This window comes from Ammospiza caudacuta, chromosome 9 (genome assembly GCF_027887145.1).
Source record: "Ammospiza caudacuta isolate bAmmCau1 chromosome 9, bAmmCau1.pri, whole genome shotgun sequence".
NCBI lineage: Eukaryota > Metazoa > Chordata > Aves > Passeriformes > Passerellidae > Ammospiza > Ammospiza caudacuta.
This window is the reverse complement of record NC_080601.1, coordinates 24,167,885-24,664,620: the sequence shown is the minus strand read 5'-3', so window position 1 is coordinate 24,664,620 and position 496,736 is coordinate 24,167,885. Positions and strand designations below refer to the sequence as shown.

General features: G+C 37.6%; 5 protein-coding genes across 6 annotated transcripts; 4 read left to right on the top strand and 1 right to left on the bottom strand.

The window, feature by feature from the left end:
• Positions 1-21,207: 21,207 nt before the first annotated feature.
• On the top strand, positions 21,208-58,580 carry LOC131561199 (gamma-aminobutyric acid receptor subunit pi-like). The gene is made up of 10 exons (XM_058810410.1): positions 21,208-21,222; positions 21,424-21,512; positions 26,802-26,905; positions 35,177-35,244; positions 36,465-36,682; positions 37,291-37,373; positions 41,795-41,932; positions 51,352-51,504; positions 52,369-52,562; positions 58,078-58,580. The coding sequence occupies exons 1-10, from the start codon at positions 21,208-21,210 to the stop codon at positions 58,390-58,392; spliced, it is 1,377 nt and encodes a 458-aa protein (XP_058666393.1). The 3' UTR covers positions 58,393-58,580.
• A 53,745-nt stretch (positions 58,581-112,325) lies between these two features.
• LOC131561102 (adhesion G protein-coupled receptor A3-like) lies at positions 112,326-364,896 on the top strand. The gene is made up of 19 exons (XM_058810235.1): positions 112,326-112,546; positions 153,579-153,650; positions 206,557-206,628; positions 210,386-210,457; positions 216,840-216,911; positions 217,673-217,836; positions 233,574-233,787; positions 244,397-244,561; positions 248,002-248,200; positions 249,352-249,501; positions 252,049-252,210; positions 254,513-254,728; positions 315,416-315,623; positions 316,548-316,756; positions 325,054-325,181; positions 326,085-326,208; positions 332,459-332,604; positions 357,215-357,310; positions 360,448-364,896. Exons 1-19 carry the CDS (start codon positions 112,326-112,328, stop codon positions 361,667-361,669), a joined length of 3,912 nt encoding a protein of 1,303 aa, XP_058666218.1. The 3' UTR covers positions 361,670-364,896.
• A 49,472-nt stretch (positions 364,897-414,368) lies between these two features.
• KNDC1 (kinase non-catalytic C-lobe domain containing 1) lies at positions 414,369-471,191 on the top strand. The gene is made up of 30 exons (XM_058810740.1): positions 414,369-414,470; positions 419,008-419,206; positions 422,483-422,541; positions 436,795-436,941; positions 439,006-439,123; positions 439,476-440,497; positions 447,854-447,968; positions 450,583-450,654; positions 450,757-450,818; positions 453,008-453,166; positions 453,500-453,577; positions 454,204-454,294; positions 454,470-454,632; positions 454,733-455,577; positions 455,683-455,827; positions 457,348-457,439; positions 458,869-459,266; positions 461,106-461,199; positions 461,311-461,408; positions 461,686-461,897; positions 463,197-463,310; positions 463,714-463,861; positions 464,106-464,285; positions 465,337-465,552; positions 465,876-465,958; positions 467,219-467,369; positions 467,775-467,897; positions 467,999-468,058; positions 468,670-468,827; positions 469,068-471,191. Exons 1-30 carry the CDS (start codon positions 414,369-414,371, stop codon positions 469,297-469,299), a joined length of 5,736 nt encoding a protein of 1,911 aa, XP_058666723.1. The 3' UTR covers positions 469,300-471,191.
• Positions 471,192-490,773: 19,582 nt separating this feature from the next.
• LOC131561490 (homeobox protein vent1-like) lies at positions 490,774-492,685 on the top strand. The gene is given in 5 exon segments (XM_058810795.1): positions 490,774-490,798; positions 490,801-490,830; positions 490,833-491,111; positions 491,283-491,521; positions 492,034-492,685. Coding segments are annotated over 5 exon segments (933 nt in total). The 3' UTR covers positions 492,394-492,685.
• A 1,717-nt stretch (positions 492,686-494,402) lies between these two features.
• On the bottom strand, positions 494,403-496,455 carry VENTX (VENT homeobox). 2 transcript variants are annotated; one of them, XM_058810848.1, is made up of 3 exons: positions 496,210-496,455; positions 495,908-496,104; positions 494,403-495,234 (listed from the first exon to the last, which is right to left on the bottom strand). In XM_058810848.1, the coding sequence occupies exons 1-3, from the start codon at positions 496,337-496,339 to the stop codon at positions 494,863-494,865; spliced, it is 699 nt and encodes a 232-aa protein (XP_058666831.1). In that variant the 5' UTR covers positions 496,340-496,455; the 3' UTR covers positions 494,403-494,862. The 2 variants fall into 2 exon arrangements, with proteins under 2 accessions (XP_058666831.1, XP_058666829.1); XM_058810846.1 differs by having other exon boundaries at positions 495,908-496,455.
• Between the last annotated feature and the right edge of the window lie 281 nt (positions 496,456-496,736).

The following is a 496,736-nucleotide window of genomic DNA, read 5'->3' as shown; positions in this document are numbered from 1 at the left end:
TTTCTCTGAGTGCTGGCAGATTAGCCCTGGTCTATTCTGCTTCTCTTTTGCTTGGTGTGCTTTTCATTATTACTATTTTTTTTATATTTTGCTTCAAAGAACAATCCGGAATTCAGGGAAAAGCATTACCTACTGCTGTGACACAGGCCTGCCCATCAGTATGAAATAGGAAAATACATTAATACATTTTCTCAGAGTACCCTTTCGCTTAAAATTCAAGCTCCTGGAATTTCAGGAGGGAGTGGGGGCCTGGGTGGGCTACATGAGCATGTACAAACACAAACCCTGCCAACCTCGGGCTGTTAGTATTTTTTGCATAGTTGCCATTCCCATCTTTCAGCTCCTGCCTCAGCAAGATTTTTTCTTTGATTTTGTAATGTTTCACTTTCCTTTGCACCCTTCCCCCATCTCTTTTAAGTGTTCTCTTCTCTCATTTCTCCTTTTCTCCTAAAAATAATTCCTCCTTTCATATTTTTTTCTCAGGATTTTTCATCTGAGGTTTCAATCTGTTTCTTTTCTGTGGAGAGGATTTGGTGTCTTCCTTTCTTACTGTTAGTGTGCTTTTATGCCTAAGAAATTCTGAATGAAATGCTGCTAAACTAAGTTTAAAGCACAAAGACTTGTTTTACTTCAGAAAAAACTGTAATAACATTCCTGTAAATTATTTCCAGATGTAGTCTATAAGAGTAAGTTAAATTTGACAGCATATACTGTGTACTAGGGTTGCATAATTTATGTAGTAGCTTGTCATCACTGCTCTGAATGACTGCCAATAATAGAGACCTAGCAAATGTCCTGCAGATATTTATAAAATTATTTTTGGAACATAACAATGGTAACAGAAATGGGCATCTATGACAAGCTGAAGATCTACTGCACAATGCACCCATTTATGAAAATGTTTTTTGCCTGCATTTCTTATATAGTAAGATTTACAATAAAAAATAATAGCTACTTTGACTTGTCACTTGCAGAAAAATGACACTTAAAATCTTTGGGTTTTGGGAGCATCTGAAAAACTGCGCTCATTTAAGCTACAGAATATTGTTTAAGCTACAGAATATTGTTCATATCCTCACCAGTAATGAATTCTTCATTTGAAGACAAATTCAGCTGTTGATTTTTTCCTCTAGCCAGGTTGCACTCTGGAGTACAGGAATAGCAAAACGCAGTAATGCAGTGCTTACATTAAAATTATTTATTGAAACATACATCTGTATAAGTCTCCTAATAAATGATAACTCCACCAGGATTTTTCCAGGCAGTTTTCATCTTTCTAGTGGAAGTCGGATATTTATGGTTCACCCCTTAATCTTGATTTAATAAAGGCAATTTAACCTTACCATTAATTTATAGGGAGGAAGGACAAGTGCCCTGACTAGTAATTTTCACCTCTCCAGGCTCACCAGTTCTGCTCTCTATTCCTTTGCCTTCTTGATCTCATTTCATTACCCCTTTCCAGGTAATCTTCTGCACCTTCAGCATCCTCCTGAATCCATCAGCCAAGCTACTCTGGAATAAACCATCTTCCTTGAGTCTTTCCCTCAATTCCCCTTTTAATAAGGACATCTATAGGTCTACCTTACACTCTAAGAAACTATTACATGACTACAAAAAAAAGGGCAAGGATAAGGTAAGGAGAAAAATTCCTGCAACACCAAATCCTGATGCCAACTAGGCAAAGCCATCCCTCAGGCACTGCTCCCTGAGTCCTAATCTTAATGGCCTCAACTGCAATTCAAAAAAACTGACTTCAAGAGAAAATTAGGACTTCAGCCAAAATTTAGCACAAGAATAAAGTAGTGCTGGTCATTCAGGCTGGAGTTGGAAACTCAGAACAAATGGCAGCCCAGCTGCCTCTGTGAGTGCCACCATGTTGGGTCACTGATGCATCAACTGTGCTCCCGCTTGGCCACTGGGGAGACTGGGCAGCTGTGCCCAGATCACTGCTGAAACGAGCTTTTAGAAGCTGTGAGATTCACTAAGAGATCACTTGTGTAAAATAAAATAAAAACAAAATGAAAAATCCCTGCTGTAATCAAGATTCTTAGCTGAAGCAAAAAGAACCCAAGCAAAAAAAATATCCCTCAACACACAGGGATTAAGCTATTTCTTTGATTGCCTCTTTCTTTAGTCTTCTAATTCAGGGTGCATATAGGCATTTTTATTTTCTCTGTAGAAAAGATAAATAAATACAAGAAAAGGCCTGGCCCATTTGGTGCAGTGGAATACTGTGATACATGAGCAGAGAGGCATTTTTGCAATTACTTGGAAAGAAACCAATGTCCCATTAGAATTAAAATGACTTGTAGGAGAAACTGAGAGACTGGGCCTTGCAGGGGCTGAGCAAGGATGAAGAGCTGTGCCTTGTGAAGGCTGACCTAAAATAGAGACTAGACAGAGCTAAAGAATAAAGCAGGGATTTATTAAGAGGCCTCAAATAGCTCCACCTTGGGCAGCACAACCCAAAATGGCCACAAAATGGATGACAGATCCCAGAGTCTCACACTTTTGTAAGTTTTGGCTCATTAGCATATTGGAGGTGATTGTCCAATTACAGTTTAGCCCATGAAGTCCCATCCTGCTTGTTTCCTCTCTTCAGTTCACCATTGTTTATGCTCTTGGGCCTGAGATCTGGATCTTGGCTGTCCTTGGGTCCCCAGCTAGAGAAGGAACTCTTTTGTCTACCTATTCTGTGGGGAGAGCTTACTATCCCCTAATATGAAGCCTAGACTTACACACTAAAGCAGAATAGAATCTGAAAAATATAAAAGCTAAACCCTGAGGCATCCCCATGGTGCCATGGTGTGAGCCGTGCTGGCCAGGGCCCTGCGTCCCTCACCCCACACAGGCTTCACTCTTGGTCAGGAAGGTCTGGGGCTAACAGGCAGTGCCAGTTCACTGCTTTACTGCACTGTGCTCTATCCCAGGCTTGGCAGAGCTTAACCATCCCTGGAGCAGTTTGTCCCATGACCTTGGGGATCTCCACGCTGCAAAGCCCTCCTGGGCTGAGGGCGGCCCTGCAGGCTGCACACTGCTGGCCAAGCAAGCAGGACAAAGCGTCAGGAATGCTTGGAGAGATCCATCCAGACATTGTCTGTCTTAGTTTGTGCCATTGCCTGCTTCCAAAGCAGCTGCCCCATGTAAATATTCCCCAGGAGTTTTGATGTGTAAACACCGATGAGCTCTCACTGTTAAGTCCCATGGCAGAGCAGCAGACTTTCCTCCATGCTGGTCACCACAGCAACATCAGGGAGGACATGAGTCTCCTGCCCTGAATTGCATTTTCTGAGTTAAAGCTGGTACTGTAGGAGCTCTGGAAACACTCTGGGTCTGCTGCTGCTTCAGTCTAGCTCACTCCAATAACCTGCTCTGAAGTAAATCACTTGATGTAGGTTAAACTGAGCCAGCCAGGTGATATTTGCCTTAAAAAATGATTTCACCACTACATTAGTTTAAACAATGTGAGGTTTATAAAACCACTTGAATTTTCACTTACATTAAATCACTGAAGATAGTGGCCTGTACAAAGCCCTGAATATTCACTGTGTGATATTTTCCCTACTCATGTTAATTATACTAATTTCCCTATTCCCAATAGTAATAATTGTCTCAAATTATTTTCAAAATAAACCATTGCAAATGCACGATTTCATTCCATATGAAGTCTCACAAGAATATATTAGAAAAACCCCCAATTTTATTACATCATGGAGATTTTATCATGGAAGCAAATTACTCTGAAATAAAGCTAATTTTGTGGTGGAGTTACTGTAATGAGCAGTTTCATTTCACATGACACTAAAATCTAAATAATAGAATTAATTTTCCACATAGCTTAAGCAATCTTTTCATTATTACAGGCAGAAAGAATGAAAAAAAAATACACCATCTTAGTTATAGTTGTAGCAACAAGTTAACTGCTTGTACAGCATAACTAAGCCAGTGTTATCTGTTTACAAAGACAGAAATCTCACTCTGAACTACCTGAACACTCAGACAAGCAGGATTATTTATGCAATACAGAGATCTGATTAGATAAGAGGTATCTAAAGACGAGGAAATACTTGTGGTTACATAAAGCTGCTGCCTGAAACAAGCCATTACATCTGTCACATTGTCACCTCAGCATCCAATACTGTGGGGAAAGAATCCAGTTTTACCTTGCTCTGCATATTTCCAACATCAGCCCACAGGTATCAAACAACTTTGCTTCAGAAACTTGTTACCTGTGCCACTCCTGCAGGTGAATGAATTCCATTCATGAATTCCCCACAGTTTTAACCGTAGGGGGGTGGTTTGGGTGGTTTGTGGGAGCCCTCACAGCCCTGGGTCTGTGTGCCAGCACTCCGACCTCCAGCTGCTCCCCAAGGGCTACCCAGCCAGCAAAACCTTCTTTCCACCAGCTCCACAGCACTTCTTTAGAAGCTAACACAGCTCTGATATTTTTCTGGGGTTGGAATGACCATCCCTGATAACGAAAATACCCACAGAACCTGCCTTGTCCAATATTTCATTATTTATTATTATTATTATTATTATTATTATTAGATTATATGTATAAACGTATAAATAATTATAAATGTATAAATATTATAAATGTATAAATAATCACCATTTATATATATTATATATATAAATGGTGATTATATATTATTATATATATTGTTATAATATATATAATATATGTAATACATATAATAAATAAAAATAAATAAATAAATAAATAAATAAATAAATATATGGTGATTTGCAGGTGCTGCTGCATGCAGCTCACCTGAGCAGGCTTTCTCCCATGGGAGTGTCAGCACAGAGAGCCCCGGGCTGGGGCGGGCAGGACGATGATGCTCGTTCGCCCCCAAAGCCAGGAGGCGGCTGCGGCAGCAGAGGGGATGCGGAGAGCGAGGATGGCACCACACTGCCACCCTCTGCAGGAACCGAGTACCGCCCTTCTTCCATAGAGAAGGATCAAAGGAATTTTAATTTGCTTTCTGCGAGCAATAACCAGCCAGTAGGAAAAAGGGCAGAACAGAGTAAATTAGAGTTACAGCTTGGGCCAACCCCCCCATATTTCATGCTGTTGCTGTAATCCAAATCTAAAATATATTAATATACTCTTAGTGGTGTTTTTCTTAAAGCTTGCTATTTTATGTGAGGGCAGTAGATGAGCTAGTTTAAATTATTTTTGTTTACACAAAGTAGACAGTGCTCCATATTCAACTCCTCACATTTCAATTTTCTAGGCTCACAGCTACCCAATTTTTTAAAGTTGATATATATTGTAATAACTATAGAACATCTATTGCAAAACCGTTTTCCTAAAATTCAAAAAGTTACCCTTCTCTTAAATTCTAGCTGTACAAAAAGTGATAACTTTCTCTTTGTTTGCATTTTTACTAAAGTTCCTGGAAAGTTTTTTTACTTCAGAGATAAACCTAATGCTTCTTCAAAAACATCAGCACTTTTGCTATTAAAGTTGGCAGACTTAATTCTAGACATTGTGCAATCATACTGCCATTACAGAGCTGACAAATCCTTAACTGCTATTTCACTGTTGAAATTGAAATTACTATTTCTGCAGGTTTGAATTTGTTTTCAATCTACTTGCTTAAGGAAATAAAGTTATCTACTTGCTGATATCTATTAGGTCCCCCCTAATTTTTTTTTAGGCATTGAAACTGGCCAAGGACCACTCCTTAATTTGCCTCAGGTTTGATAATTCTTCTCAAATATATTGAATTAACCAAATTTTCATGCAAACAAAAGTACAGATGAGATGAGCTACCTTTGCTCCAGAAGAAAGGCACAATCCCAAACCTTCTCTGGTCCTTAAATAGTTGGTAGTTGATGATACTTCAGGCATAGGAAAAAGCATCAACCCAGAGAATTTTTAGACACCAGAGATTACATATGGGCCAAATAAAGGAACTGTGTTCTCACAATCCTGTTCCTCATAAGTAAAATATTAGACACAATTCTTATGTTCCAGCTGTTTGCTGTCAGCCAGAGGCAAAGGTAGAAGACTTTGCCCAACTACATTGGATTTCCAGGCTTTTCCTTCAGGAATGCAGGGTCAGAGCATTCCTCTAGCCTGATGATTAAATTGTAAAATTACTGTGTACAACTTCACTACTCTGATCATAAAGTAACACAAATCAGGCCAGGAGATCAATAATTGCATAACTTAAAGGATGATTTCTAACCTAAACATCAAGACTTCAGTCTAATACATTGAAAGAACAGAAGGGAAGAATGCAGGGCAGCATCAGGGCTATAAAAACAGGAGCAAAAACAAAATAAGGAAAACTAGCGTTTGGACTACTCTAAAATATACACATACACTTTAAAAAACAGTAGGTTTATGAGGCTCTGAGCCTCAGAACTTCACATCCCAAGGACCATTTGAAAAAAACTCTTTGCTGAGTTCATTAAAAGAGACATTGAAGATAATCCATTCATATTTCATCAATTTTTGTGTGATTTTGAATCAATGTGGCATTCAAGATCACTGTTGACATTGAATTGCATTAACTTTTGCTAGGAGATTTCCATGTCATATATATCTATAACTTTATATATTTATCTACAACTTCTTTAACAGCCTTTGGCATTCTCTTTCTCATTTTTGTTTTTTTTCTTCGAGTTTAAGAGATCAGAAAGATTACATTACATCTTTTGAATTTAAACAACTCCCCATGCACTCCTGAAGAAAATGAAAAATGATTTGAGCATTACCACACACTTCTCTCATGGTCTTTTTGCAATTTAAAACTTTTTAGCCCCCAGGACAATGTAGATAACAGTTTTTCTGTAAATTAAGGTCTGGTCTTGCACAGATTACGAATTTACTTCTGACTTCAATAGGAACATGAAAAAATCTTTTTTATGACCCACATTGCAGACGTGTTAATACACAATATCTTTTTTGGCTTCTTTTGAATTTTTTAGGACATGGCTATTTAGGCTTAGGCCTGGAAGCCTAGTTGAATATTTTGTATTTATTTCATTCTCTTGCCAATTAGTTCTGTAATCTGCAATTCCAAAGTCAAAATCACAGGCATTGAGACTGCTGACCTGCACCTATTACACAAGAGTCAGCTGAGGAGGGCCAGAACATCAGGACACCCATTTCTTTGTCGGAATCTGAGATTTTTGCCACTGCTGCTTTTCCCCAGCCCTGCCTGGACTGTGTCCCTGCTTACTGCAAACTACAGGAGGCCTTTAATGCTGACTGGATTGCTTGTGTCCTCCAAAGAACTGCTGAGGCAGCCACTAAAAAATGCACACCACTAATTTCACCCAGATACTTCCAATTTCCCCCTTGTAATACTCCCAGAAAAATCCACTTAGCTTGCAGTGAGTGCAAAATATCTTCTTTTTTTCCTGTTAATTTTTCCTCCAAATATGAGAGCCTTACAAAGAGGTATTTCCAATCAAAAATTAACATTGTCATCACATACTTAGAATGAGTTGTAGAAATTTTAACTTTACCAGCTTATGGTGTAAATACTAATGGATTAATATTTCTACATAATGATGTTCATACACAGTATATTTATAAGACAGAAGTAGATGTTACATCTTAATTGGTTAAATTTAAGACATCATAATTTAAGTGGAATGTAAGAGACTGTTATCCCTTGCTATTATTCTCCTTGTATAATTTTACAGTAAGTGTAAGTCTGACAAGTGCCTATTAGAAATACTTTCTCCATGCTTGCACCTAAATTTAAAATGTAAAATAAATACCAGCCAATTTTTATTTTTTTTTAAATTTATAAGTAGCTGGTAAGCTTTAACAAATATCATTGCTACTACTGAAGCCCACTTTTAGTACAAGTAGGAGTCAGATTGTGGGGTAGTGCACAGCCAGCTACAGAAACAGATTTTTTCTTAATTTCTTCAGTAAGTTTTGAAAACAGTTAGCAGTACCTTACTAGCAGAAGCCCTCTTGTGTAAAGAATGAAGTGTTAAAATTCAAGGAAGAAGCAAAATAAATTATTTCCTTTTACAAACAAAATAGATTTATTTGCTTTACAACATCTCTAAACTTTGGCTCTCTAATGTCATGTAATATATTGATACAGAGAATAGCAGAACAAACTAAGCCATAAACAGATGTAGCCGTGTGGTACACATTCCCAGCACAACATGACTCCATTTGGGCTGGATAAATCGTAATCATCTTTTCTATCAAAGCAGAGTTTTAGTATTCTATCATCAATTAATTTAGTCTTGGTCAGATTGCACAGCAGGTAGGGCTTAGGAAACAAAACTGTGATATACAGAGCAATTAATATATCACAGAGTTGATGATGAAAAGATAATAATTACATGCATGAACTCTGGTGGCATCTTCAGGCAAATTGAACATGGACAGGAGAAAGTGGCATTTTTCCAAGAACCACTTCTTTCCTGAGGAAATATGAGAAAGGTGCAATCCACACCAGCTTCTCTTTGAGGAAAACAAGCCTTCTCCCAGCATTTCAGGTTTATCTCTAGGATTACACAACAGCAACTCAAATTTGTTTGGTTGGGCAGTTAGAGGGAGCTTGGTGCCTCACAGCTTTTTCGGGTCCTGCTTAAAACGGGGTTTGCCCACTACACACAATGTATTTTTCTTACTCTATGTAATACCCACATGCGATACTCTCACGACTCATCATTAATGTCTGTACAGCTCCCTGTGGCAAGGGCATTGTCCAAACTGCTTCTTGGTGTCTCAGTAGCTCACTTCTAGAAGGCTTTTTTATTCATAGCTGAACATGGTAAAAAGTAAATGCTCCAGGTGAGTAAAAAACCCAAATCCAAATGTTATCAAACCAAGGGTTTTTTTAACACTGGGAGACATCCCAGCCATAGGCTTTCACATTTCCGCAGTCTTACTGAAAATAAACTGGAAAATTGTATATGGTGCAGGACTAGCACAAGCCTGCCTGCTCTTGACAGTTAATCCACCTGGCCTTTCAGACATTGACAGCATCATGCAAAGAAAATCAATTACCCCAGATAATCAAATCCACTGTCTTCCCCCCAGCTCTCTCATCCATTTAATCTAATTCTCAAGTATTGACATTATTGCAGGCATAATGGGAACAAAAGTGCTTCATTAAAGGCAGCACCTGGACACGTTCAATAGTGTAGCAAGAGCTAACAAAGCTCTGACAAGTGCAGCGGGGCTGTTAAACATAAACTGACAAGTGGTACAACCAAAAATATGTGCTTCTCAAAACAACCTCCAAAGGAATGGAGGTTCCAGGTGGAGTTGCCTTGCTCCCAGGGAGGTTTCATCCTGGAGTGCTTTGCCACCCCATGGCAAGAGTGCAGGTGAGCAGCGCTTGAGCACAGCCTGAGCTGGAGATGCTCAGGTGGAAGGAGCAGCAGTGATCCCCCAGGTAACACAGCCACAGTGCTCAGCCTGACAGAGGGTAGGGCACCCCAGTTCCAACAAGAATGTGCTTTGATCTTGGTCTGAATAATCCTACCAGATGCCAGATGAACATTAAAATAACTCATTAAGCTTCAGTTACTTCAGTGGAAAAAGCAGCAAGCAGTGAAATAAGAAAAGTAAAGGCCTATCAAGCGGTGAAAAAATTTTAGACCCAGGATGGGTCTAAAATAAAATAAAACCATGAAATACTTAATAATAATTTATTATGTTTTATGTGTGACTCTTGATACAGGTAATGTGTGACTGGGTAACAGGATGCAAAAATAAAAGGCAACCTTAAATTTGAGCCATTTTAAATGCTCATTATTTTCCACTCAAATAATCGGTATGAGCTGCAGAGTATGTAGCCCCCAGGTTACTGAGAATTATTACAATAAATTAAAATTATTACAATAATTTAACCATTCAGTATAAGAAAGTAGACTTTCATGGACAAACATTTCTATTAGAAAGTAGACCTTGTATTAGAATGCTAATTGATTCATCCTCTGCTTCACACAATTTATAGTAATCAGAAAACTTTATTTCCCGATGAATTCTAGAGGTGGAACACATTTTATGGTGTTAGTTTCATTCTTTCAATTCCATCCTCTGGGACACAGATTAATGGAATAGAATTGTTACAGTAATTCCAAATCAATACTCTACTACTAGTGGATTTTAAAAGCCCTAAACATTAGCCTCACCTGTTACCTCATTAAAATGGGAAAAATTAAATCAATACAATAGACCAGTGGGTGTTTTCTCACTCTCTCTTTGCCTTTTGCTTAGATACATATTGTACTATTTGGTCTATTTTTCAGGTCCTCACTCAATTCTGCATTTATTCCATACTCATTTGATTAGCATTCCAAGATTTTCCAATTACTTTAATATGAGCAAAATGATATCTAATAAGTGTGAATGTAATCAAGTTAAAAATGGGGACACTTTGATTCATGCTGCACCCCATTTCATGTATCAATTATTACTTAAGTGGTAATGCTAATGTTGGCTTATTTGTAAGGGTTGTGTGTTATTGGACAAGCAATTCAAGCATCAAAAAAAAAATCTCACATCCAGACTGCTGATCAGAATTTAACAAACCTCCAGGAATCCCTGGAATACCAAGAGCTCAATGTGTTTTCTTTTACTCTTGGTATTACAGCTGCTGAAAGCCATTACAGATTACAGTGTTGTTTAATCAGTGCTGCAAATGTTACAACCACCCTCTGAGGTTACAAAATGCAAGGAAAATCCACTAAAAAACCCAACTTACCCAACATGGGCTCCAGTACAGATGCAGAGGACTAAGTGCACAGAGGAGTTAAATAATTTCTCAATGTGGGCATCTAGATTTTTGTGTTCAAGGAGTATTCTCTACAAGCTGTTCTCTAAAACAATTTCATTACTCTCTACCAGCCTGAGGGTGGAGTCAGCTGATTTTCCCAGCTGATGAATGGCTCTATTGACAGACTCAAGCTTTGGGTTAATAACTGAGCTGTTCCCTTCTGGGAGTAGCTTAAGGCAGGACGTGGTTTGGAGCCCCAGAGGTCCCACTGCTGCAGGGGGCACGCAGGGGACAAGGGCTGACTCTGGGGTGACAGGGCAGGTTTGTGCACGGGGACAGACTCATACCAGCCGGCTGCTCCTGAATTAACGCACCCCTTGCTGAGGCTGCAACAGCCCCAGGAGAAAATTAATAAACAGAGAACCATAGGCACTCTGAAGGACCAGTATAAGCTTTACAATAAACCAGCACAAGTTTTAGTTTTATCTTATCAGGTTGTGCTGACAGCCTTTGGAGTGTTGTCATTTACTTGCTTGTCTCCAGCAGTCCCAGCCCAGGTGCTGCTTCAGGTGATCTGAAATCCCAGTGACCACTGCTGCTCAAGGGCTCTGGTAAGAAGAGGAGAATATGCCCTGCCCCAGACTTCCAAATGCATCACAGCTGCCTTAGAGCCTTGAAATGCAGACAGGTGCTGAAAAAGAAGGTCTTAAAGTGGGAATTTAATGTTCTCCAGCTGGGCACTGTGAACTGAAACAGGCAACATCACATTGGTGCTTTGCATTTTCAAAATTTTCATTCTGATTAAATTATGACCTGCAATTAGTGGGAACTTGAAAAAGGTTTGAGGATTTCTGATATAGTGCATTAGCTAAACTTATGCCTGGAGTTCTGTTGGGAATAACAATCAGCACTGTTTCTGTGCCAGTTGCTTACAGAATTTGCTTTAAAGCTGTTTTCTCAGTTATAATGCTACAATAGGCCACATGAGACCAAACTTGCTTATTCTCCCACTTACAGCTGCTCTGTAATAGAAGCAGGCAGGGTTTTTTTTTTCCCACTGGGTTTCCAGCTTCTTTCCGCTTGACCGATGAATGGAGATAAACACTACACACTTTATGCAGCTAGACAGAGTGTTCAAATGAGATGTGGGGGAACTGTCCCAGAGCAGGCACACTCAGCACATATTCTTGACTTCTAATTGGATCAACACTCAACATGCACAGGAAAGAATGGTTTTTACATTTCTTTAATTTCTCCCTCCTACAGATGCAGTAACAAGTAAGAGCTTTAGCAATAATGATAGAAAGGCAAAAAACAGTGGAGGAATCTGCTCCATTTTTTGCCGTGTAGAGATGTGTTTTCCTCTCTTAGTCTGAGCCTGAGATCTTCCCATGTTCTCTAACCTGTTCCAGTGTAGTCACAGCAGAGAAGTGACATCAAATAGCCTCTTAGGGCAACATGTCTGTACCTGGCTTTAAGCTAAAGTTAAGAGAAAGGACAAGGGGTAAAGGTTTTAAACTGAAATGAGGTAGATTCAGACTAGATAAAGATGACATTTTTATGGTATTGGTGAAACATTGGCACAGGTTGCCCAGAGAAGCTTTGGGTGCTCCATTCCTGGAAGTGTCAAAGGCCAGGCTGGATGGAGCTCTGAGCAACTTCATGTAGCAGATGATGTCCCTGCCCAGGGCAGGGGGTTGGACTTGATGACCTTTTAAGGTCTTTTCCAACCAAAATAGTTCTATAATTCTGTGAAAAAGCAAACAACATATGCTTACTTCTGATATGAGCTGAGACTAGGGTGCTCTAGGAAGAAAAGACAAGGCCTGCACTGCTAGAAGATACAGGATTGAAACCTCTCAGCCTTTGCCTTCCTCAAAAGTTATCAACTCTTTAATCCCCCAAAACAGCACCAGGATTTGAAACTGAAACAGTCAAAATCATCTTTCCCCTGCTCCACACCTTGCTCCAGTACCACCATATTTTACTACTGGTGACAGTATCAGGAAGGGTTATGTGTGTTCCTGTGTATCCCTCTCATCCACAATATTGTAGTCACAGGAAATGATTTCTGACAGCAGATGTTAAATTCTGTCTGAAGTGGCTTTTCTTAATGCAGCCTTTGTTGGTAATCACATTCCCTAAGTGGTTTCTCTTGTCCTAAATTTTGTAGAATGGTGTTTTCCCAGAGAAAGTGCTCTGAAAACTGCCCACAGGTCCTGACGTGAGAGGGCACTAAGGAAAACAACATCTGCAAAACGACCACCTTTCCCTTCTGGAAAGACTTGAACAAAGCTGCTCAAAGGCACCCAGAGCATTTCCCCAGCAAACAGAGAACAAGGGTGCAGGTTTCTACCTGGGGCTGCTGGGATGTGACAATTGCAAGAAGAAAAACCGAGACAATCAGCGAGAAGTGTCACGCAAGCTCTGTTACAGAGGTATGGCAGAAGTAGAAGCCATGGGAAGCGCTGCCTCGACTTTTGTCTGTCAGGGATCCCTCCCCACTTCTCTGTCCAGCATCCTTTCCCCGGACGCGCTTGAAACTGAACAGGGGTGCGAGCGAGGTGAAGCAAAGGAGGAGCGGCAGAGAAGGGGCAGCGCTCAGAGGCTCCTGCGGGGGCTGGAGCGAGCAGCAGCAGCAGCAGGACAGCATATATCGGGAGCGCAGCATCCATCGGGAGTGCCGCCCCCCCGGCCGAGGGCGGGCTCGAACCCGCGGCGCGGCGGGGCAGAGCCGGGCCGGCTGCCAGGCTGAGGCTGCACCAGCGGCTCCGCGCGCTCCAGGTAAGGCGCGCCCGCCCCGGCTCCGCGGCCCCCTCCCAACCTCCCCACCCCTCCCCATCCCTCCCCCTCCGCTCCCTCAGCTTTTATATTGCTTAAAAAAAAAAAAAAAAATAGTGTTTCCTCTCTGAGGTGTCATTGTGCTGCTGGATTAAAATGACTCAATCAATTAGAATAACTCAAATTTCAATTAATAAGTCAAATCGAAGGTATGCGTCTCTCCCCTAAAAGGCTGCAAAACCTTGCTTTTAAAAACAGCCAGTGGCACGTGGAGAAACTTCTCCAAGAAGGATAATGTAAGAGCTAGCTCCCATTTTCCACCCCTGTTCCTCATCAAATCTGCATCTCACCTCAAATGAATATATAGATGAACAATGCACTAGTACTTAAAAAGGTGTACAAAATTTAAAGTAGATCACGTTGATTAAACCTTTTATTGAGCACTGAGTAATGAAGAAAGGGAATATTTGAATTTAAAGAAAGCATTTTATTTCTCTAGGAGGTTCTTTTTTTCCTAAATATTAAAAAAAAATCCTATACACACAATTTCAATGGCTATTCAAACTTTATAAACAGGATTCTTAAAGGTTGTGCTCCATCCTGAACACTCCATGTAATTCTAATAACCTGTCATAGGATAAAGCTAAAGCAGTTAATGCTGAAGGAAAAGGAAGATCCTGCAACAGGCACACACTTACAGATTTAACTAATCTTCCCATGTAGTAGCTGTGGAAAAGATCTGAAATATATATTTTATTGGAAAAATGCCTCTTGCAATTTCCTCTTAGACCAAATTGCTGATTAGTTTGAGCTCAGCTGCACCTCTCATTTGAAATAACTCCTCTGACTTCAACCTTAGCAGGTACAAAAGCTTTCAGCTGAGCCCAGGATACTCAGCTTGGACAACATTCACATTTTTTGCATGGCTGTACAATTAAAAGCATTATACCATGTGATTATTATTTGCAAAAATACATAATTCTACTGAGTAATTTTAATTTTATTCATTTGTACCAGTCAATTCTGAATACAAAAGCTTAATAGATTTTAAAAACCCCAAAACTCCTCTAAAAACTGATTTTCTCCTTCCCAGTCTTTCATCCTGTTGCACTGCTCATAATGGTTAGTTTGTAAATCACCTGGTTACAGACACTTAACAATTCACTAAGGAATTTGAGTCTAAGACCTTGGATCCAAACTGAGAAGTAGATATTTGGTGACTAAGAAAAAGAAAGTTTTCTCAGGAGGGTTTCAGATATGCATAACAATAATCAAACCCAGAAAAGTCTATGATTCAAAGTCATAACTTGGATGGAAAATAAAGGGGCTCAGCTCAGGGGTATTCCCTTCCTTTTTCCACTTTGCTCCCAAACTAACAAGAATTTGCAACAGGAAACAAAATGAATTGCAGACCAAGGGGCTGTTCTCTGTCATAAGTTTCAAAGGCACGTTGCACAACATTCACTGAGGAGAGAAGATGGATATGACTGACCCTGATCTGCTCCTGCGGGGCCATGGTTTTTCCCTCAGAGGGGAAAAGGGACAGAGTGAGATGTCCCTCATTCTCCCAGGCCCGAGGCTGCATGGAGGGCAGCTGCAGGAGCATTAGCTGGGTCCGGGATAGTTTCTGCAATGTGAGAGTGCTCAGCAAAGCTCACAATCATCATGGTCTATGCGGGCAAACTTGGCCCCAGGTTAATGGCTGGAAGATTCTAGATCTGCTAACTCTCATAGGAATAGTGATTCAAACTGGCACAACAAAGACAGGATCTCATTTGTCTTTCCAAATCAAGTTGTTATTTTCTTAATTTGAACCAACATATCCTGTCCAACTTTTTGGGTTTTCAACTATTTATCTTAATCTTATCTAGGCTGATAGTGCCTGAACAAAACCGTCTCCATTTTGCTATAGGCGATAAAACCACATTATTTATCCTGGTCTGTGTAAACAGGGAAGGTTTCGGTGCTGCAGGAGGGCTGTGTCTGCCTTCAGCACACCCTTGTGGGCGCCCTATAAAATGCTGGTGACCTAAAGTGCTCACCCAGGCAGCTGTCAGGGCTCACAGGGTCTATGGGAGACCACCCAAGCCATCAGTGTTTGCCACCCTACAGCTGTTTGCACCTTCCTGCACAGTCAGAACCTTCCCAAAGGTCCTTTGAGGTTTCACCCATCAGTTGCAGCCTCTGAAGGTTACCTGCCTCTCTGACCCAACTCAAACACACTCATTCTTTACATTGCACACAAACTGAGGCCCTATTGAAGCCACATGGGTGGGCTGTGAATGCTGACTGTAAAACTGGTGTGGCAGAAGGTAATCCCCACTTGTCTGTGGGAGGACCTTAGAGTGTTCACAAGCACCTTAAAAAGCCAATAAAGGTCTCAGATTTGAGATTTGGATTGTGGTACAAGAGGACTCAAACATTTGCAGACTTAGGTAGAAGTCCAGCACAGAGCAAAAAGTTTTATAAAGTCTGTGTGCACATAACCCAAACCATTAATAACCCCATAAATCTCTGATTTCTTTGGGTAATTACAAATGGCAATAATCATCAGCCATGACTCTAACACCACTAATATGCCAGACTTTTGAGTGTCAGCTATCTAAATTCATATTTAGGAACAAGATAGAGAGAAGTTACTTAGTTGTCTGCCTTTTAAAACTAGAAAATATCCTGTGGGGCACATTTTCTGTAGATTTCTCAGTAGATATAAGCAGAGCTTGTAATGAGCACTACATTTAAGCAGTCACATGAACATGTTCATTTCTTATAATCTATTCTGTGAATGTTTATTACTGCATCCATTTCTGTACACTGCTGAAACCTTTCAGTTCAGTGTTAGGCTGGTTGGGAGTGGGACATCTGGCACTTGCTCAATGAAGGCAACTCCTAGAATTGTACTGTCATCCAAAGCACCCAGTTTTTATAAATATGAAATTAATTTTCCAGAAAAACAGTATAATGCTAACAGCATCCTTGCCAGTTATTTTGCAGCTAATCCACAATATGTAGTGTATTTAAAATGCACAGAGTGAAAACAACAACAGATAAACATATAAAATAATCCTATCATGGGTTATGTAACTTACTCTAAGGCTTTGATGTTCATGAAATTGATAATACAGGGAACTTGGTGGGAAATAAAGACCTCAATCCAGGGCACCAAATGTCTCTCAGACACTTAATTATGTAAGTATTAGCAGCATACTGCTAGTCCCTACTCCTTTGGTGGCTAGAAGTGCTGATACTAAGAATTTTAAGGCTGTAACAGTAGATTTGTTTGACTTTGATTCTCACCTCCCAGGGCACTTTGAGAACAGTGATTTTACATATAAACTCACTGAGTTGTTGTTTATGTAGTCTGAAATCATGCTATGGTCATTTTTAAAAAAATGTATTTGTCATGCTGATTTGTTTGGGATAATTTTAAAGACTCTCATGTAATGCTTATACCTATATAAACAATTTCTAATGATGAAGTTTCAACTACAGCTCATTTTGCTATACCAGAGAAGCAGTTTTCATTTCTGGTGAATCTTAAATTCATTCTACTTATTTAACAGTATGAGCTTCTGTTGCTGAAAAATATCTTTGACAAAAACATCTCAGGGTGCAGAACTTGAGAAGATGCTTTCAGACTGGAGCAATTTCCCAAGTTTTTCATTGAGAAAATGACACTTCTCCTGCCTGGCACACATAACAACTATTGATCAGAAGATCATAGCATAACTGCACTCCAGTGTTTCACTTTGAACTATTGGCAGACACAGCAGCAATAGAGGCCTAAGAGCCCTTCAATTGCTGACATAATCCTGTCACAACAGATGGCCCCTGTGCTGCCTGTCTGCAGAGAAAGCACGACAGGACAGCTTCTTTCTATGGGCCAAGTACATCCAACTCTGATTACTTGCCCAGGGAGACTTGCATGGTTTCGCCCATGGTAGGCAAGCTCAGATGTGCCCAGGGTTTAAAAACAAGCTAGCTGGTGTGCCAAAAGCCAGTTGTCAGCCACATAACAGGGTGCCCCTTATAATAGGATGCAAACATATGCATTTGTCCACTTTCATCAGTCAATTCCCCAGTTAGACCTGGAGTTTTGCTGCCACTGGGTTTTATTCCTTCTTTTTAATTTGCCGCATTAAAAAAAAAAAACCTTCTTGATACTTTTCACTCAAGCTGCAGTCTCTGCAGTATTAATACTGACATGAAAAAATATTTGAATGTGTGAAAATTTTGCATTTCTTTCTCTTTCAGGGAGTGTTAGGAAGTACCATGAAAGTGCAGCCATTATAGGCAGACATGCAGATTAACCCAAAGACAGATATCATGGGTATCAGATACAACTTTATTTCACGAAGTGCTTTGTCAGTGACTACTGTCAGTCTGTTGTATGCAGTTGACTTTTCCAGGCTGTGGTGGTTTTGGCTGAAGTAATGTAAATTTTCTTCAGAATGGCTGGAATGGGGCTGTGTTTTGGGTTTGTGCTGCAAACAGAAGTGTTGGTATTTCAGGGATGTTTTAGTTACTGCTGAGCTGAGCTTGCACAGGGTCAAGGCCTTTTGTGCTTCTTCTACCATCCCACCAGTGAGGAGGCTGGTGCTGCAAAAGAAACTGGAGGGGGCACAGCTGACCCCAGGGATACATGCCCTCTACTTCCAAATCTTACCTTGTGACTGCCTTCCATATACCCTCTCCCTTTCTCCCATGGAGTCCTCAGTGTTTCCAGCTTCCCATCATTTCCCCTCCAACTGGTTCATTTTGATCTAACAAACAGGGTGAACTCAAGAACAGATAAGCTCACAGGTTACTTTGCAGTTCCAGTAGACAATGCAAGCAGAGAATCCAGAGCAGGGGAGGCAGCTTTACTTCTCTGGCAATCTGGGTGAATCCCTCCTGAGTTTCTCTCTGCCTTTCAGTCAAGCACTTAAAGACACTGTCATTCAACAGTATGGATGTGGAAGTAAAATGCAACTGTAATGCTAATTCAGTTTACACGCTAAACCCCACCATCTGCTTTTTATTTTAAGATAATTCTACATGCAGTTTTAGATGCCTGCAGTAGCAGCCATGGGAATTCAGACATATGGCCACTACCATATGACAAAGTGTATTGTCTAATAATTTCTAGTCTTTTTCATGCATCCACTTGTGCATAAGGTACTCAAAATAATAGGCATCTTATCCTTTAATTTATTCACGCAAAATTCACTTCCAGTGAAATCTTTGGATATTTCTACTACCTCTGCCAGCTTTCTGCCTCACCCCATTTCAGCCTCAAAGGTTTGTGAAACTTGCATAATTCACTTTTCCTGTCATGCTGAAGATAAATAACTGAATTCCCATGAGAAATGTCAAAACATTGGATGACATTTTACAGTCTTAATCTGATCTGAATAAAAGTAGAAAAATGTTGTCTCATCATATGAGAATCTGGGGCAGATTTGTTACCTTCACCTCAATTAAATGTTCAGAACAAGATGTGTCAATATATGCACAATAATCTGGACAGCATGCAGTCTGTCTAGTTAAACCAAACGGCTCAATATTCTATGCAGAAAACAGGTAATGCTTATTTTTCTAGTGTGAGAGAAAAATATTACGGGTTTGGCTGAACTAGAGTTAAATACCAGTAGTTCCATCCATACATGCGTGCAGGAAGGAACATTGCTGTGAATGTGTAGCCTTTGATAAAGAAATGTGTGACAGGAAAGGTCCAGATGTGCAGACATGCCAAGAGGCAGGCTCTTCAGCAGAACAAACCAAGCCCCCTAAGAAAGGGGCATCAGGGAGAACGTGTGCGTGCCTGCAAGCGTGTACACACATGCAGCAGAGATTTATATCCAACTTAAGTATTATCTGTGAAACAGCTTAGGGCTCCAGCAGTTACCCAGTTCTGTTCCTTGGCTGGCATGCAGTGTCCCTCTGCAGTGAGGGCAAGCCAGCTGACATGGCAATTGGATCTCTCGACTCGTGTTTCTTGCACAGAGGTAAGATATCTTCTCCCTTCTGTTACCTCCATGCTCTCTTTTCCTGAGCATACAAAAGTAATTCATGGACCATAGGATGGATTTGACCTTTGATTTGTGAAAGACCAAAATTCTCCACCCCACCTTCCCATAAAATTGCTACCTTGGACATTGGTTAAGGACTGAAGGTAAATCAGTTGCTTTAGAAAGAAATCAGTAATAAGCTCACTCCTTTTCATCTTCAGTACTGTGAAAATGAAACCCAAACAAGCACAGAAATATCCATAGGTTTCCTTAATCTCTTTATAAAGGATCTTCAGTCATATTAGGAGCTCATAGTAGCAATTCAAAAGCTAAATATAAAAGCAGCTTTTTGAAGTACTTATAAAGTCAGTAAGAGGCTTTTTATTTTTAGCATATTTTCCTGTGAGATACAGATAATGAATGTAGAAAGCATCCAAACCCAAAATGAGATATGCAGAAGAGATCCCACGATCTGCACCAGGAGTGCTACAGAATCAGCATGGAGAGAGCAATGTTCTGACAACACCATCTGCTCATTTGTGCTGTTTTTTCCTATTACCAGCTCTCTTAATGTCTCATGCATGATTTTCTGGGGAAGTCAGGAGGAGTGTATGATTTATTTTGACATTAATATTTACCAGGCTGGTGTATGCTTAAAGTAGCCAAGATGCTGAGAATGTTTGCTCGTTTAAAAAGCCATTGAAATGGTTTTTCTTTTTCTTTGGAGACATTAACAAGTTATTTTGTCACTTCACTGTTACATAAAAGTCATATCCCATTCGCATGACATTAATTTAGGTAAATACCACAATTTTGCTCTTACTGGAGCTGTAGACTGAAAGAAAAATTACTTTGGTTTTCAAAAAGCTTTCTGGCATTTTACATTGGTCACTAAAGAACAGTGAAACAAAGTTTCAGGCTGTGAAACTTGAAGTTCTTTTTATTAGCAGTTTAGTGGGAAATTGAAATGCAAGATACTCCTGAAAAACTCATGCTGGACACTGAAAATGTTATGTTTGATTGCTCCTTTGTGAAACCTGAAAAAGATATTTCATTTGCATTTATTAACATTTAACAATTGTCTTGCAGATTCTGGATAAATAGCATTCCTGACATGTAGGAGTTTTTTAGAGTTTTGAAGCAAGTCTTACAAATAATAAGGTTTGTGTACTCTGCTGAAATACAGGAAAAGTGTGCACAGTCTGTGCATTTCAGATCTGTTGCATGACTGCATTATACTATGGATTGATAATCTTTTCATCCAGAAATGGATTACAGAGCTGACAGATTTCTTAAAATAACCATTATGGATGTGAATCATACTGACAAAAGCAAAGAAATCCCATTCAGAAAAGACATCTTGCCTCAGCCAAACATTCTCATGAATGTGGATGACTATATATGATTTATATACAAAGGATTTTTTAAATTGGTAGGCATAGAAGCCTAAAATTTCATTTTTTCTCATTAACAAAAAGATGACCAAAGTTACATAGCAGTGGTTTTGATGCTATGCATGTATCAGAGAGGTTGCTCTTAAATAGCTCTGTGTTCTAAGATGGGGTCATGTATTGTCCCTTTAGAAGGGACACTGATATGCCAGAGATGCACTCACAAGCATGAGGGTGCACAGGATTACATTATTTTTCACAGCAATTACTTTTCCTAATATTTAAAGGACAGAGGCTAAAATGAAAGAGCTGTAGTACAATGGAATGGAGCTTCTTTTGGTTAGTTAAATTAATCCTGATGCCAACTCTTTTTTTTTAAGTTTTGAGATTTTTTTTTAATTGATGTAGATATTTAGTAATGCATTAGAATAAGCTATTCAAGATACAATATCTTTAGTGTTTTAAACCTTTGGAAAAATTAATGTATTAGGAATGCATATGTGCTGTAAAACATTAACTCTGCACCTTTTGTTTTTTTAGGAGCTACAAGAACTTCTGAAAGAATTTGTGACAATGTGCAGTCTTAACTGCTGCAGTCTCAGAGCCCTTTATCTATTGCTGCTCTATAGGTAAGAAGTATTTGCTAAAAATATTATTTCTTCAATATATTATATCAGTTGGTTTATAATCAACTTACTTTACAATTAGAGACGTAGCTGACAAAGTAACAAAGTAAAATCTTCTTGGCATTTGAATCTTGCCTCTTACAAAAATTAAAGAACCTGGGTATTGACAGAAACACAGGACTGAGCTTCATGAATCTCAACTGCCTTGACAGATTTTTTTTTTAATTGGAAAGATTGATGAGGGAGCAAAAGAATAGAATTTATGAAGCATATGAACCCTCAAATAAAGGATTACTGGGTAACAAAGTGAGTATTGTATCAGGTTTGCTTAACAAATTCAGATGGGCACACAGACCTTGCCTGGAGCATAGTGCCTTGCCCTAGGACAGAAGCTCACAGTCCACCTAGATTTACTGCAAGCCTGAGATAGTAAAATCATCATTCTGCACTAAAAGGAGAGTATCTTAAAAAGAAATATCTATTTTAAAAATAGTTTTTTTATTCTCTGTTATGAAATTGTATAGTCTTTCAGAAATCTGAGTTGCCTTATGCTGGAAAGTGAAAATTATCTCCTCTGGCTACACATAGCACTTCTAACAGTACAGCTGCTATGACAGAAAAATATAGAAATGGAGCACTTAAAATATATTCCTTCTATAAAAAGGGCAAATACATTCTTTAAGTAATTCCAATAAGAAAATGTAAGCATGGACAGGTTAAACATTCTCATCACTACTGTCATCAGAAGTATTTAAAGTCTGTGAGCCAATTCTTTATCTAGAATTGCCTAACCTACTTCATCTCACAGTAGATTCCTCAGGGTAAGATTCTATCTGAGTTTAACTCAGGTGGGTGTGCAAACACTCATTTAGATAAAGCTTTCTCTTACTAGTGGGAACAGATGGAACAATCCCCAGAAAATAAGTTTAAAACATCCACCTCCACCACCTTCTCCATTCCTATAGAGGGGTCTTTGTGCAAAACATGCACTTGCTCTAATTCCACCTTCTTCCCTCATCAGCTGTGACTTGCCATGCTACAATGAGTGGGTGACTCATGGCTTAGCCATAATAAAACACTGCTAAAAGACCAACAATTTCAGAAGCACCTAAATGAAAAGGAGGCAAAATTCCCCCAGGAGCTCAGCCTGTGGCACACATTTCATTAGTATCAGCCAGGCTTTGTGAATCCTCCTACAGCTTCATGTGGCCGTGAGTGTGCAGAAGCACAGGGGCTTCATTCCTGAGTTCAAGCATGGGGGTAAGGGCACACACAGCACCTGTGAGAGTGCCTGGGTACAAGGGCACAGCATGGAGCTGCTGTGTCTGTTGTACCCAAATCCAGACACAGCTCTGGCCCGGGGTTATCTCACACACAAGATGATGCTTGGGTTCAAAAATGCATTTTTCCAGTGCACAGATCAGGAGGGGTTTGTGAAAGTGCTGTTTAGGACAAAAACTATCCTGCTTGGCACTGAAACAGAGAAATATTTCTAAACAAAACCCAAGGGCTGAGGTGCACCCAAAGCAAGGGCCATGGTTTTTTGCCAAGTGGTCCCTTAGATATTCCACTTGGAAAAGCTCTGCCTAACATGTGAAGAGAGTTTCTTTTACTGAATAATTTACAGTCAGTAATGGTACAGGGTTGCTTTTTCCCTATCTCTCACTGCCTGAATGACACTTCTTCACTTCACTTAACATTAAATCATTAAATTACATTACAATCACAACATGGCCCCCTTTTACTGTTGCCTGGATGACTTCTTTCCCATTTTTTTTTTTTTTTAAGTAGTAATGAAAAATTTGAGGCAAACTGACAATTTTCAGGAATCAGCTTAAATGAATGAATGCTATTTGGTCTGAAGAAGGGTTCCCATTTGTTTCAGATAGGGTGTTTTTAACATAAAGAATGCTAGCCTAGGTTTATGGAGTCAGAATTCTATGAAATGTTTTTTGTTTTTTTTTCCTGAGCTCAAGAGCATTTATGGTATTTCACTGTTTGTTCTTGTGCCTGGTAAGATGATGCTAATTTCAACCTCACCATTTAACCAAAAAAAAAAGAATGGTGACAGTACTGTCCATTTCAAAGCAGAGAATTAATCAGTGATGTGGATTTTGCTACAGTTTATCTGCAAAGACCATAAACCTCCATATCATTGAGCAAAGGTATGAAACCAGAAATAACAACTTTATTTGCATCTGTAAGCCCTTTGCCTGTCAGTGAATTGCCTGCAAAAAAGCTTTTTTAATTCTTTTTTTCCTGGGGGAAGTGTTTCAAAAGCTTGTTCAAACTGTATCTGGCATTTTGTTTATCTTCTTGCAGTTCTAAGGTGTTTCTGTCTCTTTCATGCTTTCATGATACATATCTTCTGACAAAAAATAGCCAGAGAAAATATTCTCATACATGTGTCTAGACTGTACTTATGCCTAAAAAATTGATATATACTACGGTTTAGGGCAAATGTTCCTTTTTTCCCTTCCAGTTACCCCATTCTGTTAAGACACTAACTTGAAAGTATCTTAAATAACAAACAGTTGTTGTACCTTTCAAGTTTAGCCAAACTCATGAAAATTGTCAGTTTTTGAGCTCAAGAATGACTTAGAAAAATAAATAAATAAAAATCTGCTTTTATAAAAGCAACCAGAGGGCATTGAACCTGATGAGTTAAAGCATTTATTATGCTTTGACAGCCCAGAACAGGCAGATATTCTCAGCTGAAAAATAATTATATGCTCAGGTTTTTTTTCTGTAAAAGCCTGTTCACACCTCAGTTGCTGGAACACCTGTTGCAAGGCAATTCCAGACTCAAATGCATGCCAAGACATTTCACACACGTTAAGAAAATTGAGGAACTTAAACAGCTTCCCTTAACTATGAAACATAAATACAGCAACACAAATATTGGTTAAAGGAGAAGCTTAGGTGCAGTGATGAGAAGATGCAGATGGAGGAGTGGAATGAGTCTCAGATTTTTCCTTTGTGAGCGTTGGCAGCTGTGAGCTCACCGTGCCTGAGCTGAGAATGGAGCACGTGGATCAAAGAGTGCTGTAAAGGAACAGGGCACCATCCCTTAAAACACAGAAACCCCAGACTGCTTAGGGCACAGAGCCTCTGTAGGTTCCTCCTCTCTCATCACTGACAACCTGCCTCTGAGTGTCCCAGAGTCAGCAGGTTGGTAACAGCTCACACTCACATTTAGGAGGCCTCAGGTTCCTTTCACTTGCTGGCTTGCTGTGCTAGGACTTCTCTAAGGTTTTATGGCCAAACTGCACACAGGCGACCATGCCTCTTCAATTCACAGCCTCAATTACAGCACAACGGCTTTCCCAGGCTTACCTAGACATAAATCTCAAAAGACCAGTGATGCGAGGCTACACATCATGTGTTAATGAGGAAAATTATGAATTATCACAGGTCATTTAAGGGAAGGACTTCCATAAAAGTTTTAAAGATATATTTTGGAAAATAGAGTTAATGATAATGAACCAGACCACTCTGCAATTGCACATTGATTGGCAGAATAATGATATACCCTAACAGTAGAAAAGAAACAAGTTTTCCTTTAACATTTCACAACGTGTAAAACTTATTCAGGAACAATCCAGTAAAGCTGTGAAATTAAGCTCATGCAGCTCACTGAACACTTAGCTAAAATTTATATGTAAATTACAAAAGGAGAGATATCTATTCCAAGTACAGTATTTAAGAAATTAATTACAATCAAATGCATTTCCAATTTTAACACTTCTATGCAACACAGAACTGGCCTTCTTATTTATAGTCACATCTCAATTTAACTGTTGTTAATGACTGTTTTTTTCTTTAGGAAAAACTTACAGGACAAACTTCCCTTATTTCAATGCTGGCATTACTCAAGGGTATACTTAAGAAACAACATCATTCTTTGGCAATATAGAAATAAAAAAACAGGGAAAAAATAAAGGAAAAAAATGAGAACATTTAAATAGTTAAGATATTTGTGTTATAAGGCAGCTAATGATAAACAGCTATTTCTGTGGCAATAGGATCTGGTGAATAAAAAATTATACAGCAATAGCAGCTTTTCAAGCCAGTGGACACCACGTTTAAAACCACAGTGTGGTTTGGCCACTTGCACTCAGTGAGATCATCTTAGCCTGTAAGCTTTTCCAGTTTAAGATGTTGGATTATTCCTGGTGTCTCAGTGTCCTGACAAAACAGCTCAAGCTTTCTCGGAAACAGCAAAATTAAAATGAAAATATCAAGCTTTGGAGAGCTCCAAGAGACCCAGAAATACAATGCAGAAGAGAAAGCAGAGTTTTCAGGAGCAGCTCCAGAAAGAACCAACACTAAGAAATTCAGTGAAGATTTAGCACTATAAGGGAAGACCACAAAACACTGGTAGCCCCTTACCTAATGGTCTATGCTTAGATTCTTCTCTCTAGGAGCAAATCACTACAGCTCCTACACCTCCTGTTGGAAAGCTAGTCATTTTTAGGGGCCAGTAATTCCCAGAGCAAGGATTAAAATCCCCAGACCCTTCTCCTGGTGTTTATATAGGTGTCTGTTCTCCATCAGCAGAGACAGTGCCTCTGCCAGCTGGGCTCACTAAGCAATTAATTTTTTGGTTCTCACCTTCATAATTCATACCCCACCTTTCTCAAATCATTGGGAACAAGTAGCTGCTGCCATCTGTGCCGTAATTTCTGAAGGGCACACCCTGCTCAGGGTCTGGGAGTGCTCACCTTTGGGGTTAGGCAGAAAGGGTTTGTAATCGTTTATATATCACTTTTATGGATTGTATTTGTAGCTGTTTCTGAGCAGAGGAAGTACTTGAATTCTCATTGTGCTTTACTGATTTTGCTCAACAGGATTATTTCTGTAGCCTGTTTAAAAATTGTGTTGTGAAAGCAGGATTTTAAGTGTTTTTATGCACTAGTCTCTGAGGCTGGTTTCTGTCTCTGAGACCTAAATATAATGTATTTCATTATGTAAAAAGAAGCTTTATTTTAAATGATGAAATAAACAACCAGCATCCCTTCCACATTCCCAGATTATAACCATAATGCCTTGTTTACAGATAAAGTATTAAAGAAGATTGTTTCTCAGATGGAATGTTAAGAAATAATAGAATTTAAGGCATAAAAAGAAATAGACTTAGACTTTAAGGTATAAAAAGAAAGAATGAACTCTAAGGTACAAAAGAGATTTTTTTCCAATAAGAGACAAATACAGATTATAAAACCTGATATTTTTTTGATTTCTTTTTTTATTATGCCCTTTTAAAATATCCTTATTTTCAATTCCTTTTAGGTCCATGCAAATTCCTGAAGCTGAAGGAAAAAGTGAAATTCTACCTCCAACAATACAAAAAATCATAAAAGGGTACAACAAGTATCTACGTCCATTTTTTGATAGTAAGTAGAAAAGCTCTTTCAATAAGACTGAGTCATAACATAATGTGGTGTCTAAAATTCAGCAGTGAGACTAAATGGGTTTTTCTGTACTTTTTTCCTCTGATATCTGCCAGCCACTGAGCTGATTATATATGTTCTGTGATATAATAAGATGGAGTTTAATAGCTTTTGTTCCCCAAGGTGAAACTTGTATTTTCCAAGTATTTGCAAGCTAAACTTCCAGACTGTTAGAAAACTTGACTATCATTGTATGTGTGTCTTCATGAAATATGCTGTAACATCTTACCTATTTAAAAGCATAATTTCCTCTAATTTCCTAAATAATAGCTATAAAAATCTTTGATTAAAGATTTGAAAGCTTTATATATCAAGCTGTTCATAACAGCACAGGCAAATCTTGTTACTATGCAAAGTACTATATGCCTCAGCATATAGTACAGATTGCAAGAGACTTATTTAATAAATGATTCTTGCCTCAGGTCTTAAAGGTCACTGAACAGATTTACTGAAAATTGTGGGGGGAAAATGAATTGAAAAGGGAAAATGAATAAAAAATGTCAGTTCCCTGCATCAGAAACCAATGGTCACCAGATTGGAAGAGCCACAAAATCTACTGCATCAAGGCTGATTTTTCTGCCCTGCAGTGCAGTCAGACACCTGAAATCTCAGAGAAAAACCTTCTTATTTGAGTCAGGCTATTGGGTGTATCAGGAGTACTGAGGAGCTTGAAGTGGTGTGAAGAACTTGTCCTGGAGAAAGTGCAGAACACCGAAGAAGAAAATATTCTGAATGTTGAAAAGAGGCTCAGCACCGTGTGTCTGTCAGGAAATAAACTTATAGTGTGAATTATAGACCTTAAGCTGGGTGTTTGGAAATGCTAGAGGTGTGAGTGCAAATGAAATATTTTATATCCCTGTGTATCCTACTTAAAAAATCGATTGACTAATGAGTTTCTAAGACCCTACTGTTACCTCTTGCCATCCAAATACCTGGTTCAGTATGGATGCTCCATATCATGTGCTGTTTCTGGATCCATCTATAATAATTTTAAGATATACCTGTATTTTAGGTTGAAGAAAAAGAGGAAAACTATTTCATCAGTTTTTTTTATTGTAATTATCTTAGCTGATGATAAAACTGCTATAAAATATTTAATGCTCTAAGGAGACTGACAGCAAAATAAAAGTAAGTTTAATAAATAAACTAACTCTTCCTCATTGGAGATGATGCATAATGTAAAATAACTGTGTTCAGTGACCATTAATATATTTTATTCATTACCTCATGATAGTACTAGAGATATGTTGGCACTGCCATGATGAGTGTGCTTGGGTAGACAGCAGAGTCTCATTTCAAAATCTTGTAATGGCAATTAAGACCTACCATAAAGCATATTTGAGTTACAAATCTCCCCTTTCTCCATCTTTGCCTCAGCTGTTGTATTGCAGCAAGGCTGTAGTTATTTTTTTGTCTGGGTGTTTTGTTCAGAGGGATGCCAAGGGCTCTCTGGGTGTGCCCAGAAATCCCGGAGGAGCTCGGGCACAGATTGAGTCTCACACCTCCAGACAGTGCCAGCATCTCTGCCAATGCTCACTGCAGCTCAGGCATGCAAACTCTGCCTCAGAAACCTCTGATGGATCCTTATTAGCTTCATATAATAAGGATGAAGGAATGAGATGACACTCTGAAAAAAATACATTTTATTGATGCTGCTTCTAAACGCAGCGTTGACGGTTTTGTGAGAAATTACTTTCTTTGTAGGAATAATTTGAGCTAGGATGACTCAGGCAATACTTCTCTTTATTTTTGAACCTGTAGCTTTTTGTGAGATCATTGGGGATCACTTTCCCTGTCACAGAGGAAGGTGTGCATGGGCTGGGGAGTGGTATCAGCCTGGTCCTGACCCCCCTCTGTTTCTGGCAGGGTGGGCCACACTTTGCCTGAGGGTCAGGCCCAGGAGAAGCTATTGCTCTTCTCAGAAGCAGAGCTAGCAAACCATCTAAATTCTCAGCTTAACAAACCTGTGGAATTTATTTATCTCTGTGACCTCAGCTGTGCTAGCCTTTTTCCATGTAATATTTTCCTGGTTTATTTAGTGGTTTTTGCCTGCAGCTGGTGTACCTTGTGTCTGTTCTTGGTAACTGGCTTTACTCAAGTGGCACTGAGCTCCTTAATATTTAGCAAAATGGTGTTTTAGTCCTGAAAAGAAAGTTAGGTACAAGCAAATGTTCATAAAATGACAGTTCCTTTCTCCTAAAGCCAGAAAAACCAGAAATATTTACTAGATAAGTAAAATTTATGGCAGCTCATAATTTTTTTTAATTTAATGAGCCCCCCATTTGCTTATTAATTTGTGTTTGGTCTTTGTGCTAGGACTGGCAGATGACTGGAAATGTCCCAACCACATACCCCAGCTATGGTAGTGTCATTAACAAGGAATATGAAGATCTTTTTCATTTATGTCCAATGACTGCATAGCAACATAAAAACTGTCTTCTCCTTTCCTTGCATGGAGTGAATCTCCCGCTTTCCTAGACTTTAATACTTGGTTTATCTCACCTTACTTTGGCCATCTCCTCCTGCACAGTGACCCCTCCAGACCCTGGCAGCACAAACTTTGCCATTTTTTGTGTAACACAGACTGTCCTTCCCATCTCCGAGCACTGAAATTGGGTGCCCAAAGTTGGGTTAGTTGAAGGCAGCCTTAGTGTGTCAGAGGCCTGCAGAGAGGTAAAACTGGCTGAGTGTTCTGTGTTTGTCCATGGTGGGTGACATGTACCAGCTGCCACATTGTGAGGGTGCTTCAGACGCTGCTGGCACAGAGGAATCTCAGCTGGACTGGTTATTTAGCTCAGCCCTCATCTGAATGTTGCTATTAAGAATGTTCTGTTTCCTTATCTATAGCACTTCAATGTTCCTCTTTGAGTTGGTTCATCAGGCAAGTCTTTATAAATTAAGCAGATAGGTGCAATTACTAATTAAAACCCCCCAAACCTCTGATCTGGAATGATTTTAGCCATTCAGACCAGAATATGAAATGCTCCTATACTAATGTTAGTAGATATTACTCCTCAATATAATAATATCTATCCTACCCTTAAAGATATATATGGAATACTTCTATAGAAAAGCTGGCATAAGGGATTTAAAAATCAACAGTTATTTCCCTTAAATGTGCTGCATAACCCTGCTACTTTATCTCAGCAATACAAGTTGATCCACCTCAGGTTTTCTGCTGGAACCATGTAGATCAATTTTATAACTTTATGTGCTGTGCCAAACTCTCTGAATTAATGAGCAATTCCTACAGACTTCAGTGAGCCTTGGATTAGGTTCACAGGGTTGTTAAGGGATGCATAAAATCTTGTAAATAATTTTATACAAATATATTTTGTTCTGTGATTGAACGTGATAATTTAAGTGTTCTAATTAAAAAGAGAGATACTAGGAAAAGGTCACAGCTAAGTATATTTGAATATGGAAGCTGCTTTCAAGTGGTACAGAAAAGTGTCATGCTTAAATCAGTTATTCTAAATCACATTTAAAAGATTATTTTCCTACACTTCATAATGAGTAATACATCTCATAGACAAGTTTTAAATTAAAGCAAATAAAGTTTTTGGGTCCAACCTTCTGTCTAAGACCTGTCATCATGGGTTTCTTCCCTCAAATGTTGTTTATATTAAGTTCTATAAATGTAATTAGATGAAGGCATTTTAGTCTTCAGAAGTATACAAATGAGACATCAGAATGTTAGCTGTGTCTAACACCCTTCAGTTTAGTGAGGCAAACTCTCAGGTTACATGAGAAAGAAACACCAAATAAATATCATCTAAAGACTATTTTAAGTCCTAGCTAGCCAACATCTAATCCTTTAGAGAAAAAGCAAAAAGCCCAGAATATGTAAACTTCAGCATACACATGGTAATGGAGATTTTCCTTCCTTTCCACAAGACACACAAAGAGCATCTGATTGCCACCCAACACAGGTTCCTGCATGCAGGACAGTTTGGGTTTTGGGTTTTGGCAGGGTTCTCCCCTGCCTCTCCAACCCCTCCAAAGACTTAGCTCCAGAGACTCTAAATTATAAATGGTGCTTATGTTCAGGTAATAAAAGATCAATTTATTTGAAGTTTCCTGTTGTCTACAGCTTCCATAAACTGGGATTTTACTTTGCTTTGCTAAACAATGTGCACAACTAACTACTGCATGCATTTTGTGACATTGGACAAGTCACCTTTCTGACTTCTCTTTGAGGAGCTGAGTAAACAATGCTCCTTGATTTTTATGTTACAAGATTTGATATTAAACTTCCAGATTATTTTTGTATTTTGGAATATTTTTCACTGTGTCTGCTGTTTGTGCATTTTATTCATATGTGGAAAATGAATCTTGTCACAGCCATAACAGTCTTGCCAGTACAGAATAGATTGCAAGATAACTTAATTCTGTGCATTACTCCCCTTTGTAATAATGCTGCTGCCAAAGCATAAGATGGAAAGAGCATGTTAAAATGATTATCTGTGACAGCCTCTAAATCCTTCTCAAAGGCACTGCTTGCCAAGATGGTTTCCTGTCCTGTGTGTGCTGCCTGTCTTATTTGTCCCCACATTAATTGCTTGTATTTGGCTGTATGGAAACATGGGGGTTTTGACAAATGATTTAACAAGCTGTTGTTAACATGGTCCCCACCAATTTTTGTCTTGTCCACAAACTGTACCAGCAAAGCAACGTCAACGTCTAAAAGTTATTGATGTAAACAAACAGGATTGAAATTGATTTGTGCTAGAAATGGGTCTGCCTTCAAATCAAGAATTGCAGTTGAGATCTGTCAGAAGGTCTGTCCACTTTCTTCATGTAACTATTTGTCAAGAAAAATGTCTTGTGGCGGGAAGTTAAATGCTCTGAAAAAAAAAAATCTAAGCATTATATAAGAATTCTGCTATACTCCAAAGCAAAGCTGGCAGTCAGAGGGACAAAATGAGTTTTCTAGGAAGCTATTAGACTTATTCTAGTATTCTTCTAATTTTCTGTTTACTTGCAGTATTTTATCCAGTTTTGCTGGAAAGAAGAGACATTCTTCCAAGAAGCCTTTTGAGGCCTTTGTGAATGTCAGAATTGTTTTGAGTTTCCTTAAACTAAGTGAAAAAGAGCTCATGCTAATGGCTCAGCACTGGAAGTTTTTGATAGTGCTGATCCATTGCAGTAATGGGTACACATGTGCCACAGTGCTAGTTTATTTTGCTGCTACAGACCAGGATCATTGCAGTGAGTGATCCAAACTTAATTTTTAGGTATTCTGTCTGCCACTCTTCTGGCTGCTTTCCCATTTGGGATCACTATGAATATCTATAGAGGGCACAGAGGAACAGTTTACATAAATTGCAGGAAAATGGAAACGTGTGCTGCTTGGGCTGCACAGGCAGTGCTGTAACAAGGCACTCCCTTTGGCCATGCTCTGCCATGCTTTGAAGATTCCCTTCAATAATGCAGGACACAGTGACTTCAGTTTTCTTCTGAAGATCGGGAGATTTCTTCTGATGTTGTCATTATACATAGAACTTCTGCCAAACATATGGAAATGTAGGAACTGACTGCCTCATCTGGTTTGCTGCCCAGTTTTTGACACTGTCAACAGGAGACCTTCAGAGGAAGTTCAGAGGAAGCCCTGGTGAATAATTACGAGCAGACTCATTTCGTTATTAGTACTTTACAATTTATGGTGCCTTACTAAACAAACATTTATCCTCACATGAAAAAAAGAAATCAGCATTTAACTATTAGTGTTGTTCTGATTTAATTAACTGCTGGAGCAAAGTTGTTCTCAGCATCTTGTATTGTGTTAATAAAGATCCTGTCCATAATTTGTTTTCCAACTTCTCCCATACAGCGCTGTGCTGGATCTGGGATGATGCAATTTTCTGCTGGGTTTTTTGGGTGCTGGGCTGGGCAGGCTGGGTGTACCTGGGCAGTGAGAGCTGTTGGCTGGGGTGAGTGGAGCAGGATGGTTTTGTCCCGACTGTGCTGGCACTCCTTGGCACTTGAGCCCCAGGGCAGGTCTGTGTTCTGCCAGTTTGAGCTTGAAGTGCATCTCAACCTGAGCGAGATGTCCTGTGGTGCTTGGGAGTCAACAATGCTGCAGTGCTGTTGTGGTACTCAGTAATATTTTGAAAAATACTTCAGCAGGAAAGAAAAAAAAAAAAAAATCTACAAAGTCCTGTTTGTCTGATTCCAGAGAAATTACCACCTGCTTAATTTCACTAATCTTTTTGGAAAGTCAGCTTTTCCCCTCACATGTGTAACAACCTGGCACTGATGGTACTGAAGTGCTGCTAATGGACATTTTCCCTAATCTGTATCACCTTACTGGGCAAGAATCAGGTGATAATAATTCATGATATAATAGGAAGAGTCTGATTATTCCCAGTCATCATTCCTGCAAAATCATCTGAACACTGCACTGTCCTCTCCTTGGAATGGTCCATCCTTGAACATGTGCCTTGCTGGGTGGGGTTCTCCCCAAATGATCATGTGATAGTTGGCAAGAATATGCTCTGTCACATAATAGTTGTCATAATGTTCCCAGTCACACATGGGAATCTCTATGAAGACATGAAAAACCCCAAAACAGGGATTATAAATCATGTTATTTTAAAATTTAGTGATTTTTGAGGGTCTGACATATCTTTTGAGGTTGGCAATATTGTACCTGCCATTATGATATAGTACAATGGGGTGTACTATATAGGTGTAGTATATAGCAGAATGGGTGTAAGTATAAGTATTAATTGTTGTACCCCAGGCAATTGGGATGAATTTCTTAGGGGTTGAGCTTTTAAAATGAATTTATTCATGGAGTATCAAAACATGAAAAGAGTGGGAAGAAACAGAAGAACAAGCTTCAGTGATCTGAGAGGTTTTCAGTCAATTTTGTTTCAAAGTTAACCTCCAAAGCCTTTTTCCAATATATGAACAATAGTTTCTAAACCCTATGTATAATTTAATAGTATACATGCATATTAAAAAGTAATAAACATGCATATTAGCAGCAGGGCATCCTGCAAACCTGCAGTCCTGTTTTAAGCTGGAGCTTTATATTTAAGCTTTCAACCAAGTCCAGAACAAAGGACTTACAGATTTTTTTTCAGGAGTGACAGATGTGTAAGGATTTTAACACATGCATTAAAACCAGAAAATATTTTGGAAAAAAAAATACTAATAAACTGACATGTCTTAGAATGACACATTTTTTTCTTTAGTGTTATTCAGGAGGGTGGAGTTGGACTCCATGTTCCTCTGGATGCAATTTGGGAAATTTCTACAAAATGTATTGCAAGGAGCCAAGGAGGGCTTTCAGTGTTTTGCCTGTGAGATAAGGGCACTACCAGCTGCAGAGATCTTATTTCTGCATTTCTCGGTGATGTGTTCTTTTCTTCTCAATTGCTTGGAAAGATGCACTGATTTAATATTAATTTATTTGTACAAGCACTCTGTTAATTATTCTGCACATATTCCACCAGGAATAATGTTGTGTTTTCATCAAAGCTCTGCAAAAATTCTGCATTTTAAAATGTACAGTTGGTGATCTTCCCTCCAACAGTGTGAAATGCACATTCAGGAGGAAATGGGAATCGGAGCATACTGACATTACAATAACAGCTACTTAGATAAGGTGTTTAACTACACTGAATGGGCCTTCAGCTTATGAAAAGTTTTCCTTTATAAATGTAATGTTTGAATCACAAGTTTCCTGCTAGTGGTCAAAGGCAAGATCTTAAATTGCAATGATACAATATATACCATAAATTCTTAAATGGAAGTTACTCAGCTGTGCCATCTGGATATTAACCACGTGACATTGCCAGGTGAAACTTCTGACTTCACCCACATCTGATGGACCAGATGTTGCAAGAAGAATTCTCGTACTGGAAGAATTCTTTCTGCTGCTCTGCACCTCAGAGGGTGTGAGGTACCATGGGGATTGTGCCTTCCACACCTTATTGAGTAATGTTTTCCTCAGCACTTTTTTTTTCTGGGGGAAAAAAATCATATAAACCAGGAAGTGTTTAAGAAATAAAGCCTAATTCTGAAAACTAAAATAGTTTTAGCTGAGAAGTATTAAAATTCTTGCATAATCTGTGTTTGAGGAATATTTAAGATAGCTTCTAAGATTTTAGGAAAAAAATTGGAAAGATGTTGTAGGCAGTTCTCATGAACTCTGAATATTAAAGAATTATGAGCTACATTCCCACTTCCTCTTTTTTTTTGCAGATGGTCCTGTGTCAGTGGGAATGAGTATGGATATTGCAAGCATTGATACAATATCAGAAATAAATATGGTAAAGTAGTTTTTGCAGTCTTTTTTTTTTGATTGTTGATAAGCTGATGTGCTTACAGCTGCTGGCAATACAACTTTGGGCTTGTCTCCTTGTGAAGACAGTGTGGGTTAGGAGGTGGAATTCTCTTTTTCACAACACATAGTGTTTATAACACTATAATAAGCATAGAAATGCAGCTTGAATCCCACCTCTCACAGATACAAACAGAAAGCTGCTACTGAGTATTAATCTTAATGAGAAGCATGTGGATCTGTTCTTATTTTCCAGCTGAAATGTCTAAATCGTTATGCATTTCATAAAAATGAAGATGTATTTATGTGCCTTTGAAGCCACTCTCCCTATGATTAGATACAGCTGAACTCAGGCTGTTTTTCTCTTCTATTGTTGCTGTCACACATTAATTTATTCCAGCTGTGTTTCATTTAATTTGTATCATTTGTTCTTGAACGAACTATGAAATAGAATGTACTTTTCTACTTAAAGATCCTCCATTGGTACACAGAAATAAAAAGAAAAAATAATTAATCAGATATTAAATATGAGTGTATTAGTAATTATTACTTACTATTTAGAAAGGGGAAATAAGGTCAGAACTTCAGATAAATTTATAATATTGATAAAAACATACCATAAAATCAAAAGTTTTTTAAAAGTGTTAAGAAATAATGTGATCTTAATATAGGACTGCAAGGCATATCTAAATTGAAGGGGAATTGGACTGAGTGCTGTGTTCAAGGTCTTGATAAATTTGGTACCACTCTTTCCTTTGTGATGCTAAAAGGAGAAATTTTGCTAAAAGATTCCTTTCTTGTTTCACTAATTTTTTTTGTCTATATGAATTTATTCAACTTTTTGCCATGTGCTCTTAAAAAATTCTTTATTTATTAGCTTATGTGAACAAAATGAGATTTAGAACCACTTACTTAAATCATTCTAAAACTTGGAGGTTTACAGAGCCAGATTATCTGCTTACAAAGCTCTGATGACTTCAGCTGATTCATAGCCCTGACCAAGGCCAGCAGCTCTTACTGTAAATGACCATTAGAACAAAACCTACCAACCTCACGTGGAAAATTTGGCAGAATTCAGTGCAGCTGCTCTTGGAGTGCCAGGGACATGGAGAATCACTGTTTGTGCCCAGCAGCTGCTTCCATATACTTCTGTAAGAGTGAATGCAACACAGGCTTCCTTTCTGTGACAATTTTGATTTTTTCTTTCAGGACTACACAGCCACCATATTCCTCAGGCAGAGATGGACTGATGAGAGGCTTTGTTTCGATGGCAATAAGAGCTTGAGCTTAGATGGTCGACTTGTGGAAATGCTTTGGGTACCAGATACCTTTATAGTTGATTCAAAAAAGTCTTTTCTTCATGATGTCACTGTTGAGAATCGTCTTATAAGGATATATCCTAATGGAACAGTCTTGTATGCTATAAGGTATGTAAATACCATCAGCCTTTATGATTGTGTCTACTTATGTTTTAAACTTCCCAGGTTCTGCTTAAGAAAATGGGTCTGTCTGTAAAAGTAGCGTCTTGTAGTTTTAAGAATACGTAATATTCTTGATCAATATGAATAAATTCTTAAATTTATCTTCCCTAAATAGACTCTTGCTTTCATGCAGGCTAAGCACAGGAATTGCATGTTGCCATTCCAGTTTGCAGTGAAGCCATCACAGGGGATAACAAGCTGTGATGATGGACCTGCATGATTTATTGTGAATTACCCTTTGTAAAAGGTTTTGATAAATAGAACACAATCTTAAAATATATTGCAAATAACAAAGGAAAATGTGCACTCTAAGTGAGAAGGGAGCAAAGGGTGGCCTTTTTAGGGTGCCACTGAACTCAGCTGTTCTGCTGTGGTTTCTGTTTGGGATTGTATTACTCTAGTACATTAGATACCAGTAAATAATAGATTTTTTTTTCCTCACAATGGATATTAGGCTGAAAATATTATTTCAAGAAGGATACCAGGCATTTTTTATTTTTACTGATGAACATTTTTCTCCCATGAATACTTAGAAAACTTTTGTTTCCCCCAAGGATCACCACAACTGTTTCATGCAGCATGGATCTGACTAAATATCCAATGGATAAGCAGACATGTACTTTGCAACTGGAGAGCTGTAAGTCACTTCATCCTTATTGTTTTATACAATTAGAAAAATATCTGTGATCTATTTCTGCTAGATATTACCAGAGTGGCTGGAATTTTCCTAAAAGGCAAGGGACGTTATGTGGCCAGTCCCTGCTGAATTACAGCGGTGTCTGTGTGCAAAGATGTGTGCACATATGTGCACATGACCTCACTGAAAATAGCATGGCAGTGCTGAACTGCTGCAGCAGTGCTAATTAATGAGTGAGCAAAATCCTGGGGGATTCTCACAGGCTTGGTTTTGCAGTGCGTCCTGCAGTTACTGTCTTGGTCTTCAGAGGGAGTTCTGTGAGCAGGCATTTTCTAGCACAGATGAGATAGTTTTGGTTTTTTTCCCTTTCAGAGAGTATGTAATTTTTTTTCTCGCTGAGATAAAATTCCTTTAGGAAAGAAAGAAATCAGAATAAGGCTTCTTTGTAAGGCATGTAGTTCATATTTAATAATTTGCCATTTTCAGATCTTGCTCTGACTTATTTCATTGTCTCTTATGTCAGTGCCCTGGTAAAAAATGTGATCAATTGATGAATAAGAGTAAATATATATTTTCATTTTATCAATCAATCAATATCCTCATATTTTCCTTGAAATAGGTTCTCTAATACTTTGTAGGCATGGTTACTTTGCAAACACATAATCATGTAGTTTTTTAGTTAAATGTTTGCTGTTATTCATATGACAAGACTCTAGAAAATAATTTTTGCAGGGGATAACATAGAAGAATAACCAGCTCTGTAAGATGAAAATATATATTTAAAATATGTCTCAATACATGCTCAAAATCTTTTGGAAGGCTTTCTAGTACTTGTCAAGTTTTATTCTGTTTCTTTTCAGAAGTGTGTGTTGTTCATCTCTTGTTGTTAATGACCAATCAGATTGCCACAAAGTTTCATTTTAGACAGAGACACAGGAAATGAACACAGACAGGAAATGAACCCAAAACTTTCTTCACATCCTCTAGAACAAGCAGCTTTATGAGATCTGTTTAACAAACAGTGGTTTGAATTGTAATTGGGATTTGTCTTTATTTTCCTTTGGAAGAGCATATTAGTAAATCAATGTATATAGATTTAAATCAACAGCACTGCCTAACGAGTCATTTAGTATTTTCTCTAGTTCCAGAATGAAATACACGTCCCACAGGAATTTACAATTTGTTTGACAGGATTAAAAAAATAAAAAGGAGAATTCCCCATATAATTAAAACCAAGCTTTTTTCAGATTGATTCCATCTGCTTTTTGAACAGCACACAAGTGTCTCCTGTCCAAGGGGAAAACCCAGTGCCACAACAAATGCTCCCATTACATTGGTGTTTAGTTTTGAGGAAAACAGATAGAAGCAACAAATACAAAAAGGAAAGAGTGTGCCTTGGGCTTTTCTCATCAGTGCACTGCAGTCCTTTCTTTTGGGTAGGTTGGAAATGGGGTTTGCTTCCCCATGTGATAAGATATGTTAATTTATAGATGAATAATGTGATCATCCTCCTGGCATACTGCTTGCCAAGACCATTGCCTGGGTTTAAGAATTGTGAATGCAGAAATGCACACACATCTGCACAAACATTGATGCTTGTAAATAAAATGTAAAATCTACAGCAAATATTTGAACGGAAACACAGAGTAAGGCTTTTATTAAGTGATTGTTAATATAAGGACAAATATGATATTATGGAGTAATGGCTTTACACCATAAAGCATCCCCAGTGACCTTTCCAACATTCTTTTCTGCTACTGCTTGTTAGTAACTTTAATTGATTTTTACTTTCTACAAAGCAAAACACATTTTGGCCAACATGTTATTGCATTTCCCCCCCTTATTGCAACACTTTGGAAGGTAATGCTGGCATTTGTTAGGAAACAGAGACCTGGCACTCTGAGTCTCTTGATAGAGTGCTGTGACATTTGGGAGAGTGGAGGGATCCTGCCTTGGTTGGTGCTGCCAGGGGGGTTCCTGCTCTCTGCCCTGTGGCAGGGAACACCACCATTCATCCTTGCTGGCCTGGAGGGTTTGTCCTCACATTTCCCTCACACACACCCCCAGTCCAAATACATATTCAAGTCTTGGGCCCATGTCTGAAATTTTATTTATTTTTGAACTTGTCCTTTACCATTCATTCAGTGAAGAGCCATGTGAAGGCACTTAAGTTGTGCTTGACAATCAGTGAAAATTAAAATTAGCAACAGAAAGGTAAAGAAACTAATTTGTATTAGGCATTATGAATGTTTAATCCCAAATTTACTATTCCTGTAGTTAACCCCATTGACATTAGCAGCTCATACTCTATCAACAATGTACAGGAATGAGACATTCTGGGCTTGAGGAATTAGCTAGGATAAAAACTCAGTGTCACATAAAGAGAATAGAGATTACTTGTAAAAAGCCAAAAAACATGGGCTTAAGGATTGTGTCTATATAAACTTTTGAAATGTTTTATAATTACTAAAATATTAATCCCTTGAATAAAGAACAAATTTGCACAGAGGGAGCACTGTACTATTTAACTTTACCGAATATTGAGAAGGCTCTCTCAGTAAAAATTCGTCTTAAGAGTTTTGGAATTATTATACTCAAAGAATTTTCATAGGAAGGATCACCCAAACCTACTAATTGTTCCACTAATGGGAATATTTTGGAACAAAAGCAAAATAACCTCTGTTTCAAAATATGCTCGTTATCATTCATGTGGGCACCAAGAACTTCTCCTGTCTCACATGACTTGGAAGGCTGAATATCTTATGGAAACAAAAAGGAATTTACTGTGGTACTCTCTAGTTCTTTGGACTTTATTTAAATGTCTGCAGTTCATTTATACTGGAAGGAAGTAAAATGAATCCATGGCTGGAATCATGCATAACACCTGGTTATATGAGCCTTCTTGTTTTGACTAAGGACAATGCAATCATTTGTTTATAGAAAATGTTACTTCTATTTTGCATCTCACAAATCTGGGAAATTTCCCAGAATGTGGTTTTAGGGAATTGAAAACTTAGCTTGGATGCATATGCTTTTGTGGGTTAGTCTTTTGACACAAAATTGTTTTGGCTTTGATCGTTATAAATGTGATAATGTGAGCAGAGATTCCAGGCCATGATACCATTTCATATAACTGCCAGTGATAGTGAAAATGAAATGTACATTTAAAGAATGAGCAGAGAAAAATTTTTCAGGTGAAATTGTCATTTAATAGATAATCAGCCCAGTGTTTCCTTACAATAAAATTTATGAACTCCTTTTTTTTTCCCTGCATGAGATGGCTGGATAAATCAGTTCTGTTTTGTCATTGCAAGAAAAAAAACCCAATAACTTAAAAATATTAAAAGGCACTTTTGTTTTTGTTTTAATACATCTCTTTTTTTCTGTGATTCTAGAGCTTTGTTCTTTTTGCAGCATATACCCTTGTGCAATGTATTGCATTATTGTCTCACTGTAATTTACTTACAGTTGACTAAAGTCTAAAAATAATCATCAGCTCATGTTTCTGTTCCTAAGCTGAGCTATTACCTTGCACAATATAAATCTGTCAAATACAAGAATGATTGATCTAAGTAAGCTAAAGAAAAAAGATGTTCAAATGCTCCCTGTTAACATGTAAATTACATTAACATAATCTTGAATTAATCAAATGCACTAGTCTGTAAAGTGGCTGCCTTTTATATAAGGGGGAAAAGCTACAGAGGTATTTTGGCTATGATTGTGCTGCACATTGACAAGTGTGTGCAAAACACGGTTGCCTTCTGATAGATGATTCATCCAGCTCCTAATTACTGCCTGAAGGTTAAGAGGGAACCTCCTGGGGCCCCTGGAGCGTGCCATGCTGTTGAGCCTGCAGAAACACTGGCTCTAAGCTGGTGTCCTTGGCAAGCATCCGAGCTCCTCAGCCAAAACCTTGTCCCAAGTGGTGATTCAAGCTCAGGTTGGAGCACAGCACCAGCAAGCAGCAGCTGTGCTGCTCTCCCCATCCCTTCATCTCTGTGGGAATGAGGACCAATGCACTGCACTGAGAAACAGCATTTGGGATGCAACACACGGCACGTTTCATGTCCAGTCAAAGTGCTGGCAAGTGCAATAATTCATAAAAGCTCTATTTTCTTAGAGCCTAATAGCTTTTGCCTTTAGAATACCAGGTGGTACTAATCTATTTTATTAGTTTGTCATTTATACTGAAATACAAGATACAAAAGGACCACCTCCAAAAACATCAGCTTTTAACTTACAAGACTTTGCATGGTGTTGCAAATTTTGTCATGAACAGGCATTACAATCTGCCAAAACCCATCATTGTTTATGTCTAATTGCACTTCCAGAAATAAGAAACAGCTGAACCATAAGTGTGCTCAACACAAATTAATTATTGTGCAAAATAAACACAATTGTTGGCTTGTGTCTCACTACAGGGGGTTATAACATCAATGATGTCATGTTTTACTGGACCAGAGGAAATGATTCAGTTCGAGGTTTGGACACGCTCCAGCTGGCACAGTACACAGTTGAAGACCACTTTACTTCTGTATCTGAAGCTGTGTATGAGACAGGTAAAAACAGCCCTAAAACAATTTCTGGGTGCAGTTTGAACTATGGCTTTGGACACGGAGCAGCTTCAGGAACTGAGCAGACTGCTTTCTGTTAGGATGACAGTTTTCCATTCTTGAAACCGTAAATACTTTCCAAATACAAGCAGAGACCAAGCTAATATAAAGACTGAGCATTTTCTTGGAGGCCACACATTATCTAAAGAATTATAAACATGAATCTACTGCTCCTTGCATATGTCAGGGAGAGCTCTTGTGAAGGAAGAGGAGCATGCAATTGGTGATTTAAATTGAAGACAGACCAGGGACCTTGGGGTACCCAGCTCAGATCAGCCATTCTGGCTTTACAAGGCAAGTCAAAAGCCTCTATTCATCTGTGGAAATTCCAAGAATATGCTGTGCGCTTTCACAGCTGCAGGACTTTGAGTTTCATGGCTACTGCTTGTAGGAGTTTCTGTGTTTGTGTGGCAGCCCCTGCCCAGCCTGGTGGGCAGCAGGAAGGAGATTGCCTGACCTGAGGTTCCTGTGCCCAGGGAAGGGTGAGGAGCCTTTCCCAGACCTGCTCCTCTGCCGAGCTTAGGAATCTGCTGTAGAAAGTTTCCTCTAACTGCAGGGCTTAACCTCAGGGAACAGTGTGCTCTTGATTATTTTCCAGAGATTTTGAAAGGGATTTCAGGGAGTTCAAGACCTGCCAAACCTTTTTGTTCTTTGAGTTACTCTCAGGTCCTTCATTGCTGCTCTTCACTGTGTACCCAGTTTCTCTTCTGCTCAAGTCAGCACACCCACACAATGTGATCTTTAAATCAAGACACACACATCCTTCAAAACTGCAGTTTCACCAGAGGACATGTTTCTAATTCCGAATCACAGAGATATACTTTCTCTATTCCATTATTGGGTATTTCTGCTTTAATAACACAACACAGAGAAACTTGTGATCTAATTTCAGGTATTAATTCAGGGTAAAAAATTGAAGTTCTCTAAATGGATGTAAAAGTATAAATTAAATACCAGCAGGCTCGAGGATCATAGAATTGCTTGCTACTTATGTGAGTGACATCTGCTTGCCTTCCTCTTTACAGCTTCTGAGTAAGCAGCATCAGGTTCAATAAAAGAATAATCTTTTACTGCTGCTCTGCCCAGAAGGGTATTAGGACCTGTTCACCACACAGGAAAGGGGAAGAGGAAACCTGCTTAATTCCTATCACATTCTATCACAGAGTCAGGAGTTTAAAGACAAAAAGATTTGGTTGTTTTGTTTGTTTGTTTTGATTGGTTGGTTTTTGGTTTTGTTTGTTGTTTAACTAGATTGACTAAAACCTATTTCCAGTTAGAGTTGAAGAGGTATGATCAGATGAACTGTGCTCTTCTTCCAGTAAATGATGCTGTTTTCCTCTCTTTGTCTTGGCAGGAATCATATGTATGAAGTAAAAAGCCACTTTTTGTTTTAATTATATGTTTTAAGACACACAAATTAATTCAATTAAAATTTCTCACACCTGCTTGTTCCAGTTCTCCTATTCAAGACAGCCATGTTATCAAGTGCTGTGCAGTGCTTTTAAAATTTAATCTCCGAATCCTCTTAATTTTCTACCGAGTCATTCTGAACCTGGTGCTCTTTTCTACAGTTTTTTGGAAAGCAGTGCCTACTGTAGGCCATAATAAAAGAAAAAAGCAACCAGGTTATGGAGCTGTGTAATCAATTTTGAAATGAAAAATGATGTTTTGCATTTCCTCATTACCATTAATAGATATGAGAGTAGCTTATAAATAACAATAACATTATAAATAACAGCTGTTTATTACCACTACAATTCAAGGGGCTAAAGCTAAAGTTGTGAGAGAAGAGCTGTGTGCAGTATTTCCTAGCACAGCAAAAAAAGCAATCAGGGTTTGATACTCTGTGAACATGACCAGGCAGTACAGCTGCTGTGCAAGTGAAATATTGTACAGCAGTGCAAAATCCAAGTTCATGTACAGCCACTGACAGAGCCAAATTCAAAATGCAGTCAGCAAAATTCCTGCATAAGTAACTTCAGTAAATTTAAGAAAAGGACACTGAGGATTAATCTTGTTTGTAGAACAGCATGTATCACATAATAGTAATCACATTACTGTAATCACATAATAGTAAGTCACTTTGAATAATGTTAGCTAGATTTCTGGCTAGGGTTTGGTGTTGATTTTGCTTTGGTACAGAACAATTTCATTTTGGACATGGGTAATTTAATTGTTAGAACCATTTCCTACATGTCTTTAACTATAGTCCTCATTCTTTGTACACTGATAAACTCTTGGACTCCCAAACCATATTATCTGCATCATTTTAGCTGTCCAGCCAACACCAGCTGCATTCTCAGAGTAATAAATACCAATATAAAAAGCTTGCTTTTCTTACTGGAAAAACATAAAAGCAAAGAAAAACTGTTACAGTGTAGCTTTTTGTATAAATAATCATAGAAATAAGGCTGAAATACATTTTAAAAATTCATTTAATCTATTCTTGTGTCACAAGACAAGGTCATCTATATCTGCAGCTACTTCCTGACAGATGTTTCTAGGAGTAAGTCAGACAAACCTCCAAAGTTTGTCTGCTTCACAGCCTCCCTAGATGATTTTTTTCCTGGTGTTTATTACACGCATATTTTCCTCATGTCTAATCTTGATCTCCCTCGCTGCATTTCAAACCCATTATGTGGATATTGAAGACAAATGTCCTGCTTTTTTTTCAGCAGCCTTTTCACTGTACCAAGACTGATATATCTTTTCTCAGACCAACAATTTTCCTCTTTTTTAATTCATACAAGCAATTTTCTAGATATACCATCTTTGCTATTGTTCAGCCATTGAATTTTCATCTCTTTGCTAGTAAGCAGCACCCAAAAATGGGTTCCCATTAGATATCCTCTGAGAATGGAAGGGTTTACTTAATGTGTTCCATGAAATCTGTTCCTCTTTATGCATTCTAGGCTGATATTTGCCTTTCTTGCAGAAAATTATCACGCATTTTGACCTTGTTCAGCTGGTGGGTCCTCCAAGTTCTCTGACTCCTTTTTTGCCCTGTAACCACATGTTCCCTGAGCTCTGGGAGCTGGTGATTCCCATCTGAGTGCAGGACTTCATACTTGTTGAATTCCCTTGCTTTACTTGTGCTATAATAGTTGGTGAGATATTTTTGAACTCCAGTCCTGTTCTCCAACGTGCTAACTCCACTCCTAACACACTCATGCTATGTCATCATGTTAGGGAGCAGTTTTGGGCACAGGACAGACCCTATGTGTTGCCACTTCATAAATACTTCTATTTTCACAGCAAGCAATAGCTAATTAATCTCAATTTCCATTTTTAGTCGGAGAAAGAAGCAAAAACATAATTTAAAACTTCATGCTAATTGGCTGTTGATAGCTTTTTTCCCCCCAGCATCTTTCCTTAAGTCTTGCACCCACTGCTGTCCTGTCAAGTCCTTGGCAGCAGCAGGAATGAGGAGGCTCAGCTTGCTCAGGTCCAGTCTAATGCTGAGCTTTCAGCCCAGGAGGCAGGAGAGGCACGGCAGGCAGGCGGGGCTCTCGGTGCACGTCCCCGCTTGGAAAATGTCAAGTCAACAAACTGCCGTATTCAAATGGCATTATTTTGGCAGAACAGAAGGAAAGAAGAGACAGAAGCATAAATTCAGTCTCTGCTCCTCGATGCACAAAGACAAGATATTTGCTCTGTTGAAAAGGCTGCAGAAGGAGCTGGCTGCTGTTCTTGTCTGCAGTCACTGCCAGGGGTTTGATGTCTGCCTCAAATCCTGCTCCAGCCTCCTTGGGCCAGAGGCCCTCAGCCCTTGTGTGGCTCTGCAGGGCTGAAGCTCTGTGGTCCCCAGGCCACTGCCTGTTGCAGCTTCTCAGGGGGATGTCACAGCTAAGCCAGTGAGGAGTTACTCTAATTTATAATTTGTGAACTGAAATCAAAGTGTATACAAAATACATATAGATTATATAAAGTTTGTATAAGAGTGTATGTTCATCAGTCATGGTCTCTTTCTAAATAGAAGCACTGCTTGCTTTGTCCTACAAGCTCATCAGCAATTTCCCAAAGTTCAGGAGATTATTTAGTTAATAATCAAGTTTTTCTAGGTTTTTCAGTACTTTTCCTTTTGAGGTATGGTGGGCTGAATAACTTCCCCCATTCCCTTTATCTGTTCTTTTATTGTCTCTAATTGCTCTCCAGTTGTTACTTCTGAGAACATGTTCTCTGCCATACAGGGCTCACAAAGAATCCCAGAGGCATTCGGTAATAATCTTACCTGGTGAGTCTTCCATCAGCCTCACCTAAGATTTAAACAATTACCTATGCATGTCTATCTATCTATTATCATGTTGTGTTCAATTTACCTCTCTGAGCTCATAGCATCCCTCTTTGTAAACAAGCTTTTCCACTTGAGCTGATGTTTTCCATCATGAGTTGTTTCTGAGATACTTCTGCAACGTAGAACAGTTTAGAAAGAAAACAGTTTTGGAAATTTTGAAAAAGTTACGGTAACATAAACTCATAGGGAAATGCAATGAATGGAAAGAATATCAAGGATATTAGGAAGCATTCTATTATTAATTCCTCTGAAGTTCTTTATAGCATAGACATAAATAAACCTCAACACTTGGAAAACTTTCCGTGGCATAATTTTTTTTTCTGTTGTTTTTTTTTTGTTTGTTTGTTTGTTTTGATTTGTTAGGTAAGCTAACTGGATAAATATATGTACACATATACACTACATGAAAGGGTTTGTTTCATTCTTAGGAAATCTGAATTTCAAACTTATTTTTTGTAAAGCATTTTCATGAAGATGAAGCACTTGTTGAGAAGCCCAGCCTGAACTTTCATTTCCTTTAATTCAGCTCTGAAAATCAAGTTTGTAAGATCTAGACTGTGAAGGACAGAAGATTGGTTTTTTTCTCTGAAGGAGGGGCAAAGAAGCTGTAATAACATATTAACAATTTATATTGGCATCCTCTTAGCATCCTGCAGCAGTCACAGAATTGCATTTCAGTTGCACAACTTATTTATCGTGTAAAAGTGGGGACATTCTGATTATTCACTGCCCATGTTCATTGTAAATAAGCAATACCAAAATTGCATACTGAAAACTACATTTTTACTGTATAGTTAAACCAGTAAAATCTATTTTAAGCTCTCCTGTCCTCTGCCCTTAGAAGAGGCAAGATGAGAAGGACATGATGCATTGGTAGAACTACACTGACGTGCTTGTGTGAGTTGTACATCACACATTTCAGCAGACACCCAAGGGGTTAGCATAAATAATTCATGAGAGAGAAAAGGATGCTCTTTGTGCCTGGCTGCACACCTCTGTGCAGGGCACCAAAGTGCTTCTTGCATAAAGAGTGATGTGGAGCAGTCTTTTACTGGAGGAGAGTTCAGCAGAAAGTCCTCAGGAAGTGGTTGTGGGGAAGGTGGTCCCATCACAAAGCACTTAGAGTGGAAATTAGGAACTGCTGCCAGCATTTATAGAGAATCAGTCCTTCCTTAGTTACCTCTGCTGGGACCATTTACTGGTCAGCAATGCTGCAGAAAAGATCAAAGGTGCAGCATTCTGCCATCAGCTGGGAACAGATGCCACAGAAAAATGGGAAAATCAGAAAATCAATGACCTAGAGTGAATAGGAAGCTTGTTGAGGTTTATGTATTTCTCAAGCAGTGCAGCAATAGTCATTGTTGATAGAATCATCAGTGGCAAGTCTATACAAAGAGTCTGATAATCAGAACTGTAAATTAGAATATAATTTTAAAAGCCAAAAGCCGAATTTCAATGCCAAGTTATAAAATGACATGAACCAGTTTTTATTGCCTTCAGAAAGATCTGACTCAGACCTAGGCCAGGCCTGCTCAGCTACTGACTAAAGCCTGTACAGATATAAATCTTATGGTGATTAACAACAGTGGTCAGCTGTAACTTCTCCTTTTTAGGGTACTTAACAGTAGAGGAGGTTAGAGTAGGTATGGAGATTGTCATCTGCTCTTTGGATTTGTTCTTCATCTACAAGTTAGAGCTGCTGTCTACTTCTGTACTTCTGCTCTCTCATAAATTCTATAAAGCCTGCATTACTCAGATGAATTTTCTTTTGCTATGGGGTCACCTAAGTAGAATACCTCACCTTGAGGTGTGTTTAGAATGTAAATATTGACAGTCATTTAAGTTCAGGTTCATCTGAGAAACTGTTACACAGAGCAATTCAATACTTTGATAAGTGCTAATGCTGTGCCTTTGCTGCAGTTAAATATCTGAACAGAAATTATTTCAATCATGTTAACAAATTTAAATCAAAGCAGTCTCACACTGAGGTGACATTCGTCATAGGCTGGAAACTTGAAAGAAAAAACACATTTTCATTTTAATGCAAGTATTTTGTTGTCAAGCAAATGGCAAACTTGACAGTTTTGCGGAGTTAATTTGAGCTGTACTTGAGTTAACTCTAATAAAGTCAGGACTAGGATTTCATGAACCTGTTTCAATTCTGTTCTGGCTGATGGCACCATGGTCTCAGATGTGCCAGTCAAAGGCAATGAGATACAGCATTACTCTCCCATATGCAGCTCACGCAACAGGAGCAGCAAATCTGTTCTTTTTAAAGATGATAACTTTGGGTACAGGTGTGGTGTAGATGGAAAAGGGACTGCAATATTTCCCTATCTTCATTTTCTCCCATTGCTCATTTCTTTAGCATGATAAGTGTGCACTGAATACTTTTTCTTGACTACTGATTCCTTCAGTTTATTACAGGAGGAGCTCTGATGATTTCTATATATAGGTTGCTTCAAAATTTCCATTATAAAAGCTCTTCTGAACTCCTAAGAGAAATGCTGACACTATTATTATCATGTCCATGATATGTCTTTGGATTCTGGCAAGAAGAAAGCCTTAAGGTTAGAGAAATGTCTCTTTTTTGTTCCCCAAAAAGCCACTCAGCTATAAGCATCTCTATTTCTCTTTTTTCACATTACTTCAGAAATTTCTGGCATCAGAAAAAATAATAACACCACAATATTCAAAGGACTTGTCTCAACTTGGAAATTCTGAACTGTGGTTTTTAAATCTGATATTTTGAAGTAACTTCACATGTATGCACTTACCTTTTATACTGAGGTAAATAGAGATACACTTGTAGGGCAGTAACAAGGAGAGGCTGTTATTGTATGGCTGTTTTGGCTGTTTCAGAGTTTTCCTTCTTAACGAGTTCTTCTGAGGCTGAGCCACAGGAAATCCCCAGGTGCTGCAGGAAGGATGGTCTGGTCTCTTCTCTCCCCTTTGCTGGGCACATCCTTCCCTGTGGTCAGCTCAGAAGCACAGCACAAGCAGCTTTTGTGGAGTATCTGGTTCTCTTTCCCTACAGGTGCTTTGTGCTGCAGCCTTTTGTTGTGCAGACCCAGAGCTTTCCCTTTGCCCTGTGCTCATCTCAGATCATGGTGCGTGCAGACAGAGAAAGTAAGGTCGCACAGTCATTGTAAGTTTTTCACTCCCTGACTTCTGAGTGCTTTACTTTGGTCTCCATACACTCAAAACCAGTTTTGGTGAGCAAAATGACATTTATTGAAACAACTGTATTGGTAAAAGTCACAGCCTTGGTAGAGGTACACTGGTGGAATGTCCCTCTTTTCATGTAAAATGTGATAATGGTGTAAAACACGTTTGTACCTCTTGCCTCATGGAGATAATTGAACTGTAATGTTTGTACTCTTTCTTTCAGTTGGACACTTGAGGATTTCAATATACTGAATTTACAAAGAAAAACCCTAAATACAGTGTATTTTTTCCTTTGGAAGGAGAAAGAACTGACTACCAGAGGACTATTTAGTTTATTTAGTAATCTCTTCCCTATTTAGTAGGGAGGAGATGCTCAATTTGGCAGAAAACTGAAAATGAGTTAATATTAGAAATTAGGCATTGATTCTTAGCAAACAGAATTATTTAACAAAAGAAATGGTGTGTGTCTAGGTATCCTCAGACTAAATCTTCATGTCTGTGTGAAACGTGGGCTCTATTCCAACCAAAATTATTTAGTTCAAAGCAAGGGATGATTAAGGAAAATTAGTGGCTTATGATTAGGGCCAGACTACATAATGCAATTCTTTCTGTTTTAAAAATCCTGTTATTGTTCTCTCGATGCATTATATACAATGCTTTCAAAAATTGAAATTTAGCCATCCATTTTCTCATCTGAGAGCAATAAGACATTTCTTGGCATCCCCTGCTTGCATTTCAGGCTTTTAAAAGTGCTCTTCTTTGTGTCTCACAGCACACCTGAGGGATGCACAAATAGCCTGTCTGTGCCTGTATTGCTGGTGCTGAAGTGAATTCACTGTTCTGTAGTTCTGTCCTGACTCACAGCAGGCAGCACTGGAAGCAGATATTGGTGCCAGAAAATAGGTTTTGTATTAAATAGCGGAAGCCAAAGCTGTTGGACTACAGAGCATTAGTCTCTCACTGATACCTCACTGGCATGCAAATGTTAAAATGATTTTGTAAAAGCTTAATAACAGTTAATTTGTAACCTGGAACTTCAGAACAAGAAGTCTTTTCTGCCCGTTTAAAAAGCAAGATTTTGTTTTCCTGTAATGCATTGAACTGGTAACAATTTCAGGTTGTGTGCTTCAACACAGCCAATTTTTGCTCAGTTAGGGAGCTGGATGAGAAATTCAGGCTTTGCTTATGAGTGTGCTGTCCCCGCATGAAACACAGTTCTGTATTTGACTCTGTGATCAAAAGTTCATCTTCTGGAAATCACTGACTTAGAAGGAAATAATTTGAGCCACAACAGTGACACTGCTCAGAGCAGCACAAACACTCTAAAGCACTAATACAAAGGAAAAATAGATAATGAGGATGCAAAGATACTGCTTGGGTCTAAGTGGAATGTGAGGTAGGTCAGCAATGTCAGAGCAGGTACCCTCAATCCACATCTTGAGCAATAGTAAATGAAAAGCAAAACAAACTGGATATGTGAGATAGTTAAAAGTAAGAACCCATGAAATGACAATCCTTACTGCTCTAGTTTGTACAGTAGCTCACTTGGTGTTATGAATAGCAGCAGCTAAAAACATATGCGATTTCAAATTTCCTTGCCTTGTGTTACATGATGAAACATCATCTTCATGCATTGATGGATTATTTTTTCCTTCACTAATCCTCATTTAATTTCCAATTCAATGTGTCTTTAGTGGATATGGTGGCTAGATGTTACATATTTGATTGTTTCCTTCAGTTCAGAGTCTTCAATCTGAATTTTTCAGTGCTGTGTTTAATTTTTACAAGCTTGTTTGTTAAGCTTTTTCCACATTGTAGCACACCAAAGTAATAGAGGTTGTTATTTCAAGGATCTTTTCAATAATTGCACCTTCACAAAGTTTTTTCCCTGCTCCTTCCACAGGACGTTACCCCAAACTTGTGTTTCACTTTGAACTCAAGAGAAACATCTTGTATTTCATATTAGAGACATATGTGCCATCAATCCTTCTGGTCGTGCTCTCCTGGGTGTCATTTTGGATAAGCCAGTCATCGGTTCCAGCCAGAATCTGCATAGGTGAGAAGCTGATAAACCAACCCAAACCAGGGGCTGGGTCATTGAGGCTCCTCCTCTATTGGCATCCGTGTCCTGAAGTTGCAAACACTTCTGAGTTTCATGGAATTACTTTTTGGGTTGGCCATACTCAGTGCATCATGTGGATTCCCCTTGAAGCCCTGCTATTCTTTAATTAAGAAAAGTGCCTTTGGCAGCTACAGGAAGGAGACTTATAGGCAGAGGAGGCCACTGAAAGCAAAGTGAAAAACTGTCATTTTGGAAATAATTTAAACATATTCAAATACATGGCCTGCACAGACAATTGTGAGGCTTTTGTGAGGTCTTACCATACATACTAATTAACACATGAATAACAAGAGAATTATAAGAGATTAAATATAATTAATTTCAAATAAAGGATATTCTGAAAGGGAGAGAATGCAAATCAGGTTTGATCAAGCTGCAGGTGGGATGGAAAAAATACTCCTACAGAACAGGGAATAAAGAAGGATTTCACATTGAATGAGGCCAGTGGGCAACTACACTGAGAAAAATGATACCTGAATATTTTAAAGGGACCTTTTGCATAGATTTGCAATAATAATGTGTTAATCATAATTATACATTCCATGACACCAAAATCTCTCTCATTTTAATTTCTAGTGTTCTCAGCTTTGCTAACATTTTCTGTTACTCTTTTAAAGCATTTTACTTAAGAGTCACAAGTTAATTTTAAAGTCTTCTTCCTAAAACATGATCCATTAAATGCTGGGGCATTCTAGGAGTTTCAGGTCCAGGGAAAACTCTCCTGCAGTGGGGCCCTTGCAGCAGAGGCCCTCAGTGCCATCTGTGTTATACCAGAACATGTATTTTTCCATTCCACAGGTGTCACCACAGTCCTTACGATGACAACATTGATGATGGGAGCCAGGACTTCACTCCCAAATGCTAATTGCTTTATTAAGGCAATTGATGTGTACCTTGGTATCTGCTTCAGCTTCATCTTTGGAGCGTTGTTAGAGTATGCTGTGACTCATTTCTGCACTCTGCACCAACTCAGCTCAAAGGAGCTTCCAAAGGTAAATTAATTATTTGGTGTTGTCCTACAAACTGGATTTAAATTACATTTGCTAAAAAGAATGAATTATCTTAACACTAATGGTAAATGTATTTAAGGTAGTTTCTTCTTTAGAATTAGGGTAGGGAAACATAATAATCTTGAGAAAAAGAAAAAATATTTGTATACCTGGAGCTTTTCTGGAGGAGACCAAACACACTGAAGCACTCCTCCTTCTCTCTTTTGGTATGGACTTTATGGCCCTTATAAAATGTTCTGGATGTCTCACCAAAATCACAGGCACTTGTCTCCCAGGCAATAGCATTGACTCACAGTTCAAAAATTGGGCTGAGCTTGGTGCCTTGATCCTACTGCAATATGGAAAAAAAAAAGAGTTTATAGCATTCCATTTATGAAACCTACACATGCATAGAACATGAGTCAGTCTCCTGGCAGATGTCTTCATGTGCTGAGTGCATCAGGTCCCTGTAGCTTTCTGCTCTCAGCTTCTCTTTCAACAGCCGCACCTGAAGTCAGACTGGGATCCATTTTCCCTTCGTCATCATTATAGCAGTGCTTTTGTGGCTCTAAAGAGTTTCTCACAACTCTGAAATGCTGTGAAATATACTTAAAATGAAAATGGATGAAATCAACATAGGTATTTTTTGAGTCTGATGGTTGCTGAAATAATGAGGACAGGTTCACGAAGAGGTTTTGTCACATCTTCCATCTCCAGTGTATAACACTGCTTTCATAAGCAAGGAAAATAAATCACAAGGAAGCTGAAAGATGATTGTCTTGCAGCTTTTAATTATGGAACTGAACCTAATATGCATGATAAAGAAAAATTTAAGCAGCTTATGAAATTTCTGGATTAATAGAAAAAAGTAAAACATGGAAAATGAGAATAACAGGAAGGAAAAAAAAAGGCAGAAAGAAGTTTGGTTGTGCTATAGGGATAAATGTCCAGAAGCAGAAATATTGTTAACTGTTTAAGCCAAATTAGAACAGAGCATCACAAATGCCTAAGCAAAGCTCCTCAATATACTCAAGAAATAGGATATTGAGCTCAAGTGGAGGAGCTTCAAAACCTTTTGAAGATTGGGCAATATGTGGTTGGGGGGGTTATGTCTAGATAGTTAATCAATTAATGAGATTTTGGCTGTTTGGATGAAAGATAGGTCCTGCAAATGCACAAGAATATGTTAAAAGCTGTTGTTGGGTCTAGGTGTGTGGAGAAAGACTGCAAAATGGACACAAAGCTGAGCCACCCCAGTGGGTTTTATGAGATAATGTCTATCAGGGATTGTCTGCAAATGGGCAAACACTCCTTTCAAGTGAGGATTTGGGTGGAAAGCCTATAAGTAATTTTTATTGGCAAGGTAACATCAGTGACAATTCCCTGTGAGCATATCCATCTTGTGAAGTAAGTGGTTGTCATTTTGCTCATAGTGTACAGAAAAAAAAGCTGCTTGGAGGTTTGGGTATGAAAGTAAAGTGTTTCAGTGCTTGGGTGATTAAGCATCTTTGGATCTGTGAAGGGCACTTATGCTGTCCTTGCCTTCACCTGCCTCTGTCAGATTCCCTTTCATCTGGAGCAGGTACTCATGCTTGCAGATGGGGTGGACATGGGAACTTGAAGACTTCAAAAATGTGCGTGGAAGTACGTGGAGGTACAGCTGTAAAATGAGAAAGGAAAGTTTTGTGATGAACCTAATAACCAAAAGAAATTGTCTTTCATGTCAGGCTTGTTTCCTGCCTTCTGCTGGGCATCAGGAGTGAGCAAACAAGCCAAATGCACTTCTTGCCCACACAAACACAGGGGTATAAGAGAAGGAACAGTTTGTTGGTCCTAGATCAGCTTGTGACTCTCTAGAATAAGGAAATGCTTGTCATGTCCTTTTCCTACTGTAGCCAAGGGCAGGCACTGCTTACTGATCTAGGTGTCATGGAGAGCACACCTGACTTGTATTTCTCATTTCTTGTTATAAAAACAAAAACATCACAAGGGCAAAAATTCGAGCTAAAATCTCATGTCACTGTCTAGCAGGTACTTAGCAATTTATGTGTGAGTATCGTCACTGTGAATGTGTTGTCCTCATTATCGTATTCTCTTGTGGACACAGGTTAATTGGAAATCTCATGTCCCAGTTTGTTATTCCCATATGTGAGCTGATAGAAAATTTGCACTCAGAATTATGTAAATAAATGTAGGAGGTGAAATGGAAATGTCACCCTGTCTCTTGTATAGAAATTAGTTGTACTCACTTGCTTCCCGCTTTGCTCTTTGAAGAAGTTGGGCACAGGCATATCAAACCCCTCTGAAGCCCCTGAGATCTCCAGTTTAGAACATAAACTGGTGAAAGAGCTCATCATATCCATGCTCTAGCAATGTTTCACACCATGTGAACCAGGACCCACAGAGATACCTTCAAAGCTAATGGCAAAAGAGAGGAACCACCTGCTGCAAGGGAGGTCAGGCAGACTGTGCCATTCACATCAGCTCCAGAATAGCAGCCTGCTTCAGAGGAGAGGTTGCCTCTCCTCAGTTTCTTCTCTTTTGTATAAAGGCATTAATTTTGCCCTCTTGCAAAGCACAGAAATGTTCCTTGGATTTCCTCTGTGTTTTACCTAAACCTCCACTGTGAAGGCAGAAGGGAGAGCAGTTTGAAAACTGCAAATAATTTTATAAGTGTGATATTCAGCCTCTGTGGTATTTCTGTGCAAGCCTCACGCAGCCTTTATGAACACCACATAAGCTCCAGGTGTGCAACAGGGTTGAAATATTTTTAAGCTTGAGCAACTTTATTATCTAGTGAAAGCGACAAATTTTCTCCAATTCTCCTGGCTCTTGGATGTCAGCAAACACTTCACTTAGCATAAACAGCAGCCGCAGTATCAGGTGTCATAGGCAGTGCTTTCTGGGTGATGTACAGCATCTTTCCTGAATGGTACCAATTTGGTGTCTAAATAGAGCCCTCCTTAGTGCCAGCTGCCATTTCCTCATTGACAGCTGGCATCCAGAAAAAAACCTAGTGTGACATTTAAAACTGGAGCCACAGCTGAGCACTCACAGCACAATTTCTTTTTTTTGATACAGTGTAAACTGGCTCAGTCTTTCATCATGCTCAGTTCTTCATAGCAGTCTATAAAAGTCCTTTGATAAAGCCTCCCTGTAAGACTGCAGTATTTTACAAATTAGCAGCTATGGTTCTCTAGACTGGCTCTCTCCCTTCCAAACTATGTGATCCAGCACTTTTGCTGTAACCTCCCCTCTGTTTGCAAGAGCCCTGCGTTGTTGCACTGCAGATAGAATCCTGTACATATGCACTGCTTACAGTATTTTCTGCTTAAGTGAGAACTGCCCCTTGGGGAGCTGAAAGGAGCCAGGAGCAGCCTCATAACACATCAGCCTCCTGGGAATCGCTCACATGCGTTGTGAGGAAGGAGAAGCGGCACGTACACAATGTCCTTTCATGCTCTGAAATAAAACTAATTCTGAACAACCTATAGCCATCCTACCTGAGAGAAAAATAGACTCTTAAATTGAGCAATGCCCCAAATCCTGATGGTTTTGAAGTACAGATGTCATAATGAAAAATGAAAGCAGGGGGAAAAAGTCAGGACTCTTCTGTCAGGTTCCTTTATTTTTTTATAAACCTTTGAAGTGCTGAGTGCATTCATTAGGCTGTTGCTCTGGTGCCTCATTTCAAGTGCCAGGCACTGCTGACAAAGGCTCCTCTGCCATTCCCAGCACTCCCCTCTGCTGCCTGGCCTTTTTGAAGCAGAAGAGAGAGATATTTATAACAGAGTCAGGCCTCAAGTGAAAACTTGAGGTTTGAATTTTAGTACTACCCTGGGGATTATGTAAGGTTCAGACTGGAGTTTTATGGATTGATCCTCTTAATGCTTTATAGGCAGATTTTTGTCCCAGTATTTCACTGAGGTGTGGGAGGCCACGTGGAGGATGACCAAGGGTTTTTTTGGTCATTGTATTTTTAGGATGATATGTGTGTTGAGCTACGTTTATCTCTCAAATAAAATATCCTTTTAAAATTTTTTTTAATTGATAGTGGAAAGCTGCGTTAATCCCTTTTCTACTGCCATTTGTTCTGCTTCACTGATTCACAGCAGTTTGAGGACATTGTCCAGAATCCACTTTAATTTTCAAGGGTGTCAGTAATTTTAGATGAAGAAGACAGGCTTGTGCTGTACACATGCACCCTGGGCAGAAGAGCAATTCTGTACCAGCATGGAGACCACTTAGTTGGCTTAATTGGCTTTCTTTGACTTTAATAGCTGGGGTATACCTAAATGAGCTTTTTATCTGGCTGCACATGGGGATGTACATCTTAACCTTTCAAAAGTTTGTCCTTGTGTAAACTGTTTCTTCTCATGATGCAAATGGAAAAAAGCAAGTTGGTCAGAAGAAAGAGATTCTGCATTCTACACTTCACAAATAATTTTTTTAGACTTGCCTTACATTTATGCCGCCTACTGATTTGGGAGGTAATAAAACTATCCGGAGAAAATAAAAATTATATGTATGCCTACCTGAATAAAAATGACCCCTGCTCAAAGTATACATAATAAGGTTTGGTTGAGATACAAAATTGGAGCCAGTCTTTGTAGCTTGTTTCTGCTGGTGTCTCTACAATATCCCAAGCCCGACTGAATACCCCAGAAATTCCAAGGAAGTTTTAGAGCTGAAGCTGCAGCTGATGTCTAATCCTGTGTCCTCTGAGTCAGTAACAGAAAACACACTGACTTCAAAGGGTGAAAATTTCATACATGAACTTTATGGCTCTGAGCCATTTCTAATCAGAGAAACAAAACCCACCAGAAAGCTTATACAACATTCTCCAAAGACCTGCCTTGATGCAGTGAAGCACATAAAAATATTCTTAACCCTAGCATAATTTAGAACTTAAAGCACGGGTTTCAGGACTTGACAGAAAGTATCACAAGCCAGTTAGTATTGTCAGCTGTGGCTGGGGCTTGTCCCTCTTTATTTTTAAAGTCACTTGATTTTTATCACATAGCACCAGAATGAGGTAGCCAGTTGCAGGCAAGGAGAGCACCTTTCATCCTGGGGTGCTTGATTTGGGGTGCAGCCAGCTCTGCTGGTCTGGCAGCTCCCCCACCCTCTCCATCTCCAGGCTGGGGCTTTGCCTTCACACTTTCTGGGCAATAAACTTTGCCAGTATTTGCCCTGAGCAGAAGACAGTTTACTGTTGTGCCTTTCAGGGATTTGTTGCTATCTTAAGTAAAGTGCCTTGTCCATATTTGAACAAATCCAGATTTTCTTGACAGTGCTTCAAAAGTTTTTGCTGTATAGCGTTGCTTAAGTCAATGTTTTCCCCATTAATGGAGGCTTTGAGAGCTGAAAGGAGCTGTGTGGTGCACGCAAGTGCTTGTCCTTGAAGTTGAGGAGTGAAACATAGGAGGAGTCAGAAGAAAAATCCCATTTGCTGCAGCTCTAAATAAACAGGTGATGAAACATGTACTTAAGTACCTGCTGTTGTGTTCCCTATCAGATTATTGATGACGATGATGATGAAGAAGAGAAGAATGCAGTCCTGGCAGCAGTGACAAACAGTTGCAGTGCCCCTGACAATACAAACAAGACTCATTCAAAGGAAAGCAAACAAAGCAGCAGTGACAGAAAAAGGGAGAGGAATCAACACAGAGTGTGTAGTTCAGCAATGTCGGTAATGAAAAGACTTTTCTGTATCTTTGACTGCTTCCATGTTAAAAACCCTTACCACATAGACAACTATGCCAGATTCTCTTTCCCGTTATCATTCATCATAATTAATGTACTTTATTGGGTGTATTATTTGTATTTCTAAATATTTTATTTTGTAATATTAGTTTAAAGTTTAGAAAGTGGACATGGGAGGGGAAGTTGTGCAAAAATGGAGAAATTACATTTGGATAAAGGGATATAAAAGGACATGCCACGTTTTCAAGTGTGTCTGAAAATTTTGTTAACTCACTTTTCTGCATTTAAATGTCTGTCTTCCAAAACTGGCTTTGTATTAGCACACATGTCCCAAACTACTTATCAAAGGCCAAGAAGTCCTTTTTAAAAATATTTAATGCTTAACTTTGTAAAATAAGGGTTACATTATACTTGTTTCTGAACTCCATTGAATAAATGTAAAAATGGAATGAAATGTTGTTTTCTGCTCTCTGTACTCAGTTCCCTCTAGTTTTGTCAATTATGCATACATTTTCCAGATTATATAAGAAAATATTTAATTGCAGATCAAAGTGGTTTTGCTATGTAGCAAGAAACAGTTCTGAAGACATGACCTACCAAACAAATAATCTGTTCATCTTTGTAAGGTCACAAATATGTATTAAGATCCCTCTCCATCTTTAGACACCACTCCCATAGTCATCAATGGCTTTTCTCAATAAGTGCAGGGCAGACTACAGAAATGGACTGGAGCCAAAAGGTTTAAATCCAGAGAGATGTATTTCTCTGAGTGAGGATTTAGTTGTTCACCAATCCTTAATGGAAAATGGTAATTTATCCTGACATTTATACTCTGTACTCTGCTCAGTCACAACTGCCTGGGTAGCTACTATGTGGAGGAAAAATTTGATCTGCTTAATTTTCAGCTTAGTAAATCCTCTTGAACTACATGCAGTTAAAAAAATTTCACATAAAGGTGGAAAACTTCTTGAATAGAAAAGAAAACCCTCTATGTGCGATAGCTCCTGATAAGATAGGAGAAGTTTTACACAGATAAAATGATGACCCACATGAGAAAATGGTTACAGGTGATGAAAAACCATAACAGTCTTTCCAAGTGGTTACTTCACTGACAGATACTACAAGCCTGTCTGTTACATTGCAAGCAGGGAAGTTGAAAGGTGCCTATTATTTTACCTTTTTCCTGACCACAATGTATGTACCTGTTGTATATATAGGTGTAAATGTGTGCATGTGCTTTTATGCACTGTGTAGTTCTGCTGATCATACTGCACACATGCAAGTGCATTGAAAAGCTCCCCTAACGTGGGCAGACTTGGACACACCTGATTACCAGGTGAAGAACATCATTACATGAAGGAAGGAAGTGCAAAATACCAGTGTGAGACAGATTTGCCCTTGCTCCCATCTAAATCCATAAAAATCATTGCACACCGGTAGACAATTTTTAGGTCACTAGAATCCCCTCAGTATTTTTATTTTCTAAGGGTTAACTACTGAAAATTTGTTTCTCTGCTGTAATTAGTAATGCCTTTTGCAAAGCTTATTGGGACAATGCAGCTTCAAGAACAGTCTAGTGCCTCTTGGTACCTTGTGGCTATTCTGGCTTTCATATGAAAGCAAATACATTCAAGAAATCAAATTAGGGCAGCTTGTTAATGAGCAACAACAAAAAAAATCTATTCTTTCATTTAATATTCTGCTACTGAATATTTAACTTGAAACCCTTTATTCAGGAAGAGGCTGCTTGACATTTTTTCTTGGAGGTGTAAAACTGGACTCTAATTTCCAATTCCAAAACTGGACTCTTTCCAATTCTTAATCCCATAAGATTTACAGAAGACAAATATTAAATCTTTGTACTTTTCTTGAATTTGAAGTTTACATTGTTCCTGAATCTTTTCAAACAGTTACCTGTCATGTAACATGAAATTTGGGATTAGCTGCAAGCATGAAGTAAGCATTTAGAGTTTTGTAGCTTCCAATTAATTTGGAGACAATTCACCTTAAATATTATTTTTAAAAGCTGTTGAAAGTCTGAGAATTTTTATTGACAATGCACTAGCTGAAAACAGGGTCTGTTTTCCCACTGATGTGCTAATTGTAAGTAGTGTTATACAATGAAGTTCCCCGTGTTTTCATGAAGGAATTGACTGCACAGCCAGATTATTCATTATTTTGCTTTGCATAATTCTGAATTAATTGCTACTTTCAAAAATAAAAAATGTGAATTTATTGTAAAAGATGTGTTCCCTACGGATTTCCAGTATAGCGTATGAAGAATGAAGAAGGTCATTTGAATTATCCTGTTCAAACATAGCTTCTGTCCCTAGAAACTCCCAAATCACTTGGAGTTAGTTATAAAGGCTCCCCTGAGTAAGGAGCATTCTTGAACAATTCACTGAATGCTACAACTCAGAGGAAAGTTAGAGGGGGGAAAATCTCTTTCAGTGCTAGGATCAGGGGCCAAAGTTGAGGCTGAGGGAATGAAAATTACATTGCTTTCATATCTGATGAAAATACCTTGGACTTTTGGCAACCATTTTCTGGTTGATAGCTGAGTTTCTTCGTTTGATTTTAATGTTTAGCAATCAGATTCATAATTCAGAAATGTTGGAGTTTGAGACTTGAGGCAGATGTGCAGTGAGGGACCCGAGGCAGGTGAAGGGGGTTACAACAGGAGCTGATGATGCATCCCCCTGCAGTTTGCTTTGCTCCTAGCAGGACGTGCCCTCCTTTCCATGGATCTGAAAGCCCCAGCCAGCCTGAGGAATAACTTTCCTTCCTTTGTGCAATGTCTCCAAGCTTCATCTTTTAATTGATTCAGCAGCCGTCACATAGCTGTTTAAGCATTGTGCAGACTAGAAAAATACCTCTCACTTTAGCAAGATTTTTGATACTGTTTTCTTACCAAATCAAAAAGCATTATGAAAACAAAATCCTATGCTGAGATATTTAATCAGATATAGTATTTTATTATTTTTTTAGATTTAAGACATTTGAAGGTATGAACACTTGCTACCTTTCCTCTTCATCAATTATCTGGTGTTCTTCTGACTCAGCTGTGCTTTAGGTAAGTATCTCCTGCAGCCTGCTTACTGTGGTGCCATTTGTGATACTTTGAGAATATTTGAAATCAAATCAAATCAATCAAATAAATGAAAATCAATAAATCAAATCAATAAATGAAACCTAAATCAAGACGGAAATATAAGGAAGGTGATATTTTAGATCAGGTATTCATTAAACCTCTCGTAAGCTAAGAAGACATTTTAGGTCACTATCAGATAATTTGTTTTAAGACATGAACAACTAAATATCCCATCTGAATATTTGCCATCAATCAACACATATGGCAAGCATAAGAGAAGGGCATCCATCTGTTGATCTGAGTACCCATTTTCAGCACAGTGGCCTTGTTTGGTAAGACTGCAACAGTAACTTAAATAAATTTTCCTGCTTTGTGAGCCTCATTGTGTTTTTGTGCTAATTATTTTAAGATAACTTTTATGCCTTTTTTCATGGGATAATACATTAAAAGCATAAAAAGTGCCCCACATTGTCACCCTGTTATTCAAAATGAAATTACCTAAAAGATTATAAAGAAAACCCACGTACAGTAAAGCTGATGACAGAAAAACAGAAATACCAGGAGGTGAATGTGCTGCTAGGAGCCCTTGGCAGTGGCTGGTGCAGCAGAGTGCCTGGAACACCTTTCCCAGAGCAGCCTGGGCAGGCGCTGGGAGCTGGAGCGGCTGGAACAATTCAATTCACTCGTGCAGCAGTAGATGGAGCTCATCAGCTGCTCTTCATCACCCAACGAGCAAATGCACACGGCAAAGGCTGGTCAAGGAGGGCTCCAGGGAAAAGCTATTACAAGCTGACATTTGTACCGCGGTAAGTAACTGGGTCGTGTTTGTAGCGACAGATTAATTAAAGTCAGGCAGGACAGCAGTGTCAGGTGGACTATTTCTCACGCTCAAGTTCAGCCTTCTCAAGCCCTGATTGTTGTTTCCACCATTGAGCCGCTGAAATCGAACAAATTCTGCCAGTCCACAAAGTAACTTCATGACTGCAAAACCTTGTGTTTAAAGCATGAATTTTCTATCCTTCTGTAAAGGTTTTCTCCTGCAGGTTATAATGTTTCAAATCAAAGCACCTCAATATTTCAAGGCAGGCAGAATAGTGGCTCTATTAACAGTTTCCCTATAAAGATTTATGAATCCTAAATAGATGTTCTCAGGTAATTTCCTGGCATACTGCTAACAGTTTCACAAAGATCAAGATAATTTAAAAAGCCAGTTTCAGGCAAGAAAATTTCCCTTGAAAGAGGGCTGGTTGCAAAGGTGGGAAGATGAGCTGTGCAAGTCTTCTGGGTGCATTAATAAGTCACTGCAAGAATAAGCCATCTCGACCTGAGAGCTGAAAACTAGAGTGAATTTTTCTTGTAGAGTAGTGGGTGCTTGACAGTGCTTAAAGCAGCTAAGCTGGACATTATTTCAAACTCTGTAATGGATTTGCTATCACTTGTTCTGTAACTTTATAATTAAAACCAGGGGTCCACTTTAATAACATTGCCAAATTCAGCTTTCATCATTTTACATCTGGAGAGATCTTTCTTCCCTGGTCCCATCTGACTGTCAAACTTTCCATCCTCAGAAAGGATAAGGGGGTATTTGGGGGCATTTCAGTCTCATGATGTGAGTTTACTCATATAGTTTGGGTTCTGGGTTTCTTTCCAAATTGGAATGGACTCTATTTTCCTATTCCAGATCAAACACAGACAAAACTGCAGAAGACAAGAAACCCCAGAAGATTTTAGCACCATCACGTGTGTGCACAAACCATGACCCTGATTCATTTTGAGATTCAGCTCTGAAGTTTAATCCAGATTTAACCACTGGATAACTTAATCTGTCACAACACTCAAATATCTCCACTACTGTTGTTTTTCCTGCTCTAGCAGGTAGTTTTAGAACCTAGACACTGAAAGGATTTGATGCCAGGTTTATTTGATTTCTCCTAAAGGCAAGGAATTTAATCTTTCTGCTTTAAAATCAGATCAGGAATGGATTACGAATAGCAGCTCTGGTTCTCGTTGGGGCTTGGCCACTTTGGATGCAGAACAAGCTGACAAAATTAGAAAAAAAATTAACATGAGAGTATAAAATGGAGTTCAAACCTGAATTACATGTTGACATGCTCAGCTTGTCAGTACCCCTGGTCCTCACATTAAAGTTACGGATGTTGCATCTCAGAAACAGTAATAAATGTGAGATTGGTCACCAAGGGCAAAGCTGGCATGGCATGCACTCACATATTCTTGGAAAAGAGAGAAGAAGGGATTGTCTCCTCCTTTTCTATGTCCCAGTTTTGTTATTTATCAAGCACCTGCTTTGAAAGAGTGCCAGTACAAGGTGACCAAAAATGCTGCATTAATCTCTTCTACAGGAACCATCTGTTCATTATGGGCATTTGGATGCTGATCCATTAGACTTGTGTGCTGGACCACGCTGTGCATGTTTATAAGTCAGTCCTAATCAAAGTGCTTTCCATTCACAGCAGTATATTTTGGATATCTAATTAATACAACTGTCATTTTTGTGGGGTTTTTTTGGTGGTTTTATCCATGCTTGGGAAGAAAAGATCTGTAGGAAAAGCTTCCACCCTATGCTCAATATATGAGTTGGCTGCAGGGACCCAATCCAATCCTTGCTTACCTTGATAACCCTTAACTGCATTTTGGAGAGCAGAACTGACAGTGTTGACCTCAAAATAATAATATAGCAGATTAAGTCTGAATAAGTTTTTTAACTAGGCAAATATAAATCAAACCTTGCTCTATGCTTCTTTGCAGAAAGATAAGATATTGAGCATTATTTTATCTTTCCCCTTTATCATCTTTGTGTAAGTATTGGGCTCAAGTATCATTACTTTTTTAGGTTCTTTGGTAATGAAAGATTCTGAGAGCCCTGTAATTTTTTTTCATTAAAAGAAAAAACTAAAGTATGATGTGCAAATAACTATAAACTTTGAAGTCTGAGGCTTCCTATGCCCCAGGATAATTTTAATTCTACTGAACAACCTTTTCATGTAGTGCCAGTCCACATTTTGTGAAGCCTGATAATAGGAACTGATAGCTCTGGAGACTTCCATAATTTCCATATGGAACTCCTTAGGGATGCTAGCTACATGGCTGACCCTGCACCATTTCAAACCCACATATTCTTACACTTGTTACTGTTCTTATTTCAGGTATTACAAATGGCCAGACTAAAAAATGCAAATTACTTATTCTGTTGCTGTCCTTACCAGCATGTTCCATCTGCTGGTTAAAGGTAAATATTTTCTTTGGTTGATCATTCTTACCATGCAGCTCCACTTGAATATTCTGTCATCTTTAAAGCCTGTAAAAAGCCAAAAGGAAGAAGAGCCAGTTCCTTTAATTATACTCTAACAACCTGAATTCCCAATTTCTAAATTGGGCCAATAACTCAAAGTTGCATTTGCCTTGGGTTGCCACACATTACTATTTAAGGAGACTTGGACAGTGCCTGACCCTTTGTTTCCACAGCCCAGCTGTAGGTTTCTGTTTCTGTAAGCAAGTGCACACAATGGCCTGAGCTGGATTTCATTCCTGTCAGACACCTGGAATTACAACACAGCTCTTCACCAGCAGGATCAAAAGCTGTTCCTGGATGTTTTGCATGTCTGCACATGCCTTTTTTCCAGCTCTAGCTTTTCCCTTCCCAGAAGGCTCTACATTGTTCTGTGATAATGTCAGGTCTCCAGATGCACTGCCATGCTGTACTAAAGATGACAGACGAACAAGCCAAAATCATCAATTTTAATGATATTTCAGCATCATCCTGGTCCTGTGTCATTTCTGTGTACACTTCAGCCATCAATCTGTGTTTGTCTAAAGTAGTTCATGCCAGAACTTTAAATGTGGAGAAAGCTGAAGCGGCCAATTTATTGTATTCTGACAAGGACAAGCCTCATCTGGCAATCCAGTGAGGCTGAGTGCATCTGGTTAATAGTGCATCCACTTTCTCAGATCCAAATTGCTCTGTTAGTTTTCATGACCCTCTTATCTCTGTGCTGTCTCTATCAACCCCGCTTCCCTTATCACATAATAGGATTGTGCCTGTATCTTGCAATTTCATTTCTATTGGTTTCCAATCTGTGGGATGCTGGGAGCGTGTGCTGGTCCATCAGCCTCTCCTGCTGAGATGGGATCACTCACCCCAAAATGCCTCATCTGCACTGCAGGGAGCTCCTGGCATGGCTGATCACTCCCTGTGCCTCTTTGGGCTTCACTTCTGAATTGAATCCCTCCCCACACCAAGGGGAACCACTCTCCACAGCTCTGCCTATCAAGGGCTCTCTAAAAATCTTCAGAGAATTAACTAGAAGTTAAATGTTTCAATATATATCTGCCCACTAGTCCGTGCTAGCTAATTTTTTTGAATCCACTGTTTTATTTTTATGAAATATGATAAAGGAACAGAAATCTCAGAGATAGGACACTCCTACAAGATTTATGTAAATAGATGTCCAGGTCAGAGGGACATCTGGGAGGTACCCACTGAGAAAATCACTACAGCAAGAGCTGGAGTCTTTTTAAATCCCAGAGAATACACACTGAAGAGGGCACATCAATATGTCTCAAATGCAGAACAAGCTTCAGTCACAATTTACATCTTCCAGACGTGAGAGTCAATCAACACTGAACCAAAAATGTGGAGAAAATCAAACTTCATTAGCTCTAATATTCATGAGTTACTTCTCTCCTCCAGTCCTCAGAGACTGAAAGTGAGGTACAAGGTCAGAGGCATTGCTCTCTTTCCTTTTTTTCCCTCCAAATTGCAGTCGGGTTTAGAATTTACTTCTTCAGCTTGGTCCTGTGAGAATACCATGAAAACTATGCTGGTACAGCTATAGAAAAATATTTATATACTTAATATTCCTCTTGCTCTTACTTTTCCCCCATCTTCTGTTCCTTCTTTCACCTTTATAAATCTTTGTAAACACGCTCTTTTAGAATCAGATTTTTTTAAACCTGAATTTAAATCTCTCTTAGTTGCAAGAATTAGACAAAAACCAGCCTTTCCCTTGCACCTCTGACCCTGGGTGGCCTTATGGAAATCAAACTAGAACATACAAGGAAGAAGAGTTAGTAGAAGAACTGGCTTTAAGTTTGCACCATAAAAAAATTTAAAAAAGAACAACTAAAATAAAAATATCAGTTGGTAGCTGAAACAAATTTCTTGTATTCTTCTCCCACGCAGATGTTGTATTTGTGATTCTGATAAAGACCAGGTCAGTGGAATTTTACAACATATGCAGAAGGTATTTAACCTAGAACTTGAAGAACAAAATAATGATCAGAAGAGGGTGCTCTCAGCTCATGTTCTTTTGGTTTGTTTTGAACATTTTGGTGGAATTCAGCAGAATTTTCTTCTCTCTTTGTTGGCATTAATGAAAGGTCTCTTTGTAATATATTTTCTGGCATTTTTCACTAAATAGATTGCTCTTCTTACTGTACCATGTGCAAAATACGGGCTCAACTTTTTGATTCCAGATTTTTCTATATGTTTTAGAAAGCTTTCTGTAATATTAGCTGAAGTCATTTCACAGTGAGCTTTGTGTCTGGGCTCCCACTATTTTGTATGTTCTGTTTATGTTCTCACACAGTCATACTCTGTTGAAATTAGCATTTACAAGAACTCATTTCCTAGCACTGTGGAGAACTTTAAAAGTTGCAAGAACAGCAATTCATTCCAATATCAGTTGCATTTTTAACCAGGCATGAAAAAGAAACAATAATATATAGCTTCAGTGATCAATTTCTAATGATTGAAATATCACCCATGTCTAAGTATTCACAAAAAAAAATTATTAGTTGCTCTTTAGAGAAGAATTTAATAAAAACTTAGTGCTGCCAATGAGATTTTTAGCAAAGCATTTGATTGCAGAGTTCACTTCAGGGAGCATGATATATCAGAAAATTCCTGACATTCGTTAAGTTTTATTAAAGCAGTGCTCATGTCATGGATAAAAATAAGCCTTTTAAAAGTTAGTTGATATATGGGTGCAGTTTTTCCGTTTTTTGGATCACCAGTCTTTAAAGGTGATGAAACTGTGCTGTGTATGCAGCACTAGAACACAAGAATAAGTGATGGCTGCAATCCTGGATGTTTGCAGACTCTTTCTTGTCTGAAGTGGTGAAGCACAGGGCAAATTCAGGCAGAAGGAAGGCACTGTCTTTTAGTTGGTGCAATGCAGCTCTGGTCCAGCCTGCTCATGGAAGAAATCTCTCTGACTCTGATTCCCAACTATTGCACTTTTTCTAGTGCTTAAATAAGGTCCCGTGTAGTCACCTTTTATCACACATACCAAAACTGCCTGGAGGGGGAGAGTCATGTTTCTTGTATTGAACAGCAGTGACTGGAATGGATTGCAAAAGGATTCTCACTCTTTGTGCCTGTGTACATACATTTATCTGTGTCTAGTGTGCCTGTGTACATATATCTATATATGTCTATACGTGAGTTGTACAAATTTGTCCTGAAAAGGCATGATTTTATTAATGGATTCTCTCTGCACTTTAGACACTGCTTTCCAATGATGTGCATCAATGGTCAGGTCAAGAAGCATCAGACCAAGTAATAAACAGGGCTCCTGCAGGTCCACGCGCAGAGAGGGGCTCCCCATCAGAGTGGCCTTTTGGACAAAAGTTAAGAAAGTGAACGGAGGGAAAAACAGCATCCCTGCCTCAGTGTGTCTGTTTTCATGTGGGGAAAAGGGCTGATGTTTGCTAGGACTCTGATTAAGGAAAACCTGTCTTCCACCATTTCAGACATAGGTTTACACTTTCATTTTCTTACAGAAGAAAGAGGTGAAATCGAAGTTAGAAAACACACAAAAAAGATCAGTTTTCTCATGTAAAATTTATCTGAAAGCACCATGCTACAAGGAGGTAAGGTGGCACTGCTATTCCAAGGATTTCCATCCAGGTCCCCGCACTCCTCAACATGACAGGTAAAAAACGAAGGAACCCTGGGCAGCCCTGTCCCAGCTGTCAGGAGAGGAGCTCAATTCTGGCCTCATATGGTTTAGTCATAAAGTGGGAACCAAAGGCGTATTAGAGAGTAAGAGATGAATTATTTGATATCCAAAACATTCTGAAGGAGTGAAGTCAGAGACCACAGGTCACCCTTGCAGCTATTTAGGCTGGGAGAGTGTCTGGGGGTCAGCACTGAGTGTGCATTAAGCAGCCCTAGGAAAAAGCAGGGACAGAGCCATCAGGTCAGCCACAAGCCAGCACAGACAGAAAGGCCACACACACCCTCTAATCACACTGATTGTGAGAGAGACACTAAAATGTGGAAAGAAATTGCAGAGGGATGTTCACAAAATCACAGCTGACCTCTCTGAGACTTGGACAGGGAGCATAGATATAAATGATCTGCACTGCAGCTAAAACACTGCATTGCAGACAGGAGAACAGTTTTGCCCTTAAGATCCAGCAAGTATTACAGATACAAATGTGTGTAAAGCATGACCTGAGAGCTGGTAACACGCTGCTTCCTTTGCTGCCTGGCAAATGCAGTCAGATTTGGCTGAGGGAAAAAAATTATGTTAGTAACAATCTCTCAGTTTCTAAATGCCTGGAAGAAAACTGGCAGAAGTGTAATGAGAGCCCTGTAAAATGACACTTTGAAAAGTATCAATCTATTTCACCTATTTCCGAGAGAACTTTCTACCCAAAATGGGGCTACTGCAGTAAGAAAGGGGATAGACAATCCCATCCCAGAACATCACAATTTCCTTGTCTGATTGCCTCTGCATTTGTTGAGGTGTAAGCTGAACAAAAGAGGAGTCTGAAGGTTTGATTTTCTATAGATTTTACTTCCCACTGACAAACCAGCAAAAGGAGCACTGTAGTGTCACAGAGCACTGGCTTGAGATTTTCTGAGACTTTAGTGACAGTCCCAGCTCTGTTGGTGTCCTTTACAGCTGGAAACTCCTCTCTTAATAACATTTCACATAAAAGTGCTCTGTCTAATAAACCAAACTATTGTCAGAACTTACATATTACTCTTTAATTAAGAGAACAGATTTTGAGTAGGACTTTGGGCATCCTACTCTCCTGGATTACAGAAAAGGGAGGAGTGCTGGATTTTGGGATATCTTGTAGTCCTCCTTTCTTTGTCTCTATGATGGCCTTTATTGTCAGGGCAAGGGCAGGCACAAAGACATGTGACAAGTCATATAGTGAAGATAACTGCCTGGATTTGAAATATTTCTAAATAAAAAAACTGTTAATCAAAAGCAAATAGTTTATCCGTATGGGCTCTGAATCACAGTTTTTTGGATGTGTAGGGCTAACAAACATGAGTGTGTCCATTAAACAGTTATATGCAAAATATTTTGCAATAAAAAGCTACCTTATTTTAAGGCAAATTTAAGTAAAATGTTCAAAAAAAATCTCTACTTTTTCTACTTCAGTGGAAAGAGATGATTGCTTTTCGCAAGAAGTCATCATAGCATTCTCTCTGATGCCTCAGCCTACAAAGGGTGATCTGAATCATTTCACTACTGAAAATGTCAAAGAGCAATGGGTTGTTTTTTGTAGGTCACAACAAAGAATTTATATTCAATGTTTCTGTTTTGGTTTGTCTTTAACTTCACCAGCACAATCAGAGCTAGCAAACAAACTGTAAATAGTTTCTCCTCTAGCTCCACTATCTGAGGGAGCAACAAGCTTTAAATTGCTATGGATGTGCTTATTTTGAATGTTCTCTTTTTTGTTTTGGCTTGTATTCTTATATTGGCTGTCCCTGAAAAACTGAGCTGATTACAGGTACAATGCAGATCTCTATTTGTTGGCAATTGCTATTCAGCTAATGATTTAATCTGCTGAAATTCTTGAATAGCTTTTATTGTTTACTGCTAAATATTTTTACTATTCATAAAGAGCCAGGCTCTGAAAGCTGTTGCTAAGCCAACTTGCCTCCAATGATTTGCAATGATCTGACATTAAAAAAAAAGGACCACTAGTGTGTGTATTTCCTGGATTCTACTTTTCAACCAATTTTTAATGACCTGCTTCTGAGGGACAATCACGTTACTGCAGGTGGGACATCAACACAACAGCTAGAATGTCTCCTGCTTCCTTGAATAGACAGCACCAGGGCTTACCAGGGCAATTTTGGACCTCTGAAGAAAACATAAGCAAGAAAAATACAGAAATCCTGAATAGACTTCAGACTACCATATATGTTAAAAAAAAAATCAGGATGGATTTCTGCAATAAAACTAAAGCAAAGGGTATATGACTGATTATGCACCTTTTACCCCTTGATGGTAAAGTCTGTGGGGATTCATCTCAGATTTTTTAAATTAAGGAAAATGAAACTAAAAACAGCAGCAGCTGGGTCTGGATTCATAGCAAGCATTTGTAAAAGCTGATTTTCTTTTCTTCAATGACAACAAAAAATGCAATGCATATTTTACAGTTAAAGTTCATTTGTGTTCATAAAGAACCACAAAGTTATTTCCTCACTGCAATGACTGTAATTGTATTGCTTCAGATGACCCACAGACATTTCTATAGGACAGAGAACTATTCAGCACCATGTGAATTCAATCCTTTTCAGAATTATCACAGCTGGAGGATAGGGAATAAATGACTGAATGAAGGTTTGCAAAATCCTGCTCTACACTGACCCAGAGATTTCAGCTATTCATGGGATTGTTTTGGGGATTTCTTCATCCGTAAGTTATTTTGTCTATAAAACTTTCCAACAGTCCTGTATTTAACAATACACATGTCATTTTTTCACATTTGAGATCTTTTTAAGGTATATGTTTTTAACACTGACTTTTCAAAGGCTTAAAAAGCTCTATGTGATGCACTTTGGGGAATTTTGTCTTAGTAGAGGATTGAAGGCTGATTCCTGTGCTTAGATTTGAAGATGAACAGTAATGCGAGTTTGAAATGTAATTTCTGCCCACATGCAAATGTTCCTGAAATCCTGCCACTGAGAGAACTGAGCCTGAGTCTATTGCCAGGTTAAAGAAGTAAAGTGCTACCTTGTGGTTTAGCTTGCTAATAAAACCAGTATTTAATTCTGATAATGCCTCTGGAAGCATAGAGTTAAAATTTAAAGAGTTTGAAAAGAAGCCATTCAGCTGTTATCACTGTTTGAGACTCTACAGAATTAAGATTATTGAGCTATATTTAATCTTTGCACAAATGGCAAAAAGACTTTTCATTACATTTATGCATTGGCTACCAATCTACAGTTCCTTTCTGTCCCTTTCCTCAACCTTGATATACGAGTTGCATGTCACTTGGATGCTTTGGAAAATGAACCATTAGAATAAAGGATGATTTTTTACAATAATTTCTGTAATCAGGTGTGAAGCAGGACCTGAAGCCTTGTAGCTAACATCTGAGAAAAGGCCTGTGGAAAGATGAGCTTGTTGTTGAGCGCAGCCCTCTCCCTGACCAGTTAGCTGCAGTGTAACATGCATCCATCTCCAAAATGGAACTTAGCAAATGGGATCAATTGCATGCAATCCATAGTTGTTTGTTGTTAGTAGGGGTTTATTTATGTTTTAATACTGTCAATTGAATCATTAACAACAAAAAGTATTAAACCGTCAATATTGAAACTTGGAGAAAAATATTACCTGCTTTTGCAGCTTGTCATTTGGAAAAAATAACACATGAGCCTCTGACCAAGCAGCATAACAAAAATGATAAATCAGTAAGACTGAAATCCCCACAGCATCCATCTTTCTTTCAGGCTTTCCCCGAGACTTACAGTTGTGAGTTGTCTGCCAGACAAGTAACACAGAAAGCTCCAACACAAATAAACAAAATACAGTTTTTCCACCTAAAAGTTCAGATCTGTTTTTCTTCTTTCTAAAGTATTGCTCATATGGGTGTGTGTATATATATATATATATATATATATATATATATACACACATACTTGTGTGTCCATATATATCTATATATATGTTTTGGCTCTATACTTCTTAATCATCATTTTGCGTTATCCCCCTGCTTCTTTGCTTTATCCAGTTAGACAAAATTTCAAGGGAAGAAGGAGCCTATGCAATTCAGTCCCAGACCACAAGTATCCCTGCAATATCTTTCCATAGGCCTTTTCTCAGATGTTAGCTAAAAGGTTTTTGGTCCTGCTTCACACCTTCCTGTGCTTAGATTCTTTATTTGAAGATGAACAGTAATGTGAGTTTAAAATGTACTTTCTGCCCACATGCAAATATTTCTCCATTTTGGTGATAAGAGGACCCTTTCTATGGGGTATTCACTGCATTTTACTTAAATAATCTCCTAATGTATGTGATTCAGTGCATTTACTGAGCTGGTGTAGATCATACTCTTAATTGAAAACCACTGAGCTCAATAACATTGCAGAAAAATGTCAATAGTGTGCCTTATTATATCACAACCTTTTCAAATATTGTTTCTCAAGTAATTTGAAAGTTAGTCACAGGACATGGTAAATAGCAATTTGAAGAAAAATATGACTGATTATGTCTAGATCCATGCTATTTGCAGACCAAGTACCTGATTAATTTTCCAGTGGAGGTAATGAAAAATTTTTGTTTGACTTCAATTGAAGTTTTGTCACTCTCAAGCTTCCAGGCAAATTAACCAATGGGAAAGGAGTGTGTTAATGTGTGTGAGCAAACTCTTGCCTAAACGTCTTAAGATCTGAAATGTCTGCAAGAAACAGATGTTACTAAATATGTCTGATGGGCGGATCAGATTTTAATTGTTTTCCAGATGGATAACAGTGATTTGAGAACATAAATTTGAACATCCTTCAGTATATAGGGAGATATGTTTTTCCACTACTTGTAATTTGCGTATTTTGTTAGAAATGATGGCAGTCGGGAGTGAGAGTAGCAAACATTTTCCTGAGCTGAAATCTATTTTCATAGTAGCTAGGTTTGTAAAACAAGAGTAGGCATGAGGATTAATTACTAATTGCATCTAAACACAACTGAGGAAGATGGGCTTAGCACCATTTTTGCCCATGTGCAGAGACTGAGGACAACCCTACTGTAAATTATTCTGCATGCCCTGAAGACTTCCATGCATGGCTTGCTCTGAATTTATTCCCCAAATGCACCACTGAATGTGAAATGTTCTCAACAGAAACCTTCATAGACCTGGGTTTATCACTTTTTCATTATGGCACGTGAATCTGTTGACGTTGAGAGTGAGTGCTACCCATCCCACTGGTTCTGAAACTCTTCTATTGTCTATCTTTTACCCAATTTTATGAGTAGTGGTTGAAATACTACTTACCATTCTTGTGTACTCAGGTTCTGTCATTCTTTGCCTATGTACCAAAAAAAAATAGCTGGTTTTTATCCCAATACCGTGTTCCACAGCTAAATGTCTGTTAGTCTCCAAATACTAATTAACTCACTGAGGAAATCAAACCTGTGAGGCATTTTTTTCAATTTTGATAGACCCTTGGAAGTAGCAAGGGTCTAGCAAGTTATATATGCAACTCTGCACATATAACTGAATATAAAGCAAAAGCTTTATAACTGAGCATTTAGAGGAAGTGTCTATTCCTGCCTGCTTGAGCTTGGAACATATGAAATCTTTCAATTTCTTGGACCTGCTCAGGCTGGCAGAAATATCATTAAGGCAAAGTTTCACATTAATTCTTTGGATTTAGCCTTTGGAACTGGAAAAGGATGAGCAACAATGCAGTGATGTTTGCTGATGGATTGGAAAATCCAGGTAGCCTCGCATCAAAAGGTGAAGGGATGTGAGTTAAGGCACCCATTTCAGAGTCTGCACATCCATAGGCTTAACACATTCTCTCTTTTGCAATTAGACATGAACATCTAATTGTAGTGTGTTTCATAGATATATGATGCTCATGAAATAATTCAGAGACTCCCAAAATATTTTAGTATCTTGCCATAATCAAAAATAAGAACTTGAGAGTTCAGTGGAATTGTCTCTCCTGGTTTTATTAAATGAGCAGTGTCTTGATGGCTTTAGGTGGAGTGGGTATTAATCATGTTTGTGATGCCATTTAGTTCAACGGGACACTACCCCAGGGTCTGTGGGTTTTCACAGGGCATTGCTGTCCAGCTTTCCTGCCCACAGTGGGTGCTCTGCACACAGCACACGGTCGCTGCTTACAGAGGCTTGAAGGGATCTAGCTCAGAGCTCAGTCTCCAAGTGATTCACTGCTGTGTGCACATAAAAAAGGCTTGAGGTATCATGTCACTTCTCCTTTAGTGGACTGTTTCACATGCAGACCAAAAGTACTATTTGCAGTGTGCTTAAACACCAACTTGCAGGGTGTGTGTGGCCTTTAGTAGCAGGTACAATTGGTTCACGCTGAAAAGTGAGATTTTAGCTTATAATGCTCATGATGGATTCATTACAGAATAATTGCAGACATGTTCTTTTCTTTTTGCATTACTGAATCACCACCATGTTTGGTCCGAAACTTTATTGAGAAGATAGCAGAATCTACTATAGGTTTTCCCATTTTCAAGAAAGGCAATGATAACACATCACAGGATGTTCTTGGGCCTCAGTGAGTGAATTCAGAATCCCTAAAATGATCACTTTTATCTCTACTTTAAAGGACAGAATAAAAATAAGCTATGAAACCTCTTTTTTATTTACATAAACAGATTATCATACATAGAGTACTCATACCAGTACAGCCTAATGAATGTACAGAACCACTTTGTTTTTAAGATACCACTGATACATTTTAAAGATAAGGTTAATTTCAAGGACTTTTATAAATTTGTTTTAATGTTGAGATCTGACTTTAAATCCATAAATCTGGGGAAAATTTACCCAGCACTTGGCAACTATAATTTTCCACAAATTAGCTTACACAGGAGTATAGTTAATGTGGGTGGAAAGAAGATGTCATGGAGTTTCTCTCCTTAAAATATTTCCACTATCTCAAGTAACCTTGTATTTGTTACTGGGCAGTCACAGCAGAGCTGCTGAAGTTTATCTGTGCCTTGAGGCCCACAGAAAATGCATGATAAAGATAAGAATAACCCAAAATTTCTTCATGTGCAGTCTATCCTCGTATGTTTTTCTTCCTCAATTCTATTCTCTTAACAAAACAGACAAAGTCACTTATGTGATTATCCATAAATATAAAGCACCCACCCTTGTGCACTGTCTGTTGGTGCTGTTTCAGGACTGGGTGTCCACATAACTGAAGTTCAAGCTGTAGGTGCTCAGTTCAATTCCTGTAGAAAGCACAGCAAATGTTTTTTCACAGTGAACTTCTTGTACAGATTTAGAGTTCTATGTTATTTTTATTTGGCAGGATTCTGTGGAGCTGTTGTTTCCTTGTTATTGGTGTCATTAATTATTCAGATAGGCACCTGTTTTACTGCACCATCTCTCCATCAAATACAAAAGCATAAATTGTCCTGCATTATTTGTGTTTTTTTTTTTACTTTATCTTCAATTCAAAGTTTACAGTCAATATTAATTAATTTTATTGCACATACATCAGAAGGACATGCAGTTCTGAATTTAAAAAAAATATAATTTCAAGGAAAATATTTATTATATTTGTATTTAATTACAACAGCCATAAAAACTATTTGTAGGAATTGTGTATAAAATGTAAGTGGCATAAATATTTTGTTTTGCTATGGGATCTTGTCACTTGATACCATTAGTTTTTGAAACAGGCAAGCTTTACAAAGGTAGCGAACACATCCAGCTCTGTCCCTGCCCCAGAATGTTGGAGACCAAAGCCAGAGGTCCTGCATCCCCCTTGGCACAGGGCTGTCTGACACAGCCTGGTGTGACCTGTCTGCTCCCTCCTGTCCCTGCTGGCTGTGCTGGCAGCTGGAGAATCAGAGCAACAGGGCCACACTTCCTCCCATTTTTATTCTATTTAATTGACTTTAGAAGCTGAAAACCAAAAATCCAGCCCCAGGTGACCAAAGTGTTTCCATGGACCTCCAGTACCACAGCTGAGAATGCCTGCTGAGGACACTTATCAGTCATCATTCTGCTCCCTTGGTGTGCATTGCTTGATGCTGCTGCTTTGTCTTGCTATTTTTTAAATATTCACTAAAGGTTTGCCCTGCAACAGTTCTGAGCCCAGGTATTTTCAACAAGTTCTCTTGGCCTGAGCATCTCCATTCTCAGCGTTCACCACAGAGTCCCTGCTGAGAAATGACTCATGTTATTTAGTCCAGCCTCAGCAGACTTTATTATGCCTTTACTTGCCTTGTTCAGACACAAGTACTTTTCCCCTCTGAATTACTATTACAGTTCTTCACACTTTTATAGGTCCAGTGAGGACTAGGTACCTTGCACCAGAGGTGGAGGGACAAGTAGTAAAATCTCACAGCATAAAACTGTCTTGCAATCCAATGAGGATTTCCACAAAAATTCCTTTCCCAAAAGAAAATAGAGACTAATTCAGGTCAGAGTGCAGCAAAATGGGAAATTAATGCAGACCAAAACTTTAAACAGATCTGAGTGGCCTAATGAAGATATTTATTGTTCATGTGCTCACGTTAATTATGGGAATCTTGCAAAACAAGTATGCAACAAATCTGTTTTGTGAATTGTGCTGATAAGAAGTGAGACCATGAGGGATGGGAGGAAAAGGGTATGTGCTTCACAGATGGAAGGCTAGGAAGAAAATTAAAAGTCCCTTGCTGGATTAAGTTTCCAATGGCTAACGTTTTTATATCCGGAGCCAGATTATCAAGTGAGATCTCAGCCCTGGGAGAGTTTCTGCCCACAAAGCCCACCCACGCACAAGAACTGCTCAATATGTAAAAGTCAGCTGAAGTCTCTGACTGTTGCTGGTACACAGAGCAACCTGTAAGTCTTCCTGTCATCTGTGATTTTAATCTGCAATGTAATATTAGCCACTCAGCTAAACCCATGCACTCAGAATATTGCTTTGTCTGACACTGCTGAATTATAGCAGAGACAGAAATTAAACAAGACTACAGGTTATTCCACTACTTTCTCCATCTAGAAATAACAGACCATTATTTTGTTTTAAGTACAGAAACAGTACCCTGGACCTCATATTTACAATAAAATCAGAAATACTTTTCTGGAAAGAGCCTGAAAATATTTTAACTTTAAGAGATTATAGGACAGCTCTGTTCTTCTTCAAAAGAAGACAGAATAATAAACAGACATAACTCCTCTTTCACAAACACACTCACTATAATTTCTAAGCTCTGTTGCTGGAACAATTCCTATTCTATTTCCAGCATCCCAAAGAGCAATGACACACAGCACTCACTACAATGCTCCTTACATCAGAAATAAAAGGAACAAGAGCAAAATGAAAGTGAACATGGACAGACTTTCCATTACTCCCATTTTCTAAAGTAAACCATTTTTCTCTCTTATGATCTGCCCCTGCACATAGCTGGTAGATGAATGCTTCCCCTTACTTTAGATGAACCATCTGTGTCAGTAAGCCTTGCAAGAGAGAGCTCTATTCAGCAACTAAGAACTACTGCTGGCTAAAAAATAGAAATGGCTTTCACAAGCTATTTTTTAAAAAAAATTCTTTATTTTCATTATACTTTGGAGCCTTATATATTTTATTCCATACATTGTAAAAATGATTTTCACTCTTGTCAGCTCTAAGAATTATTGAAGGTGAATTGTCAAATATCTAGCTTTGAAAAAGGTGTTAGAGTGTCAACATTTTTGAATTTCCTGTACTCTGCAGGGGTTCTGGAAGAGTTAGAAATTTTATGTTGAAGTTCTAAATATTCAGGTTTGGCCTAGACATCACTGTTTTATATTACATAGTTTCACTGTATCCAGATAATTCGCGATGTTTTAATGTGCATTTTTATTTCAGAAGAATTTAAGACTCAAGCACTTTGCTGATAATTAGATTGTTCCTTTTAGAGCACTAAACACATCCTCATCTGGCATGCTTTAGTCAGTCCACTATGTCTGATATTGTCTCAGTACAAGACTCGCCCTGTCTTGTCTTCCCGATTAATTAGAAGCAGATTGTAGCCAGAGCTTTGACTGGTGGAAAGTGATTGTTGCACAGCCAGGGACAAATTATTTTCCCACAGAGCCACTCCAGTATTCTAAAGCCAAGTTTAAAAATATCACAGCATTTTAATATTTACATTCATCGCTCAAAAAATAATGAACACATGGAAGAATCTGTAAGATACAGTATTACAACTGTCATTGTTCATTTTATGGCACAGTGCAGAAGTTGATCTAATTCTTCAGTTGTTAACAAAAACTGGTTTTGGGGCCAAATTCTTGCAGCATCTGTGTATAACTATCCAGTACAAAATTGGCAGTGAAATGCAGTTATACAGGCAGGAAGCTGTTTATCCTCTGTTATTTTCTGTATGGGTTCCTATACCATGCTTGGGATCATAGCTTAAGAAGATCCTTTGTGAGCCACAATGAGGGGGGGGTGTGAAAAATCCAGCATGCCCACCTCTGTCTTATGTTGTTTGTACACTCAGTGCCTCCCCAGGGGGAGAAAAGTTTGTAGGAGTTTTTCATTTTTTTTTACTTCCTCTTGTTGTTATTTTTTCTGTTTATGTTTATTTGAACAACAGCAGCAGACGCAAAAGAAATGTTCCAACCTGTCTCTGCTCTGTCCTTCCTTCCTGGGAGCAATTATCCTGCAGCACAGAGGAGCTCCTTTTCTGGCCTGTCTTCCTTGGAGATGACTAAAATCTGAGCTTCAATGTACTGAGTCACATGAAGACAGAGGAGCAAAGCTTTACCTTAAATCTTTCTTCCTAGATAATATCTAGATATTTCCTTCCAATAACTATAAGAGTTTTGTAAAAAAGACAGGGATGGAATTTTTAGCAGGACCTGAAATAGGACCAAGGATAATGGTTTTAATCTAAAAGAGGGTAGATCCAGACTAGATAAAAGGAAGAAATTTTTTTATGAGAAGGGTGGTGAAACACTGGCACAGGTTGCCCAGAGAGGTGGTGGGTGCTCCATCCTTGGAAAAATTCAAGGCTGGAGAGGATGGTGCTCTGAACCGGACTCCCTTCCTTGCCTGGGAAGCAAGGGAGTGCAAGCAGAACATGCAGAGAGCCAAGCACACAGTGGGAGCAGCACAGCACTACAGCAGAGACACAGCAACGTGCAGAGGGAGAAAGTGCCCTGGGATGACATGGGTTACACACACCTATAGGGATCCTTGTTTATTTTACCTTCACAAGAAAAAAGAGAGGCAAATTTTCCATCAGCTTCCTCAAACTAAACTCAAACAGATGTCCTGGCTCCTGGGCATAATGGGAGTGGGCCTATGGTATAGATGTTCAGGGGAAATTTCTCCTTATTTGTTTAGATCAGCAAATAATGTCATCTGGAGCTAAAGTTAGTTCTCTTAATTGCTAAGGTGAATCAGCACCATGTTTTGCTGCAGCTTCTTACATTGAGTTTTTATGGCGCTTCCCTTCAGTTTCTGCCAGTCACCAGGATTATACATTTTAAAACGATTGATAGAACTCTGCAGAGTTCTATGAAGAGATAATTTATTAAGTGAATCTATTGTTGTCTCCTTTCTAACATATTGTGTAACACCAATCTAGCAGAAAGTTGATGTCACCTTCTGGAGGCTGTAAGGTGCAGACACTTTGCCATTCTGTTGTTGGGTGGCACCCAATGCCCTGCCATCCATGGATGCTGGAGAGCCATGAATGGTTCTGTCCTCTGAGGCTCAGCCACAAACCAGGCAGCACGACACAAACAGAACAGTAATACATGAAATCCTGAACTTTCTTATACATGACTGAAATATCAAGTGAAGTATTTCTGGGACAGCACTCCTGGGGGTTTTTTGGTGTTTGTTTAAAGTAACGTTTTCCAGCGCAACTGAGAAATTTCTTTGTATGTATAAAAATAATTCAAAATATGTGTATGGGGCACTAAACAGAACTATGTTTTGTTCTGTGTGTTTTAAAACTGCTTTGTTTAAATATGTTATAGTGATCTGGAGTGGATTCTTGTCAGCTAAATTAAACTTATTTTGTAGCTGGCACTTGTGTGCTGCAGACAAGTAGCTACAAAGAATATTATGTTTGCACAGCAATTGCTTAACTATTTGGGAAAGACTGTACCTTTCTCCATCAGGTAACAGAAATATCAAATGAATTTGGAAAAAAAAAGCCACGAAAGAAAGCTTATAAGGATGTATTTCTGTGGCTAACACTTAAGTCAGGTTTTGGACCAAGTCCTTCAGCTGCACTCCTGGTGTAAATTTGTATCCTGTTATGTGATTTTCAGATCTCCAGTGCAGATGTGCCATTTCTTAAAAACATCATAAGTTATTTGCTCAAAGAGAGAATCAAATCTGCGTGAATTCATTAAGTCAAGCACAGAACTGTAAGTAGATATGATGAGCCATATGTTTGTCTAAAGAAGTTCTGAATCAAATGAATGAATGTTTACACAAATAAATAGACGTATACACAAGTGACATATCAGATATCATTAAGAGACATTACATATCCCTTCTTGAATCCAATCCTTTTCTTTACCCATAAGCTGGAAACCTAAATTAATTAAACTCTAAGAAGTTACTTTCCTCTCTGAAAATTATTTTTGAATTCTTCCTTCTGCTGCAGCCACGGGTTTCCACAAAATGAGCACTGAACTGTCACATAACCCTTAGGTTAGGAAAAGTAAATACACATACACACTGAAGCTAAAACAGACTTAGTTTTTTACAAGCTTTCAGTGTCTCATGTGAAATACAGAAGCAACAGCTGGGATTTTTAACATGCATCCCACTCACAGCACAAGCCTTCCACCCATCTGCAGAACAGCTATAATCATGTTCATTAGCTTTTGTAAGATTAAATTTATATTTATGTAACCCTTTGATATTCTCAGTTATAAATTTAGAGTAAGGTAACAGTTTTGATGTTCTTCATCGTCTCTCACAGGTATCTTTTCATCTTATTAAGGTATTTTCCCTCTATTCCGATGGGGATTTGGAATCAAAATATTGAATTCCAGCACCTGCTCACTGGACACACTCTGAATTTTCATATTGTGATAGATACTACAAATCTATCACAAATCTATCTTTCAGCTCATTAAGCTGAAAATATATCCAATTTTACTTTAAAAGAGCAGATGTTTAAGACTCAGGACTTTCCAAGCTCCATCTGGCATTAACCCAACAGTGAATTCTTTTTCTACAACTGTGAAAGCATCATGTTCCTGGAAAAAGTCAGAGGACAATGGAAGTCTGTGGAAGCAAGCCTGGGATGGAAAGATGCAAAAATATGCAAGTAAATCATATGTATTTGCAAACTCAAAGTAACTATATAACCACCACTTAGAGTCCCACAAAAACACACTTTAGATCATACCTGCTAGTAGGATTTGAAGTCATATTTTATACAACTCTGTATGTTTTAGAAACTGGTTGGCCTTATTTTGAGGTTGTCACTAAATCCATGGGCATGGGGGCAGCTGCATTAGGTCAGATCAGGGTTTCCCAGCTGCTGTCCCACACTGCCCAGAGAAAGCAGATGCCCAGAACAGTGTCAGGCAGGGCAAGCATATAGGAGATTTCCCTCTCAGCGTCTCTGGCTGCTTGCAGCTCAGGGCCTTTCTGAAGCAGACATCAGATCTCTCTGTTTAGTAATCCTCGATGGACTTCACGGGTTTTTTTCCTTTTTCCCTTTCATTAATTTGTGCAGTCCCTTTCAACCCGTATAAAATGTTTCCTTCTGCATCAGAGGCTGCAAAAAGCAAACTAATGTCCCACGCTACCAAGTGGGACCCCGCATTACTTTGGTAGTAGAGAGAAGCTTTAAATTACTCCAAGAAAGCAATTATGTCTGTTTCTGTACCAAAGGCCATAAAATAATTACTTCTTTGCATAATTTACTGATGTTAACAGGATATGTGCAAATGGATTTACAGTGGGTTTTCATCCTTAGAATGGATTTTATTTTGATTAGTAGGCCTCTGTCATCTGTGTGAAATACTGTATGCATGGAAGTATTGCCATAATAGCAATGGATCATGTCAGCGATGTGTACATAATATATGAAGTAACAAAAGTGGCATGTCTTTAAAATTTGTCCATTAGTTATGCACCATCCCTGTGGACTGAAATTCCATACCAACAGACAAAAAGTATAATAACAGTACTATATGACCCAGCTGGGAATGGTGACAAGGCAGCACATCTGCTGGAGATGTGGGAAGGATGGCAAGGATTAATGAATGCAGGCATCTCATGTGCACAAAAAATAAATAAGTATGAGAGAAAAAGAGGTAAATTAATCTTTTTGCGTTGGTGCTTATAAAAAAAGGAGCTTGAGGAAGTTCTGAATACAGGAGTGTTATGTGTGAGGAGCTAACAGATTGCAGTGTCCATAGGACTGATTTGAGAAGAAAATGACAAGAGGAGTAGTAATAAATATTTCAGGGACCTTCAGGGAGGCCTGATAAAATTGTCTTCAGAAGACCCAAAATGGACAAAAGAGACTCTGTTTCTCACAACATGTAATTTAACTTTGGAACTCATCATTACTGCACTTAGTAATTGTAAATTTTTTAATGGGTTCATAAAGTAAATAACACAGTGATGAAAGAAAACACACCAAAGCTATAAAGCACAATTATAGTGATGCAACCTCAAACTCAGGATGTCTCTAAACGCTAGACACATGAAAGCTGGGAGTATGTATTGCAAGAATAATAACTCTCAAGTGGCGCCATTTGCAAAGTATGTGTAGTGACCACGACTAAAGACAAGACTGAGTCCCAGCTGCTTCTTAAGAGTTTTGACCCATCTCAGCTGCTCTTGTGCTCCAGGCACTCCAGTTAGTGGGAGATATGCCCAGATTTGCAGAAAATGATGGTACCAAGTGCTTTTGTTATAAGGCAAGAAGAGCTTTTTATACTTTGAAGTGCAAGAAAAATCATTGCAAGTAAGACTCTTCACACAATTAATAATAGAAGATGTACATTTTCACTCTGGTGGGCTTTCAGAGTGTCATTGCCACTTTTAAAAATAAAGAATGTGCTCTATGTATAGAAAGAAAAAGACAATTAAGAAGGAGATTATTTCTCTTTGTACAGTAGTTAAAAATTGCTGTACAAATATTATTTGTGATTTTCACTCATACTGTGTTGGGAAGGTGCAGCTGTTTCAACAAACCAGATAAGCATGAAGTGAAATAGAAAACAGACTTGCTGGGGAAAAAGGTAAAAATACATAGTATGTAAACTGTATGCTCTGAGGAGACAAACTTCTTTCTTCATTCTGCACTCTGTTTTACTCAATGGCTTTTTTCAGTATCTGCAGGAAAAAGATGACTGTTTTGTGCAATTAGTACGTGTTCCAGTGTGCAAGATGTACAAATATTTGGCTGTTGTATATGAATATAGGAGATGAGAATTAATTCTGTGTTAATGTGCAGAATATTGAAATGTTTCTACTGAGACTTTGAAGGCAGAATTCAATTGCTGACAGGGTTTTCTCACATGTGGTCTATGAAAGGAAACAGTGATTTAATTTTAACTCCTAAAAAGCAAAGACAGTTTGATTAAACTTTAAATTGACTTTTTGCTCAGCAGCAATGAACAAGTATAGGACAGCAGACCTGTAGTTTCCAGGATTCTCCTTCTTGCTCTTCTTGGATGTGAATGACATCTTCTTTTATCCCATCACCAGGGATCTCCCTGACTGCCACAAGCCAAAGATGACAGAAAGTCACTCTGTGGTCTTGGCAGCCAGCTCCCTCAGCACCTTGGATGTGTCCTACCAGCCTCACAGCCTTGTGTTCTGTTCAGCTGGCTCAAATGATCCACAACTCAAGTTTTATTTCCTGTAGGAACTCTGCTGCAAGCCAGTTAGGGCTGCAAGGTCCAAGAGAAAACCTTGGCAGTGAAGAATGACACACAGAAGGTGCTGAGCAGTTCAGGTTTTTCTGTATCCTTTGTCGTTAGGACAAAGCAGTTGCCCTGATGTTGTTTTCCTCAGCCTTCCTCTGTTCCAGTGTCTCTGAGTCTTCCTTGCTGCCCTCCACATTCCTCACCAGTTTTGATCCCGGTGGATATTTGGCATGCCTGGTTCTGGCCCTGCATGCCCAGTATAACTTTCTGTGCTTTTTATGGGTAGCCTGTCCCCATGTTTGCTCCCTGTATGTTCCTGTTGTGCTGGAGCCCACTCAGGAGTTCCTCATCCCCTTTACCAGACACCCTTGCCTTCCTTCCTTCAGGATCCTCTGTTCTGCTCTAAAGAGTTGTCCTTGAAGATCAGTCAGATCTCCTGAGCCCTTGGCCCTTCAGGGTACCCTCCTGAGAGATCTTGCCTGCCAGTTCCCTGACTGAATCTTAATTTCATCATGGTTTTAGATCGAAGGCCTGTGCCTTTCCATCACAGCACCTTATCCCTCTGCTTCCAGCAACGCTGAGCTACGCGGCCACGCACAGATTTCTAACTCCTGTTTGTCTCCCACGCTGTGGGCATGTGTGTGCTGGCATTTCAAAATGAAATCAAACCCTAAAGATCAAAGCCTGGTTCATTAGGTTAGTAATCCTATTAGAAAAAATGGTCTCGCCCCACTTTGCCAGATGGTCTCAAATAATATATTTTCTTGTTTCCGGATCAATAAGTAACAGAAGAAAAATCACTTTTCTTGCTCCTCTAAACCTGACCTTCAATTTTTCCAGTTCAACCTCAGCCTGTCCATTTTATTCTCAATCCTTGCCTCTATGAGCTATATTAAAAAAAAACCCTATGGTTTTGTCCTCTCTCTATCAGTAACTCTGCAGTATATTGGTCAAACAGCCAGCAGTACTTATTTGTTTTAGAATTGCTCATCTTAATATGTAGTCTACACTTTCACAATCTGTTTAATTCTTCCCACACCCTTTTTTCTTTTCAAAAACAACATGGATCCAAAGAAATGGTTATTTCATCTTAAATGTTATACTTCACTATTCAAAATGTATCTCACTATTGAAGATATTTTTTTCATTTTCTGCTGGAGGGAAATATATTTATATAGTATTAATTCCATACTAGTTCAATGTTTTTTATTTAAAAATTACTTAGGTTGCATATTTAAATATGGGTGAGGAAAAAGTTCTCTCTCAAAATAACCATTACACTTTTGTTCATTGTCAGAATCTGCCATTTGCCATGAGGTTATATCACTTTTTCCATCCTCCTGGGCATACATCATGGTACAAGTAAATTGCTGCAGCAGATTGATTCTAAACTGCTGAATTACTGGTGCCTATCTCAGTATTCAAAAGGGCTTGAAGAAAAACATCTCTCCCATTGCTGAGGGCTCTAAAGTAAAAGTAGATTAATAATTTATGTTTCAAACTTGCTTCCAGCATAGTCAGGGCAAACCTCTCCTTGCTTGCAGACAGCAGTGTCCTGCTTCCTACACAGACTTGGGGGAGACTCTGGTGTGGACACAGCTGAATGAATTAAAAGTTCCCATCAATATAACAATCCATGTGTGTCAGCATTGTGAAGAATGCACTCCTTTATTCACTGGGTGACAGTAACCAGACTTGTTCAGTTGAGAACATTTAACAAGAATGCAATTGGACACATCTTCCGTCATTCTGACCAAGGCTAAATTCAAGCAGAAGCACCAGAAAATATAGGTCACTGATTAATTCACTGAGATTCTGCATTCTTGCTCTGCAATAATCACTTAATGGCAAGTTAAAGCAAATACTTCAATGTGATAATTAATTCTGGTTACACATTATTAAGGTCAGAGGAGCTAACAGATTCACTAATGATTTCTATTTTAGAACATGGGACATTTCAATCAAGCATATATAAAATAGTAAATGTAAGGGAATTTAACAGTATTTACTGGCTTAGTACATGATTAAACATTGACTAGTGCTCAGCATGTAGAGGCACTAAATGCTGCCCTTCTATCAGAGGGGAGATCCAATACTTTCGCTGAAATAAGCACTTTCAAAACTTTTATTAAATTGAGTTATAACTTAACAAAAAGTCCTGAAAATAGTTAATATAGTGACTGACAGAATAGTAGTTTTGATCTCTTCTACATTGGAATAATCTACACATGGAGAGATAAAAAAAATATTTTATTTCTAGACATGAGGAACGATGCAGGGATACATGAAGGTTCCCAATTCACTTAGGAAAGACCTTCTCTCAACTCCTCACACCCTCCTTGTTTGGCATTGAGGTGGGTGGGACTGTTTTGTTAAAGCCAACTGAGGTACCTGCTGCACAAGGAGCCTCCAGAGAAACCTCTATTCAGAGATCCAAACCACTGGGAACTAACAGATCTTTATACATTATTGAACATCATTTTTCCTCCCCAGGATTTACAGCAAACCTGTCTGCTTCTTTCTGGCTCTTGCTCTTTAAAATATGCAGACATCACAGAGAAAGGTTTTCACAGACTCAGGAGAAGCAAAAAAATGCTTCATTTCTTGGGTACTCCTTTCCTACAGATTTAGACACTCAGTGAGTAGGAGAAGGGAAACCTACATCTTCTTTGTACTTTATTCAGTTCTTCCTTCACACTGTTACTGAAGTTATTGGTAGTTTTTCCAAGTCAAAAGCTTAAGCAACAGCCCTGAATCAGAATCTTATTTATTTATTGTGAAAGTATTAGTACTACTACACCAACAGGTTGTCTGTCTAATTAATCATAGCATAGAGTGAAAACTAGCATTAGTCCCATCTACATCTGTCACACTTAACTCTAAATGACAATATGAAATGTTTATTAGTCTCATTGAACTGCTCATCCATCTCACTGACAACACTTTCAAACCATACATGCTTATTTATTATCCTGGTGCCATGAGCTGAGCTCTCTCAATCTGAAGATATTTGTGGGTGGTGAAAACACTCCTGCCTTACCATTCCCCCTCTCCTTCAGGTCCTGAATGAGGTTCAGAAACTTCATTCACTAATGATGGATGGGACAATAAGTTTCCAAAGAATACCCCTGGTTTTGGCTGCTTGCAACTAACCCCAGCAGAGCTTTACAGGGAGGAGGAATTAAAATCTGGATATCTTTTCTTTCATTTTTTTTGTTTTGTTTCTGAATGGGATGATGTTTTATGTATTCCTTCTGTCTGTTTTTCTAAAAAACTTTGCAATGTGTTGTCTGATTTCAGACATTTTTAAGGTAAAAAGAAAATGTTGAGACATAAAAAAGTTTCAGTGAGTTTTGTGAAAACTGGATAGTCCCTGCATTAAAAGGACATTTGAGTAAATACCTCCACATTGGAAAATCATATAGTGCAAGGCTCAGCACCATTCTGTTCTTTCTGGCACACACCAGTGAGGCAAAACTCTGCCTGATGTCTCAGAAGGAGCTGCAGCAGAAATTGTTTCTTGAGGAGTCAAGAAGGTGCAGAGAGCTGGGTACTCCCAGAGAGATGGTGGATATTGGAGAGGGTGATGCAGAAGCAGAAATGAGAAGGCAAGCTAGAATTATTGGAAAGGTCAGGAAGTGCAAGACAGAAAGGCCTAAGGAAGATGGGGTGCACATGGTCTGCTGCTTATGAAAAATCCTGGTAAAATCAGGACACTTGTGTGAATATACAAGGTCCTGAACCTCATCCTTGTTCACTGTTGCATCTTCTGGGTTGCATTTTGGTGTTTGCAGGTTAGAGAGGCTAAACACCTTGAGTCCTATTGGCTAAGATCCAAAAGTGCTTAAATCACTTAGGGAGTATAATTCACATAACTGAGGGTAGTTTATACAGTTCAACTTACAGGGCATTAAAAAAAAGCAAACATTTTTTTTTTTCACTGGCTGGCAGAAAAACAATTTATTAAAATTCTGCATACCTAAAGTTTGGCTTTCAAATCTTATAGTAGCCAGAAATTTTTGAATCCTATAGTCTTACCTTCTTCTCTTCTCCATTTGCACTCTGGGTGAGTTTGTATTATTAAATAAGTCACACAAATTACCTGGTGTATAGTCTGCTCTGATGCTTATTGAGAAGGTGTGTCAGATTCCTATGTCATCAATCAATTCTAAAAGGCAATAGAGAAAAATATCACTTAAGGAGCTGTTTGGAAGTATCAGACTTTGCAGGTGTTTTGGAAGGATCTGTCTTTATTGCTGAATCCCACATAAACATCATGCTCTGCCACCTTCCTCCCCTCTGACATCTGGCAACAAGACTTCCTATACAATAACTTATGCATGACCTGTTTTTAACACTCATAAAAGATATTAATGTGACCCCTTTTCTGTAGCCCATTTTTGAAGGCATTGGATCTGCTACAGAAATCTTACATATTACCACTTGGCATGCAAAAATCTCCCTTTGGCTTCAGTAGCAGTTCCATTGTTCACTTTGCCCCCTTTGCCATTGTTCTGATTTAAGTTACCCACTTGGCTTACTCACAGAGATGACCCTTGGGTAGTTATCACAAGAGGAGAATTAAACGATTGCTTAAAAAATACCTAAAATAACTAAAACTAAGTAAGACATACAACAGATCTCCAATGGAAAATGATGCACATACATTTCAGATTTTTCTTTTTTTGTTTGGATTTTCCTTCATGGATAAGATTGCAAGAATAAAAAAATAATTTTTTTTATGATTAAAATTTGTTTTGTTATATAGATAGATAAATACTATAGCAATTTTGACTGCATTTGATTTTTGAAAGTTTCTATTTGTAGCTTCACATAAAATGTATAGTTTCATATCCTTTAAAAGATGTTTAAAAAATAGATCTAACCGTAGCATTTTAAGTATATTGCATCCATAATGTGTGTTTTTCTTCTCTGCAGGAATGGTTAACATAAATAATGAAGACTATTTCCAAATGGGTATTTAAAAACCTGTTAGTGGAAACTCAGATATACTACTCTTTGAAAGGGATTCTGTGGTCTTAATTTACAATGACCAGTCAGATGAACATTTAGGAAGGAAATGTTCATGCAATAAGCCTTAATAGTGTCTTCAAGAGTGTCAGGAATAATCTGTAGGAGGACAAAAGCTTTTCTCCTCAGCTCTGCTCTGGCTCTGCAGATCACTGTGAGTGTGAATCAGTGCCATCACTTTGACTTTGTCACTCCTTTGTCACTCCTTTGCCCACTGCCACCCCAATGTACTTGTGCTGAAGGATCCTTGCCTCCATGCCTGTGCTCAGCAAGGACACGTGGACAGGCCAGGCTGGAATCTCTGCTTGCAAGAAATGGACAGAGGGATTCTTTGGGAACTGGGATTCTTTTTCCTTCAGCTTGTTGCCACTCAGTATAGCTGTAAATATTTACTATCAGAGGCAATTGCTGTCCCTGTTAATAAACCTCAATCTCTGCCCTTCTCATTTAATGATTCATAAAATACTGTAATTTCCTATGAGTGCATTATGCTACCTTTTGCTGCTAAAAAATTGATTTCAGAAGAGAAAGAACTGAGAAAAGGAGACCTCAAATAAAGTCTCATTAGGGAAATGAAGGCTCTTGGACATCCAGGCAGAAAGCTGCATTTGTGTCCTAACAGCCAAATGAGCCTTGTAACTTATTGTTAAGTGAAAAAAGGAACTGCAAAGTTCCCCAGTGAGGGACAAGTGCTAGTGACAGCATCTTACCTGACAGTTTACTTTTCCTCAGTTCTTCCTATCACCAAGGAAGTGGCATTTTTTCCATTTTTTCATTACTAGGGCTGTGGCATAGTTCCCATAAAAATGAAAAGGTGGATGTTTAACATAAAGAAGCATACAGGACCTCCAGAACATGCAGAGTAGGTATGTGCTGAGATTTATTACATTTTATCTCAATAACAGAAACTTAATCTGTGTTGATTAGGGGTAAAACCCATATATTTTATTTCTTTTTTTCAAGAGTGTTGAAGACTATAATAGGCAGAAGACCATTTCTTGCTCTGTATCAGTTATTATGTTCTTCATCCACTCCATCTTTTAAGTCCTAGAGTAATCAGAACTAATCAAACTCATGATTATGAGTCAATAATAAGTGTAATCTAAGATTATGATATTTTAACTTGTTTTTCACTATTTAATTTTATGATGCCAGGATCTAACTCAGTCTTATCCCAGCACTCTCAGAGTGCACAATTTCAAACATCATTGTTCAGATCAGGACCATGGTCTGAGCAGAGACTCTCATGTATTTCACAGGACACCAGAGACCAAGGTCTCAAACAAAATTCCATACAATTACACAACAGTTAAACCACAACTTGGAACTCTTGCAAAACATGTTTTGCTATACGGCTATTTTGGCATTCTCCTATATGAGATCCAGTCTTCAGACTTATTTTCATTTACAGAAGTGCATCCACAGTCTCTGCCATTTGGAAGCATTTCCTCAGTAAATGCAAAATGCCTTTTGCCCTTTGTGATGCATAGCCTTGTCTGACAGCATTTTATGCAGGATTGTAAGAGCCCTGATGTTTTGCAAATCAGTGATGATTTAAATTCATTAAAATTAATTTTACCCCTTGCTGTATCTAATTGCTTTGTTGATTTATGGAGATTGATTTTTCTCTTAAAAACTGGCAGTTTCCAAACATAAAGGTTATCCAGAGCATGTGTATATAGGGAAAGCTTGGCTGGATCTAATGGGATCCTGCAGGTATCAGGGCTGTGCTGAGTTCAAGGGAAGCATTTCTTTCATGCTCTGACAGAAAGTAACACCTAAGTTCATTTCCAGCTGTCACTCCCCTGGTAACATTGAAAAGGATTGTGGATAAATTATAAGACTAATCAGTAAATTCTTTACTCTGTCAAGTGCTTTTGCTATTTCTCTCTTTAGAACCCTTTTTTTTCTTTTTCTTTTTTCTTTTTTTTTTTTCTTTCCTCAACACACTGATGCTAGTGCTCAAAATTCCTTATCTGTGTTGTTAGATATTTTGTGTGGACATTACTGGAAAAGGCTCCTGGAGCTGGTTGGAGGCTGTTTATCAGAGATCAGGAGACACAAGTGGCCTCTGCAAGCCTGTTTGCTATCAACACCTCTCCAACCTCTCACTTGCTAATGGTGAGAATCTTAATAGAAATTTCTCACTGAGGTAAAAAAAAAAAAGTCAGAAAAGCACAGTATTAAGGTAATAAACTGTGTATGTCAGAGAGGGGTAAAAAACCCATTCCTGAACATTAAGACACCATTTCCTTGAGAATTTTGCATAATTCAGAAATCTTCCAAGAATATTTCTTCATATATGACTTAGGTCTTACTTTTTTATTCTTTTTCTTTCTCTGCATTACATTCAACTGTGTTTAATAGCATTACAAGCAGCTGGAGAGCTGGCACAGGGTTCTGATGTAGAACAACAACAGATGTCACAGGCACATCAATCAAGTAATAGGTTTTGGACAAATAGATTAATAATAAAACTCTGGGTGAAAAGTTGCCATTCCCTAGAAAAACACTGAAGTAACAGAAACTTAAAAGACAAGTTTTGGGGTTTTTAAAATTTTTTGGGCCACTGTGCTTGGTCAATAATTCCATCAATCATATGCTGTGTCTTTTAAATCCAAAACTCAGAGGAAGGAAACATCCATTTTGTGTTCAGTTTATTACTCAGGCTGAGCCATGCTCTCAAAGTTCCTCTTCTGAGTTTCAATCTGAAAAGTAAACATCCAAATGAAAAAGTGACTAACAATCCACCCAGAAATAAAACATCTCTCTTAACAGAGGGGACCCTCAGAGAGGCTTCCCTAAAATGTACTACCCAATGTTTAATTTAAAAGTCATCCTCTGGACTTAATGAATTATCTTGGTCATAATCTGTAACAGAATTGACCCCAAACATGTCAAAAATATCTAATAAGCAGAGTTTATGAAAGGGAAAACAGTATTAAACTAAAAATTCTAATGTTTTTGTGTGCATCCCAGAAACTGAAATCACTTTTCTTTAACAGTTGGATTCAGTCTGGTAGAGGAGTACATGGATAAATTTCAGACATGAATCAACAGTAAAATAAGGAAGAATTAGTAATTGTAACAGACAGCTTGGTTCATCAACTCCAAAATGCACTCACAGAGGCCTTGTAACACATGGGACAAGGGCTGAGCTGTCAGCTCTGAGGCCATCTGGGTCGTTGTCACCGTGTGGAGTTGGGAGCTCAGCCTCAGAACCCGCCTTTTGAGCACCACAGTGCCACAAATGTCCAACTAATGAAACCATTTAAGTCAGTGAGGGAAGCAGGGAGCCAGCCTCCACTGCAGAAAGGAACATTAACCACTGAACACCATCAATGAATCATCTGGTGTTTTCTTCAAAATATCCTCTTCCATGCACTCTTTCTTTATTAGGGTTTATTTTTCCCTGTAGGCACTTTCTTTTTCTCCTACAGCTGTAAGAAGAACTCCTAGCTGCCTCAGCACAAATAAGTCAGGGTTCTTGGTAAGTGAATCATCAAGAGCAACAAATTCACTTCTCTATCTGATCATTAATAGAACAGAGACTCAAACCAAAACCAAAGAACAAAACACAACCACCTTTTGAACACAAGTAATTAATTTTGATCTGAATAATATCTTATATCTAAAAAACTATAAGATTTTTTTAATCTCAGTCATTTATGTTCCCATGGAATAATAATGAAAACCTTATTTCAAGTGATTAAAATGTGCAGGATTACTTCTGCACTACTGGAAATATGAAGTAAGATTTACTTTACTGTTATCTGCAGCTTTGTTTGTTAGGTACCTACAGTTATTCGTAAAATCAGAAGAAAAAGAAAAAACAACTTGAGTAACCAAGTTTTTTAATTTATTATTTTTTTTTAGAATTTGTTTAAAATAAAATTTTCATGATAAAGGTATGCAGTATGATTCTTGAAATGGCATTCATTATAGGCTCCTAAAAATTAGGAGAAAGTGTAAAAGCTGAGTTGTAAAAATTACATAGCAGAGAAAAAACACTAACAAATGTGCTAAATGATAAACCTGCCTATTTGGAGGGCAAGGGTAAATATTTATTCTTAAATTATTAAACCATTATATCAAGCTGGAAATTTATCCCTTATGACTTCCTATCTTTTGAAGGTGGTTCTAAACCTATTAGCAGTAATGAAGACAAGTGAAATGATTGATTTTGTCAATCACTGGGACCTTATGTTATGTAACATGGAGTGTGGGTCATCTGTAAGCTTCATTAATCATATATAACCCATTCATTCACGAGGAAAAATGATGAATTACTGTCTGTGGAAACTTAACATTAGCCTCACTAATTCCATGGAAGTGCAGGATATATTGTAAGCTTTTTTTCCCCCTATAAACATGTTGGAGACTGTAATCTGTAATCCTGAATGACACTTTAATCCGTGTAAGCAGATATTTATTTCCCATGGAGCCACACTGATTTTAGTGGCTGATGCCTGCTTGTGTCTAATTACAATATAGTTTTCCTACTGTTCCTATGATGATAAAATTCTATATACCTAAGAAAAAGAGATTAGGGACTTCATTTCACCCAACCTCAGCCAACTAAAACTGGACCAACAAACAAACCACAAGAAGTGAAGGGAAGGTACTTTGGATTGTTATATATAAGCAAGAAAATTGCTATAGAAGTCATGTTAAATAAAATTGATTGAATGCAATCTTAAAAAGAATTAGTTCAGGCTCCAACAAAACTTCTTTTGGGAAGTTTTGGGAAGTATTTCAGAGTTTTTCTTCACTCATGGCTAGAGACTGCACATCAATGCTGCAACTATTTATTTCTACACCAACATTGTCTAGCATTGTAAAACCCTCCCCTCTCCTTGAGCTCTTATCCACAATATATTTATAACAGCAATTATAACCCCCCACATTATATTAGGCAAACTAAAAAAAAAAAAAAATCTAAATATTTTAATCTGTTCTCATAAAATTGGATCTTTTCCCTTGATTATCCTCAGGATAATCTTCAACATTGGTGACAAGAAACTTTTGCAAGTTCCAGAGGAAGTCTCACAAGAGGCAAATGCATCTCCATTTGTTCCATAAAGTACAGTAGGTGACAAGTCATTTGCTGCTTGTCTCTTGCCTTAAAAATAATAGGTACTTGAAAATAATTATGCTGGTAGTGTCCTGAAACAAACACCTTGCAGTGCTGAGTTGTCTTGTCATCCTTGTACTTTATGTCTTTCTGCTTCACTGCCTTTAAATTTTTTCTTGATGCTTTTTTTCTACCTCAGATAGTTGCTTTTTTTGTTAAAGATTTGTGTGTGTGTTTTGTGCAATGATTAGCACAAAATGGCCATGGCTACTCTGCCCTAGAGTGATAGTTAAGGTAATAATAACAGCAATCTGAACATAGGCACGTTCATTCTCTCAAGATATGCCAGAACACTATCAACTCTTTTTCTTCATCTAATGGCACTGTGGAGTTATCACCAGCAATAGCTGTGAGTCATTACAATTACATGCTCTCTGTGGTACTTAATACACATTTTAAAGGACATTTCATTTTCCATAAGTCCCTAGATAACTAATCTAGTTCTGTCTATGTCTGCAAAACTATCTGCATTCTGAAAGACAAGCGCTGCCTTTTTGACTGAATTAAAAATCAATGTGATTTCACAGGCATGTGCTGTGGGGTCATTTCTTAATGAGAACAAACCCAGCCCCACTACAAGGACTGGAAAAGAGATTTCTCTTTGCTTGTCTGGAATATACACACGTGCTGAGGCCATTTGTTTCCCCATGTAAATAAAAGGGAGCCCTGTATCCAGAGATACACGTGTAAGTATTAGCTTTATCTTATCACCACAACCATTTTTAGATTGATGGTGAAAGGCATTGCCTACAGTGATAGCTCATGCAGTAGAATGCACACTATATTGCTAACTGACATTTAACAGCATCTGATATGCATTCAGCCTCCACTGGAAAATTTTTACATAACACTTTCTAGATTTTGCTTTCATGTACCGATTGCAGAAGAGATATGCACAGCTCTGAGCAGGAATCTCCACAGCAGTTACCTTCACTTTGGAGAGAAAATGCTGACATCTGATTACATTTCTTGGGCAGAAGAAATGATCATGGCTAAGATAACAGCTGAACCTACAATGCAGTGAGTGTGTAAGAGTGTGGGTGTAAATACTGTGTAAAAGCTGTTCACCACTTCTTTTTCTGAACGTGAGGTACACTAAACAAAAATAGTCTTGCACACTGCAACTGCTTGAGTGCACATCATTGCTTCCCAGTTTAGTCTTGTTTTCAATACTAAATCTGATTTCCTTCCTCTCCCCCACCCACCCATTCACATTCCTTTCTACTTCAGTTCTGGAATGTGTGGTCTGTGGCCAGCTGACAACTCTTTTTTTTTTTTAAATAAATTAGAGGATATTTAAACAAGACATTTTAAAGATCTATGGGTCATGAGCAGGGAGAGCTGCTGCAATGAGCAGAAAGTAGTTTAAATGTTGGAATGATTTCTCTTTCCCATCCTGCTTTCCCCACCTCTGTCTTTGTTATAAAACTGACTGTTATTGACACATCCAAGGGTTTTAACAATTTCTGTAGTGCCACCAATGACTGCCAGGAGATACCTGCACATCCCAGGAGTCAAATAGCTCCAATAATTTAATTCTAGTCTATATTATTTTTTCAGATATTTTACATTTGCTTCTTCCAGTTTTGTCTTTCTACTGCTTAACCAAAGCAAAACCAAACTAATTTGTAAGTAGGCTTTATTTCTTGGAAAGTTGTGGGGTTTGTCACTGAGAAGCAGGTCAGCCAACTGTGCTATACCACAGATGGAAAGTGGTGCTGCAGGCAGACTTTTTTGATAAGGGAGGTTGGATTTTGATTGGACTATTATGCAAACACCAGATCAAAATTAAGAAATGTGTTGCCATTTTTGCAGTATAGGACAAGAAGTAGTTTGTACAACAAGTCCTGCAACCAATTACCAAGGATAGAATGAAGTATCACTGCCTGCTTCTGAAATCACTCGATACACTTCAAAATAAGTTTGGCTCAGCTGGCAGACAACATGTAAAATATTAGTTTTCAGGATGCTAAAGGAGAGTAGATTAAGTATTTGCTATCTCTGCAGCTGGTTGACGCTGGATAGGTGGAAGTAAAACTGTGAATCTTCTACACCAATGGAGCAATGTGTTTGAAAAGAAAATAAACCACCAAACAAAATAAATCCACTGCCCTGCTCCATGTCCTAGCCTCAGTCTTACAACTCATGTAGAAAGAGCCATTGACAAATTTCCATCTGGCCTTTCCTGCGTCAGCTCTTCGGAAACTTTTCTACTTGGGTGTTAGAAAAAATCCTTAGCTTTCCAAAATTGTTACCAGAAGCCTTGATCCTGCTGCTGCTGAGATCAATGAGAACTTTATATGCAAACTGAAAGAAGGATTAGCATTAAAGTCATGAAGTATGCAATAGAATTAACTATTTTATATATTTGTCCTAGTAAATTTCAAAGCGATTAATGGCAATTTGATCTTTAAGAGAACTGAGTAATAGATGCAGAAGGCTCAGTGGCAAGGTTTCTTAGCCAGGGATAGATTGCAGCTCTTTCAAGTCCTGTTGAGGTGCTGGTGCTTTAATACATTTATCTGTAAAACATCTGAATGTATATCCCCCAAAGTAATTTCTGCAAAGAATTATCAAAGCAAAGCAATTTTGTTTTTCATCCTTCATTTATTTAACAACTCCCTTAACCTATTTTGAGAAGGGTTTAGTGCAGAAGTTTACACACCAAAATTGACCAGTTGTTTCTTGGCAAATTATTTTCATCATAATATCCTAAATGTATGATACCATCAATAATATAATATAATATAATATAATATAATATAATATAATATAATATAATATAATATAATATAATAATAATAATAATATAGTATCACCTCTCTGAAGCTAGTGAATTTACAATGTCATAACTCCTGGATTTATGATGTTTTATGTGTTAGTTAAAGAATCTGGCCTGGAGAATGGACAGAGGTATGATACAATTGCATATATATCCTCTGAGTTATATGGAAAGTAAGGGGAGAAGCTGGAGAAGACAGCTCAGTCTGACCATTTTGGATTTCCCAGTGATTCTACAACTGCATGAAATCCAGTCCTAAATTTCTTATGAAATAAAATTTGTTTTCTGACACTAACAGTTAACTACTTTCAGCCGGTATCACAAAGTTTTCTCTTTTCATATCCTGCACAAATTCAAAGAAGCCTAGTGCAAGCATATATATTAGTGAAGGGCAATGTTAACTGAAATTACAATGATAGATTTTGATTTTGCTGGCGTTCAAATAATCTTGATTTGAGTGTCTTTGAAAGGTTATTCTGTTAAAAGAAAAAGAAAAGGTGGAAAATTGGATCCTTCAAAAAGACTTTTTAAAATGTAATCTAATCTAAAAAGATGATCTCTGTGTAGCCAGTGGGCTTATGAAGCTACTTACCATCGGAGCAAAACAAGGGCAAATTGTCTAATGCTGTTTGCATTAGTAAATAAATGGGTTGGGGACAGCAGGAATCTGTGTTATCCTACCTGTCACAGCACTGAGGAAGTCTCTGGATATTAGTAAGGGAGATCATGTGTGTCATAGTTACAGTGCACTTGTGATTTATATGTTTAAATATTCACTAATCCTATTTTATTATAAACACCCCATGTATTATAAATATTTTCTTTCTTCAGACCAATTTAGATACTCAGAAATCATTCATTTTAGTAAGAAGGAGCAAAAAGTAAAAAGATAGGCAAAGGACAAGCTTTTCTTGCTGATTTACTTCCAGACTTTAAATCCTTGTTGTAAGTGGAATGACAAGGAGCATTTATTTTAATTCCCATTGAGGGCCCTGTGAGCACTAACTTCCCTTTGCTTCTCTGGCTTCCACTGTGTGGTTTTTTTCCTTCCCCTTTCTAAAAGAAATTTCTGGTAACCAGCAGAACACCAGGCTGCCTTGGGACATTACACAGATAGGAACTTCACAAAGTTGCTGCCTGAATATTAAATGTGCTAGGGCTGTTTGGGCCTCTCTGAGCTGTTCCCGGATAATCCTGTGAAGAAATTCTGATGAACAGGAGCATCAGATGTCTCCAGCTTGCATAATCAGCCTGCAGAATTTTGATAATTGACAGCAAAGCCTCCACTATGCATGTGGAAACTTTGTAACGTGCTTGTACACAAGCCCACTATTTTAAAATAACATAAACACAAAGTTACTAAAATATGTTAGTTAAGGCAAAGCCTGATTGGTCAGGTTATGTAGATTAAAGGGAAAAAGCCTTTATTTTTCTATGGACCCTGTCTTTCAAATCATCACAGAAAACATAAAAGGGAGAAGAAAGGCTTAATTACTATTCTTGTTGGGTTTTGTCTTGCTTTTGTAACTAGTTCAAGAACACTGAGGAAAAACATGCAAGTTTTAAAACTTATTCCTCCCATTTTATTTCATTTACTTTTAAATTGAGTGTCGGATCAATTTTAAATTTTACTCTTTAGTCGATTCTTAAGGAGTGTGGGGAAATGCACCTATGAACTTCTCTGGAAGCTTATTAAATTTTAAAAGTCTCTTGGTAGGCATAAGTGAAATTGTTGGATATGCTGGATGTTGTGTTTCATGTTGGGGAATAGGCTGAGACAACCTTGTGCTGTTTTATGCTCTGCATTTCAGTACAACTGTGCTGAAGCAGAGGGTGCCCGACACTGACCTTTGCCAGCCCAGTCTCTGCTTTTCAACCTCAGAGTCTTTGAAGACATTCCTCAGGCTATTGGGATATCAGCAAAGTCACCACTGACTTGATTTTGAGCACTTCAGCAAAAATGTCCATTACACAAGAGGAGAAATAATACGTTGAAGTTGTCCCCTTTAAAAGTGGTAGTTTCTTTCGGTTTTGTGTGGTTTTTTGGTTTTTTTTAGAATGAAAATAAACCCAAGACAATTGGCTTCAAAACACATTCCTAATGCTTAAACCATTCTCTGAAATATACAAGTACTTGGGCTGAGGAGGAAACGGACATTAGATGAAGAGATTATTAAAAAATGTATGATTATTTAAGGTCAGCTGTTATTGCAGCAGAACTTAGCCATACAACCATCTAAAAGTTTTATCAGCTATGACAATATTTGAATTTATTCATGATCAGTAATCACAGCCAACCATAAGTTTACTTAGGTATCCAATAATTAAAAATATCAAACAAAACTGTTTTCTACCTAGCATGGCCTGATAAGGAAGTACTGTTTACTTACTCCATTCAAAGAAGGTTGGATTACTTGACTTATTTTAGATCATACTTTTCTGTGCCAGACTGAAAGCCTGGAGAGGAGAATCAAGCCATGGGGTGAAACTTGGCCCCAGTATTGATGGCAGTAAGATGCCTTTGAAGATCTGTTTGAAATGCGAAAGGTTAAACCTTTACAGAGGACAAACTGAGAAATGGAGAGAAGCTGTAAGGCTGTGACTCAGCCCAGGACTTCCAGCTGAGCTTATCTGACACCCTTGCAGTGGCCATGTACTTGTTTCTGAAACTGAGACTACCAGAGAGCTGCTCTCTTGACTGACATGTTCCTGTATAATGACTTTTTCAAATGTTCTATGAACCTTGCAGATCAGGCCTCAGCTAAGCAATGTTTTTTTAATTTATTTTTTTCTGGCACCTGACCCCCTGCAAATGACAATACTGAGTTTTTTACTGTTTGTGTTGTGTATTGTGATATTTCATGGGGAGGGTTTGTTTGTGGTTTGCTGTTGGTTTTGTGGGGGGAAGTTGTATTTATTTATTTGTTTGTTTGTTTTGTTTTGTTTAAGAATACTTCACATTTCTACAGCTCTTCATAAGACTTATCTTTCCATGTGTTTGGTGTTCACCAACATCCACGAGTGTTTATACTGTGGTACTCTTTGGAATGACAGAAAGAAGGGATTCCTGAAAACCATCTGATACCACGTGCATGGCTTATGCTGAAACAACAAGCAAGTGGGTGATCCTCCTAAAGAGCTTTAATACACATGTGCATCTTCAGAAAAAGGTAGCTAGGAGGATTTTTCCTCTAGTAGAAGAAAACACTGACTACTACTATTTTGTTTGACTCAGAGTGAAGGATTAGAAAAATTTGGCAGCCATGCTAAGTATTTTCTGTGTGTTGTGGTAACAAATTAAAAGATTCAGGCTGTAAAATATCATTAAAATTGGGATTAATCAGGATTAACACACATTGGGGGGTGGGGAATGCATTATTAAGTCTCCTTGTCACCTTTACGGATTTCAGGGCTTTGTTTCACGTGAAAATAAATATCTCATGGGTTCCTGTAAGTTTAATAAATACATTATTATTGATCCAATATAGACATCCTTTTTGCAAAAATAACATTGAAAATAAGTTTATATTTACCAAAGCAGTACATCCTTGGGTTATTTTGGGTTTGTTTTTAATTTGCTTGTCCCCTGACCCTCTTGCTTGTTTCCTCTGGCAATAGCTATTCCTAGACTATAAATATGCTTCGAACACAGAGGAATTCTGCTGTTAACTATGATTTCAGAAGTGTAAATCTATGATAATAAATAGCCTAAAGTCAAGAAAGACTAGCTGTTAAGCTTTTTTTCTCATGGCCAGCAGTAATAGCAGTTTGATATAATATATACAAACTAGAGGAATTTTTTTTGGTAAATACTCTTTTTTGATTTTCCTGTTTCCTAGTGACACAGTTGGAAGCAGGAAACTCTTTTTGAGTTTTGAGCTGCAGTAGTCCAAAGGATATCCTTGTCTCTCTCCACCTCTATAAATAAAGCAGGAGAACTTTTACCCTGGCTCTAAAAATCCGTATGTGTAGCTTTTAGAATGTTTACAAGGAGAGTCAGAGCTGTTCATAACTAATTGATTTATTTGCAACTAATGAGAATTGAAGTATTAAACATCCAATGTTATTTTCTTAGGCTTCTGACAAATATTAGGTCTCTCCCCAAACACACAAAACTAGAGTTTGGGCATCTTTTTTTTTTTTTTTTTTTTTTTTTTTTTCTGAATGGCTGTGGTATTTTATTTCTATTTTGGACAAAATTCAGGAAACCCTTAGAGTTCTCCTATGCAGAATACCAAGCTGTCAGGACATCATTGAAGTCCCTGATTACTAATAAGTGATTACTTGTTATGGCTTATTATTAATTTTGTCAAGATTTAGTAGGTGAAAGTCTGGCTATGCAAGTTCAGTGGAAATACTGTCACTAATTTAAATTACACCATAACTTCGAAATATTTTATTTGCCTGAGCGATTTAAATACTCAGTAGTAATTCTGGGTTATGAATTGGGATTGTAAATTATGGTGGTATAGTCAGGAGATAAAAGCAGAGCTTTGCTCGTCTGTGAACAGGGAATCAGGAGGCTGCATTGAGCCTCACTGGTTTTCCAGCTGTACGTGCTTCAGTACATCCACTCAGGGCATGTGGGACAGGGGCTGTGAACAGTAGCATCAGCACACGAAGACACCTGATTTTCACAGTTTCTCTGGAAACTGAAAGCTTTTCTGTTACCTCAACATAGCAGCAGCTCCCAAGCACGGTGGAACTGAGGTTGGAAGCTTCTGCAGTCAGATTTTCCATCACTGTTCCCCTTGAGGTGAGACTGTCACTTTTCAGTCAGCACGGGCAGGTCCCTGCTCCATCAGCACCGTGCGACTGCTGTGCCTGGAGGGAATGAGGCACGAGGTGCAGGGGCACCTGCTGGGATAGGATGGGGGAGCACTCCTCTGAAACACAGACCTCTCATTCAGGCCGTGGACTTCCCTACCTGAAGGGAAGGTTGGTTTCACTTCTGCCATCAAGATACAGCTGGAGACAGAGGAGGAATCAGAAATACCACTTGCAGCCTGTTGAATGAAGGGATCTAACACAGAGAGCAGAAGAAGATCAAGGAAATAAATTAATATATTCGCAAGGAATTTATGTTCAAAGACCAGAAGTCATCCTAACCAAAGAAAAGGTGGGCAAAGAAAGAACATGTGATCTCTCTGTTTTAACTGTTCCCTCCCTGTTTTCTACCTGTTTCCCAGACACATCAGGAACCATGAAAAAACTTCCATTCTTGACTTCTCTGGACACCTCCACTGCCCCAGACAGACACATACACTCACTAATCATTAGTTTTTACCAAGGGTTGAGAATATTTTTTGTTCCCTCTTTGTCTGGGAAGAATAAGATTAAGCTTTAAAGAGAAGACGCATTTTAGTGGACTCTTTTTATCAGAACTGTGCTGATTCACCATCTGACAGGCTGCCCCTAAATATCCTAGTTGTATGTCTGCTTTTCCTTTACCTGTTACTTCTAACTGTGGAGATATTTTACCTCATCATGAGAATGAAAGGCAGAAGAAGGAAGACCTGGGAACCCTCACAGGAATGGAGGATGAGGGTTAGCTACATTATTTGCCCTTTTTTAAGGTTTTTTCCTTTCCCCCAAAGATGAGAGAGTTCTTTGGTGTCCTTTGCTTTTAGTTTCTGAGCATGTTATGTTATGTGATGCTGCTCCTATTCTGCTTGGCAAAAACTGCACCCAGCTCTCTGGGGTCCCTTGTGCCAGGCACACCTACTAAGAATGGCTTTGCCTAAGGAGATTTAACTTCAAACAAAGGCAAATGGAATAAAGGAAAACTCTGACACATAGTCCCTTTTCAAACTAGGAAACTGATTCAGCCAAATCAGTTCTTCAGTCAGTTTCTCTCCAACATTGGTCATTGCTGTTGGCTGGGAAAGTAGAACACTCCAGAAAAAAAGGTATATCAGGTATCAAAAAAAGAACTTGCTTCTTCTGGTATGTACACCTAGAATTGCAGATAATACTGCAAGAGGGTTAGAAGCACCTTTAATTAGCACCCTTAATTATCTGTTTTCCCAGCATCTTGCTTAAGAGATTTAGGCACTGCAATGCTGGTAAAGTGATGGATTTCATGCAGTAAAATGCACGGTGCCAAGAAGATTCCCTGAACACGGGGCTTTGTACCCCCAAAACAGAAAAGACTGGTCTGTGTAATGGAGCACAAAAGCCAGCTGATCAGAAAGACTGGAAAAAGTTGTGGTTTAACTTTTCTCTGGTATTTTGTACCCCTTTGCACTTGGTCTGTAATTAAATGCTTAAACCTGTGCAAGAAAACCCCAAACCAAAATAGACAAAAACACAAATGGCAAAAAGCAAACAAACTCAAAATGCTTAAAGTTGTTAAAGCAATTAATTTTTGATGCAGAAGGCTTTTCATAGGCCTGTGGAAACAAAACCCACCTTTGACTGAACAGTCCAGCTATTTGTTTATGTGGAAATGAAGATGGCCTCTCACACTGGGGCTGTGTTGCTGGCAAGAAGGAGCTAAGTTTGGCTGAGCTGAAGGCAGAAGAGCAATTCAGTTCTCATTTCTGCACCCTCAGCTGAAGGCAGAGCCTGGGAATGGGGAGATTTATCTTAAAGAGGGCTGGGAGATGCAGTTGCTTTGTTTCCAGACTGTTGAATATGAAACTATTCTGACAATATGTATACAACTTCCCTCTAGTCCTTTTTCTTGTTGCAGCAGAAGCAGATATATCCCAAGCAAAAACAATGCTTCATCCTGTCAGATTTGGGTGGAAAGGGGAGGGGAGGATAAAACATGAAAACAATTAAAATGTTTATTTTTAATAGTGTCTGGCAGTAGTCAGAGGTTCTAAAACTATAAATAAACAAAGGTCATAGTTAACGATGAGAAACATATGCCATACGCATGTTTTTAAAAATTTAGATAAAGAAAATAGATAACAAGTAGTATTACGTAGATGGCTCTTGATCAGTCTCATCAAAACTGCCATTGCAACATAGAATCAGAAGAATGTAAAATTCAGGTGTCAGTTCCTTGAGTCACCTCTGTTCTGATGCATTTAATGTCATCTTCCCCCTTTTTTTGATTTGAGGACAGGACTTGCTGTGCCTGGAGAAGATGTGAACCTGGTGGGGCCAGGTCTTTGCACCAACCTGCAGCTGCTTTTAAAACAAATGCGGGATCTGAAAATCCACTTGTGTCCAGAAAGTGGGAAATTCTGTTCGGTGACAAACGAATACCAAAGCTCTGGCTGAGAGGACAACCCTGAATTTCTGGTATTTGCTAGAAGATGAGGGCAACTTGAGTGCCAGCCCAGGTGGCTAATCCAGCCGTGGTGTGTGGTCAGCAGCCCTGCTCTGCTGCAGGATTGAGGGCAGGAATACGGCTCCAATTATCAGAGCTATTTATGTGCACTTGCTTTTGGCAGTCCTGCTTTGGAATGCTGCTTGTAAAAGGTTTCATACTTTTCTCTTAAGCTTCTTAAAGGGCCATTATGCATTCACAAACATCCATATCCATCTGGTAAGGAATGTCTCCCAACTCAATTAACACCACATCCACACCAATTGCTGCCATTCTGGAGTGTGATTCAGTATTCCAATTGTGCTTCCATATTAAGAGAGGAGGCTAGGAAAGACTGGGAAAACTACAAATTACAAGAAAAGCATAAAGAATAATAGTTTGAAAAGGATTTTAAAAATAATTCTTTTCACAATAGGCTTTTTGGACATTGGCATTTCTGAGTTTTAAGGAAACAGCTACATTCTCTGTTTTCAGGCCTGATACCAAAGATTCAGATGCAGGTGGGGCCCTTTAAAAGCAATAATATTTTCTTGAATCATTTCTGTTATGCTTAACAGCAAGTAAGATTTGCAAATACATATAATTTTTATATTCATTCCTGTAATTCCACTGCTTTAAAGCGTTTTCTTTATTGACATTTGCTGCTGTTGCTGTATGTGTTACTTTAGTTACACAGCACTTCAATTCAACACTGAAGGTTTTTCTTTCCAAAAGTACCAAGACAGATGGCATAAAAGGGTATGATGTCTTAGAAAACATGATGGCCACTAAGAATGCATAAGAAGTATTGAAGCAAAGTCCAGAATTACTGGAAAAACCAAAGACATTAGAAATAGAGGGAAGAAGGCATCTACCTGGCAGAAGAGAAGATCAGTTTCTAAAACGCTTTTAAGTTAGAGGAAGATATGTGGTCTCCAAAGGATTTTTAAGGAAACAATACACAACAGTAAATGACACAAGAATTTCAAGTGTTTTGAAGTGGGAAATGAAATTAAAGTGGGAATAAGGGGACAGAAAACAATAGATGCAACTTTCTGCTTGTAAGGCAACTGGGACAGAAATTTGTTTTTACAGAAGGAATTCAGGAACATGATGGAAGTGTGTTAGAGTTTATCTGAACTGCAGGATTATTGTTATTAGCAGAACGTTGCACAGCTGTTAGTGATAATTGAATTTCTTGGCTCTTCATGTTAGTATTTCTACCAATGGACTTTCTATCTTGGCCACAAAATATGACTTCACTTAAATCCTCTACAAAATTAGTTCAAGCCACTGTATAGTTTATTTTTAAATCATGTGTGTTCATGTAAGAAAAAAGTTCTCATTTAGTATTTGGATTTTTTTTTCCCTGTAAAGACAGGGAATTGGCCATTTAAATACAAGCTAGTAAGTAATTGGAATCACTAGCTGTTCATGGAACCTTCTCTATCAGGCTACTGTTGGCATTCTGATTGGATTCCGTGTGAGTGAGTGATAGAGATGAAATGTAACAGGCAAAGCAACATTTTGTCTATTCTAAGCATTTATTATATAATGAGATTCTTATTTTAATCATTGTCTTTCAGATTATAAATCATTATTTTCCTCTTTTGCTACAAGGAAATAAACTCCCAAGCAATGAAATATGGTTTAGGTTATTATGTCTTTTTAATTCACTGCCTGAATGATAGCACATAACCCGTCAGCTTGCTGGAAATCCTCGCCGTTAAGTTGATTAATAAGGGAAATAATAAAGCAATAACTACTTTGATTTTGCACCATCCATATATTGTCACAAGATGGGAGAGTCATGCAGAAAAATGCATTGATAAACTGGTTTTACCTTGTTGGAGCATCAGTGAGATTGCTGGGGGGCTGCCACACCTGAGTTATAAAGGAAAGAGCAGGGTTGGTTCTGCCTGGGGAAGAGGAGGCAAAGGGAGGATCTTAATGCTGTCTTCAATTATCTCATGGGTAGGTGGAGAGCAGATGGGAAAGACAAACTTTTTTTTTCAGAGGTTCACAGCAAAAGAAGAGGGAATAGATACAATCTGCAGCAAGGGAAATTATTCTAAGAGCAAAGGAAAAAACAGACCTTTGCAGAAAGGATGGCCAAACTAAAGGGAAATCCTCTTCAGTGCAGTGATTCAAAATACCACTGGACAAGCCCTGGGCAACCAAATGTACTTTTGAAGCTGTTTTAATTTGGAACTTGGATCAGGTGTTGTCCAGATCTTCTGTCAGACAGAAATCATCCTGGCATTTTCTGACCACATTACAGCCCTAAACTCCATTAATGACTACTGTAAGGTGTATTTAAAGTCCATTAATGAAGTCAGAGAATCATACAATCATAGAAGGGTTACGGTTGGAAGAGACTTTAGAGATCATTCATTCCAACCCTCTGTCATGGGCACAAGCATATGTTGCTTTTGCTGCTCATATCTGACCCTTGCCATCTTCTGACTTTAGAATATCCACTTATCATTTTGTCTCATCTGCAATGAAGAGAGTGACTAATATGACACCTCTAAAACACAGAGGAGGGTATTAAGAGATCTTTATAATTCAGGAAGGTGTGGAAAAGACTCATTTGACCTTCTTAATGCAGGGAGATGACAGAGAGAAAAAATATTTTTCTATGATAGGAAAGTAAAACTTGAACCATCTCTCTACCTGAAAAAAGTCTGTTTTCAGGGTGCTACATTTTTCTTTTTTCTCTCCCTTTTTCCCTGATGCAAGGCATGCTGGTAAATCAGTCAGAATTCTCATGTGTCTTAGGAATGAAAAACACTGAGAAGCACGGGCATGTGTACATCAACATCAAAAAATATGTCCTCCCAGTGTATCTTGGAACTACGTGTGTGAGAAAGAGGGTGGCTCCTGAAAGCCCTGCATTCCATGCCTGGGTCTGTGGGACAGAAGGCAGCTGCCATCCCTTCTGCACTTTCTGCTCTGACTTCTGCAGGACAGCATTTCAATTTTCAGTGCAGTTTTGTAGCCTGAACCTTGCCCTTGTGAGGCCTCAGGAGGTAAAAAGTTAAAAAAAGCTGCTTCTCCTTTGGCTGACCATTCAAAAGTGTTGTTATTCTGCTACTGCACAAGTAAATAAAACAGCATGAAGAGATGAAGGCTAGAACATTAAAATATATGTGCCATCAGCAGGATTTCTGAACAATTTCAATATGTTCTCTGAAGCAGCAGAGGGACCTGGCAACAGCTGGAGCTGTATTTGGTGGTCATCAGAAATTTACACTGATATGTACTCCCTTGTAGGTATGATTTTCCTGGGGAAAGGGGACTTTGTATTATTTGGCAATAACCCTGCAGTATTCATTGGAGGAAAACTTGCCTCAGTATTGAGAAAAATCAAACACTTGAGTTTTTTCTCTTCAAATATAATTTATTCTCTGTTGATATTTTTGTGATAATTATTCCCCTCCCCACTGATAGCTTATTATTATTTGCTCGTGATTTCAGAGCAACATCTTAGTTTTGATCAGAATTTAACATTGGTCTCTGCTAAAGCAAATAAAGCCACATTTTGTATAAGAGGTCTCTAACTTCAAGGATTTCCTTACTTCAATGAATAGTTCAATGCAACTTTTGGAAACCTGGTGCCCTGTGAGGACTGAAGTGCTCAGACCCCTTTTGATTTCAGATATTATATATAAATGTGAATATGCTGAAGAAATGTAAGCAGTAGGGAAGCAATGCAATGATATTTGAAGGTTTCTTACAGTACAATTTCTTAATATAAAAGCAGTGCAGAGGTGTTTCTGATTGTGCTGATGCAGAATAGCAGATATGGAAATCCTGTTTTGTCAGTTCTTTCTAACACAGTATTGTTCCTCCAGTATATGATTCCCTGCTCCAATTACTCCAGTCCAGAATGACTCAGTTTCCACATTTCCTTAAGAGATAACTCAGTCTGTTAAATAACACCAGGATGGTTTTGCTCAGGATCTGTTTCTGCACTGAGTTTTATCCAGTGGTTGGTAGCAAACCTGAACAATTTTGCTTCTGTTGTTTTATTCTCTGTGTTTTAATATCACCAGTGCCTTACATGAGCCTATTTATGGACCAGGACTATCTCACCTCTAATACTGATGTATTATTAGTTCATTGTGTGTGAAGGTAAAATTTTTTGGGTCCTTTCTACATGAAAGTTGTACTGCATATTTTTATCCATTCTTATGTCTTTCCTCTATCACCTTCCAAATAATATCTTTTTATAGGATTCCAAGCATCCCAGTGGAAACACACTCTGGATTTTTTTTCTCTCAGTTACTTTACCTATCTTTTTTCTGCAACAAATAATTTCTTGGTTTGTTTTTTTAATCATTCTATTGCAAAGGCTTACCGACACTTGTGCTGTGCTGATGTGATGAGCAGCATGAGATACAGTCATGATGGAATAAAAGTGATGGGAACTGAGGTGATGGAGGAAATGGAGTAAATATGCATTGTTTTACTACTATCAATAAAGAGTCAATGTTCAAGGAATTAGAGGGCTGATAGAATGCCAGCTTCTGGATAAGAAATGAAACAAAAGCCATGACCAAAACCTGCTTGTGGTTATTCAAGTTTCCATGGCTCTATTCCAATACTAACATGCAATTTTGAAATCCTGACAAAATTCAAATTCACTTATTTACATTCTGCCTCCCCATATTTCCTATTATTGTATAACACATTCTTGTTACTTAATTGCTGTGTAATGTCCTGTGATGCTTAGCAGGTGCTGCTGCTTTTTTGGGCTTGGGAATGTGATCTAAATGAAATGTAAACCTGTAGTTCAGTGAATCACCTGTCTCTCTAACCTTTGATTCCTTTTTATGTTGTTCATATTCATTCAGACTAATATTATTTTAGCATTATATTCCTAAATTAATTTACATTCCCTTTTAACACTTACACATTTAGCCACAGGATAAAATTTGTCTCAAGTACTGTAATAAGGTCCTGGTGTGTGGATATACAGATAGATCTACTAAAACAACTTCAAGCTTTTGATGCTTGGAAATAAAAATATAAATAAAATAGGCACATTTAGTAATTTTCTTACTTCCTTGATCTAAGAAAATGAATCCCTCAGTTCTATTATTTAATCAAATAGCTAAAGCAAAAATTTAACTGTAAATAAATCTTAAAAGTAGAAATTTTTTCATGTTTCAAGTGAACCTCTGGTCTTGTTTCTGTCAGCCAGAAGCTTCATGTAATCACAACTGGCATTTTAGGACTTCTCAAGTGTTTCTTAAGATCTTGTTTGGCTTTGTGTGAAAAAGTAGACCAGCACATATCCTATTTTGATTCCTGACTAAACCAAGACAGAAAACTCTAAGGAGAGATATCCTAAAGTGTGTTCTTTCAATGTCGGTGGGCAATAACTTTGAGCTAGATTTAGAAAGATTTAGGAGAAATTGAAGGCTATAAGTTCAAATATTAATTAGAAAAATTTCTCCATTCTGTTTAACATCACAGACACCTAAATTCTCCAAGTATCTTTGACTTCAAAAAAACTCATAATTCTCTCTTTGCACACACCAACCCCCGGCTAAGGAGCTCATGACCTCTCCATGCTATCTGCTGTGTCAGTGCCCGAAGGTGGTACCCCAGCTGCAGGCACACAGTTTGTCTGAAACTGGCACTTTGCACCCCAAACACAGCGCAATGTCGGCTGCTTTTCAAATCAAAGCACCACAAGTTCCTTTCTTCGCTTCCTGCAAGGGAATCCAGGATTGTAGTGCTGTCCTAAGCCATGGGAAATTTAGTTGCTTGCATGTCATGAGTGGGTGGAAGTTGTATCTTTCAGAGTCTGTGAAAATGACCAGCTCCTGCCTGCATTAAATGTTCTGCTGTGCTGGCTGGTGACAGCTGAAGCAGCATTGAGCTCTCTTGGTGCTCCAGTCCTTTTGTAGTTGACTGGGGAATTGTTTGGACTGTGAGATCTCAGGGAGGAACCATCATCTGTGCTTTTAAATTGTCTAAAATTTGATGTTCTTGATATTTGTAGATGTCAGTGAGAAAAATTGAAGATGGCTGAACTTTTTGTGTTTATGTGTAATAAAGCAAGAAAAAAAATGCATTAGGAAATGGAGGGGAGTTTCCTCTTATTTTTTGCCTCTAATGTTTTGAATAATTCCTTTTCTGCCTTTATTCTAGAATTTGATAGATGGCTTCAATGTGAATGCAAACCTTCTTATTCCCTAATGAAACAGTATTTTAAAAAAAACTTTCAGCATCAGTGAAGTAGGAAAAAATGTTAAAATTCTGATAGCATATGTTTAAGGGCTGAGTTTGACTGAAAAATTCCATTTCTTCTCAGCAAGGTTAACGCTGAACAAAATCTATGCTACCATCTTAATAAGTGCATATTCTTCACTTGCACTTTCAAAAACAGTGTGGATGTGACAGAATTTTTCAAAGCTAAAAAGCATTTTCAAAATTAAATACATTGGGTTTCTTTATGATAAATAACATCATGCAACCATAGCAATGTTGAGTGGTGTCCTGAAATACAATCCATTTTGCTGCCTGCCAGTAAGCCTTACACAACTTTGCTTTTAGAAATAAAAGAGCAGAGGTTGTAATATTTATGATTTTTTTAAATCAACAACTGTTCAGAAAAAGATTGTTGGAGAAAAATTTCCTATTACCCTTGAATTTCACAAGGCCACTACCCCTTCTATCACTTATTAATACTATAGTGCCTAAAGGCTCCAATTAGGTATTGGAACAGTGATAACAGGCACTGTAAATGTGCAAGACAAATCTTCCCTAAGGGGCTATAATAAAATATTATTTTATAAAACCCAAGTAATTTCTTAAAATAGCTTTATAGCTATGGCAGACTATTACTAACTTTGGCCTAGATCCTGCAGTGAAGATGTGCATTGTGAGTCTCCATCCAGCAAGTGAAGACAAGGAACCTGCTCTTTTAGCAAAGGGCCATTAAAAATGGAAGTTGCTGGTACAATGTGGAATTTTTTTGTTCACTTCTAGGAAAAAAAAAACAAACAAACAACTAAAAAACCCAAACAGGGTAGCTTGTTGTTAATGCTGAAAACCTAGCCTAGAAGTTACTAGTCAGATCAGGAAATAACTATTGAGGATGCTCCAAAGCCACCGAGTGCCATAGAGGACAGAGATGTACAAGTAGAAAAGAAACATGCTCGTTGATTAGGATGATGAAGAGTCTTTGACTGATCAAACCTTTGCTTAGGTCATGTTCACAGCATTTTCTGAGGTGTCTGAAGCCAGCTAACTGCAGGGACCCTTCCCGGTGGCACTGGCTGGACTGTCCTGTCTCTTGGTCCGCACTGCCCCTTGCCCAAGTCCCGGAGCGTGTTTCCCACAGCCATAGGTGCGAACAGCACTGAGCACACGCGCTCCTCAAGAGCGCTACCAAAGGTGGCTATTTTCAAAACTGCATTCCGGACCCGCACGATTTTCCCAGATCCCGATTTCCTGCCCCGTGCCCGGGCTGGCCGCGCCTCTCGGGTCCGCGGCGCGTCCTTGGCGCATCTGTCCGGTTTCCCCGGGGCGCGGACCCCGCCGGGGCACCGGGCGCAGGTAGCGCCGCTCCGGGCGCTGCGGGGCCGCGGCTGCCGGCCCGGGGGGCGCGCCCGGTGAGCGGCGGCGGGAGGGAGGGAGGGAGGGAGGGAGTGGCGGGGGGGCCGCTGAGCGCCGCGGGGTCCGCCCAGCGCCGCGGCCGCCCGGGCTGCGGCAGGAAAGGAGCCGCGGCTCCTCGGAGAAAGGAGGAGGAGGAGGAGGAGGAGGAGGAGGAAGAAGGGGGGGTCCCTGCGAGCGGAGCCGGCCGCAGCGAGAGGCGGGGCGGGGTGGGCGCGGGAGGCGTGCAGGGCCCGCGGAGCGGCGCGGACGGACGCGTGCCATGCGCGGCGCGGCAGCCGGCGGCTCCCGCTCGCTGGCTCAGCATGCGCGGGCTGTGCCCCCGCCTCTGCCTGCTGGCCGCCGCGCTGGGGCTCTGCGGGGGCAGCAGGAACTGCCCCGACCTCATCGTGGACCGCTGCCTCTGCGCCGCCGAGCGCGCCAAGGGGCCCGGCCGCCCGGCCCTCCGCATCAAAGTGGTCTGCACCGGCGGGGACTTGGTGGAAACTTTGCAGCCCGCCGTGCTGCCCAACCGCACCGTGTCCCTGTGAGTACGGCCCGCGGGCGGAGCGCACCTGGCGCGGGAGGGAGGGCGGGGGACACGGGGGATCGAGGGGACCCCGCGCCCGCCGCTCCGGAGCCGCGGAACCGCTCCGTGCCCGCTGCAGCCACGACCCTGCTGCTAAAAAGTCTGTGAGAGTTTGGGGGTGTTTGTTTATTTATTTATTTATTTTTTCGTGTTCAGCTGGGAAACTCCTGCTGGCGTTCGGGTCCAAGCGGGGGAGCTGGGCTCTCCCTGGTGTGAATTGCACGCTGCTGCGGGCGGCGGTGTGGGAAATGCCAGTGGCAGCAGAACTGATGGAGCTCTCTGCTGTACCTCTCCGGCAGCCACGGGACGGGCTCGCACCGTCCCGGCAATAAATGGATGGTATCGGTAATGCTGAACTGCTTCCTGGAGTGCTGTGTCATTAACTGGTTTTCCCTTTCTCTCTCGTCTTCTCTAAATAAAGTTTGGAATTTGATGTCTCCTTTTTAAAGATGAGTTTCTATACTGCGGTATGAAACTCTCAAATCTCCCATATCGTTCAGAGTTGTCTGGTAATTTAAAATGATTCGGGGTACTGTGAATTAGGTTATAATACTTTGTTGCCTGTTGCACACAGCTAAACTTGAATAAATAGCATGTTGTAAGTAAGGTAGCAGAACTCTCTGTGATTGTATCCTCAAGTACGGCTGAAAGTAATGTCCCTGTAATACACCTGAGCAGTAATAGCTCTGTGACATTTACCCTTTGGATCATACACATATCTACAGATCTTTTACTGTTGAATTTAGTTCTGTTGACAATTCCTGCTATGAACATCTCCACTGTTCAGTGCATTTTCTTTAAGTCAACACTTTTGGGAGGCAACTGGTAAAGATAGTAATTCATAACATCTGGGGAGCTTGTGCTTGTAAATGTACAGATGTGCTGTGTATGCTCCAGTTCAGTTTTAGCTATAACTGTTGAGTGACTTGATGCTGATTATCTGTATGCTGATTATTTATTTAGGAAACTTCTACTTCTATTCAAGGGACAATAATTGCACTTCCTCCTAAATTTTAATAGGCTGGTTTAGAATATTACATTACTTACCAATATAAGCTTTAACCTCAGTGATAAATTCACTGCTATTTCTATAGTTTGTATAACTGGCTATGGAGTTAGAAGTGGTACCCACCAGATTTATAAAATGTCAACATCTTGGGGAGGCAGGAACTACTTTTTCCTCTTGGTTATAAAGCTGTAGAAACTCTCACACTCAGCATGTCTGCAAAGGTTTTTCCTCTTAAGCATTGACTTGCAGAGTCTTATTTAGGTGTTTAAGAAACTTTTGCTGAGGTAAGTACCAGTCAAGGAATCCAGCTGACCATGAGATCAACAGAAGTATGTATTCACTGCAGTGAAAAGAAATTGAATTGGAAACAGAAGTGAGAAAAGATGAACAGGGCAGGTGGTGTGTTTGAAGTGGTAGGTGGGAGGATTTGCTCACTTATACATATGATTTAAGGCACCAGTAGCAAGCTTGATCTTATCAACTGAAACACATTCATTTCAGGTAACACTTGTTTAAAATTAATGAGAAAGGTACTGTGCTAGTTTTTTAAACTTAATAGCAAATACCTCTTGATCTGAGAGCTGATTAGTTGGCCTTAGTTGATACAAAAGATACACTTTGCAGTTTTTTTTGTATTTCATATGGACAAGTATAGTACTATGTATCACATAAACATATCCCTTTTCCTCATACAGTCTCTCATCTCATTTTTGAGAATTTTTTTTTTCTTTCCCAGAAGTAAATTTAAGGTTAAATATTGAAGGTAAAAAAGAAAAAAAAAATAAAATCTGTATTAGAAGTTTTCAGTAGCTAGAGCATACAGGTGAAAATGCGATTGAATATGTCAAAGATTTTCCAGGTGAAACTGGTTTTTATGAATTAAGTTACACTTGTGGGATATGGCCAGCTGCAGAAAATAATGATAATGAGTTCAAGTATTAGTTCTGTTACATTTGTTTTTGTAGCTGAATAAGACATGCAGGCAGAAGAGAATATTCTAGTAGATGCTGCTTGCTTCCATTCAGTTTTATGGGCCCACAGAGAGAAAGAGAGCTTTAACATATGGAGCATAACCTTTTGGATTGCTTTAACAATTAAGAAATATAGAGGTGAGTAAAAGAATATATGTTCAGATGCAATAATACTGTAATGAAACAATGTAATAAACATTTTGTGGGGTTTGGGGCAGATTATTCATTATATAGGGAGGCTATTTCCCTAGTGCTATCATCTTTTGGAAGGGAAGATCAAAGCCAAACTGGTAACTGCTCTGCAGAGATGGAAGAGAATTACCTCTGCTTTATCTCTTCAGCCATTCAGAAATTTAACATCTCATTTACATGCTCAGTAATGGTACTTATCAGCAAATTTAGAAGTTATGATTTGGTAGTTTAATTGAAGCCTGAATTTGGTGGCTTAGGCTCTTTCACCTGAGTGAGTGACTGTGGGTCTTGTCTGAGTTTGATAGTTTAGGCTCCATGGTATATATGTACTGAACTATTGCTGCTAGGAATGCTTCTGACACAATCACATGTGGTGACTGCAAACCAGCGTGAAGTCACTGAAGAAATGCTTATTCTTGACATGTTTGGACCAATTACTTTGAGATTATGAGGTGAGGAAGTCTGCAGAGTTTCTTTGAAATAATTTGAACACTAGAGCTATTCAGTACTGTCTAAATGCTCCCAATGATAATCACACTAGAAATAAAATCAAAATATAAGCTGAAAAAGCACCTATTCTCTCCTCTTTATTTTATATTAAAACCCAAACCAAACAAAAAAACCCCTTGTCCTGCACTCTGTTTCACTGTCTTTATTTAGTATTTCACTGCTTTGGAAACAGGATTCATGAGCTTGATGTGGATCAAAAGCAAAAACTTAGCTGTAGCTTCACAAAGTATTTGCACGTATCTTGTTAAAAGAGATTCTAGTCCTTATGAATTTGCAACATGCATCTCTTGCTTTGTATTTTGGGACAGGGTGGAGAAAGGGAATTACTTTTTTTTTTTTTTTTCCCCATGGAGAATACAGCTGTTGAATCACTAATTTATGGGATCTACTCTCACCATTTCACTCTCAGTAGGCATTGGAGTGTAGACCCAACAGAAGGAGTCATATTGCTTCAGCATAATGTAGTTTTCTCATTTTAGACTCTGTGGTTGAATACTTGGGAATTATTGTATGAAACCAATATTTTACATTTTTTTAATCAGTGTGGTTGAGTTGTTAAAATGTAACTCTAGGGAATGAGTCTATTTGCAATATTCTGTCTCTTCTGTGTTGATGGAAAAATTAGTTGTAAACTTTTTGACTGAGTTGCTGAAATTTGGGCTGTGTGGAGATGTTGCTATGCTGCTTTTTACAATGTGAAACTTCTGCAGTTTGAAATTTTGGGAATTAGGAGATTGGATTCTCTACTGGACAGTATATTGGTAGGTTACTTACATAATTGTTTCTTTCATATCAAGTGGTGTTAAAAACTTCATGCTTTTAATCTTAGAAGTTCTCAGTTCAATAGGTATCACTGGGCAGAATGGACTGTGAAGTTATAAATGCCATCAGTTTCTGATAGTAGCATCACTTTTTTTTCCCCCCTCAATTCAAAAGAAAGTCTAAGATGTATACCAATGGTTGATATTTTTACAAATTCTACCCACAGATACACCTATTGAAATGTGTAATTTTAAACTGTCATAATAGAAATGAAGAAAATTTATGGTAGTGTATGGATTATATAAATTCTTGATCATACAGGATTCTTCATACTTTTTATGTCTAAGCCTTTCTTCTGACTTTGAATTGTCTCAAATTCCTCAGATTCTCAATTTCAGAGTAAGGCTACATGACTCCAATGGTAATCCATAGCCATGATATGTATGAAGGGTGTTCATCTTCAAAGCACATCACAAACATTAAATACTCTTCTGAAAGCAGCATTGCCCCACTTTCCTCTGTCCCAAAATTACTTTTATGTCACATTCATTTATATCATGTCCACTGGAATTTTTTCAGAGTTATTATATTACTGTGTTTTTTTCATGTCTAGTCTGCTCTTTTACACGCCTATATTCAGTTTAGGATATATCAATCTTGTTTATTTGATATGAGCATCTTGTTTTAAAAATAGATCACAAAAATGTTATGTCCCAAAGAGTTCAGCGCTTAAGCTAGCCAAAGCAAACAAAGAGTTGAAGAAAGACTGAACAAAAAATATTATTCAGTAGTTTTATTTCCATGTCTTGAAACTCACATATTCTTCTTTATTGATTTGAGAGCTAACATAGCATTGCTGATTTGTAAATAAGAGCATTGCTAAAGAAGGTAGGGTGATTCTTGTTATAAAGGTTTTTGTGAACATTTTCACCTTGGTTAGTTTATTGTGTTCACTCAAAGTGGCAGGAAAAAAGAAAAAGAAACAGGTTTCCTGCTTCATTATTTATATGTATATACATATTTATAAATGCTTTCTCTGAAACTCTTAAATAAAGAAAAAGAAAAAAAAACAGTTTGTGGAAGAAACTCCTAATAAGGAAGTCTACATAAAATACACCAAAGACTTGGAAGGTCTGGGACAGATGGTTAAGGAGAGCAAATTATGGAGAAGAGAAAGGTTGTAGTGATGAAAGGTCTTCAGATATTACTCAAATGTTAGTCTAATTCTCCTTGATAATACATTTTATATATTCATCTAGAGTGGCCATATAATATTTTTTTTGTTTTGTTTTTTTCTGACAAGGATATACCTGCACCTGAAAAGTACTAGTAGTGTGACCATTTCCAAATGATGACTCTTTTATGACTTGGATGAAACTAGTGCATTTGGCATCACTGGAAATGCTAACCCAAGAGGAGTGTGAAAAAAATTCTGCTGTGGAAAATAGAACTCTCATAGCAAATAGTGTTCATAATACTATAAATGCTACTTTAATAGTTACCATATACCATAACTTTTTAAAGGTATATGAGTCATCCTGAAGTTTCTTTCTCTATTATTATTAAACTGTAAAGGCCATGAGTTAAAACAGTGCCATATATCATCCTGGTGCTTTTACTTCCTCGAGTGTAATGTTATCTGAAGAAAGCAGTTTGTGTAAGAGGATGGGATAAGAATATCTGGAAACAGATAAAATTATTTTACAGTATCGAACAGTTCATTAATTTGGTAATTTAATGTAGAAATCAAGTCCTATTTTTGTTGCATACTAGGAAATTTGCAGTATTGTGGTCTTTCACTAAGTTTCATTCAAGAGGTAAAAATAAACTGGTGAGGATAGCCAGGGGGAGAGCAATGCATGTGGGAAAGGAGTTTTATCATGTAAGTATATGATGTGATACCTATCGAGAAGTTCTAAATGAAGCTGAGGTTTTATGATACAGTGTAATTTGTCAGTTGTCTGGCTACTGACCTTGTTTGCCTTAAACAGGAAGAGATTTAATAGATCTTATTGGCTCTCTTATATTTTTTTTGGTATGTTCACCTAATAGTCATAAAATCTATTTAATTTTATTGATCTAAAGATATGTGCAACATAAATTAGTTTCTGAAGTGTATATATTTGCATCTCTTGCAGTGAGTTGGTGCCAGGGAGGTGATTTGTGTATATGAAATCTGCTTTTATATCAAGCTGCATGAGTTGTTGGCCCTTGGGACCAAAGTGCTGTCGTCTCTTAAAATGGATTATTCTTAAAAGATTTGAAAATGTGATGCCTTTTTTTTTTGGTTGTTTTTTTTTACTTTTGTTTTAAGGCATTCTAGAACGTTACTCAAAGTAAATTTCTCTTTCCTTGTCCCCTTCTAAATATCCTGACAGTATAATAAAATACAAGGTGAGGTGAAGAGTGGGGAGTGGTGAAGTGGTTAGGAGAGAGGTGAAAGTGGGAAGGTCCAGAAAGAAAGGGTCTAAACAGTATTATTAAAAGGAAATTCCAAAGGTTTAGAATTTTATGTGTTGTCCTTTTTCTGCATCCTCAGTGTTTTAAAATCACAAATATTTAAATGATAGATGCTTTATAACAACAGAATCACATTAACCCCCTGTGATGCTAGAAACCCATTTATTACTTTGCTGTTAAAACAGACCCAGAAACTTTATGGGCAGACATAGCCAAAGAAAAACTATGTTTTTGTGAAAAGTTTCTCCCAATTTGAGTTCCTCTGTCATCACAAATTTTTCCACTATTGGATTCAGCCATGTTCCAGCTTATCCATCCCTACTTTCCTCACTGATGTCTTTTGCCTTGGTTTTATAATACAGAGATGCCATAAATGTGAAAGTTAAAGAGCAGAGTACCTTTACCAAGGCAGAACTTCTGCCCTAGCAGCCAATAGGAATCACACATTTGTATATCTGCTCCTTACATGCTTTGTTCATGCACATCTGAGAGCCAGGGCTTTCACCCCGCTTGGTTTTCACTACTCAATAATATTGATGCATGTTTTCAATAATTGCTATTTATGCCATTTGATTTAGATTTTTGTGGAAAAATAGCCTATTGATTCTAAGCTTCCTCCCTTTCCATATTTCTAATGGAATATCCAAACCCTCACAGCAATAAAAGCATACAAACCATGAAAAGTTTGAGTATGTACTTAGCCAGTCAACTGTGATTATTTTTTATCAGTTACAAGTTTACTGTCTAGTTCTCGACTTGTCAAATATGATTTGGCTAAGACCTCTGTATTATCTATGATATTAGCATTTTTTCCTCTACTTTAGCAATTATGCAATACAGGGAACACAGTTTAGGCTTTGTTCTTAGTCTTGTGGCAACATGCCATTCTTCACCCTTCTCTTAAAATCAGTTCCAACTGTGTTTTCATGCCTGGGACTGATTTGAGACTGTTCTGAAGTTATGGTTAGTCATGAAAACTCTGGTTTTGCAATTTCTGTTACAGTCTTGCAGAGTTGTTGACAGTTTCTTTTCTGTACTTAGTTGGATATCATCTTCTCTGAACAGCAGTTTGTCAAATGCATAAACAGTTCTGCCAATAACACAAGCACACAGAGGTTTATGGGTGTTATGCTCACAGACCTGTAAGTGTGCAAAAACCTGAGATTGATTCCTAGATCATATAGAATCTGGATTTGTTGATAGCTGTGCAAAAATAAGCAAATTATTTTAAATTTGTATTTTATGCTTGCCTTTGAATGCCTATTCATCAAAACTTACAAGGATGGAAGGACACTGGTCTGTGTTTTCAGCATTTCTACTGTAGGCTTGGTACAACACACAATGAGGTTTAATGGATTTTCTATGTTATTAAGGTATCATTATGGCTTTCAAGTAACCTGGTAAGTCAAGGTCTCTAAATTATGAACATTTATGATTCTCCTTGTTTATTGAAGAATTCATAGCAGTCAAGCTGATGTCTCTTCATAAAACCTTTTTCTTTATGTTATGAGATTGCCTGTCCCAGAGAACTCATGTTTTGTAATCAAAAGTATTAATTGCAAGGGTAAAGATTTTATGTGTACTGTGACTTGAGAAAAGAAAAACTGCATCATAAAATGGAAAATAAGGTTAAAGCTAGTAATAACAAAATCAAGCCTGGAAAATGTGAAGAAAAACATAATGGAAGAATTGAACATAACATTATTTTATATTCATAGTTCCCTGGCAACATTTGTGTTTATATTTGCATTAGAAATTAATGTGCATGGTACCAATTTCTTTGAGAGAGGAGGGGTGGAAGGAGATCATAATCTGTTGGTGAGCAATTTTATTACCAGATTAGTTTTCATGGAATTCTCACAGGAAATATACTGAAATGTCAGGTAAGATTTTTCTAATGGAATGTGCTGGCACAATCTGGCACAACAGGAGACATACAAGCATTTAAGAGAGAGGGAGAAGCAAAACAAAAATATTATCAATACTAAGCAATAAAATTTGCCAGCACTCCTAACTCCTGTGAACTCCTAACTCATGATTTTTTATATATTAATGTGTGTCCTATCTGGGGGACTTTGCCCTGCTAAGAAAAATACTTAGCTCTTTTTTTTTTTCCATGGTCCATCCTCTTTACTTTGTCCCATCTGTCGCATTCCCAGAATCTTTCAATTCTACACTTTCCTTTTAAACTCCTGTTATTGCTGATACTTCTGCCTGTTTTTTCTTCTCATCTGCATCTTGGTCTTGCTCACAGATTATATGAATTGCAGTCTGCCAGTGCATTTCTAAAAAAGTAAGAAACTCATCTCCCTCCTCATCAGCTCTGCTCTTGGTCCTCTGCTGTGCTGCACTTCTGTGCCAGCCTCTGCGATTTCACTGCCCTGTGCTGCAGCCTCTGCTTTCAGCTCACGGTCCCCACCACTTCTTTAGCCTTGCATGACTTCCCAGTTTCTTTTGCTTTTCTAAAACCCTCTATTACATCTTCCCTCATCACCTTTGATCCTTGATTCATTTTAACCTTCTCTTCTGAACTCGTTGAGTGGAACTGAAATAAGCGAGGACATGGGTCCTTAGAGAGATCTGAATTAAGTCCTGGAGTTCAGCCGTGCCTGGAATTGGGGCCAGGCAGATGGAGTTGATCCTATTAGACAACTTAGAAACAAGAAAAATCGTTTTATCTCTAGCTCTCCCTCCTTAGATCTTATCATTAAAACTGCAGCTAGTGGAGTAGAGAGGTCTGAATGTGGTAGTGTCAAGCAGTGATTTTATATTGACCCACCAGACATGCCACTGCTGATCAGAGGGAACAGCCACAATGATCAAAGTTGTTTTCCATCCTCAGCATTGCATATGGTTTAGAAAGGAAAAGTCTAATTTCCAGTATTCTCTACTCCTTTGTGGCAACATTCAAACAGTACTGCAACTGCCCCTGAAAAACTGTGAAATGTATGTAAAGATGAAATCTTAATGTTTGTTGCTACTCTCCATGCAGTTCTTGAGCCATAAAACTCAAGTTTACATTAGCAAATCTAAACTTAAGGGGCTGTATCCATTTATTCTATAACACAGCTAGTACAGCTAGTATTATTCACATCATTATCATAAATCTTTATCTTAAATTAGATCAGGTTAATGAACTGTTCTCTGCTATGACTGAGAAATATGGCTATTTGTCAGCTGAGGTAACAGTTGACAAATATGTGCTAATTTTGGAAAAGACACATTTTTCTATCCATGTTGCACAGGGGATGCAGGAAAGGAAGAAATCGAAATGCATAAATGGATTCCTGCTCTCCACTGGAATAAAACAAGGTGTTAATCTCTCAGTAATTGATGTCATCATTATAAGGCTTTTTCATTGGGAAGGCATTCATGAATTCTGTTGTACGAACATTTTCATCATTAGAGTTTTGTTTTACTGGAGTCCCTGATGCAGTCACACAGCATGTCACCTGTGGTAAAGGGAGAATACCAAAATTTAGTCACATTATGCTTCAAATAACTCTTCAAAGTTGTATTACAGCTTTTAAAGGAATTCCGATCTCATAGTGTTTAGAAAAAACAGTCAAGCTGTGGGAGTTATGACACCAGATATTCAGGTAGCTGTTAAACTGCTGATGTGAGAATAACATCTGAGATTTGTTTCTTTATCCCTCCATGTTTGGTAAACAGTAGGTTCTTGGAAAGTTAATTTGCTCTTTGCCTGGCCTGTACAATGTAAGGGTCTTGTGGAGGGAAGTTCAATACTTCTTTCCTCTAACGTTGGGAGACTGGTAAGATTATTGAGTCTGTCCAGTGGGGGCATTAAGTCATCAGTTGTGTTTTTATGGGTTCTTTTTCTGTGAATCATACTTTCCTTTGCTTTCCTTTGCTTTCTTTACCACCAGTGTTGATAGGGTCACACAAAGGTTTTAGAGTTTGAGGACCCGTTTTTTGTAGACCCCAAGTATATCTGAGGAAGAACAGAAGAGGACAACATTTGGGATATGAACATCAGAAAGTGACTCAATGTCAATTTTAGATGTTTGGTATTTATTTTTATGTCTTAATGTGCACAAAATTAATGCCAACTGTTACTCTTGTTAAAGTTACCTGGCATATTTGTATACTTGCTAGTCCTTACAGAGCTCTAGCAGATGTTCTGGTTCTGGTGTCTTTCCTTCTTTTCCTGTTTAAAATAGAGAGATTTGCAGAATAAGAGAAAGTAAATTTTCTAACACTTTCCTTTGTCTTTCCCTTCTATTATAAAAGGATGAAAAAAGAAATTCCTAAGACAAAATGTGGGGGAAAAAACATATTTTATCATTTATTGTTGTACTATTCATAATTCTCTTCCCTTTCTGCACAATTAAAAGTTATAAATAACAATATAAAGAGTCAGCAATATAGATTGATGAAGCAAAAAAATAACCCGGAGTGAAATAAATATAATAAATTATAATCTTCTGTATTTAGAGCAAATGAAGTTACTGCTGTAAAGTACTTCATGATTATTGATTATCATTATAAATTTGTTTCTAATAAGCTGTTATTTAAAAAACAATTCTAACTAATTCATTTGTGCCTGTATTTAATAACAAGTCCATTAGTGAATTGATGTGTGAAACAACCTTCATAACAGCTTTACACAGTTGAACAGTAACTTGCTGACTAGGACAACATCTCTATTTTAAATAAGTAATACAGCAGTATTGCTAATTGGATGAAATTGCTTCATATGAAAACACCCTCCATATATTTTCATATATTTTTAATAAGACTAAGGGAGTTTAAGCCTGACTCTCTGTGTAATTAAATGCTGTTTGAGTTTTTGTTTCCTGTAGTTACCTTTGAAGAACTCAGGTCAACTCTTTTGGTGTTGTTATTGTGGCTACTTTACAAATGGAATACTTGGTTACTAAGCTATTTGGTAATGAAGAGGAATTAGATGCCAAGCTTTAGTTTGGAAAATACTAGAGCAAATAATTTTTTAATGCTAGCTTTCCAAAGTACTTCTTTAGCTGAAGCAGAGTGATTGTTTTAAACAAATAAAATCCCACAAGTAATCATTTATTTAATAGCACTTAAGTCAAGTTGGTTTGGTTTTTCTCTCTGAAAGTTTCTGTCAAAATGGTGGCACTGAATTACATGTTGAGACAGTCTTTCCATATGATTAACTAATCTCTTAGCCTTTTGGTTGGTTGGTGCTTCCTTTCTGAAATGGGAGTAGGTAATAAAGCTTTGGAAGAAGCTTTAGTGGGAAGAACTGTGGCAGTTGGGTTTCCTGGCTGTTTTTACCTGATGCTTTGCTGTTTTGTGTGAATTGGCCATTAATAATACTGTTCTTGAATAAGGGAAGATATGATAAATGGCCCTTTAAAATGTTTATGGTTCATTTTAAAGTGTTTATGGTTACACAGCTTTTCATTTTCTCCAGTCTGGACAATTCATAAAAATACATATAGCTGTCCTGGACCAGACTGAAGAGCCATGGATTATCCCAGTATCTTGTCTCCAGACTAAAAATTTTTAAAACAGGTGCCTACAGTAGAGTAACATTGTGATATTTTCCAAAAGAATCTTGTTGTGTGTATCACAGCTTGGAGTTGTAGTTCCTGTGCATCTGATATACCCAAATGGATTGGTTTTCCAAGCCTGATCCAGCCCCCCTGCGATCCCATGGCAGTTCCCTGCACTTGGAGCATCCCAAGGCAAGAAGTACCACAGCACCTTGCCTGCTAGCAAGGAACCATCCTGCTTTTGTTTATTTACAAATTCCAGTTTGCTTCAGTCACAGCTGATGTGGTTCTCAAACCTGGGAGAATGGACCATGTTTGGTCTTCAGTAGGGGACTTTATATCTCTGTGCTTTTCTCTTATTATCTGTTAGTCACTCTCAGTGAGCTGAAAGGTAAGGGGGTGATGAAATGTCACAATGTAATTAAATGTAGTTTATTCTACTAATAATATGCTTTCTTCTGTTTTCAACACTGTGAAGAGAGAACAGTGATAAAACTTCTTTCTATAAAATATCATTATATTTAACTCAGTCCATGGGAGAATTCATTGGTCTTCCAGGAAAAATAAAAGAAGCTCTATTCCTGCTCTTAAATTTTGGAATAAGGAAAAATGAATAAAAGTTCAAAGTCAGATTTCTCATTGGTTGGCCTAGTTTTCTTGTGTCAGATTGATAGATTTTCCCGTTTCCCTCTGTATTCCTGAACAATAAGAGCATCTTCAAATTTCCTTGTGTTTTGAGGCCAGTATTTTGTGCTTTGTTTAGTTGTTGGCACTGCAGAAAGCAGAGAGGGAGATCCTCTTACCAAGAAAAAGCCTTCTAAATTGCAATAACACATTGCCAGTGAAAAAAGGTTTAGGAGGAGGTAAATGCCTTCAGAAGGTGTAGAGTGCTGGTCATTGGTCCTTTTTAATTTCATTTTTCAGATGTTAAAAATAAATTTCTTTGGTTATTGAGTCTGGCACTGTATTTGTTTAGAAAGACTGCAGCATGACTCTGCTGATTGATAACACTGAGTTATGCTTCACTTTTTTCTTTCACTGTATTTATAGTTATTATATCCTGAAAGAAGTTGAGTAGATTTTGTTATTTACTGGATATGGGCCACAACACTATTTATCTGAGACTGGAAGAAAATGAATGAAACTGGAAGTGGAAAAATTCTGATTTTGAGCCTTACTGGGGGGAAACAAATGCAGAGTTGTACTTCTTAGCCAGTCTAGAAGTCCTTGGTATAGTCTCTCCCCATTATTTCTGTGAGATATGCATGAGACTGATCCTCTCTGAACATCTGGCCACAGAGCCTGTGATTCATCCCTGTCCCTGGGCTTTTACTCTTTATTTTTCACTTTGTTCTGCACCATTTTCCTGATTTTGTGCTGTACTGCTGACTGTCTTGGCTGTGCTTTTTTGGGGAGAGGTGTTTTGGGTTTTTTTTTTAACTTGTAAATGATAGAAGCCACCTTCCAGTTACTGAGGAGTAGGAAAGTCCTCTCCTTGAGCCTTCAGCAGGAAAACCTTTGCCAGTTTTGACTATTCAGGGTGCCCATTGTCTGCCAGATTAACCCTGGAAAACAATATATTTAGGGACGGATTTATCACAGGCTTACACCCCATCAACTGAGTGCTTTTTACAGCAGGGCAAAATGCTTATAATATAGATAATTTCCTCTGTGTATCAGTGTGCCTGCATGGTTTGGAGATTCACAGACTGCACAGAGGACATCCTGCCCAGTCATCAGAGGCAGATCTCATTTGCCAAGGTCTTTGTGCAGAGAAAAGAGGAATGTGCCTGTTGTGGGCAGTGAGTGGGAGCTGAAGGCTGTCCTGCAGCAGTGGAGGATGCTGTGGGGTCCTGACGGGTCCTCCAGCCCTGAGTGGTTATAGGGGATTGTGTGCTCACTTTGAGCTTGCAAGTGTTGTGTTAAAGTAATTTTTTTGGTCTGTTTTTGTGTTGTATTTAATTGCAGTTACTCTGCAGAAAAAGACATATCGATCACTGAACAAGTAGTATTTTATTTAGTTTTCCAGTGTTTAAATTAATGGGGGTGAAAGTATTAGTTGATGACTTGAACTTATGAATATTCCATTAACTGTCCAAGTCTTTTCCTCCTCTGCTTTTCTGTGATCTTCTGTAAATTTAAGTGATCAGAAAGAAGAGTCCTATAAAATCCAGATTTAATTTAACATTGATAAATGTTAAGTGAAAAGGGGTATTTGGAACATTTAAACTTTGCTTACACTTTGGCTGTGAACGAGGCACTTGGTAGCTGCCAGAGCAGGAGTGATGCTCTGGAGGCTGGAAAGAGTAAAACTCAGAGCAGTCAACATGCATGAGAGAATAAAACATCTTGTTCCCACTGTTTAAGCCCACAGTAGTGCACCTGCATCTTGGACACTGATTCTGACACAGCTCTGATTCTTCCATCTCAAAATGGCATAACAGGACAAGGAAAGGTATAGAAATATGCAGAGTTGTGAGAAAGCTTGTGTGTGAGGAATGATGAATAGCTGAGGGGTTATTATCCTGAAAACCTCTAAAGTGTGTTAAAAGTAAATAAGGAACATTATTCACTGTTTTCCATATTATGGGGCTGAAGAGGCCACAAATTAGTGAAGTTTCATAAGAAATTAAAAGTAGGTTAGCTGCAGAGCTTCTTGCTGTGGTTTTTGTATTCACATCTCTTCTCTTGACCACTGTTGGAGACAGGGCAGAGTTACTGGGTTCCTGTCTGAGCTGCTGCTGATGGCTTGTTGCTGTATTTATGCACGATGCAGATGGAACACACTGAGTTCTCGGGTCAGGTGAAATGATTCCAGCCTGGGGTAGCTCTGTGCAGTTACACGGATCACTTGGCGAGCTGGACTCCATAGATCAGCATTCATTTTAACATGGCCAAGAATCTTGTCATGGGTCCAGAATAAAGAAAATAGTTTGCACTTGCATGTTCCAGAAAACAGTTCCAAAATTGTGTCACTGAAAAGCAGTTAATTATAATGGTACATAATCAGTTAAACATCTGTTCCTGGTGTGATATTACTAAAAGTGCAGTGGTAACATCATCCTGGATCCAAAATTAGGAATAAAAAGCAGAATTAAGGAGTGTTACTTTTGTTTGCTGCTACCAAGAAAAAGATGACCAGAAAAAGGTGTTACATTTTAGTTTCAAGCATGATTTAAGAACTACAAAATCTGTGCTGTATCCTTGAAAGTGTTCTCATAAATCTGTTTTACTTGTTTGAGATTAGGAGTTTTTTGATCATTTTTCTGATCATCAGAAAAAAGAAAAAGATGCCTGATCTTGAAGATGCTTTAATTTGGGAAATAGTAAGATAGTTATTGAGAACTCAAACCAAATGAATTCAGAATAAGAATGCAAATGAAAATCTACATGAGAGTTATTAACCTTTGGAAGACATAGGAACTGTAATAGAAACTTTTTCCCTTCTTAAATTAAGACTGAATATTGCAAAACTTCAACAACTTAGTGGTTTGACATGTTTATTACTGGGAGAGGTTCTTAGCTTTGTGATCACATTGTCTCTTCTGGGTATTAAAATAAATGACCTGGTGAAAATTTACTTCTAGTATGTATTCACGTGTACTTATGTGAGTACTACCAAAGCCATGATTTCAGTGGTTTTGGGTATAGAAGTACCAAGGCAATCTCTGCAGTGTTTCTTTCTGTGTGCTGGAAGCTGCCAGTCCAGCGTGGTCCTTGTAAACATGTGACTTATTGTTTCTAGCACAGGAGTAGAATCCTGCTAGTATCAAAACAGTGCTGTTGACTGTGCAGTTGTACACTGTGTGTTTGGAAGTTCTCAACACTGGATAGTTTCCAAGTGTCTTTTGGCTTGACACTGGCAAACGTATTCACCAGGTGTACTTCATCTGTGAATAGTTCTGCTTTGAGTTCTGCCAAATACTCTGGCTCTAATTTAACTCTTGAGATGTCAAACCCAGTGATGTTCATGGTGTTTGTTTATTATTTGATGGTGCACAATTAATTCAGTTGCTCCGTCAAATTTAATCCTTGCCACTTTACCTAAAACAGACTGATCAGAAAAAAGGTATTAGTGTAAGAAGTTGCAGTTTAAAGATAATCACTGTGTCTACATTCTTTTGTAATGAATTGTATTTCTGCTTTCCCTGTCTGTTTCTGCCATTAGTTTTTTTTATTGATTGGTGGTTGTTGGTAAAGGGGATTCTACTAAAACCCAGTATAGCTCTAAGTCAGTGTATAGCAGCTTTATTGCAGAGATGAAAGTCATGAAGAGCTTTGTGATTTGAATGTTACCATCCTTTGATCTTTAAGTTACTCATTAAGTTTAATGTTTCAGTAGCTACTGTTTTGAAGGTCTTCTTCTGTACCTCGTATTTTAAATTTTAAAAAAGAAGTTATTTCTGTAATTTGGCACTGTTTCTTTCCTGTACTAGAAAATGCGACCTTTGAGCCATATTATAAAGATTTCCTCTTAGACTTTCTTAGTACTGTTAAAAATAATTTATGCAACAATGAAAGTAGTATGTTATAATTTATAAACACAGGCTGAACAAATTAGATGTCTGTTTTTTCCATATCACATTCAATCAAGCTTACACCTAGTTGGAGAACCTACAGTTACATCACGTGTGTGCAAAATTAGTGTATTTCACTTACTGAAATGACAGCTGTCTAAAAGAACATATAAATCACCCTGAAGATTCACTGGCAAATTCTAGTTACTTCTTATGTAATCTAGAATTATTTCTGTATTATTGATGGATGATCTCTTGTGTAACAGGTATGAATATATACTTTATATTATACCAGACTTCTAATGCCACAGGAGTAATCCATGGTATTAAAGGAGAAATCTTAATGCTGGCAGTTCTTTAATTGCAAATGCTTTCTAGACAATTAAACTACTGCTGTTTCAATTTGTAAAGTAAAAATATAGGGAGGGAGGGGGTTTCATGATGCAGTTAGATTTCAGCTTTCTGCTGTGTAGAACAGCTACTAATAATTTGGAATTAAATTGAGATATGATTCATATGCTGGGGGGAAAGGTTATGTTTAAAAATGAAAAAAAACAAAACCCCCACAAAACATTCATAGCTCTTGAAGCCAGCAAGCTTTTTTCTACTCTGTAACTTAAAACTGGCTTTCTAAGACAATGTGCAAACCATTATAAAAGTATTCAAGAGCAAAGTCTTTTGCCAGAATTCGGTAGCAGGATCTTGAAATGTTTTCATGGTATCCATGCTGCAGGCATTAAAGGAGGCTGCTGCTCCCTTCCACTGTTCAGAGCTCTTCACTTCATGTGTAGTCTCTCCACATGCTCTCTTGATTCTCTGGCATTGGTAAAAATTATTGCTGCCACCCAGTTCTGCAAGCAGGTACCATTTTCACAGGAAAAACTTTTTAAAGTCCCATCAGTTTATGGCACCATTAATGAGGTCTGTATGGAAAGGGCTTATGGTACAGCATGCGTGATCAAAGATTGCAAAAGTTACTTAATACAGTATGTATTTATACAGCATTTTGATGGAGTATGTGTCCAAATGTTATTGTCAATAAATCTTGACAATAGCCAAGCTGAGAAAATACAAACTGACAATAGGAGCTGGCACATGAGTAGCAAACGTTATACTTTGGGGATTTCTAATAAAATAAAAGGATATTGAACGACTTAAAACAAGCTTTTTCTGAATTTAATTCTTCCCAGGACACATCACTTGTATATTTAAGCACTTACATTATGAGCCTGGTGAGAGTGATAGTTGCAGTTTCTGGGATTTTTTTCAAGAACAGAGAGTGCAGAACATGTTCTGTGCTCTTTCAAGGTGACTAAGATCTTACTTTACTTTAATGAATATAGAATGGGGAAACTTGCTCATACCAGTCTGACGGAAATACATCAACAGTTCCTTTTGTGCAAGATGATAGCACGGTACTTGATTAATTTTAATAATGTTTAGGAGAGAGATAAATTCCCATTTTCTATAGTGAGAAATCAGCTCTTTGTAATTGGTTCAGCATCCAAGTCAAGATCCATTTTATAAAAGAATGTTCCTTGCTTTGCTATTTTTAAAGATAATCAAAATACAATTTTTAAGTTTACTGTAAGAAATGTTTAGTCTGTGACAGAAAAGCAATATTACAGTATTTGCTTTCTGGTTTGAGTACTCTGCACAATGTGCACATTGGCTTAATTTTAGCATTTACCAAAATTTGTAGTCTTGTCAAAAGCTAAATTTATACTTCTATCTGTAGTATTTGTTGTTCAGAAAGTGTAGTTGAAAGGAAGTTGAGATTTTATTTTATTTATGATACAAATGACAGATGTTGTACTTTGATAGCTAACTATAATTTTTGGTTCTGTTAAGACATGTTGATGGTGTTCATAAATGACATTCAATATTTAAGAACAATTAAAAATCGTCACAAAACAAAGCACCTTAGGGAGTCAGACTGTTGGTCCTCTAGACAAATATATCTCTGATTTCAGTCATTTGAAAAGTATGAATTTAGGTTGCAGGATTATTATTTTTGAGATGAGAGGGGGAAAAAAACCACAGGGAGTAGTGGTGATGCATGGCTTGTAGGAAAGCAGTAAACTGCTAAATATGGTACAGATGACCATTGTCAACACAGTGGAACACCATCTTTCAGGTAAATACTGGATATCTCTTTAGCTGTCAGAGGTGGGGTTTAATGATAATCTGTACTTCCTTTCAGTCTTACTGCATTTTCACATCTACCTGTCATGTCATTGCCATTTTCTCCCATTACAGTGGTACAAAAGAAGAATGGTTGTGCTGGTTTCTTGCGTATACTGCAATGGAAATAGCAAAGAATTTCTTCTTTTTATGTGTAAGAAGTCACAGATAATGTGATAAAATGGCAGTAGCTCCTGATGATAAACAAAAGCATCCCTGCCTTGTTTTTCCAGGCCTGGCTGAATGGTGGGTCTGTGGGGCTTGTGGCAGAGGTGTGAGAGGATGGGGTTTGGGGGAGGTCACCTGTCATGGGTTTTCAATATTTCCAAGGCATTCCAGCCAAGTATGGAAGTGTTAAAAAAGTTCAGCTAAGTAATTTTTGTTTGCCAGTGTTATGGGTAGTGCATTTTGAAGTCATTAAGGTATTTGAAAAGGGAGGAACAGGGTCTATTTTCAAATTGATTTACTTTGTATATTTGCAGTATTATTATTTTCTATTACTTCAGCTAATGACCAGGACACACTAAAAACCTGTGTGGGTAAAAAAGAACAGAAAAAAAAAAAAACCACAAAAACAGCTTCATCACAGCTGTTATTTAAGACCTTTGAAAACTTCTGAATTTCCGACTTTTTCTGATTCTTAGGACAGTTTCATTCACATTAGCTTGATTTACTACAGTGACTTTTAACATCATCTTATGTCAGATACAAGATATGTGGAGCATTTGAACTGAAAAATACAGTTTAAAAATCTTTCTATTAAAAAAAGAAATTACTGTGAGCAACATTATGTCATCAGATGATCCAAGTCTTGTACTGCTCCAGGTCAGAATTCAGGGGATTAGATTTGTCCATGATTTCTTAAACCGGGGGGACATGGTTTAAGACTCTCAGACTTGAGTTTCAAGAGTGAACTATTGCCTTTCAACCAGCCCTATGGGGCCCCATTGAAGTAGGCCCTTTATCTTTAGGGTTAAACATTCTGAATGGATGAACTTCAAATAAATACGTTAATTTTTTATGTTGTCAAAGCTGCTTTTCTTGCAAGCTTTCCTTAGCTTGGAAGAAGAGCTGATGTATTTGTTTCTAGAAGAATTATATTTCATAGAAGATGGTAGGAAAGGAATTTTTTCCCATGTTTCTTTTTCTGTTGGAGTGGTTTTAGCTGTAACCTAACACTTCTAGATGGATTTCTAGCTGTAGCTGCCACCAGCCTCAGTAAGTCTGGCCTGCCACCTGCAACAGTGTGAGCCTGAAAGTAAACCAGTCAGCCCCAGGAGTGCTTAGTTATTGTGCCTTAGAATATGTGTAGCACACTTAAGGAAAATACTTGTGCAGTGCTTGGCTTTTGTGAAGCTCTCTCCAGTTCATGTGCCTGCTGGCTTGTTGTTCTCAACTTCAGAGGAGGCTGGGATCACGTCCCATTTCAGTGAGGTTTTGGGACCTTCGTGGTCAGCCTTGATGTCCATTCCTGCCTGTCTGAATCCAAGCTGGAAAAAGGAGCTTCCTTCTCTGCATCAAGATGTTGATCTGGAGACAGAGGTTCTGATGAGGAAAATAAGCATAAGGGGAGTGACAGTGATGTCTTCAGATGGTGAGTTATGAATTAAAAATTACAGGTGCAGTCCTCAGTGTCAGTTAAGGATAAGAATGTGATGGATGTGAACAAATATGCTCTGGTGATTCAAGTGTTTCTGCATGAAAAGTTGTCATTATTGTTTATTTATGAAGTACTGTGAAGATGTGCTGGGTTTCATAAATGATCTGAGAAGTAGATGGAGAGGCCAAAGATGCTAAAATTATCAAGGATTTTTAAGTACTGCTTCATTTCTGCAGTTCTTACCGAAAAACTAAAATCATAACTTTTTAAGATGGATTTATACGTGATAACTCTTAGATGGTCCTAGGTTTGCCTCTGTTGTTTTATTCCATGAATAAATTGATTGGTACAAGGTATTCAGAAGACTTGGAAAGCAATGCAGTAATATGAAGTCTTCAAATACGTGTTAATTACAGTAATAATATTTTGAAAGTCTGGAGACCAGAAAAAATGATTCCCAGAAGGAAACCAATAGTTCCGATGAATTAACCTTCAAAGAGAGATTCCAAGTATAAAGAAAAAAGAAACTTCTTCTATGCTGATATATCAAAATTATCTTGAATTTTATTTTCATGTAGTTGTAGAACATGGATTTTAACTGTGTATGTTAGGAGAGAAGAGAATTAAATGAAGAACATATTTTAAAATACTTTAGTGGCAAGGTAGTTTTTTTACACACAGGTAATTACCATAAATCGTTATTTTTGATTTTTTATTAGATACTTATGCATTGAACCCAGAAAAAGTAATATTTTTATTTTATTTCTCAGGAGAGAAGAGGTAGGGCCAAATGTTATCTTTGGCAGGCATAAAGATCATCAGAATTTTGTCCAATCTTTGCATTTTGCACTTGTATCTACTGAGTTTTGATGAAAAATCACAATTTGCCTGTTGGGCACTCCTGGAATAAATGCCACAATTTTTACTTTAATTTCCTTTAATACACGCATTTTGTAATGTAGAAATGTTTCTCATTGAAAAAAACAACAACAACCATTTAAATAATTTTTCCTAATCAGTTAATTATGAAAGACCAAGCTTGTTTTTCCTTTTCCGTGCTGCTCAAATAATATTTGAATGGGCCTGGGAAAATTCAATACTCTGAACTTTGGTGACTGGATATAGACATCATCCCCAGTAAGCAAAGAGGGAGTAACATGGATACATCAACATAAAGAGCAAACAAATGCATTGACAGGATATAATGAGCAGTAAACTTAAGAGGGGGCTTTTTGTGAAATTGGAATGGAGTTGAAGTAAAGGAAGTGAACTTTAAGTATGGCACTTGTACAACTTATGAAAGATACTCTTTTCAAAAGTGTTTACCACTGCAGTAAAATAAATAAAACCAAGTTTAATCCACTGAGACAAAGTTTTTTGATTAAAATAGAAACACCTTGACAAAGCAGTAAGTTTAGTTGATATGAAAGCCAAATTGGTATACTTGTATAAACTATATCTGAATGCAGACAGTGACACCGTCAGAGCAGATAATATAATGCTTTAAAAGGAAATTTGGAAGAAGAAATGTGTAAGGGGATACGATATAAGAAAATAAAGGTAGTATATAGAAAGTAATCTTACCCCTAAAGAGTTGCAGCTGGGCCAATTATTAAAGATTAGGAGCAGGCCTGGCTTTACCAGGCCACAGCTGTAGCCAATAAGAAGAAGGGCGTTATAAAAGAGTGGGTTGGCTGCTTGAGGAGAACTGGAGTCAGTTGGCAAGAAGGAAGAGTCAGTGCTTGGAGGAGATGCCTACGAGAAACATCAAGGAGGTATGAAACTCCTGCACTAAGGAGACAACAATATGGAACTTGTAATGTAATGACAACAGAAATGTACAATGAGAGCGTGTGTTTTCACTGGAGTAGATTAAAAGGGTGGCAGGTACGTTAATTGATGCTTTGGACTAACAAGTTTGCTGAGGACAGCCTTTAAGCAATGTCTTTAAAGTCTGCAGTACTTCACGTGCTAGAGACAGACTTGTCAATGTACAATATTATCGTTAAGATAGTTCTTATATTTGTGTATTGTTTACTAGCAGAAGAAATCAGAAATGAATTTGAAATGTAAGGAAAATGCAAGAGAACCCTTACGAATGCTGATAGAATAGCTTATGCTGCTGGTTTTGTTTGGATAATTTGCTCAGTGTAGACATATTAAACAAAGTTCATACCCTTTTTATTTATTGGTGCCTGCCAGCTGCTGTTTATAATGCAACATGTGCTCAGGACAATGTATGCAGGGTAATATTTATTTTGATTTTTTTGGCAGGTTCAGGTCAGCTGCACATTTTGTTATTTTACTTTTTCCTTCCCTCCACTTCACCTAAGTCAGGAACCGTAGCTTCCTGTAATGTGGCTTTCGGATATTCTCTGAGGAAATTGAATTTCGGGATTCAAAAGCTGCCCATCTCAAGTTCAAGAGCTCTTCTTTCTTCATGAATACATATTTATGAAACTATATAGCTTTGGAAAATTTTAATCAGCCTTATGAAAGTTCTTTCTCTTTAAACATAGTAGGAAATCTGAAAGAATTTAAAGATAAAGACACATTCTTGAAGTTTAGCAAGCTGTCTTAAAGTTTCATAATAACACTGTAGGATTTAGGAATTTAAATTCCTTTTATTATAGAATCAAAACCACCTGTAAGTATATAAAATACTTTGCCTGACTTAACATTCCAAAGCAGTATGGCAAAGAGCTCTACCTTTATTTTGAGCTTATCGGACTATTAGGAGTTTGATAGCTTTCTCTGAGAACACAGAGAGTGTTCAGAAGAACCAAGTTCACTTGGAATGCAAACTTAGTGGGCTGTATTTTTTTTTTTAAGGTAGGCTGCATGTTAGAAAGTAAAATATTGGACTTTTCACTTCTTTAAGTGATAATGCATTTGGGAATGAATGAGGCAAGTTGTGGTTTGTAGTTATTTTCGCTACTCATTCTTTCTGAACTATGCAGCTGCAAAATTATAGAATATAAACTATGTGGCCAGAAATTTTACTTGTCTTATGAATTTTACATGCCTTGGGCTAATACAGCTTATAAAATCTGGTGGCAAACTTAAAGAAATATAAATAAACTAGTGTCATGAGTACTGTATAACCTTGTTGATGCAGATATCATTTAAGTCATATTCAAGCTAAATAAGAAAACTGTTAATCTTATTCCTGCATCCCTCTTAAAGGCCACAGTAATTTTGTATATATTTTTTCAAAATTATGAAATAAATTGCTACCTAAAGCATGTAACTGCTGATTAGTCAGTGGTTAGCTGATGATTTACAGATGGGAGCGAGAAGAGCCAGATTGCAGGCCAAGGAGGTTTTTATAGTTCTGGTGTATCATTAGGATAAAATTGCAACCATGGATGCTTTAGAAGAAGGGTGATCAAGTAGTTAAAGTGAGGTACCTCTTGTAAGGTTACTACATCTGTTCTTTATTTGACTGTGGTGAGTATGGTGAAACTTGCTGGGGCATTCATTAAAACATCTGTCTCTTGGGCATCTCTGCAGAGAATGCTTCAATATAAAAAGTGTGAGAACGTGATCAAAAGTGAACTCGCTTTTATAATTTCAGTCTAATCCTGTTATTTGCCTCAGTGCCTCTGTCCTGGACCTTCTTCCCTTGCCCTCTTCTGGCTGTTGCCTGTAGTCCCGGACCTCACTTCTATGTTTCATGTAGATGGTGAGAGTCTTCCCTCAGGTGCTGAGCTGAGCTTATCCTGATGATGGTTTCCAAGGCTTATATGTAGATATTCTGCATTGGCAAAACAGGTACTCTGAGAATATTTTATCTCTGAGCAAAGAGTTTATTGTGGTGAGCAATTGCCTAGAAATGTGTAAAGAGATTTCTAGACTGATCTAGATTTCAGTGAGACTCTAGTATTAGATCATGTACTTTAACATGATTGAAAGTGTGAGGCTCAGGTATAAAGACAGTATTGCATTTTTAAAACCTCTTTTAAAAGTACTCTTTTCAATCTGTAAATGTATAAAAGCATAAATAATAAGATGAAAGAGGTATCTCAAAAAAAAAAGCAAAGTACAATGTACAGAGCAGCCCTATGATAGCTGTTCTATATTCACATGCAAGAGAATGCTGTGACTTGCTTTAATAGTGTCATATGCTTTGTAAACCTATAAAATAGAGAAAAATTGAAGAAACTAACTCCAGGTTTGGTATTCTGAAAAGCACTAATTTTTATAGACAGAATCAGTGTTTGTGGTGAAATCTATAAAATGTTGAAGACACGTGTGTTGCTGGGTCAGATGGTGTTAACTGCATCCTCAGTGGTTTTTATATTCTGTTGACATTCTCTAAATGAGGTTGGCAGTTCACTCTCTTACTGAGTTCAACTCCAAGTCATTTCAGGAAGTTCTTATGCATTAACTTTGCTATTTTATTAATATTATTCTCCTCCTCCCCTCTTTCTTCTCAGCTGAACTTAAACAGATGCTATAGCTGTGCAAGTATCTGATTTCAGGCTCTAGAGCCAGCAGTAGGTCCTTAAAGTTCTGAAATTGGTTTTAGAAATAGCCTTTTAAAGGTTTACAAGAGTAACCATTTTATTTTGTAGTACAAGCCATAACTGGAAATGTGATTTCTTCTACTTTAAGATAAATTTGCAGTCACACAAGCTGCAGTAACAATGATTTATTACAGCTGTAAAAGATTGGTGCAAGCTCAAAACTTACCCAATAATGAATGTTTTCATGAGACTTATTGCCAAGGCAGGTATAGGGGAGGTTTTGTTTTTAATATCTCAGATGATTTAGTTGATCAGAGTGAGAGCAGAGTGGCAATTTACAATTGACAGACTAAGTTAAGTCTTTCTGTCAGGCAGCATTAGGTGTGGAGGAAAGGTCAATGAATGCCCCCACAGTTTTTTATTGCCCTAGGCAGCCAAGTATCTACATGAAAGTCAATGCCAGAATTTCACCAAGTGACAACTGATTTAACCCTTCCTTCACCAGTTTTGAAGGCAGCTCTGTCACTGCTGTGAGCTGTGACACTTGTGAAATGGAATGGCTGGGCTCAGTTGTCATCTTAATCTAGAAGAAGGCTGTAAATTTTCAAAACTTCTGCCCTTCAAATATGTATGGAGATTATACGTAAAGAAATTTTGACAGTCAATATCTTTCTTTCTAACCCAGGTACTTAGAGCAGTCTGTAAAACTGCCAAGGAGTCCAGCAATCTTTTTGATTTATTCTCTACATCGTAGAGGGAGCTGAGAGTACAGGAGACATCTGACATCTTGATGGAGTTCTGGATATGTGTTCTGAAGCAGGAGTTGTTTGCTGATGCCTTTAAGTTTATGGTGAACTCTGTGGATGAGCAGACAGACTTTTCTTGTACTGGATTTTAAGTCTTGGTACACTGCATCTGCTAAGTGGAAGTGATTTCAGGCTTTACAGCTTGACTTTGCAAAGTCAATACTCTGTGTGCCACATTCTAATTCTTTTAATCTTGTTTGATCAAATTGTGCCATTTTGTCCTGAATGTCTATCAAATCATACTGGTTACAACTAGGAATGTCCCTTAAAGGCTTAATATAATATTCCCTAGGATTTGGCAACATAAAGAAGCTCCTGGCTTTCCAAAGAGACCTGCAAAACCCTTATTCTCTGGCATTGACAGTGTTAGTCTCAAAGGTGTATCCTCTGAGAAAATTCCTAAGTATGTCTCACAAAGATGAGTGATTGTTTTTCATGTTCAGTGGTGGCAGGCAGTGAACTCAGACTTTGTTTGGAGGTTTTCTGTCTCTCCTCAGAAGATCCCCTTCCTGCCCATTCCTTGGGCTCTGGGTATCCCTGGGAGGAGGAACCACTGCTTGCACTGCCCTTCTGCCCGCATGGGTTTCATAGCTGAACTTAATGTTTTACCTGTTTCACATTAACAGGAAAAGCACCCAGAGAGGGTGAGGCAGTTGTGCTTAGCTGAGACCCAACTGATTTAATGGAATCTGTAAAAGGAATATATGCTTGTGTGTTGGTTTTCAGTCAGTGATTTAATAAGGAGCTCAGTCTAAGGGGTGAAATGAGCTTTGCCTAGACATTGCAGCTGGAGTTTCCTTAAGCTGTCTGAAGTTGACTCATGTATCTCAGCTAATTCTTGCTCACAGTTTTTGTTCTCCTGGTATTCCTCAGCAATGCAATTCTTATTCATCCCAAAGCTCAGGTTGAAATCAGTGAAGTGGGAGGGAGAGTTGCTTGCTCAGAGTTGCAGCCTGAGACGCCGGAAATTTGATTTTGTTGCCAACTCACCCGGAAGTCCAAAGCCACATGAATAATTCTCTTTCTGGTACTTTGATTCACTTTCTGTGAAATAATAGTACTTAGAGAAATGGGTATAATTTTAAGGGTAGAGAATACCCAGATGTGCTTTATAAAACAAAGAACATTAGATCTTTCAGTGGTAGGGACCTAATGAAGTTCATCTCATTTTTGCTTCTACTAGATCACTCTGGATTTTGTATTTGATCATAAAGCCTGTGTGAAAGCTTAAATATTTTTCCATTATCCCATTACTTCTTAGTTGAGATCTAACTGTTCTCAATACCTATTTTATTTTGCACTGGAAGCAAAGGGAGCTTGAAATTCTGTGTTTATTCATGTCCTGTGCTATTATCAAGAAAGATTATTGCAAAATAAGTACAGTCTTGGTTCTGTTCTGCTACAACCAGTGAGAGAAGGCTTTGCAATGAAAAATAACCTTTAAAACTTAGCATAATTCATAAAACAGTTTGCTATTTCAAATATCTGAAAATCTATTCCCTTAGGGTTATAAAAATTCTATTAGCCAAGGAAGATAGCTTTCAGAGTAAGAAACAATATATTTATATATCCTCTAGTATGTGTGTTGTAGCAATAAAAAAGGACACAGAAGATACTGTCTCTTGCTTTTCTGCAGTTCCCTTTTGGTCTTGGCTATATGAAACTTCTTTAGGTAGTACTTCAACATTTAATAAAATTTTTTCAGTACATACAGGATGATAATGATCTTCAGATGCACATGTATCACAAAAGATAGCTGTTGTGTCATTCATTACTGTAGATGTAAGAAACATCAAATGCAATTTAAAATTCCACTTATCTTGCCTCTGCTGAATCATAAGATAATGTCTGAGTGTCTGAAATGTAACACATCCCCTCTCTAGGGCTGGTTAATCTGATGAGGGAAGCTTGTCTGAGTGGTCTATCTCCAGTATCTATAACTCTGAAATGAAGTGAACTTATGGATGGAGACTTTTTAGATAGAAATGTGAAAATAGTATCTAGAAAACAGATTTTCCTCTTTATTTAGTACAAGATTCTTAAGGCATGCTTGAGTTGAGTATCAGATTATTCAGCAGCAACTATATAGCTTTTAGTTAAGAACTGCTTCAGGGCTGACAGTCTGAATATTTTGCCGTGAAAAGAGCCCTCAGGGAGCCGTGGACGCTCAAAATGAAGCTGCTTGGTGAGATTCCCAAATTCTTACTCTCCTTCTGGCCTGCTGGTAGCTGGCAGGAGCTCAGGGTGAGTTTGAGTGTCCTGTGCCCGTGGGCTCAGTCACCAGCAGCCTTTTCCCCATCCCGTGAGTGCGGTGCCGAGCGCTGCGGTGCCGCTGGGGAACCCTGGCCTCTTCCCCTCCTCAAAAGAGATGGCAATCCCAAAGGTTCACTGTGGGCTCCAGAGGGGCAAGAGGGAGTGTCCTGCAGGGGGAAGGGCTGTGGGGCTCCCTGCTCTGCCAGGCCAATCTCTGCGTTTTGGGGCTCTGGGGTCTGCTACAGCAGAGGACTTTGCGCGTCACGCTTTGAAGAGAAGGAAAGAAGCATTGCAGGAGTTGTGACTGAGGGCTGGGGTTTTTGGGGAAAAAAGGCCTGATTTTTAAAGGATTCCTCTAGGGTGCCTGGATGGTACCCTGGGTCAGGTTTTTTTCTTCATTTGTTGTTGCTTTTTTGTCCACAGTATCTAGGAACTTCTTGTTTTAAAGAAATTTGGCAACCAGGCTTCTCAGAGATGAAGACTTTTTAAAAGTGCCAAATCCCTCAAAACTAATTCCAGTGCTGTCATCTTGTAATAAGATGCATTTTATAGGTATAGAAACATTTTTGAAAGGAAAGAAAAAGCAAATCAGAGCATGACACTTTAAATAATATAGCTGTAGGTAGACAACTGATGTGGATGTGTTAAGCTTCTCTTCAGGTATATTGTTCTTATGGGAGTGTGTGCTTATCATGCCATGAAATGCTTTAAGGTAATCTATTATTATACATAAATATTCAAATTGGTGAGACCAGAATCATGCATAATTAAGACATTGAGCCATTCTCATTAATATTTTCCCTAGTCTATACTGAATATAATTGATTTTGTACTGAAGCAATCAGGTCAGATTGCTTGGCTTATGTGAAGGACTTTGAATGAAAATGTCTCTGTTTAGTCTAAAAGTTCCTAATACAAAGATTACAGTGAAGAGAGATATTTAAAATATGTATTGGGATTTATGTTACCATCTTGAAATTGTTTATTTTTGGACATAAAATTCCTGCTTTTACCTAATCTTTAATACACAAAGCTTTCAGAAAACTTGGTTAAGAAGGACTTCTGATGCCTTCTAAATATTTTGTGGCATTTACTGGGGCTAATTTCTGACACAGTTTCTATATTTCTCTCAGTGCCTTGCTAATATTCTATAAGAACTTGGACTCTAGTGGAGGGAATGAAACAAATTTTAAAGAAAGGGACCTAACAAGCAAGGAATACCAAAGTTAGCTTCATTCAATACCTGAAACACAGTAGAAATAGGTATTTAAATGAAGTTTGAAGGAAAACTGTCTTTGCTCTTAGTTTAGTCTTTCATAGTGTGAGGGTGAAACTGATCGAAACATCATTGAAATATTCAGGTTGAATGTTGGAAATATTATTTGATAATCCAGAGTGGATGTTACAGTTAATTTTTTCCTAATACTGGTTAAGGGTTTTTTTTTTTGTTGTCATCAGGCTGGCACTTGGTAGTCTTTAAGATCTGCTAGATGGGTTCAGTCAAAATTCAGTAATAGTGTTACATACTTGTACCAGCAACTTGCTGCCCTAAATTCTGTACATTAACCATCTCCTATGTCAACTCCGTGAGCACAAAGTAATAAGTGTATGAGCAGCACAGAAATAACAGCTACGTGTGTTGCATGAAGTGCAGTTATAAATGATGAAATGGCATTTCAATGGAAAAGAGACAGGTGGGTGCCCATGCTGATTTTGGCTGTTACAAGAATTGTCTGTTGTGCCCTGTACTTTCTTTTGCTTTCTTGTCTTTGATGGGTGATGGATCTTCCACATTGGTATACCCAACTGCCCATTACTCTAACAGGGGCTTACCCAAAGAATGAATGTCTAAGGTATTTATTTTAGGAATTATTTAAGGACAGAGTATTTTTTGTCATTGTTGTTCAAGCAGGTTGTACTGGTTTTCTAAAGAACAAAAATTATGTATCGCTTGTAGATCATTTTAGTAAATAGCTTGTAATTATATGTGTACCAGAAAAGACAACCTTTATCTTACTTTTCTTTACTTGCTTTACTTCATTAGTATTCATAGCTATACTCTCTGCCCTAACCCTGCTTTTATTTCCTTTGTGCCTTTTATTTCTTCAATTCTTTCTGAAGACAGTCTCTGTTTTTAAAAAATAAATAAGTGTGACTGGTCTTACTTATCCTTTCATGCCATTTCAGGCATCCCTGAAAGGTGCTATCACTCTCATTATTTATTCAAGGATCTGAAGACACTTCTGAAAAAAAGAATAAATTATTCTGTCATCATTAGTTTAGGAAAACTTTTAAAACCTCTGAAAGAAATGAATTGGGAAACCATTATGAATAACCGAGCTTCATTTAACATAGCTGTGATCATTTCAGGACGTGATTCTCTGCAAAGGCTCTGGAATTCCTTGTGGATATTGCTGCCAGAGTTTATTATTTTAAAAGCAATGCATTCAGCTACAGTTATTGTATAACTAAATGTTTTAGGAGCCATTTGGCAGAAATGCACACTGTGAGGTAGAGCTGAATATTTGCAATTGAGTATCAAACAGAAGGTGGCTGAGTGAGCTGAACATTGACTGATGTGAAAGAAACAGATACAAAGCAAGGTAGGGAGAAGTGAGTTGTGTAATAGAAGTTGAATCAAATGATAGGTGTCTTTGTATTATTTATACCAGTGTTTTGAACAGTTGTGCTGAAAGCTTTATTTCAGAGATTGCAGCTATAGTTAAAAGGGAAAGAACATCAAATATTGAACAACACAGCCTTAGGAAGATAATTTTAAGTACCTGAGCTGATAGATGCAGCATTTGAGACTGAGATTAAAAAAAGACAAATCACAACTGAGGCTGTCATTGACCACTTTAGCTTGGAAGCTGGGAAGTAGATGGACTTGGAGGTAATTGCTGTGTTACATTCATCACATGGGGTGAAAACTGCCTTCTCAAATGTCCTAGGAGAATTACCTTAAAGCCCATTTTCTTAAGGTAACCACATTTCCCCTCACCAGCGCAAAATCTCTGCGTGATAAGACATGAGGATATTGCTTAGGCTTAAAATCAGTACTTTCAACCAAGTAAGTGGAGTCTTCTGCTTACAATAATTAATTATTAATTGTCTAGTTAGGGACCCATGTTGGGTAAAGCAAAAGGAGTTTCTGGAGAAGCTCAAGGTCTGCATCCTCATGTTTGGAGTTTCTCAGTCTGACACTTACTGTGACAGTTCTCTTGCATAAATATCTGATCTGTCCTATAAGTTTAGAGCAGAGGATCTCTGTGCTGTCTAAAGGTCAAATTTTTAGGCGTTGTTCAAACTGTTGCAGTCTGTTTTTTAAGTGGTGCTCAAGGCCAAAATAATCCACAACAGCTATTCTGGATTACACAATCTACAAAATTGTGTTGTGGATTACACAATTACACAAAAGTGTCCCTATTTTACCTCTCTGAACAGTGCTCTGATCTACCTGGGTCTGCTTTAGGCAGGACACGGGCCTGGATGACCTCAGGAGGTCCCTTCCAATCCAGATGATTGGGAGAAGCAAATTATCTGTCATCCTGCATTTTCTCCCTCAAATGGACACTATCCCAAATCTGGTTTTTAAACCATCTGGCAGACTTGAAGAATCTCCAAAAAGAACTATAAACTGGTATGATGGACTGGATGCATTGTGTTGGGTTCACTTGCCCTCTGAATTAAATAAGAATAATCACTAACTGTTTAAAACTTTGGGCTGTTACTCAGCTAGAGTGTGTATCAGTAGCTGTCTGAAGTGCCTTAGAAAAACTTCTTTGTCACTCCTTATTAACAGCTAAAACTCTGTTCCTCTCAGTCTTTGACACCAAATGGAAGGCTGGGGACCATTTTGACATGCAATCTTAGTGGTTGAGGCAAGATAGAAAAAACAATTTAGATTTCCTAACCTAGCTCCTTAAATATATATTTATGAGAAAAGATTTTATTTTCAAATTCAGCAAGGAATTATTTAATGATGCCAGACCACGTGTTTTTTTTTCAGGCTTTCAGATTCAAATATATTACCCAAAGGATGTACAATGAGTTCTGTATTTCATTGAATTATCAGAAGGTGTACATTGTCATTTAAAAAAATATTACTGCAGATAGCTCTTTGGCAGAATACAATTACAGTCCCAGCAGAACTTGTAAGTTAAGCTATAAACATTATAAAAACAACAAACCAATTTGTGGCAAAATCAAAACAAATTGCTACAATAGAAACTTTTCAGCATTTTTCTGGATTTACAGTCAGCAATTGTTACTGCTTAACTGTTTTAGTAACTGAGAGACATGAGCATTTTGAAGACAATTCTGAGCATAGTTTTCAGAAATAATATGGAAACTTTATAATGCTCTTTTAGAAATACATAAAAGATTAGCAAAACTGGGGAAAGCTAAATGAGTGTTTCAGGATTTAAGAGAACAGCAGCAAGCTGAATATGAGAAGTACTGAAAAGATCTTACAAAGGAAACAAAAGGTAATATAAGAAGTGTGATAAAATAGGAATGGTGACTCAGGATATTTTACTCTTTGTACAAAGTGACTTAGAAGTAAGTCATAGTAAAATCTGAATAGGAAAGGTGAATTCTTTCTTATACAATTTAAAATTAAATGTTAATTATTTATTTAGTAGTCTTGTTAAAGTCCTTGAACTTAAAAATTCAAAATTTACTTATAGTACAAAGCCTCCTGACTGAGTTTTTTGTAGTGTTAAAAACAGGTTTGGCCCACCTGTGGAGGTGTAAGACATTTTGGGGTGCTTGTGATCAATTGGCTGAGAAGTGGAGTGTCAGCCCAGGAGAGAGGAATGGTTATGCTGACCTTGCCATGAATCACTTGCAGAAACCATTTTGAAGTGGGGAACTTAAATGAACTTCTTCTTCCCACTGCAATGCATGTAAAAATTCATGTCCTGTAGGATAAAGATGTTTCTCAGCTCTTGTCTGTCTGGTTGGTGCTGAGTGTGCTGAAATGCTCAATCTGCACATTGCTCCAATGAATTGTTCTGTTTCTCTGCAGCTCCTGGTGGTGTTTGCACCATTGCTGGTGGTGAATTTTATAAAAGTGTGAATGAGAAACAAACATAAGAATGCAATCTTCCCACAATGTCAACTGAGTTGAATGAAAGCCATGTCAAAAGCTAATCCTCCTGGAGACAATCACTTCAGTAAATCCATTTGCATGTTGCACAGGCTTACTCAATGGAGAACTTTTAAATTTTAAATATTCTGTATGAATCTCATTTTTCCCACTAAAAATGGATTTTAAGTACATATTGATAGAAGGATGTGCAGTGAGTCAAAGGCAAAACCAAGAACACCAGGGCATGCAGACCATGCTGTCACCAGTTGGCTACATATGCTTTTAGAAAGTGTTTTATTGCAAGGTCAGACATAAGGATTTCCTTTTCATTGTAGAGAGAGCTTTGAATGATTCCTCTCTTTTTCCAAAGAAAGTGTTGACAATAGGATCTTTGATCTTCTGAAGCTAATGCACGTGACAAATTTAATTCATGTAAATAATTCTGCTAGACTCAGTAAGACCCATCACAGGAAGTTAAACACGCATAACTATGTCTCAAGTAAAGACCATGCACGTGGCAGGTATAGTGATATAGTCCAAAAGTTCACTTAGATAAAGTTCTCTCTTCAAAAGATGTAATGGAAATGCTGTCTTATCAAAAGATCCTATGGGTTTTTTTAACTACCTTTTGCAAAAACTGACATGCACTCAAGTTCAAATCTTGTAAAAGCAAGATTTATCTAGACAGCTGAATGGTGTTATAAGTGTCCATGTTGTAGTAAAATAGTAAGGATTTATCACATTTTTTTATATCCTTGTATTTTATGTTCAGTTCAGTATTATGTGGTTTTAGGAAATATCACTGTGTAATTTCAGTTTACTATTCCAGTGCTATATTGCTATTGTCAAACCTTTTTCTACAATCATCCACTCATGATGTAAGGTTTCCAGGTGCTGACTTTCTTGAATACAATTGATTAAACTTGTATTCTGTAGAATAGAATCCTGTATGACACCTTGGGTGTTCAGTGATCTTTAGAAATAACCTTTAGACCTCAAGATCTTGTGGGGAAAAAAAAAAGTTTTACTTAATAGGATCATCTAGTTCAGAAATTCTCTAATGCTTGACAAAAGTCATAAAATAGACAAGCACATTTCTTTTCACAAGTACTTGCAGTCCTATTAGTAATGCTTTGATTCCTACTGCTACTTGTCCTGTTCAGTTAATTAATATCATTTTGTAGTGGAGTGGGCTTGTTCAAAAGCTGAAAACTCTTTTAACTCCCCCACTGTTAGGAAATCATATTAAAATTTCTATTTGAGAGTGACCTTGCTGCTTCCTTTTGTTGATACATTAATACCACTAAACCAGTACTGGGGAGAGATGAGTTGTGCGTCCTGCTAGTGATGATAATGTTTTGTTTTACTGCTTGAATTGTGATGTTGCTTACAAAAAAAGGCTCTTGAATAAGACTTTACCTAATTAAATCAGTTGATGTGGTAATTAATACAAGAATTCTCTGGGTTTGATATTTTGAATGTGACCTAGCAGTCCCTTATATCATCCAAGAGGAGTCTTGATGAAAAGCCACCAGTATCAACACCAAAGAAAAAAGGATAAGAGTTTTGCCTTATACTTTAAATTGCTGAAAGTGGGACTATTGAACAATATGGTTTTCCACAAAGGCGATGTTCTGTTTTCATACTACAGTTTCTCCCACATTCCATCAAATTTATGACAGACTATTAGTGTTAATTTGCGCTTTTGGAAGGACTTCCATTTTAATAACTAATTACCTATAAGGAAATTTTTTGATGCTCGTTTGCTGTCATCAAATAGTGTCAAGATGTGGAAGCTGCTGTACTGCTGGTACTGTACAAATTAGAAGGATAATTAGCACACTGTTACTGCCTCTTTGACTGTAGCTGTTTGGGAGTTGTTTCTGCCATATAAACATACTATGTACAATAGTAGGCACTTCTTGCAGTATTTTTCTGCTTTCACTAGTGCTTGATGTTGCTGCAAGTGAATGGGTTTAACACAAGCTGGTATATGGGAAAGATAATGATGAAACCAGCTGGAGGTGCTGAGAGACTGGGTTTTATTGCTTTCTACAGGATTTTTGTATGATTCTTTTTAGGAATGCTGACCACATGCTTTGTTTAGTTTGAAAAGACAATACAATGGGCCACAATCCCTTTCAGGAAGAGCAGTGTCACTTCAGAGCATTATATGCATCTTTACTCTTCTGATAATTTAGCTTTATGCTCTTTTAAGTTTCAGTGTTCTCAAAGTCAGAAAGAGAGGCAGACACTGAATTACTGTACACAGATACTGATATATAATAAATTAATGAATACTCCCCATATCTTTACAACTTTTCCTTCCTTGTGTTTGGGTATCAGACTATGTAGATGTCCACCACACCCCATTCATCTCGTGAGCTGTCAGTAATGTTTTCAGTCCTTTTTCTCTTTTCACTTGTTCAATCAGTTTTGTTATTGTTCTGTGACTTCCCTCCCAGTCTGTCTGTATAGTTCTAATATTATCTGTTGAAGTCTTAGGTAGTAGCTCAGTAGTTGGGCTGTGGTTTGCAGTTGGGAGAGGGGAAGAAAAAAGTGCCATTAGTACCCGTATTTTATGATAGCTCCATGTATCTCTCTGTGTGGCACAAAAAGCAGGTATCCTTTTTAAAATCTATTTTTCTATTTCTGCCATGTTTGTGGGCAAACTCCTTAATTTGTTTCTGTGGTGCAGCTCTCAATGAATTATGGATGTTGAGGGGAATAAACAATAGTCTGGTTTACCAAGAAGGATTTTAAAATGTTAAAAAATTTAGAAAAACTTAGCTTTTCATTTTACACTGTAGGATTTCAATACAAATTATTCCAGTCTTCTTCTGATAGAATAAGACTGAATTTCTGATAGAAATTAATTTTTCCCTACCAGTGTTACAGGGAATTTCACAAGATGTCTGCTCACACTCCCTTTGTATCTAACCACGTACCACATGTAAAGAGAATGAACACCTTAAACTTCAATTTGTTAGCTCTTATCCAACTTCCATGAAAAGTGATTAACTGCTATTTGTACTTAGATTGTTATTTTGAAATAAAAGATACTTCAAGTTGCTTGATGTTAGGTTAGTATATAAGAGAAACTTCACAACTCAAGCTGCAGTTTCTGAACAGATCTCCTACACAGTCATTCCAGATGTACAGCCTTAGTGGACCAGGTTTTCTAATTCTCCTGGATGTCTGCCTAGCACACCTTTCTACTTGAGAAGTGGAAAGCTGAAGAGGGATTAAGAGGAAGTGCACAGCAGGGGCAGGTGTGGCTGGGGGTCTGGGGTGTGTTTCCTGTAGCACTTCAGCTGTGCTCAGTGAGAGGGGCTTAAAGGAAAGATTTGGAGATTTCAATTTTCTAGATGTGGTCTATCAGCCTAGACACAGGCCTGGGTCAAACTTGATCTGTACCAGCTCTTGGGCTTCTCAGCAGAAAATCAGGTGAAAGTTGACATTTCACTGATTTTTCATGAAGTTTGGGTGGGAGTTTTTTGCTTGTGGTTTTTGTGTATTTTCCCCTGTGAGTATTATCAGAGGAAATACATATTTTCATTAGTGGGTCACACTTACTTCTGTGTTCACTATGCATTTGGGAATAGCAGTCTTCATCTCCATGCCTTGTCCTCCATGGATTTGGTTATGTGAGCTGTGCTTTCTCTGTGGGTGCACTGCTGAGTGAGCTCCCAGGCTTTGGGCTTTACTGGGTGGGATGCAGCCCCATCCCACTGAAGAAGCCTCAGCTGTGGAATTTGTTTACTCTGTAATGTCATTGACTTTGGAGGCTTTCTAGAAAGATTCCTTTTCTCTGAGAGGTTATAGGAACTTGAAGTTTGTTTGCATTATGATTGAGAGCTCTTTATTTGATGCTTTTTAAATACTATAGTAAGTTCTCTTATGCTGGGCATTTTTTATACTTGAATGAGACTCTGTTGCACAATGTCACATCATCCTGTACGTTCTATGGTTTCACAAAACCAAAAATCACAGCATCATTTTAAGCTAACTGTGATTTGTGGCTTGTTTAACTCAAATGGAGGAATTGGAAAGAAAATCAGAATTATTACTTTTATCCATTTGAACAATCTATTCTTTTAGATATGTCTGTCCTGTAAAGAGTGTCCAGGAGAGAGTGGAAGCAATGGCTCATGGACTGCCCATGCTTCTCCATTGTTAGCATCTCCTTGGCATGATTTTGGTCCTGGTGTGTGGTGAGTTGGTTGGTTGGTTTGTTTGCAGTGCAGGGTGGATGAAATTGTGTTCAGCCTGTGCTGCAGCCCCCCGGGGAAGTGCATTTGTGCCAGAAACTCTGTGCATGGATTAAATGCTTTAGGATGTCAGTGCAAGTCGAGAGAGGGTGTTTGAATGATATCCCTTCAGGACAGGAGCAGTGCTGGAGGGCTCCACAGGGCCAGCAAAGGACAGACCTGGTGTTAATGTCTTCTGAACAACCTCCCTGGGGTAGACTGTCCCCCAGAGTGTCTTGGGAGAGGGAGTAGCAGGGACATAACATTTCAGAGGGTCAACTGCAGTAACAACGTGGTTCATAACATGTCTGATCAGCAGAGTGGTACTGACAGGTAAATTGCTCCCCAGCACTAGTTTAGTTGTATCCTGTCAGAGCTGGGACTGAAATTACCTTGATTTGGATTTTCAGTTGCTTGGGCTTAAGTCGTTAATATATTGTGTGAAGAAAGTTTGCAAGCTGCTTTAAAATAAATGCTTATTAGAAGGCTTCTCTGGGAAACTTCTTTCTTAACAAAACCAAAAAATAAACGAAAGGAAAAAACCCACTGCCATCACAAAAAAAACAACCCCCAAACCAACCAATCAACCAGCCCAAAACCCCCCCAAAACCCAAACCAAATAAAAAAACCTACTTGAAGTAGATTTTGGTTTTGGAAAATATGATCATTGAAATAAAGTGTGCTCATTTTTCGTAGTGTTTCTTCTGCTGGAATAAAATATTTAAAATGTGAGATTCTTAGCACATGGCTAGAAACTGATAATTATTTAAACCAGCTGCCTAGTTGCAGTGTATAGTGAGATTCATCACTGTGATTCACTAACACATCAGAAAAAAAAATCCCAAAAGGCAACCAAGTGAAAATGCTATGGATAGATAAAATGTGAGAAGTGGGTGCATGGTGTTGGTTTATTTTGAAAAAATGCAACCTCTATTTGGAGTTTGATTAGAATGAGTCAGTTTCTGTTAGATCTGACAGTTATAAATTTGTTATTAGCTTTCCAAAATAAAATACATGACTAACACTTTTTAAAAATGTGCTTATTCACCAGACCGTTGCATCTGTAAGTACAGGAAAAGGATGCTTATCACTGCAAAATTTCTGCAGGTCTTTAATTAGAAGCATTTCCCTGTAAGGAGATGACTGTATTCACAGGAAAAGAGAAACTTCCCTATTTTGGCCATACTTGACACATTTCATATCCAGTCTGTTACTTGTCTAAAGAAATAATGTACAAAAATCATTCAGTGTAATTTGAGCATCAAGAGTAAGAGCCACAATTTTTCCTGGCATTAATTATTTTCAAACAATTTTCATTTTCTGTAGTTTAGCCTCATTTTTCTGTTAGGATTTTGAACATTGTAACCAAAACTTTCCTTCCTTCCATCCTCATCCCCACAGCAAATATTCTCAGAAGGGAAGGATGTTACAAGTTGCATTGAAAGTTTAGTAAGTGATTTATTATTGTATGAAAATAAATGGGATTTGTGTTTGCTGGTGAAGTTGTTCATTTTATTCACAGAATTGATCTTTGGTGCAAACCAAATCCTTCTTGATAGCAGCCTGTTGCAAGTTCTTGTACATCACTAAAACTAATTAAAAACAGGTGGATTCTTCCCATGGAGCAGTACCACCCAGCTCAATGAAATGAAGATAACTTGTATGAATTGTCAGAGAGGATGTTGTTTTCCTTAGGGACCGTATTGGAATGTTAGGATTCTCTAAAGCTGCATTTCTGAACAGAAAAAGAATCATATTTTAACTATGATACCCGTATTACTTTGTTTATAAAACTTGAATTTAAGTTGGCGCCGTAGAGAAGAGGAAACCCTAAAGGAAACTTAATTTTTGAAACCTGATCTCTGTGTGAAAGTCTCTGTGAAACTCTGGTATAAAGATTTGAAGGGCTTCATTTAGGAACTCAAATCTACATAGCTAAGTTTTGTTGGTGGTTTTTTTTAAATTTTGTGGTGTCACATTTTTCAAGACAGCTTATCTTTCCCAAAAATGAAGGAGATAGCATTATTGAAGAATCACGAGCTGTGTTTACTGAGTATTTCATTTATGAACTAAATGATCTGCTTAATCTCGTGATTTATTGCTGGTTTGATAGTTCTCTTTAATTAATAGGCATTTGGCTTGTGTGGGATAATGATGCTGGTTTCATTCTGTGTGTAGGGCTGTGCAGAACAGGACGTGGAGGTAGGGTAGGAGACTGCCTGATTTGTGCTGCATTTTCCTGGAGTGCCAGCAAGGTTCAGACCGGCCTCTCTTTCTGGGCAGAATGAATAGAAGGCTGGAAAAAAAACTGTCACAATAAAATTTTTTTTCAAGACAGAAATACTTGTATCTAAGCTAGCTATGAGTTTTGAAATCATGTATCTTTGCAAATCAGATTATTCAGAGTGGTCGAAATATAGTCTTTGTATCTAATGTCATCGTTACAGACCTCAAAGATGGTCTCTCTGTAACAAGGCATATTAAAAAAGTGACCCAGTGTGAAGTGGACTAGTTTATGTTAGTCTTTACAAGCCTAGCCAATTTTAATTTTGAGTCCTCATTTTTTCATGTCTAACTCCAGTTCTGTGCAGCCTCAGATGACAGGTTGAATAAAATAATAAAGTAATAGAAGACTGAAAATAAAACACTAGAGCATTTCATATATTTACATTTTCTACTTTAGATAGTTTGAATTTTAAACAAGTCTTTCATCATGTCACTGCTAAAATGTATTCCTAAAATGGTGAAGAAGACTTGGTAACTTAGATAAATAATATTATCATACATACAATTTTTAATCTGAGAAGTAGGAGGAGGAACTTGTGACATGTGGAGTTTCTTAGTTGATGGAAATAAACTGTGTGTATATTGGAGCATATTTAATTTTTGTTGCAAGCTGAGGGTTCTGCGTGCTTTCAGATGCATGGGTGTATGGGCCATGGTCGATGCCAAATTGCCATTTGTGGGTGCCACTGTCTGGCTCTGGGTGAGGAGTGATGCTGCTGCACACACACATTGACAAGCACATAGTGTAGGGCAGGTCAGGTCTGATCCTCTCTCTCCTCCATGTAGATGGCTCACATCAACTCACATCAAAATATGCATTTATTGATGAATTTTAGATCGGCAGAAATCTCCAGATCTTAATAACATTGCAGTATTTTAACTTTGCTACATTAGTATTTTTTTTTTTCCCTGTTGGGTCAGTGTTGTTACATTTGCACCTAGAAGTGGGATTTTATGTGGTTGGTTTGTTGGGGCAAAGAACTTACTGTTCATATACAGTGGCAAGTGCTAAGAGCAAGACTATCTTGTCTTGTGTAACAGATTGTTTTAAAACTTTACTAAAAAATAAAATTGATCAAAAATTTTAGTTAGTTTAGTTTTCTAGTTAAGAATATAAAATTTCTTTTGAATTTTTTTTGTCTTCTATCTTATTGCAAACTGCTTATCTTATTTTGAAATGTACTTTTGTGCACTAGAGAAGTATAATTTATTGTAAATGTTACATTAAAAGACTCATTTCTCAGGCAGTTGGAATTAGATTTTTTCAGAGAAATGTTTTCTATGCACATTGCATAATCATTAGACTAAAAACCCAATTTCTCCAGCTTCTAAAACAAACCATTTCTTTTGCATATTGAAAAGTTTTTAAGGGGTAACATCTTCAGAATAAGTGCATATTCATATCGTATTGCTTCTGAAATAGCTGGGAACAGTGATGGAAAATCACTAAGCTAGAAAGGATCACTTGTGAAATACACAGTACCTTAACATAAAGATGAAGAATAAACAACTTTTTCCATGGCCTGCATGCAGGGCCAGTTTGCAGCTGTGTGATGGTGGTGGTGCTTGATGGGACAGGCATAGTTTAATTACTGAATTTCTACTATGCAGAGGTTGCAACAGGAAAACATTTTTGGACTTGTCTGTTTTTGTTTGTCTCTCCTATAGAAAATGAAATACTTTGTCTGTATGTGTGAGCTATCCATGATATGATGGCTCGTACCTCCCTGCTACAGCAGCCACTGCAAAGTGATTTTATTGTCCTCCAATCTACTGGAATAGTTTTTAACATGTCTTTTGCTTTACCAGCCTTTTTGCAGAGCAACAAGTACCTCAGTGTTAATTTAGAATCTACGAGTGAAGTGTGGGCATTTAGCAGTGTTAGAATTTTCAAGCTGGAGTCAAAATTCTTTCTTGACATATTTATTGACAGTGCTTTTATTTAATAAAGAAGAAACCACACACTTTGGGAAATGGTAATTTTTGTTTATGGCTAAGATGGGAAAATGCAAATGAAGTGGTGAATTTTGTGATTAGTATTTTACAGAGCAGTCACTTACGATAATTACATGTTTTAGATCAGTGGAATTATCATGTTCTATTAACCAGATTGTTTCCTGACTTCTTGTAGGATTCTGAGTAACAACAAGATCTTGGGGTTGAAGAATGGCTCTTTCTTCGGGCTGAGGTCCCTGGAGAGACTGTGAGTAACTGATCAGCCTTGCTCCACCTTCAATTAAAAGTCTTTGTACTTTAAATATAGAGGCAAACGACAGATAAGGAAGCTGAGATGTTCTGAGCTGCATAGCACAGTAGAGTTTCTAGGCAGCCATCAGGTTAAGAAACAGCATAAAAATGAGTGCATGAGGATGGACGTGGAACATGCAGGAAAGCACTGCCATCAATTTGGAACTAAAATAAACACCCAGTCAAAGCCCTTGTACTACACTATGTGCACTATGACAGCAAAGACTGCTATATGTAATGGTAACACTAATATACCTGACATGTAGTTTGGGTTATTTAACTCGCTGGTCTCCAATATTTTTGTTTCAGATCTATATAATTTTAATTTTTTTCTATATTATATCAACAGCTTAGCATTTATCACAGGAGCAAACAATGACTGATAAAGCTCCATGGCCATGTATTTCAAGCCAGTGTTTGAAGGGGGAAGAGGAGCTCAGGAACAGCTAATGAGTTAGGAAGAAAATATTTGGAAACTTCAAAGGAAATAAATAAGTAGTAATCGCTACACTATAATAACAATACTTTCTGTATATATAGGTCAGTCATTTGAGAATGATTGTGAACAAGCCTAAAGGACTATTTTGTATATCTATAGGCAACTTCTGGTACCGGTACATCTAAAATGAGAAATTATGTCATGCCTATCTTACAGTATCTCCTGCAGCTTAAGCTAAATTACCCTTATACTGCTTTGTAAGAGTAGCTTTGTTATGTAGAAGTATTGATATAAAATTGTTGCTACATTCATGAATGCATGAATGTATTGTATGGGGCGTGAATATTTCCATATGCAAAGAAATTATGTATTAAAATCAAGCTTAGCTAATATTTTTTACTATAGATGTGTGTGATATGCATGCTGTTCATGGTTGTGGAACAAAGTGGGTAAGTATACCATACTGAGTTGTTTGAGTGTCCTAAATGTGGTTTAAAAATAAACAACTTATTTCAAGGTCTACAGTGATCCCTTTGAAGGATTTGGGTAAAGTGACTTTCAGAACATTTCTGCTGAGTAGCATTACATTGTCTCTGCATACAGTTATAGTTGTGTCAAATACTTTCATCAATCTATTAAATGATATGGAATATTAAGTAGTCTGGAATGGAGAGTGAGGTATTCTTAACTAACTATTATTATTTAATATTAGGATTAACAGTGATATGAGGTTTGTAAAAAAAGTCTACAAATATTTTAGATGAAACAAAAACAATTTAGAACACAGAATAGAATTACAAATTTATTGCAAGGGAAATTAGTAAGTTAAATTCTCATATAATGGAAGTAAATGCAATTAATGTAGTGTTTAGAACTAAAGGAAAACATTTCCTCTGAGGTTTTCTTAATGCTTAATTTACATTGGAGAATTATACTGAGTGTGTGGTTTTAAGAATTTTATTAGTTAAATAGTGAGAGAAATACTTGAGCCTGAGAAGACATTACAAACAAAACTAAGAGCAGTGAGAAAACAGAAAAACTGCCTTAAGTGTCTAACCTCACGTACCATAACAATCCAAACCATTCTATTTTCCTGTACTGATTTTTCACAACAGTACAGACAAAATGAATATCATCTTCTCTGTTTATAATTCTGTTTGTCTATGGTGTTAATACAAAATCCATGAGTGGTCCATGAATTGAAGACTGGAATTCAAGTGATGACATTCCCATGATTCAGCTGCTCTGTTTCTGTTTCATTTGGGGCCACTCAGGGCCCATATGCTTCTTATCAATATCTGTGAAATCCCAGTTTCAGCTGCAGGGGCGAGAACAGCTGGAATAGCCTATTAGGAGGTGAGTGTGAATGAATTACAGCTGGATGAGTGCTCCCAGTTCTTGGACAAAGGTTTCCCAGCTTTGCCTTTTGGACAGAACCTGATTCAGAGCAGTACTTCAGGTGCTCAACATGGAGAGCTGTGGCAGCAACAGCTGCTGATGTTCATGACTTATCAAAACGGACCAAGAGCTTCCGTTCCTTGCCTGAAAGGAAGGACTGTGGCAGGGAAATCCAGCTTCCCTTAAAATAATGTTAAGTTTACAAGATTAGGTGCTTAGGAACATGGGTGTACTGGAGTTAAGAATTACTCACTTAATTTGGCTTTACACTCCTTGTGGTCCTGTTCAGAAGAAAAAGTAATGTGAGTGTCATAGAGGAAAGAATTGTGTAAGTCAGGTTTTTTGGTTTTTTTTTATGGTTACCATGAGATCATGAGCTAGAAGAGTGTAAGATTACATGGAAAATGAAATCATTCAATGTCAAACTGGAAAAGAATAGAGAAGTAAAATTTCAGGTGGAATTGAATGACTTGTATATTCTGGCTCTTCCCTGTTCTGGAGTGCTTAAACTCTCTTTTTGGGTAAAGAATGGTTTGAAGCACTACTCCAATAAGTGAGTGACAACTTTCCCCCTATTATTTTGTTTTTCAATGCATGTCACAACAGGAATTAGATTACAGAAGTGTCAGTCTTCTCAGGTTCTGGTGATTTCTCAAGAGCATGTTACACAAGTGAGGTCCCTCACTGAGCAGTTGTCTCAAAGGGGGGCTCTCATTCTATCAAGCAAATCAAAAAAAGTTATTTACCCCTTAACTGTCCATTCTGAGTAAGACAAAATTGATTTCCCTAAAACTAAGGCTATTGTAGAATTCTAATATTAACCTGGATTATTTTTTTGAAATGTTTTTTCAGAAAATTGAGATTTTTTTCAACCATAACAAGAATAACAAGGTTAGCATTGCAGATTTTCTCAAACTGTGCTGCTGCTGTAGGAAACATGATACTACATTTTCAGAGGATAGAGCCAACAAACCAGGGAAAAATATGTTTAGGGAAGCAGTTACTTCCTGTTTAATAATTTAAGGATAGTATTACATTTAATAATAATCCATTAATATTAAAAATGAAATGCAATAATGTCCATTAAAATAATGATCAAAAGGCATGTATGAAATACTGGTATTTTTACTGGGCATTTTGTAAAAATGCTTTGAAAAACACTGACTCACAAGGTTGCACTTTCAATTTTATGTATGTGTATGCACAGTGACTCATGAGTGATCTGTAGAGGTGGGAATACCTTTCCATAGTTACAGTTTTCTGAAATTAAGAAATTGCCATATGCTGGTTTGGAAAGGTTGGCTCACAAATGTGACATGGCATCTGGATTGTGATGTGCCCCTGTGCCACTGAGTTTACACTGTAGAGACCAGAGGCATTTAGATGTGAAGATCATAACTTTAATACTGTGAGAGAACAAAAGTTTTCTGCAAACTTTTATTTTATACAGATATTATATGCTGTCCAGTTATATGGTCCTTGAGTTGGAATAAATCAGAAGTGTAGGTAAGACTATAAATAAGCTTTTTTTGAAGCAAGTGTGGTAAAGGAATTGTTTGTTAAAATATGAAGAGCCATGTGGAATTTAACCAGAGGAGATCTACAGGCCATAAATTTTTTAAATGAGAATGCACACCTTGAACCTATTTCTGTGATACACCCTGTGGAGATGGCTAGCTTCACATTCAGGAGGCTGAGAATTCAGTTTGGATCTGAAGCTGAGGGCAAAGACTTGACAGCTTGTAATGATTTCAGTTTCAGTGCCTTCCCTGTCTGCAGTCAGTGTTCTGCCTTCCCAGAACAGCAGGAGTTATAACAGAGATTTAAATAAGTTTTACTTATGCTCTAGGTACCATAAAAGAAAGGAAAATGAAAGTGAAGTAGCCCTTTCAAGTAAGTTTCAGCAACCTGAAAACTCTTGTTTAGTGAAATATTTGAAGGGATCTGAACAACTGAATTTTCTATGTGATTTGGCGGTGGAATTATTGCATAAATCGGAACAATATATTGCATGGGAAAATCTGACAGTTTCCTCCTTTAGGAATTATTTTTATTTATTTATTTTTATTTTCTCAACATGGGGTTGAATATGCTGTTACCCAAAGAATCATAGGCTAGTGCAGGTTACCAAGCTGCTTGCAGATGCCTTGTCACGGCAGTGTGGGGTATGGATGCTGCTGTGAAGCATTGCCATCCCCCTCAGTGTGCAGCAGTGAGAGCATTAGTGCCAGCTGTGGCAAGGCATTTTATGCCTGAGGATGTTTGGCCAGCCATAGCCCATGGGATGCTTCTGGGGACAAAGACTGAGGTGATTGGGCCAGGTGCTCCAGCTGTGCTGGACCTAAAGCCAAGAGCCAGACTAGGAAAAGAAATATTTTGCCCTCATCCTGGTGCCAGCTGATGCAAAACAGAATGTCCTGCAGCTATTATCCACAGTGCTAATTTTCTTACTTTGCACAGCAGCACTGCACCACAGTTGCCTGGACAGCCCTGCCCTGAGCTCTCTCCCCATGTTATCCCTCCTTTCGTGGCTTCCCTGCCGTGGGCTCCTGGTGCTCTGGGATTGAATGTGCACTTGGGATTTTCAGAAGTGGGTCTATGAGGTTGCTCTCTCTCTCTCTCTTTCATAACCAAATGGACTTTTTCATTAGGTTTATAGGAGCATTATACCTCTGAGACTGTTGCTCCTTTGTCCCAGTGACTGAACCTCTGACGGGTTCAGAAGCTATTGGGAGGGAACCAGCAAATACAAATAAAGAAACATACACAAACAGACCGTAGTTGCATAAGCAGTTTCCTTGGGAAATCAGGATGAAAGATCACTAAGCAAGATTACACATATTTTTCCCAGTTGAGCCAGAAGAAAACATGCCAGGCACTAATAAGCAGCAGTGACTGTTTTACAGAAACTTGCTTTGTTACATTTTCTAGACAAAGAAAAATAGTATTCAAGTATCTGTAAGAATTTAGCAATGAGTTTATTTTTTGTTTTATTTTTTTAGCACTATACATGTCTTACTCTACCAGGCCTCACTTGGATTGTGTGTAGTTTTATTAAGTGCTGCTGTACAATCAAGTTCCACTCACATGTCAGTGCTGCACAGCCACATGTTGTCCTCAGTTATTATCAGGCAGGCCTAAAAGCTGCTTCCAATAGATTTCAGTGGGACATTCTGCAGCTATGTGTTTTGGTGTAACAGAACTAATAACACACTAAGTTGAGGGATGAAAAGGAATAAAAAGACAAGCATAAAAAATTAGACCATAGGAAAAACATGCTGTTAAGCAGTTGTTAAAAAAATTTGATATTTAGATTTTCTTTAGCAAAATTCAAGTGATGGAAGTGTAAAACATGAAGGTTTGACATTTTTAACATGCAATTCACATTTTCTAAATTACTGTCTTCTTCATTTTTTCCCTGCCCATACATTTGAAATGTGCATATGCACGCACACACATGAAGAAACAGATGTTCTTTGTAGGTACTGTGAAGAATTGGAAATTTGCTCAAAGAAACTGTTAACAATTATACTTTCAACACATTGTGTATGACGTCTTTAAAGTTAGAAACTTCATAGATTAAATTTAGAATGTGTTCTTTTTTGGATTGTTGTAAAAATAGAAAAATACTGGTTATTATGAACTCACAATATTTCTGACTGACAGCCAGGATCCAGCTGTGCAACATTTTTGGCTTTTTTTTTCCCTTGAAGATCTTGCAGCTGAGGACTCTGCCCCTAACTTTGTGCAATCACTTTTAGCAGAAAATAAATTTATAAGCTTGGAGACCTCAAATGCCACTGAACTGAGTGTTTAGAGAAATGCTGTGATAGTATTCAAGTGAGGGGCAATCTAAAAATCTGTTTCTTAGGGCTGTTTGTTGTGTAAATAGTCATAGTATGAATAAAACTATTCCATTTTATCAGGTTGTTGTATTTGGAGAAATATTGAGAAATAAACTCTCAAGCATCAAAAGTTGTCTTGCAACTTTTTCTTGCATTTGAAATTCTGCATGGATTTAGTAAATTTTCTAGGTCCAGTTAATAATGATAGCAAACAAGTTATTTCTTTATTCTCAAAGAACAAAAGTACAGATCCTGCAACCATTATTTTTTCTTGTTTAGTAATATGTCTAGGACACCTGAGGAATTCCAAGCAGTTTTACATGTAAATTTTTTTACTGTGTTGGCTTGCAATTGTTTACAAAAGCTCATTATGCTGCATTACTGTTTGAAGTGATTGATCATATTCTGCTAGATGCAGAAGGATGGGAATAGTTATGGGGAATGATTTTTCTCCAGGAGCAAGACTCTGCTTTGTGCCTGTACTCTAAAATATGCTGAAGGTAATTCATGTTCCTCTTGGCAGTCATTGAACTTTGAGTTACCCTTTTGGTTTCAGTGTCAGAGGAAGGGTTTTTCTTTTAAATTATGATGATGCCAGTGTTTGCATGAGGCAGGAGATTTCCCTTTGTCAGTGCTTAACACAGCTAATGTAGCTGGCAGGTTGATAGCAATTGATAGATATGTTTGCAGTATGGTCTGTACAAAGGCACTTGTAAATACTGAGCTTAAAAAACAAAGTTCTGAAAATCCCTGAATTACTGAAGTGAAGGTACCTTTTCATTCAGAGACATGTCTATTGCAGATAGTTGGTTTGGAGGGCTGGAGATACTTGGGAGATAAAGGGCTTTACAAGTGCTGAAGGAAAAACAAGCCCAGTGAATTTGGCAGTGGACAGATCAGAAAGAGGAAAGAAAATAGTTATGCATATAATAATAATTTATCACCTAAAATTAGAATAGCTTCTATTCTAGTGAAATGAATGGTTTTTAAGGTTCATCCTAGAGCATGGAGAAAAGGAATTTCTAACAAGAAGATGAGTGTTAAGCTAGTGAATTGGGCTGTATTCTTCAGAGTGTAATACACACACCTCCTTAGCCATCTCATTTTATCATTGGTAGTAAATGTCATGGCCGGCTGCTGTAAACTTTTTCTCTGTTTTGTTTTTTTATCATGTCTCTGGATGAGAACCAGATGCCTTACCCATCCTAGGACTCCTGCATTTCCTTACACCAGTCCATCTTTGTGGTGGCTGCAGCCCAGGGATTTTGCCTCTCTTTGTTGCTTGGTTCTTTGTCATTGTGATAATTTTGGTCATGTTACTCCATAATGCCAATGTCAGATATATTCTGGTACAGACAGAAGATAGAGATGTTCACTTATATGAATGTGCTCTTTAAATATCTGACTTCATGTACCTGTCAATGAAGATTGTAATGCATTACTGAATTAGTAAAAAATAATTAAATGTGTGTCAAAAAAGGAGCATTTTTTCCATAAAATCAATTTATTTCTGCAAAATACATTTTCTATAAAATAATTTTAATATTTAAAAATATTAATGGTATGGATTGGTGAGAATGGTATGAGCCTGATATGAGACTGAAAGGAGATAGGAAAATGATCCTCATAGCACCAGAGTACCTTCAGTTCCTCACTGTCAGGGTTTTTTTTTAGCATCAAACAAGAGTTCCTCATTAACATTTACAATATTTGAATTATATCTTGTAAATCATTCAAAACCACAAATTTAGTAATTTCAAATAAAATTTAATGCTACAATGCAAAGTTTCCCTTATCACTTAATTAGGTAGAATTATCTAATTATTTCTAACTGACTATTTAAGTTGAACAAAGATTTTACCCAGCCTTATTCATTTATTTATTGACAGGTCTCATTTGTCATTTTCTGATGGGAAAGATAAGGTGATATATTTCGGGCATTGCATTCAATTAAAAATACAACTTTTTAGCTTCTATGTCTTTTACTTGAAAACAATTCTTATTCATCATAAAGGACTTTGTATAAATAGATAATTTTATGCATACTGCAGCAAATACATAATTGTTAGGTAATACAATATTTATATGTTGATGTTAAACAAGACAATCTTTAGCAAGAAGAAAATCTTTGAATGACAAGGCTTTTATTTGAGAGAAGTGATTGGAAATCAAGGATTGTCGCATTTTAGTGTTTTTAAAAATTTTCATTTCGTTTTTGTCTCGTCACTTGGTCTTTCTCTACCTCTGTTTTTTATCTGTACTCCTTATTTAATATCTCCAAATTCAGTGATACTGAGAGATCTCAGGTGATCAGGAAAGAGAAAGCAAGAAAAAGTACATTGGTGTTTGTATAATGCCATTTATTTTACATTTCTACCTTATGTGAAGTCATTTTTGTACATTCCTGCCCTGAGTGGGAAGAAACCTTAATGGGCACAAGTACAAAAGTGCAGATAGAGATTACTGATGCTTGTTGAAAATACCTGCCCATAAGCAGGTAAAGACAGAAGAGGCAACAGCAGACCTAAGGAACTATTGGAAAATGTCATGGATCTGGACTTGTTTCTCCTTGCTGTAGTTGAAGGAGTATAGGGTAAATTGCTTTTCAAAGTAAGTATAATTTTGCTGCAGGCAGTGTTTTAATGAATTGCACAGGAGGAGAGTATCTAATTTGCTATCATTGCATATAAATTTTGAGAAACCAGAGAAGGAGAAACATCAATGTCACAAGTCAAACTGGGCAAACTTAATTAAAAATTGCTTTTTCCTTTTTATTCTGTGGTCCTTAATGTATCTCTTTATTCTGTTCTATGAATAACAGTAAGTTACTAATTTATTAGTGCAAAAACTGAGTATTTTTTGACAATGGCCTCCCTAAAAGCAAATTAAAGGAAAACCGCCAACCAAAAAAGCAACCTCCCCAAACTCTAAGTGCCAGAATCCATTATGTTCTAGTGTGCAGTATCAAAGAATGATGTAGCATTCTATCAGGAATTGTAAAACTTTTGCTGTTCTTAATATGACTGTCAGAAACAGAGGAGTTGGAAATTAAAAGTAAAATTACACTACCCTCTTTCTAACAGGTTGTATGTACGGTAAGTCTTACAAGCATGAAGTATCTATCAAAGCACTTGTAATGCAGTGTGACAGAAAGGTAATGCATCTTTTTCCTCTATTCATTTGTTATTTACCAGTGCAAAGTCACAATACAGACTATTATGTGTCACATACATTATATTTCACAGGATGAGACAACAAGAAAATAACCTGTATGTCTATTGCTATGGAGTTGCTATGCTGTAATGTGCAAAAAACAGCAGTAATTTTAGAAAAAGAGGGTGTTTTCTTGGGCATATTACAGTGCTGTTTAAAAATAGCAATAACTAGCTCTGAAAAACAGGTTAGTAAATCAATCCCATTGTTCCTGGTACAAGGGTCCAGAACCAAGTGTGATTTTCATCTTCTCTCTATACCTTAAGCCTGTTGTTCGTTTGCCTGCTAAACTGCCACATTAATTTGTCTGTTTCTGTGGTATATTTGTTTCCCCCTGGAAACAGCATGGGTAGTATTTAATGTAGTGAGGTCTGAGAGCTGCTCAGTGCTGCCTTCCCTCGCAGGTGCTGCTCGTGGGGTGACAGGACTTGTGTCATTCTGAATGCACTGCTGAGATCGCCCTCCTCTGCTTCTGACATGGAGCTGTGCTTTCAGCTTGGGCACAAAATTGCCAGCTGCTGGCACAGACGTGGCATAGCAGCAGTGTTTCAGATGTCAGTGGTTTGCCAGGCTGCACTGATGGACTTTTGAGTGTAACTGTTTGCAAAACAGATTTCTGTTGAAAAGGTGAGCATGGCAAAATAAAAATGTTCAGCAGGGGACACAGCAGTTTCACAGGACCATTTTTATCATAGGCACCAGTGTTTCATTGAAACTGCTTTATAGTCACAAAATATAGAATCTTTTTTGATTGACAAAGCTAAAGTATACCATTTAGGAATGGTGCAAGCTGTGTTTCTATAAAGAAGCACAGACTGTTGAAACAGTAGGAAAAACAGAAATGTGGTCTTAGGGCAGTTTGTATGAAGTCAGAAAGAAGCGTTCTGGGAAGCCAAGCTGATAAAAATTAGTGTTAGTTCATCAACAACTGAGCATGTCTTGTGTTGGGAACTGTGAGGTGAATTGGTAGCTGAATCCTTTTATTCAGTATGTGGTTTTGATTCCTCAGCTGTAGGCTATTGGTGGAATAACCCTCTCAAACTCCAGAAAATACTGTATATTAGTTGTATTCAGATGCAATGTGGTCTTTAACATGTTAACTGTCAAGAAGACCAGTAAGTTGCCTCACCTGGTAGTATCCATACATAAAACGTGAGACGCCTCAAGTTCTGACTAGGGACATCTCAACATCATGGTGGTGTTGGGTAACTGAGGATCCAAAGACAAGCTCCAAACTCAATCCTTCCCTCCCAGAGAGTTTTCTGGGCCCTACTGATAACTTTTTGTTTCCACTTCTGACTTGATACCAATTGACAGACATTTCTCAATTGCTTACTTATAAGGACAAAACTCCCTGTGTATATAAGTTATTGTCTGCCAAAAGCGCATGTCTGTAGACAAGGCTGGGAGATCTCAGATGAAAACATGCTATTTCTCATTCATCTCATGCTGGTCTGAAAATGCTCCAAGGGTACCAATGACCCTGGGAGCTTGCTGCCCTCCAAACTTGTGGGGATTTCTGCAGAAAGCACGGCTTGTTCTCTGGGTGCTTGTGCTTCGCCAATAATCTCTGACAAGGCAAAAAAAAAAAAAGTGGAATTGAAAAGGAATGGAAAGAAGGGCTATGGTTTATGCCAGTTTAGTTTAAAGAAAAAAAAATCCCCAAAATGAGTTGTCTGAAGTAGTTAGTAAAGCTGATGTAATATAACAGCTGTGGGCAGTTTTTCTCCCCACTTCTTAATATAGACAGAATTGATTAGTTGGGTGTAGTGTAGTGCTGCATGTGTCAAGTAGGTACAAAATGGTTGTTCTCACGAGAAAATTGCATGCAGACTTAGCACATGATAAGCTGTCTTGTGTTAACACAAATTGCCTCGTTCTTGAAATGGAAAGTGACTGGGAGAGCTATAGAGGATGTTTGTATAGTCTGAGCTATGCACATATTCTGTGAAAAAAAAAAAAGAATTACAAAATTCCACTATGTGCTGCTTTTGAAAGTGTTTTGCTGAGGAGAATACAGAGAGAAACATTGTGCTGAAATAAAATGGATATTTTTGTTTGCTTGTTAACTTGAAAAAATGAAATAAAATTGCAATGTGCAATGGTAATGAGATTTATCTGATAAAAATAAGTCGTTTAAGTTAAAAATAAGCCACTTGAGTTAGCATAATGCAAGAAACTTGTTGAAGCAGAAGTAAAATGTATTTACCATGCCTTTATAACCCAGGAAACTGCCAAAGGGGCAACTTGAATCTCTTAAAGTCAATTAATCTCTATCTATGAAAAATATGAAAGATATTAAATCAGGAAAAATGTTACCTGTAGGTGCCTGTGAAAGCCAAATTTATTAAAAAGCATACCCTCAGCCATAACTGTAACACTTCTGCCATGATGCTGCAATTAATGGCCAATGAAAGAAAGCTTTACAGCTAACGTATGTACTCAGACACATGGTACATTTATTGCTTTCACCAATTGTGTTTTACCTTTTTTTTTTTTTTGCATTCAGTATTCCCATTTGTTTGTTCATGCAAAGTAAGTTAATACTTTTTTAAAGACCTTAAAGACATGCTTTTCAGCTGAAAGGGCAGTGTAAAGTACATTGTGTTCAGAACAAAACGGTGTTTTATGTACTATGTCAGCAGCTAAATTGAGAATTTGATGCTTTTTTCCTTTTTGTGCCATTAATTGCTTTTAGGTATTTCTGAGAAGTGCGAGTGCCTCACCAGGGACAATTCTCCCATTTGAGTGAACTTCAAATACTGTATTAAGCTTTCCTACTGTACAGAGTTATGTGAACTTACAAAAATATTTAGGAATGTAAGACCAGAATGGGTTGCAGCCAGCCTGGTCTTACAGGCACAAAAGAAGAAATTGTACTGGAACACAGATCGGGTTTTTTGCTTTATTTTTACGTGTCTTTGCCACTGTAACCAATAAATCCTCATCAGCCATTCTGACAGTTCCCTTAGCCATGACTGTGCCAGCAAGGTGCACCAACACAGGTACTGACTCTTCAGTACTGGACTAGAGCAGGTCACCAGTTTAAACTATCAAATACACCCTCATTTAGCCTGTTTTAGCAAAACAGGAGGAGCAGAGGAAACTCCTGAAACCATGCTCTGCATCAAACAATAAATAAATAAATAAATGTTGCTGGTCCTGGAAGATGCCTGGGGAGGATTCAGCTCTGGGTATGCAAAAATTCATGTCACAATCTGCAGTTTCTATCTCTAGTAAGTTATATTCATGCATAAACAATATCAAACTGAACAAATATTTTAAGGCTGCTCCAAATGTTTATTTCTACTTTTTCTCATCTATGATCTAAATGTACTCGTAGCCTATTTTTAGCCATATGATTTTATAGTATTGTTATCCTTTAATGTGTACTAATCCTTTTCTCTTTGTAGGGTTCACTATTTATAAACAGTGATGTAATACTCACTTTCATCATCTAGCAAGCCAAAAATATGATAATCTCTTAGTGACATCATGAAAGTAACCATGAATTGTACATATCTTTAAAAAAATTATGGGCACAATTCCTGAAGTATCTAAAAGTAAGATTATTATCCGCAAAGATTTATTTTATACACAATGGCAATGTAATCTCTTTATAGTCTAAAAAGTTGATTTTAATCCAGTTAATTGAATGCTTGGATAAGTACAATTTCAGCTTAGTTTAGCATTCAGAAATGATGTTCATGTTGTAAAACTGATACAGTTGAGTATAGAAAAGGCCCCTCTGCACCCCTTTGCATGCAGTAAATAAATATCCTTGGGAAATTCACTGTGACTTTAGGGCTTAGGAAGTCTGTACAAAGCTGCTTTCTCTGCTCTTGCATAACAAGCCAGCACTGACCAAACGGTTACTTAAAAAATCCCAGTGAAAATTTAAAGCTTCCTGCTGAGGACGTTGAATTGATTCCTACTTTCCATCCTATTTTTATTTTTGTTGTCCCTGTTTTCAGGTTGAGTGCTGGATGAGTGGGGGTGTTCCTTTTCTTTTTGCCCTCTTGAGAACTGAGAATTCAGTAAATTGAACTCTTTTTTTTTTTTTTCCCCTTTTTTTTGTAAGCTCAGCCATCTGCACAGAGGGTAAAATACAGACATTTTGTTACAGGTCTCCTCTCCTGATTTCCTTGCATTCAGGTGTTTGTGTAGCAGTCTGTGATGATTATTTTGTATTTTATTTGTGTAAGTCAAATTAAATGTCTTTCACTTGGAACAGAAAGGAGACATTTCACTCATTTTTCCCCATTGACTATGTTATTGCACAACAGCTGCTCCCTGGTTTCATAGAGCTATCTGCTCATGTATTCAGACTCTGTATTATTGTAAGATGAGAAAATTCATCTTAGCTAATAGCTCTGACATAACTTCTCCTTCATTCATTAATTTCCTACCTTTCTACTTGCCTTGTTCAAATCTTTGATAAGCAGTGGCAATGAAAGGAAAAACACAGAACAAAAGAGTGTGAGCGAGTGTGAGTGGCGTGCCTGGGTGTGCAAGAGTGTGCCAAGTGTTCCTGTGTGTGCCCAGGTGTGCCTGAGTTCAGTTTTAACAGGGGGACCCTGGATTCAGATCTCTGTCTGTGTGCACAGTGTTCTTGCAGTAAGTGCACAGATCTGTGGCTTTCTTGGCAGAACTAACTCATGGTTTGTGTTCTGAGTGCACTTTAGGAAGAAAAGATAGACTGTGGAAAAATGTACTAGGCATTAAATAGGTCAATAATATATAATGTGCATTTCTGCTAATTGATGTGGCCAATGTACAGTGTAATAGCTGCAGAGGAGCTGTTGTGGTGCATGCTGTGAAGACATTAAAACAGTACAAAATAGTAATTTAAATTCTAATAAGTCCTTTAACATACAGCAGTATTGGATCCAAGAGTATCTCTATGATTTCCCTGTCTCAAAGGGACAAGCTGTATGATTTAATTTCTACAATATTAATAGAAAATAAATTATAATATTCTAGTGTATGGACTAAACAATATGTTTAGTATACATCATGTTTTGGTGTTGTGTAACCCGAGTTTATTTTAGGTTAAAGAAAACTGAATAATCTTTGTGCTTTTAGTAGGAGCATCTAAATAGCAGTTCCTGATAGTACAGTGCTGATAACTACTTTAAAGGTCTTTGCTGATTAAAAAAGCAGTTGTGCATGATTCTTTTAAACAACTCTATACTTGCCTGTGTAATCTAATGACTTTTGGTCCACTTCTCCCACAAATCTGTAAAAGCTTTTTCATTTGACAATTCTTTAATAAAAGAACGAGGATTTATTGCCCACAAAGGTGAGCTAAGCCAAGTTCCATTTCTTCAGCCCACCTAATGTCTCTCAGCAGCACTTGTGGCTCTGCTGCGTCCCCATGTTGTTACAGAGGTGCTGTTCCCCAATGTTCATCTCTTTTTCACAGGAGCAGCCAGTGTCTCTGGAGAAAATACAGTATGCCACTGAGCAGCAATTTCATTAGCAGGCATTTTAGGGAAAAAAAAAGTAGGTGCAGGCTGGGAAATGAGACTCAGCCTGATGCCTACAAAGAATGTAGAGGCATAATTTATGAAGGCTGTGTGCTGGACACATGGAGCTGAGCACACGCCAGCAGCAAGCGTGAACCCTCGGGGCTCTGGGCTCAGGCCAACTTACACAAAAGCTGGTACAGGTATGGCATTGTTGCTGCTCTGCTACAGCTCATGGAACTTGGGCTGTGCCAGGCTTTCTTTTGCTAAATGAACCTGGGGAATTCATTTCTTCTAATACTTGGTGTGTCATAGTGAGGTTGAGGTTCAGTTGGCTAAAACCCTAGCATTTTTAATGAACTGTAGAGCATTAGCTGTGTGATTTCTATTTATTTATTTAAATGCTTGAATGTTTTAGAGTTTTTGCATATGTTGCTGTAGTGTGCTGTTTAAGCCACTGGTGGTACACTATGAAGACCCATTGATTGCCCCATTTTCTTGGTATGTTAGTTGTATCTAAAAGCAGATGTGGATACTGTTTTCATTAAGTGGGTTTAAAGAAAACTTACTATTTACAAAATTGCTGGGAAGCATAAACAACATTTACACTATTTTGTGATCCTCAGTCAGATTTCCATGAAATGCACATTTTTGGAATCCAAAGCTTTTCTAATGACCTATAAAGTAATTGTGTAGTTCAACATTTAAAAGATGATATTTGAAAAACAAACCCTAATGAAGTGTGGTGAGCCAGCAAAAAGCAGATGGGATCATGCACAGTATTACTGGTCTTGCAGAATGACTGAATGAACCTTTTATACTAGTTAGAGATTTTACTGTCAAACTTCAGTACTGGGCTAATGTTAGAAAAGTAAACTGTGAGAGCAGCTGCTGTTCACTTTCCTGCTTCAATCAGGCTGGAGGCAAACTAGAAATGGTGTTTCTCTTGTTTCAATATTGAGATAGTAGTAGATTTCTAACTTAGAGTTACACAAGTGCACTGTTTATATCGGTTGCTAGGACAAATTAACATAAAAATTAACTGATAGATCAGAACAATACTGGCAGTTTGGCAGTGTTGGTTCTGCATGCAATTACCTTTCATTTCCCACTGAATTTTCAGGCTCCTGTGTGTGACAGAGAGTACGGGTTCAGAGAAATTAAAAGAGAGAGCGCATGTGCAAGTATGTATAATATCAGTGCCAATATGCCAGCAGTGAGCCTGAAGGAAAGCAGCCTCACTGCTCCACCACTCACCCAGAAAGTTAGCAGAACAGTCAATCAGCCAATTACCCAGCCAGCTATCTACATCCTCCAGTGCTAAAAGGCAAAGCAATTTGGTTTTGTTCTTTACTGACCTTTCTCTTTTGCATGTCAGCTATTTTGTGCATTTTTTGTATGTTAAATTTGGGATTGCGTAAGCTTTATTTTTCGGGCTTATTTGCTTGTATCTTCCTAAACATATATTTATTTAATTTTATTATATTGCTGAAAACAATTTCTAGGTGTTAGTACTGTTATACTGAAGTGTACCTATAAGTACATTAAAGTACTTTGAAGAAGACTTTATGCAATTAGATTGAATGTGACTGCCTTGCTTCTTGGTTTTTCATCCTAACCACATCACAGAAAGGAGTTCAGGGAACAGTCTAAGAGAAGAGTGATAGAAACAAAATATGAGGCCCTGCTGCAGGTCTTTATCCTCTGTCCCCTCTTTGCTCTCTTCTCTACTCTGAGACAGAGGCAAAGGAAGCGATTTGAGCTTTGCATGCCTTGCACAGGAAGGTTACAGTTCTGCCAAGGAAAATATCCCTGTACATTCACCACCCCCTGATGATTTGGGCTGCCTGTTTCCAGGTTGTTTGCAGGTAATGTTTAATTAGTGATTGTCATAGTGAAATTGATTAACTGTTGCCAGACCCAAAGAATTATCATTTTTTTAATCCTGAAGAAGCTTCTCTGGAGTCCAGTCTATTCTTGGTATAACATGATTTTCATCAGCAAAATGTACATCAGGATTCATTTGATCTGCATGATTTCTGCTTGGAATAATGCTCAGCAGTTCAGTTTCTACACATCTCCTATACTTTTGGATTACTTTTCTTTTTTTCTTTTTTTTTTAGATAATTTGTACCATAATAAATCTGAGTATTCATTCTTGGTTTTCTTGGTTGAAAGATCAGTACAGGTTGTAATTTTTTTTTTGAGGAAAAATGATCTATTTGCTGCACCACAGAACTTTCTAAATATGTTTTATGCCCTATTTTTATGGCTGTTTGATAGAATTGTATATTTTATTTTCATAGGATGGAATAGATATTGTCATTAAAATAGTAGTGTTGCCACTTCAGGCAAATGTAGCATCATAAAGATTATTTGTACAAAAATTTTCTTTAAAATCTTCTAAAATGTGGACTTATTTCTCCAATGAAACACTTAAAAGGTTGAAAGTTTATTTTGTGTTTTTTTTTTTTCTTGCCATAAGCAGAAATCTCTTCTTAGAGCTTAGTACAGATTTGTTCTAATTCTGTGGTTTTAATCTCTGGTGTGAATAGTTTTATCAGATCTTTTGGTTATTGCGTGATTCATTTTAGGTTAAGCCAGGGGTTAACTTCTTATAGAAGTTAGTTAAAAAGCAGATGGGCCCTTTCTGTGGACAAATGTGCTTTGGCCAAGATTTTAAAGAAATCATGCGAAATTGGGATTTACATCCATTCCCCTCTCATCCCTGAACACTTACGTTAAGATTTGAAATATTCAGACTTGAAATCTGGCAGAAATTTGTCCCTGTTTCAGATGGGGTCTTGCACAGTTCAGTAATCTTGTTTCCATTTGGCTGAGATGCAAGTTTTTAAACAAAGTGCACTTGGGACATTATTTGTGTGTGTATGATATATAAACTGTGAAAATTCCCAGTAAAAGTCTCTATTGCAGTACCTTGCTAGATTCATGTGGATAAAGAAAGTGAAAGAAAGGAGTTCAAAGATATTTACAGGGCTCAGGACCATAATTAACATAGTCCAAGTGAATGAAATCATGGATGGAAGAATTCTAACTGCATTCATTGGGGACTGAGTATGAAAATTCTGATTACCAGTTCTGTGTTCATGATGATGGAGTTACAAATCAGTGGCTTAGTATGCCTAAAAGTGAGTTTCTAAAAGCTGTACAGTGAACTAAATATAAAACAATAAAAAAAGTTTCACCTGAAATGCTAACATCTTAGTGTCACTTAAAAAAGGGTAATTTTGCACAAGTATAAAAACTTTGAATGTAGCCAATCAGGCCAAAAATAATTATTCTTAAGATTTATAAAAATGAGAACAGAAAGGTAAAAAACAGAAATATAAAATAGCATTGCATGTCAGATTTTGGTCTTATGGAATGACAAAAGTTTCTGTTTCAGTTCTGAATGACCTATTAGAGCTGAGCAATACAAGCATTAATTGCTAAAATAATTATTTTACTACTACAAGGAAGTTGGATTAGGTGATTTTAGCAGAATGAATTGAAAAATACTATGCATTAGCTGAGAGAAAAAAATGATAATTGGACTGTAGAATTATCTGCCTTTTCATATTTATTTTACTTGTTAAAAGATTGTTAAGAAATAATGTTTTAAGGTTACCATGGCTGTAGGCTATAGAATGTCACCATTAAGAATCCAGACATTTTCCTAATGGTGGTGTATCAAATACCTGATACTGACAAATATCAAATATGCTCCCTTTTTTTCTCAGAAATCCAGGTGTCATAATGGCACTGCTCTTACTGTTTCCAGAATGCTTCTGTATAGCTGTCAACTTGATGGTCTTTGCACACATTAGATGTGGGCATAAACATGTCAATAAATTTTGTATAATCCTGTGGAATACTTTATAATAGAGTAGAATATGAAGCAAAGTAAGCTTATATTGAGTCAGAGTTTGAGGTGCATTATTAAACAAACTTAAATTGGTCCAATTTGCATTTTGCCTGTCTTCCCTGTTGCTGCTAAGTTGGATGCTTTTGAGACTGATATTTAATGTGTATGGTCAATCTCAATGTAGCTGTGAGATTCTATGAGTGTGAAAATTTGTTGGCAGATTCATAGTACCCATTATTAATCTCTAACTAAGTCTGACATGGCACACATGTGGCCATTTGGTAAAAAAAATGTTCTATCTTGTTGAGGCCAATAGTGAGGTAATTATCTAAGGATAATATAGAGTACTTTCTTGACAAACAGTTCTGAGGAATGAAAGTCAAACAGAGAACACGAGATATTTTACTAATAAAGGGACACTAGCTTTGGATTTATTATAATAAGCTTGACAGAGTCAGAAATGAATGTCTAGGAAGACTGCCTATTTTATCAGGGTTTGCAGAGCAATACCTTCTGAGCTTCTCAGCTGCACTGGAGTGTCACAGCACTGAGCCAAGCAGCCCATTAACCAGTCTGAGGGAACCGGGTGTGCTCAGCTGAGCTGGAGAGGAAGGTGATCTTTGTGGATGTAATAATAACACTTACAGCTCCTGGCTAAGCTCCCTGCTTCTAAAAAAGATTATTTGAAATGGTAAAAAAGAAGATGAATGTAGGAGAAGGAAAAATGGAGTATGAAATTAAATAAAAATCCAGGTGGAGAAAGCAGGGTTGGAAAATGTCTGTTGGTACCACAGTGGATATGAGCAGGGAAGATCCAAATACAGGATACCTGTGACCAAGTGCTGGGATGGTGGTGCTTCCACAGGGAAGGTAGAGAGTACCAAAGAGGTGCTGAAAAAGGAGGAAAATTCATTGTTCTGACCTGCTCAAGCCATCAGGCATGTGGTGTTACTTGTCAGGGCTGACTAGGCCTGGCTGAGGGCTCTGGTGGACACCTGTGTTTATGTGAATGTTTTATGTTCCTTATCCCTGGAATGGCTGGTGGATCCTGCAGAGGGAGTCACGTGCTCCTCACAGTGAGGAGGAAAAAGGAATAATTCACATTGCTTAAAAATAACATTCTTCAGCTACACATTGCAGGGCACCTTAGGGGGAAATTGGCAATGAGTTAATGATCTGGGCCGTATTGGAAAAAATTATTTAGGAGTGTCTTGGGGGCAAAAAAATCAAACTAAAACCTGTAATTCCTCTGCAGGATAAAGCTTACACACTTTGCTGCTTCATTGCAAAACATTTCTTTTGCACAACTATGCCAGAGGTGTCTTACATACTAATACATGTATGTCAGTCCTCCCTCAGTCTGATACCAGCTTGGGTAGGTCGTTTGCTGAGGGTTTTCTGATGGCTGCCTGTCTTCTGTGTGAAAATCTGTGGTTTTTGCCAGGCAAAGGGAGAGATATAAGAATGCCTGGAAAGTCAAGTGGGTCTTTCTGACCACAGAAGAAAATGAAAAAGAAAAGAGCAGCAAAAAGCCCTTCACCTTTCCAGTGAAAATAAAGTAATAGAATGGGAGATGCCAACATCATCCAGTTTCTGAGACATCCTTGTTATGCCTGCTCCGAAAGAGATGTCTCCACCTTCAAAATACAGTAGCCTCTAGCAAATCTGGAGTATAACCTGCACCAGAAAAACTGATCGTAAAGGAAAAAAATCAATGAATTCTTAAACAGTGAGTAGATCCTGCTGAAGTTGTGAGATCCTGAACTGACCTACAGAAGTCCAAAGCTGAGTTTTTCATGTTCAAGCCTTCAACTTAATACAGAGAGGGCTATTCTTTCCCTTCCCTAATTCTTTTCTCAATTTTTCTGCCTTATTATCCTTTGTAGCTAAGGAGCCATTCAAGGTGCTCCTCATAGACATCTTGCTAATTGTTAAAAAGGGACATGATTTCATCCCTTTTTGGGGCTAGAAAATGCAGGAATGCAGAAGCAGGAAAAGGGCAGTGATTGTGAATATGAATTACAACAGAAATATTGATTTGGTTTTCATTTGTTCAGGCCTTTCTTAGGATGATGGGCTTTTGCAGCAACTGTGCTTTGGTGTTTAAAAAGGAGGTTTCTATCTCCCTTGAAAAGAAAGTCAGTTAAAAAAAATAAAGTATCTTCTTTCTGTTTTTTTGTTCTGTTTTTTTGGTCTTTTGTTTTTTTGTTTTTTTTCTTTTGTTTCCTTTTTAAGAGTTCTGGGTACTGAACTGTAACACTGGCCACATGTGCATTAAAACTATAAAGTTCTTATGAATCTTTAATGAGTAAATGTTCATGTGCGTACAAAGTAGATGGTTCTAACAGAGGCACCTCAGCCACTTTTAATTTTGTTCCCTCACCATCCCCCAAATACCTCAAGGGCTCCGTTCTGCATTCCTTACACATTTTGCTTGCTCCGGAAAGACTCACATTCACATTAATTGAAAGACCATCACCTCCTTCCTCCCCCCAAAACCCACATAACAAAACCAAAATTCCATTGCAAAATCATTTTGAACTCAGAAAAGAGGATGATTTTTTTTTTCCTTGATTATTTTCAGAAGTTTTTATTATGGGCTGGGGAACAGAATTATTATAACTGCAAAGAGGGAAACCTTTTGGAAGTGCTCGTGTGCTGTGATGGATCTGGGCAGCAAAGTTATTGTGTTCCATTAGAGTTCCTGCTGTAATTGGGGCAGGGGAAGTGAGGCCAGTCTCAGAGCAGGCAAGAGGAGCTTGGATCCTTGGCAAGAAGTTGGGTCTCATCCTTGGAACTCAGTGGCATGGCAGACAAGGATCTTTGTGTGAGACCCCATGTAGCAGCCACCTAGTTTTGATGCACTATTGGAAATAATAAAGGTTAATGTCGTTAAAATGGTGTATGAGTAAAATGCTTATCTTGCAGGAGAATCTCAAAACCTACTAAACATGGCTTAGTTGTGAGCTTAGTAAAATATTAATAAATGGTTTATCCTTGCTTTCAGAAGTATGGGGTGACATCAGTCGACAACCATAGGACTGTATAAAGTCCCATCCTTTCTATTAATTTGCTTTTTCAGGAAGGTTGTCCTTGCTTCCTTGTCTACATTTTGAGAAGTTATTCACTTTAAATTATGTTTCTGCTTTTAAGAAAAGGAAGCTGAATAGAGGAGTTAATATTTTGAAATGGAACAAGAAACATGTTTTAGTTTGTGGGGTTTTTTTTGTCCTAAGTAAGACTTCACAGCAATAAACCTAGTAGCGTTTGTGAAGATGGAGATAAAGTTCAATGGAATGTAAAGAAATAAAACACTTAAGCTCTCTTTTAACACCAGAGAGGACAAGAAATGGTTGTTTCACAAGTACTTGTTTGTCACAGTACCACTGTGAATTATTCCCAGCGTCTCAAAATGAACCTTGACAATGGAATTGCTTCTCTATCACTATTTTTAAAATCAGATTCAGGAATTTGAGGCCAGCTGTATGTATGCAGTTTCAAACTGCGGTGTTTTAGGAGGAAATGCAATACTAGGAGCAATACAGCTTATGAGCACACTGAGTTTAGAGGCCTCCCATTTCTGGTACAGCAGATTGAATGGTAATGGGGGGAAGCAGGCCAGTTTTGTCATTGTGACTATGGGATGGGGAGATCTGCAGCCTGACCCCTGCCTGCAGGGACCCACCCCAGCATCAGGGGTGGTTGTGTGTGCCTGTGGGAGGTAATGGGGCCCCTTGGCTTTAAAAGGGTGGGCATTGGCAAGGTAACAACCTTTGTTCATTCATGTATATTCTTGCCTCTGATCATATTATATTTTCTCTGGTATCCTTCAAATGTATCATTGGGTGACACTTAGAATCCAGGACACAGAGAGGCTGGATGTGGGACAGGATTGCATGTCTTTGTGGAATTATGATTAGGTGGCATCCAAAAACTGCTCTCAGGAGGCTACCCTGAATTTTTACTGATCTTCCAGGGATTCTTTCAGTTCTTGCAGCAATCTGAAAACCAGAAAATATAAAGACATGAAACTTCATTTTCCCTCAGGGTGTCATTTAGTTGCATCTTTGGACCATCTTCTCCCTAAGTCTTGTCATGTACAATACCACAGTGTGGGGGGATGAGAGAATTTAATTTCCTTATAAGTTTATTTTGATGAAATTTATGTAAAACTAGAATTCATAAGGCCTGGATTGACTATGACTTAAATCAGTACAATCAGTACTTTGTATGAAGTTCCAGGACTTAAAAAAGGGTAAACCTGGAGCTTGTCATGTCACAATACTGGCTATGGACAAACAGCATGACACCACAAAGTAATGTAATGTGCCAGCTGGAAGTGCTAGCAGATAACTTAATTCAGTCATCAAATTGTAACTGAGGCTAATCGTGGAAAAACCACCAGGCTGTGCAGCTGCTGCTGTCTGTGGAAATTTGTCATATGTCAGTGGGTTGCCTTTTAACTATTTTGAAACGCCAGTGTTTGGCATATCACAAACCCTCTCAACTGTGTGTTGTGCCAGTTTGTATGCAGTGTTTTACAATCTGTTGAAATATAACTCAGAATTCAGGAAGGACTTGATATTCCATGTAGTCCTCCACAAAGGTCTGAGAGCTTTTTTTTACCAAACTTCATTTTCTTTTGCTAGTGCATACTTGGCCACCAAGAAGATCAAGTCCATCCTGTATAAGTAATAAAAGTAGCTTCACTTACAGTTTTAAGGGTTTTTGAGGGAAATATTTTTGTTGCTATGCTAGACAGAAGCTTTTCCTCAGATGGTGTCCTGTTTTTCTCATATCATCAAATGTTTAATGTATGGAGCTGTTTGCACTAGGAATTGTGAATAGGAAGCTTGTGAAATTCTTCATTAGAGCATGCTAAGGTTGTATTTCTAAATATTTTCAGCTTATTAGGTGGCTTTATATCCAGTTTGGGTTTTCTGTTACTTGTGAAGACGCACAGCTATGTTGGTATCCACTGGCATGATATTGAACACTTTTACATTGCCTTGGCAAAAAGGCATTTGAACAGTTAACATGCCAAGATAGTTTCTCATCTCTATATATGCTCCATTACAGTGCATTTTTATAAGGTGAAAATTTATAAAAAGACCCTGTCTTAAGAAATAATTTGCTTTGGATTTTTTTTTTCTTTTAAAGTGTCGTGGTGGTGCCCTGAATTCAAGGCAACAAAATCAGGAATTTGTGAACCACTGTAACAGGAAGTTACATGATTTCCCATTCAAGCAGCTGTTTGACTGTTCAAAACATTGCAGTCAAACACGTCTTTAAAAGTTAATTGTATAAGTTTTGATTACATGAGCACTAAACTGCCTGGCTACAGCTTTCAGGTACACAAATAGTAAAGTAATGTAAAGTTATTAATGGCATTCCTTGTATACATGATGGAGAATGTAATGTATTAAATGCAATATGTTAATATTGTCTAACAATGCCTGTAAATGCCTGTGAGGCCATGGTTTTATAGATAAAATACACCAGCCCACCATTTCCCTTTCGCCTACCATTTCCCTTTCCCTGGTTTCCCGACTGAAGCAAGATTTCCACTGACAAAGACTGCTGTTCATTATTAAACTTGCAAATACAATTCCCAGAAATACATATGCTTAAAATGTTATCATTGGGCTAATTTTTTTTTTTCTGTTTAGCATTTTCTCACAAGGAAATTCACCAATCATAATGCAATAAAAAATCCCTTTATTTGCACTCAGGGTTAATTTATAGCAGGCATTAGGAGAGATGTTCACTTACAAGCAAAACCAACCTTCAGCAAAATATTCTGAATGACAGAAGCAGCTGTCTACTGCTCGGGCAGGAATGCATTGTTCAAGTGAGGAATTTTAAATTAGCCCTAGCCAGCTATATGTACAGACCCACAAAAGAATGTAATTGGAGAAGCCTATGGGAAGAGAGGGTGTGGCAAAGTTTGTACCACCTCTGTGCTCCCAGCCACCCTCTTTCATCCCTTGCTGCATGCACCTTCTAATTGTAGTCCCAGGGGAGAAAAAGTCAAAGGTTTTGCAGCTTGAAAATGAGGAAAACCTGCTGGTATTACTTCACATGATTGTGAAATTACCGCTTTGGACAGATTTTTCACTGCACAATCTTATGTTGTTTTACTGGTCAAATTTAATTTGGAAGGTAATGAAAAAGATGTGTCCTAAATTAGGAGAGGGAAAGAAGGGAAAGCCTCTTCACAGAGCCTCAGACCTGAACAAGTGTGTGCCTGTTTTCCTGTAGTTGCCAGTGGGGTGATGAATGCAATGCAGATTCAGTTTTAGTTAAAGTTGCTGAAAGATTCTTCTGCTCCAGCCGTACTCAAACCACAGGAAAGCATTATTTACTGAAGCAGTGTGCATCATCTGTTCTTTTGCTTATTCTGTTTTGTTGCAGCCAACTCTCCTGGCCTCATGTATTCCAAATCACATTTATAGTTGCCATGTTTTTAATGTTAACAATTTAATGTTAACAATTTAATGTTAACAATTAAAAGTTTGTCCTTTACCCTTTACTTTTCTTCTGCTCAGTCTTTAAAGAAAATTAAACTTCTGGCATTAATAAGGGCTGCTGTAATGCCAACTATTTTATTTTGCATTGCTGCTAAATATAGGTATTCCTTGTTAATTCCCTTGGGGAATGTTCGTCTGTTGATGCACTAAGGAACATTGCGGTATTCACATTAATTTTCATTGGTATTAATGATGTCAATCTCAAAGAATACTTCCCACATATAATTGGAAAGTTTATTGAGATAGTCCTGGTTATGTAAGTTAATATATCATTAATAGTATTTTATATGCAAAAACAAATTGAATTTTATGAACATTTCCTCAATTTATGAAATCTGTCATGTTACCTTGCAACTGGAGGGGGAACCTCCCACGTCCTATTCCTTAAAGAAATAACTCTTCAGTGCCGGTGTACTTCCATCACTTGGGTGAGTTATATCTTAAAAAACCAAAATAATTTTAGGGAAAAGGATTTGACTTTTTCAAAAGCCCACATAGGTAAAAAACGCACCAAGTATTGCTTTAAGGTAGGTTCCCCACTTCTGTAAGGAAACAGTGTAACAATCACCCTGTTCACTGGGCTGGTGTCTTATCTATAATGGAAATTCCTACTTTTAACATAAAAGGTATATTGTGCTTCCTGCATTTCCAGAAAATACTACTTCAAATGCATACTATGAATTTTTAAGTAAATGAGAAAATAGTTGTTCTTTCAGCCTTTTCCGTTTTAAATATTTTAAATATGAGACTTTTGTCAGTTGAAATCCTTTTTCCTTCTTTGGGACTCCTGTAGAATTTATTAATCCCTGAAAATGCTCCTCCCTCCAAATATGGACAACTTTTGTTTATCTGTGTGTAGATAATCTGAGTTGCAGATTCTTTGTGCAATACACAGTAGTTTGGTCAGAGCAGTGTACCTGTGTATGGCTCTGACAGCTGTGAATTCAGAAGCAGCACAAGAAGAGTTTCGTGTGGCACAAGGCTGGAGTTCAAAATGTGTGCTGGACCTGTGCTTGATGTGAGAGAGCTCAGAAATGTGAGATAATAAATTTTTAGGTGAGTGACAACAAAGGAAATGTGCACAGGGACGAGTGCAATGCTGCCCATAGGCTCCTCTGAAAGCCAGTGTCCCGGGAAGGCTGTTACAAGGACAATCCAATCCAACTCGAGGGAACTGGATTTCTTTGTATGAGCTACACATTATCTCACTTATTAGCCAAAATTTCCTATCACGTAGGCTCTGCTGTCCCCTTTGCCCTGGATTATAGACTGAACTGGATTTGATGAGCCATGGAGGTCAGATGGATATTTACAGGAGAGGGGATGAGATGTGGCAGCCTATTTTAGCTCTTCCTTTCTTAGTCATGATTTTGCTTGATAACAAGTCTTTCCATTCTAGTGAATGTTTGCCCAGGAAATCTTCCTGTGAGACCAAGCTGCAGTTTACTTTTAAAATATATCACATATTCTGTTTGTCATATGGACAGGAATTCCTGATGTTTTCCAAAAAGATATGAAAACTTTTGTATATTTTACAGCCCATGAATTTATAGACAGTTTAGGATTGTAAGTATTAAAAAAATACAGGGGTATCCTGTATTTCTTGAAGTGTTTCAGCTGATGAAGGTAATGTCATACTTAGTCTAGAATACTCATGACGGTTTCAATATTTTTTTTCTCAATTGACCCAAATGGAAGAAAAGCAAGTAGGTTACTAGTTAAGGTACAGGGTTGTTTTCTCTTTGGTGTGCATGCACAGTAGTAAAGCAGTGGAGGTGCATATTTAAGTAGTCCCTTAAAAAGGTGTGTTGAAACATGCTCCTGAGAACAGTTAACAAGATTACTTTAAAAAAAGTAATTAATTATAAAATTAGTATTTTAAAACTCTAAAAGTAGAGGAAGGCAATGCAATGGTCAGATTATATGGTCTGTTTTATGGTCATTATTGCTTTTAGAAGTTAAAACTATGTCAACATAAAAAAATAAAGATGTGATTTGTGGCTTTTCTCCCCCCAGTATGTAAAATTCAGCTGATATTTTGTTTCATGCAAGCTGATATATAGTAAAGTTGTATTGTATTTAGTGTAGCTTTATCCATTTTTTGTCAAATACCATTGCCACAGATGCCATAACTGGGGGTTGGGCAGCTGCATGGAAAACTTCAGAAGTGACCAAGGACTCAGTGAGCACTTTGGAAAAGATGAACCACTAGGGCAACGTTGCATGGCTCTCTAATTTTTTTTCTTGTAGGGAAAAATAAGTATCCCTGCACTGGATGGGCAAGTGCTTTGTGTTTGGGGTGTGTCTGTGTAATAGATCCAATGGGCCAGGTTTCTGCATACAGACTGATCTCTGTGCAAGCCAAACATGCCCAGGCTCAGCATCTCCCTGCAGTGTCAGCTCCCTCAGGTGCACCTGCAGGTGTCAGAACACTTGTGACAAAATAATATTCCAGACAATGACATGGTCAGGCTAAAATAATTGATGTGTTTCTTCTCTGTCTTCTGTTTCACTCATCCTTATGACATTTTCAACAACTATTTGTATTCCCTGACTGGCCAGGAAAAAAATTATAGAAGTAGACCTTAAATACAGTGCTCAGCGTGGCAATGCATCTCATCTGTGTGCATTGAGGACAGCTATCATTGAGCCTAAAACAGAGCTGTAAATTTATTCTGGAGCTAAACTCTTCTAAAAGATTGAAACATTTTATTTTTTTGCCATTCACTAGCTCTAATCTTATTGAGGTGTTGTAGATGCCAGGTTTTCCATTGTGTCAGGAAACTGTGTATATATGGTTTGTTAAAATAAAGAAGAAAAACTGTGTGGGAAATAATTCTCGATAGTATGTAATATGGAAAGTATTACAAAAGCGCTATTAGACTGATTTGTGCTTCCTGACCTTTATACAACTTTGTATCCCATTTCCTGGTAGTGACAGATATGAATTCATTATGCTCTATGGCAATACAGAATATTTCAGGCTTTTGAATTTTAATCTTTTGACTGTGGTTCAGACTTATTGCATCTCACTGATTTAACCCATTTAAAGTTGACAGCCTAGCTGGGTAATATTTATTTACCTTCTCCTCTTCAACCTCTACTTAGAAAACTCTTCCTTCACTTCCAGTCCACTCCTCTTTTGGGAAATTTGGATTCAACTCCTTTCACTTTAGATAATCATTTTATGCCTGCACATTTTCAGACAAACTGAAGGGCAGCTGCTGGTTTCCCTATATGGATTGAGCCTTTCAACTGAACTTATGTTTTCTGTATCTTGACTTTAATAACCTTCAACACATTGGTTTTCAGATAATATGAGGTTTGCAGATAATATGCGTGGTTCATGCAACACGCTTTGTGTTTCTTCCTTTCTAAAATCTTCCTTGACTAAACAGTAGTTTCCCTACCACTGTGATTTTCATCTGTACTATGTATTTCAGATTTAAAATTTGCCTTTGATTTTTCTAAAATAAAAAATTAAACATATTTGAAATGTTTTCCTCCTGTGACTACAGCAGAGATATAAAAGGCCAAGACCAAGGGCAGTGTTATTTTTTGCACTGAGTGCCACAGGTGTCATGGGTTGTTCAGCCACATCTGAATGGGAGTTAATGGACAAACCTTTACCAGTGTTTTATTTTGATTAATAATAGTTGTAGTACAATCCTGGATGTTTCAATACTGTGCATGGTGGTTGTTAAGAATACCAGTGAAATATTAATTTTCTACTATGTAAAATGATAATTGTCAATGAGAAAATGGCATACAAAAATCAGTCGACTATGTAAATGTACACTAATATAGAAAATTCCTAAGTACACAAACAAGCTAAGAAACACCATGGAGTTAGGATATAGCAGTAACATCTGTAAATATCTGTGAATAAGGTGATAGATCTGTGTCACAATATCTGTGACAGCAGACATTGCATTAGATGTGCCATATATCCACTCTATTGCCTATTAGGTTTTGCATTTAACTTTGTACTGATCTAAATGTATTGATAAAAATTATTTTGCATAAATGCTGTGTAAATTAATAATTATTATTTATTTATTTTATTAATAAAATAATATTTTGGATTTTTCTTTTCTTGGATCATGTTGAGAAAGAAAGAGAAGCCAAACAAACTGTGTTGCCTGTGACTAATAGTAATGCCTAAAGGTAGCAATTAATTTGAAACCCAGCTAATGTGATTAAGGCATGAAAATACTTTCAAATTATCTGTTCTGCTAAGTAATAAGCATGCCCTGATTAAATAAAAAGAAGTGAGAACATCTGTAAAAATTTCAGAGGTCTGCGGGGTGTAACCCTCTCTATTATGTGAGCTTACAAAAATGCCTGAAACCACAATACTTTGAATGCTTTTCGTACTTTTTAATGGTATTACTGTGAAAGCACCCACTAACCAGTCAATAGATAAATGTCAAGCTTTCTATGTAAATTTTTGGTTTTCCATTGTAGAATAGCCTGGTTGGCTCTTTCAAATTAGGTAAAATTGAGAAGATGTGCGCAGTGTGCCATTCTATTTGATAAGTGCAGACTTTCATTTTAGACAGCTGGTTCTTGAAATTGATGTGCAGCACTTAGATGTGCTGCACTATTGTGTATCATTCTAGAAAAGAGATCCAAACCTTAGTGTGCCTCCCTAGGCAGAGCCACTGCAGGGACCAGCTGTGTAAATCACTTTCTGGTCCTGATATGGTTCCAATCTGCAGCTTGCTAAGGTTTTGGACACAGCAGAATTACTGTTTGTAGGTGCATGACTTCAGATTGCTTAGCTCATAGAGATGAGATGTTGTCAATCAAAACATTTCAATTTAATAGCTTCTTGTCAATCAGTATTTAACCTTCAGTCTCTCCTAACTAGCCTAAATTCTGCATCTGTTTTGATGTTACTGATATGTTTGAGCAGAACAATTCTACTACTTTCAGTATTTCAAAAAACTCAGAGGTGTGTAAATGTATCACTGGTTTTTGCTCATGGTGGTGAGGTCTGAGTGGAAGGGGCACAGAAGAGGCAATCACACAGCTCTGTGTGATAAAACAAAATGTGCTGGCTTTCTTTTGGGCTCTGAGTGAGAGTCTAGAAGGCTCTTAAGAGGGCAGTGTTGGTAAGGAGCACAGAGGATGCCATCTAAAGACATTATTGATTAAAGCAGAAATAGTTTGAGCCCCCTTTCCCTTTCTCTCATGGCTGGCTGGAAATAAACAATGAATGTTGCCTTTTTGTGCCAGTAGGTTTATTTTAATAGGATCAATTTTGCCAATGTGAAATTGAATTCAGTTGATGATGACTTTCTTTTACTCTCAGCTGAAAGCCCATAAATGGCTGTCAAAGACAGCGATATAAAATTTAGATAATTTTTGCCGCTCTATTATGATTTATATTTTATTTATAAAGTATTTATAATTTATCATCTTCTATATATTTTTATATAAATATATTATTATTCAGTCTTTTAAAAAGTAATTATAAATACTTGGAAAATAAAAGGTCATGTTATCCCTTCATGGCTATCTGATTAATTGGCCTCTAGCAGTTTACTCCCTAGACACTGCTGCTGCATGACTGAGGCACTGAAGCCTACTCCTTCCAATAAAACATCTGAATTAAACAAAGCTCATTTGCTGTCCTTCAATTACTGTGATGAACCTATTTACTACTTTTTTTGTGTCACAGTGATAAATGTTACAGGCCTGTTGTATAAATACTTCATATTACAGATTTTTAAAATAGAGAGCAAGTTTCTGTACAAAAATAATGAACAGTGGTTGTAGAAACATTAAAGAGAAAAGTACAGTTCAAGGGAAATAATGAAGGCAGAGTTGCTGTGCTGGGCTCTCTGGTTGCTTTTGTTTCCTCTTCATGGGTTGTATTAGGTAAGGGTTATGTTTTTCCAAGCCATGTGCAAGTTTGGTGTGTACAACCATCAACACCGAGATGATAATTCAAAGAATTTCCTATCCTACCAATGTGTCTGTGACAAGTGAGATTTGTTTGAACAGATGAGTTTAAAGAGGTTCTTGGGGGAAAAAGGAAAAAAAGAGAAATTTAAACTCTTGTTATACATCATGTGTTTATTGTTCCTGTGCCTATGTGCTTAAAATCTTGTATTTTTGACAATATTTTATTTTGCCTAAATATGCAACTTAGTTGAGAGTATCCATTAATTGTTTGCAATAGTGTCTTAGCTGATGTGGAAACAAAAATTACCTCCTTGCTGAGTTAGGCTAGTTAGCTGTTTCTTGTCTTGAGAAAGTATCCATTTTTATAATTCCATTTAGATTTATATATTTTTAGATTTAATTAGTAATTTTTTATATACATATATATATGTTCACACTGATGCTGCATCCTTATTTGTGTTGGATATGGGGATATGGTTCAGCAACTTTTTGCTTATATTTTCAATTTTATAATAACCAGCAAGTAGAGCTAGTTTTAGTGCTAGTTTCAGCTTTCTGCAATGAATTTTTTTTTCTGCAATGAAAGCTTACAAAAAAGCCCCCAAAAACCAAAAAATACTCAACCAAATAAAAAATTCTAATAACTTCTTTTAAAGACTTAAAATGAATTGCTGTAAAAGAGAAGGCTCTGTAGTGTTCTTAGAGGAAATTCCAGTACCTAAAGGGGCATGCAAGAAAGCTGGAGAGGGAATCCTTACAAGGACATGTAGTGATAGAACATAGGAAAATGACTTTAAACTTGAAGAGGATAGGTTATATAAAAGGAGGAAATTTTTCATTATGGGCCTCCCAGAGAAGTTGTGGGTGCCCCATCCCTGAAATCATTCAAGGCCAGGTGGGATGGGGCTTTGAGCAACCAGGTCTAGTGATGGATGTCCCAGCTTGTGGCAGGGTTGGAATGAGGTCATCTTTAGGGTCCCTTCCAACCCAAACTGTTCTTTGAAATATAGATTTATATTAATGATATACAGAGCTGTTGAGCCAGTTGATGGAGAATCTGCTATAAGGTAAATGTGTTTGTCATGTACTTTTCAATATAAAAAGGCAGTTAAATATTAACAATTATTTCTGAGCTTTTTTTCTGGTTTTAGAGATACTCTCTTGCAAAATAGAGGCAATTTATAACCTTAAGACTTCAGTTTGTCCAAGTCAGGAAATGCTGTTGAATGCATCACAAATATAGGTGTGACTTATTTATTTTTAATTTGATGAAGGGTCTCTTAATTCTGGAGTGAATAACTTCAATGTCAAGGATCTAGGATGTCAATGAGGAGGATAACAAATACCTGGCTCAGGAGGATATTTGCAAGGTTGGTGACAATTCAGATATTACATATCGGAAATAGGTGTCAGTTTCCTAAATGAGAGTTCATCGCTGTCTCCATCTTTCCTTTGGAAAAAGCTGTGTGTTAAAGGCCACAAGTGGAGGAAGTACCCTTCCTGTATGAGGGAAGATTGTTGTAATAGTAAATGGCATTATTTCTAAATAATCAAAAGTATTTGTCCTCTGTACAAATTTGAGGAACCTCGTACAGATTGTGGGTACCAACCAATTTGAAAATTTCCTCACTTTTCACTATGATTGAAATCCAGAAGCAACTGTCACCCAAATATGTCACCACCTGGTGTCTGATTTGATAGAGTCAAACTGCTGCGTCAAATTTAGGTCACTGGTTTTGGTAGTCCTTGCCAGTAGGTTGCAAAAAATGCCTGCTAAAGCCTCTCTTATCAATGAACCTGGTACCTGAGAGCTGGAGAAGCTCCTTTTGCAGCTTCATGTTTATGGGGGGTCTAAAATGACCGTTTTGGTGGGGCAATGTAGCTTCTACCTGCTGTGGCTGCTGCCCCACCTCTGACCTCGCAGGGCCCCTGACAGAAGCCAAAGCAGCCTGGCATTGCACCAGCCTGCTCTGTTCCACGGAGTCAGCATTCTGCCTGTGGGATGCCCGTGTCAGGCCCTGCTGCCGTCTCCTCCCAGGGATTACATGATGATGAAATACCCCTGGTGTGTCCAGCTCGTGGGAGAGAGCAGGAGGGAGGTGTCACACTGTTCCTCAGAAGCATTTATGGTGAGTTTCCACAGCTGGCCACAGCACTCTTGGCTGGATGCACTTGCAGTCTGGTCTGGTAGTTCCTGTGCTCCTGATGTGTAGGAAGCCAAAGAGCTCACTGGAGACTCTGGCTGCAGCCAGGCTTTTACAGCCCCAGCATTTGCCTTCGTAGAGCAAACCCACAAGGACCCAAAAAAGGCAGGAGGACGCTTGCTGGCAAATCTAACATTATCTTTCAGAAAACTGTGTCCGGCATGCCAAATGCTATAAATATGCTGTAAATACAAGGTTTCAACTCCTCTGCCTTTTTCTTTTGGTTTTTCAAATGTCACTGTTGCTCATGAAGAGAGTGAAAATGAATGAGAGCACAATGAAACAAATTGCAGTTTTAGAGGAACACACTCATCTGGGACCAGGAGGCAGAATTTTCAAAATAGAAATACAGACAAATGATCTCTAATGAGAAAATTATGTAAAAATAATACTGTCACTTTAGAATTTTCTGTTTTCCATGAGCAGTTGGATTTATATATATATATATTTATTTATTTAATTTATTATTTTTAAATGGGGAAATGACCATTTCTCACATTTTGTTCAGTGTTTTAAATGCAGTTGAAAGTTTATGCCTGGCCCAGTTCATAGAAAACTCATGCATCAATAATGTGAGATTTTCATGCACTTGGAAAATGCATTCTGTGTGCTTCCAACAGAAAGCAGCCTCTTTAGTATGTACAATATGTTCATTAAATACTTTTCCCTGTTTATACAAGTGCTCATGTCTCCATTATTCATTCAGGCAGAAACTAATACAAAATGTGGCACATCTGCTGTAGCACGTAAAAGTAACTATAGAAAAGAAAAAAGATTTTTACTTAGGAGGAGGTAATTCTGCTCACTTAAGAGGAATTCTCCTGCATGTTTTTTTCCACAGCTGGAATGTCATCTAATTTCTGATGGATATCAGGTGGCATTAGAGTCCTACATTTGTTTTAAAAACAGGGGGAAGGATATTTTCTCTGATTCAAAGCTGAAAATTTTTGTGTTAATGCATTGGTGATGCTTTCAGTGGAAGGGGTGGCTGGAACTCAGGGGCTTTCTGGAGCTCAGGGCTATACCCTTACTAAGGCACTTGACAGTGTTTTCTGTTGAACCAGGTAGTGTTTATTTTATACTTGCAAAAAATAACAGTTTTGAGAATTAAAACTGACCGAGGCATTCACCAAGATTCAAATGTTTCTCCATATTGTGCAACGATGGCCATTCCCTGTCACAAGACATCTGCTTGCTGGGCTCTCAGCCCCTCTTCTATTTCCTTCAAAACCACTAAGAAAGTGATTTCTTTTATTAGTGTTGAATGAGAAAATAATACCAAGCCTCCAGTTTTCATGAAATTGAAAATTTTTCTGGCCCTTCCTGTTATTACAATATTGGCTATCACTACTGAGAAGAGATTCCCTGACACAGTGTCCACCCAGATATGCTTTTCATTAAAGCAGTGACATCTGGTTTCATACTCACAGACACACTAGTGCATAATTTTGCAGATACTCTTTTAAGGTTTGAGAATCAGGACTTGATCTTTCTGCATACCTAGAAAGATGGCTGCATTTTAGAGGAATACTTCTCCATCCTGGTTTTACGAGGCAGCATCTTGGTCTCTGTGTGCTGGAGAGATCTGAAAAAAATCTGAGTGATTTGGAAATTGATGCTGGCTCCTTGATACCGGGGAAAGTCTTAAAATTCCCTGGGAGTTAATTTGGGAGGGCACTGGATACCAAAGGATGCAGGGATCATGTACAAGTAAGTGTATGTCCAGTCTCTCAGCACAGGGCTCCCGTGCTTGTTAAAGACTTTTTGCTGCAGGTCCAGGGCAGCGTAAGAGCCTTCTTGCTGGAGCAGACAGTTCTTTGCATCAACTCATGCTGCAGCAATTGCTATAGGCATTTAGATAAACCAGTAAAGTCTTGCAGTATCTTTAAGCCATGATTTATTCTTTTCTTTTTGGGGGATATAATTAGGCAAATTGAGAAACTCATTGTGTAAATGCAGCTTTAAAATAACACTCTGCTTTGCCATTCCATTATGTATATCTGCTGTCAACAGTTTATTTTTTTTAATGGGAGTTTCTGAAAAGTTTGGAAGTTTTCTAAATCCTGATACTTTAATGGAGACTGTAGATGAAATATAATCCTCATCTATTCATAACCAGTCAAAAATAAACAATTTTTTCAAGCCATTAGAACATACAGAGGAAAAGTTCATGAACCAATCATTTGGGGCTTTTGGCAGACCATACGGAACTTTTCTAACAGCTATTTATAAGGTCCTAATGTGTTTATTTTCACAATAAATCTGACTTATTGCTGAATGTGTTGGTTTCATAGTAAAATAAACACTGAAGATTACAAACACATCCTTTCGTGAAGTCTTCTGAAAGTCCAAGGCTTAATTTAATAAATGTGATATTCTCTGTATTGGTTGGGAAATGAGTGCTGACTCTGAGGAAAAAAAAAAAAGGAAAAAAAGGACAGCCCAAACCCTTGCTTTAAATTACAAAATCAATTGTCATCAAGTTTACATTATAGCTGAGCCATTTGACATGTAAAAAGTATTAACAATTGAAAGGTTGATAAGAACTAAGAACGAGCAAAAGAGGGAAGAGTTGTGGTTCAGTGCTGCTATTGAAGGGCTGAGTGGAAAAATGCTGTCTATTTCTAAATACACAAACTTAATTTACAGATTGTTTAAATTTGCTTAGCTTAATTCTGTAAATTAGGAACAAAGTTACACGTAGTTAGGCTGCTTTAAAGTGCTCTGAAAGTTTTTGCATTGTGGCTTTTACTGGTTTAATTAGAAGAATTTATGTCATCGTGCTGTAAATCAAACTATTTGTGCAATTCCTCCAGTATTTTGCCCATTGCCAGTACCTGAGGTGAGCATCCTACTCTACTAAAGTTAGTGGCTTTGTTACCCATGTTGTTGAGTCATATTTTAGCTCAGATAGATAGTAAAATTTTCAAATCTTCAGAAAAGAATAATCACTCATCAAAAACCTTTCTTTTCTTACAATATATCTTCAGAAACCCTGCCTGATGTGTATGTGAATGTCCTCATGAAGCATATAATTCCTAATTCTTTTAGTGAATCTTACTAAGCTCTTGACCTCAGTGATGCGTTTCAGTAATGAGACTGTAGGTTAATTGCATATTGTGTTAGAGGACTTCTTTCTGTCAGCTTTAAAAGTATTGCTTTTGTACTTCACTAGATATTCCCATCTTCTTGTAAAATGAAAATGTATCACTGCCAAACCATCAAGCAGACTTTTGTGGTGGTTTCATTATTTGTTTGTCACTAAATTAACTTTATCTTTTCTTAATGGTAAAGTCCCTTCAGACTTCAACCAAATGCTTTAGGTTCCACACAATGCAAAGCTGCTTCGTGTAAGTTTTATTGTGCTTCGTGCATGTCCATTTGCAAGGGTGGGAATTGAACTTGGCTGGGATTTGGTGTAATGCTGAGCATCCAGTGTCAGACCACTTTATGTAACATAGCATTGTTTCAATATATCATTTATTTTCAAAAGAACTTGAATCGTGGCCATAGAATGTGCTTTATGTGCACGCTTTGTTCTCAAATAGAAGCCTGCAGGATCTCAAACAATTAAAAAGAAGTTGTCATTCCAGTTGCTGAAATGCTAGTTGGGGATAGTTTGGGAACAGCTCCAAGGGACATGCCTGGGAGGGTGGACCTGGATAGCAGATTGTTTTTAAGAAAACATCCTTCTTCTGAGCGATTCTGTGTAAAAGAAGAAAGAGACCATTGAAATCCATTAAAAATACTTTGTATTTTTTGAAATGGTTTTTAAAGCTTAGAGAAAAATGGACCAGCTGGACTAAGGATCTTAATACACTGCACAGTAGTTATCTGTTTTCAGGGTGACACAGCGGACATTTATAAATACCAGAAATGTTGGCCTGTGCCCGGTTTGGGTTCATGAGTTTTTGTTTTGGTGGGGTTTTTTCAGCAGTGGGACAGCCTTTTTCTGCTACTCAGAAAGCTGCAGATATCTGATATTTCTATCGGGAATTACTGTCCTGTAGAGCTTTTATGAATATTTTGTCTTCCTAGTAAATTATTTAAGCTGTGTTTGATTAGTTCAAAGGAAAAAAAGGTTATAACAATAAACATGGTCATCACATTCCCCATTTTTCTGAAAGTAATTAAGACTCTACTGGCATGAGTTCATACTATGGTAGCCTATATATCTTGTGCAGATCCTGAACACTGGTGTCACATATACATTAGATAAGTCAGAATGAACAGATTAGTTGGGAAGGAGGATTTTGGTGTAACCAGTATCATGAACAGACTGTGCCCAAAGAAATGCTCACAGTTTATAGCATTAGCTTCAAATGAACTCCAATATCAGAGCAATCTGGGACACTTTCCTTTATGTAAATCATGTAATTTAAGTTTTGTTTCAGCTTCTACCTTGTATTTCTGTTGTGTTTGAAATAATTGAAAGACAAGAATTTCTTTGACTGCATTTTAGTCTCTCAGAGGTCAGTGACAAAACTTGGATTAATTTTATTCTGATCTCTTTAGGGCAGGGAACATGAGATTTTTGGCTGATCCTACAGATGATTGTATATGGGTGAGCTCATGACCTGTCATTCTATATATATCCAGAATAGGAAAAAAATGTGTTTGCACAGCACAAAAGAGCTCCAGCCTTGACTGGGGCCTTCTGGAGTTTTCTGTATTTTCTTTTGTTGCTGTTGTTGTTCCTGGAAACAAGCGATTTGGCCAAAAATATACAAAAGTACAAGAATACTTTTAGTTCTAGTTGATGCAACCCTGGATATCAGCTTCTGTATTTTATTTAACATGTAAATGGCCAGATTTATTAGCTTAGTGGAATGTAGCTGTACTTGGTCATGTCTAGTTGTTCTATAACGCTGTGTTTCTAGATAGTTAACATGTACTGTAGTACCCCAGCCTCTTGGTAAATCAAGAGTAACAACTTAATCCAAATGTTTACCTGATTTCTAGATGAATTGCAGTACTATAACTTCAGACAAACTCCAATATTGAAGATACAGTAAAATTAAAAAAGTGGCAAATTAATCACCCATACAAATGTTTAAATTCTAATATCTTGCCATGAAACAGTTCAAATCCCTACTGAAATGAGTGCACAGTTCAGTACATAGTCTCTCAGAATCTATGATATATGAAAATTACTTTTAAGAATTACCTAATTCTCTTTTGTTCTCTGCACTTGTAGGTACTGCGTCACGGAAAAAATTTAATTCATGCCACCTATATAACGTGGGTTTGGATCAGTCACCCACACATTGCATAGAGTAAAAGTTAGAGTGATTATATTTAGCTCAACAAGAGGAGCCTTCATCTAAAAAAAGCCAAAAAACCTACCTGTCATCTGTCAACATTTCCAACTCATATTTTTTTTATAGCAGCATTCACCAAGCCAACACTTAAAAGCAATAAAATGAATAGTTAAATACATTTTCTATTGTATAAATACAGTACATTTTCTATTTCATACATAAAAAACAAGAGCGTTGTCATCATCAGTTACGGATAAATACATGATTGCAACTAAAACTGCTGAATTTGTCTAATGATGAGGGATTTTGTTGGATTTTAAACTTGTAGATTTTGAAAACTACTACTACTAAACTTTATCTACAGAATATTTTTGAAACCTGCGTAAAAATTCCATTATCACTTTCATTGTTGACTATTAATATTTTGATACATAATTTACATTTAAATTTCTTGAAAGCCATATAGACTATTGTAAGTTATCAGGAGAGCTTGTGGTTAGAGAGGGAGATAAGCTTCTCATTTTTTGGTCCTCTGTGCAATCGATGTCCGTATGTGGTTTTATTAGAATGCTGAAAATTTCAAAATCAAGATATTTTTAATATACTTCTCTTGAGCTGAAAAACTTATTTTCAAAGTAAGTGAAAGAGACTTAACTGCTCTCTACTCTTTTGGTTATTGTATGAGTTCTATTTTTCTTGAGGACGATTGAAATGCTGTGTAACGTTTATCTTATTTCATACACTATTTGGCAGGAATGTGTTGGTGTAGTTACTTTCACAAAGTGAAAATCCGCCTCTTGCCTTCTCTCCCTCATGCTTGAACGTCCTCAAAACAGAGACAAGTGAGTGATGAAATTTGGGCCTATGTGCTTGCCTTAATATATATATTTTCAAATCAAAAGACTGCTGAAAAAATTTCACAGCAAGACTGTTGTCCTTTTAGGACAGTCCTCTTGTTAATGAGTCTGTGTCCAAACAATGGCAACATTTCTTTTCTTTGTATTTTTAATTACATTGCCTAGGTAAGAGCATAATTACTTTGGCATTGTATTTGATTTTCACACAATTTTTCGTAATTGACATTGTAAAGACAAATTATCTTTAGTTTCTTGATGTGAAAAATACTATATATTGATGGATGAGCATGTAATCTGTGTGAAAAATGTTTTGTTAAATCATTAACACTAGGTTGTTTGTCTGTCGAATCAACGACCTTTTGATGGCAACAGAGATTTCACTGTAATAGTTTTTAATATTCTTCTTTTCCCATTAGGGCAAGGAGCACCAGTTTTAAAGCAGCCTCTCTTTCACTTTGATATGAATAGATAAATTGTCAAAGCTGCCAACAAGAATGCTTCCTAACTACAGGGTACGTTGTGAGCAACACTGCATACAGTGTTCTTGCTGGTAAACACAAACTGTGCACAGTTAATGCTGCAGCTTCGTTCTCATCCTTCCCATCCTGAATTTAATGAGCTGAGCACTGATGAGGTTTTTGAGAATTGGGTTAGTGTGTGCTGAGTGGGAGACAGATAGGGAATGACATTTTTTCTGAGTTGCCCTTTCCCACCACTTATCAGCAGAGGGGAAAGGATAAGAGTGGAATATGTGCATAGTGTATATTGTTCCAGATATAAATACTATTCTTCAGAATTAACCCTTTTAAAGTGCTCTATATGGAAAAAGAAACGCAAAATCATATTTAGCCTCAAGATCCATGTCTTTATGAAATTATAAATTGGTTTTAGAGGTATTGCCTGCAGTGTTTCTTATGGGTATTGCACTGTGCTATTACTTAGAAATTGGAGTAGCAATCCCAAGCATGTACCTTAGCACTCTGTGCTGGAAAGGAGCAAGTGTCACATTAATTATGCTCTCTGCTCTGCTTTCTCACCCCTGTCTTGGGTTTTCTTGCTGGATTGAAGAGAAAGTTGATTCTTGTCTTGGCCTATTTCAAAGCCATCTGAAAACAGCTAAAAACAAACTAAACCCAGCCAAATGGGTAGTAAATAATAAATACAGCTCTTAAACAGAAAATTTAGCACCTTGCTAGCTGAGGAAGTTGCTAAAACTCCCATCAGCAACCAAATATAGTAGACTTAGTGCTTCTCAGCACTGTCACGTGTAGAACAGATACTTGGCTTTAAAAATGTAGTTCTCAGCTATTCTTTGGAGGCCTAAGCTCTTTATACAGTGAGTAGGGAGAATTAGATCTGTAAGAAGAGAATCCAAACCAGCCATCATGGCTGAGGGACTGAACAGGAATTGAGCCTTTCAGAAGTGCTGAAGCCTGACAAGTTTTTTTCCTGGGACTGGGATTTGCAACCTAATACTTGTACTGAAACCATTCCTCTTTAAAGGCATAACTGACTCCATATTTTATTTGAAACGTGGTCGTAAAAGAAGGTAACTGTGCTTTCTCTACTGGCCTGATGGCTGGAGTATCTACTCTGGAAGAGAAGGACTCAGGTTCAGCCTCTTCAGCCTGAGCACATCACACATTCACTGGCCTCTGTGGGAAAGGCCTTAACCAGGATGTAGAGCTTGTTGAAATGGAGCTGTGCCAGTGTGTATTCAAGTGTTCAAGATTTATGGGGCCAGAAAGAAAAGAACAGAAGCAGACAAGTGCCAAGGGTATTTCTTTAACAAGGAGATAATTGGTTTTGCTGTAAACAATTGTTTGATAACATATAAAAATACTGTTTTAGGGAGCAGAGATCCCAGCTAGTTTCTTTAGCTCCTGTGTATTTCAAATGTAGTTATCCACCCCTTCTGGTGGAGGGTACCAAAACAGTGTCTTCCGTTTCTCCAGCTGTCATTGGTTCTCGTAGGAATGCTGCATGGCAATATTTCACCCTTCCCTTTGATGCTGGGCTGTGCTTTGCTGTCATGGCTTTGCCAGTGGCATCCTCTCAGCCTGCCTGGCCCTGCAGCGAGCCATGGTGTCTGCAGGTCTTGCCTGCAAATCCCAGAAGGGCTCTTGTGTGTCACCAAGCTCTGAGGTGTTGGGCATGCCCAGCACCCTTTCTGAAATTTGGGGAGTTGAAAAGAGGAGGCTGAAGTAGCTGCAGCCATTGGGACACGTAGGAGGTGAAGTGGGGGCTGTGAATTGCACTCTGGGACTCAGAACCAGTGCTCCACTCAAGTTTTACTTTAGTTGTCTAAGTGCTTTTTTGGACCCAGGCCAGCACTTTCCCTGCCATTCTCCGGGAAACCAGTGTATTTTGTCATGGCCCTGCTAGGCATTAAGTCCTTTCTGACTCTGATATGCTTTGAGTACCTGAAAGTGTTGAAAATTATTTCTGCCATTCAGGGCAATTGATTTGAAGAAGAGATTATCCAGTCCTGCTTTTAGTTTCAGCAATGTTTGTGTGCCAGTTTGTGAATGCTTTACATGACTTGACTGGCTGTGCCCCAGCATTCTTTACTGATACTGCTTGTATGACTTTAACAAGTATTTTATGTCTCAATATTGGCTAAATGAAAATAACTTAGAAAAGGAAGACTCTCTAAATAATGTGTGCATTATTTATGGAGCTCTATGCCAGCTGTTGCTAATCTGCTGAGGTGAGTTATAGTAACAATTCTCAGGAATTCTCTCTCGAAATTTCAAAATACAAATTAAATTCAAATAGAAAAGTTGGAGTGACCTGCTCTCCAGCAAGCCAGTTTTACATCAGGCTATCTATTAGGGAGATTTCTGGGCATCTTTTAATAAAACAGTTGGATTCTGCTAGTGTACAAATAGCTATAAAGAACTTTAATTCACCATTACCTAGAATTGAAATCAGCATCACAGAGTTAGAGCTCAGCTGAGAAGGTTTGAAACCACTTGAAAGAAATTACAACATAGAAAAAGAAATGTCACTTTGAAGCAGCATTGTTTCCCCAATAATAAATGTCTCCTAAAGAGAGAAATATTTTTGTGGTTTTGAATAAGAAGGAGACATGGCAGGGTCCAGGGTCAAGTTCAATTTTCTTGAAGTAAAATAGCCATGAGGGGAGTTGCTTTTGCAGAAGATGAGTTGAGAGGCTGATGTACCACAACCCAAACTGCATACTGAGCAGTTAATATTGTTTCAAATAAAAGAACATAGTTTCATTATTAAAAGAATAGAGACTAATAAAAGATATTATGCTTTGTAATTTTTCCATTGGTGGATGTTGTTCTGTTCTCCTATCAAAGTCTTTGGAAGAATAACAAAGTGTAGCCCTACTGATGTTTAGTAATATAAAGCTTAGTTTATGAAGGACTAGTGAAGCCTCATCTGTGCAAGTTTCCTTCATTAAGAGATGCAGGAGATATTTGAAATACATGATCTAATGTAACTTGATCATTAATTATTACTTACATATTTACTACTACTACTGTTATTATATAAAATTATTAAAATTATATGTATTATGTAATTTAAATACTTTGAAGTGTTCTCTATGCTATTGTATTTTGCTGGTACAATATTCATTATCTTTATGCTCCACATATCTCATATAATCAAGATATTTTTGCTTTTATATACCTTATTTGCTATATTATGACTTTAATAATAATAATATATATCTTTATATATCACATTAATTATCCTAGTATCTAAAAGTTTCATAGGAAGACTACAGAAGAATTAATACAATTACATTTTTAGTAAAAATTAAGTTTGCAAATGATAATCATAAATCATAATTCAATAATTCATTTTGCTGGACAATAATGTCAAGAAGCTGTTTTTATTTTTTGTCTAAAAACATTTATATTCCAGTCTAGTGCTGTGAAGTGTTTTATGAGTAGGCACTGGATCCACCACCTTTTAAAAGGACAAAACATGGTGTGTTTTTTTACTTGTGTAAAAGACTAAAATGTTTCAAAATGGGAGGAATGAATATAAGACACATAATTTTGTTAAATGTAATCCCAGGGAAATTGTTTAGTGGAAATACATCTTCAAAATTATTACAGTTGCTGCATGAACATGAAACAGTAAGAACATGACAAAAGCCAGGAATTTCTTCTTGAAATTGAGAGGATAGGAATGTAAGCAAAGGGAATGAAATGCAGGGTAAATTACTACTGGTTAAAAGTGAGAGAATTGATTAGAAACAGAATGAAAGAAAGTTGTGTTAGACAACTGCAGGCTGGAATGAAAGGTTATAATTTGCAGATCACTTTTGGTGTCAATTTAGAATTAAAAGCATCTTTCCTGTTGTTAGTGCAAAGCACTTGCACCATTAAGTAAAATGCCAGTTCCTCAGGGTCAGCTGTAGCTGCATTCCTGACCCAGAGCAGTCTAATGGTTTATGGGTTTAGATACATTTATTTGATGTAAGAGTTGTTATTCCAAGGAATTACTTTTAAATGCCTCTTAAAATGCAGGTATGTAAGACTACTTGGCAGTGTTTCTTAGGAGTTTTGGATGAACTCTTGTTGTTGAGTCATAGTTTTCCTGCAGTATGAAGTTTTACTTTATGAAACAGTTCATTAGACACCAAAACAGTTCTTGACTTAGCACAAACTTTAAGACTTTTATCAGGGCATTTTATATTAGGAAAAATATAAAGGCTATTCTATATAAAAAATAAAAATTAAATATTATATAAAAATTAAATATTGTGATAAGTGACAGGAATATAAGATAAACTCACTTGTAAAGTTAGTTTATAGGGCTGTCTAAATCATGAACGATTTCTTTTCCCTGGGATTTTTTTTGAAATGTACGTAACATAATTTAGCTGTATTTCAGCACATCACTTAATTAAATTTATGGATATCTCAGCTTCTGTTTCCTGTTAGGACCACAAACAGTTCTCTTAGTCTGATGTGCAGTCAGCCAAGGTCAGCCCACCCCAATGATCTATCCATCTGAAATGTTATGTAGTGATGTCATTAAGATAACACTTGATTTGTGTCAGACGCTGTCATCCTTTAAGAAGATGTAGCAAGAGCAGATTTATAAATACACGTGTTAAAGTAGCCACCACAAAGTCCCTTTTCTTCCACCAGATTCTTGCTCAGCAATGAGGCTCTCCCAGAGCTCCAGCAGCCCTGGGGTTTGTTAAGAGGGCTGCTCACACCTAACCACCAGCTTTTGTGTGCCCCCATGCCCGGAGGAGGGTGTGCTGAGTAAACTGAATTATTTGTGGGAGAGAATAGCTGGATCCCAGGCCTGACCTAGGAAACCTGTGGAAACAAAGCACTGTTTCTGAGGGCCTGAGGGAGAGGTGGTGTGATGAAAGTAGAAGAGATGCCACGAAATAAGGTATGAGTAAATAAGCTGGGAAAAGTTCTGTTGCTCCATGTGGTGAGAAGGATTGATAAGGAGAGGATGCCTCACTGAACAAAACATGCCAACAGCTTTCAGCAATAATGATCTCCAACAATAACATAGTTCTTCTTTCCCTGCATCCTTTTTTGTGTTTTCTTTCCTGTTTCCTCCATTTTTTTGGTGTTCTTTCAGGCTATGAAGACCTGTGAGTGTTCCTGTGGCCCCAGCTTCTATTGTGTTTTATTATGTCTGTGTTGATTTTTGGTTGGCTTTTCAATAATCTTTGCATATCCTAAGGCTGAATAACTGAAACTTTCATATAAGCAAAAGAAAATTTGTTTTAAAACCCTATGATTTTGCCTAAAACACTAGTGGATGAAACAAGGCATGAAAATCACTGAAAAAGAACATTTCAAGTGGGACCAACAGAGACAGGTTAAGTATGTGCCAAGTTATTTATAATAGAATATATTTTGACTTGAAATAATTATTTGCAGTTCTGAGATAGAAGAAATAAGATTTTTTAGTTTCTTTAAAATAATTTTTACTTGAAAATCTCAACATACACATGATATAGAATATAAAGTATATGGCAATGAATTTAAATAATGGGGAGATATTATACATTCACATAGAACCTCTGGTCATATTTTTCAGCTCATATATAGTTTGCTCATCTGTATTTTACATGAAATCTTAGCAAAAAGTATTTTAAAATTTCTGACATTTACCTGCAGGAAAGTGCAATTTTATAAAATGTGCACTGAAAATACTCAAGGAGGTTCTGCAGAGGGCTCACATTAACCCTCATTTCTGCAGAAGACAATTCTGCATGCCTTCTCATTAGTACATGTGGTTAGTTTTTGAGAAGCTAAAATTTGTCTGTGTTATTACCAAAGACCCAGTTTATATAAAACAGGACCTTCTGGGGAAGGATTCTCAGACCAGTCTTCCAGCAAGATTTAATTCCTCTGAGTTAAACTGCTTATAGACAATTCTTGCCTGTTATCCTAAAACTCCTTACTGGCAGTTTAAATTGACAGGATTTCTGTGCAATTAATGTTGCCTCTGACACTGACTGAATGAAGGGTTCAGGTGGTTTCTATATTTGTTTCCCCGCTCCTGTTCTGGAAAGGGCTTCCTTCTCTATACGATGCTGGAATGCATCTGGGCACTGCCGTGTTCCCAGGTAAACGGGAGCACCTGGAGATGGGTGGAGATCTCTGCGGTGTTGCCTTGTCCCCAGTGCTGCTCATGTCTCCCATCATGAGCTGAATAATCACTGCAGGTCCCTGGACTCAGGGTCTATGTCAGTGTCCCTGTTCTTTGTGATATTGTTAATTAAGATTCTTTCTCTTTTGATGAAGCAAAAGTAAGTAGGAAGAAAGATGGAGATGCTCCTTGACATTTTTTTAATTGATTCATCTTGGGTTTTGAAGTGTTCTACTTCTCTATTATGAAAACAGTAGAATGAAATAAATGCTGTAGGAAAGGTGATGCCTATTTTCTTGATCTACACAGACTAATAAACTGTCTTAATTTTGGCTCAAAAGCACTCCTAGATTAATCTGTGTGCCATCTGCAGGTACTTATTTTTCCTTTACACCTCAGGCTAAAATTCATTCCTCTTTTCTTTGGATGTTTTAAGTCCTGTAATCTCAAATTGAAATTCAATAACGAATCACTTGTGGTTTTCCAGCTCAATCTTGATACAGTAACAGAAAAAGAATCGAATATTTCCTTAAAAAAGGCCCCACCCAAAGCTCCATGATACGATGGATGTATATTTTAAGGTTCTCTTATCTAACAAGAAACCACATTTCATTGCATTTCTGATACTTGGTATATAAAGGAAAATCTCCATATTTTATTATGAAAGATTAATTCAGATGCACTTCTGAAAATTTTGGATTAATTTCCAGTAATTCATTCTATTTTTGTACTATAATTCCAGAGTTTAAAATTTGACCTAGGAATGTTGAATACGCAGTGCTGGAAATCTGTAAAGCCAAAGCAGTGCAGTCTCAAAATGTGGAATAACTACTTCTTTCTCAATAGAAAGGGCATTTTACCCACTTTCTGTCTGTTTTACATTTTATTTGGTCTGTGTGTTTTGTTTAAAAAAAAAAAGGTTGAGCATACTTTTCCCCTGACTTTTAAATTTTCTTTACAGTTTTCTCACAGACTGGAATTAATCTCTGAACTCATTTATTTTTCTTCTTTTTCCTTTCTTCCCCCAATGGTTAGATTTTTTGCAAGAGGCATGGGGCACATGTCAAGGAACGTAAGCCGTGCTGAACTGCCTTCTAGGCATGAACACAGAGAGGAGTCCCAGTAGGTGCAGAATTTAAGGAGGCCTCTGGCTCTTTGCAGCTGCCAAAGGTTTCTGTGTTCCTCATGTCTCTCCACAGTTATGGACAGACACAAGTTCTGCCACTGTAATCAGCATAGTGCCAGATCTGTCACTGTACACCAAGGCCTTGGTGCCAGCAGGGAGGCATTTTCTGCTGGCACTGCAGAGTTATGGACGCCAAAACCCACTTTATCTGCTCTTAGCATTTATTTCTTCTGACCTTTCAGTCTTGCTTTAGCCCCATACAGTGGGGCTCCAAGTCACTGCTCCAAGTGACCCCTCCTTGGGGGCTGGGGGGCACAGCCACTCTGTCTTCAGTCCCCAGGTTAAAAGTGCCAAGCACCTGCTTCTGTGCCTAATGTGATCTCACCACATAGGTCTGGGTTTGTGGCATAAAAAAGAAAACATATTGGAACAATTGCATATGCTTGGAATGCTGAATTTTTGTTTCTTAAAAGCATGCCAAAATAGAAGAATACGGAAAGCGTAGATGATTTTTCTTCATTTGAAAATGCATTTAAATCTGAGCGATCAATAACAAAATGCTGAAAGTAGAGGCAGGTGCCAAACATCTTTGCACCTACATTCTGATTGTTCAATGCTATATTTAGAATGAAACTGCATTAATTAATCTTTTAAAATGTTATTTTTATCATATACATTATAAAAATGTATCAACAAATGTTGATACTGACAGTCTATCTTTTTTTATCTTGTTTTACCAAGTTTTTTAGTAATTTTTTTTCTTACTTGGCATGCTGCTCCTTCAGTTCAAATACCCTGAGTCTTACATTCTTGCTCTATGACTATTACTGTGAAAATGAAATAACTTATAAGATTCTATGGGATTCTTTGAGCAAGCAAACTACCATGAAGCTTCTCTCTGTTTTGTTTCAGCTGCCATTATTAGTACTTTGTTTTACACTTTTAGGCATGTTCCTAAATAATGAATAACTGCCAAATTACCACAGCACACTTGATGTGAATGAGTCATCAGCCTTAAATTAAAAACCAAAGTGTGATGACCTTTCTGTTGTTCTGCATATCATAACTGCCATCAAGTGATGAGTCTGAAACCTCTGATCTGTCATTAGCACCTTGAGCAGACAGCAGTCATATTTTTGTCTAGTCCTTAGGGCCTATTGTTTTAGGGAATCCAACCAATAATGGCTTGGATTAAAAAGGGGAAATTAAAGGAAAATGCATCATCAGCATGCTAAGCAAACAAAAGACCTATAGCCTCTGTGTCTGGAAAGGCAGATCATTATTGGACAATTATTGTCCATATTACTGTGCATGTTTATGTTTATTATCTGATGTTTCTAACTGAAAAGTGTTTTGTCTTTATCTCTTCGAAGTTAACTGAGATGTAAGCATAACTTTTCTGATTCTGGAAAGTAGGTTAAATATCTGCTCTCATAATTTAAAAAAGATTAAAATAAAGACAACAAAAGAACTTCCATGGAAGCACCTTAGTTAATTTAGTTACTGATGATGGTACCAGGTAACTGATGTTTAAAGTTTAAAGTGATGTTTAAATCTGCCTATTTAATGAGATATGTTGGTTCAACAATGCATTTACCAACAATGAGATTAAAATAAGTTTTGATTATATCTATGCCACCAGAGTACAAGAAAGGTACTGGTTCCAGTACAGATGGGTACCTTTGAAATGTTTTCAAAACTCATTTTGCCAATATCAACCCAATTGTTGTTTCTTGTATTCAGGAGTGCCAGCCCTGACTGTCACTGTCATGGTGGTAGAATAGGTGCTAACTATTATCTTCTATCACTGGCTATGCCTCTTTGCTACTGCAGTGACCATAATATTTTCTTCAGAGATCTCAAGTCTGCATTCATTTCTGCATTCATTTCTTGGGCAAAGGTGACATTTAGTTTAGCTGTAATATTTCACATGAGAAAGAAGTGGAAGACGGGACCTTATTTTTTTTGTTTTGTCTGTTGTTGTTTCATAGTAATATGCAAAATGTGGAAAGTCAGTCATATTTCATTGGTATTTGGCATCTGCTCAACAACTGATTGCTCTTCTCAGAGCTTTTTTGGAAAGTTTGCAGCACCATAATGACAGCTTTCTAAACACAGATGTCCTCTTGGTACAACCTATAATTTTTTATGAAAGATGTATCAATGTCAGGAATTTGAACAAAGTACTGGAATTAGTTGAATATTCTTGTTATGAATATGTATTCAAAAATATCTACAGTACTTATATTGTAAGTTGAAGAAAGAATATGCAATGTCTGAAGGCAAAGATGTAGGTACAAAACATCAGAATATAGTTTAAGATAAAGTGATTCCTTTGTTAATGGGCTGTCTATACTTCAGTGAACTTTTCCCCACTATGTTCTGTACTGTGTAAGTGCACACAGTGATCTTGAAGCATCAAGAATCTCAGGGATACATTCAGATAATCAGGGATTTGGCCACGGAAGATGTCTAACAGCTGAGAAGCCAGGACTAGTTACTAAATGTTCTTGTGATGTCCCATTAGTAGCCTGTTCCTCTTCTTTCATTTACCTCTCAGCTAAGCCATCAGGAAGTGAATACTTCGAACACAAATTCCCTCTCCTCAAGTCAGCTATTTTTCTTAGGGTTTCTCTTAAGAAAGTAAAAGTCAGTTGAGAGCTTAATGTGTAAATTGATAAAATTCCAGCATCCTGTGGTTCTTAGTAAATGAATCATTGATTGCATTTACCTGTGGGCCTATTATTTGCAAATACCTACAAATAAGAAGACAGTGCTTAATGGTTGTTGGATGTAATTTATGTCAGTTCAGACTTGCAGGTGAAAAGGAAAGTCTCCTCTGTAACCATTTGAGATTTTTTTTAATGATAACACAGTCCATTCTATATTGTTCTTCTACCTATTAAGGTCAAGTTAAGATCAGAGTGCCCTGCAGGAAGTTTATCTAGCAACTCTAATGATATTAGCAGAAACATAGCTCAATAAATATTTTCCCATTTTGATTTTGTGCAGCTCTGCAGCCAGGATATAAGTGCTGCAGTTTTTATGACTATGGCTAACTTCTTGTAGTTTCCCTCTATCTGTACTTGTACATGGCACTTGGTTTTGATTTAATTTCAGGTCTACACTCCCACACCACTAATGACACGTCATTCAGATTCAGAATAGATACTTTAAAGATAGAATACAGCATCAGAAAAGATGGAAAATCATAACTGTTAGTTAGAAAGTGCTTTCTTTTTGGACTTCAAATGGGTCATGCTGTGGTCATTCAATATTATGGTATTGGGGTTCTTTCACTTCTCTCTTGCTTTTGGTTGATGATAAAATCACTTGTCTGGTCTATGTGCATGTGTGTGGTCCAGCCTGGGCTGCTCTTTGGCTTCTCTTGGATCATGACCTTTTGCCAAACCTCAGCAGGAGCTCTTGGGGAAAAAATGTAAACATACAACCAAATTTACTCTGGTTTCTTTATTTAGCTCAGCGCAAGTTAATTCTAATTGCTATAAGGCTTCAATATGACAAACTTTTTCCTAAATCAGAAAGTGGGAGAAGCTAATTTAATAAGTTAATTATAGTAATTTAGTAACAAATACAAGTGGCTGGGAATAAAATGGGATGTCCTAATGCAGAAGTATGAATTTTTGGTTTTTAGCAGTTGTTAAATTTTTATTTTTTAATTTTAATCACATTAAAAGAAATGCTCAAGAATCACAAGGAATAAAACACCTATTTTGTTAGGCCAGAATTATATGGAAACATTATGCAATAATACTAATTGCTAAGAAAGTGCCAGAATTGTGGGCAGTGTAATTATCTACAATTTTCTGAGAACATCCTTACAAAAATGACCTACCTATTTTAAGTGTAATTTCCAAAATGAGGAAGCCAGATGTCTTGTTTGTGACAGTGTAAGTGATGGACACTTTTCCATGTAATGGTCTACCTTCTACTAACATTAAATGACCTTTTTTTCCCTGTGGGTGATAGTTGAGGCTTGGGCTGGTTTTTCCTATGTGGTTACAAGTTATGGGGAAACAGGGCAGTTTCCATAAACAAGAACAGAGAAGATTTCAGTAAATGGAAGGCATTTTGTCTACTAGGTTATTTTGACTGTCATTAAAACTCACCTGTCAACAGTTTGCCACATTTTATATTTGTTCTGAGCTGTTACCACTGGCTACGAGAGCTGATCGCTTTGCCTGATTGCAACTTTCAGAAGATTTAGATGAGTTGGCAGTTAACATAGAATGTATGTAATTGATATAAGATTAATTATTAAAACTGGCAGTTTCCCCTACCTAAAATGCACATATTTGCATATGTACTATGCCTCTTAAGTTGTTTACAAGTGCTTAAACACTTCAGTGTAAAACTTGAGATAGATTTTTGCTTTGTCTTATGAGTTATAAGAATATGGCTGTTCTATCATGAAAACAGTATTCTTCCAGTCATTTTTATATGGATTTACTTCTGCAAGCTAAATAACTTCTTTGACCTGAGTAGTTACATATTTAACATACTGTACAAGCAAGAGGAGTAGACACAAATGTTCAGTATTGAATATTTGAATGTTAAAAAAAAATGAGGCTTTGACTCACCCACAGAACAAAAACCCTAAATCATCAAAAGAATAAACACTTGTGTAGATTAATTTTTGCCAAACAAAAGACTCATCCTTGCAAGCTGACTCTGGAGAATGGTGTGCTGAACTTTTGTTTAAACAGTTTTATTTATGAGAAGGTGTGGAAAACTCACAGTTAAAGAAATGGTCAGAACTTCTTGAGTGAATGAAGAAAAAGAAAGATAAATCTAGTAGCTGCCTCTGATACCAGGGAACTAAGATGAAAATGTTTGACCACAAAATATTTAAAAAAAACCCTAAATCTTCTTCCAGTTCTTAAAGACTTCTTCAAGACTGTTAGTGTCTCAGGCTGAATGCTGAACTTGACTCTTAAAGAGTCCAGCTCAGATCTTAGTTAGGGAGAAATCACTCATCGACATTGTTTCTATAATAGAATGGGCATGAGATACAAGTTTTTGAAACTGTATTCAAGAGATGTACAAAAATGACTAGAAAAGTGCAGAAATATTTATGATTTTGACTTAGAAAATAAAATATATCCTTCTGGGAAATAAATATTTGGGATGCTGTATTCAGGCCAATCACAGGTAGTGAACTCAAGCTTTCAGCCAGAGTGCATTTTATCTGCAGTAAAAAAAGTTATAAATAATATTATTCCTATGTCTGTTGATCCATCCATGCTTTGGCAGAGTCAAGCAGTGTATGTGCTGTAATTTCTGAAGGTGGCCAGCCTGAGAATCAGCACTGAAATTAGTGAGCACCAGTTGCTCCCTATGAATTGCAAATTGTCAGAAGATGAGCACTGCCTACAAGAATTTACAACAGTTGTCTCCTAGGCCTGCTCATCTGGTTGCACTGAAGGCACTTCCTCAGGGTTCACATCACAAAAGTCTTTGAGACAGTTCAGCAGTGAATCTCTGTGGGGACTGAGCTGAGAGCAGTGCCATGGCCCCAAGCTCTGTGTCAAGAGCAGACAAGGTTACTAATGCCAGTGAAATATTCTTTATCTGTAAAACAGCCAATGCTCTGGATTGTCAGCAAGTGCAAAAGGAAGCACCAGTCTGCCAAATAGGAGAAAATGCCTGTATTTCAGAACAGAAACCTGACCTGTCTGTCTCACATGCCAACTGCTTTGCCTGCACTAGGTGGAATGAGAAATTTATTAAGTGTAAAGTGCACAATAAAATGAATAAGCAAGCTAAAAGGCTCTTGCTTTGCTGACTAATTACTTCATTCACTCATTGATTAAAACATTTTTTCTTGGGTGAGAATGGCTGGTAGGCTTGTTTTGAAAAGAATGAATAGGAAAAGAAGATTTAAAGCAAACAGATTTTTTTTAAACATCTAATCTTAAACATCTTGCTTAGAAAAATATGTTTTTATAAACTGTGGATGATGTACTGTTTTTGATGCTACTAGCTAAATTCTTAGTTTTAGCTAAGACAGATAAAGGTTAGAATTGCATTGCATTTCACACTCCACATGTGTAACAGTGGTAAAGTAGGTAAAATGATAATTAACTGCTCCTCCTATTATGTCTCTCTAGAGATCTGAAGAATAATTTGATCAGCACAATTGAGCCAGGGGCCTTCTATGGGCTTTCAGAACTGAAGCGCCTGTAAGTATTAATTCCATTTGAATTATTCTGAAAATTGTGTTTGTATCGACATTTCTATCCTTGGGCAACTCAAATATGCCACCAAGCAATAATCAAATAAGGGCACTGGCTGTAAAATAGAAAATCACACACTCTGCTTTTTACATTTACCATGCCTTTTTTCCCCTTCTTCCCCTTTGTTCTTCTTTTTCTTTTTTACCTTTTGCCATTTAAAATCATCAGTTTAATCTCTGGTAAGTGTACTAACACATACACCCACAAAGGTAAAAGCATGCCTAATTAATGACTAAGCAGAAGATATATCACTGTAGACATTAATCAGAAATATAAACAGTAGACAGAAATAAACACTAAACAGTTCAGATGTGTGTGAACAATGGTTTGTGCTACACTAACTTTTTTTTTTTTTGCTTTTATCATAAATCAGCCCTATCAAATACATTACTAGAAAGGAAACTTTGTCATACTGTAGAGTTTGTCTACCATTTTCCATACCATCAGCCTTGACTTTGCTTGATATTTTTTACTTTTATAACGGTTTTCTAAGGAAACACAATCTTACACAGTATATTCCCTGTTCATCATTCTTGCAATTCTGTCTTGGAAAAGGCTCTCATAGTACTTTGAGAAGCACTGGCTGATTTTTAAACTATGTTTTAGAGGGTAAAAATATCTAAGTTAGTAGGATTCTACAGCTGGGCATTTTTCTTTTAATTAACAAGGACTACAGACCCTCCTTAGTTGTACTCAGCATAAGGAAAAGTGAGATGAACCCTTTTTTAATTATAATTTTCCAAGTGACAGCTTCCAAATATCCGTGCACTGGCTAACTAGGCCATCAGCACATGCCAGGCATTTTCCAAGCCATCATGTGTGCTGTCTTTTGAGAAAACCTATTAGAAAACAAGGATTATTTTAATGAGATGGGAAGATTTAGACAAGAAGGAGAAGGATTGCAAATAGAAACAGAAAAATAATTTTACAAATCCTCTGCTTTTCTGCTGTGTGGTAGTCTTGAGCCGCTGTGTGCTGGGAGTGCTGCAGGTTTCTCTCTCTGATCTTGCTGTAGCTGTGTTTTCTAGTACCAGCCTCTCAGTTCTAGCGTGTTGCATAATAATGATGAAGCCAGAGTAGCATATACATTTTTAACACAAATAAGATCATTAGGTTTGAAGCTTCCTTGCTGGCTCTGTGTGCAGGGGTAGCAGTAGGATGCAACGATCAGGATGAGCGCTAATTGTTGCTTTGGCCGCGCACTCTAATAACACAACCCTGACCTCTTGTGGGAAAACCAGGAAACCTGCGCACGTCTGGGCTGCCCATCCCCTGAATGCACAGCTGGAGCCTTTAGGTCAGCCAGGAGAAGGGAATAAAGGGAGAGGAACTCATCAGGCATTGGACAAGAGAGAAGAGTCTTCAGCGCAGTACAATTGGCAATGTTGAGTTTTGTCATGCCAAATCTCAAAAAACCTCCTTACTGATATGCACAAGAAACACTGGGAGCAATTTAGAGACAGAATTGTTTAATTGCTGGACTACCACATTTGATACAAATCTGTGTAGTTCCATGGTAAACAAGAAAATATCTTCCCTCCTTCAGTGTGCAGCTGTTGGGAGGGAGACAGTAGAGCAAAAGGAATAAATAGTGTAAACTCCTGTTGAATATTGAATACAGTAATTGCTTTAAGACTATGCATTCATATCTCTTTATTTCCCATGTAAAATATAAATGATGCTGAGAAAAGCAGAAGCTGATTTAATGTGGGCAACTGCAAGAGAAATGGCTATGGCAAGTCAGACAGACAAGCTACAGGTTGTCAGAATGTTTTCTAAATGATTTGGAGATCTGTTATTATTTGTATGACAAACTGAATTATTTCCAGGGCTTACTCAAAAAGGTACACAAAAAATTAATGGAAATTGAAAAATTATGAATCACTAAAATTATGGCATTTGGTTATTCAACACAGAAGAGTTTTTTTCTGTAACATCAACTTTGTGAGTCAACGTTAGTAAGTTAATGTTTAACTCCTGAAAAGGAGCACCAGCTTTGTACATTATGGACTGAATTGTGTTTAATGTAACAGGTATTAGTCTGGGGAAAAGTGTAGCAAGTTGCCTTTTCTTTTTGCTAATGTTTTTTTTTTTGAAAATATGTTTTACAATACAGAAATTTCAGACACTGCTATATAACTTATGAAAATAGCACTTACTGAAGTAAACTTTGAGAAAATAACATTATTCTTTCATTTTGGTAAAAATGTGATTTTAATGTGTGCCTGTCTTAAAGAAATATGCACCCATATTGATTATTATAGACAAAATCTGCTTTTGCTACCCAGCTTATGCCCCACATTGTGATGCAATTGTTCCATATGTGTTCAGACTTTGCCTAGACAAAAGCAAAGCATTATATAACCAAGAATTCTGGGTAGGTTTTTTTGTATCTTCTAATGGAAAGATATGTAGATGCATATATATATATGTATTTGTCTTAAATTTGCATTTTTAGAGTTCCTATGTAGCTTTTATGAGGAGAAGTTAAAGAATAATGCTAACATGAAATTAATGCACTATATTGTATCCTCAGCTGTTCTCTACTTAATATCCTTGACAAGCATTTAAGAAATATTTTCATTCTAATGTGAGGTTTCATCATATACTTGCACAACAATATATTCTTTGTCTGATAGAAGACAACTTCATAGTGAACTCTAAAGAGATTGCCTTCATTTTCCAGCTAATTGAATGTGTTCCCATGAAAGCAGTAACTGGATTTGTCAAACTGCAACCTTTAGTCTTCCATTTGATTACTTTAGTATTCTCATGTATCAGTAGAAAAATATGGAATCTGCATAATGTAGTGAAGGAATCAGAAAACTACCTCTAAAAAATACATTCAAATCAATTTTAACATTTTTCCTGGTGGCATGATCACTTAAAATCCTTGCATAGTTGCAATTATTTTTTAAAAAATGTACTTGGTGAGAAGGAACATTTGGGTCAAGGTTGAAAACCAAATACATAAAAATCAAACTCTAATCTACCAAGGGGCATTATTCAGGGCTTTATCTCAATATGATTGCTTATATCTGTTTTTGTCTCCTTCCTGCAAGCATCCTGTACTCTATGTTGTGTGTATGGCTTATACAGAAAACATTTCTTCACTTTCTGCAGGCAAAAGTTATGGAATGTAATGCCTTTTACTGTTTGTGCTCTCAGAAAGCCACAGTATTGCTCTTTTAAGAGCTTGCCAAGTGCTTATCAAAACTGACCTCACTAGCTCAAAAATTAATTGCCTTCTGGTGTCTGTGATTTCAGCAAGAAAGGCTCCTGTTAATGAGATGAAACATGAGTAAACAGTAAAAAAAAAAAAGTCAGTTTTGGCTGAATATTGCATGGAACAAAATACATAGTATTCTTCCTAAGTTAAAAACTGCAGGTGCTGATAACTCTGATCAGGAAAATTCTGTATATTTGTAATATTGTTTTGCTTTTATTTACTGTATATATATAAAATCCCATGTTAATACAAATAGATGTCACAGTATGATTTGTGGAATATTGTTCAATACTGTTAATATAAAAGTTATTTAATCTATTTAATTCAGTTACGTTAAATTATGGGAAAAGGGTTTATTTTTAATTTGTCTCTAACTTTTTAAGTATTAAAAATATAGATGCTTTGTGTGATTATGTAGGTGTGTATATAAATAAGACAGACTTAATGTTTTATGGGATTTTTCGTTTGTTTCAGGGATCTTTCAAATAACAGAATTGGTTGCCTAACACCAGAAATGTTTGTAGGACTTAATAATCTTCACAAACTGTGAGTATAACACCAGTTTTGTTTTAAACAGAAGAAATCTCAATGGTCACATTACTGACCTGAGTATAGTTGGCAAGAATTACTTTATAAGAAAGTTGTAGGTTTTGTACTAAAAGGCCCCTGTCCTGAGCCTTTGATTGTGATGAGTTGAGATTTTAAATATTTTTTTTCTCTACTTGAATTGTAAAATCTATCATAAATGCAAAGAATTAAATTTCATTTCCACATAAAAAACAAGGCTAAACATGAAATTTCTGTTTGCATGTCTAAGAAACAATTAAAGTAAGTTGGCTGTAAATTTCCTGGCTGGGAAAGAAAAAATTCATAGGAAGAATCCTAGTTTAAATGGACATTTGGCAGAGCCCAGTAGGGCCCTGTATCTTTGTTCAGATCCGTCTTCATTCCTGAATGAGAAATAAATTCCTATACTGCATCCTATAGTATAGTCATTCCTATAATATTTGACAAATCTCATACTTTCTTTTCGTCTTCTCCAGCCAGTTATGGCATTTCCTTTGACAAAAAGGGAAGTCTTTCTAGAAAGATCTGCCATGAGGTCAAGATAACACCAGGTAAAAGGCTGAAGTCTGGCACACTTACAAATCCCAATTATGAGAGTAACTATGCCAGGTCTTCTGTGATGGAAACAAATGAGAACAGATGATGGGAAGAGCCTTGATAGCACATAATGAACAGGTGCAGCCTGCCCCTCCTTTTACTCATCTCAGATGAGGTGCCAAATTAGGCAAGCCCAACTCAGCTATTGAGAATTTCTATCTCTGCTTTTGTTGTGCACAGTGAACAGGACTGTGGCTATAAAGCCAGATTACCTTGGAAGGTAAGTTTAATTCAAGATGGTGAAGTCACGTTATTAAATGGAATGTGTTTCTAGTTGTTAGGAACAGACTCAATAGAAGCTCTTCAAATCCATGTTCTCTCAGAAAGATCTGAAATTTCCCATCACAAGTCTGCAAGACCCCATCTTAAAAGTTAAGTAGAAGTTCAGTACAGAACATTGGTCTCTTGGTGGCAAAGAGCAGAAATTCATTCCCAGAGAGTGCACAGCAGTTGGTCTGTGGCAGTGTTTGGCTGTACTATCCCTTTTCTCTGAAGCCCAGGAAAGAATGTGGCAGTGTTATCTCCACACCCTTCACCGATGCCAGAGATGCTGGGAAAAGGCACAATGTGCAGGCTGACTGCCCATGGTTCCTGGGCTGATCAAACCACACCATTACAGTTTCTTTTTGTACAGATTTGCTATATACCTGCTCCTTCTGGTAGCCCGAGTATCTGTCCCAGCATTGGCAATTTTTTTTCTGAGCTGTAAGGACCAGAGAGACTCACCAGTTCCCTCTACAGAGTCATTAACTGTATTTTCTTGCATCTACTCTCTTTGTGGGTCAGACTTTGACCCACATTTCCTTTTGAAATGGCTGTTTCCAGATCTTGCTGTATCATTTTCCTTCTGAGGCACCAGTTTATAACAGAAATTTGAATGAGACATTTCTTAAGTGTAGCTCCCAAGTGGCAGTCTAGTAGCATTTTTCACTTTGAATTATGTTATTAAATTAATTACAAGTCTCTTCATGTTTAAGAGGGTTCATCTCTTCTTGTTCTCCTTATTTTGACCAAACGTTGGTTTTGTTATTGCCAGATTTCATACTCATATTCTCTTAATGCAGTGAGGCAGAGTCATTGTGGAAAGCTCTAAATGCAACCACTCAGAAGACCATTTTGGCAGAGCATCAGCAATGTCTTACTCCCCTCCTTTCCACCTTGTCCATTATCTTACTTTGCTTTACAGTAAATGCACTTAACACCAGGTCCTTCACGCTTTTGTGGATATGATGTCCATGCTTCAGTGAAAAAATTATGATTCTGGTAACTGGAGACCTCTTAGTCTGGCCTCTTTCTATTTTATAAGTGAGTTTTGAAAGCAAGAAAAATGGAAAAAAAAAGTTGGCAAATCAGATATTGTTAAAAAATCAATATGTGGCTATAGATGCTTCATAATTTAATCATCTAAAGAGATCTTTAATCTTAAAAATCATAGTAATATATATGTAGGCTGTCTATAATATCTACTCTTTAATAATCTCTTAGTTACAATAGAGTAGTTTGTTGAAGTATCTTTTGCACCATGTCTTAGCATACTTTTCAGATTTTAAATTCTTCCTTCCACTTTGCTAAGCTTTTCCTGTTATCTTCTCTCCAGTTCTTTGATCTTTTAAAAATTTGAAATATTTTTTTCAAAATTTAAGATTTGGCTGTTAATCCATTTAGTCTACCTTCCATTTTTCTTATTTGGGTTTTAAATTGCCTTTCTACCACTGACCTAATAAATAGGTCCATCCTGCATTGTAGTCTGTGTGGCCTAGTGCTTTATTAATTACTTTATTTGTTTTATTAGTAGTAGTATTTCAAAAATCAGTCCTTAGGAAATCAGAGGCTTAGTAATAGTTTAGTCTACCTTATCCTTTCATCTGAAGTGAATCATTTCACAATTGCTGTGTCAAAAGCTTCAGCTGCCTTGCAGGGATTGTCCTCCTTACCAAACCAAAGCCCAGAGTACCACCACTCTTGTTGGGTCACTGAGTATTTTGTGAAGAAATACAGCCACAGTCCCAATCAAGAGGAAATGTCCCCTGCCATTCAGAGTATCACATGTTCCTTGATCTCAGAAATCTCATATAATGTCCTAAAGCTGGTAGTAATTATTTTGGACTGAGATCTCAATTTGCCTGTGGTGTAAGAAGTGGTCATTGTTAGTGGACTGCAAGCTGATGCTGCCTGGTACTTTTCTAACATTGTAGCTTTGTTTGGCTTGAAAGTTTATGAAGAACCATACTTTTTAAACATGTTTTAAAGACAATAGGTCACCTTTCTGTTCCTACTGATACCTCTGAATTGTGTTTACTTGCCATTTGAGGAGTATGAGAAGGCTGTTCTCTGGAAAGGTTATGGAGAAGCATTTACTCACTGCAGCATCAGTGTTTGTAACAAGGAAAATATGACAAGTTATTAAACATGGAACTGGTTTCATAGCCATTTACTGAAGGAGAAATATAATGATGTATAGATGTGTGTTGATTTATGTAGTTGTTGATTTGGTAATTAGAGCTCTCCTGTGTTATGTTAGCAGAGATGAAGTACAGAAGCATCTTTGCAGGCTGTTATCAGAACCAGTAGGGAGAGCCGTGAGTCCACTGGAGGGAGCAAAGGACATAAATCTTTTCATGTGCCTTCTGTGAAGTACAATTATGGGATTTTCTTGTACTGTTTACAAGCACAAATGCCAGGTGAAACAAAATAACACGGTGTGTTTCACTCAATCTTGTAAATCTAATTCAGTTTGGGAAAAAAATGGAGTTAGAGCTGTAAAATCAGCTCTAGGCCCAAACTAACACAGTGTGGTTTAGCCCAATGATGTGATGCATAAATCTAAACTGAGTACAGTAAAGACATGTTAAAATACGTCATAAAAAGGATGATGAGGATTGCTTGGGCTTTCAGGGATAATGCAGACACCCTTCAGTGGGCTTGGTGGTTTTTTGCAGTCTAGTTTAGAACAGGACAACCTACAGAATTCTTGATTAAAGAAAAAATGAATTAGTAGTATCATCTGGTATTGTTTTTAAACAGGCCAGCACACAGAAACCACAAGAAATGGTCAGCTTCTTGATGATGTAGAGAAGACTTTTATTCCATTGTAATCAGGAGGTGTATGTCAGGGAACAGAAATTGAATTCAAGTAATCCAAGTTACTAATGAAACCTTAAATCTCATACTGGCCCTGAAATTACTGCAGCCAGTGACTTCTGATTATGTTCCTTGAGATTGATCTAATTTTTACACCCTCTTGGATTTGATGATTTTTACTCCGTAAAATGATTTCAAAATGCTTTGACGTCATAGGACAAATGCAGCTGGCAGTGCCTCAGTATGAGAGTAGATTTATTACATTTTGTAAGATACTAGTTTACCTCTTTTGGCTAATATATTGCCCTTTGGCTGTTTTTATGCTGTAATGAGGTGCACATATTCTAACTAGGAGTGACATAATTGAATGCAACAAATCTTCCAAATCTCTTTTGGACCCAATGTTTCAGTGCTTTGTTCCAGAATTAAGTATGCAAATATATTTTGGCTAGGTAATGGAGCTGCTATCTACATTAATTCTATTTATATTTAATCTAAGTATTAAGAGCTGTGGAATACTGGGATGATGCCACTGTGCTGATACACCAGACTTCATTTATTTAGTCCCTCATAAATTGTCTTCTCAGGTTTCGAAATGTTGCAGCCTGGAATCTATTTCAACAAGTAGCTACTGCTGGTTCTTCCCTTTGGAGGTTCAAACCCAAACTTTATCACTGCTTCCAATTGTTTGATTAAACTATATCTGATTTACTCTTCATCCTGTCTCTGAATCATCAGCAGCAATTAGCTTTGTGATAATATTATACTGCAAAATCTTGTGTGACTTGATGTCATTGCACCAACTAATCACTTTGCATGGTGCCAGAAATCAAATAAAACCACTAACAGTTAATCAAGCAGACCCCATTTCGGCAAATAAGGAAATACAGAATGTAACCTGCCCTCTCTGTATTTCTCTTGTCGTTTTTTACGCCTCCTATCCCATTTTGCCTTTTTTTTTTTTGCACAGATCAATCTGTTACCATTGCATTTGACTTTTGCTTTTTAATGCTGCTCTTCAGAGGGAAGCATTCTTCATATTCATATATTTCTGCTTCTGTCTATATTCTGCCTCAAATGGTACTTTGACACGTGTAACTCTTTTTGACTGTTTTGTGGCATTTGTCATTTATATTGAAACTTTTGGTAGAAGTGCTTTATTAATTTCTGTAAAAGCACAAGTATTGGTATATGAAAAACAAGTTTAGGACTTCTAAGTAACAATGAAATGTTTTATCTCTGGTAAAACTGAAATCACATCATTCTATTAATGGAGTGAGTTAATGGCATAGTAAGTGCTATAAGCTTTGGAGTGCATTAATTTGTTGCATTTGAAATATTTGCAAAAGAGATGTTACTGACATTTTAGAATAAATAACCTTTTAAATGAAGCTAGAGTGGGGTTTTAGGATATCTGAAATGGAGAAATTTTACAACAGTATATATTTGACAATATTTTAATATATAATGTAAATTATGTGCACTAAAAATAGGTATTTACAGAGTACTGCATCAGCTCAGAAATGCATGAGTTATTTGGGTGATTTGAGAAGATTTCTGAAATTTTTGTTAAAGAACAATCTATTTCCACTGGTGGATATCCAAATATTGTAGTTTTGTTTCTTGGACATAGAAATGTGTTGCATTTTGATTTACACAGCCCTGTGAACATGATCCTAGTCTGCTACTTATTAGTAGTAATATGGAAACTTCAAACCAGGTCATTGCCAGAAGAATATGAAAAGTTGAATTGCTGGATTTCTGCTGATGGCACTGTTAGGAGCTCAGTTATTCCAGCACTTGGTAAAAAAGAATTCTGAAATTTTTCTGGTAACTGAATTTTTGTAACCAACTTTGAATTCAAACATATGGTGTTCAGGCACTGGACAGAACATATCTCAGTATTTCATAAGTAGGTAATTCATATGTTCTGAAATCTTGATCTTGGATATGCGCTAATTTTTAAGTTTATGGGTAGAGAAAAAGACATTATTGCTTGACAATTAAGCATTTAATTTTTGTATTACTAAGGCACTGGCAGAGCAATACTGTTTAACTATGTAAAAGTGAATTGCCTCTGTTTGCAAGTATTCAGCCTGAGCCATTCAGCCATCAAGACAAGAAAGAGTAGAGCAGTAATTAAAATGGAAATGACCTAATTTAAGGATGGGAAAAATCGGTGTGTTTAAAGTCCTTTGTAATAAAACTGTTTGTGTAGTCACTTTGAAAACTCATTACTGTTTTAAGGAAATGCTTGAATTCTTTGGAACATTACTAATTTAAGACACTGTTTTTGTTTATTTAGCTTGTAGACATTCTGACTATACAATAAAAATACAATACAAGTCTCATTGGCTAATTATTTTATTAATATTTTCACTCAAATTCTAGAATATTCTCTTCTCAAATTCTCTTCTTTTAAATATGTAGAAGTGTTTCTCTTTATGTGACCAAGTGAATTGTATGTATTTCTGCTGCAAAAATAAAACAAGAATCTGTGAATTGATTTAAATATTACTGTCACCTACCAAAACCAAACAGCAATGCACCAAATTTAAATGTTTTTACTATTGTCAAGAAAGCAACTTTTTAATTAGCATTGGGAAAATGATATTCTATAACAATTTTCTTTTCTTCTTGCATTTGTTGTAACCAACAGTAAATTGCTTTCTTTTTTCCCCAGGAATTTGTCAGGGAATATTTTTTCAAGTCTCATGAATGGACTTTTTTCTGAGCTGCTAGCTCTGAAAGCCCTGTGAGTATCCTTCCTTTTGTGTGTAATCTGAAGTACTTCAGAAACACATTAGAATAAACATAGCAGAGTTGAATATGAATTCAAGCAGGATTGGTTTTAGAGACGCATTCTAAAAATAAAAGCTGCAGTGTTTTGTTACCCATGTCTGGCTCACTGTTGATGAGCTGCCATCTTTACCTGTTGCAGGAAAATGGATAGCACTGATAATTCAACTCCATTCCTGACTAGCCCAGTCTGGTCCTCCTGACTAGAATCCCTTTTTTTCTTTTCTTTTTACTTTAAAATCTTATAATTTTCCATGGTTTCATGCATTAAATTTTATTAGGCCTCTAATTGCACAAAACCAGTAATGTTAAATATTTTTCCTGGAATTATGCTAACATTTCCCAGTTATTGATATTAATTGTGCTTGCCTAAGATTTCAAAGTGTATACTGAATCTTTCTACTTAGAGGGGTTTTTAGTAAATTTAGGTATGTTATAGTATGATTTCTGCAGTAACACAGACCCAAAATTATTTCAGTAGTCAATGATGTTGTCCTGGAACCAAACCCAGAATTTTTCTATAATATTATGAAAGTAATAAACAGTGGGACAACGTGTATTGGTTATAGTATTTTAGAGTATCTTTGAATTCATGCTTCCATAGTTATGCATTAATCTAGAATTCTCTTTCAAATTAGATAATCTGAGTCTAGCAGAAGAAAATATATTCATGGAAACAGCATGTTTACCAATTGTGGTCATTCTTTGCCTTTGTAGACATTTCAACACTGATTCACTGATTTGTGACTGTAACCTGAAATGGGTCTTGCAATGGGCCAGAAATGCTTCAGTGCGAATAGCAGAGGAAACAGTTTGTGCTTACCCCAGTGCTTTACATGGACTGTCCCTTTATAACCTGAAGGAAAACCAGCTGATCTGTGGTGAGTTGTACTCTCATTTAGCATTGCAAATTGAAGTGGAACCCAGAGAAAATATCGAAAACCCAGAAATTAGGCAAAAAGCCAAAATAAAAATTAATAAATCTGACAGGTGTTTGACACAGAAGTTACACGTGAGAATGAATGAGACAAGAAAAAAATAGAAATTTCTTATTTCATATCTCAAGAGCATCACTGTTCTGCAATGTATTCAGTAATATGCAATTATGACATAGAACATGTAACTATGATGCTAGTTCTACATTATATTCTTCATGAAACTGAGGATTCCTACCTGAGTTTATATAATGTTTATTTCAAGTTATTTATCTGAAAGACTGATATTGATGTCAAATTTCATTCTTGATTTTTTATTTTTATCAACCTGTAACTATACATTTTATCACTGCTTCCTGGGGGTGAACAGAATTCTTGCAGTGAGCTTCAGTTGGGTGAATTCTGTATGGAGATGTAGAAGTGAAATGTTTTTTGGATATTTTCCACCATAACAAACATGATAGATGTGGTATGAAGGAGAAAGCAAAAAGGTAAAAAGAAAACTCATTTCACATTGGGCTTTGTCTATCAATGAGCAGATTAAACCAGAGATTTTAAAAAGTATCACACTGCCTAGAAAAGATCACTGCCTGAGATGGTGCCAGTGGGTTCCAGAATCAAAAGTCTAATTTCACACATGGTTGATGAATTTCAGAATCTTTGAATCTCTCACATGCTTGAATGACCGAAAATTGCTGAGACTGTGACTTTGCTAATGTCTTTTGCAAACAAAAAGAGAGTCAGACGTTTCTCTTATAACCACAAGAAGAGTGATGTGTGTTGTAACAAACATATTAATAGCAGGAGGAAGATCAGGAGTTGTCTGGAATGATTTAGAGAATTGGTTTTAATAACAAATACAGATGTTTATAGGTTGGAAATGTGAAAGGATGTGAATACTACCTGCAGATGATCCATCAGGTGAATTGTTAAGGAAACACAGATAGGTGTCTGGAGGCAAATATGGAATGTGAGACCTTGTGAGTGCAAGGCAGAGACAATTCCAGTAGCCTGTGTTACCAAACATTTGAAATTCTGCAATGCTCTTCAAATATTAAGCTCCCATTTTATAGAGAGCCAGCATGGGCATCTTCATAGAGATCCATTTCCTAGCAGGAAAAGTAGTTATTCTAAAAGTGCTAAAGTGCTGGAATGATCAGGAGTGATTAAGGACTGTTAATTGGTATTTCCAGGTAACAAGTGAATATAAATCTCTGAATTCTACAGAGGAAATGAAAGCAATTTCTCATAATTTCTTAATTTAATTCCTAATAGAACTCCCTATCAGAGCTTTGATACAGAATTTATAATGCCCATCTAGTTCTCACTTCTATTTACAATCAAGGGCTGTAATGACTGCCAGTAGCTTGACTTTGCTTCCAATATCTGCAGAGAGTTTTACAGTGGTTGTAATTGCTGAGCCTTCCACCAGCTCTGTAATATCTGCCAGGTATTTCATGGAGCTCAGAGTATCTCCTGGGTAACTCACAGTGCCCAGAACATTTAGCAATTTCATTTTCAGTAAGTTAATTTGAGCTTAGGCATAATAGAAGCCTGTCTGGCACCAAAATAATAATAGTTATTGAGGATGATTTATAAATAATATGTGTTAAAATATGCACAGAGTTGATCAAATTAAACATATCTTAAAGAAAATATTGAGTGACTTAAAAATTAAAAACTCCTTTATGTGAACATCATCCATCTTGTCAGACATTTATAGACACTGATCTTCCTTCTACATGCTAAAAGGTGCTATGAGTTTTCACAGTGATAAGATGAGCAAAAAAAGAAGAATGAAAGGGAAAAAATTAAAATAGGAGAGAAATGGCCAAAGAGTTTTGCAGGGGAGGTAGGGAATTAACCAAAAAGTCAAAGTATGTGGACTCTGAATAGCTACAGGGATGGCAGTTTGCCATCAGCTTTTTAGATTATTTTATATGTTAAGGTGAGAAAAAAATAATCTTTTGGATTTCTTCCTGGCAAATCTTTCTCACACATCTACTTACTCATGATAGCCAGAATAGTAAGTTGCCTGTTGGAAACAGTTAAAAACCTGCTTTGGGCGTTTTAGGAGCTATGTAACTGCACAGTTTTAGAATTCCCAGGATTCTGCTTGCATATTTCACTAACAGCTTTTAAGAGCTACTTAAATCTTCTTTAACAAAATTCTCCAGCTGTCAGAAATGTTTGGTTATAAAACAATTCTTCACAATGTTGGAAATAAGGCTGAAAAGCTAATTGGATGACAAAATATGGTTTTGCCCTTGTCTTCTGTGTTAATGATGAGGGACTGTGGTGAATTCATAATGGTATGGGCAGAGAATATTTCTGAAAAATGGTTGTGAAATTGGCTTCATACAGTGCCTTGTTACTCTTTCTCCATGACTCCAAATAGGAGTTACTCAATTTCCAGGAGGAAAATTGTATTTTCCTGAATGCAAATACTATAAATTTCTAATTTTCCTGAATACGAGTGCTGAGATCTGATAGGAGTCTGAGATTTTCTCTGGCTCACATCACCAGCAGAAATGGATTCTCTAAGCCAAATTCTTCACTCAGGAAAGACCTGTATGTGTGTTTGTCTTAAGGGGATTATGAAAGGTTGCTCTTAAAGCTAGGTTTTGATTATTAATACTGGTGAGTGAGATATGAGAATGTAGTTTCTCAGTCTCAAAACTGTATTGATGTTACTGAACAGCATGAATAGGTAAAAATTCAGCTGTTCTGCAAATTACAATTGACATATAACTGTGATGGAGTACTTTTCTGTTAAAAAGCGTTGACTCATCAAAACAATGTTTGCAGAAGTGCTGATTTTCTTTTTTCCTCCAATTAGATTTTATTTAAAAGTTAGAAAGTAGTTGACATAATATCAATAACATTTAAATAAGTTTTTTGACTAAAATGCTGAAAATGTTTGCTAAATGTTACAAAAAATATTGCAACAGTCAAATTACAGAAATAATTTTATGGTGCCTTAAGACATTTATTTATTTATTTATTTATTTTCCATTTATTTATTTATTTATACCACAAAGAAATTTCTCTAATTCTCCTGGGCCAGAGTGCTGTTTCTCATACAGATCTCCTACAAATTAAAATCTTGGATTTTGAATATATATATGCTCTACTGATGTCTATAAATAAGTAATTAAGAACATATTATTCCCTTCTGTTAATTAAAAAAGAAACTACTTGAAAAAAAAATATAAAAGGATATTGAGAAATCTGTTTTTTTTTTACTTAGAGTTTATTGCATTAATACATAATAAATTGCATTTTTATTCTTTATCATTATGGATTTTTTCATGCAGTTAGTAAAAGAGTTTTGTCCTTATTTTGGTGTCAGTAGCTTTTCTGGTTTCTGTGGTCTACTGTTCTAATCTTGGTCCTGATATGGTTGCATGGACCTATAAAGCAGACAGGTTCAAAGAACTAGAGGCAGTATCTTGGTTCTCAGGAAATCTAAATGCACAGAAGAGTCTACATTGCTTTAATGTGGTTGTGCTCTACTCAGCCAGATGGTTTGCTGTGCATACATTCACATCAGTGCATCACAGCATTTTCAGGCAAGCTCATTCTGCTGCATGGCACCTTTCCTGTAGCTGTCCTTACCTGTCCTGTAGCTGTCCTTACCTGTCCTGTAGCTGCTTTCTGAGCTGTGCTATGAGGCATTCTGCCAGAAAGCCCCATAAAGCAGCCTTGCCCCATAAAGCAATCTTAAGCAGTCCTGGGTGGCTCTCTGGCCACTTTAGCAGAGCTTGCTCTGGCTTTTCATCTGACCCCATATGAGATGATGGCTAAAGATAATCCCCAAAAACTGTTTGCCCTTTTTCTCTGTGTTGATATAAAGCTATGCACAGTTCTTTTCCTTGGAAGAAACAAATCTATTTCTTCTCTCTTTATTATGCTTTTGCATTGAATGTTTCTGTTTCCCACTTCCTTATTATCTGTGTTGAATTGAGTGGGAGAAAATCTCTTTCCATGTTGAGCTGATTCAACACAGGACTGTAGGACAAGAGTTACAAGAAATTCTAAGATACAGAGTTATTTATTCACCTCTAGTCTGCACATCTCTGAAAAACCCATGCTGTTGCAATAATTACAACTAGGAAATGGAGACAATTAACAAAGCTACTATTAATACATCTTCTCCTTATACCATCCTCGGCAAAGAAACTTCAAAGGTAAAGGAAACATGTATAAGCACAAATGTTAGATACATTCATTGAGGAGACAGTTTCGGGGAAAATATGGTAGAAGTAGAACTTGGAAAGCACAGGGTAGCAGCAAATTACTAGACAAATATCTCAGCTGAGTAATTTTCCTTTCTTGTATTGACATAGGTGAGATAGCATGTGGTTTTAGGTACCATCCCATCTACCATAAATGCTTCCTGAGTCACAGGACCCTGTTTTTCAGAGGTGGAGTACCCAGAGTTTCAGTACCCAGAGGCTTGATTTGAATTGTTGCTCTGTGTGCTTCACATTCATGAAAATCAGCTGTAGGGTGTTTCACAGAGGGGTTATTCCAGTAAATTATTTTGAAAGAATGTATTATGCCAGAATATGTGTTCTGTCCACAGGTGGTGCACCTGTTGGCTGTGATCCATAGAACTCTAAGTATTTACATCAAACTTACACTTGGGAAGTTCTTTGGGTTGGTTCATAATTCACTAAAAGCTTTCATAATCTATTTGGACTTTCACCAGGGGTGGCAAGGAGCAAGTACCCAAAAGAGAGCTGGAGTTTTGTCTGTGTAGGTTCTGTATGGTGAGGCTGCTGCCATGCCTTAGGGGGCTGTCTCTGAGAAAAATGTTAGCAGAATAAAAATCCATCCTATTGAATATAGAGGTGAGAAAAGAAGATAATAGTTGTGGCTTGTGAGTGTCCAACAGTGTTTGAATTATTACTCAGTCTCTGAATTCTGTAAACTACCTCAGTTTCAACTGTTAACTCATTAATTAAATTAGCAAGTTCTGACTCATAAAATATTATTGAAATGTGGGTTTTGGGGAATGATAGACTCCCTACTTAGGATGGACACTTCAAAGGGAGGAATAAAAGTCAAAGAAGTAAATCCTTTTCTGACTTCTGTATTCTGCAATAAAATCCTTTAAATGTTTCATAGAAAATGTGAATAATTTATTGGAAGGGAGGAGATAAAGTTGTTAGGGAATTGTTTGTACTTAACCAGCACCTTGTCCTTTGTAGTTTGCTTCACTTCAGTGAGAATCAGAGTATCTGTTCCCCCAAAGGAGCAGAGTCAGGCTAAAATGTAGGTGCTTTTTGCTCTGATGCTCCATACCTGTTCACGTTAAAACTTGTGCAAGGAAAAAAAAAGAAAAAACCACAATTTATGCTTTATACATTCATTCTACTTGTGTTGTTAGAGATTTCTTTTCCATTTTAAGATTAAATTTCTTGCAAATGAAGCACTTTCTTCATCAGCTATCTACTGTCACATTTTCTAATCTGCATTTCTTATGCTTAAATATCAGGAGAACATTAGGATATATTTCTCCCAGGCTATGTGCCACTCCCTAGTCTGTTTTTATAAGTTTATTGATTTTTTTTTTGCAAACTTACCTAGAATACAAAAAAAATATTGAAATATTCAAGATATTTTAAATCAATTATAGTAATACCATTGGGAAAAATAGAACATTTTCTTTTCTACACTGCTGCTATAAAGTATTTTTATTTTTTTGAAGCAGCTTTCTTTTTCCTTGACATAGATTCTTAAGAGAGTGTGGCTTTAAATGATTTCTCAGCAATGGTGGAGCAGCTTTACATGCTGTATTTGTTGAGATGTCTTTGTAATTTTACCTGATGTAATTGCACATTGTTTCCCCATCATTCCTAGCAGAGAAACTTGGTATCCACTGTCTGATAGTAAGAACTTTGAAAGAAATACCTACTTTTAAAATGCTGAAGAGGGAAAAAATACTATGTACTGGGGAATTTTTTCTTTGAAAGAGCTTTTTCAACATTTAAATTTAAGCTGAAGTCAACGGAATACAATCAGCCTTGATTTGTGTCAGTTTTTAAGAATACTGCCAACTATCTTGTGTTAGGTATATGGTAAAGAAGTGAGATTTGAAATTCCTTTTTTCATGTAGTGCAAAAATTAAATATCTACATTTCCATTCAAGTCTTAAAATTATAAATATCTATATTTGCCCACAGATTATTGTTAAAAGCTTCCTTTTCTGCATAAAATATATTGCAAGAAAAAACACAATCTTAAAATTACCAAGGAGTATTTTTTCTTCCTTTATTTTTTTCAGCGTACACAAAACATATTTTTGGTAACATTTGTTACTTAAATTTAGGGACAGGTTTGAGATTATTGTTTCAATAATTTCTTTATTAATTTACAAGTCATTCTTACTGCATTAACACAGTATAAATATTGAACTGCGGGGGGGTTTCAGGATGTACTAACTGACTAAACTCAAAACCTCAAGCAGCAAGAATGATGGATTAATTATCCAGATTTAGATTTCAGTCCTGCAGTTTCTTGGCAGTCCACAGGTAGCTTGCTGCATTCATGCAGAGCATCATTGTCTTCCAGAATGTGCGGGATCAAGACTTCAGCTCTAATTCTGCAGGGAGTGCCTAATCACATGAGTAGGTTTAATTATGTTAAAATAGGAATATTCACACTAATAACCTTTCATAGGATTAGGTTTTGCAAGATATGGATAGTGATACAATTAGCAGTATTTAAATCCTCTTCCAATTGCTTTCGTTTTACAATGTTAGCAACTCAAGATTTTCTTTAATAAGAAAGTACTCATGATAACAGAATGCATATAAATCAGATAAAATAACTGAATATTTTGGTCTTTCAAAGATACATGGGCTAAGTTCATTTCATGTCAGAGCTAAGAGGCCATTTGTATATCAAAGCTGGTTTCCATACTATCATTTAGTAGTATGAAATGAACAATGTTTTGAACTTTTGTCTTCAAATTCTAGATTTCTCATCTAATATGATCAGTCTCAAAATGAGAGGAAAAGGACTATTTTGCCCTAAATTTAATCTTAAACATTATTATCTGATTTCTTCAGTGGTGGTGTAGGACACTGCTGGAAGATTGGGGGCATAAAATTAGTAACAGTTAAATCTTATAAATGTGAAATAGCAGAAATATTAAAATGTTCATTTGAGGATGAAATTTGACTACAAAATATTTTCTTGCATTTGTGTTTACACATGAATATTCAGTTCAACCGAAATTTTCATCCCTGAAATCTTGCTGATCTAGATATAGGAAAGGTACCCAGTTGTTTGGTTTTTTTTCCATGGCTTACTCTTCTATACTGCATTAGAGGTTTTTAATGTACACTTATGTCTTATTTTCTACATTGTCTTTGACAATGCAAAATGACTGAAGGAAAATTTAACCAAGGTGGAGTGAGAATGGCAGTGAAATGAGGCATTTTAATCTACAAACTCCTGCCCTTGAACACTTAGGTGGCCATATTCAAAAGCCAGTTGCTTATGAGAAAAACAAAGTTAAAACAAACAGCCTTGGCTACAGTCCATTGAGTCTCTCTGAAGATATATTCTTTATTTATTATGGTAACATGAACATTAAAACACTAGGGTTAAATTTTATACTGGTGATTTCTAGGTAAAATTATATAAGCTTTTAAATAAACCTATGTTAATATTGTCCAATATCTGTGCTTATTAGGGTTTGCTGTAATTAATCTTAATTGTTATCATAGGAAAATTCCCTATAAAGCTTTCATCCTAACAATTTCTCTTTCATTTAAGTGGACTATACCATAGTGGCGTTTCACATTTTTATAGCACATGTCAACATACTGCACTTTCTTTAATGTTTGTATAAAAATGGCTGTAGAGAGCTTCTGACACTGTCAGCTGGGCTGAAAGGAGCTTGGAATGAAAAAATGGAATACTTCAACAGAAGTGTTGTTTGTTCAGCATTTCTTTGAAGAATTTTTTTCTATTCTTTTTTTACGTTCTGGCATAGATGAGAATTCATGCAACCTTCTGGACTCTGGGCAATTGGGGACAATCACTGACACTCTTGGGGCCTTCCTGCTACCATCTTTCTGTGATCTGAGTGTACAGTTATGATTTGAAAATAAAAAAGGTTTAAAGTTTGGAAAGATGAGTGCTATCACTGCACTTCCCAGTTAGATAAAGCTAATTAGTGTATTTGATTATACCTCTTGGACCTATTGGAGTGGGTCCAGAGGAGAGCCACAAGGGTGACTGGGGACATGGAACATCTTTCCTGTGACGAAAGGCTGAGGGAGTCGTGGTTGCTCAGCTGCAGAGGTGAAGGCTCCACAACCTCAGTGCATCCTTTCAGTACCTAGAGAGGGTTTATAAGAAAAATGGGGACAGACTTTTTAGTAGAGGCTGTAGCAACAGAATTAGGAATAATGGTTTTAAACTAAAAGACGATCTATTTACATTAAATACGAGGAAGAATTTTTTTACAATAAGGGTGGTGAGACACTGGCAATGGGCTAGCCAGGGATGAGGTGGATGCACTGCTCCTGGGAGCATTCAAGGTCAGGTTGGGTGGGACTCTGAGCAAATGTCCCTGCTCATTCTGGGGGCAGTTTAAAGGCGACATTTAAAGGTCCATTCCAGCCCAAACCATTCTATGATTCTGTGGTTTTGTAGAGCTGGGTGCTTTACCTTTCTGGTGCTCGGCCATTTTTATTAACTGCAAGCTGTAATGAGTATGCACAGCCATGAGTCAGCCAGTTCAGTTGCCATAAGGGTAATTGGAGTAATCAAAATCAGCTTTTTAACAGTGGGTTTCTGGCTGGTGCCAGGAGGAAATTTGTGTTGATGAATCTTCCAGTACCATAGCCGTCAATATGTCAATTTCAGCATATGGCAAATAATCAAATGCTCCCCCAGCTTCTGAAATAGAGTTTTGGGACAATTTGAAAATAAAAAATTGGAAATTTGTAGCAGTTTTATTTGATAGGAAAGAAATTAGTGATGCGAAAACCATTTGCCTATTCTTTTAGATTTCTGTGCCAGTGCAAGACAATGCAATTTTTTAATTGTTTAACTGGAACAAAACCTTGAACTTCATATTGTGGAAATCTTTCAAGTAACTTTAACATTTTACAAATTAAAATGTTAGGGTATTTACCATTTATATTAAATAAATGAAATCTGTTATTAAATAAGTGAAACCTGTTTCCTCTGTTTTTCCCTGCCACTTGATTTCCTTTTAAGTACATCACTGCTATCATCAGTAAATAAGACAGGGTTTTTTCTTGTGCTCCTTCTCAAGATACATCAGTCCCTAGAACTGGTGCAAAAAGCATAATTAATTTTACTGGGACTTAGGAATCTGGAGGAAACTCCAGTAGATAAAGACAGGTTAAATAACTTTGTCATGGCTAGAAATGTCATCCATCTGCTGAGTGATGAATGAAACCTGAATTACTTGGATTTGCCAAAAGTGACTAGATTTGAATTGTACATTCCCCAGCTCAGCCTTTCTTATTTTCTATCTAGCTGTAAATTATTTTAAGTAAATAAATCAGATTAGTTATATAATCCAAGTGACTTTTGAAGACTCATTCAAAGCTATGATTTTAGCTCATCTTGGCATATTTGCACTGAATTTTAGCTTCTGTTTTGTGTTGTGGAATACCTCTATGAGGTCAGCTGACGCAGGTAACTGCAGCACCAGAAGCCATGGACTGTGACAGCCTGGGTTCATTGTCTTTCTGAGTTATGATAAATCCCATTTACTACTTCTGCTGATCTCCTTTGATGGCTTTACAGAAGTTTGCAGGCGTAAAATTGCAATAAAAATCTTGTAGATTTAGGTAAAACAGTATGCATGTCAGAAATCTTGCTCTGTGGTTAGTGGCTACCATTTCTGTGCAGCACTTAGCATTACAAAAGAAACATAACACCCTAATTTAATTATAAGATGCTGGGAAGAAAAAAAAAAAACAAACAACAAACCAACCAAAGCAAAAGCACTGCTTGATATTCCTGTTTGAAAAGCATGCATGAGAGGGAAAGGGATTGATAAAATGGTGTGGGATATCTCTTGCCATGCCAGCGTTATGAAGCTGGTGGAAATAAGAAGCTATTACATGAACAAAAGCTCTGCTTTTCCTGCAGTGAGTGGTAAATGAATGTGCTACAAAGCTTTCTTGTCCCAAGCCCTGGAGACTTACCTTATTCTGCTGTTTAATACATGTTGGCATCTGTATTTTCTTGATATTATGTTGAAATTGGAGCCAGACACAGCTTTTATTAAAACTGAAGCTTGGCCTCAGTTCTGTATTCATTTTTTACTTCCTTGGCACATGGTGTGGTCTGTGACCTTCTACACCAAACGTTTCCTTACTGCCAGCAAATTTTGCAACACAGAAATTGGCGTTGGTGTGCTGGCACCTCCCTTTTTGGCAGAGCTGGCTCTTGGAGCACTTCAGATCACGCTCTTTTCTCCAGTTCCATTTGGTAAATATCAGATATCATTTGCACTGTCAGCAATTCAAATTTTTTACTAATGTATTTCAATTTGTTTTTCCTCATTTTCATCTGTCCTTTTTCTTGGATTGGTTCCTTTGCTTTGTCCTCACTTCCAGCTTTCCCCCACTGTGCTTTCCATGCACATTTCTTTCCCACTGAGACTGTATACAAATATTAGAGCTCTAACTCACACTTTTGTCAGCAGGATGTGCCGCACTCTGTAGGCACACTCAGTTCAAATAAAAAGCCCATTGGCAATACAATAAATCAAGTGATTAACAAGAAGCAAAATGCCAACCTCTGGCTTTTTTTCTGTCCCAGAAGCTTGTGGTACACTGTAGAAAACTGAATTTTCTACCAATCAACTGAAGTCAAAGGTATATCCTTAGACATGAGCACTGTAGTGCTGAAATGATGTGTGGGCAGCCTGGAGAAACCTGTGGATTTTCCTATTTCTGGTTGTGTGAAAATTGTTGATAGCAAACAAAGCCAGTTAATGAGGAACAGAAAAAGAATAGCAGAAAACTGTTTCTGGTAGACTGAAGAGCAGAAGGTTCTGGTGTAGTACAGGTTTATGCACTTAGTTGCTGTTGAGCTGAGCTGCCCAGATTAAAGGTTATGCAGCAGGAAATGCAACAAAGCTGGCTGGAGGTAGGACAGTTTCTCCACCATCTTGTGCTGGTCATGTTAGTTAATGACTAGCCAACTTTCTGTAGTGTTTAGACAGACCTGTTGCATGGGCCAGGTTTTGTACTTACAGGTTTGCTTTTAGTCATTCCCCCAGAAGACAGTAGTGTCACTCATTGGAAGTGAATATTACCTAAAGATAGTAATATGGTACTTTAAAATGTAACTAAAATATGGGTAAAGATGCATTTTGTCATCTTTTTTACAAGCGTTTTTGTTCCATGTATGTGAAGAAACAGCAGTATTTCCTTCGTACTCTTCTCCTTTCCAACTTGTTAAACAAAATAGAAGGCCAGAGTTAGATAGAAAATTGGAATACTTTTAAAATCTCAAGAACTGAATTGTAGGGAAAACCAGGAAATATAATATATGTGTATATGTGTGTGAAGCAAATTCTTCTATAAATATACTAAGGGCATATGCATTGGTGCATTCCCATAGAGCTTCAGTGCACCTTGCTATTTTTCTATTTTTGCTAATTTTTAAAAAATAATTTCTATTTTCTTTTTCAACATTTTGGGACACTGCATGCATTAAAGTATGCAGGGGTGTACTCTATTTGAAAAAGACACAAGTGATCCTATAAATTCAGTGGTTTTTGTGTAACCTTATTCCTTCTCTGTATGTCCTCAGTATTCTAGTCTAGATCTAATCTGAAATACAAGACTAGATGGCACAGAGAGTCTGGCCTTCAGTCAACAAAACCCTTTTCTGCTGAGAAGTGAAAGATAACGAAAAAGATGTAATTACTGTAATGATGGGTTAGACCTTTAGATTCATGCTGCAATCAGTGATTCCTGTGGTGCTCTGCTGCAATCATGGTTTAGTGCTGACTGGAGAGACAAGACAGGTAAAGACTGTGAAACACTCCATCAGCTCTTGATCTGGATGCCTGAGGGGAGTCACATTTGCAGACAGGGGTGCTGGCTCCGAGATCGAGGGCAGCACAGTGAATTGTCTTGGAAGGAGCATCCTGGAATATTTTTCAAGTGTGTAAAGACTAAATGAGATCCCTGTAAATTGCTCCCTCCCTTCTCAACACACAATAGTAAACATTTTGATTTTATGAGGCTGTTGTGTCTGCCATACACGCACACACACGCATAAATATGAGCATCAGAGATTATATATATTTAGTAATCCTGATTTAGTCTTTTTTACCCACATAATCAAAGAAAAAAATCAATTGTCTAGGGCTATGCTTGCCAGAGCTGTTATATTTAAAGTGCTGTCAAATCAATACCAAAATAATTCCAAATACTTTCAGAATTTCTTACTTCTTCATTTATTCTCAAAGTCAAACATGAAAATGTGCATACAGCATTAATAGATACTTTTATTTTTATTCTGAATTTGAAAGATTGTTGGATTATGTATTTAAAGTAAGTATTTCCAGCTGATGCTGATGTAACTACAATAATTTTATAGCCATTTGGGATAAAGGGTATTGGTCATAATTCTGAAACTCTTATTGGTGTGATTAATCCTCATAACTGTGAGCTGTGTCACAAAAGTCAACTGGAACATCTGCATGAATAATGGTTGCAGAACCAGCCTCAGACATTTAAATCATTACTACCCCTGGAAAACAACTGAAGATTAGCTCTGGTATTAATGTTTTTGTGTTGATGTCACAGAGATTAAAAGCAGATGTTTTCCAGGAGTACTTATGTTTACCTTCCATGGTCTGCAAATGTCATAATCCATAGAAATTTTATTCTTTTTAATTTGAAAATGAGTTTTCAGTGTTATTTGTCAATTTGGCCAACCCAAACAGGTACATTCTCAAAGTTGGTCAGGAGGATATCCTAGCATAATAGTATGTTTAATTCCAAGGATATATTTAATTCATTTTGCATCTTTATTGGCACTTAAAAGGATTTGCAAAGAAAAATAAAATGAGTACACTGTTGATAGGACTGATAATTTTTTGACATGCTGAAGTAAAGTTTTCATTCACTTCTGATCACTAATTGACAAACCCTGTAGAGAGCACCTCATTCCCACTGAATTTCTGGGTTTGGTGATCCCCAAGGCTGAACAGCAGAAGGGTTTATGGGGGAGCCTTGGACACCCACACTCAAGACAGAGATAAAAATTCAGAGTGATAGTGCTACACTTCATCCATATGCTCAGCAGGTTATTTAACTTGACTTAAAGATATTGATATTCTAGTTCACACTCTTCCTTCTTCATAGCCTCACAGCACAATGTGTCACTCACTGCAAGACCAAAACCATTCAGCCAGATACAACATCCTCAGTTAAAAGCTACTGTATCAATGAGAAATACTTTGTTTCTGTGAGTAGTATCTATTGCTGTTGTACTGTCACAGTGCGCTTAATTTTACTGCATTTTGGTAGTCATTTAATAAATTTATGGATAAATTTGTATTCCATATATTTCCTTATATTCCATAATTGACTTCATATTGCAACACAAAAATCACAACTTTTTGGAGACAGAGAGATTCTTTCTATCTGCTAGTTAAAGACATTTAATATAAATGACTGGGACCAAGGCTGCAGCTATTAGGAATGAGGCATTAATCTAGTTTACCTTCTCTTCTCTTAATTAGAAGCCAAAAGTCATATAAAAATACTGTGTGTATTTAAAGGAATTTTTAGTATCACATCATTGTCTCCATGTAACAGGTGCAATCAAAAGGTAAATTTCAGGATGTGTACACAGGTAAGGAGTGCTTTCTGAAGGCTGCACTTTATAGTCAAAGCAGACTTAAAGCATTTCAGTAGAGAGCAGCTAGTCCCTTAATCCTCTGTGTGCTTCTCCCAAACAGAAGTAGCACGTATTCACTTGTACCAGTTTTGCATGCTGTGCTGGCCAGCATTCTTCTTTGCATAAAAATAGAACTGCTCCCTCTCACTGTTTACTCAAAACAGGTGATGAATGTAATGTTTAACAAAATAGTAACAAAGGCCCAAAGCGGGGTTTGTAACTACAACTTCTCACAATTTAAGAGTTCCAAAGACAGCACCTGAATGACATAAAGAAGTGTGTTAGGGTGGAATGCTGAGTAAGAGGAAGAACACTATTGGCTGTCCACAAATTTTAGCAGCTGTAGAACCAGTGATTATGGCTTGCAACCTGGACAGGCATGGCTAAGTGCATCTGTATTTGTTATGGGCAATGGCGGGTTTTGAGGAGCAAGTTTAAGGAAGATAAAACGACAAGCAGTGAAATGGAAAAAAAAAAAGGTACTTGTCAGAAAAATAGATGTTTGAGGTAGTAACTAGTGGTGCAAATGGTGGAAGGGTGACCTTTCAGCTGACAACTCTGTAGGATGGATTGATATTAATGATGAGAAGCCTTTAAATGAAAACAGAAGAAGAAGAAGGGATAAGATCTAGCTTTAAAATTCTCTTTCCTCATCAAGGTAGAATAATAACCAAGGTGCAAGACTCTATAGGTCTTTTGTCTAAGGTGAGATTGCAGATTGAGGTTAGAAAGCAATCCAGGCTCAGAGAATTGATTTGGTGTTGGAGCCTGAGGTGAAAAGGCTCTATTGTAGGAGCTGTTGTGCATGATGTTCATGAGAATTTAGGACTGAGGAAAATAACCTTCAATCACTCTCAAATCTATGAAATAGCAGACCTTCATCAGGGCCAAAAATGTACATATCTTCCTAATTTGCATTTTTTTAAACTGTGTTTAGGCATTTGGATTTGTGGTTACAAAAGCTGGCTTTTGTAGTAGCCTGCTTAGAATGTGTAGTATTCTCATTATTGGGGTGTTTCTGCGAGAGAGCTTTGAGAGATAAAGTTCATTTAAAAAAATAAGGTAAAAAGTATTCATCTTTAAATAGATAAAAAGAACTACTTAGATAAATATTTAATGTTAAATAATTATCTAGAGAGTAGAGATGACTTGTAGAATTGGCAGAAGGAACGGGAAATGAAAAGTCATGGGGACAGTTGAACTTAAGAGGAAAGTTTAACTATTATTAGTCTTATTATTATCCAAATCCCAGGCAAATGAAGTAGCTTCCGCTCTCTAGACAGTAAGTTTCATTCTGGAGCAAAGTGGGCATTTCCTCTACTGACAGTGAAGTGGTCTTGTAAATGTTAACTGAACCTATATTAATAGCTGTATTTTTTCTCTAATTGGAAAACTCACTTTTTCATTCTGTACACTTGTATAATAAAGCAGCCTGCCTTGATAAGGAGGCTGGGTTGGAGCATCTCTAAAGATCCCTTCCAACTTCAACCATACTCTGACCTGTTTCATGAAACTCATTTTCTGTAGATATTCTGGTAATCCTGTGTTTATCTGGGCTCACACCAGTGAAAAAAAAGTGATCTCTAGAACTCACAACATGATCAGACTGCAGTGGGTCATATCTAGTATGTCTAAATTTTCACGTGAAGATATAAGAAGCTAGAATGGTATACAACCAGCTCATGTTACAATATTCATAAGAGAGGAATTAATTGTGACTTTGTTTTCCTATTTTTGTTTTGTTTTCCCTGCAGCTGGGCCTCTGGAGCTTCCTCTCTTCGAGCTGATCCCATCACAAAGACAAGTGGTTTTCCACGGGGACCGCCTGCCCTTCCAGTGCACTGCGACTTACGTGGACAGCAGCACCCAGGTGCAGTGGTACCACGGAGGGCGCCTGATCGAGACCGACGAGGAGAGCGGCATCTTCGTGGAGGACAGCATCATCCACGACTGCTGCCTGATCACACGGTAACACACACCCCCTCTGGGCATAGCCAGCCTTGCAGGCAAGGGGAACACATCTCACGCTCGCAACAAGCCTCATTAAAACACCAGGAGTTGTGCAATTTGAAGCAACTCAATTGTGCGCTTGAATCTGAGTACAGAGGTAGAGATTTTTCATGGCTATGTTTGGCTGTGATTCCAAATTGTACATTTTTGAGTCTAAGCATCCAGATTTGATCAGGTATGGGTTTGAACCACATAAAAACAGTTTCTTGTACAGTTAACCATGCAAAGAAACATAAAAAAGCAAGAAAAGAAGAAAAGCTTCAGAGCATATGAGTGACTTATAGCCAAACTGTTTCTTCATTATACCATCCACCATAAATGATGGACCTATGAAGAACTATCAATTGAAAATGAATAATTTGATTAGTTTTAGCAGGTTCCAATATACTAGATCCCATATTCTTTAGTTAAGTAATCTCATTTTTGTTTCTTATTAAATATTTCTTGATTTTCTGTGACTTCTACTGTCTCTGTGCCTGTGTGCTTGAGATACAGAGATCTACAGATGCATTTGCTGATGTGAAAAGTGCAAGAGGAATGAAGCAGAGTAGGCTTATATAAAAGAAGCAAAAACTAAAATTTGGCAGTGACTGTAATGTTCCATTTTTGCTTCAGTTTTCCTGTTACACATTATTTAATAAATTATAAATTTCAGTGTTTATTTTTGGGTTTCATCACAGAGTATTGGCTTGTCACTAAAAGCTGCTAAGTTGTTGCACACATCCTTTTGTCCTCTGCCAGTTTCCATCACTGGTCAAAAGAGAGTCTGATTCTGTGTGCATGTTCTGCCTTTCTCTTTGTAGAAGATGGAGTGAAAATAAGTATGCTAATTAGCTCTGGATAATCATTAACATCTTTTCACTCAAACAGTTTCTATTAATATAATTGACCTGAAATGCTTCTTGAACTATCAAATAGAAGTTATGAAGGGAGTCAAATTAAATCCTGTCCACTGGGGACTTTTGGCTTTATTATTTTTGTCTACCCACTGATTATTTGACCCCTTTTGGAGTCCCCTAGATCTAGAGGCATAGATCTGACCTATTCTCAGAGCTCCTGTCTTTCTTCTAATATCAATGAAAAGGACTATTAGACCAATTAGTACAGTAATGCCACGTGCATGAGCTATTATATAACTGCCAAGTCACTTAAATTAAAGCATGTTCTTCCTATTTCCATTATACCAAAATTAAAATACATGCTGTTAATCACCTCATTATGTTTTTCAACTGAATTATATTTTGCACTGTTTAAGTAATTTTTAAAGCATAGTAATAAGCTAAAATAAATAGTCTAAAATTGTTTCCAAATTAGCTAACTTTTTTTAAAAAGCTGTAAGTAGCTTGACTGATTTTTACCTTACATTACTTCTTTTTTGCCAGACTGTAAAATAAAAACCATTGTCTACCATAGCATATTTTAATAAGGATGGTTGATCTCCTGCCTACCTCGTTTACTGTGCCATTTAATAGGTGACCTTGATGCTGATGGTGCAGTATGCACTGGAATGTGCAATATGCACATCTATTCAGAAAAAATGTTCTTTAAGTACATCATCACATTCGCTGTTATAGACTGGAAAAATACTCTGACTTGCTAAGTTATGTGATAAAGACTGTTAAAATAAGACAAAATATTTTTGAATAAAACTCTAAGTCCTAAAACAGCTGTTGAAAATCATTCAACATTTTAATTCCTCATTTATTTGCATTATACATGACACTTTGTAAGATAGAAGGGCATTGACCATAGAGCATAATCCTTATCCAGCCAAAAATGCTAATACTCAAGCAGCTGTGGCTGTGCCTCTGCTTTGATCTAGGTGCTGATCAGAATTAACTTACTAAAGATATACTTTCAAACCTACTTTTAAAAACTGCACTATTTTAAAGTCAAATTTTTAAAATTAAAGACATGTATTGTTGAAAATAAGAAAAGATTTGCCATGTTATGACTGTTAAAATTATCTTCAGAATTTCTTAATGTTAATCCCATCTTTACGACCATCTATATTATATCCTAATTAATATAATTATTATAATAAAAAAATGAAATAATATATAATAGGATGCTTGTTACATGTTACAATAGCATGTATTAGTATGCTTGTTACATGCTATTACTCACTAATTTGTGATAGTTCTTAAGGCTAAATCATGGTTGTACAAGGCACTGAAACATCAGAAAGACTCTGCTTCCCTGAGGCTATCAAATGTTAAGTATATGATTTGGACTAAAAATGAAGGTAACTTGAAATCAGTTCTTACAGTATCATATTTTGCCTTTGCATACCTAGTCTTTACACCAAATGTCCACTCTCTGTGGCTTTCTGTAATTGCACTAAAGGACAGACTTTGGCCTGTGCTACTTAGCAATTTAAAGATTTCTATAGCTGGTTTTGAACAAAGAGGTGCAGTCATGTTCCAAAAGCTGCTTATTCAAACATTTTTAGGTGGTTATTTTATTGGGTAATTCCAGATATTTCTGGATGTGGATTTACAACACAAATATCATGTTAAACCCTTCTGTTTTATTAACTGGCACAGTAGAAGGATAAAATATCCAAATGTGTATTTTTTGTCTCCTATGATAAAGCAGAATAAACTAAAATAAATATTTTTGTTACAATAATTAAACTAAAGTTTTGAACTGTATTCCGGTTTGTGACATTTTTCTTGGCAAGGAGTATTCCCTTACAGGAGATCTTGAAAAGGTGTTTTCAATTCTGCTGCTAGCTTGCATTTATCATTTCTTGCCAATGATAATAATATTTGATTTTGCTGGTGTTTAATCTTCTGTCATTACGCCTGTGTGTAAATGTCATAGTCATATATGAAAATATACATATGATGTGGGACTAATTTCTTATCATTTGTGAATGGATCTAGCTGAATTTGTTAATAGTGCTTCCATGAAGGCAGCCTCATTTCTTTAGCGTGGAACATTATATCAATTCAATGATAAGCAGCAATTCTAACTCAACACATTGTGGTTCTCTGATATCCCTGAAGCCACATAGAAGGAAGGTCATGTGGGATTCTCTGCAGCACAGCATCTTTCCCAGCTTCCCCACTCTTCCCTCTCAGTGTTTGGAGAAGCTAGCAGGACAGTTATTAGAATATTAAACTAGAAAAAGAAACTAATGTAATTCTATGAACCAAGAAACTCCACCGTGGCAGAGATACTTTAATTTTCGAGAAGTTTCTTAATTTACCACAAAGAATATAATGACAATTTGGAAGTCTTTTTATTTCTAGTCTGCAAATCCTTGTGTAGAGTGTTTAACAGTGCTTATGCCCCGACAGCTGTAATTGCTGCTCTGGGACCATTACAGTCCACAAGTGCTCCTACTGAGAACATTAAACTGTGAAGAAAGTTAAGAACCCATAAAAAGGAGAGCTGCAGCTGGAGAAACCAACATGCTCTCAACTAAACCTATGCTGACAGGTGTCAGGATCAAAAGTTATTTTCAGATGTAATTTTTGTTGTGTAGATGGATTTGCCACTGGAAGTGCAGTCTCTTAGGACTGAATTTTGATCCCCTGAAAATTGTGTTTTTCTATTATGCTCTGTGCTAAGTACCTCAGTCTTCTAAAAAGGGTTGACAGAGCCACTTTATTTTGTGGGGGATTTTAATTAAAAAAAAAAATTAAGCTTAAGAATCTGTTTAAAATCCTCCACGTGTTTCTTTACATTGTGACACTAGTCACTGCCAAGTAAATAATGAAATAAATAGTAATGCTTGAGATGAGAGGTATATGATTATGTGAAAATCTCAAAAATGTGGAGAAGAAACAAAGAATTTCAAATCAGGGTCCACTTTTAATAGCAAAGGTACGAAAAAATTTCAAACCTATTAAATGTTGTGGGTTGAAACTTTTGATCATAATTTACATTATCCAAACAGAAGGTTGATTCCAATTAATGCTTTTTTACTGTTTGAAATTATCACTGCATATATTAGTAAAGAATTCAGAGCTTGATTGAGGCAGTTTCGCTAGAAGTATAAGGGTTATTTAAGATATGATTATAGGAATATCTTCCTATATAGGAAATTGATTCCACAGGTGGTATCATGGCAAGTTTGAGATCCAGGCAGACACTTCCTATAAGAAAGAACAAAATGCTTCCAGGACCTCTGTGTGAAAGGCAGAAATTCAAGGCATGTAATGACCCAGATGATCCCTAAACTTTGTTGACAGTTTGGGCAGGAATGCATCTGGAAAAGACATGAAGCAAGCAGCAGTGGTTTGAACTGGTCCTAGGTAAAAATACAGCCTGAAAATCCCTGATAAGGATGTTGGTAGTTTGGACACTTGACTGAAAGTTCAGATATGTACCAAATCATGGCAGAATATTGGAGATTGCACAAGATTAACAAGATTAGAACAAATCCAATTAAGTTGATTCAGAAAAGCAGATGTTTTATAATAACTTTGTGTTCTGCTGCATGAGTATTTTGGAGATGAGCAGCTATGGGTCATACTGAGAAATCCAGGGAGATAAGCAGAAATTGTTCAGTGCTGATATTTTTTGCTTTACCTAATTGACCCAGTTTGACCTTTAGCTGTCAAGGAGCTAGGAAACAAATGAAGCAAAATAACAGTTTAAATTGTAAATCAATATTTCTGTATTATTTTGAGGTCACTTTAAACTTTGTAGGCAATGGTACACAACTCATTTCAGGCACTGGAGGCAGAAAAGAACTACTGACAGATGTGACTTCACCAGCAGTCTTCTCATATATCAGATAGGAAGATAATATTTTAAATCATTGCAGAATATTATTAAATGCCCAGGGTAAGGATTTCATAATGGGAGCTTAAGAGTACCTTCATGTGAATTAATTTGGAAGATTAATTAAACTTAGGTCTTTTATCTAAAAATATTTCAATTACCTGAATAAAATCAATGGCAGTTTTATTAATAATCGGTATGGGGAATATTTTAACATATAACCTGTGGAGAGACTGATACAATGAAAAGCAAAAGCAGCAACCATGATATCCTCTGTCATTAAAGTAATAGACCATTACCTAAGAGTTCTGCTGTGTAATAAAACTTGTAGGCTTAATTTGGGTAAGTGCTTATTGAAACATGATTGAAAAATAGATATTTTCACAAAAAATATATGTAAGCATTTTGGCTGTTAGAATTAAAATACCCTAGAAATATAGCAAATCAGAACAATAAAAACATTTTGATGGGGTCCTTGAAGAATGATACAGAAGTATACTTTTTTTGGTGTTGACACCAGATTAAGATGCCTTGCATTAAATTTTGACCTCTCACTTCCCTCTCTGCTTATATCCAGCAGCTATATATGGGTCTATCCAGCCACAACTCTGAAATGTTCAGTAGTAAGAACAAAAATTGATGCTTTATCCCCCACAAGGGAGAATCAGAGGGTTTTGCTTTGACTTTTTAAGGCCAGAATGATTTTAATGTGGGCCTCCAAACAGCTGCAGCTACACAGCTGAGGACATGCTGCACTGCAGCAGCAGCTGGGAGTCAACATCTCAGGGATGGCTTTTTCTAAAGTACTTTTCCTGTCAGCATCAGTGTTAGATATAATTGTACATTTTCTCTGGGTCCAGGCAGTAGTTTCTAAATCTGTGAACCAAATGTGAGCATATCAGAGCATTTATGACATACATCCAGAACCCAGTGCCAGGTAAACCACCCTAAATATTGGTGAAACAAACAGTTTCTACAAAGGAATTCTTGTTGGAAATATTAAAACAACAACTGAATTACTTTTTAATTTTCATATATTTCAATCTGCTCAACATTGAGAATGTATTGTAGGGCATATTCCCATTAATATGCTGGGATTCCATGAAAATGGCTCCTCTCCCTCCCTTATCTCCCTGCAGGATAAACCCCCCTGTATTTAATTGTTTATGGTATTGTGATTGAGTGGCTCCTGGCCATTACAAAATAAAGTTTACACTGTAAGAGAGACACCAAATACTGAGAAAGAATAGAGATCGTTCCTGAAGTTCTTATGTAGGAAACTGCTGTCCTACCTTCTTTTTAGATCTTTCCAAATTTCTTCCAAGTGGGCAAGTAAAACAGGTCAGTATTCTAACTCTAATATATCAACCAGCCCACAAAATGTACATTATATATTTTATTTCTGCATTTGTATCATGTCAAAGTAATATGCATTTTACAAATAATTTGAAAATGTAAAATTAATTTATTTTGGAAGTAGATTTTTATTTCGTTTGTTGTGGTTTTGTCCCTCTGGTTTTTTTTGTTGTTGTTTTTTTCTGTTAGTATATTGTTATTAAATCTAGGCTCTTTCCAACTCTTGTCATGGTTCTAGAATGTGAACAAATTAGCTGATAGTTAAATTATAGAGAAAAGTATGTTATGTTATAGCACATTACATTTCTTGGGTACCCACAGATGGTATTAAATGGTAAGTTAAGCTTTGTCTTTATATGCAATCAAAAGAAAAAAAAATGTGTATTGCATTACCTCTGTGTTTGAGAAATTGATTACACCTGAAAATACTTGCTAGACATCTCGCATAAAATGAATACCAACTTTCATCTTCCTTTTTTTCTTGCTGTTGCCTGGACACAAGTTTACTTCAAAGGCCTTCAGCCTTCTAAAGCTGTTTCTTTCAAGGGTAAATAACTAATTTTGTCAGAGAGATCAGACTAGCAATTTGAGTTCAGACAAGTGCCTTGATTTACAGATTCTCTCTTAATTTTCCATGTTTTAACCTTATGTCCCCTGTGAAAGGCTGTATTCCGAGCATCAGTACTCTGGAGACCAACACTCATTTTTTAAATTGCATGTTAGTATTAATAATTTAAGGTGGTATGGGTTGGAGGCATGTTGTGCAGACCTTCTGCCTGAACTGTGGGAACACATTAGCTATTTATCTGTCTGAAGAAGAATATGAGAAAACCTAAATATCTCCTGAGTCAGAGTAAATAATTTTTATTTTCCTGCAGAAAGACCAGTTGGTTCTTCCTAAATCTTACAAAAACTCAAGTCAGACTTTAAAGTATTTCTTGTGGAAAGCCAATCAAAGCATGGTGTTCAAGTCTCTCCTTTATTTGTTACTTTGTTTCCTGGCATGCAGATGACTGCTGGGGCGTACAGTAAATGTCGCTATAGTACTTCTTCAGGACATGGCTGAGTAACTTTGCATAATGAGACCTACTTCTGATTGTCTAATTAGTTATGCATAGCTGTAGCAATGCAAACTATGCCTCAAATAGAACTCTATTGTCATAGGTTACTTGATTACATGACTATGGCTTCCGTGTGTGTTATGGTTCCTCTTTTTATAATGACAAATGCCACGGGCTTCAGTTGAATATCAGAACAATTTTTTCATGCAATTGCATCAGCTATACATTTTAATTAATTTTTCAGTATGTCAATCATCACATTTGTAAAAAGGAATTCTACCATGCATGAAATCTCCCAGTACAAAAAAAGAATCATGTATATTCTCTTTTCAATATTTTTAATGAGAAGGTCACTGTCATTTCAAAGGGAAAGTTGAGAAAAGCCTGCTAGCCATCCTTTTCTCATCAGGCAGCAGTCTTCCTATTCAGTTAGCCTTGATACCATCTCATGAATATCTGACTTCATTTTACCGTCATAGAAGATCACAGAATGGTTACGGTTTCAAAAATCCCCTAAGATCATCAAGGCCAAGTGTTTAGCATTAAACCATATCCCCAGGTGCTGCATCCACATGGTATTTTGAATACTTCCTGGGAGATGATTCCCCAGTTCTGCTAGGCAGCCTGTTCTGACACAGGACCACCCTTTTCATAATATCTGATCTAAACCTTCCCCCTGCTGCAACTTGAGGCCATTTCTTCTCATCCTGAAAGTCAAAAATTCCTTGCAAAGTGGCAACTGTCACACAGCTGACAAGTGGGATGTGATTGCTAATGCACAGGGCGTAGGAATGCTTGTTGACTCATATTCCATCCTTAGGAAAGCCGCATAGCTGGGGCAAGATTGTTGGCACTTGTCGCCCAGTGTTTATTAGCTCTTGTGAGATAGAATAGTCGAGGAAAGAATACAGCCAAAGGAGCCATCCTCTCCTCTCTTAATTCTTTTGAGGTTTTGTCAAGCTCCTAAATCAGAGTCCTGCCATGTTCTCAGGTTATGGGAGGGTTCTTGCCTTTATCCAAGACTTGTTGCCATTGCCAAGAGAGATCGAGAATGCCTTTTGACTATGGGTGAGAGTCTCTGGGTGTGCTTATGCAACCATGCCAAGACTTAAACCATGTAACTGACCTACTAGGAAACTTTGTGAAGTAGAGTTTTAAAATTCTATACCCAGGAGAGGCCCACTCCTTCCTTCTGGTCTGCCAGGACTGTGAAGTCAAAGTCTTCAAGGATTATAAGCAGAGAGAATGCTAAAGGACAAGCTGACTGCTTTTTTTGAGTATTAAAAGACTTTGTTTGTTTTGTTTTTAATTCAGTCCCCCAAATTCTCCAGAGATTTAAGATCAATTTATCATTTGTCATATCCAGATGGTAAGTAAATGAACAGTTTCACCATTGGGCTTGCTATCAAGATATTCCAAGAGGAATATAAATGAATGCATCATTTGCAGTGGCCAGATGGCAATTCAGAAGACAATTTCATGATCTAGTCACTATATTGCATAAACCTATTCTGGCTTGTTTTTTATCACCATCTGAAAAAAGGGCAATAGAAGATTAAAAGTGTGAATGTGAGGAATTTCTTGTCTTTTGAGATAATTTGAACCAGTGTTCAAGTATTGCATTTCTATCAGAAACAAGGCTGGTGTATCAGTAAATATTTGTCTGAGTCTAGGAAACTTCATCTACTGAGGGGAGACCTGTTAAGCAGCAGATACATTCACATCAGAACACATTTCACCAGTTTAAATAAATGGAAAATATACCCTTTATTTATCTGCATATTGATTACTTGTAAAATTTATAGTAAGCTGAAATATGGTATTTACCTACCATCACCATCATAATTGTTTCCAATTTTATCACATTTTTATTATTAACAATGGTTGTAGATATTTTCTAGAAAGTATATATAGAAAGAATGCACAACTATTGTACATTCTATTCATTTTTGAAGTCTCCACGTGTTGATGCCACAAGTGAATGTACCTTCTGCCTTTTCTTTCAGTGAAAAAGCTTTATGCACAATTATTTTTATAAGCTCTAGGAATATGATCTTTCTTAACTGTCTATAATGATGTGGGATTGTTGTGATGTATGAAATATAATATTTAATTAAAACATTGTTAAACTGGCTAATTTCACTGACGTACTTCTCCCTGAAAGCAAAAAGATGTATTAAAAATTAGCTGAGAGGCTGCTGTTACTGAGTGATTCACCTGAGACTTCTTAAGAGAACAATTGCTTCTTTTGACATTGAAATACTGAGCTATTGTCTGAGAACAGCTAGTAATGCTTTTTCTATATTTTTTGCTATAAAACTTTGTTAGAATTCATTGTAAAAATGAAATAGGGGGTTACAAGGCACTTGGAGTTCAAAGCCATCATAAATAGGAATAATGTGATATTTTTAAAGTTACTATTTAATAATAAATTTCACTGAATATCTGGAGAAATATCTGAATTTCTGAAACAACTATCTTAAATCAAAGGTGATTTATTGTGGTTTGCTTGTTTTCTGAGGCCCTAGATAACAACCCCATAGTAGGTTCTTGAGAAAATCATCTTTCAAAATTTCAGGCTCTACAAAAAAAGTGCTAAAGGCAACAAGTAAATTTTTTAGGTTTTTTTTAAAACACAGATCTGAAATAAATTTATTAACTGTTAATTCAGTCCTTCAATTTTTATAATGTACATTCTCTCTCACCCCACTGTGTTTCTTCCCACATAATTGTCTAAACCACAAGGCATATTCAAAGACAAGCCATTTCTGTAAAGCAAAGTAAATATTTCAGATAAATGCTACTTCTTTTCCCCTCCCAGCTACTTTCAAAAGCTGTAATTTGTTTAAAACTGTAGCAAAATTTATTTCTAGCCCCATGGCAGATTTAAGATATAAGGTGTTACCTTCTTAAAATGCAGTAGTTAGCATTATTTTTGGTCTATGACATCTGTAGAGTTGGAGTAATTGAATAATGTTCTACCCCTGATAGCAGAGTGCCAGATTCTGGTGCTAAAATGCCTCAGGATCTGTAATCACAGCTGAAGGCAAACCCATTCTCTGTGGGTTGGTTGTGTGGTCCACTTGAAATGCCTTTCTGACTTCCAAGTGCTTGGTTAGGCAACAAACCAAATACTCTGTAATACCTGGGGAAAACAGAATGGGCTTTGATAAATAGTTTATATTTTTTGTGATGATTTGTGATTTGTGTTATAGCCTGTTACTACCTGAGTAGTCAAAACAAATTGGTGCTGCTAAGAGCTTACTACCACTTCCATACTGTCTGACCCTCTGATATCATAGACCAAATCCCATTCTGATGTTTTCATTAAAAAATAAGTTAATGTCAGAAAACCAGTGACTTGATATCTGTATAATTAAGTGTATACAATGATGATTCTTTTACTTTTTTAGTGAACTTATCCTATCCAGTATTGACATTGATGCAACTGGAGATTGGGAGTGTCTAGTCAAGAATTCCTATGGAAATAGCACCAAACATGTAGAAATTGTGGTACTTGAAACAGCTGCTCCCTACTGCCCTGCAGAGAGAATTATTAACAACAAGGGAGATTTCAGGTATGACTTTCTGGGTTTGGAGTGTGTTTCATGTATTAATGGAGGTACAGACCATATTCATGCTTACATGACACTTCAGTCTCAGTTATAAATCACTTATTTTAGTTGTCGCTTTTATATAATATGGTAGGAAGGAGAGCACTGTACGATCTTGATGGGAAATGGCACCTAGTGCTTCAAGAGAACCAGCGGTTTGTGAAAGTCAGGAAATCTTCTAATTCCTCAGTATAAATTATAGAAATTTTTAAAGAAATTAGATAAATTAGAGAAGATTCAGAATTTTTCTTGTCCTTTGTAGAAGATGATAACACTGCATTAAAGCATTAGAAGATTAAAGCTTCAGTGCTTTACTTTTTAAAATCTGTTCTGGTTTGGATGACTTTGTTCAGCTGAGGTTAGAGGTAAGAAATGACATGAGACTGTTAGTAAAATATTTCACTGAGGAGGATCAAAATAGAAAGTAAAACTATTTAGTAAAATAAATAGATTGTATGAGGTGAGCTTAAGGACACAAAGTTCTACCAATGTAACCCATGCTTACAAAATACATCTGTCCTGCTAACTGAATCCTAGGAGCTGCAAGATTTTGTAGAGTAAATGTAGCTTTTGCTCCATCATTACTTTTATCTACATGTGCCGGTGGGGCTTTTAAAAATTGTAATAATTTTAATCAGAAGCAAATGTTCCTGTGGAATTTAGCATTGTTTTCAGTCAGCTCTAAAATACACCAATGGTATGCACAAAGCTCTTAAACAAAACCTGCTTGACAATAAGACTGATGTATGATGGCAATCCCATTGAGAAATCAAGGCAGTAATTTGTTACCAAATGAATTGTAATGATAATTCGGCTTGAATGGATAATGAAAGGAAAGTGGATGAGGAAAGAAGCCTTTCTTAAATAGCAGAATTTTCTGTGAATATTTCTGACCCAAAAGCCTCTATTTATTTTCAGGTTACCTTTAAAACTTAAAAGCTCAAAGGCTTTTTCTACTATTTCTTGTATTTGAATAAAAGTAAAGGATTGAATTAGAAAGAAGTGGAAATAAAAACCTACTCAAATAATCTGTTTTCTCTTTACTACAAAGCTATTTTATTATGTGTTAACCTCAGTACCAGCGAGTTTGCCTCTTTCATTGAGGTAAAATTGCTGAGGCAATGCATATATATGGATTAAATTTCATTAGAGACCTTTGACAATCTTAGCTATAGATGTTTTTGTCATCACAATAACTGGAATTGTGCTTTTTCATACTGGATATGCTGAAATAGGTTTTCATTAGATCTTTAAAAAATATATATACTTTGTATCAGAAAACTCATACTGAATCTTTTAGATGGCAACTCCATGAAGTTCATGTTCTTGCCTTAAAATGACATCCTTTTCTCCATAAATAAATATATATAAATCTTCATGCTGCACAAACTAACACCAGGGGCATTTTTGTCATTTTATATAAATCAAAAGAACAAGAGTGGACATTTCTCAACCTATTGATCATCTTGCTAGAAATCCATATAAATTTATTTTTAAAATGTACATCAAAAGGATGCTGAGTCCATAGGTTCTTTTGGCATTTGAGAGAATGAATTTAAATCGAGGAGAATTTATGAGGCTCCAACTCAGCATTAACGCTTGAAATTGTTCAAAGGTTTATCCTCAGAGATGGAGCTTTCACACCAGCAAGTTTTCTTACAAAGGTCTTTGAAGTTTTGGTAACATAACAAGTATGGAAGTAAAAAGAATTGAATCACAAAGGCAAAGCTAGAAAGAACTGTTCTTTTATTGGGCCAAAGAAAGGGGAAAAAAAGCCTCAGCTGTCAGGGGAGTGTGGCTATTTCAGAGGTCCAGCCTAGGTGGTATTTATAATTGTGTAACTGCAGCAAGAATTAGGCACTGAGAGTCAGAATAAACTGGCCTTTTCTGCTAAGAGGTTTTCTCTATCATGGCCATATTCTACCTTTTTTTTTTTTTTTGGTTGCTGTTTTATAGAATGCTGTTAGCTTATTCTGAAAGGCAAATGAAAATGCTGCTATATGCTAGTATTCCTAGTCATAAAAGCTGGATTCTGCTCACTGTGACAATGCTAGGCTCAGAATTATCTCTTTAGTTTCACTTTTGAGGTAAGTTGCCAAGAAGTGTGGCCCAATTGCATTAATGCAAATTTCTTACTAAAAATAATTCATCCCAGAGGCAAAAGTCCTTTATGATACTATATGCTCTATATACTACTTTACATATTTTGATTTTTTGGGAAAGCTTCTTTCATGATTCGTTTTTTTATCAACTGTTTTTACATTACAAATTGAATTTTTTTGGTGACAGCTGTGAAAAATAAAAGTATTTTTCTTCTTAGCTTTTCTTTGAGATGAAGAAAACTTTTTTAGTCCAAAACCTTTCAGTATATTATGTAACAGTGTACAATTGAATATGCATTGTGTAACTAGAGGAGCTAATACATTTGTTTGAGGAAAGGTTGATTGCCAAGCTGTAATTTCATTGAAAGACAGAATATTTTTGTGATTTATTTGGTTCACTCATCAGATCAGTGCAATTAAAGAACCATATCCTTCCCACACCTGCTGACTCGCTGATGATATGCTTATGGCTTTCTTTGATTTCTACCAGTTACCTGATCCTGCTATGTCCACACTAGGCTGTAAATGACAATAGATTCGGTATCTACAGAAATAGATCCATTGTGCCATTCTAGAGAATGCAGCAGAAAAACACTTTCTGTGCACAGAAATTGTGTTTCATAACAGACCAATCAGCTAAATAGAAGAATTCTGGCTGCTCTTGATTTAGTTTGTTTTCAAAGACTGTTTTGGAATCACACTACATAAATCATGTGTACCTAAACAGCTAATTTTTGAGGGCTAATTTCTTCCTCCTTCATGATGTGTGATCTCTGCTGAAATCTTGTACACTGTACTCTGAGACATTCAGGACTTTTTGTTTTTTCAAGGCTTTTTAGGGGTGGGTCAAAATGCAAAGCAGAGATTGTCAGGTACATTTTTGGCCCTTAGTTTTAAGAGCATTTAGTAACAGTTTGCGTTTTTGGGGTTTTTTGGTTTTCTTTTTCTTCACATACTTACTGCTCTGCTTTTTGCAGTCTGCAGACATTAATGTAGTAAAAACACCAACCACATATTTTTCCTTACCATTAAACACCTTCCTGGAATTAACGCAGAATGAATGTGTGACCAGCTAGACTTGAACCTGTATAATTCTGACATTTTCCAAGGAAACAAAGTAATTCATTATAAAACATTTTGAAGTATAAGTTAAAATACTCTTATACCACTTTACTTTGTTGTATATGGTCATATATATATATATATACATATACATATACAGATATATATATGTACTACTTAATTAATATATACTGTAAGTTGCCTTTTGCATTTTAATTTTTACTACCATGGTGTTTCTAGGTGGCCCAAAACTTTGGCTGGGATAACTGCTTACCAGCCCTGTCTGCAGTACTCTTTTAACTCTGGTGCATTTCACAATGGTGCAGAAGAGGCAAAGGCGTGGCGCAAATGTAACCGAACTGGACGCTGGGATGAAGAAAACTACTCTGAATGTCCTTATTCACAAGAAATAACTCAAGTTCTTCATGCTTTTAGTCAGGTAACATTTTGAAATCCAAGGCTCCCCTTCTCTAACACTGAGCTTGTTGGATAGCATAGAAATGTCAGTTCAGCCACAAGTTTGGGATAGATGGACTTTTAACAAATTGCTTTACTTGAGAGACAACCATTTGTTTTGTTGGCAATTGGAAGTTTAGTAGGAACAAGTGCACAGCATTAACTTTATCTTAATATTTTTTCCATTAGGTGCTTAGAGTCTAGATGATTATTAGTAATGCTGGAAGGGTGATCAGCACTCAAATTTCCTTCCCCTCATACAGTTTTCCAGAAAGATGTTCATTTCTCATGGAGTCCCATATCAGAGTTTCATCAGCTGAAGTGCCTTTCCTCTTTAGAATGCCTTTTTGATGTCTTCAAAAAAAGCAGTACCTTAACTGTTTCTTATGGATAAGTAAAAGAATGTGATGAAAAAGTAGATGGATAGAAATTAAAGAGAAAAAATGAATGTAACAGGAAACACTGTGGAGGATGGCCCAGATTTGTAACTGCCATACTGATTTTACAACTTTCAGTTTCCTAGACCATTTCTTCCCTGGTAGTATCAGTAGTGCTGGATAAGGCCACAGAAAGTTTGTTTTCAAATGGATTCAGAAATAAGAGTAGTTAATATATTAAGAGAGCCATTGCAATTACAGGGTAATAAAATCATTAGAGAGATGTCTAGAATCCAGTCTGTTCTTCTGTAAGCAATGAGGTGAGGTTGGATTTCTCAGGACCTTAGACACTCAGGGCTTTATAACCACTGAGGACGGAGGCTGCACAATTTCTTGGGGCTAAGCTGTTCAAATGCCTGACTCCTCTTACAACAGGAAAGGCAAGGCAAGGTAAGTAGCTTGGTATATTTTATGAAGCCAGATAGTTACAGTCTAGAAAAAGTAGACAAAAATCTTCAAAATTTGTTGGTCTTTTGTGGGGGTGTCTTCAGATAACAGCAATGTAATCTAAGACCTAAGGCTGAAAATACATTCATATGCCTGAATATTCCCCTGAAATGTATATCCATGGCATACTGATGCACATAAATCCATGTGAAATTATGGCAGGCATTGTACCAACGCATGTGATCTCCAGTTTTTGAAGAGAATGAAGGTAGCTGATTTATTAGGGCTAACACTTCTAATGTATTTTCAGATGCACATCAATTTGACAACCGTGCTGGAGTTTTCCCGCCAGCTGACAGCCTACACAAGAGGTGCTTCCCTCTTTGCAGATAAAATGGATGTCATATATTTGGCTTATATAATGGAAAAGTTAATTGTCTTCGTGGATGAAGTTGAAGATGTAAGATATCTCCTCTGTGCTTAAAAAAAGTATCAGTTAGAAGTGAAGTCTTCTCATGTAGCCCTGCTCTTAATGTATGCGGGCACACAGTGAAGAGTAGCTTCTAAAACTGATTGCTGATTGCAAATGTTCTGCGTAAACTGTGATGTGTCTCTTTGTGCCAAAAAGGAAACTAAGTCTTCTTTGCTGATGACAAGGGCATTGCTGCTTAGGAATAAAACCTTTTTATAGTGAGCCACTTTATTAAATTTCTTTTTAAGTTTATTTTCCATCATTGCTAAGGTGTTAGAATGGACTCTGGCTGGCCTCTGGAGCTTCTTTTGTTTTCTCCATTTTATCAGAAGGTTTTCACTGAATTTTGAAAGGTGGTATCACATGTAAAGAAAAGATAATATGTCTTTATGTGCAACTTCTTACAGAAACTTTTAGCATTATGTATGCCATTTTTGCAGCAAAATCTAGTCAGAATTATGCAAACCCTATGGGAAAAGTAGGTTTCTAGAGAGAACATAAATGTTTTTTTTTTTTTTACTGTTAATTTTCAGAGTAGCTATTTGCATAAACATTTGATAAACTGTAATTTTTGACCACATGATGTTTTCTTTTGGTTTGGCAATGTTCATTCCATTCTGGCTCTGGGAATTGTAACAGTTAACATTTCAGTGCCAATTTGAGAAAGTCTCCAACTCAATTTCACCATAATACACTAGATCTAAAGTATATTAGTAAGTGCTCTCCAAGAATCATGTTTCAAAGCTGCAACTTTATTTCAGCTCAGAATCCTGATAAGATCTTTCTGCTTTCTGACAAAACAAAAATTTGACATTCAAAAGAAACAGCTGGATTTGCCATAAAGCCTCTTTGTTTTTCTAGCACTGATGTATTTTCCATTAAAGCTGAGCACCATCTCTAATCTTTTAAATGACTTCTTCCAGCTTTCAAATAGGTTTTCATTTCTGCTGTTTTTTGTATCAAAACATCTCTATCTCCATCACTTACGTCTACATCTCTGATATAGTAATACCTTATTTTCTTAATTTATAACATTTTTCCTATTTTTTTCTCTTTTCCTTTACCTCTCTCTCAAGTTTCTAGATAGGGTCCTCATCCACTGAGTTCTCAACTAGCATCCATTTCTTAGCTCTCACTTGCAAGGTACAAAAGCACCTATGAAATTTGAACATGCATAATAGTGCAAATTTTTGTATTTTCAATGACATGACTTTACTCTTCATTAATGCACTTAATTATAGTATAAATTACTTCCTTTTCTTATTTCTCTCCTTTTGTATATTTATAGACTATTGTTCTGCCCTCAGTAAGTTACTGCCTAGCTGATTGGTGTTTGCTTTTATAGTTTCTCATAAATCACTCCAGACTCTTAATGCGATTCATTATTATTCATTTTATCAATAAGTCTGTCACATTGTCAAAAGCCATCTAGAATTATCTAGTAATTATGTTCTCAAAAATAGATTAAATATTTCAGGAACAGTCACATAAAATTTCACATGTAGTCTCATTATTTGTTTCCTTTGCAATGCATGGGAAATTTATCTTGTTTTTATTGAAAATGCAAAACTAACTTCATAACCTCAGCAATCTTTTAAATCTTTTTCACCATTCCTGAATTTCTGTTTTCCTTTCCACTGAATCATCTGTGTATTTGTCTTATTTTTTGCGTCTATTAGCGTGACTTTTTGGCTTCTTGAACTTTTCTTTAACAATATTTCTCAGTTGTTTTTCTCTTCTATTTACCTTTTTATTCAGGTTTACTTGTGACAACTGGGTATATCTTTTCCATATCTTTGCCTTCAAATATATTGGTACCGTGGTCATGTTAATTTTGAAATTTCACTCAAATTAAGTTTTTTAATTTTAAAAACAAACATTTTTATTCCATCTTGAAATAATTACAGTGATATTTATTCTTTCTAAATGTAACTACTAATAAAATTTCAAACACACATTTACCAAAATCTGTAAAATGTCACTTAGCAAAACAAAGATCTGTTGTTTTGGATTAGGCACAAGTGTGAATTAAACCTACCAAAGCTATGGCTCATGAGATGATCTAAGTTTCTGTCAGCACCTGAGCTATATCTCAAATTTACTCCACTATGTCTGTAACAAAGATGTCTTTCAAATATGTTTTTCCTTCCCCCAAGCCTCCCCCTCAAGGTCCTTTGATTAAACATAAAGCAGTTCTTTAGAGGGCATGGCCAATTTTAATTAGTTTATGAAAGACGGTGATAATTCTGGAATTCTGTTTATTGAGATGAGATGACTCAATTTGTCTGGTTTATCTAGAAGATAAGCTTTAAAGTTGTGAATTAAAAAGCTCTTCCTTGATGTGAGTTGCACTTTTCCTTTCTTGGTTTTTCTTTTTCAATCTATTTAAATTTTTTATAAAATCAAAACTGTTTTTCAATGATGGTTACCAAGAAAAATAATATGTCTGCCTTCATTTGTACCCTTATCTGGTTTTTTTTCTTAGTTATTGAGTTTTACAAACAATAGCTTTTTTTTTTTTTTTCCCTCTTCCAGATTGGGGATGCTCTTATTGAGATTGCCAGCAATATAATGTTGGTGGATGACCACGTGTTGTGGATGGCTCAAAAAGAAGACAAAGCCTGCACCAGGATTGTACGATGTGTGGAGCAGATTGCAAGTCAAATACTGACCAGCAAGACTCAAGTGATATCAAAGGTATTTCAAAAAATTAAAAAATGTTTTGTAAGATTTTTTTCTCTTGAATTCTATTTGCAAGACCAATGTACTTTTAAAATATAACTAATGGTATTAAAAAGTGGTTTTCTTTGCTCAATTTTATTTATTGTGACAATATAGTGTTCACAACAATATCTTTTTAATGTTCTTACTATTCATTCAGTTTCTCTTTTTAAAGCCTCTATAGTATATGGTTTTATTTTGAGAGGTCCAAATTGAGTGAGTGACGGACAGCAGCATGTCAGATCATAAAAGACAGCAATCCTTTGTAGCTGGAAGATTTTAATATGCCTTACTCACAGGCTTTTGGACAACTACAGATTAAAGTATTTAGAAGATTATCACCAAGGTCTATCATGTCCTAAACACTACCAATTTGGGGATAGTTTTAGTATTTTTAGAAGCAAACTGTACCTGTTAGAAATATATTTCTTTTACTCCTTGTCCTCCATCTACACAAGCGTGTCACTTGGATGCTGAGAGGTTCTCATTTGCAGACTAAGACATTGTCTTCTTGTCAGCTTCAACATCTGAATAGCAGAAATACATCTAAATCAGAAGCTTGAAAGTTATCCTTTTAGAAGTTTATCTAAACACTTTAAAGCCTTATCATTCCTTGAGTTACATTGCTTGCTTGCTTGCTAACAACCTTTATTCTTGTCTCAGTTGTCCACTGCATTTACACAAAACCACTATTTAAACGTGAGTTCAGGTACAGAGTAAATCACAGGAAAAATACAGAAAATTAAAAGCAACCAAAAAAAAGGAAATTATAGACTGAAGTGAATTATAGAGGAAGCCAAATAGCATAATAGCCTTAGTTTGTGTTTTTAAGAAAATGGTCTTTCAAACAGACACAAAAATGTATTGGACTGTTTCTTAAAAGAAGTTTTTTATTTAATTCTCATTTACATAAAAGAATCAAATTTGCTAAAAGTATTTATATTGAAGCATAGTGACAATAATGTAACTTTTAGAAGTATTTGGCAATGTGACAGCTGGGAGGGCTCTGTTGTTTTATACTTGCCTTTCTTTTAAATGTCAAGTGACAAAGGTGGAGTTTTTTCCCTTTCACTGCTTCAGGAAGATGTTGACATTACTGAAAAGAGTAATTCTATGTACTCAGACTTCAATATGTGTCACTAACTGTTTTGCCTTGCTTTATCTTTTAGCTTCTTAAGGTTTTCTGTAGGAAGTAGTTTGCTGTTGAGCGCAATTTGTAAATAAACAAAAGCTGTGGAGTATTTCTGGTCTCATCTTAGGCAATACCAAACATATCTGTTCCTTTGGGAGGCCAGCCAGGAAACTGTCTCACAGAAATTGCATCAGCTTTCTTTATTTTAGAAAACAGCAAATAAAACACCTACAGCTTAGGTAGCCAATAGTTTCTCGTACCGTTCCAAAGGGGGGGAAAAAAAGAGAAAATCTATAAACTGTGTCAGCCATGTAACATTGAATCATAGAATCATTTAGGTGGTCAAAGGACCTTTAAGATCATTGAGTCCAACCATTAATCCAGCACTGCCAGGTCCACAGATCAGGAAACAATCTGTGCCTGGAAGCAGAAACCATATAGTCCTATCAGTGTGGCACCAGTCTAAGGTAGTGCACCTGTTATAACATGAGCTGTTTGTCTCATGCACTGTGATGAAATTAAAATGCCTAGTTTAAGGGTAGAGATACATCTCTGCACTCTGCTGCAGTCTCCAGCTCCATACACTTCACTTTGCTGAAGGATAGGTCACAAATATACCTGCAACATGGTGTTGCTTTGAAACGTTTAGTGATGTTCAATGCTCTCATGGAACAAGGTGTGTGAAAAGACTCAGCCACTAAATAGCTAAGAAGGTTCCTATTTAATTTCTTAGGTACAAAGTACATCCTTATAAATTTTTTGAGTTGTTCTTAAGCCCAGTGTTGCTAGTTCACTTTGTACCTCTATTGCTTTAATTCCAGATTCCACTGAAGCTGATAATGATGGAATTGCACAACTGATACAATAATAACTATTGTAACTGACAGAAAGAGATCTATATCTATGTGTATATACGTATCTTAGAAGGAAAGATGGGAGCAAACCCACTATGCTGTTGTAGAATCCTGTATCATATTTTTAAATAAGTTCTATTTTCTTTCTCATTCCAAGAGAATATATATATATACCCACACATATATCTGTGTGTATACATGCACAATCCTTTATAGAGTTTATGCAGTAAGCACACAGTGCACATGCAATGGCAAATATGGTTTGTGACAACTATTCTCAATGTTTTCACAGGTATCTCGTAATATTGCACTGGAAGCCTTCATGATCAAGCCCTCCAGTTTCACAGGAATGACTTGTACTGCCTACCAGAAAACATCTGCAAACTCAGACAAGTCAGTGACTCCTGATTTGGGAAGATGGGAAGCAAATCACAATCCTGATCTATATTTGAATTTCAAGTGCAACACTGGTAATCTGGATGGTTCTTTGGTGAATTCTTCTACCAGAGTAAGTCAGTATGATTATGACTACAGCTATCTGTTTTATTTATTTAGTGTTTTCAGTAGCACCTTTAGGCAGAATACTGATTTTTAAAATGAATATTTTATGTGTTGTTAGCACTGTAAACTTGTTAATAATTTCAGCATGTAAGTGGGCTTCAACTGGTGTATTGAGTGTCGCATATTTTGTTGTGCTAATGAATATTCCATTAATATAATCAGGCAGAATGCAGGATGTGAATAGAGATGAGTGAATGTCTTGTTCTTTCTATCTCTGAGTCCAGTTGTGCAAACTTTTCTATGTGTAAACAATCTCTTCAAATTAATTTGGAAGTACTTGTTTTAGTGAGGCACTGTCACAGGATTTTACATTGCAGAGATGTATTTTTTTAGGGAAATTAGCTTTACTTTCATAAATAATACTGCACTATCTTCTGTACTTCATACTGAGGGAGAGTGTTTTGCATGATTTTTGAGTAGTAGCTGAAGAAAATAGTAAATAAGCCTTTTAATAAAATACGCTGTTGTTATCAAATAATGAAGTGTAACAATTAAATTTTGATCTAGCAGGAAATGGAATTTTGTATTTGGCTGAGCATGTTATTAAATTTGAGTATTAGTGTTGAATTTCATCTATCCTCCAACTGAATCTCAGTTTAATAGGCTTATTTCTTGAATTATTTACTATGACAAAACGATGCTTCTCTGAATAATATTACTGGTTTATTGAACTTGAAAATATTTTGATTGAAGTTTGGTGCATTTTAATCCATATGGACTATGCAGTCAGTTATATGGTATTTTGTGCTCCCATGATCTTCTGCTAGAAGAAGTCATCTTAATAATGGAAGAATAGGTTAAATTTTTTTCCTTTAATGGAGTTCATTTTTTTCCTCTGAACACTTTGAACACATCTGTCTATAGGGAAAAAAACGGTGTCTCTGAAAAGTAATGACTTTGCCATTCATGAGGTGAAAACCAAATGTCGGAGGTCTGAAAGACAAAAGATTTCCTTAAGAAGAAATCCTGGAACATTCAGAATTGTATGGGATAGTATTATTGATACAGAAATATATATGGGATTATGGAATTGGAAAGTTTTCTTTATTAGCTCCACCAATATATTTTGTACTTCTTTAGAAACTGAATACCAACATTTTTAGTAAATTAGTCTCTTTATAGTTGAATGGTCAAGCACTGGTGTATCTCTCCTTTTATAAAAATCCTACCATAATTGCAAATTTCTCATCTCTTCTATCAGCATGCATTTGTCAAATATTTAAAGTAAGTTAGACCAGTTACTTGAAACCCCTTCCTAAATTGTTGTTAGAACGTCACCATAATGACTTTATGCAATATAGAGAAGGGAAGTTCTCCTGATGGTACAAAGAAGCCAGAAGAAAGTGAGCTTATTCCCATGCAAAGCCATTTTGATGTATGTGATATATATTCTGATGGAAGTGACTTTCTTAGGTGGATCTCCAGTTATCATCTGTATATGAATTTGTCAAGATTGTAAGAGTACAATACAGGAGATTATAGACTCAGCTAAATGTTTGTTACATGGATTTAGGTTTTGACATGGAGGTGTACTCTGGCATTAAATGTGGTAGGGGAATAAACAGACTGGATATATTCCTTTAACTTTATTCTGAAAAGCGAGAAGTTTTAATTCTCTGCTAACTGAATGTTTTAGGCTAACCACTCCCTTAATTCATTCTGAACTTGGTTACATTTCTTCACTGTTGAAGCAAATGACATGTGGAATTGTAACTCATAACAGAAAATGGGATTCTTTATCATCATCCACTAGGAAAATTATTTCTGTATTTGCTCATTGGAGGTAAACCTACTTGATTGTGCTGTGCAAAGTTTAGGAAAAAAGAGAATTTGTTCTAAGGTCAGAATTGTTTCTTTTATTATATCTGACCTTTAGAACTTCATCTTAGATGCTGAGATTACTCTTACAGTCTTCTTCTATTTAGCATAGGATTAATAATGAAGAAGAAAAAACATCTAATTAAAATCACCAAGTAGATGTAGCAATCACAAATTTAATTAACTAATAATAAAAATGTGAAAATTTGCTTAAGAAGCTTACTAAAAGAGAATATTCATATGTTTTTGTGCTAGAAAGTGTAGCCCTCTTCAAATTTATGGTACAATCATCTGCTCACTAAGCAAAACAATTGTTTATGCCTTCTGTTGCTAAGAAATTTCACTAATCAATTAAAACGTGAATCCTCAGGAAATAAAGCGTGGGCAGTAGAGGGGAGAAGGCCAGTAGGGGTGAGCTCAAGCTTTCTTGTGAATACCATCAAAGCTTTTGTAGCTATTCATAGTGATCTTCCCTGGCAGTGGTAGGAAATTGGTACATATTTAGACAGTGGTTTTCTGTACATAAATTAACCTGATCTGGTTGTTATGGTATAGAACGCCCCCGAAAAAGGTTAAGTAACATCAAAAGTTAAATAAAAAAGTAAAAAACAGTTTTAAAAGATAGACTTTGAAAATTGAATAATTTAAAAGATGCTGAAAGAGGTTCACCATTCAGAGACCATCAGGACATAGCTGTTAAAATATATCTGTATCCACTTATGGTTCCAATATCTTTATAGACCAACTTGCAGTGTTTTCAGTTATCCTAAAATCAAATATTATTTCCATTTGATACACAAATTTTTATCTTTAAATCTAATTTTGACTCTGTAGCTACCTGCAAATTTGAAAATAATCATTTATCACTGTTGCAGATCAGAAGTTTTGTGTGTTAGGACTTGGACCGAAATGCCTTCTCTTAAATCCCATTTTTGCTGCTAGTAGGAGGCTTTTGCTGCCTGACTGGACTCTGCTGGGTGGGGAAAAAAAAGCTCAAATAGATATTCTGAATTTTTGTTACAGTATTTTGACACACTGGTTGTTTTCCTCTCTGTTTAAGACGCTTTAATGGGATTCTCCCACCCTGGGTCTCCAGGCTGAGATCCTCTCACAGGAATGCTCCTGAGGCTCAGTTCTGTCCATGAGCTGTGGTCTGAGGATATCACAATGATGAAGTGACGATCACACACCAGCCACGCTGCTGCACATTTGAACTCAGACAGTGTGAGAACAGTTGATGAAATTTTAGTGCCATTCGGTACAAATCCAGAGTCTGGTTCTTGTTTGATACCAGACCTGGAGCATTCTTGGAACCTGATCTCTGCTCGAACCTGATTCTGCAAAATTGTGTGCAAAGATAATGACTTGTGCAGTTAACCCACCCTCTGACTCAGTCAAATTCCTTCAGTACAGAATGAACCTTTACATTTCCTGTGCCATGGCAACAAAATGTGCATTTTATGGTGGACTGTAAGTTTGGTATTTGTGCTTTGACTTTGGAGAAAGTATTTTCTTAACATCATTTATACTTCCTGCTTCATTGAAAATTCTTGTCAAATGAGAAGTCTATTCCTATCTTAATTATTCTCCTGACACACAAATGAATTGGAAGTGAGGTTTTAAAATTTCAATAATGTGAATTTCACATGTAATGCCTGACTTCCGGGTTCCTCATGATAGTCTCCATGCGTTTTATTCAACTTTTCAATTCCGTTTATTTCTTCTATGCTCTGAGCCAGACTGACCTTTGGATTTGTCAGGTTGTATTACAGGTAGTGTCCATACATGAAGAAATGGTAAAAGTTAAACTGGTACCAGACATGCTAACTACAAAAACAAATTCTAAAGTGCACTAACAAAATCCTGTGATTACTTGCATGTACCATGTTGAGATATTACACAATTTTAGAAATATTCTTGTCTCAGATACACGCTGGAAAATATACGATATATGTAAGAAAAGGTTTTGTCTTGCATAAAATAAATTTTGATTGTCAGGCCATAGATGTAATGCATACATAATGGTAAATTCACAAGTAAAAGTTACCAGGAATGGAGAAAAGAACTTAAAGATTTCCACCAAGTGATGAGAGTAGGATAAAACACAGAATTAAAAACCCAAAGAGGAATTGTGAATGGGAAAATCATTGTTACTGATATCATGAGGTTGCTCATCCATTTTAGGATACCTTTTCCCAGTTTCAGAATGCATGTGTACAGAAGTTTTTCAGTGCATGAAGATCAACTCAGGAAATTCAGAATTCATATAGTGTATAGAATTTGTGAAAAATGTAATACAAAATGAATATACTTCCTGTAATTTGCACAGAAAATAGCTATTATTGATTTTTCTGGTTCAGTCTATGAGACTGTGTTCCCCACTCCAGATCTTTTTTCATTCCATGCTACATTAAAAACAAATACTTTTCAGTCTTCTGTTGAGAACATTCATGTTGAAATATTCAATAACCACATACATCATATTAAGAAAATACCATCCAACATAGTCAACAAAATACTTTTATCCTACAGTATGTCACAGTATATTGTTAGGTTAATTCTGGTTTTTTTTCTGGCATGTAATATCCAGTAGGTTGATAGATATCATAAATACAGCATTAATTATGTTGACATCATCATTTCCATTGTGATGGCCTCTAATTTCTCAGCACATATTGCTTTTTAGAGATTATTGCAGCACTTTCCTCATCAAATATGATGAACTTTGAGTATGTTGTATCATACACATTAGTACAAAATTATAATTTTTCTTTTTCTTCTCATGCTTTAATTTTCACAACTGCAGAAAACATACAACAAAGAAAAAATTGCCAAGTAAGCAGGACAGCAGCAAACAAAACTGAGTTTCTCAGTTTTATAAGTATGGCATATTACAGAGTAACACTGGGCAGAATGCTGGAATACCTAATGTCAAAGCCTATTTTATTTCAAAATATTTTACAAAGATTTAACATCCAGATCAAGGCATATCATGTTATACATCAGAATTTGTCCTCTTCCCTTCCCTTTGAGAAAAAAATTTTGCCCATTTTTCTCTTTTCTCAATTTTCTTTCTATGTCTTAGAGCCCAAAGCATTTTGCTCTTCCTCTCTTGGATAATGATATTGTATGAAAATTTGTCCTGTTAACTTACAAGAGATTTTGCTTGGTTGTAAATTTATAAATTGATTTTACAATAACTAATCTAGGACTGTGTTTCTCTTTTCTCTGTGATTAGGTGTGTACTATCACAAAGGTATAGCTTAATGTGATGTAGGCATTTTTAGATTTGTTATATTTTACCTGTTTCATCCTTTTACATTTATTCTACTTTTAAAATATCTTTTTTATATAGTTCTAATTTAATCCTGTAGTGGTTTTAATAGTGATTTAGACTTTATCCAGACATACAATATCTATTTCTTCAATATTCTCAATAATCACCTTTATTCTAGATTTTTGCATTCAAAAAAGGATTTTTTAGTATTTGTCCTTATTCTTAGACATAATGTATAAGAGTAATCAAAAAATAGCTGTTGGTATCTCTCTTATTACAGCCATGGAATGCTTGTTTTAAAATAAAATTTAAAATAAGTAAAAACATTTAGCAGTATGATATATAAACTAGTATTTTCTGTGGAAGTATTAATTTGCTTGCAGATGGGTTCAGATGATACATTGAGTACTAGCTATGGAAAAAGTTGAAATATCTGTCATTCAGGTAATTAGAGGGTTTAATTTCAAAATCAAAACCAGACAAGAAAAACTACAACTCTCTTTCTCTTTCCAGTATGCTCAAATCACATTTTTATATTGATACCACTTAGTACTATTCCTTCACAAATAATGACTTCATATATTTATGCCCGGTATGACACCTGCAAGGTTTGTAGTTTCGTGTTTTGTGTTCAATATATCTCTTTTCTTTTCTCTGTACATGCTTCTGTGGTGTTTTATAATGTGGATGTTCATCCTGCCCTTACACATCTTTCTGAAGATTGAGAAAATGGAACAGTGCCCAAATATTATAAATGCATGTGTGAAAAATGTCAATTATCTTAGGTATACAGAAGTGTTTCTCTAATTCTTGTATTGGTTTATCATATATTTTAACATCTAGCCATTTAGTCATTCTCCCTTAATGCTATGTACAATTTGGAGCCCAAACTTGTATGTCTGAAGAAGTGAAAAGAAACATGAACAGCTTGAAGTTAATAAATACAAGGACAAAGAGACTGGGAGAATTAGCAACTTGTACTTGATGCAAAATTATGTTATTTGAATTCACATTTGCTTTCTTGTGAAACAAATTTCTGCTCCTGAACACATGAATACTACTGATTTTATATATGCTGTCAATATATATCTAGGAGATGTGCTGCCACTCTCTAATCCACAATGGCTGAGTAAAACACAGACTTCTGATTTTCAGCACCATTGCTCTTGTTACAGAAAAGTTATCTTTGGGATTTCCCAAAGGGCATTATAAGATTAGTTTCCTTGTTATAAACTATCAGACTCCTTCATGTGCATTCTGCTGTTAAATAATAGTTTGTACACTAATTAAGATAAACCACATAACAAAACCCCACTGACACCATAACAATTAATAACACAGAGCATCAGTTGTTGGAATGTATTTTATGTTAACTTGATGGTACGAAGGTAATAATGACCACGTACAATATTGAGTACAAATGCATGTCCCAGTTCTGCATTGATTTTTGAGGACTTAACCCCCAATTTTCTCATTATATAAAATAAGATGCCCATAATTTTCTCATGGTATAAACAATAAACTTTAAAAATTTTTATAGAATTCTCTGTGTAAATTAAGTATTTGCAACTGTTCTTTGCTAAACTCTTCTTTTTAATGTTTGTTTTATTTTGTCAGAGAATGATTGATGCTACATAATAGAACATGCATCAGTATCCAATAAGTAATTACACTTTGTTTCTCAAAATCTTTTTCACTACATGGATGCTTAGGTAATTGATTGTTGCTTATTTTAGAGAAGGCATTTCCAATTTCTAGACTGATAATTTTAGTAAGTGTGGAAGTGCATTTAGAAGCTTTTTCTTTCTTCTTTCTTCTTTTTTTTTTTTTCAGTGTTGGTTTGCTGGCTTATATTGGTCCTCAAATAGACCAGTGGTAACAAAGAGTTCACTAAAATAGATTGAGTATTAGGAGGTGGTATGGCTGGATTTTTCTTCCCAAATTTGGGTTATTTTCCTAGAAATTCTTGATCGTTTCCTGACTTTTTAGTCCCCAGCTGTATGTGATAACCTGAGGGAATGGTCAATAGCACACAGGTGAGGAGGCTGCTTTGGAGGAGTCAAACCCTGTACGGGGTATAAAGGTGCTCACACAGGGGTAGAGCCTTTCTCATTGTCAAAGTGACCATATTGGCTGGAACTTCTCTTCAGGAAAAGGCAGCAATGGATGAGGTCATGTATCAAAGATTTTTGAGTGGGTTTTGGTTTTATGTACATAGAGGAATTAATCTGTGGGATTTTCTGTGTGGTAGTTAGGGCACTGTAATTGCTGTGCTGTAGAAACTTTCTAAAGGATATGTATACACGTGTTTATCTCCAGACAGTCATTATTGAGTATGTAGTGGAAGTCAGCAATGGAGTGCAAGTTTTCCAGGGAGTGGGTATGTTATCTCTATATTTTATGCACAGTGTAGACCTAGGGGTGTAATTAGGTAGAATACTTCTTCTAAAGTGACTTATGAAGAGGCAACTATACCAGCATGTTGATTAATGGAAGGACTAGACCAGTTCAGAACTGTCTTTGTGACACAGGAACTGAAATTTCAGTTAAAATATTTCTGCCAATATTGCCTTGTTGTTTGCTGAAGAAATTAAATTGGGTGGTGTTGTTTCTGTAGTTTTGGTAGACTTAGCTGGGAGAAGGAGTTCACCTTTGATTTCTTTTTTAGTTCCAAAAAATGTACATACTATTAGAAATCTCTAACATTTCTTTTTTAGGTTAAAGGATTTAATATTTCCTTATTTAATTGACTGTTACTGCTTTGTAGAAATTGTGAGATGTGTTCTGTGTCACAGTGAATTCAGAAGTACTTTGTCTGTCTTGTCCCTAAAAATAGATATGAAATTCTGTCAAGTAAAAAATCTTCTTGCAGTGGTTGTTGTTGATGTATTAAAGTGGTGTTCACTAAAAATATATAGATTAATTATTCTATAAGAATTAATTTTTTTATTATTTTAAAACCCAATGTAAAATTCTGGCATTTTTTACTGTATGAAAAGAATAATAAACTTGTAGTCATCTATGAGCACACGTGCACATACACAGATATTTGTACAAATGACCTGAAGGAATAGCCTGAAGTTGCGTCAGGGGAGGTTTAGATTGGATATTAGGAAAAAATTCCCTATGGAGAGGGTTGTTAGGCATTGGAACAGGCTGCCCAGGGAAGTGGTGAAGTCACCCAAGTGACTCAAAAAATGTGTTCAAGACTTTCAAAAAGAGCTCAAAAAACATGTGCATGTCATTTTGGGAAATGGTTTAGCAATAAACCTGGCAATGCTGCCTTACCTGTCAGACTTGGTGATTTTTAGAGGCCTTTTCCAAACTTAACAATTCCATGTTTCTATTTCATGGTTTTGAGGACTGGAATCCTGCTTTCTGTGTATGTGGCGTTAGCAACAATGCTTTTGGAAGGATAGTGCACATGGACAGGTAATAATACATGTTTATGGTGCCTAGTAGGTATTTGAGTTTAATCTATTTTCTGAACTTTGAAAATATCTCCTAAAAATAACACAGTGAGGAAATAAAGTGAAGAGAGTGAGGCAAGGGGCAGGAGGGTGTTTCAGAAGTAGTAAACTTACTAGAATCAATTTCCTGAGTTTACAGTTCTCATGAGATCATTCCCTGCTCTAACATTGAGTGTTGGAGTGTGTGGGAAGAGGGAGAGATTTTCATGGTGAGGGAGGAGGAGTAAGTTGTTTACTTGGGCTTTTTTTAACAAACAAAACTTTGACAAGGCTTGTGATTCTAGGGGAGTTGACTGTGACTATAATGATTCATTCTTGTCTGTCATTTTAGACTGTCATGTGCTACACTTTGAAAATAGGATGTAAAAGCGCATGACTACTGTCCCAGCAGGCATCTCACAAAGATCTGCATAGTATTTTTTGAGCCCATCTCAATGAAAAATTTATTTTTTAGCTAAATTAATATTGATATGCTGATTCATGTTTATGCTCTGAGCTCCATCTGCATTATTGATTTATGTATGGTTGGCATACTATATTTCAAATATATCAAGGAAAGCTTATAAATTTGTTGAACTATAATTGAATATAGTACAGATGGGATCATACCATTATTTTCTGACTGTGAGTTATAAGAATCCCATTTTTAAACTTTCATAGCTCTACATAAGAGTTAGTTCATTATTCTGAATTATTGTTATTGTGCTCCCATAATGTTCCAGAAAGCGAAGGAACTTACAGGTGTTAATTGAGTTTCCAAATCATCAGTGGAGGAACCTACAGTTTTTAATACCAGGTTAGTTTGTAATGAAACACTTAAGCTCTGCTTTACAGAGAAAGGAATTCTACACAGATATATTCATTGTTTGACTTCATAAATGGACAGTCATTCTTTGTGAAGTTAATTGGCTTCATAATCTTGTTTTAGTGAATGAAACTTGTACACGGCTTTCTTTAGTTTCTGGGAAAACTTCATGGTGAAATTAGGAGGGATTTCCTTAATGAATTTGATAAAAACAAATGTGTCTGGACTCTTCATCCAGACTTGTTACTGCTTTCTTCTCTTGAGTAATGAATAACTAAACATAATTTAAAACAATATAAACCAAAAGTTACAATTGTACTTAAAATAGCTAGAAATATTCAGTACTTCAGTAGGATTCTTGAATCTGATGTTTTTTCAAATGCTAGTGAAAAGTGTTGAATTTAGGGATATAAGAAGAGTTGCAAAGGGTCAGTCTAAAATTCTATTTTGGCTTGTTTCTGGCCTCTGGTAGGAGTCTAGTAGGTTGGAAGTTTTGGGACAGAACTATATATAGAAATGGAAATGTAGCAGTACATCTCATTTATATGCACCTTGTAAGCCTCATGGATTTCCTCAACAACAGACTGTAGCCAGAAGATGGTAAATACAGGAAAATGGTTCCTTTTTTGAGAAAAAAATTATCTCAACTTTTGATACCTCTTAATGGCTTAGGTCTTATAGTCTTAATGGTCTAAACCATCTTAATGGTTTAGGTCTTATCCTACCCCACTTGGATTTATGTGTTCACTAAGCTATATTATGTTTGTTATTCTATGTAGAAGTAGTTCTTTTTCTTAGTGTGCCGAGAATGCACATGTACAAACCTGTGAACAGGAGTGATGATAATTGTTAAAAAGTCCACATCCTCTCTGTGTCCATGGGAATACATATTTATACAATATCAAAATACAGTCCTGGAGTTTTTCTGCCATTAATCTTGTACTGAATTTTTTTTCGTACACCTTGCATTACTGCTAAGAAGAAAAAAAGAGGAAAAATAAATTGGCCAATTGTTTCAGCTCAAAACAGGCTGTAGGGTATGAATTTGGATAGACAAGATAACAATTCTTCTCCTAAATGTAGGTTAAAGCCCTTCAGACCAGAACTCTGATGAACCAGAACTAAAACCCACAATGGCTAATTCGATATGTACAGGTCATACAGTGGATGTAACAGCTGTGTAGTGCATGCTTCACTGACCAGCATATGCTGCTATTTTAAAGGAAAAGAGTAATCTTAGGACTTGGCACTTGAAGAAAAAAATTGCATTTCTGTGACATTTTATTGCATAAAGTCTCCTGTATTTCATAAGCTCTGTTTGATCGGTACTGTGTAAAGTGTCTTAACAGATTCAAAACTCTTACTAAATATAGTCTAGCAAAGTTGCATGTAATTATCAGAGTCATTGAACTGGAGGGTTATTTACAGCTATGTTGTGATTCTTCAGCCTTTATCACTGCACTTTGAATGATAGCAGTCACCTGCAGAAATGCCACTGAATATCAAACATACTATTTAAGTAGTACTGATCATTTAAATGTGTAAATTCCTAATTTCCACATAGAATAAAATTAAATATGTATTCCAAACTATTGTAGTAGCTGCTGTTCACCAGAACTATGGTTTTCAGTCTTGTGCACTTTCAGAGTACAGATGCCAAATCACTGATTTGGCATCTGTATTTTAATCCTTACTTTTCAGAAATTTCATGTCTGATTTTAGTGAAGTCTGTAGTAAATAAATGTCTAACTTGAGTATATGTCAGAATGTATGTAGTATATTTAAAGTTCATTTAACCCTTAGAGTGGAGTTCAGTTTAATTCTGTCAAATAACAAATCCAATCAGAGGGAGCATCAAGCTTCAGCAGTAAGTTTTCCTCCAGTGCAACTACAAGAATTTCTGTAAGGAGGGAACTTTCAAAGAGAATCAGACCCACTGGGTACCTTTTCTACAGTTCTTCTCAGTGTGTTGGTTCTTGGGAATTCATTAATGTGTGGAAAATCACTCTAGACATAGCTGCAAACTAGCAGTGAATGTTACAATCTATTGATAATTGATTTTCTGCAATAAAGGGTCAGAAAGCCTACTGCTGTACCATTTGGGCCTGATTTACCCTTGTAAAATCCCAATGAAATCACTGCACTGAAGTCTATATTTATTCTGGGTAACAGTATGTGTATTCTGAAAACATCTTGTCCCTTTTCAGTTAACACTTAAAAAAACCCAAAAAAGCAAACATAAAGTGACTAGGGCGCAATTATTAATTTCCATTTTAAAAAACACTAATAAGTTATGTTTTTCATTTAGCATTAAACACAGTCATACTCTAATATAAATCAAACTTAAACCATCAGCAAAAGTATGATAACTCAGACTCTATAAGCATGAACTGGTAACCAGGTGCTTTTTGTAATCATCTGCTAATCCTTGATTTTTGGTAACATATTTGTTCAGGTTTATGCTCATACCCGTTCCTCTACCTGCAATTGCTCTGGCAATTGTTTCTTCTACACCACTATTGCCACTAGGAAGAACAAGATACATAGATGATGCTGATTTTCTTTCAATATGCTTTCTGTTTACAGGACATTTGTACAGTCAGGAAAAGCTACCATGCAATTGCTGATTTCTCAGTGTCCTTGAAAGTGGTACAACAGTAAATCTGTTTTGCCTTATATTTCAGTCCAATGGTAATGGAATTTTTTAATAATTATAATGAAAAATACCTGAGAATAAGCAACCTTTAAAATGAAATAGGTCTTCTGCAACTGGGAAATGGGTAGGAGAATCAAAAGTGAAATATACCTTCTGTAGGCAAAATGTGCAGATGTGTCATGTGAAGCTGTTATATAACCTGAAGAGTCAGGGAGGAGATGTTTATTCAGCTCAGTGAACAAGTACTGGAGTCAGGTTCAAAACTTTAGGACACTAAATTAAACATCATCAGTGCCAGAAAGGAGCAGGCTACAGCTTTCACATACAGCTATGGTGATGTCTTCATGCAGCTATGAAGAAGAAAAAAAGTGTAGGAAAATTCTTCTAGGACTAAAACTCTTCTTCTCCTGTTGTCATTATCTTTGCTAGTAGGTTCTTCTGTGCTGCTGTGAAAGCATGCCCTGTTTATTTACAAAGAACTCATGATATGAACTCCATTTTACTTAGCAGTTGAAAGGATTTGAAAGAGCACAAGCTTCTCTGTAGGTCTCAGCATGTAGATATTAAAATAATGCAAGAAAATTTAAATAATGCAAAAAAAAAAGTGGTAAAAAGTAATAAGCTCTGAACTGCTGAAATTATTATCTTGGAAATAAGCTTCTAGTGACACTCTATGCATGATTTCTTGTAGTCAATTTAAAGGTTTTTCCTACATGTAGACCTAGAGAAAAATTAATCTGAATTAATTTTGAAAGTGTTAAAGTGAAACTCTAAGTAGGCATCCTTATCCAGAATCAAAGTAGTTTTGACTCAGTTCAGCTGAATTGAATTAATTTAGAAATGAATTCAGCTAAATTGAATTAAGGCCACTTAGTTATGAAGGAAGGTATCAACAAGAATGTCTAAGTACAGTTTATTAACTTTAAGACTTTTAATAACTTGTTCTAGCTTTTCTTGATCATCACTTATGCAGGTAAGTGATCTTGATCATTCTTAACACAGGTACACTCTCCAAAGATTTTTCTGTGGAGTGTCAGAGGCTCATTCTAAAATAATTCTGCCATATAGAACAATTTTGTATTTCTTTGCTTAATCAGTATTGAAAACTTACTTTTCCTTTTCCTCTTTCTCCATCTCACCTTGTTATTCATGCTAGTCATATTTTCATCTGTTAATCCATGCAGGATGGACTGACTGACCTGTCATTGTCCCAGTAAGAAATTAGTATGTAGTCAGTTTTCACTGTGGAACTGCATACTGAAAGCGCTGTATGCTTTTTCTCCCATGGCCTCACTATAGCTCAAAAAGCTACTTAACAACCTGAAGTGGACAATTGCAAAATGCAATGTGCAGAAATTATTGGTGAGGCTTCAGAGTCTAAACATGTGCTCAGGGTGATTTGCTTGGCAGTAACATCTTTGAAATGTCATTATCAACAGTTTCATACTGTTATGTAATAGTAGCTGTCTTAGCAGGCCCTTTTACAGTCCCTTGCTCCCTTGTATTAACATTAATTTTAAGAAATACCATGAAAGGATAGAAGAGAATATTCCAGGGTTGATTTTTATGAGCTATGAATGGCAACAAAATGAAAATGCAGTAAAAGATAAATTTACTGCAGTTACGTTACATAACAGGGTCATGCAGGCAAGCCAGGCAAAGCACAATCTAAAATTTAGTAAATATACAAATTAATTCCTCAGATTTTATCTCTATAAAGTAAACAAGCATGCAAATCTTGAGTTAAGCTGAATAAAGGAAAACTCTGTGAGGAGCCTCAGGTACATAATATTTTCATAAATCTGCTGACAGAGCATGTCAAGACAGCCAGCTGCTTTTGTCATCTTATATCTGTTTATATTTTCCTATAGAATTGGCTCCTGAGTACATATTTTGTAGTACAAGCACATTATAACCCTTAAGCAGCAAGATAATTGCTTAGAGCTGATTCAGTTAGACTGTTTGTTGGAATAAATCCTGCTCCTTACTGCCTGATCACCGGAAGCTTTGCAGGCTCTGTGGCTGTTTTGTAAGGACTCACAAATCTCATACTCTCTGAAAGAAGTGTCTGCATTTTCAGGTTCATAGTACCTAACTGTGTTCAGACAAACTTGGAATTTCTTGTGTTCCAACAGGTTGTGAGGCTTGCAGAGTAGGATGAGTCAGAGTAGTGAATCCATCATAGCTGTACCTGTTACCAGCCAAGTACAGGAATGTTAGAGTAGCAAGTCCTGATTCAGTGATTATTGGCATGACAGGCCATTTTCTTTCTGATTGACTTTCTAGAGCATTAATACACACAAATCCCTACTAAAAGAGCCCTCTATGAAGGAGTTAGAATTTATTTTAATATCAGCTACTCTGGGAATTTCATGTGTTCTGGCACTGTCACAGTGCCATCCTCTTTCTTTTCTACATGCTACATCATCTTTGAAAAATTAGTTTTTTAAGAAAATAACCTATGGATTTTTTTTTTCCTTTAAATCCTTGCTTAAGAATTCCTTAGAACTTAAGTCAGGCCACCTGAAGCCTTGGCCATGAGGAATTTGCTTATTAATTGAGCAAGACTTGAATAGTCACTAGAAATTAAGACAATCAGATCTGTTCTCACCTATTTCTCTTCCACTAGTTTTTCAGTTTCTTCTATGACATTTTTATTTCCCTTTCTTTTACTGTGGTATGTCCTTTCTTTTAGGATTTAGTTTTTCCATTGATTCTGATTCCTCTAGAGGAAGGCAGTACATGATAAACTGATCAGGTAGTTTGTTTTCCAGTAATGTCCTAATGCACTGCTTATCACTTCAGCTGGTATTTAGCTCGTTTGGGCTGGTTTTTTTTCCTTTCTCTTCTCTTGGCAAAAGCAGCTGTCAGGCACATCTTGCCCTTTGGCTGCTTGTGATGCTTCTGCTTAGGCTCTGCAGAAAAGGTGACTGCCATCCTGTAACAGGCAGGAAAACTCACTACAGAGGAGGTCGGGGTAGGGACTGAATACACAGCTCCACTTTTACTGTGCAGATTTTCAAGAAATTGGTGGTTTGTTATCATATAAAGGCAGAATGTCATCTCTTAAGTGATGTGCTGCTCCCACCAGAGAAGGGTTTGAAAAGTCTGTTATTGAGGCTTTTTTCAGTAATTACAAAAATTATTGTTATGATTGCCTAAAGTTAAAATTACTTTTAATGTTAGAATCTTCAATTAAAATCTAAAAAACAAATCCAGTGGGAATTTTGGACATAATAAATAATATGATAAATAATACTGAATTGTTCCAGTTAGCTTTAATTCTTTGAATAGTCTTCCCATGATTCTCCAAGCTAGATACAATACAAATATAATACTGTACAAAATAGTAGGCAGACTCTATATCATGATTATATTTGATAAATTCAAAAAGATGTCTGTTTGCTGGAGAAAAATAAGGCAATTTGTTTTTTTTTTTTCCTTTCTATATTTACTTAGCACACAATCAAAATAAAAAATATATCATTACTGGGGAAGTTTTGTTCCTTAGACCCAGTGGTTTCATATGGTCTCTGCTCTTGCAGCTACTCTCCAAAGCAGTGTGGCTCAGAAAAACTTAGTTAATGGCAATAACTGACAGATGTGACTTCTCTCTGGGACTTTCATCAAAATATAGCTATAATTTTAAACGTTTATGAATATTGATGGTGATGCTTACCTTACTCGCTTTAGATAAGATTTTTTTACAAATATTCCAAATTACATTTGTCACAGCAACAGTAGTGGCAATCTATGCACCTGCTTGATAAAACTATAAGCAAACAAGTTGGAGAAAGATTTTTAGACGTATTTATTGGCTAAGCATTTCTGTGTTTTTCTTTTACTTCAACGAAACCAACAAAGGTTTTTCAGGTGGCAGAATATGTTGCACTGTCTCTGATCTCAGTTTTCAAAGGACAGGAATTATGGAAGCATATACTCAGTATTGATACTATTATTCTTTTTTTGTTTGTTTGTTTTTTTAAATACAGTTAAAACATATTTCACATTGCTAGAGACAAATTCTTGTCACGAGTTCCCGTACAAAGGTAGCCCAATAGAAGACATTGACAAAGGTCAGCACAACATTGAAAATGTTACTAAAATGTTGAAAGTGTACAGGGTCAGGTATTACAATAAATGACCAGTAGCTTTGAAAAATAATGAAATTAGCTCTGAACACAGCAATATGTTTATTAGCATTCTACTCAGAAATGTATGTGTGCTTTTAAAATTGTACATGCACTGCATAATGCATGTAAAATAGAGAAAAGTGATTTTGTCAAGTGAATTGAAAACAGATTGATGCTGAGATAAAAATTGCTTGAAGGACACAAGGGAAGGATTCTGCCTCTTTGCCCTGGTAAATCTCATGTAAGCTTGGAGTAATCTAGATGCAACTTAGAGGTTTTTTTACAAGTAACACACAACGTTGTGGAGAAGGGAGGAGAATTTTATTAGTTAAGTTATTGGATAATGCTTTGTCAAAAAATTAATCATTTTTTAACAGGTAGGTTAAAAGCTGGCTTCTACTGAAAAGCAAGTTCTCACTATTTCAGGGCAATAGGATGTCATTCTGATTTTAGATGTTTGGGAAAGGAATAGTACAATGTCCTAGCAAAATAGTTAAGAGTGTAACCTACTAATGCTGCTCTAGAAATTTTATAGATATATGGACTTGGAGCCTCAGTATTATGAGTAATTATATTCACAATATGCATGTGTAGAATAATGGGAAAGTATGATTTTGGGTGTTTACCAGTAACACACCTTATCAGGAATTCATGGGAAGGATTTCAAGAGATGGAAAGTATTATTCCCACATGCTCTGATAGAATTTGAGAGTTAAGAGCCATATGAAAAGTATATTTTGGTAATAATAAAAAAATTAAATTAAATTGGTTTGCTTTTGGGAAAGCTTTATTAATTTACTTTTTTTCATGGTCGTCTAACATTTCAGCCAAGATAACAATGTGGAGGTAAAGCCTTCAGGCTTTGCAGCTATAGAAAATTCTTCAGCTTCTACTGAAATATTTGCACCAAACTTGGAAAACCAATCCAAATATTACTCCTATGTTATGTACAAGATTAACCAAGCAGCCTTCAATTAATGTATTTAGTATTCACCTGTTTGCCTTTACATCACTGATGTTTTTGTTGTGAAAGCACTAATTATTTTCCTTCAAATTAAAGAAATTCAATGACTGATCATTAGACAAACTCCTTGGAGACCATCCCTGTGACAGCTAGACAGATAATTAGAAAACAACTAAATTAGATAATTGGGAAAAAGTGATAAATAGTACAGATGGAGCTAGATATTCTTTATATTGTTGATTTGTTTGCTTGGCAAAGTTCTTCTGTTATTTAAATATGTGTAATACAAACCATGTAAAAATAGCTCAGCAACTGCTCCATGAACTTTTTTATAAATACCTAAATTAAAATAATGACTACTGCTGACATAAGTTTAGAGGAGCTGAATAAAACCTTACTCATTATATTTCAGTTTTTCATGTTTCAGTCCTAAATACACAAATTGATCAAACTAAATTTTTAATTTAATAATTTTAATTAAATGGGATAATAGATGTGCACATTCACAGTGCAGTCACTGTGCATAGCTTAATAGAAAACAATCATAAAAGCACTGCAGAGTCTGACAAGAACTGATCATCTGAGCACAAAGATTCACATACTGCACACCTATTGAAAAGTACGTGTTCACTCATTCTGACAGTCATGTCTTCTAGAGTTTTATATTTAAACAATGGAATAGTTCTTCATTATTATGAAGTTCTTTATTATTATGAGTTCTTAATTTAGTAGTCCTTTTGTAGGGTTTTTGATCTCTGATTATTTGCAATGATTCAATCTAATTGTGGTAAACTGGATTAATCAGCACTTGCCTAATTTTCACTTTTCTTTAACAAAAGTTAGGTCATATCAGACTAATAACTTCCAATTGTGAGTCAGCCAAAGAGTAACTTTTATTTTCCTGATTACTGACAGAGCGGTATTATGCGGGGGGAAGTGACTCATGTTACCAGGATTGGAGACCACAGGTCCTTTTCTGGAAAGGACTGTGATTAAGGAAGGTGTGCCCACCTTTGCACTGTTAATTTTGGCATGAAGAGCAGGCAGTAACTCAGAGCAAGTGCTCTCTGCTTTTCTTGCCTCTGCAGATTGTAGAAAATAGAGGTCTGCAGTCGCATTATTCTTGTTAGATGTAATCTGAGTTTTTAGGTTTTTTTCTGAAATGTTCACTAGACTGAATTTAGATGGGGAGGCTGAAATAAATAATTATTTATTTGATGTGACTGATGTATTCCATATTGACCTTAGGAGGATCAAAGAGATTTACTATGAGTAAGGCCAAGTGATGGACAAAATCATAAAGGAAAATACAACCTCTCTTAAAGCCTCAATGTTACCAATTCTTACCAGAGAAATAAATCTGTGCTTTTGTTATAAGAGAAGTGAGATATTTATCACTGCTCTTTCTGTCTAGAAATAGCCACCTTTCCATATTAAGAATCTATGGACTCGGGGGTGAGCAGATCTGTTGCTGTGAAATTGTATATTTCCGTTCATGGCCTAGACCAGTCTGATGGCAGATGGCTGTTTTCAAGCCTACTTACAGAAAATTAGTCTACAATAACAGAAAATAGGAGTTGAGACTTTAAAATATGCTTGCAATTGTTAGCGTGTAAGTGATGCATCAAAAGTCTAAGTTTTGAAAGGGGTGAGTAATTGTGATGCAAATAAAATTGAAGTCTGTTCCCAGCAAAAAAGCTTTACTATTTATCTTGTTTTATGTAAATAATTTCTTTTCTGTTGTAGTTAGCATAGGTTTGATGTGAAATCTTTATAAAATATGCCTTACCTTCTTTCACATGGTGAGCAGCTAGAAAGTCAGAGCTGGAAATTTTACTGCTACTCTTTCTTCCACATATGTAGATTAATTCCATGGCTTTTTCAGAAGCTTGAAATTTTAATGCTTCAGCATTTGCTATAATGCACAAAGAACTTTTGAGAAAGATACTGGGATAAGGGAAGAAGGAACCAGCAATTACTATTTATCTGAATATATTAAGTTTTGACCTAAAGAGAGACCCCTAAAGACTGATGTGGCAATTCAGTTTTCATATCCTTTTCATCTTTGTTCTTTTTTTTGTCTGTCAAGAGGGACAGTATAGTTTCCAGGTCTACTTGTGATATTGTGTTATGTTTGTGTGTACAAATGAACAGCAAGAACAAAACAAAAGCATGTAAAAAAATCTGCGTGAACCATTGATTGAAAGGCTGGGTAATTAAGATGTTTGACTACTAGTTTTAAATCTAGATTCACTCTGGTACTGTAAACATGAAAATTCCTGAATAATTACATTTCTAGCTGACAAATATGAAAAGAAATTCTTTTCTCTTGTGAAAGCCACAAAGACTAAAGAGTTTGGTGTAATTAATTCCTGTGCTTGCCCTTCACTGTATTTACAGAACTTGATGGAAAATGCACTGCAATTAATTTAGATCTTCAGTCTTTCAATCCTTTTACTTGGCTTTCTGATCACTTATCACCTAAAGTTATTTATCAAGCAATTTAAAGTTACAAGTCCAACCAAAGGGGGAGGCAATTTTCTTTCTCCTTTGAAAAATTGCATCCCTGCCCATGGCAAAGGGGCTGGAGCTTGATGATCTTTAAGATGCAAGGTGCTTCCAGTGAAGACTAAATGAGAGATACTCAAGCAGAGAGGGCATTACTCTTCCCCTTTTCCCTTCCCTCCTCAGTCTATGGCACTAAGGCAAAGATCAAGGGATTTGGGTTTTTTTTAATTCCTGCTTCATAAATTTGAATGAATTTTAGGAATACGAGAAATAGAAATACAAGCGGTGTACAACAGAAATGTGAGATTCCTTCTAACCCTAACCATTCTATTATTCTAAATGTAAGTATTGATGTTTGTTCTTAGGAAATAATTAATTTCAGTGATCTGAACTTAATTTCAGTGATCTGAAATTGAGCATAGACAAACCCAATCTGAACCTTCTGGAAAATAAGTGTTGAAAAATCTCTTAGAAAAACAGTCTTCAGGAATACTGTTTATTTTTAGCTATTCTTTAGAAAAATTATCTTCTCAAGTTTTTCTTCAGAAATCAGACCCTTCAAAACACTTCAGAATATCTTTACTTTCTGACTGTTGACTCTTGTTTCCCAATTTATCTGTCTGTAGTGAATTCCCTAAAGGCTGAGACCATCTGGTCCTTCAGTTTATTTAACTGTTTCTCAGTTTCTGTGAGCTTTGAATTAAAACTGTCAGGCTCAAGGTTTTTAACCATAACGATTTTTCAGACATCATTAATTTTAATGTTTCCAGGATCTGTTCCATTTTTGCTCTTACACTTATCTCCCACAGGAGTAAGAGCTTCCTTCTTGTAGAATGCACTTTAAAAGGGGATTAAAATGAAATAAGTAGGGGGAATCACTGACTTGCAATTCAAGTCTTTATTGGAGTTACTTCAAATTTTCATTAAATAGATGCTTATGCATTTGCTTGGTTTCACGTAACCTTTCATTAAATATAGAAATAAATCTATTTTTCCAGTGGACAAACCTCCTCAGATGTGTGTGGTGATTATATATGCTAAGTGAACACATAATAGTACATTAATTATTAACACCTTCTGTAAGGGTTAACCACCTACTCTCAAAATACCTCTGGGAGGCTAATAAGTATTATTTATCCTTGGGGGTTTTTTAATTGACAAGATGTACAGACACTGATTTATAAATTCTGATGGTACCTTTCACATCTTTTCTACGGGAATTGAATATTTAGTATACATTCAGTTAAACTTACACATCCTATACTCTACTGAGAGAATTAGTTAACATTTACTATCCCAGTGAAAGAGAGTTGAATCCCAAATATGTTTTTATGGATCTTTTGTGATATATATATATATTATGTCAGTCTTCTTACTGATTTTTTAAAAATATCTTAATATTTCACTAAAAATAATACTTTGGGGATCATTATCACTGCATAAAACCAGAATTTTAATATTGATATAGACATGAAAGATAAAAACACATATCATATTGATCATGACTTTATCATGGTTATTTTAAATGCCCAGAGCAAGAACTTAAATAGTATAGTAGATAAATCACAGAAATGTCTAGGGATCACTGCTGTGCTTGCACTCTTGTTTTAAAGTACAGGAACCTCAAATATTATCCTCTTAAAAAGTGGGATTGTACCACAAGAGAAAGTAAGTAAGACAAATGCTGCCTCGGAATGTGAATCTTGGGTCACATAATTTACTCTTCAAGTCTGTATTTTTCCATTGCTACCATCACAGCTCCTTTGATTTCCTTTGCTGTGACCTGAATCACATTAATTCACAGAATGATCAAGATTTCAAATGAAGAAGGGTTTACCAGATAAGGGCTCCTTCTGTAAGGACATCTGTACTTTTCCACATGATAGACTTGAAGTTTTTTGGTGGCTCTCCCACCTCAGGAGTCCCAGGGGCCTTTGGTTCAAACTTAGAAACTCATCTAAACTAGGACAAGAGTATTTTACTTTTAAAAATACTTATCTGCTGAAGTTAGTTCAACTGAACTTCACACTTCAATATTAATGTTTTTAGAAGTGGTTTACCTGGAGGAGGACAGCAGACCCAATTGTAAGGATGTTATTTTGTATGTAAAGGAGAAGAGATTTATTTACTTGTTTTAAGACAATCTCTCTTTGCTTTTTTTTTCTTTTCTACACTCAGAGATTGAGGTAATGTTAGAATTTTAGCAGCCCATACTATGTAGTAGTTGGTGCTGTCATTAGCTAGTCTCACTGCTTAGGAAATCATGAAGGTGTTCTTCTTTAGTTTGTCTTCTGTACATGAAATATTCCTTAAAGCCAGCTAAAGTAGTCAAAGTTGAGATATCTTTAAAAAATAGTTCCATTTCCTGGAGTTGGATCAGCTTGTCACCTCTTTACTTATATGTTTTTTACAGTACCTTTTATCTAAAAGCCTAAGATATTCTTGTGAATACTGGCTAATTTTCCTTTCTTTAGAAGCATCAGTAATTTTCAAGAAATACATTCTTCAGACTGTACATTGCTTTTCACAGTTGTAACAATTGCTTCTTAGTTCTATGTGAAGCCTTTTCTATGACCTTCCTTACAATCACCTGTTGTCTTTGTTGTGCTGTCCAAGAGTAATTAATGGCACTGTCCTGGTGGCAAGGCTGGAATGCTAATTTGGCATAGAAATCTTGATAGAAGGGTTTTGCACTCCTTGTACTTTAACTGAAGGCCACTGTAGCAGTACATTTATGTTTGGAAGATATAATTTTTAGTATCTCATCTTTAACATCAGCTAGATAACCTCCCTAATGGGTAAGACAGCGTGGAGACCTGCCTTGTCAGTTAGAAATTACCAGAACAGTAATATTTAACATTAATAGTGTTGTGCATACATCATGAAATATATGCAAATGTTTTCCTAGTGATGTTTTAAATTAAAACTTTTTATGTTAAGAGAATTTCCAGTGTAAGATATAGATTTGTTGTAGATTTTTAGAATCACAACTCTAACTTGCATATACTGGTAATTAATCAGTTTATACCAGTGGAGTTTCCATTGGCAAAATTAGAACTACCATCTCTTTGTTTACACTGAATATTAAATCAAGGTTTATTCTGAATCTTCTAATTCAAAGTTTCCATTTCAGTCTCAAAAAGCTTTAACTGTAACTTACAATGTAGTGCAGCCCAGATTTAAAACTCTGGCAGGTGTGTAAGACACAGATTTGTGCTGTGGTCGACCTCACCTCTGATGTGTATTTCAAGCACAGCTGAGGCTGTTTGTAATTGCCTCAGTAAGTTGGCTATGCTCATTCCTGTGCTTTGAAATAAAAAAAAAGTACAGAAGTTTTCCTAATTATCCCCTGAAAGGAACAAAAAGCATTCCCAGCTTTTCCAAATTCCAGCATCTATAGCCTTTGAGAGGATGTGACCAGAGACCAGGAGGATGGAGGAGGATTGCATGACAACAGGCTGAGGTGTGACCAGCCACCCTCCAATGGAGGCATTGTTTGGATGCCCCTTTAGTTGGGAATTTTCCTTGCTTTTCTACCTTGAATATGCACCCTTGGACAAAACCTAGGTCTCAGGTTTACTACTGTTCTTCTGCCACTTCACACATTGTCAAATGATTCTTCAGGTACTAAAAGAAAAATCTCAGTAGAGTTTTAAATTAAGGATTAGAACATAGCTGTAAATTAACAGGAATGTGATTATCTACAGCTATGCAGAGACAGTAAAAAATTAATACTGATTGCTAAGAATGACTGAGTAGATATTTCTCTGTTTGCAGTTATTAACCAGATGCTGCTTGGAGGATATTTCTCTGGTTTTCTCATTTACAGGTGATAAATTTTCTCTGGAATGTGAAATAGGCTTTGCCTTTTTCAATATTAAGATATATTTAGTTCAATGCCATTGAATGCCACTGAAGGATATTTTACCACAAGAGGAGCAAATTTGCCTATCTCTATCAGAAAAAAAAGCACCCAAATGCAAATCTGCAAATCTTGGGCTGCTGGAATGTTTGTATATCAAAATGCATTAAAGCAAAGAAGATTGACAGAGTTAACTTGATTTGCCTCTGTTGAGGCTTATTAAGCACTCAATCTCAATATTACGGACTTAATTAGCTGGAATCATAGTTACATCACCTTCAATAGGGAGGATAATTGGTATGAGTTGAAGTAAGGCTAATAGGCTTGACCTTCAGTCACGTATTTGAATGGGTTGGAAGTTAAATGCATGCTATATTTACCTGGAGGTTCAGACTGATCAAGTCTTCAAAAGAAAGAGCTGCAGAAGTCAATGCTGAGAAAGTCAAGTGCAGGCATACACACATTTTAAATGTAGCTAGAAGCTGAACTTTTTCCAGGACTCCAAGCACTTTTGTAAAAGTACTGCTGACTGGAGCATGTGGTTCTATGTGTAGGGAATGAAATTGCAATCAAAGCAGGAACAGGTTGTCAGAAGGAACAAAAGAAGTAAGGGTTCCATTTTTAATGCCATAGGCTAAATATACCAACATTAGTTTTCTTCCAAAAAATTAAATCTACCTGCTATCTTCTTTGCAATTTTTGCACATGGTTTCCATATCCACATTTCACTCAGAAACTATTTAACAGATACAGTGTTTATATCTACATCCTTCCTCAAATGCAGTCCAGAGCACTATAATGATGTCTGTCAACTGGGAACGTGCCTGAGTGTCACAGCCGTGGTCTGGGCATGTTTATCTTCACTGGACAGGGCTGACAGTGAATCCAGAACAGCCTGAAGTGAAAACAGCCTCAGCTCCTTCACAACAGAATATCCTCCTGAATGCCTTGAGAACCATACCCTGTACATACACTGTGGGAGGAGAGAGAGCTTTTAAGTGTCCTGTCCTCATTTCTCCATGTAGGTTTTAGCCCATGAATTTCCAAGGCCTCTGTAAAGATACTTGTTGAAGTGTTTAAATCTCATCCTTAACTAAATGATGCTGAACCTAGGACACATCAGTGAAGGATGAAGAGCACAGAGACTGAAGACTAATCAATTTGTTATATGTAGTCTTTGGCAGTGGCTAAAAGCAAGGGATTGGAAAGGGTGTTTGAACAGGGCAGGCCTGAAGAGAAAGTGTCCCAGAACATTTCTGCAGCTCTGGGTTTTCTGGTCCAGTCTTAATTAGGGGAGCACCTTATAAGGAATTGGTATTAGGCGCTTTCTTCTTACAGAAAAAAGGGAGAATTGTAACTTAAAAAAAAACTTTAAACCGTGAACTTGATCTGTGACTGCCAGGCATGCTACTGTACTTTTTTGTACCACTAACAGCTCAACTAGAAAATATAGTGGAACACTGGACTTCTGTGAAATTCAGATGTTAAATGAGTTTTAGTACATGACAGTTGAGAAACTTTACCTGAATAGACAATTAGGAGAGTTCTGAAAGTCTTATTGTTGCTAATGAAAATTACAGCACTTTCAGTATTGCGTAGTGCATATTCTGCCAAAATAGTATACTTAAGGTCTGATATTCAACATCTTTTGTGATACTTGACTGAAAGGCATGATATGCACTGCCTTAGTTCTGTCATGACTATTTACAAGCATGTCAATGGAGCTGCCTCTCATACATTTTTTTTCCCTTATTTTAGGAATTAAAGCTTATAGTGATGTCTGAGAAATTAATTTAAGAATATCAGTAAGATGTTAAATCATAAATAATTGTGTAATTCCTGTAGGCTCCTGGAAATGACTACTTAACATAAGTAGCTAAAATTAACCTTTCAAATACTGCAAAATAGCTGCACTGGATTTGAAGTTGCTACGCTTACTCTCTAGTACAATATATGGTAAAGATTCAGTGATATGCTGTTGCCTGAGTTCTGTAGAAATTATCTTGCTTTTGTGTAGCTCTCCCTGAGAAGTTTTACTGAATATCTTTCAAAATGTGTTTATATATATGTGTGTGTGTATGTATAGATACAGAAAACCCAGGTAAATACACACTTAAATACCTATATATGTAAGTATGATGACAGGAAAAGTATAAAAAATTTATGCTTAGTCTTGACTATTGCTGAATATCTTCCTGAACAGCTTGATGGTTAAGGAACGTTGTTGTCATGGTCTATTGTAGGTAAGAGTTATTACTTACTCCACTGATATTTCATTATGATTTGTTTGCAACTGAGGTCCTACTCTTTTGTCTAATCTATGTGATTTTATTTGGGTAGCGTGTTAGAGATACTTTTAGAGTGCACTGCAGTCTTCCTTCAGTAGATCAGAAAATGGAAAGCATAGGCTAACTTATTTAAATTACCAGTTGTTAATTCAGAAGTTAGTTTTAACGTCATGTAATGTAGAAGCATCAATGTGCAATCCTGTGTGATCCTCCAGGATCAGGTACCAGTGGTTGTCCAGCTGTTCTTGCTCCTGGGACATCAGTAGAGTTTCACTGGTGATATTGACCAAATTAGAAACTTCCACTGATCACATACAGTATCTATGATAAGGCTTCTCTTAACATTTTTTATAGACCTTGTGAAATCAGTCAACAGATTCTCAGGGTTCTATAGTCCATGTGTTGAAATCTGTTGACTAACTAGTGTTGATATAATTAATAAGTTAGCCAGGTGATGAAACTTAGGTGATTGGCTTTTAACCTGTGTAGCAGTCCCAGAAGAAGAGACAAAATGAGCTCTCTTCATACTTTATTTCTCTTGACTCACAGCACTAATATTGCTTTTATAAAGTGGAGTTCTTTTAGTTCCCTAGCTTGCCTTTCATGAAAGTGATGCGTTTTGTATCAGATACATGGCTGCTTCATCATTTTGTAAAACACAATTGCTATTCTATAAAAGTGGATTGAGTTTTCCTTTATACCCTGTGACAAATTCATTTTAGAAGCAACTGCAAAGTACTGCATTTCACCCTGGTAGGCCATAAGTTATGTTGTATATGTGGTTAGAATACTCTGACAGTGGTCTTTTGTATCCAGAAGGCGTCCCAGTAAACAATATCTGAAACTCTTACCTAGAAATTTTTACTGGAAATTGTGCTTCATGTGGCAGTAGAGCCGTAATGTTCTCTCCAATGGTCATCTGCTGAATCTTCTAAATTGTATCTAAAAGGAAAAAAAATCACAATTGCTTCATTCTACATAACTGATTATTTAATAAAAGGTACTTTAGTTGTTTGAGTAAAATGTAGATTTTGATACTGGAAGACTTTACTTATTGACTGTATTGTCTTCCACTCTGTAATACTGACAAATTCTAAACCTCAAGTGTCCCATATACAGAAGATTCCTAACAAAAGGCATCCATTTTTTGTAAATAAAATTTCCCCTTATAATATTGGTGTTTATCTCATTTGCTTGAGAATATAGCATAATCATTTCACAAAAGAAGGGAAAAAATAAAACCACTGCAATGACTTCCATGTTGATTTTCCATGTAGGCAGATATTTCCTTCATTGTATTTTATTATGGGATTTTAAAATTTTATTACATATATTCTATTTCTACATTTCTTATATATTTTTATTAATTTATTATGACAGGTAATTTTTTCCATTCTAAAGAGAAACGTCAAAGAATTATTGACTTTAGATTAATCGCTGTATCTCACTGTTATGTTTTACTTTCACATAATTTACGCAGTAAACAGAAATACTCTCTTTAGAAATAATATTATTTCAGGCAAACTTCCCATATTTCCTCATGGTATGAGCCAACAAGCCACATTTTAATGAACAGATTGGAGAGATGGAGTGTTTCTATCTTCTTTCATTTGGTGTCAAATCCATTCCCTTCCATCTGAGGCCACTAAAGTGGTCAGAATGTGTTTTCTCTGCATGGCATGGATGGGAGGGAACATTTATAAAGAATGAAGGGGAACATTCCTGGACGTTTGCCAAAAAAGAGAGAAATCAAAGCTTTTTTTTCTCAGCCTGAATACATCCCTCTTCAGAAAGATTTGTTGGAAAGGTTGAAAAGTTCAGATTCCCCTAATGTAATGTTAGTGTTTATGCAACATTTTTGTTCCATTTAATCTTTCCCACAGAATCAAATGCGGCTTAGGGAACCAAGGTTATGCCACCACTGCACTGCATTGTTGATTTTGTGTTGTTTTTTTAATGGTGCTGCTAAATCCCCTTCTTTTTTTTCTATTCCAAGAACACTCATTTAGAGAGGATTTAATTTAGCATCTTGCATCTTCATTTTCCTGCCCTGCAATGGAAAATACCCAGGCTTCATTTTTTATGTGGGCTTCAGAATACTTTCACAGTCTTTAGGGCAAGTGCAGGGAGAAGAGAGAAACCTCATGAACTCGGAAATTTTGGCATGTTTATACATTGATTTAAGTTAATACATACAATCTTTTCTAACTCTGTTACTTTGGAAGCTTTTTGACATCTGTTGGCACTGCTGGTGAATTTCCAGCTATGAGACCCATATGGTATGATGGGAACATCGGTTGGGTTCAAGATTTGTTAAAATGTACCCTAGCTGCCAAATTGGGTGGATGTTGCAGAGTTTCTTCTCACTTATCTTTTGCTTGCTTGTTATCTCAAGTTAAGGAACTTTTATTTCTGTATTCTGTTGTCTTTTTTGGTAGTAGGAGAATTTCAGTCTGTCCAGTGGATCTCTCCTTAACTCCCAGACTTGTTTGGTAGCTGGAACAGAGACACTGTGTTTTAGCAAGGTCTAGTTCTTGTGCTGCATTATTTCCAGGGATATGTACTTTCAGAAGAATTTTTTGCTGCTTCTCTGTCATAATTATTAAACATAGATATTCAAACACAGTTTCATTTAAATATATAAATAAAAATTTAATTACATTAGCACCAGAACTAAGTATCATGTCACGAGGAGCCAGAGAAAAAATATGGAATTTTTTAGCTAAAAAAATATTTTCTAATCACAGTCCAGTGAGGCAAGGACATGCCTTTGAACAACTCAGAAGGCCTATAGGTTGATTCCTATCAGAAATGCAATCAAAGACCCAAGCAGCAATTTATAGTGGTTATGAACTTAAAACATAGCTAGTGCGCAGCTAATACTATGGAGATATTTTCAAGAATTGACAAAGATCTTTTGTTAAAATACCACTTGTTAAATAATGCTGCTTCCTTGAGTGAAAACAATATAAATATATCTATTATCATCTTAAAGGCAAATATTTTAGTTTTTGATAAATATGGGGTTTGCAATAAAGGAATTATAAAGCTTCTGAAATAAAGTGCATTTACTAGCTACTCAGAAATGTTTGATTGGGGTGTTACCTTGTAGGAATAATATTCTTTTCCCTGTCACCTCTTTCCTGAGTAGTGTGAAAGTGAGGCATAGACTGATTTGGGCTAAGTCACTGTTTGAAATATTGACCTGTAAGTTTATAAAATGTAGCCAGGAAATACATAAATTTGATGTGAATAAAAGGTCTTCATTAGAATTGTCTGTATTGAAACCAGTCCATTTTTTGGCAAAGTAATGATGTTATATAAACAATTTTTCCATGTGCAGGCTATACAACATTACGTGGAACACGCCTCTTAAAACGTTGATATTCTTTGGAGCTATAACTAATTTATCAGAATATTGAAACAAAATCTGTAATATATATAATCTATGCTTCTGATTTTGTTAAACTTTTTGTTCTAGAGCAGACTTGTGCACAAGCTGCCACAAATTTGTAAACGCCTACACTACAACTGGGATAAATTGAATTTATTTTTTGAGTGGAAGAAATATTTTATGGTGAGTCTACAGATAGTTTATTCATGCAATACAAGGATGGCTATAAAGTGGTAGGTCTGTTTATGTTCAAAATCAGAGATAATTTGCAAAGGTTAACAGACTAATGCTAGGCCCTCTTAATGAAGACCTGCAAGAGCTTTAGATGAAGATGCTGAGATGACTTGAAGTCATCAGATTATCTAATAAGCCTAAATACAACTAAAGGCTTTTTAATGTTTGTGTGATACAGGCACTGTGCAGTTTCATAAACAAACACCTTCAAATATTTTGACAACAACTCCACTTTAAATTTCAGACATATGCTTTATTCAAAATTTTACAATTTTCTGTTTCTGTTGAATCAACCACTTTCACACATCTCACTCATGTTTGAATGTTTTCTTTTAAACCCTGATAGTGTTTCCTTTCCTGAAATTTTTCACTTGTTGTTCCAGAACTTATCAAAACAGTTTTATATGTTTTTAGAATGAGCTACTTTTAAATAATTTAGAATATCAATGTCTTTTATGTCTTAATCATTCAGGACAATATGTAGTGATGACTGACCCAGTCAAGGCTTCTGGAATCCAAGCAGAAATCTTCTCTGCTATAATCTCCTGTCAATCTGCTTTTTGCATTCCTTATTTTGAGCCCATGTGTGAGCTCATCTTTTAGCACTTTCAGCAAAATTGTATTTCTCTTATGTGCTTAGGTTAAGATACATTGCAAATATTTCTTCATTCTTATCCACTAGTCTAATTACTCTGACCAAAAAAAATTAAATTAGGATGGTTTAATATGATTTCTTCTTGGCAAATCTGTGTTGTCTGTTTATTATCATGTTATCCCCAGGTGCTTCGAAATGGATTTTTGAATAATTTTTTTTAGTAAATTTTCAGATATCCCAGGTTAGTCAACCATTCTATGAATCCCAAGATGCATATAAGAAGGAGGGAAATGAAGTGCAAGTACTGGTTTTGCTGCCTTAATTCCAACCCTCCCTCTTTTCCACATGTTGTCAGGCCTAACAGATAAAAATCCGGTTTTAGCTGATGACAGCTCTAGCAGATTGCTAAGTCCTGCTGAAATGCAAATCTAAATATGGTTTTATTCTTTCCCTTCCACTCTTTTTTTGTCTACTCTGATATTCATTTTATTAAAATTATCCCAGTGCTTGGTCACATAGTTGCTTTCTGAAAACAAAAGAAAAAATTTCCAAATTTTTTCAGACTTCTCTGTTATTAGTCATTCCACTTTTTTGTTGCAATGAAAGACCCTTTCATGCCTCTTTTTTACTTGAGACTTTTAATATTTTTCTGATTTGTTTACTGCACCTTACTTGTCATTACTTATCATCTCCATAATGAATTAATAAAATTCCTTTCCAGGTGATATTGTTTACATTCTTGGTGCTATTCCTTTTTAAAATGTCAATCAGTCAAGAGATTTCAATTTAGACTCTTAAGTGTCTTCACACACTTCATTTTTATCTTCCTGTTTGGAATGAGTTATTTTTCTGCTTCCAGAACTAGGCTTCAGTTTTGAGGTTTTTTTCAGGAACAAAACTTTGACTGTTTGCCTAGGAGATCCTGTCTTTTGCTTCCTCAATTTGCTGAAGTCTGGTTTTGGAACGTCATTGTTCTCAATGCACTGTGACAATTCCTTCCTTTTGTAGTATTTGAGAACTCTCTTTTAAGGCAACTTTTCACTCAATCTCTTGACTCTTCTCTGTACAAGTAGGAACTGCAGCAGCAGTCCTGACCAGAGCTTACCCACTTGTTTTTCTGTCTGAGGCTATTTCCAGAAGAACTTGTTAGACAATCCACATCCTCCATAACAGCATTAGGGCAGTTGGTTTGCCATCATCCCCTCTTCCTAGCTTTTGGCTGCATTTGTTAGTTGCTCTGGAAAAGTCATTCACCTGCTGCCTGCATTGGATGTATCACTGATCCCTACTGTGGCATTGGCTCATTTTTTCTTTGGTTTTATCCTTACCCAAGGGTAATGGTCTCTGTTAGGTCCTGACTCTCACCCGTTCTAGAATAGCAGGAAAATAGATTCATCACAGCTGCGTCTCTGCCTCCATTTTTTACTTGCATGTCCTTTCTTAAGTAGTGTTTCGTAGCTTGAGGAGAGGACACTCTATCACAGCACCATACTTAATGGTAGATTGATACTACCTTTTATTTAAAAGAATAAAATCTAAGCTCATCAACTAAACCTAGTGACTTGAGTGAACTGTGCTAAATGACTGGGAAGTATGTCATGATCGATGTATTGAGAGCAACATTTATGACAGGAGGAAGAAAAGTGTAGAAACCTGAATTAGAAAAAAGAACATTATTCTTCTAAGGGCATGCCCAATACTGATAAAAGGGTGGCAACTCAAAATTTTCTAAGATACTTGAAATTACAAGATCAGCTGGAAAAAGTCTAACAAGTCTGAATATAGGGTATGAAATTATTGGAAACTCTTAGAATGAATAATTGTAAAATAGGATTGAAATCTGAAAGAGAACTGCTTTGTTGACAGAAATTTTGAATAGAATTGGGTATGAAATGCTTGTGCAGATTAGCAATAAGATTAGCTAAATATTCCATTTCTTGAGAGCACATTTCAAATACATGGCCAGAATACAGGAAAAAGAAGCATGTAGACATCAAAAACTATTTTTACTTATACAGAAAAATAAAGGGGAAATGAAGATGATATGGACTAAAGATGCTGCTTAAAATGCAGATTTCCTCTGTATGCACGACAGTACATACAGAATTTTTGCCATTGCTTAGCATGCAAGGAAATCTGCATTTCTTGTCCACAATAAATTTGTTTTAAGTGTTCCCTGTCCCATAACAGTGAGGAGATGGAGTTAATGAGTTCAAGGGGGAGGGAGGATGCCCATTAAACCTTCGATCACAGGAGTCTCCTGTCCGAGGTTCCTGTTCAGGGTAATGGGAACAGCTGTGGCTGCTGTGCCCATGGACCACAGCAATGATTGCAGAACGGCTGCTCTGCGGCTGGGAAGCCGAGGGGAGGAATTTGCTCTCTCCTTTTACTCTGCACTGTGTAGAGCTAATTTACTCTGCACTGCAAGACTGTGTAGAGTTTGCTTCTAAATACTTACTTCCAAATGAAACTCTCAACAGAAAATTAACTCAAAATCTTCTGTGTGCATATCATACATTTGTTGTAGGCATTCAAAATTATTAATTTTGTTATATCAGTGGTAGTATCTTTCCAAAAATAGTCTGTGGAGTGTAAACATCTGTTTTATAAGCTCATAAAGGGACTTTTTTTATAGTTTATATATGGTTTTATTTAATCTCTCTGAAACCAATATGTAAGGTTTTACTGTGGTGTAGAGACTAACTTTTTACTGCCTTCATTACTTTTTTTCTGAAGTGCTTCCTAAGAATTACAGGTCTCTGTAGCAACGAGGGCTTGGGGGCTTGTTACATAATAACAGGTATGATACTTTATATTGTTACTTAGTCTGTGAAAATCTCTCAACACAAAACTTATTGTTCAGGAATGGTACCAGCAGCATCACATAATCAATATCTAGTGCATCTCATCAGATAAGAGGCTATGTAGATTTTTTTGGTTACTGTTCTTTCTTTAGATGGTAAATACAAAGCACACACTTCAATTTTATAGAGGACTTGAATGTCCTGAGTGCTACTGTTCTCCACTTCCTTGGTTTTTCATCTACAGGGACTTACTAAAAATAATTTTCAGTCCTGGGGAATTTTATGTTGTTTTATTTGCATTAGAGGCTATTCTGCCATTCCAAATCCATACCACCTTCTGTAGGAGTCTTCATACTTACTTCTACATTCAAAAAGGTAGTTGTTGAATTAAAACGTGAACTTCCACACTGGAGTTTCAGATAAATTTTGCTTTTCTTTCAACATTTTAGAGCCTTTTTGAGGGAAAATGCCACATGATACAAATAATTATGCAAATGTATGTTAGAGTTAACAAAATATCTGTGTATTAAAAATAGCTAGTAATTATTTAGATATTTTTCCATCTCATATGTTATGACTTAATTGTGCAGCTCTCATTTCTTAACATTTTAACACTCTGATTTAAGCAACACTAACAAACAGCACTGAACTGTGGGTAGATGTTGGTGGACAGCGAAGGGACAATAGGGGATGTGTTCCCGAAGTTAAAACTTGTATAAAGTATGTGTGTAATCACCCTTTTTACTGCAGATCTGCATTTATACTTGATAGTTCGTGCAGATTGATTCCAGGCTTTTAGAGCATGGGGACTGAAGGTGATCTTTGTTCATTTTAAAGATCAATGAGTGAAATATCACTGAATCCTACTATGACAACTTAATTAAGACAAGTTTGCAGCCTTTCACAAAGGACCAACCTTGAAGTCCATTCTGTGCTATTCTCTGAAGAAGGAATGATGTTTAGTGCTTGAATACTGATGCTATTTCACAGCATTAGTTGCGTTTGCCTTTTAAATTTTCCATTGTCTGGTCAGCCACCTCCCTGAAGAGGCTTCTGGAAGGACTTTGTGTGCTCAGCACTCCATCAGGACCAGGACCATGGGCTCTATGAGAGACCGTGAGTGCCCCAGCCTGGTGCTGCAGCTTCCATAGCTACCCAGAAGTGGCAGGAACACAGCTGGAATGCTGTTCCCAGGTGTAGCTCTCCAGAACAGGAACAACATGGGAATGCAAGTCAGCAAGAATGCAAGGGGCCAGGAAGGGGGATCAGAGAGTGGGTGTGGAGAAAATACAGAGTGATGGAGCAGCAGGTCCCATGGCTCCTGGAGGGACCTCTGTGGGTAGGTGGGTTTGGGTATCTCAGGTGTTTAGTTAGGGCACAGGATAATACAAATGTGATTTTGCATAAGGCCTCATACTAGGACACAGGTGAGCTCGGTTGTATTTTTGCCTGCACGCCACTTTCTGCATCATGATTCTTACTTAAATAACCTGATTTCTTTGAGTCTCAGTTCTACAACCTGAGCAATTAAGAGATAATTGCTATCTTGTATGTTTATGTAAAATGTTAATGAAGTGCTTTCAAATATTTGAATAGAAAATGCTATAGAGGTTAAAAGTGTTCTTTTATTACAATAAATTTTTCTTTTACTGGAGTTTGCTACAATATTCAGTTCTTGTTGCATTTGATTGTAAATGAATTCACTGGGAAGCTGAACAAATCCATGAATTCATGACAGATAAATATTTCTATAAAGTAATTTACATGGTCACGCTTGCTAATCTGCCAAAACTTTGAAAAACTATGTAAATTATTTAACTTCAGAATATAAAATGCAAACTTTTTTATTGTTGCTGTAAGAACAACTACATTAATGAAAATAACTACATAAAGTTATGCTCTCTGACAAGTGCAAGATTTCAAGGGAAACCATTGTATTAGGCATATAGAAGTTCTGTAACAGAAATTTTGCATTCCTACTTGATCACTTTTTTTGTCAGGTGAGGAAATGGTTTCTGTCTCTATTTGTGCTACTCTTGTTTCCAGAGTATACAAACGAAATTAAATTTAGATTATCCTGAGCAAAATTTGTATAATTTTTTTTTTGCTCAAATCATGTTGCTAGTGGTTTTCTTTAGATATCACTATATAGGGGTATGCATTACTTTGTCTGACTTTAGTTAAATATGAGATTGCAAGTTGCAAATTCTTTCCAGTCAAAAGTGTGAATTGAAAGAGTATAAGCAATTGCTTATCAAAGCACAATTGTTGTTGTTATTATATAGTCCCTCTAGAATTTTCTTTGCACATTCCTGCATTAGAGTGTATACATCCTTCTCAGACTGAATCCCACCCAAAGAGCTTGTGGTCTTCTTTAAATTTTAGGATTATTTTTTGCTTTTTCTCAACCTATGGTTTTCTGTCTTGAATAACAGGACATACTTCTGAAGTATCCCAGCTTGAAGTATCAATAGAATTCTGGTACTTGGTACAGATTTCCTTATCCCGTGTTTTGCAAAAGCAGTGTTCTTCTAACTGTTCTGCTCTGACTGCCAGCACCAGAATTGCTGTCTGGGATGTTACTCTAGGAATGGAAGCCAAAAAAAAGACAGTTGGACTATTGTGAGGCAGGTAGGCACATTGCCTGGCCAAATGCCCAGGAGCTTGTCTGAGTCTCCCTATAGTGCTTGCCTCAGAAATGCTCTAATGAGTAAAATGGTGCAAACAAACTGTGAATTCATTCTGAAATCCAGCCTCATAGCTACTTTTGCACAGTACTGTAGATCTGGCATCTTGAAATCACATTTAAGCTACACTTACCTTGTGTAAGAGTGATATCTTGTAAATGGGTCTTAAAGTGCATTAAAGTCCCCTGGAAATCAAATGTATAAACTCTTCCTCTCATATTAAAATGTATACACTGCTAGTCCCCATGAAAGCGCTGTATCATGTCCTTGGGAAAAAATGGTGTTGTTAATTTTCCTTATTTAAATGTAGAAGTTGGGGGATTTCTAATTAACTAATTAGTTTGGTTACTCTGAGTCTTCTACGTGAATTCAATTTTTTCTCAAAATTCAAATTTCATAATAGTTGTTTTATCTTTGAGCAATTGAAATTTTAGAGGGTTTTACGTGTTGTTAGGAGATTGAAGAAAAATTATGATTTCCTGCCCCCAGGAAAGGTTGGACACTTTGTTCACTTGTAGCTGAGAGGTGATGTAACACAGTGACGTAAATTCTGAAATTTGGCTTCTGTCTTCTCCCTCTGTGCTTTTGGGATTGTTTGGGAGATTTCATCATGAGGTGCTTCATGTATTTCTTTAACAGCTACTCCATGTGAGCACTAAAGATAAGGAGCAGGATTAAAACTGCTACCATAAAGATCCATTTGTAGATTGGTTTCCTGGCATTTCACAATGACATAATTTTTGTTGACTCCACGTGTGAACTGTGCATTTGTTCTCACTTGAGCAGCCATTTCATCATTGCTTTTTCTGCATCTTGTCCTGAATCTTTTTCATCTTCATACGATTTGTAGCTGCTCTGAACACTGTTTAGTTTGGCTGATGCCTAAAAAAGGAAGAAAACATAACTCCTGTGACAGAGAATTTTTGAAATGCCAAAATATCCAGTAAGCAGAACTTCCAAAATTCAACTGGCTTTGTTTCCTGCTGGTAAAAAGAGCATGGCAAATTGATGCTTGAAATTGATGCTTTGATCTCTGACTTTGCTTTTGTCAATAAGCAAAGGCCAGCATTGCTGGCCAAGCACATCACTTAGTTACACCTGTCATTTCTCTTCTCTATTAACATTTTAAAAGAGCATAATTCTGCAATTGTGACATTATCTGTAGTATGTGAATGCAGCTGTTTCTAATAAGATTAATTGCTAGAGATGTTTTTCTTTTTTCTGTGGGAATAATTAGGTACATCAACACACAAAAACTCAGCATCATATGCAAACAAATTGGCAAAATCATATTCTTTGCCATAAAGCACACGAGCTTACAAAATATCAGACTTGGTATAGTCACAGTGAGATGTTGCCCTCCCATCTAGAGGACTAATTTGCAGAAAACAATTTGTGGTTTTGTGAAGCAGCAAGGAATTCCTGTATCCATAATCCATAAATCTGCACCCTCAGCTATGTCTTTTCACCTTGTACTGAGTTTCAGGAGGTTACTGAGTTTGGCTGAATTGTTGAGAAAGGTCTGGTAAATCAGCATTCAACTGATTATTCTTCCATACAGATCATGTATTTTCCAAAACTATATTATTTACAAGTCTAAACTACTTTCCAGTTCTGAGGTCAAAGCACTGTTTAAGTGTTTAAGTGTATGTATATGTATAAATATATATGGAAGACAATGCTCCTGCTATGCCTTCATTCCCTGTGTTACTGCATGGTGGTTCAAATTGCCTATATGATTGATTTGTATCTTGTTATTGGTAACACGGTTCTTTTCTTCAATCATACACCTATTCTTAAGGTTTTTGAGTATTTTTATAGATCTAATACCATATGATCCCAGTCATAAAAGCTGTTATTCGCCATCATGCCCAACAAAATAATGATTTGACCAAAGAAATTAATAGAATACTTCTCATCTTTCATAAAACATGAAAAAAGCCCCAACCAAGTCAGGCTTATTTTCCTTTTATTCAGTATTTGTATTCATTAGTGAATATCAAAATGATCAAAATAGCAGATGAAAAATATCTGCAGTCAGTGTGCATAAATTACAGATCATCACTTGACTAAAATAGTGTGAGAAATGCTACTGGAGTATGTTAAAAGCCACAGTAGTTTATATACCATGCTTTTTCACAAAATCATACTGCATGAAGAGAAAGACATGTCAGTGTGTTCAATTAGGATTTTATCTGCCAGTCACATATCAAGTAAAAAGGTTGTTTTAACACTAATGCCTCTGGATGCAGCTGGCTGTTACTAGTGGCTAAGAAACCAAGATCAGAAATTTCAATTTTTGGTGCTGTGCAGAGTGGAAAATTACTTTTTAAAACATCTATGTTTGCTGAGTTTGTTTATCACAGCTAACATTTGTTGAATGATAGCTGAATATTGGTAATTATGTTTGTAATGAAACATTATTTAATTTGATTATAATTTTTTTGTATAAACTTAGTGTTTATTCCTCAAAATGACATCTGAAGTACAAACAGGGAAGTAACCATTATATTAATATTTTAAATATACCATAAGCAAATAAGATACTCTCTTATTTGATGGAAGTGTGCTAGTGATGTTTTGCAGCACTTGTAATGCAACACACATTTATTCAACAAAAACCACCATTATTATCAGGTCTGTGCACTGAAGTCCATTTTAAATACTCCCATTTTGACAGCTCAGGAATGAAAATAATTAGATTTTATATGCTTCAAGGCAGGTTTGGGTACTGATGATTTAACTATCTACAAAATCCTGTTCATTTTAAATTCTTCCTGATCCAAAGCTTGCACACAGTGGATGTTGGAGTAGGTCTTTTCTTAACGAATGCTGACTGAAGTCAGTGACACATTTTGGCAGAAATAAGCTAGAAAAAATTTTATTAAATCAGTTATTGGTCTTTTAAGGATTTGTGTATATGGGATATGAATTTTTTCAAAGTATGAAAGCCTTCATCTTTGCTTAAGCCTGGGAAAGTTTGGGATTGCTGTTTTTCCTGCACCACTTTTGAGGCCTCCAGCTTGCTTTTGCCTGCAGGAGTTGCTGACAGTGTTGGGTGCCAGGGCTGTGCAGGGCACCTGGCTCGGAGAGTCAGTCACAAACCAGATCCTCTCTTTAAGGTGGGTGTGGGCAGAGCATAACTGGTCAAGCACACAGCAGACTGACTGCCACCTGCCTGATTTTAAAAAAACCCATGTGGGTGCTATAACTGCTGTCTCTCAGACAGCTGGGGACTGCTTCAGTTATGCTGCCCCATGAAAACCACAAAGTGTGCCCAGACTGGTTGTACCTGCAAGGGCCAGTTCAAATAGGTACGTACGTGGAAACTAGAATAAAAACTTTAAAAAGTCATATAAGTAACTGCAAAACAATAGAAGCAGAAATGTTTCATGGCATCCAGTTTTCATACTAAAATTTAATAAAAGCAATTATTGAAAAAAAACAACCGCATACAGAAAGACCTAAGACACACAGAGGATTCTTTCTGATCCAGTTGTTATAAATTTAGTACTCTTAGAAAGCACCAGTTCCCAATAGGTCTAAATCTGCATCTGCAAAGCTTTGAATCCATTCTGTGCCCATTAATTTGGCATGATGTAAATCTGATGGGCAAACCTACACAAAGTCAAACTGCATTTCATGTAGGCCTCAAATAGAATTTAGTTTAATAATGATTTGTATTTTTAAGCACCGGATACCTGTGTGGGTGTCAGTTTAGGCTCTCTCAAAACAAGGTATAGATCTGCAGCTCCAAGTTTTGGTTTTTTCCAAAATTTTGCAGTTGAAATTCAAGAAATTGAATTCAATTCAATTGAATGCATAGAATGGGTATTTGGAAAAGTTCAATTCAAGCAATTGAACTTTTCCAAATACCCATTCTGTGCTTCAGTACAACTAAGAACTCCTGGATACCAAGTACTTATCAGTAGTGTAATAGAAAATATTTTTCTCAGGGATGGTTTTAGTCAGCTTTAAAATTTTTCTTTTAAAAATGCCATATTTATGGGCCTAATTACTAGATTTGATGGAAGGTTTGAGCATGGTTTTTCACACTGTTATTTTCCTTGTCTTGAATGCTGTGTGTTTCATAAAATGCTTTTTAATTCCTCATAAATTCTAGAATGAAAGCACTTAAGCTGTTAATTTGACAAGAAAATTTTCAGTTGTACTAAGAGTATAATTTTCCCCAATGCACAGTGTACTTATTTGGATTTTCCAAAAAAGTTTGTTTTGTCATGTGTGTATCAGACCTAATACCCCTATGTAGTTTGGAGTGAATAGTGCAAGAGACTGAAACATTGTTGAGGTTCATATTGCTGAAGTTTACTATCAGACTGAAAATATAAACAGAGGCATTCAGACTTTTTCAGAAAAAATACAGTAATTATTTTACGTACAAAGACAAAATGTTTCAATAACTTCATATCAACTCATCATTGTACACAAAAGAGATGTTTTCAAACATGAAAAATGTGTTTTGAACTCACATTAGAAGAAAAATAACTATGAAACAGCATTCTTAAACATTGAGAAACAGGGAAGAATGGATTAAATACTAGTCTTAGTGAAGTCAAAGTAAAATTCATGTGCACTTCAGTGTAGTCAAGATTTCTTCTACTGTGTTTGTTTTAATAAAATCTGTCAATTTATAAATTCATTAGACCTTCAATGCACCACACAAATACAAGGAAGGGTAAAAGCTGTAATGTTTGGCATGCCAAAGTAGCATTATCCCAAAGCTACAGACCTGTAAAAATCTTTGATGTAGCTAAACAAAAAGGGAATAATGTCGTTAACATTCAAAGTAAAATTTAGTGCTAAATTTTGGAAGGGATTTAAGATAATTGTGCACACTAGAATCAGCATCTTTGCTGGGGGCTATAAAACCATTATGCATTATATCAGTTATAGAACCCAGCCCTGAATGCAGCAGACAGACAGAAGAGATATGGAGACAAGACCAAAATTAATGCAGCAAAAGAATTAAATTGAATACACTTTGTCCATTCTCAGCTCTTATTTTCTCTATGAATTTGCCTAGTACAGCTTCTGTCTGCTGGGTGAACTTTTTCCAGTTCTGTTGTTTTAACTCATCCTGATTTTCAGGTATGTTACCTATTCCTTATAAAAATAAGGACCAGTCTTGTGCAGCATTTTGAATCTGTACCAATGAAAAAGGGTTGCATTGTAAGTGCTAAATTTACCAGTTATGATATACTTTAAAGTATGAGTTTGCATATTTAAATCAAATCCTAATTTTATTTAATAGCACAGTTAGGCCACTTCTTACACTGCTGTCTTCAATGGATTTGGTTTAGTTTGGACTGATTGGACCCTCCTGCACAAGTGCAGTGATGCACAAGTAAAAGCAGAAGCCAGTTTTCTCTGTCTCTTGCTGTACTACATCTGGGCTGAAAAAAAAATCAGAAATAATGGTACCAAACAAAAAATTGCATCATGAATAAACATGACAACATTTTTTTAAATGGCATTTCAGCATAGTCCATTTTGGTTTGGAATTTTTTGAGTGTAATTTAATTTGAAAGACTCATGATTTAAGGCTGAACTTAGCTGTTCAGTTCCTAAGACTGTACTAAATTTGTAAAATTAATCTGTGAAAAATTATGCTATAGCAGTTTAATTCTAATTGTTGAAACAGAGAGTATAGTGAAGGAACTTCAAGGACTTTCCGCACTGCAAGGCCAAAACAATTAAAGGTTTAATCACATCTCTGGTGGTTAAAGCTGGTAAAATCTCTCAGGCAATATGTGTGAACCATTTTATAGTTCCATTTTGGTTATGTAGGCACTACTTCAAATAATTATATTACTGGACTGCCTTGTAACATTTGGATAGCTCATTTCTGTGCTATCCATTACTGATGATGGAGACCACACTGTTTCCATAGAGATGATCTCTCTCTTTTATCTCTTGTCATATAATTCTCCATGCAACACATTAAATACTCTTCACAGAGCAGAGGGGCAAATTTTTCTCTGACATCTACTCCATTGGCTGGAACTTCAATATTGTTTATTCCCATGACAGTGATGATCCTTTTGATTCATGTTTTCAGAAAATCAGAGAATTGTGAGACAACATATAAGTATAGAAGCAGTTTCCCCTTTTAACTGGTCCATTGTTAAAGAGCTGGTGAACTTTAGCTTGTCAGGATCATAGGTTTTAAGAAAGGACTTTAAAATTGTGGGTTTAAACTTTCAACTTAAATTCAGAGTTTATGAGGGTTTCTTGATGAATTTCAGCTGTTGGACTTGTGGAGCTAAAGGATGGTGGGATTAGGAATTTACCAAAGGACCTGAACCTCTGTAACAGTGGGCAAACAATGGTGTGATCTGCAGTGAATTGATGTAATGCCAGTTCAGAGGTTTGTAGAGTTAATGTGTGTATCAAATACGACAAAAATGTAATTACATGAAAATGACCCTTTCAGATGTGTGAAAAAACAATGTCAAAGGCAAGTTATATCATATTAGAGACATTTTGTACCCTGGTGAAAGGAAGCCTGTACTCCTGATTTGTTTCAGCTTTTCATGGTGTGCCTCTGATACCTGGTAGACACAAATAGCTGCACAAAATTGGGACTTTTTGGATGTCTGCCCTTACCTTGCCATGTTTATGAGGTTATTTACTGCTGAACAGAGACAAGAAAATCAATTGGTCATTTACCATGTGAGCAAAAGGACACATACTGCAGGTTCTTCTGGCTTGAAACAAACATAATAAATCTATTCTCTAGCCTGTCATGCTTTATGTAGACATCCTCTCTATCACTGCTTTGTCAAAGTGAAGAAATTTGGTTTTCAGCAATAAATGATTCTATTTTAGACAAACTTTGGCCTACACTCAGTGCTTCTGCCTGTTTCAATACCAATGTTAAGTTTTTCATTGATTAGCCAGGAAAGACCCTCAATGTTTAGTATAAGCAATCTTGCTGGTTGCTGAAAATTACAACAAATGAAAACACAGAGTCTTGATTTGAAATCATGCAATATTTTTACCAACTCCCATATGTTCACTGGGATGCAGAGAAGAGACTGCAGCACACCCTGAACTGCTGTAAATTAGCATAGCAGTGTGGAGTGGAGGGGCTGATGATCTGCTGCATTCTTTCTGGAGCTGTTGGTATTATTTAGGTGCCATTTATCAATATTTCCTGCATGAAGAGTACATGCTCTCTCTTTCTTCAGAAAAATGAGCAGGTACTGACTTGCACTCTTTGTTTGTTTTGTTAGATGGGTTTGTTTCTACAAGGTATGTACAGCAAGTGATAATTAATGTTCACGGTGTGAAATTGCAAACTCTACTACACACCCAAGGAAAATGATGTGTGCTATACATCAAACTATAAAATTAAAGGTTTTTTTGAAGTGGACTCTGCCAGAGCAAATCCAGCTGCATTGCTGGACTAAGGTTTATGATACATTTTCAGCAGGATATCAAGTTACTGCAAAATGCATATTGCACATGCCTTATGTATACAGAATCTTTCAAATTCTGGTAAATTTTCTTAAAATAATGAATGAAAAATAGATATAGAAGCCTAAGCAGGGGGGAAAAAATCACACATTTTTAAACCCTTTGTACCGTTATAACATTCTTTTCTAAATCATCTCTGAAATTCTCCAATATAATAAATTCCAAAGTTTTGCTTTAGATATTCAAATTGGTACCTACAACTCTTGCCTGCAGACTCAATCTCTCTGTCCACTTCTCCCCACCTTATATAATTATGGACTTCTTTCAGGATCTCTCAGTTCATTATGTACTCACCTATCTCAAACACAACCTTTGAATTGGCTTAATTGCTACAGTCAGCCTTTTCTAGAAATATCCTATTTGATTATCTCCATAACAGAAAATCTTATTTTCACTGTATGAGTGGAAATGCCAATTGAAATGGTATCACTTCCTTTATGTATATCTGAAAAGAGGTTAACTGCTCAGAAGAAAATAATCATTTTTATTTTTTCAGCTCATTGATTCAATCCACTAACTAGTCAGACATCAAAATGTCTTTCAAAATGTTCATTTTAAATTACTGCCTTTCCCTTGCTTCAGAGGAAAATATATTTCAGGATTAGATTAAAATGTGATCAAATAAACACATACTTTAAAACATTAGAAAGGTCGGTGTTTCTAAGGAATATGGGACTGATTGTAAAATTGAGTTACTCTGTCTATCTTCAGCAGCTAATCAGCAATGGGAATAGCATCATATTATTGTTAGAAAATTTATATTCAAAGAGAAAATGCCAGCCTAAAAAGAGTGTAATCCAAATCTCTGCTTGCCAAAACCACTATAAAAATAGTGATGGAAAGAGAGTGATGACAAAAACTCAAGTTATCCGAAGTCTCTTCAGTTGTTGGGTTTAAAAAGAATGTCTGAAGTGCACTTAGGTCTCGGAAACAAATCCTAGGACTTTCCTACAAGGTGAAAAAATACTGGCATGCCAAACATTAGCTTTCCTGTCCTTATCAACCAAATAAATTAATGGTATTTCCTTCTTGTTGAGCCGTGTTTTCTGGCTTTTTGCAGACCTGATTGAGGAGTTAGAGAGTGAAGGTGCTCTCTCTGATTTGCTCCAGCTTTTAACCTGGCCTTTTCAAACTCTGTCCTGCAGATTCCTTAGAGCCAGAGCACGAGGTTACTTCTGGAGAGTGGCAAGCCTGGGTTCCCTTCCCCCACGTGAGTTCTTCCACACATGTGGGAGATGGGGAGCTGCTGTAAATGCAGCAGTCACAGCACATTTCAGGATTCCCCCCATTTCACAACTGGGGGCAGTTTCCTTAAATGAGCTAGTGTCCAATGGTCACCTGAATATGTAAGGTGCAGGACTTTGTGCCAGTATGCCATTATTCTAACAAAATCATTTGCAAGTTCAGATCAGCTGTCCCTATAATCATCTGGGGAACCACAGGTTCCTTGTTTCATGCTTCTCCCTCTTTCTCCTGTCTTTTCCATTAGGTTTTAATTGCCTGATTGACATCTGTTTCAAGGGGATTTACTGATAGCAGTTCACATCTAGAGATGAAGATTCTCATCTCAATTTAGGATTGTGGACTGCCTGTAATTTGAAAAAGCCATTCAGTTCTGGTTCAGCTGGCTGTCCTTCAGTGGGACAATAGTTGAGGTTACCTGTTGAAAGCTGCAATGGTTAGACTATAGTCCAATGGTATGTGCAGGCTGAAATGATTGTGGCTATTGCAGAGCTATCCACATTTTTATAAAGAAGGAGAAAAAGAGGATTAGACTGTATGGAAGAGAAAGAGCTCCATTTTAGTTGGTTTTGAGGCTTAGGAATAGACTCTTAGGAGGAAGAGAATGAGGAGAGGCCTGAATCACAGAAAGGGAGGAAGGAATCTGTAAAAAGAGAGAACTGTTTAATCCCACTTTAATAGGCAATGCAATGCAACAGGTCCAAATCTGTGGAGTGTACCTGAGAATCCAACAGCAATATTGTGTACTTGAAGTTATTTCAGATTAGGTCTTGTCCTCTCCCATGTAACTCATCAGTTACATTTTGGGGCTGTTTCATTGGAATGGAATCCACATGGTGCACCGTGAGAGGGCTTTGTGGAATCATGGCAGTAGACATCTCATCAGAAAATTGGCAAATTGGAATTCAGATATGAATGTGATAGGATGAAAATAATTCCAGAATATCAGACCAGTTTTCCCAATCTAATCTAAAATTTTAATACAGACACACCCATAAGTCAACTGTATTGAGGAAGCATGTATATGACAAGTTTATTCAAAAATTTGTGTGAGACCTATTTTAGAGGAATGCAGCCGTGAAACTGAATATTTTTTCTTATTTTTAAATTGCTATCTGAAAGACCTTTTGCCTGAATTTATAATCATGGAACCATGTCTTTTTAAAATGTGCTGTAAATACTTTTTTGAAATGTAACAGGAAAATATCCATTAATGTTAGCAATGCTACTTGAACCCTATTAAGGCATCTTTGACACAAGGGTATAGATGCAGCTTCAAGGCAAAATTATTCACATCTGCCTATATTATCATCTTGATTTACTTTTAATTTGTATTTTACTTTATGATATTACACTACAGCTTAATCTAGGAGTTAATGGGTTATTGCAAATCTGTTGAAATTCAGTAACAATTCAGTAAATTGTTTTCCCATTGTCATTTACCTTTGCCTGTGCAGCCTTTTTGCTGGTAAAAAAATAATTGCTCCTGTCTGAGTTTGTGGATTTGGAGCCCCAGGTTATATTTTATTCCTTCTCTTGCTTTCTACCTCTTTTCTCCCTCGAAGTCTTCTGTTTTAACATCTAAACGTTATGCACTCCCATTGTTGAAGATCGAAGTGCTATATAGAAAATCCATTTCTTTTTCTTTCTTGCTTGTAGTGTTCCTGTCAGTTCAGTTTAGTGTAACCTTAAAGAAGGGTTTGATTTCAGGCTGTGCTTGATTTCACATTGCCTGTCACTGATAACAAATGTGTCCACAGTGATCCAGAGCTGAATGAATGTCTGTGCTATTTCCTTCCTCAATCTCTTAGATATTATATTATGATTATAGTTATTTTTCTGACTTTGTCCTCTGACCAGCATTCTCCCATAAATGAAATTTAAAACTGAAAGCATTATATTAAAACTAAAACTTTTTATTGCATGTCTTTTCCTGAGGTTTAGAATTCAAAAATCCTCAACCACAGATTAAAAATGTTTTTCATAGCATTAGATTCCTTACAGCCTCTGAATGTTTTGCCTTTTCAACTTATTTGATTATTTTTCTTTCCTGAAGTGTTTTTATGGTCTGTAATGCAACAAGTGCTATACTGTACACCAAGTGGGAAATCTGCAGTAATGTTTTGTTGTGGCACTTCCTCCCACAAAAATGAGTGAAGAATATATAATTAATATGTGTGTAGTTCAGTATGCAATATTTACAGTATCTTTAGTAAACACAGACTATATTTTTCCTGCCTTTGATATATATTTTTTGTTGCTTGCATAAAAAGTAGGGTTATTCATTTTTTACCTTTAGTTTGACTATACATTACATTTTAAATAGCTTAGTCACCTTTTTTTAGGCATTTAGGTTGCTCTGTCCCCACTGTCAGTGTACAAATGCATAGTTGAGAAATGTGTTTTATGTTGTTGTGGAGGTTCCTGTTTTCCCTCAGAGCTCTACATCCTACTCTTCCAAAGCAGACCTGTTCATCATTGCTATTGTTTATCCAGTGATACTCATGGAAATATAGAATAATTTAGGTTGGATAAGGGCTCAAAAACCATTGAGCTGAGCCATTAAGCAAGCACTGCCAATTCCATTACTGAACCATATCTTTAATTGCCACACCTAATGTGTCTCTTAAATACCTCCAGGGATGGTGACACAACCACTTCCCTGGGCAGCCTCTTCCAGTGCTTGACAACCCTTTCTGTGAAGGCTTTTATTCTGATATCCAGTTTAAGCCTCCCCTGGCTGATGCCATTTTGCCTTTAACTTATTGCTTGGCAGAAGAGACCAACCTTGTTCACCCAAGCACCTTTCAGGTACCTATAGAGAGCAGTAAGGTCTCCCCAGAGCCTCCTTTTCTCCAGGCTGAACAACCACTGTCAAATCTGGCCATTTGCTGCAAGAATGCCTGGCAATCAAAAGGATCTGAAGTAGCCAGGTGGCTCCTTCATGCTGATGACCAGACATGCAACTGTGTGATGTTGTACCAGACATTGTAAATATGATGCATTCCTGTTACTTTTCATGTTGCTTGGCTGTTTCAAAAGCAACTGAGGAATTGATTATTGAAAATAAAAGCAAAACCAATCTACCAACCAAGCAAAACCCAGCAAATGCAGTAGTTTACTAGAAAAGGCAGTTATTTTGGAATTCCCCAGAAATGATATTCCAAGTTTCAGGTTATTTTCCCAGTGGAGAATTGCTGGTTGATACTTTTGGTGAACATGGGTTAAGCTTTCTTTTCTAGTAAGAATCTGTATAGCGAGCATACACTGATGATGTTAGTGATACTACCCAAGGTAATCAACAGCATCATTCAAATGTAAATTTTAGAAAATGATTAAATAAATATTCAAATGCATTTTCTTCACAAGCTCTTCTGTGAATGTTACAGTGTCTCTTCTCCATAAGCTTCCTGCATGTTCAGGGGATTAGGAATTTTAATGGTCCTCAACTTTGTATTGAGCAGAAGATGACTATTCACCTTTAATTTTGAAGAAAAGTCACTGCAGCTCTCTGAAAATCTCCCAAGTCCTACTTGGAATTAATGTAGTGAGATAAGTAATATTATGAAACCGAAAATATTTATTTGTTCTTAAACCAGATTTTTACCTTAGGGTAATGCCGAATTTGTTGACTTAAATCATTGTTAGAAATGGTCTGCACAAATTCAAACTGATGCTGTATGTGGGAGACAGCTGGTTGTCATGGTAACTGTAGTGCAGTTTTTAATTCCACTTGGTGAGTAATGCTAACACAATGTTGCTGAATAGACCATGGCTTAGCAAGTACAAGGATCTTGAATTCTCCATGTCGGTGTTACAGACTAAGAAAATGTTTTGTTCAGATATATGTATACTGCATCATTTCTGGCTTATTGCTTTTCAACAATGACATTTAAAAAGTGTATCTAAAAAGCTGGAGGATATCAAAACTGTATGGAGAATATGCTTTTGGTGTGGCCCTCAAAGAGCCCAACAAGGTCATAAAATTAAAAGACAGACAATAAGATATATATGACCAGTGAATATGATTTTTTTTCCTTGTGACTCTTTGTCAGTGCGTTTTTAATGTGCGTCTATTGAAGAAATGTTGGATTATAAAAATTTAGGGTGGCAGAAGAGCACAAAATAGCCTATCAGTTTTTATTTTTGTATTTATTTGTGGAAGAAAATAGGACCTTAACTGAAGTTATTTAATTTTGTTAAAGCTCAGATACTCACTTAATGCTGTGCTTAAGAGAAGACCTTTGCTTTTCAGGTAATGTGTCCTATGTGAAAGAAACAAAAGACAATAACTCTAGGTGTAGTTGGGGAAAGAGGATGAAAATCCATTTGTTAGTTTGTGAATGACTCTTTTCTAGACCCTCATAATTACTAGAAAAACACTTTTTCTTTATGTAACATAATAGAGAAGAATGAGAATACAAATTTAAGTAGAGTCTGTTCCTTCGGCATCAGTGTTTCCATTTCACTGTGGATATATAGAGCTTCCAGGACTCAGAACTCCTGATGATAATTGTCTTTCTCATTGCTGAGATAGACAATTTGGGACTCTGCCAGTTTTTAAAAAATACACTGTCTTTCAGCTAATAATGTCAGTTATTAATTTTGTACACGATGTTAGTCCTTCACTTGGCATGAGAGACACAGCTTTTTTCTGTATCGATTTTTTTTACCCCCCTTTTCCTACTTGAGCACATTTCTTTCAGATCCTTGCTCTAAATAATTAATTCATACTCTCAGGTACTCATGTCAGCATCTGGTACAGCAGCAGTAAAAGTCCAGAAGTGCATGTGTAGGATTCACCAAAGTACTCCCATCTGATTTAATGCAGAAAGTAAAGCTGGGAAGTCCAGAAGGAAAAGGTTGTGAAATGGTGAACATATTAAGTTTTTATGTTAGAAAGTGAACATTGCTACTGTCCAAAATAAAGGCATATCAGTTTAATAGGAGACTGGAAGTGATTCAGCAAGAATGAGAACACATTTAAAAAAAAAAATCCATTAAATGTGGCGGGGGAAGTCCTTGAGAATCTCTGAACTATACACACTGTTGATGTGCCTGACTGGTAAAATAAAGTCCTTTAAAATAAAGGCCTCTGGTAAAAATTTTCAAACACATTAAATATACTGATGCCAGAAGAATTGACCTTTATGGAAAAAGATTAGAAAATCAGTAGAGCAAGAAGGAAAGACCAAGAATATTCAAACCATTGTGAATACTTACAATATAACAATGTAAACCAATTAATTTTTCTACTGATTAAATTGAAAACTTGGTGCTTATATAATTAATTTACAAGGCTTTAAAAGTGAACACTTCATGGAATATACGCCACTATTTTTAATGAACATGCTGCTGTAGCTTTTTCAGTATGCAGGCCCTGCAGCACTAATACTTCATACTATTAATTCAAAAGCCATGAGCAAGACAAAAGGACTGTGTTTTCCTGTTCAGTCCTGTGGTACACTGAAAACTGGAAGCAGCTTTATATTTGGAAGAATTAAGATCATTATTTTTCCCTCTTTTAGATCTAAGGAATGGGGAAAGAAGACTGAGCTGAGTCCTTAGTTATTACTATCTAAGTTTCATCCCATGTAACTTTAGCTGTGTTGGCACCTGTCTGAGTATTTAAAGGAATCTCTTACATCACAAATCTCTTGCATATATAGGAATCCTCATTCTCAACAGTCATTGAATGGGAATGAGGAGATTCTCCTCCTGGGCTTAGCTCAGACCTCACCTGGATTCAGCCTCTGTATAAGAAGGATCAAGTGACCTTTGGTGTCTGAAATCCAAGGGACTCGCTTGGCTGAGAGTGATAGAGTGCATTCTGCCCCAGAAATATTACACCATCCTCGCCCAATTTAAACCAGGAGTTTTCAAGTGATGAGAGATGACAAGTACTGATAATGTGTGCAATATTTTAAAGTCTTAATCAGGGGAACATTACCACTATTTCACAAGCAGCTGAGCTACAAAACTTGATTTGACTAGAAGATTAAGATTTTAATTCAGTCAGCTTTTAGAACTAATATGACATAGACTATGCCAAGTGATTATTTTTGCAGTAACAAACAAAAAAAATTCACAGATGCCTAGGTGTTTTATTAGCATCTGTATAAGATTAATAAATAAGAGGTAAGTTTCTTCTAACCTTCTTAAACTAACAGGACTGTATAAGGTGATCAGTAGGTTGGTGGAGATTTGCTCTGATGGAAGGTTTGCTCCGACTTCACTTCCGTTGTGGTTGGATTTGGATTTTACTGTGACTAATGCTAGCAAATATTTATGATTTTCCCATCATTCTGTGACAAAACTCTTAGAAAAACATAGCAGAACCAATCAAGATAGAGAATCCCTAAACTCTTATTAGAACAGAAGTGTGCCCAGATAAACTAGTGGTCTGTGATGAGTGATTCAGCTGGAGGTAAAAGTGCTCTCTTTGGCTCTGAATGTTTTCTGGCTGAATTCTCTTTGGCTCTGAATGTTTTCTGGCTGAGCTAAAGGACTGACACCAGATTTTCACATGAGCTACAGACACAATGTGCCTGTGGATGTATCAGCATGCATGGTATTTGGCCAGAACTGAATTTCAGAGGTGAAATTTTGGCTAACATTTCACTGTCACACTGAGCTCAATATCTTGTATTTTGTGTCCACACTGGGGGCATCAGAATGCTGAAGAGCAGAGTATGGGATTCTGCATGGGAGCTTTGGGGAGCAGCAACTTCAGCTGATGGCTTCAGGCTCTGGCCGTAGAGGAGTGTGTCTTCTCCTTCACACTCAACATCTCAGTTACAAGAATTCTCTGAAAATGTCACTTGCCATCACTGATACAAATGCGCTTTAGCTCCATGCAGCTCAAGGCCCTTGAGTACTTTCATCCAAATGCAAACACCTCTGTGACACAGAACTTCTCTCCTGCTGATGTAACTGTACTCACTTCACTTCCTTTTTTTTAAGTTTCTTTTTATGACATGTGCTTTCTGACTGCACTCATAAATTGGCTACATGGCTGAAACTCAGAAAGCAAATTATTATTTTGGCAAATTGGAAATAAAAATATATCAGTTTTTCAAAATTGAAAAATTAATTTTGGAACGGGAGGGAAGAAATCCTATTTGCTCCTCTTGAGGAGGCGTAATTTCTTGATTATTGTGAGGATAGTGAACTTGTATCCTGCAACTGAGGGAAGGGGAGGTGTGACTCTGCATAAAAAGGAACTAAAGGAAAAGACATCTTCTGCTTTTCTTTTTCTCATACTTAACTGTCTCTATAAAGCAAAGGAATGTAGTGGTCTTGCATCTGCTTCTAGAAACGTGTGCAAGAATAATGTTGGGTCTGAATTGTTTAATGACTATAGGCAACATTCTTGATGATAGTATCCAAATGATTCAAAATCAGAATATTGAATCATTTCATGGTGTGGAAATTTTAAATTCACTTCCTAAAAGATCCAAAATGCTAAAATTATTTTCAGCAGTTTCAGCTTTCCTCCAGTGTCAGAGAGGGACAATATTTCAGCAGTCATCAAGCAGCAATGTCAGCATTTCATTGCAGGCATCTTTATGAAAGGGCAGCATCAGAAAAACACTTGGACTTCTGTATATCATAGGCAATGCAGAAGCTCCCTTTGCTTCAGGCAAATTATATCAAAATAGTTTATTAAAAATTTCTGAACTAAGCTTTTTCACTATATTCCTACTTATATTACTAGATGAACTACTATTTATCTAGCTTAGTTAAGTGTGAATATCACATCAGTGAAATCAGAAGTCCTATCATCATGTCCTATAGTATGATTAAATAATTGCAATATTCAGTCATTGAATTCAGTTTTGAATTACTGTATTACCTAATTGTTGCATCATTCTCTACTCATAAATGTATCCATACAAATTATCTAAGTGTTTAGAAAATTATCATATCTGTAATGGTATGTATTGCACTCCACTAAAATGCATCTGAATTTTGTTTAGTACTAAGTAAATTTTCTCATGCATAAAAGCCATTGAGTAGCCCATGTTCTTTTAATGAAATTGTGCTTCTCCAAATTTAGAAATAACTTTGGTAACACTTTTTGTCTGATTGTTGGGAAATATTCTCTTTGTTCTCATTCATAATATTTTGTAATAAATGATAATTACTAAGCTATGCAGAAATACTGTTATGAGGCCTACATTAACACAATTCACCTAGTTAAAAAAAGAAATTAAAAGTTACCATGGCAAAAAAAAACTTATGTATGCCAGTTAATTCAGAATTCACATGATTTCTTTTTAGTAAACTGATAATATTTATGTGTAATTGAATTTGGTGGTCAATGAGCTGTAGAAGATATTTTGGTTAGTTAGGTATTCTGTATAATTATGATGTTCCCTCCTAAGATATATGGAGATAGTTTTGCAATTATGTAGCTGAAAGTTCAACATAGACAGCTTATGAATGTTTTTTATTGTCCTTATATTTTAAAATTCTAGCAGAAGTTCATCCCATCCTCTAAGTGCATCTGCAACAACTAAAACCACAGTATCAATGTAACACATTTGAATATTCTTATGATCTTTCCAGAAAAAAATCATACATTTAATGCCTGAAGATTAATTGAGCTTCTAAATAAAAAGGAAAAATACTCTTCATCACAGGCTGTTTAGAGGAAAGTGCAGCATTTCTAGGAGCTAATTCACCCCTGAAAGGCCCAGTGAACCAAACTCCTGAGAGGATGAGTTTTCCTGTAGAATGCATTGCCAGAAGCCATCCTTTTCAAAAATGAAGCTGCAGTGAGTCTCTGTAGGTCCACAGCTCATAGTGTGAATGTTGGAGTGAGTCTAAAATCCTTTAAGACTTCGGTGATCTTCCCCAAATCCCCAATAAATTCTGGTTGAAAACTCAGAGGCCACCCATAACACTCTTAAATTCCCAGGAAGGTGCATTTTATGCATTCTGTGGTAGAACTTTTTGCAATGTGGCACATTCAGTTGTGGACCGTGAATTGAAGCAGTCATTTAGTGCTGCCTGAAAAAGTTTGTTGCCTGCAGCTCTTACATGTGTCCAGCATGTTTTTAAAAAACTTGTTTCTCAAAAAAATAATAATATAATTTACACACTTTTTTATCACATTTTTTTCCTATCATGTCTGTGTAGTCTTTTTTTTCTTCTTAGTGAGATTTTTATGAGCTCTCTTAGCTGTATATTGGGGACGTAAGTAGAATGTTCAAAACTCCCTTTAATCAGGAAATTCATGAGTTCTTAGAAGGAATTTTAAACACTTCTTGTAAAACAGAGAAATAAATCAAACCTTTCTAAGTTCATTTTGTAATTCTATCATAAAGCTTTCAAATACTCTCTCAAGAGTAGGTAATTTTTTGTGTCCATAATGCCTGAAATGTACCCCACCCTCTCTGTTAGAAAGGCTAGGAAATGTTTACATATTTTAAGCCTGCATTTTTTCTCTTGGCTAGTGTCCTACTTGTCCTTGTGCTCATGCTGGCCATTTGCTTACATGGCTTTCATTTTGCCAGGCTAGCAAAGCTAAGCTCCTTTATTTTCCACTTGTGAAAGAAATTACTCATTCTAAGGATGACCCTGATAACCATCCTTTACATCCATTCTGTTCTGGACTGACTTTTCCTCAGCCTAGTTGATCAAAATTGTGTATTATATTTCTGATCAGGCCTTTAAAATCAGAATGTTTACATGGAAATGAGTCATCTTGTATGTTCTGGATTGTATTTGTAGCCTTTCTTTTAATTGTTAAATCATAGAGGCTCTGAGTCATCCTGTGATCAACCAGTGCTTTCACATCCTTGTCCTTATCTTTTGCTTTCCAAAGTGGCTTGTTTCACCAGCTTATAATAGACAATCTCATTATAAATATGTAAAACATGATTTAGAACATTGTCTTAGATGACATTCCTCTTTGTTTCAAGGTCATCAAACAAAACTTGGAAGTGTTTAAGCTGATTTTCACACTAACCTTGGATATATTCACTCCAGCCTGTCTTCTCCTTTCAAAGTAAATAATTGTGTTATCAACTGTAGCTTGTTCCTTATTCACCTGGAACTAATTGCTGCTAGTTGTTAATGTCTCAAAAAAATTCAGGTGAATTGTATTGCCTTGTCTGGAAAAATACTTAGTGAGGAGAATTATCATTTGGGTCTGGCATTATTGATGGTAAACCTACTCTGTCTCCCTTCACGGTCTTTTTCTTTAATTCCTTTTTTTTTTCCACTTTTTCCTTCACAATAGCTAATTAACAGGTTAGCTGTTGCTTATAGGTTTGCACATATTTTCGTTTTCTTAGAAAGTTTGCAAGATGTTCAAATATGAAATATAAAATCCTAATTTGGAGACTTTTGGTTTTTACCTTTATTGAAAAAGGGCTACTGACAATCAGATTTCCAGATTATTTTACATTATCAGCTCTTCTAAAATTTCAGTGCTGTTTGCTGTATCCATTTTTATTGAAACGGATTTTCCAGAAAACTTTTTATTATTAATTAGGGAGAACTTTCAAATTAAGATTTTTTTTTTACCTTTTGATGCAATTTGCATGTATTTATAATTTATGCCACATTTTCATTGTGCATCAAACCATCTTTTTATGCCTGGCTAGAACAAAGATATCTTGGACTCCATACTTAGTTTTCCAGAAATTGAGATGGATGCACACTGCAGAATTACTGCATAATGACTTTACCACATAATAATCCCAACATGCTTAGCAATTTTGTCTCAGTAGCCAGGTAATTTCATGTTGCATTTTTGGAAGTACTGCTTCATTTCATCCTGGGAATCTATATAAACTTTGCTTTTTACCTGCTAGTCATCCCTGAGCCTTTCCAGACTTGTGTTCAAACTGCACTCCAGAAAGCACAGTTAAACCGTGACAAATTAGTAGCAAGATTATGTAGGTAAATTAGCATGGCTGGAGAACTCCTACTTTCCTTGTTTGGTATCAACCCATTAAAAAATAAAAAAACAAAATCCTCTTTGTTTTAGCACCTGGCAAGTTGATTATCTTGTATAAGCATTTTCAAAGTGGCATTGTTTTCATGATTTTTACAAACCCCTTATTTGGTATTTTCCCACCAGGTCTAAATTTTGGGGGCTTTTTGTTGATTCTTTTCATGCCAGAAAAAGAGATCAGAACTCATGCACAGCCTACCTAAAGCCTCACAGAACTGGGCCAAATGCCTGTACTTATCTCATATATTTTGTGCTGAAATAATTCCAAAGGAGTGTTGGTTAAATACCTACCAGGAGAGACAGCTGGAAAACACAATTGTGCCTCTTTCTATTCGTTAACAACTAAATCTTTAACATAAACCACAAACTGAAATCTTCCATTGCTTCTAAGGAACTGCTGTCTTATTTGAGGGACTAAATACAATCTATTATATATGTATAAATAATTTATTTGCTTGATTTTATTATGATGACCACAGTGTTAACTCAGTACATATTTAATAATACAGCTAGAGAGCTTAGTTTCTACTTTTTTTACTGTAACTTTATACAGCTTGTGCCATTTTTGGCAGCACCCTTATATCTTTAATAATTTAATATATGGTGTCTTGCATCTGAATCTCTACATTACTTTATCAGATTCTTTGAAATCTGGAAACAGTGAAGCTGCTTTTCCAGTTCTCCTCCAGGTTTTAGGTGACTTCATTCACTTTTTTTTTTTCCCTTCAGACTTCCTCTGACCTGTTGTTAAGGTGCTGGTTTTTAAGTTAAGGAAATTGCTCACTGGAAAAATGTACCCTATGACTGTTCTGAGGACTAAGAATTGGATGGTTTCCTGTGAAATATATTTTATCTTAAACATAAATACTGTTCCTGATCTCAAAAGTCAATCTAGTACCAAGGCATGCACAAGGAAGTGTTACTGAAAATAGATTGATTTTTGTCATTCCACAGTGGTTACCAAGTAGGTTTCTTGATAATGATTGATAATGAGTATGGTCTCTCAGCATTATGCTAAATTTTAGGCAAGTTGAGCACTGTAATGGGAAAGCAAAGTTTCAAGAGTAAATGGGAGCAGGTCTCTTAAAGGAATTAAGAAAGTAGAAGGGCCAACATATCACAACGTCACCTAAGGCAAGAGGCTGTCTTTCCTAAACACTTCAAAACTCCTTGTAAATGCTAGCATTCATTATAGGAAATGGACTGCCACCAGAATAAAACTGCCTACGGAAAACTTCACTTTAAATCTCTCATTTTACCCTTAAAACATTTTTAATAAGGGCCACACATGCATGAGTTGCAAGAGTCCGTAGCTCCCAATATCCTGAGGACCATTTCTGCTTTAGAATGAGATTTTTAATTTAAAACTTTTAGAATACATTTGGATTTATTGGTTCTGTTTTGGTGCCTCAGATATTTTGAAAAATTACACACACACACACACACACACAAATAGGTCTAAAATGGAAACAAACCCCAAAACTTCAAAAGTACTTATAAAACTGTACTGTCCAAATTATGCATTAGAGTGCTTAAAGCTACCTTTCATTCTGCTTTTTGGAAAGTTGACCAGGTTCCAAGAAGTCCTAGGACCCATGAGTCCTAGGAGGCCTCCCAGAAAATCCTAAGAGCTGGTTTAGAGCTGATAAGCCCTCTTTCCCTGGCTGCAGGTCACACAGCAGATTTTCAGATATCTGGGCAGATGACATGGAAGACACTTCAGAGGGTTTGAAAATTGCATTATTTCTATCATATTTGTGTGCAGATGGGTGGATGTCTATAAATAGTTTTCATTTTGAAGACAAGCATTTTCCAGAAGAAAAATGCTCCTTAGAAGAATCTACGCTGTATGTTCAGGATTCCCTTTTTCTAATCAATGCCAGTACAATCCAGTTAATAGGACTGAAACTGAAATGGAGTCATGATGGGATTATTGACATTCTGTTTTGAAAACACTCACAGAATGTCTAAATCCTGACTGGTGAAATGCTGACACAAACTGTAAGCTTTTCCAGGAAAATTTGAGGTGCCAGGGCTGTCACTGCAAGGCTGTGGCTCCGGTGGTGGGTCTGCATTGCTCTTTCTCTCTTCTCAGAGGTGCAGGCAGCTTCTTGCCACCAGCATGCTCAGATACTTCAGTTCCCATGTGATGTGGTGATATGGTGCCCAAATAAAAAAAAATTAGTTGAAATGATTTATGTGAATTTTGAAGCATCTGAAGTACAATAATTCCCTCAAAACTTGATGTTGCTGTCATTGGTTTTAGTAATACGTGTTCCTGTATTGTATTTAATGTCTGAACTCTGGAGCATCTCACAGTACAAAACAAATGCCATCACTTTAATCTCACTTAAGTGAGAGGGAAACTGAGGCAGGAGTGGGGAACTGACTTATGCTTTACTTCACACAAGATTAGCAGAATGTAAAACTGAACCTTTAGCTGGGTTCCCTCCATCCTCTACTACAATAATAGGAACTACCTCAGTGCTCACATCCTCCCTCTCATGTGAATAATAAGTAATACTATTGAAAATTCTCACACATCTTAGATGAAAAGAATGTATTTGTTCATATTTTTAAACAGTACCATGAATGTGTGGGCCTTCTCACTGTGTGCATCTTTCATTAATATCCTACTACAGGATCTTGTTGGCAGGCTTGCTGTCTTGCTGTAGCAGACAGTTGGGTGTTTCATTCTGAGGAATTGCTAAGCAAATATTTGATGTGCAGCAAGTAGTTTGACTTTATGGGTACATTTGTCCAGTTAAGGAATACCCTGTCCCTTTGCCTTTCACTCCACCAGACTGCCTGCATGCAAAAAACCCTGAAGTAACAAGTAGTATAAGTGGGCAGTGTTCACAATAAAACTGGACTCCAGGTAGTGACTGTAGGCAATTTAGTGAAGTTTATTAAATAGTTTGTGCTATGGGTATTCATATTCATTTTGAGCAGACAACAAGGGAAAAATGCTGTCCTGAAGTCTGATCAGGAAAACGTTTTCTGTAAATGTGTCTTTTTGTCAAGTAAATAATTTGATGTTGCTGCATGTTTGAGATTTGCTCAGTCAGCCCAAGCTGTGCAACCAGTCCACACTAATTCCACTGTGGGCTGTGTGCAGCCTTTCCTCCCTGCCTTCAGCCTTGGCCCTGTGATGTGGAGCTGCAGCTGTGGGTAAGGCTGGGGCACCGTGGGCACGTTCCTCCCTCCCTGCTGGGTGCTGAAGGGTCTCTGTGGGCAGGGAAGGGCTGGGGGCAGCTGGTCCTGCCCAGCCCTGCTTGGGCATGGAAGGGCAGGGAAGGGCTGGGGGCAGCTGGCCCTGCCCAGCCCAGGCACTGCCACCTGCCCCAGCTCCCTGTGCCTCAGGTGGGAGCAGCTCCCACTCCGCACCTCCCCGGTCCCACAGGCAAGCTCTGTCTACACCATTACTTTTTCCTATTAGTATCAGTAAGTCCCAATGGAGAAGCAATTAAAGAACCACAATAAATTAGATGATTTGCCCTCTTAGCAACAGTGCTATAAGCCTGTTGTTTTCTCTGGTTTGTGTAGGGCTGCTTTTGTCAAGTCATAGCACACTGTTGCTTAACCCAGTGCCTTTAGCTGTCGGTTTCATTATCATAAGCTTATTCATATGCTTCTATCTTTCTCTTTTTGTGTATAATGAATAATTAGTGCAATTTAATGTGTCGTCATTGTTGCTTTTTCCAGCACAGAATAATAATAAAAATCCAGCATAAATATAAACTTAATTGCACCGTAACCTCTTTACACATCTGTACGTCTCCACATAAGCCCTCAACAGTGATCTGGTTTGATAAATGACACTTTTTTAAGACTCTGTACATACTTTTTCATAGCAATTTTAAGGACAAAATGGAATCATCAGAGGTTCAGCATATGCAGATACTTGGGATATCATAGAGTAAAACATGTCTATTTCAGAAGCATGAAATAAAGCCAATTATAACAGCTTTAGTGAATTAGACAGTGGAAACAATCTCAGGATGAGTGCTTGATATTTAGCTCAGTTAATACCAATTAAAGCCTTCATAATAATTTAAAATTCTAATGTAGAAATGTTCTGTTGCTATTTGCTCTTTTTTTCTCAGTACTTTTAATGAGCAGCATTGCCTAGATTGAATTTTTATTTTTACTATTTTCAAAAGGACATTTTTGCAGTTGTACTGTTAAAATCTCAAAACCTTCCTAAAATATACATGGTAAAAGGAAAATGGTGTACAGAAGCCTTTATCTCTTTATTTAAGCATTCAAATGACATCACAGACTACTCATGCCTTCCTTCCATATTTATTCTGTGGTCACTGGATGCTTCTCATACTCATTTCAGTTTGCTGATCTCTGTTACACCTTTTATCTCTCACATGTGTATTTTTCCCAGCACAAGGATGTATATTAAATGTCATGTTTCTTTATAGTGTTGTGAAGATCATTGTTTTACTTCTGAAATAGGTAGTGCACATGTGCTATGAGCAAACTGTGGTAATCTATGTAAATTATGTGCACAGAGCCCTACTCTACCCTTGGGGGAAATGCAAATTAGAACATTTTGTAGTGTGTTTGTTTTTAAATACATACACTTTTCACATCAAGGCTCAGGACAGACTCCCTGTTTATTTTCCCATTGCTCATCATTTGTTATTCCTTGTAAATATCTCAGTCTTTAATGATTAGTTTGCTACTTTGGCAGGAAAAAAAATACTTGATGAGTGAAGTCCTCAAAATACAATGTTTGGTGTATTTTATAGCTCTGCTGTAAGGGATTTATCTGCTTGTAAAAGGGTATGTAACACACAACTCAAAGCCATTATAGTGATCTGACAGTCTTTATTCATTTTCTCCCAGTGCTGTTTTGTTTTCTTCTTTTACATTAATGTTTGCAATATTTTTAATCCTGCATGACTAAAACATAGTTAAGTGATTTTCCTTATATGAAGCAAGAAAAACATATCCTAAACTGTGTTGTGTACTGCACTTGCAGTTCTCTGCAGATGTAATTTGTTTTAATAATAAAATTATTTTTATACCCTTTAAGTACCCTTTCGGAGAAATGTTTTAATGTAAGTTGTCTGATTCTATTTTAAGTGAAGGAGAAAACCTGGTAGAGGTTGTCTCTTTAAATCAGATCTGCAGTGTTGATGGACCCTCTAGCAGGCACGGTAAGAACCATTCTCACCTCTGCAGCAGGGAGCTTGACCATATAGACTCTCACATTCAATCAAAACGTTTTCCCTTTTAATATGCACTGTACCAATCCTATTCCCATGGTTACAGCCCGTGCTTCTTTGGTTGCTTCCAGACTGTTGGAAAAGGAAGGCAGCATACATTTCTCGTACAGGAGTTTAAAACATCATGAAAGCAACCCTGTTGTGATTTGCATTTTAAATGTTTCTTTTTTTTTCTCATTGTACAGAATGCTGTAGCAGTAGCTTCAGTTCATTTGCCACAGTCTGTCTTCTCTCAGTCTTCAGCCTGGCAATCTGTTGATAACTCCACTTGCAAGCTACAGTTTATTGTCTTTCGGAATGGAAAACTCTTTCCTAGCACAGGAAACTCATCAAATCTCGCAGACGACGGGAAACGTAGGACGGTTGCCACACCAGCTGTTTTTGCTAAAATAGGTGAGAAGCTGTTATGCATTATTTTCTTTCATCTCAAAGCTACGGTATACTTGATTGTGCAGAGAATAGAGGGGTAGAGTATGCAGTGTGCTGGGAGGCTGGATACAGTCTCTGTCTTTAGTACAATGTTTGCAATTGTTCCTGTCTGCACGGTTTTGTTCAGATTGTCCTGCAAATAAAGAAATGCCCTTGCGCTACGATTAGAATGTAAATTCTGGGCTGCTGTTTGTTGACTGTGTTGTTACAGATGCTCACTCCTTAAAGCTATCAGAAGGATCCTTGTTTTACTCTTTGCAGTTGCAATGTTAATGTCCTAGGCACTGGTAAAAATAAGGCTTTTGGAGCGGGAGTAGTGCCCTGTTGCATGTATCAATACTCAGCAGTATACTTTCTGATGCGATGGATGTAAAACAGGTGTTGTTAAAGACTTTTATCTAAATGGCATACATTGTATGTGCCAGTGAATCAGTATTTTGGTTAATTACTCACCCATGCATTTTTACTAATTTTGCCCGACACTGAATAGTGCTCTCATTTCTATTAACATTTTAAAATATTTGAATGTTACTTTCAAAGTGCAGAATTGTCTCAGCTAATAATCATCCATGAAACTGAGCCGTTTCTGCAGTTACATGGGCAATAGTGTAATACTGGTCATAAATGAAGAATCTGAAACAATAAAAACTATCTCCTTTGTGAGGAGTTATTAGATCATTGTGACACAATATGTGTTTGAAATGCTCAGATTTATTTATACCATTGCAAACTTCTCCGATGTGAGCACTACCTTTGATTTTGACCATTAAGATTTTATGTCCCCTGGCTTTTTCCCCCCTAGTTTAGTGTATCTGGTCTCTTTACAGAGCATTCATCACTAAAGGGTTTTCCACTCCGTCTCTCTGATTCAGTTTTTTCCTTTTGCAGATGGGTGCAGTTTCGGAAACCTCACTAGCCCTCTTACTATAGGATTGAGGCACTTTGCACGGGGTATAGACCCCATTGCAGCCTTCTGGGATTTTGACCTTCTAGATGGACATGGAGGCTGGTGGGGAGAAGGGTGCCACATAATTAGTTCTGCAGGCAATATTACCACCATTCAGAGTACACACTTCAGTAACTTTGCAGTGCTAATGGTAAGTATATGACTTAGCAAATATAACTATATTTCTCTCTCTCTCTCTTTTGCCGTTCATTTATGTTTTATTTACATGCATCTGTTTCATTCAGATTTGTCAGTAGATGACCTGGGTTTTTATAATGTTTAGTATAAAACAGTCTAAAAGAAAGTAAGTTACTTAACTGCTAGCAAGTGAATGAACCTGGTGGTCAGTTTTAATATCCTGAGACAGGCCTAATCAGAAATGGCATTAACTTCAGTCTTATAAATGAAAGTTCCATCAAGGAATGATTAGTACATAATGGTTATAAATTATATGACAGGGTTTAAAAATGTATACTCCTGTGTGCTTTTACATCAGCACATCTCAGAGGCTGGTCTGCTTTTGTTCCTGCCCTGCACTGTGTTGATCATACTAATTAGTTGCAGGCATACCGCAATGTTGAATCATTTAATAAATGGAGAGGAATTGCATCTTCTGCTCTTTTAAGTGGGGACAGAGCTGTCCTTGTTGATTCTGTGGGAGTTTTGGTTTGTGCACCGATGCCGATAGCCTACTTACCAAATTGCTGCTTCTGAAGGAAAATATTCCTGTGCAGTGCTAACACATCAGCTGCTTTGCTCTGTTCTCAGTCACACTTACAGTTCCCATTGCAGTTATTTAACTAACCTGCTTAACAGAAAGTTACCTTCATGAAAGCAAAAATATAATGCATACAATACTGAACTCTTATTATTCAGGGACTAGAGGAAAGCGAACAAGAAACTGAAATGTTTCTAAGCTTTAGAAAATCTTTGCACCCTTAAAAATATTTATTATAAAACAGTTGTAAAAAGAGTAGATGTGTGTACTATTAATACTAGATTGCTCTTGAATGCTGATGCATGATTGCACTGTAGATGCTGCTTGTGTACATTACAGAAATGTTTATAGTTGAGTAAATAATGCATTGTGTGTATGTGTAAGGGACAGCAAACACAGGCGACAGGAATTGCGAGGACGTGTGCAGAGAATACCAATCTGCTGCTGTCAGATGGAGCCCAGATGGCAGCCAATCATAGCACAAAGCTCTGCTGCCCACGAGTTAAATGCAGATATTATCGTCCACTTCGTAAGAACTGATTTCCCTGAGACTTAGTTGAACATTTTTTTACCCACTATAGAATTGTTCAGAATGTAAGAGCTGTTCCTCAGATTTGATGACCGCAAATATAGCTCATTTTCTACAGCTCCTGTGAGCTCCCTTTCCCCCCAGCCTCTTGTTTCCCAGAATGTGAATAATAATTTTGCTTTGAGGGTGTTTTTCTAAATTAATTAAAGAAAACACCTGTTGACTTTGCAGGTGCCACACCCAAAATGGCTTCCTCCTTCTTCAACTGCTTGAGTTCAGCACGTTGCTGTTAAACTTTGAGCAGTTACTAAATGTTAACTAACAGTGTGCAATCAACCAATTCCATAATTTCTTTTTGTTTGAAAAGTTGAATACTGATACAAGGGCTGCAGGAAATTTTTGGGTTGAAATGCCCATTTATCTCTTATAAGATGTAGGAAATGGGTTTTTCTACAACTGTAAAGGCAACTGAGGCACTTTTTGCTGGAGATTTTGTATCTGGTATGTAATTCTGCTTTAGGCATTGTGTTTGTTTATGAGCATTTGACTGTGCTTTATTTCATGTGTGCATCTTCCAATTTTATCTGTGCAAGATAAGAAAGTAGAATCTTAGAATCACCCTTGCTTTGCAATTTCTATGGTAGCAAACAATGGGATATGTTTCCTAGCTCATGTTTCACAGTAACTTTTAAGGAAAAAGATGACAAGTAATTTTAAAATCTCCATATATAAATATGCACACGCACAAATCCACTTTCCAGTCATTGTCTTTCTAAATACATAATAGAAAATTTTTGTAGCTTCATTATGTCCAAACATTTTCATTCAAGTATTATTTCTTAATTACTGTTTTGTGGCATAAAGTCAAGGATTATTTTATTTGATAGAAATTATGCTTTTCTGGGCAGTTCAATTCTCATACCAGAAATGAAAATACTTCATTGTTCTGCATTGTTATTAATTTATAAGATGAATAGTATAATGTGTTTATGTATACCTTATTAATTTATATCTATATGCCTAAAGTATTTTTTATATACTAAAAAACCATCAGCAAATTCAAGATACCTGGCATATGGTGTGTAACTAATGAAATTAGCTACAATATCATGATACATGTCATTAATCTGTAATTCTCTAATCTGTTAAGCAACAAAAATTCATAATTGATTATTATGGTTGGGGGTAATTGCAGAAAACTGAATATCTGTAAACTAAAAAGCAGCACTAAAGCTTTGCATTGCCATCAGAATTGTGTACATCCTGCTGTAGATTAAGCTGAAACAGAAGCCTCAGTCAATCCAACTGTACATTTTATGGTTAGCACAGCACATATTCTGGTTTGGCACCTTTTTAAATAGTAAGAAAAAGTTTCCTAAGATGGTTTCATAGAAGTTGCTTATGTCTATGTAACATAAAAGGGTTAAAATAAAGGTTTTCTAGAGTCCTTTTTTTAGAAAGGCAGCAATCAAGGATTTATCAACAACGATTGATAATTAATAAGCATGAGCATACTTCAAGTGAGAGGAGTCATGTAGAGCCCTTTGATTTCTCTCTGTGACAGTTGTTCAAGTGATGTCAGTGAGAGAGAAAGTTTAGTTTGGAGGTTGGGTTGGGAAGGAGGTACATGCTCCTTCCCTCACGTGGCCTCACACTTTCACTTTGCTCTGGGTTGGGCTGGCAAATAGAAGTGAAATAATAGAGTCAGACACAATAGAGCATTACCTATTTCTGATCAGGTTTTGAGTCGTATGTCCTAGAGGTGAGAGTAAAATACTGTGATCTAACTCCTACATTATATTCCTGCTTTTTACTTCATGTACTGTGCACTCAGACTAGTCCTCTATTTTTCCTTTCCTTTCTTCTGTTACCTATAGGAGGAAGAGAGTTTGTTACGCTCTAGTTTCTTTTGGAGGTGTCCAAAGCCTCTAGGGTCCTGAACTCTGCAATATGATTTTCTATTTTAGAGTAAAATCATAAATTTATAGACTCTGAAGCTTTGTCATAGCTAATGATAAGTATTTGCTTCTTAAATACCGAATATTTATGTTGTTGTGCGAACAAAGTTGTACATCAGTATTTTAATTTTTCAGGACAATGTGTGTGTATCTTATGACCAATCCAGAGACCTCTGTATCTGAGGAATAACTCTTCAGGAGATGACAAAAATATCCAATAGCAACAATGAATTTCAAAACTTGTTAAATACGTTTTGGCATACATTGTCCTTTGTTCTTCCTTTCATTTTTCTTAGAACGCAATAGAAATTCAATAGTGATGGATATTACTGTAATTGTATACAGCATTTCCTTTCCCCCTTAGACTGCTTTGTCAATAGTAATTTCCTCAAATCTGCCAAATAAACACAAATAAAATTATTAAATCTAAGTATGACACTTCCCAATTAACATTAAATGGATTAATAAATATTCTTAGCACTTCTAATTGTAATCCTAAAAGTTAAATCAACATAAGGTTAAATCAACATAAAATCATAAGCAGCTCCTTTCCTATTCTGTCACAATTTGTCATATTATTCCAACCAAGATAGGTTTGGGTTTTTGGGTTTGCTTTATGTGCATAACAAGTAATTATTTGTAGAAGTAGCATACATTCAGTGGATGCTTGAATGAAATAATTAGGGCTGGGGAGACTGAACTGACAAAACCAGAGCATATTTGAAACTGTTCTGGAAGCAAACCTTGGAAAATGGTGTGAATAGGAAACTGAGAAGAGGCAGGATACTAGGAATGGATCACAGTAAGAGTTAGGGTACTTTTCTCTTGTTGTTTTGCAAGCATCCCCCCAATCTTTGTAGTCTTTCCAATCTGGTATAAAAAAAGCCACTTTTTCAACATTTTCATTGTTACTGGGGACAATTGCAGAATTTTTTAAGCCTGTTCAGTTCAGTTCTGAACACAGAATTCTAAACTTCCATCTTTCAGGTGTTCTGCAAATTAAGCAGCCTGTCTAAGCCTTTTGAGAAATTAATTCATGAGTCGGGGAAGTATTACAGAGATGTCATTTGGAATGTTGACATAATTACAGTATTTGACTTTTCCCCATAGAGAACACAGGGTTTTCTCATAGCAGGCTGTGGAAACATTGTTCTGTACTTTGAAAAATCAGACTGCCTATAACAAGAGACTTAAGAACGAACATTTCAAGTCTCTTTTAATGTTTAAACACAAATTTAAACACCTATAGCATAGACCTTAGCAGAGTCTATGCACCAAAGATTGTGAAAGTGATCCAGAAAGTTTACTTGCTATATGTAAAATTAACATTTGTTGTAGTGGGAGCTGCAGAATTCCCTGGAATTAGATTAGTTGCACATGTATAGATGCTTCCCAGTGTGAAGAGCCTGCAAGGAGAGGCACATGCTCCTCACTTCAGTCCTCAGCTGGCATGCACTGCTCTCTGCTCATGCAATGCTCATGCTCATCAGAGAATGCTGAGCCCATATGGACAGTATTGAGTCCAGCCCCCAGAAAAGGCTGCTTTTTTAAGAATATTCCTGACTGACATTCCTTTGCACAAAGCCTCGGAATTAGAGTACACTTAAGAGCAAGATGTGCTTTTTATTTCGTTTTCCTTCCATGTACTTTTTATTAAATTGCATTTAATAATATGTATTATTTGCTCTGTAAAAAACATAAACTGGTTTGGTACTGGGCTCAAAATTCTAGGCTTGTCTCCTCCAAAAGGCAGTGTTTTTATCACAAATTAGATCTCTGGCTCAAGCTCTTTCTTTCTGTTTTTCCTTTCTGTTGGCTTAATGGATCTTGCATTCATCATGGTGCAACTTCAGCCAGCAGGTAAATGGATTCAGATTGTAAAGCTCAGTAAAATATGCCAACTCTTGGAAGATAGATGGAAATTAAGGGGCTGGAATCCAGGCCTTGGGACATCTTATTGTCTTGGTGGCTTCTACTGGGCTCCTTTCAATTCAGCAATGTCATTCTTGTACTGAAGTGCCCAAAACTGGACACAGTAGTTGAGAATTGGCTCACAAGTGGTGAATAGAAGGGAATAATTATTTCCCTCCTCTGCTGTGTGCAGTCTTGGTAATGTGGCCCAATATGGGATTCACCTCATGTGCCCCAAGTGCTCACCACTGTCTTGGTTTGTTTCACACCCTCTTAGAAGGGTGAATCAATTACAGTTTCTCATTGGACAACAGTTAATGGGCCTTGTAGTTGTAGACACCAGTTTGTAATGGTCAAAATCTTGTAAGTATTCATTTTCCTGGGATAATTACTGTGATTTTTCAATGTCATAATGATTTGAATCCCCTCTAGAAAATAAAATCAAACCTAACTTTTTAAAATGTAACATACAATTTTGCTGCTTTGCATACAGCATTTAAAAAAATGCTTCTTTTTTGCATGTTGTCTTCCCCAGAAGATTACTCAAGGGAAGTTGATGGATCAATAAGGTTTAATTATCATCAGAGAACACACAACATACATCTCTTATATATCTATAATGAAATCAGTTTTCAATATATAAAACTTCTAAAAAGGATATTCTACTTTGGCATTAATGATTTTCATACTCAAAATTTTACGATTTATTTACTGCAGAAGATTAGATAAGAGATAAAACTCGTGCTTAAAAATGGAATTAACTCTAAGATGCTGATTGTTCTTCATTCTTCTGCAGGCAAAATGGCTGTATTCCTGTAGGACACATGGCATTTGCTTTTATACTGATGATCAAACACAAGGAGATGTTGAGCCTTGCATTTACACTATTAAAAACTAGTTCTTGAGTACACAGTGATTGCTTTCATTTTTTCCAAATGTGCAGCTACATCTTTCAAATGTGTAACTTCACTCTGCCTCATTTTTCACAACTTTAACTTTTCACAGTGATATCCAACTTACTTATTTCTTTAAATAACTGTGCTGTTACTACTGTATAGTTACAGTAACACATTTCTGAATGCAGAGAAATTGTGTGCCTAAATTTATGGCAAAGTGTACTATAGTATATGAAAATATAATTACATCAGTAAGAGCTAGAAGTAATGTTCTATCATTTTTAGCAGAGTATTTCTGTTTAAATTGTCCAGTTGTTTGCATTACTAGTCAAAGTATGAGCTACAATTGTATTGAACATTCCTGTTAAATACTCATTCATCTAACTCAAGAGACTTACTCTATAAAAGAATTAATGGGGAGACATTAAAAAAAACACGGGAAGAAAAGATGATCAGGGTGAAAAAGGATGTTTGAGTGGACATTCAGAGACAGTTCTGAACCAACAGACTTTTAAGGAATTATTTGAAAGTTATGAAGTCATGATATCCTGAGTGTTTATTCATGCACACTGGAAGAAAACAAGAATGAGAAGGCCTTAAGAGCCTAGGTCTGTCATGTTAAAAAAAAACTAGCACATCAAAAGACAGAGATATTTTCCTCTTCTTTTCCATTTGTGATTGAGGGAAGAGTAGCAAGAACTGACTCCTCTAGATGGGACAGCATAAGCTGAGTTCCTCCATGGAAGTGACTCCACCTCTCCCCCTGGGTGCTGGTGAGCTGGGCAGGGCAGAGAGGAAACTTGTGCGAAGGACAGGAGCGACAGAACAGGTTTAACTGAGGTTTAACATGCAGGCTGAGGAAGAACCTGAAGAGAAATGGGATGTGATAGCATGTAGCTGGCATTTTGTTCATAAGTTATCTTTTCATTCTGATGGTCCTTTTTATATAAATGTTGTGAGCTGCTCTGTTTAGAACGGACATTCATACGCATCTGGAGAAACTGGTACAATCAATCTTAGAAACTTCAAAGCTAATAATGAAGGAAAATAATAGCTACCAGGGCATCAGTTACTTAGAGGATCGTTTTAGAAGGTAAACTAAATTCTCACCATTTAGTAATTGCATATACTCATGAACATTATCTGCTTGTACGTGGACAAATTCATATTCATAAATAATGGTGCTAGAAATCAGCTCTCTGCATGCAAATGCAATTAAACAGAGGTATTAGCATCACAGTCCCAGTTTCCTAAGGGGAGATTTCAAAAATAATGTATTGAATCTTCTTCTGCAAAACAATGTATTGAATCTTCTTCTAAGGGAACCTAAAACTGACAAATAAGAAAAAAGTATTTTAAATGTTTGCCAATATTTTAAAAGTTAGAGTTTGCTGGATTATCATATTTGGTACTATTTCAGATTTTAGCTTTGTCTGCTGGGATGTATATTCATTTTTATGTGCAGAGTTAGTGCCTCTGCACATGGGAAGTAGCATGTAGATGACACTGTGTTTGCAGTCAGGTGATAGGTTTTGTGTATAAATTTTAGTATCTGTGTGCAGAAATGTAGTGCCACAAGCAAATGTGGCTTAATGCATTACAGGGAACATAATGTTTGCTGTAATTCAGATGGTCCAAATTTAATTCAGACAGTCTGAAGACATTCTGTTTTATGTAATGGTCTCCTTTTGCTTTCCATCCATCACACCTCCAGATTTAGCTCTCCTAAATGTGTGATTTAGAGTGGGAATTTTTTAAGGTTAATTTTACAAAGATATGGATAGTTTTTCATTGTTTTTCATGAAGAATTGTGTCACTAGGTACTAACTTTCAAAAGGTACACATGGATCTTTAGTCTGCTGTTAATATAGCTGTCCAAGTTACTTTAGAATTACTATAGGGAGTAGAGTACTTCCAACTAAGTGTGAAGGTCACTGGGTTACAGGAGTTGTATCAACTGGTAATTATATTTGAGTGAGTTGATAATTTGAGTGTCTTCTCATGGTCTTTTTACTTTGAGTGGTTCTTCTGCAGCCATATATATGCCATTTGGAGACCTTTATGGTGATTTGAAATTTTGTTCTTAATATCTTAGTAAAATACACTCATAAAGTTCATGTTATCAGGAGGACCAGATACTGCTAATGCTGGGAAAATGAAATATTCTGTGTATTTTTTCAGACCTTTTTTTTTTTTTTAATTAGGATATGTCTGCTTGTACAAAAAGGTTAATTTCTGTCTAGCAAACTGTATGCAGATGAGGAAGGAGCAGTCTGTTATTGCAAATTCATGAACTGCATCTACATTAAAAGTTCATCTTTTTTTTTTTTGTTCCTGCCCTTGAAAGGAAACAGCTAGAAATGACAGGACATATTGGAATGAAGTCCCAGTTTCACACATGCCTAACAAAGTTAAATCATTTTGCTCTTTCCACAGGATTTTAAGACAGTGCTGTCTTTCCCCCAGTACCCAGGGGAGTTTCTGCACCCTGTGGTTTATGCATGTACTGCAGTGATGTTGTTGTGCCTGTTTGCTTCCATTATCACCTACATTGTCCATCACAGGTAAGAATTCCATTTTAAGCACATATTAAATGGTCGGCACAACACTTGAATTTTTATAACCCTTACTGTGAAGATAAATTAAAGTTATTTGAATTACTGTTGGATAATAACATCAGCAATGTGATTTACACCAGAGAAATCAAAGTTTATGTCAACCTCTCTTAAGCTTTCTGAGCTTTCCTCACATATATGTTTACATTTTCTGTACACTTTTCCTGAGATTTGTAACTTAACAAACTCAACATGAACACTATTAAGGTGCTTTCTGGCAAATTCCAGTCGAGCAGCCCTTTGGTCAGCTACACTTGCCATAATGACTTTTAAGACCAAGTTTGGTTGAAAGACTGGTAACTGTCACTGGATAAAAGGAACTTTCTTTGTCTTTTAAATTTTAGGTTTAGAAAACTTGTGTTTTCTTTGATATGAAAAATTTATATAAATGCCATTTTAACTACATACTTCTGGTTAAAGACCATTTGCAATTTAAACGAGTAGGAATGTATTGTGCTGTAGAAGCTGCTAAATATTAATTATGTGAAGTTAATGCAATGTCTTCTGATATTCAGCTTCCATTTAGTCCTTTAGAGATGTCTTGTTAAAGCTCTGCATATGTGAAGCTATGCAATAAGCTTTTGCTTTTAGTACTCCACTTTAAATGCTTGATTTGGTGGAGGAAACTAAATCAGTAGAATTTGATGATTTTTACTATTTATTTTGCCGTTGAATCATTTATTTCTATGCTATATAGGTCAGGCTCTGTCCTGTGGGTAGATTGTTATATACGTATCCAAGAATCTGAGAATTTTATTCTATTAAATTAAGTGTTTTTCCCAAATAGTAATCTTTATAATAAATATGTTGGGGTTTTTAATTTTAAAATGTGATTTTTTTTTTTTTCAACAGCACAATCCGAATAAGCAGAAAAGGATGGCACATGCTTCTCAACTTTTGTTTCCATACTGCTCTCACATTTGCTGTTTTTGCTGGTGGAATCAATCGCATTAAATATCCAATTATATGTCAAGCTGTAAGTATCTGTCTCAGAAATTCTTACGGATAGAATTGAAACTTGTAAATGAGTTCTTAACATAATATTTTGGATTGAATGTGTGGGAGTTGCTGCTTCACTTTTGTAACACATGCACTGTTTGCCTGAGAGTGGCCCTGGCTTCGCTGGATGATCCCTAAGGAGACACAGCAGACCAGCATTCTTGTGATTTAAGAACCCTTGTTTGCCCTGCTCGACTGTTTCACACCTCTTGCCTCAGCATTTTGGGGCAATAGTGTGATGAGATGCACAGACAGGACTGGATTCAGCTGCTCTGAATGTAAAGGCTGAGTCTGTCCAATGTGTAAAGTGAGTCATTTCAGTCATCTTCTGTAATGTCTGATGAGAGCGTGTTGCAATTTGTTTGCCTTGAGCATTTCTTCCTCTCAGATTTTGCAGAAGTGCACCAGGGCTCATGAATGTTGTTGGTAATTTCCTGTAGTAAAGCACATTGTTTAGCCAATGTTCTCCTGGGTTTTTTGCCTGTTACTAGATCCAGTTCTTCTGAATGCCTTGAATGGGTGTAAATAGCAAGTCAGGAGCCAACAGCAGAGTCACTGTAAAGCTTGCATAGCTAGTGTAAGAGTTATCACACTTAGAGTGTTCAGGGAGGTGCTTTGGAAGCCTTTTGTGTATCCTTGTGCATGACCATCAGTAATCAGCACAAGTGGCTCTGCAAGCACTGTGATGTTCTACCTGAGAAGTCTACCTAAGTGTGTTACATGATCATTTGAATAACAAAATTGTCCATTAGATGGAGAGAAATATCTCACAATATCTAGTGTATTGTGTCATAATTAATTTGTAAGTTCTAGCAAATTGAAATATCACTTACTATCGTCTTTGTGTGCAGTTTGCAAGTGATAGTAGCAGATTAGTTTGTAGGGCAGCCATGGCCATGTAATTACATGGCCACAAATGACCATCTGTTGTTTCAGGCGTTGTCTGATTATTTACTTTGCAGCTTGCATGGTAGCAATGTGGTATTAACAGCTATAATGAAAAATTGATTGAGATAAATGTGTTATTAATAGCCTTTTATAAGTAGTACATTAACTACAGGGGTATCTTAATAAAGTGCATTGTTAGTGGCATCTGTCTTTTGCTGTGGGATAGGGCCAGATCCTGAGCTGCTGAGAAATGTGCACACTTAGAGAAACTGAATTGAACCATCCCTATATGTCTGCTAACCAGTTTCCTTAAGTTATTTATTTACCTGATTGTATCATCAGTAGTTACAGTATAGGAAAGATACAAGTGACAAAGATTGTACTCTGTTTCCTGGTAGAAATTGTCTGATGTAATTAGACAGAGCTAATGGAGGAAATGGTCCAAGCAATCTAAGACAAGGCTCCAATAGCTGCTAACAGAGGCTGAAAAACTGCTCACTTTGAGAACATCATACCCAGCCACAGATCTTTTCTTGCTTTATGACAGCAGGGTTTACAAAATTCTGAGTCCCAATGCCTCTGTCCTGTGATAACCCTGAGACAATTAGTCCGTGATTTAATATCCAATGTGCCAAAGCTCTGTTACTGGGGCTCAAAATACATTTGTGAAAATGTTACTGCTTCAAGCAGCATTAAAATGTTAGTTATACCACAGGTGTAATACCATCAGTTGCCATTCCAGAGGTATCTTTCATTCTGCTAAAATTCAAAGCACAACTTCAACCTGCAGCAATGCAGATTTCACTTTTTATTTCCTGAGTGCATAGAAGAAGATTCCAAGTGCAAGTATTTTTTGTCCTAATCACTGAAATGTTGCATAAAAGCCAGTCAACCACCCCCTTTCGTATTGTAATTATCCCTAAAACTTCCACCAAAAGATCACTGCAGCATACTTATCAATGTGAAATAATAGGCTAAGTCAACTTTTATCCTTCAAATTTAACCTAAAAGGGTGGTTCTAAATTGGCTTTATTTGGATCACCCTCTGTCTATTAATGTGCAGTTACAGGTTAGTTTTAAACATCAGGAATTAATGCTATGGAAATGGCCCCATTTTCTGTGATAGCTGGAAGAAACTTCAAATCCCCTTCAAGGTGATACAGTTACACAAAAAAAGTCTTTTCAAAAATGGTCAGACATTTATTTTTATGTGGAATCTAAAAACCTAAAATTCCCTTTTAAACCTGCATATCTGTTTCAGAGAGGATTTTGTATAGACCTTTCACTTGCATGTGTGCTCTACAGTCATTATGATTTACAAAAATCCTGAGGTTAGAATGCTGGTCCAGAAGAGTTGATTGCATCTCCTCACATTTCCCGAGTGAATGGATCTACAGACTCTTTAGATTTCCCTTGCATCTCGTTCTGGGTGTCACTGAATGTTGGCTGTTGTAGAATCCAGACTCTTGAGTTCACTGGCAGAATCTTTAAAGCAAGGCAGAGGTTGTCTTAGGAGCTGCAGGGATACATCAGAGGCACATCACTGCCAGAAAGGTGCTTGAGCCAGCCAGTGAGCCCCTCCATCTCCCAGCCTCAGGTTAGTTTGCTTCAGAAGGCAGGAGGAAGCTCACTCCTTTAATGTGAAGAATGAGAGAGAAGGAGACACAACTGTTGCTGGATCACTCCCTGTGTGTGGGAGGCATCAGTTCTGTACTCTAAGATTTCTGTTTGGTGGCTTCTACAGAGGAAAGGATGATAGCCATGAGTTTAGGGATGCTAGGGGATGAAATCATCAGTTAAACATGTTGAAGCATGAAGAATGGACTGGGCACAAGATTCAGGAGGCAGAAAAGTTACGGAGAGAGACAGAATCTTATTTTTTTTATTCCGTGATCACTCCAATCACATCTCCTGGAACCTCTATATGGTTTATAAAATAAAAGCTTCCATGTAAGTTTGGCAAGGCTCAGATCTCCTTCTCCCTGATGAATGTCATATGTGAAGCTGCTTGTGAATTCGTTTCTGTAAGGCAGTAGATCTTCAGCAAGAAAGGCAAAGCTCATTCCATGTTAGCCAGCAGCCTACAAGTTCAACTCAGAAAGTTGAACTTTTTGCTCTAAATTTTCTACCTGTGAAGGGAGCATGGGGTTTTGCTAATGCTAAATGTTTAAAGATCATGAAATATTCAGATCCATTGGTGTTACAGACTGCAGAGAAATTCCTAAGCCCCTTCATCTCACAGAAAAGAATAATTTTCATTGCAGGATTAAAAGTTTAATCAGAATGTTTGTGTATATCTGTGTTCTTCTTTAAATAAAACTGAATTAAGAAGTACAATCTTATCTGAAATATGATTACAACTAGAAAAAAAATAAATTAAATTAAAAATTTGGGAAAAATAAAGAAAATTGTGTGCAACTTAAAGCTAATCAAGAGACCCTTTTGTGCCAAAATGCTTTGCATAAATGTGTATTCTGGTCATTACCATGGTAACTGCGTCATATGGAACTTAACTTATCTCTAGGGTACTGAAATATATTGAAGGAGCACAAACAGACAGCATCTTCTTGCTGAAGAAAAGTATAATCTTCTATTCAAAGGGCTAGTGCTTATTCCCAAAGATAAGAGTTCTGAGAACACAGGACGAGTTAAAAATGAATCCAAAAAAACAAGAAAATTTTTACCATATAACTGTGGTTATTAAAGAGCTTTAGATACAGTGCTCTTATCAATGCTTATATTCTGGCAGGGTTTTTGTACCATTTGGCTTGTCAGTGGAAAACCTTCTTAAAAATAGGGGTCATCACTTCAATATTTCCAATCACAATCCTTTATTCTCTGTGGAAAACTCAACCCTTTCCATAAAATTTTACGTGAAATACAAAAGTTCTGCTAATAGTGAAAATAGTTTTAAGTTATTACTTTGGTATTTAATTTGTATATAGTTTTTGGCCTCTTAATCTTTACAGAGGTAGAAATCCAGTAACAGATACACACAGCTAAATTTGTACCCTGGAGTTATCATGCGTAACCTCAAGTTTGCATTTGCTCAGAGAGTCAAGAAAGAATTTACTGAGCAAAGCCACACTGGTCTTTCTGTTGAGCCTCATCCTTCCCTCCTGTGTCATGAGCTGCTATCTCATGAATTTCTACTGGAGGGCCTGGTGTCTTCCTAGCCTGAGAGTTAGCAAGGGGTGACCCCACTGGAGGGGACAAAAGAACTTGCAGCCACAGTCCCCAAGCACAACAGTGAGGACGATGCATCTCTGTGACATAACTGATGTCGGTGGGGAGACAAGGGGAGGGAAGAGGCAGAGAGCAAAACCCAGCGCTTTGAAACACTGAACTTTCAATGGGAAGTGTGACAACCCTTTCTTTACTATTTATTAGTGAATATTAGCAAAATTTCTAGAATTTACTGTAACAGCTTAGTGCACCCTTTCAAATCCCACACTTCTGCTGTGTCATGTCAAATCTGTTAGTCATAAGGAGGTCCTGTATCTTCAGGATAAATCCTTGTTTCCTTCAAGCAAGAAATGCAAATGGTTGGGGCTTTTTTTGACAGAGAGATGCAGATCATCAAAGAGTTAGTACAGAGAATGATAACATTTTTGCCTCCTCCATGTTTGTTCAATTTCTCCATATATCAGAGGTAACTCAGTTGCTGAAACATGAGCACACTGTGAAAAACAGCAATGTGATGCAGGTGTGGCATGGCCATGATGTTTTCAGTCATTTCAGTTGCCTGCTTGAAAGTTCAATAAAATTGTTTTGTTGTACTATGTTTAGGTCTTACATTCATTTAAGTGGCTGATGATCTCTATCCATATGGTCATATATGTTTTCAGAATTTCACATGTAGGTGCCTTTTGACCTGGAATTCATTTCAACTGTTCCTATTATTGCACGTACCTGTGTGAAAAACAGAATATATAGCAGCAGGGCTATGCTCAAATGAGAAAGAGATTAGGAGCTAAATATCTAGATTTTTTTCCAGTTTTTTTCTCATTATTTCTGCCTCCTTTTTCTTCCCCCTTTCTCGTCCTCCTGCCTCCCCTCCCTGCTCATGGTTCTGTGCAGGGCATCCCTACAGAAACTCTGCAAGCTGCCTGTGAACCGAGTCCAGACAGCACCAGTCCCTAAGCTGGCAGCATCTGCCGGCCCATAATACACAATTGTCTCATTCTCTTATTTCTGCTTCTTTTACCTCAAGCAGTAGCAGTGATGAAGGCTTTGTCCTCCCTTGTCTAAAGTGACAAACAAGTCCCAGAGAAAATTACAAAGGGTTTTCTGTTGATGATATTTGCTGCTAACTTCAAGTTTTGAGCTATAATACTAAATAGAAACAAAATGCATAGAATTTTTTTTTTCTTTACCCGTCAATTATTTTGTTTTAAGTCAAGCAAAAATGAACACTGGTTCAAATAAATCATTATAATAGATTTGTGTTAGCTTCATTCAGCAATTCTCTGTATTCCTTAAACTTTTATGTTCTTTCCAATTATAGCAATATTTTACTTGTCACTGCAAAATGTCAGGTTATTGCTTCAAAGGTAACCTCATTTTATATAATCAGATGCAGACTTAGCTGATGTAATAAAGCACTGGAGATTGGATAAAATTCCAATTACTGCTTCCATAGTAATGAATAACAATTACTAACATAACAAAGATGTTAGCATTTTAGAGGTGCTTGTACTTTGTTTTCCTTTCAATGATAAACACACCAGTTTCTTGGGGACAAAGTGATAATAACATTATTAGAGTTTATAATTCTTTTTAAGGGGGAATGCCTAGAGTTGTCATTTTCTTTTTAAATTCTGTAGACAAGTTTATAATTTTCTTAAAATACGTCTGAAAATAATCTGGAGTTATCAGTGCAAATAGTACTGATGCCATTTCCAGAAGTCAACCTTGCTTGTGTATAGCATAAAGGGAACTACAGCAGGCTATTCATGAAAAGTTAAAGGAAATAGCATAATAGCAAGCAAAAATGCTGGCCTCCCATTAGATTTTAAATTGCTTTCTCATGATAGGCTAAAGAGTGCAATACAAAATAAGAGTCACATCACTTTAAATCCAGATGTAAACTGTTTTCATTAAACAGATTCTTAGAAAACAAATGTTTTTATGTCTCTAATTCCTAACATTGCTTCTGGTATTGCAGATAAGGCTATCTATGGTGGATTAAATGACTGGTTTTAAGTGCAGATGTTAGTTGCATTTATAAATTCAATTAATTTTGTTTTTGTTTTTGCCCTTATGAAATAAGATTCTTGCAAAAGTCTTGTTTTACTGATCCATTTACTGAGTTGTTGAATTGTCCACTCTTTTTTTAGGTTGGCATTGTACTGCATTATTCTACACTCTCCACTATGCTATGGATTGGAGTAACTGCCAGGAATATTTATAAGCAAGTCACAAAAAAGCCTCAGCCTTGCCAAAACAGTGACCAACCTTCTTACCCAAAGCAACCTCTGCTCAGGTATGGAATATTAGTTACCTTTTTTTAAATTTCTTCCTAGAAAAATATCAGTTATAAGCAAACTCTCATTCTTATTTCTGTATTTTTTACTTTTTAAAAACTATAAATAGCATCCATAAAGAATTGAGCCACCTGGGTGTGTACAAAAATCTGAGTATTTATTGTGTGATGATAGTTAGCTCTACTCAGAAGATGGAAATATGTAGAACATGTATTGGCTAAGTTCGGATACCTTTATCAGAACAGGAAGAATTGAAATGTTTCCGTTGATTTATTATGGAGGAAAAAAAAATCCCCCAAAGCAAAAACTGGCTTGATTCCGAGCCTTATTTAATCACCAGAAACTGTGTTGTAACAACCCTTCACCTTTATCTCTTCTGCTCTACTTCTTGCCACACTTGTATTGAGAGCCTAATAGCCTGATAGCAACCTTCCTCAGTGCCCATCAGGGATGTGATTCTGTCAGAGTGACTGGGAGTCTGCACTCCCCTCAGAGCTCATCAGGGATGTGATTCTGTCTCAGGAGCCACTGGGAGTCTGCACTCCCCATCAGCTCACACGTGTCTCTGATGGCATTGCAGGTGTAAGGCAGAGGGAGTTCTTGCCAGATGCCTCTGAGATGCTGAAACTGCAAGCCAAAACAGTCACTCTGCACAAGAAAAAAAAAATATTAAACCCTAGCAAAACCTTACCACAAAACCAGGATTTCAAGCCAAAGGCAGGAGAAGATTGATTCATCTATTTTAAGCTTAGCTATCAAAAATTACTTAGTAGCCAAAGTTATATATTGTCCCTGTACAGATTTTGGAGGGAGGCTGAAAAAGAACTTCCAGAGAACAATTCCTCCTGTCCATCTTGAATGTTTCTGTGAGGACAGGATGAATTGTCCTATGGAGGTGCCTCTCATTTCCCACACATCATGGACAAGTCTGAATGGTCAATTCAGCCTAAAGACCTCAGTTTTATAGTGAAAGTCAGAAAATACAAATTCTACTTTTTATGTATTTTCTGGGGAAAATCCACAGTGTATTCTTTTAATCAGATGTAGATTATTTTATTTTAAAAACAAAATTTCTAGCAAGTAGCATTTATAGATGACTGTGTGAGTGTGTCACAACTTGTTAAAAGTTTGTAGGAAGATGAATTGAGTTTTTCTGTCTGATTCTGCAGTCAGATTTTTATAACATGATTGTAGTTAGAAAACTAGCTAGTTTTCTTCTTTTTAAAAAAATTTATTTCTAGAGATGAAATTGATTAAAGTTAAGATAAAATGTGTATTGTGATGAGAAGGAGTGCCATATTGGATCCTTAGCTTTGTTAGGTGTAAGCAAGAGGGTAGTCTTTCCTTAAGAGTGCCTGACTTTGCTAATCCATCATTTACTACACCATTCTTTAGAGATGAGAATTTCACTCCTTCACTTACCAGCTCATGGCAAAATGAATAATTGCCAATTTTCAAATGCTCCAGTGTGACTATTAAGGTAGAAAATTGTTACAAGTTGCATAGACCCAGCATAGCGTATGTTCTTCAAATTCAAATCTTGTTTGAGTTGGAAAACAATAGACAGTCAGGTTACAGGAAAGATGACTCTAATTAGAATCTTTGTTGTACCAGTCATGTTGAGGTTCCCAGACAGTGAAAATAAATAGTAGCTATTTTAAGTTTAGCAATAGAAATGATAAACCACCTTCTAGCTGTAAGAGAACATGGGTATAATTGTTTAATAGCTAAGTAAAATTATTCCAAGCTATTTTTCTCCCACAGGGCACCATCTATCTTAGAGACACAGGCACTGAAATGTCTAATACAATTTCACAATGGTGAGCACTAGATTCAAAATAGTAAGGATCAGTTTCACTTCATGTAGGAAACAGGCATAGTATATGTAAAATTAAGAATCACTTTAAGCAAGAACATGCTAAACTCATAATTAGTAATTGTTTGTTCTTTCAGAATGATAATGATCATTTTGGGGGCATTTTACCTTTCCTGATTTTAATGAAATTAAAGTCTGAATTAATCTTTGTCATAATATTTCCATAAAATCCATTAAGGATGGTTACATTTCAAGGCAGTAATTTATAAGAAATGTTTTAACTAGTCAGTGTTCTTGTGTCTATAAACCAATGCCAGCCTTTATACATATTGTTCCTCAGGTACTTAAGGGAAGACACCTGAGTTTGAGTGAAGAGGCGTTAATTTGTCTCCATTTGACGTCAGTCGATAGCTAAATAGTATAAAGTTTATTCGAATGGAGATGGAGTTAGGCTTTTTTATATGTCAGGTCTGTCAGTGATAGGAAGCCAATGATACAGTCTATGAGACACTTTTAAACAAGAGGTGGTTTTTCAGTGATCCTTCTCTATAGACTTACAGAAGTATACAATACAAATATGTGAATTGTTTGGCCAGAACTCTGTGCTCAGCTGTTGTCCTTCAGCCTTCTTTGGTAAGGGTTGTGTTTGATAGAAGGTGTTTCCAGTTCACATGGGAGTGGTTTTGTATTCCTTATATATGCACTTGCTGTAGGAGACACAGAGGTACCTTTTGTGAGTCAGTAAGTGGGATCTAATGCCAAAAATCAGTACATAAATCTATCATGTGGAATTTACCAAGAAATCATAAAAATTGCCTCACCACATTTGTTTCACCAAGCTTGGTCCATTGTAAAAAGTAGCTGAAATAGTAAATATAAATAGAAGAGAATATCTGAAAGGGGACCTTACCTGTTAGTAGAAAAGGATGCAGGCTTGTAAGAGTTGCTGCAGTTTCTCTGCCTGCTGTTTGCATATTCATTTGCAGAAGCAAGACAAATGAGGTACCCTTGATCTTTTTCTCCTACTTTTCTTAGAGCTGTAGCAATAAGTACCCTATTATGGAAAGCTGTGGTTCTTTATAAGTTTTCTCTCTTCTAGATAGAGTGATCAAATTTGGAACATTTTTGCAGTCTAATTCATGGCAATATGATTTTAAATATTGCCTCTTTTTATATGTTAATCATGTATTATGAGATACATTATATACACTGTACATCATACAGTATATCTATTTTATTATAGATATTATTCATGAAATATATATTATCTGTTAATTACAGAGTTAAAGCCCTGAGGCCCCATCACTTTGATGACTGGAACCAACTGTAACAATTCTGGCATTTTTCTCTAAATGTGCCTGGATGCTAATGAGGTGGATCAAATTAATGCATCATTGAGTTTTGTGTATTGAAATTCTGAACCTTAGCACTTCAACAGATAATGAAATTACTTCCTGTAAAATATACTCTGTGGTATTCTTAATAGAAATAAATAATTCTATCTGTTCATCCTCTGTGGACATTTGTTAAACCTGGCAGACTTTAGCTTCTGACTCATCTGAAGGCAGATTTTGCCAGCAAAGGCATAGAGGCATGCAAGATTCAGCTATTACTGCAATGTACAGAACTTCTTATCAGCCCAAGCTGAGGCACAGGTAGTGTTAGGTTTTGTGCCTGCTATGTGCATGCATTTTTCATGTGATGCTCTGTGCCCATACAGATTAGACAGAAGCACAGACCAGCAGAAAATACTTCTGAAAGATATTCTGTAAAATCATTTCTTTCTAGAGTGACAGGGAAAAAATCAGCTGCTTTCATTTTTAATAAGATAACTAGTGAGCACAATTGCATTCTAAACATTTAAAATAAAAAATAAATAAGCTGCTAGCTGCGCCAGAGATTGGTGATAAGGAGACAGATAATTAAGTTTTATCTCAAGGTTAGGTACAAATATATCTCCTAATGTTCTCCCACCTCTTTTATTCAATGAATGTCTTGCAAGATAACTAATATGGCAGTCTTCAGATTACAGAGTCCAATATCCCATATCTGTCATGAAAAAATATCGATGTGCATAAATAAGGTTGCAGAAGCAACAGCAAAACAGATAACAGTTGATGTCACTGTCTCTGTTAAACTTCATCTTATTTTTTTTTATGTAACATATTTTGATAAGCTTTTTAAAATGTTCTTTCTAAAATGTGGGGCTGTTAGGAAATGTACCTCATGCAGTTCTTTAGAAAAATTGTATATCTAGCCGTCATAGCAATTTCAGAATGGATTGTGCCCTTTGCTTTGTATTCAAAGTTGTAGCCTTAGTACTAGAGCTAAAAACTCACAGCTGAGGCAAATTGAAACAGTTTTCAGCAGCACATACAGAGTACCTACAATCAATACCACTGGCTTCAATTCCCTTCTCTTGCTGTTTTCAACCTTGAATAATTTTTAGAATGAGAAAGCTGATTTTCTGTCACATATTTTGGACTGTCTGAACTGTCCTTTAAACCTGCACACAGAGCAGAGCCAGAAGTACAGTCATTGAGGTCAAAGTCTTCTAAATGGCTAATGGATGTTTACATGCAGGTATGTGTCTGGGTCTGCTCTTCTATATGAGGTTGTATATGGACGAGTTTCTCTACATCACACAAACACTTCCAGAGTACAGAGCAATGTCTTGCAAGCAGCAGTGAGAGGGATCTTCCTGGTGAGCTGTGTTTTGGTGACTAACAGCCTCCCCCTGAGGTGTGCTAGTGCTGCCCTTGCATCCTCCCCCTCTCCTTGGGAGTGTGGCAGCAGCTCTTCATGTTCATTCCTGAGCTCATTATTTCTCTCAGCTACCTAAACATTAACCAGCAGCACCCAGCTAAACAGTAGCTAAGTATCTTTGGGACACTGAATTGTGCTAAATCCTTTCACTGCAAAAAGGAGAAACCACACAAAACTTTCAAATGCAAGAAAATCCGCTCATTCTGTTATTGTCGACTGCTCCTGTGATGAGGCTCTTGCCTTACAGTGAGGGGATTTTAGAGACTTGCATGATACCACAGGGGTCATGGCACCCACTTAGTGCTTTGTTCACAGTGTTAACCCTGCTTTTCTCAGGATGAACATTTAGCTGCTTGATCTGAATTCTGACAAGCTGAAAACCAACACATGGGTGCAAATAGATCTATAGCTGTGTTTGCCTGACTGCTGAGAGAGTCCTGAGAGAGCCTGGCAGGAAATGTTGTGACTTCCACCACAAATTGACTATAGGGAAATTTTTACTGAGTAAGTTACCAATAAAGCAGGCTGTGTCTTGAATATGAGTTGCACACACCAATCTTCATTATGTTATTAGAAATTGTCACATGATATTTGTGCACCATAATGGAGATACTAAAAACATTCCAGTTATAAAGACCAAAGACTTATTATATTTAGATTTTAAAGAATTTTTATGTCCACTGAAAAACCCTAGGGAAAAAAAAAAAAAAAAAAAAAAAAACAAAAAACTAGTGCTTTCTAATATTCCTGAGGCTGAAAGGGTCTTCAAAAAATGATCTTTGTTAATGTCCCCTATCATTTATAACAAGTTTCCTGCAATTTACTGCAGCATGATAGGGGTGTAATTGGGGATCAGCATTTGACTACGATCAGAAATACTTTATTAAAGATCAAGTTTGGCAAATATGCTATTTTTTTGGTCATGCCATTTTCTGAATCTTCAAACTGAATCATATGAAGCAACATAATTTACATTGTGACAGACAGAGACATTACTTGTTCCCTTGACACCAGCAGCTCTGAAATGCAGTTAAGTTGCAGTGCATTTTTCATTAGTGCTGGCTCTCATGAATTCATATCTTCTAGTACGAAACAGTGATTGAGAGAGAGAGGGAGAGAGAAAGAGGTCAGATGAAAAGTATCATTGCAATCCATTGTTTTTTTCTTCATGATATGCTCTTAAAAATTAACTCATGAAATTTTGATCCATGAAAGCCCATCCTTCCTTCCCACAGAGAACATATCAAACTTCCTCTATAAAGTATAAATTTAGACCTGATTATCCCAAGGGATCATCTGTATTTTTCTTAAAAATTCTCTATGGTTTGAGTGTGTTGAATTAAATGGGAACTGCCACAGGGCAGAATTCTCAGGAGCCTTGAGGAGGTCTCTCTAGTTCACTCTTTACTCTTAGCATAGACCCAGTTGTGTCCTTGCAGAGTAAGTGAAAATGATGTCTCCCAGCAAGAAAGGTTTTCACCAGCTGGATGAACCGTGGTGAGCCAACAGTCTCTCTGAGAATCTGCTCCAGGAATTTGGCTATAATTTAAGTACTTGATCGTATCCTTTGCTTACAGGACAGAATATTTTGATCTAGGCAGGGTCACCAGGAAGCCTGTCTCACATTTCTGATATTATAATCAACATTTCTTATTTTAGATATGGGAAGTTAATACTAGAAATGTCTATTATTAGATAATTTTAAAATTTTGCAGTAATTTTTTGCAGTCCTCTTGTATTCTCAAGGCTGCTGATCACCTCCATACTGTGAGTTCCTGGAAACAAAAAAGTGTGTAACAGCTGTTTTTATCAAATGGCTTGGTCTGGGAGGGACCTTAAAGATAATGTAGTGATATTTCTTAGATACTATCTGCAAAACACTATTCCCATGTTTCTTGTTTCAATATTTGTCATATTCCCAGGGAAGAGAAAGACCATATTGATGAAATAGCTTTTCTAAATTTTTTGCATTTAATAAATTACAATTGAATATAAGAAAAGTCATGTTTCCCTTCTAGCTATTGTGTTCATTTTATTCACCAAAGTAAGACTTATATCACAACATCAAAATAAGTTATTATATCCTTATATTGGATATTAAAATTATCTAAAGGTAGCGGCCTTTTTGAAATTTTAGTTTGATTTAATGATAGAGGTAATATTTTGAACATTGCTACATTGCTTCTGAAGACAGTTTTAGTAACTGTCATTCAAAGATGACACAACACAAGTAATACAGGAAAGCTGATCCTGGTAGACAGATTGTGCACTGTCTTATCAGCACAGCAATTTAGGCATGTTCTGAAAAAAAACCAAAAAAAACACCCCAAACCAACCAACCAAACAAAATCAACCAAAAACCCCACTCAAACAGAAAGAATTAAAATGCTGGAAGGAACCTCAGCCAGAACAAACAGAACAATTCTGCCCCTTGAGGTATAAAAGCTAGAGATAATGAAAAAGAGAAGCTGAAAAACAAAACAAGAAGTTTAAGTCTGTATATCCCAAATTAAAGGAAGAGACAGGATTGCAGAACCTAAGGGTACTTGGAATTTGGTTTGATACTTCAAGGACATACTGATATTATGTGCTATTTAGCATGATCACTCTTAAATGCTGATATATGTTCAGATGGAATCAAGGATGTAACTGAAAGGTCTGCAGTGGAAAAGGGTATAAAATTGTGATGAGGGAAATATTTTCCCTCATCAAATTTTCCCTCATCAAAAAGAATTCATTAATTCTTTTTACTGAATTTCAACTTGAAGCCAATTTTATTTCCATCAGATGGGGGTAAAATTAATTTTGGTGAAAGACGACTTTTAATTCAGGTTTGTATTAATTGTTCTACACAAGAAAATTTCCAGTAAAATGAAAATATTAAAATAGTATGGAGGCCCACTGGTGTATGGAGTAGCAATATATTGTCATTGGGATCCTGAGAACACTGTTGCACTTTGCATAGGCCATATAAATATTCATTGCTGACAGCGTTGGATTGCCAGGGTATGGTGCCATAGCACCGACATATTTCCCTGCCAACTCTTAATCAAACAGGAGAAGTGATCAGAGCTTTTCTGCCCCACCTTCAATGTGAGTGATGGAATTGTGGAGTCACTAACACAAGGATGGTAACAGAGCCGCCTGCTTTGTTTGTAGTTCCACTTCATCTGGCTTGTGAATCAAAATTCCAAAAGTTCCTTCTCATGGAGAAGTTTGCAATAATATTCTTCAAAACTGACCTGAAAGCACTAGCAAATACTTTAAGTCAATTAGAATGCACTACCAAATACTTAAAGTGAATGATCCCCAGAGGATAGGATTCTCCTTGATGTGAACTGATTTCAAGAGCATGGCAAAATCAGGGTAGAAAAAGGATTTTGTCACTGTCATAACTTCATTAGCTAAGGTACAGGCAAGGTGCACACAATGTTAGCACTGTTCAGAGTAGAAATACAGTAATACCAAATCTTTGAGAGATATTGAGGTAAAAGGTGAAGTTTTATCTTCTTTTTTCAAAGAACAGTGTCTGAGCTACTTAGTATGGATGAAAAGAAACAGGTTATGATTATTGCAAAAGAAACATATGTCAGCTTACCACTTATAAGCAAGATATTAAACAGCATAGCAAGTCACTTAGATCCATTCAACTGAAACTCTCTTCTATGCTATGGCTATTGACAAACATAGCCAAAAGAAGAAAATTACCACACCTCAGTGATACCTGGGCATTTAATGAGGAATTGATGGGCTTGGGACAGAAATTTTAACTACATGAGTTATGTAGCTATGGCAATTGCAAGCTTTCAAAATTGTGAGCTTCCTGAAGACTTAATTCTATGATATTTTGAGCTTTGAAAGGCTTGAACTGCAACAAGCTGATCTGCAGAACTGTGTACTAAATTGAATTTTCAGCTGCTTTTATCCTGAGTTCACATCTAGGTATTTCCTGGAAATTCAGAATTCTTGTCACACTGTCCCTTGCCTCAGTAGCTTTTAGCACTTGAGCTACTCATATACATAATTGTAGAGGGTAAGTTGGAGGGTGGGTTAGCTTGATAAAATGCTCTGTGCTTTGATATGCTGCTCCAGGCAAAATGTAAAATGCTGATTGGAATTTTTACAAGTTCAAGGATTTTTAGAAGATAATATATTCAGACTCCAATGGGGGCTTTGTAGGAAACTTTATCAGATTTGAAAGAACTAAATATTTTCTCAGATGATTTCTCTGGTGTCATATAGATTAAACTTGATTATGCAAAAATGCTGTAAAGATAAAGGCAAAAGATCTTTTCAAGTGTGCTTATTGTAATTGTATGGACAAAGAACTAAGCAGTCCCATCTGCATGAAATTATATTCACCACAATTACAGAAAAGAATATCTGACTTTTAATAGTAGATGATTGTACTCATTAATTAGTGAGAAAAATTAGTCACATTAGATACAAATTCCTTCTTACAAGAATTTTTCTGTGAGAAAGATAGAACTTAAAGTTTGTTACAGAACACTTGTCTTAAGTAGGCATCTGTATACATCCAGCTTAAGTGTAATGAAAACCCTGATGTTGCCAGAAAACATAAGTCATGGAGATTTATGAAGCATGTTGTGCAGACTGATAAACTGCAGTGTCACAGAAATGAGAATGCTGCAGGCAGCCAACTAGTGTAATATAGGTTTGTGCAATAAATAGTCTGATAATAACTGCAGTACAGTACAATCACTGTGCACTTAAATTATAGTGTGGTATTGGACATAGTAGGTGTTGCATTTACCAATACATTGCCACTATTCCATAAAGTAATTTTGGCTAAAAGATATTATCAAATTCCAAGAGAAAATGCTGAACAAAAAATATTTATCTTAAAATATGGCTTATCTTAAAATAAACTAGCAATAAAACACAAATATATATATTTTATTCACATATGTATATATATCAGCAGTGGTAGTTTTAAATACATAATTTTAATGTTTCATAATATTTTTCTTTATTAATGAATGGAAAAATTCAAGGAAATTAAATTATATTCCTTGGACAAACAAAATAAGTGAAGTCCACAGATATGTATATTACATTAAATATGTTGGAGCACTTTTATGTATGACTGTTGCAAATTCAGTTTCAGACCTGGTTTATTCTATGCATACTTCCTGTCAAATATGTGTGATAATCTCTGGTTTATGCCTGTTTGGAAGGAGGGCTTAAAAGTCTTGGGAGGAAAAGCTGCATTAGATTAATTCACTTGGTTTTGAGTTGAGACACCTTGGAAAATGATACATAAAGTTCCACTGATCTCCCTGACATTGTACATCCTAACTAGTTGAAACCCATCACTGGAAATGTGGATGACTCAAGTTAGTGTTCATTGAAAATTCCAAATGAAAAGGCATTAAAGAGAAAATAATGCAACAAATAATAAGCTTAAATTGCAGCAAGGGGTAAAGAGGTTAATGTTAGGAAAATATTTCAACTTACAAAAATAGTTGACAATTGAAACAGGTTACCTGGAAGGCTGTGGGAACTCTGTCCCAAGCAATTTGTTAACATGGATTAGTTAGGCCAAGCCAGTCATGACAGATGTTTAATGTGACCCCGACTCAGAGCTTTTGAGTGGACAAGATGATCTCCTGATGTTCATTCTTGCCCTACAATTCTGTTACTAGTAAACCAAGGATTTTTCCTAACAATATTTCCATTTTTCAACCCTTATTTGCTGCTGAATTTCTACAGTCTCATTGGTCTCATAAGAAACTCCTGTGTTTCATTATGCAAGCAAATTCTGAAAGAAGAGACTTTGAAACTAATATGTTCCAAATATGCCTTCAGTGTTTGGAAATGTTATGAGTCCTGTAGAAACTGGCTGCTGATCCTGCAGGTATTTTTATTCAGGCACCACCTTACTATATAAAATGTAACAAAAAATTAGGCCACCTTCTGCTCTGAAACACATACAGTCACACTGGATTTTCAGTGGGAGTTACACGTATTTAGTCACAAGAATATTTTGGTTCACAGGTTGAAAATACTGCTCATTGCTACCTAAAAATAAATTTTGGTAAATAATCTGTAATTTTAATGATGCAGATTAAAATATATTAGATATTATATGTTGAAATTACCTTAGTAAAATAGAATGTCCAGGTTAAACTTTATGCCTGTATTGATTGAGTACTCATTCAGAGAAAGGGGTAATGCCATTATTATTGGATTACACTTAGTAATCAGAGAATCATTCAGGATTTTAAGTTTATCAGAAAGTGAACATTGGTGAGGTTTTCTGTGAAAGAAAACTTGAGCACACGAGATACCAGACTTGTTTATCTATAAGAGATACCTAGTATTGTTTTAGCTATTAATTATGAGGTAAGAGAACTGTGATTACAGAAGACCATTTGTGTTTACTTTTAAATATTTTTGAGGAATGTCAAAAAAAAGTCATGAGTGGTCAGTCACACAATCTTGCTGCCTTTTCATATGGGATAAACTTGCAGACATCGCCAGAAAAAATAAAGGTACCTCTACAGGGAGAGTTCATTTCCACTCTGGAATTCTATATCTGGAATTACTGATGTCTCTATAACTCTTTCTCATGAATCCAAAAGATAAGGAGCAGGAATTGTGGGCAAATCACAACCTCTGTTATTTGCAAATTAGCTAACCCATGCTGGCTATTACTTATAGGTAAGGCATTTTTGGCTGCTTAATGTGGATTACCATAATCATGTTATTGTCATATAAGAATGGTGTTAAACTTGTCTACTTGTATATCTCAGTCATCCATTAGAGGTGTTGCAGAAGCAGCCAATTACCCATATTCCCTCTTCATGCTTCTAAGAGAGTGTTTTCCAACTAGAGAGAACATTCCCTTCTGAGGTTCTGGCATTGCTAAATCAAATAATTATTGTACCTAGCAAAGCTAGGCAGCCTTTTGACCCAGAAAGCTGAGCAACGAGATGCTCTTACAGTTTTGTGAAGATGGCTGTTTATTCCTTTTCAAATCTATATTTTCCATGTTCATAACTTTCTAGAAATGACACATCATTTCTAGCTTTTGTTGTTTGATATTTATCGATTAATATTTATAAAAATAACTCTATCCCTGCTTTTCCTTTTCTTTCAAAGTTTCATGATCACTTCCAGTTGAGTGCTCAAAAAAAACCCATGATTTTTTTTAAAACTTAACTTTTGACCTCTTTATAAATGATGGAAAACCTTTCTTTTTGCTTCAGGTTAAAATCTGGAATGGGAATCACCAGAAATAGATTTCTGTGTATGTCAGCTTTTAAAAAAATAGGAAAAAGCAAATGTTCATGCCATCATCATACATAAAAGATAGCTCATAGCTCACCTTAGTAATACAAAGACCGACAACAGCAAAACCCCTCAACATTAAAGTTAAAAATCAGGGTTGACATTCATGAACTCATGCAATTGTACCCTTGTTTCTTACTTTTCAATAGGGTGAATTAAGGACAAAATGTCAACCTGAATTTTTGTAAATAAATCTAAATCTCCATGGTTTTGTGGAGTCATTAATTGAACAGTACTTTCTATGGGTTAACAGCAGGCAAATCCATAATATTTTTTTCTAATATAAAGTTAAAAAAGAATGCTCCTTGCTGCCTCTAGATTAGCAGCAGATTGAATTACATCCTACAGACTGTGAAAGAGAAAGTGTTCCAGAAAGAAGCTAGAAGTCTTAAAACCATCTAAAAAATAAGTTATTTTCATCATGTTCTAATGCTTCCCTCCTGCTTGTTACATTTAATGAAAGCTTCTTGCTAAGTTTTAAGTTCTTGGCTACCTGCATATCTGTCAAGATGAAAATTTGGAGTTGTAGAAATGTAGAATTGCATAAATCCTAATGTAATATTTTCTCCACAAAAAACAAAAAAAGTTGGCTTTTTTCTTTTTGAAAACTTTAGGAATGAAACTTCATTAAGGTTCTTCACAGGGTAGATTAATTTCTGAAAAAGAATAATGCAGTTGTGTAGTACAAAATCGAGCAAGTCTGCATGGCACCTGGAGTTTGATGGAAGCAATGAAGATAAGGCACTTGGATAAGTAATGGATGACCAACCTGTTAAACACAATAATGGGGTTTATACATAGAATAAATTTCTTCTTGGTTACAGCTGTTCTTGGCTGGCTACAGCCACAGGTGTAAGCATTGTTGGTGGGATGTGGAGCAGGGTCTCCCTCTGAGTTTCATTGTCTCCTCTCTTGGTTATATTTTGACTGCATTGCACTGTTCTAAAGAACTCAGACCTTATTCTCATTTCTTAAGAACTCAGAATTTATTTGAAAATTTATATTTCAAGTATATTGAAGCTTGAAAAGATATGAAATACGTTTATATTGAAAAATATTCAGAACAAATTTGAAAATTTATGAATTTTCAAGCTATGCTCACTCACCTGTGAATTAGTCCACTCTGAGTAGTGCATATGTTTCAAATTACATATATAATATATACCAGAAGAGCAGTGGTTGAAAGAAGCCTTCTCTCAGCACTGACAGCTGGTATGGATGGACTCTCACAAGCCTGAAGAGATAACAATGAATAATAAGTTAATTATAGGGTCATAAAAAATAAGATTGGCAGAAACATCTGTAAGTCATCAAGTTTGACTCTCCTTTCAAAGCAGATCCAACTTAAAAGTGAGCTCAGGTTCTCACCTAGGTCAGTTTTTAACATCTGCAGGGACTTCTTCCTCTTGTTCTGGCTCTGTATCCTTTTAGCATTCAAATTGGATGAACCACAAACATAAAATGTAAGGCCTGAAATAAGTCACCAAAAAAATGACCCAATCCCATCAAAATTCAGGAATAGGTTACAAATTAAAATACATGGAAACAAAGTTGTCATTACTAAGGATTCCTGAGGGGAAAAAAGATAGGAGGTAATGAAATGTGCTTTAAAATGTTGGAATACCACTAAAAAAAGTCAAGGACAGAAGTTATTCACAATTAATCAAATTAATAGATTTTGGATTCCCACTATTTTCTTTTTGTATTAGTTTATTAAAGTGTAAGCAGTGGTTACATGTAGAATAGTTGCCTGTTCCAAATGTTGCCAGCTGTAAAACTGGATTTTCCTTCAGGGAAGATGACAACTTTTTTGCTATGTCTTCTTTTTCTGAAAAGGAAAATAAACTTAAGATTGAGAAGTGATTATGCAAGAGAGATGCAGAAAAAATTATGATTGAAAAAAATTGAAATGTTTTATCTTTGTATTTTGAATTTTTTACCTGACCTATAGTTTGCAGCCTCACATTTTAGATTTCTGGTGAATAAATTTTCAGACTCTAGTCTTTGTGGACTGCAATTTAATTGTTGAGGGAAGCATTCTATTCTGTCCTGCTGCTCTGTATAAGGACTGAGATTTTTTTTTTCCACAGGAAGTAATCGTGAACAAAGACAATACAAGGGTACTGTCTAACATATACAGGCACCATGTACATAATAGTTTATTTGCAATGTTTCTTTTGTGCAGTCTTGGTAAATAAAGCAAAAATGTGTGCCTTCAGGATCTCTATGTCAAAGCACTGAGGTTATATTTTAGGATTTAAACATCTGTGCCTTGCCCTGGCTTTATCTGACTGTTTCCAGATGGTTTTCTGTACGATGGAAAGCAGCATCAGTGTGGATGAACATCATGTCTACTACTTTTTCTTAAGAGATGCTCCCTCCTCAACTCATGACCTGTGGCAAACCCTAAAAATACTAGAACTATTTTAAAAAATCAAAATATTTTAAAATTGGAACCAAATTAAAATGCAGAGTCCTTTCCTTTACCACAGAGGTCTTTAGAGGATTTTGAAACCTGTATGTATGCTTTTCATGGCTGAAAAAAATTCCTTTTGGGAAACTGTTTGATCTCTTCTCAAAAGATGTGGGTTTGATAGCTGAAAGCTTGGTAGCTGAAAAGATTCAACAGAAAGGGTTTTGTGGTTTCCACGGATCTTCTGTGTAAATGCTTTTCAATTTTAAATGGCCCTTGGGGTTTGTGACTGAATACTTCTTGTAGACCAGGAAAATTTAATAATCCAAATGATATTATTTTTATTTAGTGTGTGGTTTCTTCATGTCTTAAACAAGACTGTTTGTCCTCTCACTTTGCCTGAGGATACATCTTGCTATAGCTGTGTGATTAGATTTTCGATACATGCAGTTGAAAATAAACCAAACTACCTAACTAAATGGAAGGTAGCAGTAAATTGTGATTAGCACATAATTGTAAACTTCACAATTGTAAATTGTAAAGAGATGCAGAAGTTTGAAACACTAAATGTTTAAATTTCAGGATGTAGCACCTAATCATTAACAATACTTTGAAGATGAGGCATTTATTACCTTATTAGTAAAATTCTCAGAAACAGTAAGAATGCTTTAATACTTTGAAATATTAATATTTAAAAGCCAATAGAGATACTTCCATATATTTTCTATACACAGTCTAAATATGCCTTGAGTATGGTGTATGTGTTTCATTTAAGAATACGCATAGGAGATGCTGAACAAATCTAGAGGGATGAAATTTACCACTGTTCTGCGCACTTCATAGGAAAACACTTTATGAGGACATATCAACCTATCAAATATGACTTTATCAAATATTAAAAATATGTATGCTGCACTGTGGCCATAACATGTGTGCTTTTAAAGTCTTTCTGAGAGGACTCAAGCAGTAACAACCCAGTCTATGTGAGAGAAACCAGCTGATGCATTCAGCAGTTTTACATGCAATTATGTCTGAAGCTGTAATTTTCATTTTCATTGAAGAAGGACAGTTTGGGGTTTTTTGCAGAAATGGCAGATTTCCCAGGGCAACATTAAATTTCCTAAACTGATAACTTTAATGGCTTGTATCAATCAAACAGGCTGTAAAAGATGCTTGAAATGTTTCAGAGCCAGCTGAAAAGATAAATATGCTTTTTAGCTTTCTCACTACTATATTCTCTCTGTAAGTAGTTACACTAACATTCATCATTCAGGAATTAATAAACTAAAGTAAAAACTGTGATATTAATATAGAAAAGAATATAAAAAAGCAGGATATTTTTGAAGACTGAATTTAAGATTCCTGTTTTCTAAGCTTTGAACCATTAAAGCTCACATTTTCACATTTCACCTATAATCATCTTTAATGGAAAGATGGAAATTTCTTCTTATATTTATTTTAATTTCATTAAAGGAACAGTTTGTTTAGGGATGTGTCTGTTGTTGAGACTTTTCATGTCTAATAACTCAGCTGTAGTTGGTCTGAGATCGATGGAGATCATTAAACTTCTCTGGGTTCCACATGAATGGCTGGGCAGGTGAATAACAAAGATAAATAAAATACCTCGGCATAAGGGAGAGCTGAAGTTACAGGGAGATGGCAGAACTGTGGGAAAGATCTCAAAGGGACCTTGCAATGTTTTAAACACCAAAAACAAATGTAAAATTTGTAGAAAATCAGATTTGAGTTTTTCCCACATAAAAGTTCAGCTTAGAAAGCTAAGATTCTTTATCACCTGCCCTCTGGAACAGGGGCTTAATTTTGCATCAAAAGATATAAGGCTTGCCAAAAATGTGCAAATTAACAATATAGTTTCTTTGGAAATGCACATCTTTGAAGTGTTTCTCATATTTTTCACTTTCTTCTAAACAATTTCAACTCCCTCTGGCACTTTGGGCAAAGATCTTGCCCTTCCTGTAAGATCATTGACTTATATCAGAGAAAAAGGAAAGAATACATGAATTTAGAACAATAGAATTAGCATGGTCTCTCTAGAGCTATTTCTCATGAGTTCCTGTATTCTCTTTCCATTGTCTGTTTGCACATATCTGTCTCAAATGCTCAGCTGAGCAAATCTAAGAACAAAGCTGCTGGGTCTACCATTGAAGTCCCCATCTTTGTGACATTGATTGCTTGGTCATTAATATTTTCTGAATGATTCTCTCTGTGTACAGTGAAAGAGTTTAACAGAAGATAAAACTGAGAGTATTACTCCTAGTTACCAGTGAATTTTATGCAATTGAAATTATTTAGCTCTAAATACTCATTATAGCTCATAATAAAAATTAATGCTTCAGAATATCTTTTTTTAATACAACAAATATACTTCATAGCTAAATCCAAAAATATATCAAGTAGTGAATAAATAACCTCTGAATCAACTCTCAAAGCTTCTCATTCTATGAAAGTTAAAAATACTGTATTTTCAGGTCATTTGAGAATTACAGAATTTCAAAACAAGGACTTGAATGGTCTGATTAAAAATTTTAAAAATTACTGCAGAAGAAATAACATTTTTCTTGAGAAAAAAACATTCCCTAAAAGGCACCTGAGTGTCAGAAACTTAAAGTGCATGAAACACAGGGGAATTCAGGAAGTTATGTTGGTCACTGCCATAATAAAATACAGGATTGACATAAATTCCTTTTTAAAATTATTATTTAAGAATTTAGTCATAGGAGAACATAGATCAGAGCCCCTTGTCAGTGACTTTCACAGTCAAACCAAATTAAAATATATGTCCTCATGATAGTAATTTTATTTGGTTCCTTTGGCAGCCTTAATGAAATACTAGCTCAAGTAAAACCAAAGAAATCCATATTTTCTGTTTAAAATGCAAGGTGGCTCTACTGACAGTCATAGGACATTGATACTAATATAAAGTGATCTGAGTATTAAATATGTGACAATATAGGAGTACAGCACTTATTATCTTTACATGTTTTACTTTTCATTTCAATTTCACATTATATAAAATGCCATTGTCACATATAGGCTGCCATCAAAATTTCTTGTCTTGATGAGGGTTGATAGTTAATGGTTCTTTCCTCCCCTTTGAAAGGCAGAAGGACATCCTGGTGGTAATTGACTTTCCAGAGGTGTACTGCAATGCTTGCTGGAGCAGTTGTGTTTGATTCAGTAGACTGGAACTGCAAAGTGATTTCAGCTAACAGCCCCACGCCAGAGCAGTCAAACGCCTGGAAAAATGAGGTGGCAATGAATACCTCCAAACAAGGGTATCAGCCATTTTACTGCTGGAAATTAACTGTGGAAGCAGAATTGAAAGGGCTGCTTTGTTCTCTAGGGATAAAATAATCGTGTAAATAAAAAATACTCAAAGCATAAGTATTATTTCTCCTCCCATGATTTCTCTCCGAGCATTACCATAAACTGTTCTCTCTAGAAGCATTGTACCTTTGAACTTAAATACTGAATCTTTAAGAAATACTAATAAATGTATTTTCTTTCTCATCAGCATGGTGCTTAATATTTTACTTACTTCTTCCCTTCACAAGTGCTGTCAGGATGGATTCCTACTTACCCTGACTTAAGTTATTTATTCATTAAAATAAGCAGGAATAGAAATCAATAGAGCTAAACTACAGCATGGAATACACTGTAAGAATCATCTCTGTCTGATTTCCAGCAGCCCTCAAGGCATTCTCCAATAAAACAGGGAAAAAAGTCAAGGTGTCTCCTGCTTCTTAGATACAATAGGTCTTCAATTAGTCCAGTTCACTAGAGACAATACAGTTATCTCTATGTAAATGAATCTCTAAATTTTCTCTGAAGGTTTTTTTGAGTTCCTGAATTAATCTTTTATCTTTTTGTTACATGCATTTTTATTTTTCTGTCCTCTCTGCTGGCTTAGACTCTCTCATGTGCTCCGGTAAAGCAAACTGCAACTGTACTGTCAGCCTGTAAATTCCTTTTCGTCTGCAAAATCCTGGATAAGTCACAATGGCCACACTCTCCATGGAGGGTGATAACCGAGGAAGGTGAATATAAATCACTTCAGTGAAGCCTCCTGGCTGCCCCCACCAGCAGGAGCCAGACTGTCACCCTGCCTGGCAGGGCTTGAGCAGGGACAGCCCTGGGTGGAAGGGCAGAGACACAGGAGTGAGTGAGTGAATACCCAGGGCAGTGGGCTCGCTGCAGAGAGCCTGAGGATATGACAGATAAGCTTTCCTATTAATTGGTCTGGGAAGTTTTAGGGAGGCAGAGAGAAAGAATGGTAAACAATCTGTGGCTGGCGTTTTGAGCAAGTTGCTTTTCTCATAAGGTCTTTATGGAAGAGTGGTTCCTTAATTAACCAGTTGGGTTACTGGTGTTAGTGAGAACCAGTCAGGTTCTGGGTGAATGATGTTGGTTATAAATATTGTGAGACTGTAATAAAGATACCCGTTTTGCCTTCTGGTTGTGGATGGAGTGTGTCACTACCCTTCTTGTTCCTGACTCAATGGTGACAAGAAGCAAATAGGTTTGAAGCTGTTGGTTAGATGAGGTTTCAGATCTTCTGACGCTGACTAACATTGTCCCACTTTATTGCCCACGTTCCTGTGACTCTTTAAGGACAGATGAAGAAAGGTATTTAAACTCCATTCTCATGGCCAATTTTAATTAAAAAACAGAGGCTAGTTTTGTCTAATAGAGGCCTGGACATAAGCTGAGCAAACAAATCTGCAGAGACATTTCTTAATCAATTTTTTAAAATCCATCTTTCTGTGGGTTGGTGTCTGCCTCTAAATGGAAAAGATTTTACATATTCTCAGAAGGACATTTTGACAATTAATTAATTAATGTTTGCAAAGCTCTTAAGTTGCAATAAGATCTAGAAAGAAGGGGTCTATATAAAATGAATTAATAACTACCTGTCCAGTGACCTTTGCTGCTTCTGTGCTGAGTGAAATGTCTTATGGGGAAAAAGAAAAGTGGACTGTGAATGGGCAGTTAAGGAGAATAACAATAGTGGCACATAAAAGGTGATAAATAGAGTTTTCACACAATCCTTACTTCTGCTCTTTACCATTTAAAGCTTGACTTACAAAAGTAGAGTTTATTTTAGCATTATTAGTAGATTCTTTTTTTGTTTTTAATCTGTATTCTCCATCTTTAGATCTCCTTTGCAGACAGGAGAAAAGCACTGAAGGAAACATAGGTTGTTTCTCTTCAAAAAGGTCATTGAGAAAAACAAACATAGTATTTATAAATATGTTTGTAAGTCAAGACTGTCTGGGAATAGGAAAAGTATATTCTCAGAATCACATCATGTTTAAAATTTTTATTTTTATTTTATCAGATTCCCAGGAAAAAGGGCCACGAAATGATGTGATGCATGAAAGATTCAGGAAGAATAATTTGAAAATCAGGCTCATAAATTCAGGTTTCTGCAGAGCAGCTACTTATCTGTCTGCCTGCCTCCTGGGTACTTGAACAGTGGCATCTGGTTTGCTCTGAAGTTAATGACCATTTTCTATATGAATTATTTTCACAAAGATGTTAAAACCAAGTCCAGGCTCAAGGAAAAAGAAAAGGGAAAGTCATCTTGCTGTGACTGTTCTTTTATTTTGATGTTTATTTTGCAAGTGGCTAGTCTTCCTGTATGACCTGTGCCCTAAACATAAGTAGAGCTAAACTGATAATTTTTTTTTAATTGGTACGATGGGCAGAAAAGAAATTAATGCTTCAGTGGTTTCTTTATATATATCTAACATGTACCTTTCTAGATTTGTGCATGCAGAGAGGAATAAAGTTAAATATATATATATATATATATACACATCTTAATCAAGTAGTATCTGCAATAACGTCTATTTGAAGTCTTTTAAATGACTTCCTGATACATTGCCATTTTGTCAACCTCTGCAGAAAAAAACCCCTTATAGTCAGTCTTGCATTACATCCATAAAGGCAATATTTTCCAGACTCAGAACCTTGATACTGAAATTTTCTTTTTGGAAAATTTCAGAGTCAAGGTTCTGAGTCTGGAAAAAATTGAGGCTAGAGAATAGCCAGACACTCAAGCAAGAAATTTACCACTGGGTAGAAATCTCCTTTTACTTGCTGACTTACTGAGTAACATTTATGAAAACAAACTTAGCAGAATAGAGTGGATGTAAAGTTATCAGAATGGATGCTGCCTGCAGGCCATCGCAGTCACTCCTGCTGACATTATCCTGTTTCTATCAGACTGGCTGTGTAGCTCCCAGTATTTTGTGGTAGAGTTCTCCTCACAAGAGGAGTTCTTGCCGAAGGGAAGCTGCAGAACATTGAGGCAGGATGTCAACAGAGGGGCATCTCCTCCAGCAGTGTCTGCTGCTCTGTTTGGGGGGGTTGTGTTTGTGTCAGTGCGTGCAATAAAAATTATTGTGCTTGCTGGTCTCAGGCAGTCTCTGCAGCAGAAACTTGGGGGTTCCCTGTAATGTTCAAGGAAAGTGATTCCTGCAGATCACTGCCCACTATTGTTCACTGTGTCTGCACAGCCCCGTGCTCAGGCCCTAGGTGTTGCTGCACTGCAGCTGAGAGGTGAGAGTGCATCCTGCTGAGCCCTTCCAGGCTGGATTTAATCTAATTAGCTGGGATAACAATGTTAGTGAAGATGTGATGGAATGAGCTTCGGTAAATAAATGTATGCTGATGTAAAAGCCTGCTAGGAATCATCAGGACATCCCTGGGTGGCCAGCAACAACAATGTACAAATTTGAAAACCTCTTCCCAGGGGCTACTGAAGCAACGGCTTGCCACTTGCTTCAAAGGCCCAAATCATCCCACTGATAGTTTATAGCTTTCCCTGTAAAACAATTTGAAAATATTACATAAGTTAACTGCTTGTCAAGATAAAATTGTAGCTGGAAAAAGAATTTTCATTTTCTCCCTGGGGTTTCCTAGTCTTTAAAGATTTGCATGCATGGTTATCATTACTACAGCCAGTCTGTCTGTGTTGTCTGCCTTCCACATAACAATCACATTGCTCTTCTTACTGCTGCATACAGGGTTCAGGTACTGGCAGCCGGAGTCTCACTTGTTTGTGTTCTTGAATGGTAGAAGAGTAACACAAGTAGATGAAATTGGCTCTGGGTTACTGCATGTTCTCCTTTGAAGAGGAGACACCCCACTGGCATTATGAGAAAAATTAGAAAATCAATTCAGAAGTAGAAAAGGCAATTGGAAGACAAAAGCTCTTGACTGAACCAAAGGAGATTGACCTTTAAAGCTTTAAAATTCTAAGACAGTTATAAGAGGAAACAGGAAATGAAAAGTAGGCAAACATTATAGGGAAAAGATAGATTTTTTTTTTTTTAAATAGGAAAATATTCTTGGGGTGGGGGGAAAGATGGTTGAAAAGCATGTATTTGATCAGTTTACAAGGTTCACACTCCTGGTACAGCTTTATTACTCCTTTATTCTGTGAACAAGCATTACTGGACAGGAGCATAGCCCTTCACTTTTCCTCTTGTATGGCTGAAAGACACCAAAAGTTGGCTGCAGCAGCCTAAGGAGCAGAACCAGCATCTCTCCAGCTACAACCCTTACACTTGGACTGCTTTAACTGGGCTGGAAACCTGTTCTGTGAACACGCCCAGGTGGTGCTGTCCCAAACCTCAGTGAGTATTGGCATCAGGGCTGCCCAGGGAGGAGCACACCCAGGCTCCTGCAGGGGCAGGCACTGGCTCAGCGAGTCCTGGGAAGGCACCACCCTGGGCAGGGATCATCCACATGACATTATATCCATCTTGCTCCTGCTGAGACAGGGGCAGTTGGGCTTTTGGGCTTGGAGACAAAACCCTGGATGCCTTGGATTGCCCAGTCCCTTCAGGACAGTAACAGAGAGGTGCCTTGAGTGTAAACATAGGATGGGAGTAAAAGACTTTCATATCCTGCATGGTCTTGAACACCTCATCTCTCCTTGTTTCCTCTCTGTACAACAGGAACAATGCAATTTATTGACCACACAGGGGGCTGTAAGGCTAAATTAATTAATGTTAAAAACCCCTTTGATTCTCTTAGACAAAAGGTTTTCTAGAAGTATGAAAAATAGCTATTTATTATCTACATTTTTGTCACTTTTTATTTATGCCCTATAAATTCTACTGCACTTTTTCTTTAGAATTATTTGCTTTATCTCATCTGCATGAAGAAGAAATTGATAACAACTCATGAAGGCATAAAAAGTAATGTTTGAAAAGTCTGGTTTATATTTATTAATTTGAAGTGTACTTCCTCACAAGTAACATGTATATGAAACTTCTTGGTCAATGTCTTTTCTTTGGTGACTTAGCAATACGGTCTTTTCTTTTTTATCCACTTTTTAAGGTATCCACAAGCTCACTCAAATGGACAAGAGCATGCACTTCTGCTCTTACAGTTAATTTAACTTCTGTATCTTTGATTATATTTTCTATTCAGTCTATTTTAATCCTATTCCTCTCTTGCTGACTTTTCTTCTATTCGACAGCTTTTATTTCACTTCAGCCTTCGAGAATCCTGAACCCACAATGAAGAATCATTTGTATACACTGTCATTTCTATTTGCTATTTTCTTTTTTTTTCCCCTCCCAGTGAGACGGGGGGGTGTGTGTGCAATGTGATGCGCTGGATATCAGTACAGTGCACCTCAGGTGCACTGAAACATTTGACTTCACTTTATGTTGTTTCTAGAGTGTATTTTCTTGCTCTTTGCTCTGAGCCACAACAGGAATTCGGCTGAATTTTGCCACATCTCTGCCACCCTGTGTAGCTACAGTGCTTCCACAACATCTGCTGCTGCTGTTGTGTTCAGGAGCCTGCTGAAAGTGTGAGCTGTGAAGCAGATTATCCAACACCCAAATACTGGCTTGTCTGAAACTTTAGATAAGAATTGATTTATATGTATGTATCCAATCTGTAAAAAGTGGTGACACTGCAAAAAATGAAATTATAGGTTGCATTTTAGGTAAATTCTATGGTGTAATCACTTCAAGTGAGTTCAAAGTGCAGTTTCCTGTACTTCATTCTCTATTCTTATCTTTTCTGCTCCTTACTATTTCTTAGATTAATTAGGATTAGCTTTTCCATGCCTCATTGCTGTACCCTAGTAATTTCCTGGATTTCAGAAATGCCATTGAAAATGTCTTTGTTAAAAATAATAAAAAGCTATTAAGCTAGCTTATTCAACATGCTCAAGTCAAAAGATATTTACAGTCATTAAACTGTAGTGGATGAATGGATTTTGTAGGAAGACAGCTTGTTCATTGGAATTTGTTGAGCTCTTCAGAATAAGCCAAGTTGAAGAAAAAATATATACTCGGTGACATTGAATTTATAAAATCTGAAGGGCTTTCTGATGAGAGCAAAATATGATTTTTCTCTGGTCTGTTTACAGTTTAGACCATTAGGACAAAGATTGACTGTAAATACCGACATAAAATTTTCTGAGGCCTGACCCTTAATTCTGCTTTGGAAGAAGGTGGGAAAAGAGGTTAAGAAATTCTAACACTTATCCTGGGCTTGCATTAAATGCTGATTTATTTAATCTTACTATTGCTCTGTTTCTGTAAAAATCCTACCTTGCAATGAGTGTGACATCTCCTAATATTTATAATACCTTATAGAACACTAGTGGCTAGGTTGTGATCAGAATGTGCCCCACAGGTCACCGGGCTCCTCTTACACCTGGGGGACACAGCCGCAGGGAGTGGGAGGTGTTTGCATCCCTGCACATTGTTTCCACACCAAAGAAGTGGCTTGAACAGAAACTCATTTTGCCTGCTGACAGAGGAGGAGCATTGGTTGAGGCAGGAGATGAGTCAGGATTTCAGCTGAGCTCCTGGGTGCAGTGGAACATTTTCCCTTTGCTGCTGAGCATGGTCACCTCCAGCTGCAGGAATGGGGGCTGGGGCTCTCCGCCTCAGAGACCACAGCCCTGGAAGTGCTGTGCTGCAGGCACAATTCTCTGTTTTGGTTGTGTAAATGGAAAATGTGATGATGGTTCATTTTGCTGAATTTGGATGTAGGCATGAAGGATGGCAAATTCAGTGAGAAAAGTGGCTCCATATAAATATTAAACTTTCTGCTCTTTGCTACATAGAGTACAGTTCTTATTGTGACAGTACTTCATTCTTTGCTTTTCTGGTTTTAGAGTCTTTTTAAATATTTCAGCAATATTTTATTCCCAAAATACTTCAAGAAGGTACAATTATTTAAAAAGTATTTTCAACTTCAAGTCAGGCAAATTAAAATATCAGTTATTATCTCTCCACAGATTTTACCTGATTAGTGGTGGAGTTCCATTCATTATATGTGGGATTACAGCAGCAACCAATATCAATAATTATGGGATTGAAGGCAATGCACCATAGTAAGTACAAACCACTATCACACCACTTTTAAGGAAAACAGATTGTTTCTGTTTCTTATCCAAATAAATGTACCTGACTTCATAAAGGGTACAGGCATGCAATTTGGGATGGTATCTGTTACAAAACTTTATTAAATATTAGCTGTGAAAGAGCAATGTCTTAATCTGGAGTTTGCTGCTTCACCTCCAGCAATTCGACTCCATTACTGGCAATACAATCACCTTTCATTTACAGAATTACTCTGCATTTACATCTGAATAAGTGAAAGATATTAAAAATACCTAATGAATATCATATCTAATGCAGCTATTATTTATTTAAATATATTCATTTCATTATCTACCTTGATTTACCTTCTGGCAACGTAAAGCAAATTAAAAATAATTATGTAAGAAAAGGACAAGTAAAAATCCCTTCCCCACTTCCTCCACTCCCATCCCTCCACTAAAACCCAAATATTTTGGATTTTCACCACCTGGAAATGTTCCAGTCACAATGCCTGGCAATCCTGTCATAATCCCTTCATGTCCTTGTCTGTAGGAAGGTGTTCAGCAGACCTCCACAAGCTCACCAGGCATCACATTGTTATTAATTCCTAATTCTTGGCATGAAGTATGAGGTATCCATAAGTCCATTTAGTCTTTCCATAAAAGCATAGCAGAAAGTGAATTAGACTGCAAAGTTAAATACAGTGTGTGTAACAGATCAGCATGGCAGTGACTGGCACACTAATGGATATTTTAGTACTCTGGCAGCACTAATACTCCAGAGGACATCACTCTTAGTTACTGCTTTGAGCATCTATTGTAACACATTTGAAACTGGTTATGTTCTGGGCATGAGAAGTGGCAGCCAAGGAGAATGGTTCATAAGTGAGCATCTGGCTCCTTAAAGACATTTTTATAGGTAATTGAAATTTAAATTCCAATAAGAAATCAGTGCATACCATGGCTAACTCAATGCTCTGCCTAGGGCCCAACACATATTTATATATTTATTCAAATTTATCCAATTAAACAGCCAGTTTATAATCAACAGTGTATTCTAAAGCTCTATTATTTATGTTCATAAATACGACACATTTTTCATTTTGGTGCAGTTACTGGGGTTATACTTCTTTAATCATGTTAATGTAGCAAATCAATACCTGGTGCCACAGTGTGCACAGAAAACAAGGGACAGATGAGGAATGGTTATAAGACTGAGTAAAAAGTTTCTAATTCAGTGGCAGCATAGTGAGTTATATGCCTTATTCATTTTTTATAGTATTAGTAAAGTAAATGTAGATGCACAAACTTGAACTTCCTTTTACCAAATAGATTTTGTAAGTGATCCACAATGAAATTCTACTTGAAATAACAGCATCCCATGACACTGTTCCACTTGGGAGCATTCTGCTCTCCACTTTGCATCAAATATGCAGGATTCAAATGTATTTCAAGTATTCACCTAGCTTTGTGTTCTCTACTTATCCAATTAAATGTAGGTGGTTATTTACCTCTGTTTTCAAAATATTTTCAGGGGATCTTCTCTTGTGCGTAATAGTAAATTGTGTACTCTTTGGAGTGTTTCTAAGTTCATTAATACATGTATGTATGTTTCTGTTTAAGATTCAGATATAAAAAATTCAAAGTCATTATTCTGCAGTTTCTTGCTGTAAAGTCCAGTGGGACTTTCTCTATTTAGCTGAGAAGTTCTCAGCCTGGGAGAAAAAAGTCATTCTGCCCTTTTTATAGTAACTTGTAGATAATTCCTGGCTTGTCAAGAATCTGATATCAGAAGTTTCCTCACTGGAACTGGAGGAACTGCAACTAATCACACATGCCTAAATGAATATGAAGTGTCACACAGTGTCACTTTTGGAGCTGGAATCATCATGACAGATCACCTGGTCTGTCTGTCTGACCCAGTGGGAAATTAGCTATATCCAAACCACTCCTGACAGTTATTTATCTGAGGTACTTTAAATGCTCCCGTAATGGATAGACCACATTTCATTCCAACAGCTTATTATCCTAATTGTCCTAACAGCTGAGAAACTTTTTAAAAAATCTAATTTAGATCTTTCTTGCTGCAGTTTAAGCCCATTACTTTGTGCCCAAGTCCAAGAGATAAAGTAATTCCTCTTTCCAGAAATCCATGCAATATTTAGCATATAAGAACCTAGTAGCAGCTGTACTAGGCTACACTGCCAGCTCAGATCTCTGTCTGTAACCATGGCTAAAAGCAGATCATTGAGAAGAGTCAAAATGAGGCAAATATTCCTTCTCCCTCTAACCCATGTTCTGCCAGTTTCCATCTAGGATTTCATTAGTGGTTTCTTCTCCCATGTTTGTTTGATCAGATCATTCATACTTAAGACAATCCTGTCAGACTCATGCTGGCCTGGGAGCTACTTTAAGCTGCTCTAAAATGGTTATGGTTATTTTAAAGGCTAGCAAACCATGATCATGCTACAATGATACTATGCTACTAACATATCACAAAGAGATAATCAGTTTCCCTAATTTTTCTGAGAACATTCAAATTGACATGGATGAACTCCCAGGAATTCTAGAAACAGTACAGAATTCAGAAATGGCATATATCTTTGAGGTCTGCTCACTGCAGAAAGTGGTTACAGTTCCACTGGAAGTCTTTTATCCTTTTTTGGTACTCAGGCCATTCTCTCGCAAGAAGAAAATTCTGTAAGAGCAATCTTCAGGCTTAAGAATTTGTAGCAATGTTCATTGATACAAACAACTGAAATCTGTACATTTCTATTGCTCACATAGGATGTATAAACTATGCCTCATTTGCTTTTTAATCAAAGTATTAGTGCTGACATTTTTAATAGTAGAAAAAAGGGTTGACATAAATGGTCTTATACTTCACTGCAATTCCGGAGTCTAAACTGACCTACATTTCTTGGAAATTTTTCAGTTTTAATAGTCTGTAAATTATACCACATATTCTATTCTATTTAAAAATTAGAAAGTGATGCCCTCAGCTTAATTAATATTAAAGACAGGCTCCCTCTCTCCACAAGCTGAACTTCTGATATACCGTTGTGTCATACTAGTCAGACAACAGTGAGTTGTCCATCACATTTAATATGGGCTCTGAAATGTTCTTGACTCTCTCTTGTTGTTTTCAGCTGCTGGATGGCCTGGGAGCCCAGCCTCGGTGCTTTTTACGGGCCAGTGGCATTCATTGTGCTGGTGACCTGTGTTTACTTTCTCTGCACATACGTGCAGCTGAAGCGCCATCCTGAACGCAAGTACGAGCTGAAGGAAAAGGCAGAGGATCCGCAGAGAATGCCAAGCACTGACATGGGCCATGGTCACATTACAGACTCTGTGTCTGTTCCCCAGGCAACCTGCCCCATGATTTCTTCTTCCTTGTTGGAAAATGAGCATTCATTTAAGGCTCAGCTTCGAGCCGCAGCATTCACTTTGTTCCTGTTTACTGCCACTTGGACCTTTGGAGCACTTGCAGTGTCGCAAGGCCATTTCTTGGATATGATATTTAGCTGTCTTTATGGAGCTTTCTGTGTGACCTTGGGGCTTTTCATCCTGATCCATCACTGTGCAAAACGAGATGATGTGTGGCATTGCTGGTGGTCTTGTTGCCCATCCAAAAGAAACACCTACTCCGTGCAAGTCAACGTGCGCCCAAAGGTCAACGTCAATGGCGACACCCAAGTTCACGCACCTTGTCTGCAGGAATCTCCGTGTCCCAACAAGTCAGCTGTGTTCAACCACCCAGCAGCCAGCCACTGCAAACTCACCAACCTGCAGGCAGTGCAGAACCACGTTAACTGCCTGTCGCCCGTGACGCCGTGCTGTGCAAAAATGCACTGTGATCAGCTGCTTGACGATGAGGCTCACATTCACGTCCACAACGAGGGAACCTTCAGACCCAACATGCACATTCACAGATGCCTGAAAAGCAGAACTAAGCCACGTTACTTCAGCCGGCACAGGTCTGCGGGGGAAAGGGAGTACGCCTACCACATCCCCTCGAGCATCGACGGCAGCATCCACAGCTCCCACACAGACAGTCCCCACAGCACGCACGAGAGCCAGGCGGGTCACAGACGGGCCTGCTGCTCCAAGAGTGACCCCTACCCCACCGTCAACCAGCCCGAGAGCAGCGACGCAAGTACTGTCATATACAGCTGTGGTAAAATGCCAGACAGTGACTCCGTGCACCACCCAGCCCACTTTGAAATGCACCCACGGACACAGTCATTGCCATTTAACACCACAAATCACAACGGGATTCTCAAGGGAAACATGCACGAAGCCATGATATACAGCTCAGATAGTACGGGAAATATCAAAACTGGCCCTTGGAAAAATGAAACTACTGTGTAGTTCACGGGTCACCATAATGTGGTTTTTTGCCCTAAACCATCGTTATCTTTGGTTTTATTCCAAAATAAATATGGTGATATGTTTGCGCAGCTCATCAGTAAATTGTACAGCTTTTCATTTTCTTTGTAAGTGTCAAAGAAAGAGAGATAGTGACAGTTTTAAAGTGAAATTATTTTTAAAAGAAAGTTATAAAGTTATTCTGAAAGGTAATGAGAAAATGAAGTCTAGAAAATTGAATAAGAGAGGCAATATCCTTTTGTTTTACAGAATGGCATTTCTTTAGAAACATAATTTTCATTCATTGTTTTCACTTTTTTTCTGTAGTAACTTCAGACACTTTTATAAACATATCAGCATCCTAAACTTTTACTTATTTATTTTTGTAGAAAAATATTATTACTGTGCCATGAATTTTAATCAGAAGTGGCTATGGTAGAAATGATAAACAGGATTTTATAAAATTGCAGCTTTTTAGATATACAAAAGTGATACTGCCTCTAAAAACCTTCTGTAGCATATGGCCTGTAAAGTCATGTAATGTACAGTCTCTGTTCTGTCCTTTTTCTTGTTGGAGAGAAGTGCTAGGTAATGTCTCTGTTTCATCTTTGGTGCTGTATTGGTTGTATTTTGCATGACATATGTCAGGATATACCATTTGCTGTTTTATAGTGTTACATGTGTTTAAAAAAAAGAACAAAAAAAGTGTGGTACAAGGCTGTGACAAACCCTATTGATATTAATCTAGAGCATTATAAATCTACAGGAAAAAAAAAAATCACTCTGCACTAGTTTAAGTGGCACAATCCTTTGTATAAGGTTATATGATAGCTTTGATAAGGGTCCACTCTAATGTCTTTACAGAGCATGCACTACTCATTGTATGTGGCACTGTGCAGTGTAATAGCAATTGTCTCAACAGATTTTACACTTCTTTGTAAAGTATGCCTTTTAAACAAACCTGTAAGCTGTTCCACGTTAACCTTTCCAAAGGTAAGTTAAGGTAGAGCAGTTTTATCATTAACTCTTTGAGGACTACAGTTATTTTCTTAAAGTAGCTTATTCTAGTTCAGAGATACTGTATATATGATATTGTCTATTTAGTTACATGATCAATGTAGTCCAGAGTTGTCAAGAAAAAGGAAGTTCAGTAATTTTCTAAAAACACCTTCTTAGAATCCATCTATTAATTTCACCCCTTGCTTTCTGAAAATCCATTTCCTCCCGTAGCAAATTTCAGATTGTCTTAATCCTTTAATGCAAATTTGACCTTCAGAGAAGTTCTTTATGTTCATGATTTCTGCTGAATTGTAGGGCATTCCAGGGTCAGTAGCATTCTCTATTAACAAGGCTCTTGGCAAGATTTTTTTCATATTTCCATGAACATCTGGACACAAAGCATCAACTCACAGTAGAGAACTGCATCGGAATGATGCCTATATGAAATAAAACTGCTTTTTACAAATAGAAAGGGTGCAGAATAATAATAGATTTCAGAAAGTGAATGGGAGCATAGAGCTGTGAGAAAAATGTCTACAGTGGAAAGTGAACACTGGATCCAGAAATGAGAGAAAAAGCACAATTCTGTACAGCCACACAAGAAAGTTTGCTGTGATGTCTTCACACAGACTTATGTAATTGCTTCAGAGAGGAAATAGAAAATTCCATTGAGAGACCATCAGTCTGCGATTCTCTGTGTATATGTGGCAGAAATCTTCACTATATTTAAACTCCATATTTTTCTGTTATTAGCAGTTTATTAGACTCTACCTTCTTTTTTTTAATATGTAGGAATAAATTTCCTAATAGTGTACATAAATGACAATTATAATTGTTAGAATGTTATAAAAACATGTAAGTCGGATGAATGTGTTCTGCAGTGTTGCAGGTGGGAATTAGTACTCAAAGGGTTAATGCTCAGTATCTGAGTGCAAGAAATCTTGTTTTTCTGTATTTTTGTAAATTTGAAATATATATTGTAAACTCCAGCAGTGCAATGTATCCATCTCAGATTGTGTATTTTTAAAAGGTGAACAAGAAGAATGCACTAGGTGGTTGTTAAGTTTTAAGCCAATATACAACAATTTCATGACTGCTTCTTAAGCTAATACAAAAAAAAAGACAAAACACTGAGCTTTATTATGTATATGCTGTATATGCTTGAACTGTCTCTAAACTAAAATACAGTATTTTTCTTTGTTTGCATACTGAAATATTTTCTGTTTCATAATTGTTTTCTTTTAATATTACTTTTACTCATTCCACATAGACAGTGACCCTAAATAAGCATAGACATAATGTGAAATCCACTTCTCTGTGTCTCAGCACTCTGTATATGTATATTCTGTAACAGTAAAGTTGTAGGAAGTCTGTAGACCATTATGCAAAGTATCTCACACACACACAGAGCCAAGATGAAATACTCACTCTGCAAGAATCCACTCAGTAAGCTCCTTTATTCAGCTTGTGTTTTAATCACCTCTGTTATTTTGTCTGAGAGGCCAATTCCATCTTCATAATGGCTTACAAAAAAGTAAATAGGTGCTGCTTTCCACAGAATATCTCTGGAATTCAAAAGTAAAATATTAAAACACTTTTCTTATTGTGTTAAAAATTAATTTAGTGAATATTTCTGGGTTAATTTGGAAGAGATGTGTTATGCAATAATCTGTTTGCATATTATTTTTTCAGAAAATATACAGTATATCTACAGAGTAGGAGACATGATATTAAATAAATATAAAAATGTTTTGTAACATCAAATTTGACCAAATGCTTTTTATGCTTTTGACTTTTGTTTTCTCCTTAAGATAAATGAGATCATTTCAATGCTTTGGAAGTCTGGTTTTGATTTATTGTGGGGTTTTGGTCAATTATAGTCAGTGAACCATTACTACTTTACCTGATTTTCTTCCCTATAAAAATAAAGTCAATGAAATAACCAGAGTATTAATATATATTGTCCTAGTAAATTCCTCACGGACACACGTAACACATTTAAAAAGCAGTTTTAGTTTTGGTGATTCATTGATGATAATAAAATGGTTGAACAGATTTTACTGTTCACTTTCTGTCTGAGATTAATCAAGAGGAATTTTTTCCAAAAAAAGATAATTTTCAGAGAATGATGCAATCAACAGAAATCTGAATAGCTGCTACCAGAATGAAAATATGCTCTTGCTGTGGTATTGTTCTCTGCATATAGAAATTCCAGTTTTCATGACCGAATTTGAAGTCACATAGGTTGTTTATGAGAAAACTTCCTACCCAGCCTCATATAATGAATTTGGGTGTCAAAATAAAGCATACATTTTTGCACATTATGTCTGGTCACATATGTGTTGTTCCCAGGATCCGCTGATTGCGGCTGTGCTGATGGGACTGGGCAGTCACCGTCAGTGCTCATGAGCAGCTGCTCTCCTCCACACACAGCTGCCTGCCTGCCACCCTGTCAGCACCCTACGGGGCGTTAGCCCACCGGGGGAGCCTCACTGGGGCTGCAGAGCATTCATCCTCTCTGACCAAAGCAAAGTCTGTGCTTAGAGCAAAGTCAAGGCCACTTTGATGGACTGACCACACAGGCAATTGGGCAGCCCCCACTTGAACACTAAGCAATGAAGGCAGAAAAATGGAATGCAAGTGGATTTAAGCAGTTTTAGGTCCTCCTCCCTCCATCTCTCTAAAGCACCTGCCTAGTAAGTCTACTGCCTACAGATAGCTACCAAATCCAGACAAACCTAGGCAAAAATCGGCAGCTGACCTAAAATTCTTGGTTAGCTGAAATGAGTGAACAGCACAACCTAGTTAACAATCAGAGAAGCCCAAGCTGGAGAAAACCTCTTTGGATGCTCTGTCACAAAGATGTTTCGGGTTGGTTATGTATGAAGACATGGAACTAAATCATGTCTGAAGATCTGAAATTGCTCTTGTGTAGACACTGTTAAGGCTAAGAAAGCTGATTTCAACTCCTCAAATTCAGAGGTAGCTTCCACTGTAAATTATATGCCTTTCACAATGAAGAGATTATCTGACATTTCACTGTTTGGGAAAAAGAAAGTTGTCATCCCAATCAGGCTAGTTATCTTTTTATCATAGGATTTTCTTTGCATGGAAACAAGAAAAAGGAGACCACCTGTACTCCCAATGAGTTTTTGCTGCCTATGAAAAGAAATGTCAGGCTGATGAAGACATTGGCAGCTCAGCAGCTTCCTTGCCAGAACATAAATTCAAGTTCCTGTAGCAGCCTCCTCCAATTCAGAAAGAAGCTGTAGAACGCAGCTGGATCAATCAGAATTCATTGGCTGAGTTTAAAGGCTGCCTGGCTGACTTCAGCTGAGCAATTTCAGTAGTAACTTGGTGCTCTAGGCAGCTTTTACTTGCCTAGTTAACTCCACAAGGAAATGAGCTTTTGGGTTGGCTGGTTGGGGTTTTTTTTGCTGTTCCCAGTTAACTATTTTCTAATTAGCAACTGAATAGCTAAGAAGAAAACTTACTCTACAAATTACCTTAACTATAAGCCATGAGTTTTTGGTTCCTTTTAGGGGGTCTGTGAAGGTGCAAGTGAATCCCTATTCCCCTTACCTGACCAGTCTATATCCTGAGTTTTTAAGGGAGCCAGACAAGCAAGTATCAGTGAATTCAGGTCAATATAAGAGGGCTCACTTCTCTGCAGGGAGGGTTGAAATTTGCAAATTCTAGAGCAATTCAACCTCAACAAATATCCTGCCTTGAAGTTGTGCAGCTGGCCATGCCTCTGAGGTAAGGGGTTCTTTGTAAACACGGTGTCTGCATACCCTATAGGTACTGCTGTCTCTTTACATTTTGATCTGTTAGAATTGTGTAGTGCCTTGCAGTCTGAACAACAGAATGAGTGACTGTTCCCATCAGCCCATCACTCTGCTCCAGCTGTTTGCCTTAACCTGCAGCACACTGCCAGGCAAGATTCTCCAGCACAGCCAGTGTTTTCATTCATTCCTAGATTTGTTTCCCAGGTACTCAATAACACCTGAGGAAAGCAGCAGGAAGAGTTTATTTTGGGACTAGGGGGAATTTCTGGGAGAAGAGAAAGCAATAAAACACATTATTCATATTCTTCTCACACCACTTTTGTTAGCCCGTTTGTTAGTGAGCTGGAAGCAGTTACAGTCACTTATTCCCTGATTCTTTCCATTGTAAGACCTTGTTCTCCACTAATTAGAACATAGCTGAAAGTTAAGCTTTTAGCTTGATTTATGCCCTCAGCAATTACTGCCCTCAGATGGATGATTTTACAGAGTTCAGCCAAAGCAGCTGCAATGCTTTCAACAAAGACTCTTGATGAAAGCACGTCTGTCCACAATAACACCTTTCAGTGATTTTGTAATAGTTCTGTCTTCAAGGCCCATTATTTGAAAACTTTGAGCAGTATGGCTATTATAAGAAGATAGCATCTCTTGCCGCTTTTATAAACTAAGTGGTTTGGTACAGATAATTTAGCCACTAAAAATACCACAAAATATTACTCTGAAATGTCTTCCTTCTTAGTCTGTGTATGCCTCAACTGGGACCACACTCACTGATCTTGTGCTGCTGATGCAAGCCCTAGGGGCTCTAAAGGACCAGCCCTATAAATGATTCACTTCAGCTGCCCTCAACTAGTATTAGGATTGAAAACAGGGGGCCTTGGTTGTTATCTTCTCTGCTAAATGCTCCAGTTTGCTTCCCCTTCAGAGGCCCCATGATGGAATAGCAGAGAGAACTGATTGGTTTGTATGAGGGAGACAATGCTGGGCTTGAAGAAATCAAGAGACTGATCTTCTAGCACTGGATCAAGCTGATCAGCAGGAGAGAGGTGGGTGTGAGTAGGGAGCTGCAACATGACTTGGGGACTGGAAAGGAAAGGAACAAACTTTAAAAGAGAGACTTGGATGTTGGAAAAAAACTGGGACCAAATTGGTCGTTGGGGTAGAGGAGGAGGAAGGTGAAACAATGAGTCTTTCCAAGCTGCATGTGAAAGCCAAGCTTTGTGACTCCACTGTCATCAGTAAATATCTGAAAACCTGCTAGCAAAATGGCTATTCACTTATAATATCGTCCTCATACAAAATTACTGTATTAGTGCTGTCAGCTATTCCAGTAATGTGTCAGAAATCTGGGTATAGAATCACAGATGCTCAAAGCTGTTGATTAACCAGATATTTCATGTTCCACATAACAGAATCTCTGTATTTTTAATGTCTTTTGAAATCTAGACGCTATCACAAAAAAGAAAACTGATTTCAAACAGTGTGAATGAAGCTGAAAGTCAAACACAACAAATTGAGGAGCTGTTAGAATTAAGGCTGCCTTTGGAACCTTCATTCACAGCTTCAGTCTGCCTTTTGATGTTGTTTTTCAGTATTTGAGGTCATGCTGCTTTCTAACACTTTGGCTTTGATGCTGCACATTTAGTGTTCTTTAAATGTGCTTTTGTGTACATCTAGAGCTAGGCCAGCTGTTTCACTGTAAGCTTTCTTGTCTTTTTCTTTTTTTTTTTTCCTGGAACTTTTAGAGAACTGGTTCTTAGAAGAATATTGATGTTGAAACTTTCTGGTAACACAAATTCTGCTTTTCAAATCTTCCCTGTGCTAAATACTAAAATGGAAGAAGTGGCATGAAAGACTTTCCACTGAGCTTCTGCTTGTTTGTTTGGGTTTTTTTCAAAAGTAGTTGTATAATTGTCCCAAGTGTCACTGCTATCAGGAGAAGGAGCAGGCTGAAGTCAGGAGGTGCCTGCCTGACTGTGCAGCCTGTTGGAAGCCTGCACCTTAATGATGATAATTTGTGCTGACAAATGGGCTGCCCGCAAATCCCATCTTCCCTGCAACAGAGCCTCTACTGGAATGCCTCCTATGGATTAGATCCCTGGGGCTGCTGGGGAAAGCATCCCATGCCCTGCCCCTCCAGCCTGCAGGAGCTGCCAGCTCTGGCCCCTGAGGGATGGACACGCCTTGGTCTCTGGCACTGTGCAGTGGCCTCCTCCAGCCAACAGCTGCCCTTGCACACCAGGAGAGGTTCACTGCAGGATTAGGTCATTATACAAAGATCATTCTGCTCTGAGCTCCAGGAAGGCCCCTCTCCTTCAAACTCACACCTCCTTGCTAACCTAGAGCTCATTGCTCATGCCAGAAGCTGGGAAGTCCCAGTTCTCTTGACAAGATGGCATGAGAATGCAACATCAGCATGGAGGGGTGGTTTCTCTCCATCTGGAGTAAAACATGCTGAAACCTTCTCTGTGTTCCTATATATGAGAACCAAAAAGCAGGAAGGAGAGTTAAATGACCAGCTAATCTCTGCTAGGATAATAAGGGGAGTAGTTTAAGTGCTACAACAAACAAAACAAACCCCCAGCCATTCTGAGTCAGTATGGAAGCCTTAATTCCAGAATTATAACAATGTTGTATTCCACCTGACAGCACAGCACAAGCAATGTGACGCCCAGTCAAGGGCTATAGTACATTCAAAGTAACTACACTTCACCACAATGCTTTTCCGCTGGATAAAAATAAGTTGTACACAGTTGTACCGGGGAAAAATTTTCTGCATCTTTTGATACACTGGTGGGCTGTCTTAGATTAAGGACCCACTTAGTGCGGACATGCACTTAAAATGGTTTTGTACTATTGGAGTGAAAAGAGGGAAAGTTACTTTTTTCTTTTCTTTTTAATTACACAAAAAGTCAATCATCGGTGTTACACTGAGATGTTTTCTTCAATATGTAGATCACACAGAGTCAGAGAGCTGCATAACAGAGCACTACACCAGAATTGAAAAACAACCACAGGAAGAGGGGAAAAAAATCCTATTACTATCAGCATTTCTCAACTTTGTCTGTAAGGGAATTATTTCAGATCATGCAATCTGCTTCATTAGCCTGCTCATCTTCTCAGGGTGTTATTAAGGTTCAACTTGCTTAACAAAACCAGGAAGATCAGAATATGCCAATCAAATCTGGAATGACTTAAAGAGTCTGTGGTATAAGTGGTTTACATATTTCATTGTAGGTTGATGTGGGGAAATTGCTGATACAGACAAAACATACAGGTTATAATTTCAAAGGCCCTGGAGCTGTAGGATGAAAAAATCTTTAGCAAAAGTCTTTTTTCTTAGACAAAGTAAGAAGAAAATATCTATGTAGGAAATAGAAGTTTTCAATTTAAATCAGTGAAACAATGAAAGAGACTGACAAAGAGCATTTTGAACAGCTCAGCACAGGCTTTCCTTCTTTGTGCAACCACTGCTGGATGTAAGGAAATGTTTAATTTATGCAGTCCTTAGTAAAACTTTTTTCCTTTCAGATGTAAAGTTGAAACTATAGGCAAGAACCTTTCCTTTGGTTGCCACAGGTCTTAGACCTAAATGCACAGTGAACAGCAAAGGCTCAGCATTTAGGTTTAATTAGGTTTAGAACCTAAACCAGAGGAGACTGACAAACTACAGACCCCATTAAATGGAGACTTTCTGTCGTAGCATGGGGTCACATGTCCTGGCATGCATTCACAAAGAGAAGGATCCAGAGGACAAGTGGAGAGATGGAGTACAAAGGGGAGGAGGGTGTTGTGATGGGTTATTGAAGGACCACAAGTGCCTGCTGTAATGGTGTCATCATAAAAGTAACCACAAGCCCTGCATGAGTAAAGGAGGGTATTGAGCAGGACCAGTGAGCCTGCTTCTGTTGTGATGGTCACTCAGTAAGGATGACAAAAGATTAGATGGTGTTTTTGACAGGAGCCTCAAAGATGGGCTGAAAACTGGAAATATGCTCAAGGCATGTAATGTGTTCATGTTATATAGAGAGGGAAGAGAGGAAAAAATAATTCAGTGGTTTAATCACTGTCCACAGGTAACTAAATGCATAGAAAGTACTTTACAGGAGGGTTTTAATCTAGCAGCAAAGGTATGAAAAGATCCCATGATTAGGAGCTGAAAGTAGCACTTCCCCTTTAATCTGCAAAAGTAATTAACTTCATAAAAATTTCTTTAGTGATATGGTATGGTATTTTTACCTCAAGAGAGCATACCTTTTAGCAATATATTTTTTCCTTCAAACACACATTTTTGACCTTGGTGCTATAAGAGCTACAGGGTAAAATTTTCCAGGCAGTTTACATTATATTTGATGTTCACTAGATTTAGCCTCAGAAAAATAATCCTCTTTTCAGACAGGTATTGTCGAGGTGAGGTAGAAAAGGAAGGACAATGTCTCTACCTGCCTATGGAGGTTGGGACATTGAAAATGGGTTGTATTCCAACAACCTTGACTTTGGCCTTCATGGAACTGTTCAGTTTAAGTGTTATTTTTATGTTTATTATTCCAGGTTCTTTGTAAGCTGTACATTTGAATGGAAAATCTTTATATTCTACAGCATAATAAAATTCCTAGTTACTGTTTATTATTAAAAACTCCCTTAACTTCTGACAAAAATCACAATGGTCTTTGCTTAACTAGATGTTATCATGATATCCTGTAACAGTCTGCATTCAACCAAACTCTTCCTTATCTCCTCTCTAGCACATAATGACCTAATTTTGAGCTATATTAAGAATTTGATGTTTCTAAATTAAATCCTTTCTTACAAACTTCTCAGTATTGCTGACAGTCAAATACATTCTTTAGAGTCTTCTATTTTTTCTATCTTTCCAGTTATTGGTAAAATAATTCCAGATTTCGCATTTACAGTAGTAGAGAAATTGAAGATCTCAAAAGTTTCCCAAAATATTGTTCTAGTTTCTCAGTCCAAAGCTTCATCTTCCTTATTCTTTATATTTACTTGGTCTTGATGTAAATGATTGAGTCTTCAGTCTGTTGGGACATGGTAAAGCAACCTGTGCCAGGATCCCGAAGTGCTGCAGGGAGATTGGCATCTTCTCGCTGGACACAGCCCTGGTTGTGCCCTTCCTCTTTGTGCAAAGGCCCAGAGTTTGTACCTGTGGATATCTGTACTCTTCAAACTGTGATGAAGAGGATTTCTGTTCCTGGACTGCACTAGGAGATGTTCCTTTTTTGTCCCTCTTTCCAGCCTCATGCACAATGTTTTTTCTCATATCCTCCTGGTTTTCATTACCTGACTTTGGTTTGTGCACTGACTGCTCACATTGCTGTTATTCCACTCACTTTTTCTTGTCTTTTTAGAAAGGCAGCTCCAGTTCAGTGCTGACCTCAGCTTACCTGACAGCCCCAGGTCTTGTCTGACAGGGTAGGTCATAGCTGTGGTCTGAAATGCTCTTTGCTGTCTTTTTCTCTCTCCTCCTAGATATAAATTTATCCAGGGAGATAATTAAGCTGCAGTCCCCACACTCTCTCTGTTTCTCCTGCCTGCTGCAGCATGCTGGGTCCCATGACAGGATCAGTTGTGTCCTTTCTCAGGCATGTTGTGTAACTTCATTGCCAGGCATCCACAGTGTCCTCTTCTTTATTCTTCCTTTCTGAAAATGCTTTTGCTGTGCAGCACATAGCTCGGCCTGATTTTCTGTTATTTGTTTTGAAACGTCCATATATTGGAAAGGTTGTTCTGATTAAAGACCTGTGGCAAAGTGGATTGAAATTATTCTGCTCCTTCTTTTAATAATTATTTTATTTGACGGTCCCCACTTGTTAATGAGTACTGCAGCATAAGCACCACAGCCAGTTTGGAAATGTCCTCTGCTGACATTCCCCAAAACATGGGTTTATCTACCAGAAAGTATCATTTCTCATTTTTGTGCTAAGCCATCTGAATTCTTCATTTTTCACTCCTGTGTTGCCCCTAAAGCTCCTTGCTATACCTGGGATTTCATCCTCCCTCTCACTCTTTGCTCTGTGTGGCTCAGACAGCATCCAGATGGTCTCTTCCTGAAGTGAGCCTGTTCTGGAAAAAGCCTCCCTGCTGTCACTCACCAGAGGATGAGGCTGACCTGAAAAGACTGTGCACAGCACAAAAGGTCATTTTTCTTTCACTGGCACTTAGGAGTTACCCAGCTCTACACTGCAAATGTGTGCGTGTGCACGTGTACATTTTGTGGAGATTCACACACAGACTCACACATCTATAAATTAACATGTCAGAGGTATCAGCTGAGTGCTTGTTACTGCCTCCTTCTGTTTCGAGCAAGCAGATCATGTTTTCAGACTATGTCTTCTAATCTGAAATATTCTGAGTATTTTTAGTATTTCCTACTGGCTTTAAATGGATCCTACAATTTTCCAAGTGTTAAAGGCAATCCAACTCTGCATAAAAGGATTTAACAATTTAAAACCTCAGAAGGTTTTTCAGTAGCAGTAATTGCTCTTTCACTTGCTAGTATCTCCCCAGAGGTACAGTTATAAAATTAGTGATATTTTTAACACAATTTTGCACAGGCTAGACAAAGTTAGACCTTTTGTATATTTTGGATATACATTAGCAACTTTAACTTCCTTTTACAAAATTTCTCTTCCTTGGAAATGTCTTGATTTACAAGCAAAGAATACTACCATGTGTTATTTTTAGAGAATTGAAGCCATGTGGGTCTAATTCAAATTATTTCAGATGCATGTGGTTTGCAAACGGAAATTCCCCCATAAACCATTAGATATTGATGAGTTTCTCCAGTTAAGAGTTAAATGAGTCAGACCACGGTCTATCTAGTCATAACAATTAGAGGCAGAAATCATTAATAATTTAATTTAATTATAATTACTCTTCTGACTGTGGCTGGTGTAGAAGATTGCAAATAGGAAATGCTCACATAATTATTATTCTGAAGATCATTCAGGACAAATAAAAGTCTGAAAAAGATGTTAAATCTCTTAAAGGACTCACTTTAATTATTTTAAAGTCATACATTAATTAAGGTGTTTACTTATTAATCCTTGGAAATTGAATTCTGTACTCAGAATTAAGTGCTGTAATTTTCTTGAGTAACTAAGAGCTGTGTTTCTCATACATGAGAGGCTGAATTGCTCAACCTTAACTTTAGAATTTTCTATAATAACTTGAGGGATGCTGACAATTAACTCACTCAAAAACTTCTCTACGCCTCTAGCAAGTTTTGTGGCTCTAACATTCTCTCTGTTTAGAAATCTTGTTGGCCTAGTTTTTTTGGGTCATTTACCAGTCATGGTCTGCTGCTTCATTTCTTACTGGCCCAATTTATCCATCTGGAATTGAAGCAGAATGTAGACAGAATTGATTCTGTGGCTGCCATTGCATGCCAGCTATCATAACCATCTGAAGTTGAAGCACTTTGACATTTGTGGCTACTCTGGAGAATCCCCTTCTCACAGGCATAAGGGATGTGGGTGTGGACTGTTCTCACTGCTTTCTTTTCCTTACGCTGCTGGCCCTCTGAAGGTAGTAAAGAATCCTCACAGACCTTCTTACACATCATGCCTCTCCTTGGAATATCTTTATCGGTCAGAGTTTTAGCTATCCTAATGAAAAACATTTTAACAGCCTAAAACTCAATCTGCAGGTTCATGATTTTGTTCTTTAGCTCTCGTGTGCACCACATTCCTCTTCCTACCCTCTCTTGGGTCACCCATATAAAGCCCACACTAAGCACTTCATCCTCAAGCAGAGGATCAGCCCTAGTGCTTGTTAAAAAATATATGATTATGGTTCAAATATTTTTTCCTAGAAAAAGTAATGTTTTGAGGTACATGGAACACTTTAATGATGCATGAAAGAAATCGGGTTGTTTAGATTAAGAAAATGAATAGTGCAATATATTCAAAGGCTTTTTCAGGCTTTTCAATGCTTGCAGGTCCCTTAGAGCCAAAAGAACTTCACTTTGCCTTCTGTCCTGCAGTGCCCAGGGAAAACTGACAATCCTGCATCTTCAGCAGAAATGCAGAAGCAGAAAAATCAGAAAATTTCAGCAGAAATCTCCCTGCAGATGAAATAATGCAAAGCCACAGTTCTGCCACAGCAGCTCGTAGAGTGGCCTGGAAGGGCACTGTTTCAGGAAAAGGAGAGGTGCCTTCCAGATTCAGCTGTGAGCCTGCTTGACTTGGCTTTGCTCTCTCCCTCCCACTCCCTCACTGTCTGTGCAGGCTGTGAGAACTGTCACTGCACCAGCTGGAGCAGATTTAAATTTCACATGGGAAGTAAAATGTTGGTTATGACAACGTGAACAATTTTCCCATTGTGCTGCAGCGTTAACAATCACCATTCCCTCTCTCACGTGGCTCCAGCTCACAAACAAAGCCCAGCATTGTTGTTGTAACCAAGCCTGAGTTTTGGAAGCTGAAGCCATTTGTCTCCTACCTGGCTGCTATCTTCTCCCACACTGCTTTCTCTGGGTTATTTGAAGTTTCTCCTCAAGCTCTTAACCATTTCTGTGAGGTGGCTCTGGCCATGATGGGTTGCCCTTTTCAGCAGGGAGATGTCATCCTCTGAGCTATAAACTCAGCAGTCTGACTGATGGCTGTTCCTTAGCTGCTGCAGAGACTGATGGATGCACCTGGTTCGTTGTGGCCATCCAATTCCAGTGATGTGCAAGGTCTGGGCAGATGTCGGCTGTGAAAACAACTTACCTGTATTTGATTGACTCTTCTCTTTATTCATCAAAGCCTTCTAGAAAAGTTCTGCACAAGCTTTTAAGTGCTGAAATCTGTTCAAGGCATTCTGAATTTCCTAAGCAGACATATGTCATTGATTTAAAGTTAACAAATCTGTTGTCTGCAGCATCTTCTCAAACTACCTCTATCATAAGGAGCAATCATGTGTTTGTGAAATTCAGTTGCCAAATAAAAGATTAAAGCTTCAGGCTTGATTGTGGCTGTTAGCAGCCTTTCAAAGACAGTAAGTCATTGGTCTAAGGTAATTTACCTTTTCATACTGTTGGACATAGAATACATAGAATTTCTCTGAATGCCCATCTGAAATAGCTCTTATCTACAGAGTCACTTATTGATTGCACCTGTGATTATTAGTGTAATTGAGAAGGTCTATTTTTCGCACATTAGACCAAAAATGAAACATTTATTTTGACACATTGGGCTACAGCCATCTGTGCCCCAGCATCAAAACATTTTTTTAATGTTCTATTTCAGCTGTTCCAGTTGGCCTCAAAAGAGCTTAAAATCTGGCAAAAATAGCACCAATGTTTAACTGTGCACAGAAGGTATTATTTATATGTCAGTAGCACATTGTTCGCTTTCTAGGTCTTTAACAGCTGTATGTAATGACACAATCCTTTACACATGCTAGTTTTTATAGAATATGTCACATGGCTCTTCAGTACAAAGCTGGGGGGCAGAAAATAATTTTATATTTTTTCCTTGTATGTAAGACAATACACAGGCACTGCGTGGATTTTCATCATAAGCCAGATACTATATTATTTCATCAAAAGTAATAATGCACTTTCCTGGCATTTGTAGAAAAATTGATTTCTATTAACCTGGGTCTTTTCTTCAGATATTGGGTGACCAGTTCTGTTTAAATCTCTTTGTATAGACAGATAGGGATGTAATATCCCCACGGGCAAGAGCGAGGACTTGGCTCTCAGATGACCTAATTTTGAGAGAGACAATAAGATTACTGAACTGAGGTGCAGCTGATAGGAGAGCCCAAGGCCACCCCTAAGCTTCATTGCAGTTTATGTGATGGAAGGTCACCTCACTTCAGTGTTTGTAAATTGTAAAACAAACAAAAATATCAGCGGTGCAAAAGGCCTCACAGAAACCTCTGTTTTAATCAGAGGCCAGTTCTTTATTTCAAAGGTCTTTATAATAATTCTATTGTAATTTTTAATTTAATATAAAAGAGTACTGGACATAATATGTTTTTCTAAACTCTAAAATTAATTGTTACAGTCAGCAAATAAAAACACAACAATTATTTTGGCTGAATATTTTAGAAGAATATGATATAAGTCATCTGAGAAGTAATAACAAAATTAATGTGACAGTTAAATTTTTTTGGTCTCAAATCCTGATAGAATCTTCCAATTCATAAACAATAAATTCCAGATGCTGCCTGATATGACTTTTTTTCTGTAAAACTAAGGACACATATCAATCTGTAGACACATTGCTTATGAGTTACAGGGAAAATAAAATATCTTCAGACTGATTTTTAAAGGAAAGGCATGAATTGGTCTCCTAGACAAGCTGTGCCAGTTTATCCACATTTGTTGGTGCTGAAATGAAATCATTACGGAAATAAATATCATTCAATTCAAACTCCCCATATTCCATTGGGACAGCAGCATGAGAGGAAAATGGATGTTTCAGATTTCCCCAGCTGCTGTGTCTGTCCATAACTTACTGCCCTGCAAAAGCCAGCAAGTGTCCAGTGTCCCTCTCTTTACTGGCTTAAGAACCTCATTTCAGTAAAAAAAAATCAGGGAAAAGGATAAAATTTATTAAACTGGTTTAAAATAAAAGGAAACATTCTGCATTTTTAAATGCATGTGAAGTAGTGTAAATGAGAAATTAATACTACAAAGTTGAATTCATATGATTCTATGAGCAGTGAGCTGGGCATCAAAATAGCAGCACCAAGATCTGTTCAACTGCAAACTGAAAGCAATAACTGGCTTAAAAAATAGGTAAGCTCCTGTTTCTGACTGCAGTGTTTAACTAAACTTTATTCCCTTCCCTATTTTAATGTCTCATCTCATTGTCTCAGCACATAACAAGTATTATGACATTATTTTTTTCTCACATCTCAGTATTTTTCAGGAAGATTGGGGTTAACAGAAGTGAGCTAAGAAGTCTATTTTTGAGACTGTCTAGGAGCTCACTTTGGTTATTCATGGATGAATCAGCATGCCGTCATCTCCGTAGGTCTGGACGTAAGAAAGGTCTAAAACCCAAGCCCATGCAAGTCACGACTGCAGTGCAAGCCCTTTATCTGAGCAGTGTGAAAGCACAGCCACTCTGCAATCAGATGCAGGCTCAGAAGCAGTCAAGCAAGAGCAGTTCAGCTGAAAGTCCGGGGAAAAAAAAGAAAATCCTGGCCCAAAATATTGTGAAATATAAACAACAAGACCAGTTTTGGTTGCAAAAGCATATGCTGAATGACATGTGAAAAAAATAATATCCTATAAAACAGAGAAGTCTCTGTTTTTCCAAAGGTAAGGCCAGTCTCTCTTTTCCCAAAGGTAAGTCAATTTAAGACCTTTCTGGTTCTTGTGACTCTGCCATACCTGCAAATGCCATCTGCACTGGTGAATTTTCATTGCCTCAGTGTCATCGAGAGAAAGGTGCATGGGCATCTAGCTATATTTATTTAGTCAGCAGCTTCAGTATTTTCCTTTCTCAGTAAAACTCATCTGCCATAAATGCAAGAGATAAAGGCTCACTAGGGATTGTAGAGCAATGCAAATTTTATAGAAGAGATCAGATATTATCTAAAACTCACTTGTTAACAATTCTTTAAAGTCCCATAGGGCAGTTGGTGGACATTAAAAAGGTTTCCAAAGAAATCTGGTGATTTGCAAGCCCATCCTTCAGTACTTTCCAGGGGAAAACCATGTTTTAGCACTGTGCCTCTAATGGGATTCCCTGCAATGTTGCCTAACCTACAGTCTTTGGTGAGGTTACTATCTCAGGGGCAAAATTTTCTGACATGGGTAAATGTAAGATACCGAGATAACATGTGGAGAAAAAGCTTGTATTATTTAAAAATAAAATAAGTTTGTGTAAAAGACTAAAATATTGCTTCTGCCTAGAAAATATAGCTATGTGTTACAAGGTGCGGAGGCACAGGCAATGTTGATGAAGACCAGGGGAAGACTGTAACTGCCACAGTGGGCTGTGTAGAGCAAGCTGAACCGTCTGATTTGCTCACCAAACACCTACATTGCAGAATGACCCCACTGGCTTCCTACCCTGTGAAAAGTCCTTAAGTGTATGTGTGTAAGTATGAGGTCTCTTTCTCATTCAAGTAGATTTAATACATTGATCTGTGTGTGCCAGGTATGAAAACTGTTCTGTATTTGAGCTAAAAATTCATTGCACCTTGTCTATGATTATTATGAGCTAAAACAGTCCATGGCCCCACACCACCAAGCTGGCAGATGCAGCTCGTCCATCCAAATAAAATTAATGTGGTAATATCTGTCCAATCTGGCCCACATCAGCACAGGGTGCCTGAAATATACAAACAGAGAGAGATATTAGTGAGTAAACGATAGTCAGTGTAGATATTTTTTAAATTTTCATGAAAACAGAGAGAGATGAGAGAATATCTGGAGAGGGACCAATTACAAATAACCCTGCACACACATGCATAATTAACAGGATTCAAGAAGCAGTAATGATCATTCTTTTAACACAGTGTAAGTCTGCCTAGAGAGGTGAACACATCAAAAAAACTCAGCATGAAATTTTTAAAAAATCTTTGACTCGTTGGGCTTTGGGGAGATTGTCAGTTTATTAACATTACCCTAATTTTAATTTTGTTTAATGTGATTTCTTTTTCTGTGAAGCTCTTTGAAAAAACTGTTGTTTATGCAAATAAACTACATGGAAAATTGGTTTTGTAACTAAATGACAGCTGACAGACTAGGCTGTAATAGTCAACTGGGAACTTCTAAAGCATGATTTGTTTACTCTAGTACAAATTGCATAGCTATGATTATTAGGGACAGTAAATATCTTAATAGTGGCTATTTTAATTAACAGAGTGCTATGGCTGGATCTCAGTCCCCACTAAGACTGTTTTGAACTGCTCCAGAGACAGCAAAAATAGCCTTAATCCTTATTTCACTACTTGGTCTATTTAATATTTCAGAGGAGTTGGCATAATGAAGGTCAGATTTGTCTCATTCATTTCCTACCAAAACAATGTTTCTTGCTTGACTGTTTGCACAAATCATACATCCTACCATTTTTATCCTCACTGGCAGCTCTGATTTCACTATTTGTCTTCATCTGACTTCATAGGAGTTTTTCTGCCTGGGATGCAAGCCCTTTAAGAAATCTTTCTTCTCCAAATAATTATATTCCATTCCAGTGTTAGATATTTGTAATTTTTAGATATTATTTCTTCATTTGAACAACAAGGTATATTTGTCACACAGTTCTATAGAATTTTTTAAAAAAACCAAACATAATCAGCAGCAACAGTAATAAAAAACCCCAAACCTTTATAACTGATGCATTATCTGTAAGCAATAAAACAATTTTCTCACATTTCCAAATGTAGAAATATGGATGCTAAATAGGCAAAAAGCTGTTGCACGTCGCCACTTTCCTGCCAGAACAAGGTTTTGCCTGCCGACAACAATTTAAAATAGCACGTTATTATGGAATTATGCAGCATCATAGGCAGCAGCTTCATTTCTGAGAGCTTGGTATTCTCAGAGACATCTTTATTAGCTGATCAATATTTGATCATTGTGTTAAAGAAAGTTGTGCAAACCTCTGAGGCTCTGTTCTTCCTCACATCAAAGCCAGTGCTCTGTCAAACCCCCATCATCCTAAAACACAGCTCCTCTGCAGAGGAGGATGAAGGGAAACCAATTCCAGAGACCATGGAAACTCTCAGCAGGTGAATTACCAGGGGCTGAAGGGAGATACCAGCTCTCTCCTCACATGAGTGCTCTCATGAGCAAGTGAACCGCCTTTCAAAATGACTGACTTTGAACTTCAACATATTTTCTTCTTGTCCTCCTTTCTTAGGGTCCTTTCACACCTGTGGATTTCCCCTATTAGAAGGGAGTGGGAATTTGCTTTCTAATCTGCTTTGCTCCGCCCCGGCTGCTCAGACTGCCACAGACAGTGGCACAAATCAGTGAAGATGCTGCAGGGAAAGGGTCATTTGAGTAATTTGAAGCAGAAAAAGCTGGTGACAGCAGTAGTCAGATGAGCAGAGCCTTCAATGAAATATTCCTAATCTAGCTAAGTGAACACCTGAGACTACTGAGAAGTAGTAGAAATATTAGTATAGGAATTAAAATCATCTGAACAACATAAGAGATGAAACTGAATTATGATGCAAGGTGTCAAGGCAGATATAATTAGGGTAACCCAGCTGAGGTAGACCAATAATAATAGGGTGCAACATAAATAGGGAGAGTACACATTGTTCAGGCAAGCTGGAAATTAAAGGCAGGGTAGTGAAACAGCATTATAATGTATAATGTGCTAGTCTTAACAAAAAAGATAATGTGATAAAATGATAAAATGGATAAACTGGATAAATTTGAATAAAAAACAATTTAGGGAAGAAAAAGGTTTGGATGATGATGTCTGCTTTAGCCCCCTAGAGTTTAATTTGTGCTGAATAAAGATCTTCATAATGTTATTAGAAAGAGAAATATTAGCATTAGGGAAGATTTACTGTCTTTATGGAAGATTTTGACCTTCCAGAAACAGGCTTTAGAACAAATATTACTAATAATGGCACAGTGGAGGAATATCTAGCCATAGTAAGGAAAAGATATTTTCACTGAACAAAGGAGGTATAAGAAAGCCATGCATTTAGGAAGGAAAGTAATAATGATGCATTTGGAGTTCAACATTTGAACAGTCACAACATATTTGTGAGTCACTAATGTAATAGGGAAGAAAAAAAGTAAAAGCTGTTCTCAGATACATCAGGCAAACTAAAAAGAAAAAAAGACCAGAATGCTAAACACTATTTAAAGTTTATCTGCAACAGAATAAACAGTTCTGGTTAGCTGTATTTAAAAAAAAGGCATTCTGATAGAAATTTGATGTTAGAGCTCTTCTGTTATTTGACCTGAAAAGTACTTACAAAAGGACAATACATAACAACATTTGAAGGCAGAATAAAGTTTGATAAAGGATGATCTTGGCTTGTTTAGAGAAAATAAATCAGTGCTTCAGGGGGTGGGTAACACAAGGAAAGGAAAAGAATTACTGAAGCATAAATTATACCATTGGCTTAAAACAACTGGACCTATGGTAATTCAAATATAGAATAAAGATCATTAATCACTAGAAGATTTAAATTCTCAGACACACCAAGACAAAGAACACAGTGAAGTTATAAAGCTGTGATTTAATAATTGAGGTGGTCACTTCAGGTGATCCCTGCATCCAGGAGAGATTAGGTGATTTTGATTATTGGCACCAATGAACAACTGGGATATTTTATCCTGAGATTTAGCATACTTTACAGAAAAGAGTGATTTCCAATTTGGTTGTGAGGTGACTGCTTTTCATTACTCTCTGATCTTACATACCTTGTCACTTATTTGCATAGTGCCACAATAAATGTTCTTACAGTAACTAAGTCACAGGGCTTTCTTTATATAGATTTATTTGAGTGCATTTAGAAGAAAAACGCAAAATGAGAAAAAATTGTTATGATATGTTATATACTATAATTCTATTCTAAAAATAAAATTTCACAAATCAAATGGTTTTATTTATATTGTGTTACTATGGTGATACAGTATGTTATGCTGAGAGAAAAAAAGGCATTTGGTTAATTGGCTGCACACACTCATAATAACATAATAAAAGGGAATTAAAATGAGTATGCAGCTCTCTTAAGGTGAATTCATATGGGGAGGGGCAGCGATGTTGCTTGGTCTGTTCAGTCTGGAGAAGAGGAGGCTGAGGAGAGACCTCAGTGCAGTCACAACTTCCTCATGAGGAGGAGGGGCAGGCCCTGATCTCCTCTCTGTGGTGACAGGGACAGGCCCTGGGGAAATGGCCTCAGGCTGTGTCAGGGGAGGTTTAGGATGGGTGTCAGGACAAGGTGCTTCCCCCAGGGGCTGTTTGGGCCCTGGAACAGCTCCCCAGGGAAGCGGTCACAGCACCAGCCCTGAGAGAGCGCACGAAGCCTTTGGACAAAGCACACGGCGTGTGCTCAGGCACAGGGTGCGACTCTTGGGGATGTTCCTGTGCAGGGCCAGGAGCTGGGCCTGATTATCTTTGTGGGTCCCTTCCAACTCAGCACATGCTGTGATCCTGCAATTTTATGATTTCCTTTTCAAGTTCAAGAAATGTGATTCTTGCTGGCTGCAGATTCAAGTGGACATCTCTGAATTGTTTACTTTGTTAGCAATGCTAACTACAGGTAGCATTTCCTCTAGAAGTCAGTATTTTTCTATGAGAACTAAGCCACTACGGCACAATTATTTGGGAAACTACAAAAGCCAGAAATAAAATTACCAAATATATTGTATGGCTAGTGTTTCAAACATCAAGTGCAAGAGCCTCAAAGTTTTATAAGCCCCCTGGGACTTGTTACATAAATAATATGATACAAAAAATAACTTTGACCATGGTATATGATAAAGTGTCTAAAGCTATTGCTTTTTTAGATCATAGTAAATCCTAAATGACCTGTGTGATGGAGACTTGCTTAGAACTCAGAACTGTTTATGTTACAGATATATGATGAAATGGAGTGGAGTTTCTGCTAGTGAGGACTTTTAAGCTAATGTTAGAGATGAGGGAAACAACCATCAAGATAACCAGCCTGGTCTTTCTCAGCTGGCTCTGTTTTCTCTAACTGTAATCCCCTGTTATACAATGCAACGCCGTACACTCTCTCTTCACTAAAAACCATCTCTCACTCTTAGTGCCAGGTGTTCCCAGGCAGTGATCAGGATTGATGACCTTACAGCATGCTCTGGCTCATCACCCCAGAAGCTCCTCCATGCTTTTATTGAAGGCACCACCTTTCTGCTGAAACTCAGGGCTAAATGCATCAGCTATAGCTGTCAGACCTCTCAGCATCACCTTGCAGAAGTGGAGCATTCAGGCACATTAGGAGGGCTACAAAAATGAGCTGGTGACTAGAGAGAAGCAATAACCCATAGAGAGTCACCTGCAGACTGTCAATTAAAGCTGCCATCCCGCAGCTGAACCTATTTTGGCCCCATACTATGGGATTGCTTTCTGTTAATGCATTAAGTGCAGTCAGGACATGTGTCCTTAATTTTGTACCCTGATAGCTTACAAAAACCCAGCTATGCATTGCTTTGGCTTGCTATGCAGTAGAATAAGTAATTTTATGACTTTGGGAACTAAAGTCCTTACTCTGTCATTCACTAAGAATTCATTTGCCAAAAAGATCAATCTAGGCTGTTCTTGTATCAAACAAAAATATATGTCTGAGCTAAGTTGCCCCAAATGAATCATAAAATATAACTTAATAGGCACATGCATCTGTTTCATGGAAACAACAGGGGAGAGGAAAATTATGTGAGTATTTTAAACGTGCTTTAGTTATGATGAGTTCAATTGTATTTTGATAATGCAAAATTGAATTTATAAAGAAGAAGTTAAAAAATTAGCTTCTTTTTCTCTTTTGATTCCCCTTCCTTTCTTATTTTATGTGTATTTTAATGGATTGCTATTATGAGAGAGATTCTTTTTTGTGTGTTGCCCCTGACATGCCAATTTGTTTGTATTTATTTGTCTCCTGAAGCTAAATTCAGAATTGCAGAAGCACTTCTGGCAGAGTCTCTCCTTATGGTTGGTTTAAACTACCTAGACCACTGTAATACTGCTGTGGTTTCCAGGAATGATGTAAAGAGACAATTGACCTTTATTTTCTGCCCTCAGATACCTGACCTCATGGTCCTCTTACATGGCAGAGGTCAGAATTTACCAAGATGAGCATTAACTGCTATAGAGAACAAAGAACTAAGGTAAGAAATATGAGGATTATGGAAAAATATAATATATTTCTATTTTGTGATACTGAAGGGTGAATATTGGCTTGTTTTGTGCCTTGCATTATCCAGACAAGATTTCTTCAGTCTGTCACCAACACAGCATCTTGTCAGCTGTGCTGTCTGTCTTGCAGGCGCAGAAATGTCATTTTTGCTTTCATCCCTTTTTTCCTGGCAATACAGTGGGAGCATAAAAAAAAAGTTGTTAATGCTGAAGAGAACATTGCTGCAACACTCAACAAGGACAAAAGCAGGCATCTGAGAGTCATAGGATGGTTTGGGCTGGAAGGGACCTTTCAAGGCTGTCGAGTCCAAACCCCTGCACAGAGCAGGGACAACTTCAAGATCAGGCTGCTCAGAGCCCCGTCCAACCTGACCTTGAGTGTCCCCAGGATAGGGAACCACCTTCTAGGAAACCTGTTGCAATGCTTTGCCACCCTCATTGTAAAATAATTTCTTCCTCATATGTAGCCCAAATCTACCTTTTTTAATTTAAAACCATTAGCCCTCGTCTCATTGCAACAGCAATAAGCCCTTGTACACCCCCCTAAAGCACTTAAATGCTGCAATAAGATTTCCCTGGAACTTTGTCTTCTTCAGGTTAAACAAACACAACTCTCTCAGTCTTTTCTCATAGCTGAGGTGTCCCAGCCCTCTGATCATTTATCTGGCCCTCCTCTGGACTTGCTCCAATGGATCCCCATCTTTCCTGTGCCAAAAACCCCAGAGCTGGATGCAGCACTCCAGGACCTCCCCAGGTTCTTCTCTGTGGGGCTGCTCTTAATGATTTCTTCTCCCAGTCTGCACTCATGTCTGGGATTGTCCTGATCTGAGTGCAGCATTTTGCACTTGGCTTTCTTGAACCTCATGAGGCTCAGGTCCCTCTGGATGGCATTCCATCCTTCAGGTGTGTCAAACCACCACTCAGCTTGGTGCCACCTGCCAATTTGCTGAGGGTGCACTAAAACCCAGTGTCGTTGTCATGGATGAAGATTTTGAACAATTTGAAATACCCTGAGGGGTACCACTTGTCACAGGTTTCCGTCAGGTCTCTGAGCCATTGACCACAACACTCTGGATGTGACTGTCCTGCCAATTCCTCGTCTACTGAACAATCCAATTATCAATCCCATCTCTCTCCAGTTTAGAGAGAAGGATGTTGTGGGGGACTGTATCAAATGCTTTACAGAACTACAGACAAATGCAATCTGAAGCCTTTCCCTTGCCCACTGTCCATCATGGAAGGCCCAGGGTTGGGCAGGCAGGATTTGCCCCTGGTGAAGCTGTGCTGGCTGTCCCAAATCTCCTCCTGTCCTCCACGTGCCTTAGCAGGATCTGTTCCATGATCTTCCCAGGCACAGAGAGAAGGCTGACAGGGCAGTTTCTGGGGTCCTCCTTTCTACTCTCTAATAATTGGTGCAGTGTTTGCCTTTTTCTTGTGTGTGTAGAGTGATGTAGCTGCCCAGCAGTGTAAAGCCAGTTACTCCGTTGTGAGGTCACATTGACGGCAATACAGAGGAAGCATGAAATTTGAACATGAGGTTCCAGCACACAGGCTTTTGGAGATTCCTCAAAGGGACAGATATAGTAACCAGGAGGCTGAGTCATTCACAACTTACTTGAATTTCATGAACTTCACTGGACTGCAAGAGATTCCATTCTACACAGGGAAATTTTCATTCCTAAATGCTATTAGTGTGTTTTGGGGTTTTTACACTGATTCTTCATAGATGCCAGCATGAGGGCAGACTGCAAAAATTTGATTTGAATAATAGAATTACTGTAACTGTGAAATTTGGGGCTTTCACCTGTTGGATTTTGTTACTGGATTAAGAAATTTTCCAACAATAATAGTAAAAGCTCCTTGCTCTATCCTTTCCCTTCTCTTTCCCCAGTGCACATTAATAGCACTGACAGTTGTCAGCATCCCCTTTGTCATCAGTGCTGACAGGCAAGAGGATGTACAGAGAAATGTGTTTATTTCACCAAAATAAAAGCTTGTGATGATCATAACTCTAATGCCTCTGAACTGTAAGTCATTCCCCCTGAAACGTCAAATAATGTGAGCTGAACAGGGAGAGAAACAACTTGGTCACAAAGAGAGGAGATCTTTCCTTCAAAATAAAAGAAAACTAAGCCACCCCAAACACACACACAAAAGAACATGAGTTACAGACATTGCTGTTATAGCTAGAGCTTCCCAAAGTATTCCTTCTCTCACAGGATTTCTTTTTCACAATAAAAAATTTTGAGCAAGACAGACATTTGCCTAGCAAATGGCAAATGAAATCTGGAAAACATTCAATTTCTGTTTTTATAAATGTGTTAGAAAAACCACTTTATATTGAGAAGGAAATTTTCACTGTCAGTCTTTCAAGGACAAAAACATTTTCTTACTGCTATAGGTTGTAAACTATGACAGTAAAATTAGCTCCTGGGAGGATGAAGGTTCTCTTGTACCAAGCTGCAGCTACACTGATGGTTTCATACTTTCAAAGATCTTAGGAAGGCCCCATATTTGACATATCATGGCTATATAAAAATTTTACAGTTGTATATTAAAAATAATTCTGACAAGAAACGTTTACCAAATGTCTCTGAAATTCCAGGTCTCTGTTTGCCTACTGTTATGTGAAGCTCTCATTTAGTTTCATGGACAAAGTGAGTGTAATTTTTCTTATTTTAGCCATGAGTAAAATTGTTTGATAAACCAGAAAAGGCTTGATATAATGAAGTGCAATATAAATTATTTTATATAACAAAATCAATATAAAATAGGGTTAGAATTTATCTGCACAAACTTGCCAAGGAGATAGTGTAGCCATTTCTCCTCTTTGCTGTGGCATTTCAAAACTCTGACCATTTTAGTGAGGAGTGAAATACTGGTCTTGCTACATTATGCATTCCTGAGACCAGCCCCTTATAACTCATTTTCACATGGGGTTTGGAGGCCAGAAGTGACTACCTACTCTGACTGATATGTCAGAGCCCAGTGATCATTTTTGATTAATAAATATTCTCCAGAAAGCAAATTGACACTTTTCATTATTACTCATTTCAGTAGTTTATCTTAGAACCTGTGCTCTCTGTACAATGTAAACCTTGTTTTCCACTTCCGGTGAGAATTTTTGATCCCTTCCAAGACTGTTCTTGGTGAGCATGTGGTCTCCTCTTTAGAGATGAACATATTAAAATCCAAACTTTTGGATTAGCTAAGCAAATTTGTTTTGCTAAGTTGTTATTTGGTATTTCTCAGGGTTCTACCATCATTGTTGTGATGCTGGTTTTGCAGTTTCTTGGCATCTTTTCTTTCTTATGCTGGGCACCAGGGCTGTGAAGTATTTTGTATTGCTCTCATATTGCAGCTACTGGTTAAAAAAACCCACATGTTTCTATACAATAATTAACTTGTATTTATAGGGTCAGTTCCAGCCAATCTTCAAGATAATTTTAAAGAGAACTGCACAGACATGCTTTTGCCCCTCCCCTTGTGAAAGCGATTTAAGTTAAACAACAGTTCTGAAATGAGAAATTACATGGTCGTGCATATGTCCACCCTGCATAGGCCCACAGAATGAACAGCACAGTCCATTACCCCAGGCAAAGCAAATTGACAGCTTGTCTGGGGAGATTTCATTTGCTTCCCACTGGCTTGGCAAAGCCACGTAATGTCTGCCTGTAAGCGAGCGTGTAGATGTGTGCTGAGCACGGCCCGGGCCCCTGCAGGCTGCAATCACTTGTCTGCCACACCAGGAGAGGTACTAGCAGCCAGAATTTCAGAAGAGCACTGTAGGGATGATATCCAGTGAAATGTGAGGCTCTCTGGCTGTTTTACACATGAGAGCATTAGAACATACCTTGCACAAGTGAACCTTGCACATCAAGAGATGCAAATCCTGCCAGTCATACACTGGAAAGTTTGGCCATGTGGGTACAAATTGCAATGTGTGCCAGGGCCTGTAATGTTTTAAAATCTGCAAAGATTGCACGCTGTTTACTGTTGCTTTCAAATTTAAATCTGGCTTGGATGGTATTTGGTGGGGCTGTCTTTAATCTCTACTTTTATAATATTCAGACATACGAGAAAAAATTAATCTTTTCCAAGATCTAACTTGGAATTTAACTTGGTCTTTGTTGCATTTTGTCAATACAATCCCTTTATAGTATTTTTTTTTTCACAGAAAAAATCAGGCATAGATACATTATAATTATTTTTAAAGTCCTCCTCAAGAAAATTCTGCAATCTATAATTTGATCTTGTATCTGAGATATTGTATTTTGAGTTCAGGACCTTTTATTAAAAAAAAAAAAATGCAAAATGCAGTGTTTCAGTCCATTAGTTGCTCATTTTAGTTTGACTCAGCTTTAACTAGATTGAACATTGTGCTAATGAGATAGATTGGAAATGGCCTTCAGTAGAATGAATGATTTGATGATGTCTACTAATTTGCTATAGGACAATGACCACATTAAGGAGATGCATTTTTTCTGGCCTAGAAAAGACTTCAGGCTATGTTCTAATGGGGGAGGAAAAAAAGGAACTGGCTCCTATGCTTTTTTGATATCCCTTGTCCAAATATGTTTCTAACACACAGAAAGAGAATTCTTTACAACTAAAAAGAGCACTTAACCTGCAGATTTGCATTACACATATATGTCTCAACTTTCTTTCACTTGTCCAAACTGTTGCTCTCATTAAAGCAGAACCTGCAGCTTATGTTTCATTTCAAACCACTGTTTGTAGAATGAGTTTCTAATCATCTGAAGAGTCTTACCTCTCTGGCTCTGTAGTATTCAACAAGAAAAATTCTCTCTTGCTATAAGGATGGATCAAATGCATCCTTTTTTGCCTTTTCACCAGCAGGCAGATTAGAATGAAATGACCCTGATTAAAATGCCAGTAGTTAGAGAACAGAAGTTGCATTGCACCACCAATGAAAATAGCTAGCAGTAGGAGAAAACCTGGCAGGGACAGTGTTCAGCTCTAACAAGAGAATTCCCAGTGGGTTTCCAGGCCAGCTTCCCCAAAGCAGGAATTCAGCAGAGCACTCCCATGCAGTGCAGGCTTCTGGCAAGCTCCTTCCCAGACAGATTGCACCAGCAAGCCAAGCACAGGGGCCCCTCAAACAAACTGCTGAGGAGCTCAGCAGGGAGGCACAAGAAAGGGTGAGACGTGGTCATCCTGAATTTAGAGGCAGTGCATTTGAAGATGTGACTTGCAAGAGTGCTGAAAAATTCTTCTGTGTGTTAAAACATCCATGATTTCTGGTGGGAGTTGTTCACAGCCCAGAGCATTTTATTCAATAAAACCTGGCATGGGGTTGGAAGAAGAAGAAGATGCTGGGAAGAGGGTATTTCAAAAATTCTATTGTTAAATAGTCTTTATTTGAACATCAATTTGATCATTTTAAATTACATTTTCTGTGTGTGAATCATGAAGTGGCTTTTAGGTCAAGCTAATCAGAACAGCTAAAACCACCTTCTTGCTGTCCTACAGTGTCTCATTAACCTACACAGAAAAGGAAACCTGCCACTTCTCACTGTGTTTCATTTAATTTCTGCTCAAGTAACCAGCCTATTTCCACTTGTCTAAGCTGTCACAAGAAAAAAAAATTAAGCCTGAAACATTAGGTTTATAAATATTCAATGTGACATGCTTCTTTTTTTTCTGATACATAAGGCTGTGTCACAAGGAAGTCCCGTGTTATCTCCAGAACTATTGAGAGGAGGAGTCAAGATGCCACCATTTACCAATATTTTGGAGCCCAACATCCCCTTGTGCCTAAACTGAGTCTCACATTGAACAGGCAGCGTTGGATGGTGACCTTTCTTCACCATCAGCTGAAATCTGTACCACCTACTTTCACTGACCGGCCAGGCTTTTAGAAGAGAAGGAGTCTGTATCTCATTAAGCAGTTGGAGCGTTTAAACTACTGATCTTTACTAATTACAGCTATTTAAATGTTAGGTATCTAAATCTAGCTTATCACAGAGACACAACAACTGACCTTACAGGTAAAAGATTTTAATCTAAAATTTGTCCATTCCTGAGACAGGCAGGACTTATCGTGTTCTTTGAAAGCCTTGTTGTCTCCACTGTCTAAACACACCCTAGCAAATGGCTCATACCAGATGCCTGACTTCCAGATTGCTGAAGTAGGTGAGACAAATCCCACCTTTATCCAGGTAGTACCTGCCTGGTCCCACCCCTGCTTATCAGATACTCCAAGAGTTTATTCAAAAGGCATTTCTCTGGCTCTTCCCTCTTTTACTGGCAAATCACAGTTTGAGTCATAACCGGACCCATTAAAAATGGGTTTTTGTGACCTCATTTGAGCTTGTCTCTTCTCATTTCAATATTAAATAAATAAGCAAGAAGCTCCTTTTTTCAGCTTGTCTTCACAGACTCCAAAAGCTCATCTGCAATTTGACTGGGCTGAATGGATTATTCAAAGCAGGCATGTTTGCCACTTGGAAGGGGATTGTTTTGGTTCTGTTCATCAGAACAGTACTGAGATGAGAATCCAAATGTGCTCACTGTGGGGGCCTGTTATGCCTTTATCCATATGCATTGCTACAGTCACATTTGGTCACACGGACCCTTCATGTCAAGTGAGAATCATCTTGCACCCACTAGTTAAGGTATTGTAGGAACATTTTCTCATTTGCTAACTTTTTCCTCTGTTATCAACTTAAACATTTAAAGGCAAATCATCTTTTGCCATCTTCTTGTAAATGCATAGTAGTACATAAACAACAGCATATTTGAAGTCTGTAAACTTTCATACTTATTTAGTATTTTTGTCAAAGTAAATTATTCCAGTGTCCATTTTGAACAAAATGAGTTCTCTTGTGGCTAATTTCAGTTTACTGTTTCTCACCAGTTTTATTGAACTTTGATTGTCATTTAAAAATAATGTTAATCTGTTGGGGGTTTTTTAATAATAGATTAGTAATAGAAAACACTTCAGGAACTAAAGCAAATAAATTCTTTCCTTTTTTTTTTAATAGCATCCCACAATAAAGTTCCCTGTTGCTCCTGTATGTTTCTCCAGTTGTGATATAAAGGACGGTGTGACAGATATACAGGAACAAGTGATTTTTCTCCATGGTTTCATGGAAGTCCTTATGTGAATAGTTCAAAATTACCACAAGGTAAATGGTGCAAGGCAGAGGAAGGCTGGACAGTCTGGAGAGATCTCCAGAATCTCCTCTGTTTATTTTTAAGGAATAGCTGTGCTGTTTGTCTTTGAGGTGTGATCAGTGGGTTCCTGGAGGCAGCAGGTACACCCCAGTTCCAAAGGCAATTGTGCTGCCATGGGCTTCTCTTCGTGCCACCTTCTCCTCTGAAACGCACGAGAAATTTAGACACAGGCACACGGACATTTCCCTGGGCTGAGGGCAAGGCCCTGCGCTCTCAGCATCTTCTTTAGCAGAAGGACACTGCAGGCTGGTGTGCATGCTTGGATCAGGGCCCAGTCTCAGATGGCAGTTTAGTATAAATGATTTTAACCTTGATCAGGAGGCAGGAGACAGACTCACATGGTCACCCAGCTCCTCCATCCTGCTGGCACACAGCTGCTCTCCGTGCCGAGCCATCCAGACACACGTTCAGCGTCTGGCTGCACTGCAAGCCCTGGGGAACGCTCACACACACTTGGAGTGCTGAATTTTGTCCTGAGGAGTTTCTTTTAAAGTAGGTGAAAGTTAATGAAGATTCAAGTGTCATACTGGAGTGGGAACACTTCCTGGTTCCATCACAGTCACACAGTGACACAGGCTTGTCCATTCCTGTGAGGTTGAGAAGATGGAAAATGGTGTAAGAGGCAAGGGTGACCTGAGACTGAAGCCAGAAAAAGGTATTTAATATTCCTGCAGTCTGTCTAGCAAAATATCTTAAGACTGCTGTAAAGTAAACTGAGAATAATGTGCTTAATAAAAATAATTTTATTTTCATGAAATGTATTTCTGTGATGAATAGGATTCCTTTAATTGGTTTGTTCACGTGGGGGTTTTTTTCTAGTTTGTTTTTCTTGTGAAAATTTTGCCTGGATGGGAGAGCGGGGGAGCTTCCTCCCTGCCTCATCCTGGCTGCTGCTGCTTTCTGGGTTGGGGAATGGTAGAGCCTAGGGTAAGACACTGTAAACCTTAGAGAAACAGAGTCTTAAGCCTGGAAAAGACCTCATCAAGCCCAGCTCTTAACCCAGTTCTTAACCCAGCACCACCAATGCTGATTCCACCCCTTCCCTGCTCCAATGCCTGGCCACCCTTTCAGTGAAGAAGTATTTCCCAATCTCTAATCTCAACCTCCTCTGGTGCAACTGGAGGCCATTTCCTCTCCTGTCACTTGTAACCTGCCAGAAGGGCCCTTGCTGCACCTCCCCTTCAGGGAGCTGTAGAGAGTGATAAGATTTCAAAAGCACCAGATTCTCTAATTGCACCACATTTTCACAGAATGCAATCTGGAGCCGGCACAGATTTGCACATTACATTTGGATAATTGTAAACATTGTTTTAAAATACTCAATAATTATTTTTATTAGCATATTTCACATGGCTATGCAATGGAAAAATATTCAGGCTTCTAGAAAGACAGTAAAATGAAAGAAACAAATAGGTATCTTCATATGCCAAACCTTTATCATCCCTGTAATTAAAAACATTTCTAGTGTGTTAGGATTAAAGAAACTGAATTTACCCTTGTGCAAAGGCTAGCTTAAGGTTCATGCATTATTTAAGACATACTTACATCCTATTTTAAGGTTTTAGGTGAGATTTAAATGACTTATCAGCTTTAAGCTGAATTTTCCCCTTAGAGAAGTAATCTATATGCAAACATCATATATTAAATCATACATTAATTTCCTTGGTACACAACTTCAGTAAGAAACAGGGGGGTTTATGTTTTATGACTTGAACTACCTAAAAAGCATTGAAAAAAGCCCAGTTCATCATTGAGATGCCATCTCTGCTCCTAAGGATGAAGGTAATGCTCTGTGACACTAATGTATCCTTGCACCATCTGCTTTTTCAGTCAATAACACTCAAAGCTGTTTCTTTCAGAATTCATTCATTTTAAATGTTTAAATTTTCTGTGGAAAGTATTTGGATCATGGAGTTCTTTTATATGTGTTTTTATTTATGTTGCCTTTATGTGTTTTAAAATCAAAAAGGACAAAACCATATACTAACAAGCAAGAACTTAGTTGTGCAAAGTTCTTAAAATAAGCTTTTCTGTTTTATGAGCTATCACTGATACAGAGATACAAATCCTCTGGGAGGAATGTCTATTATTCAGTAAGTTTTTCTGTACATGTAAGAGATCTGAAAGGGGGAAAGAAGTGCTCAATATTTCTTTTTCAATAAATTTCAGAATGAAGTAAAAACTCAGGATGGGCTGACAAACATAATCATGAGTTTCATGATTTTTAGGCCTGGGAAGCTGATGTGTAAACTGTAACCTAGCACTGAATAGAGCTGTTCAAACACACAACTGTGGGTGTCAGCTCAAATCACATCCAAAGTCATCTGGGGAAAGAGGAGGAGCACTAAAGACTTATTCAGGGATATCTTAACTTCTCAGTCTCAAGACTTGAATGTCTTCATATCAAATCTTACCTGCCAATTCTCCTTGGAGATTAAGAGAGCCACCAAGTCTCTCTGGATGTAGCAATAAAACCTGTAGTACTCGAGGTAATGCTTTCTTTGTCTGGCCCCGCCTGAGGACAGGTATGGTCTTTTCTCACAAATCTGAATCTATTTCCTTAGCAAAGCCTTTGTCACCATCACTTTATGTTGCTGGAGGTTCCTCTGCTTGCTGATACAAACACTGAAACCAGTTCAGCCATGGAAGAATTCAGGGGTCCTACACAGGGAAATGTTATGATAGCAGTGTCTTAAGGTCTTAAGACCTATATGATGAAAATCTACTTTTGTAGATGCTCCCCATATTTTGACTAGATATTTATTTATCGGCATTTTTTATTATTATGTATTTCTTAATAAAGGTAGGTGTGCCAAAGCATCAGTGAGCCTAAGGAAATCTTCTGTGCACAAATTTCAATGTGTGACAGGGAATGCATTTGCATGGAAGAAATTGAAAGAGACACCAGAGGAGTTACTGTGTAATGTGAACAGACAGAGCAAAAGGGCTACATGACAATCCAGGGAGAGAAAGAGAACTGTCAGATAAAATATAAAGGTGGAGCAATCACAGTGCTTGGGACTGTGCTTAACTCCATCAGTGCCACGCCAGGTGAGTCCCAGGATTTATTATACAGTTTGCATTCATCTTCCTGTATGTGCCAAATTGCTACATCCTAGATAATTGTGGTTAGAAGCAGACCTCCTCTCCAGGCTTCTCTAAAATATGCAGTATAGTCATACACAAGCAAGGATTAAAGCAGATAAAGGGCAGGAAAAAATTTGAGAATATGTATTTTGCCAGTTCCTGCAGAAGACAGATTAAGAATTCGTGGGAAAGGAATGTTAGACACTGCACTCCATTTCTGCACTGGTCAGTACTCACAAGCTGTATTCAAAGGTCTTGTTGAGATTCACCAATGCAAAGAGCAAGTTAATAAAAAATAGATCCTGGGTTTCTTGTTCTCATGTGTAGCTGATGTTCTGGCAGATCTTTCTCAAACTATGATGCGAACTGGCAAGTGAGCTGTCGAGAGTGAGATGAAAGAGCATGACAGAGACTCCAGAGAATGGTAACAGTATTCTAATCCCAGCCACACTTACACTGTTATTTTATTTATTATTTGTTACATACCTGGGGTATGCTTAACACATTGCAAGACTAAAGGAAAGATATTTCTCTTGTGCCTTAATGCACTTTGCAGTGAAACACACAGCTGTGTCTTTGTAAAAGCAGGGAGGCAACCTTCCATATTTCTGAGACACGAGCCCTTCAGAAGCAGAAATTCTAGCAATTCAAGAAATTCTACCTGCAGCTTCTGTGAGATTTACTGAATAAAAGGTTTCAATTAGATTGTTTTTCATGCAAAGCTGTGGGTTTTATCTTTTTCTTTTCCCCAGAAAACCACTTTATATTTTTCACACAAATGAGAGAACCTTCAACATCCCACTCACACCTCTAGAAATTTGTATCCCATGTCTGGCCTACAGAGATGGGATGCAATTGATGTATCAGATGTGTTTTATAGCTTGTATCTCTCTGATATGTCATATCCATAATGAAACCTGTTAAATCATGATTTTCAGATCTTAGCAAGCCCTTTCTTGAAGGAAATTGGGAGTTTTATTTATTTAGTAACATTCTTACTAATTAACAAAGGTGGGCCAGATGGACCAGATTCTAAAATAAGTCCATTTTGTTACTCTAATTCTGCTAATGGTTCTTAGAAAAGGAACACTTCAGGTCTTCAAGGAGTTGTGTGCCTTAAATTACAGCATTTTATAATCCTCTATATTATTGTCCCTCCAAAGCTGCAATTTTCCTGTGTATTTGCTAATAGACCTTTGAACTAACACAAAAACAGTCCTCTGGTAAATCACACCTTTCCCAAGTGATTACCTGACTGGAATCATTCCCAAGGGCTGAAATAGCCACAGTCATGAGACACACATTCTCTGTCAATGGAAAAAATCAAATTCAGACTTCAGAACTGACCTGGGGGGTAACATGTAAAACCTAGTCCATTTAAATTACCAATAAGTGTATTTATAACTTAGTGTGAGTGTATGAATAGATTATTTCTATCTTTTTACTCCCAGCAATTGTGGTTTTATATAAATATAGATGGACAACTGCTACATGGGTAATATAAGTTGGCTGAAGTCAAGGTCAAGGGTGATAAGGGATATGTACTAATGGAATAATTTTGTTCTTTTCAACCTCTTGGATATCTTTTTTCAGCTTTCTGGATAGAAAAAGCCTCTTCCTTTAGCTTCTCCAGACACTGAGAAGATTGTCATATTTACCATGAATAGTCAAGATTTCTGCAAGACAAGCCTGGATGTGAAGGCAATGAAGAGAGTTTGCTGTCTTGCTGGCCAAAGCCTAAATGCTGCCCAGCTCAGAACTGCAAGGATTTCATAAGGTCTGTGGTCTCTTTAAAATTTATCATTGCAAAAATAGCACAAAAATATCTACTAACTCTTATTCACAAATCTGATTTGAGTTTCATAAAAGAGAATAATCTAATGGTGATGTAATTTGAGTGAAATGTATGCAGCTGTACATCATTTTATCTTGGTTTATTTGCACCATTCCTTGCACCTGAATGTGTCTTGTGGTTTTTACATAAAACAGTAGAAGTAAGCAATACCATGGTATTTCATGGCAAGTTTGGCCTAAGAATATGAGGTCTGCCTGTTATTTTGTTTGAGCAACATCTTTCTGAACAGGAAGGGAAGCAAAGATAAAGCATAAAATAATCCATGATAAAGTAGAAAATGTTCACATAACAAGACTTTAAAGAAAATTGAGAACACAGAACCTTCGGTGCTGCCAGAAAGCATCTCAGAATTGGATGAGAACACCAAATTTTGGCATAACTTAATTACTGTCCCGTTCTAGGAAACATGGCTTTTTCACAATTATTAATAAAAAAACACGATAGCGCTAAGGAATAATTTGATTGTGTTTCCTAATCAAATTTATGTGAAGGTTCCAAAAAATGACTGACGGGTTCAAAAGTGGATCATGAGGAATATTTGTTCAACAAATCTGAATTTCTGTTTCTCCAGAATTTTTATGCTGATTTTTTAAAAGACAATTATAAATTCATTCCTTAGTGTCTTACTTGGAGGCAGGCAGGTCAATATTACATATTTATATTAAAGCCTCAACTGAGAATATAGTTACATTTCCCATCTTCTTATAACATGCTAATAGTTGGGCTCTTTCAGAGAAAACTTAATTAAATAGTTCCCTAGATGCACTAAGTTAAGCATTAAAACAACTAACGTGACATAAATCATTTAACAACCTTTATAAATGCATTTTCTCCTTACATTTCCATGTGTCTGTGTCTCACTTTTACTCAGAATCCTGTGATTAAGTTCCAGGAAATTCAGAGCCCAGCCATGCGTTCTGCGTTCAGAACATACAGATGGCTGAACTCAGAGATTTGATGAGGATTGGGTGGCAATTTGCTTATTATCACAGGTTGCAGCTGTGGTGAGCAGATAAATGCCAACAGGAAGAGCAGGATGGGAGTTTCAGGGTGCTTGTGCACAACAAAACTCAGGTCAAACAATACACTCACACCCCTTTAACAAACAAATTCTATTTGATCCTTTTATTATTGTGGTGGTTGATATTACTTCATTGTGTCATGGTAATTTGTCATCCTTGCATGACATGCATGGCATTTCATCCACTTTATAATGCACCCCCTCTTCTGTATTTGGGGAACAACCGGGGCTTGATGGAAGTGGGGATGTTTTACCACCTTGGCCCGGGAGGTGATGATGTGTGAAATGGTGTCCTTTATTGCCGGAGATAATGCTCTGGCGCTGGGCTGCCCTGGGAGGGAGAGAGCCTGGAGTGGGAAAGCTCATTCCCTTGAAGTGAAGGAATTAAGCTGCGGCATTTCTGCTCAGGTGAGTTGCTGATGCTCTGCTCTGTTCCCCTTGGCATGCCTTTTGCAGCTGCGGTGTGCCTGGGGCTCTGGGCTTTGAGTTTTTCTGAACCCTAACCCTAACCTGCTCTTTGATGGAAACACTACTGTGTTCAAGTCACACCTACCACCTGAACAGTACCAGGACACTCAACTCTGACACTGAATTACCCACTGGGTATCTAAGGAGGCTGGTAGCCCTGATTTTCTGATGAATCACTCAAGTTAGTGTCACTGACTCCATTATGGTTACATAACTCAGGACAGCAGAGCATAGCACCCATTGCAATTAATTTAGGTGGACATTAATGAAAGCTGTGTTTCAATGCTGCTTGCCATTTGCCATAGTATGAAGAAATGTAATATATAATGTAATGATATAATTCAACCAAAGAACACTTCTCTCCTGTATTCACGGAATCACAGAGAGTTGACTAGGCTGGAAAAGAGCTTTGAGATCATCGAGTCCAACCAAACTTTCAGCTTCATTCCCAGATACACAGACCTTGGCAGGTGAGCAGGCACGTGCACAATAAAACAAGAATTACTTTTGGAACATTATTCAAAATGAAATGTAAGATTTATCTGGCTTTTCTACTTCTCAGAGTGCTGTAGAAACCATGAGTAGGCATCCTTAATCCCTTACCACATCCTGGAAGAAAGAGGGATAATTTTTGGCATAAGCATAAGCTAGAGAAGTGTCTCTGTCAAACTCTCTCTGGTTTGCCTAGGTGTGTTCTTACTCTAAGTAAATTCATAGCTTTGGGAAGACAGGTTTGAGTCTGTGAAGCAAATTTAAGAAATTAATCTAGAATTGGCTTTGTTGGTTTATTGTTTGTTTGGTTTTTTTGTTTGTTTTTTTTTTTAATTAAAAAGAAAGAATGGTATTGATAGTCCACTATTAGTACAGACGTTGGCATGAAAGAGCTGGCAACTGAACTGAATTTATGCAGCTATAGTATGTCAGATATTCTGGTTATACCCTTCCAGATTTTTACCAGTTATGCTGATGTTGTTTTAGAGCATTCTTCTACTGTATTGTTTTTGTACTTTTAGAGACCTAGTAATAAAACAGATTGCCTGACATAGCAGAATTTACTTTCTGGGTTTGGTTACTCGTGGTCTGCACCACTTTCCAGACAGCCATAAGAACATTCCCTTTAACTTGACTGTTACTGTGTCCCTTGCACAAACTATAGTGAAACTATAGCAAACTATAATGAAACTACTAATGAAATTACACTTAGAGGATGGATTTGCAGGTGGAATTCCCTAGTTTCTAATAGATAACCAAAGCATATGAGTCCATTGAGTGAAGAAATAATATTCTGGGAAGTATCTGTTATGACTATGCAATATGGTGACTTGATGATTTACTGTGGCTGGAGGCAGCTCATGTGCCACAGCTGCTTGTGATCCCAGCCATTTCATTTAGGGACTTTCATGCTGCTCTCAAGAGATTGAGGCAAAGAGCAGATTTCATGTCCTGTTCTTCACAGAGAAATGTATACAACAAAATTGTTTGGAATGCATTCCCTCTTACACAGCACTCAAAAAGCAAACTATTACTTTGGAAAATAGCTTTTTTAGAAAAAATATATTTTAGAGAATAACATTTCTGGTCAGCTTTTCTGTACAAGCAAACTGATCTGATGAGATTGTTGCCATACAGTAACACTGGTTTTGATAGGAAGCAATTTGCTGATCAAGCAATGGTTTGCAAAAAAATATTGCATATACTTTATATGGCAGGTGATATTGAAGGGGAACCTTCCTGAGCAAAACCGAATGCAGTGGTTATAAGCTTTGATCATGATACTCTAAAGAATAAGGGAAACATACTGGTCTACACATGTATTAAGAATTGTGTGACAATTTATCACTAGATAAATTACAGTTTTATAATGAACAAAATGTATTTTTCATAATTTGAAAGATGCTTGGAAGGTTTTAGAGGAAAATATATCACCATATTAAGTAGCAGACAATGCAGAAGAGGAGAGCCTATCAAATGAAGCAAGACAGAACTCCATTATGTAAGATATACATATGCAAAATCTCTAACATAGTGAAGAAAATTATTTGACTTTTCTGATTGACCTTTTTCTCACTGAAGCCGTAAAACTTTTTTAAGTATAAAAGGAAAATTTGATGAAATTTATGGAAGGCAGCCAACCTATTATTTAATATTCCACATGACTGGATAATATTATTGATGGATAATAGGCAATTTGTTGGAATATAGTAAGAAAACATACATATTTTTTCCACTTATATGTGCAATTCTCTGCGTAAATTAGCTTTCTTTGTTTTTATTATTTTTCCTGCAGATGGAAGAATAAATAGAAATTAAGAGAGATACCATTAGGTACAGTTCTTTTCTGTAGGACTATATTACTCTTTTCTAATTTTGTAAAACTCTTTAAAAAATATCTCAGGAAACTACTGTGAAACAAGAGGGCATACTGATGGATTCACAATAGCATCTTCAAAATAGAAAAATGATAAATAATGTTCCCAAAGCCTAACTGTGGTATACCTTAGAGGTTTCTGAAATCAATTTTCAAATAAAGAAAAACTCATAAATCTTGTAAATTTACTAAGAAAGAATTTATAGCATACTCCTTTAAAATGCTGTAAAGACTTTTGGACATAACAAGTCCTGAGAAAAACCTTAGTGTTTCAAATGAAGTGAAACTAGTTTTTTTGTCTATGTCATGGGACTGCTCATTTTTGTTAAACATTTGTTTGAGAGGTACTTATTCTATTTTCTCTGCCCACTATCTCTTCTGTTATTTTTATTAAAATATAAACAAAAGAAGTTACTTTAATATTACTACATAGCTCTAATTTGTCATTTCTACTCCATGCAAAGTTCCCCTGGATCTAAGCTTACGACCTCATTTGGTTTTCAAGATGTGAGAGCATTTCTAAGGCACATTTTCCCCTTATTGGCCATAGCAGATTTTGCAGCTGTTGTCTCACAAGCTTTGCTGCAGTGACACACAGCTTTAGAAGGGCACTGAGACCCTAGCAACTTGCAAAGTCTGACGAATATTTTCATACTGGCTTGGTAAATGAGTCACAACCTTTGAGAATTGCCTGAGGGCACAAAGCAATTCAAGGGAAGAGTCATTTAGAGAACTCATCTTTGCAGACTCCTGTTCTCTCTTCACTAGTTAACAAGGGTCTTTTTGTAATCACAGTAAAATGCTGATTTCCAGAATGCTGTGTTCTTGCTGTACATGCTGTATATTCTTGTTTAAGCCTACACCATTGACCAGTGGCAGAGACAGAATAACTGAACTAACTGGATCTCTGATTTGAGATGGTCATCGGTTTTTATAATTAGGCAAGAGACCTCATATTCCTCCTCAAACAGGTGAAAGTAAAATATTATTTCATTAATATGATTAATATGCATTCATTGGTTATAGGGAGGATCTGCACTTAACCCAGTTATGAGGAGGTCTGGCAAGACCTTGTTGAGCTGCATGAACAACCACCTCCTACATCCTTAACAAATGTCTTTGGGAAAAGAGGGTAGTGAGAGTAAGGGAGCCTGGAGGAGTTCAATATTACTTTTTGAAACTTTCAAGAGCAAGCTACAAAAGGTCTCTCAATTTGTGTCTTGCATCTCTTCTCCCATGGTCTGGAATCACACAAGTGTAATTTAGATTAGACTGGAAATGTGGAAACAATTGGCTAGTGATGCATAAGGAACAGAAACCAGTTCTTCCTTTCTGATTCTCTTCTGTCAAGACAGAGAATAAAAAGCGTGTCATCTCTGCTTCCCTTATTAAAATATGGTTCCTAATATTCAAAGGGAAGTAATCCATAGAATACAAAGGCAATGTTAAGACATAGGTAATTTAGAGGGTGGCAGAATGTGTCATGTAAGGCTAGTGGAAATGCAATACAACAAGGGATTTGTAGAAAAACAGGGAAGTTTTAAAGTAGACTTTTTCAAGTGTTCTTTTCACACACTGTTGCAACTGTGTAATACAATAATATAAAATTGCTGTCATTAATAGCATGGACCTATTTTGCCTGCAGAATTAGGCTCAGCAGGATGGATCATTGTTAAATTGCAGAAAACATTAAAATAAACTCTGGCTATTGAGGTAGCTAACTTGGATAAAGTTTTAGAAGCATGATGCAATGTTGAAGACTATGTAACACTGAAAAGTAGAGTGCCCAGAGTAGACATGGCAGAAGAAATTGAAGTCTGTCCTTTAGTTATCAAACAAACAAACAAAGTCCCTGGCCAGCCACTGAGACTGTCATGAAAATGCTGTCATATCAATTCAAGCTGCTTTTCCCCTGGTTTTTTTCCATGCCGGCTGAGGCCCAAACAAAGGACTTGTGATATCCCAGCCCAATTTCTTTTTGACTTTCTGTAACTTGCATAAAAGTAGGTGAGTGAACATCCCATTTTCTTACTATTTCACTGTAAGTCTTTAGAACTTGGAGGTCTGCATTTGCAGCGCTGTCAAACTGAGAGCAGAGTGCACACCCAGTGTGTTCTCACTGTCAGTGCTGCTGGTGGACCTGGCATTCAGATCTATTGGCCATCTGCCCTTACCCTGATGCAGTGCATGGGGGAAACAAGGTGCCTTGAGTTCTTTCCCTGAGCTCCCAACAGCAGGATTCACACACGGAATCCTTCCAGACAGCCAGGATTCACACGCAGCCTGTGGCAATAGTGAGGTGTTTTGTGCCATGCTCTGAGAATGCTCTGGTTGCTCTTCACCAACCGACTGCTCACGATGCCCCAAGAGAGGGCATTGCCACGGGAGTCACAATGATGGGTTCTTACTAGATTTGGTAAATCTCATGTGGACACAAAGAAATTACTCTGATGTAATCACCTGAGTAAACAAATATGGAATTTCACTGAACTGAGAAATAGGTTCTGTATTTTTATTGCAATAAAGGATGATAGATGATCAAAGCAGAGGCATCCAAGATGCAGATATATGTCAATGCAGAAGATTCTAATAGCAGAGAATAGCACACTGTGCTCCAGTTCATGGTAATTCTTTCTTGGTGAAAGGCAAGTTCTCAGGGTTGGAATATATTTTCTCAAACTGAACTCTTAGGGAATTTCATTCCTTTGATGTCACTGTCCATTTTAATTCATGAATACCCAAAAAGCCATGATTAGACCCTAGGCAGAAGGAGAAACTGAAAACTGGTCAAATTAAGCAATATGTGGAGCAAGTTTGTTGAGTGAGAATTTGTTTCACTCCAGGTTTGCTGATGTTGATGGGGAACAGCCACACTGCTGCTCTTGCAGGGCAGTGTTCCCATACCTGCAGCCAGAGCGCTGGCTCCCAAGGAGCTTTGTTAGCAGGATGGCACCAAGAGCAGGTATTAGAAACTCTGCCAGGTTACAAATGCTGCTTTCTCAGATAATGAGAAAAAAAATTACGAGAGGTCTTCACAGGTAGTTCTTACCCACAAACTCACCTTGTCCCCTCTTTCAAACAGAGAAGCAAGGTTCATTTTTCCTTAATGCATTGTATAGTGGGGGTTGAAACCTGCAGGTGGAAAGCATAGTGCTGTTGGTATTACTTAGTCTTATAAAAGAGAACACAGGGATTGCTAACAGTGAATCTGTCTCTCAGAGTTAGGTTTGAAATTTGCAGTCCTCAGCTATCTGGGTAGGTTTAAGGAATAATTTCTATTATTTGTAATATATGAAGCAATAAAATGCTCCTAAGAATGATTAATAGCCAAAGTGAAGCTCAGACATTTCATCGATCTCAAAAGCCATTTATTGCAAGTATATGAAAGCAAAAGAGATTATTGCTATTATACAACAAACTATAAAATCAGAAAGGAGAAAAATGCATCTTTTTCTTCTTGCAGATGATGAAAAGGTATTCTGCACTTTTCCTCTCTGCTGGATTTTCCATTGGAAACACATGTTGGAGGCATGAGTGGAATCAATAACATCACAGAGCTTTAAAGACTGATTAAATGATCAAGGACAGATACATTTGAGGATAAGCTGAAAAACTGTTCACAGAAGGAGCTGGTGCAGAGCAGAGGTGACTGGACTGGACAATGAGGGTTTCATGTGCAGATACGTTTGAATTTTTCTGCCTGGAATTCTGTGCTTGTTACATAACCTCTCTTGATTAATTGAGCCCCTGTGCCAGGTTGTCAGCTGCAGCTGAGCTATGTCTGGCACAGCCAAGGGGAACTGGCACACCAGCCTGCTGCTAGGTTTTGCCCTGTTCCACCCCAAGCCTAGGACAGAATGAGCCTCAGGAACACTTGATGGCCTGGATGTTCCTGTGTTGGTTCTGTACCACCTGAAGGCTCTCCTTCACACCAAACAAAACGTCCAGTCCTTTGGCTTCACACTGGTCAGAGCAGCCCCACAGAAATTCTGACTTGGACAGAACATTCCTGGAGGCCCCGTGCTCTGGTCATGAGCAGACAGCCTTTTGCACACGGTAAAAAAATCAGCCATTCCACTGGTCATGAGCCACTCTAACAACTACTGATGTCTGGGGGACCTAGAAGACATTAGGTGCATTAGGACAACTAGAATTTGTTATATTGAATATGTGATTCTAGTTTTGCATTTTTAGGTCCCAAATGGAAGAAGTCTTAAGAGATATTCAGAGAGAAGTCATGGTGAGAGGAGTTTTCCCTTTATTCCACGCAGTAGTGAAGAGTGAACAGAATTAAGGAAGTCTAACTAGGGAAGGTTGCGTGCAGCTGAACTTTTTTTTTTTTTTTTTTGTTTTAACCATTTTTCCAGGCTATGCTCCTACAAGTAATAGGGATTTATTTCAATAAGTTGAATTTAAATGATTTACGTGTCCTTGTGAGGCAGATAGAAATGGTGTATTGTCTCTTTTCTCCCTCTTGAAAGGTGTGTTCATGCAGACACCAACACAGAGACCAAACATTTCATGAAATCAATGAAATCCTATGCAATACTGGATGGAATCACTCACTACCTTGTATGCTTTCTGCTTCTCCCTGTGTGCTAAGAGACTTTCTTTATTGGATATTCTTCTAACCTAACTGCTTGCTATACACAATCTTTCCCTTTTTTTTCTCCTTAATATAAATCAACAATCTTTACTAAAAATGAAAATTTAATAACACGTTATAGATTCAGATGAATCAATATCTCTAATGGTTTGGAAGAGAGTTTTGCCCAGTTGATTAATTTGGATTATCAAATTCTGGAGACACAGACTGCAGTTCATGGATTTTATGATGCCCAAGATGGCTTTACCTTCATCCAGAAGGTAACTGACGATACCTAATTAATGACGAATGTTTCAAACACATACTTGCTGTAGCTACTATAGTCTTTTAGCTGAAATCAGCAATTTATCTTTCTTCCTGGCTCATTAAACTCTATTTTGAGCTCCAATAATATACAGCTAATGATCGTGTCTTCAAGAGTATTTGCAAATCAGTCACCTCTGCCCTGGAATTAGTTCTTAAAAAGTCTAAAAATCTACAATAATTTAAAACAGAGTGCATATCAATCCTTCAGGGCCTGTATAATTTGAAGGTTGGGGGATATTTTCTCCTTTCTCTTGATAAGATCTCTTGGTAAGAGAAGCTCTTCTGGTAAAATCTTCTCTCCTCCTCCTAATCTGCACGTGCAATGTACAAAATTCAGTCTCAACTATGTTTTCAGGTTGTATTTATAAATGTTATGGCTAGATTCTGGGTATCAACTTCTCCTCAGAGGAGCATTTGCCATTATAAAGGAGTCCCCAGTGGGACAACACATTCCTAATGTATCCATCAGCAAATTATCTAGGCAGTAGTCACAAAATTGAGATTTGGTAGTAAAAGTAATTGATTATTTTTCACAATAGGAGCTGAGTTGAGAAGTTAGAAAAGAGTCTTAATTTAGGGTGACTGGAAATAGAAGTGTTGGGGTTTTTTTCTCAGAATGCAAAAAAGGCATTCAGCTGTGTGTGGCATCAGGGTTCAAACCCAAAGCAGGCCTGCAGAAAGGACAACTTCTTCCATCTGCCAGGAGCATACCCTACTTACAGCATTTCAAAGCTATCATAGCAGAGGTCACCCTTAGCAAATGCCCTTTTCCTCTTCAGTTGTGGCTATGTGAAAAATAAAAGTCTCCCTGGAACTATTTTGGAAATTAAATTTACATTTTTAATAGCATCAGTATGCCTCCTGTTGTGTTCTTCACCAAACATTTTCTGGTACCCTGTATGAGATTTGCCTCAGTTTGTATGTAAAAAACCTCTGCTCTTCTGAGGTCAAGTGACTTTATTGGATGATCTGTACCTTTGAAAGTTTCTCTGACTATCTTTGTTACCTATTGAAGGATCAGCAGAAGGATCACGTTCAGCATTGTGATCTGAAATTGATTGGGATCAGACTCATTCTAATCAGCTCTGGCACAAAGTAACATAGCATAGGGCTCTCTGCCAAGAACAGTCTGATCTCAGCTCCTGAGTGCTTCACAGTGAAGCACTGCAGGCTCTGGGCTTCCATGGAGAGCAGTTTTTTTCCTAGGGTAAGAATGGAGAGCAGGTTGCTGGATTAGCAATGCTTTTCTTTTGGAGGGTCTGTAAGGAACATGGAGGACAGCACCTGGTATGCTCCCAGGAGATTTGTGGTGTTGTGTCTTGCACAGGTGTAATTTCTTAATGTTTTTCCAGTTCAGTGTCAGAAAGAACGAACTGCATTGACCCAAGTGTGAAACACAGTAGCTAAATCCTCACTGGAGACAAGTAGTCACAGCAAATCAAAAAGATTAAATTGTAAATATTGTCTATTACCTCTGTCTCTAGTAGAAAGTGTTTTCTATGTTCTGGTTTGTCTTTCTGTTTTATTGAGAAAGATTCCCAGAACAGCCATGGTCATGTCTTTGGAGAAAGGAGCAGAACACAGACACTCGTGGATTTTGTATCAGCTGTTTGGGACACCAAGTGATTGTTTTGGAGACCTTAGATCTTCAGGATGGGCTTTTCCTGCTGGCTTATTGACTTCAAGAAGAATTTAAACAATTCAGTTTGATTCACTGACCCATAGATGGAAGACTACTTTGTCCTGTTAATGTTCTCCTTTTCCTTATGAGCAGCTGATAATGATCTCATAAATCTCTAGAGGAAAGCTTAAGGAAATAGCCAAATGTCAAAAATAAAAGCCATCTCAGGGTTAGAATGTGGCATGCACTTAGCTAATTTTTATGTTTTTTTCATATGAATTTAAGTCTTAGTTAATCATTATGAGGTGTTTCTCTGAAGGATGGTTGGTACTATGCTGCATCTTATTTTGCCATGTGAAATTGCCACAGGCACCATATTAGATTTTATTATGAACATTTTCTTTTAAATTTATCTTCTGTGCAACTTCTTCTTGTGTTTTCAAATGAACACCACTAAAATGAATTAAAAGAGCAAAGGGACCAATAGGTGGTTCAAAGCCAATATTGTGTTATGAAGACAATATTATAACGTAAAAACTGAAACAGTTCAGAATCAATTGCAGAATATTTTGCAATTATTGTATAAATTTGGCTTTCTAGGTTTATGGCTTAAATTTCCACTTGGTATGAGACTCCTGAGTAATGCTGGAAGTTATTTTCATGATGCCTCACTTTACCATATGAAACAAGCAAAGTGGACTACATTGCAATAGAAGCAATTGAGATAAAGGAAGTCATATAACACTCCAGAGTGATATCAATTGGAAGAATGTGTGTTTACACACATGTATGTTTCTGGATAGATACTGCCTATGAAAAACCTAATAATCTTATTGAATTAATGAGACAACATCTAGGAAATTCCCTAATACCAGACTTAGCACCAGATTCACTTTGGACACATACCTCCTCTAGTCCTAATTTTCCAGTGGTGAAAACAACAGGTCTGTTTGCATATCAGATGATTACTAGGTTATTTGTCCGTTTGCATACAAATAAAAACAATTCCAGTCTTTGATCTTGCATATCAGTGAATTCTCTTCAAAGGAAATTATGCCACGACAGTTTTGCTTTTACTTCAATTTGGGCCAAATTATGTTCTTTACTTCTGCTGTCTACCTCTATTTCAGCTGGTAGAGAAACTGCAACAGCATAAGATATTTAAAGAATGACAAAGTGGAGATGCCTTAATGCAAAGCACATTATTCTAAAGTAGCTCCTGATGGGAGCTATCCATGCCTGGAGTGCCACCTAGTAGAGTTCATGTGAAAAGAATACAGGAATTGGAGAGGCTGCTGCAATTCATTTGGAAATGTATTAGATGGCTGAAAGATGTCCTGAGGAGGAGAAGGGTCAAGAATCCTTTTATCATCTTTCATATGAAAACAAATTAAACTACTATTCAAAGGCACAGTGAAATCAAAGTCTTTAGACAGTGGACATGTGAGAAATTATGAAGATGAAGAAAAGCACATGCCTAAAGAAATACATCAAGAGGAGAGATACAAGAGGAAAAGATCAGATCTCCTAAGCAGCTAAGGAAATTCTGAAATCAAGTTTTATCACTATTATAAATACAACAAAAGTGTAGTGTAGTAGAAAAGCAATCATGACTAGAATGGGCATTTAAGAAAATGCACTATTAGGAAAGTATAAAAACAAAGTAAAAGGCAACAGAACAGATGTATACATAAAGTGGTGATTGGTAAATAATTAGAACTGAGATTACAAAATAAAAGACAATGTTGAGGCAAAAGTGAATGAATGTATGTAAAGTCTGGAGATTAAAAAGTTCCTAACTTCTAGGAGAAGGTGGAGTTTGATTATTTCTTTGAAAAGAATGATCTGACAGGTGTCTATAATGACTGCAGACTGTGCTTCATGACTCAAGTTAATTCTTCTACCATTCAACCCCATGAAAAGAGTAGGCTTCTATATGAGTTTCCCCATACAGTAAGCAGTCTATGCATGTAATTTTCTGATATTCTTCATGAATGCATGGCTAACTCACCCCTATTGCCTTTGTAAGATTCTGTACCTGGAATACAAACTAACCTACCACTTCAGGCAAGCAGAGTTATGCTCCTCTATGAGTCATAGCAGTAATGGGACCAGTTTAAAAATTGTAGTTCCTTACTTTGAATTCTTTCAGGCTTTTCAGTAGCAGCAACACAATTTGCTTTTTATTGTAATGCTTTCTCACTCCTGCCACAAAGGCAGCAGCAGTTGGCAACTGGCAGAAAACTTGTCTCTGTCTTGAAATCCAAATAACTGCTAAAGGAAGAATGGTAGTTTCACAGACTGTGAAAGTATTAAAACCCATGGCAATAAAGAGATCTCTGATTAACAAAACCCAAACAATTGAAAAGGATACAAGTCACACACACAAAACCCCCAATTCTTTATAAAGCAATCCTTCAGTCCCCTCAGTTTCACCCAAACTAAATTAAAATGAGAACCTTCAGGCAAATTGCCATTAAATGAAAACTCTTAAAAGGAGAATGTACAATCTAATTATAGTGTAACAAATGTGTACCTTTCATCTACAAGGCTGGTACTCCAAATTATAATAGTCAATTATGATTATATAATCTATTAAAAAGAATAACCAAAGTGCTATAATGAAAAGTAAAAACCTACAAAAGAACATGAAAGACATTTCCAGTGGCTCAAAGTGGCATAACAGTAGTACCCTATACAATTTCCTTTCTCATGTAGCCTGTATTTAGACTATGTTGCAGAGAAGGGGTGCTGGCAGTCACTTCCTGAATTCTCAGGAATGCGTTCTTTATGCCCAGTGCCCACTGAATTATTTTCTATGATGCCCCATGAATGTAGCTACCTGGAAGCAAAAGTCATGCAGTTCATAACTCCAATATCAATAAATCACAGTTAAAAGAAGTACTTCCTTTTATTTTGCAGGTTATTCATATATTTGCAAAAAATCCCTTCCTTCCTTCCTTCCTTCCTTCCTTCCTTCCTTCCTTCCTTCCTTCCTTCCTTCCTTCCTTCCTTCCTTCCTTCCTTCCTTCCTTCCTTCCTTCCTTCCTTCCTTCCTTCCTTCCTTCCTTCCTTCCTTCCTTCCTTCCTTCCTTCCTTCCTTCCTTCCTTCCTTCCTTCCTTCCTTCCTTCCTTCCTTCCTTCCTTCCTTCCTTCCTTCCTTCCTTCCTTCCTTCCTTCCTTCCTTCCTTCCTTCCTTCCTTCCTTCCTTCCTTCCTTCCTTCCTTCCTTCCTTCCTCCCTCCTCTCTCCCCATTTTTTAATTAAATAATGACACAATTGGAAAAAATACTGTGACTTTTAAAGCATGTTCAAAGTTATGGAACAGTTTCAATTCTACAAATTAACATCTAGAGCATGGCCTTTCAACCTGAAAAGATTAAACTAGGGGAGACAGGAAAACTTTACAGTATCATGAATGACAAAAATATGACACATAAAGAATCTATCCACCACCTTTTCAAATACAAGAAATTAGGGGGCACAAATGAAACAAAGAATTTACTGTATGTGTGGGTCAGTGGAGGAATTTTGTAATAGAATATGGTAGATAGTAAGCCCATTCAGACTTAAAAAGTGAATGAACAAATTCATTAAAGAAAAAACAGTCAAGTGTCTCTTGAACCACTAGACACCACCACTGCCTTAGGGACTATCTGAACTGTGACACTCTGGAGGCTCTGGGAACATTGTACATTATTACCTTGTTCCTGCACTCTTCCCTAGACATCTGCTATCAGCTGCTGTCAGACACAGAAATCAAGTCAGCTGCTTCACTGCAAATGCCCCTTGTGTGAAAATTACAAACCTCCCTAACTCAAATGCATTTCCTCTAAATTTGATACAGCTTAAGGGTGATGCCTAGAGAGGCTACCTGGAACAGAGGCTAGACAGTGTTGAATAAATAAAATAGGTATTTATTAAAAAGGCCTTCAAAGGATACACCTTGGCAGAGCCCAACTGTGGCTCCACCCAAGATGGACCCAAGATGGACAATTGGTCACGAGTTTTCACACTTTCACAAGTTTTGGTCCATTTGCATATTGGGGTTAACTGTCCAATTACAGCTCCAGGTTATGAAGTCCCATCCTCCCAGATTGCTCTCCTCAATTTGCTGTTGTTTACACTTTTTGGGCCTGAAGCTGCAATGGTGTCCTTGATTTTCTGGCTGGAAAAGGATAGCTTTGTCTAACTAAACTGTGAAGGGAACTTGAACAGAGTTATATACTATAGCAGAATATATACAGAATCTGGAAAATATGAAAGCTAAAACTTAAGGCATCAAGGGGAACATTTTAAAACTGGGAGGACTAAAATCAGGGTGTATTTGATCCATTCCTTCTGCATTGTCTGTGATCATACAGTCTAAAACACAAAGCTCCATGTGATTTAGTGACTTTTTGGTCAAGAATTTTCTCGTGTATAATACCTATGCTATATTTAGAGTTTGCCTTTGCTTAGCTTTCCATCTCTAATCTAGTATTAAGAAGTCAAAATCTCTAGTAATTGTGATTCTTGGTGTAATTATTGCTAAAGAGATCTCAGTTCATATTCAAAACCTGATCACAGGTAAGTGAAACCTCTCTCCGGTACTTTCATAGTAAAGCCTGTCCCAAAAATCCTTTACCAAAACAATTTTAATCACAGTATATTCATTTAATCAATGATAAAATTTCTTATTTCTTTTCCATCTGTAGACTATTATTAGTACAAAGTAATGTTTTTATTTCTACCTTTTGAGAACTCTCACGTATGAGAACCTGATTTGTCTTCTATATATTTGTGTTTAATATGATACTCACCTGCATATTCAGTCAACCTCAGACTCAGAAATAAATTTCCACAGACATACATCCATCAAAATGCTTTTCAAAAAATGCCTACCAATAAAGACCTCCTAGAAACTTACACTTCCCTAAGCAATATTGTGGGAAAAAAAGAATGGAAAATATGACTGCAGACAAACTGACAGCTCCATTTACGTGTGGGTTTTTTATAATGCTGAACTGTGTAGTGTTGCACATCCTCCAACAATCCCCATGAGCCATGACTAATTGCAGAAGTTAATAAGAATGAATATTCTAGCCTGAGAATTGCCACGTGAATGTATCAAACAAGTTGCAATGCTTTTCCTGACAGCTGCCTCAGCTGTGAGGAAAACAAAACAACACTATTATTGATGAGAGCAAAGGCTTAGCATAGCAATTTTTCTGGAAAAAAATATACCAAACCATGTCAGTTCCAGGGACCGTTCTGTCCTGCCCAGACACTTGTAATAAGTCTAAGTCCACTACAAGTTTTTGTTTACAGAATAATGTTGTGTTTGTTTCATTTTGTTTTCTTCATAGAAATAGCTCTTCCGTAGAGCAAACAAGTTAACCAGAGGAACCATGAGATAGGTCTGAAGCATCCTGGATCACTTGGAGACAGTAAGTCAGGCACTTACTCTGATAAAATCTACCTAAGTCTAGATTCAATAAATAAATAATGCAGGTCCAAATAATGCAGGGTAAGTGTGTGAACCTGAGCCTGCTAACCTCACAGGGAAATGCCCTATCGCCCAATTACTAGAAAGGGAATTCCTCAGTCAACAAAAAACATTGATGCTTTCAAAAGTAGCATGTGAATTTCTGTGCAGCTTCCACAGGTGTACCTTAAACAATCTCTTTTCAGAAGAATTTGTGAATGCTCAAGCAGTGATTGCAATGGAGTGCCATCTAAGATATATTGATGGGTGAGTGTAGATATTAGGCCTGATTTAGGCACCAGAGAAACTTTTTCTATTTTCTCTCTCTTTTTTTTTTTCCAATAATGCACTTGAGTCCAACCCACAAAAGTCCATTCTTGGATTCTTGGGTTCTTCTTGGGTAGATTGTGCTGCCTGAGGAAAATATTTTGCCAAAAATGCTGGTAAAATACAGTTTAGGAAACTTGTATATTTTATAATGTTGGCCTTTTTTTTTTCCAGAAGTACCAGGCATTGTTTTCCATGCTTCAACACTTGTTCACAAAAGCCTGAGTTACCAGATTGTAAGTATATCTATTGTTCGTATCAATTTAGTTCAAAAATGTTAGTAAGAAGACAGCACATATATGAAAGGCTGCAATCTGTCTAAATTTGGCTTTTTTCTCAGTAGCTTGCCATGACTGTGGAATGTATCCAAATAACATTCAATTGGGAGAAATCTTACAACTGCAGGATGACTTTTATGGGCCAGTTAATCAATGTACCTTTGTTTGCATCACAGTGTTTGTTAATGTTTATTTTAATAGAGTATTAGTCTTTTCCATAGAACACCACATACTAAAAAAAAAAACTCTTGCTTTGCTTGATTGTACAATGCAGAGATTAATTAATTAATTAACATACTTCATTTTGACAAAGAATTATAGATATAAAGGAAAACAGAATAATGAAATTGGCACCATTATTTTCCAGTAGCTCTAAAATTTAATTACAGGAGAAAAGTGTTCTCTCCATCCACCATGTTTTTACAATAAAGATAAAAGATTGTTATGTGGCTTAAAGTTATATCAGGAGACACCTGGTCAGGGGTTACTTGTCCATTACCAAATGCCCATTCCCATTCCCAGGCTACAGCCTGTTTACTCAAAACAACCTGAGCTTTCCGATGGGGTTTACTTGAATTAAAAACTGGCTTATGCGGGTGGTGGTTTTGAAGGAATCCTTGACTGTGAACCGCCGATTTCAAAGGCGAGTCCTAATGAAGTTCCTTGAGGCACTCTAAGCCCTGTGGATAGCAAAAATGGGCCGGGGCTAAGGAACGTCAAGCAGGTGACAGCGCCTTGGTTTTGCTTGTGGTTGTTATGGCTCGAACTGCGTCAAGGGTTATGCCACGGGCGTGCAAATACTTGGCCACCTGTCTTAATTGTAAACACTGCTTAATGCAGCAAACCCAGCGGTTCCGAGAGCCGGGGGCGGTAACGCGAGCCCGAGGGCTCGGGCAGGGCGGGCGGGGATCATCGGCGGCGGCAGCAGGGCCGGTGCCACCGCGGGCACCAGGCACCCCTCGCCCGACGCCAGCCCTCCCTCCCCGCCGCTGCCGCTCGCCCGCAGAGCGCAGCCGGGAGGGACCGGCCCCGGCTCCCGCGGGGCCCCGGCGGCCGCAGCTCGCACTGCGGCGGGCGCGCCCCTCAGGGCGCAAGGCCACGGCACCGCCACCCCAGGGCGGCGGGGGGGGCGGGGGCCGCGGGCACCCAGCGCGGCGCGCGGCCGTGCCCCGGTGACTGCCGGGCCTGCCCGGGGCGCGGCGGGGGCGGGCGGCGCCGCAGGAGGGCGGGAGCCGCCGCAGTGAGGCCGCGCGGGCGAGGCGGCGGCGGCCGTTGCCATGGCAGCGCTGCCCCGGGCCGGGGCCTGAGCGGAGGGGCGGGGGCGCCCCGGGCCGGGCCCGGCAGGGGAGGGGAGGGGGTTAAAGCGGGCGGGCGGCGCCGCGGGGGTCGCTGCCGGGGGCAGCCCGCAGGCGGGGTGAGCATGAGCCGCGGCGGGGGCCGAGGGCCGCGCTCCGAGCGCACAGGGAGGCTGCGGAGGTGAAGCCTCTTCTCCCTCGCCGGGCGGGATGGAGACTCTTGGCGCTGCAGAGGACGTGTTTTATGAGGAGGAGGAGGAGGAAGTGAACTGCTACGACTTTGAGCCTCTGCCGACGCTGCTGGAGGATGAGGTGAGTGCGGCAGGTGCGGGGATGGAGCCGCCGCCCTTGCGCTCACCTGTAGTGAGGCGGCCGGGCCGGGGGCGCAGCGGCCCCCGGGAGCGGCCAGGCCGCGGCTCAGCGCCGCTCGCTTTCCGTGTGTTCTCCTGCCCCGCGGTCCCTGCCGCCAGCCTGGGCTTAGCCCATTGCCGTGCACCTTCTCCACACAACAGCAAAGTCATGGTCCTCGAGTGCGGGATGTCTCGTCACTGCTGTCCTAGCCGTGGGTTAATGCTGCAGTCGGCAAGTACGTGTCCTTGTCGCACTCGATCAAGGGAAATTTACATGGGCAAAATAATTTCCCGAAGCTGCCAACCACTTCTTTTGTACTGCCGTATATTGCTGCCCTGTGCTAAAAGGCCTTTGACCCTGGGAAATAAAAATCAAAAATATCAAACTGTTAAATCTGTTTCTTCTGTTGTTATGCTGAAAACCTGTAGCTAAAACCAGTTCTTGTCATTGCATTTGTCTGGCTCTGTTATTGGTTTTGTCCTTGCTTTTTATTGCTCTTGCTCATCTTTATATCTTTTCACATGAAGTGTTTCTTACCCCCTCATGAATGTTGGGGCAAAATGTTTGGAGATACTTTGCTTTTATAAGTAAAGGCTTGGTGAACTGTATGTGAGCTGCCCATTCCCCGAACCAAATCTTACAAACTTTCTGACTTGCCATGTCAAGAATCCATGCTGAATCAGGAGTTAAATGTGAGTTTGAAAATGCAAAGCCCCTTTCAGCTTTCCTGAGTCACCCATTGGCTTGGCAGTTTGGCTTTTCCACTGTCTGTAGTGCTCAGTGCTGTAGGCCCTCTCAGGCTGACCCATGCAAAATCTTGGTGGAAGGTGGTAATGGCCTTATTTTTTACACATTGGCTTAAATACTTGGAGTATTTTCTCGGAATGGAGAAGGCTAAGGGTCAACGCTTCTGTACAAGAAAGTACGGAACCTATTTTTCATACCTGCTCAATGTATACTTTGATTGTGGGTTCCCATGAGTCCTATCTATTTAATTATTACAGAAACATAGAGTTTCAGTATTTTTCTTGGGAGAATGAGCATGACCTATCACCTGGTGACTAGGTAAGTTAATAAAAAAGAGCTGCTTCGAAGAGTAATCAGAGAGCTTACCAAGCCAACCCGGTGTTTTTCTTCAGATGTGATGAATGTAATGGATGGCATTTGCCACATTTTCTGTGATTCTGGAATAGAATGTTTTGAAGTTTGTGTGAATTATTGTGGCAAAAAGGTGTGAGAAGGCTGTGAGTGCTGTTGTACTGAACTCTGAGCTACTTAGTCATTTAGTGGAGTCTGCTCTTCTTGTCCTTGTACCAAGTATAAAGAATGATGTTGGTGTCTGATGCAGGTGGTATTTTGCCAATATGTGAAGCAGAAATCTACCTGAGCTGAAGAGTAGAAAATGCTAAGGATGAGGGTGTGTTTCCATTTCCTCTCTTTACTAGAACTTTATTCATTTCATACTCCTTAATATTTGATTTCAAAAATGTTAAGAAATGGTATGTGGCCAATTAATTTTTTTATTCCTACTCTCTCTTAATTATCTCTGCTTAATTATATGCTACTGAACAGTTTTGTACTTGCTGAAGAAAATCTGAGAGAAAGCTGAAAACTAAAGTGAGTAGTTAAGTGTGGTTGTGCAACAGGTTTACTTTTTGTAGTTCTTAGTGTTAAAACCAGACGCTTTCATAGTGTTAAAACCAGACACACGTGTCTTTTGCTGAAAGAGACAAAAAAGAGGCTTTGGTGTCTCTGATATTTACCATTTGAATGAAGAGGCTTCCAGTGGTCCGAAGTACTGAAGCAGCTGCTCACCAGAAGTTTCAGCTTGCCAGAACCTCCTGTGTTTGAGTGTTAAAAGGATGGTTTTTTCCACAGTGGTACCTCTTGGTCTGTGTTGCTTTGGAGATACAAGCCAGCCAAATGCAAGTCTCAGTGTTTTCAATGCCTCATTCTCTACAAAGGCCTTGCTCAGCTGCAACAGCAGCTTTAATAACTAAGGTCAAGGAAGAGTGATCATTTGGGAAATTTGTGGTTTCTCTGAAGTAGGTAACTTGCTGCCCTGGAGCACTGGAAATAGAAAGGCCTGCAATATGGTGGTGGTGGTATTTTGCTTTATCTTTTCTTTGTTAGTTTTATTTTTACCTAGCCATCCACTGCTGATGGAAGCCATGGAACATTCATAGGACTTTTTTTCCTTTTCTCTTTTTTTTTTTTTTTCTTTTTCTGTATGACATAACTTTCTCATCCCTGGGAAGGAAGATAAACTAAGCTTATCTGACATTTGAGCATTGCCTTTCGTTTACTTCCCATATAACCACAAGACAAAGATGTTTTGTAGGTTTGTGCTGTAGATATCATTGCTGGTAATTGTTATCTGCAGTGGAGTTCAGCCTCAAAGCTTAACTTAAAAGTTCTCTCAAGTCCTTATTGTGACTGGAATGTGATGCTGAGGCTGTCTTACAGATTGCAGGTTTAATTTTTTTCATATACACTCTAAATTGAGCCTCTTATGTCCATATGCACAGATCAAACTTAGTTTTGCATCTTGATTAGTGAATCATTCTTTTATTTCTCTGTTGTGGCAAATGCCATCGTGTCGCCTACCTGGAGGATTCTAGGAGAGTTAAAAATAATTGCTCATTCATTGCTTTGATCATAGAGTTTCTATTTTTTACTTTTTTGCTGGCCATAAAATAAGAAGTGGATTGCCTCTTTCCAAGCCTGTCCTTATCCCGCTGCTCAGTTTGGTCAGTTTCAAAGCCTAATGATTGTAGGAGAGTTTATTGCCATGCGTTTTTGTTTGCAGATAGAGGAACCTCTCTGCTGCTCTTCATGCTTGCAACAGCTTCCCTATGGAAATTTGCAAAGCCTCCTTATCCACCCTCACACTCTGATGGCAGCATTACACAATTTTACTGAGCATAGCACACAGAAAATAAGATTTTGTGCTGAGATCTTTTGCTGCTCATTATTATGTAGGACTGAATTTGATGAGACCAGGATCCATGATTAGTGCTAGAAGGCACTGAAATAATGCTGCCATTAGTAAATCAATCCACGTCTAGGCCATGTCTATAAAAAATAAGACCATTGAGAAGTTAAGTTTGCCAAACAGCAATGAGTGTGCTTTATTTCTTACCTCATATTTATTTATTAAGCATTATACTTTAGACTAAAAAGCACAATACACTTGTGGACTGAGGTTTGTTTCTTATTTGAAGGATATTATGAAAGCAATGCTTAATTCTCTGAAAGACAGGTTAATAAACTGTTAACCCTTTCTGTATGTGTTAATCCAAATATCATTGATGTTCTCCAGTGCTGGAGTAGGTAAAGAAATTTTTAACTGTTCTCCAAGGGATTAAAAGTTTAAACTACTGCAATTTTCTGAGCTGTAAGATAGTTCACATCCTCTTTTGCTGATTATGGCATAATTTATTTTTTCTCTCTGCTAAGCAATGTATATCTGCATCTTCTGTTAAGGATATATTTAATATCACTGTGTAGTTAATAGTAGTTATAGCTCTGATACAAAGTGACTTCTGTAGATTACCTTCCATTTTTGTTACCTTACTTTTCCTTATAAATGGAATTGATGTTTTCTTTGTTTGGGTTTTTTGTTGTTTTTTTCTCCTCGTTCCTTTAAGTTCATGAAGACTTCTGTAGCTATGGGTAATGTATTGGGTTTGTTTTCCAAAAATATCCATAGAGAGTCTGGTTGCTTTGAGTCAAGCAATGTTTCTGACCATCTTGACCACGAAAGCCACATTAGAAACACATTTGTTTGGGAATGGACTCATAGCCTTACTGTGATAATAGGGTCAATACGAGTTGACTGCAGTTTAGGGCAGCAACTCAGAAACTTAAGCCCATGAGCTGTTTTGATCACTAAAAGCTTTGGATATAATGGGAAGGCCTAGGACAACCAAAGTGTTTGGTTTTAAGTCCAAATATAAAAATGCTTCTTCTATGGCATGTTTGGCTTTTCAAAGTTTATTAAATGGTCTACACCACTAAACTTCACAACAGCATCATTTTTAAGACAGGCCAATGTAAAAGGTATTTTTTCCCAGTTCACAAATGGTAGGGAGAATTGCTGTGAAGAGAATTTTTAAGTAGTTTATATAAAGACACCTGGGAAAGCTTGAAAGGCAGGGATGAGACGAAATGTTTTCATTTAGTCTCTCTGCTTTTACCTCCAAGTGGTCTGTTTCCTTTGATGTAGTGTTTATGTAACTTACATATCTCCCATAGTATTTTTTTTTATGTAGGCATACTGTGATATCTTTGTTCAGGTTAACTGTGCGTCTTAAAACATCTCTGTGTTAAGAGCAAAGTCATGAACTTGGTGTTTCTTGGGGTGTTAATCAGTGTCCTAGAAAGTCTGAGAACTTGCTGGAAACATTACTTGTAGCCAATTGTGTCAAATATAATCTATGATACAGAAAGTAGTGTCATGAAATCCAGGGTAATTTATTAATTCATATCTTGGCAGGAGAATGTGTCCCTTGCTGATATTTTGTCACTGCGGGATAGCTGTCTTACTGAGCAAGATATTTGGGCAATTTGCCTGGAGTGTTGCCATTCTTTGAAGAGCATTGCCCATTCTGCAATCTTCCAGACACTCTGCATCACTCCTGACACTTTGGCTTTTAACACCAATGGCAATGTATGCTTCATGGAACAGCTCAGTGGTGAGTATTTATGTTCCCAGGCTGTTTGTTTTAGAACTGTGCAAACTCATGGCGAGAAACCGCAGTAAAATATTACATTCTATTTTTAAGACTTCCAATTAAAATAAAGATAAAATAAAACTTATTTGAGAAGGGTTGTATATATTTTCATGTGAAACTACATGTTCAGTTTTATATTTGATGAACAAAGGCTGTTCTGAATTTGCTTAGAAAATTCCTCCTAGTTATTTTAAGACTTATCGAGGTGATAGGTCGTCTTTATTTCCATTTTAAACACACAGATTATGTACTTGTGTGTGCAAGTCTCTACCTTTGTAAAGCATGTCCTTCACCTCTTATAGATCTTCTGATGTCACAGATATATTCTGTTTCTAGAGAAGTCTGATAGTCGGTGTATCTTGGTGACTGTGGCCATAAAAATGGAGCAATTCTATTGCATATTTGCTATTAAAAAGGAAAGTTCTCTCAAATAAAGGCCTTGTTTTTTTTATGCTCTCTCTTGAATAAAAAATTATTACTTTTTAAGTAATGATTTTCAGACTTGTCAAGTATTGGGACTGATTGAGAAATGAATTTTAATATGTTAAAAAAACAGTATTTAGTAGCATGGAAGATGTTCAGGTATCATGGCAGATGAACAGGGAGATGCTTGACTTTAAAAAACTTCTTGTTTCAGCTTGGACAAAAAAAGCATGTTATGGTTGCTGGTCCTTTCTCATGTGATGCATCTCAAGATAAGTCTTCAGTCTCTTAATGATTTTACAGAAGAAGAGTAAGGAAACCAAACAGCTCTTACTCTATGGTACTTCTAAAATTATGTTGGCTCATAACTAGGAGAACCATTCTAGTCCAGATGCACACCAGTCAAGTTTTTGTTGTGATTTCTTTAGCCTAATTTATTTTTAAATCTCTGTCAGGATGTTTATGCTTTCACACAAAATCTAGATCACAGTACTTAGAAAAAATACTAGAACAAAATGAGATAAGATACCATTGCAACAAATGAAGATTTTTTGCCTTTTTACAGTTAGTCTTTCATATAAATGAAACATCATAAAATATAATTAATAAAGATTAAAATATACCTTTATAATTGTTGTGATGTTTTTTAAATTAAATTCCTTAAATAGACATGAGACAACTTTTAGTTACATATTAATAGGGTAATGTGGAATCAATTTCTTTTATTTTAAGGAGCTTGTCATACCTTGAAATTAAAAAATAAAAAGAAGCTGGCTTTGTATAAGCCAAGGGTATATGAAAGACTTGTTGAAGAGCATAAATCTAGTGGATGAAAAATGCCCCTCAGCTAAGATCTTTGCTTGTAGCTGGGGAAGAGAAAAATCAATTCCTTCCTAAATGTTCTAGTCTAATTGAATAGCTGGCAAACAATTGATCCAGGAATGCTGTATTCATGTATTTAAAATGTGAGAGAACAAATTCCTGTGCAAAGCAAATGTACGAAGATTTAGTTCCCTGAAGTCATGTTAGTCCCTAAGGAAAGACTTTTCATTAGTTCTCTATAAAGAGAGATATGTTTTCCATAGGAATGTGAAAAAGTGACACCTGTGTTCTATTTCTCTCAGGCTTCACTGTGTCTTTGGCTCTTTCTCTCAGATTCTCTCACTGTTTGGTTAAAAGATAGTGTGTTGGAGGCACTTGAGGAGGTTGTCCTTTTTGCTTCCCTGCAGTTATTGCCTATGGATTTATTCTTCCAGAAGAAAATTATAACCTCTGGATTTGCTTTCCAGTGAGAGAAAGTGAACAGGCTGTCATCTCTGCTTTAGCAGCAAGTTCTGCTTCCTGCAAGTTCCGTGGTGCTAACGTGACAACCATTCAATAGGATATTCTGCCAAGGGCTCTGATACCTTCTTGTCTCTTCAGATCACACACATTCCCATTGTAAACATTATATTAAAAGAATACAGTGAGCTGTACTAGTGATAAGTTAAATACTTTTACAGCCTTTAAAGTGTTCTGTGGAAAGAAAGGGAAAAGATAGTGAGGAGATAAAAAGGAGAAGTAGTCTGCAGATGGGGGAGGGGGAGAACAAAACATGTCTCTGTTAGTTCCCCTCCCCTTCAGCATCCTCTGCCCACCCCCAAAATCAGGAAAAAATATGGTGGTGGGTAAGAAATGCAAAATTGGTTGCATAGCCCTCTTTTTCAGTAGGAAAGTACGTTTGGGAATGTCCTAAAGAGCTGTAAAGCAGTTACTGTTTCTAGTCATCCATACCACCTAGCTATAACATATGAATATGTTTAAAAAGTCCTCTCTAGTAGTCTCTGCTACAAAACTGGTTTTAATAAAAACTTTGCATTTCACTCTAAAGTACAGGCACAAAAGCTAAAGTTATGATGATTTAGAATTAAAACTGAAGTTATGATGGCTATGCTGTGCCTCTGAACGTACTATTTTTTTCTTCTTGTTGAGAAAGGAAACATGCTTTTTGCATGTCAATCATCTTGACTTCCCAGAAGGATAGACTAGGTGAGTTGGATATGTATGTGGAGAGTAGGCTGCTTTGTTGTGCTCCTGTTGAATTCCTTGATGTTCTTTACTGGGTTCATGTGACGTAAATGCAGTGTGATACTGTGTACCTGCTTGGATACAGAAACAGCATCAGACTCTCATAACATGTTCTTTTCTTCTTTCCACCTCCTCACTCAGAATTGGCTGCTGCAGTAGCTCAGTTCTCTGCTCTGCAGCACATGCATGGGCTCTTTACTTCCTCTACTCTTTTATCATAAGTAAAACAAACTAAGCAGGAAGGTCAGAGTTCTAAGCTGGCCTGTAGATGAAGAAGCAATTAGCTGTTCAGGCTGGCTTTGCTGCTTGAACCCTTATCTCCCAGGTCTGTAATGGAAAATAGTGAGTAGAACTGTCCAGTTAATCAAATCAAACCTCTAAGCCACAGCTGAGCCGCACCAGCTTTGGTGATAACTGGGTCCAAACATAAATGCCTGAAGGTAAGAAGTGGTAGACATGTTAAATGTATTTCTTTGTGAGTGTTTAATCTGTTTTGTTTCTTAGTAGGGAAGTTATGATACCTCTTTGGAGAGAGCTTGAAAACCACACTTTATTTTACTTCCAGCACTATAAACATGGATAACAAGTTCTTTGTACAGTGGATTGGAGTGAAACAAAATACTGCTGTACAATGTTTCTTTTGTATCAGATAGGAGCGTGTCATTACACTTGTATCATCAAGTTGGTTTGTGGTTTTTGTAAACAAGACTAATTTCTAATCTGGCATGTTTCTTTTTGTTTTCAAAGATGATCCAGAAGGTGCCTTTGTTCCACCAGAATTTGATATCACCGGTAACACTTTTGAGGCAAGTTCATAAATTTATCTGTAAAATAGAGGGAGAGGTTAATACTTTTAGTACCTCTGGCAATACCAAATGCTCAGCATTCTCAGTATATAATTTTAGAACTTCTAAAGATTGTGAGTAGTAAATGGTGCTATTTAGATATGTTTTGTGAAAATAAAAAGTAAACTTAAAATGCCATTTTAATTTTTGGCATAAACATTTGTTCACTAACTGTTAAAATGTGAGAATCTATTTTGGCTGAATAATGTGTTACACTAAACCACAGCTGGCCTATATTATGTTCACTGGTACCCTTCACTGGTTACATTGACTTGTTTGGGGACTAGCCATGAACTTTTATGACTAAATATAAAATTTGTTTGCTATCCTCTTCAATAAAATAATTCAGGGAAGGGTAATAAGCAGTTTTATCTTTGATTTAATGAAGAAACTGATTACTGTCTGTTGCTTTGCAATGCACAAATGCTCTACATTGTTAAATTAAATTAGATTTAAATTGTTTATACTAATTCATTAGCCTCCCAAGTCAACCATCTCATTGCCTGCTAAAGGAGCACTTGCTTGCTTAATATCCATTTTCTTAATACAATATTTTTTATTGCATGTATTCTTAGATAATTCAAATGCTTTAACTAGCAACGCATTTAACTCAAGGTATATTTTAAAAATCTGCTTCTTTATATCTTGAAACAAATATCTTTTGCTTTTCAGAGTCATAGCTTTCATAGTCATGTTTATAGTTCTCTGTTTCTTGATGGGGGGAGGTGGGAAGGAGGAGGAGGAAAAGTGAACCTTGGAAGTGTGAAGTACCACATGTTAAATGAGAATGATAAGGCAGGAAGGGTGGTAGAATAGAATCTGAAATAGTGCAGTCTTTGAAGGTTAAAGAGGCAAAAATTCAGAAATTCAGTTGTTGCTATGCTTTATTAATGTATGTACATATGCCAGCAGAGATCTAGTGATTTTTGTGCTCATTCCCCTCCTCATCCCCATGATGGTTTTTGGGGAGTCTTTCTTTGAGGACAAGGATAGTTAAGAGGTGGCCTGCATTCCCTGCAAACTTGGCGACTGTATAAGCCTTTATATTTAGATGTGGTTGAGGAAAGCGAGACCCAAAGGTGACTGGTTTTTGTTTCTTTCTTTTTGTTGTGCTTCTGAAGCTGTACTAAGGATTTTACATAAATATGTTCTTCATCCCTTAACAAGTTTCCAAGACTTGACACAAAAATGCTTACAAGATTTGCGGAATTACTTGCTCCTTTGGCCAACTGATTTCCCCCAACCCTTTTTCCTTGCCTAGTAGTTGCTGAACTTGTCTGCATAAAGTAAATAGATGCACTGAAAGAGTGTCAAAGACTAAGGAGATGGAACAAGGTGAAATAGGAATTTGGGAAGACTGTGGTAATACTAAGTGACCTGAAATTTTAGTTCCATCTGATAGACAAAGCCATTGTATTCCGTTTGGATAAAACATATTTGTGTATAGATCTGTTGTTTAACTCTTCTCTTTCAGCATGTACAGGCCTGTTAAACCCCAGTGAATCCCAAACCCAAGCACAGCACAATCAATTAAACATTCAGTGAAAGCTGTTTGAGTCAGGAGTAGCTCTGAACATTGACCCTTTTACTCCTTTTGCAAAGGTCAGTGAAGGTACACATTTGTGTGAAGAAGTTGACATGCTCTGCCTTGTCTCTTGTGACATGGGCTGAGTGCACTGATTTCTGTAAGTTGCTGCTGTCTCTTCATCTAGCAAGTTGGGAGGCCTTCCAAAGCAGGGAGAGCAGGGCTGTGACAGTGTCCTGTTGCCTCACCTGTTTTTCCCTGACCACCCTAGAGCAATATACAAGGCAGAAAAGCAAGGGCTTTCCCCTGCATTAAGGCAGAAATATATTGTTTTACTCTGGGATTTATGTGCATTTGGTCAGCCATTTATAGGATTCAGACTATTTGTGAAACATTCAAAGCTTTACCTCTTACCATGTGTAGAGTTTGGTTGAATTTTTAAGTGCTTTAGTACCAGACCAACTTCTGCCAAGGATTCCATAGTGATCTCTGCTTGTTTTTACTTTTGCAGATTCCAAGACCTCCAGTAGGTTAATGCTTATGTACTTGTTTCAAGGGTTTTATAATACTGTAATCTTTCCAAGTTGACCATTTCCTTCTTGGTGTTGATACTTCAAGTTCTTCTCTTTTCCAAAAGTATTGAGACTTTTTTCTATCCCCTTACCCCTATTATAACCTTTTGCTATTGCAGTAGCAGAATAGTAGTGCTTTGTATACATCTCCTGGCCTGTTGTGTTTTCTCAGTGTTATGAAGTTCTTCGATTACAATAAGCTGCCCTTTATACAGGGGTGTCAAGTGTCTTGAATTAAGTGCTTGCTCCTTCCTTGGTGATGACCTGACTTGGTTCTTCTTTGTTGGAGTTTTTCAGCTGCTTGGTCTGCTTTGTTTAGAACAATGGCAAGTAGTGTTTGTATTGAAATGGTCTGATTTCAATATAAAGAGAAAAGAATTGGTTTTGGAACTACTAATTATGTTCAGGATGATCTTTGATAGCTGTTACTCTAGTGTCAAAGCTTGGCTCCTTTGAAATAGTTATGTCAGCCAGAGGTTTTGCTTGATTTGAATGCAACCTATTTTGTGGCTTCTAAAATGGATACACACAATGAGATCTGTATGGCTACTGGATGACTTCTTCCCCTTGAACTCTTCTTTTAAAAATCCTTCAATTAAAGCTACAGTTATTTCAACAAGAGATGTTTTGTTTCCTGCTTGGTGAATTACTGATCCAGACCTCTAATGGTATTGTGACTCCAGCCTAATTAGTTGCTAAACTTAGCTGGCACTCACAAGCACACAAGGGTAATAGACACAGGAAACAAATTGAAATGCATTACTGTCCTGGTGTCTGAAACAACACTATTAAAGATGTCAGTTTCTAGTTGGAATTTCAAATAACTAGAGATCTAAAGCTTTGTCCAAATGACAATGCACAAGACTGAAAATTAATTGATTTCATGTGGTTGGTTTTAGACTTGTGCCTTCTTTCTTGACCTGCTCTCCATTTGTTAAGTAGGAATAATAGCACCAGCTTCAGTTACTGCTGAGAGTTGGAAGGTGAAAACCAGCCCTTCAGTTTCAGTATCAGGTGTAAAATAGACTTTTTAGAGAGAAACATGGTTAAGAAGGAATTAGCTGTGAAAGGGGCTTGTGGTACTGACAGTGAAGTGCAGCTGAACTTTCCATGGTGACTTTAGTGCTGCCACAGTTCCATCCTCTGGGCTTGGAGGAAGGATTGCAGTTTCTGAGCAACTGAAGAGACCTCGAAATCACTGTGTTGCTAAGTAGTTGGAGTGGCATTGAGTAGGGTAGTTCTGGAATGTTCTCCGCTTCCAGGTGTTTGCGTAGTTGCCGTACAAGGACAGAAAGGCAGCCCAGCAGGTACTGCTGGGCTCTAGGACAGTACTGAATTAAAACAGAGAATCTCCTGTCTATCTGTTCGTGTTATTTTTTTCCTCTAACTGTGCTATCTCCTTACAGACTTCCATTACCATTGTGCTCTAGTAAATGTACTGTTCAGAACTGATGCTGAAAGGAGAGAGAGAATAGGAGTTACACTTTAGAGTTATGATCCATACTGTAACTGCTAAAAAAGGTGAATTTCTGTACAGTACACTTAGTATCATTTGCACTTCTTCATGCAGATGCAGGCATATGATATAACTGTGCTCTGTAAGTTTTCAGATGACTGAAGCTGTCACTTGCCTGCATTGATGGAAATATCTCAGTTTCTCCTTTTCCTCTAAGCTGGAAGTTGTGCCTTAATTTGCTATTGCAAGTATTGACCATGTCTTTGTTCTCACTGAATCTTGAGCTAGAAGTCCATTAGAGACATCTGGATTATAAATACTAGTGTCTAATTTTATCATTTTCTACTCATCATACTGTAGAGAACAACAAAGAATGTGAATTTTTCTGTTCTTCAAAGACAGGAAGAGGCTGAGATGCAAAAATACATAATTGAGACTTCTTCTAAAATTTGCCCTGATTTTGCCTTCTAAATAGGAAGAACTTCAGCCTTTTTCCTGATGAAAATGGTTCCTATTTCATTTTCTTGCCCTGAGCAGTACAGTGTTAGACTTGTGAAATTTGACCAATGGGAGGCTCAACATGAATAGTTAAATATTGTTGAGTTCATTAATAGCCTTACTTCTATCACTACAATACAAGATTGCCTCAGGTTAAAAACATTGCCTGTCTCAAACCAGTTTCAAATAGCTATTTGTCTGCATCACAAAACTGCCATTGAGTCTCACACAGAGGTTCATTGATGTGGAACACCACATTTCTAAGATATGAGCTTTCAGTGAGATGAAGGACTGATGTCCACCATGTGTGAGCTTGCATTTATAATCATTTAATAATGTGGCTATTCAGTTTCGCTTGTTCTGGTGAATCTTTGTAATAGAAATCAGTGAATTTTCACTCTTGTCTATTTTTTTTAATCTAAGGAAGATGGGATAATACTTCTGTTAATAACTTATTTCAGTATTTGGAGGTGATAAGATGCAGTAGTTTAGAAGCCTCAGTGTGCAGCAGGATGAAAACCTTCAGAAATTAAAAGAACTGAAAAAGTGATACAGAGTTAAGTACTACCTTGAAGAGAAGGGTGGGTTAGTGATGGGGAAGAAAGTGAAGTTCACATTGCGTCTTTTTCTCATCTAGAGCTTGTTCTTGCTTTTGTCTATCAAGACAGGAGTGGGGTGTGCTGATACCTCACCTGTGAGAGAATCACAGCTGGAAGAGGCTGAATGCTGTCACTATCTTTGTTAGAATGTCATGACTGTCAACTTGCAGTGGGCTGTAGTTGATTTATATTATATTTTAAAATAAGTCCAAGCATTTCACCAACCTTGAGAAGAAACAAATGTACGTGAAGTGGTAGAAATGCTGCGAATAGAAAAGATACAAAATAAAATGTTATTTCATTGTTTTTGAATACTAAATTATTAAGATTCATATAGCTTTTTCCTATGAAATGTGACAAGGCAGTTGGAGTGATAAATGCAGTATACATGTGAATATTTTATGTAAGTATAAATGCATGGGTTGAAGTTTCAAATGAAACATCGTGTTCTGCAGAATAGATAAAGAAAGGTTCAGGGGGTGTGTGTGTATATATATATATGTCAGGCTTACTGAAGAAAACTCAGCAGACAGTTTCATGCTGCAGTATTTTTCAGTGCCTGATCATTACTGACTGAGTGCTCTTGTCTCAGCTGTTGGTCCTTCTCTAAATGTGAAAGCCTTCATCTTTCTCCCAAATCCAAACAGCAGATAGTATAAAGGAAGTCTTGTCTTTGTGACCTTGCTAGTCTTTTAAAGCAGTAGCTTTGAATACTGTGATATTATCTCTATTGTTCTATTTGTCTTTTGCTCTCAATGCAGGATGAAAAAAGAAAACTTTTATATGTTCTCCTAGATGGGTTTTTGGTTTTGTGTTTATCTGACAGGGGAAGCAAGTCTTTTGAACCACCTAGTGCCTTTTTTCTTCAATTCTGTTTCCCTTAGTTTTGTGTAGCCTCCCCTTGAGACTAATTCTATCTAACAGCAGTAAGGCTTGTCATCAGCAAATGGTAACTTATCTCTTCCTGTAGTCTAAACCATTCGATCTCCTGAGCATTATTTAAACCTGTCTTTTCCTTCAGTGACAAAAATAAATTACTTTCATTTGTTACGTCTGCCTCTACTGTGCTATAGAAGAGAAAATGGAATCTTCCTGTTCTTGCTTTTACATCACCATCCCAGTTGAGGTCCCTTTCAGGAACTTAGGACTGAGCAAACACCCTTTAGATGCTTTACACAAAGTTAACAAAAGGAAGAATGAGGCAAATGGAATTTTTTTACGTCAGTCGTTTTGGGTTTTTTTTTTCCTTTTAATGCATAGGCTATCTTAAAGTTTATAATTTGATTACCTCAAAAACCTACAGCTTGTTGCTTAGTCCTGAAGTTGGAGTTGCAAAGTTGTCATATTGGTCTTGGCATTATTAAAGTTAAGATATATAATTTTTCCCCTAAGATTTCTGAAGATTCTGCCCTGATGTATAAAAGAATTTTTAAATTATCTTATTTAAAAATTTTTGTGTGGAAAAGATTGAGAGTGAAGACAGACCTTTGTGTTCTCTCTTAAAACAGATGGGTTTTGTTGTTGCAATTTACTTTTTTTGAAGCCTGAAGGGTTTTGTTGGATAAATTTGTGGATAGCTTCCATCATGGGCAAAAAACTATGGCAAAGAGAAGAGGTTGTTTTCTCCTGTTACACATGCACAGTGCCATAAATCTCTGGGCTTCTTAATGCTAAAGATGCACAGATGTTTTGGATTAGTTGTTTGTCTCCAACCTCTTCCATGTAAACTCATTGGTGCTGATACTTTCTCAGCTATGGATGAAGTTGTCTTCTTTAGTCCTCATATCATTATCTGTCAGTTTCTGGTGCTGCCCATTCAAACTCATTTCTTTGATGTATCCATCATCATACTGGTCTTAGTTTTCTCTGGTCCTTTCCACTTATTTCCATCATTTACTCCTTAGAATGGTTAACAATGCTGTTGAAATGTAATCCCAAACCCTTAACAGCACCATGGAATTATGCCTTATCATTAATTTTTATCAAAAGACTCCTCTTTCATTAATTTTATGTCTGTTTTATGTGCATATTCAGGTCACTGAAAGATCATTGCTACTCTGGATCGGGATAATTTATACTCCCTGAAACAATGGCAATTAATTTTTACCATTGCACGAACTGAAAATAAAGCCATTTCACCAGCGTATGAGTACATTTATAAAATGCCACTATTTCTGAAAGGTTCAGGAAATGATTGACTTAGAAATAGATGGTAGATGCCTTCTTAATCTCCAGCTAAAGTTTCAAGACTAGTTCAGTTTCCCCTGTGAATTAGATGGTTGTAGAGGATTAGGTTGTTGAGATTTAGTCAACAGAGCCTTCAGGATTGTGACAAAATGGTTGTCACTCACATGTCACTGTCCTTAGTTACAGCATTTCGGGAAACCTTAGCAGAATAACTGTGAACATGCTTTTGAAGCTGAGGATAGTGTCTCTTGGGAAATGTATTTAGTGTGACTTAAGTTTTCTTAGATAACCTTGCAACATGTTGTGAATTAATCTCTTTGTATATGCATACTCGAGGATTCTTGAACTTTTTAGCCCTTTCACCAAGTTTAAAACTAAAACAAACAAAAACAGGGAAAAAAACCCACTCAAACAAAAAAAAAACCATCAAACCCACAAGCCAACAAACAAACACCCTAAAACAAAAAAAAGCCCTACAAAACAACCAAAAACCCCAACCAAATTTCTTCTTTCTCTTGACTGTAATACTGCTTCTATGCTTAAGTAGAGAAGGAGCAAGGTTTACTTTGGCAGAAAACATTCCCCTGTGAAACAATCAAACTAAAAACATGACCAGTCTGAAATCAGCCCCCAACCCTCCCTCACCAAATGTTTATGTTCCTGTAATATACAATGAGAGCTACCTACCTTGGCTGCTTCTGTCACCTCCAGCTGTTCTGTGAAAATTGGTGATTTGAAGATATTATGCAGAGAGGTAAATATAGAAGTGTCTGACCAGCTTTTTACATTTTGCAGTTCATCTTATATATGATCCTGATAGAGAAAAAATAGAAATCTACATAGATTATTTTGTTAAGGAAGAGTTAATTGGTTATTGTACAGTAATGAATATTTTATGTGTCAGTCTGGATGTCATTGATTCATGTCATGGTAAAAGAACTGGAATGCTGTTCTAGTGTATTGGCCCATAGTGTTCTTATATGAAAGTTCAGGTTTTTACTTCCAAAATCTGTAATAAGTATCCCTCAATACAGAATGATGTGAATGCATTACTCAGAGTGACAGACTTTACCAGTAGGCACCGTCTCTAAGGTTTAAGAGTAGGGGTTTTTTTTAATAACATACTTCAGTAGTATGACTAATATTGTATTTGCTATAAAAAAAAAAAAAAAAAATCCTACACAGTTGAGGGAAGACAGAGCCAGTCTGCTCAGCATGCATATAACTGTTTCTCAGGCTTCCTTGTTTCTATGCCTACAGGGAATAAGTTGTGTTACCTTAATTAAGTGATAAATTAATTACCTATGGCAAGTAACTTAAAAGTAAGGAGGTTAATGGCTGATAAATCATAAGGAGAGCTGTGACACATGAAGCTCCGTTTCAAAGGGAGTTTTTTAAAAAAACCATTGTTCAAGAAGCTTTAAAGGTAAATGTGAGTAACTTCTGCTATCTAAACCTCTGAGGTCTTCAGCAGGTTTTTTTTTTTCAGCATTCTTCCTTACCTGTCATAATTATACTTATTCAGTCATGCAGGAGAAGAGTCAATTGGTGTGCTTCTCATCCGTGTTGGGGTGCCTGATCTTTGTGATTTAAGGGAACCTAAAAGGGGGATGGAAGTGTAAGAAACCTGTTCTTAATTTGTTTCTTCACTCTGCAAATACATGAGTAATTTCCTGCAAATAGCATGGTTTAAATTTGCTCAAGATTCTGGGCATGTTCATCTTCATGTGACTTCCAAGAAGAAAATGAATCTTTACTGAGATAACAGTCAATGGCTTAAGATAGATCTGTCTTTAGTACAGTAGTTAAAATAACAGCAGCTTTTTGAAACTGTATTGAGGTCCATTTGAAAAATTTGTAATTTTTTTCCTCATTTCTGGGTATAGCTTTGAATTGGCAGTATTCCTTTACAAAGTGATTACTACTATAGATGCTGGCAAATTGCTCTATGGACAACAATCAACAGAGCCATATGGAAAGCCAGATCTGTAGCTGTTAAAATAATGTTTGCAGGTGCACAGAGACTGTTGTAAATGTATCTTATGATTTATTTAAAAAAAAAATAATCTTCTGTCAAAGAAGACCTGAAAAGAAACCCCTGAGGTTAGTCAAAAAGTATGAAAAAAACTTACAAAAGAATGAAAACCTGATATTTTTCAAATCTCTCAAAACACAGAAATGCTACCTGATGTCTGCAATGTTTGCAAATGAATAAGATGCAAAAGAGTTTTTCAAAGAAAGCTGTAGCCAAAAAGCTATGTCATTTTTTTGAACGTGTTTTTATCTTGTAGGACCTTCAGTAGCTTCATACATTGCAAGTCTTCGTTATGGAGAATTATCAAAAATTTGACTCAATTAAGAGTGTCAGAATAGACTAGTGACCAACCTGACAAAATTTGCAATAACATAAATTTCCAGGACCAGATGGTGAAACAGCATTTGTGAAAGAAACAGTTACTTCATGTAATATTCTTTAGCTGGAAGACAACGCCCTGAGGGAGAAGCTCTGCTAGAAATCTGTGAGGTGTGCTGTGGCAGCAGCCATGGAGTAAGTGTCAGCTCTCAGAAATGAAGAAGTGGGTGGCAACAATGAGATGTACATGGGTGGATTAAAACAAAATACTGCCTTTTTATGCTGTAAAATGTGGAAATTCTTGCTGCAAAACATAGATGCAAAAAGGTTGCATGTGGCTAACACTTAGACAAATTAATGAAAATAAACAGTTGGCATGAACTGTTACAAACAAGAAGCCTGCAACTATAAAACTAAGATTAGGTTAATTTCCCAAGTAGTGTTTCTCAGTTCAAACTGGATGATACAAATAGAGGTCCCCAGAAGCCAGAACCAGTAAAATGGAGGGACTAGGTAACAAAGCCTTGCTTGTGCCTTGTAATATAAATTGATGACCTGATGTTTGCCTAACAACATATACAAACTTGAAAGCTTTCACTTACTTTTGTTAGGTTAGTTAAAAGAAAATTTGAGAGTTAAAATACCTGCAGACTTTGGTTGTGAGAAAATCTGACCTGTTGATACTTTTTGGGCCCCATTTTTTTAAAAGTCTTTTGGGGACCAAGTTTTTTCAGGCAAGGTGAACTGTAGTTAGAAGGGACAAGCTGCACATTCCAGTATTTGTTAACCACTTCAAGCTGAACTGTATGTTTTGTGAATAGTCTACAGTTGCTGAGCACTTCTAGCACACTCTGCAGACTAATTATGAAGGTATCCAGAGTGCCAAATGAACATAAAGCTAATTTTTAATACAACACCTTCCAGTAATTACAATTATGCAGAATGGCATTTAGTCCATTTGTAGTGAAGGAAAGTATTGAAAATAATGGGCCTATTTCCCTTTAATTTTCTCACTAAGGAATATTACTGACTTTCTTCTGCATAAAAATAGTGCATTTTAGAGTGACTACATAGAAAAATTACATAGGTAAATATTAAATGTTTTCTCTCAGTAGTAATTTTCTCAAGCATTACCTTGAATTTCTTTATAAAACTTTGAGGCTTAATATCACACTGAAGCTTTCTTTTATGGAACCCTTAAATACCTTGAATTGTGAAAGGGTGGAAGTAGTTATATCTGTGCAATCTCAGTAAAAAAAGAGAAAAATACACAAAGTAAAATAAGGGTCAAGGAAGAATGTCAAAACCAATTACACAATTTCTATAACTTATCATTTAGTCAGAAATATTTTTCAGGAAGAATTAGTTGTATTATGGTCTGTCTTTTTCAGTTCTTTGGAAGACCTACAATTCTGAACTTAGTGCAATCTCAATACAGAATATAAATGGCCATTATTCATAATTGCTACATGCTTGTGCAGTCACTATTCAAAAGCTCTTTTGTCAGCTTTTTCCTGTAGTGTTTGTCTGCAAATGGGAGTTTCTGGAGAAGTTCAGTTCTTTAGCTCTGTCAAGCAGTAATACAACAACGCCTCTGTCACGCTCTCTGTGTAGACTTGGAGCTTTTACTTCCTCTCCTGATCTTCTGATTGGCAGATTTTAAAACTAGAGCAGATCATTATTCTCTGATTTCACTTCCTCTAGTGTTAAATGATTATAAAATGACATGCAGCAAGGCAGGTAACTTTTAAGTAGAACTTGCAGAAGCCTTTTGGAATATATTCCAATCATTATATAGAATTATAACATGATGGCAGAATCTTTCCTTGCCCTTGGTAAGTGCTTCCAGTACTTAGCCTGATCATTTAAAAAAAAGGTAGTATCTTCACCTTTTGAATTACCTTTTTGGAATTTTTTGTCTTCTTATGCCTTTGTGTCTTGGAAACCACTCTAGTATTTAAAGTTATTTTGATTTGAAGCTACTCGTATGATCATGACCTTCAAAATTTTCTCTGGAACATGTGAGTTCCCTTGTTTCAGCATATTGCTGAAAGGACTTCTATTACCTCAAATAATTACTATCTTCAAACTTTTTTTTTTTTTTTTTTGTGTGTGTGTGTAAAGCATACCATAATGGTTTACCTACAATTCTTGTTGTGTTTGCTGGCTTTGGGCTAAAAGGATATGCATTCTCTAAGATCAAATCTGGAGAGCTGGTTTCTTAATGTGACTTCCCCCCTTTTCTCCCATCCTTTCTGAAGCTGACACTGTGGTGCAGTCTTGCTGGCATGGTCTGTATATTTTTGTAACAAGTGACATTTAGTCTTTAACTCCTGAACCTCCTTAGCAATTTTGAAGAGATTGCTTTGGGTTTGTTTGGTTTTTCTTTTGGACCTCTCCTCTGACAGTCATGCTATTTATCAGCTATTAAATTATTACCCTGTAATGAAAAATGCTCATAATTCAAACAGCTTTCCTCATCTACATTTAAAACAAGTGGGTGTGAGGGGTTTTCTTGAGGGGGAGTGTTTTGTTGGATTTTGGTTTTGTTTCTTTTTGTGGTAGTGGTTTTGTTTGGGTTTTTTTCAGAAATTAAGGAAAAAAGACCTCTTAATTATTTAATAAAATTCCTAACAGCCAATTCAGTCTCAGAAGAAAAGTTTTTTGCCGACCTTTCGTATTTGTTGCTCTCCATAGAACAGGCTGAAAAGTTTTTAGCTTGTTTGTGAGATTGTTTTCATTGAGAGCAGTCACTTCTAGTAAGCAATAGGTATTTTATACTCAGGAATTTGCTTTATTTATTGCATATACCCATCTTGCTCTTCTTTCCCAGGAAGTGAAATTTTCTTCCTAAGCCCAGCTGTGCAGTTAGGTAGAAGCTTTTTGATGCATTAACTTGGGGGATGCCCCACCTAGTGGATGATGGTAAATGCATTTTCTCATTGCTCCACTAGGACACAAGGTTATGTCGGATTACCTTAAATATTACCCATGTTTACTGCCAGCTCGGGAAATTGATTAAATAGCTGGGTTTTCTTTCCCCTTTTACTTGTGGGCTGATGGTGGTGGTGTTTGGGGAGCTAGAAGAGGGGAAAGGTAAAAGAGGGTTTTACATGAAAGAACGTTTCAAGTTGAAAAAGTTGTCCACATTCCCTGTAAATGTTTTAACACAGAAATTAGTTACAAGCTATGGTGCTTAAAATGGCCATCTGCAAAACTAGTTTTCCTGCCTGTCAGAGGAAAGGAAGTACCTTAACAGAGCCACTTGTAGTGTGCTGGGGAAAAAAAGGTCTTCAGTTTTTTTCCCATCACCTTGTTAGTGGACTATTTGCTCAGGCTTCATAGTTTTGTGTCTTTTTACCAACGTGGTCTGTTTCATCTTACCAAAAAATAAAATCATTCTGGTCTGTCAAGGGTGTGGTTCAGTAGGGCTGCTGCCACTGAGTGGCACAGGGAGCGGGACCGAGGAAAAGTAACCCTTACTTTTGGAATATATGAATGGCCTTCATTCTTCTGCTAAATCAAAATAAAAATCATAACAGTTCCTGTCTTAGTTCCTCTGATATTCTCAAAACTCTTCAGCTACCTCTTCTGCTTAATGATGAAGTTGTATAACAGTGGAAAACTTGAGACTGAAATTATTGCGTTGGGAAAAAAAAAAAATATCTTTTCTGTCTAGATCAGATGGCATGTAGTCTGCTTTTCTGACACTTGTCCTAATCTTGATGTGTCCCAAACATGAATCAATGCCAGCACCCAGCACTGGTTTATGTGTTCTTGGTTTGGGGAGGGCATGGAGGGGAGAGGGGAAGAGGGGAATTGTTCAGTCTCACATACACAGCTCTTCCTGATAGGTGGTGTTACACGTCCCTTCATGGAGGTGTCCTCCCTCACTAAAAAGTAAATCTAAAAGCATACCTGTGGAAAAAGTACAATTCATACAATTTAGAGACAAAAACACACCTTAATGATAAAGTTAGGGGTGGGTGGAGGAAATAAATTACTTTTGACCTTCAAGTCAGTCTTCTTTCTAAGATAAGAAATGGTCAAATGTGTAGCAAAGCCATTAAAACCAATTTAATGTACAAGTGCAGTCATTATTTTACTTATGTATGTATCTGTAAACCTCAGAGGGCAGTGTTCAGTACATTTGAATTCCTGGCTATGCTGCATCACCATTGAAATGTTTATCCAAACTTGCACTTATATTTGCTTATAAATTTTACACATTTTATAAATCTGTTATATTAATGGAATATAAAATACAGGCCATCACAGATAAAATACCATTGCTTAAGTAGATCTGAAAAAGTATTTTAAAATATTTTTTCTTTTTTTGTTTTTTCCCCAAGAAGCAAGATACTTCTAAAATTAGGATGTAGCTGTGTTGTGTGGGAAATCTACTGCATTAGCACTAGATTTTAAAAAGTTGCTGGTTCACCTAATCCTAACCCATCACGAGGATGTGGGCTTTGAGAGAAGCAGAGGTGGAAAACGTGGAGTATTTTTAAAAACTCTTTCATAAGTGTCTTCAGTGATAAGTGTTATTATGCTGTATTTTCTTTGCTTCTTTATGCTTGATAGCACTCATAAAATATTGCTATAGAGAAAAGGTTTTTTTTCAAATAAATATTTTGTTTCCCTGCTAAGAGGGATGCCACTTCAATCTCCCTTCAATCAAACTTTTTAGCATGCTTTTAACTTAAACAATACTTATACAAACACAGGGTTCTCCGTTTTGTATTTATTTGTAGCCTGGTATAATCCTTGTAATACTGGTTATTGATGAGGGGAAAAAAGAGTTCTAATTGGACCCCACAAGATTTCCTTTTGTTTGCAGCAAGTATATCCCCCAAAGCAGGTCTGAAGCTGGTTTTGTTCATCATGTTTAAGTTAAACCACCTTTCCAGTAAACTGTTACATTAAATTTGAAAATAGTGTAAGCTTGTGTGATCTTGAAGCTTTTGTGGCAGGACAGAAAGAATTGGTAACATATTTAATGTCTTTTTTAAAAATTCTTGCAGGCACACATCTATTCTTTGGGTGCAACACTGAAAGCAGCAATAGAGTATATTGTAGAACCTGAGACAGAATCAGAATTTGGACAAGATCTGCACACTCTGCTAGAACAAATGCAAGAGGAGAATCCTGAAAATAGGCCAGATATTGAGGTAAAACAGCCCTACATCATTTTTTGTTTTAAAAAAAGTTGATACTAATACTTCTGTATGTGTGCTCATTACCTCTATTTATCTCATTAATCTCTGTAATTATCAAGATTGTCTTGATAAGCAGTATGCTCGGGTTTTGGAAGAAAGCTGAGGTCTTCTCTGACTCTACAGAAATTCATCCTTTTTCCCACTCTGCTGGATATACAACCTGAAAGTAGATGGAGATGTTTGACAGTGCTTGGATTTTTAAGAAGATTGTGTGAATACACTGATGTATCTAAATTTTCTCAGTAACTGTTTTTTTCCCATTTAGTATTTGGTTTGCAGAGAGACAGATTGTCATTAGAAATAAAAGCACAGGCATTATATTGTGAAATTTGTGTGATAATGGGATTGCATTTAAGAAGGGGAAGTAGGGACCCTGCCCCAGAAAGCCTCTGTTCCTTGGCATGTTCAAAGCAGTGTTGTTCAAAGCATTACTACTAACTAGTTTTTCTGTAAATACATAAAGGCTCAGATATCTTTATTGAATTTTGTATTTTATTCCATTTAGCCTCTTATTTTACCTTTAGCCATTAGAAAGAATTTGAAGCTGTATAGGATTTTTCATGCTGATGTTTTCAAAGAATTTACATTCTAAATGTTGGTTACCTGATAGAGTTATTTGACATTAATGTGCAGAAGTTTAATGTTTTTGCAGACTATGAGAATTTCATTTTGGGGGAAGCGGGGGGCGGGGGGGGGGGGAGGTCATGGGTGTTTCATTTTCCTGAACTGATAGTGTATATTCTAAATGGTATAGCACCTATGATCAATACTTTGGAGAAAGATTGCTGCAACAGAAGAATTAACAGATTCATTTTTAGAAAGTAAAAAATATTGGCTCCCTGACTGAGGACTGCCCAGGCAGGAGACCATACCTAATATGGAGCCTGCTTGGTCAGCTGCTCTATTTCTATTCATTTACTGTTAAGTTGTCAGAGGAGGGATTGTATAGCACTCTCTCATTTCTGAGTGGTCTGTAGACCCTGAAAGCTGTTGCTGACTATTGAAATCATCCCAAAACTAATTGGTCACTTTGTGGGTATGTTCTTTCTGTTTCTTTTCCACTGGACACTTTCTTGGGTGAACAGAGTTGTGGGAGCTATTTGGAGGGAAAGCCCCTAGACTTTTCTAGGTATTTTGCTAGACTTCAGCACAGCTGGATACCTGTGTCCCTTTTTTCTGTCCTTCCTCAACCCCATATGTGAACCAACAGGGTAAATTTTTTCCTTCCATGCACAACAGCAGAGGAGCAGTTGGGTGGGAGCTGCTGAATGGGGAAGTGAGAGCATCTCCTGAGGGCTGTATGAGGTCTCACCAGTGTTTATCTAGGAATAGTTGCTGAGGAAATGGTGGGATGTATTTGGTAAGGCAGCTCTCTCCTACATTCTGCCCAAAGGGGCAGGTTTTTAAATGTGTGAATCTGTAGTTAATTATGTGTGAGACCAATGCTAATGCCATCAATGGTGCCCAAGCTGCAATTTAGAGATATGAAGTATGGTTACTTTTTGTGATCTGATAATGATTGCTTTTTCTAACTGGGAATATTGCTTTTTAGATAATTGTATTTTTCAGTTTTTAAAAGATTCAGCATTTAATTTTCATGTAATTTCAGTAATAAAAACATTCATCATCCTGCCTGTGTCACTGAATTCAAGTGAAGCATTGGCTGTTTAAAAAAGTAATCAGCACTCTAGTTTTTTGCATTTTCACTATGTTATTCATAAAGGATAACATTTAAGATAATTTTTATCAGTTGTTCTTGATGTTCTAACTGTAGGCTAAAACTTGAATTGTATTAAATGACTTCATAATAGCCCATGGTAAAAACAAGAAATTAATTCAACCACATAATAGAAACATTATAAAGAATAGAAACGGTATAAAAAATTGGAGAAGAAAGACCTCCAATGTAGCATCATATAAATTCAGATGTACTGTGGGAGTTAACATCATTCATATTAGTTGAAATTCACAAATCTATTCATTATTAAATAAGTATTTAACATTCTTTTTCTCCAGAGCATTTTGTCATTATGTGAAGAAAAAATGAAGATTGCTTCATCAAGTAATATTTGTCGAAGCTTGTCTGCTGTTGGAAGAAGAGTTCTTTCAATTGAATCTTTTGGTGCTTCTCAAGGTAACAGTAAAATGTATTTAGTCCAAAACTTCAGATTGCCTGACATATCTAATGATTTTTCAAAGACTGTGTTTTTGTGATCTCCTGTTATACGTTCCTGTCTAGATTACAACAAATCATTGTTAAATATTTGTAGATTGGTGATGGGGAAACAGGGACACGCAACTCTTAATTAACATAATATGTTTGAAGTGTCCCTTATGATTCAAAGTGATTTGTTCAGAAATTGAGAATTTGTGTAACATACTAAAGATATGTAACAGCAATAGCAGAAAAAGTAATGTAAAGATTTACAAGGAGAGATTAGGAGGTTTAAAACACATTTAATATATGCATCTGTTTTTGTATCTAGATGTCTGTGATAACATGTGGAAGGGAAGAATGTGTCAGAGGAGTTTGGGATCTAAATTATATGCAAATGAGAGAAACAACATTGCAGGTGATTCGTCTGCAGTGGAAGATGTGACTACTGCCTGTCATAACAACTCTTCGGTAGTTACCATGGTGACTGGCAGAGAAAGTGGTTTAAAGGAAATGCAAATTGATCAGGATAATGAGAAAACTCAACATTCACAACTTGCAACTCAAACTGAAAAGAGCAAAGAAGAGGACAAACACGCAGTGTATACTGACAGTTTCGCTAGTGTTGCTTTGGATATAAAATCATGTGTTATTGACCTGGAGAGAGATTGCCTTTTTAAGAAAGGTTCTTTGAGAAAAATGAAAACCTTTCCAAAGCTACCACTCGAACTTGCAGATACAAATAACTTTTTTACTTCTGTAACCAACAGTGGACCACTAGATAGGAAAAATCACTTTGTAACACAAGAGTCACTACCTCTAGACAATAATAATGAGGTTGCTTTTTCAAAGGGAAATCTCAATTCATTTGCTGTCAATAGTCCACCAGAAACAGAATCAAACAATCGCCAAGTTGATGATCATCATTTAGAAGCACCATGTGTATGCACACAAGTGTCTGGCTTGAATCTAGAAGAACATATGTCACTTATCAATGGTAAAAAGATAGGTTTTTCTTCTTCTGGTCACAAAGAAGACTCTTCTGGTGCTACCTCTGAAGTGCTAAAATCAGCTGATATGCTAAAAGGCCCAAACCAGTCAATTGCTGGAGCAAAAATGCTAGACAACTACATGGTGTTGGAAGACTGTTCTGAAACTTTTCAAGGGTCAAATGAGAATTATGTACCATATTTTAACAAGATGGATTCAGTATTAACAACAAAACCCAGTGGGAACAGACATGGATCAAACCTAATTAGGCCACCAGAATTAAGCAACGGTGTGATGAGTGCAAACAATAATGAAGATAATCTTTGTGGAGGCAGAGGTTCAGAAATCAAAAGTAATGAGCAGGTAGTAAAAATAAAGTCTTCGTTATATAGTTGCTGTAGTCACTTATGTGGAGATGAGATGACTTAAATACTGTGTGATTTCTTTCCCCTTTGTCCACTTTAGCATCCCATAAAATGGCATTTTGCTAGTCTGCACACTTTAAGAGTTAATATTGGAAACATGGTGATCCCTTTTTATTCCTAAATTAAAAAGTAAAGTGCTACAGTGAAATTTATGCTGTTGCAGAATCAACTTCCATTTTAAATTATGTTTTTTTAACAAATGGAGTCTACTTGCTCATGTGTTAGGGCAGCATTCCTTAATAGCTGATTGCATTTGTAAGCGAACAACCAAAGCATACATGTGTTTTTAACTCTTTGTGTTCCTGTCAATGCATAAATTTCACTACCTTGCAGTGAGCCTCCCAGGTGCTTAAGAAAATTGCAGAATTCCTGACTGTAAACCTGACCTCACTGAAATCAATGGCAATATCCCATCAGCTTCAGGAGGATAGAGTCTGCATTTTTTTTTTAATCTTCCGTATACATTTAAGTTTTTGGAAATTGTACATATGCTATATTCGTTCTGTGTTCTTAAATTGCTGTCTCTGTTTGTTATGTATGTTTCACTATAGAATTTAAATATGTGCACAATATGATGGGTATGTTGTCTCATGCATTAAGTCTTTATAAATAGCCAAATAACAGAGGGAGAATCTACCAGAGTTTGTTGATAGATAATTGTAATATGGTCTCTTCTCTGCTCAAATTGCGCATCTCAGGGTGGACAAGTTTGGTCTCTGACTAGATGGTTTTCTTTTGTGCCATACTCAGAGGTGTAAACAATCCATGTGGTAGGAGAGCTGCTGGCTAAAACTGCAGGGTTGTTTGTCCTTCTCCAGCTTTGTTACAGCAGGATAAAAGCAAGCAGCACAAACTTCACACATTTTGTTTCCAGAAATTATTCTTAGGTGAAGATGTTGGGCTTTTTCCTTGCTTGTCTACTGGCAAGTCAGCCTTGTTCTTGCCTACCAGCCCATCTTCCAGCCCTCCCATACAGTGGCACTTAGGGCTGTATTCAGTCTCTGTCCCTCCCTCTTTTCACCTTGCCCAAACACCTCCTTTGGAGCACTAACCTCGAATTGCCAGGTGTGAAACGAGCCTTTGGTTCATCATAGCTCAAAAACTAGAGCAAATACAAGAATCTGTCCCTTTTTCCCTTTCCTGTCTCTTCTCCCTCAGCAGGTGTGCTTATTAAATTCATAGTTCAGGAGGATGATAAATGTGGATAAGTACCACATAGCATGGTTTTGCCTTCTGAGGGGGTTATTCACTGTATGCATATTGAATCCTTTATTTAGGTTTTAAACCCTGCAAGTGCACTCTTCAGACTCTGAGAAATAGTCCATTTATTGTGCATGCATCCTTTTTTTTTTTCTACTTCTGCCGTCACTTATGGACATTAGTTGAATGTAGTGATAGGGGTTCTTTTTTAAGGAGGAAAAATATTCTGTCCTTACCAGATTACCAGGGCAAAAGTTTAAGTCTGTATGCATGAAGGCAGTTTTAAGAAAATAATCTTCCCCTGAATTATAGTTTTCCAAAATTCTTCCATGAAATTAAAAGTTGTAACAAATCTTATTTGCTTTTTTGCAGCAGCACTTGAGACTGACACACAGAAAAGTAAACCGAAACATATTTTCATCTTATTCTGCCATTCTTCTAAAGTCTTCTTTTTCTTCAAATATTTCATCATCAATTTAAATAAAGTGTCCTTTCAGCCTAAACAGAATTTCATTCTTGCAAACAAGTAGGCTCTTATTAACAGTGATGTTATCCTGCTCCCACTGAACTCACAGGACAGTCACTGTGACTTAGAAACAGTAACTCTTATTCCAGGTACCCTAATAAGCAGTGTTGTATTACATAGCATCTGAAATGAAAACATCAGGGTAGTGGTTCTTTATTATATCAGAGGTTTATAGCTGTCTTTTCAATAGAAGAAATACTTGATAGACTCATGCTCTACATTCTCTTTTTGAGTAAATTATTCCAGCAAATGTTCAGGTACTGCCACAGAAAAATGTGCTATTTAGAAAAATCTTTTTGGTCTTAAACAAAAATGCAAATATAATAAAATGTTATTTGATTATTTAACTGCTCTAGGGAGGAAAAAAAAACCTTTAAGCATATTAACACCTAGGCTTCTGAAATGGCTTCCTGAAATGCTGAATTTCTAGCCTCGTAGTCCTTTGTTTTCTGAAGGAGGGTCATTCATCATTAGTAGTTGTTGAACTGTATAGCAGACTTTTTTGTGAGTCTTCTTAGAGAAATGCAGTGGGTTAATGTTTTCAGCTTGTTTTTTTCTTTGGGAAAAGCGATTTTATTCCTCAGGCTTCCAAAATATAGCAGTTTTTGACTCTGTGTTACCTCCTGACAACTGAAAAAAGTCACACTGTGCTATTCCTTACGTGACAGAAATACAATTGCTGTCTCTTTCTCAAGTTCCCATTAGCCAAAATTTTACAAAATACCTTTTTTTAAAGAAAGCCCGAGTCTGAGTTTGTTCACTTACTGTAAAAGCACAAGAAGTGCGAGGACCCAGCTAATGTGATTTCTGCCTTGTGGGGTAAATAGAAAACACCTCAGAGGATTTGCAGTGCTGCTCTTTCCTGAGTTCTCTATTACAGATTGGCATGATGGCAGCAAGTAGAGCTTTTAGAATGGCATCTCCAGCATTCCTTTCAATATTTCATGTTGTTTAGAGAAGGTGCAATACCAGCCCCATCCGGTTGAAGATCAACCTTGTCTACTCTGGAGAACAGACAGTTTTTCTTGCCTGTCAGTACTTCTCCAGTGGACAATATTTTTCTAATACTCAAACACTGCTTCTTATTGTTGTGTGCTTTACTGCTAGTAAGCATTACTAAAAATACTTGCTTGCTTTTGTCTGGCTACTGCAATGTATCTTGTGAGGGTTTTCCTAGTAATTTTTATAGTTTTGCATGCCATAAATAAATATTTTTCACTTCAAGTTTGAGTGGGGATCTTTTATTTCTCTAACCAGTTTCATTCCAATCAGGTGTGTCTCATCTCTAATCCTTTTAAATGTTTTTCTGTGATTTAAATGCTATGGCCTTTACTTGGGAAGGGTTAATGAAAACCTGGCAAATGCAAGTTTGTTTTCTGTTGGTCATTCATACCCTGTCAAGCATGAGAGAAGTGAAAAGCCATGTAGCTAGAGGCTGACACTTTAACACTGGGGAAATAACATGAAGGAAAGAAAAGTTGTCAATTCCTAGAATAATACTTGCTAAGAAAAGAATGATGAAAATCTTGCTTTGGCTATTTAAAACGTGCTAGCATTATGTTCATAAAATAGATTATGTTTGCATAGTTGGAATGCTTTTCTAAATTTGGGGGTTACAATTCTGGTACCAACAATTAAGCAGATCTGTTAAATAGTCTTTGCAGCACTGCAAAAAAACAATCGATTTTCCAACAAGTAAGGTTTAAAATACAATCTTTGAGCATAAACCAAAATGGCACCAGGATGTAGATATAGACAATAATGGCTCATTTGGCTTTTTTATATTTTCTGACAAAATTTCAATGCTGTGAAAGCATTTTCTTACTTTAAAAAATTGGCAATATAATTTCTATTATCAAAAGGTCTGGTTTAGAACATTTTAAAAATTTGGAAAGAGACATTTGATTATCATTTTGTTTCCTCTTTGGTACACTGATGATAATATATTCATTAATGTTTAATAGCATTATTAAAATAATGTTAATGGTTTAAATGAAGTGGACTTATAAATGCTGAAGAGTTGTCTTGAGCTTGCTTTGCTAAAATTTCTTGGTAGATAAGTAACAATGTATGCTACACATGGTTTGACTAAAAGCATTTAATCATACATTTTCCAGTACTTCAGTTTTTTTTTTTTCTTGGTGTTTGTGTGGGGATTTTATTTTTAAGTTTTAGGAAATAGTAATAGCTATGAATCAGAGACTTGCATGTTAAAAACCAAAACAGCCACACCTGAGACATGCCTAATTAAGGAGCTGTACACTTACATGTTTACTAAAACAAGGTTCAGGAGAGTTAGAACGTGCATCGTGTTAAAATACCTCAGAGGTGAGGTACCAGGAGCATTGCATTAAATACCTTTGATTTACCTTTGTTTAAGGATTGAGGCTTAAATAAAAGTTGCCTCATAACCATAGGCTGAGAAGTATATTCTTTTTCCTTTGAAAACTGTTTGAACCAGACTGCATGCATTTTTCACCTCAAATGCAAATATGTGATGAAACATGTCTTGTCAGGTACCTTCAGTACATGGGGTAACTTCTGCAAGGTGTTAGAAGTCCCCAGCAGGTCTGAACCCTCAGTTTTCATCTGAAGTCTTCCATATTTCTCTTTCTGTTGGAGGAAGGTGGGAATTTGGAATAATTCTAGGACACTAGAAGAATGGCCTTCTCAGGTGTTTCTTTCAGGAATAAAATTGATATGGTCAAGGTGAGGAGAGAAGTGAATTACAGTAAGAGACAATAGCAGTGCAGGTATTTATTAGCATGGCAGAAAACCAACTAGCACACAAATACCAGCTAACAATATTATATTTGAGGTTTCTTATTTCTTTAGAATGGTTGCCAGAGAAACAATGACTATATACATTTAAATAAAGTTCACCAGACTGTAACCAGACTCCATCCTTCTTTTTCCTGACTCAGTTTGTTTTGGCTATGCCACAGATGGCAGTAATTCCCATTTCTGCTAAGATTTGCTTTCCCTACATACCTTTTTCTTCCAAAATAGAGTTTTTCTGGTGTCTCTTCATTCTCTGTTTTCTAATCTATCATTGACACTTCTGTCTTATCATAAACTTTTGCTGCTGCTCTTAGGATTTATTCCTACTCTGCTGCCACGCCTGAATTTCTTTCTGTCATTTCTTTCTCACACTAAAGAGTTTGGATATCCCAGAGGTGATGAGAAATACTTTGCAGCTTTCTGCAGTACAACAAACTTCAGTCTCCAGTTCACTGAGAGATTCTTCTTTCCCTGGCTAGCCATTCATCACCTTCTCCTGAAGTGAAAGGTGATTTGTATATACAGTAAAGGAAGTCCATCTTTCTTTGCTGCAGCTTTTAGAGCCTCTAAAGACATAAACTTCAAGAGGAGGGATTCTCTTACAGAGAAACATGTGGCACTTGTGTGTACTTACTAGAAGAAAATTCCTAAATCCCAAAGCCTTCTTAATGTTTTAGTCAGTCTGAAATTTCTCTTATGGTTTCTCTTCACTCATGTCAGCCGTGCAGGGTTAATTTGAAGATTTGGGTGCTCCTTTCTTTGTGAAGTGCCTGTGAGCAAAGACACTTGAGGCACATGAGAACCACAGTGCTCTGGAGGGGGAAGCACTGCTGCTCAGGGATAGGAATCTATCAACAGTATGAAGCTCTATCCTATATGCTTTCTAGACTGATTCATTCTTTTGATTATCTGTCCTTTTCCTTCCTGCTGTGTGATTGATGGCTTTTTTATCGAACTGTTCAAGAGCTTACTTTTCTAGATACAGGAAAAGAGCACATGGATGAAAGAATTTTGCACTCCAGGGTGCTGGTGATAGCAAAATTGGAGAATGAAACTGAATCTTATCACCTGGCTTCAAATCTGTCTATGCTGAAGTTAATAATTTTTGCCAATATAGGATAGAAGAATAGCACCCAGTTCATTTTTATCTGTTGGAGGGAGGCAGAATATGAAACATTTTCAGTAAATCAAAAGGTGTGTTTCCTGACATATTTTGTTTTAAAAAATGTAGTTTATCTGATTCACCTTCAAAGAATATTTAAACAATATGAGCCTAAAGTATTGTGTTCTTTGAGAAGATCTTCTGGTTCAAATTATTAGCAAAGTTTCAGCTACAGAAATTAATGTCCTTCTTTTCTCCATGGATTGCACTTAGGCTATTTCTGTTTGTTGAGCTTTATGAAATTCAATGCAATTGTCAGCTCATTACGTATCTCATGATAAAATCCAAAGAGCATCTCAGTAAAAGGATGAAAAATTTACTTTAGTAAATGACAGTGCAGAGGATGATTTGTCAAAGTTAATGATGTAGTGCAGTTGTATGTGGGAAAGACCTTTAGGCAATCCAGTTTTTGCAAATACTGATTGGGATAGAAAGCTGTCTGTAAAAGCAACAGTTCAGAAGATTTTTTTGTTTGTCTCCTGTGCTTCAATTTTTTTGTTTAGGGTTTTTTTAGGTTGGTTTGGTTCATTTTTTATTTGGTTGATTTTTGTTTCTTTGGGGGGTTTTTTGAGGGTGAAATGGGTTTTTTTCCAGAGTTAATCCTGAATTTCTTGTGGTAATTCTTTTCCCTAACATGGCCTGAAATTGACTCATTCAGGACTGCTTATGTAAGAGAAAATGTGCTGTGCTCTTTTTTAAAAGAGTTCTTTGGGTCTGCTCTCACTCAGGAGCTTCTGCCTACAATGAACTTTTTAGTGTTCCTTCGGTAGGTGAACAGAGATCATGAAGTGCAGCTGATGTCAAGAGCCTCTACTAGAGATGAGCTTTTCCATTAGCCCAATTTGATCAGGAAGGTGTGTGTGCCCTACTATAAATCTCCGATTCTTAGATTCACACAAACACACACCACCCCCCAAAAAGAAAAAAAATCACAAAATGTAAAGTGTGTCTCTGAAGAACAGTAAGTTTCCATGGAGCAGTATATTTGTCACATCAAGATATGCCAGATATCAAAACCTAAATTGGTAGTCAGGAAAACAAACGCTGTTACTACAAATTGAGCAGCCAGTGATTAAAAGCAAAACAACGTGCTGGGATTTTGAATAAACCTGTCATTAATTCTGTCAATATTGTTAACGTCTTTCACAGAAGAACAAGAGATGTTGATGAAATCTTTAAGGTAAGACATGTAATGCAACTGTCAGGGTAAATCAGGTTTTGAATGTGGGACTGTTTTGTTGATGGCAATCATTTGAGTTTTTATGTTTTTCAGTCTAGATGTTGTCCCTATAATTATGCAATTATGTTTCATCATAAAATATGTCTATTACACAAAGGACATTCTAAGAGTCTTTTCTTAGTATGGTAAAAAAAACCTTCCAGACAGCTCACATTTCCTGGAGGAATTAAGAAACAATTAATTAATTTATACAGTTAGCTGACTGTGCCATGCTTTTTTAATAAATAGTATTAATTCATTACTGATAAGTGCAATAAATACATTTTCTTGTTACTTTTTAAGTTGAGATTTTTATATTAGGATTTACTTTTCTATTGCATTAGTAAATATTTTTAATTTGTAATAATTTTTATAACTTTCTGCATCCTCACTGTTTTTTTTTCAGTGGATCTCTCTAAAACTCCTGTTGTCCTGGTATGGTAGGCCTCTGAAAGATTATGAACTCTGGGCATTATGTCATGAGTGTTTATGTACTCTGCAGACTTGCATAGATTATCCAGGTATAGTCTTAATTATCATGAAGTATTTTGCCTAGTTGTTTATGTTAACTGTATTAATATTTCCTTTATTCTGTTGATTGAAAGGATGATGACTTTCATTTTGTGTGCAGATATTTCTATTTTGATTCCCTTAAATTGTGACAAAACTCAATTTGGAGTTGTTTTCCATATATAGGTGAATGTCTCATATATAGGTGTTGATTTCTTTGTGACAAATAATTCCTGACCTATTTTCTACAGTACAGGGCTTTGTCATTTTAAAGTACCCAGGATCTTGTCATGGAATTAGTCCTTCCACATCCCCTATGCTTCAATTTATGGGCAAATTATCAGAAGTAAACTTCTGAGAGAGGAAGAGGGAACTGTCCTTTGACAAAATTAGAATATGTTGTGTACAAGTCAGAAGACCATCTTAGATTACCATGGACATTCTGAATGGTGGTTTAGTTTATACTAATGATAAACCTATAGCAGTTCTGATAAACAGAGCAGAGGTTTCCACCACCACCACCACCCTTTCTTTTCCTTAATTTAAAAAAACTTGCTTTTGAGAGTATGGGCAGGGATGAGTTTGAAGCCTTTAAGTGAATATAAACAACAGGATAGTAATGTACAGAAAACTTACTGCATCTCTTTGGATTTCAGCTTCAGTTATTTTATTTCTATTATATAAAACTGCTCAAAAGGAAATAAGCCATAAATGAAGATTCTGAACACTTTAAGAAGTGTAACCCATAAAACTAAGTATTTAATATACCTTGTACAGAAGGATTATTTCAGCCTCATAGCATGTTCCTTATGTTTCTGAAGGTTTCAGATAACTGCACATAATGGCTGAGATTCTAATGTAATATGCTTAGCCAGCCTTTGTTACTGCTCTCTTAAAAATGCATAAAGTTCTCTCAAAGTTCCTTTTGAATAATACTTACTAAAGGTGAAGCTGATACATATTTTGAATACATCTTGTGAGAAAATCCTTTGTCTTGACAATAGTAGTGCGACTGGTGGCTGATGAGCCATGGTTAAATATATGAATCTGGATTATTTTTTATTTATTCACATAGACAGCCTTTTTCTCCAGATCCTTCCTTGATTACACTTTTTTCATTATCCTAAGCAGGAATTACCTGGCTAAGAAAACATATCCCAAAGCTAGCCTCTTCTTCACATATTTGTTAATTCAACTCCGGTACAGAAGTTGTTTGTAACCTCCATTGGGACTTAATTCCTCTCCTCTTATCAGAGGATGTTGCTTACATGTTGCTCATGGGTGATTCAGGGAGCCCAGGTGAGGATTCTTATGTTGTACTGAACAAGCTGAGATCTGGTTTGTGTGAGCAGGGCCAGGGGCATTTACTGCTGACAAACAAAGACAAGTGAGCATGAAGCTGCCTCTGCAGAGAGAACCAGCAAAGGTTCTCATTTGGGAAAGCTTTGCTTTTCAAGACATATACTTCAGGTCCAACTTAAATATTATTGAAAGTAGTAGACAAGCCTTTATGTTAAGCATAGTGAATAATTTAATTTTAGATGTGGTTTGTACAAATAACCAAAAAAAGGAAAAGTGTTACTGCCTTTTTTCTTACTTTCGTTTTTTTCCTCTTAGACCACTTCAATTAATTATTAATAAATTAAGATTTGTGTGTCTCTTAGACATCTTTAATATTTTATTTCATAATTAATACATTTAATGTTTTAATCTCTTATTCAATTTAAGAATCTATTCTTCCAGTATTTTGTTTTTAATAAGAAAACGGTTATTAGATGTTAGTCTAGAAATAGAGGACTACAGTTGGTCTGCAAGAGAACTACTTACTGTCTAGTTGGCTTAATATATTAAAACATGTTTAATTAAAATGTCCTTTGAAGTTAGCAAACAGGTAGTCACAGTTTTGTCACAAGATTTTCAACACCAAATTTATAGGAAATTATCTCCTTCTCTTAATGTTAAGTTCCTGAAGACCTCAGATAATTTAAAATAGTTTTAGTAGTCCATTATTTCTTTTTTAACAATGGAAAATTTCATGACCTTGCAAATATTGGCCTATGTAACATTTCTTCACTGAGAAAGTGTGATTATAACTATTTGTGAAAAACTGGACGTTATATCCTGTTGCACCTAGAGGAGTTTTGGATCTGGCCACTTGTGTGTCAGCTTTCTCTAGATGGTGATCCTCTATTTTTGTGGGGTTGAAGGAGGAGAAGAGGAGACTTAAATTCTTAGATAAATTGACTATCTTTTATTGGTACCTTGTGAGAAGTCTAGAGTATATCTTCCTATTGTATTTATATTTTTGTTTGGTTTTGTTTCTTCCTTGTCCTTCCTTTTCAATGCTGGGTATAAAGAGAAAAAATTTCCAGGTTTTTTTCCACTTCTTGTCTTTGTTCTGCAGAAATTGCCTTGGGTAATTACACAGCTATTGTCTCTTTTGTCTTTTTATTGGCTTATGTCTGTTTTAGCATAAATGTTATTTAAAGCATCATTTATTTTAGGGTAATTTCTGACACTGTAAATTCTTTGATACAATTATTTACTTTTTTTAGTGCTAAATAGCTACAAGAACAGATACTTCTTATGCCTTGCCCTTTTGTGGTTTTTTGGGTTTTTTTGCAGTGGTCTTATGTTTGGACTCTGTGCTGATTGACTGCCATGGAAGGATCCTCTTTGCTGCTCCAAAAGCTGGAGGTAAAATAAGAGATGGCAAGTTCAGCTTTTATTTCTTTTCAGGGGAAGTGGAGAAGAAAGCAAGCATCTTACCTTTTGTTTCTGATTTCTTTTCTCATTTAGAATCTTGTGGTGTATTTTATTTAGCTCCTGAAATTGAAGAAGAGGATGTGGATACTGAGAAGGTAATGTGGTAGGTTATGTAGATTGCTTTGTACTTTATCAAAGGACGGTTTTATCCCTCTGCTAGCTGGAGAAGAAAGCTAAACTCTTCTAAGATTGTGTTAATATTTCTCCCAATGTTTTCTGTGAGGCTTTTTTTGATATATTGATCTCTCATGAAATCAGTTGCTTCTATAATTTTTCCTTCCAGGATTCTTGGAGTAACTGCCAAAAATCTTCTCTTTGATGGTTTTCCATAAGACTTAATTATTTTCAGTTTTTTAGCAGTAAAGCAGACTGCTAAAGTCTTTTAAGTCATTTTTTCACATTCTGAAGGTCACAGTAAGATCATTAACTTAGACTATCTGGGCAAAAGCCCAAGCATTATTCACACTTAGAAGACTGGATAAAAATATCATTATCAGTATGTTTTTACTTTGGAAACATTATGAATGATGTCTTTTTCCAATATAGTTTTTTTAGAGCTTTTCCCTATAGATAAATACCATAAGGAGCTTTTAGAACAAAGATAATAAAAATGTCAAATAGCAGGTGAATGTGTCTCCACTGCAACTACTTTTGAATTGCAAACTGTACCACATTGATCTTAAAAATCAGGGGAACAGAATTTACAGTACCTTTCTGTTTTGTAGCAAGAAAAAAGGTTAATTGATATGTGCCTTGTATCACATGAGTTCTTTGGAACTAGGCATAGTAATCATGAATCAGAAAATAAAAGCTCATAAAAATCTACTAAAAACATTCAATTTTCTGTAAAACTATCTGTAACTAGAAAATATTTTTATATCTTTCCCAGATTTCTGAAACTGCTTTGATCCAATGTGCAGGTTTTTCAAAGGCTTCAGAAGCTTAAACTAACCCTGAAATATAATACAGCAGTTTCACCAGACAGTAGAAATTAATAATCCTGAAGTCTTTGTGACTTGTTTGCTTTAGAATATCGAAAGTAATCTGTTTCCTTGCTTTTCTACAACAATTATTCTATTACATATAGAATAAGCTGATGGGGTTTTTTGCCTTTTTCCTGATGGCTGTATAACTTTCTAGTTATAAACATTCAGTTCAATTTATGCTATGGGAATGAATCTGTGTAGTGTCAGTCACAATAACAGTAAAAATAACTTTCTTTAAAGGTTCTGATGGCTTGGATGGCATGTCTTTCCTAAATAAATTTACGGTAATCTTAGAGTTCTAAACCTAAGGGGAAGAAAATTATTTTTGTTTTGATTGAGTTGCTTTCTCCATTCCAGGTGGTTTTGTACCTATTAGTAGCTTTTGTTCAATGGTTCAAATGGAGCTAATAAAAAAAATTGAACTATTTTGTCTATAATGAACTTACTTGTTATGTTTTGTTCATTGCTGTTCACTTTGCTCAAAAAGGTGCCAGAAAACATTGTTTAATGAGAACACATTGTTTTCTATTGTGCTTATGGTTCTGTCCATTCAGCTTTTGTAATATCTTTCAGAGGCAATGTATAGTGCGGTACTTTAAATTTCTTAAAATTGCATTTGTAGTACATGCTAACATATGGAAACTAAGCATTAAGTGGACTAAATCTGACTCTGAAAATTGTAATTTTTCAAACAAAACAAGAAAGCTGGTAAAGACCAAGTCCTTTTCAAGGTCCCTCGTTGGAGCAACTTCAATTGGTCTAGCTGCAGGTAGCACAATAATTGCTAAAATAAATATGCTGTGCCTCATTCTTCTGACAGGTGTAATCTTCTCTATAAAATATGACTTGTGCTAGCTAGTGTGTAATTACTGTGTGCCACTTACTTGCTGAATTATCATGACCTTTTTTAAGTAAATTGCAGCTGGCCACATTTTATGGTAGAACTCTGAAGCTTGCAGCAATCTTTTTACATGAGAAAGGAATTCTTCAAAATGGTTCTAAAATACATTTTTCTTAGGTAAAGAATAAGACAATTAATGTCTGTTACTCCAACAGTAGAAAAATAGCTGCTGTTTTTTGGCCCTGCATGAATAACAACTAGAATTTAAAGTGGGCTGGGATTTTCATCAGCACCCTCAAAAGCCAAATGTAATCTGTACTTTAAAAACTCTAGTAAGTTTTTTTCTTTTTGGCAGGAAATAGGGGAAATGTTTGGATAATTTTCTGGAATTGTTTTTGAAGTGGGGGCTTTTTTTAGTCTGTTCAAATTTTTCTTGTCTCTTACGTTATACCAATAGGTCTGTGTTTATGGTGTTGCTGCAGTTCTGTGGATGGCGGCAAAATACAGTGTTCCACTGAGTCACAAAGTAGTATTGCCAAGAAAATTTAAAAAACTGCTTCTGGAGATGGCAAGAAAAAACCCTGAAGAAAGGCCTTCTCTAACTGCTGCAATTAAGGTTACTAGATTTAGTTGTGTCTCAAGTCTCATTTTAGTATTTTTAAAATCAAAATAACAGCTTAATACTTGTAATATACTGATATCTAATTAAATCATAACCAGTCACTTTGGGTTTTGTTTTTAAAGTTACCTCCTTAGGGACACAGAGGGGCGTGTTTTTAATTTATATTGAAATTATCAAGGTACTTGGACTTGGAGAAGCTTCATAAGACTTCCTAAATTTAGATTACTTCTAATTGACTATTTATCTTGACTTTGTCCTTGTCCAAGAATACCTCACTTGATTGAAAACTTATTTACTGACTGAAAATTACAATTTTTTTTTTTTTAGACATGCAATCATTATTTACTTGAACAAGGTGTAAACAGCAAAAGTATTTTGACATTATTGGGTAAACCCATCTTTAAGGTAAGAGTGCCACCTTTCTTTAATTTTATATGTTTTTTCAATTAATTCTGTAAATATATTCCAGTAAGATTTTGTTGCCTGCAAGTGTAGCTAGATTTTGGGTTTGGTTTTGTTGGTGTGATTTTTTTGGTTGTTTTGGTTTGGGTTTTCTTTTAATGTATTTTCAAGTAGTTTGTAAGTATTGCCTTTTCCTAGTTCTTGTTATTAGAGTGATTCCTCCACAGATTGTGATGCTCTGACTCCACAGTCTATATGGATGAAGAACAAGTAACTAATGTCATAATCTCTCTTTTTATTTACCACCCCACAGAAGAAATTAATATATAATTGTTGGGTTCTGTTTGTGTTTCAAGTATGTTTCTATAATGCATACAAGATTCAGTCAATCCATGGAACTGAGTTTATTCAAAACTTTGAGTACCAAGTTGTCAAGATTTCTAAACAGTTTTACTTGTCCTTAGACTTCTGTATGTAATTTTTTTTAATTCCTCACCCTGGCATGACTAGGTTGTTGCAATATTTAAGGTGTATATGAGGATTGGGGTTTTTTTAAATAATGTGCTGAGCAGAATTTGAAAAAAGAAAATGCTAATAACATCAATTTGTGCTTCAATGTTTATTGTTAGGCTGTTGAGGAAGAAGTCTTGTCTCAAAATCACGTCACTTTTGAATTTAAAAATGATAAACATGAAATGGATCCTTCAGAGTCAAGTCCAGGTAAGCAGTCAGGCAGGCTCTGACATGTTTACTCTGGTTTAATGCTCTCTAGTTCAGTTCTTCATGTAAGATTTTCTCAGTCCAATATGCAATTGTTTTTCTATGTAAATTAATTGTTACTTACTTTACATTTGTATTTTACATATTGATCATCTTTCTGTGTTTTTGCTTTTAGGATTTGTGCCTTTTACCAGTGAAAGTAAACTTGTGGCAGTTAAAGGACCAGTACCATGCCAGATTTCACTAAATTGTGAGAAAGCAACATTACCTGTTGCGTTCACTTCTCCTGCAACTCACTTTAAGCCTATTATTTTGCAACAAGATGCAAATGCAACAAAGTTAGTATATTCTAAAACAGAATAAGTTAAAGATTAAATGTCATTGCTAAATCTATTTGAATTTTCCTTTAAAAATTCTTTGGTTTTTTTTTTTTTTCAGAGATGTTCCAACACCAGTTTCTGACCAATTCAAGAAAGAGACAAGGAAAGAAAAACATATGAACAACAACAAATCAGGGTATGTAGAAGACTCCAAAAGCTGTGATATTGAGGATACAGGTGTAGTTGAAACTGTTCCTGAAACACCTGAGTGTGACTTACAAGTTCCAAGCCACTCATTCCAGATGTCTTCAGAAGAGAAAAACTCAGGCAATATGTTTGCTTCGACAGTTACATTACCATCACCATCTGATTCCTCACATGCTCTACAAGAAAAGAGCTTTTTATCTGAAGATCCCTCCAGCTCTTCAGCTTTTCCTACATCTCCTAATTTTCTTCACATAAATAACATCATTCTCAAACAGGACTCAGAGAAAAGAGTTCTGACATTTGTCCCAGTACATTTGGCTGTATCAGAGCAAATACCAAATAAGCCTCTTCGCTCAAGAATTGCTTATGATTGCTATCACAGTTTGCCAGTGCTACTTTCAAGTACTATTGCAAGTTATAAAATGAGCATGCAAGCAGAAAATGATGCCTCCCTTTGCAATGTGCAAAGTCATGAGACTGCTAATACAGAGAACCACTTTGATAAAAGCAGCCCAGTTACTCAAACCAGCTGCCAAGAAACTGAGTGTGCTACCAGCATAGACAGTTTTTTCACTGAACAAGAAGACACATCATGTACTTCAGTGAGTAAAGACAGCTGTAATTTCTTTGATGATGAAGTCCTGCCCCATCAGAACACAACAAATGACACTTTACTCCAGGAAGTGATTCATCTTATACAAGAGGAGTTTGCATTTGATGGTTATTTAGAGAATGGAGCTGAAGTTTTTGATATGGGTATGTGCATTTTCTTCTGTATGTTATTATCATTGATTTGTAAGAATATTGCTATTAATTTTTTTTCCTCTTTTGTTTGTTTCTGTTCTTTTTATTTTAAACAAGGTAACTTCATTTTAAACTTAAAGGAAATTAAGTTTGGTATGTTCTCTGATAGAATTTGTGAGAAGTTTTGTGACCTCTACTGGGATGAAAAGTTACTCGAGAATCTCTATCAGGTAGTAAATGGAGGAAGATCTTCACATTTATGGTAGGTGTTTTTCAACTTTGACCTGCTTACATTTGAATTTAATGCTTTTATCCCTACTTCATAGAAGCAGGAAAGAATATACGTTTTTTCTTCAGGTGTGTGTGCTGATCTCCTGCAAACTGTTCATTTCACAGTTTGAGGGTTTTCAAAGCTTTCTCCATGGCAAATAATGCCTAATGGTTCAGTCAAAAATAGTTTCTCCTTCTTTTCTGTAACTCCATCTTAGGATATCTGAGTCATGGAAACCCAATTCTGATCAATTATAACCATTGATGGAGAGCTTCATAGTCCTGTTAGAAGGAGACTGTTTAATCAGAAGTATATTGTTCTTACTGTTCAGTTTGTTTATTCTGTTTGGTATTAGTTCTGTATACATCATGTGTTCTAATCACACCCAAGAAAGAGGAAATTAATTTAGCTTTGCTAGAAATATTTTGTTTAACTGGTTTAATTTGACTCAGTGTTTTAAAAGTAGCCTGTTAAGTGACAAAAACCAACTAAATTTATTTCTTATTAGTCTTATTTAATTTTCAATGACATATGTATCTACCTGAAAAAGAATTTTAAATTCTTGTTTTACTGCAGCCTCCAAATGTAGCACAGTTTTGTAAAAGTGTCTTGCTGAAGACTGTTAAAAAATGTAACCAATTTATGTCAAAGTTAATTTGGGGGTTTTTGGAACTAGAAATTTCAAGTTTTGACAAAGAAACTTAGTAGATACAGTTTAGAAAAACTTCATTGTTGAAAGATGTGTAATCCTTACAGCAAATTTCAGGGATAATAGATTATGACCTCCAAATACCCAACCTTGGTATACTGGCCTACTTCCCATTTCAGTTGGGATTTTTAAGGAGATATTGAAAATTGGTTGGAAGTTAGGCCCTTAGTTCCCCAAAGTTCAGATATGGTAGGAGACACCTGAGCTGTTGCAGCTGAATTACTGAGATATATGGAGGGTTATCCTGTATATGAACTGTTGTTACAAAGTGGCTTTTGACAGTGAGAGATCATAATTTATTATCCAGAGAAAAATGCAGGTCTAGCTTTCACATCACATGCAGGTCCTGTCTTAAAATATCTCTCAGACACTGCTTGCTGAACATTAGTTTGACAAATACTACAGCAGTTTTTCAGTGTTAGCTTTCTTTGATTTAAGATTATGATTCTAACTAGGGATGACTTAGTCAGTTTTATCCAGAGGTTGAATCCTGAGTGAAAAACCCACTACTTGCAGCCTGTAGTTATGCCTTCTGTCTGTGTGTGCTCTGATCCTTCTGTTGAAGTTTTGCCAAATGCTGTACAGGAAAATCTCTATCTTACTGTGCTTGAATAGCCATTTGAACTTTTTTTTTTTTCTCATAAAATAACAACTGCAGCTGAACATGAAAACTTTAGGAATTAGATAAATGCTATGAAACTTTTTATGTGCATGATAGAGTCACTTGTAAGATCTTATTTTACTGATGTAAATATAAAAGTATAGGAAATATTAATTTTTCCTAGTCTCCTTGTATTTTCAGCATAACTGAGGCAGATGAAGCAAAATGCAACAATATGTTCCAAGATGTGAAGAAATCTGAAAGCTGTTTGGCAAGCAGTGATCAGACAGAGGGTGAGAAGGGACTTCATGTTTCTAGATCTTTGTGAGTGCTGGGAATCTATCAGTGTCAGAAGCTTTGAGACACTTTGCTTGTGTCCTCAGGAAAGCACTCTGCTATGACAGTTACTGACATTTTCACTGAATCTGAACATTATCAATGCCTTAAGGACATAAGTATCTTTTATATAAAGCTTACATATGACCCAGTGTTATTTTGTGGGATGTCATTAACTTACTTTCATTTAAACAGATGTCTCTGTTGAAAACCCTAAGGATGGCAACTGCTGCGTGTGGTTTTCTTGTGTTTGAGTAGATATTTTAGTGTCTACTATATGAGTGGATTGTTTATTTATACTTCTTCAGTTTGGGTTTTACATTTCTCCTGACACACTTTGTGATTGAAAGTTTACAAAATATCTATCTTTCAGTAACTGAACTCAAACCGAGCTGGGACTGGTGAATCCTAATATTATAACAAAACTATTACCCTTTCTAGGCATAGTGCATTGATGGACAGCTTCTATTTGGTTGCTGTTTTACCAGTGTGAGGTTTTTTCAAGATAGTTCATCCAAATTTCAGCATTTAAACTTGGTTACTTCTCTGTTTTGAGCAAAGTGAAAATAGCTGTACTTTACAGAAGGGCTTATACACTTGTATTGTTCATTTTTATAGCAAAACCTAAATTTGCAATTTTTCACTTGGCTGCTATTGTTTAATATTACAGTTTTGCATTTTGTCTCAGAATGATTGCAAATGTAGAGCCAGACTTTACCATGGAGTGTGTGATTTCCTTGCACCAGGAAATAAGCTTTGTTTGACTCCAGGGTGGCGTATCTGAGCCCTGGAGGGTTACTCAAGTGAAAAGGCAGACTTCTGGCAGGTATAAATGCTCCTGTCAACATTATACTGACCTTTGACTGTCACCTCAGTCCCTGAAGGCTGGTAGTAGATGCTACAACTGAAAAAATGTCCCATTATAACTCAATGGATTGAATCCTGTAGGAGTAGAAAGTTTAATATCTATTGGCTATATCAAGTATTCTTGCCCTTTCTGTATGGAATAAAAGCTTCAAGACTTACTTACAGATGCAAAAAAACCTCAAAAGCTAAACATTTTACTAATGTGTGCTTAGGTCTGACATATTTAACTTCTGGTTTAAAGTTTCTCAGTGTTGTTTAAATGCTTCTTGCATATGCATGGAAAATATTTTGTGCTTTTCAGAAATTTATTGTTAAACTATTGCTTGATAGTTCTGAAATGTTTTTAACCTTTATCATTTTACAATCTGTAGTTGAGAAAAAAAATGTAAAGTCACAATAAGCATCTAAACCCACTAGGTAGTCTCATAATAGTGTTTTGTATGTGTCATGTTTAAGCTCAATAAAGCATGCATTACAGCACATGACCATTATTTATTTTCCCCTATACACCTTCTTTAGGAAAAGGGGAAGCAGACTTCGATGTGAAGGCTGAGCTTGTGGTAAAAACATCATTAGTTGAAATGGATTTTGATGAGTCACCTTTGGATGATATCAAAAAAGAATTGACTCTGCAGAGTACAATCCCCATAGCAAAAGAGCAACAATATTTGCAAAGCAATGGCTGTGGTCCAGGCTTTGCAGAAGAAAATGTAAGTTCAGAGGAACAGGCCATGATAAAGACAGCCGGAAACACCTACCTGGCATCTTCCAATCTACCTGACTTTTGTGGCTGTAGTCCTGGTTGGAGCAGTGCATTTTATGGAGCTGAATGTTTTGATTCAGAAGTTCATAGTTACTTGAAAAACCTTGGAAAGCAGAAATCAAGTGAGTCACAAAATATAGATGCTAAAAAAGTGGTGAGTACATTGATTTTAAATCCTTAAGTTACATCTTGCTGGTTAAAAGTGTGATAAAATGTGTTCTGTTATAGTGAATCAAAACACCATTTCATTTCTAATATTGACTCTTCAGCAGTTTAAAATTCTCAGGATTTGTCGTGTCTTGGTGATAAACCACAGGAGAGGTGTAGTATTCCAAAATAAAGCACGCTGACACAAATGTGCAATCACCAATCTACAACCCATTTTCTGCTCCTAAAGTTGACTGGAAAAGCACTGTCTGCCCTTTGCACCAACCCCATGGTGGTGATACTGTAGGAAAGAGCTAAGAATGACTGCGACTGCAGCACATCACAGACATAGAGCTTTATAAAAAGTTTTTATACTCTAGACCTACCTTAATTGGAAAATGTTGTGAAATAGGGAATTTGCCTTTGATTTCATTGCTACTCACCATTGCTACTCTTGCAAATCCCCAGATTTTTTAGGGGACAAACTACTTTGTCCCTGGATTCCAAATGGTCATTCCTTCTGATTCCCTTTCTGCTTACATAGTCTCTTAATCACCTTGATTTTGTTTTAATTGACGAAGCAAAAGCAGACCTTGAAGTAAAAGCAAGCAGCTTCCAATTAGAATCAGGGTAACAGCTTTCCTGTGCTTTCCCTGTTCTCTAAGCAATGCCTCTGTAGGAGTACCTCTTGTAAAAATCTGAGGGGCTATTATGACTCTGTGCTAATGAACTGTGTTGTTAAACCTTTTGAGCTTTTCTGAAAAACAGTGACAGGTTTTTCTTAAGCTCAAATTAATTTCTAGCAAGGCCATCCCATTAAAGCTAACCTATTTACCAATCTGTTGTTTGATATGTTAGCTCTGAGCTGTGTGTTTTCTGATCACTCTGCTTGTGGGAGTTGTCTGCTGCATTCCGTGAACTTACTGCATTTAAGATGCTATTTCATGTAACTGGGTCACTGGTAGTTAACTTAGGACCCAAGTGCAAAAGTCACCTCTTTTATAAAGCACAACATACATCATGTTTGTTTTTTCATAATAAATGAGAAGCTGAACTCAAAGTGGATGGCCCATTTTTACTGGCTGGTAATTTAATGAAACCTTTGATATGCAAACAATTATAAATGTAAATGTTTGCTTTTAAATGTATATATTTTGAGGGGCCTGACATACTTTAATTTCTACTCATTGCTTAAGTTACATAATTCTATAGAAATTTAGTTTCATTTTTCCAATTTTGTGAAATACATAAATAGAAAATATGAAAGTTGAACTTTGAAATGTACATGTCCTTTATTTCTAGAGCATCTCTCTTGTCTGCCTTCTGACCTGGTTGTATAATATAATGTAATTATACTTCTTTAAAAGCCATTGATTTCAGTCAGATTTTCAGTTCTTGCTACAAATATAGGTCAGCTGTTTAACGTGTTTCTAGGGTCTGCACTAAATTCAGAACAAACAAATTTTAATTCTGGATTACTTCTGATTTTAGGTTTTAAAAATACTCTTGAAAACAACAAGATAAGTGCAATTATAACTAAAGGCATATTTATGTGTACAAATTCAAACAAACTTCCACACAGTCTGATCATACACAAACCTGCTCCAGGTCTTAACTTGTAGAACTGTGACATCACTAATTCTTTTCTGGGAACAGGTAACTCCTGCTGTATCTTGCCTGTAAACACAGATGTGAAAGGTAGTTGTTCATTGTTAATAACATATTCTTGTCTCTTTGGATGTTCTTTTTTCCTCATACAAAATAATTCTCTTCTAAAACTTTACTTTCTTACCACAACTGCCTTCTGCTTAGAATTCTGAACAGAATCCTATTTCTTTTTAAATAGGAACTAGAACAATTACTAATGATGGAGACAAAAAATTACAGAAAGACCATAAAGTTTTACCAGAAACTATTGCAGAAAGAAAGAAGAAGCAAAGGTAAGATTACAGCAACTTGCCAGTAATAAAATGGCTGCATGGTGCTTTTAAGGACCTGCTCTGGAAATCTGAATCATTGATGTTCATATGCCATGTATTTTAAATCTAAAGGTCCTGAAATGAAATCTATGTTGCCCAAACTGAGAGGACAGCTACAGGAGATGAAATCAAAAGTGCAGTTTCTTGAACTGGTAAAGAAATATGTGCAGGCAAGTCAGACTTTATTTCACTTGTGCTTCATTTGTCATTTCATTACTGCGTCCGTGTAACTGGCTGCTCAGATCACTATATGAAATTTGAAATGGTTTGTGTCGAACTGCCAAATTAAGACCCAAAAGAATTATTAAAGGTAATTGCTACTAGTATTGCTTAAAAAGAAAAAAAAATTAATTGTATGAAATGCAATTTGTCTTTAAATTGATTGGATTTTGTGTGACTTTACCTCTCTAACTTCTTGTTTTATCATGGCCTTGCTTCTTTGAGCAGATGATGTATGCCGAGCAGTGGGGTGTGGAATCCTATGTGCTGCCTAAAGTCATTCACAATGGGAAAGCTGAGACCATGGACATGGCACCCATGGATGAATCATCATTGTTGCTTTACTATAACACAGAGAAACACCATTGTAACAATCAAAATGGAGTGAGAGTTCTGCAGGCCGGTACACCACTTGGTTTAATGGCTTATTTATATTCTAGGTATAATATATTTTACACATAAATTGGGAGTGGGTTGAAGCATAGTTGCTAAATCAGGAAAAACTTGTTTCTGTGCTGAATCCTAGTTACTCAACATTTAATAAATTCTCCTCTCTTCTATCAAGTTTGTGTTGTTTCTGTGAACAGTCATTTACAGAAATGGAGATGAAAATGTCAAAAGATCAGCTGGCTTTCATTAAAAGTATTTGATAATAAATAAAAAACTAGCAATTTTAAACTTTTTAATCTTTGACTTACTTGAGGCTTGCTCTGATAGTTGCCATGGAATCAAGACTTTAAGTTACTGCCAGCAGTACAGCAATTCTTCAGATAATCATATAATCATATAATTTGGTAATTCTTATTACTAAGGTCTGGATATGAAAATGTTCAGGTTCATTTCTACAGATTATTGCCCCAATAATCAGTCCTTGGCACTGATCAAGATGCAGGCTTATCTCAGGGTTTAAATAGGGACAGAGGTGTCCTTCAGCTCTGGTGAGGGCAGTGTTGTTTTAAGGTACCTAAGCGGTAATAGTGTGAAAGATGGAAATTGCCAGAGGCTCCATCAGACTTGTGGCACTCTAGAGGGAGCAACTTCCTCCCAGCTACTTCTCCCAGTTCATCCTGACTCTTGAGACCCAGTTACATTGAGTGCTACTTTTCCTGGTAGTGAGTATTTTGCACAAAGTGAAGGAAATGTTTTAGAATTGGACTCTCCACATTTATCAAACCCAATTTCCATGGTCAGCTGTAAGCCAATAGGGAGAAAAGACAATTAACCTGTGTTAAGACCTTGAGAGTGTGTGTGTATAAAAAAATAAAATGCCCTCGTTTTTAATGTGTATAATAAGTGTATTCTGCTGTTAAAGTAACTACTTCTCTAATTAGAGCTACAGGGAATATTTTCTTGCTTAATGTATCTACTTCTTATGCTCTTATTATAATAAAAATGCTTTAAAGCAGCATCAAGTTAGATGATTAAAAAAAAAAGAAAATGTAATATGTTCTTCCATACTATTTAGATTGCAACTTGCCTTAATAATAGAAATGTCAAAGTGGTTATTCACAAGATTGAAAGTAGAGAAACTCTTTATGAAACAAATTATGCTTTCTGGGTTGGCAATCACAGTACTTGATGTGTAAAAATAATTTTTGAAAGAACCAAGGTTTTATGAAGAGCTTGAGAATTTAAAATGCCTATTCTTGATATTTTGAGGATTTTTTTGCTGTTGCTGTACTTGAATGCAAGTTGAAGATGTGTTCTGGCTTGTCTGAAGTTTTTCTTGTGCTTTACAGAAATGCCTTTTTAGAAGGTTATGTACAGCAGTTTCTTTACACATTTCGCTATTTCTGCACACAAGAAGAATTTTTGCAGTTTCTTCTTGATAGAATCAGCAGCACTTTATCCAGGTACAGTAAATTCTCACAAACAACATTATTGAAGCACAATTGATTTTCCTCCTAATAACAAATAGCTGTTCCTCAAAAGTCCTACTTAATTTTAATTAATTTTTCAGTTTGTTTTTGTAAGATTCTCTTAACAAGTGAGAGCAAAATGGGAGCAAGAGCTGCATCTGACAATGTGCTTACTTATCAGTTCTGCTTCTCACTTTTACCAGTGATCCACTAACGGCTTGTAATTACAACCTCAGCTTTGTTTCCATAGAGCCATGGATTCTAGAGACATGAAAATTAAGAATTTAAGACACTACACTAAATACCAAATAAAACTTGTGGGTTTTGTCAGTGCTTATTTTTCAATTGGAATCGGATATCAATTTTGGTGCAATAAGTTTCTTTTTCTTCTCACCAGTTCAAGCCTGGATCCTTCCACGTCCCTTACCAAAATATGTAACCGCAGTTTCTACATCCTGCAGGCATGGATTGAAGACTGTTACAGTGTAGACTTTGCAACAAATACTGATCTTCTGGGTACCCTAAAAGAATTTATTTCTTCCAAGGTAATTCAAAATTTCAGTAGATCCTTTAAGAAAAAAAATGAAGTCAGTTATTGGATATGTAACATAGTTATTACAAAAAGCTGCCCTAAGTACAGTTAAATAAAAGAAAATAATGCTGTATTTGACAGCTATAATCAGTATGTCTGGTTTTGAACAGGTAAGACTCTTACAACTGTATTGCAACTTGCTTATAATTTCTGGGCAATTGAGTTCTGTGTTCTGTTAGCCTATTTTGCATTCCCAGGTTGCTTCATTGAATGGCTACGGGGAGCGTTTGTTGTCACTGCTCGAGAACGCCTCTGCCAGGAAAAGTGGCAGTGCTGATCTGTGCTCTGGTGTGGACAAATGTAAAGAGGAAAGTGAGGAAAGCAGAAAAACATTACATTCCCTATGTAAAAAGCTCTCAGAAGATGTTTCCAGAAAGGTGTGTCTTTTTATCAGACTGCAGTGTATGGAGCACATTTCCATATATTATGTTTTGACAAAAACAGAAGTGTGCAACTTAGAGTCTAGAACTACTTAGTAAGAATTATGTACCTGCAGTTTAAATTTTCTTTTGAAAGTATGTAAGATTCAGACAGTTCTGTAACCATGACAATAATCTTAAGTTTTAACTCTTGACAGCTGTTTCATTAATCACAGATCAGATAATCAAAATTTTGAGAGTAGAATTCTTCATTCTTGACACTAGCATGTGATTCATAGTTATTAGGAAACCTTTGCCCCCTTGTCAACCATTAATGCTTTTTATTAGGCATCTTTTTAAGACTATAAATACAAGAAAACAGCAGGAGCTATGAGGTTCCCTGCTAGAACTTCAAAGCTTGTAGCAAGAACTTGTCTGAACTTTTGTCTGTATTTACTATTTTATTGTATTCTACAGCCCCAGAAACCAGAACATACTGCAGGCTTTTCCCAAAAACAGATCTCTTTACACAGTGATCAAAATAACATGTGGAAGTCAAATGTATCAATAATTTGCAAGCTGAATTAAACATCAGCCTCGTGATAAAGGTGCACAATTCCATGGGTATACTGGTAATTCAGCCAAGAAAGGGCAAACAGAGTAGAGGAACGTGGACTTTTTTTACTGTCACTATAATGATAATGGACAATGGAAGAAGGGAAAAGAATGAAAAAACAAGTGTTTCTTGGAAAGGGATGCTTGATTCTAAGCAAAAGGAAGGAAAATATTTTATGGCAGCAAGCTTGAATACACAGAGGTTTGTTTTAAATACTGATTGTTGATTGAGATCTGGCAGCCTCCTGCTTAGACTCATTCATTGTGCATACTATATTAGCTTAAAATAGCAGTGTTGAGTAAGCCAATTTGTTCTGGGCTAAGCTTGAAGGTTAGTTGAAGAGTTTTGCATGCACAAAGGTGTTTCTCTTAACACTTTCTTGAAAGTTACATCAAGGGGAGACTTAGTGTTTGTTTTAGAGAAGTTGTAACCTTACATTTATTTTTTCTACAGAACTTCTACTGGAAGCTATCCAAAGGGATGGGACCAATTGCACAGTATCAGAGAGAGCGACTGCCCATAGGTTCAGCAGTTTTGCCAAAGCCCTGCTGCAGCAGTTTCACAGAAGAATCCTCAGTCTCCTTAGCCAGAGCTGATGAAGTGGGACCAGTTCTCTTGATTGAGTGCAGTGCCCAGCAGCTTTGTTGGCAGCTGACTCTACTGCAACAGGTACAAAGGTCTAGGCTTATTTGGAGGTACAAATAATCTCTATCTTCTTACTCCTTCTCTTCTTTCTTTATCATTTCCCAACCTTGTTTCAAGCTTATTTCATACTATTTTATAAGACTTTGAATTAAAACTTTTCTCTTAAATCTCTACAGTGAAATTTAGAATATCTAATGCTATTCTTAGACTCTGATCCCTCTCATAATTCATGCAGGTGGGGGGGAGGAGGACCATACTCTGTCATTTTTATCCTCAGGCATTTTAAAAGAACTGCTAGAACTAACAGCAGATATATCTTGTTTTTTTTTTTTTTTTTTTTTATTTAGGAAGTATTTAATAAATGTCATCCAGTACACTTCCTTAATTCCAGAGCACTTGGTGTTAAAGACAAATGTGTTGCTGTGCCAAAGTAAGTTGCTTGTTTTAACTACACTTTGATTCTGTTGATGCACAATAACTTGGAGTGTTACACTTTTAATACAGCCGAAAACAGAGAAACAATTGAAATACTTAATATTTTTTTTACAGACTAGGTAGCCTTATTTAATTGCAGGAGATTTCATATGTTATACAGGTATGTACCTATGCACACGCATTTATGTGAAAGGCCACATTTCCCAGGTGATTTCTTTGAAATCTGAAGTGAGTTGAGGCTAAAAGTTCTTATTGCTAAGAATTTGTATTGGGAGTTGCTTGGAAGTTTCATTTTTGGCAGGGAAAATGTGTTGTGGGTTGTGATGTCAATCTGTGGTCATTAATGTGTGTGTGTATATAAAATCTCAAGGACATTTGCAATCTTACAGAATAGCTGAGGTTGGAAGGGACCTCTCAAGATACGTAGTCCAACCACCCTGCTGAGGGCAAGGTCAGCTGGACCAGGTTGCCCAGGGTTATGTGCAGTTGGGTTTTGAAGGTGGATGGAGACTCCACAGCTTCTCTGTACAATGCTCCTTCTGTATGTTAGGGAGATGAATTTTTGGTATTCAGAGATAGATACACAGGAATTTTCCTATAGTTACTGGAGTGATTACCAACCTAGTTAAATTATTTGCTCATCAGTAATTAATGTTTTCATCCAACCACATAGACCTAATTATTTTTATGATGGTCTGCTTCTTACATACTCAGTGGATTCAGTTTGCTTCTAATTAGTAGTTGTTAATTGCACTACTTATGGTAGATTTTTGCTTCTAAGGGTAGGGAATGAGCATCTAAAGCAACTCAGGTTGTTCAATGGCTAAGATTAGATCACCTGGTTTATACAGATTTTGGAGTTCAGTCATGGAAATCAACATGTGTGGTGCCACTTGATACCAGGTTGAATTTCTTATGTGGCTGCAGTTCTTGAGTTTGGGTTTCTGGCTGTTATTTTGTGTCAGATTGGCTGAGGTTTTATTATGCACTAATGAAAGTGGTGAAAGTGTTTTTATGTACAGAAATGTATTCTGTATATGCTTTTTTTATCAGATATACTTACCTTGTAATTATAAGGAAGAAAAAGTAGCATGGCTTGCTACATATGTCATGAAGTATAAAATCAAGATATCAAGCAATGCAAAATTATTTTAAATGGTTAGAAGTTGACATCTTCACAATCAAGATTTTCTTTTAAAATCCAATGTCAGCCAGAATTATTTTTGCCCTTTTTTTTTTTCTGTATTTTCCTTAGGGCAGTTTCTGCTGAGACAGTTTCCCTTAAAGTCTGTAATCTCTTTCTGTCGAAGTGCATACAAGACCAGTACCTTCTTCAGTTATTGAAAAATGCAGACAGTATCAGCACCTGGGTTGCTGCTGAAATTGTAACATGTCACACAACTAAGGTTTGTCATTGTTTATTGTACTATTAACTACAAAAGAGTTACGTATTTGTCATTATCTATGACTTGTTATGTAGCAAACCTGCAAGAAATAGTCAGAAATACACCTGTGAGTGGGCAGTTAACATTTTGGTTTGTTATCACAAACCAAATTGTCTTGGATGCTTTCTAGTACCAGGTGTCAAAATCTAACAGAATGTAAGAAATGGATTGTCTGAAGGGAGTACAGGTCAAACTTTCTTCAAGGACACCTGAGTGACAGGAAGGGATAAACTGTGTGAAGGGAAATGTTATTACAGTCAGCCATTTTGATAACAAATTGAAAAGGAAATACCTCTTCTTCCTTCTCATTTAATTTCATTATGTAGATTTACTATGTATATTATATATATCTTCATTTTTTTCCAGCGGCAGGTGAGCTTGTTATCAAAATTTCTTCTTATAGCAAAATGCTGCTATGAACAAAGAAATTTTGCTACTGCAATGCAAATCCTAGCAGGCTTGGAAAATCTTATTGTACGACAGTTGCCAGTAAGTTGGGACTCTGTTCTCTCACCATTTTGCTTAATATAATCTTGTTCCAATATAGACATTAATGTGAAAAAAATATATCTATTCTGTTTTATTGTAAGGCCTGGAAAATTCTACCTGCAAAAATAGCTGAGATAATGGAGGAGCTCAAGGCTGTTGAGGTATAGTATAAAGTTCTTAATTACATCTTTGGGGTTGGAGAAGGTGCAAGATCTGCTTAAATGGGTGTCTCTGCAGGGTGGAAACCATAATTATTACTTTTAATTGTGAGTTTAATTTGATTGAAGGTTTTTTACTCTTAATCCAAGAGTTTACATAAATTTTAATCTTTGTATTTATTTAACATGTGTCCTGTGTGACAAATCAAAATTTCAAAAGCAAGCTAAAACATTAGATATGCTACACTACGTTAGAAGATTTCTGCAGAAACTTTGCAGCTGTAATGTGTTTTGAAAAATCTGAAGTGCCTATTTTATTATAGGCATTCTTTTATTGCTCTGTACAATTTTGAAACATAGTGAGATTTTAAAATGCAGTTTTGCCTGTGATTTAGAACAATGGAAATTATGTATGAAATACTTTTGATTAAAGTTACTTTATTTGTGTACTTTAAAAAGTTTGCCACCAGATGAATTCATAGTGTTGTCTTCAACTTCAGTGCCAGAAATTAATATTCATGGCAAATAAATAGATAGTGTTAAGTACATGGAGAATTTGTAAAACCTTCCCCAAGACTTAATGTGAGATTAATCTGTGTGCATTTTTTAACTAGGTGTTTTTAAAAAGTGACAGCTTATGTCTGATGGAAGGAGACAGGTTCAAAACTCTTCCAACAATTCCATCAGCCCATGTTTTGGCTATGCATGTCCAGCAACTTGAAACTGGAGGATTCACAATGACAAATGGAGCTCACAAGTGGACTAAACTTAGGTAATTATTTTAATCATGTGCATTTATCACCCATGTTTTTTGTTATTGTCTAATGAGATAATGAGAGCTAATGCAGCATTTCACAATTAACAGTTCAAATAGTTTCATTTGTTTAGACATGTAACCAGAGGTATATATACAATAGAATAAAATTTCCTTTAAAGTTTGTTTTTTGGTTTATGCTTTTGTTTTTATCATCAGCAAAACAAACTAATCTTTTTTACCATATTCTCTTACAAGAAATATTGCAAAAGTTGTGAGCCAAGTTCATGCCTTTCAAGAGAATCCTTATACATACGCACCAGATTTCAAGCTGCAGTCTTACCTCAGACAAAGAATAACTCGTTTTAAAGATGCAGACATTTCTGCCTTGGCAGCTGACAACTGTGCCAACTTCCATCAGATACCAGCAGAAAAACATTCTCGAAAAATTCAGGACACCCTGCGCAGGATGAAAGCAACATTTCACTAATGATTTATGTTTCACCTGTTCTATTCTGGGTCTAGACTGTAAAACTGGATTAAGTTGGCTTCAACTACTGGACCTACTTCCAAGAAAATACTTAAGTGAAGCGACATAAGATACTTTCTCAAGTTGAAATTATTTTATTTTATAACATGGAATTATAAAATGCTGACTAATGAAGTTTGAATCCCTGGCAACTGAATGGCAGATCAAAAGAATAAAAAGGGAGATAAAGAGAGTGTAGATGAAAAGGCTTATTAATTTTGTTACTCTTCTTTAGCATAAATAATTAATTAGCCTGGAAACTGATATCTAAAAAATACTGTGGAAAAAAGTTGAAATTCCAGCTTCTGTTGCCAAGTTGGCCTAGGAGAGTTCAAAATATAGTTCATTAAATGTTGAATCTATTTTTATACAAACACAGTACACTTATATCCTGTCACATTGTGCATATAATTCAGAAACACAGATCCTCTGCTATTCATTAACTGTTGGTGTGTCTTGCTTTTATGTTGTGTATCATAAAAACTGTAACTGACATAAATAATTGGCTGTCTATTTCTCCTACCAAGGAAGGAGAGGAATGCTATCATTCAACTTTTTTTTTAGTTTGATTTTAAAGTCATCAGACTAACCTGTTTCCAAATGAAAATAAGATCTGAATGTAAGTATTACCAATTTGTTGCTCTGCTTCTGCACTCCTGGCATTGTGAAGACAGTAAATGTGAAATTGCTCTTTTCATCTGTATTTGGCATGAGTCACTTTGCCAATTTATGTCTGTCTGCACGTTTGAGTATGGCTTTTGCTCCTGAGGTTTTTTTTGTAGATCACAGTGCTCCTGCAGCGTCCAATAGAAGATAACCATGTGAAATGTGGATCTGCAACTTGTAAAACTGTGGTGCTAACCTACTCATAGAGCTTATACTTACAAGAGCTTCTAAATGGCCATGAAATGCGTTGCTATTGCTAGAAAATTTGTTGAGCTACCCAGGTTTATGCAGGGCCAGAATGTTAAGGCTAAAAATTAGTTTAAAATACAAGTATTTCTACCAGAGGGAGCACTGGTAGTGTTGAATGAGAAGTAGGGAAGGGTAAGAAACACTTAAGTACTGTTCTGAAACTGATTTGCTTGGAACTGTGTTAAAAAAAAATTAAAAATAAAATGTTTTGAGAGAAGTGAAGGGCAGATATGAAGTCAGTATCTCATCAAGTGTTAATGATGGAGAAGGATAATGATGTAAGAAATGGGAGCATGTACATGTCTGGTGTTTTGCACTTGTACTGTTGTGTTTGACAGAAATGCATGTGCACATGCTAAACTGTAGCTTTCTCAATGTATAAGAGGAAGGCTTCTCCTTTTCTTTGTCAGTAACAGCAATATTACATCTCAACCCTCTCTCATCTTCCTCAGTAAAAATATGGTGTGTCCATACTTTCCTTTAAATACTCAGTTACTTTTTCTTACTAATACAATACTACTAACTTTGGGCTCTTATTGGTTTAAACACTGAAGAACTCAGTCCTCAACAAGGTTTTCTTGCTTTTGTCCTACTTTTAATATGATTTATTTTCTTTACCATATGTAGGTTTAACATGTCATTAATTATAGTATTCTGACTTGCCCTTAGGGAAGTAAATCATGTTGCTATTCCTCTAAAGATTGTCAAATGTGAAAAAATTTCATATTTACCTCCTACCTTTATGATTTAAGAATGTTAATACTAGCATTATCTTCAGACATATATTTCACATATTTTATCTGTATGCATTTATTTTAAATAACTGGTTTTGTCAGTAGTTATTTGATGTTTTGTCAATTAAAAATTACCATTCACTTAAACCCACACCTTGCCTTTAAACAACAGTAAAATTTTGAGTAGCATAAGTTTTACTAATGTAAAATACTCCACAAGACTTGCTAATCACATGATCTTAATAAATTCATTTTATACAGTTACCAGTCAGACTTTTGAAATTGCTTTTGTGAATTTTCTTATCATTTCTATTTTGCACTCATGAGGATTAGCTCATGTATTTCTTAGCTCTGTGTTACTAATCTAGAAAATATTGTTTATTCTATGACAAGAACTGGTGCTACACAAGTTTTTAAAAATCAGCTCATGTCTTCTGTAAGTACTTCAGCATATCAAACCTTATATTGGTATTAATGCATAGTACTGAGTTATGGTACTACTTTGGGGTGTTTCCACCAATCAGGCATTTCAGATTTTGTGTTTAGGTACCACCCCACCCCACAACAACAACAGCAGCAACAAATATTAATAGCTAATGAAAAAACTTCACATTTTGAATTTCTACTTAAAAATTCCTGTAGCAAGCAAGTTTGAAGAAACTTTTAATGTGGCTGGTTTTAATCCATCAATGAATGACAACAACTCTGCAAAATAGATCTCGTATGCTGTCATATGTGATAAAGTTCATAAACAGTAACAGTAGTCAATTATTCACCTAAGTAGCAAAATCACAGGATAATCAACTGCACAGTCAGAGAGTAGGATTGTTGGGTTTTCTGGGGAAAAGGGAAGAAGTTTGGGTTTTCTGGGGAAGAAGTTGTCTTCAAGATATCTCCTAGTTCTCATTTTCTTGATGCAAAGAAGTGAAAGGGCAAAGGACTTGAAAATACAAGGTGGAAAAGAGCAGATGATTCCTGAGATGAGAGTACAGATGTACAGATGTACAGACATGAGCAGAGTAACTTTTCTTCATGAAGGTAAACTACAGGTCAAAGGTTGGATAATTCTGTTAAAGACCATTGTTGGGATTAAAAAATCCCCCAAAATTAGTTCATTTAAATAAAAAATAATGGACTGACACCTAGAGAAAGATGTGAAGAACACACTAGAGTGCCCAACAATTGTGTTTTGATGTTAATCCACTAAGCTGATGAAATACTGAATATCCTAGGCTGCATCTTAAAATTGTGAGGATGATGTCTTTGGAAATGTCACCTATGGTCTCTCATTTATTGTTTCTCCAGACCAGGGGATGTGTTGAAGTACACTGTGCTCACATCCCTGCCCACACCAACTCCTTATCTCTCTGATGACAGCCTGGATATGAGCTGCTCTGACTCAGCATGAGCACACTTCAGATACAGCTTTGTGTATACAAGCTAGTGCTGAAACCGTAGGGAGTATTCTTTCTGTTTAAGATTTTACAGTGTTTTCTAGATAAACTGTTAAAAATCTGCATGTGGAAAACAATCAAGATGAAAGTGACCATGGAACAACAGAGTTCATGATTCAAAGGACACAAAGAGATGAAAGAAGCAGAATAATAACACTAGACTTCAAAAAAGCAAACTTCAACAAATTCAAGGAATTCAATTGAGATCCTGGGGATGGAGTTAAAGCACAAAGAAAAGTTCAAGAGAGCTGAGAGTTTCTAAGAAGAGTTTCTAAGAAGCATTTCTAAGGCTGTATTTAAGTATAACAACAGTCTATCCAAATGCAAAGGAAAGAAAACTCAGAGAGAACTGTGGCTGCATTAGGGGCTCATCAATTACATGAAAAAAAAAATAGAAAAAGAATACTGGGGGAAAAAATAGAAACAAGACAGCTACATTATCAAGAACAAATATAAAAGACCGGCACAGCAGGTTAGGAACAAAGCTAGACAGAAAAAAAAAATTTATCAGCAAGTGAAAAGCAAAACAGTAAAAATGGATTTTTAAATATCTTTCTATTATACAATAAGAGCTCTCTGCTTACCAGAAGAGATAAGTATCAGATGGTACAAAAGCCTGGAGTGCTTGCTGTTCCACTGCCTGCACTCTAAACAATGCCTGTCATAATCAAAGTTAACCAGGAATGCAGGTCAGAGGCTATCAAGCTAATTAATGTATCATTACATTAATTTCTGATAAAAGTTGTTCTATAATAATAATAATAAGGAAAATTGAAATAATCTTGGAATTATGGTATTTTTGGTTGAGGAAGAATAAGTGAGTTCCCAGAGAATCAGAAAATAATACTACTTTTTAAAAATGGGCAAGACCACAGGCATGAGTGGAAAGGCAAGGTAAAGAAAATGACAGAAAATCAGCCAGGAAAACTTTGACACTAGAAGAGTTACTGAAAAAGCTGTCTGAAAATCTGCAAACATGGAGACTAATTGAAAAGACTGACATGTTTTTGTCTATGAAGTAACTTTTAAATGACTTAATCATGAAGGTAACTGTCCCAAGAGATAAAAACACCATGTTGTACATTGAAGTCAATGAATGCTTTGACAACAGCTCCTCCTGGCCTCATTATATATTTCATTGCTCAGATTCAGATGATGGGCCTCTAAGGTGAATACACAGTTGATTTATACATCATTTCAAAGGGTAATTAACATGCTTGTTGAATTGTGAAAGTGAATTGACTGGGGTTAGGACTATGCAGATGTTATGAGTGAAAAGCAGGTGCAGATCCCTCGGGGACAAGACACAAAATAAGTGAGAGCATTGGCTCTATCAAAAGTGTAGCATTCCCACAGTGGGAATCCTGGAGCAGCAATCAAACCAGGACCCAAGGCACTGGAGCCCTGCTCAGGAGTGAAGCTCCAGGGAAAGTGCTGTGGGGTGAGTAAAGAAATCTGTGCTAATTAACATTTCATACATATGCAATGTCCTGTTTTGCTCATTAGCTGCCCCACGTAGTGCAGGTGCTGCTCTTTGAATCCCAAGATCTGCAGCTGGCCTTCACCCTGGCACCCCTGCAGATGGGGGGAAGCAAACTATTCTGCCTTACAGTAATGAGGTAAAACATGCTCGGTGCACAACACACCCAGGTGGTGAGAAGGGAACTGTCACAGTAACAAGAGAAGCCCTGCTTGGGACTCAGCATACTCTGATGAGGGAGGCAAACTGTCCAGGATTACCATAAAGCACTCTTCTCCCAACCTACACTCTATGGAACATGTAGGAATGTCTGTGAATTTTACTGCTCAAATATAAGGTGGGATGGAAAGCACACTTATACAACATACAAGCTTAGAACTCACAAGAACTGTTATCATGTGATAACAGCTTAAATTTCAGCTTCAAGTCTTATGGTTTTGAAGGATAAATATTAAATGAAAAATAACTACAGAGCTTCAGTAAAAATCTCTGGGGACCATAACACATCACAAGCTGAATATGAATCCATGTGTACAGTTTGTAAAAAGAAAAGAAGAAGGTGGGGGGAGAAGACCTGAGGTGTACTGCACAAGAGCTGCACATGACAGAAGGTAATTATTTTGCTGTGTTTGGCAATAGAGAAACATCAGCAGGAATACTTTAACATTTGGACACTGCAGCTAGGATACATACAGCCAAAATGAGAGAGAGTAGAGGACCATGATAAGTATATATTTAGAGTCATAGACTGAGAAAGACCAAAAGAATTTGACTTAGATAGACAAGATTGGATTGAGCAGACCTATGAATGTGAAATGTTGCTGTAAAAAATTTTAGTAGCTGCAGGGGTTTTTGAGGTGCTTTTTTTGTGTTCTGTGAAGCTTAAGCACTTAATTTTGAAACACGGCTGATTTTATTTCAGTTTTTACATAGGAAAGCTTCCTGTGAAGCACTGGAATTGGTTACTCATCTGTAACACACCTGTGATATCTGCTTTCCTGTGAATTTTTAAGAACAAGTGAGATAAAACTCTGTCATAAGTGCCCAGACCTCCTTGTTCCTGTGAAGGAAGGGACTCAGTAGGGATCTTCAGTAAAGTAAATTGGGCACTAATTCAAATACTTACCTGCAATCAGGGAATTATGTTAATTTTATTAATAATTTAATTGTATTCCAGTCAGTTCCATTTTCAGGGGTTTATTTGCATTCTTCCACTGATGCATACCAAAAGTAGGTGTTGCTGTGGGATGAGTTGCTAGAACTGATGTCAGAGATGTTCTAGAGGGATGCGGAATTTCCTTTCTATACCTATGCTAATGCAGTGGAAAAGTGACTTGCTGCTAAAAGCAGCAGCAGGGGCAGTAGAGGCCAAGCCTGCCGTGCACTGTCTGTGTGCAGGGTGAGTCCTCTCAGCTGCCAGGACCTGAGTGGCCACCCCGGGAGAGTCCCTGGGTACATGTGGCACTCAGGGACGTGCTTCAGTGCTGAACTTGGATTAAGGGCTAGACTCGCTGGTCTTAGAGGTTTTCTCCAACCTGAAAGATTCTCTGATTCTGTCACTGCCTCAGCTAATCTTCTAGCACTTCCCTTTCCTTTCTGTAGCAGCTTTCTGGCTGCGAGGTCTCTCCATAACCAGGAGATGGCACACGAGGCCCTCGGCAGCGTTTTAGGTGTTGCTGCTGCACCGGGAGCAAAGGGAGACTGAAAAACGATCGGCTGTTCAGATGTCTGCCCAAACCTTGCTATTAGAAACATGCAAACACGAAATTGCAGGGGGTTTTTAATATTCCATTTGTAAAATGAACATGTATTCATAGTCAGCGTTCAGCTGTTCCCTTTAATCTTTTAGAGAACCTGCACACACATCGTCATAGTCTTAAATGCTGTTTACCTTCTATCCATGTGTAATACACTCATTTCTGTAAAACCTGGCACAAGAATTACACTGCACTGTCTGGAGGAAACGTAAACATCGAATTGCAGGTTACAGGGCAGTGTGAAGCATCTTAACGTAACTACATTCCTGTCCTCAGCCACTGAGCCCAGCTTTCCCCTTATCAGTAAAGCAAGGGAATGTCAGGACATGTCTGTGCTCCCTGTTTGGCATAAGTGAAGGCAGACGTACAGTGTCATTTATGCTCTGTTGCTACAGTTACATGTCCTGCCAAAATTCTTGTCTTCTTCAGGCAATAGTAACATTTGCAGGATACTTGATGGAAGTGACTGGAATAAGGGAAATTGGAAGAAATGGTGTATAGTGGGGAATACAGATGAAGGGGAGAAATAACTAAAAATGTGAAACGGAGAAGAGCCTTGAAGTCAGGAAAAAAAAAACAAAAAAAAGGTAAAGGTTATTTTCATTTAATTTGAACAGACTGGTTTTAGAGCAATACAAGGACTTGATTTATTTTAAGTGTAAGTTAGAGGGGAAGGAAGAGACAGTAAAACATTTACACTGCTGAGACCAATGCATTTCAAAGCAGCATTGTATGGCACAGACCACGATGGGCACAGAGCTGATAGATGTCCCAGGGCTGCCAGCTGTGATTGCTCATTCCCCTGCTGGCTGACTCATCATGCTCAAATGCTAACTCTGGAATCAAAGGGGGAAATGATTCATTCTTTAATAGCCGAAATTGAAAAGTTACTTTCAAGAATAATAAATGCTTTGGTCAGTATAATTTCTTTCATATTCTTTCCAAATTTCTTATTTAGAGAGTAAGCCTCTCTGTTAGTTTTGAAAAGATTGCAAGGTGTCTAAGTGTGTCTAATTGTTTTTAAAGTATAATTTCTAGTCTAAAGATAATTAAATCAACTACAGATTTCTGAGCAGTTTCATTTGAGCAGTGTCCATAGAGATCTCCCTCTGGCAATATGATGGCAATGAGTGCTGAAGTAGGATTTACATTCCTGAAACTTGGATGGTTTTCCAGCTAGAATAGTTTGTCTAATAATAAATAAACAAAAGACTCTGCTTCTGTAACAAGAGCAGTACATGTTCTAAATGTGGTCCTGCTTCATACTGAATTTTACTTGTTTTTAATAAACTTAAATTTGAGTAAGGAGCCACTAAAACAAGTATTTTCTCTATTAATATTTGCAGCATGTCTCTGCAGAATATATATATTTTTAAAACATTTCACTGATTCTTTTTAGCTGCTGGTGGCAGCCTTGTGTTAAGGAGCAATGGGAGCTCTTGGCATTTTGAGTGCTATGTTGATTTAGATCAATTCAAAACATGATGAGACATTAAATTTTCATATGTGCATTGTCGCTATGTTTATACCAGGCCCTCGTGGTATTTATGCACATATGGTCTTTAAATGCCTTGTGGAAAAATAGCTCTTATTTTGTCAAAGAGGAAAGATAATGATAATAATTGATAATTAAGCGATTGGTTAGAGGCCATTTGTAATGCTTTTAAGTCCTAAATAGTGATTACTCAGAAATGGAATGTTTGGATAAGCTCACCAGGGCAAAGACTGTGTAAACTGCATAGCAGATGCCAGCAGCCCTGTTTGCCTGGGCGGAGCTTCATAGGGAATCTGCATGTGCACAGGTGAACACAGAAATCTGCATGTGCACAGGTGAACACAGAAATCTGCATGTGCACAGGTGAGCACACGGCCCCTGTGTGGCATGAACAGCCTGGCTTTTACTCTTTGAGTTGCATCACCTCCTAGCTACTCCTAAGAACCACAAATTCCCTCTGCTCTGGTCTCACATGGGAAAGGGTGCCCTGCTGGTACACGATGACAATCCCTTCCTGAGCCCTTGTGTACCCACAGCAGCAAGGCCAAGTGGTGGTGGCTCTCCGTGGTCCCAGAGGGGAACCGAGGCTGTCACACCCTCAGCTGCTCCCTTCAGTCCTCCACAGCTCCAACAGCAAGGGGACATCTCAGCACAATCCTGCCCCTGCACAGCTCCAATAGAGAGGGGACATCTCAGCACAGTCCTGCCCCCCTGCAGGGCTCTGAGCTGGCTTACTGGGGCACAGCTGAGCTTTGGGCTGCAATTAATTCTCAAAGGCTGAGATGTAATCCCAAAGTATTTCTATTTATTATCCATTATCCAATATTTCTAAATATTATCAACTGTCTTGTAGGCAGCCAAGTAGGAAGTTCTGCAGAACCTCCTCAACACGAGACCAGCATTGTGTGTGAAGATTTCTGCAAAGCTGAAGGGGAAGGTGCTGCCTCCCCAGAGAAGGCAGCTGTGTATTCTGCAAACATCTGCATAGAGTATTGCCATTATCTATGGTAATGGATCTCCAGACTCCTGCTAGTGGCAATCGTGTTGGTATGTCTGAGCTCTTTGTCTCTGCCAGTAAAAGCTGCTGTCTGTCCCTGTCCCTGCCCTACTATGACAAATTTCATTAGCATGAGCAGGTTTGCAACCCATTGGTAATATCACTTGATTTCAAACGTGGTATTTCTGAATCACAGTGTAGCAGGAGATTTTCAAACGAGCATTTAATGAATAATAGATAGAAAAGAAAGAAGGCAACTTAAGAATTTTAGATAAAATTAAACTAGCAGCTGTTAAATATTGTAGCAGTCATTACATTCAGAAGTCATCTGCTACCTGTCCAGGAGACTTACACATTTTATGTGTAATGGAAATGAGATTTGGTTTAATCTTGTCACACCATGATCAGTTTGTGTCTATGGGAGCTCAGCATTTGACACTATCTTTCTGCAGTGCCATTTGCTTCAATGCAATGCAATTAATAAACCAGCAGTGTATAAAGATGTCATTTGCAGCTCAGATGGCAAAAAGTCTTCAAATCAGTAAAGGCAGATGTATCAGTGGATGATAAAACTCAATATTTTCTATTTTTAGAGCTCCATCATAGGTCATGTATTCTTTTCATCCTATATGACAGCTTGCCAAGTGTCTTTATTTGTTGACATAAAGCTGGAAAAAGTAATGTCATAGAAATAGACTATTTCATATTGTTTAAGTATTTGTATAGAGATATATATGTTATATAGAAGAAAATAAGTAGCATATATTATACTTATACATAATATTCTGTAAGAACTAAGACTGGAAATAATTCTGAGCACATATTTATCACATTGGGATGGGATTGTGCCCCATCTGTGGTGCAGAATGCTGTTACGGTGATCAGAAATACTTAAACTGAGAAGGAAGCCTGCAGAAAAGTTACACTTTCTTACGTTCATGAGAATTAGTGCTTGAGAACGGCATTTTGCCTGGCTGCAGGGGAGGCTTGGCAGGACTCTGCAAGCTGCCAGTGGCACTGATATTCCCAGTTCTGACTGGAGAGCCTGCTGCCAGGCCACGTGTTCAATGCAGCTGAGTCAAGAGCCCTGTCCTTCAGCAATTCAGGGAACAGAGCACATCCCTGTCTGTCTCCTCTCCATCTCCTGCCTGCTTGGTCTGCTCTGTCAGATAGGCTGACAACAGGACTGTCTAATGCTCAGAAGTTCTGGGATTTTAAAATTTATCCTCAGGTCTGTGGTGGGGGAAGTCTTCACATTTACCCAAAGAAAGGAATAATTAAGAACCTGAAATATTCAAGGTGGGGTAGGGGAATTGGTGGGGGTGTGTGTTATAAAACAGGAAATTTAAAAACAATTTTGTACTGTCTGCTCAAACAAACTTTCTAAACTTTCCACTGTTAATTGGAAAATGCTTGGGAATGATAAATGGATAAGGATTCAAATACTTAGATATCAAACAATTACATTTGTTTGGTGAAAAAAAAACACCAAATATATATATATATATATATGTCTGTATGTGTCTGTGTCTGTCTGTGTCTTTTTCTGTGTGAGTGTGGGTCCTTTGTCCACGCTAGAAATGTTTGTGGACTTCTTCAGGTAGATATATGTGAGACATTAATCGTTAATGTTTGAATGTTTATTTACAGATTTTTACACCATTTTTCCTCTGGGAAGCTTGTTTAGTGGACTCAGGCTGCAATGTCAGTCCTACCTACACAGGCCAGAAACAAAGGGCTCCAGGAGGGCTCTGATCATGTATGGTTGTGGTTCTAAATCAGTTATTAGTTATTACATAAAGGTGACAATTTTGTTTCTGGTTTTGTTTGGTTAGGGAAAAACTCATGAACAGTGTCATCACTGGTAGACCAAAGTAGGACTCACACTATGCCATGAAAATGAACAATCAATGATAGACAGTGCCTAAAAGGGGTTCACAAGTCAAACTTGAATATAGTTCAATGAAACAATTGTCTGGTGAACAAAAAACTGTAGGATTTCTTAATGAATGGATCTAGCAACTGTATTTGGAGTGGAGGGGATGAAATATTTGGTTTAGGAAAACATTGACAAAGAGGATTTTAATGAAATTTCTACTGGATTAATATAAAGAAAAATATATGTCTGTACAATATTAAAATTTAATACACTGGAAGATTTAGACATTAAGTAGGAGGGTTTTCAGTCTTCAAACCTCTGCCTCACCAACACTCTAAGAAAGAGCTGGAGCCGTGGTTACAGCAACTGTTATCACAGAGAAAGTGAAGGCTGAGAAATGCAGCCAGGTGTGCAGGCTGGCCAAGTCACAGGGCAGACAGACAGCAGAACACTGGGTTTGTGTGCAGGTGGTGGGTGAGTGTAGAGCAGCAGGCAAGAACAAGGACAGATAAATGAGATGTGCAATCATGATCTCTGGAGGCAGACTGGTACCAAGCAGGGCTGTGATAGGAATTATCAATGCAGTGCAAGTCCCACTCTGTTCTTGCACAGGACAGGAGGGTGAAAAGGGAAGGGAATTCATGGCTACCCTGAGGTGGAAAAGAGCCCATAAAGGACCAAGAACCTTTTATCAATGTACTACAGAGGCTTTGCTGCAGCAGCCAAGTGTTTCTGTGGCACACAAAACCCAAAGATGAACGGGAACGTTTCTGAAAGACACACATAAGGTAGTAAAAAGAAAAAAGGTGAGATAGTAGAAAAATCTGGGTAACCTGCATAGCTGCAAGAGTTCTGGGAAGGAAGATATGACATGAATTCTGTAATTTCAGAGCTCTCAGCAGAATGTGAATTCTAAGGCAATAATTGTCATTTTCTGACTCGGTAGTCCAGAAACCATACTTTTATATAAACGACCAGAAGCCTGTCGATTTGTAGAATCCAATGACCTTGACATTTACCCTTTTCTGTTTCACAACCTTCTCCTCCAAACTCCTCAGCCTGTGCCTGGTGCTGCAGTCCCGGAGAACCCAGTGAGTGAGTTTCTCCGCTTGCCTGGCCTAGGCTGTCTCAGGAACGCAGTGCTGAGCCCCGAGAGGAGCAGGCTGGAGAAGAACAGTGGGTCTGGTGCTTGAAAAGGAATGGAAGAGCAACTCCAGGGGAAGGGAGTCGGAAGTGGCAGCGTCCCTTCTCCCTGCAGCGGCCGGGGATGCTGCGCTCCCCCGGGGGTACATTCCCCAGCGCCGTTTGAGGCTGCTCAGCTCCATAAATGCCATTTGCATGGGGATAGGATGTAACAAGAGCTGTAAATCACTGACGGCGGAGTGAGCTCCTCAGGGGCAGACACGGCGGAGCCGAGCCTCCGCGAGCTGGGGCAATGTGTGAACGATATCTTTTGTTGGGGGGGAGGTCTGATAGCAATTAGATGATACTTATCTGGCCCTTTGATGTGTATTTACACAAACAACGTTTTCCTCCGGGAGTTGCGCTATAAAGGATAGGCCTGTACTCCCTGCCTCCTTCCCGGCATCTCCGAAGCGCGGCACGATGACTAAGGCCCCTTTCTCCGTGGAATGGCTGTCCCAGAGCAGCCAAACTCTCAAGAGCCCCACCGAGGGCTCCCCACACCGAGCATCGTCCGCGGGCCACGGCCCCGGCTGCGGCTCCAGCCTCGGCCAGGGCGAGCGGAGCCCGGAGCAGCCGGCGGGCCCGCGGGACGGGGACGGGACGGGCGGCCGGAGCCGGGAGAGCGGGGCGGCCGCTCCCGCCGCAGGTACCGCGGGACAGCCGGGGCTCCCGGGCGGGGGCGGCGGGGCCGGGACACCCCCGGGCCTGCCCGGGAAGGCAACACTGCGCGGGGGCTGCTCGGGGCGGAGGGGCGGCGGTTCCCCACGCGGTGCCCGGGCCTGGCTGACCCTTTGCTCCTCTTTGTCCCTGTGCCCAGGAGCCGGCGGGACAGCAGCAGGCGGGAGGCCGTCGGGAGCGGCGCCGGAGGACGGTCCCGAGTGCGCGGGCCCCGAGGAGCCGTGCGGGCGCGGCGGGCGGCGGCTGCGCACGGCGTTCAGCGCGGAGCAGATCAGCACCCTGGAGAGCTCCTTCCAGCGGCAGCAGTACCTGGGCGCGGCCGAGCGCCGGCAGCTGGCGGGCAGGATGCGCCTCTCCGAGGTGCAGGTGAGCGGGGGCGGCCGCGGCACGGCTCCAAACAACCGGATAACCAAGCCTCGGTGGCGTTGTAACTAACCTCGTCTTTTCTCCTTCCCCTGTGCCCTCCCCCACCAGATCAAGACCTGGTTTCAGAACCGCCGGATGAAGCTCAAGCGGCAGCTGCAGGAGCTGAGGACGGAGCCCTTCTGCAGCCCCGCTCTCCCTTACGGACCTCAGGGCGCCGTGCTGCCCCTGCCGCTCACGTACGTGGCCCGGCCACCGCCTCTGCCCCGGCAAGGGGCCGCGCCTGAGGGCTTCCCTTTGGCGGCCCTGCCCGCACCCGCCCTGGAGCTCAGCAGCGCCTGCAGAGCGCAGCCGGTCGGCTTGTGGGCAGCGCCCTGCTTCGTGGGGTACCGGGACCCCAGGGCCTTCCTGCTCGGTGTCTGACCCTGTGACACCAACCAGGACTAAAGAGGATTTGCACTACTCACGGATATTTGGGCTGCCCTCGTCCATAACCGCTCGGTGGAGTTATGATGCAGCACCGACCTAAATATTTACAAAGAGATGCTGGACAATCTGAATCATGGACTTCTGGCCCTTGCATTTATAGGCAAATGTAAAATATAAACGGGGTGGGACAAACAATAATATAAATGGAATCTTTTAATAAACCTATTTTTTTCCAGATTTCATGTGCGTTCCTTTGTCAAGACTTGTAGAGGTATTCATCCTGCCCCCAAACAAAGCTCCTCTTCACTTAAAGAAGCATAGACTCCTTCTTATCTAAATTTGTTCTGCCCCATCTGCAATTTATTCTGCCACTGAATGCAAAAAAGTGTGAATTTCCCTCTGTCTTCCAAAGCAGGTATCCAACCCTGTCATGAAACTGTGCTTCTAGCCAAATATGTGGATACACCTGTTACTCAATACTGGGCTTGCTATAGTAGCAGAACAGATAGTTTAAATATTAAAAATTTACTTTCTAAATAAGTATGATATTATATCTTCTCGATTTTATGGGCAGCCTCAGTAGATTAGTAAGACCTTCTTACCTAAACAGATCCTGGAAAGGATCTTGAAATTTCTTATCTACAAAACAGTATCTGGTCATCTTACATGCAGTTATTAAGGTACAATGGTGATGATCAAGAGAATTTTAGCATTCCAAAGCTGGTTTTCCATAAGAGGCAGTAAAATTCCTTACTGTGCTATGCACATTTAAAATTTGGATAATGAGCTAGTAAGCTGATATCAAAATGGCCTGATTTCAGGCCCGAAAAAGGGCTCTGAGAAATTATCTTTGACTGTAAGTTGACATAAGTCTTTCAAAGCCAATTGTCAACTAACATGAAAAGAGCAATAAAAATTTCCATGACTTTAGAGGTGATCTGGGGGGGTTACCAGGATATTTCCGGCACACTGGTGATTTAAACTCCTGTAATGAATGGTCTGAGGGTTCTCTGTCACCCTCCTTGAATATCTTTTGTATACAGAGGCCCATCTCCCACTCGAGTACCCTTGCCTGGTGAAAAGCAACATTATGTGCTGCTGTGGGCAGTGGGCTTTGCAGCCACCTCGGCAAGTCTTGACTTTTTTGTAATCTATGTTGTATTTTTCTAGTCTTTTGAGAGAATAGTATCTGTTTGCAATTGCACAAGTTGTGTGTCTCTAATGCAAGAATTTCAGCTAAATTAAAAAGGGCTGAGGTGCTATCAATCTTGATGAGGTCTCAAGGAAGTTCCCTTTATAATCTCATATGGCCACGGAAGAGTCCCACCACTCCTCCAAATGTTCTGCTCAGCTCGTACGAAAGGAATAATGGGAATAACCCTTCCCGCTCTCAGAGGGCAGAGCGGCGGTACGGGAAGCTGGGGGTGAAGGGAGGGAGCGCTCCCTGAGGGCCCCGGGACTGCCTGCGGCGTTCCGGGAGCGCCGCACCCACCCCGGGCCAAACGGGGGAGGTGGAAGGGAAGCGGGCACGGGCAGCGCCGCAGCTGGGCCCGGGGGAAGTGAGAGACAGATGGAAAGGCTCGGGCGGAGAGAGGGAGAACAAAGCGCTCCCGCCTGCGGAAGGGAGCTGCTTCCAGGGAGGGGAGCTGCGGGGATGGAGTTCGTGCAGGGGAGGAGGGTGTCACCCCAATGCTAAAGAGGGAGAGGCAGGAGCACTCCCCTATCGCGTCCCCGTGTCTCCGGGGAGAAGTGATCTGGGGTGGCTCTGAATAAGCCCTCATCCCCTGGGTCTGCCCTCCCTGCTCCGGGCTCGAACCCGGCCCCAGCCTGCGCTGCCCTGCCCTGCCCGCCCCCGAGCTCGGCTCCGGCGGTGCCCGGAGCGGGGCAGCAGCTTCCCTTCCCCTCCGTGCAGAGGTTCAGGGCCAGGCAGAGGCAGCCGGTGCTGCCGGGCGCAGCACACAGCGCTGCTGTCCTTGCCGTGACTCAGGCCCGCGCCGGGACAAGCGGGGCTGCGAGGCCGAGGGACGCCCGCTCCGGGCGAGTGTGCGGCTCCCCCAGCTCCGGCTGGGCTGGCGGGTTTCGTGCCAGGGCCGAGCGCTGGTTAGCGGGACTAACGGGGCATCCAAGCTCCGGGCGAACGAGCTGCAGAGCGGCTGGCGGGACAGAAGCCGATCTCTGTTAGAAAGGGTGCTAATGGTCACTTAACATAATGACTCCTTGGCCACAGGTATGTTCAGCAAGCGCATGAAATACCTTGCCAGTGTTACGGCAGGGCTAGCTTGCAAATACTGTTCTGTTTCCCGGTAATTGCTGAAATGAACGCGAGAGCTGATGAGTCCCTAATGGTATGAGGTTCCTCCAAATGTCTACATGATAATTTATCTCCCACCTGCAAAAATCGGCTTTCTCTAGAAGGCAACTACTACTTTCCACTTGTCTAGAAAGCTTTATGAGAAGTAATTTCATTTTTGCTAAAGCTGTCCAACTCTGGCATTAAAATGTGAATGCACTTTTTTCCTTTGATCTGAGAGGAAGAAACGCGGACTTCGGGCTTTCTTCCTGCTTGTTTGAATTTCACCTTCGCTGTGTTTTAGCCCTGTCAGCAGTGAAGGGGCACTAGCGTCAGTGACACCTGCACGGTACCGGCCCCTCGCAGCACACGGGAGCGCTCCGCTCCCGCAGCCGAGCCCCGGGCAGCGCGGCGGGGAGCGGCCGCCTTTGTGCCCTCAATAACCGCAATAACCCAGCCCCGGAACGCTCTCCGGGAGCACAAAGCGGTGTGGGGGGCAAGTGAGCTACAAATGGGAAGGGAAAAAAAAAAAAAAAAAAAAAAAAGAAAAGGCGAGTCGATTAACTGGGGAGGAGTAGTTTAATGCTCGCGGGGTGAAATTGTCGGAATCCCCCGGCCCGGCGGCTCTCGAGGAAGAGGCTGTATAATCTGGAAACTGTGCTCCCCGGGGAGGAAAAGGGGATGGGAGGGGAAAATTGCCAGGGCGCTGACTTCAAAGGCCTTGTCCCCTGCAGTGCGCGCGCGGAGGGGGCGACACCCGAGTGAATTTACACCGCGGGGCGGGGGAGCCGCGCGCGGAACGCCCGTGCCAATTCGGCCAAAGCGGCCATCGGGGGACTGGGAATGGGATCGGGGTGTGTCACCCCCTACAGCTCCCAGACATGGTGGAGCCACTCCAGGGAGCTCTGTACAAACTAGGTGAAGTTATTCGGCGTTGTGTGCTAATCGAGAGAGATCTCGCGCTGTTAGGCCATTACATCTAATTGCTGCCCATTATCTTTTTCTTTGATACTCAATTAGATGACAATTAACTGGATAAATCCCACCGTAGATGGGGGGGGGGGGGGGGTGGAAGAAAGAGGAGAGACTTGGTCTCGACATGTTCCTTGTGTAGATTTTACTACTTTTCCTTTGTACTTGTGTCTTAAACTCCTAGGCTTCGACCTAGTGTAATCCTCCCATAGTACCTAGTAGGGAGTTAATCCCAGTGTCTCTTCGGTATTCAGGTAGGCTAAGTGCTTTAATTCTTATTTCAGCTCCTAGTTATTCTGTCTGGGTAATTCTGAACAACTGTGGAGGTGTCACAAGTCCTTAGGCACTGCGGCGATGGCGCGCATAGAAATTCAAGCGCTAGTTTGTTTCGAGCTAACTTCTTGTTAACTTATCTAGGTGTTTTGTCCATTATTTCTGCAAAGCACGCAGAAATATTTCCCCGATAAATCGTTTTTAATGCAAAGCACGTGTTTGCTCCCACAGCGGCTGAATGGGGATATCTGGGCTTGCAGCGTGAGCCGGGTGCTTAGAGGGTGCAGCGCTGCGGGCTGAGTCAGTAGCATTTGTCATTTATTGTGTGTTAGCCCGCATTGTTCCCGTGGGCAAAGGAGCGGCGGGGTGATGGGCCTGTTAGTGTTCACGGGTACTTCAAACAGAAAAGCATCTATTCCCAAACAATCGATCTCGTTGATGCCTAATTGACTATCTAATAGCACCTATCAGGACATCAAAGGAGACGCTGAATAACCGAGTTAGCATTTCCAAAGGGGAGCAGCGGAGGGTACAAACAGCCATCAGCTGTCCCCCCGGCCGGAGCCCAGCCCGGGCCCTGCGGCTGCCTGCGGGCCCTGGGGCCCCTTCTGGAGCAGAGCAGACGGTCCTGCGTTGCCTGCACTTCTAGCCGTGTTAAAACCCCAATCCTTAAAATGAGTTTACTTGCCTCTGAAGGGCTGCTACGCTTCCCCAGGCTCTCTCCTCCTGCCCATTTGTGCAGCTAACCATGGGGTTTTTTTGTGGTATTCCAATGTTGGAGTCTTTTTGGTTTGGGTTTGTTGGGTTTTTCGCTTTCTCATAGTGGAGTGGTTGGCATTGCACCCCCTATTGTCTCCAGTCCTCCAGTGTTGTCAATAATACTTTGGGGAATCGGTGCTTTACATAAATATAGTTAGCATCTGGCTATGATGGAGCCACTGTCCCACATCTGGTGGCCTAGTACATCAACTCTCAATCTATGACAAATGCTATGATAGTTTGGTCTGTATATTGCTTTGAGGTTTTGGTTTGGGTTTGTTTTTTGGTTTTTATTTAACCCATGGTCTACTTACAGACGTGGCTAGCAGGTAGAAAGTTTGCAACTTGAAGATTTGCCCAACTATCCTAGCAATTATTCCCCTTGAGAAGGACTATTTTTCTGTTGGCAAAATATGTCCACTTTATGTTTTCATGCAAAATCAATGTGATGGTCTGTTGAAGGTGGCCCTGGCACACCAACAGCATTCCTGGGCAACAAAAGTGCTTCAGCATCTGGCAAAGGACGAGTATCTAGTGTCTTGCAGCCTGAACAATGGGCTGGATTTTCCTCAGGCAATACCTTCATGCTGAAGAGGTGCTGCAGTCCTGCCTGTTCCCATGGATTTACATGCCGCATGTGCACAAAGCCCCATAAGAAATATTCCCAGGCATACCAGTGAGAGAAATCTGCCATTTGTCCTTAGAAGCCTTGTCGAGCTCACGTGGGAAGAGCACTCTGTCCTGACAGCCGTGTCTGTAATTGTCACATCCTGGCACGAATCTCTGCACTTGCATTCAGGATTTCATGCTGAGTTACAGGAGTGCATAAGCTTTCAGTACATTTCTTGAAGCAGCAAGTGTGTTTCTTATGGTTGTAAGGCTTGCATACAAAGGCAGAGGAATAAATATTTTGAAATGTGATTTAGAGAAATGGGTCCACCATGTTCTTAATATAAAACGTGTAAGAAAAATCCATCAATTTTTCAATGTTATACAATATCTGAAGTTCTGAGTGTACAGAATTCTCTAGGAAAATACATAATTTTCCCTGAGAATTTAGATTTTTTTTCACCATGTTTATATATAAGATCAATTGAATGCTGTAAAAATTTCACATGACAGGAAAGAATTGAATGGAAGTAAATTTGTGTCTCATGTGAGCCCCATACTGCTAAAAGGTGAGGGGAAGATTTAACTGCAGATGTAGCACCTCTGTCCACCCAGGGTCGTTAAAGTTTTCAAGTTTCTCAAGCTGCCACCTCTTTCTAATGGGAACTACAATAGCCACATAACACCTTCCACACTTTCCCCATCTGTTCCAGGGTTTTGTGGTCCACAGATGCAGCTACTTTCATCTGGTGTTGGGGGGGATCCTAGTGTTTGGTTTAAATATCCCGCTAAATAGGCAATTCAGATTGGCGTCTAATTAAAAAAAAAATCAGTTTTCGTTGACTTTCAGCAAATTGTGTAACAGGTCAGCTGCTTCCCTGCCTTCCCAGCCAAAGGAGAGGGAGGAAATGGCAGCAGCTCTTCAGGGTTAATAACAGTTGCCTTCTGTAAGACACACGTAATGTACCACTGCAAATGTTGGTCTTTCTGGGCACAGCACTGCTTGGTCCTCCCATGCCTGGTTCAATTTTGGCAGCTGGGGATGAAGTGTCTCTCCTACAGGGCGGTCCCTGGGTGTTTCTGTGTGCTCGGGTGGGTGAGGGGCCTGCAGGGCATGGGGGACCCGAGGCTGCCTGGCTTGGCACAGGTTTCTTCTGCTCGAGAAACGGTGGGAGAGGCTGCCCTGCTGGAAGCAGAGTGCGTGCTGCTTGCTGGCAGTGTGTGCTCCGTTTGGGAGCACCTGAATACCAGTGTTTTTCATGCATTCTGTCTAAACTTCTTTCTGGTGAGGTAGTCAGGCTCTGCAGATAGCACTCACTGCTTTACCAAGGACAGCTTGCTGCGTATGAGTTTCTGTGTGGCAAAACACAAGATTTTCTGCTTGGATTTGTCCACATATGAAGTTATTTAGAAATTGCTGTTCTGAAATAAGATTGGAGATAAGATAGTGATGTGTTTGCTTCAGAAAAAGAGGGACCAAACAAGAGTGGAAGAGTTAAGGAATAGTTATTAAATCCTGAAGTTATTAAAATTAATGTGCAGGCTCTTAGTTCATTTGGGGAACAAAACCTATCCCTGCTTGACTGCAATGTGTCTAGGATTTAAAGGTCCATGTTAGAGTGGTTTTGGGTCAGTGGCACTCACAGGTGTGCGGTTCTGATCCACGGTGGGATCCAGCTGTGTTCAACTGCTTGGACATTTGCATTGGCTTGCGCATATCAGCCAAAATGACAGTCTTGTGCCAGCACTAAGTGAAACCCCTTTAGCAGCTGTGCCCAGCACCCCGCAAAGAGCAGGGGGATCTCGCTGTCGGGGCTGTGCCGAGGCACCAAGAGCCTTCGCCATCCCTGCCCGGAGGGGATGGTGTTGCAAGCAAAGCTTCAGGAGGCATCCAGCGCTTGGTGAGGGGTTTGCATTGCTCGGGAGCCTGGGCTTTATCCCTCCCCCGGGGCCAGCGTGAGGGAGGGACAAGCCGACTTGTGGGATGCGGAGGGGTCGATAACCCTGGACACATTCCCGCGGCCACGGAGTTACGGGAACCCCTGAGACAGTGAAAATTCATAGCACGAACATGAGGGTTTTTTCCCAAATGATCTTCATAATAAACTGGGGAAATGGTTTAGTTGGGGTTGGGTTGACTTCTTTTTTCCTTTCACATTGCCCGTGTGTGTGGGAACCTAGATTATTGCTGTGTTTTAGAAAGAAACAGACTACTTCCCTGTTAGACCCAGGTTTATGGGCTCCACTTCTTCCGGTGATGCACCCGAGCTGAGGATTTTGGAATCGTCATTGAAATTGAGGTCCTGTCAGTGCATTTACCCAGTTAGAGGGACTGGCGCTCGCTTCCATTCTCCTTTAAGCGAGGGTTAGGATGCGAGTTATTGAAGTATCGCTACTGGCGGCGTGCTCGTGCTCGGTGTGGTATTTTTTACTGGCGTGACCAAAAACCCGGTGGAGCTGAACAAAAGAAGAACCTGGAGACGGGCTGAGCTGCCGAGATGCCCCTTTCCCCCAACCAAGCGGTGCTGGGAGGTGTCTTGGTGTCCTCCCTGCATTGCAAGGGCACGGTCCTTGTCGGGAAGCGGCACATGGATTGCGGTAGCTTGAAGCTGATGAGGTGCGAGCTGCGCTGCTCACCCAGCGCTTTGATCGCTAAACGATTGGGGCGATGGGCTGCGTTTTCTGGCTAGACAGACGGCGCCAAGTTCAAGCTGAGAGGGCCCGAGGCTCTGCTTCCCCCCAGCCTGGCTCTGAGCCCCGTGGATAGGGACTTCTCGACATTGGCACCCCGTGGCTTTTCCCAGGGACGGAAAAGGACGGCGGGACTGGCAGGCTGTACGCGACGTTCCTTATCCCTCATCCCTGCCCCGGCCCCGTGGGTGCGGGTCTCGGGGCTGGTTTCGGGCATTGTGCAGTGTGGGACCCCGCGGCTGAGAAGGGGGCGGTGAACCCGCGCTGGCACCGGCAGTCGCGGTGTTTTTGGAGGGGCGTTTGCGGGGCTGGGGCTGCCCGTGCCCTGCCCTCCGGGGGAGAGGGGCAGCTTTGCACTTCAAGGGGGTCTCCCCGGCCCCGCAGACACGCTGGAGCCAAGGGCTGTAGACATTTGCCAGACGTGTGAACTTTCCTCCTCGCTGGTAGCTGTTATCTCTGCCCGATTCCCACTTTGATGTGTGTTCGCACTTACAAACGACCCCTCCCGGCACGGAGCGCCCATATAAGAGCGGATCCGGCCGTGGGTCACCCAGCCCGACTCAGCCATGGATCAGGTGGATCAGGCCCAGGTCCCTTCGGCAGAGACCAAGCCCAATGGGTGCAGGCCCCACATCTGCTGTGCGCCCCCTCCCCGCGCCCCCAGCTCGCTGGGCAGCCCCACGCTGCTGGTCCGGGCCAAGCCACGCCGCAGCAGCCCCGAGCCGGGCCAGCCCGCCGACAGCGAGCCCTGCGCGGCCGAGCCGAGCCGGGACCATCCCCGGGATGGCAGCGAGCCCTGCCCGTCGGACACAGGTGCGTGAGGAGGGAGAGTGAGTGGGAGGCCGAGAGATAAGGAGAGCGGGCTGGGAACACGCCGGGATTCGGGATCTCGCCGGTGGCACGGCCTGGCAGGGCTGAGGGGCGGCGGAGGCGCTGTCCAGCCGGGCAGGGGTCTCACCGCCGCTCCTCCTCCTCCTCCTGCAGCCCCCGATGGCGGCTGGCTCAGCGCCGACGAGTCCTCGGGCTACGAGAGCGAGAGCGCGGGCGCGGAGCGCGGCGGGGCCGCGGCGGCGGGCGGGGGCCGCGGGCGGCAGCGGCGGGCGCGCACCGCCTTCACCTCGGAGCAGGTCTGCCGCCTGGAGAAAACCTTCCAGAGACACAAGTACCTCGGCGCCACGGAGCGCAGGAAGCTGGCGGCTGCCTTGCAGCTCTCGGAGATCCAGGTTAGTCCCACAGGAAGCGGATCCTTCCCGGCCCCGCTTGGCAGGAGCAGTCAGGGTTGGCGGTTCCACATCTGTCTTTGCTGCCATGAACCTTTGAGTTTAGTAGGAGTTTAGTAGGAGCTGTGGGATCTCTCGGGGATTAACGAGTTATCACTCCGGGAAATTTGTGGCACTTTCTCTCTGGAAGCCATCAAGGTATTTTTATTTGGTAGTGGGATAAACAGTCCTGGATATACGGCGATCTGCGTGTAGACCATGCAGAGCTCAAAACTGGTCTTAAAGACTCTGATTATTGTAAAATCCCTGAATTTAGCCATTCTCTCCTCTACTTCCCGCAGATCTTCTGCCCTTTGCAAAGTAGGGCAAAAGCATCAGTCCCTCTGTGTCAATTCCATCTGAAGCAACAGGGCAAAAGCAGCTGAGATACGGTTGTTTATAGTTTGCACATTATCCTTAGGCAAAGTCCCTGATTTGTCTCCTGCATCTCCCCCCGCCTTCTTTTTGTTGCCTAGATAAAGACTTGGTTTCAGAACCGGAGGATGAAACTGAAGCGACAGATCCAGGACCACCAGCACAGCCTCGTGTCCCCCGTTCCGTTCCACAGCTACACCCCGGGGCCCTCCCCAGCTCTGTTTCGGGATGGTCTCCACTACCCCTTTGCTGCCCAGCACCAGAGACTCCTGCCTTTCACCCCGGTGCCTGCTGTGCAGTTCAGCTTCTCCTTTCCCAGATACGACGCATCGCAAAGCGCCTACCACTTAATGGCAAATGAACTGCCCTACTACCATCAGCACCTGCTTCCTCATCCTTCTTTCCATCCGGTTCTTCAGAACAAAATGGACAGGCAATGCCACCCAGTATATGCATTATAGGGATAAAGCAGTGTTTTATACTGTAATGTATTTCATGCTCAGAATTTCTTGCCTGATTTAAAAGAATGTCTTTATTAAGTTAAATATGAGAATGAATAATTTTATATTTTATAATATTAAATATTAATTAATCTAGTCTAATATGTTATGTAGGTTGTTTTCATTGTTCCCCCAGTTTTTTTCATAAATGTGTTTATATATATTAATAAAACTTGAACGGGGTTATATGTGTCAACTCTATAAAAGATTACACTTGTGCAATGCAAACTGCAGTGGTCACTTGTCCTCCTGTGTAAAGGTAATGGATTTAATGGTTAAATACATTTTGTCTATCTTTCCTACTGTCCCACCGAGATTGTCTGTCTGTTGATGAGTGTTTGGTAGCCTGGACAGAGGCAACTGCACCAGTTGCTCTGCACTGTGCTTTGAGCTAAGTACATCCTCCAGAGGAAGGATAAGTTGTCACTGAGTTTCTCAGTGGATATAAATAAAATATTACAGGTTCAGTCCCGTCTTCCGTGTGAAGGCAGCAGAGGTAATAATAATATATTAAGTCAACCATGTCTTTAAAAAGGAATAACATATTAGGCCTTCATTATGGAATTTTAAAGTTTTACAATTGCCAAAGCAAATGCTAGGCAAAAAAAAAAATTTGGGCATAATTGTGTCTGGTTCAAAGCCATATCATCTGATTGTGATTGTAACCTGAAAATTTGGCCATTGTCTCACCACTAGAAAACAATTATAACTGCGTACTTGGCAATTTGCACTTCCTTAAGCAATTTGATCTATTTCCTCGAAACGTAAAATTTTGCTTTAGTAATCCTGAAAGGTGTTGGGGTTTTTGAGTTACTCCTGGGAGTGGTGTTCACTCCTAAAAGCGCTTTCTTAACACTTATTTCTTAGTCTAGATTTTAATGAAGTCTTGTTAATTCATTTGTAAGGCCTTTTAAATACATTATTTGACTGTTGCACTATAGTCTAAATTTCCACCCTCCGCCCTCTAATCCAGTGAGTCATCATGAGTTTCGATGTAATAGCCATGGGGCTTTCTCACCTGTGGAAAAATACTTGGTAAAGGGAATTTTCTGTGAAGTGTGCTCAAAGTGACCTGGAAATGCCAGGCCGTGCCTTCAGCTGCCCGGCTGTGTCACGGGCGGGCGCTGCCCTGGTGGGGCGCAGGGGAGCGGTGTGGAGGGGGAAATTCCTTCGGGTCCTCCCAGCTTCCCCCCCTCCCTTCTGGCTGCCGGACGCGATGGACGGAGGCGCTGGGGGAGGGTACACGGACATGGAGGGTGGAGGGAGAAGGGAGAGGGAATGCATGGCACAAAGCCTGCCATGAATGCACGGCACAAAGCTGTGGCAGCCCCCCTTTTTTTCTGCCTTGTGAGCAGAGGGAGGGAGGGTTTGGGTTTCTTTCTTGGTGGTGGTGTTTGTTTTTTTAAATTTTTTTTTATTTATGTTAATTTTTTCTCTCTTTACAGCTGCAGAGTAGTCTAACCATCACCTAGCCAGCAAGTTAGATTGGTCTGGATTGGGGAAGAAGATGCAGTCAGACCTGCTGCAGCTGCTTCATGCTGATGTAAGGTCTCTGGTTTCCCATCGTCTAAATGCTTGGCTTTGGTACTTTCCATAAAACTTGCCCTGTGACTTTAAGGAACATCCCTAAGTGTTCCTAAAATCAAGCCTTAACTTATTCTACAGCTTAAAAATTAGGGAGGCTATCAAGTTACAGCTGCAAGTTTTAGAAGCAAAAAGTGAAATATTTTCTTTTTCAGTGTTCCAAGAGACCTGAATTGGTGAACAATTCGTTTTTATAATCAGATTTAAATTGCAAGTATGCTTGACATTGGCATCAACATGCATGCTTGCCTCTTAATTCCTTAGCTTTATCTCTTTCAATGCATAAATGCAACATGTCCATCAAAAAACAGGTGAGACCACTTGAAGAATGGTCCAGAATATACACATAAAAGAGAATACTGGGCAACTTGTTTGGTTTTGTTCATAGCATTTTTACCTCTGGTAACATTTTTATTTAAATGCACTTGGCTGTAGCTCACAAATGTTTTCTAAAAAACCCACACTCAGGTAGAATGGACAACGTTTTTACCACCATTGCCTATTAAAAAACATAGTTACTACATAAAATTCAGTGTATACAGCACTCCACTTTTTGAGTGGATATCCCCACATGATTATAGGTTATTTTCTGAAAACTTTTAGATAAGAAAATTTATATAGAAATTTCTATACAGCATGATAACAACTGTAGAAATAAGTTTTCATGTCCTCTGCTTTCACTCTCAGTATAACTTCTCTAATATGAATAAATTAGTTTCTCCTCTAATCGAACCTTTTTATGTAAAGAAAATAATTCAAAGAATCTTTATCTAATATAACAAAATAAATAGTTACTCTTAGAGATATTTGGCACTTTTTTGAGATTACAGATAATCGTTTACATTTTTAACAGGAGGGAAGATCTGGTTGGAACATCAGTCCTTTATGTTCAGTACTTAGAGTCACTGCTGGAAGCACAGAAGAGCAACAAGACAATCCTGGCCCGGGAGGCAGTAGTAAAGCTGGACTTGGCAAAACCGGCAGAAGAGACTGAGCTGGAGCAGAAGGTAACAACAAGGCAGGGCTTGGCACAGCCGGGTGAAGGGAAGCAGCAGAGGTAGCAGGGACATTGACATCCACCCCTTGAGGACAGCTGGATGCAGCCGTGTCTGGGTAACAATGACAGGGCAAAAACAAGCCCGAGAAAAGAGCTTCGATCCTGGCATCTTGAGTCTGGCGTTTGAACTTCATACGGCGATTCTGAAACCAGGTTTTTATCTGAGGATAGGAAAAAAGAGTCAAGAACCAAACTCCTTATCCCTTTTCCGTATAGTTCCTCTTCCATATAGTAATATGGAAAGGCAGACTTGTTGTCAAAGTGACAGAATCCATTAACAGTAAAGGTGTAGGGCAAATAACGTTGGCCTATATTTAATGCACAGTAATTGTGCTGGCATGATGATGAATTGAGCAGTGAACACTCCATGATGCGCGGCAAGCCAATACTCAGATATGGACCATGGCTGTAATACAAGACTCGTGCAGTGGGGATAAAGGGCTGGGTAGGGGTGGTTCTGTTCAAAAATCCTGCAATGCCCCTGACAAGTAGATATACAACCATGACAAAGCCTGAAAACTGAGGTTCTGGAGATCACAAAAGTACCTTTACCCCCAGTGAAGTTTCAACTCTAGAACTTGCATTCACCATTTTCCATCTGTCCCTTGTCCCTGGAGCACTCGGAGCTGAGCCTGGGCTCTCAGTTTGCTCCAGCCCCGTTTGCTGCCAGCGGGGCGAGGCTGACGGGCGGCTCGGGCCGCCGCCCCTGCGGGAGCTGTCACTGTCACTGTCACTGTCCCCATCACTGTCACTGTCACCGCCGCGTCCCCCGGTGACCGCGAGGTGCCTCCCAGCCCCGTGTCCCGCTCGGGCGGGGGGCGAGGCGGCGCTCACCTGGCTCTGGGAGAGGTTCAGCACGGCGGCCAAGCGCCGCTTCTCTCCGGCTCCGATGTAGCGCTGCTGGCAGAAGCTGCGCTCCAGCTCCCGCAGCTGCGCGGCCGAGAACTTGGTGCGGGGCCGCCCGGGCGCGGCTCCCGCCGGCCCCGCTGCGAGCCCGGGGCGCTCCGCGGCCTCCCGCTCCCGGGGCGACTCTGCGGGGACAGGTGGGGGCGTCAGAAGGGGGGACCCTTCGGGGGACCGAAAGCGCCGCGGCCGCCGCTCCGCGGGGGGACCCGGGGGGCACGGCCGGCACTCACCGGGCAGCTCCCGGGCTCCGCCGCGGCTGCTCTGCGCCAGCCACTCCACCGAGAAGGGCCCCTTGTCCATTCCCCAGCCCTGCCGGCCCTCGCTGCTCGCTGGAGCCGCCCCGGACGCCGGGGCAAACATTTAAAGCGCCGTCCCCGGCGTGGTTTGAAAAGGCCCAAAGCATCAAATGAGGCCGGGGACAAAGGACCTCATTGAGAGGCGCTTTAATCTCCCCTTTCAGGTGATTGTTACATCCGCCTAATCTCCGAGCGCAGCAGTTTGCAGAACTCAAGGCTGCCTGACCTGGCGCCAAGTTCAGCGCGGAGTCGTCTCACCACGTAGGTGCTGGGAATTGCATCACGGGCTGGGCTTCTTCACGCTGCCACAGCTGCCCTCGGCCCCCGTGGTTTCCAGTCTCTATCTTCTGCTATGAAGGACGAGGATTCAGAAGGGACTGATAACAAAGAAGGACAGAGAGAAGCCTCTTTTATGAGTCTTATACCCAAATTTTGCCACCCTCTTGCCTGTTTGATGCAAG

Coding starts and splice junctions, on each gene's coding strand:
- VENTX (XM_058810846.1), bottom strand. CDS start 496,339: ATGTTTGCCCCGGCGTCCGGGGCGGCTCCAGCGAGCAGCGAGGGCCGG. Junction 495,235..495,907: donor TGAACCTCTCCCAGAGCCAG/GTGAGCGCCGCC, acceptor TCCTATCCTCAG/ATAAAAACCTGGTTTCAGAA.
- LOC131561199 (XM_058810410.1), top strand. Junction 21,513..26,801: donor TATCTATTGCTGCTCTATAG/GTAAGAAGTATT, acceptor AATTCCTTTTAG/GTCCATGCAAATTCCTGAAG. Junction 51,505..52,368: donor TCCAGCCAGAATCTGCATAG/GTGAGAAGCTGA, acceptor TCCATTCCACAG/GTGTCACCACAGTCCTTACG.
- LOC131561102 (XM_058810235.1), top strand. CDS start 112,326: ATGCGCGGGCTGTGCCCCCGCCTCTGCCTGCTGGCCGCCGCGCTGGGG. Junction 217,837..233,573: donor GGAAAACCAGCTGATCTGTG/GTGAGTTGTACT, acceptor TTTTCCCTGCAG/CTGGGCCTCTGGAGCTTCCT. Junction 316,757..325,053: donor GTAACTTTGCAGTGCTAATG/GTAAGTATATGA, acceptor CTCTTTCCACAG/GATTTTAAGACAGTGCTGTC.
- KNDC1 (XM_058810740.1), top strand. CDS start 414,369: ATGGAGACTCTTGGCGCTGCAGAGGACGTGTTTTATGAGGAGGAGGAG. Junction 453,167..453,499: donor CTCTAACTGCTGCAATTAAG/GTTACTAGATTT, acceptor TTTTTTTTTTAG/ACATGCAATCATTATTTACT. Junction 455,828..457,347: donor GGAAGATCTTCACATTTATG/GTAGGTGTTTTT, acceptor TTGTATTTTCAG/CATAACTGAGGCAGATGAAG.